Genomic DNA, 468175 nt, shown 5'->3' with positions numbered 1-468175 from the left:
TAGCAGGGCCATACAGACTGAGGCAAGGAAACCAAAGAGCTTCCTGCTATTGTAAACTTCACTGTGAGCTCCTAAAATATGTTAATCTGAATATGATCTGCTTCAGTATTTAGTCTTTTTTTTTAAAGATTTTATTTATTTACTTAATTAATTTGACAGAGTGAAAGAGAGCAAGCATAAGCAGGCAGAATGTCAGGCAGAGGGAGAGGGAGAAGCAGGCTCCCTGCTGGGTCGTGAGCCCTACATGGGGCTAGATCCCAGAACCCTGAGATCATGACCTGAGCCAAAGTCAGATACTTAACTGAGCCACCCAGGCACCCCCAGAATTCAGTCTTTAAAAACAAACAAACAAAAAATTCCTTAAGAGAGATCAGCATTAACATAACAAATTAAAGAGAGAAGTCTTGGAAATGATAAACAAACAAACCCAGACTCTTAACTATAGAGAATTAACTGGTGATTACCAGAGGGAAGGTATGTGGTGGGATGGATGAACTAGGTGAAGGAGATTAAGAGTACACTTAACTTGATGAGCACTGAGTAATGGATAGAATTACTGAATCCCTGTATTAAACACTTGAAACTAATAACATTGTACATTAATTATATTGGAATTAAAATTTAAAAGTACACAAAGTACACATGCCAAAAGTCTTGGGGAGAAATGAATTATACCTATGAATCTTAAAATCCATAGTGTGGGAGAGAACCTGCCTGCCTATTTCCTCTCCAAATTTGAGAAAATAACAGTAATATTTGGGCTTTAATGAGTTTTGACCTCCATCATTCAGGGAGAATTGGTAGAGGGCTGAGTTCAGGTCCAAGTTCAAGCTGGTAATGGTGTTCACAGAAGACCCAGGGATCCAGAGAGTTCTGGTATAATATACATGAGGAAAGCCAAAGTTGCCTCCTTTTACTAAAGATTTATCTAAGATCTGATTCATCTATCTTTAAATATATGCCCCCACCTCATTCTACAATGTGAAGTTCCTGTGCTTTTTCTGTTTCAAGCTATCGTTAACCAAGAATACAGTCTTCCTTGTCTGTGACTTGGACTGCTCTGGGGGAAGCATCACTCCCACTGAGGTAGACGCAGGAATGCGAGCCTTCTGCAAATGCAGACAGATTCACCTTCAGTGACTTAGCTCTGTCTTTCTTATAGGGAGAGCCAAACTCAGCAGCTCCAGCTCCCACAGGGTGCTGTCATTTGCATTTACCCTTCTGTGGCTCATTTTGCCAACCCCAAGACTGGTTAGTAAGAGACCAGCCAGAGACCTAAGAGATCACTCCCCAATTTGCAAGCAAGTGAGAAGAGCCAGAGTAAGACCCAGAGAAAAGCCATGAGCAGATGATTTAGAACTTTCCTTTGGATTTGGAGACAAAGATCTTTTTCCTTCCATCTTAAGAATTTTTCCTTGAGTTAACCTCTTCTTATATTGGGGTAGTAAGATCGAGAGGGCTTCAGTTAGCATCTCAATCTATATGGAAGAAGACAAGTAATTTAACCTGCTTTTATGTAAGCTTTGCCCAGAGGCCCAAAAAGAGTGCAAATATTTTCTATAGAAAGTGGCCCACTTCTCTAGCACCAAGGTTTTGGGACCAAGATCATCACTAGATAGGAAATTCACCAAGTCACATATGGAGAAATTATTATTTCTACCAGATCTCCCCAGGAACATCCTGTTTTTGACCAGGACCTTTGACCTCAAGGACAGACTCTGTTTTTACTCTTATGAGAGGGAAATTGATGACAGTTTTCTCACAGAGGAACAAAATATTAAATATAAACTGTTGATCTTTATTCAGTTTATAATGAATATTAATGGTAGAAATACTCTGTCCAAGTTAAATTCAAATCCGTTAAAACCACACATCATTAAAAATTGGTGGAAGAATGAAATTTTGACAAAGTTTAAATCGAAATTTTTGACGAAGAAATTTGAATTTTATAGGTATAGTAGCCACAAGAGAACTTAGTCGCAGAAGATACATTGGTAAAATTTGAAATGAACCAAAAATTGACTAAGTCTCCATTATAAAACATATAGAAGAAACTGGATCCCAATGAAAATAATTACAACAAAATGGAAATATATTGCAGAGGAAATTGATCAAAAATTAAATTGGCTTAATGGAGTTGCTGAATGGAGTTTCTTGACGAAATGTCATCAATATTAGCCCAGCTAAAATATGTGATCAAAAACATTGAGTGAAACAGCCACAGTAGTTCAAAATGTCTTTCTTGTGCCCACGCGTAGGCAGTTGAAGTGAAGTTGTCCAGATGGCCATTAGCAGCATGAATCAGAAGAGAAGTCTTGACTGCTGGTAGAGAGAAGTCATCAGTGAGCCCTGGACAAAATGAGATCAGAGAAAGAGAATGTAGACCTAAGAAGAGCACTTACAAAATCTTTAGGGAATGACAACATTTAAAGTATAGGTAGGAGGTAAAAAGCCATGGAGGAAACTGAACCACAAAGATAGACAGAAAAACAGAAGTGTGATACCAAAGCTAAGAGAGGAAAATTTTCCAAGAATGAGCAGTGGTCAGTAGTTTCTTTTTCTTTTATTTTTAAAGATTTTATTTATTTATTTGACAGAGAGAGACACAGCAGGAGAGGGAACACAAGCAGGGGGACCAGGAGAGGGAGAAGCAGGCTTCCCGCTGAGCAGGGAGCCTGATGCGGGGCTCGATCCCAGGACCCTGAGATCATGACCTGAGCTGCACGCAGACGCTTCACCACTGAGCCACCCAGGCACCTCTGGTCAATAGTTTTAAATGCCAAAGGGAAATCAAAAGAGAGAAAAACATTATTTGGATTTGTCAGTTGGAGGCCATTGGTGACCTCAGCAAGAGAAATTTCTGTAAAGTCGTGGGGCAGACTGCAGTGATTTGAGGAATGAGTGGGGTGTAAAGAAGGCAGGCTATATTTTGAAGAACAAGGTGGTCCAATTTATACAAGGACCTTAAATAATCCACAACTTAAGGGCATACCACAGATGCATGTTCCTTCCCAGAACACCAGGAAGGCCCCCTGTTTTTTTTTTCCCCCACACTATGTTGGTTTTCTTAAAAGAGTTATCTTTCTTAATCTAACAGCCTTTTCCATACCTTATTACATGAAACTTGCATTCCAATGTTATTGTTTTGAATGTGTTGTTTTCCTCCAGTTCTCATACTAGTAACATCATTGAACAAATGTTTAGATGACATTTGTAGGCTAGGAAAAGAGAATTACATTATTCTATCAGTGAATTCAAAACAAAACAAAAAACCAGTAGTCACTGTGATGGGCTGAGTAGTGCCTCTGACATTATCCATGATAAAATGCCCAGAACCTGTGAAGGACACCTTATCTAGCAAAAGGGATTTAGCACGTGTGATAAAATTAAGGATCTTGAAATGGGAAGACTATTCAGGATTTTCCAGGTGGGCCCAACATTATCACAGCTTCCTGTTGGAGAGATGCAGGAGGAGTCAGAGAAGGCAGCAATGTGGTGACAGACACAAAGGCTAGAGTGTCACTTTGAAGATGGAGGAAACCAAAGAATACAGGGAGCCACTAGAAGGTGAAAAAGACAAGGAAACAGATTCCCCCCTCAGAGCCTCTAGAAGGAACGCGTCCTGCTGACAACCTAACTTTAGTCCAGTAAAAATGAACTCCAGACTTCCTGCACCTGTACCAGACTATATCAGACCTCCCGACCGTAAGAGTAAGTTTGCTGTGTTAAGCCACCATGTTTGTGAGAATTCGTCATAGCAGCAACAGGAAACCAGTCACGAAAGTCACTCTCCAAATTTCTGACACAAGTTAACAACAGTGGTGTTCTTACTGACAAAGGGGAATGGGTGCCTTGTGTGGAGGAGTGGAGGTGAAGAAGATGGGTTCCAACTGCTGAGGCTTATGTCTCTTGTCTGTCACTTCTACCTGTGTCAACTTGAATAAATCACTGAACTTCTGCATCTGTTTCTTCACCTGTAAAACAGGGAGGACAGCAAATGCCCACATCGTAGACTGTCAGGAGTTGGACTTGGGAGAGCTGCCCACTTTGGGTGCTCCATCAGTGTCGGCGATGTCTGTTTGGCCCACTCTTGTGGTGATGGCCCAGTTTCCTCAGACTGCCAGCTCTGAAGTTGTGCTGTACCTGGCCATTTTTCATATTTGCATGTATTTCATATTTTGTGCAAGAGTTGACACTTTATTAATCTCTTGTGTTACATTTTCAAATTCATATAAAACGTGACCATGCCAGGAGCTTAAATGGAAATGAAAAGAGAACTAGGGAGCTTGCTAGTGGGAGACATGGATGGGGAAGGATGAATGAGGTAGCACTTGAATACGGTCCTACCTTGGCAGCTAAGGAGAAACAACCTGTAGAGAGGGAGTAGATGAAGTTGAAAGAATAAGAAAGAGAGAGAGAAGTAAATGGATAACAAGCACGCCCAGCACCCAGATCTTGGTTTCTGAATGAAAGGAACCGAGGCTCCATGGAGAAAGGGCTGAGGGCAGGAAATACACAAAGTGAACTAGGGGTATCTTGTACGGCTAGAAAGCAAAGAAGTGCTAAACAACAACAACAAAAATACAAAAGCAACTACCACAAGGACACAGGCACCAGCCTGAAAGAACTGCCAGCAGTCAAAGCTGGAACAATGGGATCAACAAAATAAATAACATAATACTAGATTATTACAAAATATAAAGTAAATATCCACCACCCATACGGATATAAGTGATTGAAAAAATAAACAGGGAAGACAAGACCTATCTCTCACATAGAAGAATTTCAACTAATTGATGTAGACCCTTATGCCTCCAAAGTAGAGCTTCATTCCACATACTTCGAATGTTGGCTGTGCTTCCGAAAAATAGTGTCTGGAGTGGGAAGATGGATAGAGTAACTTTACGGTGGAAAAACCTAACAACCACCACGTCAGTCAGATGGTCAAGTTAACATCAACAGTAATGGGTCGATAATGTGTACCCTTAATACGATGTGATGAGAAGGGTACTTCACCTCTGTGGTCTTCCTCTCCAAAACCCATTAATCCCAGACTAACCAAGAAAATAACATCATACAAATCCCAATTGAGGGACAGTCTACAAAATACTGGACTAGCACTCTTCAACACTGTCAAAGTCATCAAAAACAAGGAAAGTCTGAGAAACTGGTACAGGCCGGAAGATGCTAGGAGGTATGACAAATAAGTTTAATATATCCGGATAGGATCCTGGTGCAGAAAAGAGCATTAGAGGGTGTCTGGGTGGCTCAGTTGGTTAAGCCACTGCCTTGGGCTCAGGTCATGATCCCGGAGTCCTGGGACCGAGTCCCATATTGGGCTGACTTCCCCTGCTCTGCAGGGAGCCTGTTTCTCCCTCTCCTTACGCTTGCCACTCCCCCTGCTTGTGCTGTCCAAAAAAAAAAAAAAAAAAAAATCTAAAAAAAAAAAAAAGAAAAAGAGCATTAGAGAAAAAGTAGGGAAATCCAAATAAACTGTAGAGTTTGGTTGATGTTGGTTCCTTAGCTGTAGTAAATAGTAGTGCTGGTTCCTTAGTTTTGGCAAAGGTCTAATGGTGATGTAAGATGCCATCAGTAGCAGGGGACACTGGTTAAGGGATACATAGAAACAGCCTGCACTGTCTTTTCAACTTTTCTATAAACCCAATAGTACTTTAGGATAAAACGTTTACTTAAAAAATAGTAAGTTGGGCAAAGTCCCTAAGGAATTGGCAGGGGGAGTAAGGAGTGGGGTGGATCCTGAACACAGGTGAAGTTATTGGCTTTGAGTAAGGAAAATGCCTCTTCTCCTGTTATGGGAGAAAGGCAGTAAGATTAATGCAGTGTCAAGGAGGAAAAACTTTCCCTCTATCCTCTCCAGTGCTTTTCATGGGGGCTGGCAAATTAAACTGCCAAAAAGACAGATTAGCAAAAAAGATTTTTATTCACATACACAGGAATTCACAGAAAAACATGACTCAAGGAGGCAGAATTTGGGTTTATATAACAAGAGAAGGCGGTGGGGAGAAGGGCGCCCTAAGAAAACAAATGACTTTTAGGAAAAGATAAATGGCAATTTTGTGAAAATGTTTGTTTAGGTGATTGCTTATTCCTGAGCCAAACTCTCCTCTCCAGTGATAGGAGTCTATCTTTTGTGGTTGCTAAATTCCTGGAGATGGGACCGATTTATAACTAATGGATTCTTTGGGAAGCTCTGCTTTCAGGTAGATAAGGGCAGTTCAAAAAAAAAAGAAAAAGAAAACAAAGCGAAGCTCCTCAGCAATATGTGGTGGATGCCTTCAGCAGGAAGAGGTGAATGTGTGAGTCCAGGCAGGGTTCTGACCAGTTAGAAAGCCCACTGCTGCCCCTACCACCGTCAAGTCCTCTTTTTCTCTGCAAAGTAAAATCTACTACGAATGAAGATGCAAGGCGTTAAGTTTGGACTAGCCAATAAAGGGAATTGTTAAATATTTGCAACCAGTATTTTAAATAGACTGAGTTCAGTAAGATAGGTAAGAGTTCAGGAAAGGGCTTATATGTGATCCTTAATGAAATTCCTGCAGATCCCACGGCTTTCTAGTTCCTTTCCCAAGTACTCTCAAGTATTAAAAAAAATCTAACCAAGTTTTCACAGCTTCCACCTCACATCTGCCTCAGAGCTTCCCTCCTTTTCCTAGGCTGGGCTCCAGGACCAGCTTCCTTCTATACCTGCCTCGTGCAGTTTGGGGCAGGATAGGGGCATCGGGATCAGGGTGCATATAGCAGTCCTTTTCCTTGGCGGGGGTTCCCTGTGGAACCGGCCCCTCTCCCCTTCTGCAGCTGGTGGTATACCCCACTTGGCAAGCTAGAGCCCCTTGCCCTTCTGAGGACCCTGGTGAGCAGGAGCCCTCCAGCACAGTTCAGCCTGGCTCGCTTCTGCAGCATCTCCTTGTTGCATGGCAAAGTCTTGCATCCTTGTTGCTCCAAAGGCCATGAGTGCAAGCTGGTCCCCTATTCCTTCCCTCTCTGCTTTGCCATTGTGGGCTGCTTTGGTTAGCCTCTTATCTTTACACTTCACCCCCAAACTCCTGGGGATACTCCAAGGTCTCCCTTCCCATATTTTACCCCGGTACCTGGGGAGGCAGACCCAGAGTTCCTATAGCTGAGGAAGCGTGGACCCAGTGAATGCGACAGCACAATCCTCTTGTAGCAGGCACCCTGGGGCCTTCGCACAGGATTTTCAGTTGGCCCATCTTATATAGCCAGGAGGGGCTTAAGAGGTGGTCACCATTTTCCTGCATCTTTTAGGAAGCTTACAGGGTTGTCTTAAATCACTTTAAAGTGTTGGAGCCCTTATCACCCAATGTCTTTGACTTTGAAGTTTTATCCAAAACATGAAAACCACAGAAGTTGCAGACCATACGCTGTGACCCAGGACTCTGATGCGGTACAACCTCAGGGCTCATGATCCACACCACAGCCTGGGTTATGGCAGGGATTAGGGTCATGGGGAGCACAACCTGCGTGGACAGAGGCAATGTTCCTATGGCTCTGTATACACAACAACAAACCCAAATGAGCACAAATCTAAGGACTCTTTCCTAGCTTTGGAGGCCAAAGCAGACCTGTGCAGTAAGGAAGCCAAGGTTTTGGTGGTTATTGGCATAAGCCTTTGAGCATAAAATAGCAGAGGAGTTCCAAGGCTTCCAGGGTGATTTGGGGAAATAATAAAGTAGGACCGTTTGTTTTTATTTTTATAAGATTTATTTATTTACTTAAAAGAGCGAGTGAGAGAGGGAGCACAGCGGGGAGGGGCAGAGAGAAAAGGAGCCAGAGTTTTAAGCAGATTCCACATTCAGCAAGGAGCCCTACACCGGGCTTCATCTCATGATCCTGAGATCACGACCTGAGCCAAAACCAAAAGTTGGATGTCTAACCGACTGGGCCACCCAGGCACCCAGGGACTTTTGTGTTTAAAATGTTTATTCTAGGGGCACCTGGGTGGCTCAGTGGGCTAAGGCCTCTGCCTTCGGCTCAGGTCATGGTCCTGGGGTCGAGCCCCGCATTGGGCTCACTGCTCAGCAGGGAGCTTGCTTCCCTTCCATTCTCTCTGCCTACTTGTGATCTCTGTCAAATAAATAAATAAATAAATAAATAAATAAATAACTCTTTAAAAAAAACTGTTTATTCTAGAATTTTTAAGAGAAAGAACAGATTTTTTTTTCTCTTAAGCAACAAACCAGAGTGTGGAGAGAACTGTATGTAATTAGGTAACTAGAAGGCACGATCTCTATTGTCACCTGTTTAACATTTCTTGAGACTATAACCAATCTCTTGGGAAATACAGGGTCACAATACAATGTTTCTTTGTCCCCACCTTCTCTGTAGAGACTCCAGTGACTTCATCTCTTCCTAGCTATTCCTGGCATCACATGTGCTTGGAACAAGGTTCTGTTCCGCTATCATTCACATATTTATTTCAACTGCTCTGCCACTTGCTGCCAGATCAGCCTCAGAAGGCCAAGGCACCCATGGTGTCACATCCTCCCACTTCTCCTGTCCAGACAGCAACTGCTGCAGTTTGCTAATAAGGCAGCAGAACCCAGGGCTCACATAGTCTGGGATATTTTAACAAAACAGCCCTCTTATTTTGTGGGTCACCCTTCCTGAACCTCAAGCAGAATCTATGGGTATTGGGCCTAAAGACCGTCTGAGCATCAGGGCTCACTGATTTTTGAATCAAGTTCGTGAATACTGACTTTCCCCCCCCTAGAGAAATTCTTTCCCGGGACCAGTTCTCTCCTGACAGACTTTCCAGTACTTCAGGCGAACACTTCCCTGCTGGAACTGCCACACTGGCCCCGAGAAATGCTCAAACCAGTCTCAGGTCTAAGAACAGACTAGGCTGCTGACCTCAGGTGTTGCTGCTTGTGGCTATGTTAGGAATGGGTCTCCAAGTTTTACAGAAGACAAAAGCATCGTTACAGCTACCCATGTGAGAAGTTCAGGGCAAGACATTTGAAATGCATTTTTCTCTTATCCACTCAATCCTTTTTGATAGCTATAGTTATCTACATTTTATAGATGAGAAAACTTGGTGCTCATTCATGCAACAAGAATTTATTGAGTACCTACTGTGTGCTAGGCACGGTTCTAGGCATTCGAGCTACCTCAGATACCAATGGATGCCCCCTTGTGCCATATGCTTTCTAGAGGGGGTAAATGGCTATAAATTATTAGCATAACCATGAAATAAAATATGGTAGAAGGTGCCTGGTTCTATGGGACTTCAGAGAGGTCTCAATTCAGCAAGTGTATTTTGAGCCTCTTCTAAATGCCAGGCACTGGGAACGAAATCAAAAAGATAAATTTGCGTGCCTGTCTGCAGTTCACATGCAACGAGGCGCCTGAGTGAGCAGCAGAACCAGGAGTTGGAGCTAGTGGGCTGGTTCTGCATGGTGCTGCCAGCCACTGCTGGAACATCCCAACGTTTCTTTTTCTTTAAACACACAACACAAGACTTTCCTCTTCTGTGAAGCCTTCCTTGGGCTCTCCTCTTACCTCTAAGTCCTCATTCACTTCTTCCACCTGCAACCAGTGGGCCCTTGTGGAGCATGTTGTCCTCTGGGGTTTCCTGTGTTGATTTCCAATGTCTCTCCTTTAGGAGCTCCTTAAGACTACGAATTGTTTTGTTCATGTTTATATCCTCAAACCAGGGATTTTGATCATTCTTGAGTAATGGGAAACCTGGTTAACCTGTGGCATCAGCAAAACTTGTGGCTGATTTTTTTCTCATGCCCTAAGCAGTCTGGAAGAGGGTGGCTGCTGGTGGTTGTTGGCTCTTTGCCTTAGGGAAATCATAGTTGAAGCATGGCGGCCTTGACTCCAGCATTCCTGCCCTGACACAAGCAGGAAGAAGGACCCGCGCAGAGGGCAGGAACGCAAAACCTTCTCAGACAGTTCTGACCATCATTTGTCTTATTGGATGGAACTGTGCCACACGACAAGCTGTAGTTGCACGAGAGGCTAGTAGAATTCTTCTTCTTCTTCTTCTTAGACTGAACACACTGCCACCTAAGCAAGGTCAGTGTTGACTAGTAAAGAATGACAAAATGAACACTGGAAGGTAACCAGCATCGTCTGCCTCAATGCCTAAAACAAAGCGAGTGCCTGGCACCATGCTATCCAGAAAGCACTCAACAGTTATTGAAAGAAAACAAATGAACAAGGCAAAAAGAGACAAACAGAAAAACAGACTCCTGATTATAGAGAACAAAGTAGTGGTCCCCAGAGGGGAGGTAGATGAGGAGATGGATAAAACAGGTGAAGGGGATTAAGAGTACACTCATCTTCGGGAGGGCTGAGTAATGTGCAGAATTGCTGAATCCTGACATCGTACACCTGAAACCAATGTAACACTGTATGTTAATTACACATGAATGTTGAAAATTAATTAACTAATTTTAAAAGTTATCTTAAAATCATTTTTAAGTGATTTTTATTTTAATTCCAGTTAGTTAACATACAGTGTTGTATTAGTTTTGGGTGCACAATACAGTGATTCAACAATTCCATACCTCACCCAGGGCTCATCGTGACAAGTGGATTCCTGAATCCCCATCACCTATTTCACCTATCCCCCACCTACTCCCCTCTAGTAACCATCAGTTCTCTATAATTAAGCATCTACTTTCTGATTTCTCTTATTTTTGATCTGTGCTTGTTATGTTTCTTAAATTCCACACATGAGTGAAATCAGATTGTATTTGTCTTTCTCTAACTTATTTCACTAACCATTATACTCTCTAGCTCCATCTGTGTCTTGCAAAGGGAAAGATTTCATGCTTAAAAAATAGTTATTGAATAAATGGTAAATGAGTAAATAAATGATTTTTTGGTCCATGTCACATGGTCTGGTAATCTTCTTAGCCAAGAATTAAAACAGAGCCAACATCCTATTGAAATAGTACTGGGGAAAATATCAGTTGTCTATCAGTTATCATGGTGAATGAATGTGTGTGTGTGTGTGTCTGTATGTGTGTGTGTGTACAAGCATGGTGTAGAGACAGAGAGAAAAAGAGGAAGGAACAGGGCATAAATAAAGATCCAGATATCTCAAGTAGTAGTTTTACTCTTTCCTAAAAAAAGTCACCCTCCTTCTAGTATATTTGGGGAAAAAAGTGAAGGTTGTTTCACACGTTTTATGTGCCAATGGCCATAGTCCTCTCCATTAGATGCTACACCCTGCCTTGGCATAGCACCAGCCAAGGGGTGAGTGAGGCCAGGCCCTCTCCTTCTGCTGTCCACACGGTCATCACACAGAGTTCTGAACAAGTGTCCTGGATTTGACAGAAGGGTTGAGGTGACTACATTCACTCAACTACTTCTTGTTGAGAACCTACTATGTGCTAATTATTACAGTAGGTGCTGCTGGGGTACAAGAGTAAAGAGACAGACATACCCTTTGTAAGTCTTAGGATACAGCGGGGAAAGGGTCATTAGAAAAATTAACACCCAAATCTGTAATTTTAACTTGAGACAATGTAAAATGAAGGAAAAGGAGAGGGTATGTTGAGATAGAATAACGGAGACTATTTGGATGGGGATGAAAAGAGGTGTTAGAAAAGGCCCCCTAAGGTAGGATCTTTAAGGAGAATATCCCTACCTTATATTCAGACATGGGGGAATTAATAGGAGCAATTCAAGGAAAAATGAGGGGAAGAGGAAAAAAAAAGAGGCTGGCAGGGGGAGAAGGTATTCCCCATAAGGGGAGCAATTTATGCAAAGATCCTGAGATCAGAAATAATTTGGGATATATTATTCTCAAAAATAATTTGAGAAGTGTGATTTCAGGAATGAGAGTTGAAAAACTAAAGATTAGAAGAGTTAAGAGATTAAAACTCTGCGGCATCTGGGTGGCTCCATTGATTGAGCAACTGCCTTCCACTGGGGTCATGATCCTGTAGTCCCAGGGATCCAGGCCCACATCAGGCTCCATGCTCAGAGGGGAGTCTGCTTCTCCCTCTGACCCTCTCCCCTCGCAAATAAAGAAAATGTTAAAAAATAAACAAATAAAAGATTAAAATTCTTTTTATGCCATTTGGTTCTGTAGGGAAGAGCCTCCAGAATGTAAACTGTACTCCAGAGCCATGGCCTGCTCAGTGTCCAAGCCCACATTCTGCACAGGCCTGCAGCCCGCACCCAACCCCTTTAGACACTTCTCTGGGCCACAGAAACCACCAGGATTATATTGGGTGTGTCTTCAATCTGTCCAACAACAGGTGTGTTGTTTCTAGTCCAGAAACCAGTACTGTGCTTACCTTCTAGAGCAGTGGTTCTCACATTTTTCCTGCAGGTAGTATTAAAACGGATTATTAGGGTCTGTTCAGCCCCTCACACTGCTCGTGCTCAATCGCGCTCTCTCTGAAATAAATAAAATCTTAAAAACAAACAAAGGATGACTAGACCCCACCTTCAGAGACTGATTCAGTAAGTTTACGGCGGGGCCCGCTAATTTGCGTTTCCAATGTGTCCCCATCTGCTGCTGCCCCCCAGTCCGAACCGCTGTCCTAGAGAAAGAGGAATATTCAAGAAAAGTTCTGGAAGAATTGTTTGTACTTCGTTCTGGAAACTAGTCAAATACTTATGCTTAGACAGCAAAGGGCAGCACCGCAGGTAAGTTCTCCTTGGGGGTTGGTCCAAGAGGACAGGGTCTATAAGCACAGCCTAACAGAAGGGTAAGATCCACCTCAGCCCCACGGGAGAAGGGCAGGCATCTTGCTGGCTAAAGGAGAGCCAAGGAGATGCTCCAGGGAGTCTTTGGAAGCAGCCACTGAGCTGGACCTGGAGATCGAGCTAGGATGCTCCATGTGGCCCTGTGGCTGGTTTAGGGGTGGGGAACAGCATTCCACCTGCCGGCCTTCGTCCCTGTAAGCAAGCACCCATCAAGAAGGAAAAGAGATGCAACGCTCCGCGTGCGCGCCGAGTCCCGCGTGTCTTACCGAGGGCGCCTGCGCAAACGTCTCCGGGACTTCCCTCGCCCTGGTTCAGGCTTACTGCGCAGGTGGGCAAAGGTGCCCGGAGGCGGGCGCCTGCTCCTGCTGCTCCTCGTGAGCAGCGCCGCCAGCGGCCGGTAGGGTACACTCTCCGCGGAGCCCATCCACTTCCCGGTCGGCCTGCGCCTGCGCGGGGCTTCAGCCGCTCGGCGAAGCAGGAGCGCTCCCCCACGGCTGCGCACTCGGACAAAGATGGCAGCTGCGGCCCGGCTACGCTGCGGAGCGGCGGTTGCTGCTGCGGGGCTGCGTAGGCGGTAGGTGACGAGCTACGAGCTCCGCACCGGGGTACCGCTGGGCTTAGCAGAGCGGTCAGCCCCCTCACATGCCCCGTTGGGGCGGGGAGAAGTGCCCCTTACTGAGCCTTTGGGTTCGCCCCCGTCCCTGCCGTTGGGTGTTTCGCCCTGCGGAGGGCGGCTCTCCTTGAACCGGCTCGGCGCTCCGAGTTCGGGCGGGATCTGCAAGCGCCTCGTCGGAGGCTCTGAAACCCGGCTCGGGAGTCCCTAATGATGACTTAAATAGGTGCTGTACCTGGATTTTGCTTCTGGAACAAAAGGACAAAAGGGCCTAACAAGGTTTCACCTAGTGAATATTAAGGAGTTTCCCTGCAAATGATGCCCTTGAAATGTAAATGCATTAAGTTTGCTGGAAGATTTTTTTGTTAGTCACCTCCTGGCCCCCTCTGTTAGATTTGGATAGATGTCTTACTGGAATAATGCAACTCACCGTAACTATTTTGTCACTTTAAACCCATCTCTGTACCATATTCATCCATTCTGGTGCTTCTTCCTTAGGCTGAAGGGAAGAGAATACTGGTCTCCAGTGTATTTCCATATTCCAGTGTAGTCGAGATTTAGGCAGTGAGCTATAGATAAAAATGTTTTCCTCCTAAACCTTAAACTTCATTCAGTAATTAATTAGTGGGCACCTATCACATAATAATACTAGTAGCGAACATTTATGAACTCTTGCTCTAAGTGCTTGGCACTGTTTTAAGCACTTTACATGGATTATCTGGGTCCCTCTTTGGCCCAGTCTTAAAGGTAGCTGTGACTATTCATTGTAAAGTCGAGGAACTGAGGCCATCCTTCTGGCTGCTGAGGGTCACAGAAATGCAGATGCTCCTTTTCCTTGGGTTTTTGGAGATAAAAGTAATCAGAGAAAGTTTTTAAGTGATCATATGTATTTAAAATTCTTCAGTGACTTATGTGAAATGAAAATTGTAATGATAGCAATGTATTTTAAACTGGATTTGGGGGTGCTTGGGTGGCTCAGTTGGTTAAGCATCTGGCTCTTGATCTTTGCTCAGGTCTTGATCTCAGGGTCCTGACTTCCAAGCCCCACACTGAGCTTCATTCAGGTTGGGTGTGGAGACTACTTAAAAAAAAAAAAAAGAAAAAAAAGAACAACCTGGATTTTAAAGTAGTTTGCAAACTTTTCACTACTGATTTTTTTTCCTTTCCCTTTCCCCTTCTCCCTTCATTTTTAATTTGTCAAAGCCATGAAAAAATAGCCAATCAGTACTTCTCTATTACAGTGAAATAACCAAAGTTACAAACACTCTTAAGAGGTTTCCAGGCAAAAAGCATATATAGATTGTTGGCTTTTTTTTTTTTTTTTTTTTTTTTTTAGCAATTTGGAGGGGAATAATACACTTTCTGTTAGAATTTTGAAGTATTGAAATACCTTTGAAAACAGGAAGTATTGGGGTGCCTGGGTGGCTCAGTGGGTTAAGCCGCTGCCTTCGGCTCAGGTCAGGTCCTGGAATGGAGTCCCACATTGGGCTCCCTGTTTGGTGGAGAGCCTGCTTCTCCCTCTCTATCTGCCTACTTGTGCTCTCTCTCTCTCTCTGTCAAAAAATGTTTTTAAATAAAAAACCAAAACCAAAACAGGTAGTATTGGTTCTCTTTCCTGGGAAACGTCGTGGAGATAGAAAAGGGAGGGTGACTGCACAGTATTTGCTTTTGTTCCCTTTGAATTTTGAACTGTGTGACTCTATTGCCTAGTTTTTTTAAATTTACAAAGGAAAAAAAAAAAAACACGGTAGTTCTTTGCATCCTTCCTGCAAAGAACTAGCTAAGAGTCTGGGAATCCAGACTCTAAATCACAAGTGTAGTTGCATTTTTGTTTCTTAACGCTGGATATTGTACTATACTGTGTACACTTGGTTATCAAGGGTATAAATTTCCACTTGAGCCATTGTTTTTAAATTGTTTGCAGATATTGCTTGCCTAAGGAAGTGGAAATAATGTGGATAGAGAATGACATTAAGCTTTGTTGTTATATAAGTGAAGTAGAAATTGAGCTTAAAAGATTCTCTCTTGAAATGTCGTTTTTATTTGTTTTTAAATATAGATTCTGTCCTATGATGAATCCATACACCATTAAGAAACAGCTTCTGCATCAGTTTGTACATAAACCACTTTTCCCACTGCCTGCAACCTTATGTAACACAGGTAAAATTTTACCTTTTAGAACAAATTATGTTTCAGAAGCTAATGAAATTGTACTTATATACTATTTGATGGATCATAAAAGATAAGAATTTGTAAATTTTCCATTCAGGTGCCTAAAAATAACAGCACTTTTTTGTGTCATAACATAACATTTATTATAATTATTTTATACATATTTTGGCATTAGATTTCAAGAATCTGGAGCACAGGGGTACTTGAGTGGCTCAGTCATTTCAACATGTGACTCTTGGTTTCAGTTCAGGTTGTAATCTCCAGGGTCCTGGGATCAAACCCCACAAGCCCCACCCCACGTCATTGGGCACCTCACTCAGTGGGGAGTTTTTGAGATTCTGTCTCTCCCTCTGCTCCTCCCCAACTTGCACACACTCACTTGTGTGCTCTCTCTCTCTCAAATAATAGTCTAAAAAAAGAAAAGAATCCTGAGCATAGTGTCCAATAAGCCTATGAAATCTCAGTATCTTGAATAACATCTTCTGGAACATTGCTCAAGATTGATTTTGCAAATGAAAATATTATAAAAAGAAGTTACAAATGGGTTTGTTTTAAAAAAACACTATGTATTTTAAGCTGCTGCCCTCCTTGTTTTGTTAAGAATACACCTAAAAGGGGCACCTGGGTGGCTCAGTTGGGTAAGCATCTGCCTTCAACTTGGTTCATGATCCCACCGTCCTGGGGTCGGGCCCTGTTTTGGGCTCTCTGTTGAAGCAGGGAGTCTGTTTCTCCCTCTTCCTTTTCCTCTCTCTCTGTCCCTGCCTTCCCCTGCTCATGCTCGCTCTTTTTCTTTCTCTCTGGATTAAAAAAGAAAGCTCTGTAAAAAAAAAAAAAAAAGAAGAAGAAGAAGAAGAAGAAGAAGAAGAAAAAAGGTAATTGTTTAAGAAAAAAAAAAAAAAGGAAAAAAGAATACACCTAAAATCAGTAAATTTCTAGTTTTTGTCCGAGCCTTAGAAAATAGTACTTTCAATGTAGTTTGTCTTTTTGGAGGCCCAAATTAATTAGTTATGACTTTTGTTGACAATTTTGTTGATGTTACATGGTTTTATTTTCATTAATATTGGAAGTAGGTATGAAGATAGGATTTGGACATTATTAAAATATGACCAGTGTCATGTGATCAGGGAACCCTGGGAGTTGTCTTTGTGTGTCTGTGTGTAAATGTCTGCCTATATGTGCTTATGGAGCTGTAAGAGTTTGGGTTCAGCCCTTGGGCCCTCTCCCATTTCCATCAGCAGCTTAAACACTTTGTGGCCATATTCTGGCAGGTGGCTGACTCTGGCTAACTACATGAGTTGGATCAGGGTAAAGACCTTACCTCTCCTGTGTACCAGGGCAAAAAGAGAAAACCCTTGCCTGGCTCCTTGAATCACAGACTAAAAATTTAGGCATAAATATTGAGTTAGCAAGTTAAGCTACTTTAATTGGACTTTCACATTTTGTGAGATGGGATTATGAGGTCATCAGGTTTTTCAGTTTGGAAACCCACTGATCTTAGTCTTTGATATTGACTTTAAGTACCATTAATGTATATTTTGGGGGAAGCTTCTGCCTCTCTATTAACCTGTTACTTATTAGTACCAAGCATAATGGGAAAAATTATTTTAGATCATTCTATTTTGTTCTAGCCCTGCTGACACTTTGAGGGGCATCTTTCTGGAAGATGGACCTGGGAGTCATTTCTGAAATACCTAATTAAGCCCAGCTTAGACTGTAATTGAAATGATTTTGTTAATACCTAGTCAGATTACTATTTCGAAATAGCTTTGTTCATTGTCAAAAGAGAAAGTTTATGTCATGATGTCATATATTTTCTACTTCAGACAATATATATAGATTATGCTGTCAAATTTTTTTATAGTAGTTTAAAAAAAATTTTTTTAGTAATCTCTACACCCAGCATGGGGCTCCAACTCATAACCCTGGGATCAAAAGATGCATGATCTTCACACTGAGCCAGCCAGACACCCCACATTTATAGTTTTTACCTTCAAGTATTTCTGAAATCTTTTCTTTCTGCAGGTATAGTTTTACACAAATGGACTGAGTATAAAAATACCAGTTTTAATTCCTCAAATACTGTGGGAGAGCGCTTAATGTGTGTGGAGATTTTGATTACCAATAACTTATTAAGAAAGTCTTCAAGAAATGATTAGGTCCAAGGTTAAAAGAACCTTGTTGTCTTATATTTATAGAAACCGGTGGCAGGCTTTTCTTTAATGTTCCATCTGAAAACTTATTTCCAGGTAATACAGATTTTCAGATAAATTTATTCATCGGAGGTATAACTATCTCATTTTTTAAAAAATATTTTATTTGCTTGAGAGAGAGCACAGGCAGAGTGGGAGGGGCAGAGGGAGAGGGAGAAGCAGACTTGCCGCTGAGTGGAGAGCCTGAGGCAGGACTCCATCCGAAGACCCTGGGATCATGACCTGAGCCAAAGGCAGACGCTTAACTGACTGAGCCATCCAGGTGCCCTGCAGGTATAAATATTTTAAATCAAGTATTTGGATTTTGAGGTTATCTTTTAAAATTTTTGTCTTTTATAGGATTTGCCTGTTCACCAAGTCACCAATTGATAATATTTATAGGACAGTGACTTAAAATGTATGGGAGTTTAGTTTCAGTTTCTCCTTCACCAAGGAAATGACTCAACATCAGTTAGATGGCTGCTTGGCAAAGTGTAAAAACCGTTCCCAGCTGTGAAATTAGAATCTTTTATAATGGGTAAAAAGAATTCACTTCCGTACAAATCCTGTATTTTCCCAAGTTTAATCTCTTTCTAATTTAAAATAAAGCTGTTGCTTGTTGATATTGTACTATTTTTCCTCAGACATACAATATGAGGATTATCACAGGAGAGGAAGACTGATTTTATTTTATTTTTTAAAAGATTTTATTTATTTATTTGACACAGAAAGAGATCACAAGTAGGCAGAGAGGCAGGCGGTAGGGGGGTATGGGGGGAAGCAGGCTCCCTGCTGAGCAGAGAGCCTGATGTGGGGCTCGATCCCAGGACCCTGAGATCATGACCTGAGCCAAAGGCAGAGGCTTAACCCACTGAGCCACCCAGGTGCCCCAGGAAGACTGATTTTAAATGTATTTTCCTATCATCCTGGGCATTAATGAGTATGGAGTGGCAATATGTATGCATAGTGGTTAAGCAAGTCCATGTGGGGAATTGGCAGGGCTTTAATCCTGTCTTTACTACTGAGTGACTTTGAGCTTTAGTTTCCTCATTTGTAAAACAGGATAAAAACAGTGTTTCCCTGGGAGACTGTAAAGATTAAATAATGTAATTCACAGGGAGTACTAAGCATCATGCCCAACTGCTCAATAAATTAATCTATCTAGGTACACTGCTCTAAGATGAGAATTATTTTGTTTTGGTTAGAAAGTTTATTTTTGTAATAAACCATCAGGACCTGGTTAATAGTTTTAAGACTATTAAAATTCCACTACTATCTTTTGTCCTACGAACTATTTTCATAATAACAAGGTAGGAAATTAAGATTCTGTTCTTTATTCCTTTAATCAATCTGTTCTTGAACTATTCATGGCCTTGGAATAAACAAAGAAGAACCTGTAAAGATAATTTAAAAATATTCAAGAAAGTAAATAAATAAATAAATAAATATTCAAGAAAGTAATTCACATATGTTCCCACTTACATGATAATTTATAATATCACTAAGTCTATACCATTGGACAAGTTACTTAACTCTAAGCTTCATTTTCTTCCTTAGTGAAATAGGAGTAATGGGGTTTCTTCATGGGGTTGTTAAAGGCTTAAATATATTTAAAGCACTCAGCCCCCATCTCTGGCATATAGTAGTTATTCACACACTAAATATTAATATTATAAATTTATCTCTCTAGGGGCTCCTGCGTGGCTCAGTCATTAGGTGTCTGCCTTCAGCTCAGCTTGTGATCCTGAGGTCCTGGGATCGAGCCCTGCATCAGGCTCCCTGTTCTGTGGGAAGCCTGCTTTTCCCTTTCCCACTCCCTCTGCTTATGTTCCCTTCTTGCTGTGTTTCTCCCTCTGTCAAATAGATAAATAAAATCTTTAAAAAAAAAATAAATTTATCTATCTCTCTTTATTTTTATTTTTTTTTAAAGATTTTATTTATTTATTTGACAGAGAGAGATCACAAGTAGGCAGAGAGGCAGACAGAGAGAGAGAGGAGGAAGCAGGCTCCCTGCAGAGCAGAGAGCCTGATGCGGGACTCGATCCCAGGACCCCGAAATCATGACCTGAGCCGAAGGCAGCGGCTTAACCCACTGAGCCACCCAGGCACCCCTATCTATCTCTCTTTAAAAGAATGTAGCACTTTGGAAAGAAGAAAAAGTAACATTTTGCTCTTTTTGTTATCACAGTGATGATTTATGATCATGGCAGCCATTAGCACTAGGTCACCAATAAAGTACATTGAGGGCTCTTGAATGATGCCTTCCTGGTTAAAATAAGGCTATTGCTAGAGTCTGTTGAATAACAAAAATCATCAATATTAATAAAAAATTCAGTGCAGTTATTCTAAATATATCATTAAACTTCTTTGTTGTCTTTAAAAATTATTTCATTGGCTTGGGCAACAAGCCTTATTTTCTTTTTTCTTACATCTTTTGATTCTTTGAAAATGAGTACTTCATAGTTCATAAACTTAACCACTGTTTTTTTTTCTGGAATAACATGCTTTTTCTTTTTTCTCTTTTAGTGAGACACATGTTTATTCAAACACAAGATACTCCAAATCCCAACAGTTTAAAGTTTATCCCAGGAAAACCAGTTCTTGAGACAAGGACCATGGATTTTCCCACACCAGCTGCAGCATTTCGCTCCCCTCTGGCTAGGTATAATATTATTTCTCATTTGCTTTTACCAAGAAACATAAATAACTGACTTTGGGGGGAAGGCGGCTTCATTTAGTGATTGTATTTTTATGTGTACTGCATTGTTTTTAGTGTAGAGAATGCTTTATTTTCTTTTCGGGTAAGAGATAAGAGAAAAATAACAGTAAATATTAGGAAACCCTTCTGAAAAGTAATTGAAGATCTATAGCAGGACTAAATAAGAATTTATATTTTTACTTTAAAAAATTCATGAAAATAATATAAATTTCCATTGTAAATCTTTAAAACTCTTTATAAAAAAACAGTGACAACTTGTTCATTTTTTTCTTAAGGATAGCTGAATTTTTCTAGATGTTTCAAAATGGAGTAGTTTCTAAAATATTGTACTCAGAACCATAAATAATAGTAGCTATTAGATTTGGCATGATTTTTTAAAAACAAGTCAGAGACAGTTTTTAAATTTTGCTACAGACATGTTAGATGTATGTCAGATGATATAGGACAAACAACAAAAATACTGGAATGTGCTTCTTTTTAATGATGGCTAGAGAAATTATTTATATTAAGAAGTACTAAAATCAGTTTACATCAATTTAAGTGTTTGGTAACCTAAGCCTGAGACTGATTGCCAGAGGTATTTAGAGAGTAAAGCTTAGATAATTACTTCTATACGCACAGCTGTTTCATATTTCACACTTAGAAGAGCCAGAATTGCACTTCTATCAGGAATGTTTTTTCACTTTAAATTTTTTTTTAGTAGGCTCCATGTCCCAACATGGAGCCCAGTGTGGGGATTGAGCTCAGGACCCTGAGATTGAGACCTGAGCTGAGATCAAGAGTTGGCCACTTAACTGACCAAAGCACCCAGGTGCCCCTTTTTAAATTTCTCATTAATAAAAATGCACATTTCCTTTGGCCTACACATGCTACTTCTCACAATAATGCCTTAGAGCATTTGTTTTTCATACTTTTTTTTTATAGGCCACAGTAAGAAACCTTTTATATTACAACCTAGTACATATACACACATACGTACATAGATAGATACATGCACATGCATTCAATGGGACAGTTTTCACCCTGTGTAAAACATTCTTCTTTCCTTTCTAATTCTCTTTATTCTATTGTTTTATTATATCAGATGAAATCCAGATTAATACCTAATTGATTTTATAAGCTACTAGTGGAGTTGAAAAACCCTGCCTTAAAGAACATCCACATAGGGGCGCCTGGGTGGCTCAGTGGGTTAGGCCTCTCCCTTCAGCTCAGGTCATGATCTCAGGGTCCTGGGATTGAGCCCTGCATTGGGCTGTCTGCTCAGCAGGGAACCTGCTTGCCCCCCAACCTGCCTGCCTCTCTGCCTACTTGTGATCTATGTCAAATAAATAAATCTTTAAAAAAAAAAAAGAACATCCACATAACACATACAAGGTGATACAAGGATGTTCATTGCAGCGTTGTTGGTAGTTGTGACAAGTTGGAAACAACCTAAATAGGAAAAGTTCAATAAACTTTGTGCATAGTCTTAGATACTAAAAAAGGATGAGGAGAACCCTCATTTACTGTCAGAAGACACACTGTTGGGGTGCCTGGGTGGCTCTGTCGCTTAAGTGTCCGTCTCTTGATTTCAGCTCAGGTCATGATCTCAGTGTTGTGAGATTGAGCTCCGCATCAGCCTCTGCACTGGGCATGGAACCTGCTTAAGATTCTCTCTCCTTCTCCCTCTGTCCCTCTGCCCTGATCTCTCTCCCTTCTAAAAAAAAAAAATAATAATAATACAGTTAAGTGAAGAAAGCATTTTGTAGACCACTATGTACAATATGATTATTACCTATATAAAAACAAAAAACACAGTACAACAAAAATACACTAACATAAAAGTCTGGAAGAATGTACACCCAACTGATAACAGTGGATTTGGGGGAGGGGTGGTCAAGAGGCATTTTCACTTTATATGAATAGTTTGAAATGTTTACATTAAAAGTGAATTTATGTATTTTGTATTTAAAAGTATATAAAAATAAAAAAGACTCTTCAGTTACAGATGAGTTGGAGATTATTTCTGTCAGATGTTCAGTTGGCAAAAGCCCTTTTCAAATTAGTCTTTTGAAAGTAGCTCATTTCCTGGATTCACAGAATTTATTATCTTCCTTCAGGCAAAACTAATCTTGTTTTTGTTGTTTGAAAAGAGAATGTTTACTATAAGCTAGAATGCAAAGCTTCCTAAAAACAGAGACCCGTCTGTCTTGCCCATCTCTAGTGCTTAGTACGGTGTGGGATATTCAGTGAGTTTTCAAATATTTGTTGAATGAATGAGTAATTGAATGAATGAACAGTAGTTTATCTTCAGATGGGCATTTGACCTATTTCTTACTATCCTTCTGGACAAGACAGACGAGATTTAAGCAGAGTATAGGGCGCCTGCGTGGCTCAGTGGGTTAAGCCTCTGCCTTCGGCTCAGGTCATGATCTCAGGGTCCTGGGATCGAGTCCCACATTGGGCTCTCTGCTCAGCAGGGAGCCTCCTTCCTCCTCTCTCTGCCTGCCTCTCTGCCTACTTGGGATCTCAAATAAATAAATAAAATCTAAAATAAAAAATTTAAGCAGTGTAAATCTGTCTCTAGTGGCATATACAGAGGCTCTGTAGTATCTGTATTATCTCTCTAGTTGGCATGTTTATTCCATACTTTTCTTTACCTGGGACATTAATGATGATAAAATTATCAGTTTCCAGATGGAAAGAATTGCTTCTATGTTAGATGCAAAGCTCAGAGAAATGTTTAAAGGTTTCATTAGGCCGAAATGATAGATTAAAGCAGGTAAGGTAAAATCTAACAGGAACAAATATTAAGATTTATGACTTAAATGTTTAAAATGAATAGCTCAGTTGCGGGTTGGAAGAATCTGACTTCTTAGTTCACTATGTTGGATATGTTTGCTGTCAAACTTTAACAATCACAGTATCTAGCTTAAGAGAGGTAATAGTCTTTGTATTCTGAGTAAGTCAGACTATGTTTGGTATATGTGTTCACTGCTGAGTATTATATTTTATTTTGGATATTGTAGAAGTTGAAATTGTACTGAGGAAAGTAACCTAAGTGGCAAAGCATATATAATAATGTTTTAACTCCATTTAAGTGTTTTGTTTCTTTAAGCATAGAACCTATGAATTCTTGCCTAAAGCAGTCCCCATGACATGGCCCAAAGATCAGGTTGATTCATTCGCATGGTCCTTCCATGTGAAGAAAATAGATTTGCTAACAGTGCAGATACATAGAGCCAATCAAGGGACCTGCTTATAGGTCTGTGCTTGGGTTTATTGGATCATGTTATGTAACCAAGTATCTTGTAACTTCTTGTAAATTTAATATTGAATTAGAGGACCCAGATGACATCATTTCAGACAAAATTCTCAATAATTCAGATAGTAATTCCAGTAATACTCTTGGCAATGATAGACAAAGAAAAGGTAAACTAACCTTTTTTGGAATATGTAAACTTTTATTCCTAAAAAGGGTAAGGGAAAAAGGACATTGCTCTGGTATGTTACATACATCAGTGATTGGGAAAGGATGGTGCATTTCAAAATCCCTTACAGGGGCTTTTCAAATTATAATCCTCCCCTCTCCCCTTAGAGGATTTGAAAAACTAATTTTACTGAGGTATAATGTACATGAAATGAAATTCAGTTTTAAGTGTATAGTCCAGACTTTTGATAAATATATACAGTTGTGGGGCACCTGGGTGGCTCAGTTGGTTAAGCCTCTGCTTTGGCTCAGGTCATGATCTCAGGGTCCTAGGATCAAGCCCCACATGGGGCTTTCTGCTCAGCAGGGAATCTGCTTCCCCACCCTCCTCCCACCCCCCGCCTCTTGGCCTGCCTCTCTGCCTACTTGTGATCTCTGTCTGTCAAATAAATAAATAAAATCTTTAAAAGTGTGTGTGTATATATATATATATATATATACACACACACACACACACACAGTTGTGTAACCACCACTAAAATAAGAGTAGAGAACATTTTGATTACTGCAGAAATCCCTCATTTCTCTTTGCATTCAATCTTCTTCATTTCCATACCCTGGTAACTATTTTGTTTCATGGCAATGAATTCCAACTTTGTTGAGATATGACTGATGTAAAACATTATGTAAGCTTAAGGTATACCATGTGCTGATTTTATATACATATGCCTTGCAAAATGCTTAGCACAATAAAGTTAGTTGACACATCTATCACTCTGGTAACTATTGAGTTTTCTGCCACCACAGTTTATGGTTTTAGGGTTTTATATAATGCCACCATATAGTCTTTTGTGTTTGGCTTCTTTCATTTAGCATACTGCTTTTGAGAGTCCTTGGTTTTGCATGTATCGCTAGTTTATTCTTTTATTGCTGAGTAGTCCTGCATTATAAGGATACACACAGTCTGTTCAGTTATTCACTAGTTGATGGGCATTTCCAGATACTCTTTTTGGCTTTTGTAAATAAAGCTGCTATAAAGATTCATGGACACGTCTCTGTGGAGCATGTTTTCATTTCTCTTAGGGTAATACCTAAGAGTGTTTGCTAGATCGTAGGGTAAGAGGATGGAACAAGATTGGCCATGAGTTGATCATTGCTGGCCCTAAATTGTTGATGCTGGGGATGGGTATGTAAAACCTTTCTTACTTTTTTACTTTTCTGTCTCCCTTTGTATATGTTTAAACTTTTTTGTAATAAAGCGTTTTATTATCTCGTATTTCTTATTTATTCACAGGCAGTTATTTAGAATTGAAGGAGTAAAAAGTGTCTTTTTTGGACCAGATTTCATCACTGTCACAAAGGTAAACATAGGATTATATAAAATAATTGGTGAAATTCTTTCAGTTTTTTTCCAAGTCCAACATCTCTCTCCAGAATTTCTTTCTTGATATATTATATACATATTGTTATTAAAAATCTCTAGGTTTACTTCTCACATTTATCAATTAATTAAGTAGAATTTTCAAGTTGAAATTAACTACAATCCCAAATCCCTCATTTTTCAGAAGAGAAAAACATGAGCCTCAGAGGGTTAAGTGCAGGATTGTGTCCGTGATTATATATCTGCCCTGTAGTAGGGCCATGATTCAACCTGGGCAGACTAGAATTCAGGCTCCAAGTATTATTTTTAACTAATTCTTTTTTTTCTTTCATAATTGAAATGTTATTGGTGGTTTTGATATTTTTACTAGTACTTAACTTAAAATAATGGAGTAGGAGTACCTGGATGGCTCAGACTGTTAAGCAACTGCCTTCTGCTATGGTCGTGATTCCCCCATTCTAGGATCAAGCCCCGAGTTCGGTTTTCTGCTCAGCCTGGGAACCTGTTTCTTCTAATCCCTCTGCCTCTCTCCCCCGCAACCTCATTTGTGCTTGCTCTCTGTCAAATAAATAAATAAAATCTTAAAAAAAATTTTAAATGATGAAATAAAAAAAGAAGCAAACAAATAAACTGTATTTATATATTTGACCAGCAGAATGAATGTGTATCTCCTTTAAAGGGGCCTCTTTCATCATGGACCATCTGCTATAATACTTCAGAACTTCACAGATAAGAGCAGGGGACTGTGTCGTCCTGTAGCATTTGGTTAACCTCTAAATGTCAGAAAGTCAATCTGACTATGCTACCCATTTCAACAGCTGAGGTAGTAGTATCTGCTAGAAAAGGCGGTTTCATTTTCAAGTCTACTAGATGAATGAGAAACGAACTATTTAAATTTGAACTATGTATGCCTTTAGGTCTGTTAATTGATATGTATGCACCAAAGTTAATCACTTGTTCAATATTGTGTCAAAATCCAAAGTTTTCGGGCTCCTGGGTGGCTCAGTCGGGTAAGCAACTAAGCCTTCAGCTCGGGTCATGATCCCAAGGTCTTGGGATCTAGCCTGCATTGTGCTCTCTGCTCAGCAGGGATCCTGCTTTTTCTTCTCCTTCTGCCCTTCCTCCATCTTGTGCTCTCTTGCTGGCTCACTCTCTCTCAAATAAATAAAATCTTAAAAAAAAAAATCCAACGTTTTCATGTAACTCCTCTTAAGCAATTTGAAAGGATTACTCTTGAGTTCTTGATGCACTGATAGGACTCATAAAAGTGGACTGGGTTAATGACTTGTTACAAATAGTCCAGAATGCTCTTGTAGCTGTATGTGTGGAGGAGAATTAGAGTTTTCCTCTGTGGTGGCAATCCCAGTGGCCATAGTTGTTCTTGCAAATATCCTCTTTGTAAAAGGTTTTTCCCTGTTGTTTCAAGTGGTATTGGGTCTAAATTCTCACAAAGCCCATTTTTGCTCCTATCAGTTGAAATGGCTCTCCCTCTAGGAGCTCACCCTGTATCGTCTTTGTGGCACTTATCACTTAGTCACTTTTTTTTTTAGTTTATTTTTATTATGTGCCTTTCCTACATTGGAATGTAAACTCTGTAAAGCTAGAGATTGCCTGCCTTGTTAAGTTCACCTAGAACAATGCCTGGCACATGGTGTTCACTTAAAAAAATGTTTATGGAAGGGAACAATGACAAAGGACTTCATAGACTGAATTTTCAGGCTTTAAGGGGTTTCTACCAAAAGAATTGTGGTGAATAAATCCATGCTGACCGATCCCACATGTTTAGAGACATCTGACCTATCTTGGGTATTCTTCAGTTTGCTTTCTTTTATATTTTTTGAGGGTTAGGGGAGGACCACCTCTTATTTAACGTTTCCACGTGTCTGGTATGGCATTTACATAGCAGAAGTGCTTTATGTCTATTACCTAATTTAATTATTTAAACTAGGTATTCTTGTCTTCATTTTACAAATGGCAAATTATGTATTTATTTTAACAAGGGTTTTTTTTTTTTTTAGTTTTTTTAATATGCAGCCTGTGGCATTTAAAAAATTTTCTTTAGTTGAAAATGTGATTATATCTTACAGAGTTGGGTTTTTTTTTAATTTGATTTTGGTAAGTCATCTTTTATTTTATTTCTTGTTCATAATTTGATTACCGTTTTTGGAATTTCTCCAGCCCCACTATTTTTTCTTAAGTGAAATGACATAATTAATTAATAATAGTTTAAGGGCATATATTGAAATTTAATGGATGGAATAGTAGATTTGTTTTCTTTCACTTACTTTTCTTACAGACTATCTCATCTACCTGATATCTTTAGCTATTGCCTATTTCCTTTTCTGATTGCTGATTGATGATTCAGAGACTTTTTATCCATAATTTGTTATTTAAAATGAATAATTTATTTCTTTAGCAGAGTAAGGATGATTTCCTGTTCTTCTGTCCTTTGAAATAACTTTGATAATTCCAATTTTTTTAAAAGATTTTATTTATTGGGGCGCCTGGGTGGCTCAGTGGTTGGGCCGCTGCCTTCGGCTCGGGTCATGATCTCAGGGTCCTGGGATCGAGCCCCGCATCGGGCTCTCTGCTCGGCAGTGAGCCTGATTCCTCCTCTCTCTCTGCCTGCCTCTCTGCCTGCTTGTGATCTCTCTCTGTCAAATAAATAAATAAAATCTTAAAAAAAAAAAAGGATTTTATTTATTTATTTGACAGAGAGAGATCACAAGTAGAGAGGCAGGCAGAGAGAGAGAGAGGGAAGCAGGCTCCCTGCTGAGCAGAGAGCCCAATGCGGGACTCGATCCCAGGACCCTGAGAATCATGACCCGAGCCGAAGGCAGCGGCTTAACCCACTGAGCGACCCAGGTACCCTCCAATATTTTTTTTAAAGTACGTTCTACGCCTAGTGTGGGGCTTGAACTCATGACCCCAGGATCAAGAGTCACATGCTCTCCTGACTGAGCCAGCCAGGCACCCCTGTTATTTTTCTCTAAATGTCTAAATGAGTAAATGTATTTGAAGCTTATGTACTGCCTTTTTTTCTCATTCAGACTACTTCAGATTTTTTTTTTTTATTATTAGCAGTATTTCCCTACTCGGTAGAGTCCACTGTTTACTGAAGATCTGAAGTAGCCCTCTGATCCGCCTTCCAAATAAGTTATTAAAATGTTTCCCAGAACCAGTTCCCAGTCACTAAGGTAACTCATTAGTTTCGCCCTTGTATCCATAGCAGTGCCCATGTATCTTGTCTTCTGTATACCATGTCTAAATTAGCTTTTTTTTTTTCTTTAAGATTTTACTAATTAGAGGGTACGTGTGAGCAGAGAGAGACTCTCAGGCAGACTCCACTGTGGGCAAGGAGCCTGATGCAGGGCTTGATCCCAGAACCAGGAGATCATGACCTGAGCTGAAATCAAGAGTCAGACATTCAACCATCTGAGCCACCGAGAACCCCTAAATTGGTTCTTAATCCATGACAAAAATAGCCCCTTTTATGCTTGTAGATTCATTTTTATTTTTATTTATTAATTTTTTTTTAAGATTTTATTTATTTATTTGTGAGAGAGAGAGAGTGAGAGCGAGCACAGGCAGACAGAGTGGAAGGCAGAGTCAGAGGGAGAAGCAGGCTTCCTGCGGAGCAAGGAGCCCGATATGGGACTCGATCCCAGGATGCTGGGATCATGACCTGAGCCGAAGGCAGCTGCTTAACCAACTGAGCCACCCAGGCGTCCCTGTAGATAAATTTTTAATAGTATTTAAACATAGCCACTAGCTAACAGCCTCCTGAGAATCTAAATGGACTGACCAATCTAATAGTTTTTCCTCCTAAAGAGCTCTCCTTTATTTTTTTAAAAAGATTTTATTTATTTGACAGAAAGATAGCAAGAGAGGGAATACAAGCAGGGGGAGTGGGAGAGGGAGAAGCAGACTCCCCACTGAGCAGAGAGCCCGATGTAGGGCTTGATCCCAAGACCCTGGGATCATGACCTGAGCCGAAAGCAGAGGCTTTAACCCACTGAGCCACCCACGCGCCCCAAGAGCTCTCCTTTAGAAAACTAAAAGAAAACATGTTACCTTTCTCTTTATGGATGTTAGTACTATTTAGGTATTTAATCATTGTGTCTTTTTTTTTTTTTAAGATTTTATTTATTTATTTGACAGACAGATCATAAGTAGGCAAAGAGGCAGGCAGAGAGAGAGGAGGAAGCAGGCCCCCTGCTGAGCAGAGAGCCCGATGCAGGGCTTGATCCCAGGACCCTGAGATCATGACCTGAGCTGAAGGCAGAGGCCTTAACCCACTGAGCCACCCAGGTGCCCCTCATTGTGTCTTTTTTTTAATGGAATCAACTAGTTGGCCAGATATAGAGGTTACATAGTTAGGGATTCTTTCTGAAGGATACTGGGCTTGTTGGATGTCCATAAGTCTTCTAGCACAACACCATAGATAAAACATGTTACATGTTTTGGCTCTACAGTTGTGTCATTGGATTTCTTCAGTACTCTGAAGTAGTATATGTGAGTTGAATTTTTTGGTTGCTTGTGGGATATCCTGTATATTTGATCAAGCAACTCTATTCTACTTTATTTAAAAGAATAGGAAATCTCTTTATCATTCTCCTTAAACACAAAATTCATTCAGCATTTTAACTCTCTTCACCTCATGAAAAAGTATCTTTTAATCATTGTGATATCCCCTAAACAAAGCATGGTACATACAGCCCATTTAACGTAAGTGTGATGAATGAATGGATGAAGAATATTATAAGATTATATCTTCCAAAAGTCCTTATAAACAGATCTGTTAAGGACTGAATTGACAAGTCTTCTCCAAAAATGAGTGCTGTTGTTACACAGTATAGGATATATATAGGAAAAGATTCTTAAAAGAAATGAAGTATTGTTTTGTATTAGTCCTTGCTCTTGATTAGAAATGTAGGATTTTCCTTTAAATATTTACAGGAAAGTGAAGAGTTAGACTGGAATTTACTGAAACCAGATATTTATGCAACAATCATGGATTTCTTTGCTTCTGGCTTACCCTTAGTTACTGAGGAAACATCTTCAGGAGAAGCAGGTACTATGTTGGGTAATTAATATTTATTTTAAGTAAAAAAAATTTTTTTTCCACTTTCTTCACATTTGTTTTGATTTTGGAAGTCATGATAGTAGATTCTTATCATTGTACCATGTTTAGATCTGGAACCAATTCCAGAGGGAACAAAACTTCACATATATTAGTTTTATCCATCATTTTTTAAAACTTCTGCATAAATTGACTATATTATACAAAATTGAATTTTTCAATTATAAAAATTTTTAAACATATAGAAAATAATATGTATACCAATTTTCTCTCCTCTCAAATTTAACTGATGTTAATATTTCCCATAATTTCTTGGGACCCATTTTTAAATAAAACATTAAGGACACAGGGCAGCCCTGTTGAGACCCCTCAGTATCTTCACTTAAAAAACTTCTATTGCTTTACTCAAAAAAAAAAAAAAAAAAAGTCCACAACATTAAAGATAAAACCAAAACCTCACAGCCCCCATCCATTGCTTTCCCCTGTTCTATTTCCAGAGATGTATATAAACCTGGCTTGTTTTTAAACTTTTACTACATGTGTAAGTCTCTGTGGGGAATATATGGTATGAGTTTTTTCACTTTAATGTGCATTATATGCAACTTGCCTTTTTTCACTGAACATATTTTGAAATACAGCCATTTTGAAAAAAGTGTCATTCTAGTTTAAATGCTAGGTAGTATATTTTTTTAAAGATTTATTTATTTTAGAGAGAGAGCATGCACACTCGTGTAGGGGGAAGGGCATAGGGCAAAAATCTTTCAAGCAGATTCCATGCTGAGTGTGAAGCATGATGTGGGCTTGATCTCATGACCCATAATATCATGACCTGAGCTGAAACCAAGAGTCTGACTCTCAACTGACTGAGCCACCCAGGCACCCCAACATAAGAGAACCTTTGTTTTATTATATTTTATTTCTTTTATTAAAAAAGGCTCAAAGTTAATATAATTTGATATTGATAATTCTTACTTATATTGTTGCCAGAACTCTAGAGTGTGTATTATAGTATAATTTGAATTATCTGTATTTTTCATTTTCCTAAAGGTAAATTTCTCAAAAAAATTTTTAAACCCACAAAAAGGTATTGGTAAAGATCAGTATATAACCTTATAAAGTAAAAGAAAAGCAAAAATGACATAAAATGAAAAACATATTTTTGTTCAGATTTGTAGAATATTTTGGAAATTTCCATAAGGCTTATATCTATATTTAGTATGGATGTCATTTTGAAAACCTCTATATTAAAAAATTAAAAATATAATTTTAACTTATGAAGTAGGTGTACCTTTGTGTCTCAGACTTTCCCTCACAATCCAGGCAATCTTTTTTCTCTGCCACTTCTCAATCCTTGAGGATGATGAAAGTTTACAAACCAAAAAAATTCAAACCCTAGCATCATTAGTAGATCAAGTTATGTCAGTTATTCACCTTCATCACCAAGTGTTGAGTTGGCCAGTGCTCCTTAATTTTTCTTCAGAGAATCAAGGGCCACCTGGGTGGCACAGTTGGTTGAACGTCAGGCTCTTGGCTTTGGCTCAGGTCATGATCTCAGAATCATGGGATTGAGCCCCACACTGGGCTCCACAGTTAGTGGGGAGTCTGCTTGAGACTCTTTCCCTCTCTCTCTTCCCCTCCCTCCTGTATATGCATGTGTTTTCTCTTCCTCTCTCAAATCTTTTTTAAAAAGTTTTTCTTCAGAGAATCGAATGGTCTTTCCATCTCTCCAACTATCATTTCCATTTCCCTTTTATCACCATACCAAGTTAGATGTGTATGCTTTTATTATTTTTTTAATGAGACATTAAGTTAAAATCATCCTTTTTAATACTTTTATTTGCACGGATATAAACTTTCTATCATTGATAGATTTTATTTGCAATTGTTAATAGGATCTGAAGAAGATGATGAAGTTGTGGCAATGATTAAGGAATTGTTAGATACTAGAATACGGTATGTGCTCATCATTCTGCCTGAAATCAAATATGCTGCAGAGGCAATTTCCATTATAGAAATTTACTTTTAGCTGTCTGTGAGGGAAAAGAAAACAAAAGCCCTCTAATAAATAAGTAGAAGTAAATCTAAATTGTAATAGGTAACCATGGCAGTTGAATTTACATTTTGTATATGCACTCCAAAATTTTTAAGACAATCTGTCTAAACATAGTGAGGGAATTTATCTTTCACAGTCACAGTCTAGGTTTGATATTGTTATAGTACCAAATTTCTTAAAATGAAAAAATGATTTAAACAGTGTTTGGGTGGATTGTGAGAAGAGAAATACTTTCTTTCAGAGTATTGCCCATAAGGAAGAAATTTAAATGAGTGGAGAATTGCAGGCTTCCACTTTTGCTGTAGCAGACCTGGTGAGAACTTACAGAAATACAATAAAATACAATAAAAATTTTTTTTTTCATTTGAAAACGGTAGAGAGCTGCCGAAGCACACAAGAGCCTATGGAGAAGGGAAGTTAATGAAGGTTTCCCATGGGTCATTTTGCTGATTCTCAGTGTGAGGCGAGGGTATGAGAAGGTGGGCAAAGGGCAACTGTTTGTATCTACTAAATGTGAATATACGTATATTCTTGATCCAGCAATTTCGTGCTCAGGTGTATTCCCCGTGGCCCTGTATATGTATGCCAAAAGACATCTGGAAGAGTTCATAGCCGCACTGTTTGTAAAAACCAAAAACTGATTTTCACCCAAATATCTGTCCACAACAGCAGGGATAAATTCTGGCATTTTCACTTAATGAAACACTGTGTAATGATGTGGAAGAATTTCATTAAGAGCAAAATAAGGCAAATACAAAAGAGGAAATTCTATTTTTTTAAAATGGAATGCCCATTTATAAATTGTAAAGTTACAAAACAGACCTAATCAATAGTAATAGCAATTAGGAAATGGTTACCTTTGGTTGCCGGTAAGCACAAGGGGGACTTTGGGGGGTGCTAGCTTTGTGTCTTGGCCTGAGACAAATGTGTGTTCACTTTGTAAAAATTTGTATAATTGATCATACATGATTCATGTGTTTTTTTTATTAATGTTATATTTCAATGCAAAGTTGATCTGGCGAGAAAAAGCCAGCATGTATCATGTCAGTCAGCGTCTGTTCATTCAAAAGAAATGAGTGAGTATTATCTTAGGTAATTGTAATTATTAGAACATTTGAGATCTTAAATGCCTAAAAAGATTATTAATAAGCAGGATTAAAATATAATAAGTGGAGCAAATATTTGTATGAATGAATTTGCACATTTTATCTGAAACTGTTTGAAAAAGTTACAAATGAGACTAGCTACATTTCTCTTCCCTATTGTATAAGTAGCTCCAACTTTGTGAATTTTACCAATATAAAAATCTAAGCCCTGAGTTGTTTTAAGTTTTTTTGGTGGACGCTTCAGTTCTTTTACATACATCACAAATATTCTGTGACCACAGGCCAACTGTGCAGGAAGACGGAGGAGATGTGATCTATAAAGGCTTTGAAGATGGCATCGTACAGCTCAAACTCCAAGGTTCTTGTACCAGCTGCCCCAGTTCAATCATTACTCTTAAAAATGGAATTCAGAACATGCTGCAGTTTTATATTCCGGAAGTAGAGGGTGTAGAACAGGTATGCCAATATTATATAACAGTCGAGATTCAATATTAAACTAAATATTTGGGGGTTAAAAAGAAATTTATGACCTGACATATTCTTGAGGGGCTGGATCTCTGTGTTACAGTTGTTATTAGACTTGAAGACCCCTTATTTTAGAATTCACTTTAGTGTTATGAATACCTATCTATTTGCCAGGCCTTTTTACAAATATTGTTGCTTTAATCTTCTCACAACACAGTATTGAGTAAGTCATTCCCATTCTGTACGTAAGGAAATGGAGACTCAGAGGTCTTGCTGCTGCTCTGTTTATAGAAAAATTTTGAGAGACGTCTGGGTGGCTCAGTTGGTTGGACGACTGCCTTCGGCCTAGGTCATGATCCCGGAATCCCGGGATCGAGTCCCACATCAGGCTCCCAGCTCCATGGGGAGTCTGCTTCTCCCTCTGACCTTCTCCTCGCTCATGCTCTCTCTCACTGTCTCTCTCTCAAGTAAATAAATAAAAATCTTTAAAAAAAGAAAAATTTTGAAAAGGGGATTCAAAACATGGATGTTATAGCTGAGAGTTGGAAGTCCTCAGTGGAAGAACTCCATCATATTTATGCATCAGATTTATCCAGGCAAGAACCTCATCGAGAAATTATACTTTGTTGTACAGTAAGACAGAGGACTAAATGGAATTCTAGCCTGATAGGATTTTTTCTGCCCCAGAGCACCTCAGGAATAGCACAGAAACTTCTCAATAGTAATAGTGGCCATTATTGCCACGGTTCTCAGCCAAGAGGCTTGGCCTTATGGAAAGAAATTATCAAGGAGGAAAACAATGTATGGAAATTGGAAATTTGAAAAAACTCTTCAGGTCACTCTGCCTTTAAGGAGAGGGCATCTCCTCAGCTCCTTTGAGAACCATTCATCTCTGAGTAGTATGAAAATCCATCCTTTTGGTATAATACATGGCATCTGCTCTTTGAAGGCCATATTGGTCCTCTCCTTGGACTTGGGCTCTGCTTTTGTCCAAAGCCTCTTCCTGTGGGTCTGTTTCAGATTTATGTTTATGCATAAGTTCCTGGAGAGACTTGTCATCGTACCCAGGTCTTTATGTTCTTCTACAACACTTAGCCCTGTGTGTTGTACATGTTGTGTACATTCTTTGTATTAAATAAGTATTTGGAAGAAGGTTTCCAAATTTAGGAATGTGCTGCCTAAAATAGGAATTGATGGATGAAACTCTCTGGATTGTGTGTTGCTAAGATTAAGTATAATGTATCAATTCCTTAGAAGTTAATACCTATTTTTACTCAATTCAAGACAAAATATGAATTGTTTTTCCATGATAGTCTCAGATCAGAACCAAATTCTTCTAGATTTAAAGAAACAAACTTATTTTTGTTTCATTATTTTTTTCTATGCCTTATACACCTCTTTAAAGAATTGCATTACTTGACACTTTGGTGGATTGACAAAGGAACATATGTTTACTTATCCAGGGTGGGGTGATGAATTGGCAGTCAGGTTATAAACTTGAATTGGTGTTTAATTGTAGTAGGTGTGTTGAAAAAACATTCTTGAGTTTATATAACTCTTTTCCTCTCCAAAGGACAACTCTTTATTTCCTGAGTAATATATTAACTCATGAAAAGATACTAATCTTGGGACATCTGGGTGGTGAAGTTGGTTAAGTGTCCAACTCTTGGTTTTAGCTTAAGCCTTATATCAGAGTCTTGAGATCGAACCTAGCATGGGCTCCACTCTCAGCTGGGAGTCTGCTTGAGATTCTCTCCCTCTGCCCTCTCCCTACTCTCTCTTCCTCACCCCCCCAACACATGCTCTCTTTCTCAATAAATATTTTAAAAAGACCAGTGCTTAATTAATTTGCTAATATTAAATTTGCTTTTATATTGTTATGATACCAGTTTATGAGACAGACTTGTGCTTTGGGGGCTGTTGATAGACTTACTCTTATTGGACTGACACACATTATTATAGAGTGGAGTATTTCAGGTAAGCAAGTAATGGTATAATCAGGAAAATAGCAATTTCTAATCCTTTTCTTAATTCTTAAATTCTCTTTTTCTTTTCTTGGTTTTAGGTTATGGATGATGAATCAGATGAAAAAGAAGCTAACTCACCTTAAAATAATTAGCATTTTCTTTGGGCCCAGCAGTTGGACTTATTGATAATTATACGAAGCTTTTATTATTAATCTGCTAAGGAACTTGAGGATTAATAAAATGTGCCCTTTTTCCAGACTGATACATAAATATTGCATGTTTGCTTTACCTCATATGAGTTATTTATAACATCTTGAATCATCTTCTGTACATGTGGATTTTATCCAGGGATATTTTATCTTTTTTTTTTTTTTTTTTTTTTTTTTAAGATTTTTATTTATTTATTTGTCAGAGAGAGCGCGAGCGAGAGCGAGCACAGGCAGACAGTGGAAGGAAGAGTCAGAGGGAGAAGCAGGCTCCCTGCGGAGCAAGGAGCCCGATGTGGGACTCGATCCTAGGACGCTGGGATCATGACCTGAGCCGAAGGCAGCTGCTTAACCAACTGAGCCACCCAGGCGTCCCATATCCAGGGATATTTTAATGTTAGTTCTTTATTTCTTATGGTTCCTTTGCATAATGTATGAAGCAGTTCATTTTCCACCATCTAATTTATTTGCTTTTTTTTAAATACAGAAGTAAATAAGGAGAATACTTATAAAAATACTCTAAAATGGCTTAGCTTTTTGGGAAACATTTGAGACTCTTTACTGGATTTTTTATTTTATTTATTTTATTTTTTTTGAGAGAGATAGAGTGAGAGAGAGCATGAGAGGGGAGAAGGTCAGAGGGAGAAGCAGACTCCCTGCAGAGCTGGGAGCCTGATGTGGGACTCGATCCCAGGACTACAGGACCATGACTTGAGCCAAAGGCAGTGGCTTAACCAACTGAACCACCCAAGTACCCCCATCTTTACTGGATTTTTATCTTGTTTAAAAAAAAAAAAACTAAACAATTCTGGCTTAAAAATTGTATCTGCCTGGGGGTGCCTGAGTGGCTCAGTAGGTTAAGTCTCTGACTCTTGATTTCGACTCAAGTCATGGTCTCAAGTTGTGAGAATGAGCCCCACTTTGGTCTCTGCACTGGACCTAGAGCTTGCTTAAGATTTTCTCTTTCTCTCTCCTTCTGTCTCTTCTCTGCCCCCTTAAAAAAAAAAAAAAAACAGATCTGGCTTTAAAAAAAAAAAGTACTCATGATGCTGAAAACTAATAAAGAACCAAGTTCCAGAATGTAGGCAGAATTTCCATTGATAGAAGACACAGCAGGCTGAATTGAGGGAAGAGCTGCCTTAGCATACTCAGGCTTTATTTTATAAAGCAGAATCGCTGAAAAAATAAAAAAAAAAAAAGAAAAACTGCTTTGGTTCTTCTTCCACTGGATTCTCTTGACTCAGAGATTTATAATCCGTGCCATGCCAGAAATATGATCAGTTATTTTTCTGCCATAGAGGTACTGCTTTTTCAGATACCCAACATAGTAAATTGCCCTTCTCTCTCTTTCTATAATATTTCAGAAACAGTAGTTCACAGACAATATCAGGATAAGAAAGAGAGAAAGAGCAGTGGTATATTTTATTTCTGGAATTCTGGTTCCCAAAAGTATCCATACTAAGATAGAGATGGAGGGGCACCTGGGTAGCTCAGTGGGTTAAGCATCTGCCTTTGGCTCAGGTCATGATCTCAGGGTCCTGGGATCAAGTCCCACATTGGGGTCCCTGCTGAGCTCACAGTTTGCTTGTCCCTCTCCCTCTACCCCTCACCCCAATTTCTGTGCGCTCTCTGTCTCACTCTGCTCTTCCTTTCAAATAAATAAATAAATTAAAAAAAAAAAAAAAAAAAAAGGATGGAAACAGGAAGAACTCCATGATCTATGAATGCTGGAATTTAAAGTTTATATGTTTGTCCTTTGGTTCATAGACCTGACAGCGGGGTTGGCAGAATTCGTTCCCTAAGCTATTAGAGATTAATTCAGGTCAGACTCTGGGAATTGCTTTTGAGCCACCTGGGTGGCTCAGTGGGTTAAAGCCTCTGCTTTCAGCTCAGGTCATGGTCTTAGGGTCCTGGGATCGAGCCCCGCATTGGGCTCTCTGCTCAGCGGGGAGCCTGCTTCCCTTCCTCTCTCTCTGTCTGCCTCTCTTGTGGTCTCTGCCTCCTTGTGGTCTCTGTTAAATAAATAAATTAATTTTTAAAAAAGCTACAGGAAATTGAGAGTGTAGAGGAGATGCAGTTAATGACAAGCCTTCATGGATGGCCATGAAATAAGTTGCTGAAGTGGGGAGTGAATTAGATTATTGGAGGAGGGGAAATCATGGAACTGAGAGGCCAAGATATGAGCAAGATTTTCTGCAAAAGGGAGCAGCCCTAAGAAGCAGAGAGGAAAGGTGGGGAAGACCTTTCTAGGCATACAGAGCAGTGTAAACAGAATCTAGAAGCTATGTACGTGTATGTATGTGGGGACTGCAAGAAGCAAACTATGGCCCAAGTGTAAAGTAAAAGTCCTTACCTGGAAATGGGACAGAAGCAAAAAGTGAGCCGAACGGTGCTTACAGAAACAAGTGGCTGCCTACCCAGCATATATATATACCCCTGCTTCTTACTGAGAGAGGCCCTTTCAATTACCATTTGTTTTTGTTTTTGTTTTTTATGATTTTATTTATTTGAGAGAGAGAAAACACAAGCAGGGAGAGGAGCAGAGGGAGAGCGAGAAGCAGACTCCCTGCCAAGCAAGGAGCCTAAGGCAGGGCTTGATCCCAGAACCCCTGGGTTATGAACTGACCTGAAGACAGATGCTTAACTGACTGAGCCACCCTGGCAACCTGTTAATTATCATTTGTGATGTGACCAGGGAAGGTATGCTTCAGGGGATAAATTCTAACTAAAGTAAGCCAGTCATTTTAACTCCTTTTCTCTTTGCCAGTTAGTTTAGGTGGGGACATGTAACCCAGCTCTGGCCAACCAGCTGTAAGAGAGGCTCTACTGGAGTGTTTTAATTTAAAAGATTTTCTTCCCTGATTAAGAGAGAGAGTTAATCTATGTAAAGAAGGCTCTTTTCCCCTCAATTCCTTTCTTTCCTGTCAGGTATGCTGTAGAATGGAAACTTAATGTCTAAGGCTATGACAGTCAATTTAAAACCATGATGAAAAGCCAGTCCACTGAGAATGGCAAAGAGGAAGGAAACAAGGCCTGGATCCTTGAGGACATTATTGACTTTTGAGATAGTCTGGGAACCACCCGTTTTCAGAGTATCATGTGAGATAAGAGGTTTTTTTGTTACGAACATCTACTGTTGGCAGGTATTGTCACTTGAAGCTGATTGCTTTCTAATAGCCTTGGTAAGTCATGGAGGAGTTGGTACATTTATTTTACTGCTTTTTCTTATTTGTGGCCAACAGTGCGAAATACCAATCTTAAAATGAAAATAATATATTTTTAAATTAATTGAGCCATTTTTTCAATCAAAGATTAATTTAGAAGGTATGGTTAATCAGATAAGTGGTTTTACTTTTGAATTTTTAAATTATACTTAATTTCTCGTATATGTTTCACAAAAAGGGGAAGTAATCATTCATATTAGTTGTGTTTGGTGAAAACAAAAATTAGCCCCCCCAAATGTATAAAATCTTGCAAGTATTATGGAAAACACTTTGTAAACATGGGACATTTCAATAGGTATTTGAAACTGAGATTATTGACTAAGAGTCAGCCAAGCACTTGGAGGATTTTTTGCTAATGAGAATTAGGATGAAGCATTATCCAGAATGACAAGGAGCAAAATATTTAAAAATAGCAAACTTTCATTGGCATTCACTATGTGACAAACACTATTCTAAGCACCTTACATTTATGAAGTCATTTAATCCTGTGAGATCGGTAACTATTATTGTCCCCATGAGGCACAGGGAGAAGTACATTTTCCATTGCCATACAACTTCAGTGGAAAAGCCAGGAATATGAACCCTGGCATTCTGGCTGCAGACCTTATGCACATTGCTACAATACTACTATTTTGTCTTAAGGGGACTGGACCCACATACCACTGAGTATTTTTACCTGGTGGGGGAGAGCGCGTTCCTTGCTCTCAGAGGTGCTGCTTTCTAGTGGGCCAAAGTCTTTTCCATCTTTTATTTGCTCCTGACTCTACTGGGCCAAAGCAGTGGTATGTGCATGTGTGTCTCCCCTGCCCCCCAACCCTTTTGTCAGGAAGCTAGCTGCTCTTCAGTCCAGTTGGAATTTACATCCCTTTGGGAAAACCCAGCTTTATACTTCGATTTTCCCACAGCAGAGTTGCAATCTTGACAGAGTGCTTGTAGGCTATGCCTTTGTATCCCCTGAAAGAAACTAGGGAATAGTATTTTTTTTTTCCTGTTACCTTACATTTCCAGTGATCTTTCAGCTCTAGGCAGCTCTATGAATGGGCTGCTTCCATTCCAACTCTGATCACATCCTACAGAACAGAAATATTAGATAGGACCAGTTAATCTCATGGTTTCCTATTTGTGGACAATTTCTTGGCAGTAAGGTGAGTTTCCTTCTAGCAGAGCTAGAAAACTGCTCCAGGTTCTGCCTACTGGGAAAATTTGGATGCACCCCAGAGAGGAATATAGGGGAATATACTAATTCTAGTTGGAGTCTGCATCTTTGTTCCTAAGCATGAGGTTTCCTGGTGGGGCAGTCAAGGCTGTGTTCATCTGATGTAGTGGGCATCTTTTGTTTGTGTGTTACAGGTGTCCCTGCATTTTCATTAGCAACACCTTCCCCTTTCCTTTGAGGAAAAGGAGTCTACGTGGGGCTGGGGAAATGTTGGCTCTCTCGCTGACTCTGTGCCTCTGGTGACTCTGTGTGGTACTGGTGGAATTGTCTAATCACAGTGTCCTGCCTTCTGCAATAGGAGTGAGCGGGGCATAGGAATCTGCACTGGACACATCAGAATCCTTGCTTTGAATATGAAAAGTAAGAATGGGGGAATAAAAAATATATATATATATATTAAAAAAAAAAAAAAAAAAGAATGGGGGAATAGCCTCTCTCCCCTTGGACTGCAAACTATAAAGATATGATTCCAGAGTTGTTTGAGGGTCATTGACCTGTGCATAAGGTCAAGGAGAGAGAATCAAAGGGAGTTCTGACAACACTGTTTGTGTCCTGGATACAGGTGTGCCTGAAGCTATATCCCTGTCCTTTCCAATGACATTAGCCAATAAATCCCCTCTTTAGCTACTTTGAGTGAATTTCTATTCTTTGTCATTAAAAGCTCTATCCTTAAGAAATTTAAAACAAATTCATATATTCAGCATTGAAAAAATCAGTAGGATCAACATTAAGTAGATGTATTAGGGTTCTCCAGAGAAACAAAACAAATTGTATCTATCTACTTACCTCTCTACCTATTATTTTTACATTTATTTCAGGGAATTGGCTCATGTAATTATGGAGGCTGGGAAGTCCAAAGTCTTCAGGGTGGGCTATCAGACTGGACACAAGGGGAGAGCCAATGTTGTAGTTGAAGTCCAAAGACTGTCTGCTGCCTAATTCCTTCATGCTCCAGGGAGGTCAGTCTTTTGTTCTATTCAGGTCTTCAACTAATTGGGTGAGGCCCACCTACATTATAAAGAGCAATCCACTGATTTAAATATTAATCTCCTAGGAGTGCCTGGGTGGTTCAGTGGGTTAAGCCTCTGCCTTCAGCTCAGGTCATGGTCTCAGTGTCCTGGGATTGAGCCCCACAGTGGGCTCTCTGCTCAGCAGGGAGCCTGTTTCCCCCTTTCTCTACCTGTCTTTCTGCCTACTTGTGCTCTATCTCTCTCTCTCAAATAAATAAAATCTTTAAAAAAAATAAAGAAATATTAATGTCATCCAAAAGTAACTCCCATAAACATCCAGAACACTGTTTGACCAAATATCTGGGCACTGTGGCTCAGCCAAGTTGATATATAAAATTATGCATTATGGAGGGCAGAGTTTGCTTTCATCACCAACTTATTTCTGATTCCTTCTCCCATATCTTGGTCCCCTCTCTTTGGATTATCATACTCAATTTCACATGCCCTTAAGTTGTCCCTTTTTTGACCAGTGTCATCAACCAAGATGATCTGTCCAGACCTGGCTTCTTTTTGATTTCAGAAACAACTTCATCCACATCAAAACTTTCATTTCCTCAGTGACCTTTTCATACCCAATATCCAAATGAAAATTATATTAAATGTCACTGTAAAGTATTAATAGATGATAATGATTTACTGTAGACCTCCTGGGGGAAAGGGAGGTGCTCTGCTTTAAATACAGAAATACAGAGACAAGTTTAGGCAATGTGATAGGTAAGGAGTGGAGGTAATTTTGGACAAGGGAATTTTGTGGTCCCCTTACAAACCCATTTTGTGACTAGTTCTCTATAGTCATGTCCTAACTAACACCTGGTTACCTTTTTAATGCTTCCTTTCAAAAAGAGCATAGGCAAAGATGGAAAAGCATTATAGTCCATTCTTAGGGAACTAGTTCAGTATAGCTAGACCATAAGATGCTTGCTTGAGTAGAGTGGCAGAAAATGATGCTGATAAGACTGGCAGGAATGAAATCCTGAGTAACTATGTCTTTACAGAGGAGTCTGGACTTAATCCTGCAGGTGAAGGGTACCCACTGAATTGGAAGCAGGGAGAACAGAATCAGATTTGTGTTTTGGAGGGTCACTTTGGCGTTAAGGTCTATAGGATGAACTGGGATGGTGGTAGAACCAAAGGGGTTCAATGAAGGGGACTTTATGAGGCCCTGACTGGTGCCTTTTATTCTTGTGTTCATTTCTTCCATCTCATAAGCCTTGATAGCTCCATCTGTTTCTTCCTTTGATACTTAACCACAATCTTCTCTGTCCATTGGGGCACATTTCTCCACAAAACTCCCTAAAAATTGGAACATTTGTCTCCCTGCTTCCCATATTCTTGTTATGCCTTTCTTTTTTAATTGAAATATAATGGACATGTAACTATATTAGTTTCAGGTGTACAACAGGATGATTTGGTATATCTATATATTGTATAACAATCACCACAATAAGTCTTGTTTACACTCATCACCAAACATAGTCACAACTTTTTTTCTTTTGGTAAAAACTTTTTAAGATCTACTCTCTTAGCAACTTTCTAATATACAGTGCAGTATTATTAACTATTACCATCCTGTTCATTACATTCCCAGGACTTATAACTGAAAGTTTATATCTAGGCATTTTTTATTGTAATAATTTTATTGCTATTTACTATTGGAATTCAGGTAAGGGGTAACAAAAATCACAAACATGACGTTTAAAAAAATTTTTTTTTAAAGATTCTATCCATTTACTTGAGAAAGACAGAAAGTGTGCACAGTGCACACGCAAGTGGGGTGAGGGGCAGAGGGAGAGAATCTTTAAGCAGACTACCCAATAAGTGGGGAGTCCCATATGGGCCTTGATCTCATGACTTGTGAGCCAAACCAAGAATCTGCGGCTCAACCAACTGAGGCACCTAGGTGCCACCCCACTGCACCCTAATTTAAAAATCTTATAAAGCTATTTTAAGTATGGTTCTTCCTTTCTTTAGAAATGGTAGCTGGAAGCCCTAATGGCCAGCCTTCTGTGAATCAGGCTGTATAGCATGGAGGAGACTGAGAGCCATCAGGTTTAACAGGACAAATCTATGAACAGAGAAATGAACTTACATAAAGAGATGATGACTGACACCCTCCTTACCATCATTCTTTTTTTTTTTTTTTTGAAGTCCAGTTAGTTCAGAACTTTTGATGAGGAGAGAAAATCCTTTCCATTTCTTCAGATGTTTTAATTAGATCCAGATGTCCCCTTTCCTTCACAGATCATTTATTTTCTTTTCCAGCCCCTATTCCCAAAGGTCCAGCTAAGGCAAAGCTCTGTAGAGATGGGGGTCAGATAAACAGAGTTCTTTCATATTAGTGTCTTGACTGGAGCATAGTTATGAAGGGCTCTTTGTTCCATTGGGTTGGGAAAATATTGACTTTCAAAGTTTTTCACAACCTCCTCCTTGCCATACATCCTGCTGGGCAGAAGGCCATTGGGCTTCCAGTTGGCATATCTAAAAATATGAAGAACCCATGCACCAAGGAGTCAAAGTATGATTCCAGTGTTTGAACAACACATTTGTGCATTGCTAGCAAACCTGATGATGCCACAAAGAAAGTGCCAGCAGTGGTACCAACATTCTCATGCTCAAACTAAAATACCACTGAATCCCTTGCTTTTCTCTTCTCTTTGTTACCTTGACACCTTGGCAATATCACTGCGATCTTACTAAAAACTCTTAGATGTGGGTTCTGAGGCTAAGATGTACATCCACAGTCTTTTGCTTCTTCCATTAAGAAATGTGTTGTCTATTAACAAACAGCTATTTTTAAATGTTTAGCTGTGTTTTTAACTTTAGTTCTAGGGTCATTTAGGGGCTTAGGGGCCTGAAATATTAAAGGACTCTTAGGTGATAAACACTTTGATTAATTAAATGTAACATTTTTCCAGCCTCTCTTTGAAACAAGTAATTAAAAGCCATTTTTTCCCCTCTAAGAATATCTGAAAAGCCCTTCCTTCATTTATTTGATCATATAACCAGTCATAGGAAGTCAATTCCTATGACTTTTCACTCCTTCAGAATGGGTTTTTTCACTCCTTCAAAACCATTTTTTTAAAAGATTTTTTTTCTTTTTTTTTAAGTACTCTCTATCCCCAATGTGGGGCCCAAACCCATGACCTTGAGATCAAGAGTCGCATGCTTCGCTGAGCAAGCCTCAAAAACATTTCGATCTGTTATTTTGTGCTAGGGTTTTAGTAGGTGCTGGGAATACAAAGGCTTGATCTGGCCTCAAAGAAACAACCTCGGAGGGGGTGCCTGGATGGCTCAGTGGGTTAAAGCCTCGATCCCGGTATCCTGGGATCGAGCCCTGCATCAGGCTCTCTGCTCAGCAGGGAGCCTGCTTCCCCCCTCTCTCTCTGCCTGTGTCTCTGCCTACTTGTGATATCTCTGTCAAATGAATAAACGAAATCTTTAAAAAAAAAAAAGAAAGAAAGAAACAACCTCGGAGGGAAATACACACACACAAACACAATGTCAGAAGTATATTGATTTAAAGGGGGCAGTTCAAAGACTGAGAGGTTAATCCATGTCCTTAAGGCTGTCTGGGGAGAAAAATCGGTTTTCCTCAAGAGGTAGCATTTAAATAGAGATGGGGTGGGGATTCCAGAAAGAATCACTAATGTGTACAAAATATTTGAGAATGTTGGCGCAGTAGGGAAACTGTAGCTTTGGAGTGTCAAGGGCTGGAAGGTGGGGTAGGAAGAGAGCAATCGTGTGAGGTAAGACCAGATACCTAGGGTCAGAAGTCCATGCCATATTCTGTATGCCAATCAAGTTTTTATTTGATCCTAATCTGGAGCCATTAATAGTTATGATAACCATCTACATTTGACTAAAGATACCATTTAAATCTTCCTAGAGCAAATGCTTGGATAATAAATTCTCAGAAACATCATCTCTCTCTGATTAAGTCTCTCTTGGCAGGAGTGGTGCATTAATTTACAGAATTAATCGTCAGTGAGTCAAACGTAAGGCTGTCAAATCTGGGCAACTCCTAGTCTTCTCAGGTGGGCCATCAGAAGTCTGAGCCAGAAGTTTCATAAGACCAGTAGCACAGTGTTTGTATCGTCGAGCTTTACATCCTCCTCTCCCCACCCTCATCCCCTCTGCCAAAAACTGGGGGTTAGGAAGGCATAGGGTTGGGGTGGGGTGCGGAGGGCGTTTAGAGGCCAAGCATATTACACAGAGCTTAAGTCCGGATCTGAACTCCCTGTCACCAGAAAGACTGGATGAACCTGAATGGAGCTTTGCATCAAGAATTTGGTTAACTTTCCTCTCTACCTCATTCAATTTTCTTTGCAATTTTTCTTTAGTCTTATGTCCCTTTCCTTTTTTTTTTTTTTTTTTTTTTTTTAAAGATTTTATTTATTTATTTGACAGAGAGAAATCACAAGTAGTCGGAGAGGCAGGCAGAGGGAGAGAGACGGAAGCAGGCTCCCCGCTGAGCAGAGAGCCCGACGCGGGACTCGATCCCAGGACCCTGAGATCATGACCCGAGCCGAAGGCAGCGGCCTAACCCACTGAGCCACCCAGGCGCCCTCTTATGTCCCTTTCCATTCGGACTTGTTTATCCCCCCTTTTCAGGCCTCCCGCTTTCTTCCTCCTTTTTCCGCCGCTTCGTGGGGTGCCGGAGCCTGGGGCCTTGGGTTGCATTCGGTGCATGCTCCAATGCTATTTGCTTTGCTGACAAGTCCATCCTCCTCTTTCCTTAATGTTCCGTCTTTCCCTGCCAGCCACCGAGTTTCTTCCGCCCCCACGGCGTGGTTCCTCCAGCTGCTCGCCCGGGGGGCCGGGCGGCTCCAGGAACCCTAAGCGGATGCGGCCGCTGGCTGGTGCCACGTCTCCGCCGCCAGCAGGCCAGCGCCTGCGTGGGCTCGAGGGCGGGGCGGGGCGGCACGGTGAGGCGGGAGCTGCGCGTGAGCGGCGTGCACACGGCCCAATGGGATCCGCGGGAGGCGGCGGCGGCGGCGCGGTGCGCGCCGAGGGGCGGGTCCCGTCGGCAGTTGCTGGCGAGCCCGGGAGGCCGAGAAGGGTGTCGTTGCTTCGGCCGTCGCATCCGCGAGGGAGTCGGGTTGGCTTTCCCCGGGCCCCCAAGCTCGCCGATCGCCCCAGACGCTCGTGTGTGCGCTCCCGACCTCGCCAGCCGTTCGCTGCTCGGCCGCCGACCGTGCCTTCTGCATCATGTGCGGTAAGGGGGCTGCGGGCGGGGGGCGTGTTGCGGGGCGGTGCTGCGGTGCGGTGCGGGCGCCGCCGAGGCCGGAGGCTGGCGGGAGCCGGAGTGTGAGTGTGTGAAGTGCCGGTGCTGGGTGCGGAGGCCGGCCTCGGCGAGCGGGATGAGAGTGGTGGACCTAGGAGGGTACCTGGGAGGAGGGCGGGCTCTAGAGTGGATCTGGGGGGGCCATTAGGGGCGGTTTTGCGCTGAGGAGGGAACAGAAATGTAGCTATCTGTCTTGGAAAGGGAGAGAGGGCCGAGGGAACTGAGGTGTAGAGGGGCTTGCCTTCAAAAGAGTCCGTCAGGTGAGTGAGGCAACCTGTGGAACATCAGGTGAGATCACTCGAACTTATCTTCCTTTCTTCTAGGATTTACCTTTTCAAAAATATTTATTTTTAGTTGCTTTCTTTCGGGCAGGCCCAGTAGAAACGGAACTATGTATAGCTAGGGCTACGACAGTGGTATTCTACATGATCTTACTGAGTGCCGCCCCTTGTCTCAACAGAAACCATTGCTGATCAGTAACTTGGTGAATGGGCTCCGACCTAATCCTGTGGTGGGAGAGGCCCGAAAGTGACTGGAGCATGCGTTATCACGTGCCTGTGCACCCATTTAAAACACCTATGAACAGTGTTGGTCCACAGTTAATAAGCGTTTTACCAAGAGCAGTTAAAAAACATAGGTCCTTTTATTCCATGTTTTGGGACTTCGTAATTTTAATATTCCCTAAAACTGTTAGTAAAGGGGATTGTCAATTATATCTGAAATGATTGATAAGCTCTAAAATAGGCATTTGCTTGGCTATTGTCAGTAGAAAGAGTTATATACTTACCGCTTTTATTGAAATTTACAGCTAAACTTACACCTGGAAGAAGGAACGCTTTTTTAAGCAAAATAGGATTGTACTAGAGTTGAAGCTCTCTGGGAAACTATTCTTCATAGCCTTTTGCAAGAATATCCTGGCAGGAGGTGGCTTGTACTCATTGGTGTATATTTTTCCTGTACTTAATTTTATGGTAATTTCAGCTTCTGAAAATGAGGAGCAGGTTTAAATTTAGAGCAGATTAAAAAAAAAAAAAACAAAACCTCAAAACAGAAACATCTATAAATAGTTTCTGAAATTATTAGATTAGGACTGACTTTAGAATCAGTTATACTTTTGCTGTGCCTGGTTAGTAGAGTGGTTTTGAAAAACACATTATTTAGTTTGTAGCTGTGCAGTAGTGAATTTGCAAACTGATTAATCCCCAGGATTCTTCATTTGGTAATTAACTTTTCCTCAATGTAGAGGTGTGTGCCTAGTTAAGCATGTGGCTTCCTGGTTGCAGGTCATTTCTTCTTCTTTCTGGAAAAGAAAGTACCAGAAAAGAAAAAAAATCAGATTTGCTTTAGAAGGATTCAGATAAGGGTGAGGCTTTGGGGTGGAGACTAGATAAGTGGGAGTTTTCACACAGCCAACATCCCCATTCCATAGAGTTTTACTGCTGAGGAAACACACCGGTTATAAAGAACTAGTATTTGAAACATTTCCAAGGTCCTGCCTTTAACCCAGAACAGAGTTTTGCATGATTCCAGGAATAGAGTTCAGAATTTATTTCCTCTTTAATGTAGATTCTGAAACTTAACTGTTAGAAGGATAAGACTTTGTATTTATTTTCTTCCCATAGCTCAGTCATTGAAATAAAATTTGTAGGCAGAGGAAGTGAGGGGGAATGAGATTAGATAGGAAAATTTAGAAGTTTACAAACCTTCTTTTTCATTTTAATTCCAGTAGAGGTAACCTACAGTGTTAGTATTAGTTTCAGGTGTACAATATAGTGTTTCAGGGATTCTGTACCTCACCCAGTGCTCATCGTGGACAAGTGCCTTCCTTAATCTCCAACTCCTTTTTCACCCATCCCCAGATGCATAGAAGTTTACCTTCTGATTACCTGTGGCCTATTCCAAGTTCTTAAAAAAGGTTATTTTGTCTTAACACTGTACATTGTTGGAGCAGAAGAATGAAGGCAGAAAATTCTGTGATACGCTTTTTCCAATCAGATATACTAATAAAACTGTTTACCAGTTTATGCTGAGATGTTAATAGGGTTAATCGGGAGGGAAAGAAAAGGTTCTATGGTCAATAAATTTGGGAAGCAGTAGATTAAATAGTGTTGAACTGACTTTTTTTTTTTTTTTGACATGTTTCTTGGAACCGTTAGTGGGCTACTAAGTGTTGTGAATCTTCCAGAGAAGAATAATAGTGTGCCTGTTTTCCACATTTATTTTATCTTCCTCTTGGTTTTCTAGAATACACTTTGTCCTTTTTATTTGTATTACCTCTTGTTTTGGTGAGGGAATGGCAAGTCACTTAAGCTGCCCACAGCTTTTAACAGATTGTACTGTTTTTTGTTTTTTTGTTTTTTTAAATAAATGTAGGGTTATACCATTTCTCTTTTTTTCTTTTAATTTTTTTAAATTACTCAAAACTGCATTTATTTATTTATTAAACTGCATTTTAAAATTTAGCTTTGTGACTGCGTATTCCTTCAACACGTTCAAAACATTGTTCTCCTCCTCAGTAAGTACAGCATGCTTGATCCAGTCACTGACACAGCACACGTGGAATCACCGAGGTCTCTGCTGGGGTGGGGTTTTTTTGTTTGTTTGTTTGTTTGTTTTTTTGAAAGCCTCATAAGAACTGTTGGGTTCATAGCACAAATGCCTCGAAGTTGGCCTGGGCACATGCCACATGTGCATTTTGGTGCTTTTCCAACCTCCTTGGCATAAAGGTAAACAGTTCTATTACCAGGGACTTGGGGCAGACTAATTTTGTTAGAGGCTATATTATAGGACGGTCTTTGATGGTATGTTAAATGTGGGGCCATTCTGAATGCGACTACATTGTACTTGAAAGAGCGGGTGAAATGGAGTTTTTGTAAATGAGGCCATATCTAAAAGCAGTAAGGGAGCTTACAATTTAAGAGTATCCTGAAATGTATCCTTAAAAAGATTTTTGTAATAATACTGTCTAATAGCTTTGGGGGTAATTGAGGGGTTCTGAGACTGGCTGCAAGGATAAATCATAAAACCAAAACTATTAACACGTTCTTGGAAATCATACTGGATATAAAGTAGTTGTGAAAGAAAATAATGAATTGCTTAACAAATATTTCCTCAATTGTGTTCCCTGGAAAGGGAGAAGTTAATAGGTGCTGGTTATGAGCAATAGAAGGTGGGAAAGAGTTTTGTAACACAAATGTGGGAAATTCTGCTTTTGGAGATTCACAATTAGTGAGATTAAAGTTTCTAGAAAGTTCTACAAATAAACATGTTAACTTTAACCCAGTATTTCTTAAACCTTTAGTTATGGAACATTTCTTTCACCTTATCCCTGTTTAGCATCCTGCAAAATAGTGTTCTCTTTCTGTGGTTTAGGAAATTTTGACTGTATATTTCAGGTACATAGAAAGCATTAGAAGATATTTGAAGTGATGGGTTTATACTTGGTGCTTTGTCCTTCAGAGAGATGACTAAGATAAGAGAATTGCCTTCAAGGAGTTGCTGTCTGGTTGGAGGAAGCAGTGAATATATACAGGTGCAACACAAGAAATGCAACAAGTGTGTGTGTTTGCAGGCATTTCTTGTTCATTGTTCATTGCCATGTTATGGACTACAAGTGGACTGAATAGAAAATCAGAGACTAGTTATGGGAGGAATGTTCCAGGTAATGCGGCAGTACTTTTTAATTTTTTAACTAATTTAATTATTTTTTTTAAAGTAATCTCTACACCCAGTGTAGGACTCGAACTTAACCCCAAGATCAAGAGTCACATGCCCTATGGACTGAGCCAGCCAGGTGCCCCAGCAGCCGTACTCGTATCTTGAGGAATAGTGCCAGCTGGTAGAGAATTAGTGCACTGTGAGAAATATCATTGATGGCATTTACCCAGCAGTGAATGGAGTCATAAATAGGTTGAGAACTGTTGCCTTGGGGTTTGAAAAAAGAAGTAAGAATTCCAGGAAAAGGGGCCAAACAACAGTGATTAGAGGCAGAAGAGTTCCAAAGTAGTGTATTGATTTGGACAGAATCTGCAGAAATAGTAGGTCATTCATGTTTAATATTGAAGAAAGAAGTTTATTGTATTTGGCTGTAAAGAAATCATTAGAGAAGTTGCATATATGCAGGCAGAGGAACCCTAGTTTGTGTTGAGGAGAAAGGCTTGCATATCAGCAGAGGAGGGAGTATTGTGAAACTGAGGTCCCCTGATAGAATTGAAAAGTTGAGTTCTAGAGCTGTGGTTTTTGACCTGTAAGCTGTGCAGTTACTATGGGTGTTCACTGGTTGATTCATACTCTAAGCATTGTCTGTAAAGTTGTATAGAAGTTGTTCTAGATCATTGGATGATAAAAATTCAACCCACTATTTTGTACGATCCTCAAAATATTTTGAGGTAATAAAAGGTTCTGTATTTAGAAAGTTGAGGAATTGCTTATCAAGAGTTACAGGTAGGAAAGACTGGCTTCAGGAAATAGTGTGTGAAATATGTTTCTCTATTTTGAGCTCAGAGGGAAGGATAAGGCACCCTGGAGTGGGTTTTCCTATGCCTTGGACAGCTGTGATGTTCCAGCAGTGTTTGATGAGCTCTTTTTGGCCCTTGAAAATCTGGGGGAGAGGGTTGTGGATCTCTCACCAGGCTGTATCTGTATCCACAGCATGTTTCCAGGGTGAATGGCCTCTGGCTTACTGGAACAACATAGGAAGGGTTGGAGGGTATATACTGTTAAGATGAAGAGATGAAATTCTATATGAATTCTGTGAGAATCTACCAGAAACTGAGAAAGAAATTGGGAGGAGAGAAATGGAATAGTTTAGATTCTAGCTTTAGAATAATATGTGGGGAAGTTTGAAAGTTGGACAAGCAGTGAATTAACTGGACTGGCTAGCAGTTGGGAGGGCTCCTACAAAAGTGGGCCTGAAATGGATAGATGGACTTGAAGTGGGTGGACTCTGCTGTAGGCCTGCTCAGGAACCCAGGAGTAAGAGCACAGTGGACCCAGAGGGACTGGCTTGTCAGGATGCTGAAAATTGTGGTCTGATGAGATTGGTTAGATGGAGGAGGAAGAGATGGAATGTTTGAAGGCTGGTGAGCAGAAAGTGCATGCTTTTTCTCAGGAAAGATGATGCTATAGGTAGGCTGTGAGGGAGTGTATAATTAGAGATGTCAGGGTTTGAACAGTGCTTTGAGTTCCAGTGTGTTAAATGTACGAGAGAGGTGTTAAGGAGCTCCTTCCAGTGGCAATGTGTATTTACGACACTTGAACCGGCATTTTTGTAAATAGGGTAAAGATCTTAAATAATTAGAAAACACTAAGTGAAATTCCTCATTGTGTCACTCCAAATGTTATAGTATTTTCTTGGTGTTTTTAGGATTGTAGAAAACATAATCTTTTGTTTTTTTTGTTTTTTTTTAAAGATTTTATTTATTTATTTGACAGACAGAGATCACAAGTAGGCAGAGAGGCAGGCAGAGAGAGAGAGAGAGAGGGAGGCAGGCTTCCTGCGGAGCAGAGAGCCCGATGTGGGGCTCGATCCCAGGACCCTGAGATCATGACCCGAGCCGAAGGCAGCAGCCCAAACCACTGAGCCACCCAGGCGCCCCTGTAGAAAACATAATCTTGAATAATATTTTCTCTTTTAAAGGAATCTTTTGAGTAGAATGTGTCTCCATGATTATAATATTGAATGTGTTTTATGATAAGCATCAAGTTGATGTGTGTAAGTTTAGTTGCAGCATTGTTTGTGATTATGAAGAGTTAGAAAAACCTCAGCCAGGGTGGACATGATTAGGTAAAATAAATCTATTATGGAGTAGTATGCAGCCATTATATTGAATAGAGTCGACGTGTATGTACTGCCATAAAAAGATACTCAACAGGGGCGCCTGGGTGGCTCAGTGGGTTAAGCCTCTGCCTTCGGATGCCCCTAGACGGTTGTCACATTTATGTGTTAAAAAAAGTACCCCTTCTGGGCACCTGGGTGGCTCAGTGGGTTAAGCCCCTGCCTTCGGCTCAGGTCATGATCTCAGGGTCCTGGGATCAAGCCCCGCATCGGGCTCTCTGCTCAGCAGGGAGCCTGCTTCTCTCTCTCTCTCTCTCTCTCTCTCTCTCTCTGCCTGCCTCTCCATCTACTTGTGATTTCTCTCTGTCAAATAAATAAATAAAATCTTTTTTTTTTTTTTAAAGATTTTATTTATTTGTCAGAGACAGAGGGAGAGAGAGTGCGCGAGCACAGGCAGACAGAGAGGCAGGCAGAGGCAGAGGGAGAAGCAGGCTCCCTGCCGAGCAAGGAGCCCAATGTGGGACTCGATCCCAGGACCCTGGGATCATGACCCGAGCCGAAGGCAGGGGCTTAACCCACTGAGCCACCCAGGCGTCCCAAATAAATAAAATCTTAAAAAAAAAAAATAGTACCCCTTCTAAAACCATGTGAATGTAGCTTTATATATGTATAGTTAAAGGATAGTACATATACATAGGTTAAGTGCTAAAGGATTGGGATAGTTTGTCGGAATTACAGTGCATATCTCCCTTGTATGGAGGTATGAAAGGAGATTTTCACAATTTTTTTTAAAAGATTTTATTTTAGAGGCGCCTGGGTGGCTCAGTGGGTTAAAGCCTCTGCCTTCGGCTCAGGTCATGATCCCAGGGTCCTGGGATCGAGCCCCGCATCAGGCTCTCTGCTCAGCGGGGGGCCTGCTTCCTCCTCTTTCTCTCTCTCTGCCTGCCTCTCTGCCTACTTGTAATCTCTGTCTGTCAAATAAATAAATAAATAAATCTTTAAAAAAAAAAAAAAGATTTTATTTGACAGAGAGAGCACAAGCTGCGGGTGCAGTGGACAGAGGGAGAGGGAGAAGTGGGGAGCCTGAATGTGGGGCTCAATCCAGAACCCTGGGATCATGACCTGTGCTGAAGGCAGATGCCTAACTGACTGAGCCACCTAGGCTCCCCAGATTTTCACAGTTCATTCTGTAGCATTTGTGTAATTTGAATCTTTTAAAGGTGATAGTGAATGAAATATAACTTGCATTATAAAAAAAATTTTTAAATGAAAGTTAAGTGGGGCGCGCCTGGGTGGCTCAGTGGGTAGGCCGCTGCCTTCGGCTCAGGTCATGATCTCATAGTCCTGGGATCAAGTCCCGCATCGGGCTCTCTGCTCAGCGGAGAGCCTGCTTCCCTCTCTCTCTGCCTGCCTCTCCATCTACTTGTGATTTCTCTCTGTCAAATAAATAAATAAAAATCTTTAAAAAAAAAAAAAAAAAAAAAGAAAGTTAAGTGGGATTGCAAGATGGATTTTGATTCAGAAAGTATAAAATTTACAGAATGAATATGAACACTGATCACTGATAAATTACAATGTCTGAGGATTGAAAATATGGAAGTTGTCAAGGGGAAAAAATGTAAAATATTCTTTTTTTTTTTTTTTTTTGTGGGTGCAAGGCAAGATTTATTAAAAACGCTCTCCGGCGAAGTTTCAGGGCTCAGGAGAAGGGGAGCCAGGAAAGTTGCACCGGGAGGAGGTGGGCACCCTCGGGCGAGGTTCCGCCACTCTGGAAAGCAGAGTGGCGGAAGTCGCACCCAAAAATGTAAAATATTCTTATTTACAAGGACATAAATTCAACCACGCATAGGAACTTTAATAATTAGTCAGCTAAGCTGCATTCAGTTTTCATTTCAGGAAGGTTAATAGCCTTTCAACTAAGTGTGTCCTGACCCAGGTCATGTCTGAATGTTTGGTTAAGCAAGGTGCTTATCAGTGTGTTCACATCATTGAATTTAAGTTGCAGTTTTCCAAGAATGATGCCTGTAGGTGTGAAGATCTGCATCCTTGGAGGAGATGCTTTTCTCAAGAATATTCCATTAATAAGAAAACTTACACTCTGGAAGCACATGGTGATGTAGAGTGGAAGAGCTCCTGTGCTCCCTACAGCTGCTGTGTGTGGTATTGGAGCAATTACCCCAGAGGAAGGGAGAGTTGATTTTTAGGCTTTTAGTAGTTAACCTAAAGCAGAGCTGTTTCTGGGAAGTTTGAGAAGACAAGTAAAAGACGTAAAATGGGGCTCATTCTAGTGATTTCTACTCTACTAAGCACCATTTTGAGTTGTGAATGCCTCCCTTGTGAACATGCCCTGCATGCCTGAAGAGAAAAAAACAGGGTTTTTTTGTTTTGTTTTTCCTTCACCCAACTGTGTTACTTTGAATTTATATTATTTTATTTTATTTTATTTTTTTAAAGATTTATTTATTTATTTATTTGACAGAGAGAAAGAGAGAGAGAGAGAGATCACAAGCAGGCAGGGAGGCAGGCAGAGAGAGGAGGAAGCAGGCTTTCGGCAGAGCAGAGAGCCCGATGCGGGGCTTGATCCCAGGACGCTGGGATCACGACCTGAGCCGAAGGCAGAGGCTCTAACCCACCGAGCCACCCAGGTGCCCCAATTTTACTTTGATTTTAGAAGACTTCTCTACATAGGTTGTCCTTTTCTTCCTTTCAATCCCTGCGTGGTTATTTAGGGAGAAATGTTGCTCCAACTTCTTCCTCTGTTCCTCCTCCTCTTTGTTCCAGGAGTGAACCAAAAGATGACAGTGATGATTACAGATAATAGTCTTGCTTCCTCTCAAGGAAAAGGCAGGTTTTGATTTGGAACATGATATATGGTACTTTATTGAATCTAGATGCCACGGATTGGGAAATTCACCATTATTTTTTTTTTCTTTTTTTTTTTTTAAATATTTTATTTATTTATTTGAGAGAGAGACAGTGAGAGAGAGCATGAGTGAGGAGAAGGTCAGAGAGAGAAGCAGACTCCCCATGGAGCTGGGAGCCCGATGCGGGACTCGATCCCGGGAATCCAGGATCATGACCTGAGCCGAAGGCAGTCATCCAACCAACTGAGCCACCCAGGCGTCCCGAAATTCACCATTATTATATAGATCAAAAAGAAAGAGAATATGAATGTCTTAAAATCAGTGCTGAAAATATCTGAAAAAGTATTCTCAAGGTATTTTCAGAATATGATAGGCTAGATGATCTGATTGTCTTTACTAGTGACAATCTTATCATCACTAATAAGGAACCTATGAACAATATAAAATACATACATTGTGAATAATTCTTGCTTCCAAATTTTTTTTTTAAAGATTTTATTTATTTATTTAACAGAGAGAGATCACAAGTAGGCAGAGAGAGAGAGAAGGAAGCAGGCTCCCTGCTGAGCAGAGAGCCCAATGTGGGACTCGATCCCAGGACCCTGAGATCATGACCTGAGCCGAAGGCAGAGGCTTAACTCACTGAGCCACCCAGGCGCCCTTTGCTTCCAAATTTTAACGTAACTCAGTGAAGTCTTTAGATCTAACTTCCAGTCTACAGGAAATAAAAGGAATAGAGGAATTGGTTAGACTACACTGTGTGGAAACAGACACAGCCAGGAGGTGAGGCAGTCAACAAGAAAATTGGCCTTAGCTTGCCAGTAAGTCAGTGAGTTGGGGAAAACAGTGTCTTAGGAAAAACAGTAGGGGAGAGGCCATTCTGGATTCAAAGAGACTTTTGAGACATAACAATCAAATGTGAGGTAGGATCCTTTATTATATCCTAGAATGAACAAATTAGCTGTAAAAGACTTTTTATAATAGGGAAATTTTATTTATATTTTTAAAGATTTTATTATTTGAGAGAAAGAGTGAGTTCATATGAGCATGAGCAGGTGGGGTGGGGGAGAGAGGGAGGGAGAAGCAGGCCCCCAACCAAACAGGAAGCCTAATGTGGGGCTTGATTTCAGAGCCCCGGGATCATGACCTGAGCCAAAGGCAGATCTTAACTGACTGAACCATAGGGAGATATTAAATACGAACATCGTATCAGGTGGTGTTAGTATTATCTTCTTAGGTATGATAATAATGCAATTTTGCAGAAAAATGTCCTCAAATTTTATATATTACTTTGCTTTTATTCTTAGCAGAATACAGTTGATCCTTGGGGTCAACAACATGGGGTTTGGGGTGCCCACCCTCACCCCCTGCAGTGGAAAATCCGAGTATAACTTTTGACTCCCCCAAAATTTAACTACTCATAGCCATGTGTTAACTGGAAGGCTCAACCATAAAATAAACAAAGCTCACCGAAAATATTAATACATACATTATATACCGTATTCTTACAAAAGTTGAGAAAAGAAAATGTTATTAGGAAAATCATAAGGGAGAGAAAATACATTTATAGCACTGTACTGTATTTGTTGGAAAAATCCACGCATAAGTGGACCTGTGCAGTTCAAACCTGTGTTCAACAGTTGATTGCACTCTGAAAATGATAAGGCCCTTCACCAGGTTTCCAATTTTAATATGGTGGATACACCATACATAGAACAAAATCTTGTAAATGTTGTAACAAAGAAATGAGGCCCAGAAGAGAAGTGTAGTGTGTTTAGGTGTTTAAAAAATGTCAAATTCATCTGGAGTGATTCCAAAGCAATCAGAAGAATCTTCAGATACTATAGAACATCAAGCTGGTGAGGACCGTAGATGTCCTCAAATGTCAGGCAATATGTCCCTTGTGCTGTCACTTTCTACTTCCTTGTAATATGTGTTGCTGATCAATCACGGCTTTCCTTCCTGTTTAGGAAATGGGGCCACTGAATCATTTTTAACAATGTTTTCTACAGCCACTATCAGTTAATCCCTCGGTACGTACTGTGAAAACTATTTTACCACTTCTCAGTCAAACCCATTCATTTGCAGAGGGTTTGAGGCAAGGTGGTATGGTAGAAAGTTTTGAGGCCTACGTGAGTTAAAAAAGATTTGCAGGATTTCTTAGGTGAAAGAGTACTTTATGAGCTAACAAATGTTTAGTGTGAATTTTATTAGTTTCTCAAATAGTTACCACTTTAGAAGTTTGTTTGTAGGTGGGTATTAGTTTAGAAGATCTCTTTTGCCATGAAATGATACTCAGGATCTGAAGACCCACACACTAAGCCAGTATAAACCAGAGATTGGAGTTAGAAATGGTATCAAAGTTCAATGCTATTATTGAGTTCTGTTTATTAAAAGTTGTAAATTTAATATTGCATCACTCTGAATTTTCCTTTAAAAAATGTGTTGAGTCTATAATTTGTCTTAAGAACAGTTGGTTTTATATCAGCATTTAAACTGACAAAAATTGGTATTCATTATATTCTTTAATTCTCCATATGTATTACTTTTACCATCAGAATTACATTTCTTAAAAAAAGAGAGATGACTTAGTATTGAGTTTTCTGGTTTGTGCTGCATTGTTGGGATTTGGCAACTCTGAATTTCCTTGAGGGCCTCAGGTGGCCAACAGTTCCTAGCAGTGTAATGTGTTTTATTGTTTAATGACTTTCAAACGAGCTCAGTTGTATCCTCCTCTAGCGGGTTATTTAGCTGATGCTCATCACTGTGGTAGAGTGTAGACTAGTTGACAATCAGTGTTTCATTAGATCATTTATATTACAGTCTTATTTTGGGAGCAGATTCATCTTTTGTGAATTGTCTTTTAATGGTATAATAAAAATACTTATCTGGAACTGATAGTTTTCTTTATTCATTTAATCTTTATCAAATGCCAGTGACCCATGGTGGGGGAAACTGTAAAACCACATAGAAATTTCACTGAAGTCGGGTCATTAGTGCATTTTTCAGATACCTGATGAAGGAACAGCAGTGACATCAGGAACCGCAGCCCTCATGCAGGGTTGTGGTGCTGTGTGACATGCTTGCACAACACATGGTAACTTAAAAAATCTTTACTGATGTAAGGTTTTAAAAAATATATGAATGGGGCCACCTGGGTGGCTCGGTTGGCTACGCAACTGACCCTAGTGAGGCTCCACGCTTAGCGGGAAGTTGGCCTGAAGATTCTCTCTCCTGTTTCTCCCCTGACTCACTCACACTTGTTCTCTCTCAAATAAAATATTTAATAAATAAAAAAATAAGAATATGAATGAAATACAGGATTGTTGTAGTGTTCGATCTCATACTGCCTTTTTTGGGAAGGTTCAGACAGTTGTTTTCATTTTGTTTTGGACTGAAGTGTTTAAATGTGGATTTCTTTTTTTCTTTTTTTTATTTGAAGAGCATGATAGTTTATTTGAAAAAATTGCATCAGTCATGGTGATCTTACATAATTGGCTTTTTGTTGGATATTAACTTTATGGTATTTTTTTTTAAGTTTTTATTTATGAGAGGAAAAAAAGAGCGCGCATGTGCATGAGCAGGGGGAGAGGGAGAAGCAGACTCCTCACTGAGGAGGGAGCCCGACATGGGGCTTGATCCCAGAACCCTGGGATCATGACCTGAGCTGAAGCCAGGTACTTAACCTACTGAGCCACCCAAGGTCCCCATGCTGCCGTTTTTAAAATGTGGATTTCCTTTTCCTGTGTTCTGCCTGTTTGCTTTTCTGGTTCAGTTCACATTGTACTAGTCCTTTTATTCTAGTTTTGGTTTTCCAAATAAGTGCTTCTTTTTTATGAATATCATAATAGTTGTTTATCTTTTGGTAGAATCTGGTGAAGAACTGGTTCATTCAAGGAATGCCATTTTCCCTTAAGAGGATTATATAAATATTTTAGTCCATTTTTCCCTATTATTAAATTATTTAGGTTGTATTTTTCACATCATCAATATTTATTTATGTTTATTTATAAGAAAAATTATTCCATCTGCCTAGTTTTGTAGAGTCCATGTGTTTCTTAAAATACTCACTTCAGAAAATATTTTCCTTTAAACAGTGCTCAGGGCATAAGATATAAATCACAAATTTGTTGATTATTTAATTTTTTTAAATTAAATTTTACTTGACAAGGCGGTAGTGATGGAAGATAGGTGACTAGCTTTATAAGCTTCTTTGCAAAAGCTAAACATTTATTTTGACGTATTTGCTTCAATCTTTTATACGAAGGAGAAATACCCTATGTAAAATTTTCACCACCTTTAAATAATTTGAAGTGAGAATTCCTTTCTTTTTTAAAGGTCACTCTAGGAATGCCTGGGTGACTTAGTCGGTTAAGCGTCTGCCTTCGGCTCAGGTCATGATCCCAGGGTCCTGGGATCGAGCCCCAGAAGGGGCTCCCTGCTCAGTGGGGGGGTCTGCTTCTCCCTCTCCCTCTGCTCCTCTACTTGCTTGTGCTCATTCTCATTCTCTCTCAAATAAATAAGTAATATTAAAAAAATAAAGATGATTCTAGCTTCATATTTCTGCACATCTTAGACATAATTATACAAATGAGGATTTTGTCACAGTTATGTCAATTTTGCTTCATTAGTCATATTCTTTATTAAATATTTGTTCCTTTGCAGGTATATTTGCTTACTTAAACTACCATGTTCCTCGCACAAGACGAGAAATCTTGGAAACCTTGATCAAAGGCCTTCAGAGACTAGAGTACAGAGGATATGATTCTGCTGGTATTGCCTTTTAAAAAAATATTCTAGGTTTTGCATGATTCTCCAATCTAAATAGATGTTTTGTTTGTTTTAGTTGACTAGATTCTTTAGCATTATCTATTTGTTTCAACTAAAGTTAAAAAGAATTTTTGGTTTTTTATCATGTTTAAAGGGTTTATACATAGTATTGCCATAGTATTACCATTTATATTACTTCTTAAGGATGTCTGCCTTTGTTAAGAATGTTACTGTAAAAACATAAATCACTTGGGGCGTTTTCATGGTAGAACACAGTTCTTGAAGGTCTTGCTTTATAAATTATCTTTTTCTTTCCTGTGATTTCTTTTTCTCCAAGGAATCCCTGCTATTGGCATATACACTTAACCTGAGATTCTTCTATCTTAAATAAATGACAAAGCAGTTAAAAAATAACTTTTTATTTATTTATGTTCTATTCTGGCTGCTTTCCTTAACTGTGTCAGGGGTCCCCATGACCACCCTCAGTTCTGGTAACTCCTGAGGATGACTCAGCATATAGTTGAACTCGTAGCTATGATTTATTACAACAAAAGAATACAGAGCAAAATCAGCAAAGGGAAAAGGTGCATGGGGTGAAGTATGGAGAATAATGAGGCACAAGCTTCTGAGAGTTCTCTCCTAGTGGAGTCACACGGTATGTGCTTAATTCCCCAGCCAGTTATGGCAGTGTGTGGAATGTATGTCAGAGAAGCTCATTAGTCACTCAGTGCCCACGCTTTTTTTGGAGGCTGGTCACACAGACACCCTCTGCCTAACGTGTACCAAAATTCTAGAATCCCAGAACGGAAGCAGATGGTCAGCATAAGCCACATTGTTTGCACAGTTAGGTGCCATAAGCCATTCTTAATCAGTCAGGTAACCATCCTGAAATCCAAGTTTCCGGAGGCCAACCAGGGGCCAGCTTTGCAAGCAGACCTTTCTAAGGAAAGTGGTATCAGACTTGCTATGTTAAGTTTTTACTGTACTCTTGACATGGCCAAATGTAATGGGCATTTATTTTCCATGATTTCCCTTGGTTAATAGAAAGTGAGCTCTTCAGCTCCTTTGTCCTTAAAATTCTCTCCTTCCTTAGCTTCTCTGACATCACATACTCTCTAACATCCTGATTCTTTTTTGTCTGCTTTGAGGGTTCCTTTTCTTCCACTTTTTGCACAAATATTAATGTTTTTTCTAGATTGTTTCCTAGGCCCAGTGTTCTTACTCTGTATCTTCGTGGGTGAGCTCTGACTTCGTCAACCTCCTATATTGTTGATGACTTACAACCCACATGTATTTCCCAAGCCACAGACCTGTATTTCCAACTGCCCCACAGAAATCTCTTCCTGGAGAAACTATGATATTACAAACTTGGCATGTCCAATTTATGCATGTCTTTCTGTGTTCCTTTATTCAGCAATCATTCAACAAGTGTTTTGAGCCTAGGAGGAATCCTGGACTCAGGCTGCACATTCACATTGCACCCAGACAGTTCTACCCTCAGTATCACTGATCTCTGTCTTTGTAACCACCGTTTGGTTCACGGCCTCCCCATATTTGCTTTGCTATAGCTAGATCTTCTGACAGCTGGTTTCTGCTCTCTGTCCCCTTCAGTCTGTACTGTTTACAGAGAGAGTTTTCTCAACATTTTTGCCGTGTGATTTCTTGTTTTGAAACTACTTAGTGCTTTTCCAGTACCTTCAGGTAGCTTTTTCAAATTCTTTAGGAACGTAAGTAGAATTTTGAGAACTGTGTTTCCTGATGTTCCTTCCTTCTTCCCTTTCTGAGGTGTGTGCCAGCCTCCTGCATTTCTCCATTTTTGCTCCAATTGCCACTCAACCTGTAGTACTTGTTTTTTTGTTGTTGTTTTTTTTAACCTGTAGCACTTTTATTATAACCAAAACCCACACTGTATTCTAATTATTTTTTCCTTATCTTCTGAATAGACTTGGAAATTTGAGGGAAACAATTGAGTTATTTTCATTTTTGTTCCGAGTAGCTATCATGTTTCTTGACATATAATAAGGTGTCAGTAAATTTGAATTGATGAATGAATGAATGAATTAAATGAAAAAATAATTTCTAATTAAAAATTTGCCTCACAATGATAACCTAAGTAAATTTCTAAATCTTGCTTTTCTGCCTCTCGATGAATTAGGTGTGGGAGTTGATGGAGGCAATGACAAGGATTGGGAAGCCAATGCCTGCAAGATCCAGCTCATTAAGAAGAAAGGGAAAGTTAAGGCACTGGATGAAGAAGTTCACAGTAATGTACTTAGTTTGAGTTTTGTCCCCTCTCCCCTCCCTTGACTTCCTTCTTCCTTCCCTACCAAATTCCCTTTCTTTCCCTATTTTGGGGTCCATTTTAAGTATAGTGGTATTTAAAGTTGAGGGAAGGGAAGAAAAGTATACTTTTATTATTGTCTCTACCAGTGTACAATGTACCTTAACTTCAGAAATGACCAATTAACAAGGGAAGGAAATTAGGTACATTGTGTTCATAACAAGCTCAGTGTCCTAAAACGAAGTAACCGCGACTCCCAAGGAAGGACCTTTCACAGGACAAAAGGTATTTTTAGTGGTATCCTTATTCTAGTGTCTTCACTGGGTTGTCTTCACTCGGGAGTAAATGCCTCCTTTGAACATATAGTTAGTCTAGATGTTGCCTTTTAGTAGAACTGATGTAATCAGGTAAGTGTCATGTTTTTCCTTCAGGATTTTCTTCCCTGGCATAAAGTAGTTGTCTACATGCTTCAATAAAGAGGATATACTTCCTAGTATTTTGTTCATAACATTATGCTTATATATTTTAATTTGTCACAGGAAACTTAAAAACAAAAGACAAAAGCTTTGAAGTACATTGACTGAAAAAAACATTTAAAGAAAATGTGCCACAGGAGTGCCTGGATGGCTCAGTCAGTTAAGTGTCTGACTCTTGATTTCAGCTCAGGTTATGTGTGATTTTAGCGTCATGAGCTCAAGCCGTGCATCAGGCTCCATGCTGAATGTGGAGACTGCTTAACATTTCTTTCTCTCCCTCTGCCCCTAACCTGCTCTTTCTCTCTCTTTAAAAAAAAAAAAAAAAAATCCTCCAAAACTCAAGAAACAGGCTTTTTTAATATACCTGCTCAAATGGATGCCATTGAATTCATGGTAAAGGAGTGCAGGTAGAAGAGGAAAATGATGAACTTGGTCACTTTTTATTTATTTATTTTTTTTTTCCACATAAGCCAAACATTTAGCTTTGTAGTACTTGCTGAACATGCTAGATCAATACTTATTTGCATGTATTGTGGGCAAGATTAGCTTAGGGATGAGGCAGACACCCAAATAACTGTACTTCAAAAACTGTAGTATAAATACTTGCTCTACTGTGTATACTAAATACTATATACCAGGCTGATTATAGTAGGTTCCACAGGAGAGGAAAAAAAAAAACCCAAGTTGCTTAAGGATTCAGGGGAGAGCTAGTTCCAACTTGGAGTTGGGGTTGGAGAGACTTGGTATATGGAAGGAATGGCTGCTGTTTCCGTTTGGGCAGTGAAGGTGAGCAGGGAGGACCTTCTGAGTAGAATAGTGTGGGCAAAGATAATAGGGAAGTCAAATTTGATGGAATGGTGGGTAGTCCTTTTAGTCTGCATTATTGGTAGATGACTGCGGGAGGCTGGAAGGCAGACTGCAACCAGAATCACCATCTTTGCATATCAACATACTGAAACAGGCCGCCTCCTGAAGGAAAGTCAGGAAGGGAATGGAGAAATGGGAACTTGCAGATATTGCTGGTAAATTTGTGATAAATCACTTTGAAGAGGAAGCTGGCAATGCCTAAATGGGAGGTGCCTAAACCCTGTGACCAGCCGCTTCCCATCTTGGGCATCTACTTGAAGGAAACTATGGACAAGGAGACATGACAACAAGATTCATTGCAGCAAAATGTAGAAACAGCTTAAATGTCTACCAGTAAGAGAATGGGAGATTAAGAAAACAAAAGAATACTACCATTTGCGGACCCATGTTAGTGTATTAGATGTTTGAAGGCACAGGTGGGAAAACTCTCCATGAACTCGAAAATCCCCTGGGGAGGAATGGGATGAGGCCAGGGCGTAAAGAAGGCGTCGGCTGCATTTTTTACATTTTAGATCTGAAAATCTAAAGCACAGATGGTTAGATGTTTGTATTTGTGAACTCTGGGTGTGGGTATTTGTGTGTTTGTGATTACCCCTAGTAAGTTCCAGTGTTTGACCTGTTAAAGACAAAAGAGAAGGAAGTCATCTCAGAAAAGGTCATTAGATTGGTTATTGGTAACTTCTGACTTGGATAGTAATAGCTAACACTTATTGTTGCTTTCTGGGGCCTAGACACTCTATTAAGTAACTTACTAGTCCTCAATATAACCCATGAAGTACATAAAATTACCATCCTTATTTTACAGATGAGGGATTTGAAACACAGGAATAAGTACTGTCACGGGGTAGGTGCTGTGTCAGCAGTAAAGGCAGTGAGGTTTAGGGGCAGAGGAAGACTGCTATTTGTAACAAAAATGTAAGATTTTAAAAATATTTGGTGTCATAAGATTTAAAGCATAAATGGCTATACTTTAACATTTGTTATCTCTGGATATAGGTGTTTGAGTGTTTTATTATTGCCAACAAATTTAATATGGTTGAGCTATTTTTTCTTTAAAAAAAGGATGACATCTGAGAAAGTTAACACAGAAGACAAGAGCCATAGGGGTGCATGGTGGGGAGGACAGAAGATGCAAATAAGCAAATTACAGAGTGATCACCGCTCAGAAGGGTCAGGGCACAGGTAGGAAATTAGCCTTTATAGGAGTCACAGGTGAAGGAATAGCGAAGTACAGCAGTTACGAGGTGAAGGGAAAAAAGCTCAGTAAAGGGGATATTGAGGTACTGTCCAGGTAGGATTGGTGCTTAAGAAGAAGTGATGTCTTGAGTGTTAGGAGAATTAAGTGAGCTTTCGGCTTTGAATAAGGAACACACCTCTGTGTGGCAACAGTAAAACAAGTTTGGTGATTTCCGTGAGTTTGAAATGGACTCAGTTTACAGAATTTTCTAACTCTCTTCAGTGTTGCTTGGCAGTTTGTGGGTGGGGAGAAGAGAGAACTGAGGGTGGAAATATCTGAAGTTAAGGTTCAACAGAGGGCTTTAGAACAGGGGTAACAGTGAATAGGAGGTCAAGGATTGGGAGTCACGATTAACTTATAAACCATGAAATATTTGTTGTGAGAAATATGCTTATTGTCATAGCAGTAATTTTTTTCTTATTAGGCTTTAGATAATGCTCTTTTGGCAACCATGAAATAGGTATGATAATAAATGTAAATTTTTTTTTTTTAAAGATTTTATTTATTTATTTGACAGAGAGAGATGACAAGCAGGCAGAGAGGCAGGCAGAGAGAGAGGAGGAAGCAGGCTCCCTGCTGAGCAGAGAGCCCGATGCGGGGCTCGATCCCAGGACTCCGAGATCATGACCCGAGCTGAAGGTAGCGGCTTAACCCACTGAGCCACCCAGGTGCCCCAAATGTAAATTTTTTTTTAATATTTATTTGAGATCACAAGCAGGCAGAGAGAGATAGGAGGAAGCAGGCTCCCTGCTGAGCAGAGAGCCCAATGAGGCGCTTGATCCCAGGACCCTGAGATCATGACCTGAGCTGAAGGCAGAGGCGTAAACCACTGAGCCACCCAGGTGCCCCAATAACTGTAAATTTGAATTGGATTCAATCTGTAGACTCTTGTTACTCTCTTTAGTGTTGCTTGCCAGCATGGCCAGAGGGTGGGGGTGGAGAGGTGCCTTAATTATAATTAGCCTAACAGAGTAGTCAGATGTTTTCATTGCTTGCATTAGCATGTTAAGTAGTGGTAAACAATAATCCTTTCCTTTTCTGGAGGTTATTTATTTATTTTAGATTTTATTTATATGACAGACAGAGATGACAAGTAGGCAGAGAGGCAAGCAGAGAGAGAGGGGAGGAAGCAGGCTCCCCGCCAAGCAGAGAGCTGGATTCGGGGCTTGATCTCAGGACTCTGATATCATGACCTGAGCCAAAGGCAGAGGCTTAAACCATTGAGCCACCCAAGCGCTCCTGGAGGTTATTTATCAGGTCACCTTAATTATTCAGGACACAGGTAAGCCAGGAAAGAATACATTGATGATTTTATCTGTTGGTTGACTGAGCCATCCAACAAAAATTTGAATAACTGCCCTTTATAGCTTAGTGCTTGGGCTTTGCAGATAATAAGGCAAGCTGCTGCTTATGTAGAACTTAAATCCTGGTAGGAGCCAGATTGACACCTGTCATAAAGTTACAGTAGTACAGCTTAGTATATCATTGTGGTTTTAATCTCTGGCTCTGGAGTCAGCTGGACTTGGGGTCACAGCCTGTCTCTGCTTCCCATTAGTTATGACCTAAGGCAGGTTCTTTGGCCTCTGAGAGCCCCAGTTTCTTTATCAAATGGGAACAATAGTACCTAACAGAGCATTGTAAGGATTCAATAATGAAATGCATATTTCTTAAACACGTCTTTTATTTCAGCCGTTGTGCCAGGCACTGGTGACATAATAGAGAACAAGATAGGCAGACTCCCTGGTCTGATGGAGCTTGACTGTCTAGTGAGAGGGCCAGACAACAAATACTTAACATAAACTAGTGTGATTAGTGCTGTGAAGAGAAAGTATGGTAGAAGTGACATTTAAGCAGAGAACACATTATTGTTCGAAGGGGGAAATTCTAGGCACAGGGAACACCCAAGTGCAAAGACTCTTGGTGTTGGTGAGGTGGAGAGTGGCAGGAGAGGAGCTGGAGAAGTGACTGGGGATGAGGTCGTGTAGGATCTTCAAAAAGGTAGATTTTACTTCATGTGCCTTGTGAAACCCTTGGAAGATTTTGCATTAGGGAAGTCACAATGATTTAATGGGCTCATTTGGTTAGTGTGCAAAGACTAGATTGTTCAGAGGGAAGATTGGACATTGGGAGACCAGGATTCTGTTGAAGTAGTTAGGTTGATGGTTCCTTGGGTCATACTGAGATGGATAGGGCAATAAGAAGTCTTAAGTCCCTAGCATCAGGTAAAAATCTTAGTAAATGATGGCTATTGTTGTTTGTAAAAGGTGTGTTGAGGGCTTTGAGGGGTAATGGGAGAGGTGGGAGAATGAGAATGTAAAGGCAGCTGGGGCCAAATGGTGGAGGGCCGCGTACCCACAGAAAGATACTGGGGCTTTATCTTGTGAGAAAAAAGCTCTCTGGTTCTATGTGAGAATTTGAGGATCTTTTTATAAATCCCTGTGGCCAGGATTAAGATGATTCACAAGGGTAGCTAGGGATGCAGACCACTTTTTACGCAATGGGAATCTGTTCAAGGATTTTAAGGGTTTTTTCTTGATCATATTTGTGTGTTAGAATGATGTGTGATTAGCCAGTATAAAAACCACAAAGACCATGCTAAAATAAAATGCACGGACTTTCCTATTTGAGACTTCTGAGCAGTTTGCTTTTCTTAATTTAGGCCTGATTCTCATAGGCTTGGATATGTGGTTTCTTTGCCAAATGAATTTTATATTTAGTAAATCAGAAAGGGGGCATTACTAGTAAATACTAGAACTGCCTTTTTTATTTCCTTTGGAAAAAGCAAGAAGAGATAGCTTATAGGGAAAAGAAATCAGAATAGCTGCTTTTCAAAATAAAGGAATATCCGTCTATAACCCCATACTTTCATTTGTTCTACTGTTCTTTGATTTTAGAAGCTCTCCATAATTGCAGTTTATATTGTGAAATATGTTTACATTCACTGGGGACCAAAGAATTGCAGTCATAAGGTTGTATGGCATTGAGAATGTGAATTTATTTTTACATGTTTAGTTAAAGTGTTACTGGTGTTTTTTTCAAGGCACAGATTAAAATAGATTTTAAAAAAACCACATTTACTTTTTTGGTCCATAACTCTTCCGTTTGAACATTTTCAAGCCTTCAGAAAAGTGGAAAGAATAGTGTGTTAACCACCCATATACTTCATCTAGTTTTACCAGATGTTAGTACTTTGTCAAATTTGCTTTATCCCCCGGTTGCTGGGTTCATTTGCTCTAAATATTTGAGCTGCATTAAGTCCTGAATCTTTTTTTTTTTTTTTTTTAAGATTTTATTTATCTGTTATTTGAGAGAAAGAGAAAAAGAGATCAAGAGATGGGGGAGAGTCAGAGGGAGAAGCAGACTCTCTGCAGAGCAAGGAGCCCGATGTGGGACTTGATCCCAGAACTCCAGGATCATGACCTGAGCTGAAGGCAGTCCCTTGACCAACTGAGCCACCCAGGCATCCTGAATCTTTTAATTACTATTTCAAATATGGCTGATCTTTAGTTTCAATAATTATATATTCTGGGTGAACAGCACTGTATTAATATATATAATAATATTTATAGCTTCTAGCTCTACGGCATGATTTAATAATGGAATTTTTCATATTATGTTCTTCAGAACAACAGGATATGGATTTGGATATAGAATTTGATGTACACCTTGGAATAGCTCATACCCGTTGGGCAACACATGGAGAACCCAATCCTGTCAATAGCCATCCCCAGCGTTCTGATAAAAATAATGGTATGGACACATTCTACATGCTGTGGAATGATTGTAGAGGGGTCAATAATGGGAGAAGAATGAAGGCTTTTATGTTTTTGTTATTTTAATTTTTTAAAAATCTGGAATAAGACCTATTCACAAGTAGAGAATATGTAGAGCCGGATGTGTCTGTCGCCCAGCTTTAACATTATACACTATGTTATTTTTCACCATATCCCTCCACCCAGACGATTTTGGAAGCTCTCCATTTGTCTCCTTTTCCCTTGCAGATTATTGTGGTGTTTGTCTTGTAGACTTTCCTACAGTCTAGATCATGCTAATTGTATGCATCCCATGGTATCATGTACCGTGTTTCTCTGTCTCTTCTCTTTACTCTAATGGTATGGTATTGATTTATATCTGGAGGTACATGGTGTTTGGGCACTTTTCTTTTTGTATTATTAGTGGCCATAGATGATCATTGCCAATATTAATTTCTTTAGGGGTTTGTAAAATAGTGATAGTCAAATACTCTCATTGCTTTTTCATTTATCTCACATACATATCTAACTGCTTAGTTACCCAGACTTATAGATTATACATAGGAAAGTCAGGGTAAATGTTTGATTATTTTTTTTTAACTTTATTTACCATTTTCCAAAAATGAAGTGGTTCTAATGTTCTAAGATGAATGAATTTCTTTTATTATTGTAAACTCATGGATTTAAAATATTGCCTTTATATTCAGTTACTTAATCAAAAAAGATGAAAATTATCCTGCTGCATATGTATTTGATCTTGTAATACTTTTTTAATACCAATTTATCTGACATTTTAATATCTGGACCTCTCCTAAGTAAATTTCACTGTAAATCTGAATAAGTGGTTTTTCTTATTCTCTAACTTCAGTTCTTAAACTCATTTAATGTAAGTCAGGTAATTGTTTTAGTTCGAAAGTCTTTCACTTTAAACTTAGGAAATTTTTATGCATAAAAATGAATGAACAAAGAAGTGAGAGTAATAATTATGTAATTCAGCCTTCTTGTTTGCAAATGAAGACACAAGCCCAGGAAATTTGGCCCTTTCATATGGTGACATTAGCTTAGTAGTTTAGCCATAAATGAAGTTGATGTCTCTAAACCCCAACTTATTATATTTCCCCTCTAATATCCATGTCCCCAGCACTGTGTGCTTCCACTAAACTACATAAATGATGCTGCTGATCTACCCAAAGGTAATCTGATAATGAAAAATAGAAGATATTTGATTACACTTGGAATTATAGCATGTGACAAATTTTTTTGACTTGAGAAAAATCTGACAATACTGGCTATTTATAATGTTTACAAGACCTGTAATTTTTTGTCATCAATAATTTTTATCTCCTTTAGAATTTATTGTTATTCACAATGGAATTATCACCAACTACAAAGACTTGAAGAAGTTTTTGGTAAGTAAAGTAATCTCAAAAGACACCAGGCTTTGAGAAATTTCTAATGAAAGTAGCAAGGTGGTTTGTCGAAATGCACAACACCATCTAGGTATGATCAAATAATTCCTGAGATGGTTACAAGGGTATGTGGTTTACTGGACCCTTCTTTGTTCACAGTGAGATATTTTTGTTTCTTATGTGAGTAGGAAATAATTATTGGGTTTTATTATAAGTGACCCTTCAAAGCTCAGATAAAATTGGAATTTTTGGTGGGGGGACATCTTTTGCATTGTGAGAGACCTTGTTTATCATTTGTAAAAGATTCTGGGATATATAAGAAGAATTAGGACAGATTAAATGAAGTTTCTCTGCCCTAAATAGCCATGTACTATATAGTAATAGTCATGGGGATGACCCTCATGAGTTCCTCTTGGGGCTGTCCAATTGAAATTTCGGCCATGCTGGAAGCCTGTATCTTTGTGGTCCAACACCCGCATGTGGTCATTGAGCTGCTAGGACTGAGGAACTAAACTTGAAATTCTATTTCATTTTAACTGGTTTAAGTTTATTTTTGTTTTAATTAAAGTTTTTAAAGATCTTATTTTTATTTTTAAAGATTTTATTTTTAAGTCATCTCTACAGCCATTGTGGGGCTCAAACTTACAACCCTTAGAGCAAGAGTCATGTGCTCTACTAACTGAGCCAGTCATGTGCCCCCTAATCAGTTTAAATTTAAAGAGCCACATATATGGGGTGCCTGGGTGGCTCAGTGGGTTAAAGCCTCTGCCTTTGGCTCAGGTCCTGATCCCAGGGTCCTGATCCCAGGGTCCTGGGATCGAGCCCTGCATCGGGCTCTCTGCTCAGCAGTGAGCCTGCTTCCTCCTCTCTCTCCGCCTGCCTCTCTGCCTACTTGTGATCTGTCTGTCAAATAAATAAATATTAAAAAAAAAAAATCGTACATTTATTTATTTATTATTAAAAAAATTTTTTTTTTTAAGATTTTATTTATTTATTTGTCAGAGAGAGAGAGTGAGCACAGGCAGACAGAGTGGCAGACAGAGGCAGAGGGAGAAGCAGGCTCCCTGCTGAGCAAGGAGCCCGATGTGGGACTCAATCCCAGGATGCTGGGTTCGTGATCTGAGCTGAAGGCAGCCACCCAACCAACTGAGCCACCCAGGTGTCCCAAGTACATTGTACATTTAAAAAAAGCCACATATATGGGGTACCTGGGTGGCTCAGTCCATTAAGTGTCTGCTTTCCTCTCAGGTCATGATCCTGCGGTCCTGGGATTGAGCCCCACATTGGACTGCATGCTCAACGGGGAATCTGCTTCTCTTTACTCCCTGACCCCTCCCCACTCATGTTTTCTGTCTCTCTCTCTCAAATAAATAAATAAAATCTTAAAAAATTTTTAAAAAATAGCCACATACAGCTAATGACTGTTGTGATGGATAGTGTAATTTCATTATCCATGAAAGAATCATTATGTTCATTATGGAATTACTGTTTTGTGACTATTGCATATTACTTTAATTATTTAAAGTGGTTTTTTTTTTTTTTTTAAGATTTATTTATTTATTTGACAGACAGAGATCACAAGTAGGCAGAGAGGCAGACAGAGAGAGAGGAGGAAGCAGGCTCCCTGCTGAGCAGAGAGCCCGATGTGGGGCTCGATTCCAGGACCCTGGGATCATGACCTGAGCCGAAAGCAAAGGCTTTAACCCACTGAGCCACCCAGGCGCCCCTATTTAAAGTGTTCTTAATTTATATGTGGCATATATCTAGATTTATATAATTGTAAGTGTATATTCAAAATTATACAAAATACCTCACCATTTTGGGTTCACTGTGGTTAGATGGTGAGTTTAATTTTGAACAATGGGTAATGGGGTATGTATGGTGTTGAAAAAATACTAGAATTTGATTAGTGAAATTTTTGAGAAAAAAATTATATAGAAAGAATTATATAGATTACATAGAAAAATCATATAGAAAAGATATCATGACTATTTCCTTAAATGTGTTCATTTTTTTTTTTTCCATTTCTTATTTTAGGAAAGCAAAGGCTATGACTTTGAATCGGAAACAGACACAGAGACAATTGCCAAGCTTGTTAAGTACATGTATGACAATCGGGAAAGTCAAGACATCAGTTTTACTACCTTGGTGGAGAGAGTTATCCAACAATTGGTATTAAACCACTCTTTTAAAGATAATTATTGCCAGTGTTAATCATAACAAACTCTTAAGATAAGCAGAAACTATGTTAATTTCTTAAGTATTTTTGGCTTTTATTTCCTATATATATATATTAATACTCAGCTTAAATAATTTTGAAAGACTCTTTGACCACGTTTCTTCCCACACACTTAAAATTCTTCTTCTTTCACTGTAGTTCAGTGTCATGGGAATTAAAAATAATCCCAAATCTAAGAGTTTGTCCTATGTGTGTGCACACACACAAGCGCATACGTACCACCCAAACCTGTATACAATAGACACAGTCAGGGGTTCATTTACTTTCTTGCTTCCTACTCACTCAAGTATTCTTTTCAGTCAGTAACTTAGCACAAGGGTAGCTTCAGTAAAATGCACACTCTTTATTCTGGGATAATGTCTGCATGTCTCTGAGCCAGTATAGTCAACTTATTTTTCCTTATGGTACTTTGCCTTGGCCTCGTAACACTATAATTTTCCTGCCCCAGAAAACAAGGGCATTCTTTCTGATCCCATCCCAGTCGTCCTGGTTAAAGATTAAAGACACAGAAGATCCACAACAAGTCCAGATGTGTTGGGATTTCTGCCCCCATCCCCATTCATTACTCTAGTGTTCCCATTTAAAAGCCCTCTACTTCTTTCTAAAGGTCTAACCCTCACTTCCTCCCTCTACCCAAATCTCATGATGCCTGAAGCAAATGGAGGAATCAGGAAGATGGAGTAGAGGCCTATTCCTTCCCTTTACTCAAGGCAGAGTACTGTGCCTTTCTAGCCTTTTCTTGTTTCTATGCATTATATAACCCAGTTTGCATTCTAGGATGATCCTTTACCTTTCCTGCCTCCTGTTCCTCTTTTATTCACTCTTGATTTCCTTGCCCGGTCCCTGAGGAGGTTGGGTAGGGCTTGTTAATAATTGTGGTTGTGTATATTTTTATCTCCAGTATCAAGGTCAACAGGCATGGAAGTTAGCAGTGGTGTAAAATCACTGGACTGGAGTAGGGGTTTTGGATATTGGGCTTGTAGTCTTTTCTAATCCTCTGTTCCCTGCATTCTAATGCCTAGTATGGGATAGGATGTATCTATTTAGAAATATGTACAAAAGTGCTTTAAAATAGTCTTTTGTGGAGCTATTATCTATTGAGTCGATTTTAAGAGGGGCTTGGTGAAAAAGTGTATCTTGATACACCAAAGTTAAGGAATAAGTGTCTACCTAAATTTTACACTTGTTTATAACCTACTGCAAAAGGGCAGCATGTAAACAAAAAATTTCTGTGCTGAAGCCAATATGTTTTAGGAATTTCACATTTGAGAATTGATTATAATAAATATTGCTAATGCATTTTTCCCCCTCTTATAGGAAGGTGCTTTCGCACTGGTATTTAAAAGTGTTCATTTTCCTGGCCAAGCAGTTGGCACAAGGTACATACAAATTTAATAATGACTAATTACATGTATTTTGAAACATCTGAATTACAAGTGTGTTTTCTGTGCTTGATGATTACCCTTCACTGTAAGGACTTGCCCTATCTCAGAGACTCCATATGAATACGTTTTCATATGTCCTTTCTTATCTGTTTTTTTACCACTCTTCCATTTAACAGAATCCCTTAATAAAGCAAATATATTTTTGCATTTATGAACTGGCCTTTTGTCTGTAGTGGGATACTACGGTTACTTTGTGAATTTGGATATTGAGTATTCCTTAGTTTTAGGCCCCAAGCATTAGCTTTCTCCGTGTTTTTTGGAAGTATATATTCTGAGTGGATTCCGAGATAATAGTACCATCTCTACTTTTGTGACGATATGTAGGCCTGATCATGACATCCTTTTTAGACCAGTGGGAAACCCTAATATTTGGCAAGAAAGAGCTATTTTTAATAGGAAGGCAAGGTGACTAAGGAGAAAATGCTTAAACATTCATGTGTCAGAATTCCATGTATAATTGAAAGAAAGTTTCCATTTGACATTTTAAAAAGGAGAAAGACTTTTCTGTAATGGTCCAGAGAGTAAATATTTTAGCCTTTCTGGGCCATAAGGCCTCTGTAGCACCAAGGTTTGCTGCTGTAGTGGGAAAGCAGCTGTAGAAAATAGGGAAAAGAAAGAGCATGGCTGGATTCCAGTAAAACTCTTGTGTAACAAAAATAGACAGACCTGGCCTCAGGAGCATAGACTGCTCACCCTGTTACTATTTTATAAAAATTCTGTGTCTGTTACTGTTTTGTTATACCTAAAGCCAAGTTTAAAGGGGAAAAGTTAAATGTTATTTGATTAGTATTGGCTCATGAAAATTTGTATCTGTGCAATATTTATGAAAATGATGTAATTCTGCCTAATTTTGCACTAACAGACGAGGTAGCCCTCTTTTGATTGGTGTACGAAGTGAACATAAGCTCTCAACTGATCACATTCCAATACTCTACAGAACAGGTAAAAACTCTTGCTATGTCTTGCCAAGAGGAATAAATTTGAGTGCAGTAGATAAAAAGAATTGTGTTCATTAAATTGAAATAAATATCTCTTTGGTCAGATCCACACATATGTGTATATAGTTCTGTCTAGACGTGAAAAGGATTTGTTGTTGTGATTTCTCTGACGAGGAGAATTTTTTTCTGTTGTATATCCTTAGCTAGGACTCAGATTGGATCAAAATTCACACGGTGGGGATCACAGGGAGAAAGAGGTGGGAAATGCACTCTGCATGGATGGGGAGGAATCTTATCCTCTTTTGTTCATTCTTTACTAATTCTTTGTTCTTGGAGTGAATGAATGTGCTGGGCCTCTAAAAATGTGCTTTTTTATGGGGAAACATATTTTGACATTTTTCTAATTTGCAGAGTATATTTTGTCTGTCTGCTTTTGGCATTTAGAAAACTGCTTTTAATAATTTGTTTCTTTAGGGCGCCTGGGTGGCTCAGTGGGTTAAGCCGCTGCCTTCGGCTCAGGTCATGATCTCAGGGTCCTGGGATCGAGTCCCGCATCGGGCTCTCTGCTCAGCAGGGAGCCTGCTTCCTTCTCTCTCTCTCTCTCTCTCTGCCTACTTGTGATCTCTGTCTGTCAAATAAATAAATAAAATCTTTAAAAAAAAAAAAATAATTTGTTTCTTTGAAATTTAGATTTTAAGTTGTAAAGTTTTTTTAAAAAATTAAAATCATGTAAGATACAGTAATATAAGTAATATATTTAGATTGGGAAAGAGCATTGTATGCTAGGCTATTGTAGATTGAATTCAGTGGTAGTTATTTAATTTATTCTAACTTTTTGCTAAGTTATGTTTAAATGATCTTTATTTTATGCATGACATTTTACTTTTAGATTCACATTCACATCTTGATTGCCTTGTTTGAAATTGGAGTCTTTTTGTTTGTTTGAAGTTTATTTTTCTTTATAGGACTTTCAGCCATACAAATTCTGGATCATTTTATTGATATAATTAGACAGAAAACAAATGACATGCTCTTTTTATTTACTTATTATTAAAAGCTTTCCAAGTAAAAGATAGGGAGTGGTAAATTCAGAAAATTGGAACCCATATTATTAATGTATAAGTCTTGGTTTCTTGAAAAAAAATTAGCAAAGGACTCTGAACCTTTCATGTTTAGATAGTGGCTGCTTTAGCTCTTTTATCTAAAGTAGAAAGTTAGTTCCTTATGTAGCCTTCAGTCATGAAATGTTAGGATTTCTTCTTACTTCCTCTCTGGCCCTCTCTTTTCAGAAGAAAAACTGGTATAATCAGTGAGAGTAGAGAATTTTGGATCCAGGGTTCCAGATTTCTGTTAATAATCCAGCTCTTTTTATACCTTACTTTTATGTTACCTTATACATTTTCTTGGGCTGCTCGTATAAAAAAAGAATGGAAAAACATTGGCTAAGGTCTTAAGAAGTTAGAAGAAAAACTTAATATGAGGCATCTCTTTAAGATCATGAATTACATTTTAGTAACCTTTATTTCTGAAGCTCCTTGTAGGTAGATGATGTGTGGCTCAGCAAAGTTGAGTTTTTTATTTTTTTATTTTTTTAAAGATTTTATTTATTTATTTGACAGAGATCACAAGTAGGCAGAGAGGCAGGCAGAGAGAGAGAGGAGGAAGCAGGCTCCCCACTGAGCAGAGAGCCTCATGTGGGGCTCTATCCCAGGACCCTGAGATCATGACCTGCGCTGAAGGCAGAGGCTTTAACCCACTGAGCCATCCAGGTGCCCTGCAAAGTTGAGTTTAAAAAGTTTAGCCTCTTATTAAAGAGGCTGAATAAAGGGGGCTTTTAGATTTTTGCTATATTCTCCAGGTGTAACTACTGACAAAATAAGAGGGGATGGTAATGATTGTATTCTACTCAAATCAGATAAGAAAATCTATGTACGGCAAAACATTTTGTAGATTGCACGAGTCGTGTAGACATCAGGTGGTAATAATGTTCTTTTCATTTAAATAGGCAATGATATTAAATCCTTATAGATTTTATAATAAAATATACCTTGTTACTTGAAGAATAAATATCTGGAGAAGGAAGATAGTGAAACTTGACAACCAGTAGGGCATCGAATCACCTAAAGCTAGTTGTATTTATTTTGAAAATATTGGTCCTAGGTTATCCTTCTTTACATTTTTCAATTCACTTTTTTTTAACATCAGGAAAGTTCGCTGTTTTGATGTGCAGTTTCATGAGTTTTGTAAAGTGCAAATAGTTGTTCACCAGCCCAGTCAAAGTGCAGAACGATTCCATGCCCATGAAAGTTCCTTCCAGCTGGAGAGTTGTAGCCAGCCCTTGTTCCCTTGTCCCATACTCAGGCCTTGGCAAACACCAATCTGTTTTCTCTTCCTGTAGTGTAATTTCTCCTAGTATGTCATCTTATATGTATTTTTAAAACTGTGATACCTTTTTTGCTTTTAAATTTGGATGGAAAGATCTAAAGAGCTGTCTGGTTTTCATGTCTAAAACACATCATACTGGTACGATTGTGGAGAACTTTGGATGTATATTTCTAAGAATACTTACAAGCAAGTCTTTATAGACATGCATTAGAGGATAGATACAATATGAATTTTTGCAAGTATATTTATTGTGTCCTCTGGCTATTGTGTCCATAGTCACAAGGTCTGTAAATGTCCTGATCTCAGAAAAAGGTGCTTTTTTTGGTCTCTGTGTTATATATTCTTCAAGTAATGGGTTCCTCCCCCTCATATTTGGCTAATTTGTCAAACTTCACTTTGCTTTCCACCTTTGACTTTTGTTGTGAGTGAGCCAAAAGGAAAAAAATTCTTCATTCATGACTTGACGAATTAAGTAGAGATGTCAGAATTCTAAAGTTCTAGGATTAAAAGGATATTATTGCAGAAGGACCGTATTTTATCCTAACTTAAATGTAAGAAAACCCAATTTTAAGAAAGAAGAGGTTCTAGGTTTATGGTATTTCCAATCTTTAGCAGTAGGGACCACATATAGTGTATGATAGAGAGTTCTAAGTATCTTTGTTCTGTTTTGAAATAAGAGTCAGTATAAACTACAACTTGACTTGTTGTGCTGACTTACTGGTAAAATCTAGAGAAGTTTTGTTATAATAAAAATTAATATGCCATCAGTCTTTTATTCATTGCACAATTTTGATTTTTTAATGTAATTTCTGTAACTTTAGTTACATAAACTTATATGTATTCTATCAAGTTTTGTGCAAAGTTAAAATTAGTTGATACATACTGTTGATTAAAAAAAGTTAGTGATATTTGTGAATTATTTGCCTATTACCTGGAAGAGAAATATTCCGTTTTAAAAATGTGTAATGTAGCACTCTCATCCGCCACGCTGTCTTTGATAGTTGCTGTTTCACTCTACACCTGTGTCTGTTGTTCTTGTTGGCTTATTGCATGGAAATAAGGTGATCTACCTAGCATCTCAGAGTTGCTGAAATTATTTTGTGTTGCTATGGTTTTTTGTTGATTTTATAGAAAGCTATGTCTGTTTATGCACTGGCCATGGTTTCCTATATGATTGCTAATTTGTGTTAACTCTGTGCTCTAGGGAAGGACAAAAAGGGAAGCTGCAATCTCTCTCGTGTGGACAGCACAACTTGCCTTTTCCCTGTGGAAGAAAAAGCAGTGGAATATTACTTTGCTTCTGATGCGAGGTGAGCTTCCTTCGTTGGTTCAGAGAACTTCAGTAAAACTTCTCATGTTACTGAAACCAAAAGTCATTTTATGCATATCTAGTCATCCTGTGTGGGAGAATTTTGTTAATTAGAGAAAAATGTAGGTGTCCTTTTAAACGGAGATGGGGTTCTAAGAATATTTTTCCTCTCAATTCAAAGCACGTAGGTCAGTTTACCAAGAAAAGAGAACAGTCCTTGAGACTCGTTTCTGCATATTTACTCTGAGCTCTTTTATTATTTTTCCTCTTTTTTCTGGAGACTTACCCAGGTTTTATAGGGAGGATAGATTTTAGACTGGAGAACAGAATGGCTTAGTGTCCCAGCAATTACAGTATGCTTGCTAAACCATTATAGTTTTAGTCCAATAAGGACACTTGCCTTTTTTAATTCGGAAGTAGTTTGCCACATAATCACTTTTATAAAAGAAATAGTACTAGACTAAGACATTTAGAGTGAGAAGTACTGTGGGATGGTGAGATGCATTTAGAAGTGGAATATCAACAGTGGGGAGGATCAAATGGATCGCTCAGGTTGCCAGCAAGCACTTGAGTCATTCGTTGTGCTTGAAAGTAAGGGGGTCTGAAGATGAGAAAGAGTCGTAGTTTAAGACTGCTGGGATTGCATCATCTCAGTGGGTAAATTAGTTTTGACTGTTTCCTAACCTTTGCCGGAGTATACTCAGTGCTAGGATGCATCATTGTCATTAAGTAGGTTTGTTACAGAATTGACAGTTATGGCTTTAATAAACTGGAAATTGCAGAAGCTTATCATCCTTTTGTCATTGACTGATAGGTTCATATTGAACACTCTGAGCAAATCCATGTCCTAGGCTTAGGAGACAGTTGTGAGTAAAAATAAAAATACACTTGTCTGAGGAGTGCCTGACTGGCTCAGTCAGTGGAGCCTGTGACTCTTGATCTCAGGGTTGTGAGTTTGAATGTGAGCTTGGGGTTGTGAGTTCGAGTCCCACGTTGGGGGTGGAGATTACTCCAAAAAAATTTTTTTTAGGGGCGCTTGGGTGGCTCAGTGGGTTAAGCCGCTGCCTTCGGCTCAGGTCATGATCTCAGGGTCCTGGGATCGAGTCCCGCATCGGGCTCTCTGCTCAGCAGGGAGCCTGCTTCCCTCTCTCTCTCTCTCTCTGCCTGCCTCTCCGTCTACTTGTGATCTCTCTCTGTCAAATAAATAAATAAAATCTTTAAAAAAAAATTTTTTTTTAAAGAAAAAGTTATCTGTGTGTGTGTGTGTGTGTGTGTGTGTGTGTGTGTATGTATCAACTTATCCTTGAGGAGCTTTTCCTTAATGGAGAAGACAAATTTTAATCAATCCTACAAGTATAGAATTCCAGCTCTGACAAAAATGCCTGTAACAGGGTGACTCACTCTCCTGTGGGTGAATTTCTTTAAGGGAGTGACACTTGAGAGATAAGGAGATGCTGGGAGTTAGTTAGGTGAAGAGGTAGAGGAAAGAACATTTCATTTACTGCAGATTGATCAGTCTGTAAGAGCGTGGGATGGGTATGAGTATGGCTGGAATAGAGGAAGTGGGAGATGAGGCTAGAGCAGGAGGTAGGGTCATGGTAAGGTGTTTTTGTTGTTTTCTGAAAAGCCAAAGGAAAGCCATCAAGTGGTTTGTTGGGTGAGAGAGAAATCTTGGTTTGAGTTACCTTTTGATACTCATTTTGGCAGAGATGGAGAATGGATGGAGGGAGGGAAGGAATGTGGTTGGATAAGTTAGCAGGCTGCTGCCATAGTTCATCCAAGATCTGATGGTAGCTTGAACTGGCTTGTGGTGGTGGACATAGAGAGAGGCTTTGAAAAATATTTAGGAGTACAGAATGGAAGGATTTGGAGATAGAATGAGAAGGAAATAGCCATGCTTTCTGATTTGATCAAATCTAATTTGGTTTAGCGTGTTGCACAGAGGTCCTTTCGTTCATTGTCCCTAGTAGGGGACACTGCCCTGTAGGGAATGGCTTGGGTAACCAGAAAGTTATCAAAGATACTGCACAATGATAAGTTTATATTTTTTATTTTATATATTTTTAAAAGATTTATTTATTTGAGAAAGAGAGATAGGAGGGACAGAGAGGGAGGGGAAGAGAGAATTTCAAGCAGACTCCTCACTGAGCATGGAGCCTAACATGGGGCTTGATCCATGACCCTGAGATCATGACCTGAGCTAAAATCAAGAGTCAGATGCTCAACTGACTGAGCCACCTAGGTGCCCCAAGTTTGTATTTAAACTTGGTTTGTGTGTTCTAATGGTAGTTTTATTTGTAGTAATCATCCTTGATTATTCATTGTAATATCTCCTTGAACATTTTTATAGTGCTGTAATAGAACATACCAATCGTGTCATCTTCCTTGAAGACGATGATGTTGCGGCGGTGGTAGATGGCCGTCTTTCTATCCATCGAATTAAACGGACTGCAGGAGATCATCCTGGACGAGCTGTGCAGACCCTCCAGATGGAACTGCAACAGATCATGAAGGGTGAAAGTTTTTGTCATGTTGTAGCTTGGTGTTCTTAATGGAAAGGACACATTCTGCTTCCTGTGGTTGTGTAGGAATCTGATGATAGTGCTGACTGAAATCTTCCAGACAATTAGTGAGGGGATAATCCCAGGAAAGGGGATGATTCTTTGGAAAAATTACCTGCTGCTCTTAAAGTAGTTATTCTTCAAACTAATTCATGGTTTGTTGTTTCTTACATTAAAAAAGAGGCTGATTGTCTAAATAGTTCTTGATATTTTTAAGATACTTTTGTTCTGTTCTTTATTCCTCTCCCGAGAGGATATATATGTATAGAATATATAAATAAATGTGGATAGTAGACCTTACCTCATTAAGATTGTTTTGAGGATGAAGAGAGCTAATTTATGTAGAGCCTTCAGAACAGTACCTGACACACTTAGGCCTACTATAATGTTTGCTCCTGTGAACTGTTAAGATGATTTTTCTTAAAAATGACTTTTCTTTTCCTTTCTCATGGGGTCACGGTGGGCTAAAAGCTAACATTTATTCCTAACTGCTACATGTTAGGTCTCCTCTACACTAACGCACAATAGTGCTGTGAAATAGTTGCTGTTCTTATTTTATGAATGAGGGAATTTCCCCAGAGCCATTTAGGTGTTCAAGGATAGAACCATCATTTGAAACAAATCTGACTCTAAAACTTAAGTCTGTCCCCCTCCTCTGTTTTGTTCTATCTGCGTGTTTTAGGTGTGAAGTTAATAAAGTGAGTTTTCCTCCTTAACGTATTTTTCTTCACACAGGGCAAAATGTCCTATGTGAATATTGTACTCTACTGCCTTCCTGAGATTATGTTACAAAAGGTAGACTTCAGTTGGTACAAATTTTTTAATGATACAATTTGTTACTTTAGGCAACTTCAGTTCATTCATGCAGAAAGAAATTTTTGAGCAGCCTGAGTCCGTTGTGAACACGATGCGAGGAAGAGTCAACTTTGATGACTATACTGGTAATGAACTACAGATGATTATTTTGGAGCCTCCTGTGGGGGTTGGCACTGGCAGGGCCTGAAAACTCCTTGTCCTTTATAGCCTGACAGAAAGCTGTGGCTGCCGGCCATCAACAGCGCCCAGTTGTCTGTCACCACCCCCCCCCCCCCGCCCCATATGAGAATCCAGTGACGTGAGGTGCGCCTAGAATTGTCAAGATGCCAGAGGCATAGAGCAGGAGGTAGATCAGTGGTTACCAGGGACAGGGAGAGTGTTTCAGTTTGAGAAGATGAGAAAGTTCTGGGGATGGATGATAGCAATGGTTGCCCAACAGTGTGAACGGGCTTAATGCCGTGGAGCTGTACTGTACACTTAACGATGGTTAATGTTAAATTGATGTACATCTATTTTACTGCAATAAGAAAGGGGAGGTAATAACTAATGGTTGTCAGAGGTCGAGGGGATAGGGATAAAGAGTGACGCTAATGACTGTGGGATTTGGGACCGGTGATGAAAGGTTCCAAAATCAGGTGGTGCTGATGGTTGTACAGCTCTCAATATACCAAAAACCACTGACTGTGGACTTTAAAAGGTTGAATTTATGGTACGTGACGTATCTTAATAAGGTAGTTGTAAAAAATGTAAAAACTGGCTAGAAAGTCACATTTGAAAATTGTCAGTATTAGCATGATTTTCCTGGAGTGGGGCAGGGATGTCCTCCAGTGTACCATTAAAAACATTTAACCTCTTTTCACTTCAGAAAACCTTTTGGGGCACTTGCTGTGTAGCAGGGACTCTTCTGGGCACTGTAAATTCCAAGAGGAGTGAGACCTGGTCTCTCTATTGGGAAGCTTGCATGTATCTGCTCAGCCTGGATTTTCTCTCTCAGTTTCTAAGTGAGTGAAGGTGTGAACTTCCAGGTGTTTGCTTAATCCCTTCTGGGATAACATATACCTTCCTGCCTACCTAGGATGAGCTGAGAGGGCAGCCCTGGTTGTCTTTCTGGAAGTTCTGCCTGGACCCTGTGTCACAGAAACTTGGGCACCTGCAGAGATGAGTTTGAGATTGATGTTCTGGGGTCCTAAGTTGTCTCTAACCTCTTTATTGCAAACTTCCATTTTGGGAACATGGCTCATTCATCGGGACTAGTTTAATAAATAGTGTAGCAAACAAACTTTGGGCTAAACTTCTCAGCATTAATTCATTTTTGACAAATAATTATTAGGGTGTAAAACTCTCATCCTGAATCTGTGTGTCATATATGCAGTGTTAAGTGTCTTCTTCCTTATGCCAGCCATGCCCTGGTAATGATTTCCAGAGATGTCCAGAGAATGATTTCTCTGAGTAAATGCTGTCTCTGTGTCTTTTTCTTTTTTGAGCAGCATCACACTTTCTCAACAGGAGAGATCTGTTGAAGCTGAATTATAAATAGAACATCTTGTGTTCAGAACGTCATGTTGAACATAGCAGGGACTATAGGGAAGTTATTTCTGATATGGCCTTTTTGAGGTTCTTATAAATCTAGAAGGGGGCAAATATATAAGTACTTAAAGGTAAAATTAGATAAATGACACTAGAGACATAGTTTAGTGTTGAGATGTTTAAAGTTCACTGTTGAACTTGGAGTAGACAATAAATCTGTCTGTGGGCAGGGGCTTTGGGGCCAGGGAAGGCTTCACAAAGCAGGCAGACATGAGTTTCAAGGATTTGGAAGATGACACAGGAGCACTGCAGTTGGAGAAAAGAGTGTTAGCTAAGGGGGGAGATAGTGGAAGACCATGGGCAAGCTATTGGTGTGGTCCAGTTTGCCACATCTACTACCTGAAGAGAAGTAAGGAGCAGTACGTCTGGGAAAGAAGATGGGAGGAGCTGCCAAAGGGGTTCTTGAATGCTCTACTGTCAGGGGAGGGTGTGGGGGGACCTCCTTGTGTAGAAAGTACAGAACTGTTAGGAGGCTTAGGAGCCAAGGCGATCTGAACTTCACTGGAGTGAACTGGGTGCTAGTCTGAGCAGTGTGCCCTGGAGGGCTGAGAGGCTGAGGTGCAGTTGCCACTTAGGATGTTGTCCTGTCTAGGCTAAGGCGATGGGGAAGGGAAGGAGAGAAGTAGGAGCTGCGTTTGCGGGTGTGGGGAGAGGGGCTTGTTGAAGGGGGTTGAGCTGGAAAAACTGGGAGAGTAGCAGTAAAGACCACCTATGGTAGTCTTGGAAGAAAAATCAGGAAAAAGATTTATTTCACAAGGGAAGACAGAGAAACTTTCAGAAGTTCATGATTTTAAAAAGGACTTTTATCAATGTTATCTTCCTCATAAAAGTTCTTTTTTTTTTTTTTTAAGATTTTATTTATTTGACAGAGAGTGAGCACAAGTAGGCAGAGGGAGAGAGAGGGAGAAGCAGGCTCCCCACTGAGCAGGGAGCCTGATGTGAGGCTCGATCCCAGGACCCTGGGATCATGACTTGAGCCGAAGGCAGAGGCTTTAACCCACTGAGCCACCCAGGCGCCCCTTTAATTTAGTTTTCAAAACCGTATATAATTCTTTAAAATGGTAATGTTTCCCGTATTGGCAGTGGACACTCACGAAAAGTGATTACCTATTTCCTGTGGTCCTTTCCTCAATAATTATATTCACAAACTTTTATTTCAGTGAATTTGGGCGGTTTGAAAGATCACATTAAGGAGATCCAGAGGTGTCGGCGTTTGATTCTTATTGCCTGTGGGACGAGTTACCATGCTGGTGTAGCAGTAAGTGTCTTCTTGAGATTTTAACTGTTTGAGGTTGGATATCAGAGTGTGTCTATGACACACCATGTAAAAATTATGCTTTGTTAAAACACGATGTTACCTTTTTATGTTGTTAAGACAAAAATCAGGAAGGTGGGGGACAGAAATGTTAATAGTAGCTGCTTGGCTTATTTATCAGTGGGAAATTTGCTTTAGAAAGACTCTTAGATATATAGGTGGCCCACCTGCGGTGTCTTCATGGAAGGCAAAGAGTGGGAAGATTTTTCTGTAGGAGCAGTCCTTAGGTTTTGCTTCTCATTATTTTCTTGGCTCAGACAGATGGCTCGTAGCATGTGTGAACCTCAACAGGATTTTACTTGGTAGGCGCATTTCTGCAGACGAAGGAAGTCTGCTTCTTGTCAGACTTCGTTCTTTATTTTTTAGGAAGCTAAATTAAAACAAATTTTAGTTAAATTTCTTCTAGTTTTATTGAGAAATCATCGACATACATCATTGTATAAGTTTAAGACCTATGGCATGATGATTCAAGTTAGATATATTGTGAAATCGTGGCCACAGTAGGTTCGGTTAACATCGATCTTCTCATAGAGGTACAATAAAAACAAAAGAATAAAGGAAAGAAATTTTCCTGTGTGATGAGAATTCTTAAGATTTACTGTCTTAACACCTTTCCTGTATATCCTACTGCAGTGTTCGCTGTAGTCATCATGTCATACATTATATCCCTAGTGCTTGTTTATCTTGTAACTGGAAGTTTGTACCTTTACTACCTTCCTCCAGTCCCCTCTCCCCCACCCCTACCTCTGGTAAACAAAGTCTAATCCCTTTTTCTATGAGTTTGTTTTGTATTATTTTTTAGATTCCACATATAAGTGAATCATACAGTATTTGTTTTTGTCTGTGATACTTATTTCACTTAGTATAATGCCCTCAAGATTCATCCGTGTTGTCACAGATGGTGGGATTTTCTCATTTTTCATGGCTGAATAATATTATTCTCTGTGTGTGTGTGTGTGTTTGTGTGTTTGTGTGTGTTTGTGTGTATATGTGTGTGTGTGTGTATGTGTGTGTGTGTATGCACCATGACTTTATCCATTCAGCAATTGATGGACACGTAGGTTGTTTCTGTGTCTTGGCTTTTGTGAATAATGTTGCTGTGGACCTGAGGATGCAGATATCTTTTCAAGTTAGTGTTCTCTTTAGCTTTGAATATATTCCCAGAAAGGAATTGCCAGATCATATGGTAGTTCTATTTTTAATTTTTTGAGGATCTACCGTCATATTTTTGATGACGGCTGCACCAGTTTACATTCCCACCAACAGTACACAAGGGTTCCCTTTTCTCCACATTTACACCAGCATTTGTTTTCTCTTGTCTTTTGGATAATGGTTGTGCTAACAGACATAAGGAGATACCGCATCGTGGTTTTAATTTGCCTTTCCCTAATGACTAGTAATGTTGAGCATTTTTTCATGTACCTGTTGGCCATTTGTGAATTTTCTTTGTTTCTTTCTTTCTTTTTTGAAGATTTTTATGTATTTAACACAGAGATCACCAGTAGGCAGAGAGGCAGGCAGAGAGAGAAGAGGGAGCAGTCTCCCTGCTGAGCAGAGAGCCTGATATGGGACTCGATTCCAGGACCCTGAGACCGTGACCTGAGCCGAAGGCAGAGGCTTACCCTCTGAGCCACCCAGGCACCCTTGTATATTTTCTTTGGGGAAATGTATATGCAGGTCATTTGCCCCCCCCCCTTTTTTTTTAAGATTTTATTTATTTATTTGACAGAAGGAGATCACAAGTAGGCAGAGAGGCAGGCAGGGAGAGAGAGAGGAGGAAGCAGGCTTCCTGCTAAGCAGAGTGCCCGATGCGGGGCTCGAACCCAGGACCCTGGGGTCATGACCTGAGCCAAAAGCAAAGGCTTTAATCCACTGAGCCACCCAGGTGCCCCCATTTGCTCATTTTTAAGTTGGGTTGTTTTCTTTTTTTCACTTGAGTTCTCTATATGTTTCGGATATTAGTCCTTTACTAGATACTTGGTTTGCAAATATTTTTTTCCTGTTCTGTAGTGTGACTTTTCACTTTGTTGATAGTTTTCTTTGTGATTTGATGTAATCCCACTTTTTAATTTTTTATTTCGTTGCTTGAACTTTAGGTGTCATAGCCACGAAATCATCACCAAGACCCATGTCAAGAAACTTTGTTCCTGTGTTTTTTTCTAGGAAGTCCTTGGTTCCAGGCCTTTCATTTAAGTGTTTAATCTATTTCAAATTAATTTTTGGGAAGATGAAATTCTGTATCAAAGATATGTGTTGGTTGTCAGTGCCAAAGCATAGGAGTGTAATAGTCTTAGTCCAATAAATGAGATCCAGATGTAGTTTTCTTATAACTTCACCATTTATAATGCTGTTGGTGTCAACTTCTGTAAGTACAGAAGACCCTTACACATTCAGTTTCTACTTTGAGAGTTTATGACATACTGATTTGGGGGCAAAAATATCTATGATCTGTACCTGTGGGAGCCAGTCATATAAGTAGTGATGGAAATGGGGTAGTTGTCCAGCCCTTGCATCTCAGTCCTCTCAGTTCACTCCTCAGGTCACCTGGTCTAAAAAGGAAAGTCTAGAAGTCAGTATTGAAGGGAAGTATTGAAGGGAAGAGTTCTAGAAAGTGGTTGTTTCAAACGTGGGGGGAAAAGAGAATGACTTGAAGACATGAGTGTGAATGAGAGGATTGGCCAGTTCCCTGGTGGCTTTAGATCTGTTGTTACTGAGAGACCCCTCTATTCAGAAATAAAAAATTTGATTAAATGTTTCATCTAATGCTAAACCTGAATTTTAGGGCAGAAAATATATGCTATATTAGAATTCTCTAATTAGGAAATTTGAGAAAATGTTAAGGTTTGTTTTGTTTTGTGTTTCGGTAGATGCTGAGACTACTTTGGTTAACAAACGTGAGAAGGCCCTTTGGAGTTTATCATACAAAATCATGTTGTTAATTCTATCTAGTTTTTGTTTTTTTTTTTGGTTTTTTTTGGTGGAGCCCAAAGTGAATGACACATATGCATAAATGCTTTTTTAGTGTATAATATATATCCTGAACAATAACAATCAACTGAACTCATTCTAACTAAGTTCGCTTTTCAAAGTGTTACTTGTCTCTGGGTTCTTACAGTGACATAGAATAGAATTTATGACAGTGTATTAATCTCTTCCAGTGTAAATATGTCATGCTGTGTATTTATAAAGAGTTACTTCCACTGAAAGAAAAAGACATTTATTAGCACAGATAAACCTTGAGATTACTTACGCAAGGTATGTTTTAAAATATCTGTTAAGTTGCTAGATTTGTATCTTTCTCTTTTTATTTTGAAGAATATAATTCCAGTGGAACATTTATATCATAAATGAGGCAGTAAAGTTTGATTTTTGTTTGTCTGAGGGAAAATGTCCAGCATTTTAGGGTCAGTAACATAAAATTAATAAGTAAAATATAGCACTTGAAAAGATTTGTTAAAAAATAAGATTTTATCTTTGAAGACTTTCTGTAAGTGGTGTTATAATATTGTTCCAAAGTGCCAAACCAGAGTTACAGAATAAAACCATTTAGTTCACTTTTGTGGATGGAAAAGTTAAAGGGATATGAAGTAAGGAAACCTATTACAGTTCTTCACTCCTGTGAAGGAGGAATGCAGTGATGGGGCAAGAGGGTGGGGCCCCTTTGCCTAGAGTAGCAGGTGGTCTCCACAAGTAAATGTGTGCACCTACCTGTAGGGCCTCAAATTTTTGCTTCCTCAAGGTTTACATTTTTCTATTGTCTTGGAAGTTTTCCGATGTTTAGAGTAAAAGGAATTGGATTAGAATGGAAATAAGTAAAAAAAATGCTAAGATGCTGTTGGCTTAGCATCTACTTCCCTCTCCATACTACAGATTTTGGAAATTGTGAGCTTGAGCTTTCTTAAACAGGAGTTCTAAAATGTATTGACTTTTCTTTGGGGAACGTTACAACTTTATGAATACATGGTATTTTTGAAGTGCTTAATTTTTCACAAGGGGTTTATGTGTCTTTGGTTCTCTCTGAAATCTCTCAGTGACTTGGTGTTATATGAATTGCCATTTCAAGATTAGGAATTGGGAAGTTAGAGATAAAAGACAAGCTAACTCAACAGTGCTTTTTCTACTTCTCAAAACATTGTATTTGTGTGGGTGTATTTGCTTTTACGAATACATGCATTGATAACTAAAGAATCTTGTACTAGGATGTTAACAGCACTTGTATCCTGGCTGGGGGGATTTTGATTATTTTTTATGCTTTAATGAGTATTGTTTGTATTTTTTAATAATGCATGTCTATCATTTTTATAGTCAAAAAAGTGAAAAGTGTACATTAACTCCAAGGAAGTTCAGTGAGAAAGAGTATTTGAAGTAGGGTTAGACAACCGAATCGTCTTTTCTCTGCAGACACGTCAAGTTCTTGAAGAGCTGACTGAGTTGCCTGTCATGGTGGAACTTGCCAGTGATTTCCTGGATAGAAACACTCCAGTTTTTCGAGATGATGTTTGCTTTTTCATTAGTCAGTCAGGTATGCTAATTTTAAAGACTTGAAGGAAAGGAAAGTCATTCACTCTAATAATTATAGCATATCTTGGCAAAAGCTGATATTAAAAGATAAACAGGTATTGCAGATGACCTGACAAATATAGATATATATTAATATTATGTAATTCTCTATGAGTTAGTAAAATTAACACATTTTACACTCAAGGAGCTGAATTTTCAAAGATCAGAAAAGGCGATCATAATAAGTAGGAACTTACTATTTAAAGTTTTACAAATCTATTGTTTTAATTAATTATTTATTTATTTAAAGATTTTATTTACTTTTATTTATTTGACAGAGAGACACAGTGAGAAAGAGAATATAAGTAGGGGAAGTGGGAGAGGGAGAAGCTGGCTTCCCACCAAGCAGGGAGCCTGATGTGGGGCTTGATCCCAGGACCCTGGGATCATGACCTGAGCTGAAGGCAGATGCTTAATGACTGAGCCACCCAGGCACCCCACAAATTCATTATTTTAAAGTGCATGTTATATATATATATATATATATATATATATATTTTTTTTTTTTTTTAAAGATTGTTGTAGAGAGTGAGTATGTTTGCAAGCTGGGGTGGGGGTGGGGTGGGATGGAGTGGGGAGAGAGAATCTCAGGCAGACTCCCTGCTGAGCATGGAGTAGAGCCTGATGTGGGGCTCGATCTCAGGACTGTGAGATCATAACCTGAGCTGAAATCAAGAGTCAGACGCTCGACTGATGGAGCCACCCAGGCACCCCTGGTGCATGTTTTAAAAAATTTTACTTAAATGATACTGTTGAAAGTGTAGTCGTTTTTTTGTTTTTTCATCTAAGAAACAGTGTCTGCTGACTGCTCTGGTGTTACTTTTGTCTTCCTTCTTACATAGGTGAGACAGCAGACACCCTCATGGGTCTTCGGTATTGTAAGGAGAGAGGAGCTTTAACTGTGGGGATCACGAACACCGTGGGCAGTTCCATATCAAGGGAGACAGACTGTGGCGTTCACATTAATGCTGGGCCCGAGATTGGTGTGGCCAGTACGAAGGTAAGTTCTTGACTTAGTTCTCTTAATTTTGTCATCATAGTGGGGGTGGAACACACTAATCCATACCTTATAGTTCTTTTGTTAGCACTTACAGAGCTCATATAGTTTACTAATCATAAGAGTCCATAATAGATAAAATACTCCCAAGGCTAAAAGGGACAAGCGTATTTAAGTTCCATGCCGGCTGTTTCCATTCATCGCTTATGTTCCTCCTGTCAGTGCAGCAGGGTACATGGTAAGTCTGATGTCCTCTTCTTTTAGTAAGTGTAGTAGGGAATTAGAAAAATAACAGATTAGGAGCATGCAGCTTAATTCTAATAATTTTTGACAATTTACATATTCATAGCTTCTAATAAATAGCCAAAATACACATATTACCTGTGGAAGTTTGTAAGGAGGTATACACTTTTTGATACAAAATTTGCCAGTTTGGGGGTGTCTGGGTGGCTCAGTGGGTTGAGCCTCTGCCTTCAGCTCAGGTCATGATCTCACAGTCCTGGGATCGAGCCTTGCATAGGCTCTCTGCTCAGCAGGCACCCTGCTTCCCCCTCCTCTGTGCCTGCCTCTCTGCCCACTTGTGATCACTGTCAAATAAATAAATAAAATCTTTTAAAAATTTTAACAATTTAAAACAATTAAAATGAGTATTATATGACAATATCTGTTTCTATTTGGATACTATATCTGTGGAGACTTAGGACTTAAAACACCTTTTTTTTTTTAAGGCCTATTGAGACTACTTTGCTCTTTGAAATTGGAATATACATAAATTTAGTATCAGTAATAAAAATAGGAATCTTAAAATACAAAAGATGTTCTCTCTCCACAATTGTATTACTCTTTATGATTTCAACATTTCTGTTTTTCTGCTTAAGCATAATATTTCCTACTGATTGTCTAATAAGATGCTTAGGTATTGGTGGATTTGATTCTAATTAAGGGAGTGTGGAAGATGATGTTAACACGTACAGAACCACATTTGAATTTTTTCCTCTTAAAGAACCTCAGATTTTTTTTTTTTTTTCTGGAAAATTTGTGATTCTTCTGTAAAAACCCTGAGTGAGGTATTTTGTTTCATGGTTACTTTGATGTTGCTAACACTATAATTTACAGAAAGCTGAAACCTGAATTTTCTCCATGTGGTAATTAAAACATGTAAGATGTTTGTGCTTGGGTTTCCATTCTGTGCCTGAATAAATATCCAGCTGCCCTCAGGAGCAGCTTATGGATTTTTGGAACAGTATCCATACAGACAGCTTTGATCAGGGATTGGAATTCCAAAGCTCCTTTATTCACAACACATGGTGAAACAAGGGCTTCACCGTGGTATATGTGAGATCTGGGGTCATAGCACTGAATGGGTGCTCTTGACTTAACTTTTCAAAAAAAATCTTTCTTGAACGGTGAACTGCCTGGGGAAGTTCAGTTTTTTAAATTTCTAATTCTCTTGTTCACAAAAACTTCAATTTTTTCAACATTTTATTTTTAATATTTGACTTATTAGAGAGAGCACAAGTGGGGGTGGAGGGGCAGAGGGAGAGGGAGAAGCAGGCTCCCCACAGAGTAGGGAGTGTGAATGAGGGCTTGATCCCAGGACCCTGAGCCGAAGGCAGACACTTAACCAACTGAACCACCCAGCTGCCCTTTCTTAACATTTTATTATCATCGTTTTCAAACACACAGTGAAGTTAAAGGAATTTTATATTAACACCCATATGCCCATCACTTAGATTCTATCATTAACATTTGTTTCAGCTCTATTGAGGTATACGTTTCACCACCATAACATTCACCAATTTTTGGTATATAGTTTTAGTAAATTTGGCTGTGTAACTGTCATCACAGTCCTGTTTTAGAAGACGAATTCACTTAAAAAATGTTCCTTTGTGCTCTTTTACAATCAGCCCCCCGCCCCTGCCTCTCAGCCTCAGCCTGAGGCAGCTACAGTTGCTTTCTCTTGCTGTACTATGTCATCTTCCAGAAATTTCTTATAAATGGGATTGTATAATACATGTCTTTTGTGTCTGGCTCCTTCTCTTTAACAACATAGTGAAAAAGGGTTTCACCGTTGATGTTTTTGAGACTTTTTTATGGTGTTATTTCTAGCAGTAGTTCTCTTTTTTGCAGGTCTTTTTTTTTTTTTTTTTAATCTTTTTATTTTGAAGTATCTTTAGGGTTTATAGGAAGTTGTAAAGATAGTAGAGAAGTCCATGTACTTCTCACTCAGTTTCCCCCAATGGTTATACCTTGTATCAGAAAAAAAGCGTCTTTTCATAGTATATATTTTAATTAACGTCTTTAAAAAAATGGTTTCCTTAAAAATTTTAGTAAGTATGATAGTCTTTAATCTTTCTTGGACTTTAAAGTAATTTTGTTTTCTTCAATGCCTTAGACATTCCGGACTTAGAGTTACAAAAGTTTTGCAGTGTTTAGTCGTAGAGCATTTCTGAATGGTAAATAGAAGTTTTTATGTTAGGAGGTGATCAAAGAAGTTCATCATTGGTCCTCATCCCTGGCCCTGTGATGGACCTAGCCCAAGAATTCTATAATCTTGATTATAAATCTCCAACTTTGCCTGAAAAACTGTCAGGGTTAAAGAGAGAGAGATTACAGAGTTTCTCATAATATCAGACTGTAGACAGTTTGATATTTCTGTAGGAATTGATGGGCGTAAATGTGCAGATTTAACAGTTTTTTATGTTAGTGCAGGTGTTTAAAATTTAACCACAGTACTGACTTGTTGATTTTTAAAAATAAACTGATACAGCTTTTGGCCAAATATAAAGCAAAACCAAGTTTAAAAGTTCAGAGTCAACTTTTTCCTGGTAAATTCTTTCAAACCTCAGTAAATTCTAAATGTGAGGTGTAACTTACTTTTATCATAAGTGGTTTTCTGGTATCTGTTGGTGAAATGAAAAACATGAAATTGGAAATTAAGCTTTAATGGGAATGCAATGGAAAAATGTGTGCGTTAAAGCTATTCTGTTCAATATTTATACCTAAGAACCAGGGTCGAGATGTCTTAAGTTTTAGTCATGGGCTGGAGGAACTGGAACTCATCTGATTGGTTTGAGCTGGAAACAGTTTAGGTATGCCAGGGGTCCCAGACGGTGGGTTTCTCCCCCATCCTGATCATATGTTTTGTGATTAATTAGTTAATTGAAAAGTAAGCGTTAGTAGGAAAAGGTAGACCAGAAAGGCCTGGAATTAAGAATACAGATGTGCCCATTAGCTTGAAGGCAAGGGACTGCAAATCCATGCCAGTGCTGTGGTGAGCCTGCTGGTGGACCCCATCGTAGCACAGGGACAGGTGGCTGTGGAGGAATGTATGAGCAGCTGGCCGCTGGGAGGCTCAGCAAGAAGTAGGGAGTCTCATTTAACTATTGGGAAGTTTCATTTAACTGTCAGGAGCTTTAGCAGATTGTGATTTTATTATACAGAAGGCTCATTATCCACATTATGACAAGAAGATAGTCATTGATGAAGTGATCCCTTATCCTGAGAAGAGTCGTAGAAATTCAGCCTATAATCTACAAGAAAACTCCGAATAAATTTCTTAATGTTAAAATTATACATAATACTCTAGCTGGCTATACCACAACAGTCCTAGTAATTTAAGAATAAAAATATAAATAAGAAACTCAAATGCCTAAAACATAAAATTGTTTCTTTAAATGACCAATGAATTAAAAAGATACCAGAACTACTATTAAAAAGTCTTAGTACAACAAAGATAAACTCAAAATGGATAAAAGACCTCAACGTGAGACAGGAATCCATCAGAATCCTAGAGGAGAACATAGGCAATAATCTCTTCGATATCAGTCACAGCAACTTCTTTCAAGATATGTCTCCAAAGGCAAAGGAAACAAAAGTGAAAATAAACTTTTGGGACTTCATAAAAATCGAAAGCTTCTGCACATCAAAGGAAACAGTCAAAAAAACAAAGAGGCAACCCACGGAATGAGAGAAGATATTTGCAAATGATAGTACAGACAAAAGGTTGATATCCAGGATCTATAATGAACTCCTCAAACTCAACACACACGAAACAGGCAAACATATCAAAAAATGGGCAGAAGATATGAACAGACACTTCTCCAATGAAGACATACATATGGCTATCAGACACATGAAAAAATGTTCATCATCACTAGCCCTCAGGGAGATTCAAATTAAAACCACATTGAGATATCACCTTACACCAGTTAGAATGGCCAAAATTAACAAAACAGGAAACAACATATGTTGGAGGGGATGTGGAGAAAGGGGAACCCTCTTCCACTGTTGGTGGGAATGCAAGTTGGTGCAGTCTCTTTGGAGAACAGTGTGGAGATTCCTCAAGAAATTAAAAAATAGAACTTCCCTATGACCCTACAATTGCACTCCTGGGTATTTACCCCAAAGATAACATGTTGTGAAAAGAAGGGCCATCTGTACCCCAGTGTTTATAGCAGCAATGGCCACGGTCGCCAAACTATGGAAAGAACCAAGATGCCCTTCAACGGACGAATGGATAAGGAAGATGTGGTCCATATACACTGTGGAGTATTATGCCTCCATCAGAAAGGATGAATACCCAACTTTTGTAGCAACATGGATGGGACTGGAAGAGATTATGCTGAGTGAAATAAGTCAAGCAGAGAGAGTCAACTATCATATGGTTTCACTTATTTGTGGAGCATAACAAATATCATGGAGGACATAGGGAGTTGGAGAGGAGAAGGGAGTCGGGGTAAATTGGAAAGGGAGGTGAATCATGAGAGACTATGGACTCTGAAAAACAACTGAGGAGTTTGAAGTGGCGGGGGGGTGGGAGGTTGGGGTACCAGCTGGTGGGTATTATGGAAGGCACAGATTGCATGGAGCACTGGGTGTGGTGAAAAAATAATGAATACTGTTTTTCTGAAAATAAATAAATTAATTTAATTAAAAAAAAAGTCTTAGTACAGAGGTGCCTTGGTGGCTCTGTCAGTTAAACACTGACTCTTTTTTTTTTTTTTTTTTAGATTTTATTTATTTATTTCACAGAGAGAGACACAGTGAGAGAGGGAATATAAGCAGGGGGAGTGGGAGAGGGAGCGCAACGTGGGGCTCGATCCCAGGACCCTGGGATCATGACCTGAGCACAAGGCAGATGCTTAACGACTAGGCCACCCAGACTCCCCTAAACATCTGACTCTTGATCTCAGCTCAGGTCATGATCTCAGGGTCCTGAAATGGAGCCCCTCTTTGGGCTCCACTTAGCAGGAAGTCTGCTTGAGATTTTCTCCTCTCTCTCTGCCGCTACCCTCCTCGTGCTCTTTCTCACACACAAATAAATAAATCTTAAAAAAGGGGGGGTGCGGTGCACTTGGGTGGCTGCAGAGACCAGAGACTGCAGGAAATGTCACAAGCCAGTAGACAAAGTGTGGGTGAAATGGAAGAAAATTTGTCTATTTATAAGAGTAGAAACACAAGTTAACACTTTGCACTAAAATCAATTTCAGATGGACGAAGAGTCAAAAAGGGGCAATGAAGACAATAGAATGAAGAAAATTTAATCATACTTAACTGATGTTAGGATGGAAGGACTAGGCTTAAAAGTACGACTCAAAATTAAAAAAATAAAACTTGCTAAGTTAATAAAGACCATTATAAAAGGGTTAATCCAAACTGGGAAAAAGTATTTGAAACATAACAGTGAAGACATTCTTAGCACCAACAAAAAATAAACAAAAGCCCCCAAAACTCCCAGGTCCAGAAATAAGTAAAGAACATATAGTTAATTCTTAAAAGAGAAAACATCATTGGCTAATGAACATGAAAACCGTCTTTTCAGATTTAAGATATGTATGATAAAGTGGTAGCGAGAGACCATTGTCTAACAACCAAATGGTAAAAGCTTATTAAAAAGATAATTTTAAGTATTGCAGAAATTGTGGCAGAACACTCATCTCACAGTCTCATACAGCTAATTGGAATGAAAATAGTCTTGGTCGTTGACTGCATATTTTAAAACATTCACATTTCTCTAGCCTAGGAAAATAGATGTCTCTTAGTTTAAGCTTTCATCAGTAAAAGTTTGTTTTGAGCCTGCGTGTTAGGCATTACACTGAATGTTTTTTTTTTTTTTTTTAAAGATTTTATTTGTTGATTTGACAGAGATCACAAGCAGACAGAGAGGGAGGCAGAGAGAGAGAGAGGGAAGCAGGCTCCCTGCTGAGCAGAGAGCCGGATGCGGGACTCGATCCCAGGACCCTGAGATCATGACCCGAGTCGAAGGCAGCGGCTTAACCCACTGAGCCACCCAGGTGCCCTACACTGAATGTTTTATATTGGTCTCATTTAATTCTCATGAGAATCTTGTTAGTGTACCTGTAACAGATGGGCCATCTGACACCTAAAGAGAGGAAAAACCGTTCTGGTTTAGTAAGCAAGAAAGAAGGCATTCTTCCTTGGGAAAGTGCTTGTGATTAAATTAAGAATATGGCAAGTTATAAGAGTATATCTACCAATTAATTTTCTTAACCATTTAAAGAAAGAAGGGCAGTAAAGATTAGTAGGCAGTATTCACAAATGTTATTAATATCATGTTATTAAAATGTAATTTTACATTTAAGAATGATGATTAGGGGCACCTGGGTGGCTTAGGTCATGATCCTCAGGGTTCTGGGTTCGAACCCTGCATCGGGCTCCCTACTCGGTGGGACGCCTGCTTCTCCCTCTCCCACTCCCCTTGTTTGTCTTCTCTCTGGCTGTTTGTCTCTGTCAAATAAATAAATAAAATATTTTAAAAAATGATTTTTCTGGGGCACCTGGGTGGTTCGGTGGGTTAAAGCCTCTGCCTTTGGCTCCTGTCATGGCCCCAGGGTCCTGGGATCCAGCCCTGCATCAGGCTCTCTGCTCAGTGGGGAGCCTGCCTCCCCCACCCCCACCTGCCTCTCTGCCTACTTGTGATTTTTGTTTGTCAAATAAATAAATAAAATCTTTAAAAAAATGGTTTTTCTTTTTTCTACCCACTTTTCTACAATTGAGCTTAAAAAATTTTTTTTTAAGTCAAACTGGAGAAGAAAAGGTGGGAGTGAAGAATAAGCAATGGGCAAAGGTGAAAATAAAAATCAAAGAACAATTAAAAAAAAACCAAAACCAGTGCAAGTTACCTCAGGGAAAGTCCTTCAGGCCTTTGCTTTTGACTTATATAAGAAGAGCCTAATCTGGTTATGCACGTGCAGATTTATATTCTGCTCACCTTACTTTGCATGTTTCTGTTCCTTTCTGAGGGTATTAGGGATTTGGTAAGCATCTGGTGTGTTATAAGGAACTTTTGTTTTGTATTTGGAAATAAAGGTTAAGTCATTGTTCAAGTTCAAAAAAGGCTAGTGATAGATTTCCTAAGTACTGATTCAGTTTGCTGTTAACGCTGTTTTGTTTTTTGTTAAATATTTTATTTATTTATTTGAGAGAGAGTGAGAGGGGAGAGGGTCAGATGGAGAAGTAGACTTTCTGCTGAGCTGGGAGCCTGATTCTGGACTCACTTCTGGGACTCCAGGATGATGACCTGAGCCCAAGGCAGTCACTTAACCAAGTGAGCCATCCAGGCTCCCTAACAGTGTTATTTTGTTTGTTTGTTTTCTTTTTTTTTTTTAATAGACAATACATATTTATAAAGCCAATGGGAGGGAATTGTTTATTTTAATCTTTTTTTAAATTAAAAAATCCAACTTCTTAAAATGCAGCTGCAACTAATTCTGCTTTTCTATGGTGTTTCAGGCTTACACCAGCCAATTTGTATCCCTTGTCATGTTTGCCCTCATGATGTGCGATGACAGGATCTCCATGCAAGAGAGACGCAAAGAGATCATGCTTGGACTGAAGCGATTGCCTGGTATGAAGATCTCACAGTGGATGTTTGTTATCTGTGGGAGTGGCTAATGGGTGAAGCCTTTTCTCGTCCTTTAAGCTGTCTGTGGCTTGTAGCTATTTAGTCAAAAAGATCCTTCTTCTTTGGCACCTGTGTTTTTAAAAATCTTTCATTGACTAGAAACACTGGTCTTTGGGGTGTCTGGGTGGCTTAGTGGGTTAGAGCCTCTGCCTTCGGCTCATGTCGTCATCTCAGGGTCCTGGGATCGAGCCTTGCATGGAGCTTTCTGCTGAGTAGGGAGCCTACTTCCCACCACCCCTCTCTCTGCCTGCCTGTCTGCCTATCTGTGATCTCTGTCAAATAAATAAAAAGAAAAAAATCTTAAAAAAAAAAAAAAGAAAAAGAAACACTGGTTTTTTGTTGATTGCTTCCAATATATTATTGTTATTATATCGTTCAATTTATTACCCTTTTTTCATAGACTTTGTTAATATTACTTCTTAACAGATTTGATTAAGGAGGTACTGAGCATGGATGATGAAATTCAGAAACTGGCAACAGAACTTTATCACCAGAAGTCAGTCTTGATAATGGGACGTGGCTATCATTATGCTACTTGTCTTGAAGGGGCACTGGTAAGTCTTCTCACTTAACAGTTGTGGTCTGAGGACTTATGGACCTGGCATACAGTCATATATACTTTTAGGTCAAATGAAATAAATAGGACTTTTGAAAATGTCTCTTACCAGTGTTTATGCACTTGGATTTGTTATCTTGAGAAAGGGTAACATAATACTTAATTCAAAAGTGAATATTGGGGCGCCTGGGTGGCTCAGTGGGCTAAGCCTCTGCCTTTGGTTCAGGTCATGGTCTCAGAGTCGTGGGATTGAGCCCCATATCTGACTCTCTGCTTAGTGGGGAGCCTGCTTCCCCCTCTCTCTCTGCCTGCCTCCCTGTCTACTTGTGATCTCTCTCTCTCTCTCTGTCAAATAAATAAAATCTTAAGAAAAAAAAAAAAGACTTAAAAAAAAGTGAATATCAAGAAAAATACATTTTACCACCTTGATTTGGATTTAGCAAGTTAGTTAACTACTTGGATTAATTTGTTGCCTACATGTGAGTAAATAGGAGATTAAATTCTCTAGGTGTGAGATTTCATGGAAGTAAACATGAGGCAAGTAAAAACAGTTACAGAGTAATAGGAATATATTCATGATCATCTGAAATCCTCAAGTGTTTGTGGGTTTAGAACTTCTAGTTACTTACTTAATAAATAAACAAACTTCCAGTTACTTGATAGTTTAGAAATAATGATCTATTCACCTATATTTACAGGTCAGTGGCCCTTTTATATTTTTGACTAAATAGTGACTTCAGACAGCAGATGTTTTATGTAATATTTGCATAAGAATGGGTTTTTGAAAAACAGACTGTAGACTAATCTAGTTCTTTCCTGTTAGAAAATCAAAGAAATCACTTACATGCACTCTGAAGGCATCCTTGCTGGTGAATTGAAACATGGCCCTCTGGCATTGGTGGACAAGTTGATGCCGGTTATCATGATCATCATGAGAGACCACACTTATGCCAAGTGTCAGAACGCTCTTCAGCAGGTGGTTGCCAGGCAGGTAAGTTAGGGGCTCCTGGGAGGGCACCAGGATTGTCTAAGAGTTGGGTTGCTAAAGCTTATTTGAATTTTATGACTTTAAAGTGATAAACCAGTGTCCAGTAGGAGGCTTACAGAACATGTGGAGGTTTACATGTGAAGAAACTGAGATAGTCAAGAGTTTTGACAGCATCCAGCTCCTGTTCTCATAATAAGCAGAACCAAGACCAAAACTGAGGTCCTAGTCTCTCAGTGTCTGCTTCTCCCTTTCAAGTTAATATTCTTGAAAGTATATTTCAGGAGAAACTGGGTTGTATGTTACTATTACAGGTGTTGTGTTTAACTGAGTTTCCTTCAGCTCACTCGGCTTTTATATAAAGTCCCAAAGATATTGCTGGCTGTTAACTGAGCTCGGTATTTCTCAGTTTTGTGAGTTTGAATAAATTACCGAATCCCACAGTTTCCGTTTCATTGGCTGCAAGTCAGATCAATCTGAGTTACCACGTAGTATTGTGAGTCAGTGAGGCCACGTGCATGTGGGCAGTGCAAAATCTGCACGTTCTTGTGCAACAGCTCTGCCTTTGCTTACCAGTGATTTTGTGTGTGTGTGTGTGTGTGGCTTTTTCTTTGCCAGGGACGCCCAGTGGTGATTTGTGATAAAGAAGATACCGAGACCATTAAGAACACAAACAGAACAATCAAGGTGCCCCACTCAGTGGACTGCTTGCAGGGCATCCTCAGTGTGATCCCCTTGCAGCTGCTGGCTTTCCACCTTGCTGTGCTGAGAGGCTATGACGTGAGTGACGGGTCCAGGGGAACTCTTGAGCTCGCTTTCTACCTGGTTCATTCATTCATTCATAGTTCATTCATTCATTCATAGTTTTCCTTCTAAATTTTTAGCTACAGCTTTGGAGAAATCCCTCAGGTATTTATTCGTGACCTGTCACGAATGGCCCAATTCGGAGATTACATCATGACCCTTTTTTTACCCATAGAACCTGAAGGAACCTTGGAGCCTACCTCTGTGATTGGAGATTACCTCCTTGAGGAATCCCTAGGTGTCCTCTGTTTTCTTCGGGGTGGCTGGCAGTTCTTTGGGATGCCCCCACACATTGCAGGGTTTAGTATCCCTAGTTCCCCGGGCATGACAGCCCAACATCCTGCTCTCATACACAACTCCTCTCAATCACTACTGACTGGCATTTCTAGTAAGAAAGGATTTAACAGGGAGAATTAGGCTTAGGTTTACATAGCCATTAGGAGACCTAGGGAAAGGCAGGGGAGGGAGGCCACTGTGCCATCCGCCAGGGTAGGAATTGCAAGGAACCACTACTGTCGGGGGGTTCTGGGCTGCTGTAGCACCAGAGTGGGCCACTGCCAGAAAGATGCGTGGAAGCTGCCAGCAAATCCCACATTAGCTGCCAGAGGCCCATTACTCTCCGAGTGGGCTGCGCCTTTTGCAGAGGACCACAGAGCGCTTTTTCTGCTGAGTCGGCTCCTTCAGGATGTTTTTTCCTCATTCCAGGATTTTTAAGATGCATTATTTGCCTTTTTTTCTTTTTTTTTTTTACTTTGTTTTCTAATTTTTTTATTGTCTGTAATTAAGATGGTTGAGGAACATGTTGTTTTCTGATTCTATATGCAAAAGTAATTTGCTTAGAGTTGCTGTTTCTCCCTCCCTACCACCACCCCCTCGCCCAATTTGTACAGTCTTTCACATATTGTTTCTTTGCAGGTTGATTTCCCCCGGAATCTTGCCAAATCTGTAACTGTAGAATAAGGAGCATCTGCAACTCTGGGCGGTTGAGCAACACAAGACACCTTTTGTATTTAACACCTTGATTTAAAATACCACCCTCTGAAGCCTTTTTTAGTAAATCCTTATTTATATATTGGTTATAATTATTCCACTCAATTTGTGATTTTTGTGAAATTACCTCATATTTTTCCAGTAATTTGTGGGGGAGTTTAAATAATGGAATTTATATTGGAATTGTTATCACAAAGAGATTCAGCTCTCATTTTCTTCCAAGGATGCCGGGTGTTGAATTTCTGGGCCCTGCACTTCAATCTGGGAAGATTGTGTGTTTTTAGAATAATTGGCCTTTGTTTTACTGTGCTTCTCTTCATTCAGCCCAAAGAAAGTATAGTACATTTAATTGGAATATCTAAAGACAGAGGCAATGTATGCAAATGCTTAGACATTTGATTAAGGTTTTGTTAAGTTTACGAATCAAGAGAAGATGCTGTGATTTGTTTTGAAATTTGTGTTTTGTTTTTAAATCACACTTGTAGAACTTAAAAACCGAAAGCTTTTCTTAGTAAGTTGGGTTAACCTGAGTGTCTCTGACCCATTGCTTATTATGTGGAGGTCTAGTTAGAGTTAAGGTAGGAAGCTAGAGTATAGTAGTACATTGGTTTTCTCCACTCTTAACAGCAAGTATTTGCACAATTTTATAGCAGAAACTTTAATTTTGAGCTGCTTAGGACAATTGACAACATGATTTTCTGTGTGAAGTTGGGGGACCTCCAGGTGGGGCGTCCTGTTCTAGTTTTCCATCTTCTAAAACTGGTTTTATTTCCTTGTATCTGTAGTTTTTTGTTCCTTGTGTTTTTGTTTTTGTTTTTTTAATGACTTGTTCTTGGAAATCACCACACAAAGTTGCTGTCATGTGTCTGAGATTAAATCGGTACTGATATATGCAGAGTTCTGTAATTTTTGTTCTGAGGAAAAATTGCTTGCAGTGAATTTTAACTTTTTACGCCTTGTTACATAACTCATACCAGCCTGCCAGTTGGAAGTTCTTTGTAGTTTGGAAGATTTGCAAGTCTTTTGACTAATCATTTGATTGTAAATGTATGTGCTGAGCTAGATTTAGAGAAAGCTGTATGTTTTACACTGATGCTAGTGAAGGATTGCATCAAATATAGTATTATTTCCTAGGTATACTTCTCTACTGTCTGTGTTCCACCCCTGAAATCTATTTAGGAATGAAGAAGATACAAATGAATAGAGTGGTATCAAGGTGCCTTCAGCTGGTTTATGTCAGAAACAGAATTTAACAATTTAGATTAAAATAGAGTAGAATATTAGTTTGACACCCAACGTGTTGTGAGTAATCATTTCTTTACGGGGCTTTTTGGCCAAATCTTGGGGGTTATAGAGCAGTGTGTTTGTGTTTTGGTGAAGTCCTTCTCTTTTTAAAGTTTTTGCTTTAAAATTGTGAAGGTAAGATATTTAGCATAGTTATTTAAGTAAATTCAGGCTTTTTCTTTTTTCTGTGTTTGAATTTCTTGGTGAGGTTAAGATTTTCTAATAGCTATTGCTGCAAGGGGAGCACAGAATTCTGCTTGTGTATTAGGGTTAGAAAAATACTTAACATATTTTGAGGTACTTTGGAAGGACTGTCCTAGATGGAGACTAGAAACCTGGTTGTTTTTAAAAATAAAATAAGGGGGCGCCTGGGTGGCTCAGTGGGTTAAAGCCTCTGCCTTCGGCTCAGGTCATGATCCCAGTTCCTGGGATCGAGCCCCACATCGGGCTCTTTGCTCAGCAGTGAGCCTGCTTCCTCCCCTCTCTCTCTGCCTGCCTCTCTGCCTACTTGTAATCTCTGTCTGTCAAATAAAATAAATAAAATCTTTAAAAAAATAAAAAAAATAAAAAAAAAATAAAAATAAAATAAGGTTACTATTTACATCATATGTATGTTTTCAGTATAGCTATATTTATCTATTTTAATTATTTCTGAGATGATTTTGTTTAGGCCTGCTAGTTTTAGTATTTGTATAGTGTCATTTCTTATGTTAAATTAGCATTTTATGTCTGATTTGTGTGGATTTGTAACATTTCTTAATGGTCTGAAGTTTAAGTCGGCATTCTAAGTGAAAAAAATGTGAAATCAATCATTGGTTTTCAATTTCTATTTTTCTCTTCTTCTGTGTCTGTCTGTCTCTCTCTTTCTCTCTCTCTCTCTCTCTCTCACACACACACACACACACACACACACACACACACTTCAAGCTAGGATAAGTTCTGAACTGGATATCAAAAGCTGATATTAAAGAAAAAAGAAGTGATATTTTCCAAATAAACATGGTTTCTCTTTTTTGTCCCTTCTTGCTTCTTACTTTATTTCATGTAGTGATTTTTAAATGCTTTTATGTATTAATTACAAACACAAAAAAGAATACTCTAATGAGGCAAATCACTAATAAGTATGCATGCCTAGTTAGAACCAATGTAATATTAATAGGTAAGAGAATCTGGTTTTTCAAGAAAGGTATTCTACAAAAGGAGTCCTTATATAAAAAGTTCTATCTTGTAGTACATTTAGGGTTTAAATTCATTCACATGTAACTTAAGAGTTCCTTACCTCAACCCTGAGCCCTTTTTAGGCTGGGATCATGGGTAGTGTCTCACACATGGCTCAGCAAATGATGGTTCCTTTGCAGTCAGTTGGCTTTTCTGTCTTTTTAAAATTCCCTGTGCCATAGGAATGAGTGGGAAGAGGAAATAATGCTCGCTGTTTTTAGTGTGCTCTAATTGTGTCAGCCTCCTACTAAGGGCAAGTCACTGTGCCAGGACCTAGAAAGGACCTCATGTTAAAAGCAGAGTCTGCTTGTTCCCAGGCAGACTTATCACTGGTGAAGACCAAGATCATTGCGAGCACAAGGTGAAGGGAGTGGAAAAGTGGAGGTGAGCTGGGTTGTTAAATAATGGTCCAAGCTTAGGGAAGTATAATGTTCAAAAGAGGGAAGGTGCATTTTGTAGAGTGCGCTGTTGCCGCAGGCTGCGTGGACCACCACATGTCTGTGGTGCGCCAGGGAGCGGCAAAGGCGAAATGCACAAGGGAGAAAGTAGCAAGCATCAGTACTACTCCAGGGGGCGGACTCAGGGCTGCCTGCAGGTGGGGCTGAGGGTTAAGAGAGCTAACACAGATTTTCTCTCTTAGTTTTGTGGCAAGTTGTTTCTAAGATGATGACATCTTAGCCTTCTGACTACAGATCTTTTGGCCTAAGCTAATCATGAGGACAGGAGGAAAAGGAGCCTCCTTCTCCCCACTCCCCATCTTTATTTCTTGGTAATGCTTATTTGGCACTTATTTATATTGTCTTCAAAGAAGGAAGACCAGCTGAAATGTTTGCTTTAACAAATATATTTTAAGAAGTCCTTTGGAGTCAGTGTTTTATCTGCCTAAAAACTTAGGATATACTATAGCAATAAAAGGGAAAGACTAATGTTAACAGTAGTATGTGACAACTTAAGTGATTTTTCTAAAAAGCACAATGTTATTGAAAAGTGTTTGTGGAAAAAGAAATCATAGCTCACACGGAATTTGCAAAGGCCAAAGAAATGGAAGCGAATGGTAAAGGAAGGTATTTTAGCCTTATGTCCACGTAGTCATTGGGTTTTATCTACCAGACTACCAGGTAGAGTGTCGTCTTCATGAAAACATACTTCAGATCGCTTTCTGTGTTCTTCATATTAGAATCTCAAGTTTAGAAAATTAACACATCAGTTTTTTTCTCACAATATTTAAGGATTATTAAGATAACAGTATTTCCGTAGCTTGATGAGTTTAACCATATCTTCAGATCTGTGACATGACAACTGATAGGACTGATAACATTTGCTTTGAACCAATAATTTCCAGGGTTAAAAGAAAATCATAGTTGACTAGCAAGATTGTAAAGTTAGGCTGTATTAACCTGTAAGTCTGTAATAGCTTGGTATCACTGTTAAGGAATCTACCGTAAATAACAGCTAATGAGAAAGTTTTAGGAAATTCTTGAACTACCTTTCTTACGGTACTCAGAATGAATACAGAAATGATCCTGTTAGCGTTTTATTTTATTTTTATTTTTTTATTTTTTTTTAAAAGATTTTATTTATTTATTTGACAGAGAGAAATCACAAGTAGATGGAGAGGCAGGCAGAGAGAGAGAGAGAGGGAAGCAGGCTCCCTGCTGAGCAGAGAGCCCGATGCGGGACTCGATCCCAAGACCCTTAGATCATGACCTGAGCCGAAGGCTTAACCCACTGAGCCACCCAGGCGCCCCACCTGTTAGCGTTTTAAATGTTCTTTGGTTGACTTTTGGTTTGTTTTTTTGGTGTCTTTATCTCCTCTTTCTCTCTCTTTCTTCTTTCTTTTTTGCTTAAATAAAACTTTTGGTATTTGTTTAAATTATACTGATTGTGAACAGGAGGTTTTAGAATATTTGCTTTGTTTCAGTTTTCTGTTCTATAAGATAAATGTGTAGTTTACCGAGCCATTGGATCATTTCTTCCTCATGTCTTGGAAGTCCAATAACTCTAACCTTGAACTGTGAATAAATTACCAAAACTTACTGAGAATTGCATTTTGAAGCAATTTGCCAATATTTGAAGTATATACATGTTTGTAGATGTGTTAAAGATTGTATTGCACTAAGAATGTAGTCAGTGTTAGTTGTTAGTAAACTTTTCTGATGTTAGAAGTTACTTCATTACTATTGCTTTTTAAAAGAAGAGATGATTGGATAAATATAATCAGGAGTTTCATGTCTCCACTCCAACTTGCCAGTTGTTTTTTGAAAGAATCATTAGACTAAAACAAAGGATCTACTTTTTGTGATGTCATATACCTTAACAAGTCTTTTAAAAATTTTTGTGAGAATGTGTTGTTTCTAGCGAATTTCTAGTGTATACAGTGATCAGCAACTTTGCATAAGTAAATTGATAGTTGCAAAAGAAGGATAGTTGCAAAAGATGGGTGAGTAACAAGACAGCATGTATGCTAAAGTTTCTGTAGTATCTGGCAATCTGTTAATTATAGAACAAAGATTCCTTTTACAGGATCCTTTTATAAACAGCAAGCGAAAATCTCTATCCCGAGTGCTTACAGCACTTGCTGTGTTCTGCAGGAGACAGAGTTATGAGCCAGGGTAGTTTGAATGAATAGCTGTGCTGTTTTGCCTTCCCGGAGACTGAGGCCAGTTCCTCATCTCTGTCTCTGTGTTGCAGCAAAGCCTGGGGCTGCACACAGCGTGGGTCATTTTTTCCATGGGTCACATTTTGGCATAAAATCCAGCTTTACTTTTATTAAGCAGTTATCTTTAAATTCTCCTCAGTTGGCTGGAAGTATTTACTGAGTACTTACTAAAGGCCAAGAAATAATTTCCCTAAATTAGAGGCCTGTTTTTCATTGGAGTGGCATTTAAGAAAAAAATTGTTTTAACTTTTTTGGATGAGGAGAAGAAGTGAGAGTTAAGTTTCTCTCATTAATCTGAAGGTACATAGGTGTCCTGCATTTTACAAAATGATATAAGAAAAATGATGTTGGAACTTTATTAGTTTAAACATCCTGGAGCTATAAACTAATCTTGTCATTATATACAGACAGGTTGCCAGGTTACAGGTCATTTAACCAGCGGATCCCTTCCCCAGAAGTATGTGTATAATAAGATAAATTTATTATTCTCTTTTTTTGGTTAGCATGTGTACAAGAGATTATTTGCAAGATTGAAAGACCACATTTTTGAACTTCATACTAACATGATTTATTGCCTCAAATTCCAAGGTTCACTTGTGTGTTTTCTCATGTATTTCTCCTAATGCTGTCATGTAGCCATATTTTCCTTTTCATATTTCAAGAGATTTTTGAAAATGAAGTATGAATGTACAGTTGAAAATATGGAATAAAAAATGGAGCTTGTAAACAATTAGAAAAATGCTTTTTTGGATAGAGTTACAGTTCTTTCCTTCCACTCACTTATGAGTCTACCTCTGTTTGTGTAAGATTAAAAAGATTGTTTATACCTTATTAGGATGAAAGCTCTTGGCATGTTTTTCATATGCTTTATTTTCTGCAGTATACTGAGTGATGTAGAAGCATCCAACAATTTAAAAACCAGAGCCTAATGTGTATTGTGGAACTCATAGCTCTTGTATACCCTGGGGGAGTTCATTTTTGCCTCTATCACTCAGCTTTATGTGTTCCAAAATGGAGGTAAATATGGTGAGGTCTTAGAATTGCTAGAATAGTCATGGAGAATTCTAGATTCATTATACCTAAAGGGCAAATGACCCTGTGGTTCTTAGCTAATGCTTTTTTTTTTTTTTTTTTTTAGATTTTATTTATTTGACAGAGAGATCACAAGTAGGCAGAGAGGCAGGCTGGCAGTGAGAGAGGGGAAAGCAGGCTCCCCACTGAGCAGAGAGCCTGATGCGGGGCTTGATCCCAGGACCTTGAGATCATGACCTGAGCCACCCAGGCACCCCAGCTAATACATTCTTAATTTGTGAGACTCAGAGGTGGCTGTCCATTAATTTTAGGTTGTCCTACAACATCCCGGCTGTGAAGCTCCCCGCGTACCAGGGCCACTGCAGTTTGTTCCTACCAACAGCCCCTTTCAGGTGACACTCCTGTCCGCATGTTGTCCTCACTGATGCCAGTGTGGCGTCCTCCAGACATGGATGTTCTGTGGCAAGTTCAATGTGAGATGGACTCATTAGAAAGCCTGGTCTTCAAACAGTGCCTCTAATGGGTTGGATCGTACCTGAGAGAGTGAAGGCTGGTAGTTCTCAGGCAAGGGAAATAGTAAATACAAGTTTCTGGTAGACGTGAATGCAGATAGCCAGTAGAGTTGTTTTGAAATATTAAATATATTTGCTTTGACTTTTATCTCTTGCTTTCCTAATTTTGTATTTATCCTTTGAATAAAATGTAAACCGAATATTGAATTACTTTTACTGCTGCTGTGTAGAAACCTAAGAACTGTGGGAAATCCTTATAAGATTTTTATCTCGTTTTTGTTATTAACTTGGACCTATGTGTAGTTACTAAAGTTCAAAGTATTTCTTTGTTTGAAAGAAACGAATTAACTTTAAAACTTCCTAATCTGGGCGCCTGGGTGGCTCAGTGGGTTAAGTGGATCATGCCTCCGGCTCAGGTCATGATCTCAGGGTCCTGGGATTGAGCCCCCCCATTGGGCTCTCTGCTCAGTGGGGAGCCTGCTTCCCCCTCTCTCTCTCTGCTTGTCTCTCCACCTACTTGTGTGTGATCTCTCTTTCTGCCAAATAAATAAATAAAAGCTTAAAAAAAAAACCAAACAACTTCCTAATATGTAGGGGTTTTGTGTTTTTTGTTGTGTTTATTTTTGTTTTTTGACATTTGAAGTGAAATGGCCTCTGAAAGCAGAATTGACATTACTGACACAACGTTAATAACTTCAGTTCTTTGAGTTATTTTCTCAGCAGAGACATATTTGTGTAAATTTGTTCGTGAATGCCTGGTTTCAGGAGTGTAGGAGCTCCCCAGAACAGACAAAAGCCAGCTGACTTGTAGACACTTTGTTCTCCTCAACTTGGCCTTCCTGACGGGTGACATTCTTACGTTAATGGTCCTCAGTTCCTTTGGGTTCAATATACTGAAACTAAGGAAGGGCAGCTCTGAGAGTGTTGACATCCTATCAGAAGATAATGCTGATTTTTTAGGTTATTTTTTATTTTATTTTTAAAGATTTTATTTTTAAGTAATCTCTACACCCCAGATGGAGCTTGAACTCATGACCCTGAGATCAGGAGTTGCATGCTCCACCAACTGAGCCAGCCAGGTGCCCCTAAAGTTATTTTTAAAATTCAATAATTTATTTTTTAAATACTGTCATGGCTTGGCTTATGCCCAACTAGGATGCCTCAAAACTTGGATCATTATTTAAATGGACAATCCTTTGCAAAATGTAACAGTTCTTGTTTTTCCCTTCTTACTTTGTACTGCCCAGTATCCTGGCTACTCTGGGTCCGTAGATATGAGAAGGACATGTGGACTAATGGGTTCTGCTTTAATGATACACATATTTCTCATTGCCTAAACAGTGCCTTTGCCAGGGGAGTTCCTTAATAAAATGCTTGCTGACCTTAAGTTACACTCTAAATAGCATTTTTATTTCTAATTTTTTCTTTCAGTGCCTTTACTTGCTGAGCTAGAGTTTGATCAAGAAATCATAAATCACTACCAGCTGGCATTTCTAGTAAGAAAGGATTTAACATGGGGGAACTGGGCTTACACAGCCATTAGAAGGCCTGGGGACAGGGAGGGAGGGAGGGCCATGTGCCAGAGCAGGAATTGCAAGGAGCCACTACTATCAGGGGTCTGGGTTGCTGTAGCACCGGGTGGGCCACTGCCAGAAGATGTGTGGAAGCTGCTGGCAAATCCCACATTAGCTGCCTGAGGCCCATTAACCTGTTTGCAGTTTACCACTGGTGAATACTTATTTCTACTTCTCTTCTCCAAATTCTGTACAAGTGCCTCTCACTGGTGAAATCTAATTGGATCTCTGTGGCTAAGTATCCAGCGGAAGGGAGATATTGTACAGTGCAGCTCACCCTTTGGATTACCCAGCATCTCTACTCACCCTTGTCTCCGTATTTAAATTTCCAAAGAAGAGCAAGAAGAATACCATGGTTCTCTTTGGCATGCTGCAACTATCCCTCTTGGAATAAAGAAACACTGTCTTCCCAAGAAAAGATACATTTCACAAGTTTCCCCCCAAAAAAGTAATGTTCGCTTTTCTCCCTTAGTCATAGGCTCTCTTCATATAAAACTCATAAAGTCTGGGGCGCCTGGGTGGCTGTCGTTAAGCGTCTGCCTTCGGCTCAGGTCATGATCCCAGGGTCCTGGAATCCAGCCCACCATTGGGCTCCCTGCTCAGTGGGGAGTCTGCTTCTCCCTCTGCCCCTCCTCCCTGCTCATGCTCTCTGTCACAAATAAAATCTTTTATTTTTGAAAGTTCATTTAGTCTTAAGTAGAATAATTGGAAGGGGGGAGAGGACAAAGTTGATTATATAAATGAATATATATCAAGAAAAGATAACATACTAAGCCCTCATTTAGTACTAGTCAAGAGTACATAGTTTATATAAATCTCTACAAGTACACACAATTATATACATTTTCTCTTCCATTACCCATTTCGTGTTCCCTTTGCCCTCAGCAAGCACCCAGGTTGTGGTGACTCTTGGCCAGAACTTTTTGCTTCTCTCTCAGCTCGGTTGGGACCCTCCCTCTCCTCTCCATTCTTGTACCTAAATTGGGGACCCATATATGTAGAAAGGTGGCCGTAGGAATTTCTGTCAATACTGTAGACAAGGTAGCAAAAGAAAATTTCCGAGATAGAAAAGTTAATGCTGGATAGAAAAGACAAAAGAAAAGGGGAAAAAAATTCTCCAAAGCAAAAAGTAAGCGAGCATTACTTGGAGAAATACTGAAGCTGAGGGCAGCCCTTGAGGGGGCATCTGTTGGTCTCCTGGAGGCTAGAGCTTTTCAATGCTAATGGGCTGCACTTGGGGGCAGGAGACAAAGCCACAGTCTGAAGTAGGGGCTGGGGGGACGGGGACATTCTTGGCCAAAGAGTAACCCAGGAAGTATGTCAGAGAGGGTAATAACGAGGGAAAAGGCGGGCCTCAGCCTCCGTTGTGGTGGATGGGGAATGAGTCTCCCACGGGAATTCCTTACCACAGCTAGACCCCAGGCAGGGTTTGTGCCAGATGTTGGCCCTACTATTTGTCCTAAAAAACCTCAGAGAGGTTATTCACAATGACCCTGAGTTGACAGAGCCCTCAGGCACCTGGCAGAACCAAACCTGAATGTTTTGGAGCAACGAACTTTCGAACTTTCTCGGTATAAGCCTCAAAGCCTCGCCCTCATTATGTCAAGAAATAAACTCAAAATGCAAAGGCACAAACATCTATCCTCAGTGAGAGGGAAAAAAAATGGCAAATGACAGAATCTTGTTCATAAACACTATTGTCTTTATTTTTTTTTTTTAAAGATTTTATTTATTTATTTGACAGAAATCACAAGTAGATGGAGAGGCAGGCAGATAGAGAGAGAGGGAAGCAGATTCCCTGCTGAGCAGAGAGCCCGACGCGGGACTCGATCCCAGGATCCCGAGATCATGACCTGAGCGGAAGGCAGCGGCTTAACCCACTGAGCCACCCAGGCGCCCCAGACTATTGTCTTTAATTAATTAATTGAATTAACTTTAATTAACTTTCTTTATGTCTCAGTGGGAGAGAGATTTGAGGCAGAAGAAGCCATTCGGCATTTTGACCACAGAGGCAGATGTGGGAATGGTACAGCCACCAGAAGCTGAAGAGATAAGAAATGTATTTTTCCCTTAAGTCTCCAAGGGGAGTGTGTTCCTACCAACACCTTGATTTCAACTCTGTGATACCAATTTTGGTCATCTGGCCTCCAGAACTGAGAGAGAATAAATCTCTGCTGTTTTAAATCACCATATTCTTGGTAAATGATTACAGCAGCTACAAGGAAATGGATTCAGAGAACTTGCACATCTTTTGTTGTATTTATCCCTAGGTACTTGATAACTTTTGTTCTTACTATTTTTTTTTAATTACAATATTTTTTTTAAATAAAAAAAATTACATTTTCTAGCTTTTTTTTTTTTTTGATGGTATAGAAAATACAATGAAATTCTGTATGTAGAATTTGGTTTGCTGTAACTTTGCTAAATTCACTTATTTCTAGTGGATATTTTCTATATGCAATATTATGTTACCTGTGAATAACTGGGTTTGTTTCTTCCCTACTGATCCTTACACATTAAAAAATTTTTTGCCTTTCTCTGCTGCCCAGGACATCCAGTATAATTTGAATAGAAATGGTAATGGGAACTTCCTTGTTTGTCCTTCTAATGCCAAAGGAAAAATTTCAACATTTTACCATCAGGTATTAGATTTGCTGTAGATTTTTGTAGACACCCTTTATCAGGTTAAGGAAGTTTTTTTTTTGTTGTTTGTTTTGTTTTGTTTTTCCTATTCTTAGTTTACTAAGAGTTTGTTTGTCTTTAGTTGCTATATGGCTGCTTGGGTTTTATCAAAAGCTTCTACTGACATCACATTATTTTCCTCCTTTAATCTGTTAATGAAAAGGGTTATGTTGCCTTCCTAGAAGAAATTCAGTCTAGCATTTTTAGGCTTTAAATTGCTCCCCAAATTGCTTTATGTTGTGATGTGTCATATTTGGGTTACTCAAGTGCAAGATACATTCTAATTTCCATTATGAGTTCTTTGACTCAGAGGTTACTTAGATGTGTTTCTTAATTTTCAAACATACCATTCTAGTTACCATGTTGTTACTGGTATCTAATGTGGTCAGAGAACATGCTCTGAATTACTTTAATCTCTTGAGTACTTTCTTTTAGTCTGGTATATGGTCAGTTTTTTCCAGGTGTTCTGTGTGTGCTTGAATTTAGCTATGGCTGGAATGGTCTTTGAATAGGCCCATTAGGGTCGTTTGTCGGTTGTGTTGGTCAGATCTTCTCTACCCTGGTTGATGGTTTGGTTTTGGTGGTGTACTCAGTTCCTGAGATGGGCGTGTTAACATCTACGTTGGTGGAAGTCTCTCACCTCTTCTCATGCAGCCGCTTTATAGATTTCTTCTTGCATACTTGCTTTACGTATTCCGATGTTATAATGAGATGAATGCACATTGAAAGCTGTTGATGAATTGAAAATGTTTCTTATGAAAGAACCCTCTTTATTCTTTAGTTATAAACTTTTGCTTTAAAATTCAGCTTGTTGGGTCGCCCGGGTGGCTCTGTTGGTTGAGTGACCGACTCTTGGTTTCAGCTGAGGTGGTGATCTCAGGGTCATGAAATGGAGCCCCGCCCGCATCAGGCTCTGCACGTCTCAGGGAGTCTGCTTGGGGACTCTCTCTTCCTCTCCCTCTCCCTTTGCTCCTTTCCTCCCCTCTGCTCTCTCTCTAAAATAAATAAATAAATCTTTTAAAAAATGAAATAAAGTCCAGCTTGTCACCTAGTAATTTAGTCACACCAACTTTCTTCTGGTTAATATTTGCATGATACATATTTTTCATCTTTTGATTTTCAACCTTTATGTAACCTTATGTTTTAGATTTAAACTTTTATGAACAGCATATTATTGGAGTTTTAAAAATCCACTTTGAAATGTTTGTCTTTTCAATAGTGCATTTAGTTAATTTACATTTAGAAACATACCACTCAGGTGCCCCAGCTGTTTTTCTCTTTATATTTATGGGCCAACCCACTTAAGTCTACTGTTTGGACCGTGGTATGGGAAGGAGCACAGTGTGCCCTGCAGATAGGACTCTGAGTGAAATAAGAAGAGGAAAAGTATCTTGCCTACTGTGGTATTATGGTTTATAACACGACACATATATTTGATTGTTCTTCCAGTTTCTGGCATAGAGCTCCTAAAATTCTTGGAATTTCCTAAGTGATAAGTGTCCTAAAAGTGTCGTTTCTTATGTTCTTGAGGTAACTTTTGGAAAGCCCCCTGGTCACCTAAGGATAGGTAGGGGCTGGTTGCCAGGGGAAACGACCATGTGCTTAGACGGTTGGAACTTTCAGTTCCATGCCTTGATTTCTGGGAGGGGAGAGGGGCTGCAGGCTGAGCCAGTCACAGTGACTAATGAATTATCCGTGCCTTTGTGATGAAGCCTCCATAAAAACACAAAAGGATGGGGCTCGGAGACCATCCGGGTTGGCACACGCAGGGAGGTGCTGGGAGGGTGGCGTGCCTGGAGAGGGCAGGGAAGCTGCGGGTCCCTTCCTACATACTTGCCCCGTGGACAGATCGCTTTAGCTGCCTGTTGATTCATATCCTTTAATATCATTTGTCATAAACTGGCTCTCTAGTGAGTACATGGGTTTCCTGGATTCTTTGAGCTGGTCCAGCAAATTAATTCAACCCACGGAGGAGGTTGCAGGAACCTCCGATTCCAGTCGGTCAGAAGTGCAGGTGACAGCCTGGGCTTGCAGCTGTTACGTGAAGTGGGGTCAGTCTTGTGGGACTGAGCGTCTTTCCATGTGGAATCTGATGCTGTCTCTGGGTAGACAGCACTGGAAATGAGTTAAGTGCAGTGCACTTGGGTGGCTCAGTTGGTTGAGGGTCTGCCTTTGGCTCAGGTCATGATCCTGGAGTCCTGGGATGGAGCCCTTGTTAGGCTTCTTGCTCAGCAGGAGAGTCTGCTTCTCCCTCTGACCCTCCCCTATCTCATGCTCTCTCTCTGTCTCTCAAATTAATAAGTAAAATCTTTTTTTTTTAATGAGTTAATTGTTTGGTGGTGTGGGGAATGCCCCCATCCTTCCAAACACATTGGAATTGGTATCAAATCATTAATGTAGTTCAAGTATTTAGTACACTTTGAAGAAAGCAATGATGCAAAAGGCCGGATTTATGTAGAAAGTTATTCAGCTTCTCTTCCTGCTCCTCAGTTGGTGCTAGAACTAAGCAGAGGCATCATTTTCTTGGTGTGATGCCTGGATTGAAACACACCAGGGGAGGCCAATTTTGCTATTCTCTAAAAGTCATTTTTGGCTCCCACCTACCCTGGGTTGAGTTGGAAATGTGTAAATTGAAGCCCAAGTTGAGAATGAACTGGAGCCTTGAAGCTCTTAAACACTTATTACTTGAGAGAATGTGTATGAAAGGACTTTTAATCCTGTAATATGTGTAACACATGTAATATATGTAGCATATGGAAGGTAGAACTGACCAGAAATGTGAATGGGAAGTAGGAAGAAAGCACTGCATATTCTATATTAAGAACTTTAAAAAGTAAGTAAAAACTGTAACAAGCCAAGTTAAAAATAAGAAAGAAACCCAAAATTTGACCAACTTTAGTTATAACTTTAACTCGATTTATTGCAAAATCACTGTATCTCTGCAGGTCTGGTTTCCCTGGTATCTCGAGGAGAACATTTTGGGTCAAAGCCACATTTGATGCTCAGCCATGAGTCTCACGCTTAAAAGTTAATAAAGTTCTTGATTCCAGTTAATTTTATTTCTTTCTCTTAATGCGCCTGTCCTTTTGGAAATTGGAATGTAGAATGCAATGTGGCAAATGTTAAGTAGTGGGAAAAACTGTTGGAAAATGATCTGATGTCAATTTACTTCTCTTGTTGGAACAGAGCAATCCTTTCCCCAGTGCTTGAGCCTGGATCCTCTGGCCGCAGACAAGAGGGTGGCTGTCGCTGCTGCATTCACTAATGCTCGGTCTTGGATGGATGAGGGATCCCCACTTGGGTATAAGGGGGTCAGACTTGTTTGGACTTGCCTGAAGTAGTGGGTGAACTTGAACCTGAACTTGGGTGAGGGCCTGTATAGTCTCCTGTGGATTAGACAGGATGACTTGGAGCTTAGCTGCTGGAGAAGAGCCAGGGGCCCCCACCCGGACCAGCCCTTGGATAAGAGCTTGGGTTCTTTGGGATAGCAGCAGCATCTTCTGCTAAAAGGTCAATGAGACCATGGGTATGTAGTCTGGTTTGGGGCGCATTCAATGAGCCGAACACAAGGGAAAAATAAGGGCTTCTCCAGAGCTTCACCGCACACCACCAAATGGCCTGGCTGCTGGGCAGGGTGTAGAGGTGACAAGGGGCACTGTGTCTCGCGGTGGGTCTGTTCAATGCACACAACACCCCTTACTCAGCAACACTTCTGCAGAGGCCAGAGTCCCCCCGGAGCAGGTGGGCGACAAACCCAGGGCCAGTGTGGGTTCCTGCTGGCCATATGTTGAGGTTCTTTCATTGGCCTGGCAGGCCTGTGGGGCCCAAGGAAACTTGGGTTGCATAAAAAAGGAAAAGAATACTGTAGTTGGCAAACAAAATGTGTCTTTGTGTGTGAGACTGTGTGTGTGAGAAATGAGCTTTCGTTTAGAAGCTTTGGCAGTGGCTTCGACTGGTTCCCCAGCACTTTCAAAATGATATTTTCTGAGCCTGGAAACCAAGCAGGCAGATCATGGAATTTTGGCTGGGGATGTTTTTTAAAAAATGTAGGCTAACAGGGAGAAAGGAGGCGGGAATTTGGCCGGGAGGCCTCTCTGGGCTGCAGAGCAAGCCGAGCCGGGTTACCATGGTGGTGCTTCCACTGTTTATATAAACAAAGGTTTTTCCTGACAAACATACTTCATATTTAATAATCCTCAACCCACAGGGGCCTCTGCTCTGTGTGTGTAACTAGTTCATGCCATTTGGACTGGGGATTTCATTATTGTGTGTGGGTTTTTTCTGAGGCCCCCAATACACTTCAAAATTAAGTGTTAAGTACTGAGATTTGAAGTCCAAGGGTGAGATGGGTTTAGTGATTGGAAGAGACAGTGACCTGCCATATGAAAGGTTAAAACAGACCTTCCGTGATCTGAAGTCTATTGGACCAGCCTCCATGGAGCATTCAGAACAGACCTGTACTCCCACCATCTAGTTTCTTCATCTCTCTTAAGAGCACCGGTGCCCCTGCCCAGTCAGTCACATGTCACCTTGCCATTGCCTGAGATGTTGCCCTCTTGTTAGCACTTATCCAATCATTTTGAAGTCTTTTTATTTATTTATTAAATAGATTTTATTTATATTTTATTTATTTATTTGACAGAGATCACAAGTAGGCAGAGAAGCAGGCATAGAGAGAGGAAGGGAAGCAGGCTCCCTGCTGAGCAGAGATCCCAATGCAGGTCTCGATCCTAGGACCCTGGGATCATGACCTGAGCTGAAGGCAGAGGCTTTAAACCACTGAGCCACTGAGGCGCCCCTTATTTTGAAGTCTTAACAAGCTCTTGTAAGAGGACTCATTTGGTTATACATGAAGAAAAGTCCTACTCTCTTGCCCTGAAGCACAAAAGCAGATTTATTGGATCATGTCACTGGAAAGGCAGGGTGGATCTGGTGGGCCTCAGGAACTGCAGGATCCAGCTTACACAACCATTCCTCCAGAGGGTCCCAGATTCTGGCACATCAGACCCTTGTTTGCCCCTCACAGTCTCCAGGAAGACTCCGTCCTTCTAGAGCTTAAGGTATGAGATAAGGAACTTTAAGCGTGCTTTCAGGCATCCTTTTTCCAGGAACATGGAGTGATCAGGAATCTCTGCAAGCTTGAGTAACACTGCATTTTTCTCCCTCCTGGATATCTGGACCTCTCTAGACCTATTCAGATGCTCAGCAGCCTGTGGGGGTCTCTTCAGCTGTTGCCTCATCACTGCCTTTCAAGCTCTCCAAAACCTGCATGGAGCTCCGAGGATCCACGTCCAACCACGTGCCCCAGATTTCTCGATGGATGTCCCTTCCCACATTTCCCTAATGAGCAAACTGGCTCTATTCCAAGCGTGCCAGAGTGCATGATGCATGTCTGCATGGCACCAGGATTCCAGTGATCTGGATGAACCCCGACTATGTCTCCTGGGTATCCACAGGGGCAGTCAATCTGGGGTCTATCCATTAGCTTTATTTCTTCAACTTCAGAGTCCCTTAGTGTCCTCCACCACTCTGAATGACACAGGCATTTCTGCAAGTTCTCAGGAGTTTTGCTCATGTTTTGGGGGAACAAATCCATTCATGTCTTCTGCCAGGTCTGGGCTGGATGTCTGCCATGCCTGTTGTGCCCCCTCCTCGGGGCCAACATGCCTGGTCTCCCCAAAGTTCCAGACCCTTGATGTACTAGGGCTCAGTACCTGGAGTGGGTGAGACTGAACACTATGATTTCCACTTTCTTCTCCACGTACCCCCATTCCCCTCTCTCCATGTGATCACCAACGGTCCTGCTAGTCCAGGCTTCTCCACTCTCTCCTTGCCATACTAACAGGTGACCTGCCAGGCACCAAGAGACCTCCAGAATCAGAGTCATTCTCTGCTTTTCCCCTTTATAACCAATTAACACTTTGTCAAAAATAGTATCCGAGAGTACTGTTGATTTAAAGTGTTAAAAGAAAGGCACCTTGCCAATATAGCAAGGATTTTAGTGTTGATATTCTAATCTGGGAACCATGGGGTGGAGGGGGTGGTGTAATAATACTGAGGGGCTGTTTGCTTGAGAGCCCAAGGAAAAGTTACTTAGGGCGAGAGGGAAAAAGGGCAGTTTTGAGCTGAGGGGGTACAGAGCAGCAGAGCTTTATCCATCTTAGAGGGCAGAACTGAGTATTGGGAAGAGAGGGAATGCAAGCTCAGAGAAAGGGTCGCCTTATGTCACAGAATGGCCCAGACTCCCTTGGATTTGTTGAACTAACTAGTTGGTTGGAATTTGTCCGGGTCCACAGTATCCACAATTCTGCAGAAGGAGTTGAACCAGAAGAGTGCTACTTTGTGCTGTTATTGTGACCCTCTCGTACCACCCCCCCCCCACCCCCCAAACGGGGCTTGCGGGGAGGCACAGGCTTTCTCTGGACAGGACCTAACGAAGCTCCCTGGGGCGAAAACCGAGTGTGCCCAGGACGAAGACGGTTGCCGTGACGGCCAACGGCCACCAGGGGGCAGTGCCTCCCTGGCCTAGCTCAGTCAGAGCGGGCATCGCCCCGCCGCAGTCGGGAGGAAAGAGACAAATGCGGCCAGCAGGCAAGGCCCTTTCTCCCCTTTTCTGTCCTTTCTCTCCCTGCGGGGCGCAGCACGTCGGCCGTACCGGGGCGCGGGGCGTCCGGAACCCGGGCTGGAGTGGAACCGCAGGGCCGCCCGGGGGAGCCATGCGCGCTGCGGCCCCGGGCGCCCTCGGAGCCCCAGTCCCTGCTCACTGCGCGCACCCACCGCGCCCTCCCCTCCGCTCCTCCCGGAAAACGTGGGAGCAGCCGCCGGGCGTCAGGCACTTCTCAGGCCCCGCGGGCGCCGGCCAGCTGAGCTTGGGGTTTAGGAGAGGAGGGGCGGAGGTCACCCCGCGGCTCCTCCACGTGGCCGCCGCCGCCGCTGTCGCCACCTGTGCCCGGAGCCACAGACGCACCCGGCTGAGCGGAAGGTGCTGAGGCGGCCCAGGCCTGCCTCCGGGAGGGCGGCTGACGGGGCCTCCAGTCCGGCCACATCCTTTTGTCTCCCGCACCCCCGGGTGTGGCCGGGACTACCCGCGATGTGGCCGAGCCGCAGGGGCGCACAGTGACCACAAGGGGGCGTACGGAGACGTCAAAGGGTCGACGGTCGCAGGGACCCGCACTTCTCCGCGGGCCCCATTCGCGGCAGGGACAGGGCAAGCTCGGGGTTGCTTTGAACCAGCTCCCTACCCACTCCTAGCTCAGAAACTCCCCCAGAGTGCTCCGAACACAGACATAATCCGCCTGCAGGAGGCGGTCAACCTGCGTCAGGGTCAGGGCAGGCGTGAAGGAGCTGGTGTGTGCAGGGCGCTGGCCCCTAGGTTGCAAGCTGTGTTTCCGTCTGTCCTTTAGATTTCTGTGGTTTCTTTCCGCCTCCTTGACTGCATCTCGGAAAAGGCTGTTGCCTGGGTGAGCGGGGCCTGGAGTCCTGGCTTCCTGGGGAGAGAGGAGCATCTGAGAGAGAAGTGGGCTCGGGCTGGTGGGTGACCACTCAGTTGCGTGTGTTAAGTTAGGCGCTGGATTTACACGCAAAACGCCCTCCTACAGGGCTGCAAAGCCCCATGCCCTCTCCCATCCCTACTTGTTGCTGGCTAAATCCCATCTCGTGCCCACCTTTATTAAATCTTTAGGAAGCTGGTTTTGAGAAACTTCGGGAAGCTGCCACAAGGACCTCCCCCCAGCCAGAAGGCTGCGCTTTTGCCATTTGGTCGTGAATTGCAGTTTTCTGGGGCTTTCTAGTTCAGGTGTTGAAAGCAAGAAAGTAAAATCTAACTGTAAATATCTTTCTCCTTAAAATTGTTCTTTCATGCCTGTTTCTCCTTGGCTGCTGCCCCATTTGGCACAAGGAGCACAGTCAGCCAGGCTGGGCTGATTTTTCAGCCCACAGCCCAGTGGGGACGAGAAAAGAATGTTGGTGTCCCCAAGGCAAGCGCACCTTCTGTCTCAGGGTCCCGGGCCATGGTGTGACCAGAGCACTGTTGTCTTATTGACTGAGAACAGGAGGCAACACTGAAAAAGAACAAAGGCCTTTATTTGGGGTCTCAGGATTGCAGTTCCCGGGAGCACAGATTCTGGGATAACCACAGTCTCATGTGAGGAAAGCAGGGATTTTTTTTTTTTTTTTTTTTTTTTTATGAGAAAGGAGAACGGGGTAATTGCATGATTTAGATAAAGAAGAGAAACAAAAAAACTCCTTTTAATTCGGTGCCGACCAGTTGAGCCGCTTCTGATGGTGATCGTATTGATTATTTTATTGGTGCTATCAAATGAAACTATGCCTGGTATGTATTAATTAATTTTACTGTCCTCATATGATTGAAATGCCAGTTGCTCTGTTGAAATTTTATGAGCAACTGCTTGTAAAACTCTTGCCACTTCTGGCCCAGTTCAAGACTTCATTAGTTGGAGAAGAAAACGGAGCTTCAAAATGTGAATCTTCTATGCCCAGAAGCCTTCTCTGGCTGTGTAGCTCAAACGAGGGTCGAAGGGCTTCTGCCCTGATTTGGAAGTTGGATCTGCTTATTCAAATGCTTGCTTCTGGCTCCGTGAGCAATGCCCTGGGGGGAGGGAACGGCAGATGTGGAGCCTCTGAGGTGGCCAGCTCGTGGGGCCATCTTCATGGTGGGCTTGGAGGAGCTGGCTTGGTGGAGGTCTGGGGGAGAGTCGATCTGATCTGGGAGAAACTGGGCTAGATGGAGCAGGCAGGGAGTGCCCACCGCCCCCTCCCGTTGGTGTAAATGGTCCAACCATGCCTTGGCCTTGACCCCCAAAATGCCTGATGGGCTTGCCATTGTTTGACCCATATTGTGTGACCTGAAGCAGTTTCCTACAAGAGTCAAACCATGTTTCAGTCAACTTTACAGCCCACTGCCCACGAGGGCCCTGGCCTCCACCGCCACAGAGAGCCTCAACTCTCCCAGGCCTCACTGAGCATGCTGTCATAGAAGAGCCATCTCAGTGGTCCTGGCTCGGCCTCCACATCACCCCAGTACAAGGCTGCCCCGGCCCGGAAAACTGGACACTGTTCTCTTTCCCGCTATCCCCACAGAGGGGTGGCGAAGCTTTTCTCTTCATGCCCCGCAATTCAGCTGAGTTCAGGCTGATATTTTGAAGAGGGCTGTCCTGGAGGCCTGGACCAGTGGACGGCCATGAGATGCAGAATGTCCCGTGTTTCCCTCCACCAGATGTGGGGGCTCTCTAGGGCCACTGGCCTGTCTTCAGGAGCGCGGGCCTCCCTGCAGCGGCGTAGTGGCCATCCTCTTTCCTCCCAAGCCTGGGCCCTGTCAGTCCTCACTGCACCCAGGCTTTCAAGCAGGAGTTGGAGTGGGGACTTGAATTCACCTCTGGGACAGAACTTACTTTGTCCCCAGGCCCTGAGCGAAGAGGAAGTGCCTTCCCGCTGCAGCTTGGGTTTCAGATCCTCTCATTTCCTGTTCAAGGATCTACCTTTCCCAGGACCTCTGACAGAGAGGCTGCTCATCTCCTTCGGGAAAGGGACGGCAGCCCCACCGGCTCGGGCGGCCTTATAGGGTGGGCCTCGCAGGGCAGCAGCGTGCCAGCAGCCACAGGGCCTGTCTCCAGGTGTGGAGAACGTCACGAATGCCGCTCTCAGCATCCCGGGAAACTCCCATTTGTCCAGAACATCCACATTCATGTTCCTGGTGGCTGCCCACTTCCCCTCGGGATCACGGATGGGCCTTGGCTGCACACAGGTGGTTTTCTCAGAAAAAGGCAGATCTGCCTCAGGGGTGGATTTCAGTATGGACTGCTGCTTTTCTGGAGCCCAACGCCTCCAGGTTCAGGTCCCTGCTGGAGCACCACGTGGAGTTCTGCACTCCTGTCTCTCCCCCTTGTTCCCACACCAGGTATTTTTAAAACCCTCCATTCCCTTCAGCCTCCTCTGATACCACTTGGCCTCTGTTCTTGGCAGCTGCCCCAATTTCAGGAGAAAATAGAACCAGTAATCCATCCCCTTCAGCTTCCAACAACATAACTACACTACATAACAACACCTTAACTACAAGTGACCTCACAGGTAGGCACAGCTCCGGGCCTCTCTCACCTTTCTCCTGTCACACTGGAGGAGGCTTGGCGTCTACCGAACCTGGCTCTGCTATGTTCAGACCGAAGGCTGTGGGAGGTAGCTTTTAAAAAGTCTCTGGTTCTGTCTTGTCCTCTCTTGCTCCTTCACTTACTTGCTCTCCTAGAAGCAGGCTGCCGTCGTGTGAGAGGCTCACAAAGCAAGGAAGAGACTCATAAAGCAAGGAACAGATTTCCTCAGTCCAAAAGCCTGAGAGGAACTGAGTCCTGCCAGCAACCTTGGGAGTCAGCCTGGAAGCAAACCTCCCTCACTCAAGCCTTCGGATGAGACTGCAGTCCCAGCACATACTTGAATTGAGAGCCTCTGAGCCAGAGGACCCAGGGAAGACCATCCAGATTCCCAGCTTATAAGAACTATGAAATAATAAGTGTTTGTAACCCTAACCTGCTTAATTTTTGAGTAATTTCTTAGATAGCTATAGATAACTAATACAGGGGCTCTCAGGCTTACCCATTTTTTTTTAGCCCTGAAAATTTTGAAGAAAATTCCAGGATCCACATAAGGTTGCCTCCTTTTTATTTTCCAAAGTATATCTTGAAAAAAAAACCAAAACAACAACCAATTTTTACTTTCCTTAACATTTTTTCATTGTCATGATTTTTTAAAATCACAGTTTGCTTACAATACAATTTATCCATTTAAAATTTGAGGAATTTTGATCACTCTAAATAATTGTATACTAACTTCCACCATCAGGATATGGAAGGGCTTCCTCATCCTAGAAAGTTTTCTTGTGCTGCTTTACAGTCAGTCCCCTCCTCTCAATCTCGGCCTCACTCAACCTTTGATGTGCTTTAGAGGAAGTACATTTGAATATGAAAAACATTAGGAAGCATGCCATCTCAAAATAAAAGGCAATATTTAAACTGAATACATTTAAGTTAGTCAACTGAACTTTAATCCAATCATACATGGCCTCATTTACTCCCAGACTGATGGCTTTTCTGCAGGCTGTTCTGCCATCTGTGTTAGGAAGCTAGGCTGCTCTCACAGAGTTCCTGATGCAGTGGCTTAACTACGACAGAAGGGTTTTTACTCTCTCACATTGTGTTGCAGAGGTAGGTGGGCAAGTTAGGATAGGTGGTGGCTCCATTCTGCAAGGTCAAGTTCACCCAGAAACCCAGGCCAAGGGGCCGATTCTGCCAACTCCTGTGTGTGATGTCCTTCTTGGGTCCAAAGTAACTGCTGCAATGACCCAGCAAATAGGAAGGGAGAGAATGTGCAGAAGAGGTGTCTTTAAGGAAATAACCCTGAAATGTCACTTGTAAGTTTGGCTGATACAGCATTGGCTCAAATAAATCAGATGATGAGACCTAGCTGTATGGGAGGCTAGGAAATACGACCATTCTGGGAAACCAGTGCCTAGTTGAAAGCTGGGGGACTCTGTTACTAACCCAAAAAAGGAGATAGTGAATCTTTCCTCTAAACTACCTCTGTCTGTCTTCTGGTTCCAGCCATCAGCATTTCAGGTGTTTCTTACCTTTAAAAAATACCTTCTTGGACTCCTCACACTCAATCCCTTTCCTCTTAGTCAGTCCCTGACCCTGCATGCCTCTGAGCCCCGGGTCTCATTTCTGTTGAATTCATGCTTCCTGGTGCTTCCCTTGCTGGACATTTCTTCAGCTTCTAACTTACTGATGTTCTTTCTTTCCTTCACTCATTTGCTATCGTAACTTCATGTTTATTTGTTTTTTAATTTTATTTTTATTATTTTAGAGTGTTAATTCTAGGACAGTTAACACACAGTGTTATAGTAGTTTCATGTGCACAATGCAGTGATTCAACCCCTCTATACATGACTCGATGCTCATCACAGTAAATGTGCTCCTAATTCCCACCCCCTATTTCTCACATCCCCTCTGGTAACCATCAGTTTGTTCTCTAGATTTAAGAGACTGTTTCTTAGTTTGTCTCTTTATTTTCCCCTTGTTTCTTAAGTCCCACATTTGAGTGAAACATACAGTATTTGTCTTTTTCTGACTGGCTTATTTCACTTAGCATTATACTCTCTAGATCCATCCATGTTGTAAATGGCAAGATTTCATTCATTTTTTTATGGCTGAATAATAGTACATTGTGTGTATATATACAAATATATGTATACACACAAATACACACACACACACATGACATCTTCTTTATCTGTTCATCTATCATGAACACTTGGGCTGCTTCCAAAGTTGGCTACTGTAGAAAATGCTGCAGTAAACATAGGGGTACATACATTGTTTCAAATTAGTGTTTTCATATTCTTTAGGTAAATGCCCAGTAGTGTGATTACTGGATCATATGGTAATTGTATTTTTAATTTTTTGAGGAACCTCTATACTGCTTTTCATCATGGCTTCACCAGTTTGCATTCCTACCAATACTGTATAAGGGTTCCTTTTTCTCCACAACCTTGTCAACACTTACTGTTTCCTGTTTTTTTTTTTTTTTTTAATTTTAGCCATTTTGACAGGTTTGAGGTGATATCCCATTGTGTATGTGCTTTTTAAAAAGATTTATTTGCCAGAGAGAGGAGTGAGCACACGTGTGTGCTTGAGCAGGTGGAGGGGCAGAGGGAGAGGGAGAGGGAGAGAAAGAATTTCAAGCAGACCCCCTGCTAACCCAGAGCCCAACATAGGCCTCATTCTCACAACACCGGGATCATGATCTGAGCTGAAATCAAGAGTTGGGCACTGAGTCAACTGAGCCACCCAGGGCACCTTGTGTGTGTGTTTAAGAGTTTATTTTATTTTTAAAGATTTTATTTATTTATTTGATACAGAGAGAGAGAGAGAGAGAGAGCGCAAGCGCGCACAAGCAGGGATAGCAGCAGGGAGAGGGAGAGGAAGAAGCAGGCTCCCCGCTGAGCAGAGAGCAGGACATGGTGCTCAATCCCAGGACCCTGGGATCATGACCTGAACCCAAGGCAGATGCTTAACTGATTGAGCCACCCATGTTCCTCAAATTTTTAATTTTTTAAAAAAGATTTTATTTATTTGACAGACAGATCACAAGTAGGCAGAGAGGCAGGCAGAGAGAGGAGGGGAACCAGGCTTCCTCCTGAGCAGAGAGCCCGATGCGGGGCTCGATCCCAGGACCCTGGGATCATGACCTGAGCCGAATGCAGAGGCTTTAACCCACTGAGCCACCCAGGTGCCCCTCAGATTTTATTTTTAAATAAACTCTGCACTCAGCATGGGGGTCGAACTTACAACCCTGCCATCAAGAATTGCATGCTCTATTGACTGATCCAGCCAGATGCCCCTCATTGTGGTTTTGATTTGCATTTCCCTAATGAGTGATGTTGAGCATCTTTTCATATGTCTGTTGGCCCTCTATAGGTCTTTGGAAAAATGTCTATTCATGTCTTCTGCCCATTTTTAATTGAATTATGTGTGTTTTTTCTTGGTGTTGAGTTGTATAAATTTTTTATATATTTTGGATATTAACCCCTTATCAGATATGTCATTTTCAAATATCTTCTCCCACTCAGTGGTTGTCTTTTAGTTTTGTTGATTGTTTCCTTTGCTGTACAGAAGCTTTTTATTCTGATGTGACCCCCATAGTTTATTTTTGCTTTTGTTTCCCTTGCCTCAGGAGACATATCTAGAAAAATGTTGCTACAGCTGATTTCAGAGAAATGACTCCCTGTGCTCTCTTCTAGGATGTTCATGGTTTCAGGTCTCATATTTAATTCCTCAATCCATTTTGAATTTATTTTGTGTATGATGCAAGAAAGTGGTCTACAGCTTTTGCATGTAGCTGTCCAGTTTTCCTGACATCATTTGTTGAAGAGATTTCTTCCCATTGCATATTCTTGTCTCCTTTGTCAAAGACTAATGGACCATATAGTTGTGGGTTTATTTCCTCATAACCTCATATTTAAAACATTTATAATCACTCCTCATTAGTCTCTAGAGGGGGGACTAAGGCCTTAGGGACTCCTAAGCAGAGGGTGACTCCTCTGCTGCCTTCTGTAATCTCCCAGCAATCCCCAGGGCATGTCTCTCTTGTCTTCTTTCCTCTGTACACTCGCATGAGTGGATCCACTCCCAGGTTACGTCAGTTAAGATTGAGGTTGACTACATGTCATAGAAACCCAACAAATGGTGGCTAATAGAAGCAGGGGCTTATCTTTCTCAGAGAATAGGGGGTGTGTGTGTGTGGGGGGGGGGCAGGCCATCAGTCCAGGGCTGACTTTTACATGCCTGCTTTGTTAGCTTCATGCATAACTCTTTTCTCTTTGGGGCAATAGGGCTGCCACATCTTCAGGCATCACATCTGCATTCCAGGTCTGAGAAAGAAGATGGGAAAGTGGCAAAAGGAAGATGCTGACTGAATGTGTTACATTTAATCAAAGTTGTCTTTTTCCTAATTCCCCCCAGAACTCCTGTTTCAGAACCAGGTCCACAGCCTCTTCTAGCTACAAGAGTGTCATGGGGAGTGAGTAGTCTACCTGGGCATAATGTAGACCTGAGAAAAAACCAAACCTGGCAGTATTAATAAGAAAGCGAAGTAAGAGATGAGTACTGGATGGGAAAGTCACAGTGGGTACCAATGATGATGTTAGCACCTATCTGCTGACAATTCAGAAATTCCTATTTTTTCTTTTTTGAAAAGATTTAATTAATTAATTAATTAATTAATTAGAGAGAGTGAGAAAGCACAGAGGGAGAGTGTGAGAGAGAAGCAGGCTCCACGCTGAGCAGGAGCCCAATGTAGGGCTCAATCCCAGGATCCTGAGATCACGACCTGAGCCAAAGGCAGAGGCTTGAGAGACTGAGCTCCTGAGGTGCTCCCAGAAATTCGTATTTTCTATACAAATGGCTAGCAAGCACATGAAACAATTCTAAACATCACTCTTCATCAGGGAAATGAAAATCTAAACCATGCAGAGATACAACTTCACACTCATTAGGATGGTTACAAGGATAACAACAGACACAGGTGTTGGTAAGTATGTGGAGAAGCTGGAATCCTTGTTCCTTGCTGATGGGAAGGCAATGGTGCAGCTGTTCTGGAAAGTAGTACGGCGGTTCTTTAAAAAGTTAAGGAACGGGGCGCCTGGGTGGCTCAGCAGGTTAAAGCCTCTGCCTTCAGCTCAGGTCATGATCCCAGGGTCCTGGGATCGAGCCCTGCATCGGGCTCTCTGCTCGGCAGAGAGCCTGCTTCGTCCTCTCTCTCTGCCTGCCTCTCTGCCTACTTGTGATCTCTCTCCCCTCAAATAAATAAAATCTTTAAAAAAAAAAGTTAAGGAAATGATTACCATATGATTCAGCTACTACTTGTCTAGGTATACACGCAAAGGAATTGAAAACAGGGACTCAAATAGATATTTGTACAACTATATTTATCATGGCATCATTCACAGTTGCCAAAAAGTGGAAGCAATCCAGATGTCCATTGACAGATGCATGGATATTGAAAATGTTGTATACAGTTGACCCTTGAACAACATGAGTTTGAACATAGTGGGTCCGCTTATATGCAGTCTTAAAAATAAATATGGAACAGTACTGTAAATATAGTTTCTCCTAATTTTCTTAATTTTTTTCCTGTAGCTTACTTTATTGTAAGAATACAGTATATAGTACATCTATAACGTATATGTTAATTGATTGTTCATGTTATCAGTAAACTTTCCAGCCACCAGCAGACTATTCATTGTTAAGTTCTTGGGGAATAAAAGTTATGTGCAGATTTAAAAAATTAAAAAAAAAATTTTTTTTTAATTGGCTCCACACCTAGATGGAGCCCAACACAGGGCTTGAACTCACCATGCTGAGATCAAGACCTGAGCTGAGACCAAGAGTCAGATGCTTAACTGACTGAGCCACCCAGATGCCCCTAAATGTGGATTTTTTTTTGCTGTGCTGAGGGTCGACACCCTAAGCCCCAGTGTGTTCAAGGGTCAACAGTATATGTACAATAGAATAGTAATAAATCCTGAAAAGGAATGAAGTTTTCATCATCATCATGCTACAACAGGCATGACCTTTGAAGACATTATGGTAAGTGAAAGAAAGACACAAAAGGACAAATGTCCTATGAGTCCACTTATATGAGGATCCTAACATACAGACACATGGGAGAATAGGGCTGGGCAGGTACTAAGGTGGTGACGAAGGACTGGGAGATGGAGGGGTGGGAAGTTGTCACTTAGTGGATACAGAGTTCGGTTTTACAAGGTGAAAAGAGTTCTGCTGATGGATGATGGTGATGTTTGCACAACAGTGTGAATGTGCTTACTGCTACTGAATTATCCTCTTAAAAATGGTTACAATGGTAAATTTTGTGTTATGTATATATTACCACAGTGAACAAGTCTTTATCTCCAGTATTGAAGTCCCATAATTTCAAGCACCATTTATTCATTCAGGTGCTCTAAGTTTTAGCCCTCTGAGAACACACTCCGAAGCTTAGTCATTGGCCTGCAAAGCTTTCATGCCAGGACCAAAGGGACTGGAGCTCCGAACTCTCCACCATGAGGGGATGGGAGAGTCTGGACAGGCTCCAGCCTCTGCCTCAGGCCCATGGGACCAGTCTCCTCCATGGGCCTTGGTTCCTTCAGGCCAAACAAACACAACACACAAGCACGCAAGTGTTTCCCTCCACCAAATACGCACACAAACAAGCAAACTAACAATTGTTTCCTGTTTTCTTTCTGGTGGGTTCTTCTTTGGAGTCCTACCAAAAGACACCAGTCTTTTCCCAAGCTGATCTTCAGAGAAGACCATCCTGTCCATGTTGCCAGATTTGGGCCAAGCAGCTGGGCTCTCCTTTGGCACGCAGCACTCCTTTTCTCTAGAATGCTGCCTGTCATAGAATGTCAGAGAGGGGAAAGCCTTGTCAGTCCTCCCTGAATTCTGGCACACCCCTTCCTCAGGACCAGGGGCTTACCTGGGCTGTGATGGGTCAGCCAGTGTCTGCCTGGTCTGCTCTCATGCCCACACCTGTTGTGAGATGTGTTGAATATACCCGAGCCTGAGTCTGCAGGTCCCTACTCTTTGCAAACAGGTGGCCCACTGCCTCCTGTGAGAAGGAGGGTTTTCTTCAAAGGGACTTTCAGTGTCTGCCTACATAGGAAAGAGTTGGCATAATGTGAAGCTTCCTGTGTCCCCCATCCCACTTCCACACACAAAAATTAATTCTCAAATTGAACCATCTGAAAACGGTGTACTAAATTTAATGGGAGACATGCTAGTTCACAGTGGGTTGGGGGGAAAAGATTTAACTTCGGGGAACATTTCTGGTTGTATCAGGTGTGGGCATTGACTCAGGCATGTACACGATTTCATTAGTAGCCACCGAAGGCCACATCAGAGAGCGGTTTTGTTATCTGTTGCAGTGTAACAAATGACCCCAAACTTTAGTGGCTCAAAATAATAATATTTATCATTTCACATTTTTTGTGGTTCAAGAATGGCTTGACTGGGTCCTCAGGCTCAGGACCAAGCTTCAATCAAGGTCCCACCAAGGCTGGCAGCATCTCTAGATTCAGTTGGGCAGGGTCCTCTTCCAAGTGCACTCAGTGGTGGTTGGTAGGATTCCGCTCAGTGATGGAGGTTGGCCAGAGGCCACCACCAGTTTATTGCCATGTGGGTCTCTCTGTGGGGGCAGCTCATAGTGTGGCAGCTGGCTTCACCAGAGCAAGCAATCTAGAGGAGCCAGAGAAAGTGTGAGCAAAACAAAATACCATCATATAATCTCAGAAGTGACATTGCATCACTCTCAACTATTTTCTCCTAATTAGGAGTATGAAACCAGGGGACGCCTGGGTGGCTTAGTCAGGTAAGGTCATGATCCCAGGATCTTAGGATCAAGTCCCACATTTGGCTCCTTGCTCAGCAGGGAGCCTCCTACTCCCTCTGCCTGCTGGTCCCTGCCTGTGCTCTATCTCTCTGACAAATAAATAAACAAAATCTTAAAAAAAAAAAAAAAAAAGTATGAAACCAGGTCTAGCCCACATTTGAGAGGAGGGTCTACACCAGAGCACCAATTCCAGGAGGAGAAGGTCTTTGGGAGCCATTTTAGAAGCTGCCCACCTGAGTTCTCTTCTAGCCCAGGATGTTTCATTTCGCAGGGAATTCTGATGGCTCAGTGAAACCAATGAAAGATTAGATGGATAAATAAATCTTTGAGCAGCTCTCCCCTGTTCTCTGCAGTCTCTCCCACTATCTGTTTTTAAGCACAGATAGCAAAGTTGCAGAGAGACTGGAAAGACAAAGTTTCCTCCTTGGACTTTTAAGAAGGGCTTGTTCTCAAGCTGACTTTCCTCTCCTTGTCCGACTAGCTCCCAGTGGTTTGGCTTCGCTCTGTGGTTTGTTCGCATGGCTGGGCAGGAAGATGGCTTAACCAGCCCAGGCTCCCAGGCAACATGGAGCCTTGGCAGGGTTGATTTCAAAGTGAATCATCAGTCAAAATAAGCCATCCCCAACGTAATGAGCAGAAACCCATGTCTTTGCTACAGAGGCACCATGAGAGATCATATTCTGTGCCTTTGCATGAGCTGTTCCCCTTCTGAAATGCGCCCCCCCCCCCACCGACCTTGCCCATCCATCCTTCCATGTGCCTCTTCACGAACCATCCCCACGATTTCTGTCCACACAGCTCCTTCTATTTCTTCTCTGAAGTTGCAGAGCAGCTCATGCCTGTGCCACCCAGTTTAGCTCCTACTTACATCCTGCCTCCTGAGGTTCTTTATCTTCCGCGTGTGGGCCCTCCTGCCCTGCCTCCAAAGAGAGGCCAACTTCTCCAGGGCAAGAACCGCTGTGTGATTCCTTCAGACCCGCACTGGTACCCAACCCAGGGCAGAGCTCACTGATGTCTGAGGGCAGAGGCCCAGTCAGATTTCGCATGCGGAACCTCCCCAAGCTCCTCGCGCTGTACCTGTCCACAGCCGCTTCCCCTGAACTGGCGGAAGTTGCACGCGGCCGCGCCATCTGCAAAGATGGCGTCTGTTCCGGAGGAGGGTGAAGGGCTGTGGCTTCTCCCTCAGGTGATGGTGCTGTGGACAGGGCTCGTTTCCATTCACACCTCATTCTGCTCCTTTCAGTGTCCTGGTCCACAGGGTCCCTGTGACACCCTCCCTCACGGGCATCTCGGTAAGGCCTGCTGTCCTGGGAGGCCCGGGGTGCCCTTAGACACATCTTAGATGGTGGAAGAAAAGAGACCAGTGAAGCCTGACTGTGGTTAGAATATTAGGAGAATAACCAGGTTGAGAGACAGAAGCCAAGGGAGGAGGGTTGGGAGAAGAAGGGAGTTCTTTGGTCCCCTTCAGACCCTCCATGTCCACTCTCTCTTGGTGCCCTGAGCCCTGGGATGAGTGCGCAGCAGGGGGCTGTGAGGAGGGCAGGCAGGCTGTTGGAGGGAAGGAGGAGAGCTAGAGAGTGTGTTTGCCAGGCTCTCACCCTCCCTCAAGGCCTCTGTTCCTGCAGGGCGGCCCTCTCACACACAACTGCTTGCTCTGGTAGCTCTTCTCTGTTACTGGCCCCGGTGTTCTGCGCCATTCCCTCTGACTAAAGGGACTCCTGAAAGAGGAGTGGGCTGGTTTGAGAAACGCCGCCAAGCTCGTGTGCTGTCCAAATCCTGTTGGGACCACCACCAGTATGGAGGGCACGGTCTGTGGTGCCAGAGGTTGCTGGAGGAAGCCTGGCACCAGGACATGGCATTTTGCAATTGAGAGCTCTCCTTTTCTCCAGAGCCATCTCCCAAATACGATGGGCATAGTGAGTTGAGAGTTGAACGAGACTTGGGGAAGTATAGACTACTCCTTCAGGAGGTTCTGCTATGAAGAGACTGAGGGAAGCCAGGCAGTCACCGGGAATCCTGGAGTTGAGGAAGGGGAATGCAGGGCTGGAGGCGCTGGAGTCCACCTACATGCAGACGGGAAGGTGCTGTCGGAGAGGGAGAGATGGAAGGTGGATGATGGGTGGAGTAGTCCCTGGGATCCGAGGCCTCAGGATCAATACATGATGTGGAAGAGTCAGCTTTGTAAAGGAGGAGGCTGTTTCCTCAGATGAGGAGGAAAGCATGGGTGGGTGATGAAATGGGGGAGTTTGTGGAGGGCCAGGGGAATCGGCACCCCCCCTCAGTTGCTTTGAATTTATACTGACAGAGGAGGCAGATCTCCACTTGAAAGTAAAGGGGGGAGGGTTGAGGAGGAAAGTTAGTAAAAAGCTGTTGTCAGGAGGGACACCAGAAACCTCAGGAGAAAAAAGAAAGGAGACATAGCAGCCAGGGGACCTTTTCTGTGTTCTGTGGTTCCTGGTCTCTTGCCCATGCCCTCCCTTCTGACAGGGCTTCCGCCACAGCAGCCAACAGTGAATGCACTGTACTTGTGAGGGCTCTTGCCTCTGTGGGGCAATTATTTGTCTTTTAGAATTTCTCCTTCCTCCCTGCTCAGTTCCAACATGATAGCTGCGTGCTGGGCGAAGCACATGAGTCCTTCTCAGTTTGTTTTGCTGGCTCTGGCTGACCTTAGGATTCATTCAGTCTCCTCCTCTTAGATCTATGGGCGTCTTTCTACATCTGTCTGCAATCCACTCAGCTCACCAGGGCACAGCTCTGGCCTGGTCTGGAATTCCAGATGCAGGGCCTACCTCCCTCTTAACCTTCTGGGCCTCTCTTTTGAAAGGGAGAGTCTGATTGGCTCTGCCTACCCAGTGGGTTAGTTTCTCCTGGGCAAGGTCTTTACTCACGGTTCAGTCAGCTCTGGCCCACCTGTGGGGTCAAGTGTTACAAACATGGGCCCACAGATGTACCCTGCAGCAGAAATTGTGGCTGGTGTATGAGCAAGTTTATTTAAGAACCTCTTAATGAGATTAACACCCTCAAAAGATTTAGCGTATTAGGCTTTGGATTGATGTGAATGTAATTGTTTCAGGAAAATTCCTTTGGTTATTTCTCTGGGATGCTGAAATCTCCCTAAGGGATAGCAAGGAAGTAGCTAATGGCTCCCCAAAGATTCTGCACCAGGAGGTGGAACTCCTTAAGAGAAAATAAATGAGTTTTCTCATCATTCATTTTCTTTATGACTCTAGCAGACAGATCTTACTGGTGGGGACATGTATTGAGTGGAGGAAGTAGTAGAAATTAAACCTGTGAGTGTTCACTACTAATGCCTAGCCAGAGCTGCAATTCCCATAGGCAGAGAAAGCTCAAGATTACAGGCCTGCCTGGGCCTCAGAGCTCAGAGAAGAGGCTCCAGTCTACTCTTTTTGGCATAGTAGTGAGGTTTGGAAAGAGTCTGGGATTTGGAGTTCGAAGGTCCTCACACTACACCATAATTTCAGGTGAATTTTTATCTCACTGAGATGATAGCTTCCAAGAGACAGCATCTCTGGTTGGTTAATACATTGGGTTAAATTCCCACTAAGATGTGGATTGATAGATTACTCAAACTTGCCCTTGGAGCCAGTTCTGACTCTAAGGACAGTATTGAGCTTTGCAGTCAAATGCTCTACCACTGAGCTATGCACCCCAGTATTGAGCTTTGAAGAACATGAGTGAAAGAAATACCATGAGAGGAAGATGTCAGTGAGTCTACAGGCCAGGAGTTCTATGAAGGAGATTTCTACACATTTAGTCTCGGGCTGATTATTCTCAAGCCTGGGTGCATAGGTGTGGAGCCCACTGGGCTTTAAACATTCATGTCCATGTAGCAGAAAGCCATCACTGGGAATGTTGGTAAGGGGTTTGTCTCTGTAATGGACTTCAAAACCTGGGGTCTGTTTTTTTTGACCTTCTTTCCTGAGATACTTGCTGACTTTCCTCTTGACTTTCCACAGTAGCCCGGTGTGAAAGAGACCTTTTGGAACACTATCAGAGTACTTTGCTATGACCCTTTAGTTTGCTTACCCATGAAGGTATGTGTTCCCTCCACAAAGAGCCAAGGTCCCTGGTTTATTGCTATTTTTCTTTAAAAAATAAAAACAAAAACTTGAGGAGCCTCCTTCCCAAAGCAATAACAATAATAACAACAACAAGAACAAAGAGACCTATCAGGTTTATTTCTTAAGACAACAGTCCTTCGGCAAGTCTCACGTGCCACGTGCGTGCATTTCTTTTGTAAAAGATTCCTGACTTAATGTCTCCCCAAGGACTTTGCAAGAGTGATCTCACCCTCTGAAATTGGCAGAGAAGAAGCATTCCGATTTCGCTCCAGTAGAAGAACAGAAAGGTGGTTGTTAAGCAGAAATTGTCCAGTCAGTAATTAGACAAGCCCAGCCTCTTCTTTCAAAAAGATTCTGGCCAAATTCTGGAGGTACTCTTTGCAGGTAGGATCTGCCCTAGATCGCACATCTGCTTCTGGTCTCTATAAGAGGTTTTAAGGCTTGGTTGGTTTCTGGGCCTCTGTGAAGGAAAACAGGACCCAGGAGGAGTGGGCTAATGTGGAATTCTTCCTACTACATAGAAATAGGGGGGTAAAACAAAAACCAAATTAGTTCAGTTGCTGGAAATGAAGAGGGAATGGAAAAACAGAGCCGGAAGTGGTGAGTGGCGCGGCGGAGAGCCAGTGGTGTGGGCGTGTCTGTCTCTGCTCTTATTAGGTTGGGGTAGGGCCCATGCAGAGATGAGAGTTAAGGCCTTGGGCCAGTGCCATTTGGAGGCCTGAACAAGAAAGCAAAAAAGGTGGGGCAACTGTAGGGCTGAACTCTCCATGAGAGGAGGACTAGGAAAAAAATGTAGCCACTGAATCAGAAAGATGTCAGGAAAGTTTGCCTCTGTCTGGGTTCTGAGTGGAAAAAAAATAAAAGCCTTTGAGAAAAAATGAGATCCCAACGTTATGCTTTTGAGAAATTCTAGAGACAGAATGTATCCTGCCTATGAGCTGTGGACATCCTAAATTAAGAAATGCATATAAAAAATAGTTCTGGTTATGTTACTGCAGAAGCAGTTGGAAAATTACTGTGGTCATAGGAGAGCTTGATTTAGCTCAGCTGAAGATGAGCTTTCAGTAAAAAAATTATAAAACAGTTGTTAGAAGATCCACTATAAACAAGAACTATAAACAAGATCCACTATAAACAAGAACTTGCAGACAGAACAAGCAGAAGGATCAGCAGTTCCAAACTTGAGATCACAGAAATCCAATCTGAAAGAGACCATTGATACAGGGATGTTTAAGCAGTTAAAGAGACAAAAGGGAAATATAGAAGCCACAATGAAAGAATAATACTACTGAGAAGGAATTGGAGTAATGTTGATAATAAAACATGTTTGAGTTCATGTTCAGATTTCAGAATAAGTAGACTGGGGAACCTGGATGGCTCAATCAGTTAAATGTGTGCCTTCAGCTCTGATCATGATTTTGGAGGCTTGGGAGCCGACCCCCATGTTGAGCCCTGTGTTGGGCTCTGTGGCTCAGTGAGGAGTCTGCTTGTCCCTCTTCCTCTCCCTCTGCTCCCCCTGCCCCTGGTCATCCTTGCTCTCTCTCCCTCTCAAAAAAAAAAAAAAAAAAAGGTTTAAACTGGGGAAAAATTGGTTGCCACCACTCAACCAATAAAATAATAAGAACCCAACAACATCCTCTGAAACTCCACCCCACCCCCAACCAAAAAACAAAACCGAAAAGTCATAAAAAAAAGTCCAAAAGCCAGAACTTGGAAAGAGAAAATGGGAGGCGTACATCTTGTCCTGGCATATTTCAACCCACTGAAGCTTAGCATGGTTTATGTACTCTTGTAAAATATGCTAGCTAGCATTAGAATTATCCTGAGGATAGGAATGTAGACACTGAGCTTGGTTGCCTAGGACACCAAAGTAATCTTTCTGTTATAAAGACATGATACTGGAAAGAACTGGAAATGCTGGGCCAGCATGCAGGGTTCCGGGAAGCAGCCCCATAAGAGCATGCAGTAGGAGAGAGTGAATGGAGAATCTGAGTGAAGTCATGAGATTGGAAAAAAGTTATTTATTTATTTTTATTTATTTATTTTAGTGTGTTGTTTTTTTTTAAAAAAATATACAGTTGTTCGATTCACGCATACATGGTAGAGAACTTGGTATTGGACATGTCTGGTGAATCAGTGTTAGCTTTGCCTCCTCTTTCCTGCTCAGGTTCCACAGTAGTATTGCTAGAGACAGTAGAATCTACTCCCTTGTTAGTAACCTGAGCTTGGTTGGGATTATTTTGGTTGTAGAAAAAAGCCAAAAGTGGGGGAGGGGGAAAAATCCAAACCTGTTATTATTTGAGATGATTTGATGGCAGACATGGGAGATCCATGAGAATCCATAGGCAAAATATTAGAAATAATGAGAATTAAAAAGGGTCACTGGGAACAAGATTTATATACAAAATCATCAGTAAAAAAACTTAGAAAATTTAATTAAAAATACTATTTATAATAACAGCAGCAACAACAAAAAACTGTGAACCCTTAGAAATAACTATAATAAGAGAGTACAAAACTATTATGGAAAAATCAAAACAATTTCTTAAAAGATAAAATAAGACCAAAGTAATTGGAGACAAAATACTATATTCATGGATAGAAAGACTTGGTAGCATAAAATATGTCAGTTTTTTGGTCTAAATTAAATTAAAGTTAATTCAATTTCAATGAAAATTCCTAAGAGAGTTTTTCATGGAACTTGACAAAATGGATCTAAAAATTCAAACAAAAGAGGGAAGTCCAAAAATTCCCCAAAAAATCTTAAATCATGATGATAATAAGAAGTTTGCCCTAGCAAATTAAAAAAGAATTTGTACAAAGCTATATAGTAATTTAAAAATGTGATACTGGCATAAGGATAGAAGAAATCTACCAATGAAACAGAAGAGAGTGTAGAAACAGACTCATGTATATTAGGAATTTGGCCTATATCTGATAGCATTATGAAGCAGCAGTGAAAGAATGGACGATTTAATAAATTGGATTTGGACAGTAAACCATGTCAGGCTCTCTGCCCAGCAGGGATCCTGCTTCCTCTTCTCTCTCTGCCTGCCTCTCTGCCTACTTGTGATCTCTGTCAAATAAATAAATAAAATCTTTAAAAAAAATTGATAAATTTGATTGTATGAAAATGAGAGAAATTCACAACAAATATAGCTAATAAAGAATGCACAGAAGATACAAAAAGTCTTGAAAATAAATAATGAGGATATAGGCAATAAAACAGGAAATTTATAGGGCGCCTGGGTGGCTCAGTGGGTTAAGCCGCTGCCTTCGGCTCAGGTCATGATCTCAGGGTCCTGGGATCGAGTCCCGCATCGGGCTCTCTGCTCCGCAGGGAGCCTGCTTCCTCCTCTCTCTCTGCCTGCCTCTCTGCCTACTTGTGATCTCTCTCTGTCAAATAAATAAATAAAATCTTTAAAAAAAAAAACAAACAGGAAATTTATAGAAAGGAAAATTGAGTGGATGATGATGACATGAAAGGAATCTAACTTTGTTAGTAATCAGGTGAATGCAAAATTAAATAATTTCACATCATCAGATTGATAAAATGCAAAGTCTGGTAGTAGTAGGTGGTGGCTAAAATGTGGAGAAATAGAAGCTGTTTAAGAGTGCGGATGGCAATTTAAATTCATACACCAATTTCTAGGAAAATGTTACAGTATCTATTGTAGTTAAAGAGATACAAGCCTTTGACTTAAGCAATTTCACCTCTACTCATGTATTCTAGAGAAACTTTGGTGTTTATATGTAAGGAAGTTCACTGCAGGCCACTTTGGAATAGTGGAAATGGAGAATCAGTCTAATCATCCCTAAGTAAAATAAGGTTTTGAAGGCTGCCTGGATGGCTTTGTTTTTAGAGCATGTGACTTTTGCTCTTGGGGTTATGAGTTCAAACCCCACATTGGGCATAGAGTTTACTTAGGTAAAAAAGAATGAACCGGATCTCCTATGTCAAAATAGTTCTAACTCAAAAAAAAAAAAAAAAAAAAGTGAAAAAATAAGCTCTAAGATGATATCACAATGACATCTTAATTATTTTTTCCAATTGTTGGTTATGACCCATCCATAAGTTGTGAAATCCATTTAGGTCACTGTCACAATTACAAAATAAAATTAGAATAGGAAGAAAATATCAGAATGTGCTAGAAGTAGTTGAGTAGGAAGTATTTCCATGACAGTGTTGTTTCAGATTCTGTAACACATGTTCACATACAGGTATGTATGGATACATATACACATGTGTACATGTGCATGTGTATCAAAATGCAAAACACATTTCTTATATTGAGTATGTTAGGAAAGTCCAAAAGCCACTGTTTTATATACATTAAAAATGCAAAACAGTACTATATGTTTACAGATTTCATATATGTGTGGTGGTGATTAATACTAGTGAGGATAGTGGTTATCACTGGAATGGGCAGGAAGAGGAAGACATGGGGTCTGGGTGTGAAGATTTTGCTCCATCTACATTGATGCAAGTTTCATTCACATTGTTGCAAATGGCAAGATTTCCTTCTTACTCTTTTGAATAATATTCCATATATATATGTAAAAAAAGATTTTACTTATTTGAGAGAAAGAGTGAGAGATCATGAGCAGGAGGGAGGCCTAGAGGGAGAAGCAGCCTCCCCGCTAGGAAGAGAGCCCCACATGAGGCTCAGTCCCAGGGCCCAGGAATCATGAACTGAGGTGAAGGCAGACACTAAACCAACTGAGCCACCCAGGTGCCTCATAAAATATATTTTTATATATTGGTGGATGACTTTCACTTCTTGTTCGTGCCTAATTTCTCTGGCTAGGACTTCCAGGGCTATATTGAATATGAGTGGTGTGAGTGGACACCTTGACTTTCTCCTGAACTTAGAGAAAAAACTTTCAGCCTCTCACTGTTGAGGGTGATATAGGCAGTGGGTTTGTCGTTTACGACCTTTATTATGTTGAGATAGTTTTCTTCTGTAGCCAGTTTATTGAGTTTTTATCATGAAAGAAATATATATATGCCACATCTTTTTTATTTTTAAAGATTTTATTTATTTATTTGACAGACAGAGATCACAAGTAGGCAGAAAGGCAGGCAGAGAGAGAGAGGAGGAAGCAGGCTCCCCACGGAGCAGAGAGCCCAATGTGGGGCCCGATCCCAGGACCCTGGGATCATGACCTGAGCCGGAGGCAGAGGCTTTAACCCACTGAGCCACCCAGGCGCCCCAATGCCACATCTTTTTATCCATTTGTTTGTAGATGGTCCCTTAGGTTGTTTCCATATTTTGGCTATTGTGACTAATGCTGCAATAAACAAGGAGTGGTGGTATTTCTTTGAAAGTCTGATTTCATTTCCTTTAGATATATACCCAGAGTAGGAATGTAGGATCATGTGGTAGTCCTATCTTTAATTTTTTGAGAAACCTCCATATTGTTTTCCATTGTAGCTGTATTGATTTATATTTCCACTAACAGTGCACAAAGTTCCCTTTACTCCACATCCTTGGCAACATGTGTTGCTTCTTATCTTTTTGATAATAGCTCTTATAACAGATGATACCTCATTGTGGTTTTGATTTGCATTCCCCTGATGATGAGCATCAGGGGATGATTGAGCATCTTTTCATGTACACCATGGTCGTTTGTATGTGTTCTTTGAAAAGACTGTCTATTCAGTTCCTTTGTTTATTTTTGAATTGGATTTTAGTTTGCTGTAAGTTGTATGAGTTCCGTATATGTTTTGGATTTTGGATATTAACTCCTTATCTGATATATAATTTGCAATTTGCGATATATTTTTCTTCCATTCTGTATGTAGCTTTTTCATTTTGTTGATTGCTTCTTTTGCTGTGCAGATGTGTTTTGGTTTGATGTAGTTCCGCTTGTTTATTTTTGCTTTTGTTGTTTGTACTTTTGATGTCAGAGCCAAAAAATTGTTGCTAAGACCAATGTGAAGGAGCTTTTCCCTATGTTTTCTTCTAGGTGTTTTATGGTTTCGGGTATTATGTTTAAGTTTTTAGTCCATTTTGAATTAATTTTTGTGAGTGGTAAAAGGTAAGGGTCCAATCTCATTTTTCTGCATGTGATTATTCAGTTTTCCAGCACCATTTATTGAAGAGACTGTTCTTTCCCCATTGAGTGTTCTTGGCTCCCTTGTCAAATATAAGCTGATTGTGTATGGTAGGGTTTATTTCTAAGGTTGCAATTCTGTTCCATTGGTCTGAGAGTCTATTTTTAGGCCAGAATCATACTGTTTTGATTCCTATAGCTTTGTAATATAGTTTTGAAATCCGACACTGGTATGTTTCCATCCTTATTATTTCCCGAGGTCACCTTTGCTATTCAGGGTCTTCGTGGTTTCATATGAATTTTAGGATTATTTTTTCTCTTTCTGTGAAAAACATTTTGGAATTTTGACAAGGATTGCATTGAAGCTATAGATGACTTTGGATAGTGTAGACATTTTAGCAGTATTAATTCTTATGATCCATGTATTTAGAATATCTTTTCTTTTTAAAAGTTTTCTCCTTTAAAAAAAAAAAAAGATTTTACTTATTTGAGAGAAAGAGTGAGAGATCATGAGCAGGAGGGAGGCATAAAGGGAGAAGCAGCCTCCCCGCTAGGAAGAGAGCCCCACATGAGGCTCAGTCCCAGGACCCTGGAATCATGAACTGAGGTGAAGGCAGACACTAAACCAACTGAACCACCCAGGTGCCTCATAAAATATATTTTTATGTATTGGTGGATGACTTTCACTTCTTGTTTGTGCCTAATTTCACTGGCTAGGACTTCCAGGGCTATGTTGAATATGAGTGGGGTGAGTGGGCACCTTGTCTTTCTCCTGAACTTAGAGAAAAAACTTTCAGCCTCTCACTGTTGAGGGTGATATAGGCAGTGGGTTTGTCGTTTACGACCTTTATTATGTTGAGATAGTTTTCTTCTGTAGCCAGTTTATTGAGTTTTTATCATGAAAGAAATATATATATGCCACATCTTTTTTATTTTTAAAGATTTTATTTATTTATTTGACAGACAGAGATCACAAGTAGGCAGAAAGGCAGGCAGAGAGAGAGAGGAGGAAGCAGGCTCCCCACGGAGCAGAGAGCCCAATGTGGGGCCCGATCCCAGGACCCTGGGATCATGACCTGAGCCGGAGGCAGAGGCTTTAACCCACTGAGCCACCCAGGCGCCCCAATGCCACATCTTTTTATCCATTTGTTTGTAGATGGTCCCTTAGGTTGTTTCCATATTTTGGCTATTGTGACTAATGCTGCAATAAACAAGGAGTGGTGGTATTTCTTTGAAAGTCTGATTTCATTTCCTTTAGATATATACCCAGAGTAGGAATGTAGGATCATGTGGTAGTCCTATCTTTAATTTTTTGAGAAACCTCCATATTGTTTTCCATTGTAGCTGTATTGATTTATATTTCCACTAACAGTGCACAAAGTTCCCTTTACTCCACATCCTTGGCAACATGTGTTGCTTCTTATCTTTTTGATAATAGCTCTTATAACAGATGATACCTCATTGTGGTTTTGATTTGCATTCCCCTGATGATGAGCATCAGGGGATGATTGAGCATCTTTTCATGTACACCATGGTCGTTTGTATGTGTTCTTTGAAAAGACTGTCTATTCAGTTCCTTTGTTTATTTTTGAATTGGATTTTAGTTTGCTGTAAGTTGTATGAGTTCCGTATATGTTTTGGATTTTGGATATTAACTCCTTATCTGATATATAATTTGCAATTTGCGATATATTTTTCTTCCATTCTGTATGTAGCTTTTTCATTTTGTTGATTGCTTCTTTTGCTGTGCAGATGTGTTTTGGTTTGATGTAGTTCCGCTTGTTTATTTTTGCTTTTGTTGTTTGTACTTTTGATGTCAGAGCCAAAAAATTGTTGCTAAGACCAATGTGAAGGAGCTTTTCCCTATGTTTTCTTCTAGGTGTTTTATGGTTTCGGGTATTATGTTTAAGTTTTTAGTCCATTTTGAATTAATTTTTGTGAGTGGTAAAAGGTAAGGGTCCAATCTCATTTTTCTGCATGTGATTATTCAGTTTTCCAGCACCATTTATTGAAGAGACTGTTCTTTCCCCATTGAGTGTTCTTGGCTCCCTTGTCAAATATAAGCTGATTGTGTATGGTAGGGTTTATTTCTAAGGTTGCAATTCTGTTCCATTGGTCTGAGAGTCTATTTTTAGGCCAGAATCATACTGTTTTGATTCCTATAGCTTTGTAATATAGTTTTGAAATCCGACACTGGTATGTTTCCATCCTTATTATTTCCCGAGGTCACCTTTGCTATTCAGGGTCTTCGTGGTTTCATATGAATTTTAGGATTATTTTTTCTCTTTCTGTGAAAAACATTTTGGAATTTTGACAAGGATTGCATTGAAGCTATAGATGACTTTGGATAGTGTAGACATTTTAGCAGTATTAATTCTTATGATCCATGTATTTAGAATATCTTTTCTTTTTAAAAGTTTTCTCCTTTAAAAAAAAAAAAAGATTTTACTTATTTGAGAGAAAGAGTGAGAGATCATGAGCAGGAGGGAGGCATAAAGGGAGAAGCAGCCTCCCCGCTAGGAAGAGAGCCCCACATGAGGCTCAGTCCCAGGACCCTGGAATCATGAACTGAGGTGAAGGCAGACACTAAACCAACTGAACCACCCAGGTGCCTCATAAAATATATTTTTATGTATTGGTGGATGACTTTCACTTCTTGTTTGTGCCTAATTTCACTGGCTAGGACTTCCAGGGCTATGTTGAATATGAGTGGGGTGAGTGGGCACCTTGTCTTTCTCCTGAACTTAGAGAAAAAACTTTCAGTTTCTCACTGTTGAGGGTGATATAGGCAGTGGGTTTGTCGTTTATGACCTTTATTATGTTGAGATAGTTTTCTTCTGTAGACAGTTTATTGAGAGTTTTTATCATGAAAGTATGTTATATTTTGGCAAATGCTTTTTCTGCATTGAGATGATTATATGCTTTTTATCCTTCATTCTTTTAATATGATGTATCCCATTAATTGACTTGTGTATGCTGAACCATCCTTGCATCCCAGGGCTACATCCCAGTTCTTCATGTTGTTGAATCCTTTAGTTGCATATTGGATTGCATGTAAATGTTCTTATTTTCAAGAGCCAAATTTAACATAAAATGGCTGTCAGTAATTGAACTGAAATCAATTAAAGCAAAAATTACTTAAAAATTATTGCATCATTTTATTTTTATTTTCCCTGTCGCATGTTTATTGCATTGTATCACTTATGCTCCATTTTCCTTGCTGTTTGTTCCATTGAGTATTGCCCGAAGTTGGTACTCACATCTCCTTAGCAAGTCTGCCCTCCTAGTAAGATCTCCTACTGACTGTTTTTCTTTTTTCCCCAGTAAAAACTTACCTGCTCTATGTTCGAATCTTATAACAGGAATGTCACCCAGCTGTCCTTGTTAAAAAAAAAAAAGTCAGTGAGATAAACTTTTCTGGGGCTCATATGCTATAGCCCTACTGGGTTCCCAAAGGCTGCACCAACTGATAGTCTGGGAACAGGGGCAGTGGGGCTTGTGTTTAGGGACAAGTTAGGGGTGGTCGTGACTGGGCAGGCTTGGTCAGGGTTTGGAGACTATGAGCAGTTTACCACTTCCAGCTTCAAACCTAAGTCAAATTCCTCATCCTTTCTGGGGTGGTTAGTCCTCTCTCTCCAAGGTCATCACTCGAGAGATTCGCTCCTTCAGTCCTATTTGGAAAGCTCTCCCTTTACACAGCAACATTTTGGGGTCCAGGAAGAGAGATCTTGCTGTAAATCCAGATGCCATCAGGCCCTGAGGCGTTATAACTCTGTTTTTCTTTTTTTCCAGTGCGGTTCGTTGTGTAGCTAATTCTCATTGGTTATGCTGAGGTGAGGATTCTTTGGGATTTTGGAAGAAAATATCCTCACATTTTCCATTCCTTTCTTCCCAGAGACAGTTTGCTGGCAGAGTAATGGCCACCTCTCTCGGCAGCCAGATGAGAAACAGAGCTTAAGGCAGAGGCGAGAACAATGCCTATGTGGCCAGCACCATTCCTTGGTCTTTTTTTTTTTTTTTTTTTTTTTTTTTTTAAGTCTAGGAAAATGCAAAACTTAAAAAGGACCTAATCTCTGCCCTTTGGGAAGAGAAGACTGTGGCTGACATGTCAGATGCCACGTTCGTCTTTCCTCCTGGGACATGGATGCTTGCTATCTACACCACAAGTCCTGGCCTGGGTGTCTGATGGGGGAGGCGGCACATTCGAGTGCTCTGAGGCGCAGCGCCCTGCCTCCTCCTCGCCAAAGACAGACTCACCTAGGCCCTGGCCCCAGGGATCTCTGAGAAGTGCCCCTATTGTGGTGACAGCCCCATCTTCCAGTCTGCGGCCACCCAGCACACAGATGTTAGGCCCCTAGCCATGGTCGCCAAATCACTCCTTGGTGCTGCTTCCCGCTGAAGTCAACTCTGATGCCAGAGGGACAGTCCTCCCCTCACAGGGCTTCTGAAGGCCATTAACCCATGCTGCCTCACACGGGATCTCTCACTTTCCATTGTGCTTAAGGAATTGCTCTAAGTTTTGAAGAAAACAATAAAGATGGTATGTGTACACTATTACAATAAAAAAGCATACAATGTTCCAGAAAACCAACAATGAAAACCTCCTGTCTCTCAGGCCACCCACCCTAAGCCCTGCTTCCCAGAGGTAACCACTCATAATTGTGGCTTTGTTTTTTTTTTTTTTAATGTAGTTTTTATATTATTTTATTTTATCATGGTTTAACGAGTGAACTAGTCCTACAAGGCTTGTTATTAAAACAGCAGTACAATTTTCTTTTTGAGATGATGAAAATGATCTAAAATTAGAATGTGGTGATGGTTGCACAACTCTGTAAATACCCTGAAACCCATTGAATTGTGTGCTTTCAGTGGAAGAACTTTACGGCATGTTAATCATATCTCAATAAAGCTGGTAAGAAGGACAATAAATACTTCCAACAAAAGCAGTCTCCTGACCGCCCGTGCCCCCCAGCTTTCCCCACTTCACAGAGGCAACCGCTTTCAATTAGTGTGATCTTTTCCTCCACATTTCTAAACGAATTTGCTTGTGATGCTATTTCTCGATTGTTCGGTTTTAGTCATTTACTATTGACTTCATGTTAAAAAAAAAATATGAGGTTTTAACCTTCTTTCATATACCTACCCTGGCCCCCCGCTATATCAAATGCACACTTCCCATCCCCCATCTTTCTAGTGCAGTGTTTTTAATATTTTGGTTAGCTCAGTGTTCTGTGTTCACATTAGTATGAGAACAAACACTCCGTTGGCAGCTGCTCAGTTGTGTGACATAGAGGAAGACTTTCCAGGGTTTCACTGATTCTTAGTTTGTCAGCCTCCTATTTTCCCCCCTCCCTCACTCTTGCTTCCAGTTCCTGGTATTACAGATTTCCAGATCTTTTGCGGTATCCATAGTGTAAATTGTTGTGGGACTCTCTCTATGTTGTGGTTTTAGAATACAGTTATTATTAATTTTTTTTTTTGAGAGGATCTGTAGGTCATTTATCATGCATCCATCTGCTGTCCAATTTCTGAAATTTTGTTGTGGTTTTCTCATCACCCATTCCCTTGTATTAAAATCAAATTTATTGAGATACAATTAATATTCCATACAACTCCTCCATTTAAAGTGTACGGTTCAATAGGTTTAGTATATTCGCAGAGTTGTGCATCCATCATTTCAATTTATTTTACACTTCAATTAATTTTTCTTTGTGTGTTTATGCCTTAAAACTCTTCTTTCTTTCTTTCTTTCTTTTTTTTTTTTTTTTTTTTACTGTATCTGTAGTGGCATTTCAGGAGCTAGTAAAGGCTAACACATGTATTCAATGTGTCATATTTCATCAGAGCTTCTACTTAATATCTACTTACCACTTGATTTATTAAACTTAGACATTATTTAATGGCAATAATAGATGAAGGTTGAAGTCGTGATATAGTACTACTTTTAGTTCCTTCATTAACTATCCTTATAATTTTAAAGACTTTGGTCACCTTTTTATTTCTTGTTCTATCAACTAGACAGCATCTCTTCTCTCTCTCTTTTTAAAATTTATTTATTTATTGAAATAGAGATAGAGAGAAAGAGAGCATGTGACTGGGGGGAGGGGCAGAAGGAGAAGGAGAGAGAGAATCTTAAGCAGACTCCCCACTGAGCACAGAGCCTGAGAAGGGGCTTGATCTCTAGACCCTGAGATCATGATCTCAGTCTAAAGTAAGAGACAGACACTCAATTGACTGAGCCACCCAGGCACCCACTGACTTCTCTTCTTTTTCATATACATCTCTCTTTCACTTATATCTCCTTCACCTAAATCTCTTGTCATCCGTAATTTTCCCTCTGCATTTTTAAAGCTAATACAGTCATAACTATAGTCAGTATTAATTTTTTATGCTTTGCCTATATATTGATCCAAAAATAAAATCCATAATAAAAATTGTTTATATTATAAATATGTACATACTTTCATTGCATTTGCACCTAGAGCTTTTTTTTTTTTTGCTCAGTTTTAATTTTTTCCTGGAATTTTCAACTGACTTTCTTTTCTTGCATTGTCTTCCCGAGTTAAAAGCTTCAGTTCTTCTAATTAACCAAGAATGGTATCATATCTAGAATCCACCTTTCTCCTTGATTTTCATTCTCTGAGGGGCCACTCCTCTCTTGTTCCAATCTAGACTGATTCCTTTCTCACTGTGCTGAATAATTTTTATCCTGGATCCTTAACCATCCTGGTTGACTCTCATTTCCAGGATCATGTGGATCTTCTCTTGTTTTACTTTCTTTTTTCTTTCTTTCTTCTTCTTCTTCCTTTTTTTTTTTTTTTTTCCTGGAGCACATCCTCAAGTATATTAATAAAAAGGTGGTGGGGCGCCTGGGTGGCTCAGTGGGTTAAGCCTCTGCCTTCCCCTCAGGTCATGATCTCAGGGTCCTAGGATCTAGCTCCACATTGGTCTCTCTGCTCAGCAGGGAACCTGCTTCCTCCTTTCTCTCTGCCTACTTGTGATTTCTCTCTGTGTGTTTCAAATAAATAAAAATCTAAAAAAAAAAATAGGTGGTAAAGTTTTCTTTCCCTGAAGGTCTCAAAATATCTTAATTTTATAATTCAGTGATAGTTTGGCAGGGTATATAATTCTATGTTGAAATTAAATTCTTCTCAGAAATCTGAAGGCTTTGTTTCAGTGTTTTCTAGAATCCCATATCTCTGATGTACTTTCTGAAACCAATCTGGTTCCTGTCCCACTGTAGACAATTTTATTTTTCCTTTCTGGAGCTCTTAGCATTATTATTTTTTTACTTGGGGGTTTTGAAATTTCATAACATGTATCTTTGTCTCTTTTCCTCTCTTTCCTTTTTTGAAGTGCATTTAGTTGACCCTTTAATCTAAAGATTCTTCAATTCTGGGATATTGGGGTACCCTTGAACTCTGGGAGACTGGAGTACTATTTTAAAAATAATTCTTCAGCCAAGCTTGATTGGCTCGGTTGATTAGGCAGCTGCCTTTGGCTCAGGTTTTGATCTCAAGGTCCTGAGATTGAGCCCTGTATTAGGCTTCTTGCTCAGTAGGAAGTCTTCTTCTCCCTCTGCCTCTCTCTCTTGCTCATGCTCTCTCTCTCTCTCTCAAATAAATAAAAATTTTTAAAAATTTTTAAAAATAATTCTTCATCTGGAATATTAGGGTACTATTTTAAAAATAATTCCACCCCTTCTCTGTTTTCTATACTCTCCCTTTTTCACCCTGGGACTTCTATAGGTCAGATGGATTGATTCTCTATGTCTTTTGTCTTTTTTTCTTTTATTTAACATTTTCCTTTACTTTTATTCTCTTTGCTAGGAAATCTTCTTAACTTCATTTTTCAATCATTCTAATAATTTTAAAATTTCTTCTTCCCTTTATACAGGGTATCTTTTTATCTTATGTGATGCTGTCACAAATCTCCCTGAGGATCCTAATCAGAGATCTTTTTGTCTCTGAATTACCCATTTCTTAATGTTTATATTGGCCTTTCTCTTTCACAGTGTAGGTAGATTTCTCTCTCTCTCTCTCTCTTTTAAAGATTTTATTTATTTACTCATGAGAGACAGTGAGAGAGAGAGGGAGGCAGAGGCAGAGGGAGAAGAAGGTTCCCCATGAGCAGGGAGTCCAATGCGGGACTTGATTTCAGGACCCTGAGATCATGACCTGAGCTGAAGACAGACGCTTAATGGACTGAGCCACCCAGGCACCCTGGTAGGCTTCTCTTAAAAGTCTAGTGAGGCTTTAGTTATATTCAAGGGTGAGGCAATAGAAGAAGTCTACATGTGGGGGGGGGGAGCTTTTCAACTGGCAGGCTTTACTTTAAGGAAGGACAATGGGCAGGAAGTTGGATCTTACCAAGGAGACGCCAAATGCCCTACTGTGGCCACTCTTGTTTTCCGCAGTTTGTCTACTCTTAAGAGGGAAAACCCCTCTGTTTTGTTTGTCTGGAGTAGAGAGAGGGTGATTAGAGAATAGGAGTAGAGAGAGGGTGATTAGAGAATACCGTTCTGCTAGGAGTTCTGTACAAGGTAGAGAACCACTCTTCTGTATACAGACTTTCTATTAATCTCCTTGTTTTCAAACCTTCATCTTACTCCCATTCTCTAACACCCGGCATTTCTGGGTCAGGAGCCTCTCTGGGAATATTCAGGGTAAGGGTCTCCCTCTTCAGCTGTGGCCCCTCCATGAGTCCTGTAGGCTGTAGCATCCTTCTTCCTGTTTCATGCCTCACCAGCTCATTATGTATTATTTTCTGTCTTTCAGAAATAATACATTTTGAGTTTATCTTTGTGTACGGTGTAAGAGAATGGTCGAGTTTCATTCTTCTACTTATAGCTGTCCAGTTTTCCCAGCACCATTTATTGAAGAGACTGTATATTTTTCCACTGTATATTTTTTCCTGTTTTGTCAAAGATTAATTGACCATAGAGTTGAGGGTCCATATCTGGGCTCTGTACTCTGTTCCACTGGTCTATGTGTCTGTTTTTATGCCAGTACCATGCTGTCTTGGTGATCACAGCTTTGTAATAAAGCTTGAAATCAGGTAACGTGATGGCCCCAGCTTTATTTTTGTTTTTCAACATTTCCTTAGCGATTTGGGGTCTCTTCTGATTCCATACAAATTTTTGGATTATTTGCTCCAGCTCTTTGAAGAATACTGGTGGAATTTTGATCGGAATGGCATTAAAAGTATATATTGCTCTAGGCAGTATAGACATTTTAACAATGTTTATTCTTCCGATCCAAGAGCATGGAATGGTCTTCCATCTTTTTGTGTCTTCTTCAATTTCTTTCATGAGTGTTCTGTAGTTCCTCAAGTACAGATCCTTTACATCTTTTGTTAGGTTTATTCCCAGGTATCTTATGGTTCTTGGTGCTATAGTAAATGGAATCGATTCTCTAATTTCCCTTTCTGTATTTTCATTGTTAGTGTATAAGAAAGCCACTGATTTGTGCACATTGACTTTGTATCCTGCCACATTGCTGAATTGCTGTATGAGTTCTAGTAGTTTGCGGGTGTAGTCTTTTGGGTTTTCCATATAAAGAATCATGTCATCTGCGAAGAGAGAGAGTTTGACTTCTTCATTGCCAATTTGGATACCTTTTATTTCTCTTTGTTGTCTGATTGCTGTTGCTAGGACTTCTAATACTACATGTGTTGGAGAGGATGTGGAGAAAGGGGAACCCTCTTACATTTCTTGGTGGGAATGCAAGTTGGTGCAGCCTCTTTGGAGAACAGTGTGGAGATTCCTCAAGAAATTAAAAATAGAACTTCCCTGTGACCCTGCAATTGCACTACTGGGTATTTACCCCAAAGATACAGATGTCGTGAAAAGAAGAGCCATCTGTACCCCAATGTTTATAGCAGCAATGGCCACGGTTGCCAAACTATGGAAAGAACCAAGATGCCTTTCAAAGGACGAATGGATAAGGAAGATGTGGTCCATATACACTATGGAGTATTATGCCTCTATCAGAAAGGATGAATACCCAACTTTTATAGCAACATGGATGGGACTCAAAGAGATTATGCTGAGTGAAATAAGTCAAGCAGAGAGAGTCAATTATCATATGGTTTCACTTATTTGTGGAGCATAACAAATATCATGGAGGACAAGGGGTGTTGGAGAGGAGAAGGGAGTTGGGGTAAATTGGAGGGGGAGGTGAATCATGAGAGACTATGGACTCTGAAAAACAATCTGAGGGGTTTGAAGTGGCGGGGGGGTGGGAGGTTGGGGTACCAGGTGGTGGGTATTATAGAGGGCACGGATTGCATGGAGCACTGGGTGTGGTGAAAAAATAATGAATACTGTTTTTCTGAAAATAAATAAATTAATTTATAAAAAAATTTAAAAAAATAAATAAAAAATAAAAAATCCTGGAACACTGAAAAAAAAAAAAAAGAAATAATACATTGTCCAATGGTGTGACATGATCAGTGTTGTGTTTTAGAGGCATAACTCTGGAGCCCCTGCTTGGAAGACCAAAGTCAGGGAACCTGAGACTGAGAGCAAAGTAGAGGATGGTTGCACTATGTATCAGGGAATGGATGATGGCCCCTGAAGTTAGAAGGGAAATGGGACTACAATGGAAGAGGTTATTATTTATTCCAGGGGCAAAAATCAACAGGACTTGGTCACTAACTAGATGTGGCAGCAAGGAGAAGGTAGGGTGGCTGAGCCACTGGTGTTCAAGATAAGCATGCTTTGGAGGTGGGAGAGAAAGAGGTTGTACCCTGGAGGCGACTGTACAATATCCAGGTAGTCATGTCCCAGGAGTGGTTGAAAGGATGGATCTGGAATGCTGGGGAGACATCTGTGTTGGCGGTACAGAGTGAGGAGTCATTAATTCTTAAGGAAAATTGAAATCATGGAATGGATATGAAGAAAATATGTGGTATGAAGAAAGCCAAGGTCAGAGTCTGGGGAAGCATCATAATTTGTGAGGACTGTGCCTAAAAAGTTGGTGGATGACATCCTTGAGAAGTGGTGAAGGAGTGTGAGGTAGAGGGAAAAGTGAGGAAGATTCCAGTACTACCTCTGGGCAGCTTTGGTGTATGGGGCCGGGGCTGTGAGGGAGGTGGCCTCAGGGAAGAGCCGGGTCTCCAAAGGGCAGGGGGAGGAGGCCAGTGGTGAAGCAGAACTCAAGAGAGATTTTCCCAGAAATGAGGACTCCAGGGGGAACAGAAGAAAGGGAGGATAACATTTAGAAGTGATGGGGTGGAAAGAGGCCACTTGACTGAGAGTTCAGTGACCGAGGGCACCACAGCGTGGGGCAGGGGTGGGGTAAGGGAGGGTTGGGAACCATTCCAAATTGGCCTCTGTTCTCTGAGCTATTTCCAGCCTCTAGTCTTCTCAGGTGGCTGCCTGTTGCTGCCTTTATAGAGCTGCAGCGCGGAACCGGAGTCCCTAAAGTGCTGATGTGTAGAACCACTCTGTACATCTACATCTACATAGTTGGCTTCCCCATGACTCCAGGACAGATGTAGAAACTGTAAGTGTGGCCAGCCAAAGTAAGCAGAGAGCCTTACAAATCTAAATCTTCTTTCTGTTTTAACTGGAACATCAGGACCCAGCTTCACTCCTTCAGTCTGTTCCAGTCCAAAGGAAAATGGGCCATCTCTCGCCTCACATTTTTGAGCAGAGCGTGACAACTGCATGCCACATGCCTGATTGGCTAGGCTGGACCACCACACGTCCCAGTGCCTGGTCACTCCCAAGGAGGCCTCCTTCCAGACTCCATGCAGGTGTCTTGATTGGTTTGAGGGTCTTTTGAACTTCTCACAACAGCCCATCTAGTAGATATTATATTGGTTTTGTTTGCAACTAGAAAAAAAGGAAAATTAGGATCCCATAAATACTAAGTGGGAGAAGTAGAATTTATCTTATTAAACTTTTATTATGAAATATTTCAGACAAATAGGAACATTCCAAGCATACCATAAGATAGTTCTATAAGACTTTAACCTTAAGCCATCTCAGCATCAGATTTTTTTTTTTAAAGATTTTATTTATTTGACAGATAGAGATCACAAGTAGGCAGAGGCAGGGAGAGAGAGAGAGAGAGGAGGAAGCAGGCTCCCCGCCGAGCAGAGAGCCTAACGTGGGGCTTGATCCCAGGACCCCGGGATCATGACCTGAGCTGAAGGCAGAGGCTCTAACCCACTGAGCCACCCGGGCACCTTCGGCATCAGATTTTTATTTTTATTTTTTATTTTATCTTTTTAAAAGATTTTATTTATTTACTTAACAGAGAGAGAGAGAGAGAGAGAGAGAGATCACAAGTAGGCGGAAAGAGAGAGGGGGAAGCAGGCTCCCTGCTGAGCAGCAAGCCCAAGGTGGGGCTCGATCCCAGGACCCTGAGATCATGACCTGAGCTGAAGGCAGAGGCTTAACCCACTGAACCACCCAGGCACCCCAGTGGCATCAGATTTTTAAAAGAAAATATGAACAAATCCAGTTGAAGCTCTCTGTGTCTCCCTTGCTGATGTTTTTTCTTCTCCTCTCTTTAGAGATAACTACTATTTGAAGTTAGTGTTTATTATTACCTTGTAAATATTTATATTTTTATTATATATACTATATTAAAATAATCCATGGTATTACAAGTGTTTCAAGAATGGTATCAAAGTTTTTTTTTTTTTTTTTTTCTTTCTGGATTCTACTGGAGTGCTTTTAATATAACCATTGGAGATTATAAGTGGTTAATTTCAGCTTTCATTGAGCAATCAGCTATTGTCAGATATGACATGAAGGGAGCATAGGCTCTGAAAGTTCAGTGTTTCACAATTCCCTTCCAGCCCTGTTAAGTCAGAGTTCTAACTCCTTACCTCCCTAATTTTGATGTTTAAGTCAATTTCCTAGTTCCTTAGATAATATTACAGGCTTTATTATTGGTAGCTTTTCTTGCTCAACTATTTCTTGCCAAACCATTCAGTGTAATGAATAAAACATGAACAACATTTTCCACAGTGCAGAGGTGGGTGTGGAAGGTGGGGGGAAATGTGGATCAACTCAGAAGTCAGAGGACATATGAGTATCAGAATCATCTCAACAGTGTTTGCAATAGTCTCAAGGCTCTTTTTTTAAATTTAATTTTTAAATGAAAAAAAATTTTTTATTTAAGTAATCTTTACACCCAGCTTGGGGCTTGAACTCACAACCCTGAGATCAAGAGTCGCATGCTCTTCTGCCTGAGCCAGCCTGGTGCTCCTCAGGGTTCTTTATACTCCTATTTCTTCTTGATGAGTTTCTTCCATCTGGCAGAAAGAACTCTTCTAATATTGAATCCTCCAGGAAGTGGAATGTTTGAGTTTTATTGAAGGTTTTTTCTCATGTTTTGTCTGATATTTTCCATGAATCAAAGAAAATGAAATTAAAAAATCACAGCCATCTTCATCAGTGATGAGCTCTTCAGCTTCTAGAACAGTGATGTACAGTGTTTTCTGTAGAATTCCAGAATATCCAGAATTTTCTGCAGTGTTGGAAATGTTCTGTATCTATGTTGCCCAGTACAGTAGTTAGCAGTCAGTAGTCACATGTAGCCATTGAGCACTTGATAAGTAGCTAGTGTGATGAAGAACTGAATTTTAAATTTTCTTTCATTTTTAAAAATAATTTTTTTCTCTCTGTCACTTCACAAAAATAATTTAAATTAGAATAGCCCCATGGGTCTAATGATTACTGTACTAGACAGTAAAGTTCTAGAGGGTTTAGACCAATATGTGTTGGGAGAGTTTCAACCAGTCTTAATAAATCAAATGAGTTCACATTATATTGCAATTGATTTATTTGCTCTTTCGTTTCTGAAATCTGAAGTTAATACAAGACATTGCATAGTTTGGAAACTATTGCACAGACTGTTGTTTCTTCAAGCACTTCTGTTAATCTGTCGTTCGTAGTCAGCATATCTTTGTGATTTTGTTGCTGTTCATACGCACCAGGTATCGGTGGCACATCTGCCTGCAGCCCTCACTGGCCCTTGCCTCTTAGCTCATTCAGCCCACGTCATTCTCCAGCGTCACTGAGGCTGACTCGGTTCTTAGTTTCCCTCCATTCTGGCATAGCCTGACTCTGGGAGATGGGCAAGACTGGAGACCAGGACTGGGCCTACTTCCAGTCTTGGTTTTGGACCCTGTACAATCAGCTTTCATTTCTTTAACTTTTATTTTGAAATAATTTTAGATTTACAGAAATGTTCCAAATAGCACAATGGTGCAAAGAATCCTGGAGTGTGTTGGTTACCCAGATTCCCATGCGTTCATGTGGTTAATACTTTACCAATTTTGTTGTATTCTCTCCTCCCCTTCTATATGCCTGTATCTATGTCTATATCTGTATCTGTATTTATATCTATTATCTTTCTCTCTGTACATCTACATGTCTGTATAGATGTGTATATCTATCTTTTTTTTTTTTTTTAAGATTTTACTTATTTATTTGAGAGAGAGAGCAGAGTGAGAGAGAGAGAGAGAGAGCACAAGTGGGGGCTGCGGAAGGGGCAGAGGGGGAGGGAGAAGCTGACTCCCTGGCAATCAGGGAGCCTGACTCAGGGCTCCATCCCAGGACTTTGGGATCATGACCGGAGCCAAAGGCAGATGCTCAACTGACTGCTACCCAGGTGCCCCAGGAAGATTTTTTTTTTTTTAAATCTACATCCAATGTGAGGCTCAAACTCACAACTCTGAGGTCAAGAGTCACTTACTCTACCAGCTGAGCCAGCCAGGCCCACCTAGGGAAGATTTTTAAGTTACTCAATCAATCTATCTATCATCTTTAATTTATTTTTATTGTACATCTATGTTCCAGTGTTATCTTGCACTTGTACTTTTTTGGTGTACCAATCCTGGAATTAGTCATTTTTTCAAGGACCAGCCTTCATTTTGATGATCACATGTTTGTTGAGTGAACAGGAGACAAAAGCCAACATAAGAAGCTGGGAACCTAAAAGGCAACTTACAGTGTGAATGAACTAGAAAATACTCTGACTTACAGTTAGTAATAGCAAGGAAGACCTTGCTTTTCCCTGTTGGGTTAAGGGAGAAAATTTTTTCTTGAAAATTCTTAACCACAGGCTGGCACTAACTCAAGTTTGTAACCCAAATTTACACTACCTGCATGATTCTAAATACCTTTAGGTTAGCATTTATTTTAAAACAGTTCTGGATTGGCAATGATTCCAGATTTTTAGAAGAAGCAAACATAAATTTTCTTTGGAGAAATGCAATCACAACACAAACCTCAGAGTTTTCCATGAATAAAGTTCTGAGGAATGTGGGCTCAGAGTCAAAGTCAAAAAGCATTTAAGGAGACAAGGCACTATATGCAAAAGTCAGCAGGAACAACAAACCACAGAATCAGGCCAGCAAAGCTTTTAGATATGGGAATTATTGGATACAAAATAAAAATTAAGCATGTTTAATATATTTAAAGAAAGTAAAGTGATTCAAAATTTAAGGTACAGTGCCTATGAAAGATAAACAAGCATATTTGAAAGCCAACCAAAAATAACTTCTAATAAAAAACAAACATAAAAACTGAAATTAAAAAGAAACCTCAACTGATGATTTAAATATATTAAACATGCTTGATTTATATTTATGGAAAACATAGAGCCACCTCACCGATTCCTTTCTGCGAGCCATTCAAATCAGTCAGAATGTGAACATCTGTGTCTTTCAGTAGGTGAATGGATGAACATCCAGACAATGGAGTATTACTCAGCAAGAAAAAGATGAGCTATCAAACAATGAAAAGACTTGGAAGAAACTTAAATGTGTATTGCAAAGTGAAAGAAGCCAATCTAAAAAGTCTACACACTACCTGATTCCAGCTCTAAGGTATTCTGGAAAAGCAAGACTATGGAGACCATAAAAATATCAGAGGTTTCTGGGGGTCCAAGAGGAGAGAGGAGGTGGGCGGAAGAGGTGAAGCACAAGGGATTTTTTAGGGTCTCAGAACTATTGTGCATGATACTGGATGAGATGGAGTGCATACATGTGCATTTGCAACCCAAAGAGCGGCCTCTGATGTAAACTATAGACTTTAGTGTCAGTTATAACAAATGTACCATACTAAAGCACGATGTTCATAATCGGGAGAACTGTGTACGGAGAAGAGGGGATGTAGGGGAATTCTCCATGTTATCTGTGAGTTTTCCTGTAAACCTAAAACTATTCTTAAAAAATAAAATCTATTCATTTCCAAAAAAAAAAAAAAAGAAAAAAAGGGAGAAAAGGAACATTACTAGTAGTTCAGACTGAAGCAAGCCGAGGTGAGGAGATCTTCTTACCCTGGACGGAACAAAGCCCTTTCAGGCAGTTGTGAAATCTCAGAACATATATCTACAAATAAACAGCTGCTTCAGTGACTGATACATTAATGGGGATCACAACAGCTTGACTGCTGATTCTGGATTCTTGCTGTTTCCTCAATGAGCCACGACAAAACTGTCGAGTCTCACTCTATGCATTTGTAGAAGGGCAGGGAGTCTCGTCCTGAGACAGGACATTTGATAAACAAACGAGGCAAATTGGAGCTGATCCTTCTGGTGACTGCCAGTGCTGGCGCCTTTTTTTCCTTCTGGCACCTGCCCGAAGTTCCTGGCATCTACTCTTATTTTTCCTCCCAGGCCAACTGCAAAAAAGGGACTTGACCTCAGCTGACATAGAATGTGGAAGAATGTGTATGCATTGAAAAGCAATCCAGGGAGCTGACGAAGTTAATGAATTTTTATAGGAATTCATTCAATACCACCCAGTGAGAGACCATGCTTTGCATATTTGCTCAAAGGCAATGGGGAAATGAGGACTTGCTTATTACCTCTGGTTCTTGAAACAAAACATTGTCTCAGATACAGCTTCCATTTCTATTGTTGATTTGCTTAAACATTGGATGTGTGGAGATTCTTCACTGACGTGTTTGTCCATTTAACTAGCATTGGTTAACTACCGTATGACAGACACCAAATGTATAGAATGGACTAGAGAGGCTACACCAATTTATGTTTGCTGTAGTGCCCGAGTGTGGGGGTGAGAGATCCCTTTTTCTTTTTTCTCCTTACTCTCGCCTTGGCAACTCCTGCCCTTCCATTTTTCTCTACCCTTTTCTTGCTTTTTCCTGGGAGTTGAGACCTATCTGATTGGTAAGATTTATTAGAACCTTCCATTCACAGACAGTGCTACTAAGGGACACAGTCATTATTAATTTGAAGTACTTTTCTTGTGTTCTCTTTTCTTGAATCCATCTGAAATCTGTTTTTCTTTGCAGCAGAGATAGGAATTTCACCTTATTTCCCCCCAACTAGATAGCCCCTTATTAAAGAATTAGTCCTTGGATATTCCACTGTTACCATTAACTAAACTTCCATATATCATAAAATTGTTCTGTTGTATTACCATATACTGGCTATGTTGTCCATTTTCTTTTCTAATTAAAACTTAGAATCTGCATTTGAAATTATTTAAAAATCTTTCTAGATTTTTTTAATTGGTCCTCATTTGAATTTGTAGATTATTTGTGAGAGAACCAACATTTCTTCAGTATTAAGTTTTCCCATTAGGGAATGTAGTACCAATCTCCCTCTAATGAGGATAGTTCATAAAATTTTATAGTTGTCTTCCTATAGGTTTTGTACATTTTGGGGGGTAAGTCTAATTCTTCTTAATGTACATATACAATTTATATATAAAATATAAGTAATATGATTGCATATAATTTAGAAATATTTTCAAAATATAAACGTGTAATTTATATTTTTTCTATTATGAATGGGTAGTTTTCAACTTGCCCATGGTTATTGATGGTGCTGATGGTGTACCTGGCCAGGTCACTGGCCTCTTACTAGTTGTAAAAGTTTTAAGATGATTCTCATGGAATTTTTAGGTAGGCAATGATACTGTCTGAAAACAATGACAATTTTTTTTTCTTCCTGATATTTACAGTTGCTTTGTAATTTTGTGTTATTGCACTGGCTAGAACCAAAGGTGAACAAGAATGGTGATGGCTAGAATCCTTTCTTTTTTATTTTAAAGAGAATACTTCTAGTGTTACAGGGTCTCTTAGTTCTTATCCCAGATGCACCAAAGAATTGGAGATCTGAGACCAGAATAGGTGGAGAGAGTTTATTGAGTAGATAAGTAAAGTATACTTTCAAGAGTAGAAGCAGGCTACTGAGGGGGAGAAGAAGGAGCATTGGGAAGCTCCTCCTTTTAAGCTTGCTTTGTGTACATGTAAATTTAGCCTTGATTGATATTTTTGATTGACAACTGGTGGTTATATAACATTTTGGTTTCTACGCTGTGCCTCCCCATGATGCATTCTGTTATAATTGTATTTATTTATGTGTTGTATACTTACGAGTGTTGAATAAGCTTTTGTTTGTGACCTTAAAAGTAAGGACTAGAGTGCAAGTTGCGCCTTTTGTAGGCATGTTCACAAGGACATCTCCTTATGGCTTTTGAGCCAGCTCTATATATTTCGACATTAAGTATAACGTCTTTGTGGGGTTTTGGTGGATACCTTTTATCAGGTATCCACCAAAGAAGAAAGCTTTTTTTTTTCCCCCTATTCCTAACTTGCTAAGAAAAGTAAAAGCATTTATTTTTTTATTTTTTTAAAAAAGATTTTATTTATTTATTTGACAGAGAGAGAGAGATCACAAGCAGGCAGAGAGGCAGGCAGAGAGAGAGGGGGAAGCAGGCTCCCTGCTGAGCAGAGAGCCCGATGCGGTGCTCCATCCCAGGACCCTGGGATCACGACCTGAGCCGAAGCCGGAGGCTTTAACACACTGAGCCACCCAGGCACCAATAATTATCTTTATTTTTTAAAACAAATATTGAAAAGGCTATAAAAACATTGAGCTAAGCATTAAAATCAAACAGTCTGAGCAGGTAACAGATGGAGTGGGCAGGGCCCGCTCAGAGTGTGCATTTGCTTCGGTACCTTTGGTGAGGCCCACAAGGAGTGGGCTAGAATCAAATCCTCCTGGACCTCTGCAGGTCTTATTCCTCATAGCAGTGATTACATCACTGGAAGAGATACAAATGTAAACGAGTGTGAAAGTCTTTCGAGCAAAAGCAGGGCAATCAAACATGTGTTACCCAGACACTGACGATGTGGATGTGTCTGTGTGAGCACCGAGAGGCGATCACTACACCCAGGTCTGCACAGAGAGATAAGAAGGCAGTCAGCTGAGGCATCAGAAAGGAATATTTGTAGCAAAAACTTAAATGCTTGTTTGAAGCAGGAAAGAAAATTAATCTTCCTAAAGAGACGATTTGAGCCCACCTCTCACCTTCCCTTCTCCTGTTGTCTTCGTTTCTACTCTTCGGATCCTGACTTTTGAATCCCTGGGCCACATGGGCAGAGACAGAGGCTGCTTCCTGTGGAATCCACCCCAGCTAGGGAGAAACCTGTTACTGCAATTTCAGATGCACGTCAGAGCTTTTGCATCCCCTTATCTACAAACCACTTTTGGCATTCTTGTGGAATATTTATCTGTTTCTACAAGAGCTTGGTTGGAAATGCATATTGTCATTAATTTCAAGTAGGTTTCACAGAATCTATAGGTGTCCAGTAAATACTTTTCAAACGTAAAACTAAGCAAAAAGACAGGCGCTCTGTCTCCTACAGAGTTGGGGTGCGGCTCACAGGGAAGGGAAAGTTAAAGTGCTCGTATTTAAAAAAATGTGAAGAGAGATGGCTGTACGTTTTCAGTGGTTCTTGGGGATGCATTTTTGAAAGGGGTTGTGATGGGTGGCTGAGTCTTGCCTTAAGACTTCCCTTTCAGGGGCGCCTGGGTGGCTCAGTGGGTTAAGCCGCTGCCTTCGGCTCAGGTCATGATCCCAGGGTCCTGGGATCGAGCCCCACATCGGGCTCTCTGCTCCTCGGGGAGTCTGCTTCTTCCTCTCTCCCTCTGCCTGCTTCTCTGCCTACTTGTGATCTCTGTCTCTCAAATAAAAATAAAATAAAATAAAAAAAAAAAAAGACTTCCCTTTCAGAAGAAAATGAATGTTTTCTGGACTCTTAGCACTCATACCCAACATTTCTTTACTTTAAAAATGTTTGCTAGCATGCAAACCACTTCACTACACAAAGGAAAATGTCTTTTATGAGTTATATTTATTTTAATGTTTATAAGCAACTAGTAACTAAAATGCCCATTAAGGTACTGAACGTGCACAATTAGTTGAACATCTTTTAAAATTTATGATCTATTTTAAGGAGAGTGCATGCGTGCACATGCCTGTGCGTTGGAGAGGGGTAGAGGGAGTCTGAAAGGGAGAGAGAATCCAGCAAACTCCCCGCTGAAGGGGAGCCTAAAGGGGTGGGTGTGGGGAGCTTGATCCCAGCCTGAGCTCATGACCTGAGTGGAAACCAAGAGTCAGATGCTTTACTGACTGAGCCCCCCAGGAGCCCCTAATTGAACATCTTTTAACAGAATTTTGTTTTGAGCTCTTAAGTGACTTAGGCAGAATTTTGTTAGCTGTTGGTGTTGCCTTTTAAGTACATTGTGAAATGATATTTAAAAGTAAATAAAGGAGATGCTGCACAGTTTCGAACTACAGAAATTAAAATGTCCCGCTTTCAGTGAAGAAGGAAGAATTTATATAATTGACCATTTGGATGTTGAATAAAAAGGACAGGCAGTTACACCTAGTGGAATTATAAGGCTTCTGATTTGTTTAGATATAAATTTTATGAGGACATGGTGGTTAAAGCCAACATAGTATAGTTGTAATCAGAGTACACCCACCTGTTTTGCATATAGCCATGCTTGGTTATTCTAAGCACTTGTTTGCAATGTGTTTAGAAGGCCAAAGTGTTATATTGGTGGTTCTACACTTAAGTGAGACTCCAGAGAAACATATTTATCTGAGGGCATAAAATTTGGATTAATGATGAAAAACTATAGATCTCCTGCTTAAGTTCACAGTCAGCACCTGATCAGTGACCTTATTTCTGTCTGTAATGGTCCCTTTCTTTGTTCAACTTAATGCATTGGAGCCTTAGGGTAGTTGAAGAGATTTCATGAGAAAGTTGGTTGGTAATATGAGCAATATGTAGGATTTAAAAATTCTTCATAAGATAGAGCAAATATTTTTTCCATTTCTAGTACTTGCCTTATTTTATTTGTTACCCTTAAATTAAATACAGCTGAAGTTAATTTTGGTGCAAGGAGTAAGGTAGGGCTCCAAGTTTTCTTTTTCCTTTCAAATTGCTAGCCAGTTATCTCAAAACCATTTAATGATTAAAGATATAATTTAAAAATGTGCCTGTGCCCAAAAAGCTATTAAAAAGTAAAACGATTGGAATTTTGGAAAAAGTGTGGCATGATTTTCTGTTTGCAGTTGGTTTTATTCCAATTAAGATGCATTCAAGGCTTAATGAAGTTTTGTTCTTAAGATTAAAGAACAAACTCAGGAACTAGAAAGATGCTCAGCTACCTACAAAAAATTTAAATGGAGGAGCTGCGTTGAAACTGCAAAGAAGAATTAAATGATTTGTATCAGAATTGCAGATATAATGAAAATATTTTGAGGTATATACAGAAGGAAGGGTATTTACTGCCTGGCTTCTTTCTTTTTATGGTTTTTTTTTTTTTTTAAGATTTTATTTATTTACTTGACAGAAATCACAAGCAGGCGGAGAGGCAGGCAGAGAGAGAGAGAGAGAGGGAAGCAGGCTCCCTGCTGAGCAGAGAGCCCGATGCGGGGCTCGATCCCAGAACTCTGGGATCATGACCTGAGCCGAAGGCAGAGGCTTTAACCCGCTGAGCCACCCAGGCGCCCCATCTTTTTATAGTTTTATTTACTTATTTTTAAAACTTAAATTCAATTAATCACCATATAATGTATTATTGGCTTCAGGGGTACAGGTCTGTGATTCATCAGTCTTATATAATACCCAGTGCTCATTACAGCATAAAAACTCAGTGGTTGCCTGGTGTCTTGAGCAGCTGCAAACCGCTGGAGTCCTTGCTATGTGAGTCAAATCAGTCACAGCCACAGATCTTGTGAAGGCAGCCAGATACAATCCTAACTGAACCTGTAGTTTTTTTTCTGGCTGCTTCTTTGTCTCCACTTTTTACTTTATATTTTCATTTAGCTTGGTTTACTTTTTAAATTTTAAAACAGTTACTAGAAATAGAGAGTATTTTGAATGTTGGACAGCTGAAGGAAAAAAATGGCAATAATGGAGACAGTAAAGAACTTAAATAATGATTTGAGAAATACAATTTAATTTGCATAACAACAGTCATTTTATTATCATCGAAATGTTAAGCCCTTGAACAATCTACATTTTATTTTCATAACAAAGAGACGAATAGCCAGTAAAAGAGATGATTTTAGGAATTTATTATTATTTTTTTTAAAAAAAAGCAACTTCCAGAGTTTGTCATTGTGCAGGGTTAGCCCAGTCTCCTATAGCAGGGTACAGTGATAACTGATTTTTTATAACAATGACTCACTCGAGATCCATAACTGTCTTCTGAATTATCATGGAAAGAAGAAAGAACTAGTAGAAGAGTTTAATGTTAAGTGTATTTAAAAAAATCATATTCTAATTCTTTTAAGTTGGTTATCCAAGTACAATAATATAATAGAGCTCAGATAACTAGAAAAGGTAATTGACTAGAATACCCCATTCCCATCTGGTGTGCATTAACAGGCTTTTCACTGCATATATCTTTATATAGTTCTCAAGCTAATTCAACCCATTTTACACAGCATTAATTGTTTTTATTGAGTTGGCATTGGGCTGAAACTTACTATCTCACGATTATTATTATTTTTTCTAGTTCTTTGGTGGATTTTTCTCATATGACAGTGTTTGGACTCTAGTGTTTATGAGACATCAGAATCATCTTGGCCCCTTTTAGTGCTATTTACAATGAGGTGACCCGTGGCCAGATATCCAAGTCTATTCATTAATTTGCCCACCTGCTCTGTTCTTGACCTTGGTCAGAGAGAGAACTTCTACAGTCTCACTGGAGTATGTGCAGAGCTCCAGGCCAGAAACTGTAAGCTGTTCTTCAATGAGGAGGACCATGGAACTCAACGTTCTTATTAATGCTGTGCAAACAGGGGTCTCGTCATTTTGGTAACTATTTGTACATTTAGAAAAGCAATACAGTCATGGGAAAACCAACAAGCACAGCTTGGTAGAATAACCTGCCATGAAATATCATTGGCTTTATAATAATTTACTACAACCGTCCTTTTTATTCACACTGGATAGGAAATGCTTCCATCTAACACATGGAATACGAATATATACAACAAAAAATTGGTTTTTATTTAAAAAAAACTTCACAAGGACAATAACATGGGGGTTGAAAATATAATTTTGTGCAGTTTCCTGATGACAATCATATGTCTGCTGCCTTTTACAGGGAATGATACAAGTACTGATAGATTTATAAGTCAGTTAAAGAATTTTGTCTTTAACAAAAATGTACGAGCCTATATTGCCTTATTCGTATAGTCTAGAAGTTTCACCTTCTCAAATGTAAATTCTGAATGACTAGGGATGACATGATGAGTCCATTTTAAGGACAAACCCTGCTAATCCTCTTGGAGATCAGCACATCTTTGCAGTTCCCTATTCATCCGAAAGTTCACCAAGACGTTGTGGAAACTGCACAGGGCTTCTCATTAATGTGCCGCTGAGATCTTGAATGGTGCCCGCCATCTTGTACAATGTCTGTATCTTGGCTTGAACTTTCTTATGGCCGCAGTGAGTCAGGCGGCAGTGGTGTGGGGTGGACTGTTCTGTACTGCCAGCAGTCAAAACAGTTGCCATGGGCTCAACGTCTCTATGCTGTGAGCCTGGGGAGCCCATTCTCCTACTGAATGGTTTGCCGGAGACCAGCAATGTCACTGTAGGCGACTGAGACATTGCGGCCCCTGGTTCATGAGGGACTATACTAAAGAAGCTTCGTGTTGTAAGAATAGACAATACAGGCCAGGATGAGCGGGTGGCAAAGGGAGGTTGCTTTTCTAAGGCCTGGAAACCATCTCTGACTTTAGCTCTATGAGAAGGTGGGGCATTTGGAAGTGGCAGGCTGGGAGAAAGGCTGGGTCTGAGGTACACTTAGAGATGTGTCAGTTTGGCATTGGTGCTGTGGATTTAGTGCATGTGGTCCCCCACAAGGGCACTGCCGAGATCTGTGTTCCCCTGACTGTACCTTTGATGCCCAAGGATTCCCCATTCCTCCGAGCAATTCCCGTTTGTTTCTGCTTTCTAAAGTGGGGATGGAAAATAGGGCTCATCTCTCTCTCAAATTCTGACTGGATTAATGGTGGCTCCTTGAACTTGTGGTGTGAGGACTGTGAAGAAATTGTTGGGCTTCATGGATAGTGCTATGATTGATGAACAATGGCTGCCATGGCTATAAGAATTGGTGTTGATGGAATGCATGCCAGGTCCTTATATCTCTGTTCTAAGTAAGGTGTTAAGAATCAGGCTGGCTTGATAGGTTCTTGAAGGATATTTGGAGACCATAACCCAAAGCACCAAGTTTATATTTATTTTATATTCTGCTTTGTTCCAGAAAAGATTTAAGACTTTGAGCAGTTTGGGAGAGGAATTTTAAGACCTGCAGAAAGCTGGAGGGGGAGATAATTTTGATTGGGGATACCGGAGGCCCTCTGTTTTCACCCTGGATGATGAAGCCCAATGTTTAGAAAGCGATTATAGGGCTTACTGATGGCAACAGATTCAGAAAGACTTGGAGGAATGGGTTGGATCCCAGGCCTGGTGGGAATTTCAGGCAGAACATCTAGTATATTCCTCCTGGGTTGACAGCTTATATTTATGAGTATGTTGAAAAGCCAAGGAGAAATATATTTGCATCTACACATACATGGCTTTTTTTGTGTGGTTAATTAAAGAACCTGGAGATGGTTTCCATATTATGTTATGACCATTGTCTCTCAACTCTACCTACAAATCTCTGGTATACAACTTTACCAAGAAAGAAAGAAAGAGAAAGAAAGAAATAAAGAAACCAACCACAGAGATTGTATGGTAGGTGCTAGTGATGCCATTTTGGGAAGATCAACGCACATTTGTCTCTGAAAAATGGGATTAGTCACTTTTTCATATCTTACGTGATTTAAACCGAAGCCTAATCTTGATTTTTAACATGAATCATTAACAGGTTGCTCTTCAACAATGCCATTGTCTGTTGATTAGTGGACCATATCGGGCCAAAGCCAGCCACCGCTAGCTGCTCGTGGCCTGTGGGTTTTAGAAACTGTCTGATGCTCTCATCAGTACTCTCCAGTCAATGCACACACCTGATTTCACTTACACAGCAACGTGGCAACATAACTTTTTCCATCTGTAAACACCTGCTCTCTTTCTCGCTTGGAAACTGGGAGAATTGGAAAGGAAAATAAGGCATATGTTTTTACTCCTTCGCAAATCCCAGGCAAACATGCTTTTGGATACCTGTCTGATGTTGAGTTTCTTGCCACAATGGGGACCCCAAGCTTTTCCTAAAGTTGTAGGCAGAGTGTTTTCACCTTCTTGAGTGAAGATTCCTTGGTTCCTAGACCAAGGGTCCAGGGTCAAGTGATGGAGGTGGAGGAGGGAAGGCAGCATTTAGAAACCCAGCAGTGTTACTTCTTATCCATCCGACTGTGTTTCACCCTCAGAGAAATGATTTTCTTATTGGTCTCCATGAGACCAATCCCATTTAAGAGCATCTCAGCAGTTTCACTGTCTCTGGAACCTTCTAGAGATGATGGCTGGCTGGTTATAATTGTGACTGTAGGTGCCTCATCATTTGTTTTCAGGCATTTCAAAATTTCTGTTTCTTCTGCTGATCACAATTGTCGATGCATTGGCATTACCTACCAATTTTTAAGGTGTGTGAAGGTCAGTGGGCTTTATCACCACTCATTTCCAAAGCAGAAGCCTCCCCTAACTGGAAAGACTTATTCTAACACCACAGAGGAGCCTCCTCCCCAAAGTTTCTAAGAGCCCAGAGCGTGAACTTTGGGTTCTAGACAGAAGGTCTAGGGGGAGGTCGGGAGGGGGGTGGCGCCCTGTTGGGAGGTGGAGCCTGAGGAGGAGGGGGAAGGGTGGAAGGTGGGGATGGAATTGGAGGGGTGGGAGCACTGGGGGGTGGGGGAGGGCAATGGGGAGCAGGGGGTGGGGGAGTATAAATGGGGGCGGGAGGCGGTGAGGTGGTGTGGTAGGCGTTGTTGAGAGGGTACTTGGTGGGCTGATTGTTCTTGACTCTGGTGAAGTTGATACAGCGCCCCTGGAAGAGAATCAGAGAGAGGGACATGTGAGCTGTTATTTGCTGTTTACATCAGGGCAGAAGGGAGGCCAGGTGAGCAGCTTGAAAGAAACATGTAGAAAGCAGACACAATGTTTATGACAGTACTCTCCTGACATATGGTAGAACTTAACAAATAAATTCCCCATTTCTTTTTTTTCTGGGCTTACTGGGTTGTAAAATTATTTGTTATAATTCATTTTCCCTGAGGGTCTCTCTCAAAGGGGAGGAAGAAGAGGGAACGGACCTTAACTGGACACGCGGGGTCAAGCTGTTTACAGAGGTCATCGGATTTCATCTCAACAGCCTTGCCAGCCAGGAACTGTTATCAAATATTCTAGTTCATAGGTGGGGAAACTGAGGCTTAGAAACGGTAAATGCCTTTCCCAAGGCCACATAACCAGGGAGAGGTGGCGGTTGGTGATTGAATCCCAAAGAGGCTCCAGAACCTCTCTTTTTGCTGCCACATTCTCATTCTCATGTCTTCTAAGGAGGCAGGGGACTCCACATTTTTTAAACAAAGGGAACTTGTTTCAACTGCTTTTGGTGATACTCCTAAAGGCAGTAGCAGGCAGACACCATGAGTTTTTCCTGTACTGTAATTCGAGCTCAGTCCATCTGTGATCTGTGCTGCATGAAGGTGGCAAACCAGGGTGACTCTAAGAGGTGCTCATGCATTTGCCTCTCCCCATCAACTTCTGCCCCCTTTGGCCATTGGCGCTGAGGGGTGACTTAAGGAGGCAGCTCCCCTTCCTGCTGTGGACAAGATACCAGTCGATACAGCTTCCCCCTCCATGTCCCTGCCATCCCCAAAGCTCTGTCATAAACGATTTCTCCTGCTCTTGATCTGGTTGGGGCAGTCCCGCTTCTTCCAGATGCTGCCGCATCTGTTCAGGCATGCTTAGGTTCTTAAGAGTTAGAGCCTGGGGATATTTCATTGTAAAGCAGACATCTGCCCTGAATTCTGCTTCCCTAGCCTTCCCCTGCTACCCTCCTTCCTGGGGACCTCACTGGACAATGCAGAGCAAATACCTAGAGGCCCTACAGCAGCCTCTAGAAAGTCCGGAACCTGCAGCCAGCCCAAGTAGCCCTCTCTCCTTTGTGGTGTTACCTCTCAGCTCTCCAAAGTCAGTCCTGCGTGCCCTGCCATCTTCCTCCCCCCAACAGATGACATTCTCCTTCCTGTGCCTGTGCTCCGTTCACTTTTGGCATCAGAATCTCCTGCTTTGCCTGGGCAGGATGTGGACCCATCCTAGTGGGGTCCTAGCCTTCCTCCAAATGTCCTGGGCCTGCAGGACATCTTGTTGTCCCTTCTACTGTGTGTCCTGGATGTCTGCAGAATCCCTCCCCACCAAGGAGGTGGGGTGGGGGCACGTGACTTCCGGGCTGTCCTCCCCCTTACTCTCTCTCCTGCTCATCCTAACCCAATACGACGCTATACTGGGGCTGGAGCTGGTGGGTGGGTTTTTCCCAGCTTCACCCTCCAGGATGGGTGCCCAGCACGGGGCATCTGCCCTGGATGGGCTATGTCTAGAGAGGCTGGACTTTCCCTTTACAGGCCTTTGGAGGAAGGGGTCGAGGGGGAATGAAGAGGGCGAGTTTGTGGAATTTAAGGCACAATCACCTATAGGAGATACAAGTGCATGACCTGAGACGTGGCTCGGGCCGAGAGTCATAGCAGGGGCACGATGCATTGTGGGAGACAATGGAGGCTGAGCCAACCTGGCCTCACATGCACCCACCCAACTCATCCGCATCCTAAGTCAGTCCCTTCCTTCCCCCTACTCCTCCCACCCCCCAATCTTTCCCTGATGACTTCAGCCTTCATGTAGCCTTTTCTTCCCTCCTTGGATTCTCTAGTTACAGTCTATGTCACACACAGAAGCCTGCAAACTATAATCTCTAGTTGTTTGATTGGTGAATGCCTTGCCTCCTTGATCAGATGAGAAACTTCTGGAAGGCAGCAGCCTTGTTTTGCACTCTGCTGCTCCACCACTGGCTTAGGAATTACAATGCCATATTTAGATGCCAGCACCCCATTCCCGAGTTTGCATTTCATGAGGTTAGAACAAAGCCTAACCTTGTTAAATTCTGATTGGGGGCTAGCTAACTGCAGAAATAAGTCCCCATCTCCTCATGGCATTGCCCAGAATTCCCAGGTCAGTCAGTGTGAAGCTCTTACAGGTTAGGTTGACTTTGTAACCCAGTGCTATAAGTTCCCAGTTGTCCAAGAAGCCCTCCTTTTTTTTTTTTTTTTTTTTTTTTTAAAGATTCGATTTATTTATTTGAGAGAGAGGGAACGAGAGAGAGAAGGAGCAGGGGCAGGGGGAGGGATGAGGGAGAAGGAAGGCTCCTCTCTGAGTAGGGTGCCCAATATGGGGCTTGATGCCAGGACCCCGGGATCATGATCATGACTTGAACCGAAGGCAGACACTTAATGACTGAGCCACCCAGGCACCCCCTAAGCAATCCTCTTACAGCTATTAAAAAAAGAGAGACAACAGGCCTAAAATGGAGTCACCTATGCTAATCCCCATGTCAGCAAATCAAGATTCAATACCTAACTTAATTGCAGTTTCAAACATTCCCAGAAGTGTAATCTTAAACCTGTCAATCTGGAATTTCCTGGTCAGCATTAGTGAGGTAATCTGCCTGAAAGGTCCCTTCTGTCCCTCAAAGAAAGATGAGGTAACCCACTCTTTCCTGTCCCTGCCCCCTTCTGCCTATAAAAGTCTCCATTTTGTACAGCTCCTTGGAGCTCCTTTCTATTTGCTAGCTGGGATATAGCCTGATTCATGAATTGTTGAGTAAAGCCAATAAGATCTTTAAATTTTATTCAGTTGAATTTTGTTTTTTAGCACGGCTTTATAAATCTAAGCCTTGGGAATAGTTTATTTATAATTCTGGATAAAGCTCTTTCCTTCAAGAATGTTAAAGTCCTAATGATTACCATCTGTGATAAATTCCTGTAATGGACGACTCAGAGTTGGGATTTACTGTACTACATATTCTGCCCTTTGTTCCTAGACAGGCCAAGTCAGATAAAGAGGCTCAAAAGATTCATTTCCTCTGAAGATGAAGGAGAATTCTGATCCTGAAGATGGAGTTGCTGGTGCCTGGGGTCAAGTCCCCATATGGCTTCAGATTTCCCTGAGGGCTGGCCATCCCACAGCTCCCTCCCTGGGGTGGGGTGGGGGGGGCTGCAGTAGAGAGAGGAGGGATGCTAATTCAGAGGACTGTTTACTGTTTCACACACTGTAATGCTAATATTTTTATCAGAGGCTATTTTGTCCAGAGACAAAATCAGGAGCTCCCCGCCTTCTTCTACCAGTACATGGGTTCATAACCCAGATTAGGATCCCCATATGTCTTCAAGAAAGTGTGAAAGGATTCTACAGAATAAAAGATGGTTCATTAGGTACCCCAGCCCATTAGAGCTGAGCACAGCAGCCCAGAGCTCTTAGTAAGCAGGCAAGACTGGGTGGGGGCCAGCTTACTGTCTCCTCCATGCCCCCACTGCGTGACATGGGGTGGGGATAATAATGTCGCCTGCCACTTAGAGTCATTACGAGGATTAACTTAATCAATGTTGATGAAGGCCTTGGAACAGTGCCTACCACATGGAGTTTGTAACTGAAATGGAGTCTAGATGGAGAAACAGATGCTCAGACACAATAATGACCTTGTCTAGGGTAGGAAGGCCAGTTGGAGGTAGGATCAGGTTTTCTGACTCCTAGTTTAGTGCCTTCTAAGTGAGTGGCAGCCTAGAGCCTCCACAGTGCGCACCTGGCTTCCATAACAAAACTGGTGTAGGAGGGGGGAATGTAGCCCTGAACATGGGACCAGAGCCGTCCCCAGAGTCCATTGTCTTATGCCCTCTCTCTACCTTCCCATGGCACGAAACTCCTGTAACTGATTCTTATAGGACCTCCCACCATGCTTTGCACACACAGTTGACTGATGATGCATCTACACATATTTATCGTCCTGAAGAAAGGTACAAACTTGGCATAAACAAATCCCTGGGGTCAGTTACAGTAAGATGCAATTAGGACTTCGGGGAGGGGTGTGGCTACAAATTAAGTTCTTAAAACCTGGAACTGGAGGAGCCAACACAAACACTGTAACACTTAGACCATATAATTGGCCTAAAGATCAGTTTACAGGACATCATTTTTTGCTTGTGAGAGGATAATAGAAAGGCCAGATGTTCTCAGTGTCATATATGCCAGCAAATCTGCACCAGTGTTTGCTTAAAAGGTTGCTAGGACGACTGGAGCTCTCAGTTCATACCCTGGTCTTTGTAACCCAGTTAAATTCTTTGCAGGATTGTTTTTGGGAGGCTTGATTTGGATCCAATGTTCGGCTTTGACCTCAGTTTACCTCGGCTTGCTCATTTACAAAGTACGAGTGCCAATTATTTTCACACATTAGCAACAAAATACTCTGGTTAAATTCTAAGAAGAAAATGCAGTAATATCTCTTGCTAAGTGGTGTCTTAGCAGGATGTTAGGTGGCTTTTCTCCTAGGCTAGAAAGCACCATTTTGATTTGACTGAATCTTATGGTGTTGAGAGGATTATTAGGAATGTCGAGGCGCAACATTTTTACTCATTATTTTCACTGTACAGAAAAGAGACTGAGGGCATGGGCTTATTTAAATACGGCGCCCAAGATGATAGAGTGGTAAATGGTAGAAGTGGAATTAAAACCAGCTCTACTTGCCTTAGGCACTTATCCTTTTTTCCTCGGTTATCCTGAATATAGACTAAAAATGTAAATATTTTCCCGACTCACTTGTAGATGGTATCATACAGTTTAGCTCTTGGCCACAATCCATCAGCTCTTGATGTAGCTGTCAAGAGATCTTTCCAGAACACAAGTATGGTCAATTCAAAATCCTTCAAAATCCTTCAGTGGCTCCCTGTTATCTTTAGAATAAAATCTAAATACCTCTGATGGCATATGCAGCTCTTTGTGATTTGGTCCTTGCTTACATATTTAAATTAATTTTTTATTTTTTTATTGCAGATGTCCAACTTGGCCCACCTGAAGCCCTGTGCAAAAATTTGTTCAATGAAAGAAGATAACGTGCCATCTGGTATTCTTCTCTGTCGACATTGTTGCCCAACTGGTGGGTGAGTATCTCTGAGGTGGCCTCTGGGTCTTCTCCTCTGGAGATATTTATAAATTTATTAAATATTTATTAAATATTTATTATTTATTTATTTATTAAATTTAAGTTGGTGCTCAACAAGTACTGTTTATATCCCCAACGGTTTCTGAGGTGGAGCAAGCCTTCTTAGCTCAGATTCTTCCCTGCAAGTTTAGGTTCTCAAAGGATCAAAGGCCCATGAGCTTGCAGTTATGAATTTAGGTCTCCTCAGTCACGCCCTCATGGTCTCATTGGGCTGTCTTCTAGGCTCTTGGGGAAGAGGTGCCACGAATGCTATGATTCCCTTTGATTTCCACACTAGAAATTTTGACATGTTACCTCTAAGAATACTTTTTTGGGGTTACTTTTGATTGATTTGTCTGATGAAACCATTTTTCAACGAAACTCTTTATCTTAGTTGGAGGTGACACATTCTGAACAATCATGGTGTAGTCATGAAAGATCAAAGATCTCGTTGACTGGGTTCTGCCTTCTTCCTAGCTTTGAACCATAGACACTGATGGTCCACGGGGGAGAGAGACAGGAAACTGGTGGTGTGGGGCTGTCTTCTGCTCTGTGGGTCAGGGCTGGGAGGCAGAGTTCTACCACCAGTTCTACAACTCACACACTCATTATAAAACCTTGAGTAAGTCCCTTTCTCTCTATGGGCCTAAGTGTCTTCATATATAAAATAAAGTTCTTGCACTAGCTTGACAATATCCATGGGGCCTTTCAGCTCTGATATTTTATAGGTCCATCAAAATTTGAGTTGCTTTTGAGACTTTTTGCTCAGATACTGTAATCTGAATTCTCTGGGGACAGCCAGTTTGCAAGTCTTTTTATATTGATGAATTTGGCTAACTTTTCGTATTGCATAGTTTTGGGTTCATCATTAGATTTATAAAATATTAATAAGTTGAAAATTCAAAACTGTACTCTCCATCTTCTGCTCTTTGATTACTGTGGTAAGAACTCAAGCTTGCCTCTGAGTCCTGTATTTGGGTCTGTGGCATGACAGGGGAGATGTGAGAAGAGCTGTGGGCTGATTGTGTGCAAAAGACTTGCCAGTGGTGAGCTCATGTGTGCTGAGTGTTATAAAACATCTGTTTGGGTATCAGGCACGCTCATTGGAGAGGGAGCTGGCCTTTGGAGATGGTTAAAAATATGCTATGGCTCCCAGAGATTAAACCAAATAGTTTCCTATGAACAGAGGTCACTTAAGGAAATTGGATTTCACAGGAAGAAGACTAAAATAATCAGATGGAAAAAGTGTAACATGTATGCCAAGTTTCTTCTGACAAATACCTTTTCTCTTTAGCTCGGTTCTTCTATTGATTGTCTTGTTTGGAGGTATTTTTCAAGTTACAAATGGATAGGGTTTTCAAGGTTTGTTTCAAGTCAGTTGTTTAGAATTAGCATAGTTTCTCACTTAAGTCACTCTTGTATATGGCGGTTGGTTCTTAGGCTAGACCACAAAACTCACTGGGGTATTGAAGGCAATTGACGTAATCCTGCTGAAGTTGGTGCTCTAGTGATAAATGAGACACATGAGTAATGAATGGATGGAGGGCTGGATTAGGTGGCTTAATAGTGCCTCCTATTCCATGTATGTTTCTCTCCACTCATTATGTGTACATTCGTTCTTTTGACAAATGGTTTTTGAATGCCAGCTATATTCTGGACACCTTATAAGGTGCTGAATTCAGCGAGGAGCAGCCAAAAACAGCCCCTGCTCTCTTGAAAAATAGGAGAGACAGAGGAGGAGAGATATCAGTCAGGAGGAGGAGAGAGATATCAGTCAATTAATCCCATAAACGTCCCATAACAACTATATTTGTGTTCCATGACCCTGGCCTTGACCATAGTTGATTAGACCACAGGTGAGCACCTAACCTGAGCTAGGCCACTCAGATCCTGTCTTCTCTGTATTTGGAATTACAACTAAGTTACTAACTGAGGCAGTCAGAAACAGAGTTCTGATTCTATCTCTAAAAGATCTTTCATATCCATTCACTCCTCCTTACCCTCCCTGTCACTCAGCCTTCTATAACTTGGGCCAGTAAGTAAACTGGCTTTCCTGTTTTCAGCCTTTCTCTTTTCTAGTTATGTTTTGGTTCCCAGGTGAAATTTATACACATACACACATAAATGAAAATCTGTACATACATACATATATACGTGGATGTTTACACACATATATAAGAGGTATATATGCATATATTTGTAAAATTTTATATACACATAGACACACATTCAAAGTTGACTTACTGCTTAAACTCTTCAATGTCTTCCCACCTTCCGTAGGAAAATACCCAAGTGCCTCAGCATGCACAAGCACCTACTCTGCCATCCCATTTCCTTCTCTTTCTTTGAACCCTACACCTCAGCTTTGGACCATTTCTGAAAGGAAACCCCAGTACTCTGGCTCTTTGTTTGACAGCATTCATTCATAGGCCCACTTCCATGACAGGGACAAAATGGCATAGAGATACCTGTCCTGCTTCTTTCCCCTTCCCCAGAGCTGGAGCTGAGGGTAACAGGGAGGGTGTGCTGTGAATGGTGGTGGTAGGGTCCTTCTTGACTGCCTTCCCTCCACCTCAAACTCGCCCTTCCCATAAATCTCACACAGCAGCCTGCCTTTTATGTGCTGTTCGCGTGAAAGGATCCAAGGTCAACACTTTTAGTTTTTTGATTCATTTTGCTGACACACGTGCTGGCACGCTTTCCATAATAACTTCTTTGGAGGCCAAAACTGAGGGTAAGATGAAAGCAGAAAGGAAACATTTGGTAATAAAAGGAAACTAGGAAAATGAAGGGGCAGAAATAAAAATGGGACAGGTGCAGGCATAGGACTTCTGAAGGATTACTACTGAGCTATGAGTTATTTAAGAATAAAATTCAGGGCGCCTGGGTGGCTCTGTTGGTTAAGCATCTGCCTTTGGCTCAGGTCATGATCCTGGGGTCCTGGGATTGAGCCCCCTGTGTTGGGCTCCCTCTCCAGCAGGAGTCTGCTTTTCTCTCTCCTTCTAACCCTCCCCCCTGCTTAGGCTCTCTCTCTTTCTCAATTAATAAATAAAAAAATCTTTTTAAAAAATTAAAATTCCCTTTTTTTCATCTGATTACAAAGTTCTACATTTTCTTTGTGGAAAATTTGGAAAATGTACAAAAGAACGAAAAAGAAGAGAAGAAGAGAAGGATTTTAAGTTCTAACCCTTAGAGCATTACCATGCTGTGCTTATTCTTTCAGACCACACACACACACACACACACACACACACACACACACAGTCGTGCATGAGTTTATAAAAATGGGAATCGTTCTGTACAAAAGTTTTTAAATGATATGCTGTGACCATTTCTTCCCTGCCAATTTTGGTATGATTTGCAATGATTGCATAATTGTCTATCACATGGAAGCATCAAATGCAGTTATTAAATTCTTTATTGGGCATTAAGAGTCCTTCTAACTTCTGATTTTCCCTAACACATCTTCAATAAACTTCTGGGAAGTTCTAGAATCAGTGGTTAATCTTTGACTTGGGATTTCTGTATCCAACATCCTATGTGAGATTGGCCACCTTTCTTTTGTTGTGTGTTATTTTTGTCTTCAAGATTATGTTAACTTTACGAAAGAAATGGGGAAGATTTTCATTTCTTAATATATTCTATATTTTTGAAATAGCATAGGAGTTATTTGTTCATCGAGAGCATGAGAAAATTATCTCTAAATCTTTCCAGAGATGCTATTTTTCTAGAATGCAGTTCTTGGATGACCTTAAAAGTTTTTGCCACAGGTATTGACCTATTCAGGTTTTGTACTGTTTGTGAGTTCATTTCCATAATTTATCCTTTCTTAGAAAATCATTCATTTTATCAAGTTTTTTTTGTTTTTTTTTTTAAAGATTTTACTTATTTATTTGACAGACAGCAAAGAGGCAGGCTGAGAGAGAGAGGAAGAAGCAGGCTCCCTGCCGAGCAAAGAGCCCGATGCGGGGCTCGATCCCAGGATTCCGGGACCATGACCTGAGATGAAGGCAGAGGCTTTAACCCACTGAGCCACCCAGGCGCTCCCATTTTATCAAGATTTTTTAAGCATTTGTGTAGGTTTGTGCTTGGCATAAAGGAAATTCTCACATTTAATTCTATTTGTGGTGATATCTCTTTTGTAATCATTAACATTATACATATTTGCACATTTTGACTTTTTTGACTTTCAAAGATTTGCCAATGATATTAACATTTCTCAAAAATCTTGAGACTTATTTCTCATTTCTACTGATTTTGCTTTATTTTCATTAATTTGTTCTTATATTCATAGATTCCTTGTTTCTGCTTTCTGTAGATTTGTTTCATATTCTTTTCTAAGTTTTAACTGAATACTCATTTATTTTTATTTTTCTTGTTTAATAATAAAAACATTTAAGGCTATGAGTTTTCCAAACCTCTAAGTTTTTACTATGGTGTTCTAATTGTCATTATTTTCTAAAATCCCATATTGTAGTTTTGATTTCCTATTAGACGCAACTGTAATTTATGAGTGCTTTAAAAAATGTTTAATCTCTTATTAATTTCCAGCTTTTTTCTTTCTTTTTCTTTCTTTTTTTTTTTTTTTTGTGGCCTATACAAATACTTTCTCTCTTTTTTCAGGTTTTCTTTCTTGCCTAAGTTATAGTTAATTTTTACAAGTTTTTTTTTTTTTTTTAAAGATTTTATTTATTTATTTGACAGAGAGAGATCACAAGTAAGCAGAGAGGCAGGCAGAGAGAGAGAGGAAGGGAAGCAGGCTCCCTGCTGAGCAGAGAGCCTGATTCAGGACTCGATCCCAGGATTCCGGGACCATGACCTGAGCTGAAGGCAGCGGCTTAACCCCCTGAGCCACCCAGGCGCCCAATTTTTACAAGTTTTAAAAGTAATGTGAATTCTCAATTTGATGGCTGCACTGTTAGATAAATATTCACTAGTCATTTTTTATTAGAGTAAAGCCTCTATATTGCTTGTTTGTTTAATCTGCTTGCTCTGCTAAAGTCTAAGGGTGCTGTGGGTTTATTAAGTATCCCCCCTTGATATTTTAAACAATTATATTCGCTCAAATTTTATTTTGCTGCTTAGTCATTGGGCCAGTCAAGAACAGTAGGGAGTGGGTCTCCCTCAGAGTAGTCAAGGTAGAGAGAATTTCTTTTGTTCTTTTTTTTTTTAAATGTTTTATTTATTTATTTGACAGAAAGAGAGAGATCTCACAATTAGGCAGAGAGGCAGGTGAGGGTGGGGAAGCAGCCTCCCTGCAGAGCAGAGAGCCCAATGCGGGCCTCAATCCCAGAACCCTGAGATCATGACCTGAGCCAAAGGAGGAGGCTTAACCCACTGAGCTGCCCAAATTTCTTTTGTTCTAAAAACAACTCCCTCTCCTAGTTTGGTGGTAGCTTGTCTGGAAAGACGTCTGGTATTAATTCCATCTCTCCTGTGTGCAGAGGCCACACCCCCATGGGGAGGAGGAATCTATTTCTCCACCCCTCCATGCTGGGTTGGCTTGTTAACAGTTTGGAATAATGGAATCTGATGAAAGTGATGTTGTACTAGCTTTGAGCCAGACATTAAGACACCTGTAACTCTGCTTCCTGGTTTTGAGGCCCTGAGCCTCCATGTAAGAAGTCCAGGCTACTCCATGGTCCTCTGCCCTACTCTCCTCTATGCTATGTGGAGGATGGTGGAGGACAGACAAGTGAGGGAAGCAACCTTCTTGAATGCCTAACCCAGTCGACCTCCTTTTGACTCCAGCCCTAGCCACTCTCTGATGGCAACTTCATCAGAGATGCCAAGTGAGAATTATACAGCTGATTCTGGTCAACCCACAGAACTGTAAGAGAAATCAGCAAACTGTTGTTCAAAGCCACTGTATTTTGGAGTGGTTTTTTATGGAGCAATACTGAAATGAGCAGCAACTCATCTCTTTGTCTGGGCAGGTCATTCCTGGTTTGTAGAGCTGAAAATGGTGGTTGTTGTAGGTTTCCTCTGTTTTTTGGATTCTTAACTTGGCACTCTTCCCAAAGCTGTCTGGTAAAGATTCAGATCTGTGCTCTACTTATTGCCGGCTTGGCTAGAATTTCACATCACTAGAGACCAAGGGCCTCCTGGAGAAAAATGAGATCCCTAGATGAGACAAAGATATGACCCCAAAGGCAACCATCACACATTTCCCTTTCTGTTTCTTGGTATCATCCTGCACTACTAATTATGAAATGTAGGCTATTGTGATGATGAGCAAAGGCCAAACTGGGAGAGGACTGAGAAACACACTTGCAAGCCTCCTTGTGTGAGTTGGGCCCGAGACACCCTCTCACCTCTGCCCAGGCTGCCAGTGGGTAGCTCCCAGCTACAAAGTCTGCCCTGATTCTGCAGTCAAGTTTAACATATGTGCTCAAATTGCCGTTCTGACAAGGCAGTCTTTTTAAAGTTTGACAAACCAGTGCAGGCAACAAAGAAATCTACACGGTGCCATAATGAATTGTTTTACCAATGAAACTTTACATTCTGATGCTTAAATACCCTCTTTCAAGTCTCACCATTATATAGAAAACCATGGCATGGTTGTCTGCCTCTGTCTAGTTCTGAGAAATTAAAAAAAAAATACAAAATAGAAATCGAGAAAGGAGATCCAGGAAGAGAGCGATCAGGTGGCCACAGTGCTGTTAGTGGGGACTGGCTCTAAAAATTCAGGCTGAATTTCGAGATAGCAAGGTGAAGACATAAGCGGAAATACCACAGAAAGTATACCTTAGAGGTGGAATTAGTTGAAAGTGTTTGTTGGCTCAAGAGGAAGTAGGTCTGAGAAGTCTGACCCAGGGTAGCATACTCTAATGTTTCTTAATTTTGCTTTTAAGGAAAACCAGCCACGGGTGTTGACCACCCCCTCTTCCTTGAGGGCATCAAGTTCACTGTATGCACCAGGGGTCCTGCTAAGCTGTGTGGTTTTAGAGTCTGGTTTTACTCGACATTTTGAATGAGTCTCAGAAATAATGGTGCTTTAATCTACATTTTTTAAGATTTAAGAAAAAAAACTGTGGCCGGGTCCTGCTGAGTGAGTGGAAGTCTGACCCAGGATGAACTATTTTCTTCTGAAGCTTCTCTCTCGGTTAACAATCTTGAGAACATTTTCACAGCCCTGTCCATGTCCTCAGTTAAATGGTTCTCACTACTTAGAAAGGTCATTAATATAATCATTATTTTATTGATGTTGAGGTATTTGCCTTAAAAAAGTGGTGCCAGAAGATAAGCTGACAGTGATGGCTTGGCCTGCAGCATTATTTAGCTTGGCTGTCAAAATGTGAAATCATGAAATTACTTATTCCTCTGTTGTATAGCTCTAGCCTCATCCTGCTCTGTTTATGGAAGCTCATGCATGAAGGTTTGCCTTCTTCTTTGGTACAGTGTGAGGAATCCCACATTTAGAATGAGTTCTTTTCCTCTGCCTGGTAGCAGCCAAAGTGCTCTCCCCAGACTGGGAATATTGATTTCACAAGAGAACAATACTTTTATGATGACAACATTGTGTTGGCAGGTGGCATCCTAAATGTGTATGTGTTCCCTAGGTTCTCAGGGTACCATCTTCCTACCCATGACCCTGTCCGAAAGGCTCAGCTCCCTATCTGTGGGACCCGTGCTTGTGACGAAGCGAAAAGTTTCATGCTGATCACCTCTGCTTTTCACTGAGTGCGTCCACTGTGCCAGGCTGCGTACTAGTTCTTTTATAGACATCGTCTCATTTTGCACTCTTCATAACATGAGTGGTTAGTATTAGTGCCCTGATTCAAAAATGGAGAAACAGGCTTGGAACAGAAAGGAATTTGCCCAGAGTCTTTCTGCCAGCAAATGACGGAATAGAGATTTGAATCCAGGTCTGTTTGACTCTCAACTCTCCCTCCCTCCCTTCCTTCCACCCGTCTGTCTGTCCTTCCTTCCTTCCTTCTTCTTTCTTAAGATTATTTTTGTTTGTTTATTTATTTATTTGAGAGGGAGAGAGAGAGAGAGAGTGTGAGAGAGAATGAGGGGGGTGGGGAGGAACAGAGGGAGAGGGAGAATCCCCGCTGAGCAGGGAGCCCGACTTGGGGTTTGATCCTAGGATACTGGGGTCATGACCGGAGCCGAAGGCAGACCCTTAACATCCAGTGTTCCTCTCAACTCTTTCTTTTGAACGACATGTGCTTTTAGACTGGGCTGAAGCTAGGGCAAATGGTTCAAGAGGTAGAGCTCCTTCGTAGAGTTGGCCACCAGGAATATTGTACATTTGAGGATTGGCTTTGGGCCCCAGTACATCCGTGCTGCCACCATTCTTTTCTAGCTTTCCATGTCTCTACTTGTGCCTTCCATGGAATGTCAGTGCCCTTCAGCTGTTCTTGCTGGAGACGGGTACCATCTCCCTGGTCTTCCTTCCAGTCAAAACTTGCTTGTCCTGTGTGCCTCCCCTTTCAGTCCTTCTTGGTGCTTTCTATGTGACCTATCTCTAATCTGATCTGTGTGCTGGGTCCACTATGAAGGCTTATTCCTGAACACTTACTTTTTTCCATGGACACACATGTAAACTATAACAGAGGTGGCTAATTATATTCCATATCCATGTTCACATTCTTCTTCCAGAAGGAGAACTGCTGAATTTCACTGCGCATGGGAACATCTCGCATTCACTACATTTCCCAGCATCCCTTGCATAAATCAGTTCAAGAGGTGGTGAATGCTGCTGAAAGACCTGACCCACTGTGGTGCGTGAATTTGCAGATGGGGGTGGCCTCCTTTGCATTGAGGTGTGGCAATGTAACCTATATTCCGACCGGTTGGATGTGAGCGGAGGTGATGCTTACAAATTCTAGGCTGTGCCTTAAGAGGAAGGGGCATACCCTCACCTTTTCCTTTTTTGGATTCTGCAGATGAGAGTCACATGTAGGGATGAAGAAACATGAGAGGAAGCCTAGGTGCCTGAGCGCATGAAGCCACCATCCTGACCCTGGACAGCTTCTCCCCAGAGGGGCGGAAAAGGGTTCTATCCTGTTTAAACCTATATTATTTTGAGACTTTTCTAGATCAGCTGAACCTCTAACCTAAATTATATTACTCCTAAATGGAACCTCCTGAAAACAATGTGTAATTCTGAAGGAGTTGCCCCAGTACTGATCATCTGGGGTGCTGTTCTGTGATCATCTGGGAGCAGGCTAGGCTTTGGCGTGCTTCTTAAATTTTGACCAGGTAGTTGGGTACCTGCTCCAAATTGACATAGGCTGATCTCTGCCCAGCTGGCTCCGAGGAGCCCTCTCAATTTTCCTGGACTCATGTGTTCTTCAGGTAGGGGCTGGTATGTTCCTGCCAGAGAGCCTCTCAAATTGAAACCAAAGGAAGACAGTAGTCAAAACCTTAAAATATCATGGCTGATGTTTGCGATCAGCCAGACACAGAAATGGAAAATTTATAGCATTGAAAAATCTGGGTTTCATTTAGGGGTAAAGCATTAATTTTAAGTTATCCAACCTCAAAATTGGTTTCAGGCCTCCACTGGGACCCAATATTCTTCCTAATTACGAGACCATGTAGAGTTGGATCTGAAATGAGACCAGGACGCAGTATCAAAATGCCTCCTTTCCATTTTGGAAACACCTCACGAATTCAGGCTGCACTAAAGAAATATTTGCGATAATTCTCCCCAGGCTGGGCTGAGCCTGTGTTCTGTAGGGTCTAAAAGAAGTGGTTTGTTAGACTGATATTTAGTGAGAGTGTAGGAGGGATCTTAAAGGAATGAAGAAGCGGACCCTGCTTCCCAGGAACATGGGGCAACTTTTGACAAATGGCTGTGTTAAGCCCTGGGAATGTTATGATCCTATTTGTATCCCATGAACAAGCTTAAAAGCCTATTGAATGGGCACAGGGTGCTCATTGTTATAACTTTGACGGCCATGACTTATCCAAGCCTTATCTGTGTTATTATGAAACCTCACCACAACCTTGGAAGGTGGGTATTACTATCCCCATTTCATAGACAAAGAAATGGCGGCTCTTGAAGGGTAAACCCAGGGCCATACAAATAGTGAATGGAGGAGACAGGATTCAATCTGGATTGGTCTGACTCTGAGCCTTGCATGCTTTCCCCTCAACGCTGCTGCCTCTGCACTGTGTCCCTTGGTATTTCCCCAGCCTCTAGCTTACCGATTGTGTGTGTGTGTGTGTGTGTGTGTGTGTGTGTGTGTGTGTGTGTATACATGGAAGGGTGTCTCCTAGCTGGGTCACTGGCCTGCTCACAGCAATCAGCTCTGAAGTGAATTCAGGCGGAGAACCCAAATAAACCCTGTACATCCAGACAGTCCAGAGGAAAGAAAGGTGACCTCATGCTGAGTAAATCCCATCTTTGTTCTGTCTCCAAAGACCCTGCAGTGTGTGTGTGTGGGGTGCTAGTGGTTTGGCCTTACTCCTCCTTCTGCTGCCATGCTTACCACCTCCTTCTCGTTCACTGAGGAAGAGGATTCTTGAGGCTGAGAGATGTGGCTGGGTCTGAGGCAGAGGAATGCACTGGTGAGGCAGTATGGAGAGACACCACAGTTCTTCATGGCTTATCTGCTTTTTTGGGAGCTTCAGCCATTAAGTGATAAAATAAGGAGTCAGCACAAAGCCCAACAGCAATTGCAATATTCTTTGTCTTCTTTTTGGTCATCGTGTTTTCTACCTGGACCTTCCATGTTTTCCAGCCTTCTTTCTTTGAAAGCTGGGACTCTGTCATGTTATTTGATCTGAAAGAAGCTTCTGGAATAGCATCAGACACTTGTTAGGTGTTTGATAAATAAGCTGTCTGATGGGGTTACAGACCACATTGCAAATCTGGAGAGGGAGCTGAGGCCTGCATTGTTAGTTTCTCTCAACTCGTGATTCTTTCTCAGCTCATCTATCTCCCCCAGCCTCTCCCTTTTGCTTTCCCCTTCTATGACTCGGATAGCCCTGGGAGTGTGCTGAAGAGAACTCCAAAACCTGTCTGCCTTGAGACATCCTCTTTCTACCCTCCACCCCAGCATGTCCAACCTACCACTGGGTCTGCCTTTCTCAACATTAGGTGTTCTCTGTGGACATCTCACGAGATCCCTCTTGAAATGCCAATATGTTACCTGGGAGGGATATACCTTCAATGCTGGAATGTAGTGCAATGATTTGTCCTTTTGAGGCCATGGAAAGGGTACTCAGGATCATTAAATCTGGGGGTGGTATAGAAGGGACACAGTGGATGGGAATGGTGGGAGGCAAAGGATGAACATGTGCAGCAGAGAACTTAAAGAGAAGATTAGCCCAGAAGCTCATCCACCTCATCTGGGAAAATCACAGACAGAGGAGGAAGGTGGCACCAAAAAGCTGTCCATGCTTCTTTTGGACATAGAGCTTACCTTTCCAATTTTGTTCAAAGACCCAAGAGAGACTGGTCTAATCTCCAACGAGAGTTCTGTTCATGTGTCAGTCACACGGTATAATGTGGACAAGTCACAAAGTTGTTAACATTTTAGGAAGACTTTCACAAAGGGGATTAGGGTTGAACTCCTTTGTCCCTTGTGTCATTTTTCGGAGGAAAATGCCACTTTCAAAGTTATCAGAGCTCCATGTGTTGGGAAGGAAGAGCAGGATCTGAACTAAGAGGTGCATGCTTCTGACAATTGCTGTGGAGGACTGTGCCAAGACATCTGACGTTCCTGACGTTCTCGTGAGGACAGTACATAAACTAATGGTGGCGCCTTGTAGGCACTTTCTAGAAGCGTGGAATGCAAGTCCATTTTCTGAAACTTTGAAGCAGGGCATTTACTGGCCTACATAGGCACCTTTTCACTCTTTATCCTCTTTCTTACCATCCAGGTGATTTCAGGGTCATTCCCTCCTCCCTTCCAGTCAGCTGTTGTGCTGACTGATTCATTAGAGTCGACTACTAAATAGGCTCCCAGTGAAAAAGACAGTTTTCTTGGGTTGTTTGTTCATTACTAGAGTTCATTGCTACTGTTACAGAGAATGACTATAATTTTGTAATGGGGACAGATGGGGACAATGATGGTTCTGTCACTCTGGAATTAACATCTGGGAAAACATCACTGTCTGCTCAAGACCATGGAGAGAATACTGAACACTAGCTTTTCAAGCGCTCAATATTTTTCAGTTTTAAGGGTTCAGATCTTGGGCCAGAATGCCAGAAAACATGACCTCATCATACTCTGTCACTGGGTAAAGAGAAAAAATTATGAACTAAATGAAGATTGAATTTCAGACCAAATCTCTGAGTCCAAAAACCTTGGGGGGCCACTAGACAAACAGAGTGACAAGAAGACTGGAGGGTGAATTTTAATGACGGTGACCTTGCAAATGAGTGTCCCTTAAGACCCGGGCCATGGAAGCAATGGTGATGCTGAGTGCTAGGGGTACTGGAAGTAGAGGTGACCACAGTAGAGAACCATGGTGTCCTGGTGTGACCAACCGCTCACACCTCCTCACTCTGATGTAATCAACTGGAACATTTTTCTACCCACTGGGGAGTCTAGCTCAGACCTCAAAGATCCAGCTCTACAATCATTTGAAGCTCAGATCTGCTTCTTTCTCTTTTCTTAAGTTATCACTTTACTCACTAAATAAAAGCAATTAGGGGCACTAAAATTTTTATGGAAAAAAAGACAAAAGAAAACCCCAGGCTCACTATTCTAATGTGATGACTACTAATATTTGGGGGCTATATGTTTATTTATTTGTTTCCACATTTCACTGTTTCCACATTTCAGTAAGTCCCCTAATTTTGCGTGATGCAACAAGAAACCAAGATGATCTTCATCTTCTTCCTCCTCTCTTTCTTCCCCTTCTTCTTCCTGTCCTTCTTCCCCTTCATCCTTCTCTTCTTCTTCCTCCTTTCCTCCTCCTCCTTCTCCCCCTCCTCGTCTTCTTCTCCTTCTTCTCTTCCTTCTTCCTCTTCTTCTTTTAGATGGGAAACTGAGTCCAGGCAAAATTTAATTGACTCACTGACAGACTCTCCTGGATGAGCTGTCCTGGAATTAGAACTGAGACCTCACTGAATGGGTTTTACTTTATTTTCAAGTCCCCTTTTTACTCTCACTCACATTCAAAGTTGAATTATGATGTAGGAACAAGCTGGGGCTTGATTTGGAGAATTTAAAAGAAATAATCTTTCATTCGGGTACACGGGCTAAAAAGACCCCTGGACTCTGATATCTGCACATGTGAAATTTTACTGTATTTTATGTACATGATTATACGGATACTTTTGGAAAAGTACCTTAAGTACATCTCAATGGGAAGTGACTATTATGGGAAGAGCGTCCACTGGTTTGGGGTCTTCTATAATTGGGGAGTCTCTTTATAGCTCTTAGTCAACAAATAGCTGTTACAAACATGTAGTGTCATTTAAGAGCTCCCCACTGTTCTTTCCCTGGTGGTTTCACTTCCCAGTGTATAAATGAATAGATACTGTTTAAGTCTTTTCTGTGGCATTCCATCCATCTTCTTTATTCCTTGAATGAATTTTTATTTAATAGATCTTCATTTTGTTATAACAGTTCATTTAAGCTGTATTCCCAGGACATACTAAGTAAAATCACTTGTAGTATTTGAAGTAATGATGATCTCTTTAAGAGTCTCCAACAAATTTGGTATAGGGGAGAGGAATCATTAGAGTGTAAGGACCTCCAAGGGTCCAGGGCTCCATCTTTCAGTTTTATGGTTAGCCAGGATCAGCCCCCTGCAGTCTCTGCTCAGCGAGAAGACAACAGACCCTGTCTTTACCATCCACCAGAGGGGAGTCAACTGCTTGAAACATAAATTCATTCTAAGCAGTACATTCAACGGAAGCTGAAGCATGTTGAAAGTTGTTTTAAAGAAGCAAAGAACAAGATACACAGACTTGCTTTAAGAGCAATTATTATAATTTGTAAATATGATATAATTCAAGGAGGACTCTTCTGTTGTATATACAACAGAATTACAACAGTAATTACAACAGTAATTTTCCTAGCATCTCAGACCTAAAGATTTCAGACCCACTGACTTGTTGCTCCTTCATCACGGGGGAAAACTCCCCTTCCGTTGTCTGTTTACCTACATGGAGGCATTACTCATCATTCCAGGCACCAGTGGTAAGACTTGGTAGATGAAGAAACCCAGTTTCGGGGAACCATACTACAATAGCAACGTTTAATTTTGCCTCATAAATTCAAAGTCCTGCGCGGCCTTGTCTAAGGATACTTCAGGAGCCCTTCCTGAGGAGGAGGGAGCAGGAGTCATCATGCTCTCACATGGATGGAAAACCTGAGCCACGACAAGGAGGGTTAGGGCACAGGTCCAAGGTTTCTTTGCAGCCATGAGACTGTCTTGGCTCTCTTCATGGACATTTCTGTTAAATAGCTTTGCCTTTTCGATAGATGGGACCATCAACAAGATAAATGTTAACCAAAACAGACTTCGGGTTAGTTGGCCTCCCATTTCTTTAAATCATGGCTCTAATGCTAAAAATTGATTAAGATGCACCATGTAGAGTTTGGGACAGTTTCTCTCCAATTTCCTCACAGAGTACTACATCAGATTTCAGTAGCTAAAAGCCTGTTCAAAAAATACACAGAAAAGATAGCTTTTGGACCAGCTTCTGTTGGGGGAAGTGGCTGTGGCTAAGTTCAGCTCCTGCCTCAGATGGACAACAGGGTCCACGAGCACTTTCCACCACAGGTACTAACAACTCCTGGCGGCAAGGGGAGCCTGATGCTTGGGAGAATGGAGTCAGGGTGCTGAAGAGAACTGGAGAAGTTGGAACCAGAGGTCAAATTAAACAAGACTACTTCTTACTTAGGGCTAAAAGCCAGATCTACCACTTAAGTAAAGCAAATTGATACTGTGAGGAGGGACTCCCAGGCCTTCACTTTCAGAGGGTGAAGAAGATCTAGGGGTTTTGGACTGTATGGTCAACCTGAGGCTGCTGTCGGACTGCCCAAGAAAATCAGATAGATTCTCAGACCACAGTGGGAGTCCAGCACCCCTCCCTCAGGTGACCAACCTGTTTTATTTTGCTCTGTGGTGATGAGATCGCACCTGCTGGGAAACTGGGGGCCCCATCTGTCAAGAAGGCAAGTTGGACAAACTGAGAAGATTCCCAAGAGAGCTTCTTGATCATAAGCATCACCTGGGCTCCTTGTTAGAAAACACAGATGCCAAAACCTGACCCTGGACCTACTGAGTTAGAATTACCAAGGGAATCTTCATCTCGGTGTACTCTAAAAGTAGTCAGAAAGTCCTGTGATATGTGAAGATGATGGATTTGTTAAGTATATGCACAGAGCCTGGCTCATGGTAAAGGATCCAGTTATTAGCAATATAAAAAATGGTGAATGAATAAAAGAACAAGATTGACTTTGCCAGGTAGTTAAGGGAGACTGATATCCTAATTTTCCTCAGTGTTGTGTGGCTTGTGGTGCATGGGCGTGGGGTGTATGTATGTGAGTGTGTGTGTGTGTGTGTGTGTGTGTGTGTTTTCTCCTGCTCGTGGACACTGGGATGTTAACTAGGCTCCAGAACTTCAATCAAAGAGATTAGTCTTTCTCCTTTTGGAGAATTTCTAGTAGGTAGTTTGAGGAGATACATGCAGAGAAGTTTTCTGATCACAGCAGAGGCCTACAGCCCATTTTGCTTACACAAGCTCTGACTGTACTTCAAATCACAGTGGGATTATGGGAACACTGATAAAGAATCTGGGGACTTCTCAGTAAAATGCAGGCTCTGGGAAAAGTAGCCCATCCCTGGTGGATGAGGAAGTTGTGGTCGTGGGCCTTCCTGGTTTAATTCTTTTAAGCATTAATTAAGTCCATGAAATGAAAACATAAACTTTGTACATTACAGCCATTAGCAGAACTAAAAATGGGTTTCCTGATGTCAAAATAGGGCAGCTGTTAAGGCTCCTGGCTTGTTTTAATTGGACCTGGGCCTTTTATACCAAGCTCCCTAGCCTTGGGAACCATTTATGTCCCTTCTACCCCAATATCCCCCTCCCCAGTTAGGGGGTGAGTCTGGGTGGGCCTGAGGCAATTTTTTTTTTTTTTTTGTTAGCCCTTCATTCCTGCTGTAAGCCTGTAAGCCAGGCTGGGCTTTCCTGTTGGTGCTGGGTTCCTGGCCATCGTAGTTTCGCTCCTGTTGTGATTTCTGACTCCTGCTCAAAGTTGGTCACAGTCAAGGCCGGAAGGACCACCCCTCCTAATAGAGCTCCAGGCTCCCTTCCCAGCAGCTGCTGCTCCTAACCTATCCAGGCCACTTTCATGCCATCCCATGAGGAGGGCTGCTTCTCTTGGGCTTTCAAAGCAGTTTGAATCCATGACTACGACACATTGAATTGATTATTTTTTAGACTGGCACACACAATGAAATCTCCCTTATTGACTTATCCTTAGTATGGAAAATATAAATGGATACCCAACCCTCTTTTCTTTTTTCAGAACTGAAAATAAAACTTGAAAATTCTCAGCTGTCATCTATTACTATTGCCTTTAGTTCAAGTACTTTCAAGATAATGAGCTTTAGAAATTAACCCAGAAGGTCTCAAATCCACTGCAGCTGAGTCCTGACAACTTAATTGCAATCAACAAAGGCATGGAGGGGCGCCTGGGTGGCTCAGTGGGTTAAGCCTCTGCCTTTGGCTCAGGTCATGATTTCAGTGTCCTGGGATCAAGCCCCACATCGGGCTCTCTGCTTGGTGGGGAGCCTGCTTCCTCCTCTCTCTCTGCCTGCCTCTCTGCCTACTTGTGATCTCTGTCTGTCAAATAAATAAATAAAATCTTAAAAACAAACAAACAAACAAAACAAAGGCATGGAGTGATTCTTCTGCAAGTTTCCCAGGAGGGCTTGGAGCATGGACCCATAAGAACTTTTCTCTTTTGGACTGACATTTTTCTGAGGGGCCTACTGCCCTGTTCCTCGGTGTCTCCTTTAGAGTGCTCAAAGACACTCAATCCCTTGTACTGAATTCTCCAGGGGTTTTGGAGCCGCCTGAAGAACTTGTCCCTGAGATAATCTGTGTGCTCTTCTGAGAAGCAGTTCCAGGAACCAGCACGGGGCCAGTCTTCTAGGACTTCTGTCTGACCCAAACAGCAAATTCACAACCACATGACTGAAGGGCAACAGACATTTTCATCATTTGTTCTCATATAGGTTCTTCCTGTATGCTTCCTAGTGCCTAGAAAAATGAACGCATTGTAGAAATACGCCCCTATGAATATACCCATCCCACACAGGCCCTCCTTCTGGGCCTGATCCTTGCCTGGTTTCCATTCCTGACCTGCGATAAGGTCATTTTCTTCTGGCAACAATAAGGATATGGGCCAGCTATTGTGCTAAGCACTTCACGTAGGATACTGCCTTTAACCCTCCCACCTTCTCGTGAGCTCATATTGCGGGTTCGGAGAGGGTAGGTAGCCAAAAACCGCACTGTACTCAGTAGAGCTGGATTTCAGAGCTAGCGTGCTTCATTGCGAAGCCTGTTCTTAGGCTCTCAGCTGAGCGATCCTAAGGCTTGAATTGGTGTGACCGATATAGAAACAATGATATTACCTTGAACTCTCCACACATTGTAGTCTTACTTCATGAAGAAGGACAAGGGAGCCATTTCTATGACCTGGCCATTGGCCAGCGGCAGGGATGGGAAGCCCTGAGGCCCTGAGCACTTTTGGTGGGAACTGCTGACTGGTGAGAGGGACGTCAGGCCTTGGCAGGAAGCTAGAACAGATTATTAAACAGATGGCTTATAAGTTCCAAAGACAGGAAATGGTGGTCATCCCTGTGAGCAAAGGTTTGCAGAGAGCGAATCATGCCAAACCTCATTTTTTTTGCAAGTCCTACTCGATTCATGGTCGGGGGCTGACAGATGGAGTTTCTCTGCATTTCAGCAAATCATTTCACACAATGCCTCACAGCACATTTAGAGAAAAGATGGACAGATGTGGGTTGGCTGTTTAGTTGCCATTTAGATGGTTCAGAAAAGGTCGAACAAACAGCAACCAGAGTGTTGATTAGTGTAGCAGTGACAACGGTCATTTGTTCTGAGGGCCAAACACAGGGTTAAGGATATAGCAAGTACTTAGTAAATATGTTTGGTTGTATTAAACTCCTGGGGAGGTCTTTAGTGGCCCCATGAAAGGGCTCTTTCTTTGGTTTAGCAAACATTTACAGAGTAGATGAGGAGTTTGGGAAGTGGAGGGAGCAAGAGGTCTGATTCTTGAAAAAGGGAAGCAGAAGTTGGGTCTAGTACTGTCCTTTTGTTTTGGTCTCTGGAACCCAGCCTTGCCGACATGGTAGTGATCCGAGGCAAATACAGGTCTCTCACCATGTTAGGACACAATGTGTTTCCTGAGCACTGAGGAATTCTGAGGTGGAGAAAACGGCGGGAAAACTGCGTGTGAGTGTTTGATTTCCTGTCCACTGCCCATCTAGAACCAGATCGTCTCCCTTACCTGTTTTTCATATCTGGGCTTCTGGTAAGATTTTATTTAAAGATGGACTTCTCTTTTTGGCTAAAGAAATGGCTGAAAACTGCAGACTCTGATGCTAAGATTCTTGTTAGCTTTAAAAATTAAGTGGTTCTTAAAAACAATACCATCAGAGGGAGTGTTAAAGGCAGTCTCCAAAAAACCATGGGCTGAATTTCCCATTTGCCTTTCCTCTCCTGGTCTTCAGTCTGCTTGGCAAATCTCTACAAGTGTCCCCGCCTCGAGGCCAGCATCTCCTCTCTGGGGTGCTCCCTCCTAATACCTTCTCAGATCCCCAACAACTAGGTTCCTGGAAGTTCCTTGTAGCAAACTGCCTTCCTAAGTGTAAATGACTGATGGCTTCTGTTTTGCACGTTATTAAAGAAGACTCAGGTGGCAGACAGGATCTCTAACTGATAGAGTTTGAGGCCATGTGACCATGTGAAGAATTTGAAGAAAGGAGGAAGAGATGCTTTGGGCCAGTGGAGCCTGCATGAATCTTGTTTGGAGAAATACAGTCAGTCTTTCATCAGGGTTGTTTGTTCATCCAAGACTTTTTTTTTTTTTTAAAAGATTTTATTTATTTATTTGACAGAAATCACAAGTAGGCAGAGAGGCAGGCAGAGAGAGAGAGAGGAGGAAGCAGGCTCCCTGCTGAGCAGAGAGCCCGATGCAGGATTCGATCCCAGGACCCCGAGACCTGAGCCGAAGGCAGAGGCTTAGCCCACTTAGCCATCCAGGCACCCTCCAAGACTTTTTTTTTTTTTTTTTTTTAAAGATTTTACATATTTATTTGACACAGAGAGAGAGATCACAAGTAGGCAGAGGCAGGCAGAGAGAGAGGGAAGCAGGTTCCCTGCTGAGCAGAGATCCCGATGCAAGGCTCGATCCCAGGACCCTGAGATCATGGCCCGAGCCTAAGGCAGACGCTTAACCACTGAGCCATCCAGGCGCCGCTCCAAGACTATTTTTTAAATCATCTGCTACTGTTGGCTGGTGCTCTACCAGACACTGGGGACAAATATTGAATAAAAATAATTGCAGTCCCTATGCACATAAAACTTAATAGTCTGGGGGTAGGTGGCCAACATTACTTAAAAGTTAATTTATTAATTCCACAATTATTCATTAAGTGCCTATTATACAGCAGCGAATCAGCCAGATGAAGTTCATGTCCCTGTGGGGTTTATATTTAAACGAGTACATAATTAAAATCTGACATAAGTCTCCAATGAATGTTAAAATGGAAGTTTTGACTAGGTTCCAAGGTGCAAGCGATTCTAATGAGGTAGCTGATCACCCAAAGTGGATTTCCAAGGCAACATCTGTAAACTGGCCCCATGATGCTTGCACCCCTCAGCCAGAGGAAAGATATTAAAAAGGACCAGGATGGGGAGGATTGGTAGGGATATTTCTTGGAGAGAGCTGCTGCTGTGCTGTGAGTCCCCAGCAGCCCTCCCGCTAGGTAGAGCGGCATGGGTGGTGAGCAGGTGTCCATGGCTTTCCCCTCAAGCCTCGTGAGGTGAATGAGGTAGAATGCAGAGCTCTCACGTCTGAGAAAGCTGGGGCAGCCTGTGACAAAGGGCAGAGACTGCTGCGGTAGCGTTGGCCTGGCCACATGTGGCGTGTGTGTCTCTCGTGGAGCTGCGGTGGCCACGTGGAAGCAGGCCCACCTCCTGTACAAGGCCATCGAGTGGGATAGAGGGACTTCAGCTGCAAGAGAATGGAGGCGACTGCCAGATGCAGAGGTTGGGCAAACACTGGGGATGAAGAGACGTCTGCCCATGTCAAGGAAATTGCAGGAGAGAGGATCCAGAAGGAAGCTCCGAAGAACATCCCATGGGAGAAACACATCAGCATTAAAACGGTGCTGGGCCCAGAGAAGGCAAAGGCAGCTTAATGGTCCCAGTCCAAGGAGGAACTAGTTTTCCCTTATCTCTGCTCACCTATCCCTGCCTAGGAGATGTGAGAATGTGGCCGACAAGCTGGGGTGGAGCCTGGGAGGAGAAGAGCAAAGTGGAGAACCACAGAGATACCCACAGCCCTCCTCTTCATGGGGAGTCCGGACCAGCTGGGGGAGGACGGAAGATTGAATGCTAGGTCAGGTTTGAGGGCTTGATTAATCTCAGATTGGACTTTCCAACTACTGAATTTAGAGTGTGTTTTTGATTGTCGACCCAGCAGAAACCTAAGAGTAGGCTGAACAGTTATGGCACCTGCCCAGTTTGTGTCGGATGGCTGGGGAAAAATCTCTCCATGAGCAGTGTTCAAGGGGTGGAGGGAAACACAAAGCAAAGTCTTATTTTGATCATGTTACAAATCTTATTGTTCTACATACCAGGGTAGCAGGGCTCAGAAGGAGAGAATCCCAGTTATGTGCTGCTGGGAACAAGGAATTAATCTAATCCACAGGGCAGGGATGGTTTGCTTTCCCTGCACCTGGGCACTCCAGCATCCTTTTTCCTTCTTCCTTCTCACAGCCCAGAAATGCTCCCTGGGACATGGCTCTTACACTCAGTTCCTCCCACACACTCAACTGTCTTTCTCCTCCATGACCGCCTATGAATTAGTGTGTGGAGACCGCTCTCGCTATAGCCTCAGGGCTGCCCCCCTTGAGCCCCGCCTGATTGTGGGTCCTCTGGGGGCCAGCGGACGGACCAGAAGAGCTGGCCTGACCACTCTCCCACGCCCCATGCTGGCCCACTGGGCTTGGGGTTCAGTGCCCCCACCCACGTCCCATGGCTGCTGGCACCTGGGCCACGGTCATCTGCTCACAACTTGTAAAAGTCAGAGGAAATGTTGACTGGAACCCAGGCCTCTTGGCATTCAGGCTCTTTCCACAAACCACAATTTGGGAGACTGATTTAGGTGTTGCCTTGACACTCTGAAATGGAATTTATGCAGAAGCATAAAAGAAATATATCTGGGCATTTAACAGAGTGTTGGAGACAAGGTCTGACAACCCTGCCAAGCTATGCTTCCATAGGATGAGCTTTTCCAGGGCGGACCTCTGGCAAGGCCACTGGCCTTTGCAGAAGGTAACAGAGTCAATGGAAACAGATGACTTACCAAGAACGGGCTTCTTTGGAAGATGTCCATTTAACCTTATTTACAACATATGCCATGCTGTTTGGCATTTTCTACATATACAGGGGTAAAGAAGAGAATGTCTGGTTTAGGAAAGCAGGTTTGTTACATGGGTGGCCATTTCTGTGTGCGTTAGAAGCCTGAAGCAGACATGGGAATATTTCTTATGTCTCAATCTCAGGCAGGTGGCCATTTGGCCAAGAGAGAGATCACACCCTCTTTAGCCATGGGAAGCAGAGCTTAAAATGGTCTGGGTAATGAGTGTGCTGGGCTGCAAATTCAGTGGTTAATGCCCAGTTCAAGCTGCTCTGCGGGTTTTAGGCTCTCTTGTGTAAAAGGAAGGCACCAGCTTTAGTAGAAGCAATAGTTTCAGGATTATATAATTTTCCTTTGAAGGTTATTTGGTTGAATATTTAGTATTATGTACTGTATACTGTACGATGTTCTTTATAGAAACAACAAAGAAAGGGATCCATACATTGTTTTCTTAATTGTGCAATTATATGCATAATAATAATAATTATTATTCTAGAACACAGTTTGGTTAAGAGACCACTGTGGATGCCGCGGCACCTCTGGTTCGCGCTGATGACCTACGAGTGGGCCCTGGCCTTCAGCAAAGTGGACCAGGGGCTGGATCCGCTCCCCTGGGTCATAGAAGGAGAACTTTATGGATCTTCTTTTCCCTGAAGTAGTCCCTCCGCCCTGCACTCACTGGAAGTGCGATGTCTAAGATCCTATGGAATTCTTTCTCTTTGTCACCTCTGTGCTCTTCTCTCCTCTTCCTCGCCCTCCTTCTTCCCGGCCTCCTCCTCCCCGAGTTCTTTCCTTATGCCTCTCCTCTTCCTCTCTAGCTCCTTCCCGCTGTTCCTCTTCTTTAATATCTAGCATGTGCAAGGTTCTAGAGATAGAAAGGGATAGACACCAGTTATGAAATGCTGGATGAGTAGGGCCTGAAGCAATGTGATGATGGCTCACAGGAAGGAGGCAGCACCAAGTCCTGGAGCGAACCAGCAGGCTGGGTCTGACCGACTGGAGGGTGATGGACGAGATGCTGATTAACCCCGGATTTCCCAGAGTGCCTTCTATAGGACACTCGTCCCAAACGCTGTGCTCTAAAAACAGGTCAGTTAACTAAATAGAATTTAAATAAAAAATTTAAAAAACCAGATCAGGCATTCATAAACTCATAATAATAACTAACACTGGTTTATTATAACATCTTTGAAGTCCTACAGAGGGAAAAAAAAAAAAAACCCCAGCTTAACATTTTCCAAATTTATTTGTTCCCATGAGGAGTTGTGGAATAAGCATTCAGCCAAAACACACCTTGTGTGGGCAGGCAGTGGGAGCCAGTGAAGGTTTCAGAGGGAGTGGAGTTCATTGTGGTGAAGGAATTAAAAACTCCCCTCTCATCTGAGAGGTGGCTGTGGAATATCTGCAGATGTGCCAAACACCTGCTACGGAGGTCGAGTCCCCTCTGTTTTCCTGGGAAGAGACTGGCTATGTTGGTAGGTAAAGAAGGGCGAGTTTTCATTCCTCACCACTGAGAGCATTTATTGCCCTTGGGGATTAATGAAAGCTCAGTGCACATGCCAAGAAAAGGTTTTCACTGGCCAGAGGAATTACATATACACATATGCACACACATGTAAACTTTTGCTAATGGACTGCTCTTTTGGATCTCATATCCTCCCTGCTTTTCCTTGTTTAGCCAAAGCCTGAGCATCCTTTAAGGAAAAGCTGAAGTGCTACCTCTTCTCTGCAGTCTTTTCCGACCAACCCTGGCCTCCAGCTTGCCCCCTCCACCAGCAATCTCGCTCTTTCCCGTCTTACTATCAGCAGCAGACAAATAATCACTTTAGGACACACGACCTGGTTCTTAAATACAATTTCCTTTCTCCCCTCCCCGTTGTCCCCTACTCAGGAATGCCTGCCCTGTGCTGTGCCCCAGGGTGCCTGGTACCTTTGCTGGTGACCGGCATACAGGACATTACTTTCTTCTGCTCTTCAGCCTCCCAATGATAGCAGGCCAAGTGAGTGTGCAAGTGACTCATTCCCCTGCTAGCTTCAAAATGAATCACTGAAGTGAATCTGGAATATAGCGGGGCCTCATTATTCATTATGGATGTGTTTCTAAAAGTCAACAAGGGCAATTATGAGGCTAAGCGCCAGGCAGGACAATGAATTAGCACACAAAACAATGGGATGATAAACTATGGCCTTCTGCTGGAATTTTGTTGTGTTTTCAGGAATGATCAAGAGGTCACCACTGGGGACGCCTGGGTAGCACAGCTGGTTAAGCAGCTGCCTTCGGCTCAGGTCATGATCCCAGCATCCTGGGATCGAGTCCCACATCAGGCTCCTTGCTCAGCAGGGAGCCTGCTTTTCCCTCTGCCTCTGCCTGCCATTCTGTCTGCCTGTGCTTGCTCTCTCTCCCTCTCTCTCTCTGGTAAATAAATAAAATCTTTAAAAAAAAAAAAAAAAAAAGAGGTCACCACTGGCTGAACAGGGATTAGATTTCCCAGAGCACAGCTGTTAGAAAGAGAATTGCAGGAGGTTGGGGCGGGGTGGGGTAGAGGGGTGCTGCATGGACAACGGGGTCAAAAGAAAGATTAGGCAGCCATCGACCAGTTTTATAGGCCACCAGGGCTTAGAATGACAAATAAGCACATGTTGAAAGAATAAATGCTAGTTTTCTCATTTATCACTTGTAGAGGCTAAGTTCTCGAGACTTCTGTAAAGACAAGTTCCTCATCTATAAAATGGGAACGACAGCACCTATATTGAAGGGTCATCAGAAAGAAAGCATTAAAAGTAATTGCAAATTATACAGCTCTTGGCAAGTACTTAGTGATCATTATTGCTCAAGTCAAGTTGGCTCCATTCTGGTAAGATGGGGATACTATTTGCTTTCTAGGAATTTTTCAAAGTTAGAGAAGATAATCCCAGAAAGGTACACATATTTAGACTTTTAAATGCTGTAAGCCCTTTCTCCCCTGGGATGATAGTGGAGGAAAAAAGCAATAGAGAGACCCCCATAAATGTTTCCTTCATTCTTCTTTTTTTGCAAACTCTTGTGTCAGATGCTGACTTTTAATAGGTCTCAGTGCGGGAGCTGCTCTGTTACGTACCAAAAACCCCAACCCAGAAGCAGGTCGTCTACGAATGGTTTAGCACAATGCTGACTCCTGGCTAAGCACACAACGTTTGGGACAGGGATTGGCCCAGAAAGCCAAAGTCACAGCTCACCCGGTAGAAAACCAGGAAGGGCAGGCAGATACCCATAATTTCTGAAATTCACTGTGTCCACAAAATACAAATGGCTGGAGGCCTCAGGGCCTGTAGGGAGTCATGTCATCCCCTTCCTCACAGCTGTGTTCCAGGCCAGTCCTCTAGACTAGAGAGGTCCAGTAGAAACAGGACACAAACTACATGAGTAGTTTTTTGTTCTCTGGTAGCCATGTGTGTGAAAGGTGAAAAGAAACAGGAGAAGTGCATCTTAATAATACAGCTTATTTAATTCAATATGTCTAGAAGGTTATCATTTCAACACATAATCAATATAAAAATGACTGAAAAGGTATTTTGTATTCTTTTTTTCATACTACATCTTTGAAAATCCAGAATTTATTTTGCACTTACTACATTTCATTTCATTTCTGACCAGACACATTTCGAGGGCTTAATAGCCACATGTGACTAGGGGCTGCCTTACTGGACAGTACAGCTCTAGACTACATTTGAGGGGTTTATGACCTAAAAACATTTTTTGTTACTTCTGGGGGTGAAACGCAGGGGTCACAAATAATTTTAAAAATGGGACTCCAGGGGCGCCTGGGTGGCTCAGTGGGTTAAGCCGCTGCCTTCGGCTCAGGTCATGATCTCGGGGTCCTGGGATCGAGTCCCGCATCGGGCTCTCTGCTCGGCAAGGAGTCTGCTTCCTCCTCTCTCTCTCTCTGCCTGCCTCTCTGCCTACTTGTGATCTCTGTCTGTCAAATAAACAAATAAAATCTTTAAAAAAAAAAATGGGACTCCATTTGTCATTCCACCCAGTTGCTTAATGTTCTGCACATGGACGGAGGTCCTGGTCTACTCTTCCATGACCATGAAGAGCCTAAAGGAAAATTCTTTAGTTTAAATTTCTGTCATGGAGAGACTTTCTATCTTCTGATCTCCATGGACTTTTAAAGGCATGTAAAGCCACATTTAAAAATGCATCTATCATCTCTGCATTTATCTATCTTCTGGAAGTGACAGTTGGGAAGATTACTCATTTAAAATCAATTATGTTTCTCTCCTCTAACCCTGGTGTTTCTGGGGGAGATTTATGAGAAGCTGTGTTTCTTCAGGGAGGGACAGTTTGTTCCATGGTTTACAAAGGTAGAGAATTTCAATGATCAAATCGTTGCCATTAAAAACAAAAGAAGTCATCTTGGAGATGGATTAGGACTAAACATGTACTCAAAAGAATGGGCTGGAGAGAGAAAGGAAATTATTAAAGAATAAAGTTCTCCTTAGAGAACAATAATCTATTATATAGTCTTGGACTGTTGGACATGGGTTGGGTGAATTTTATAAGGGATAGGCATCAAAACCTGGCCATTGATGATCCTCCGAGTGGAAGAATATTCCTTCCAGCATTAGAGTCTACAGGTAGCTGAGAGGACAGCTGTGCTGCTGGATGAGACGGGAATTTTCTCGTGGGCAGGTTAAACCTTTCGGAAGCCTCTATCCATGTTACTTGTGAGTGGCCTGGTGTGGACTGCAGACTCATGGGTTGCTGGCTTGATGCTAATTACCTCTAAGGTCCAATTTTGCAAAGAGATGAGGTTTTGATCCATGAGCAAACATATCTGCAACATTAGGCCCCCCACAGAGGATGGGTGTAGGACAACCTACTGTCGCTGATGAGGCACAATGGTCTCCCACATGGTCTACAGGGAGCTCTCATGGAATTATTCCTCATTTAGAGGGATGCTTACTGTTTACAGGCATGGAAGTTGACCTCAGTTCTGCAGATGCCCTGGCTCTCTTTGGAGAACCATACAACACCCCTAGGTCTACAGACATGGTGGGGTTATTGAGGCAATGGCTTCAGAGACTCTGGTAGCTTGCTCCTACCACCAAAGGACAAGGCACTCAGTCTCCTTTCTCTCTCTCTATCTCCATGTCTAAGGAACTTCACCTTTCTTAATCAGAACTACTTTCCTCGCTAGAAAGAGAAAGACGGAGTACTCTGTCTTGTGCAACAACAGGGATGATACCATGGTAGAATTTCCAGTGGGTTCAGTTTTATTAGTTGTACCACTAGAGGTGAATGGATGTCTGTTATGATGTCCAATTTTCCAGACGCGTGACATTTAGGAATTACCATTACATATCACCTTCAGTGAGCAGTAGTGAATATGGAAAAGCTTACTGAAGATTCACTCCCATTTAGAGTTTGTGTTCAAGTCAGAGGCCTTGAAAATTTGGTATGCCTGTGACCATGGCCAAAGCCTGGGCATCAGCCTCTGAAGCCACACTCTTCAATGGGGCAACCCAATCCAGATGTTGGGAGGAAGCTCAAGAAGGGAGAGAGATGCCGAATGCTAGAGGAGTAAGCATCCCTGGAGCCAGCTTGGCTAGCATTGTGGATTCTGAACACGACTTTGGTCTCCATGGTATTAGCCAAAAAGAAAAAATGGGAAAACGTGGAGACGTTAAGCAAATATCGTAAGAAATGAATTTGTAGAGTGAGACTAGTAAAGTCAGAGAGTTGTTTTTCCCCTGAAAGGTATTAATAAATGGCAGTGACAAAAAGTATGAATGTGGTTATAATGAAATTCTAATGTTTTGATAACCTGTATTAAGCCTCATTTTATCAGAAGATGCTTCTAGAAGACAGTATGAACTCTCTCTCCTCAATAAAAGGCAGAGGGTTTATTGAGACATCTTTGCCCACTAGGAAAATGCAAATGCTGGTGCCTACACAGGGAACATCATAGACGTTTACAAACAACTGTGACCACCTGGGGGTTGCAGAGAGTGACAATTCCTGGGACAAGAAGGCAAATTGAGCCACATCCTCAAGGCTATGAGAGAAAATGAAAAAAAAAAAAAAAAAAAAAAAAAGAGCTGTGATCTTTTTCCTAAAATCACAGCTTATTCAGGACGAAAAGTCAGTATTGACTTTAAGCTCAAAAGGTGCTGAACTTCCTGGCAGTAGCTGTGAGCACAGCAGAAGGAGGGGGCCAGACAATGAGCTGGGACTTGGGGAGCCTCTTGGAGAAAGTGGGGCTGCAGCCGAGTGCTGAGCACACAAAAGATGGGAGCAGACAGAAGGGTGGAAAAACCAGAGCCAGGGTGGGGGTGGGGGGTGTGAGACTGCTTTCTCCTTCCTCTCTCCAAGGTCAGCCTGAACCTCCTCTTTCTCTTCCTAACCTACCTGGGGCTTCACTTCTGCTGTTCCTCCCAACTAGAAGGGCTCATCCCTTCCTTCACAGGGAGAGCTCAGTCAAATGGTCTCTGCTTTTGTAGGTCTTCCCTGAGCCTCTAGCCTGGGTTATAGCTCCTTGCTCTATGCTCCCACAGAATCCCACACAGCCCCTTCCACACCACATATCACATCGAGTACGACTCAGGGCTTTCCTGACCACTCCAGTGTGCACTGCACAAGGGCAGGGACCCTGCCTCATTCATGCTAAATCCCTGCCACCCAGCTTGGTGCCGGCTATCGAGAAGGAGCTCAAGACGGGATAGGGGAATGAGCGGGCACGCTCTGTCCTATACATGATGTTGGGGGCTAACGGGAGGCAGGGAGAGGTAGAATCAGGAAGGGCAAAGAGCATGAAGTACTTTGGGAGCACAGCGCAATGTGGGGGAGAGGGGCCAGTGTGGGAGGACATTACTGGTTATGTCACCTTGGGCAGGATATAAATGGAAAGGTGTTGGGAGGTAGGAGAGGTAGGAGGACAAAAAGGGAGGTGGCTGGGTGACAGGAACTTGCTCTGCTTTGTGAAAATGGGTCTTGTTCCACCTTCTCTTCGAGAGATCAAGCCCATTCACCTGTCCTTTGTTCCCAGCCCGGGCAAGGACAAAAAGGCCAGGCAGCGGAGGGCAGGTGGGGTCTCATCTTGCCATTTCCACTAATTCCCTTTGTGACCCTAAAGAGAGCAAGAACCTTATTATCCAAGCCTCATCTTCCCAAGATGCAAAAAGGGAGAGAAAGTAAGGTGGTGCTAGGGAGGGAATAAGAAAATGTATTTGGGAGTGCTGGATATCCTTCCTACAGGAGGCTGGCTCCTGTCCACATTGCGAATTCTGGAAGGCTATCTCCTAGGTCAGCTTTTGCCATCTATGATTCAACCCACCCTTCTGGCCAGAAGAGAACTCCCCACCAGCTGGGTTTAGGAGGATTCTCAACTTAGTCTATCTCAGAGTCTCAGACTGTCCCTTGAGGTGATCTTTCCCAGTATCCCCAGCTGGAGGGACAGGCTGGTGGCAGCCAAGTGACTAGACCTAAATGTCGTGTTTGAACAAAGTAGAGAAATTCCTAAAATGTTACATGCTTGGGTGCAGTTCTGACTCTAGAACCAACCCTTTCCTCGCTTGATCCTGATTCTGTTTGGAAGGAAAAAATGAGGTCAGGGAATTTGAACAGAGGTGTCTTTATGAGCCAGCCGTGTCTTGTTCAGCCTCTAGTATTTATTTCTCTGTTTGTTCTTTGCAACTCAACACCAGGACTTGACCTTCTGTTGCTGCAGCTGTTTGGGAGATGAGGCAATTCAAACGTGAAAGTCCTAAGAGAAGCTGTAAAATGATGCTGCTGCTGATGACGGTGATGACGATGGGTGTGAGTGTGTACATGTGGGGGGACTGGAAGAGAGAGGCAGAGGGGGTTGAGGGAGGGGGAGAGCCTTGAACCGCATCAGCTACCTGCACCTCCGTTTATTTAGAGAGACCTCCCTACTGTGGGGAAGGAAGTTGGTACAAAAAAGCAAAAAAAAACTCAGGATGGTATATGTTGCAGCATCAACTTTGGGTTTGACTTCTCTCTGAAAACAGTCAACTTTGCAGGTTTTGGGTACAGTTTGGTTTTCGCTGGGGACATTGGGTGTCTTGAACTTTTTCTTTTTTTAAATTCAGGAAAGTCAGCCAAGAATTCTAAGTACTCATATCCCTCTCCAATGAGACAGTGAAGGAAAGATTTCCAAGGGTGAGAACTGAATAAATACTACTGAGAATTCAAATATCCAAGGAAGGGATTCTGCCAAAATAAATCACACCCTCTAGGAACATTTCCTATAATTTGCTTTTCTTTTCTTTTTATTAAATGTTCCTCTCTTACAAAAGGCTAAAAAGGTCAGAAGTCAGTGGCCAGCAAGTTGGACTTTCTCTCCAGATTTGCTGGGCCTTTCCAGGTTGGTGTTCGACACCAACAGAAATTTTGAAGATCCTCAATGTAAAAAGCCAATATAAAATCACAGTTTATTGGGCAAGAAAAAATTGACCTTCATAAAAAGACTTCAATTTGTAGATTACTTGGTTCTCGTAAGTCAATGCTAATTTAAACATAAGAGACTAATTTGGAGAAGTTTTTATTCTTGCTGAGATGTAACTAACTTCTCTGAAATCGACTGCAAGTTTCTGGGGAAAGGAAGGGAAGAAAATGAATTTCCATCTATTTGAATTATTTATATTTGTCATTTTATGGAATCCTGACAACACCTTAAGAAGTAGGGATTATTAGATCACTTTTGTGCACAAGGAAAGTGAAGCTCGGTGAGGCTGAGAAACTTAGCTGAGGCCACAAGTAGCACTGGGGTCTAACTTGGGCCTTCCGATGCCAAAACGATTGATCTTTTTCTCCACACAATGCTGCTGCCAGTTTCAGAAAGAGCCATCTCTGTCTTTTCCTTCCCCGTGTCACCATTTAAATTCAAACCGCCCCATCCATGCACGTGTCAGTGCAACAGCCTTTTAACTAGTTCCTAACACGTTAGATCCGTAGTTCCTGAGCCTCGGTTGAACAACTGCCAATCTGGTTGCTCTCTAAGGCAAGACATCTGTGGCCTAATTATACATATACATTAAAAACGCTATTAATATCTGGTCAAACTTGTATTAGATAAAATTTCTTAAAATACAATATGCTTTGGCACTGTAACATTTATTACAGGTGAAGATTAGCTTGCATTGGTTATAGAATTAGGTGCAAACATCAATGTGGTAAAATGTCATCCAGGTGCACCTTACAGCCTTTGCAAGGGACCGTGTGCTCCCTTCTCTCTAGCCTGGGATGTGTTCTCACTGTTGTTGGCCACAGGCACTGAGAGGACTGCATCGTGGCTCTGGGACACCTGCTACCTCAGGTACCCCCTTCCACACCCTGTCTGCTTGACTAAGTCCCAACTTGCCTTTACCGCGCAGGGTAAGTCCTGTCCCTGGGGAGGCCTCCTGTCCCCTCAGACTACCAGTAGTGGCCCTTTCTCTGCTGCTCTCAGTTCCTTGCTCTCTTTGTCCAGAAAGTGACCTTGACGGCCATCTGTTCTGTCTTCTGAACTGTCCATGTCACGACCATGTCTCATGCTTGTCTGCCTTTTCACAGAGCCCTTCATGGCATCCTAGCAGCCGTTTGCTGACAGTGGTCATGCCTAATGAACGAGGTAGACATTTCCAGCTCTTGGGTTTGCTCTGGTCATTTTGTTTTTGACAATCAGTGTTGTCAGAAGAGTTTACTAGAGACACAATAAAACAACTTCAGAGGAAAACTGAAGTTAGGAGTTTCAATTTTTAATTTTTTTTAAAAAGATTATTTATTTATTTATTTGACAGAGAGAAATTACAAGTACACTGAGAGGCAGGCAGAGAGAGAGAGAAGGAAGCAGGCTCCCTGCTGAGCAGAGAGCCCGATGCGGGACTCGATCCCAGGACCCTGAGATCATGACCCGAGCCGAAGGCAGCGGCTTAACCCACTGAGCCACCCAGGCACCCCAAGTTAGGAGTTTCAAATGCAAAAGGTTTCTCTGTGAAAGGGAAATGACTGGTAAGAACTGCGGGATCTTGGCGCCTGGCTGGCCAGTCAGTGGAGTGTGCAACTGGTTGATCTTGGGATTATGAGTTCGAGCCCCAGGTTGGGTGTAAAAAGAACAGCAGAATCTAGGTGAACTTCTCATAGAAGGTCAACCAATCTTTTTATTCTGGATGCCCACATTGTCCATTTTCCCCAGGTTGTTTGGGTGTGTGTTAGAAATCAGACATGTGGTACTTAAGTCAGTTGGATCTGTTGTTTCACCAATGAGCAGTTCAAGTGGGAATGTTTATTTCAGTTAAAGCAGACATACATCTGCTTTAAGTGGCCCATATGCAGGAAGGAATGTCTTACCAGCACACATAAAACAGTGATTTTTAATTATCCTAATTGCTTAGGAACCCAAGTGATTTAAAAAGTTGTTACCCTCTTATGATTATAGGGTTAAAGAATTCAATACTAAATCATATACAGTATGATCACAACTTAATAAAGAAAAGATATGGGGCTCCCGGGTGGCTCAGTTGTTAAGCGTCTGCCTTTTGCTCAGGTCATGATCCCAGGGTCCTGGGATCAAGCCCTGCACTGGGCTCCCTGCTTGGCGGGAAGCCTGCTTCTCTCTTTCCCACTCCCCCAGCTTGTGTTCCCTTTCTTTGTGTGTTTCTTTCTGTCAAATAAATAAATAAAATCTTTAAAAAGGTAAGAAAAGATAAGGGCAAAAACTCTATTAACTAAACAAACACATTTTTGGTGAGCGTAAGAAATGGTAAAAAGAATGCCATAGGGGATGATCACAGTGGGAGAATCCACTGGACTGAGCAGTATTTTCCAAAGAGTAGCTACAAGCAGTGCTTGGGAGGAAACTAATTGCCTTCCTGTCTTCAAATGCTGGGGGCCACTGCGAGTCCACATGATTTCAATTCCAGTGCTCCTGCAGCTACGGTCGGACCTCCCTTCCCATTTTCCACGAAGTTTCCCTTCTGGCTCCATCATTCCTCTGAACCTAGGTCACCAAGGTCACCATAACCTTTTTAGTGCTAATCTAATTAAAGGACTGGTGGCGCTTTGCATCTGAATTTTGTATCGCTTGACCCTGTTGACTCCATGCTCCTCAGTGATGTATCTTCCTCTCTCAGTTTCCACGACCTCAGGCTCTCCAGCCCAGCCTGGGGTCCTTGCTCAAGCTTCCTTCTCTCTAGGATCTCCTCCCTTCTCAAGTCTCCTTCTGCCCTCAGCTTAAATGTCACTCTTAGAAGCTGGTTTTTACTCTGGTCTGGTGACATGCCCTTTCTGGGTGTATCCCTCCTGCCTCCTGTGCTCCGCTCCCTCACACAGCCTTTCACGCAGGCGATGTTTGGAGACTTGACTGTGTGTCCCTGCTCTTTCAGGGCGAGAACGCTGCTTGTTAGTCAGTGAACAGCCAGCACAAAGCCCGTGCTCATCTCACAGAAGATGCTCAACAAATATCTGCTGAGCGTGTCAAGGACTTGAGGATCCCCAGGATCCAGCAGTCCTGGATTCAAGCCCCCGCTCTGCCCCTTACTGTTAGGAGTTAGCTGGACACTTGGGTAGTCGGGGCCCGGGTCCCCAACAAGAAAACAGGGAGCTGGGATGTGAAGGCGAAACCGCACCAGCATCCTGTTTCACAGCTCAAACGAGACCTCAACAGCTTCCTGTCTGGCAGCCTCTGCAGAAGTAACTTTTGCAAGACATCCTGAGACAAGACAATTAACCATAAAACATCGGTCACTGTCACAGGTCGAGGCAGTTCATCCCTACGTGTCAGCTCCAAAAGACCATCAACATGAGAACAAGAACCCAATAGGTAGACAGGTGCACGATCAAAGCCCTAATTGGCACACGGTAGCAGCCAATCCACAGGGGACCCCCACTCATCTTGCTCAAGCTAGTTCTGTAAAAGAGCTTATAAAAACCCCTAGATCTGAATGCCCAAATGGCAACCCTCTCAGGTCCCCTCCCTCTCTGGGAGCTTTGTCCTGTCGCTCGATACACCTTGCCTTTCTGCCCACCACTCTTGGTCTGGTCCACCTCTTCATTCTTTGAAGTGGCATGACCAAGAATCGCAGGCACTAAGGGACTAAATCTTGTAACCTTACCAGCAGTGTGCCCTTGGCAAGGTTAATACCCTACCCTAAGCTTCAGTCGCTGCTCTGTGAATAGAGATCATTGTCATTCTCCAAATGACTGTGAATGGGTTTGTGCTTCCAGAACCACCTGCGGTTAATACACTACCTGACCCTCCCTTCTCCTCCAAGTCCTACACTCAATTCCAGGAAGCCAAAATTCAGGCCTGTTCTAATCGATATCCCTAGTGCCCAGCACCGTGGTGGGTTCTTAGTGGAAGCTTAATAGATTTTTGATCAAGAAATGCTTGAGGGAAGGCAGCCAAGTTAAAGACAGAAGAAGAAAGAGGTAATACAGGGAATGTGGAGAGCAGGGAAAAGGGAGGGGAACAGCACAGACACAGTCTCTGAGTTGCTCAGGTGGCTCATCTGCTTTCGAAGGACTGGGCTGAGCGCACACTCTGCCCTCTGAGATAACCTGCCTCGGCTCACTCTGGCCTCGGTGCCAGTAGGGAGGCTTGGTGCCCATGTGACCGGCCTCACTCCCTTATTGGAAACAGCTGCACAGACAGCAGCCAGGGGCTGGAGCTCCAGGAGAGGATTTCACAACCTCTGGGGCCGAGCTTCAGATAAGTTTCAAACATTGTTTATGTACATTTACGTGTGTGTTTCCCGGGGTCTCGGATCTCTTCAGATGGCAAGGACGCCCAGCCTGGCTAGATAGGCTCAGAGCGTGCCTGAGTTTTTTGTTTTTGCTGATAGTAATGGAATGTACCGGTCTCCCGCCGTCAGATTTGGGAGAGACAGAAGAGATGAAAACAAAAAAGACAGCCAGTTCTAGTGGATCCCTCCCAGAGCACATGAAGGGGGATGGCCCAAATGGAGGGAAAAACAACAGGGGAGGGGTTAGACTGGTCAATATATCCGTTGAATTCCATCCAGATAAAAACAGAGTTACAGTTCCTCTTTTCCATCCTTTCCCCCTAAGCAGTAACAATAAGATAGGGGCCCAAGCTGATGTTAATCTTTCTGGTAAGAAAGGGCTTGGTGAAAGCCCATGAAAACAATCATCATCCATCCCCCTTATGCCTGTGAGACATAGGCACAGGGCTCGGAAGGAGTGTGGAGAGTTGCCTTCAAATTGATGGAGAAGGAAAGGGAAGACGCTGTCTTGGATGAAAAATAGGGAATTGGACTAGATCACTGATTTTTAACCCTGGTTGCCATTAGAACACCTGGGGGAGCTACTAAAAACCTAGTGTCCAGACATCATCCCAGATCAATGAAATAAAACCTTTGGGGTGGAATCCCGGGGTCAGTGTTTTTTTTTTTTTTTTTTTTTTAAAGATTTATTTATTTATTTTACAGAGATAGAGTGAGTGCAGGCGGAGAGGGACAGAGGGAGAGAGTGAATGAGAATCTTCAGCAAACTCCCCGCTGAGCACAGAGCCTGATGCGGGACTCAATCCCACCACCCTGAAATCAAGTCCTGAGCCAAAACCAGGAGTTGGATGCTCAATCGAATGAGTCATCTAGTCCCCTGCCAATCCCCACACAGCATGTCAGTGTTTTAAAGCTCCCCAGGTGATCACAATGTGCAACCAGGTTGAAAATCACTGGATTCCGTGAAACCTGATCTCTGAAATTCCCTTATATCCTTGCATTTGAAATTAGGGTGTTCTTTCTAAGTCAAGTTATTTTTGGTGGGTTTTTCCTGGTCTTTGCAAGTCTGAAGTCTCAGAATGTCACACTGAGATATGTGTTTTAGAAAAAGCATAGAACAGTTACATATCGGAGGCAGGGGGATGGTTCCAGCAAAGGGTATCGTGTGCTTATTGAACTCTACATTTTTGGAGAAGATGTGTTGCTGATTTGCTACTTAAGTGGTTTCTTCTGGCACCTTCTCTTGTGTATTGGCTCAAGGCTTTCCTGGTTGGGTACCAAGGAGCAATAGGACTGTGAGCCCACCCCAGGAAGAAAAAGGAAGCAGGGGGGCGGGGGAAGGAGGAGGTGGGTGGCAGGGAAGACAGACTGGAAGCTCATGTCTCCTGCTGTGGTCCCATTCATGTTTTCCCTGACCTGGGGCTTGGACGGCTCTGAGGCGGTGGGCGCCAGTCCCAGGGAAGGGTGTGGCTCTGGTCTCCAGCCTCCGTAGCCCTCAGCTCTGTGGTGGAGGCTGGAGTCTCCCTGGGCAGGCAGCCTCGAAGGCTCTGTTGGTGGGCCCCTGTCTGCCTCTGCAGGGCTGGGGTGGGTTAACTGTGGGGAGGATGGGACAGACAGGAACAGAGAAGGGAGAACTGCCAGGTTTCTGTGAGGTCAACATGTGTTTGAAACGATTCAGAATGCAACGGAGAATGTAATTAGGTGATTTTTGTTTTTGTTTTTTGTTTTAAAGGAAAAATTCAGAACCTGTGACTCTTGTTCACGAGCACATGTCTGGATGTAGTCATTTCGAGTTTATGGAAAATGTGGTCAGGCCCATAAATCAGGGCTGAGGAATTCTTACAGAGTCATCACCGTGTAAGTGATGCGGATCTGTCGTGAGTCTCCTGAAGTTATGCAAAACAAAAAAGAATAAGCATGTAGACAAAACTAGAACATCATCCTCTCTCCCTTGGGATTCTTTCCTGAGTTGCCACAAGGCAGCTTTGGTCCTTTCCTACCTATTCTGTGACCTTCCTTGAGTAACTCCATGCATATGTCAAGATGTCTGGGGCCTTGTCATGATTACAAGGACACAGTTCTCAGCTTCTGTTTCTCCCATGTGTCTTAAAATTTTATCAGGATTTCTATCAAGAAAGCCCATTTAAAAGTAGGTGGGACAATAATCCATTTGGGACAGTGCTGAGAATATGGTCAATTGTATCTTAATTCTTAGACCTTCTGTACTTCAAATCTATTACTTTGTGTGATCAGAGAATGAAAACTCAAGGCAATATTGTGTTTCTTAAAAGTGTAGAGCACATCTTCAAATGTTAAGACAAACTTTCATTCAAAATTCTCAAATAGGAGATTCAGTCTAGGTGTGATTCATTAGAGGATATCCTATTGTTGTTGGACTTAACCCTTTGGCCTTTTCATGCCAAACACTGTTGGTTCTTATATCTTATCCATGACACCATCCCCTACGACTTCTCAGGTTGATTCAGCTTATGAATATGTTTCTGCCAAACCGGTCAGTGGGGGATGGAATGTTAACAAATCTTAGCGAAGAGGTTTTTCGGGTGTTCTGAAGAGATGGGCTTGTATACTTGACCAGCATATTCTGTCACAAAAAACAGTACCGCTGAACCTGAGATTAGGTATCTAATTGGTTTCTTTCTTCATCTGTTAGATGAGGGTCATGCATGCTGAAAAAACTTCTTAATTTCCCACACAAACCAGATGTATAAGGCCAAACACCACCCCAAGTTTACCAAGTTTACAGCCTAGGCTCATTTCTGTTAACTGTAGACTTTTTACTTTAAATTTTGCTATCTCAGTGTGTCCTTATGGCCTTTCACAGACAAACTACGAATTCCACATGACAGAAGAGCCACATCAGGTCTGCCTTTATATGACCTGGTTTCTTGCACATCATACTTGCTTGCTGTCCCTGCCACAACCTGTAGGCAGGAAGGGCAAACTGCACAAGCCTTGAAACTTTAGACCAAATCTTTCAGCCATAAGCCACCCACTGTCACCAGGTGCATAGGAAGAGGGGAGGGGCCTGGCTGGTAGGCTGTGCTCTTTGGTTTTATGAGTTGGCCCATGTTGAAGAGTGAGCAGGGTAAACAAGTGGGTATGCCTGATAGACATCAGTTGCAATATGCTTTGAGTTTATGCATCAGCCCTTCACAGATGGTAAAAAAGGACGAAATAAATAATGACAGTTCTATTTGCCATTGCTTGAGTGATGCCATTGCTTGGTGAACTGTGTGTTCACCACTGGACCAACTTCTTTACAAACATTACCTTCTCCAACCAACCGATGTATCATCTACTTTATAAAGCTGAAGTTCAGAGAGTTTAAGTAACTTGCCTGGAGTTCTCCTGCCTAAAGGAAATTCTTTATCTGATTTGAAAGGGGTTCCAAGTCAGACACCTTTATTTTGCTTTTGGGTTAATGTGTCTGACTCCCAGAGAAGTGGATGGAAGATGTAGTTTGCTGAGAGTTGAGGGAGAACTTGGTCCCAAGCTTTGTTTTATAAAGTTTAGGGAAGAGAGACGAGCTCTTACAAGAAGACAGAGCAACAATGTGATTTCGGCAGAACTGGAGCTGTTTCTAGCATTTTCGTTATGTGAACACAAGTTACTCAGCTTCTCTTGTCCTTCATTTTCTCATTGACAGAATGAAGGTGGGCCAAATGGTTCCTAAGGGTCTCTGCTGGCTCCTCCCTTTCTGCCTCCCCTTAGTTGGAGACTCTCCATGCTTGGGCCTGACCATTTGGGGCAAATCCTCACCAGGGCAGAAGGCCCTTCTGAGATCTTGGACTAGTTGGGCACAATACCTGATGGAAGTTTGTGAGAGTTTTCTGTGGCCATCTTGTGGCTCATCCCATCTTGTGGCTCTGGCGTCTTGCTAGTCACCATAAGCCACTGCTCTGGGGAACAGCAGGCCTCTATCCTGGCACAGCCTAGGCAAGAGCCAGCCTTGCTTCTTTCACTCATTGTACATATGAATTAAGAAGCTCAAGTCCTAGGAAGTTTAACTTGACTTATTTCTGTCAAAATCCTTTCCAGAAAAAACAACACTCAAGGTCTTATAGAAACCAGAATTTTTAAAATTAGTATCTGTTTTCTCACAACATAAAATAATAGCTGCATATATCTGGAGTTATTCTAGTTCAATGAAGTCAGAGGGAGAGAGAAAAACAATGTGTGTGTGTGACACCATGAATGAATCCTACCGTGTCTCCCGGCTGTGGACGCATCACAGACACACGATCATATCCTTTCCTTAGTAGGACCCACAAAGCATCCAGTTTTCCCTGCAAAAGGCAAAAACAAAAACAAATGTACCCAGGTTACAAATGAAACCAGAGCAGTGGCCAGCACAGACATGTAGAACTTTCCATGCTTCTTCAGTCATGTGAACAATATACCACTGGCAATGTGGTTGTAAAGGCTAAGTGACTCTCCAGGCCCTAAGTTCAGGAGCCTGCAGGAATGTAGGGGGAGAAGAGACCCATAACAGAAGGCTCTGTGCTCATGAGGGTACACCTGAGACTAGGGGACAACCTCAGATTTGCAAACACAGAGTTCATTCAGGCTCTCAGCTTTTGCTTTTACCACATTTCCAGCCATATCCTCACACCATGGATCTATCCTTCCAACTTCCGCTGAAGTTTTTTCTTCCCACTTAATGCCCAGAGTTCACGAATGAAGCAATGATAACAAATTCAGGAAAACTACTTAAAGGAAATGTCAATGGAGCAAGACCAATGAAAGGGCCCTGGGATGCTGATCCCTGGCTGTCCCCTAGGCTCACTCAGCACTTGCTCACTAGGACTTGCTCAGGTATACCAGGCTCGAGGGACAGATGATCAAACATCCCAGATCACAACCCCTTTAGACTTGTAGGTAGTGGGTTGAATCTGGGAAGAGTGGGTCTGTGAGTGCTGAAGTTTTCAGTGTGTGATAAAGGGAGTCTACTCCCTCTGGCCATTCTTGTTCCCCAACCATGTTGAAGGAGGCCGATTTCCCCTGCTGCAAATACTAAAAGGAGACAATGACATTTATTTAGCTTTTCTCTATTAACCTTTAATATATTATCTTCCAAGGCAGAAAGGACTTTGAAAATATGATTAAGTTAAGGATCTCGGCAGGGTGGAGGGGGTTATCCTGGACTATGCAGGTGGACCCAATGTAACCATGTGGATAGAACCTTAATAGAGCAGGAGGGTCGGGGTCTGAGAAGTTGTACCAACAGATGGAGAATCAGAGCGATACCTCTGAGGAAGATTCAACTCATGGTTGCTTTGGAGAGGAAAGTGGGCCAGAAAACAATGAATGTGGGCAGTCTCTAGACTCTAGAAAGGCAGGGAGATGGATTCTCTCCTAGAGCCTCCAGAAGAGATGTAGCCCTGGCCTTGCCTTGATTTTAACCTAGTGAGACATATTTTGGGGTTCTGTCCTTAAGAACTATGGAATGATAGGTTTGGTTTAAGTCACTAAGTTAGTGGTACCTTATTACAGCAGCAACAAACTGATGTAGCCCTTTTTAATCCCTGACATAGTCTATGTTTATTTGCCTATTGTCTGTCTCTGCCAACCAGAATGTCAACTCCAGGAGAGCAGAGGTGTCAGCTGGGTTTGTAAATTGCTGTCTGTCCAGTCCTAGGAGAGCATCGGGCGCTCAGTAGATATTAGTTGGATGAATGACTGAATTCAGTGCTTCTAATTGCTGGGCTAGGTGCTATCACAAGGGTCTTCTGGCAAAGTCCAAAAGGATTAGGGAGAGGAAACACAAGGTCAGACTAACAACTAATTTGCCTAGGCACACAGCTTGTAAATTGGAGAGATGCGACTGGACCCCGCAGCTGTGTAATTCTAAAGTTCACATACTTTCTATCATACAACTGTAGATTCTTTCCTGCGCACATCTTTCTGGCTGGAGTACTTGAACTTAGATCCTTTAGAATAGGGTTTCTAACTCCTTGGTTGCAACTCTTCAAGCCCTCATGAAACAATGTTGTGTATTAGGACCAAAATGTTTAAGAAGTAAAACAGAAGCGGAAGGGAAATACTTGAGCCATTTGCCCATGGCGAAGATAACTATCATTTTGTGACAAATTCGTATCAGTTAAATCTGTCTGGGCATGTATATGGTTGGTGTTTGTGTGCCCACACAATGCACACACAGGTACATACTGGGCTGAACTGTGCTTCCTGCTGGGGTCTCAGCGAGCCATGTGTGAAGGCCATTAGCTGAAGGGGCCTCTACAGGATGATGCGGAAAGGCTGGGAAATCCAGAGCCCTTCAAGTTGCTTGACACAAAGCTTTTGAGGCAGAAGCACCAATTTTAAGAATATCATCCTGAAGACTTCATGCTCTGGCCTTGTTTTCTGGTGGGTTATATTCAAATACAAAAAAGTCTGCTCTTGAATCTCTATCAACTCTTGCTCAAGTTCTTGTGGGTTAAACCTTGTCTTGCTAAGTGTCATGTTTCTCATCTCTTTTGGTGAAGTATTTACAAAAGCCTCTAAAAATATTTTAAAAACTGGATGGGACTGCTGCTGTGTTCAGCCTGGTTTTTTGCATTAAACTATTTCAATCACCAGTTAAATGTTTTCCTTTAAGATTCCTTGGGATAAGCATTTATATTTCAGGATAAAACCAGGTGGGTTTCCTGGACGGATGCCTCTTTTCTTTCGCTATGTCTCTATTCTTCGCACATACTGGGACTCCCAGTATTCGTCCTTGCAAATGAGCCCACCCACAGCGTTCTGTGTGCTAATTACTCAACTGCTTTGCACCCGAGGAGCAATGAGACTGGGCTGGAAGATTGTCTGCAGAAATTAAAGCTAAAGCTACACGCAGAGCAAAAGAAGTAGAGCCCCCTCTAGATGCGTCATACCACGAGAATCGGCAGGAAGTCAGGTTTTCTGGTGGCAGCGGGTCGTAGTTTGATACTTAAGCACAGAGGGACAATTCAGACAACCTGAGTTTGTATTCTGGGTCTGCCCCTCCCGGGTCTGCAGCCTCAGGCAAGCTGGTTCAGCTCCTTAAGCCTCACCTTTCTCATCTTTAAAATGGACCACAATGTAACACCTACCCTATAGACTTGTTATAAAGGCCTACAATTAGATATTGGACTTAGATACTCATCTCATAGAAAGTATTCATTAAATGTTATCTGTGATCATGGGAAAGTTGTTAAAATGATCATCTGGGAGGCTCTGCAGAAAGCAGAAAAAAATACAATACAGTGTAAGAATCCGATAATGTGAACTTTACCAGTCTTCCATTCTGTGCCTCCAACCTCTTCCTCCCTTTGCTCGGGCCACACTTCTCATTGCCCTCCAGCCTGCTATGGTCTGGCCTCTCTGGCAGTGTTTGGTAGCCATAACACTCCACCAAAGCTGCACCTGCTCAGGCCACCCATGGATCCCAAGTGCCAAATGCCTTGGCCATGGCTGGGCCTCATTTTACTCAATTCTGAGATCTGATGCACCGGGCCTCTCCCTTCTGCACACTTTCCCTTGGCCTCAGTGCCTCCAGCCTCTGCTTGCTCCTTCCTACTTCTTGGTTAAGGTCTTTTCAGCCTCTACCTGATGCTCCCCTCAGCTCTCCTCCAGCCTCTCCCTCAGGCTGAGTGCTCCCCTTGGGGGGCACTCACCAAGTCTCTGGGGTCAGCTTCCATCTGTCTGCTCATGGCTCACAAATTCTACCTTTAGCTTAGTCCTCCCTTGAATTCTGGATCCAATTACCTACCAAATCTTAGTTGTAATGCAGATGTAGCACGGGGATCAGAGACTGAACCATCCCTTTCCCCAACCCGCTCTCCCCCTTTTGCATACCCTGCTTGGTTCCTGGCACCTTCGACATCTCCCCGGGCAAGCTGGACACTGGAGAATCATTGTCACGTCCTCTCCCTTGGCCAATTCTTCCTACTCAACTTCATGTCTTACGGACATTCCTTCCTTATGTCACAGCTCTCCTGTCACTGCTTTCTGTCCACCCTGTCCTATTGTCTCCATGGCTGCTGCCTTGGCCCAGGTTTCAGCACCTGTCACTCATCCTGTGAACAGTTTCCCGATTGGTCTTTTACCTCCAGGCTCCCAGCCCTCTCTTCTGTAAGATTAATAACAGATTTCATTGCTCTCTCGAATGGATGCTTTGCCGTTAATAAAATAAGCCAAGAAACATCAGTATGAATTTAGGTATGTTATCTAACCTCTCTGTGCCTTGGTCCCCCCCCCCCCCATAAATGGGAACAGTAGGAATTCCTACTTCTGAGGGTTGATGTGAGAAATCAAGGAGCGAGTACATGGAAAGCCTTCGGAATTGGACCTGACTTACAGTATGTGTCTCACCCTGGGAGGGCTTTATTCGGGTGAGCTGCTGTCCTTTGGCTCTTCTGGCCAAGGTGAGACTAGTTAGTTAGTCCTAGTCGTACTCTCTGGGTTCTGAGTTCTAGCGGTCCCGCAGATGAGCCTGAAGTCCCATCTCTGGGGCATAGGAAACAATCTGGGTAACTGATATTTCCAACACCTCATTCTGCTCCCACGGTAGGTAGTTTTCTTTGCAAGAGCTGGAGTAAGTTTTAGAGTAAGTGCGAGAAGAGGATAAAAAATTACTCTCTGAGGTCAAGGAGAAGTCTGTAACAAAGGCTGTTGGAACCTTAATTTTTCTGAACATGGGCAGAAGCCTATCATTTCAAAACAGGAGTTAATGAGGTTATTAATAATAGCCCTTTGGGATGTGAAAAGCCTTGGGAGATTTATCCAACCAGTCACTGGGCTTTACCCAAAGTCTAGGGAGGAAGAGGCCTTTGAGTTGATTCTACTGTTTATCTCGGATTTGAGTGTCCATCCTACACAGGCCTGTCCATAAGACACATTTCAAGACACTGGTCCTGCCCCAGGAGAAACACCCAACGGCTGCTGGGAAGCTGAGACAGAGATTTCCCCATTACCCTCAGGCCCCCCTGTTGAAATATATGAGCTGACATTTAAATTTAACTTTCTCTCATAGGAAGTTGGCATATTTTGACTACAAAATGAGAAATTTACCGAGTCCAGGCTCCCAAACTATACCTCAGGCTCAGACAACCTTTGAATTCACAAGGCAGGCAAATGGGAGCTCTATGTCAACTCTAGATTTTGTTTCTTCCCAAACAATAAGGCAGGGCTGGGAATGTTTATGCGGCCATCATTCAAAGTGTCCTGGTGCCTGAGGTTTGTGGCTGAGTTTCTTTTTCTCTCCTTTTTAAAGTTTTGGCCAGGCAACAGCTGTGTCTTCTCTTCTGGTTTGTCTGCCTGCGCTGCTGGGAAGTTAGTCAGACGTTGAGAATTTTGAGGGTAGCTCAACGATAGGGCTGTTATAGACTAACAGTAGGATTTTTACACCTTAAAATATATGGTAAATACTGTGACCCATGCTTCTCTTTAGATGAAATAAATGAATGGATAATGTTGGAAACACAGCCTCTCACGTGCACACACACACACACACACACACACATACCACATGTACACTCACACACAGTCACACACAGGATACTTTTTGCTTTGCTCTTTTTGAGATTTGGTCATTGTTTAAAAAAAGCTTGCAGCTATTATAAAAAGTAGCCAGAGAGGGACAGAAAAAGTCAGTTCAACATCAGCGGCCTGACAACACTTCGGGCTTTGGTGGGTCTCTCTGACATGCAGCTCCATCCAGCACAGTTTCATGGCTCAATGCTGCTTGATTCCAGGGTCAAGGTGCTTTAGGCCAGGGGTGAAGGCTGGCCTGACAGAAAATGAACAGAACAGAAGACCACCCCCTACCCCCCGCCAGCCTCTGTGAGTATTACGGGCTAACTCTGCCCCTTCACCATCTGGCTCTCTCACAAAGAACAGCCAGCCGGTCTGCCTGGCCGTGCAGGGTCTGGCTTTTGTCCTTCGGCTGTCATTTCTGTCATTTCTAGTCATATAGAGGAGCTACTGGAAAGGGAGAAAATGGTTTCTCTAAAGGCTCCAAGCCTTCCAGCAAACCTGAAAAAAGTGCTGGTTTTAATCTGTCTGGAGGCCATCTATCTGGGTATTACTTAACTTGTCTGAAATGGTCAGTCCCAATTTAATGAGAAGCATGGGGTGCTGTCAATCCGGGGGAGGGGGGTGAAAACCGAGCAAAGGCAAATTAAGGCCAAATATCGGAAAATTTCCTGGTCATGAGCCTGGAATGAGGAAAGGGTGAAGTGTGGCTGCTGTGGTCAGTGCCCTAAATGAGACTGGGGAATGGTGGAGAGAAGCCCATTGTGGACTTCTTCTTGTGATGAGTCCCCACTCCGTTCCCTTAGCACAGGCACTCATCTGCTTCTCAGCTCCTCATACCTGTTCCACAAAATGCATGATAAAAATGAGTCAAATACCATACATTAAAAGATGTATACGATTCTGACTACTTCCATTGGGGGATTTTCATAAGAGTCTTCCCAGTGGCTCTTAAAAGTTTTGCATTAGGTGGGAGTATTGTCCCTATTGTAGTGGGGGCAGAGAGCTGACTGGTCATTCTCCATGAGCTGCCTGCTGCCACCCACTCTCTGCCTTTCTCTGCCTTCCTAGCTTTAAGCCCTAGAAGACTGATCTCTGCAGATAATACCATCTGGTTTCCCTTTGGTTTGGCCAGTAGGTGGTACCAGAGGAGAAGAGGGCAAGATGAGGGAGAGGTCGGGGCATTCGTTCCTTCTGTTTCCTCTCTGACCCCCTGCCTTCTTCAGTGACTACATTCTTATAGGATAGAGATCTGCAAGCATTTTCTGCAAAGGGCCAAAGAGTAAATGTTTTAGGCTTTGTAGCTCAAGAGACAAACTCTGGGATATTATATAGGAACTTCCATAACCATTTAAAAATAAGGATAACCACTCTTAGTTTGTGGGCCATCTATAAACAGGTGGTAGGGAAGATTTGGTGGTAGGAATCAGATTGCTGATTCCCTCTCTCCGGCCACAGCTCCCAATGGGTATCCTCTTCTCCTTGCCACTGGTGCCCACGACACCATCTCCCCTCCTTGTCCTTTAGGCCCGGGGTGCAGCTCCCACTGTTGCTGGTCCCTGTGTGCCTGACCATCGCCGTGAGTGACCTCAACCCTGCCCTCACCAAAAGTTCAACCCTCTCGAGGGTGCTTCTGTTTCCCACCAAGAAGATAAATCCAGTGAGAGGGCTCAGGAAGGGGAAGCGGAGTTTATGGAACTACATGGGCTAATGTTTTTCCCAAGGCCCAGTGAGGTCCACAGGCGCTGCAGCTAAGGTGGGGCTCATCACGGAGCATGAAACTTGTTCAGCAGCATGAACGTGGAAGTCATGGTGACAAGTCTGCTTGGAGACTTCTGGAGAGATGGACAATTTCACTTTTGAAATCCTTTCTGGGCTTCTATTCTGAAACCTCCTTGTTTCTAGCTTTCCCTCCACCAGCCGGCCCATAAACACATAAGATGACCTTTTTTTCCTCTCCTCTCCTCTCCTCAAAGAGATGGTGAAGAAAATGTCACCTTCTTTGTGTTGATGGTGCCAAAGTGATCTGTGAGCATCCTGGGAGGTAGCTAAACCAGTAGCATACTCCGGGGGTGGTTTCCTAGTTAATTCTAGATGTCAGCTCTTTAACAAGAGATGCTGGAGGCCCTCTGGTGGGCCAGGTACCATATTATCACCCACTAAAGATGAGGGAACCATAGCTGCTGTCTCCAGGAAGGTCTGGTCTGCTATGGAGAAGGCTCCAGCATGAGCCGGGCTATTGCAGAGAGTGAGCCGAGCAGGCATTGGCTGGAGCCGCCCCACCAGGAGGAGGCAGTCACCGTTCCCAAGGCCTGGGCCTGTCCACCAGCATCCCAGGTCTCTTCCATTTGGTTCTTTGGGGTTTCCTCAACACTCACACTCTCAGCCACTTCACACGACTACAGCAGTTGTGTCTGTGGTGAAAAGGAGCCACGAACTCTAACGTGGGCCTGCTCGCTGAGACTTTCGGCAAATCGCTGAGGTGTGGTCATGGTCTCTTGGCCAAGTGCCAAGGTTCCAGCCCTCAGGGAGACAGCACCCCTTGGAAGCCTGGCTGGAACTGTCGGTTCCAGACAATTTCTTAACCGGGCTTGTTCAATCCCAGCTTGCTACCCCCACCGCCAAAAGTCGCTGATTTAGTAGATGTGGGTTGGACCCGAGAATGTGCATTTCCAGTAAGTTCCTGCTGCTGCTGGTCCAGGGACCACACTGTGAGAACGAGCAGTTGAACACAGTGACCAATGAGGAGGCCCAAGAGCAGGGACTGTGGAGGGAAGAGTAATTGAGGCAACAGAGGGGTGTGCCTTAGGGAGTCTGGATGCTAAAAAGGGGGCACAGGCTGGGGGGAAAGGAGTTTCACTGAATGAGAAAAAGTGAGCGAGGGGTGACGGCCTGTGTGTCTTTGAAAGTCGCTAAGACTTTAAGATACTCAGTCTTCAGGCCTGGGAATCTGTATTTTTAAAACGCTCAGGGTAACTCTGATACTCACCCAGGTTTGAGAACCTCTGTCTGCTTAATATCTGGCATTACCCAGCACAAATACTCGCTGAATTCATACTAATTCCAAGTGGGTGTTGGGCATGTTTTTAGCTTTCTAAATCTAGTCATTCTCTATCCCTATTTATTTCATAAAACTCCGTCCTAAACCACCAGTTAGCAGAGGAGTAACAAGCTCTCCAGAAAAACTGGATTCTTCAAACAGAATTAATGTTCTTTCTAAATCCAAGATTACAGAAATGAAAACCTGGCTATGACCAAGTATGTTGTGTTAGTCACAAGGTACGGATTCCTAAAAACGACATAATAGAAAATTCCCTTTCTTGTTCATCTCAGAGACTCTGCTTGGCTCCTTCCTGTCTGCGCACGCATGCACGCCATTGCATGTCCTGCATGAGAAAATAATTAGAAGCAAACAGCTGTTGGGCAAGCAAGCTGCGTTTAGCCCACATCTTTCCAGAGTTCAAGCCATTGCCCTGAGGGGGCAGGGCAGGGGGTGGGGGTGGGGAGGGACTTATCTTAAAAAAGAATCTCCCTGCTTTAAACACAGCAATCCAAAATGAAAATACAGTGCTGTTAGCATGTAGCTGGCTTGGCTGAGAAGAGACGATTACCAATGACATTTCACTCCCTTGTTTAAAATGGTTATTTCTTTTGGTTTTGTAGGATAAGGGGTGCTCTAAGATTAGCAAATAATTTAGTGAATGATGAAGATTATTTTCGCTCTCACTGGAAGAGGGGTAAGGCCGTGTGGGTGTGTGTGATGCGAGCTGGCTCTCACACGGGGTCTTTCTTTCACTTGTAGCCTTGGACTTGGTCCAGTTTCTGTTTGCCCTACAGAAATAGAGGAAGAACAAGAGGAAGAGAAGAGAAGCCTTCAGGAAGCATTAGCTACCTTCTAGGGCTTATACTTCCTAAGAGGCCAAAGAGGTTTACTTTCTGGAGCTGTGCAGGGGAAGAGAGAGAGAGTGGGGAAAAAAAGGGGTTTTGTTCACAGCCAGGAAGAGTACTCGCTCTAGCTCCATGGCCAACACCTGAAAGGCTGCCAGGAGGCTTGGATAAAGGGGAATGGGTTTGTGTTATGGCAAGAGGACGAGAGAGAAGGCATCAAGGGGAATGCAGCCATTTTTGTTAGTGGAACTGCCTACGCATGAAGTCATGAGCTAGTAGAGAAATTTGTAGTCACCTTCTGGGGTTACGTCCCTAGTCCCTTGACTCCTAGTCCACTTGCGTTCCACTAGAGTGCCATGGTGATTTTAAAAAGCCTAGTCTCAACTTTGATACTGTCGAAATAGAACAAGTAAGTACCTGTACTTTTAAGTCCATGATTTTAGAACTGTGTTCCCTTGTGATACTCTGGAATTTGGTTGGCTATTTTATCATGTCAAGACTCTGATTCTGCCTATGCAAGTGTCTTAGGAGTGATGATGATTTCTGAGTAAAGAGAGACACACCTTGATCGGGGAGTACCACTTCCGAGGGGAAGAGGGCCGCCGCATGTTGTTGTTGAGATTTCGAGGCTCAGGGAATTCATATTCCTGCTCTGGCATCTTGACTCTGGCATTCTTTGCCTTTTCCAACTTAGCACCTTCTTCTGTGGAACCTTTTTCTCCCCAACGAACCTAAGATAAATAACATATAATAAAATAAAATGACAAAATGAATTATAATGTCCCTGGAGAACAGGCGTCGCACATACACAGGTGACATGCAGGGTGAGTGCGGCCCACTTCCCCCTCCAGGGAAAAGGAGGGTATGGAAAAAGGAGAAGAGGAAGGGTTGAAGGGGCAGAGAGAGCAAGCTGGGCAGATGGATCTTTAGGGAAGGAACTATCCATGCTGTGGGGACAGCATGTGCAAAGACCCCGCAGACCCAGGCAAGAACTTTGGATTTTATTCCAATGAGAGAGAAAACCACTGAGGGGTTTGAGCAGATGAGTGAAAACTACTCTGACTCAATGGTGGGCAAGACACAGGGTTGCGCCGTTAAAGGGGGGATACCTGCCATCTCTCCATCTGATGCTCTATGTAATCCACATCCCCATCTGACCTCAAGTATGAGTTGTCACCAGTTTCCTCTGGTGGCTGACTGGCACACAGATGTGAGTATGGGAAACTCTGTTCTTACCTCCATCCTTTTAATGCCTCCAACGCCTCGCCCGCCATAGTAAGAGGCATCTACCGTAGGCCACTTTTTCTTGGGCAGACCGTCATCATCTTCTTCCTGCAGAAAGATTGTCATACATGAAGAAAGCAAAGCACAAGTGTTCTTTGTACATGTCCACTTTGGCAAAGTGGTTGGGAGGTAACTGCCTGGGTTAAACCCCAGAGTTCCTGGGGCCTTCCTTGGAGCAAGCCACTTTACTTCCTTAACTGTAAAGTTGGGGTAAAAGCAGAATGGCCTGGTTAGGTGCTGGCACAATCCTGGGACTTGTTCCCTTGTGCACCTCTACCCCTTCACGGGGTATTTCATCTAATTCCCTCTACATGTTGATGACTTGTGTGTTTATATCTTCATCCCCGACTCCTCTGAACCCAAATGTTGACTTGACACTGACGTTTCCTCTCAGGGGATAATAACCATCTCAAGAACACCACATCAAAGAGGAGCCTCCCCACATCCGTACTTTAAACTGCTCCTGCTCTAGTCTCTTCCACTGCCTGGAGCCTCTCTTGAATCCTCTCTTTCCCCCACTGTCCTTCCCTGAACTCATCTCAGTTTGCCCGCAACTTCTGTTGAGCTTACTTCTAAAAGATCCCAAATCTGTGATTTCTCCACCTTCACCTCCCTCCCACCCCACTGGTCCCAATTCCCCTACACTTTCTCCATCTAGGTTGCCTAACTAACATCCCTGCCGCACTCGTCGCCTACAGTCCATTCTGCACAGACCAACAGAGAAGAATCCCAACCCCGGCTCTGCCCTGCAAGCTGCGGCTTTAGCTCATCTCTCCAGCCTTCTTCCTTACCATGCTGCCTCCCTGCACTCCAGCCTGCTTGCCCTCTTTCTGTCCTTCAAAGACTGAGCACATTCCTGTCTTGAGGCCTGTGCACTAGCTGTCCCCTTCCTTGCCCAGGAATGCTCCCCCACTGCTCTTCTCATGGTTGGCTCCTTCCTATCACTCCTGGAGAGGTCTTCCCTGGACATCCCTCTAAACTAGGCCCAGTCTCTTCATCCCATCAATCTGTTTCATTTTCCATAATGGGTCCCAACATGGCTTGACATTTATTTATGGTTGGTCTCTCCAGGCTGGAATGTAAGGGTTCCATGGAAGCTTCTGTTTATTGGTTACATTTACCATGCTTTTTGAATGGCACCTAGCATGTGGGAGGTGCCTAAGAATTATCTGTCGAATTTATAGACAAATGAGATGAAATGATTCAAATAAAACAGTTAACCCAGTGCCTGTAACTTAGCTCAGTGATCAGAAGTTTGCGCTTATTATATATTTTTTTAAGATGAAGGGAAAAACAAGAGGAACTTATAATATTATGGATGGAGAAGGGAAGGATAATTAGCAAAACTGCTCCTTATCTTGGCCCCATAATTATTCCTGTTGAGGAGAGAAAAATATCACCATCTACAGCCATGGCTACGTTACAGGATGGTCGTGTGATTTCCCTCCTGAATGAAGAAAGGAGGCTGAAGAAGGAGTCTCTGCAAAGCAGGAGAATAAACCAAAGAGGCTGAAATTGTTCAGAAGAAGCCTGCTTCCCCCATCCTGTGTTGGTGGTACCGGAGAATCAAGGACTTAGAGTGGAGTCCTAGGTGGAAAGGGTCATCCCATGCAGGAGGCAAGGAACCGAGCAATGACAAGTCATCAGCAGGACAGAGATCCAGAGATAATAACAAAACAAAGCAATAACATACGAATGCATTAAGACTCTCTGGGTGACTTGCTTTGCTTGGGATGGGTAGACTTCTTTTTAAAAAAAATTTTAAAATTTTATAGATCGTAAAGGACATGATCACAGCAGACCAGGGGGATCCGCAACATATTGGCAGCTGATACTTGGGTTGGTCCCTCTGTCTTTTTTTTTTTTTTTTTTTAAATTTTTTTTTAAGATTTTATTTATTTATTTGACAGAGAGAAATCACAAGTAGACGGAGAGGCAGGCAGAGAGAGAGGAAGGGAAGCAGGCTCCCTGCTGAGCAGAGAGCCTGATGCGGGACTCGATCCCAGGACCCTGAGATCATGACCTGAGCCGAAGGCAGCAGCTTAACCCACTGAGCCACCCAGGCGCCCCCCCTCTGTCTTTTTAAAACAGATCTGTCCTCCTTCACTGTGGGGCCATGAGCCCTGAACGCCGAGTGGATTCTGTTACCCTTGGATTCTAGGTCTTGAACAGAGCCCTGGTGCCCAGGAGTGGTCAATAAGCAGGTACTGCGTTCATGATAACCACAGCTGAATGTATGAAGCCCTTGCCACGTATCTGCCAGTCAGTCTTCCAAGTGCTTTACATGCATCCACCTTTTAATCTCACAGCAGGCAGCATGGTTCGTTTTACAGAGAAGGAATAGAGCGATTCAGTGACTTGGGTCACCCTGCTCATGGGGGCAGAGCTGCCTTCGAGCCCAGGAAACCTCACTCTCATTTCTTTCTCAGTGTTGGCAACATTCTGGGTTTTGTCCTTTGAATTTTGCTTTTCCAGTCATTTGATGGTATCAAATAAATGCTACTTTTCTACTCCCCCCTCCCCTCCTTGACCCTGCTCATTTGGAGGCTTTATGACTGTAAGATAGGATAAAATAATAAAGTCAAAGAGCCCCAAATATCAGCTCACAGTGAGAATTTCAGAAGGCATAGGATGTCAAAGCAAAAACCTTAGATATCTTACAGTTAAACTATCCCTGGAGGTGGGTGTTTGTGTGTCATATATGAAATGTCGCTTCACGGATGGTCTTGCGCAGTTTCTCAAAGGAGAGAAATGAAGTTACGTCACTCAGAACTGAATATGACAGCACCAAGACATAAGAAACTCCAAGACTAAAGCCGATTTATTCAATAGGGAACTGAAATGGTCTTAGGGGTCTCCTAATTTTTTTTAAAAGAACTGGAGTTCAAACACTAGAGATCATTTACTGGAGCCTATTCATTGCACAGTCAGATCCAGGGAAATGAAGGGATCAGTGGAGCTGATGCTCTGGTCCTGTTCCCTGATGTCTTGTCCTGGGAGTTTCCCCCTACATGCCCCCGGAGCTGCCCTTCCTCATGTCGTTGGTCCCGCCTTGGACCTGCTACAGCTCTGGGCTCTACTCTGCTGCGCATGCGCGGTAGGGGCTAGCCTTCCCACAACAGGAAATGCCTGGACTTCAATCTGCTCCGCCAAGCCCGCCGTGTAATCCCCTGACCCGAGCTTGCCTGCCAAACTCAAACAAGAGCAAAGACAACACAAAGGCCCAGGGTTCGACGGACAGGAGAGTCAGAATTTCCCTGCAGTTACCATGGCTTTGTTTACACATTCTAGAGACGGGAGGGTTTTGCAATCTTCAGAAGAGAAGGGACTCTTTGATGTGTCTTTTCATTTGGCCCGAAACTGATGGAGTAAAATCACAGTCCCCAGCAATGCCACCAAGAACATAGGCAGCACTTGAAGCGAATCTCTAGATCGAATTAAGTAGAAAGTCTCTCTTGGGGAGCCCCCATCACACTGCCCTTCAAGGACGTGGGGGGTGGGGACGTTGAGGAAGAACTCGCTGGACACAGATCCTCTGCGATTATTAAAGGACAGACTGGAGAAGCCACATTGCTTTGCATGAGCAAAGTAATGGGATGGGGGGCTTGTGGGCAGTCAGCAGAGGATGGTGGCTGTGAGAGTGGAGAAATGAGCAGACTGCCTGGGCCCCCCTGAGAAGAGGGCCTCAGGCACCTCCCAGGAGCAGGAATGACAAGGATGGTGGCCTGTGCTGGAACTCACCCCTGTCCTTTGAAACCTTTTCAAGTCCCTATGCAGATGCCTTAGGTTTGGGTGGGGGGAGGTGGGGTCGTGGAGCGTAGGAATCAGGTTTGCAAGATGGTGCTTGGCAGATGAAGAAGATGAGATACGCTGGAGCAAGAAGGAGGCGTCAGTGGTGTCTGGAGAAACCACAGAGATTAGGGAGGGATGCTGGTTTCCCACCAGGGGAAGTTATGTTTAAATCTTAAAGGATGTGGTGGCCCCAGACATCTAGTTGGCTGATGCGTGGGTAAAATGAGTGGCAGCACGTTACTCAGATGGCAGACATCCCTTCTGAGGCTCAGGTCCTCAGGCAGCCTTGCTCCAGGGAGAGAGAGCTCCAGAACCCTGAGCCTGAAACACATAAGCTCAGTTTGCCCATAACTGGGTTAGTCCCATGCCGCCCTCAGACACTGAATTTCTTCATTTTCTAATCATGCCAGACTTCTGGACAACTCCACGCTTCAACATTCTTGGCTCCGTGTGTTCAGAGCATCCTTCTTCTACTGCTTCTACACCTCTTTTAGAATATGGCTGGAATATGGGCTATTCTGTGAAGAACTCCCTGATCCCCCACAGAATTCAAGGCTTTATCCTGGGCCAGATTAGGCTGCTCGTCCCCAAGTCACTGTGCTGCAGGCAACACCTGCAACTATCTATGCAAACGGGAACGTACCTGAAGCAGAATAGAGCCCAAGGAAACAGTTCCATGTGACAGTTCATTGAACTTGTCCTTCATTTACTCACTCCAGCAACTGGAGCTGAGCTCCCACAGCTTGCCAGCACAGTGTTATATTTTGAGAAAAATAAAGAGCGTGAAAAGAGTAAATCTGCTACCAAGATCATCTACATTTATAGAAGAGTATGTTTTGTGAGGGTGACGACATGAGTAAAGGACCAAGGCCACTGAAACTCCCAGGCACATGAGGCTCTGGAGGGCAGAACCCAGAGCAGAACTGGCTGGCCTGTCTCATCTGAGGTCTTTGAGGATAAGCCAGAGAGGTCACTCTCAAGGTCAGCCTTGGAGATGAATTCCTAGGAGTGAACTGGCAAGTCAGAAAAATCCAACAACACTTCTCTTTGTAAATACCAAAAATCCCAGCTGACCAAAGATTTCCCCATTCTGAGTTGCATTTCACATGTCAGGAGCCCATATCATATCTGTTTACATGCAAATACAATGATTAAGGACAGCACCATGATTGTCCTGTATTCTTCAATAAAGAATAGTGTATTTCCTTTTTTAGTATCATTGTTCCTTCTTTAAACGGTTGAAATAGAGAATACTGAATTCTGGGCCTGTTCTAATACTAATGCTTGAGGCGTGTGAGTGTGTGTGTGTGTGTGTGTGTGTGTGTGTGTGACAGTGTGTTTGAAATGTCCACTGAAAAGAAGATGCCTGGCGGTTGTTTGGCTCTTTACCTTTCCAGAGTAGGGGGCAACTCTGACTTTCTTTAGAGACATAGCTGGTCTGGTCCTAGACAACTTGTCTGGTCCTAGACAAGTTATATGATTTTCCCATAACTCGGTTTTCCCATTTAAAAAAAGTTCTTGCCACAGAGAAATTGTTAGGATGAATGAGCATGATAATGAACCTGGAAATAAGTTCATTACTCAAAGCCAGGTGCTTATTGTTAATTGTATGCCCACCCATGTCAGTGTCTTTAGCATACAGCTCTCTTCCTCCCAAAAAAACACAGTCATAAAATCCATGGCAGGTGACTTAGAGAACTAAACCATCAGATGAAGTACATTACTGGATTCCCCCTTAAACTGCCATTCATTTGGAGAAGCTAGAGGCTTTGTGAGGAACCCTCACTCTGCTGCCAATTAGAAAAGACTCTCAACCCAGAAAATACCCCTCTTCGTTGTTGAAATTGAGCTTTCTTGCTTTTACCGAGGTCTCAAGAAAAGTAATTTTTCTTTGTCTTCTCTTTATACAGAAGGATCACTGTTGGTTGCTGGAATCTCAAAAAGTCATGCTTTTTTATATTATGTATTTCAATATTCCTTATTAAAAAGGGACCACTGAGAGCTCACTATAAAGTTGTGTTCATTCTAAGTTTAGCTATTTACACAGTAGATATGTCTCCCTTAGGATATGATGCTTATAGAACTGACGAAAGTTTGGATAATTAATGTTGAACTTGTTCACATATATGGCAGAGTGTTTGACTTTATAGAGCCATTAATTGAGTGTTAGACAATGTGTTAAGTTCTTTGGGGATAAGTCCAAGATTCGTGTGATATAGGTCCTGACCTTCAAGTAGCTAATGATCTGATGCTAACACTGATGCAAAAGAAAAGGTCAGTAAAATAACCCTGTAATGTGGAGAAGGGAGAAATGAAAAATTAGTCCTGATGGGAGGGATTCCAGTGTGTTTTGTGGAGATAGTAGCATGTGAGCTGTGGGACTGGTGGGATTTGAATGCAAGAAACTGGAGTGGAGAAGGTTCTAGAAGTCTAGATTCAGACTGTGATTTTCAGGGCACTTTGTAAGACCCTTTGTAGGGCTAAATTACATTATCTGTTCCTGTGGGATTTCTTTATTTTTTTCTCTGCTGAAACATTAGGAAGGAGATTCGGGCTGCTTAACTCATGAGGCCAGGGAATTATGAAGACCAACATACATGCTGAGTGAGCAGCGCAGCCTGTAGCCTGCCCCAGCCAGCCTGGAAACTCCTTCAGGTCCAACACAGACCCCTAGATCTCAAGGATCCCAAGGTTGTCCTCTTTCAGAAATCCAGTCGGCCTTCTTCAGTTGGAAGTATGACTTCTCTGGAAATAGTGCATGAAACTAGGTGGTGGTGGGTAAATTACTCCCCATAGTCTGGTACCTAAGTCCCCTGTTGTATTTTGACCACAGTGGCTGCCAGGTCACCTTCCAAAGGCAAATGCAGAGTCAGCACCAGAAGAAAGGGCAACAGTTCCTCTAACTGAACAAAATGAAGGGAGGGAACATTCTTCACCCCAGGGCAAACAGAGCAACTTCTTCAAGCGAAAGATTCTTGCCCTATTTTCCTTTGGGAGTATGAGACAGCTGCACACAAGGGAAACCCAGCCAAACTGGAGCCCGTGGAACTCGCCACGGTGCTTTCTCTTGAAGGATTAAGAAAAGGCTTTTGTGGATGTAAAGAGGGTTTTTTTCCTTCCTCCTTTTTGCAAAGCAATGTAATTTCCTCCCTTGATTTCTGGGCAGAAAGTCTGCATTCCAACAATATGTGCTTTAATTGATTACAGCTATTAAATCCCTTGGCTTATGAGCATATGGTTCAGGGTATAATAGACCCATGGAATGTTAAATTCAATCATTCTTCTCTCCATGTGCAGGAAACTTGACAAAGGCATTGGGAAGAGGAAGGGTGAGGGGATTGTGCCCAGTTTGGACACAATAGACTTAAGGGGTTGAGGGCAATGAACTTGAATCCTCACCCCTATAACTTTTGACTCCACTAAATTTTCAGACCTGTAGCTGGCTTCTAAATTGGTGAGTGATGCATCCAAGGAGGCCTGTTGCTTTGGGCATGATCAGAGGATGAGAAAAGCTCCTGGCTGGATGCCCCTGCCCAGGGATGCTCCTTCTCACGGCTAGCCTTTAATGCCTCCACCAGATTTTACCCCAGGCCATGCTTGCACCAGAACGGCCTAGTGACCAATTTATGGAGGAATCGAAGATGTTTTCTATTCCTTTAAATGATGAGGATTTGAGAGCAAGGTCAGGATATTAGCATATCCGTTCCCAACCCTCACATATTTGTATCACTGCCTGGCAAATCTTTAGGTGACATTATTTTCAATGAAAGCAAAATGAAATACTTAAGCGTCAGGCTGTTCCTAGAATCACTAACTATTGGGAGAATGTAACAAATTTGCCCTGATCTACATACAGGAAGCATATCTCTCTGCAGGGAAGAGAGAAACCCACAGGGTCCGTGTCAGAGGAGAAAATTGTATGGATAAAAGTATCTATGTTTGCATTTCAGATTTTATCTTTGCAGGGAGAAAACCCTCCCAAACCATTCTGTCTGTGCGGGCCAGTTCCGTTAAGTTCCTGTTTGTCCTCGATTTGCAAAGGATCCAAGACTTCCTCCCCACTCCCTGGGCCTGATTTAGCTCTACTTTGCAGGGGTCTGAGTCCCGGGCCAGCCCAGCCAGCTCTCTGTCCCACCTTACCACCCTCTCCATCCGGTTGCTCCCTGCTCTGGTCACTTACCTCACTCTCTTCCGCAGGGGGTGGAGGGACCTCCTTGATAATCTGAAAAGGATAAAAAAGAAAAAGAAAAAGTCAGTGGAACGCTCTGGCTACCTGCTTTACAAGAGGCCTGTTCTCCAGAAGGGCCTTGGTAGTATGGCAATAATTACCACCGTGATGGGCCAATGTAAGAAAGGCTGGGTCAATGCCATGATTTTGACCCAGAGATTAGGGCCTCGACTGAAGAGGTACAAAGATTTACATTACAATATTCTAAGATTTTATTCTGCAACATCCCTCTCATCAGGGCTGCAGAAGAGAGGTGTGTGGACACTCTGGGTAGGGAAAGCAATCCGGAACCCCTTCTAGCCAATGAGAGGATAACTGACCCATGGAGGAGGACAGTTGAGGGACAGTGAGCAGTTCCTCCTCCTGCTTGTCTCCAGCTTGCACGCCTCATGTGTAAAAGGAATGCCCTTGCAGTTAATGAGATTTAGAGTCTTTTATAAAGCATTGTGGCCATTACCCACTGTGACTGACCCCACCATGTCCCTTGGAGGCTCCCTCCTCTCACCCCAGGCTTATTAGAATTTTGGGTCCCCTACATTCAGTCTTTTCCTTAGAGAATTCTGCTTATACAAAAGTCATTTTATATATATCTCTTGATGTCCTGGGCTGGCCTGGGCCACTTTGAGCTTGGGAGCTCAGATCCTGCCCACAGGACCAACAAATGCTTACTCTTCCAGTTGGGGTGCTCACCTGGCTGCTGACCTGGGGGCCTATTAGGCATCAAGGTCTTCTTCATCTCTCCCTCTTGAGCACATGTCTCCTTTGATTGGATGACTTGGGGGCCTCCTCGGGGTTCTGACCCCACTGCTGTCACCCACACTACCATTATCTGTAAGATCATCTCTCTGTGTTGAGACATGCTACCGACTTGAGGTTGTATTAACACCGGCCAGGGAACAGAAACTCTAGCCAGCTAAAAGGATGTATTCAATTAATTAAGAGGCAGAGGTTAAGGCCTCTGGGGCTTTCAAGATGTCATTTCATCTGCCCCCACTTCCTGGCCACTGTGGGAAGCCTGCTGAAGGTCTTTGGAAAGCATAAAGCCATGACTTTGCTCACCCACTCAACACTGGCTCTGAATTCCTTAAGGAAATCTCTGGGGAAGGCCACTGCTGTCCAATGCTGACTTCCCATCATGCCAGAGGTGGGGATGATTTTAAAACAGGAAATGGCCAGAAACTGGAGGGAGAGGTCAGGAGTTGGGGACAGCAATCTGGTAGGCAGCTTTTCTCTTAAGGCAGGGTTGGGAGGGAAGTGAGGGAGAGCAGGATATCGAGGAAACAGACAGATGTTGGCAGAGGTGCTAAGGGCAGTGTGCACGGCAAAGATGCTGGATATACAGAGGTTCCATGCAAAACAACTGGGCTCTTGTCTTCGCAGTGTTGCTAGCTTCCTCCCTCACTGCATAGAAGCATAGCATCATTGTCCAATGGGAATCCCAGGCCAGCCTTTTTCTTATTGTGGAGATCTGACAAATTCTTGAACCTCCCTGGGCTCCACTGTTCTAATCAGTTAAATGGGAGTCACATAACCTTGTAGAGTCGTGATGAGCAATAGTGTTTGTAGAACATCTGGTATAAAGTGGTGTTCAATAAATGGTGCATGCTATTATTATTTATCTTTATTTTTTTAAAAAGATTTTATTTATTTATTTGATAGAGAGAGATAGATCACAAGTAGGCAGAGCAGCAGGCAGAGAGAGAGAGCAGGAAGCAGGCTCCCTGCTGAGCAGAGTGCCCAATGCGGGGCTGGATCCCAGGACCCTGAGATTATGATCTGAGCCAAAGGCAGAGGCTTAACGCACTGAGCCACCCAGGCTCCCCTATTATTTTTATTATTATTATTTTTATTATTCTCCTTTGCTTTTCTTTGTTTTCTCCTTTCTCTGCCTCTTTATTACCCCTTTAACGAAGGTTTCACTTAACCCCTTGCATATACTGATCTACTAATGATGATGTGTGGTGGTTTCCATAAAATGAGTAAGGCAGAGGGCTGGTGCTCGGACAGTGGGCAGGGGCTTGACAGTGCCCAGGGACGTCAGGGTGGTCAACAGCAGGGTGTCTCACTACATATGTGTGGGGCACATGACATGAGCCAGGAAGTGCAGCACCAAGTGGCCTACCACTCAGACCAGCCCAATGGTGGCTGCCATTCAGGGTCACTTCCTGAGTATTTACTGAATTCTACATCCAGCAATATCCCAAGGGGGACCCACAAGACAATGTCAAAATACACAGAGTATCAAGTATTCATCGAAGGTGGACTAATTTGTAAGCCAGGTTTCATGCTGACACACTGTAAATGGGCACCTGAACTTCTGGAAGAATGCCACCATGCTCAGGTAAATAGGAGGCACCTCTAGTCTGGTCTTCCTGGATGGGTGCCTAGCGGTACTGAGCAGGAATGACGAGGAAGTCTTCCTTTTGCTTCAAGCTCCGCCACCACCAGGGCTCCCCTGGGACAGCAGGAGCGTGTTTCAAAGAATGATCCAGACAGGCGACACTGAAGTCATTACATGATTATTCCAAGTCATGAAGCTAGACAGGCTGTCTGTGAGTGAGCCAAATGCCTGTGCCAAGACCAGCACACGGGTCACCCAAAGGAATGCTCTGAGCTCAGGGACACGTGATCCTCAACCCTCAGAGGGCCAAAGCCCAAGCCTAGGAGAACAGTTGGGCAACACACCGCATCACTCTCTAGCCTGTGGTACCACTGCAGCCTGGCAGCACAGAGGGGCGCTGGACCCACAGGATAAAATGCCAACTGTCCCACCTCCACAAGGCCTGTGTGATGTGCCCCACCTTCCCACCTCACCCTTCTTCACTCTTCCCAACACTTTGCCTACTTCAGCCTCTTGGTCACCTTCTTGCTCCTTCCATGCACCCTGCTGCTTCTCACTTGTAGCCTAAATGCTTTCTACTTCGCCCCACTTTGTCCCTGTGCCTGCACATAACCAGGTTAACACAGACTCATCAACTCAGATAGATCACCAGTAAATATACCTGCCCTCGAAATCGCCCCGACCTCACAGACAGGCAAGCTCCCCTTTATGGGATCTCACAGGACCCAGTGTCTTTTGTAGCACTTTTAATTATAATTAACAGATGAATGCAATAGTTCTTTGCTTCCAACTAGTGTGACTAGAAAGCGTTTATTTCTAACTAGAATGTAAGCTTGAATCAGCGCTAAGCACTGCCAAGCACAGGTTTGACTTGACCCACTTTCCTTCTTAGAAGGTTCTGGGAGATTCCTCTTGGTTGTGAGTGGGCTTGTCAGATCTTTCCCCATTACGAGGGACAAAGAGAGGATGGTAAGGTTGAGGAGCTCCTTAATAGGATGTTTCAAAGGAGCATGCTCAATAAACATATTTATAGGGTAACATAAAGGCACTGAATGGCAGTACTGGGGACAAATCTGGGGGCATTTTTCATAATCCTCCAGAGGCCAGCACCACTTATCTACTTAGCATCTTTAGCTTGGATATTATCAATGGGCAGAAGGTGACCATTTGCTTCCTTGGAAGATCTGCCCTAGAGATCCTTCTGCATTGTTGTTTGGACTGGTGGGGTATAGGGGATAAGAAAAATGAAACAGGATGTGCACTTCTCCTGAGCAGGGAACCTGATGCGGGGCTTGATCCCAGGACCCTGGGATCATGACCTGAGCTGAAAGCAGATGCCTAACCAACTGAGCCACCCAGATGCTCCTAGAATGTAGACTTTTGAATTTTATTCATGTTTCTTTCTTATCTGATAATTCCTTGAAGCTGTCACTGCTGTGAATTGGGAGCAATGCCCCCTCTCCCATCTTATCAGTTTTAACCATGTTTGTTTAGATAAACATGAAATAGGGCCAGACTTGACAAAGACTGTTGTGTGGATAAAGGAAAGAAAAGATCAAAAGATCAGGTAGAATCTTAATAAACTGAAGTCTTACTGGCAACCTTACATAGAGTCAAAACAAATTACACCCCCCTCCCTTTTTGTGTGTGTGTACACCCCTTGGTATGGCTATTAGAAATTGTAAGGATGGGGGACGCCTGGGTGGCTCAGTTGGTTAAGCAGCTGCCTTCGGCTCAGGTCATGATCCCAGCGTCCTGGGATCGAGTCCCACATCAGGCTCCCTGCTTCTCCCTCTGCCTCTGCCTACCATTCTGTCTGCCTGTGCTTGCTCTCTTCCCCCCTCTCTCTCTGATAAATAAATAAAATCTTAAAAAAAAAAAAAAGAAATTGTAAGGATGAAGATGTGGAGACAGTGCTGGTGTGGCATGATCACGGTAGGAAGATCAAATACACCCAGGTCCTCTTTGATACCTGGGAACTTCACTCTGGCTTTATGAGTCAGGTTCACCTGTTTAGGTCTCTGTAATGCTCTCTCTTTTTAAAATTTATTTTTATTTATTTATTTTTTAATTTTTAATTTTTTATAAACATATATTTTTATCCCCAGGGGTACAGGTCTGTGAATCACCAGGTTTACACACTTCACAGCACTCACCATAGCACATACCCTCCCCAATGTCCATAACCCCATCCCCCTTCTCCTAACCCCCCTCCCCCCAGCAACCCTCAGTTTGTTTTGTGAGATTAAGAGTCACTTATGGTTTGTCTCCCTCCCGATCCCATCTTGTTTCATTGATTCTTCTTCTACCCACTTAAGCCCCCATGTTGCATCACCACTTCCTCATATCAGGGAGATCATATGATAGTTGTATCTGTAATGCTTTCTTTAAGAACTGATTTTATAGAATGTTGAGGTGAAATAAAGTACCTGCTGACTTTATTTTGCTTGTGGTTTTTTTTTTCCTCTAGAAGTATTCAAGTTTTGCTCCTAATTTGTATGTTTTGTTCTTTGCCACCGTTTGCCCTTGCTAACTTCACTGCTACTATTTTGTGTAGTGGAATGCAGCAGGCGATCTACCCAGTTTTTAACACAGGGATCTCTTCCTTTTCCCAGGTGATAGCCACACTGACTCACTAGGTGTTCCATTTATTTATTTTTTGTTTTTATTTTTAATTTTTTTAAAAGATTTTATTTATTTATTTGAAAGACAGAGAATGAGAGAGAGAGAGCATGAGAAGGGGGGAGGGTCAGAGGGAGAAGCAGACTCCCTGCCAAGCACGGAGCCCGAGGCGGTACTCAATCCCAGGACTCTAGGATCATGACCTGAGCCGAAGGCAGTTGCTTAACCAACTGAGCCACCTAGGCGCCCGTTTATTTTTTATTTTTTAAAGATTTTATTTATTTATTTGAGAAGAGAGAGAGAGAGAGAAAGCACGAGCAAGGAGGAGGGGCCGAGGGAGTGGGAGAAGCAGACTCCCAGATGAGCATGTAGCCAGATGGACATGGGGCTTGATCCCAGGACCCTGAGATCATGACCTGAGCCAAAGGCAGATGCCTCCCGGGCTGAGCCACCCAGGGACCCCCTACTTTTTATTTTTAAAGACTTTATTTATTTGAGAGAGAGAGAGTGAGAGAGAGCACAAGCACAGGGGAGTGGCAGAGGGAGAGAGAAAACAGACTCCCCGCCGAGCAGGGATCCTGATGCAGGACACGATTCCATAACCCCGGATCATGACCACAGCTGAAGGCAGACAATTAACCGACGAAGCTGCACAGGCACCTCTAGGTGTCCTGTTTCAAGCTGTGAGGCAGATCAACATGGTGTGAGGAGCAGGAGGAGGCCAGGCCTGGCTATTCCCACCTGGTCGCCTGCTGTGTCCCCACCACCACCACATCACATTTCTCCGCCTTCTCTTTCCTGTGTCTGCTCCCTGTGACAGCAGCTGGCTATAGGCTAAGCTGTCGACACTCATTTTAGACAGATGCTCATCTGAGGGCATGAGAAGTAGGACAAAACAGAGGACTCTTTGGGTTCTCTGTCTCCATAAATCGTATTTAGGGACTCAGGATCCTTTTTGCATGAGCTGGGTGAGAATCACCTCCTGCAACTCCTCCACGCTGAGAGCATGGTTCTCTTGTTGCAGAGGAGAAGCTTCCTTGATTTTGAACCCATTGTGTTGTGCAGGCAAAGTTCAAGAGGACTGCTTAAAAATACTAGTCTGTTAAAAAATTCAGCACAGGTCCTCTAATTTGAATGAGATCAGTTTTATTTTATTTTATTTTTTTAAAGATTTTATTTATTTATTTGACAGACAGAGATCACAAGTAGGCAGAGAGGCAGGCAGAGAGGAGGAAGCAGGCTCCCCACAGAGCAGAGAGCCTGATGCGGGGCTCAATCCCAGGACCCTGAGATCATGACCTGAGCCGAAGGCAGCGGCTTAACCCACTGAGTCACCCAGGCGCCCCGAATGAGATCAGTTTTAAACTTCATGGAGTATCAGAGTGACCTGGAGGGCTTCTTAAAACACAGATTTCAGGACTACACTTGGCAGTCCCTCATTAGTAAGTTTGGGGCTGGGAGGTGCCTTTGGATTTTTTTTTTTTTTCTCTTAAAGATTTTATTTGAGAGAGAGAGAGAGAGAGAGTGCACAGCAGGGGGAGAGGCAGGCAGAGGGAGAGGGAGAAGCAGGTTCCCTGATAAGCAGGGAGCCAATGCGGGGCTCAATCCCAGGACCCTGGGATCATGACCTGAGCTGAAGGCAGATGCTTCACGACTGAGCCACCCAGGTGCCCCAGAATCTTTGCATTTCTAGTGAATTCTCAAATGTTGCTTCTGCTCCTGGTCCATGGACCACACTTTGAGAATTATGGGTTGGCTTATTTCTCACAATGCTATCTTCAACTAGATATGCAGGGGGCCATGTTGTTGCTTTAGGTCAGACATCCTGTTTTGAGCTGCTTATGGCTGATTAGAAACACCGGCTTTGAAAATGTCTCCATCTAAACATTGTGGTGTCCCCTGCTTTATTGTCAGGAACTATGGGATCTCCATAGAGCCTACATTGGCCTGTTGGGGAAGACAAGGAGTTGTTTCTGGAGAAGACTCTCAGCTCTGCTCGCAGGCACTCCCTGGCTTTCTCCAGTGAGCATTTGTGCTCATCTGTGTGCAGAGCTAGCCATGCCTGATCTCTTGGACCCAGTCTGAAGCAGTCCCAGCCACATAGTTCCCTGGGAGCTAGGGGCACAGATCGTAGCTTTCACGGTCTACACCATCAGCAGTTAATGCACTGAACGGTGTTTGCATCTTTCTCAGCCCCTAGAAGACATGGGCATCCTTGGCCAGCTTTTGTCTTGACAAGTAGCCCAGGGCTTGTTACTCAGTCACTATTTCTGGGAAGAATGGGCATGCATTCCTATGGAGGAAAATGTAAAGGAAGCTTTCCTCATTATTCTAAACTTCCTTGCCTCTCCTGTAAGCACTCTGGTGATACAAGACTCCAGACTGCTCTCCTTTCTCTCAATTGTCCATATAGGTGCTCCTTTAGTAGTTAACACGCCAAGAGTGCCAACTGCTGAGAGTCGGTTGTGACACTTAGATGCATTATGAGGTTCTCATTAGGGTCATAGGTTGGATTTATATTATTTACAGTACTTTGTTGGACACATCTATACTCCATTCTATCCCCTAAACCCAGCTTCCACATAAATTCACTTGAGTGTAGTTCAAGAATCCACTTTCTAAGCACTATGTCCCAAACTAATTTTCTGATAAAGCTTCCCAAAAATTTGAAAGTGACACACACAGTCCCTTTTGTTACACTACAGGTATGCAATATGTGAATTTGTTCATATGTGGTAGGTAAAATGGGCACAAAATCAGTAAACCATGAGATCATGTTACCTCAAAATTTGATTGTTCATGAGGTAAAGGAGAAGGTAATATATATATATAATATATATATATATTAATTTTTTTGTGTGGTAAAAAAAATCACACAATATACCATTAAACTTTTTAAAGTGTGAGGGGATTATATTTGGTGCCACTGAGTAGCATCAGGTGAAGGTAAGGATGCTGCCCAGCCGCCATCAGTGATCTGAGAGGAAAAAAAACCCCACACACCATATCCAGTTTCTCACTTCTGTTCACCCTCATTCGATGTCTGTGTGTCTCGTGCTCCTGAGCCTCTGTGCTTTTCCTCATGAAAGCATTTACTACAGCATCTTTCACACAAATGTGTGTCTCCTGGTCACAAGAGTCCAGACACCGAGTGAAGGAGGAGAGGTTTACAACGTGGACGAGAAGCTTGTGAGGAGATGAGAGAAGATGAGGCATCAGACCAATGGAAGTAAAGAGGCCCACACTGAGCTTCATCAGAGGCCACATGGAAGAAGAACCGAAAGAAAGGAGAATGGAACTGAATGGGAGCCATCATTGGCTTTGAAGAGGATTAGAGGCATGTGCCACAGACTGAGGGAGAGGCTCTAATGTCACAAGCAGCTGAGTAGCACTTTTATGGCATTCAGTCTTAGAGCCACACAAACAGTCTTTTTTGTTATGAACAGAAGGACCTGGCAAAACAACAGAAGCTGGATTCCTATTTTAAGCTGGTGCAGAAGGAATAACAAGACAATGAGTCATAGCCATCCACCTCTGGTATCGTGACACTTTGTCCTAAGAATGTCCTTCCTTCCATCCTGTCTCCGTCACTCCAAGCCACAGTGCTACATCACACTCACAGGCACCAGGAAGCTTCATGGGTCTGTTTTTACAAATCCAGGCAAAGTGGTATATTTACTATAGCATAATTTAAATTAGGCACTTACGATGCTTAAAATAGGAGTTTTTGAGTTTATTATTAATTTTTTTAAAGTGGATTGTTTTACTAGACTGCACAGTTTTGAATACTGTGCTCTGAACTCATGTTCCCCGTTAGTCCTGTTATTTTTGTGGAGCCAAAATTCGATAATGCAGTGGTATTTTTAGGAAAACATGTTTTAGGAGAAATGATAGTATTTGGAGAACTTTCTTTTCTTTTTTTTTATTTTGGAGAACTTTCAGTGTACCTGCTACTTAACAACCATTGCTAACTGTGGAGAGAATGCAGGAACTCCTGACTGGACCTGACTTCCTTATCTAATTCTGATCTCCATGCTTCCCATATGTACTAGAAAACCTCAAAGAATCTGAGTAATAACATTCCTTTGGTTTTTGGTAATTTTGGATTGTGAGCTCATGGGTACTTTGCATTTACCTGAAGGAATCCTGTGAGGACTGGGTTGAGGGCTCCACCTGCCAGAGAAGATCTGAGTTTCCTTCTGCAGATTCCTAAGTACTTCCAAACTGACCACTTTCCTTAGTGTGCGATTTACAGAACCACAAGTAAGATACATGATAATTCTAACACTTAGAGGTTATAGTTTTGAATTCTTAGGGACACTCCTCCCCCCAAACCCAAGGCCCATCCTTTTACACAAGTTCCCAGCTTTAAGCAGAAGACTCCATTCCAACTCCTATATAGGGGCTATATAAGGCTTTTTTATTTTTTTATTTTATTTTTTTTTTTAGATTTAATTTATTTGTCAGAGAGAAAGAGAGACAGAGAGAGAGCGAGAGCGAGCGTACAAGCAGGGAAGCGGCAGGCAGAGGGAGAAACAGGCTCCAAGAAGCGCGATGCAGGACTTAATCCCAGACTTTGGGATCATGACCTGAGCTGAAGGCAGATGCTTAACCAACTGAGCCACCCAGTGTCCCTATATAAGGCTATTAAAACAAATGTCTAGGTTATTGGGATCAGAAAATCTCTCGCCCCTCAGACTGCCACTGATTTAGGGTCAGCCAACCATCTGATTTCCAGATCCTTCTTTATTTTGGCCCTGAAAATGTTCTCTAGTTTCTTAATGAGCCTGGATATGTATTTTAAACAACTTTTATTAGATTTTTTTCTATAAGTTTTTTCTTCTCCCTTTGTTTTGCTATGTGGTCCTCACTGTATCACCACCAAGAGCAATTTCTTTTTCACAAATGATTGCTCCTTGCATGCTCAGAGGGGCTGGCTCAAATAAATATTGTATTTAGATGGCTAAAGTTTTGGGGGGCCTTAGATTTAAAACACTGCTTATCCTGAGACTTCTGGGTTGGTCTCTTAGCACTAACCCTTCCACTGCCTCCTGGCCTCATAGGTTCTGTGCAAGGAGAAGCCATCAGAACAGAGCTGTGTAGAGAAGAAATGCCAGTCGAGCTCTGAAAGCTATCTCACAAGGGCTTTAATATCTCAGATAGAAGGGGACACTTGCTCTCATGCTTTAAATTCTAGGCTAACTTTATCATAACTGTTTTTCTCATTAAAATTTAAAAAACCAAGGGAAACCGGGCGACTTGATGTGGAAGACATCCAGGAAGTATGAAATGTTGGCTAATGGCCGATAAGTGTATCTTTCTACTCCTCGAACAACATAGATGTCACGGAAACCTCACAGCTGATTGGAGTGGGTCAGTGCTGGCCAAGTACTGCCTGGATCGTCATTGGACACTGTAGTTTAGCAAAGGCTCTGGTGCCAAGGGGGTTGATCTAGAATGCAGTACAAGAAATTTTCATAGAAATGAGGTTAACTTTTTTCTTTTTCGCATTTGGGACTCAAATTTCAAATGTTTTTGGCCCTCCTAGTTCATCTCTCTTAAGATTCATGTCTCTAATTTGCCTTCAGGCAAACGCCCCAGTAACTAAAATGAGAGTAGTGAGGGACAAGCATTTTCACATTAGTTGATCAGGCCTACGTGGCTGATGACCACGTAAGCCTACGTGGCTTACATGGTAACTTAAAAGAATAGCTGTGCATATTCTCCAGGAGCTGTTATGTCACTGTCACTGCAAAACACTGTTAAGTGAAACAATGAAAAGAAATCCATGAATTCAGACCCCCTCAGGCTTGGGGGAGGAGTGTCTGGTCTGCCTAGATTATGGGGAAGATGATTCCAGCCATAGGTAGTGCCTGTGGGATCTGAGCAGGGCACACAAGGAACAAGGAAGGCTTGACGATGTTCACAGCATGTCACGCTAGTTGGCTTTGATACAGCCTCTCAGCGGGCCAGGAAAGAGGCCACACCTCAGAGCTCAGGAATCTGCTCTTCCCACTGCTTGACTATGTTTTCCGAACAGTATTTAGTAGAAGACTCTTGTTTTCTCCAGGTGTCAGTAAATTAATAGGTATTCGGGGGCACCTGGGTGGCTCAGTTGGTTAAGCAACTGCCTTCAGCTCAGGTCATGATCCCAGAATCCAGGGATCGAGTCTCACATGAGACGCCCAGCTCCGCGGGGAGTCTGCTTCTCCCTCTGACCTTCTCCCCTCTCATGCTCTCTCTCAAATAAATAAATCTTAAAAAAAGTAATAGGTATTTGGAAGGGGGATGGGGATTGGCTATGGAAAATTTCCAGGGTCAAAATAAGTTTGGACATGCATAACACAATTATCTTATTAAATACTCTGAGAAGTTCTACAGTGAAGACAGTTATGAAATTTAATTTAGTGGTGTCTTTTAAACTTATTGTCTAAATACCCTGTTCTGAAGTATACCTACTTACATCTTGTAGGTACTACCGTTCTGTGGACATAGTTTGGAAATGCTGTACCCTGAGTACCTACATCATATAATCCTCAGGTTGTTTCGATGTGTAAACAGGTCTGAGAAACAGGGGCCAGGGAATCCCAAAAGGGAGGAGTAGATTCACTTACAGGAGATAAGAATAAAAAGAAGCAATTTTAGAGACACTATGGTTCCAATGTTTAAATTTGACAAGTGAGGAAATACAGGTGAAGGGATTTGCCGGATCCTGTAAGTGAAGAGGAAGCTACCTATTGGAACCCGGTTGTCTTTAACGACAGCGCGCCTCTCCTCATTTCACCCAGCAGGCACGGGGATGCCGGTCTCTGGGTTTTAAGGCAAGTGGCAAGGCCAGCCTGGCAGGGATGAGGGAAGCCATGAAGTGAGGTAGAGATGAGAACAGACTGAGTGTGTGGGGTGTGTGGTGCAGAGCTCCAGAGGGGAGGGCAGGCCGTGGCAGAGCTCTGTATGCCTGTCAGAAACAATCTCGTAAGCTGCAGAGTGAGGAGTGTCCAGATGGGGATGGGTGGAGGCGAGAAAGGGATCCAGAAAGCATGAGGAGTCCAGGCCCTGGATGCATGGCTAAGGAACAGCTTGCCCCAGTCAGGTTTCTATATAACAATCAGTAAATCCCTTTGCTGTGTTAAGCTTGGCTGTCTGGCCCCACGAATTAAATAGTGTGCTTCAAGGTGTGGAAAGCATGGTTTGAAGACTTTATTTTTATTTCAGGAAGGCATATCAAGTTCTTGATTGATTTTTGTCCCTTACTGTTTGTCATTGGAGATGTCAAAGGGACTTAATTTGTGGAACTGTTCTTGAAATTCAATAAAGTGAATTAAACAAGATCTTTTTATACACCATTTTAAAAATTGTTCATAAGAGCCTACAGAGGCATTAAAAACAAAAGAGGGCAGAATTTTGCTTATGTAGGAAGAAACTCTGGATTCCCGCACACTATCCTCTCCCTACAAACAGAATAAAAGTATTTGCCTCTATTTGAACAGAAATCTAATGATTTGATCACACCTAAATAGCATGGCTTAATTGGATTTCAGAAGAACTGTAACTTTATAGCAGATCTCTTCTGTTTTCTTTCTAATAGTGATAAAGAACACATAACCTAAAACTTCTCATCTTAACCATTTTTAAGTGTATAGTTCAGTAGTGTCAAGTTCATGTTGCCATGCAACCAAGTTCCAGAATTTTTTCATCTGGCAAAATATGACAAGATCTTTTTACTTGGAGTTCTTGTTACACCACTAACCTCCCCCAAACACGGGCACATTTCTATGATTTTATTTAAGAAGTGGATATAAATGTGTTCTGTTATACAATTTGATACATAGACAACATTACATGTATTATCCATGTAATTTATGAAATGCAGGACTGCCTGCATTTTCTGGAATAGTTTAGTGCTCTCTATCACTGATTCATTGTTGCCTTTTCTCTCTCCACATTCAAGCCATTCAAAACATTTACTCTTCTAATATATTTCACCTTTTTTTTTCATGATCCTCTTCTTATTTTCATTTCCTAATCTTCTTTTTTGAGTTCAGTTGAGAGATTTCAATAATATTGGACCAAACTTAAGAGTAGATGGAACGGCCAGTGCATGGCTTACGGGGTATTGTGATGCCCCGTGTGGGACTGAGACAGGGCTATCTTTCTTCCTGGTAAGATACTGACCCTTGATTTCCCTTTTCAAAAATGCAAATAAGTCTGGCATGCATAGGCCGGTGCCTGGCTCTCCCTCAGTGTGGGTATTTTTGTGCCAGTGAATACATGTAGGAATCTTAGAAACCAAAATTTTACCCAGTGATCCCGAGAGCCAGGCTGGGGAACACTAAAAGGTTTTGATCCAGGATCTGGCCAATGACTTCTCTCTCTCTCTGTATCAGTCATGACTGATAGATTCTACTCTGCAGTGCGGGCAGTAAGTTACCCCAGGTTCCATCTAGCTGAAAGTTAAGAGCCCAGATGGGAGTGGGGTAGGAAAGGCAAAATGCAACGAGGAGCACTGGTCACTTTTCACATGTCTTCTTCCAGACAGGGCCAGCAGGAAGAAAGGATGCTGAGGCAGAGGGCAGGCCCGATAGTAACTATTACGTCTGGTGTGGTCATGCTGGTTATTATGTTTTAAAATGCTTTTTATGATTAGCAAATAGCAACTTGGCCTTCTACCCCAGGATTTTGTGGACTTCCCCCCCCCCCCCCCAACCCCTGCCTCATAGCCAGCCACTAAAGGGTTAATATTTGGCTCAGTTGGGGCGCCTTATTAGGTTGTTAAATATTTTGCACATCACTCCTGGAGAAAACTTTGCAGCAAAGACAAGCCTCTTGTACTCTACTTTTCCTGAGACCCTGCTGCTCCCTGGCTGTTTCCCATCATCACGATGTAGCTTTAGTACCAGGTCATGGGGCATCTCCTACACTTGCGGCAGGGCAGGGGGAATAACAGAAGAAGGTTTCAGGACCATCATTCCTGAGGATGTCCTCTGCCAGTCCCAGAAGCTTGGGTAGGGGTGCGGTCCCTCAAGGGAGAGAAATGTCCTGCATCCTTGGAACCAGGATCCTGGGGCAGGGGGCGGGGAGGTGATGTTTGCCGTCCTTCCTGTGTACTCCCTTTAGAAAACACATGACTTTGTCCTGTCTCCTCAGACATCATCACTCTTCAAGAAAGCCAGTGGTCAACAAGTAGTTTTTGGGGGCGTACCAAGCATCAGAGCTCTGGCCAGCTTTCAGAAATGGGGATGAGGGCAGTTTTTATAGACATCATAAACAGGAAAATTAATCTCCAAGATCTTCCCTTGTAAAGAAATCCTTTGGGACTTACAAAATCAGATCACATTAACACATTTTGGCCACCTTCCAAAACAACATGGACTTAAGCAGATAAATTCATTGAAAAATATTTTGAATGTTGCAAAACAATCTGGCCTTAGGTGACACTGCTTCCAGTAATGAAAGACATTAATTCGGAGACATTTCCCTGGAAATTAAAATCTCAATGAAATATCACCTCACACCAGTTAGAAGGGTTGGCTATCATCAAAAGACAAAAGATAACAAACACTGGTGAGGATGTGGAGAAAAGGGAACCCTTCTGCTCTGCTGGTGGGAATGTAAATTGGAGCACGGAGGTTCCGTGAAAAATTAAAAATAGAACTACCATATGATCCAGCAGTCCCACTTCTGGGTAGATATCCAAAGGAAATAAAATCATGATACTGAAGAAGCCTCTGCCCCTGCATGTTCATTGCAAAATTGCTTACAATAACTAAGACATGGAAACAACCCAAGTGTCCATCAACAGATGAATGGATAAAGAAACTGTAGTACCCATATACAATGGAATATTATTCAGCCATAAAAAGAAGGTGCTCCTGCCATTTGCAACAACCTGGACACATCCTAAGGCATTATGCTAAGCAAATTAAGTCAAATGAAGAAAGACAAGTACTGTGTGATGTCACTTACATATGAAATCTAAAACCCAAAAACTAACAAACAAAAAAACCGGGGCACCTGGGTGGCTCAGTTGTTTAAGCCTCTGCCTTTGGCTCAGGTCATGATCCCATGGTCCTGGGATCTAGGCCTGCATTGGGCTCCCTGCTCAGTGGGAAGCCTGCTTCTCCCTCTCCCACTCCCCTTGCTTGTGTTCCCTCTCTCTGTCAAATAAATAAATAAAATCTTAAGGGAAAAACCCAACTCCTAGAAACAGATCATATTTGTGGTTGCCAGAGGTGGGACTGGAAGTGTGGGAGGAGGGGGAATTGGGGGAAGGGAGATGTTACTAGACAGGAGGGTGACCATTATTAAGAATACTGTATGGTATATTTGATAGTTGCTAAGAACTGCTAAGAGAGTAAATCTTAAAAGTTCTCATCACAAGGAAAAACATTTTTAACTCTGAGATGCTGGATGTTAATCAAACTTATTATGTAAACATTTTGATATCTATTATGTATCTATTGATACATGTGTCAGATCATTATGTTGTATACCTTAAACTTAGACAATGTTGTATGTCAATCATATCTCAATAAAACTAGAAAGAAGAGACATTTCCCACCAATACAAATGGAATACAGGATGGAAATACAGGATTACTTCCCTATTATAGTAAATGTTCTTTAATATTGCTAACACTGCATAGCATTTCCTGGGTGCAGAATACTGCTCTAAGCAGTATATCCATGAACTCTTTCAAGCTTCACCATCTATTCATGAGGTCAGTGCTCTTATGCTTCTCATTATACAACTGAGGAAACTGACGTGCAGAGAGGTTAGGTAACTTGCCCAAGATCACACAGCTAGTACGTGATGGAGCACTGCTAGCTGTACTATCATTCTTAGCTGTCCTTACCGAGGATTAGGTGTTTTTGAGAATGAAGGGGACTGGGGTGACTCCTGCTACAATAGGAACCCTGTTGTTCACAGCCAGCCAGTGGCCACCATTACCACCACCCCTGGCCACCCCTTTCTTTAAGAGCTGGCTGCAAAGGTTTGTTGGTCCCCTCCCACCGCCCCCTCCCCCCCCCCCCCCCCCCGCTCAGAATTTCAGACTTGAAAATGTGCTTGTTTCTGAATCACCATGGAAAACACCTTGGCTGACTCATGTTCTTTTTTAACCCTCAAAATAAAATGGTTGTGCAGCCTTAAGTACTGAAAACACTATTTAACTTTTGGGGCTGCTATCGGAAGAATGCATGTGGAGTCTGGGTGAATCGGTCCGGTCTGGCTTGCACTAGCTGACCCGAGGCTTGTGCCTGTCCTGGGTACACCCCCCCCCCCCCCCCCGGCACATGTTCTAATCCACCGCAGATTGTCCCTTCCCGTCAACACCCAGAGCCTCTGCTGGTGTAAGAGCCTCTTTTCTTTCCAGAAGTCCCTGCCACAGGGATCCACATCCTGGTCAAGCTTCTCATCTCCTTCCTTTACCATCTCTTCAGAATATCATTGGAAGCCCTCTCCCCAACTTTTCTTGACCAGTGCTCTAGGAGCTTCTGGCCCTCACTGAGCTCAGTTGCACATGAGTTCCCTTGCACTGTGGACTCCATGCTCAGAGAGAAAATGAATACAAGTTCTTGCCTGGAGAGGCTCACTGTCTCCCCCGTGGGACCCTGCATGGAAGAACTAAGATACAGGGAATGGAAGATGCTGGGCAGCAGAACAGGGGTCACTTCAAACTCACTGTGGCTTTACCGCCCATGCTCTGATTTGCAGACAGGCAGGGTGTGGGCTGGAAGTAGGCACATGAAAGTGATTTTTTTTCCCCCAGTTGGATAGGACTTTGTTTGGACTTTTCCTAGCCTAGCGGCCAGGGAATGCAAATTGACAAAGAGGCACATTTCATCTGGGTACAGCAAGTGCCTGAAGCTCCCTGGGGAGACATTGGCCAGAGCCATGTGGTGGCTCCTGATGGTGATGATCAGGAGGAGACAGATTTTTATTGATCTTGTAACTGAAGTTACAAGTGCTGGGCACACGGTAGAGGTGTCCTATAAATGTTAGCTAAAATTAATGAAATAAAGGCGGGTGCTACTCATGCTTGTTAAAAATAGGCCACAGGCACACTCTCCGTTGGGCAGACCAGCTGCTGAGGCCAGCATGGCCTTCCTCGAAAGAGTTCAGTTGTGCAAGTCAACACACGTGTATGTGTGTGCATGCATGTGTGTGATACATGTCAAAAACACTCATCACTTACAGTATTCTGTGGGCCCCTCCAAGCATGGGAAGATGAGCAGCCTCCTCGGCTCCCCGACCTAAAGGCTAAATCTCACTCCCTAATCCATACTGATTCCTAATGACTTGTGATTCCACTGAGCAACTCTGTATAAATAATGTAAAATTTTCCTTAATCTTTAAAGGTTTTTTTTTTTTTGGACAATCTCTTCTCCTCACCATCCCATTAACCTCCCGTCACCTTCTGAGGGAGGCCTGAGGTGAGGAGAATGAGCTTGGGGCACTCACCACGGTGCAACAGAGAGGCCAGAACCACCAGAGGAGAGCCAGGGCCAGGAGCAGGAACAGGATCAGCAGGGCGATGGCCAGGATGGAGCCGTCCGACTGTGGGACCAAGAAAGAAGACGGTCAGCGGTGGGGCAGGCCACGCGTGTGACCAGTGACAACCGGAGCCTCCCCCTCCTCTCCTCCCCACCACCAATATGACGATTTGAGGCCCAGAGAAGAGCACGGTTTGCCAAACATGTGGCTGACACTGCCAGCGTTCTGGGCAACGCTGCCCGTGCAGCCAATGCTGGCGAGATGTGATGTGCCTTTTCAGAAGGCTCCGCTCTTCTCGTGGGACAACGTGCTGAGGGCCCAACCCTGCAAGAGCCAGACTGGGCGCTTGCTCAGGCAACTGGACGCTGAGGGGGCCTGTGATGGCTCCACAGCTCCTTGCCTCCGGCATCATCACCCTCTGCCTGGTGACATCCTCCGACTCCCTGACCCTGCTATTCCTGCCACCCCCGGGCTGTGCTCACGACCCTTGTGCTCCGGGTTGGGTTCAGCCTGCTCCCATGGACTCGTTCAGGGATAGGCCCTGACCCATTCATGAGGTAGAGTCAAGAGCCTGCTGACAGGTGAGATACAGAGCTCATGGATTCCAGGAAGGGAGAGGGGAGCAGCTGATACAGAACCTGGGAGAAAAGGGGAGCGGTGGCTGAGTCGACACTGCCCTCAGATCAAGTGGCTGTCACATTGGGGCCAGGAGGTGAGGCAGGCGCCCCACACAGATTTTGCCCATTTGGAAAGTGCCGAGACCGGTCCTGAGCATGGTCATGGGCCGCTGTGGCCTGTGACGGAGGTTAACTTTTAGCAAACAGAGACCCCGCTCCCAGTCGGTGATGTCGGGCTGTGGGCTCTGGGAAGCAGATTTAAGTCTCCACCTGCCCTTGCTGCCAGCTGCTGGGAGTGGAAATGGGTACAACTCTTGGGGGGTGGGGCGGCACCAGGCTGAGGAGCAAATTGTCATAGGTACTAATTGTCATGTTACTCTTTCTCAGCAAAGCTGGAAATTCCACTTTTAGCCCCCGAAAATTACCAGGTATGTTTGCAACTAAACGTTTTCAATCAAGGAATGGCTAATAATGCATTATAGAACTACGGTGCCATTGGTTACTGTGTAGATGTTGTTTTCAAATAATCTTTTTTAACTTATTTTTTTAAATTGTGTTATGTTAGTCACCATACAACACGTCATTAGTTTTTGATATAGTGTTCAGTGATTCATTGTTTATGTATAACACCTGGTGTCCCATGAAATTCGTGCCCTCCTAATATTTTTTTTAAAGATTTTATTTATTTATTTATAAAAGATTTTATTTATTTATTGACAGAGATCACAAGTAGGCAGAGAGGCAGGCAGAGAGGAGGAAGCAGGCTCCCTGCTGAGCAGAGAGCCCTATGCGGGGCTCGATCCCAGGACCCTGGGACCACAACCTGAGCCGAAGACAGAGGCTTTAACCCACTGAGCCACCCAGGCGCCCCAAAGTTTTTATTAGCTTATTTGACAGAGAGAACACAAGTAGGCAGAGCGGCAGGCAGAGGGAGAGGACGAAGCAGGCTCTCTGCTGAGCAGAGATCTCAGTGAGGGGCTCGATCCCAGCACGCTGGGATCATGACCTGAGCTGAGGGCGGAAGCTCAACCAACTGAGCTACACAGGCACCCCTCAAATAATATTTAAATTACATTCCCGATATAATGAGTGGATTTAATAAACGTTGGGAGTGAGAGAGAAAGACTGAGGGATATTTACTAAAATACTAACAGTGGTTTGTCAGGTAGTGGGTTTACGGTAATTTTCTTTACAAAAAATCTGTAACAAGAAGATAAATTACTAAAGTTGTTCTTTAAAAAATCTGTCCTTGGGGCTCCCCACTTTGATGTCCCAAGTTTGCCTGACCCAGAGGTTCTTACAGTGCCAGTGGACCTGTGGGGTACACAGAGGGGTTCAAGAGCGTGGAAACGTGTGACCCTCTCCAAAGTACACCATGATAAGCATGAACTGTGTCTTCAGGGGAGACTGCTGAGCACATGATCAGATTCTCAGAGCTGCCCTCACCCCCCAACCCATCCTGAGGAGCATCGAGGTTGGGAGGCCATTGGGGGAAGTATAGCCAGTTAATGGCAGCACTGGGACTTGACTCACTCCCACTCTAAGGGCTCAGCCGGGGCTCCTGGAAGCTGTTTAAAGGTAGCTCTTACTCCCTGGAATGTCTTTGACCAAAAAGCCAGGGAACTAATCATCCTGGTCCAACCCAGCCAAGGCTTGGGGAAGCCAGAGTGCCCCTGAGGGAGGCGCAGCCTCACGAACGCAGGTGCAGGGCCGGGCTGTGGGTGGGGACGGAGCACAGACTCTGAAGGAGGGACACAGCCGTGCCAGAGACGACCCACAACACTGATGTGTGAACTTCGGTGGAGAGGGATGCTCTCGGCAAGGACACAAAGAAGTCATGAGTGTTTCCCAAACTTACTGTTAGTCAGGGATAACTGTTAACCCCTCAGTCTCTGCATTCCCCAGCCAAAAATGGAGACACTCGACCTCGGCTGCTCCCCTGCACTGACAAAGGTGCTACAAACGACACCTAAGGTACAGGCAGACACGGGGCCGGGAACAGCACAAAAGCCATCATGTCAAACCCTGCACTGTACCTCACCCTCCCTCCACGTCCTCACCACAGCAAACACGGTGGGCGTTGCAGACCATAAATCTGCTTGCACTTAGAATAATAAATAGTTTTGGTTACTGAGAGGCTCATAAAACAGCAGTCTTTTAGTATTGAGTTATAATTTAGTGAAGCCTACAGACTACATTTATTCCCATTATGCTCAATCTCCCGGCTCCTGATTTTGTTTTTCACTTCAGATGGAGGAACTGAAGCAGAAAGGCACAGCTATTGTGGGAGAAGTCTTGACTTCCTTCTGGAAGGAGAAGGTTTTCTGTGAAGTAGGGAGGGAGAGGGACCTGGCCTGCAAGGGGAGAGAGGAGGCTTCTGCCCCAGGGAAGATTTCCTGGGTTGAGACACACCTCTGTTTGGCCTTCTTCCAGCCAGGCTGGGTCTGCCCCTTACAAGCCACAGCTTTCCTGGGCTGATGGGGGTAGAGATTGGGGGAAGAGGGGGACAGCCACGGGGCTCAGGAAGAGGTAAGGTGCCATGAGGCGAGTGGGAACACACAGGGCCATGAACTCCTGGCGGGATTTTGTCCTGCTCTGGAAGACGACAGCCTGGCATGTGGCTCCCAACGCATTGCCTGCTTTTCAAGCACTTCCCCCAATCATTACATATAAACCCAGTGCAAATGAGTCACCATCAAACACAGGGCAGGAATTTTGGATAAACGTAGACCTGAAGCCAATGTTTTCCTGGGAGAGAACATGTACATGCAAGCCCAGAGGGTCCTTCACATATTCATTATCAAACGTTTATGGACCAGCTATTCTGTGCCCATTGAGTAGAGAGATGCAGGTTCAATTAGACAGAACCAAGGTGCTCACGGCCTGCTGAGGAAAGCCATATCAACAATGAACCACGTGCGGAGGCTGTGTGTTAGTCAACAGCTGTTTACTTAGCCCCTTTCATGCGTCAGGTAGTGAATGATATAGTCAGTCTCTACACTTAAAGAATTTACATTCTGGTGGAATAGAGATGATGATGACGATGATGATGATAATTGTTATTAGTATAGCTAACAGCTCATATATATTAAATAAACACTATGTGCCAAGGACTGTTCTTGCTATGTACTGACAGGCTTTCATAGAATTTTCATTAACAAACAGATGAATTTAATATTATTTCTCTCATCTTATAGATACAAATCCTGAGGCAAGGACCAGTGAAGAAGCTTGCCCAAGGTTACAGGAAAAAACCAGAATTTAACCTGGGCTGTTCGGTATCTCACTCGCAGGTTTAACCCGCAGCTGTTGTTCTCAGCAAGTGAGCCTGGGAGGTAGCACTCCAGAGAGGAGGTGGTGCTGGAGTTCTGGGCCTGCAGGGTGAGGAGAGGTTGGCCTTCCTGCTTAGCAGGGCGTGGGATGGGAGAGAAAGTGGTGGGGATCTCAGCGTCAGAGGCCATGCAAGCCCAGCGGAGGAGCACGGCTTCTCTTTGAAACAACAAGGACCCTGGGGCACTGTTCTCAGATTTGTTTCTTAGGAAGCAGATGCTATAGACATTCTAGAGTATGGACTCCAGGAGGGGAAGGTGGGGGCGGGGGGAGGTCAAAGGCCCAGGTGGAGGGCTGTAGCAAAGCTGTCTCATTCTTCCAGGGTGACGATTTAGAGGGTCACCCTTCCGAAACTTTTGTATTTTCATAGATGTGTTCAGCACTAACATACCCAACAATTGTTGACCTTACTGTGTGCTATCTACATTCCTAGCGCTATGCAAAGTGCTGTATATACATTATCTCATTTAATTAAATGAGCCTTGCTGCAGCAGTCTTCTAGGAATCATTCTTCCCGTTTTTCAGGGAAGGAAAACAGAAACTCAGCGATGGTATGTAACTTACGCAAGACCTTTCACATAACACTTATATACATATTTAGAGGCCTACAATTTTAATGTTGCAAAACTGAAATTGAGACTTCATAGTCTGATTTTAGAATCTCACTCTTCTCCCACTCAACTGTCACAATATAATGTCAGATTGATAAAAATTCACTTAAGAGGGGTGCCTGGGTGGCACAGCTCAGGTCATGATCTCAGGGTCCTGCGATCAAGCCCCAGGTCGGGCTCCAGACTCAGTGCGGAGTCTGCTTGAGAATCTTTCTCTCTCTCTCTCTGCCCCTCTTGCTCATCCTGTCTCTCTCTAAAATAAATAAATAAAATCTTAAAAAAAAATTCACTTAAGAACTACCCACACTTTAAAGGCTAAGCTTTAAGCAGCTGTGTGAGAAGAAGGAGAGATGGAGTCATATTTGGAATGGCTGCCTCTGCTCCAATGGGAGCTTCCCTTATGTGGCCCAGTGTGGGTCAAGGTGCTACACGGGTGAAACTGTGTTTCAGAGTGAAGTCAGAAGGAGATGAGAAAAAACAGCAGAGTCCATCTTCCCCTTGTTGTCGTGGCTTGGAGTTTCAATCAATAACCTTGCAAAGTGGGATTGACAACTCATGCAAGGATGGCCCCACGTAACCTGTTGAAAATGTCTCAGTATGTAGTTTACAAATACATACATATCTGCACTGTTTAGTAAATGGTATTTGCTTTCATTCATGAAATTAGTCACTAATTCTAAACCAGTTCTTTTGCATCTTTACCAAGTTCCCAAATGAAAAACCCTGTTGGGTGCTATTGGCTGGGAAGCATATGGAATGTTCTAGAGCCCACACTGTGTGACCTAGTGCCCAACAACCTGGCTCCTTTCTTTTGTTCTGGTACTCTGGTACCAACTGCCTTGACTCCTTGGGCTCTGGCTACCAACTTGCCCTCCTGGGTCCCAGCTCACTGTCTGTTGGCCTCTTCCCCAAAGCTTATTGCGGGAAAATTCCAGAAGGGTCACAGGCTGACTGTTGTCCTCAGCCTGACTTAGGACGGGTGTGTGGGCTCAGTCTCTGCTGTCTCTCTTCACCAGGGCAAAGGGTGGCCAGGACTGAAGAGACCCCCAGGCCTACCTGCTCACACCACAGGGCTGAGTGGGGCCATTTAAGTGAGTTGGTATAGAATTGTGCCAGAGCAGGCTCTGTCGTGGATGGCTAGGGGATGAGAGTGGGCAAGGTGGCTTCTGAGAGCTCATAATTCCAGCAGGTACCAGCCTCCAGGCTGATGCAGATGAATCCTCCAAGCTCTCTGCGAGTCCTCAGTGGGGAAGGGAAGCCTGAGGTGGGGAACCTGATTTTATGAGCCAAAGTGAGAGCAGAAGCTGACTTGCTTAGCAGACCTTCAGACTGCATGTAATTTTCCAGAAACCTCCCAAAGATTTCAGAGGGGAAAAAAGCAGTAGATAAATAGCCAGAAACTGATTCCTACCATGGTTATTTTTCGGACAGTCTAAATATCAATGCGAGTTCAGTTCTCATTTTATTTAAAATGTGAAAAGAAAGTTTAAAAAAATCAACATGGCCCTTTAATTAGAAAAATATTTGGCAGGAGGTGGGGGACTGGACTCTGGGACGTGGGACTGGAGCTGCAAGACAGGTGGGAAGATGAGTAGAATGAGGTGGGGGTCTCTTCCATTTGCAGGGTGGGGGTGTGGAGGGGTGGTAATCATCTGTTTCCTTCAGTGAGTAGTTTCATGCTCAGGCCTGCTCCCTCCCTCTGGTCAGGTTTTGGTTTTTAGTGACCATCCCAGAAGGCCGCCTCCTAGCTTTCTTTAATTCCTTCTGTTCCCAGCTCACCGAAGGAGGGCCTCTCTTTCAAGACAAGGAGGCATGTTTTCAAGGGCACAGGCTTGGAAACTTGACGAATGAAAGCATCTCTTACTTGGTAGGTTGGAGGTAATTTTGGAATTCTGACGCAGGACATGAGGAGGAGGGATCTTGTAGGGGGCCCATTTGTACTGTGATGAAAGAGAGAGAGGCAGCCTTGGGGACAGTAGAGCCGCCAGCACTGCTCCTCCTTTCTGTTTTGTTTTGGGGGTTGTCATGGTAAAGAGAGGAGGATTACACTGAAAGGAATCAGTGGGAGATTGGGGGAAGCTCAGCTTAAATAAACTGTGCTATCCCGCATTTTGCTGTTGGGTTTGGACTAGGATTCTGCCCCATGCCCCGAATGGCTCATTATGTAGCCAGTAAAGTGTCTTGGTTAAGAAGGGAGCATTCTTCCCTACTCCCGTGTGTCCTTCCATGTTGAGGGTATCCTGTGTGTCCAGACCTTCTCTTCCCCTTTGTTCATTCAACGTAGAAGGCCAGAGTGAACCAAGCATGATGCGATCCGTTCTCCCTGTCCCTCCTAGAGCACACTGCTCCCAAGGAACATCCCACAGGGAGCCTGGCTCCCACTGAACTTATAAGTAAGCCATCCCAGACAGGGCCTTCTCTCCTCTTCTGCCATACGAAGCTGGTGTTGTCAGGACGCCTATGCCTATACAATTTGGGGAAGCCCCCTTCAGAGAAAGAACATAAAAATACAAATGCAAAATCATGAGGGCCCCTCCCAGGGCCTTAGGAGGGCTAGGAGGGACCCATTCAAGTAAGCAACCTTGGAACTCAAATCTTGGCTGCCCGGGAGCTCTGTAGCTGGCTCTAAGTCTTCCCCGGACGGGCGCCGTGCCCACAACAATAGATAAACCTATTTAATTCTGGACTTCAGTTTCCAGCCCATTTGCTGCCACACTCAGCCAGTCTCTAGCCTACAATAATAGAGGCAGTAGTGAGGTTCACATATCATTTTGGGGGCATCTCGTTTCTGTGAGACTTATAAAGAAAGCATCCTATGCTTTATGCCTCTACCAGAATGGCCCCTCCAACATCTCCTCTTTCCACATCACCCAGGAGGGGCCGTGGCAATGATGACAATGGGGTCTGACAACAGCACAAGGTGTTATTATTAACCAAGGGGTTCTGAGAGCCCACGCTGACGGGGTGGGTGCGTTTGCTGTCGCTCTATGATCTTCAACAGGTTTTGTAGGTCCGGAGTTTTAACACTGAATTACTGAAGATACCAGATCCTTTCACATGGTTAGACGAGGCTAGCTTTTCCACATTTAACGTGAAAGAATGAATTAGCAGGTTTTTTAGCCAGACTCTGCTAAAAATATGGCAAAAAACAAAAAACACACAAAAAAACAAAAATAAAAAAACAAGCAAGCTGGCGATCTGTTCAAGCTTCTTCAAAGCTGGTGAAGAGGTTTCCCCGGATTCAGTTGGTGACTGATGAGGCCACGGGGCATGCCAGGATGTGGCAAGGTGGGTTTGCTATGGTGTGAGGCTGCCTGGTGCCCCCTCTGCACCTCCCCCCTCCCCCCTGACCCTTGGCCCTCCCTCTCTGCTACTGAGTGCAGTTGTGTTTGAAGCCCTCGAGCGAAAGTGACCCTTTTTCCAGGGGCAGCTCTGGTCTATGACCTTGTGCTCTCATGGCAGCCAGCTGGTTCTAAGTCCCAAGGAAGTCATGTTGGGGAGAGGGAAATGTGCAGAGATCAAGAGACTTGTCTTCTTCGGAGAGACCCACTGGAGGCAAGGAGGGGCCCTGTACCCTGTGTCGTGGCCCCCTCAGCTCTAGGCTGTGTTCCTCCCTCCCAGGGCACAGGTTGCCACTTGGGAGGCGTCACATTCCAGGACTCTGAAGTGGAATTCAGAATGATGCTCAGCAGCTGAGCTGAGCTCTGTTTCCTGCCCAGACAAAACTGGCGGGGCACGGGCAGGTTTTCTTTTGTAAGAAGAGATTTTAGTCATTTTATTGCTGCTGAGACGTTCTGGATGAGCAAGCCCCAGAGACCAAAATTCTCTCTCTCTCTCTTCCTCATCGCTTATATATTCTGACTATTATTTCTGGAAGCAACTTCAGCAATTATCTAACTTCTCCACCCAACCCGCCCTTAATTTTATTGGAATTCTAGTCTGCCTGCTTCAGTGACGAGTACTGGACTCTCCCGAGCCTCTTTCCTCCTCTCTGATGACCCCTTATCCACCTTCCTCCTGGGCTGGTCCCTGTCCTTTAAATATCTGTATGGACCTAATATGGCTATTTTTTGTTTGTTTGTTTTTGAAAAGGTGTATAGTTTTTTTATTTTTCTTGAAGCATGTCTGCTTTTTAAATTCACTTCAAAATTATGGTAAAAATACATAAATAAAAGGTGCCATTTGAACCATTTTTCAGGGTGTACAATTCGGTATACCTACAATGTCGTGCAACCCGTGGATGAACTCTTGGTGTCTTTGTGCCACTCTCCATGGGCTGTATCATTTCCTTTCAGAGTTTAAACTCTCAACTCCATACTGATGGCTGCCGTCTTTATCTCTAGCCTAGATCTTTCCTTTAGGGTCCTTCAGGTCCTTGCAGTCAGGGTCATTCAACTGTCGGGAGCTTCCTACTGATGCCTCTGAGTCAACAGTTCAAACTGAGCTTATTATTCTCCCCTTCAAGTCTGTTCAATCTCCTCTCTTCATTCAGTCGCACTATATACCAACCTAACCTCTTCTCGGATCTGTCCTTGTCTCTTCCTCCACACCGCGGATTAGGGCTAGAACCTTATTATTTCTTTCCTGGACAGTGGCAGCTCTCTCTTCACTGGTTTCTCCACCACTAACTTGCCACCCCAAATTCCATCCTCTACAGCAGCACAGAGTCATCCATCTAAAATGTTGTTCTGATAGTGCTAACAGCTCATCACTGCCTGCCTGATTTTGTAACATTTGAAAATTTGATGAAAGTGACATACCCCTTTGCTCAGAAAAGTACACAAGTACAAGTTTCCTTTTACACTCCAGCTCACAAATTTTGATGACAATTTCAGGGCATCCATCGAAGCCCCCAGAATCCATGATGCGTCCTTGGCTCAAGGCCCTTCACAGCGACACCTCTCTTATTTCTCCAACCTCCTCTCCTCTCCACCTCCCTCCTTACACTTTGTGCTCACCTCACATAGTGTTCTCTTGTGTTCTTCTCCCTGAAACACCCTTTCATCCTTTCATTGCTTGGGTAGCTGTTTCTCATCTTTCAAGTCTTAGCTCAGGCAACAGCTGATTGATTCCTACGTTGCCTACTAACTGGACATCTACTATGTGCTAGGGCCTCTATAAGCACTGGCAGAAAAGATGGATCACAAGCCTTGTAGTTGAGTGGGGAACACAGACAAGAAAACACTATCAATGAACTCTGAGTTTGTGCTCTCATTTTATATGTCTACCTTGGCATTTACTGTATATTATAGAAATGATGTCATTACATGATTTGTCTCTCTCACTGAACTGTAAGCCCCTAGGGGACACAAGTCTGACTTTACCCATCTTTGTAACATGGAGATATAGTACAGTGTTTCAAACATAAAAAGACTTGTCACTCAAGTATGTATTAGGTGGAGATAAATCAGTATTGAGCCCGCTAATCCTTCCACAGCTAGCAGGTGGCACTGGAGTTAATGTCACCCTAGGCTGTTTACCTCTTCCTCCAAGGCCCCATCGCTGCAAACAGCTCACTAACCTCACTGCAAAAAGCGTGGACTTTAAAATCAGGGAAAGATATTTAAATCCTAATTCTTCCACTTATTAACATGTAGACTTTAAAATATTAATATGTAGACTTTAGATAAGTTGTTCAAATTCTCTTAAACTTCCTTTTCTGTACATATATGAAGTTGAGATGACTCCTACTTCCCAGGATTGATTTGATCCTTAATGAGATGAGAAATGTAAAGATCCTGGTGTACGGCCATCCTTCAGTAGATGTGATTTCCCTTTCTGTCCCCTCTTACTTCTGTCATGTTCCTGTTGATGTGCCTGGGCTTGGTCTAGGCGAGTAAATTTGATTCCTGTAAACAGTCTCCTGCTAACTGTGGCTGGAGCTACAGGGTGCGTGGGTGGTCCTAGGGTACGTATTTGGGAGAACCACATGCCCTCAGATGTCCATACCAGTGTCAAGGAAAGGGAAACCCATGTGGGTTTTCCAATGGCAAATTCAATCGCCCTCATCAAAGGTGAGCAAATATTAATGTTGGTAAAACACAATCAAACATTATGATTCATTTCTGCTGCCTGAGAGGTAATCTGGACTAGAAATGGCAATAACATTGATAGACACAGAAGACACTGGATTCCTCAACCCCCAAAGTAGGCAGTATAGAAAAAATATTAGGTGAGAATTACCTAAGCCCTAGTGGAACTCTGCTTAGAAAGTATGGCTATAAAGTAATGAGGTTTGAGGTCCTGTAGTGAGCATGGCAAAACCCCCCACATCCAAGTGAATCTCATCCCCTCCAAACTTAGTGGCTTTGGATGCTGGAGACTCTCATACAGCCATTGCTCAAAGCAATCCTGAAACACCTCCCTTAGAACTGTTTTTGAAACCGATTTATAGGCCACAAAAAGAAAACCTTCCACCTTCTTAGTCACACTTTGCTTTTCACCAAGGAGGTTCCCAGCTTGATTAACTACCATTCACCAGACCTGGTTCCTACAACTTTTAGGGGTTGTTTTCATACCAAAGGCTGATGTTTCCCTATTCCCCTGCTGAGGATATTCAAATACCATGACTTGGAAGTGATGGTAATTTCAGAGCTGGAGTGCAGAGGATAGCTGGCACCGTGACAGTGTTGTTGGAGAAAGTACATGACTTTCCAAGGTAAATATTTTGAAGGACTAGCAATCATTTGGATGTGCGAATTCTAGTTTGCTATAAATCTTATGACTTTGGGCCTTATGTAAATAAAACCAGAAGGACTTAGAGAAGCCATCATTGGAACGTGACTGAGGGGAGACTGATACTATACTCCTTTAAACTCAAGCTCTGAGGTCCTTTGTCACGGAAGGACACTCCATATCAAGGTTTTCTAGCATCATCTTGGTCTTCTTGTCACCCTGAGGCAGTAGAGATACTTCATCTCACTCACAATGGTAAGGGTGATAATACGTAAATCTTGGATTCATTCAGCACTTTCCTTTCTCTCCATAAAATGCATAGAGCTTGTTAATCAAAACCAGTTTTTAGAGAATAATTCAGAAAAGATGCAGCTCATTAGTACACAAAATGTCTTAGTTCCTGTGAGTGGGCTGTTGAAATAGGATTAGAAAGTTCCTTAGTAATGTTTAAATATGATGACACTGGAAGAGAAAGGCTAATTTCTTGTTTTCATTTTTTGTTTCATTGCAGGGACTGGTCTCCTTGCCTTTAATGTAGCTTTTTATTTAAGGCATGTGCTTAATTGGTATTCTTGGTCATCCCTCCCATATTAGTCAGCATCATTATTACCTATTAGCAGTAACTAATATACTAATAGCTGTTGCCTTAGATTATGAACTTGGAAAGGTAGAAGAAGCCAGGCCTATGATTTGGCCTCACAGACATAGATGCTTACCAGTGGTGACCCTGATGACTGATTCCTCAAAACTGTGTCTCTACACTGAATTACAGAGTATCTGGAAACCAACTTATCATTTTCTGTTGAGTTTCCAACACGGTGAGCAGCAGGAGACAAAGATCAGCACAGTCAGTCTCCACTCCTGGGAGACGTCATCACTGCACAATTAAAGTCAGGACTGATTCACAGGGTTCGCTGAAGGAGCAGCACAGGGTATGTGGAGTTAAACTTGAACTGACGTTACAAACCACAGTGCTTGAGCTCAGAGCAGAGAGAGTTCAGGAGGCTTGCCAAGGTCAGTGAGGCATCCTGGGGCAGGTCCAGGCAGCACTTGGCAGGCCTTGAAGCCACAGTGAAATGTGGGTAGGTGGAGAAAAGGAGAGGGCATTCCAGAAGGAAAGTAAACTGTGATCAAAGGCACAGAAGTAGGGATGGACATTACTTTATTTACAATGAGGAGGTATGGAATGCAAATTTTTAATCATCATCAAACATTTTTATCTATTAAGAATCAATGCATTCACAAATTTTAAGTCTAGCAGATAAAGGTCAACCGAGTTGCTAGATTGAATTCTATCAGCAGCATTATTTGCTAGAAATTCATTTAGGTTGAGTTTGTACCTTTATACAGATTCTCAAAACCCTGAACTTTTGGATACCTTTTCCAATTCCATGCATTTGGGCAATGAAGGTAAAATAAATTGCCTTAGCTGTACCTTTCATATTTCTTGGCTTGTAAATGAACCAGTTCTCCTGACACTGGGTTGTGTGTAAAAGAAGCCCAGGAATAGTTTAGTTGTTGCTAATTCAAATGCTTCTGAATTTTTTTTTTTTTTTTTTTAAAGAAACAAAACATTAAGCCCACTGCTTTGGGCATGGACCAACCTAACATCTGTTCTAGCAACCATGGTAATGGCAAAGGAATGCTAGTTATATATTGCTTGTGGCGCCGATAGACTCTTGTTTTAGGGAGATATAAATTAAATCACTGACCTCTGAATTTCCTAATGAAGCTGGTTGCTTTGCAAAAGCAAAGGTGTTTATATACTCTTGGGGAACTCTCACTCTGTAGGAAGCAGAAGGAAGAGCTTGCTGGCTTTTGGGGAGTGCAAACAATATGAATCATGTCAATCCCAAACAATGTCCTGATCAGAAGCTGTCCTGGGGCAGCTTGTGATTTGGTGTGATGTGACCATAAATTGCCACCCAGGACAATATGGCCTGGGTTTGGCTGCTGTCTCCTCCAGTTCTATGATAGTCTAGTCCATGGATTTTGCCAAGTTTGGACCATGTAAGGAGTTGGCAATTATTTCAGTGTTGGCAGAAAGGAGACCTTTGGAGGCTCTCTCTTCTTTTTGGCCCTATTTCCCAAACTGTTAATCAAGCCTTCCCTTTGTGCCTCCTTCTCTACTTCTGCTCTCCTTCTCCCCTTCTTCCTCCTCCTCCTTCTTCTCCTCCTCCACCCCCCACCCTTTCCCCCTCTCCCTCTCCACTCATACATACTTTTTGGACCCTCTTTAAAATATGCACTTCTTCCTAAAATTGTGCCTCTCACAGCTAGGCTCACTAATCCAGAATGCTCAACCCAAAAGGCTCAAACATTCAGAGTAGCTCCAACAACCCAGGAGTAGGCATGAATGGACATACCGGTCATTCACTAAAGGTTGTGTGCTTAGGATATACACTGTCTCTCAAGTTCTTGTTCAGAGATCAGGAATTCTTCTTTTATATACAAATTATAAAAGCTTGGTTGTCTGATATTAAGATATCTGATATCTTAAACTGTCAAATTAGAAAGGGGGCATCTAGAACAGGAGACACACATATACTAAGAAGTGAGAGGTCAGAAAACACAGAATGATAAACTTCAAAAACCATGGTGCTTGGAAGGGCCAACAGCCTCAAAAATCGAGGGTTTCATAGTGATGTGGCTCATTAGGCCATGGCTCATGATTTTAGCACATGATAAGATGGTGGAGACTAAGGTGTAAACATTATACTGTATTTTGCAACATTCATTTTTGCACAAAGGCTTCCGTAGGAAGAAAGACCAAAGAAATAGGTGAGGGATAAGCTCAATCAATATGTGTTTTTGTGGTTCTCTTGATTAATGATCTCCCTCTAGCAGAGCCCCAGCCTGTGACAGTAATGAGTGTGGCCTGTCCCCCATCCAGTGATAACACGGTTCTTCAGACATATGTCTATTTTTCATCTTCCCTGCCCCCCAACTAATAATTTTCTTTGTTACTTCTCTATTTGTCTTGTTTTCTATTTTGTTCTTACTTTCCTACTTTTGGACTTCTCTTTTTTCAGTAGGGTTTACTCTGTTCTCTAATGTTTTGAGTTCAATGCTTGGCTAATTAGCTTACAACTTCCTTCTTTTCTAATACAAACATTCAAGGCTACAGATTTCCCTCTAAGAACCACTTTAGCTGCATTCACAAGTTTTGGTATGTGACATCTTCATAATTGACTAATTTTAAGTATTTCCTAATTTTCATTATGACTTTGCTTTGACTTAGAAAAGGTTTAGATGTCTGTTTGATTTTCCAAAAATGTGAGATTTCCCCAGCTTTGATAAGCCCTGCAATAGCACCAATGGCTATACCATGAAGTTGGCCATAATGTAGTTGTCGATCAGCTCCTGCCTTCTCTTATTCCCCCTACTCGCCAAAGAAGAGAGGCTAGACTTCTCTTTTTCCAAAGTGGAATGGGGTGGATGGTGGAAAGGAGGAGACTGATCAGTTTTGTTCAGGATATGTTTCTTTCATTTTTGGCACAGTACATTCAGATGGGAAATATTTCACTGAATTTAAGATGCATTCTTATAGATAACTGGTTATTTGATGAGCCATTAGGGAAAATGTGGCCAATTAAATGATGATATATTATTGATTACCTGAAAAATACTAATTTCAGAGATGTTAAGGTGTGCAAAAAGTATGTCTTAGAATTTATAAAATAATGGTATTTTTTAATTAATCTTATAATTTTGTAACCCTTATTTAATGCAACCAAAAAAATTTGGACCCTTCTTAGAATATTTTGCTGTAATCTCATTGTGTACCTACTAGATGCTTAATTGTATTATTCAAGTCATTTATATTTTATTAATTTTCCTTGGGCTGCTTAATCTATTAATTACTGAAAGAACTGTATTTAAATCTCTTGTGGTGGTGGATCTATCAATTTCTCTTTGTAATTCTGTCAATATTTGTTTCATATATGCTGAGGATATGTCATTAAGTTCAGATTAGAATTATACCCTTCAAGTTAAGTGTTACTTTTAACATTATGTAATGGTCCTTTTTATACCAGTAACTTTGTTTGTTTTATCTAATATTAATATAGCTATATTAGTTTTCTGTTGGTATTTTCCTGATATAACTTTTCTCATACTTATATTTTATTGAATGTATTTTTTATTATAAACAGCATACAGTGTGATATTTTTTAAACACAATTTGTCTGTGTTTTTTAACTGCTGAGTTTGGTCCTTTATATTTATCTTGGTTATGGATTATTTGGATTTAGCTTTTATTTCTAAAAATAAATATTGCCATCTTATATGTGTTTATCACAGAGTTTCTTGAGAGCCTAGATTCAGAAATTTTTTTTTCTTATTTATTCTCAAAACAAAGAAATTTCAAACTTAGGGCAAACATTCTTTAGAATACTTTGAGATAAAAATATTGAAAGTCAATTGCTCAAACAGCCAAGAAAAACAAATCAGCCCGACTCCTCCAAAACACATTTGAAAAGATATTTTTATGCATACAAGAGTTATCAAAATAGAGATGTTGGCAAACTATTTTTATTTCAGTTCACAAACAACATTTGATATCTGAATTCTGCATTTTGATATTCCTGTGGTCTTTTGCCCTTTCTAATGACAGTATGAGAAACCAGAGGTCATCTTGTTAAAATAATAATAGTAAAAAAATACTAGATATTGTGAAAAAGACCTTGAATTATTTATGGCTTTCCTGAGACTAACTAATAAAGAGATGAGAATGACTTATGACTAGTATATCAATTGTTTGTAAATCAGAAGACGTGTTTTGAAGTTATTAAAACAAGTTGTTCTCAGAAGGAGCTCAAAAGGAATACGCTTTGGTTTGAAATATAATCTCTTTTGTATTGGTTGGATGTTGGCCAGTTTGAATTGCACTAAGACAATATACCTCCAGTGTCCCAACAAAAGGATCTCATATTTATTTGCAGAATATAAGAGCCAAACTCAGTTGTTTTACCGTATAGGACTCCTAACATTTACCTTATTCCTCTACCAGCTTACTTTTAGTTTTAGAATTATAGACTCTCAGTGCTGGAAGGGGTCTGAAAGCTAAGTCCAACAGAGGCTGTCTGAGGCACGAATGGCATTTACATAATTCTGCCAACTTGTCAAGTTGCCTGTGCTTGAATACAACCCTAGGAGGGAGTTCACCGCCCTCTTAAGCAGCCAATTATGTCGACCTTTTTAAAAATTGAGCCCCAAACAGATTAGCAGCCTATTCTACTCCTTGCATCTATACAATAAAAGCAGACATTCCTGTCTCAGGACAGTCCTGCAAATATTAAAAACAGCCATCAAGTCCTCCTTTGTCTCAGGCCAAGAGTCCCAATTCCATAGAAGATTCTATGTAGCCGACCATATTTGGCAATACTTTTCACACATTCAGTTTCTCTGGGCTCTCTCTTGAAGCGTCCTGGTATTTCATACAATACTCAAATGAGATTTTACTTCCACCAAGCTCAGAGGTTCCGTCTCTTCTTTAGTCACAGATGCAATACTTCTCTTAATTCAGAAGCCAGAGCCTCTTTGGAAACCCCATCACCGTGCTGATTCTCAAAGAGCTTATGGCATTAGGGTGAGGAAAACTAACTCTGGATGCCTGCTGTGTAGCGGGCTGGTTATCTAAGGACCAGAATTTCAGCCTCCACATTGATCTGATCCCAGAGTCCATGTTTATTCCCACTTTTCTTCTCCAACTAATCTTTCCCCTGTGTTTTGTTAAGCCACATCATTCAAAGGACATATTACCTATAATTACAGCAATAATAAAGTAAAGGCCATTCTTTTTCAGGGCTGAGCATGAAATGCTGATGAGTCACTTGTAAGCTCTGGGGCTGTGGGTTGGCCATTTAGGGGACAAAGTTCCCTTCAGATAGTGTAAAAGTAAACTGGAGCCTATTTCCTTTCCAGATGAACAAATTTATTAATCAATGGCACCCAAACTAATGTTTTTTTATTAATATACTTGGAACATACAAATGATGGACTGATCTTTCTAAAATAATGCTTTGCACTTTTTTGGAATGACTTCCAATGGTCCAAACTCCACCATCTGTCTGTCATTCAAACCCTCTTCAAGGTCAGTCTACTATTTCCTCTCCAATCCACTCTCCTCTTACTCTTCCAGCCTATATGAACACACAGTAGCTAAATGAACAAGGAGAAGGTGGGTGTGGGAGTGAACTGGACCGGAAGTGGAATAATGTTAGGATGAAGGAAGCTAGAGGGTAAAGTCAGAGTGTGGGCACTGGTCCTGCCCTCCTCACCTGGGTGTTTGGAAAAGGACTTGTCTTCTCCAGGCGCCATTTCTTAGAATTGAGAAACAGTTCGGGGAGGGTCTTGTTGGGAAAAGGGCACTCACGGGATAGGCGTTTGGGGCTGAGTAAAGCACGAGCTGCCTACTTGTTCTCCCTGAATTTCTGGGATGATTTGTCCACAGCTCTCTCTTGCAGGGGGGTGGGCAACAGTTTTTTGAGTAACTGGGACATAATCCCCTTAGGTCCAGTAAGTAGACACTCCTCAAAATGTGTAGTGCTTGTGTCAAGTGACTTATCCGAAGGCCTGTGAGGAGGTTTGTGAGTTTTTGGAACAGATGGAGGAATTTCTGGGCACCTGATATTTGCCTTTTGTACCCCACAGTGTAAAATATATACCCCTTGGATTATATATTATGTCTTGGTACCAATGTTGTGGATTCTGAAGGGCATGGAGGTTTTTGTTTGAGTCCTTAACATTTTGCCTATAGTACTATTCTAATACACTTTGATCCTGATCTTTGGCCCCATTTTCCACCAACAGCCTCCTTCCTACACATCTTTCCTACCCAAGAGATGCACATGCTTACAGCTATTGGTATGAAGTACCTATCCCAAAGATAGCTACCTACTGTGATTTATGGACTGTTTTGCTGACCTTGGAAAAGAAATAGAAGAAAAAAGTCTTCTCTGATTTCTACTTTTTTCTGAAGAGCATGCAGTAATATTTTATTATGTTGGAAGGCCAGATTGCCACTCAGCACAGGCTGCTGGACTCATTCCCTACCAGGCTGGTGAAATTCAAGCAATTTTGGCAAGGGCAGCCATGCCAACTGTCTGTTTACCTAGATAGCCCTATGACTACAAAACCAGGCTGGATTTGCATCTTCCTAATTATTTCAAAGAAATTAGTAACAGAATTGAACCGATTTACAAAGTGAATCCGGGAAGGTGCTGAGGACAGCTCTGAAGGCGGTTCTCAGAGGTGGTCCTTACCCCCTCTGTAGCCTCTCCTGGGTTAAGTCACTGCAGCCTCCATCTGTGAGGCCCAGCACACCCTCTTTAGAGCCAGCCCTGACCAGACTGGGTGAGCTGCCACGGCACAAGTTTCTGGTATTTCAGTGTGAGCTCAGGCCATGCCAATGCTCCCCAAGTCATGACTTCCTTGCAGTTCCTTAGATTCTCTTTTTCCCCTCTGAAGATAAAAGGTGTTTATTTCTCGAATGAGGAAAGGTTGGATGTTAACATGAAAACTGCATCGTGTATGATGTTTATATTAAATATTAAAGAAACTCCACACTGAGGCAGATAAGGCCTTGCTACTGGTCTCAGTTGTTTTGTCCTGCTCTCCTAATACCCCATCCCAACCCATCACAGCCCCTGTGGCCCAAAACATGCCTTTAACCGGGCTATGTTAACTCAGCAAATGCCAGTCTTTCTTCCTAACCGAGTTCACGTATCATCTCTCTTGTTCTTCGTTTCCCCAGACACTCTACTTCATGCTCTCACATGGCATTGGTCAATTCTTAGTTGAAGAACTTATCACATTAGATTGCAATACCTTCCAAACTTGTCCGTTCCCCATGTCTTACATCTTTGTGTCCTTTGGGCTTAACAGATTTAGTTAGCTAGATTCTCTGTCAGTTGCTGTGGTTCTGTTTCACTCCCAGCCTTGTGCTGTAGACCCTCATGGACTGGCTGGCAGCCTGCCCTGAATCTCGATCCAGTTCAATGGGCTCTTTCTAGATGCAGGTCTGCACCCCTGGCAAGAGTCTGCTCCTAGGGGAGCTGGTGCTGTTCTATGGCGGTCTTTGACTATTGCCCTGTCTGGGATCACTGGTTGTAGTTTCTTGGCTAACAGAATTGTTCCTCTTAAATCATGCCCAAGCTCTCCATACTCCTTGGATGTGTACATTGGGTTGCTGCCCATCTTCTTTGGAGGACTATCTTCCAACCAGCTCAGTGGCCCCTGTTCTAATCCTCCTGTATTTTGGCTCCCTTTCTCTCCTACCAGCAGGTGCCATCATGATCTCAGTATGACCCAGTTGAGTTCATTCATTCATTCTTTCATTCATTTATTTAGTTACCAACTATCTGCTGAGTACTACGTGCAGGCATTGTGCCAGGTGCTGGGTTGCCACGGTGAATAAGACACAATCTTTGTTCTTTCCTCAAGGAGCACATGTGCTACACTGTGCATGGGAGGCAATTTTTCTTTCCAGTATCTGTATTGTTGTTTTTTACTCCAAGTCTCCAGTTGTGTCTGACTTATAACCTATCTCTACATGGTAGCTGGAGGCCCTCTCTTTTGTGAGACATTGGGAGCCATAAAGTGTTAAAAACAATATTGATGCTCACTGGGCCCTCTCTTACTGAAACAAGGACTAACAAGTCTGTGGCTCACCAATCGCTCACCGGGCCTTACTGTGAGAGGTGGAAGCAAAGGGAATACTTGGAACATGGAAAAGGAGAGAAAGTTTAATAGTCTTTGCCTGGCAACACAAAAGGGAGAAGATCCCTAGACTGGTCATGTTGGGCTAAAATTATTTTCGGCAAATTCCTATTTTTATACCAGAAGATACTGTCCAAAAGAAGAAACATAAAAGAGAGGATCTGATTTTAAAATCTTGGGGTTCCTAAATGAGTAAGATTGGGAATGAATCAAGAGGATAAGAATTTGTTTTTTATTATGTTATATGTTAGTCCTCATATGTAATAAATCGTTTTTCTTGAATAGATTCTAATGCTTTTTTTAAACTTTGGAGGACATTTTGTGCCAGGTAAGTATAATGGTAAGAGTCCTGTGTGTTTATGATTTACCTGGCAAGCTTATTAGAATGCAGACTCCCTCCAAGAAATCCTAATTCTTCAGAGTTTCTTAAACTGGTATGACAGACATCTTGGACTAGATAATTCTTTGTCATGGGTGGTGGCTCTTCTGCACATTGTTGGTGTCTTTCTCTCTCTCTTTCAAACAAATATCAGCAGAAAAATATCACTAGTTTCAGAAAAGAACAGTCTGAATTCACAAAAATCTGAAGGATGAAATGGTTAAAAAAATCTTTGGGAAATAAGTGAACACCACATTCATCCCCAGAACATCAGGTTCAATCCCTGTGTTCCTGAAGCATGGCAAGTTGTGGCCACCTCAGGGGTCACTGGAAGATCCAGTCTGTTGTGAGCTGCCCTCCTGAAGTTGCATTTCTTTTCTGCATGAAACGTTACCTCTTCTGATCTCCAGACATGCTTGGCATGATAGAACATTTTCAATAATAGGAATGTTTATGTGGTAATAATGCATAACCTTTACTGGTTTTAATTCATTCTTGGGAATAGTCTAAGTATTCCTCTTACATTCCTGTTTACTTGATTCATTTACTGAGAAATTCTTTTTTTTCAAAAATAGTGAAGAAACTGCAGCTTAATCTTATTTGACTTTCTACCAGATCCAGTTTAGAACCTTATGTCAAACTTTAGGTCTCTTACCTTTCTTTCAAAGATGGTGATTCTCTAATACACTAGAGATCAGTGTTAATCAAATGTTCATCATAGTTAATAGGGAAGGGAATTAGCTGGGCCTCATCGTTACATTCAGGGTGAAGGGTAATAACTACTGTCCTGGGAGAGTAGTTGCCATCTGAGAAATGGCCCCAAATTAAGAAGGCTTCAGAAACAAACAAAATGAGAGGAAAAGAGTAAAAAAGTTATGGTTCCTGGGAGGGGGCATGAACTAACTGTGCTCACAGGCATATCTAGTTCTTCCTCAGGTTGGTTTTTCATTAGTGGACAGCCTCTTCCCGCCTCTTCCCCTGAAATTATTTTCTCTCAAATCACTACTTGGGATGTCTCCTCCAGGAAGCCCTCGTGTCTCTCTCTTCCTGAATTCACTCTTTTCCTACTCTGAAATCCTAGATCATTTACACCTGGTTCCCACCATCTTGCTCTTTACTTACATAGTCCTTTATATGTGTGTTGAGCTCCTTTCTCTAAGTGTATTTTAAGCTCCTTAAGGGTAACAACTTTGTAAAATGTAAATGGAACAGTGATGACCCAGTAGGACTTCAAGAAATACTTGTGAGGGATTCTCTGATTTTTATACACTTTGGCTGGAAAGTTAGAAAATTTGAAGGCATTTATGTAAAAGAAGACCGTCTTTCTTGAAAAATTCTTTAAGGTGCTGACATCTGCTTGCTTTGCAAGACAAAAGGCAAACTTCTTTTAAGTATTTCCCCTAAAGCAACACCATGGTCCTGATTTTCTCCCCTATGGCTAGAGGCTGGGGAAGAAAAGGAAGGCCATTTGAGACTCTAGAGATGGGACATATTCACATATGCTGTGAAAGAGGACTTTGGATGTTTGACCATTTTCTAGAGTCCTGGAGTCCTGGAGCTTCACAAAGTTTACCATTTGTATAGGAATCTTTTAGCTCTTGGATGGAAAAAACTCTTTCCTGTAAAACTTCATGGAATTTCTGCTCCTGGCAAAGAATAGCAGTTATTCATTGTGGATCTTGAAAACTATGACATGGTTGTCCAAATGGGCACCAAATAAAGCAAGGAAAGAAAAGTCTCAACTACATATTTTAAAATTATTTTTGGTTCCAGGTGATGGGCGGGGCAGGCTGTGACTGGCATCGCCAAGACTAACCCTTTACTCAGACCCAAGGGATCACTTCTGATCTAAAAACCTTGTCCTTCAAACCAGCTGCCGAAGAAACAAAGGCAAGTCCAAGGCCTTACTTCATATTCTGGATGGCCACACATTCCACCTGCGTCTCTATTTTGTCCAGTGTTGACTTTAGTCTTTTGAATTTGAGCTTCTATGAAGGGTCCTGCTGGGTATTGGCATTTTATGATTGACTGTAGACCCATTTTTTCTCTAGATGATTTTGACCATCTCGTCTACCTTCTTTCAATCACATGTGCTTGGCTGAGCGACAGACATGGACCCCTAGGGATCCATCTTATCTCAAGAGACTCCTTTTACTATAACAGGCCTCTGAAGTGGGAACCAACTCTCTGGAAAGAATTTCCAATCAGTTTAATACTTTTGACTAAGCTTCTACTATCCTAGCATCTAACATCTATTAAGCAGTACTCCCTACCAGGCCTTCTACCAAGCAATTGCCATCTATCTATCATTCCAGTTAAGATTCACAATGCAGCAAAGAGAGGTAAAGTATTATTATTCTAATTTTACAGATTAGGAAATAGATGCACAAAGGGGTTAAACACGCTCAAGGCCACACATCTAGCTGACCACAAAACTGACCTCCTCCATCGCGAACCTGCTCCTTCAGTCTTCCTTCTGTCCACTGAGGGCAATTCCATTCTTTCAGGTACTTAGGCTGAAGAATGTGGGACCATGCTGGCCATCTCTCCTCTCAAGCCCTACATCCAATGCTTTGAGAAATCCATCGGCTTTGCCTTCATGGTATATCCAACTCTGACTGCTTCTCTCATCACCATTGCTCTCTGCTGAGTCAAACCATCATCATCTTTTGCCTGAAATATTGCCATACCTTCCTAACCAGTCATGGTCCTTCCATCCCTGCCTTCCCACGGGCTGTTCCCGCAGCCAGAGAGATCTTTCAAATCTAAGTCAGCTCGTGTTGCTCCTCTGGGCAAAAGCCAAAGTTCTCACAAGACCCTCCACTCTCCATCCCCATGACCTCACCGTGTCCTGCTCGCCTCCCTGGCTCTCTTCCAGCGACAGGCCACCAGCCTTCCTGCTCTTCCTGGAACACACTGTATGTCTCTGGTTTTGAGGTCTAAACCCTGGGGCCCTCTGGTTGGTATGGTCTTCTTCCACTAGCCTTACAGTCAACTTCAAGTCTCTACTTAAGTGCTACCTTCTCAACGTATCTTTGTTTATAATACACTCACTCGAGTAGTACCAAGTCATCTTACTCGGCTCTATTTTTTCTGTAGCATATATTACCTTTTGACATATAGTGTAATTCATTTGTTATGTTTCTTGTTTCTTTCTTCCTTTTTTTTTTTTTTTTTAAGATTTTGTTTATTTATTTGCCAGAGACAGAGGGAGAGAGAGCGAGCGATCACAGGCAGACAAAGAGGCAGGCAGAGGCAGAGGGAGAAGCAGGCTCCCTGCCGAGCAAGGAACCCGATGTGGAACTCGATCCCAGGACCCTGGGATCATGACCTGAGCCGAAGGCAGCTGCTTAACCAACTGAGCCACCCAGGCATCCCTGTTTCTTGTTTCTTTTCTGCTTTCTCTCCCTCTGCCCCTCCCCTCTAGATAGAGAGCTTTGTCTGTAGTGTCCTATGATGTATCCCGGAGACCTAGGATAGTGCCTGGCACATTATACGTGATCAATGGATATTTGCTGAACAAATGAATGAATGGTCCTGGATCTCAAATCTTAGGGTATTCATAATTTTGTTAGAGACATACAGCATTCTCAAGTGAAAAGGGCAATAATGCAGAAGATGTAATGGGGTGGTGTTTATCAAGGGTCAAGTGAACAGAAAACTTAGTGACGAGTTCTCGCATAAGGGAGATAGAAGACATGAACGGAGGCGGGAGTGAGTTGGAAAGATAGAGGGGACTGTGCGCTGAGCTCTTTTCCTTCTGCAGTACAATAGTAAGGATACCCTTTCTTCTTGGCTTTCAGGCCCAGGACTTAAGCCACAATCCTAGTCCTGTAGCTGCCATACCACAAGTTTGGTCCTGAGACGTTTCCCTTCCTCCTCTTCATGCCCTTGTGGCCTCAAGGGCATGGCTGTTTCTCTGTGGTACAGTCATACCTAATGAGAAATACAGGCCCGTACTGCTGGATCACTCAAAAGCAGGGAGGAATCTGGAATGGACTTGTTAGGTTTGGGGTATTTTAATCATTTCCTGCAGGTTGGCAAGTTCCAGAAGGGTCAATTTCTAAAGGAATCAGGCGGGATACATTTAAAGAAATTTCACTGTTTCTCCAAAAGGTTTTCTTAATTTGGTCTCTAGATTTGATGTTCCACTGAGGGGCGCCTGAGACATGGACCTTTCTCAGTGGTGACACTTCTCTGCGGCAACCCTACTTTCTTACTTTGGTCAAGTAAAACTTTTCCGTTGTCTATACTCATTGCACTGGCTCACCCTGCTTTCAGGAAAACTGGTTCGCTCCAACCACAGGATGGAAATGTGTGTATGTGTGGTGGGAGGGATGGGGGAGGGTGGGGAGCGGAAGGTGAGGGTGGGTGCAGGGGCACAAGTTGAGAGCGAAAATTGTCCACCATGAGGCGGGACTTCCTGCTCATTTATGATATGACTCATTTTGATTTTGTCTGACTTCAGTGCATGCCTGCTATCGCTTACCCCCCAGGACAATGTTAGGGAGACAAGCCCCCATTACACAGGGGCTCCCATGACATGTCCTCCAAAGCCCAGGAAGGACGTGACCATAGTATCCACCTAAGTTGGCCATTAGGCCAAACACATTAGCCTTTAGAATGATCCAATGGAAAAAAATGCATTTGGTTAGAATACCTGACTATTCAGACAAAGGTTAATTCGGAACTGCTCGTGTTTGAGGCTGAGGTCTGCAGAGCCCTGGCAGGCCTCTGATGGGCTGAGATCTGAGATCCTGCCAGCAGGAGGGAGCATGTACACTGGCAGAAGGCCTGCCACCCAGAGCCACACCTGACACCCTCCCTAGGAGGCACCGGAGCCCCCAAAGCTTGGGCCCACTCCCGGCTTCGCTTCCCTTCATCTGGCACGAGGCCTGGGCATCATCACTTTTTTAAAAAGTTGTGCAGGTGGCTTTATGCATAACCAGAAATAAAAACCACCTGGGTCCATTAAGGACCCAGAGAAGGGATGTCTGAGGGCGGGTAGAATACAGTCCCCACTCTTGCCTCACAATCCTTATGGCATAGCACCCCCCCCCCCTGCTTCACCAAGTTTCCTTTTTCTCCTGGATTATTTCCACAATCGTATAAACAAGCTGCAATTTCTGCCGTTCTAAATGAGACTCTCCTTATGTTGCATATCGTCCTTTAGTTACTGCCCTATTGCCCAGCTTCCCTTTAGGGAAAATCCTGAAGATATGTGTTCTGCGTGTGCCATCCGATTTCTTTCTGCACATTTCCTCCTAGACCCAGTGTGTCTGGATAGCCCCCCTCACCGCTGCGCAGACCCAGGCCCTGTCTTACCATCTGGACACGCCAGGGCCTTCAGGTCTCACCCTCCCTTGGTCACAGAAGTGGACCAGTTGGAGAAACCCAACACAGGCCTTCCCAATACCCTCCAGGGGTCTGGCATGCTCCCCGATCCAGCCTGCAGCTGGCCCTGCGGGGCTGGGATCAAAGCTTAGTGAACAGAATGCAGAACTGGAAACTTCCAGGGAAATGAGAATGACAATAGAGCCTTCAGGAAAGCGAAGGCGATGACTTACACAGCGTGTGGTGGTGATGATGACAGAGCTGGAGATGAAAGAGAGGCCATCGTTCATGCTGACCTGAAGCGCGGCTTTCCTGCAATGACAAGGGAGCCAGAGACGCTCAGCGTGGTGTGTGAGGAGCAAGGAACTGCGAGACCTAGGTCCCCTGCAGGCTCTGCACCTAACCACCCTGGGGACTGTGGTCTCCTCCCCTGGGGGCCTGGGCGGTCTCTTTTGTAACATGTGGAGGATGGCCTCCAGGGCCCATCCGCATGCTCTAGCATTCTAGAGAGATGTCAGGATACCCTCGATGGTGTATCCGGGTGTTGAGTTCAGCCCTTCTTACATGGCAGCGAATTGCATTGAATGGGTAAAGCCTGTGACCATTTCATTTACCAGACACACTGTCCTCAGAAAAAGTGTTCCCAAAACATGGCTTGAGTCTGTGGGCATAAACCCTTCGAGCTATAAACTCAATGTTCCGCTCATGGAGGTACAGCAGTGCATGAATGGCCTTCCGCCCTCCTTCCATCTCTGTGACACTCACTGAAACCTGAACCTCTGTTTTGCTTATCGTTGGCAGTATGGACACAGGGTTCGTTTGTGGAATCAGTGGACTTGAAGGCCAGGGTCGGCAACCAGACTTGGAGGCTTCATAATTAGAACAAATGATTGAAAGCAGAAGTTAGATGAGCATGTTTAGTACTTTTTCCTCAAAGCTGTCATTCTTTCTTCAGCGAATTTGTGTTCCTCTCACAGACACCCAACAGAAACCCAATGCCCTTCAGGGGCACAGAGGAAGGAGCACGGAGTTTGGCCTCAGAAGGTCTGAATCTGGGGTCCTGAACTAGCTCTGGACCCACTTGACCCCTCTGAGCTTCCTTTCCATGTTTCCTTATCTCTAAGGAGGGATAATCATGCAGGAGGGCAATTATGATGCCAGGGTGAGATAACGTGTGTGAGAGGGCTTTGGGAAGCGTGAGCTCTGGAAATGTAGCTGTGATTCAGCGAGACATACCCTTGTTGGAAACTAGACCCTTCTGCTACTGCAGTGTGATCTTGGGTAAACTACTTAAATTCGCTCAACCATAGATTCCACATCGTAAAACTGGGATGACGTAGGCATCTGGTTCTTTGGGAGCTTGGGAGGATAAAGTGTGGTACCCTTTGTAAGACATCTGTCCTGGTGCCTTGCTCAGCGGAAACACCGTCATCGTTACCTGGAGAGGTCTAGACAAGGCTGCATGACAACAACGAAGAAAGACTCTTTCTTCACCCTTTGTCCCCTCTACCTCCTCTCTCTTCCCTGGCAGTGAGGTTCAGTGGCTGGTGGAAACTTACATGCCAACTTCTTTTAAGATAGGTGCTGGACACAGCAAGTAAGTGTCTTCCACAGTGAAGGGCTTCTCATCTGTAAAAAGGAAGTCACTGGATTAAGAAGGGTGAAGCAACTTTCGAATTTCATGTTCAGTCACTCCTACAGGCCATCCATCGAATCCTGGGAGACATGAGAAAAGCAGTAATTCTGAAATAGACACTGGTCTTGAGCCATAAAATCCACTCGAGAGAATGAACTTTAAGGTTCTTCTGCTAGATTACTGGTCCTTAACCCCATACATCCAACTGAGTCAATCAGTGAACAAATAGAGACTGAGCTCTTATCACTGACCAGGCGTAACTACGGGGAAACCAGAAGATGACACACTGGTCCTCAGGGAGCTTCGGGTCTGAGTCTAGTTTGAGAAAGAAGCCACATTCGTGGAGAAAGATTGTTGATGCAGCATTACTTATAATAGCTAAGACAGGAGTGAGCAACCAAAGTGTCCATCCGTGGATGGGCACATAAAGAAAATGTGGCAAATGTATATGTGTGTGCGTGTGTGTGCGTGTGTGTGTACACGCACAAAACATAGATTATGCAGTCGTAGGTGAAGTAAGTCTGGCCATTTGTGACAACATGGATGGAGCTGGAGGACACTACACTAACTGAAGTAAGTTAGAGAAAGATAAATATTGTATGATCTCACTTATATGTGGACTCTAAAAAAGAAAAAAGAAATGAACTCATAGATACAGAGAACAGATTTGTGATTGCCAGGGGTGGGGGGTTGGGCAAAATGGGTGAAGATGGTCAAAAGGTACAAACTTCTAGTTACCAAATAAGACATGAGGATATCATGTACAGCATGGCAACTATAGTTGATAATACCATTTTGCATATTTGGAAGTTGTTAAGAGAGTAAATTTTAGAAGTTCTCATCCCAAGAAAAGATTTTGTAATTCTGTATGGTGATGGACGTTAACTAGATTTATTGTGGTGATCATTTTGCCTTCTATATGAATATTGAATCACTAGGTTGTATGTCTGAAACTAATATAATGCTTTTTGTCAATTGTATCTCAATTTTTTAAAGAAGAAAAAGCTTGCTGACACATACAAGAAGTAGCTAGGCCAAAATATTATTTGGCTTCAGAAGACAGAGAGCTCCCTTCAGGCGGGTGGTGTGGTAAGTTGACAGGGAACACAAAACTTGAGATGTGCTTTGGCGGAGAGATAGGAAGACACATTCTGGTGGGAGGAATTGCATAAGCAAAGGCAGAGCAAACAGAAGATATATTGTAGAGTAGGAGGTAAGTAGGATTTGAAAAGATCAGTATAGGAAGAAGTTTGGTCTAAATTCTTTGCATGAGAACTTAGGAAATGGGACATAGGTGAATGAAAAGAACTTTGGTGGTTTCAGGGGGAAAAAACTTGAAGGGATGATTATGGGAGTTTCAGCAGCTGTAACTGTGGAAGATGGATGAGAATGGGGGGACTCTGGAGGTGGGAAGTTCTGGCTCTTACTCTCTGGGTGACTGGGGAAAGCTGAGAAAGTTTTCATCTCAAGGTTCTTAAAAACTTCATTGTGTCCAAGGTTCTGAGAAGTTACTAACTATAGTCAGTATACAGTATTCATGCCTTCACAGTACAACATTTAAGGGTGTGTGGTCTGTGCAAAACATTGCAGTAGGACCTGCCGGTGATAGGAAGCTGAATAATGAGCCCCTTTCACCAAGCTGTGACTACAAACACTTGCCCTAGAAGACAGAAAGGAATATGTGTATAATTGAAGGATGGTACTGTGCTGTGCACATTTGTTACGAAACCAATGTCTCTTAATGACATTGGACTGTGGCTGACACTACACACTTGCCTGAGGATGGATTAGGAAGTCTGATGCCCTCTGTGGCTGGACTGTAGGAGCAGAGCCACCTGGGATGGGGGTTAGAGGACATGTCTGAGCTAAGCATGGCGTCTCCATGGAAGGAGATGATGGATGGCAGAGACTCTGATGTGTGGGGAGGTCTTTGAGGGGTGAAAAGTTAGGGAGGTTATTCCAAGTCATTCATTCATTCAACAAATATTTATTAAAGGCCTTCTATGAGCTAGAGAGACAGGCTGTGAGAACAGAAACATGGTCTCTGATTTCATGGATTTTATAGGAGCTGCAGGGGAGACATTGTTAAGCACTCTCATTTTTATTAAAAAATCTATTCTTTTGAATGTCCTCCATGTGTCCAGCATGGTGCTAGGCTTTCCAATGAACAAAAGAGATGAAACCACCTCACTCAAGCAGCTGACATGCTGGAGATGATGCATGTTGCTATTTAACTATAATTGTGGTGAGCACAAAGAAAGAAAGGGAAGGAAGGTCAGGAACTGCTTCCTAGAGGAAAGGCCATATAAGCTGAGACCTGTGGTCAGGCAAAGAGGACATGAAGTGGGACAAGCGGCCCTGCAAAGATCCTGGGGCAGGAAGGAGCCCAGAGCTTTTTGGGAGCTAAAGGAAGCCCACGAGGCTGGTGAATTTGAGTGAGACAGGGGCTCAAGATGAGGCTAGAAAAGGCAGCAGGACCCAGAAGACCGAGGCCTTGTAGGCCATGGTGGGGCTTTGGGGATTTTTCCTAAAAACAATAAGAAGTATTGGAGGTCCCTCCTCATATATAGAATTCACATTCGCCGATCATGGACCATTGCTGGAATGGTGGAGGTGTGTTGAATGAGACTAGGAAGCTTATGATGACACTGGCGGATCACCCAATGCTCAAGCTGAGCATTTTTATTTTCAAGGTAGTTCCCAGCCTATGCTGATGATCATGCCGGCAAGACTCAACCCAGGGCATGCTGTGGGTCGGCACTCTCTGTGCGATTGGCATAAACCACATCATTGTATTTAACCTGCTAGCGATGCTACTGGGGAAGGATATTACTCCCTTCATTTTAAAAGTGGAGAAGAGACTAGAGAGGTGAAGAAACTTGCCCAATGTTACACAGGAGAGCTTGGATCCACTCCCAGCCCGTCTGGCTGCCCCCTCTTGCTAAGAGTCATGCTTTCCTTCCTTCTATAACAACCCTGTGACTTGAGGCAAGGCAAGGGCATTGGGCTCATTTTCCAGAAGCAAAATGGAGGCCCAGGGAGGCAACAATGACCCACAGTTGCACAGCAAATGAGAGGCAAAGCCAGGACCAGCACTGAATTCTCCACTATTCCTCCCTTGCCAAGAGCCTCTCCATTCCAGGAAAGGCTTGTGTTAGAGAATAAACTGAACTCAGGATAAACATGGCTGACTAGAAACTGTATGTATTTTTCTCTTGCCCATGGCTCATCCTGCTGTACATGTGCTAGCAATACCTGGGAGTGCAGATGCCTGCCCAAGAAGTCAGCCCACAGAGCCACGGGGCAGCCACAGAGGAACCACAGGAGGCCTTGTGACTCTTGGCTGCATTCTGTGGGAAGTGCTGGTCAGCTTGAAGGGGACATCCCAGTCAGAGACAGTGCCCTGCAGCTACGTGAGGGAGATTCCGGGGCCCGGCCTGCTCACGTGGCTGTTAGTGCCCACGCACCCTCTAGGTTCTTCTCCGCAAAGCTCCTCCCCAGCCCTCTGTCCCAACTGGAAAGGAGCGAGAGGACAAGATTGGCCTAGGTCACTTAGACATTTCTCTTTTCCTTCCCTTCATTTTCCTTTCCTGCCTGAGAGACCAAATATTTCTGGAGCAAAGCAGAGGAAAACCTCACTGGGAGGACTGAGGACACATCGCGGAGGCTATCACACAGGCCCAACACCGCCTTCCATCAGTTTATCAGCCTCTGGTGCTATGGGCCTGCTCTGGGGAGCTGGCATTTTCTGTTCTGAGAGGGACTGTTTGGTTTGGAGCCTGTTTTCACTTTACCACAAAAATGAGTGACTTTTTTTCTCTCTCTCTAAACAAAGGAGGGCCATTTGGTTTCCATAACTCACATCATCTGACTCCTTCCTGGAACGTCCTCTTGGGAAGTGGGGCACAAAGCTTTCCCCCTCAGCTGAGCCACGCTTGGCTCAGGGGCCATGCCAACCTTGCTGCCACCTCTGCCAAGGCCAGTGGTGTTGGGATGTTTGTGGGACCATAATCTACTCCGAGGATGACAGAGTCCCAGTCCCTCTGTCCACTGGGCAGTCATTGCTTGTTAGCACTCAGTGGGCAGGGCGGGTGGAGACCAGGAGCTAGGAGACTTGGCTCTTTGGCAAAGGGGGAGAAGATGAGGGAGGGGCAAGGGTTTGAAACCAGAAGTTAAGGGAATTTTTAGATGATCTGTAGATATAAATTTCCTTGCCTTTTGCCAAAGATATTTCAGAATTTGGTGCATACACTCGACATAGGTTAATCTAAAACATGTGTCTACAAGAATCTGATAATTGAACAGAAGCTTGATTTAAACCAGGATTTGGAGATCAGTGAGTGGCACTACACCAAACTGTCAAACACCCTAGGCTTGAGAACAGGGCACCCCTGAGGGTATGCACACAGGGCACAGGGTGGGGCCAAGTACCCACACATCCATCTTATTCTCACATATGTCTGTATCCTCATACGATACCGACATATGTATCCACATATATGTCTGAATCTATACGTTCATACTGATTTTGTCTGACACTATACACTCATGGTCTTGTTGGACATTACTATTACTTATCATTTACAATTTGGGAAACTGTGGCTCAGAGAGGTTTGTTGATTGAATTAGTGTTGCACCACTCGTACATGTCAGAGCTGAACTTCAAACCCAGGTTTTGTTGCAATGATTTGCCCAAGGTCAAGCTTGCTTTTTTTTTTTTTTTTTTAAATTTTAAAACAGATGTACTTTAAACTATTAAATGAAATTAAACTAGCTGGCCATTTCACCTTGTCATAATCTCACAGCTGATTTTGTGATACAGCCCGACCTATCCCAGGAGCTGAGTCTTTCTTTTTGTGACCTGGCCACTTTGGAGGCAAATGGTTAAGATGTTCCATGGGCAGGGCTGGAGGACACTGTCTCCTATGGGAAGGAAACAGGATTGAAAAGCCCCGTGGTCAGGTTCAGCCACCTTAAGAGAGACAGCCATCTACTGTCATGAACCCACATTCCAGAACCATACACTCAAATATGTACATTCCCAGGTTTTGACCTTGGATCAGTATAATTCTTTTCAGATTATTGAAGAAATTCCCAGAGTTCCTCCCTGCAGTTGGTGACTATCTAATGGAGTTGGGATAAAACCAGGATTAAAATTCATTAGCTAATTCAAACACCAATCACAGTGAATCCTTTTATAGGCTGATTAAATAATTCAAATATTTTTCAAGCCTTGGCAGTCTTTTCTTGATGTAAATATTTATCTCTGGTCAAAAGGACAAGTGAACCCTTTAGTCTTATCTGGCGGAGCTTGTTGAAACCCTCCAAAAGCTGATGTAAGCTCCACAGCGGAGTTTACATTCCTACTGTTACAAAATAGTGAAGGTTAGGGACCAAATGAGCTCACCCTGCTCTTTCGCCCATTCTCCTCTGGGTCTAGGGAGCATTTTCAGGGAATCCCTGAGCCAAGGATAACTGTTCAGCACCAAATTATCAGCTGGTTTGGGAATGTGTCTGAACGAAGGGAGGACAGGCTGTTTCTATCTTCTCGCTGACTTCAAGAGTAACCAGCTTTTTGAAAGAATGAGGCTTTTAAAATGCTGTGCAAAAACCTGAAATAAAATGATATTCAGCGCGACTCCAAGTTCGTGAAATTCCAAGCATCTGGGTTGAGCTCTCTGGAGCCCCAGCCAGAAAGGAGGTAGATGATTCCCCTCCTGGGGCTCCTGCAATGATAATTCACAAACACAGAGATCTTACTGCAAAGCTAAATGGAGCCCATTGCTTAGAGTGGAAGGAAATTAATATTTCTTGGGCATGGACTATGTGTTAGGCCCTGGGCGGGGAGGTTTTCGTAAATGGGTGAGATAACAAGTCTATGGATTTTCTTGATAGAAGACATTAAACTCTACATTAGGGAACAAAGCAGAGAATTTGAAAGTGGAGAGAATGGCTTCTACTTGGAAAGGCTGAACAGTGGCTCTGAGGTCAGAGCAATGAGAAACAAGAGTCAGAATGGGAAGCGATGGTGTGTGCAGGTGGTGGAGGGGCAGTTGGGAATACTCCTCAGAACACAGCACATCTGCTGTAATGTCCTCTTGTCCCCAGCTGAAGCCAGAGTGGGGTGCCTTTAATAATCACAGAGCCAAGCTGGCCACCATCCTTCTTCTTAGGCATGACCTGCATCTACCCACCACTTCCCTGGCCTGGAATTATTGCAAGGTTTCCTTGGAAGCCCTCACTGGCTAGTTAACTATGAGATCAGGCAATGGACTTGGCCAACAGGTCCCATGTAAGTTCCCTGGGTCTCTACATAACTATTTTACCAGTCCCTGTAGGTTACAGGTATCCAGGATATGTCTTTTGGTTTGCCTTCCTGCCTCTGAGGGTAGGTTGGACCAGGATGGAGAAACAGGGAGCTCATTATGAGCCTGGGCTCAAGTTCCATCACAGCTGTGTCACCCACTGGCTACGTAACCCTACCTGCAACCGAGAGATCTCGCCTATCAGATGCGATTCATACTCATTTCATAAGCTGATGTCATTTTTAATGAGATTATAGCATTAAATGCTCAGCATTTAATAAGCACTTGACATGTCAGCTGTTATTCCTAAAGTGGGGTACTGCTAGGTTCATTGGCTTTGAGGCACCTGAAAAACACAAAATGTGAACACATATGCAAACTGAGTCTGTCTAGCAACTTATCTACCAGGTTGTATCAGGGCTAGATGGTATAGGAGTGACAAAAAGAAAGTTCTCTACCCAAATAGGATCTGTGTACACGTATATAGTGCCGTGGTTCTCTGATGGGGTGATTTTGTCCCTGAGGGGACAACTGGCAATGTCTGAGACAGTTCTGGCTATCATACCAGGAGAGAAGTAGTACTGGTGTTTAGTGAGTAGAGATCAGAGATGGGACTACACATCCTACATGGCACAGGGCATCCTTCTCCCCCTCAAAAGGAATTATGTGGGCCTGAACGTCGATAGTATCAAGGTGGAAAATCCCGGTATAATGAATATCACACTTTATAAATATATATTTTGCCCATCGTAGAGGGTCCTTTCAATCTTACTGGGTGGTCTATGGCCCCTAGGTATTGATAGAATGTTCAGAAAAGTCCAGAGTTGTTATAACTCAATGGGTAGAGGAGGGAGGAACAGCTTGAGGTTCATTGCAAGACACCTGGTTGGAGTAAGGAAGAGTGCCTCCAGCGGGGTTTTAAGGGTCCAGATGTTCCTGGTGGTAGGAGGCTTAGCACCTGAACCACTCTGTTTGGTAGAGCTTTATAGCTAAACGAGGCTTAGAGTGGGAAGAAGTGGCACTTATATTGCTGCCAAGGTTCTGAGCTGATGGGGACGGGAAGGCTGTAGAGTCAGAAGACCTCACCTATAAATAGGAATAGACGACTCAGGAGTCAAGTGCAGTCTTAGAATAAAATGAAGTGCACTATCCCAGTCATCATGTACACAAGGATTGAGATTCCATCAGGGCCCCAGGAGAAGAAGTTAAAAAAAAGAGACCACAAGTTCATTCCCAGAGAAGTATAGGGATGCTATCCAGCGGACTTGCTTATCTCTAGATTGTCTTTTTTGGGCATATATGTTTCCCAGTCCCACATATGGTGTGACCTTTGTGGTTCCAGGCTCACTGGCTTCTGGAACTGGTCCTCAGCACAATTAGTTTGATTTCTCAGGATGTAAGTGATTTTCTGCTCCTATTTTCTGTTATTTTTATTAATTATAAAGGTAATACGTGTTTAGCAATATAAGACTCAGAAAAGTGAGTGTGAGAAACAAGTAAGAAGTCTGAAATAGAGAAGTACATAAGAAAGAGATGAAAATCCTTGGTAATCCTAACTTTCAGTGATAAACACTGTTACTGCTCTAGGGTACACTATTTCAGGATTTTTTTCTATGCATATTATTTTTTACATAATTGGAATCATACTACACATAACATCATGGTATTTGGCATTCATCTTTATCTGAAGGTAACAGGGATGGTGTATGTATTGCAAGAAAACTAAATGAAGGTAATGGGGCCCAAGACTCTTGCAAAGTATTTTCTCCTCTCAACAGATCTCCAACAAAAACAATTCTTGACTGGTTGACATTTATAAAACTTACAAATTATCTTCTAAGCAAAGCATCATCCTTTAAAAACTGAGGTCAGAGTAAGTGGTACACTCAAGACAGCTGTAATCTACTAAGAATAAATATATTTTTTAAAGCTTTGCTTTTACTTGGTTGAAGACAATTGCAGATTCATGCACAAGCTATGTGTCTCCTGACACACAAACTCTTGCAGCTGTGCACAATTAGTTTTGGGAGGGTTTTACCTTTGGAATTGGGATGGAAGGGCAAGCCTCCCGAAATGGCTAGAGCCTTCCACACAATCAGGGTGATCGATACTGACTGCTTTTAAAAGAACACAGACCTATATAGAGACTCAGTGAAGAGGTGGGAAGGAGACCCCAGGCACACACTTGAATAACAGTGGATGCCAAGGAACTGCTACAGTATGCACACTGGGGGCCAGAGCTGAATTGCATGGAGAAAGGATCCACAGATAACATTCTTTTTTTTCCTTTCCCTCAGCAGCATCCAACTTTTTCTCTGAATGGGTGTTGAGCAAATATTTAAAGAATGCCAGTTTAAGGGGTGGGGTGGCATAGATTGTTAGCCTGCCTGGGGTTCTCCTAAGTCTGGTCCAGCTCTGACTTTTTTTTTTTGGACCCCTTCTCTTCCACCATCCTATTGAAATGACAAAGGAGCAGCATTAAGTGAGGACAAGCAGGGCTTATGGAAGTCCAGGCATTGGGTGCAGAAGTAGAGGGGTCCAATTGTCCCCATCAGGATAGGCAGGACTGGGGCAATGACAGTCTCAGTAAGTTCACAAGCAAGGCTTTCTTCCAGCCATGCCTCAAAGGAGCACAGTGAGTGCTAAGTTCATGTGTCGCTTAGAATTTTTATTTGGGAGGCAACTGCATGCATGGTAGAGTAGGGACAAGGTCAAGGGTGAGTCCATCAGGCACGGCCCTAGCTAACTTTGGGCTGTGTCAATTCACACCCTCAAGAAGGTCTTTTGTCTTAGAATGAAAATCCTTACCACCTGGTTACCCTGGGATGGCAACCCCTCCTTTATTTCTATCCCATCCCTCACGACTGGGGCTTTTGTCTGACCAAGCAACACTCCAGTAAATTTCCACTTACGATATTTTTGTCTGGGCCTTAATGGTGGGAACACACACTCACACAGTCTTGGCAGGAGCCACTTCAGAAATGACTGGCAAAATCGGAGCTTTTTCTGAAAGCAGGGGCAAAGGGGAGACACTGCCAGATAACACGAAACTCCTGAAGTTCAAGGGAAAGGGGCCAGTCAGGGAAGAGGTGCTTTACCTGTGAACATACAGTCAACTGCTTACATTGACACACTAGAGCCTGGGCTCCTCCTTCTCCGGTCCAGGGCTTTCTGAATTTGGGAGGGCTTTTTTTCTTGAACTTGAGTTCAAGTCCTGACTCCCTATTCATATGCTCTGTGACCTTGGGCAAGTAGCCAAATCTCTCTGAGCTGAGGTTTCCTGCCTACAAAATGAAGGGGAGTCATGGGAATCAGCACCTCTCAGTGAGGTATATATCAGGGTTAGGTGGACATTTGGGATCAGGGGACCCAAGGATCCGTGGGGATCTTTGTTTTGGAAGTAGTCAAAAGCCTCTGGATCACCCAAGGTCCAAATTGCTTCTACCTCTGGCCATCTAGGTGATCTTGGGGCACTTCTGAGTTTTAGTTTCCTACTTAGCAAAAAAGGGATACAAATAACTTGTCCCTCACGCGGGTACTGTGAGGCTAGAATGAGATAGAATGGGGAGGGCCCAGGGTTAGGTGCTCAGCAATCAGTAGCTGCTATTACTTAAATGAATCTTTCTGGAGACTGATGTGCAGCCTGACTAGGCACCTTGAGAAGAGATGCTCCTTTCTGTCCCTGATTCTGAGTTGCCCAAAGCGACCGTCCACTATCATTTTATGACATCAGCACCTCCCCGGCATGCATCCAAATTGCTCTAAGTACCTTTGACCAGAAGATGCACTACTCTTTACCAGGGAGAAAGGAAGCAGTAGGCTTTTGTTTGGGAAGTTTGCCTTTGTTCTTCTGCCTTCCCTCCCATCCCCCATCATAGGTACATTCCGATGATCTCCTTAGGGTGCCTGCAGCAACCCCAGGGCCCATGTGTCTTCTAAAAATGAAGTATAGTTTCTGGATAATTGGACAGATTTTTAAAAACAAACACATTGGGACTTCTACATTCGAGTGAGTGTTATCTCTGGTCCCCTTGGGAAGCTGAGCCCCTCTTTGGAACTCTTAGAACTGCCTTCATGACTAATGTTCAATTTGAAAGAGTATCTTCAAAGGGGGCAAAGTTTTGTCCTTTGAGAGTGAACAAAAAGTAAACCAGAGCCATGCCTAGTGAATAAGACTGGAGACCGAGCTGGGAAATAACACTTTTTATCAAAAAGTAAGTGTGCCTATTAAGCCAGAAAAGGGATTTCTCACAGGGCCTATACGCTGAATTTTAGTGAGTTTTAAAAATCAGTTTCTTTGTTTATAGTCCTACCTCTTACCTTGCCACGCAGCCCCAGGATGGCCTAGCATGTTTTTCATTATTGCATTGATAAAAAGCCCATTTTTAATTTACTGCTCATTAGGATGGATCATTTCTCAGCTCATACCCTAGTGTTTCCTTTTCAGCATTCTAATCTCTCTGCAAACGGATTTCCAATTGAAAGTGGATCTTTTCTTGGCACAATATGTTGAATACTGGAGTAGGAAAAAGTGCGGCCAGAATAAATAAAGTTTGTGTCAAGATTTCCAAGATATCTTCTTGGCCAGGAGTGAGTTCAGCATGGTGATTGGAGAACTAACCAAATGCTAAACTGAAGATGTGTGCTAGGTGTAAATAATTAACAAGGATTTTAAAATTAAATTTTAAGCAACTGTAGCTGTTGGTTTTTTTTTTTTTCTTGTCACATAAGAGACATGATTGTAGAAAACTTAGAAGAAAAAATTTGCATGTAGTAAAAATTAATAGTGGTCTTATTCAGAGGTAACTACTATTATTTGCGTGTCCTTGGTTATAATAAACATTTTCCATATGTTTGCTGACCACTACTGTAATTGTAAATTTCCTTTTCATAGCTTTCATCCATTGATGTGCTCCTTTTTTTTTTCTTAACTGATTTTAAGAGCAGTCTGTATATTAGGGTTATTGATTCTTTGTTATATATCTTTCAAATAATTTTGCTAGTTTTCTGTTCCCTTTAGATTTTTGAGGGGGAGATAAGAGAAAAATTAAAAATATGCACCCAAACTATTCCAAACTATTAAATTTTCTCTTTATTCTTTCTCCCTCCAGTGATATGCATATAAAGCCCCCCAACTAGAAAATTATGTAAATGTTTATTTTTGTTTCCTTCTAGAACTTTTATAGTTTCATGTTCACATTTAAATTTTTCATCTGGAATTTGTTTCGATGTAAGTTATGAGATAGAAATCTCACTGAATTATTTTCCAAGTGGTTAGCCAGTTGTCCCCACACCATTTTGGGGGAGTAATCCATTCTTTTCCTGCTGATTTGAAAGGTTGCTTTATTTTACATTAAATTCACATCAGTGTTGGGCTCTGATTATGGACTTTGTTTTTCCTGTTCCAATGCTCAGTTTGCCTTTTGTGGTACCAGTTACACATCGTTTCAAAGACCAATTACCACAGCTCTTTTATACATCTTAAAAATCAGGCAGGGCAAGTTTCCACATTTTTCTTGGCCATTCTTGAATGTTTATTCTTCCATATAAAGTTTAGAATTATTTTGTTAACTTAAAAAGTTCCATTGAAATTGTTATTGGGATTGTTTTAAAAGTAAATATTAGTTTGAAGACAACTAATGTCTTTACAATATTCACTTGCTGCTCTACTTAACAATAGTGAGAGTCATAATTATTCATTAACCCCAGCAGCCAACAATGATTGACTGCTGTGTGCCAGGTCCTGTTGAAAGCCCCACTCCCCACATCTAAGCCTCATCGCAGTTCATGAGAGAGGAGCTGTTATCACTATCCTCAATTTACAGAGAGAGAAACTGAGGCATGGAAATGTTAAATAACTTGCCGTGGTTACTTAGGCTTAGGCCAGGATTCTTTTCCTGGGTGGTTTGGTTCCATTGATTGGGTATGGAGCTATACTGCTTCTCCATTTATTTATATGTTCATATTCCTCACCAAGTTTTGTGGCTTTCTTCCTACATATCTTCACAAGTTTGGTTATATTAATTCTTATCGGTTTGGTTTTTTTTAAAGATTTTATTTATTTATTTGACAGATAGAGATCCAAAGTAGGCAGACAGGCAGGCAGGGAGAGAGGAGGAAGCAGGCTCCCTGCTGAGCAGAGATCCCGATGCGGGGTTCGATCCCAGAACCCTGAAATCATGACCTGAGCTTCAGGCAGAGGCTTAACCCCCTGAGCCACCCAGGTGCCCCTCCTACCAGGTTTTTTATGTCATTACTCTATGTCTCCTGGGATCCATTCTAATTGATCTTTACTGAACTCCGACAAAGATACTGATTTTTATAAGGGAGTTATTTATTTCAAAATTATCCAGTTTAATAACCTTCTTATAAGTCCAATAGTTTATTGATTCTCTTTGGTTTTCCAGAAGGATATAACCATCATTTTATTTTATTTATTTATTTATTTAAAAGATTTTATTTATTTGACAGAGAGAGAAATCACAAAGAGGCAGAGAGGAAGACAGAGAGAGAGAGGGGAAGCAGGCTCACCGCTGAGCAGAGAGCCTGATGTGGGGCTCGATGCCAGGACTCTGGAATCATGACCTGAGCTGAAGGCAGAGGCTTTAACTCACTGAGCCACCCAGGCATCCATAACCATAATTTTAAACTAATGATGTTTGACCCCCTTTCTTGTACTTAGATCTCTCATTAGTTTTCTTGTGTTAATGTGGTATCTATGGCATTGCCCAGTATAGTAGTCACAGTGGCTATTGACATTTAAGTTTAAATTTCATTTACATTAAATGAAATAAAAAATTCAGTTCCTCAATTGCACTAGCCACATCAAGTCCCCGGTAATCACTTGTGGCTTGCAGCTATCATTTAAGAACATTTCCATCATCACAGAAAGTTCTACTGGATGGCTGCTAGAACTTTCAGATCAATATTAAATAATAATGGTGAAACAGGCTGATTTTTCTTGTCTTTATTTTCCAGATCATGCATGTCATCTTCCCCTTTGTCTAATCACACTGCTAAATCTATCTATTAAATTGCAATTCAGTGAATAAACTTTTTCAACTCTAAAATTTACACTAGATTCTTCTGTAAATCTGCTTTTGTTAAATGGTCTTCCCCTTGGTCTCATTGATCTTTCTACACACTTTATATATGTTTATTTACATGATATTTCAAATTGTTCTCCAGTCCCTTTTTCTTGCTCGTTCTGTTTCTTTCATCCGTCTTCATATGGTTGGGCATTTGGTGTTGTGAGCCCTTCTTCATAGGAGGTTGTTGGCTGCAGGAGTGTTGTATGTTGGGTTAGATGGGCATTGCCACTGCCAGGGCCAAGGGATCAATGGTCATGGACACATTTTGGGGTTTGGTTCCTGATTTGGTGCTTCTGTATCATGTGGGTGGTAGAACATCTTATCTTTACTTCCCTGCTTCTTTGAGCCACTTAGCAGCTTTCAAATCTAGTTAATGTGTGGTATAGCCCATCGGAGCTGAATTTATGCAGGCAGCTCTGCTCTTGCCTGCTGCCTTGCACAAGCTGATGTCCTGTGTCTGCATCAGTGTTGGGATCTCGGCCAGCAGACTCCCAGGACTAGAGCCTCCACAGCTTTGCTTCCTGCTTAGATTTTGCATTCCCTTTTTTGTTTCTATACCTGAGGGTTTCCTTCTTTTGAGCAGGGTCACACAATATAATTTTTAAAAAGATGTTATGTATGTATGTTTATAGAGTGGGAATGGGACAGGGGCAGAGGGAGAGTGAGGGAGAGGATCTCAAGCCGATTCTGTGCTGAGCATGGAGCCTGATGTGGGGGTTGATCCCATGACCCCCAAATCATGACCTGAGCCGAAATCAAGAGTTAGACGCTCAACTGACTGAGCCACTCAGGCACTCCTGCAACTTTTAAAATCATATTTTGACCAGAATTTCTGGATCTATTATATTGAATTCAGGTCCAGAAATTGTTTTAGATTTCTAAGTGGTTGATTCATTGATTTTATTTTATTTTATTAATTAATTTTTAAAAGATTTTATTTATTTATTTGACAGCGAAAGAGACCACAAGTAGGCAGAGAGGCAGGCAGAGAGAGAGAAGAAGAAGCAGGCTCCCCACCGAGCAGAGAGCCCGATGCGGGGCTTGATCCCAGGACCCTGGGATCATGACCTGAGCTGAAGGCAGAGGCTTTAACCCACTGAGCCACCCAGGTGCCACAATTGATTTTATTTTTAAGTAAAGGCAAGGAACGTGGGAGAGAAGTAGGTATCAACTTATGCTTTTTATTTTCTGGGTTATGTTTATCATCAAAGAATATATTTAAATAATTTCTAAATTTTGGCATTAATAAGTTGACATTTTGTTTGTGCCTTAAGACAATAAATGTTTAGGGCTGTTCACAGCCATTTAAAAACATATCTATATATCTGCTCTATAAATCTTTAATTTTTTATTATTCATTCGAAGACTTAGAAGGTCATATTAGCATGTTCCACTATAAATCTAATTTTTCAGTTTGTTCTTTTATGTGTAGCTTTGGGTTTACAGAATCTGCTGTTGTATTATTTGTCAAAGACTCTGGGGCCTGCAACACGTTTGCACGGACTGGAGCCACAACAGTCCTAGCTTCATTACTGGGCCATTGATTGATCTTTTTCTGATCGATAATGGCATTATATTCTCTTCCTGTTATAAAATCTAATGCAGCATTTAGGAAAAAAGTCTATAAAGAGGAAATACATGCCGTCAAAACCGTCAAAATGAAAATAGATAATATCTTAAAACTTGGGATCTAGAGAGAGGAAAGGAGAATGGGAAAAGTCCAGGAATCTAAATTTATTTTATTTCACAGAGGTGACTCCATAGAGACTGTTACCTCCATAAGGCTGAGAGAAAAATGTAGATTTGACTATGTTGTATCCTAAAATGTATTCACCTCTTCTGTTCTCATAGTTTCGTGTTCATACCACTTACTGAATGGAAATGAGCGGGTGAATTAATAAACGAAGGGCAAGGTGTTTTTTTTTTTTCTTCCAATTGCAGTATTTACCCCTTAGCGTACTTTTAATAACCGTATATTTGAGTATAGGAGAGCTTGCTGAAGGAGGTCATAAGGCTGATGACTGCCCTCCTCGGCTCCAAACTGTCAGCACGGGGTGGGGGGGGGAGCACAATTAGACTGTGGCTTCAGCTAGATCCCTACCCCTAACGCCTTTATTTGTTTTTGAATATTAATGAGGTGGAGAGCCTGTGCTGGTTTTTGCACATGTTAGGAAAGTACATGTTAGGAAAGGAAGAGAAGAGGGAGAAAGAGGATGAGCTGGGTTTCCCAAGAAAGAAAATTTCGTAGAGAAGCTGGAGAAGAGGCCTGCAGAATGTCCCTCTACCAACCCAGAGTACATCCACGGTTCATGTTATGCTAACAGAGCACCTCTGTGTAACCTTCCAGGCAATGGCCACGCTGCATCCTGTTTCTGTTCATCTTTAGAGGGGGCTTGGATCTGGAGGCTTGCTTGTCTGGGAAGCCTACATTGGAAGACTTGACATCTTTGAGGTTAACCCTCGGGACTTTATGACCTGAGATTTGGGCTGAGAAGAGAGGGCAGGTGTACTTGAGCAACATTACAACTGAAAAGGGAGAGAAAGGAAGAACTAGGTAGAGGGCACAAGTCCAGCCTTCACACTATGACTAGCCAGAGATTTTTCAAAATGATTTCGAATCGCATGCACTTTTTGGATATGTGAGAGCATCTCCAAGTATCAAGAAAGTGGACTGAATGTTTCAGATGTTTGGAATTATTCCAAGGCCAGGAAGTCCAGATGTTTGTAAGGAAGCCAGTGCCTACTCTGTTTAAATATTCAAGGGGGTTTTCAGAGGTTAAGAGGGAAAAAAAAGGCATGCTCCTCAATTCTTCCTTTTTAAAAGCAAGCCAGCACCTATGCCATAAGGCTATAAGGAGACCGACCCTAAAGTCACTGCTGAGTCAATAAACGAGCATCTCCCTGTGCTCCATGATCCTCCTGCCTCCCACGGCTACTGTGGCACAAAGATGTGAAACATTTGGAAGCACACAGCATTACACAAAATGTAGAGTATTCTTACCATTTGTCACTGTAGATAGTGAATCAATAATTATGGCTGTGATGGAGGCCAGATGTGAATAATAACCAGGGCTCCTGGCCATCTGTCCCCCCCATAACTAGACTTCCCCTCCTCCTCTGGACAGCCGCACGAATCCCACATGTCTTTAAAATAAGAACTCGCCTGCTACAAATGTCTTGTAAGAGTGCCAGTGTTATGATAATTCATTTTTCACATGAGACACACATCATTTTCCTTCCATATTCCTGATTTCATGTCAGGTATTCACCATGATGAGAGTTTCTTGGCTCTTCCAGGCAAGAATCATCCAGATTGGAAAAACTTCCAGGATCTACACATCCAAACCTAACAGTTTGGCTTTGGGTTTATTCAGAATTAATAAATTTAGACCATCTATTTTTCACTCTCTGACAGTACCTAGTCCTTTGTTAAGGGACATCCTCCTTCCCAAGCTCTAAGCACCTAGCACTGCCACCAGAGAGAGAGAGCGACTTAGCGCCGAGGCTGGCAGTCTGAGAATCAGGTGCCCTTCTGCCTTTCCCAATGGAAACAAGGGCAGATTCAGGGCCAGCTAGGGCCCTACAGGAGACCCTTCCATCAGGGAAGGCCCATCTCTGTGTGGTCCCTTGTGGGGGACTGGGCAGATGGAGCTGGGGCTCCTGTCCCCGAAGCGGGCTGAGGAGACCCACAAGTCTGTAAGAACTTACTGAGTGTCACTGAGTCGTTGATCTTGAAGCTGCAGAGGACCCTGTCCACGTTTCGGGCATGTCGGAAGCCGTTTCCTCTTACAACGACTTGAAATGATTCTGAAAGGAAAAAGGACAAGTCATGTTATCAGACTGCAGTCCGTCATCCTTACATTTTCCATCTGCCCAGATGTAGGGCAATTGTAAACTGTTTTACCAAGCTTCAGATATTCGGACACTGGTTCCCATTGGAACCCCAAACCATGTGGGTGCCTTTTGCCACTTACCACCTCCTTCTCACTAGGTGTCCATGAGGAAGGCGTACGACGTCTTACTTTGAATTCCTACCTTCTTGCCTTTGCTCTTGCTGTTCCTCCTACCTGGAATGCCCTGCTTCCCCCTTCTCTGTGCATTCAAATCTCACCCAACTCTCCAAGTCCTGGCAGTATTAAAAGCTGTGATACCTACAGTCAGGAGGCCATGGCAGAGGGGCTCTCCACCTCTCCTCCAATCAACTCAGCATCTCTTGGGTCTGGAGTCCCCTGAAAGAATTTCTTTGGAGCCTGAGGTGCTTATTTATTTATTTATTTATTTAAATCACGGCCTTATGACAACCCAGTCTGTCTCGAATGGTGTGGGAAGGAATTATGTGCTGTCTGGTGGTGGTGTCTTTTCTTCCACCACTAGAAAAATGTTCGATTAGGTCAGGAATGATCTGATACTGCTTCTGGCCCTCCTGTCTCTGCTGGACATACAGCATAGGAGCTAGGATTATGTGGGAATGGTTGTACTTAGCAACAAGTCAAAGTCTTGCTTATCCAGTGGCCACTGTCCTGCATTATATACTTGAACTGACAATGGCCCCTCAATGTAGCACTGGCTTCTCTCTAAACAGAAGAGAGAATGTAACTTGCAGGTCTCTGGCCCTGCAGGTTAATTTCACATTGGCACAATGCAAGTTGAACTCTTATCAGTTGAGAAAATCCTTATGGAGTAAAAATAATGATCCTTCACAATAGTCTTACAAAAAGGAGAAAACCCAGCTAAGTTATTAGCTAAATGTTTAGAAATACTTGCTGAAGTTTGATAGTAACTAATAGTCCATGCTCTATTTTCTTCTTTTTTTTTTTCAGTCCTTTTTTTTTTTTTTTTTTTTTTTTGTACTATGTTATGTTAGTCACCATGTCATTCTTCTGTGTATAAAAATTGGGGTTTTGGATTATGCTGCGTGGTATCTAAAAAAGAAATGGACTAAAAATCGGAGGAAAAGGCAGTATTTGTGAAAGTGGATCCTGAACTGTAAATCGCTATTCAAATGGACACCTTCGTTGGAGGAAGAATGGATTAAGAGAACTAGCATATGGGACTCTTCCAAAGTTTAATGTCACCTTCATTCCCAGGAAACTAATTTAGAGATCATGTATGCCAAGATAAAAATGCCGGATGCTAATTGCTCCCTCATCATGTGCCAAGCCCCGTGCTAAGCCTAGTATATGTCCAAGGTCATTTCAGCCTCACCACAGCCCAGGGAGGTACGAATGAGAAAACTGATCCGAGTGGTGTTTGGTAATTTGTCCCAGATCTCATGGCTAGTAGCTGTCAGAGGAGAGCTGGAATCCAGGTGTCTTGGCATCAAATGCCATGCCCTGGGGACGCGGCCATTATGCTGAAATGAATCCTCATTGTCTTGCGACATGTGACCAATTTAGAGATTGATGTGATTTTTTAAAAGGTTTATTTTATTTCAGTTTCAGGCAAGTTTGCAGAAAAGTGGGGCTGGCCTGGATGGGGAAAAAAGAAAGTGAAACCCAAGCAAGAGAACCCAGAGGCACCGTCTGTGCCACGAAGAATACTAGAACAGAATGCTTTTTGAAGTATGAAGGACCTTAACAATCAGGAAATTGAGATTTGACATTTTAAATGACTGGCCCAAGGTTATGTAATTTGTAAGCAGCAAGGGGGGGGGGGATGTTATCTGAGTGTTCCCTGCCTTAGTTGTGTACTGTAGTAGTTCAGGTCATGAGCAAATGGTTTTTCAGGATCCCAAGTCCTCTGAATATTAAGGATTAACATATGCATGTAATAGATGTTTCTGCACGATCGCCAAGTTTAGATGGATGGTCTTAATAATTTTCCTTAGAAGCCTGCCAGGCATGTAGCTGATGCCAGTTGCTCCAACACACATTCTGTGTCAAGCATTGTGGAAGAATCTTAGTATATCTTATTTACTCCTTTAAGCCAATGGGAAGCCTATGGAAAGCTATTTCTGTTTTTTATTTTGAATGTCAGCCATCCAGCAATCTGCCGTGGGACACTTTCTGCTGATGCTACATGTTTTCGATCTCACTGCTGTGCTCCTTCTCTTGTTTCCTCAAACATTAGCGCAAGGAGACAAGACTCTGGAAATGCAGGCCCCGTGCCAAGCTCTCTTCTCTAACACCATGTTCTAGCATTACGAGTTCAGCTGCTGAGTCCTCTGTTAAAAAAAAAAAAAAAAAAATTGCTGCCCACATGTCTGCTGGGCCTGACCTCAGGGTGTTTAGAAAGAAAGACAGCCGGAATCCCTGACGTGGCGATGTGGTGTCAAGGGAACCATTTAACCCCCTCGGCCAGGGGAGAACATGGCGGCCACGATGCTGGGCGCTCGGGGAAGCACACCGGAGCCAGGGCGTGCTGCCTCCGCTGCTGGGGACGGTTTCTGTGCTCCTGCGCACATTGGGTTTCCAGAAGAGCCCCAAGGCCTGACCCTGCAGCCCAGCCCGACCGGAATGTCAGCTCTTCACACATACAAGTTATGTAACCAAACTGTCTCATGACTCCGCCAGCCAGTGAGAACCAGGACACGGGATTCCAGTTCATGTACTCGGAAAGCCCTGAGCCCGCCTCTCACGGTCTGTACGGCTCCGGGTCTTCAGGCAATTTGCCTGTTGGGTGACGGCTCCTACAAGCAGTGCTGAGGGACTGGAGGGTGTCAGGGAGGAATTTCTACTTGAAAATGATCTTCGATCCCATGTTTAAAGATAGATATTCTTTGAGGTACATTTTTATTATGATTCTTTTGTCATTTTTAAAAAAGATTTTATTTATTTATTTGACAGAGACCACAAGTAGGCAGAGAGGCAGGCAGAGAGAGAGGAGGAAGCAGGCTCCCTGCTGAGCAGAGAGCCCGATGCGGGGCTTGATCCCAGGACCCTGAGATCATGACCTGAGCTGAAGGCAGAGGCTTTAACCCACTGAGCCACCCAGGTGCACCTCTTTTGTCATTTTATTCTCAATTATAATTTAAACTTCCTGATGGTAGAGACCATCATTTCTGTCTCTTTAAAATTTGGGCTGTGCCTAACCGAAGGCTGAGTCAGCCTCAGTACTGGCTGAATACATGAGTGACATATCTTGGTATAGAAAGGGAGTAAAGAAGGAGAAGGCGGTCATTCATTCGTGTACAGTCAGGTCTAGTCCTGCTTATTTTCTGAGGCTTCATAAAGTCAATGAATGGAAAGATGCTCGACACCATTAGTCGTTAGGGAAACGTAGATCAAAACCACAAGGAGCTATCACTTCATACTCTCTTGAATGGCTATAATAACCTAGAGGGACAAAAACAAGTGTTGGTGAATAAATCAGACCCCTGATAGCTTGCTGTTGGGAATGCAAAATGGTGCAGATCCTTGTTCAAATGGTTTGGCAGTTCCTTAAGAAAGTAAACATAGTTACCTTATGACCTGAAAGTTTCACTCTTACGTACATATGCAAGAGAATTGAACATGTATGTCTGCGCAAAAACTTGTACTTGTATATGCTCATGATAGCATTATTCATAATAGCAAAAAAACAGAAGCGATCCAAATGTCCATCAACTGATGAAGATGGTATTCAACCAATGGAATATTATTCACCCACGAAAGGAAGCAAGTTCTAATACATGCTATGACATGGAGGAAGCTTGAAAACATTATGCCAAATGAGAGAAGCCAGACACAAAAGGCCACATAATGCACGATTCCATTCCATTTCATTACCATATGAAAAGTTTAGCAAATCCATAGAGAAAGAAAATCAACTGGCAGATGCCAGGGCTGGAGGGAGGGGGAAATGGGGAGTGACTGCTTAATGGGTATAAGGTTTCTTTTTGGGGTGATGAAAATATTCTGGAATTAGATAGTGGTTGTGGTTGTACAACTTTGTGTATATAATAAAAACCATTGAATTGCACTTTTTGAAAGGGAGAATTTTATGGTATGTGAGTTATAGCTCAATTAGAAAAAGAAAAAATAGAGTCTCTGAATAGTTGGATAAACTTACTCTATTCTCTTCCTTCCTTTTTTTTCTTTTCTTTTTCTCCCCCCCCCCTTTTTTTTTTTTTAATGTGGAAAACGTAGTTTTAAGATGACCTCAGTAAAGATCACCTTTTCTCCACTGTATCTGTAAATGAGACATCTGTACGACTTCCATTTACTCTGGTCCTCTAAGACTTTTGTGCAAAATTATTGCTACTATTGTTTTACCTTGCCAGTTCAAATTTGCTTTCCTATTAGATGCTTAATGTGACAGGAAACATAAATATAATAGAGACTGATGTGTGTTAAGTGCTTTCTGATACTTAAATTATTCTAGAACTTTTTAATTTTACAGCTATTTAATTATAACAGCATATTATAAAAGGAAGTATGAGTGCCACAGAATAACTTGCGTGTAAAGTATATAATTTGACAAGTTTTGACATATGTGTGCAATCACAGGACAATACCACCATCAAGATAGTGAACACATCCATCACCCTCAAAAGTTTCCAAGGGCCCCTTAGTAATCTCTCACTCCTGCTCCTCCCCAGGACCAAGCAATCACTGATCCCATGAAACCACTCATCTGCTCTCTGTTGCTCTAAGATAAGTTTGCATGACCTAGAATTTCATGTAAATGGCATCATACAGTAAGTAAATTTTTTGTCTGGCTTCTCTTACCCAGCATAATTATTTTAAAAACTCACCTATAATTACTGAAATTTATACATAGTCTATTCCTTGTTATTGCTGAGTATCATTCTTTGCACGGGTAAACCACAATGTTTTCATCCATCATCACCTGTTGATGAACATTTGAATTATTCACAGTTTTTGGCTATTAAGAATGAAGCAGGTATAAACATCTGTGTGCCGGTCTCTGTCTGGACATGGACTTCCTTTTCTCTTGGATAAACACCTGGCAGTAGGATGGTCAGGTCAGACCATAGATAGGTGTAAGTTTCATTTTTAAAGAAACTGTCAGGACTATTTTCCGAAGTGATGGTGTCATTTTACATTTCTACGACCAGTGTCTGGGAGTCCCTCCTCCAAACAGAAGCATCTTTAAATGCAAAGGAAGGGCCAAGCAGAGAATGAAAAAGGCCATTTTACACTCGATTTTAGCCAAAAGGTGGAGCAGTGATGAAACAAGCCATTCTAAAGAGGTGCCTAAGGGCTAGGCCTGAGCTCTTTGAAAAACAATGAAATGTGAAAGAAATGAAACCACTGTTTGATGTTGCCTAAAACTGTCTGCTTTAAGCATCTAAGGCCAAATGGTAAACAGGAGGCCTAAAACCGCCTTCTTTTGTGCAAACCCGCCCAGTTTTACTACCAGCAGTGGGAAACAACACAGTAGGAATGGTACGATTGCTTCTGAAAGGACAATGTGAGGAGCTAAATATAAACTCCTTCCGTGTCTGGAGTGCAACAACTTCATGTGTAGAGCAGTTGGCAGGTTGCACACTTGATTCCAATTAGTTCCTTCCTGGAGAACTTGCTTACTACATAGAACACTGAGTGATTCAAGTTTCAGGCCAACAGAGTGGGACCGGAGGGAAATTATACTTCGGCAGAGGGCACATTTTCTGGAAAGGAACTAAACAAGGCAAGGCCAATCTAACAAGGGGGTAAATCCCCTAATTAGAGAGGCTAATCAGCAAAAATATTTGATTAAGAACTTTTTAATAAAGAGGCAGAATTATTTAAAAGCAGGTAATGGCAAAGGGGCTCTAAAGACTCCCCACAGCAGGTGACTTCTTATGTGTTTTAAAACAGGAATTGTATATACATTAAATACAGACGCAAGCACCATGCAAAACAGTAACCATATGCTTGGCCTGGGTATTGAGGTGATAGGGAATGGTGGGGAGTATGGTGAACTCTAAAGAGTCCATGCTTCTTTTAAAAAGGGAAGTTATTCAGTCTCAGTAATCATCACCTTGCAATAAATGCAGGCCTAGTGTTGCTAGATTTGATTTTTAAAAGCAAGGTGGAAATCTGAATTTTTAAGTAAAATCAGATTTTCAAATGCTAGCAATATATATATATATATATATTTTTTTAATGTAGTGTGGATCAAAAAGAACCTGTGTACAGACCAGAGAAGGCTTGTAGGCTGTCCATTTATAACCTCTGGCAGTGGAGGAGTTCTGGGAAGTCTCCAAATAGTTAAACTCATGACATTGAATGAAATTCTTCTTGATTAGAAGAGATTAGACACTCTCCTTACTCCCTTTCCCCATTAAGACTTCCAGTTAAAATGCAAAATAGCTCCAGGTGTACTGGATTCTTTGCCATTAAAAAAAAAAATCGTCCATTAATGCTTCAGCTGGAATTGAATTAAGACTTTGGAAACTCAAAGTCATAAAGAACATCCAAAGGGGGACTGCATAGGGTTACAGAGGGCCACTGCTCACATAATTCTAAGGGTGGAGAGTTCAGACCATCCACTCCGCTGCTGGAAAGTTTTAGTTGTAAATGTTCCATGTGTTAAGCCAAAATTTGCCTCCTTGCTTTCCTCCCCAGCTTCTCCATGGTGGTCTCCTGAAGCTACACATAATAAGCATAATAATTCCTTTCCACACGGGAATTCTGTAGTATATCTGAAGATGCTCTTGGAAGCGTCTCCGTTCTGTGTGTAAATCTCCGTGGTTACTTCAGTCCTTCCTCATTCCACCAGTGTCTCATCACCACTCCTGCGGCTCTTGGAGCAGATCTCTGCTACAGTGCCTCACGTGTGGTTTGTGCCTTATCTGAACACGTGACCGTCTTCCAGAATAGATCGCGAGGGTCATGGGTGGTTGGGAGCAAGCTTTCTGCATTTGTGTACCCACATCTTTTCATATTGCGTGGTACCTCGTAGACAGTAAGCATTGAGGGAAAGAACGAAGGAAGGAGGCTAGGAAGAAAAGAAAAAAGGAAGGAAAGAAAAAGCAAGCAAGGAAAAGAAAGAGGAAAGTAGAAAGGAAGGGAGGGAGGGAGGTAAAAAAGGAAAGAAAGAAAGTAAGTGAATGAATTTTTAGCATTGTTTCCAGAGCCATCATCTCTTCTATGGGCTTGACTTTGTCAGTGCCATTTTTAAAATGTGGGACTTGGAACCATGGTCCGAACATGGAATAATAAGACATGAAATTAGCTCTCTTAACCTGGACACTGGATGGCTATTGATGCACCCTAAGATTACATCAACTTTTTTTTTCCCCTCAGAGGTATTCCTGTTGGCTCTCAGGATAGCTCTCTTTCTCCCTTTTGTTTTCTTTTTCCCTGAAAGAACGGCTACTAAGTCGGGTCTCCCTAAACTGGCATTTCAACCCAAGTTCCACACTTGGTATTGGTCCCATTAAATTTCACCCTGTTATTTGCAGGCTGACCTGTGAAGATATGTGTTGGATCTCAGTTTTGTTGTCTCCCCAGTGCATTATCTCGCTGCCTCTCTCAGAGCTAGATTTGCTGTCACAACTACGGCTGTTGCTGTGTTGTCGGTGACAGCCAACTGAGGTCATTGTCTTGGGGGAATGCAATTGTCAGCATCGAGTGTCCAGAGCAGGACAGGCCTGGGAGGAGCTCCGTAGCATGGCCTCCGCTGGGGGCCCAGGAAGGAGTACAATTCACAGAGACAGGTGGGGGCTGAGAAGAAAGATTTCTAATGGAAGTGAATTTCACCTTTTCAATAGATTTTTCTAGGGCTCTGTCCCACCATGATACCTTAGAAATGCGGACACTGTTGTTTCCTGTTTCTTTTTGCCTCCAACACATACTGAATTAATCATTTTGCAGGTACTCTAGAATTTTTCAGTGTTCTCCCTGGTTTTGTTTCAGTAAAGAAACACATGGGCATGCTTTTCTTATCTGGGTATGTTATCAACATGAGGATTCTCACATTGACCTTCAATCCTCATTACAAGGATGTTGATGATAATAATGTCCCCTCGTTCTGTACAGCAGGTGTCTTTTCAAAGCTCTCTCATGTAAATCCCCGGGGCTTTGCAGTAGCCAAATGAAAATCACCAAGTGAGTGTCCTCAGGTCTACCTGACAGGTGTTCACTGCCATGGACAATGCACTCCAGTGCCTCAGGAAAGCCACTTACTCCAGAGAATAATCAGTAACAGACCTTCGGGGGAACCCATGGTAGAACTTCTGGTGTCATGGTATCTTTTGGAAGTTTCCTTTTCCCTTTGTAAAGTTATTCTCTAAATATTGTGTTTTAATCCTTAGAATTCTCACTCAAGAGAGCTGGAAGCTTGCCTTTTCCAAAAGCTAGAGCTAGCTTCCATTACTGTGTCTTGTATTAATTTTTTCTTCATAAAACATAAAGGAAATAGAATCAGATAGTTTACTCTGATACAGGAAATTATTGCTGGCCTATAACATATACAGTATTGCAGATAAGCCAAAGATTGAAAAAATACAAAAGAAAGCTTCCTCGGATTGGATTGACCAGAGATTTGTCTATTTTATTGGTTTTACCGAAGAAATAGCTCTTGCAATGATTTATCAGTTTAATTGCTTTCATCTGTTTAAATTTATTAATGCATTTTAATCTATTTTCTTACTTTACAAATATTTTACTTACTTCCTAATTACTTATTTTTCTTTTCCATTTTGTAAGAAACATTAAAATCGACAAATTTGCTCCTGTGGACCCTTTGCTATGTTCATCAAGTTTATCTATGTGGTGCTTTTATTATCTCACATCTCAGTGGTATAAAAAGGAGATGTTGGTTTTTACTACTCATTGACTCAAGAATTATTTTGGAAGCTATTTTTCTGTTGTCCAGCTGGTGGAGGTTCTGTTTTTATTTTGGCCTTGTTCTATCTTTGGCCATCAGTTCCTGATTTTACTTTAGACAGTTCAAAGGTGTGATATTAATTTCTTATGGTTAAGTGAAAGAGGTTAATCTGGGTCAAATAGGCAAAATCAGTGCATTATTTGCTGAGGAAATAAAGATTCGAGACATTCAGCCAATGTTCATTGTCTGATGGACCATCTATTAAGTGCCAGATACTCTGTTAGGCAGATAAGATTGTCTGCAAGAGGGGAACTGATATGTTATGAATTAACAGGAATTGTATTAATTGTCTTTAGACTTTCTGATTCACTATGAAGTTACAACACATCCAGTTTGCACATTGCTAAACCACAAGTCTGGGTTTTCTTCAAGGATGGGGTAATTGCATAATTAAGGAACTTCCCTATTTTCTAATTATTTTAAAATGAAGGACCCAAATAAATCGGGGAGGTGGATTTACCTGGAGCTAATGAACCCTAATTGAGGCTCCTCACTGCACAGACCCCTGATAAGGTCCTAGTATTGGGTATATGCGGTCACATGCTTTTGTCAAATTTGAGAAGGTAAAATTTTTCACTTCTTTTTCTTAACAGGTTCTCCTGGATCAGCTCCACTTCTTTTCAGAGCAGGATATTGGCAGTGATGTGTGGGAATCTAGTATTTCTGCAGTACTCTCGCAATTGGTTCCCATGAAAGAAGAGGATTTGGACAAGCTTTTTCAAACAACTGATACACTGCTTCTTTTTTTTTTTTTTTTTTTTTTTTGCCTGAGCAGAAAATTTATTTGGCCATTTCTACTCTTCTTTCCACCCTCCTCCTTCTTCTGCCCTGTCTCCCCTCCTCCCCACCACTTAAATAAATGTGATTTGAACTCAAAATACCATCATTTCTAGGAGATTATTTAGTATTTAATTTACCTCCTGCACATATGGTGGATGGTTCAGCTGCTAAAATTTCGATGCAGGACTTCTTCAAAATCTAGAAAGAGAGGAAATCAAAGAGTCAAAGCACAGCTTACTTTATTAGAAGCAGGGTTTTGCTTTGAGTTACCAAGACAGGAAGGTTCAAGGATCTTATGCTGTGGTGGGTGGATGGGTGGTAACATCTTTACTAATATTAGTAACATCAAACATTTAATGAGCCAACATTGTGCTACATGCCTCTGGGTGTCCCCATTAGAATTATTCATTCATTTGTTCTTTCAGCAGATACTTATTGAGTCTATGATATATTAGTCTTGGTTAGGGAGACATTTAACATCTGGTTAGGGAAATGGGAGTTACACTTGAAAATATAAATAATGATGGTTTGTCACTGTGGTAGTTGCCAGGGTGAAGGGGTAGATAGTAAATCTGCAGAGTTCACGGGGAAAATCATGGAGGCTGTTAAACTGGGACAGGCTTCATGAAAGCTGTGGGTGCTGAGGGTAGGACTCTGTCAAGTGGAGAGGAGTGAGTTAGGAGAAGGTTGGGATCCAGGCAAGGAATCGCACAAGCAAAGGCGAGAAGGTAGAAATACATAAACCTCTTTACCTGGAACACAAGGAACTTGAAAAGTAGAAATGAGAGTGATGATAGGTAAAGCTGAAGAGGTAGGATGGAAAATCGTTTCCAGATTACTCCGAGTTCCCCTTTTTATTAGAAAAGTCATGGAAAGATGTTTCAGGAGAGGATGTTGACCTGTTGTGCCTCACTCTTTGGACCCCGATAGTCTTATTTAAATGGAAATGGACTCTTTCTTCCAGAAGAGACTTGTAGGGTTGAGAAGAGAGTGTCAGGGAACCAATCCCATGACCGCACAGGGAATTAATCAAGGCTGCTTTGGGCCAAGCAGGATATCTGCCTGGTAGGATGTAAGCTTATCTCCACCATTTATGAATCCTGTGTCTTGCTGAATATTGATTCTCAAATTTCATCCAAGCATTTTAAACAAGTATAGGACACTGAGTTAATTTACCAAGCAAACGAAATCTCTTTATTTGGGCCTTAATTTGGAAATTGAGATGGTTCAGAGGGCTTTGAAAGAAATCATTTCTCTATTTATGAAAGGGGCATTTGTTGAAGGAATTAATAGTGAAATGATAACATTGAAAGTCTAGAAAAGAAAGCAAGCATCTTAGCATTGAGAAACACCCATTGATTTGCACTGATGTATTTATATATGCTTCTTTGTCCCATCTCAAGTGATACAGACAACACGAGATACAATCAAATGAAAGATACAATAAATTATAAAAGGAGAGGACATGGGTTAAAATAAGGAAAAATAAGGGGAAGACGAAGTAAGGAATGAGAATAGCGTAGAAAAAATATACTGGAAAGAGCTTATTTCCTTGCTAGGAGTGGCTCATGGATTTACTTCTAAACTTTCTAGTAGCAGATGAGAAGGTCAGGCAATATTTATGAGAATCTCAATTGGTGAAATAAAAACAAATCAGTTTCTCAGAAGAGATAATATTTACCCATTCCAGAGAGAAATCTGGGCGTCCTCATAGAGAAGCATTGTGAAAGGAAATGGAGAACATGCTTTAGAAAATATCTGATATACAGATGACAACACACTAAAATGCAGTCACTGAAACAGGCTCTCACAAACACATGTTTTGGGTAAATCTACAGACGCGAAACTCATAAGAAGCACTATTTCTTTTTTTGACAATTCTAAAGTTCAGGTTTCCAGCTAACTTTTCCTGACATCGCTTCCCATTCTTTGTACAATCTGAAGGCATCTTTGTACTTTGATTCCTCTATTTGTTTTTGGCTTTTACATGATTCCACAGTAGGGAGCAATTTGTTCCTATTTGTCAGTGCTTGCTTTATTTCTTTGGACTCTGGTTTACCATGCCACAACGCCAAACCTCAAACACTGGTATAGTCTCAGATCCTCGCTGGTGCGGGAGCCCTTTTCGACAGCAGGCACACACGCACCGAGCTCCCCAAGTCCATGCCCATCTTGGGTAGAGTGCGTGGTCCTCACACACCTGGCCCTAGGGAGCTGGTATCATCCCTGAGCTCCCGAGTTCCCTTCACTGTCATTCTGACTTGGGATCAGGGACTCCAAGGATCTATGCGGGACATCCATGTTTCCCTCCCTGCTGCTTCTCCACCTTCCACATTCCAATGGTTTATCCAGCTCTTTAGGTCTCTCATGTAGGTAACAATGTCCTAGGATAAGGGCTTGCCCTTATCATCTCCCACATGCCAGAATCCTGGTGTGCAGGGACTCATCTCCCACATGACGACTGTCCTACTTGAACTGCGAGGACTGTCCACGCCCTCTCCCGACCATGTCTGCTGCCCGAAGAGCCACCTCAGCCAGTGGCTGCCTTGACTGAGGGAGGTACCGCCCTTCCGCATGTCCTTAGGCACAGATCTCCAAACAGGACACATTGGGAGAAACAGAATTAACCCATATGGAAAAACTTAGTAAACAGTGGCATTAGAACAACACAAAGCTTTTTTTTTTTTTTTTTTTTTAATGTTTTAAATAAAATTCCTCAGGCATTTGGCATCTCTTAATAAATCATTTTATCATCCATAACTAAAGATTTCAAAATAATCCCAGAATTAAAATTGAGCTATTGGATCTCTCTTGTCCCCGTTCCCAAACTCCATCAAAACACGTAAATGAAGTTTTCGCCCATGTAAGTTCCTGACTTGTAACCAACAATTTTGAACCCACTTTTAATACTTAACCAGGGATTTGGTAAAGGAAACACCCGTGAATCTCGGGCCACAAAGACACACCAGCAGGTTTTGTCATAATAAACACACGCTGTATTATTCTCTTGGAGCGTCTGCAATTAGTTGATAAATCTAAGGAGTGTATGAAGGGCCAAAAAATGTCAGCCAAGTGCTGTGATTCAATCCAGTAAAAACACAGCTTTCCCAATCTTAACTTAAAACATCTGGAAGGGACGCGTTGCAGCCAGTAAAGCAAAATTTATCAGTGAGGGGGATGGGCAGGATCTGTCTGGGACTGCGTCTTCTATTTGAAATGTCTGGCTTTAAAAGGTAGGAAGTCATGATGGCAGAAGGTGGATCTGGGGGTTCCCTCGCTCCCTTGCAGCCAAGACTATAATCAGTGTGTCTGAGCCGCAGCAGACAACAGGTCGGCTTCGGTGTCTGAAGACTGGATGGGGGTTGGGGGCGAGGGAGGAGAGGGTCTGTCCCCAACCTGAGCAGGGGTAACCGTGGAAGAGGTGCAGGTACAGCATGGGGAAATTGCTTGAGGGAGCGGAACAGACTCACACAGGGCCAGGGTGATGGCAGAGGTGAGAGACGTTGGCTTCTGATGGAGACTGGGCGAAGACCACCACATGCCTCGAGTATAATCCAATGTGAGGAGGGGCTCTTGGCCCTGGTTCTGTACTTACTGACCTATGGTCCTTGACATATCTTTTAACTTTCCTGAATCCTAATTTTGGGGAGCAGTTTAATATACAGAATATAGCCTGGCATCTGGAATCAAATTGCTTGGGTCAACGCTCATGAACGGTGTGACCTTGGACAAGTTCAAACAACCTCTCGGAGTCTCTGTTTCCTCATTTATAAAAGTTGGATAAGAACAGTACCTACTGTAGAAGGTTGTTGACTTGGGAAGATTAAATGAGTTAATACTGGCAGAGACTGCAGCACAGTGCCCAGAACCTGGTAAGTTCTCAACTAATGTAACCATTATTCTTAAGAACTTGGGCTCAGGAAACAAGACAATATACATTTGGGCTCTGAATAGATTTATGTTCAAATCTAAGCCCTACCACTTCCTGGCCATGTGGACTTGGACAAGTATTCAAGCTCAGTTTCCTCTTCTGTAAAAGGGGTATAAGAAATACACTGACCTCACAGGGCTGTATGATGGTAAAATGAATGATCGATAATAAATGCAGAGACATTTAGCTTGTAAATCCATTTGGACTTAGGTGGTCAAATTCACATAGGACTGGAGAGTCGGGAAGGGAGTGACATCAAGGAAAACTGGCAGGGTTTTTGTCTCATAGACAGAACTACACAGATGTGATCAGTCAGTAGACAGTCATTTAACAACCCTTGGGCCACCAACCAACAAGTGCCCTTCATGAAAACAAGGCACCAAGAAATGTGCTCAGAACATTCTTAGCAGTAAAGCACTGAGGAGAATGCCTTGACATATATTCGGTTCCAGACAATGGTAGTGGATACTATGACTTGTGATAATACTGTTACAGCTATTTCTCTTGGCCAGAGAAAGTAGCTCATATATATTTCTATCCCATCACCCACCACTGGTTCTTGCTTAATTATATCTGCTGAAAAAAAAAACCAAAACCCAGAGGGAGGTTGATAATATTTTTCTGTCATCTTTTGGACAGATTTCAAAAAGAAGATAAATGGCAAAGCACATCTGAAATCCACGAAGAACTGTATCAATGCGATGTGTTGCTACTGGTATGGTTACGTTTGCTCATCTCATTAGATCATTGGGGGAGTAAGAGGAGAAGCAGATGTAAAAAAATCTTTGCCAAGTAATAAAAACCATTCAATAAATTTAAAGTGAAATTGATTATGGACCAGCCCAGGTTGCACATAAGAGTTTATTTTTTTGGATTCTGAAACTCTAGCATCCTTTTGCATAAAGTTCACAGTTTCTGCCAAGATTTCTCAAGAATCCTTAAATAATTGTACATACTCATAGAGAGTTATCAAGAACCTCTCCCTTACCATACACATCCCTGATTTTTTTCCCCTCTAATTGCTCTGCCTCCTTCCCCAATAAACAATTGGTTTTTATTTACTTGGCCATTTCCTGTTAAAAGATTTTTTTGTGTCTGTAAATAAAGACGAGTCTCTTTTATCCATTAATAGTATAGGGACCTTTTGCTTCCACTCATCTTTTGGAAAGTCTTTCAGAGCATGTTTCTTGGTGTTTTCATTGTTGTGAAGGGCACATTCTGGTTTTAAGATTTTTGGAGCTAGAAGTATGCTGGCCAAAAGTCAGTTAACTACCTCTTGCCTGGTTATGTTCTTTAAGACAAAAACTTGGCAGCCGTCCTTAATCTCACTGTCACCCTTCAAATCGAATATAGATTTTGCTGACTCATCTATGGCCTGGTGATTTTACCAATGAACTATTTCTTCATTCCTCTAGTGCCATCTTTCAGAGGACTTATCATGGTTGATAATTACACTTTTTTGTTATTGTTTGGTCATTATCTATCTTCATCCTTAGACTATGAAGTCTAGAGGCAAGGAATGAATTTGTTTTACCCAACACTACATATCCACAGTGCCTAACCTGGCACATAGTAGGCATTAAATCAATATTTATTGGATAAATAAACAAGTAATGAATGTTTTCTGCATGGCTTCATACACTGGCATTGCAGTGTATTAGGTTATGGCCTTCCTTTTCCTCTATACTACAATCTTAGGGTCTTTTGAATAACAAGGCCATATTCTGCATCTTGTAACACCCTTCTACACCCTCCTCTTCTTATTAAACATCACCGTCTTTGGGGGACTGCTTTCCCAGATGGCCTGTTTCAACACCTTTATTTTATTTTATTTTTTAACAGCTTACCTTTTTAAACAACAATGCTGTAGGTGTAGCATGTCCCTGTGTCTAAGTTCTGGACTGGCCTGCTTTGTAAAAGGCCTTGACCCCTTTACTTGGGAAGATGGAGAGATCTGGGCTTGGGGGATGGGACTCAGGCTCCCACAGAAGGCCACATACACTACTACAGCTGATAGAATGCACATTGGATAAGCCTGGGGATCACTGCTTTTATAAAATGCTTGCTAGCTTGGGACATACGACTATGTCATCCATGCCTTCAGGAGTGGTGATGTTGTCTCCAAGAATTTTGACTTTATTTGATTGCTAACAAAGTGTTTATTTGTATTTATTTATTTTAATTTATTTTTATTTTTATTTTATTTTATTATTATTTTTAAGAGCGTGAGATTGCAAGTGGCAGGGAGAGGGGTAAAGGGAGAGGATTAGAGAGAATTCCAAGCAGGCTCCACACCCAACATGGAGCCTGACCCGGGGCTTGATCTCTTGATCCTGAGATCATGATCTGAGCCAAAACCAAGAGTCGGCTGCCTAACCAACAGAGCCACCCAGACACCCCAGGTTTCTAACAAAGTATTTTTTTTTTTAAAAAGAGAGTCACCTTTCCTAACTAAATTCCATTCCACACTTTAAACCAATAGGCACAGCTATTGTTAACTATGGATATTATCCTAGATCCATGTCAGTTCCACTGAATCTGAATTTAAAATAAAAACCTACTATTATACTGTCATCTGTCCAGCATTCATGTATTTTTTTTTTTTAAGATTTTATTTATTTATCAGAGAGAGAGAGGGAGAGTGAGCGAGCACAGGCAGACAGAGAGGCAGGCAGAGGCAGAGGGAGAAGCAGGCTCCCTGCTGAGCAAAGAGCCCGATGTGGGACTTGATCCCAGGGCGCTGGGATCATGACCCGAGCCGAAGGCAGCTGCTTAACCCACTGAGCCACCCAGGCGTCCCATCATGTATGATTTTATGTATAATCATATATTATACCAAACGGATACTCTAAGATGCAAGAAACCGTTTAAGAGGTTTACTGAATTTCGGACAATAGAGTTTATCTCCCCAAATATGCAAATGTTTCTTTCTTTCTTTCTTTTTAGGTCGACCTCTTTTTTTTTTTTTTTTTTAAATGCAAATGTTTCTGTCTGGGGCGTGGATGGGGGAGGTGAGCCAGCTCACTTAAATAAACACAACTCTTCCCTCAGTCTGGTTCTCGCTCACTGAGTCTCCTGTGAAGGAGCGTAGGACAAACAAGGTCCTGAAACTGAGGAAATTCATTTTTTTTCCACTAAACCACTTTCCTCTCCTGTTTTCAGAAGGAAAGCTCAGATGGCCGTGAACTCCAAAACGTGGTTTATTTAGTAAGACGAGCATGTCGACCTCCAGATATTGGCGGAGTCAGCCGCCCTCCTTGAGAGCTGAACCCTGCAGCATTTCACTGGATTTAGTTCCAAATTCTGTTGTCGCTTTTCCAGTGGGTCTTAGGTAGGAGGAGGAGCCGAAGGAAGGAGTGGGGGTGACCTGCGGAGTAACCGCTTATGCCCCTTGGCGACCTTGGTCGCCTCGTGAAGCTATGGGGATTTTTATCACATCTGGACTCTTCAATAAGCCAAACAAAAATAATAGCTTAGTTGAAATGGCCCGAATGTCTGCAAAGTCGGAAGCTAATTAATAATCGCAGAGGCCAATGTTTTTTAAAAAGAGTTTCTAGCTCACTACAGAAATTACAGTTGATTCTATTTATATGTTGTAAGCAGCCTTGCTAAAGTGAATGGAGCCCCGAATGCCATCGTCTATAGATACAATCTTGGAAGAGAAGGTGGGGGAAGGACCGAGGGGATTCGACCAGAAACAGAGCCCAGAGCGCTGCCCACTTGTCATGTGGGTCACGAATGCTACGCAGGTCTCTGGGCGGCTTCGTCATGAGTGAGTGTGCAAAGCATAGCATGGGACACCACGAAGAACATAACACATGTGGCCGTCTCTCTGACGGCGCTGTTGAGCATCTGACCAGGAGGAACGGCAGAGAGGGTGGAAAAGACTCACGTGCCAAGCAAATGATGCCAACAGTTAGTGCCACTGGGGTTCAGGGCAGGGAGAGTTGGAGGTGGTGGGGAGAAGACCAGGGCAGACTCCAAGGAAAAGAGAGGACTCAGCAGGGGCTGGAGGTCCAGAGAGGCTTTGAGACAGGATTCCGATGGGCCAAGAAAGAGAAGTGGGTTTCTTCCAATTACAAACCAGCCTGACTGACGAGGAGAGCTGCTGCTGTTGAGTTGGGCCTCCTGCTCTGCTGGCTCTGGAAAGAGGGTTAGTTCAGTAAAGTCAGGGATTCCCGGACTGTGTGAACACGATGTGGCTTTTGATTGGAGGGTAGCCCTTCGCAGTTCCTGGAGGGGTCTTGGAAGAGTAGGTGGAAGGGGAGGCCTGGAAGATGGGCTTTGCCTTTTGTCACAGCTTTTTTAGGACCTGGGCCACACGGGGGGGTACAGGTCTTCCAGTTCCCATGAGGGAAAAGGAGCAATCAGCACAGAATTGGTTTTTCATAAAGAAAGCAATTTTATACACACCATGGAATGGATTTATCCTTCAGTTTCGCTGATCTTACAGCTTCCTCGATAACGAGGATGTTCATGCCCAAACTCATGAGAAATCCTTGCAAATATAGTGGTGTGCTTGATACTTGTTTATTGTTGATCAAACACACGGAATGCTGCTTTACCCTTGCTTAATAGGAAGCCCAATGCAGGCTGAACTATTTATTCCAGGGAATTACTCCTAGAGGGATGTGCATTGGTGCCAGCCACGGGCTCTCCTTCTCGGAGACCGTGTGCCTGCCTCCAGGTACCGCCCTCCACTGCACACAAAGTGGGGACCGCTGCGGGGAGGAGTTGGTTTCATGGTAACCAGGCCAAGTGTTGGGATTCAAAGTTGAAGACCGACGTCCGTGGTATCTGAATCCAGCCCTCATGCAGGTTCCCGTTTCACTGGCTGCAGCACTTTTGCAAAGGCAAACAAAGACCCAGGAGACTTGGGGGACCTTTGCTTCATATTTTTGCTTGAGGGCTGGCGCTACCCTTACCAGCTGTGGTCAGTGGAAATTCCCCGAAGAAGCCACAAGAAGGGAAGGCGAAGGGATAGTTTCTTCCTTTACAGTTTTACTGGCTTTAAGGGCTACAATCTTTCAACCACCCAAAGTCTGTCTTATAATTTCTCAACAGTATTCTGCAAAAGCAAGTAGAAATTCTGTCCTCAGAGGCAGAGTCCTTGAGCATGTGTGGAAGGAAAAGATGTTCTTTTCAGTCTGTGTGAGGCTGCCAGCTTCTCCTGGTGAGGGAACTTCATCTCCCGAACGGAAATCAGTATTTTCAGACCTGCTCCCCACCTAGTAGTAACAGGTAAAGAGCTCCTCCGCCTACCCACTGGGCACCCAGAGGGCAGACCACATGGGCTTTGGCTTTACCCCTGCTGTACCTACGTGATCAGCATCGAGCCACTTCACACTTTTGGTTCTAGGGTCTCCATCTCTGAAATGGAGCTGCTTCCTGGCCTCCCCACATCACTGAGTAGAGCACCATGGTCATTCCCATTGTGGGCATTAGCGACCCAGTGGAGTCTATTCCAAACCGCCGCTCCCTGCCATGTGGCCTTGGATAAGCTAATAGATCTCTGTCCTTAGGGTACCTATTTCTGTAGAAGGGATGACAATATCCACACTAAAGAGCGGTCGTGAGACGTTAATGAGACACCTACATAGAATGAGCCGCACAGTGCCCAGAACCTCAGGACTCAGGATATGGTAGCTTTTATTATTTTTACCTTCCTATGGAAATAGAGGTAGGAGAAAGCACAGGCCCAGGGTCACCCCTTATAGTCGTGTGCTCTCAGGAAGTTTCCATGAGGCTTAGTTTCTTCATCAGTAAAATAGGAATACTTTCTTCATTTTCTTCACAGGGTTGTTATGATGCTAAAATGGGATTATATTCATTGGGAGCAAAGAACAACATTTGGTCCCAAATACAGCTGTGATCTACAGTGGTTGAGTTCTTTCTTTCTTTCTTTTTGAGATTCTATTTATTTATTTATTGAGAGAGAGCAAGTGGGTGGGAGTTGGCAGGGTGGGGGGCGCAGAGGGAGATAGAGAATCTCAAGCAGAGTCTGCCCTGAGCGCAGAGCCCGATGCCCGGCTTGATCTCATGACCCTGAGATCAGGGCCTGAGCCAAAATCAAGAGTCAGGCACTTCACCGACTAAGCCACGCAGGTGTCCCACACAGGTGTTGATTTCTTTCTGCCTTTTCCCTATGTCCTGCTGCTGAGACCGAAATGGGAAACAATGAGAACACCATGAGAAATAATGCATTATACAAATGCAACATGTAAGTACTTCTCCCTTAGACTACGGAGGGCTGGGGAACAGTGTGAAAAGACCAAAACACAGGAACCAGTTTGTGGAAGCAGAGACTTCTGGGATTTGCTGAATCCAGGCCCTGGACAACCAGCCGAGATTTTCCATTTCCTCAGACATTCTCGGCCAAGTACTGTGGAAAGAGCAGGAACTCAGGAACCAAGTCTCAGTTCAAATTCCCCACTTGACCATTATGAGTAGGAAGATTAGGGCAGTCTCTCTGAGGGGCCTGCACCCCAGCTTCCTCACCTGGAACACTGGGATAAGACCTTCTGGAGACCGTGGTTGTGGCAGAGCCTAGCAGAAATGCTGGTAGATGGAAGATGGTCCACAAGTCAATGTGATTTTTCTTCTTTGGGCCAACATGATTATTGATACTGACGGTTTATGGATTCGTTATCTGGAGAAGAAACAGATCAAGTGCACAATTCTCCATTCCCTGAGAGCCTGAATTTCAAGCGTCCTTGTTCTAAGGCCAGACTTTGTATCTGGCTACAGGTTCCCACCATTCTTCGAGTAAAAGAGCCTTCCAGGCCAAGCCTTTGCTTGCCTCCTGATGTCATCTTCTGCCATTCCGCACTTTGGTGGCACTCTTCCTTCATTCTGCTATGCTCCGTCACAGGGCTGCTCACTGCCAAGAATGTTCTGTCCATGCTCTTCCAGTGGATGGCCTGATTTCCTTCTTCAGGTCATGTCTGCAAAGGGGCCTGAGCTCTGTGTCAATCTCTTTACTCTTAATCTTGGTAGTTGGTTGCCACTTTTGTACCATTTATCACAGTTTTATTTATTTATTTATTTACTCATTTTTATGTGTCCGTCCCACGAGACTATAACCTCCACCAGGCCAGGGTCTCCATCGCTTTACTTGTAGCTGAATGGCAAGGTTTGTATGTAAGGTTTCCAGTGAGCACTGGATAAAAGAGCAAATGTTCGCCCCCGCATCTTGATTTGGATTTAAACATAAGGTCACAATGAAAACCTTGACGAACCATCTGAGCTTGTTGAGAGCTGCTCTGTACTCCTATTTGGGATAATTAAGCCCAGTCCTGTTTTATTATGAGAAAATCACCAGCCACAAAACAACATCCGTGGGAACAAGCTGGAAAAGATGCTTCAGATGGCGGGCGAAAAAAACAAGAGCTTTCTTTTCAGGATCCAGAGGAGAAAGGAACCTACTTCTTAAAAATAGCCAACTTTAGGTCATAATTATTTCTGTCTGACTTGAGAAAGATGAACCCTGCTGTGCTTGTCCCTGCTTCTCTGTCCAAGCAAATGAATTCAACTGCCATAAACATGGGTTTCAAATGCTGGAAGGATGGCAACCACAAGCATAACTCTCAGATAAAAGCTCGTAAGACTGTTATCATTCAACTCAAGTTTGGAGATGGGACTCTCAAATTATTATTTTTTTCCCCAGTTTTTGGGAGACCATTTTGCTGAAATTCCTTAGACATCTTTGGAGTTAGTTCCACTTGCGGGTGGGAAGAGCTTTCTAACCATCTTGCGGGGGCTCACGTCGAGCTTGGGTGAGTTGCTAGGATAGAAATATTTAAGGACAACACCGGTTTCTGCAGATAAAATGATTCTGATTATGTGCATAGGAACTGCCTCTTGGATGATGTGGGCACCTGGCTCCTAAGGATCTTGGAACAGGTAAGAGTCATCCCTGTTCAGAATCTGCCATCGGAAGGCAAGACTGTGCACTCGTGCAGCAGTAGGCTCCTGCCTCTAGACCCCCACCATTTTTCTTCCTATGTACATGGACACCACCATCTGATTCTCTCCTTAAATATCACTTGTTAGATGTTCCAAATGTTTCAGTGATTACTAAACCCACGAAGTTGGAATCAAAACCCCTTCAAGGCCCTTATCAGTCTGGTTGTAAACAAATGTCTAGGCTTGTTTCTTATCACTCTTGAGCTTTCACCAAACTCTCCCCCCAGACAGACAGGCATTATTGCTGTTGTCCTCAGAGTCTGCTTTTCCCTGTTCCAGCTTTTGGGCTGGGGTCATGTCATCTCTTCCCTGATGCTACCCATCACTCCTCCCAGGTCTTTCATGGATTTCATGTCCCACTCTCTCATGAAGGCTCTTGCCCACAGAAATCTACCTCTGAGCTTCATGATCAGTCCTGAATCATGTTTTGCACCATTTGGGTATTGCTTTCTATGTTCCCTGCAGTTCTTGTTGCTTACGTTGTCAACTATGCCACACCAATCCCAGGAGTTATTTGGAACAAAGGTCCCTCACCTGGGGATCTAATATTGGGACTGATAATTCTCTCTCAATAATTTCCACTCTCTGGTGAAAGCAGTTTGAGTTGGTTTCTGTTCCTCGTAAATAAACACCTTTTGAGTCTGGACATATTTAAGGTAGGAGTTCCTAACCTGAGGTGAGATTATTTTTCACAACTCTAAAACTTAAGGTCACATATATCATATTCTGAAAGTGCGCCTGGGGCATTAAAAAACAAAACAAAACAAAACCAAAAACACAACAGATTTAAAAGACAGATTCCTGGGCACCATCTCATACTGTCTGTAATAGAATCGCTGGGGATAAGGCCTGGGAACTGGTATTTTAAGCAAGGTTCCCAGGTGATTTTTAAGTATATTCAAGAAAATCTAGAGGATTGGGGGAAACTGATGCTAATGTCCATTATATGATGGGAAAGGAAAGCGCAAGAGGAGGTAATTCCTATGTCTTGAGTACCTATTACATACCTGGAAAAAAATTCAGTAATTTCACCAGTGTTATCTCCTGTAATCCTCAAACAGGCTGGTAATATAAATCTTACTATCAATTCCTTCTTACAGATAAGGAAACAAGTGAGATAACTCATCCAAGGATCTATATATGGTAAGTCATCGGGCCAGCATTTAAATTCTGGGATGACCAGCCCCAAAGTTCTTCTCACCCTGCAGCAGAGCTTAGAGGGAGTGAGAGGGGGCATGAAAGTACAGCCACACTGGAGGTTTCAAACCTGGGTAAGACTGGGAGAGCTGGGCAGATCCTAGGTCTGGCTGGAAACCCCTGGATTAGGACCCCTCTGAGCTCTGACCTCGCATCCTAGACCCTGAGTCAGGGCCCTGGTGAGCTTCTAATGGAGAAACTGTTGACCATCTGTCTAATCACAAAATCTAAATGTAGAGGAGACAGTGCTTCTGGATTTCATCACCGGTGTAGCACACATACTGGCCTTCTGGCTGGGGCTTTAAAGACCAACACCAAAAAAAAAATAAAATAAAATAAAGACCAGCGTCATTCAATATGCTGGCTGGACCAAGGGTCTGGCCTACGTATGGAGGTGGAGAAGAGAGGCTGATCCTGTTCACTTACAGGAAAGGGGGGGGACTAAAAAAACCATTTGTGTGTGAGGGATTGTTTCATCCAACCCAGGCTGGGTGGAAAGAAGAAATGGCTGACCGCAAACCCTGAAAAACAGTGACTATTTGGGGACTATAGGTCTAAAGTTGTGGTTCCAGGAAAGTTCCCTGGGAAGGTCTTAAAAATTCTGCTCCAGATGACCTCAGTAGGCAGCCTCGGTAAAGAACCACTGGTCAAAAGCACCTCTGATGGTCAAGAGATAAAGTTAGAGCCTGCCAGTGTTTGAGAAGGAAGCTTGCATTCAGTCATGGTTGGAAAAGCTGAGGTCAGGTACACACCATCCGCCGGTGTTGCCAGTATGAGAGCTGGAACCATCTGGATTTTGGCTTGCTGCCACAGCTAGGTCCCTTCCATTTTAAATTTACCTTGTGGGGCAAAACTGGCCCAGGAGAGCAAAGAAAGAAACATGCGTGGAAGGCAAGGAGGGAAAAGTAGGACATGACAGATAACAAAGAGAGACAAAGGAATGCTGTCGCAAGCAGAGAACACCAGCCTCAGAGGGAGGGGACTAGAGAGTTTTTAGTGGATTGGTGGGGGGCAGAGAGTCCCCAGTGTCCAGTTTTAGAGGAAGTGCTCTACTCACTGAGTGGATGATGCCTTGCAGAGCCTGAAAACCGTCATTCACAGGAAACACGTGGTCCTTGCTGTCCGCGATCCGGGCCAACTGAGAACACAGCAAACACACAAACACACATGGAGATGGGTCAGGCTTGGCTGCAGAGAATGGAGGAGTCCAGGGGACTCCATGGACCTTTAGAGCACAGAGGAACCAGAGGGCTTGGGCTTCACTGAAAAGCCCTCAGTAATAATGAGCTTACCAGCGACCTCTCTGGAGCAGGCCTAGAGGGTGGGTCCAGCTTTTACATTTGTTTTAATACTTTTCTCCTTGGAGCAGAGGTAAGGTTGCTCTGCGAGATGAACATTCGGCCTGGGTTGATGTATTTATGGATTTGGGGGCAGGCCATTGGCTCATTTTTCTCCCATTCAAATTTCTGTTGGCAACTGTATTTGAATCGAACAGACTCAAGTTTCCTTTCAGAGTCATTTTAAAAATAAATATAAGTTTTGGTACTGGGCGAGGCCAATGAATGGAGCCCCTTAACTTTCGCCCAAATTGCTCCCTGAGGAGAGCAATTAGTTTTGCTCTCTTGCTTTATGAAGGAGAGGACAGGAGAAAGAAGAGTCTGACCTGTGGACTTTTCTGGCCCGAATCCATAGTTCTGGGACTGTCACAGTCATGGTCAGTGCCACGACCTACCCTGCTTGCAAAAGTAACACATAACCAATGGGAAGTTTCAGAACACCCAGGAGGGTTATAAAGAGAAAAAGTTACTCATCTATCTGTCTGTCTGTCTATCTATCTATCTATCTATCTGTCATCTATCCATCCATCACCCAGCTGCCATTTTTCTCTTATTAATCTGATATACTACGTAGTCTTTCATACTTTCCCTATTCAAATACACACATTTATTTGAAAAGTGGACTCAGACTATTGCCACATTTTTGTAACTCAATTTTATTCACCTAATAAGGTATCATAAGCATTGTCCCATGTCATTAAAACAAAAAGAAATGATGACCTACATTGAGGAACATTTATATAGGTTGTTAGAAAATTTCACAATTTGCATATCTATACTTATACGTACTTTTTGCCCACTTGCCAAGTATGCTCGACCCTTGAACAACCCTACATCCACCTACATGTGGATTTTTTTCAATAAATACAGTAAAATACTGTAAATGTATTTTCTCTTCCTTATGGTTTTCTTAGTAACATTTTCTTTTGTCTGGATTAGTTTGTTATAAGAATACAGTATAGAAGGCATATAACATACAAAATACATGTTAATCAACTGTTTATGTTATTTCCAGTCAACAGTAGGCTGTTAGTAGTTCAGTTTTTTGGGAGTGAAAAGCTGACAATGGGTTTTTGACTGTGTAGGAGGGCTAATATTCCTATCCCTGGCACCAAGGGCCAACTATATTTATTTTTTGTATTGAAAATGCACTGAGGGGCACCTGGGTGGCTCAGTGGGTTAAGCCTCTGCCTTCGGCTCAGGTCATGATCCCAGGGTCCTGGGATCAAGCCCCACATCGGGCTCTCTGCGCTGCAGGGAGCCTGCTTCCTCCTCTCTCTCTGCCTGCCTCTCTGCCTACTTGTGATCTCTGTCAGATAAATAAAGAAAAAATCCTTTAAAAAAAAAAAAAGAAAATGCACTGAATTTCTAATAGGAGAAGAGGGATATTTGAGATTGAAGCAAAACTAGATTCATTAAATTAAGAAGAAAACAACCAACAAGTTTCTTAATTTTATTCAGATCTCTTTTGATGCCTTGGCAATTTAAACATCTACCAAGAAAGTTAACCAAGGAAGATACTGCCTGGATAGTCTGCATTCCGCACCCCCAAGTGCATGGGCTTGGCTTCTTGTCCCTTACCCGACTAATAATTCTTGCTTGCTTAACATTTATGGAAAAATAACCTAGTTAAGGGATGTTTGTGCTGCTGCACCGAATACATGTGTTCTCTCCCATTCACAAGCTCCCAAACCCGAGGAAATCCATACCTGTGTTTCATTGAAATCCTTCACACCGACACAGTAAACAATGGCACCAAGGTCTCGAGATCTGTTAGCCTGGGTCAATGGAGAACAGCCGTTAGACAGAGAAGTGGCAAATATACTCCTTTTGGAGGAACCAGACTAACTTCCACAATCGGGTATTTACTGAGCACCTACTATGCACCACGTACCACAATGGAGAGGGCAATCCCTGTTCCCGAGGAGCTCACCCTCCAGTAAACAGTACCTTCTACTGTGATGCATGAGGGACATGAGGGGAGTGAGTAGCCTAACAGGATGGGTTGAGAAAGAGTGTTAGAAGTAGAGTCTTGAAAGATGAGGGGAGGAAAAGGGAACAGCAGGCTAGGCTAACTCTATTAAATAATCTTGGTGGTGGTGCTCCTGGGTGGCTCAGCCCGGTTCAGCACCTAGCTCTTGATTTCGGCTCAGGTCATGATCTCAGGGTGCAAATATCAAGCCCTGCATTGGGCTCCATGATCAGCGCAGAGTCTGCTCAGGATGCTTTCCCCTCCCTCTCTCTCCCCAGCTCATCTCCTGCTTGCTCTCTCTCTAAAATAAAAATAAATAAAATCTCAAAAATATATTCTGGGGAAATGATTATTCCATTCCTCTGAAGAATTTATTTTTTTAAAGATTTTATTTATTTATTTATTTGACAGACAGAGATCACAAGTAGGCAGAGAGGCAGGAAGAGAGAGAGAGAGGAGGAAGCAGGCTCTCCGCTGAGCAGAGAGCCTGATGTGGGGCTCGATCCCAGGATCCTAGGATCATGACCTGAGCTGAAGGCAGAGGCTTTAACCCACTGAGCCACCCAGGCACCCCAATTCCTCTGAAGAATTTTTATTGGCATACTTTTCTTTCTTTGTAATAGCAGCATGGTATAATAGAAAGGATGTGGCCTTTGGAACTCAATATACCTAGGTTTGGCTTTGCTTTGTAAAGTGTTTGGGAATCCAATGAGATAACATACTCAGAGCTCCTCATACAAGGCCTGGAACAACATGATGCTTATAAATGTCAGCACCCTTTGTGAATAAGGTCTTTTTCATTCCCATAGAGTATACCTGTTTAATGGTCTGAGAATTACAGTCTATATTTGAGTAAGTGAACCCATGACCATCTCTACAATTAAGTATCGAGAGGGCAACATAATGAATAATACCCATGTTTTGGCTTGATCTTAATATTTGATTTATTAAAGGCTCTGATGTCTTATTTCCAGGTTCTTCTGTGCTTCAGAATAGAAAATAAAAGTTGGAAATCATTGGAATATACAGTAGGTGCTTAATAAATAATTGATAGTAGACACATAGTAGGTGCTCAGTGTATGCATATTGTTCTGAATTGTGTTCCTCCTCCACCCCTGGCTTTAGTATTCAAATCCATGTGTGACTGAAACATTCTTGAAACACTGAATTTTAGAAGAAACAGAAACATATATCTTTTTTCCTTTCATTTAAAAAATATCCCTTGCTGCTTTAAGAATAAAACAAAATTTTGACACAGTCTATCTCTAGCCTTATCTGTAATAACTTAACTGAATCTTTCCCTCTATTTGGGCTTTATATAGGATAAAAATGGAAAGATTAATTTCTTTATGTATCTTGAGCTTTATCTTTCTTTTTCAGAAAGCCTCCTTCTCTTGGCCCTGGCACTCCAAATATTTTTCCAAGTTTGTACATGCCATACCTAAAATTCTTTTCTACTAACCCATATTTTAAGCCTCTGACATCCATCATTTATTTCACATTCAATTATTTCCTTATTAGGGTTTTTATTTTATTTGACTGTTGTTTAGGACCTAAAATAAGCCATTCTGTGTTCCCACTGTATTGTTAGTTTCAACTTTAGAATATGAGAATATATTATTTTCCAAATGCTCAGGCAGGGTCTGTCACATTTACTTGTGTGTTTCTGTTGCAAATGGTGTTTTGTACTAATTACGGGTAGGGGAGAAGTAGTGTGTTTATCTACATCATTTCCTCATGCCCTTTGCCAGCAGAGTTTTCAAAAAGCATCACTACATCCTCACATGGTAAGCACCATGAGGCAGTAGACGTATCTTCTCCACTTGTTTCCCTAGTATTAGGCAAAGTGTCCAGCATGTGCGGAGCTCTCAGTTACCACCGAATGAATGAATGAATGAATGAATGCAAGGGACCTGGATTTAAATCAAATAATAGTCAAGAGCTTGAGATAAGGGTTGTGCTCTTATTAACTCCTCCCCCAGAGGCCAGAATCTCCTTCCTCATTGTCTATCTTTTTCCTTATTGTGTTTCTCTCTAACTTGGCTCGAAGGAGCCTTTGTCACTTTGTCAGTAATGGTGAACTGGTTTTTTGGGCCAGTTATACATGTGGCTCAAATCTCAGACTAGAAAAGAAAGGGTTTCCTAAATATAAACATTAATTCTCAATTCCTGAATAAACTTCTTTTTCTGAAACTCTTTATACAAACTGGAAGCTTCATTTAGAGAGAATTCTGTCACTTGCTCTAAGGAGGACTTTTTGAGAACATAAAAGAAAAGGAAGGAGAAATACAGTAGGAGTGATTACACTTTACTTTGCTACCAATTAATATTCAACTTTGATTCTCAGAGTGCGAATCTCAATGATTAATATGTTCTGACAAGACTGGCTCTTGCATATTTCAAGTAACTCTTTCCCCTCCTGTTTTTAGCAGAAACGGAGGAAAAACGGCATCAACATTTTTGTTTAAACATGATATACAGTATTTCAAAACTGCTAGGTAAATCAAGTCACGGTGAGCGACTTTTAACCCTTAAAACACAGAGTAACAGGCAAATATTTTGAAAGGGGAAAAACATCGACCATGTGTAAGATATGAGAGTTCACTTAAAAAAATTATTATTATTTTTTACATATGAGATACTATTTTACACAGAGGTTTTACGAAGAACACCTATCATGTTGCCTGAAAGAGTGCAGCCCATTTCAGGAGGAAGGAGCCCTATTACCATGTCTGTGTTAGACACAGGCCAGGCCATCGCTTACCTCCCTCTCTGAATAGAAAAAGAGATCTTCATGGAGTTCCCCATCGGTCAAAGCAATGATGACGCTGGCCGTCCTGTATCCTGCTCAACACAACACAGACCCACTCAATCCATCTTGCCGCACTCAGGGAAACCCCCTCTCAGTCCTGGGGGTTGATGTCTCCTAAGCTCAACCACCCGAGGTCAATATTATGAGAACCAACAAATTTTTGTTTGGGACTAGAAGCACCTCCAGCACAAAGAAGAAGGCATCTGTGGGGACAGACTCTAGAGGGGAGTAGGATTTGTCTGTGAGTTTCTCAGTCTTCTCTCAAAAAAAGGACCAAGGCTGCTGCAATGGCCACTGGACTGATAGCCGGGAGTAGCTCCAGTGAATCAAACTTCTAGGATTTTCTATTAACAGTCCGTGGGACTGAGTTGAAGGCCTGGGGGGAAACTCTACCACATGCATTGTTCGGGAGTCCTTCCCACAGGCCACAGCTGACCATACCCATCACCCCTTGAAGAACTGGACAAGGAGAAACGGTCATCATGATATTAGACCAGCTGGAAAAGTCCACTAGAATTCTTCAGTGATTTTTAGACTTGTCGTAACATGGCTGATGGTTGGGTTATATGAATGAGTCTTAGTGTCAATATTGGATCTGTTCTGTTTATCACAGTTGAGAGGGAAATAGGAAGCAGACACTTCTACAGGCCTGAGAGAAAAATCCCCACTGTAATACTGAATCTCTTTCAAAAGATTTGCCTCAGATAAAGAAAGGCGATCCATGAAAGACACTGTAGTAATAGTAATAACAGCTAAAATTAAAATAAAAATTATATTTTCTATACATTAAGTATATTGTGTGTATTCTTTTTTTCATTTAAATCAAGCCAACTTTAAACCACACTGGTATCTTAATCTTAATAATTGTATCCAATTACAGAAAGGAAGAGGACTGGAGCTTGAAGAAGGACAAAAAAAATTAAATTTGACAAGAATATCCAAGACTATTAACCTACCCAAGTACTTATTAATTTAATGAATTCAAAATGCAAAGCTGTTCACGGACATTACAGACTGTGGCCCATAACAGGCTCCTCATTATTTCTATGTAATCCTTTCTGGGCATCAACAGGACAGTAGAATTTGGCCAGGTGCGTGTTGTCTTGCTATCCATTTCTTCCCTGTGATGAGGTGTGGAGGATTATGGGCAACGTCGCATTTATCTTTTGTCATGTGAAATCACTGAGGCACTTTTTTAGGAGCCAACACAGAAAAAAAAAAAAGTTTGATAATTCGTATTATGGTCTTACCTTGACTGTTTTCATAATAAATCTGCTCGCTGGCCTGAAAAACACAAGGAAGCGACATCAGACCTAGAGCCACCGTGTGCTGCTCCAAATACCATAGGGGGCTGTGGGCTCTGGGGCTGCCTACGAAGGCCGGCTCAGACTTGAGTCTTTACGTAAGCCACCTATGCTTTGCTCAGGTATCAATGCATGGCCTTCATCTAAAGTTACCTTGACATTTACCTAACGTACTTGTGAACATGGATCCTTGCTTTACTTCTCACAGACTGGGGTCTGTTTTCCTTATCACTGAAGTCACTGACGTTCCGTCTCGACACTCACGCACCCTGTAGAAAAGTTTACCTTGGAAAGGCTGGGGGTGGGGGCTTGCGTGAGTCACGATTCAGGAGCGTCAGCCAAGCATTAGCTAAAAAGCTCTTTATCGGCATCAGGGAAGGAGCGAGGAGATTCTTTCTCTGGGATAGAGTTATCAGTGCCCAAGCTTGTGGGAAAATTGTTTTCACTTTTTTGCTTTCGGGGGTTGTTCAGTTCCATGTGTCTTATCTCATCGGCCATCCTTAAGTTGATGTTTCCCTATCACACTTTGGGGTTGAAAACAATTTTAAAATTACCCTTTCAAATCCTTCATGCATGTAAGTGTCTCCTCCTGGCAGGACCTTCTGGAGTTCTTCTAGGCCCTGACGGATCTGCTCTCTGAAATCCAAAGACACGGTGTTAGTCCTATTAGAGCATTTCACACGTTGCTGTGGAGAGACGTATACATTAAACTTTTTTTGTGTGTGTGGATCCTGCCATAGTCCCCCCACGGTCCCCCAAAAGCCTATTAGAGGGAAAGTCTTTATAGTACATTATCCGTTCAGGGTCAGTCATAGGGGAGGATGAATGAAATCTCAGGTGAAGGGACCCTTTTGCAGGAATATCCACCACTCACAAGAGCTTCCCACCCCTCAACAAGACAAAGTTTTCATTCTACATTGGAAATGAGTCCTAAAAGGCTACCGCTCCAGAGGGGAAGACATGACAACTCAGGCAACTTTATATCAAGACGCAAACAGCTCACGTGAGCCAGAAAGAGAAGAGCACCAAGAGCCCGAGGCCACGCAGGGACTGAAGGTGGGAAGGGCAGGAGTTGGGAGCAAACTGCGCCACCCACAAGGATGGGTCGAAGGAAACCCTGTAGTCAGCTTTGAAAATAAAAGCTCAGGCAATCAACGCTTTCCAGGACAACCGGGAGTGTTTCCTATGGGCTGGTGTCCATGTTTTCTCACTCTGGTTGCTCAAAGTGGTAGGGGAGGGGCAGGAAGAGGAAGTGGGTTATGGGACCGGGAAAGGGTCCAACTGCTGATGGGAAATGTGGATGGTCTGGGGACCTAAAACAACCTTTGGAGGACATTTTCTCTGGGATGTAAGATGCCCACATCCATATTTTGTCTTTTAAGTAGCACCATACCATGCCCAAAGGGCAAAAAAAAAAAAAGAGCTATTTTCTAAAGAAACATTAACTGTATTCAAAATCTGTAAGCCTATGAAAGGGTGTGTCATTACCTTTCTCTCACTAGGGTCTCTTTAGTGACAGAGGTGGAGATGCACTATTTAAATTAGGAAGGGAAGCTTTTTTTGAGTAAGGAAAGGACGTCCCATTTAGTGAGCTTCCACTATGTACAAGGCCCTGCTCAAGGATTTCTGATTTTTATTCCAAGTAACTGCTCAAGGTGAGCTTTATTGCTCTCATGCCTCAAGTGAGAAAATGTGGTTCAAAGGCGTTACGTAGGAGAGCAGAGACTTGAAATCAAATCGGTCTGACTAAAAAGTGCCTCTCTACCCTGCCCAGGATTCTCCTTACATAGATCAGTGCTGGAGAAGTGGGAGGTTTCAGTAACACTTGCTTAATGAGGAATGACGGTAATAATTTCTAACAGTCAGAGTATTCACTATGTACCAAGCCCTGTTAGAAATACACCACTGATAATTAAGTCACTTATATCTTATGAAAGGTCTTTGAGGTAGATATACAGTTAGGTCCATTTCCCAGATAAGGAAACTGAGTCACAGGGTGGTTAAGGAACTTGCCCAATGTCTCTCAACTTACTAAGTGGCAGAGGGTGAATTGAACCCCAGAGGCCCTGTTCTCCATCACTATGATGAACTGTTTCTCTTTGAACGAATGAAGAAAATTAATTACTGTCTTATCCTGGCAATTACTTGGGGAGGAAACCTAGTGCAAAATTAACTTTCTGCTAAAACTGATACGATGTCGTGGCCATGGGTGAGGCTGGATTGCCAAGTTGTTGTAAGTTTTTTTTTTTTTTTTTAATTTTTGAAAGATGTTATTTATTTATTTGACAGAGAGAGACACAGTGAGAGAGGGAACACAAGTAGGGGGAGTGGGAGCGGGAGAAATAGGCTTCCCACTGAGCAGGGAGCCCGATATGGAGCTTGATCCCAGGATCCTGGGAACATGACCTGAGCCAAAGGCAGACACTTAATGACTGAGCCACCCAAGTGCCTTATAAGTTATTATTTTTTTTAAGATTTTATTTATTTATTTGACAGAGCGAGAAATCAGAAGTAGGCAGAGCAGCAAGCAGGGAAAGGGGGGAAGCAGGCTCCCTGCTGAGGAGAGAGCCCGATGCGGGGCTCCATCCCAGGACCCTGAGATCACGACCCGAGCTGAAGGCAGAGGTTTAAACCACTGAGCCACCCAGGTGCCCCTACAAGTTTTTTTTTTTAAAGACAAACAGAACGGGTTTGCCGAGTCTTTCCCTGGCCTGGGCTGCTGATGCTTCTCTCGTGGAATATTTAAGACCAAGTAACTCAGACTTTGGGAAACGTTCTATGGTCTGCTTTTGTATTGGTGCCCACATATCAGACCGTGTGCCCAGCTGCCCAAGCCAGAAACAGGAATCCTTCTTGGCTCCTCCACTTTCACTCTCCTCTCCCCTCCTGCTCCCCCTACCTAATCTGTCATCGAGTCTATCAGTTCTTCTCTAGACATCCGTGAAACTGACTACTTCTCTCTCTTCTGCCAATGCCACGGTCTGAGCCATCATTGTCTCCTGCTTAGACCACTAAGACAGTCACTCCTATCTTAAGACTGTCCTCTTTCCCTTCTTCCATTCATTCTCCACATGGCCGTTACAATGTTCTTAAAATACAGGATAAAACATGCCACTCACACCGCTGCTCCAAACCCTTCAATAGCAGTTAATTACACTTGGTGTAAATCTGAAACCCTTGCCAAGCCTTCCAGTGCCTACACGGTATGGTTCCTCTGCCTACCTGTCCAGCCTCATCTGTACCACTCTGCCCCCACTCTCCTCGCTTGAGCCCCCCTGGTCTTCCCAAGCAACTTTGTCCAAGAGGCCCCTCACACCTGCAATCATTGTTGTCTGTGGACTGGGGAAACCATCACCCAGCTCCTCACTGGGCTAATTCTTACCCAGCTTTCAGTCCCAACCTTAAACGTCAATTGCTCAAAGTAGCCTTACTTGACTTCCCCTCTTGAGACTAACTCCCTCAATTAGACTTTCTCATGGCACCCAAGAACTCTGAACTCATAACATTTGATTATGTAATGATTTGCTTAGCTACCCCCCTCACGAGTTTGAGACTCTAAACTCCATGAGGGCTGGGCCTTGTCTGTTTCTGTCCCCACTATATCCTCTGTCCCTACTATAGTGCATGGGACAGAAAAAAACATTCAATGACTATTTACTGAAGAACTTAATCATCCTAGGGAGAAGTCAGTCTTGGGGGCAGGGATGAGCTTTACTTGGCCATGTGGAGGGAGGCCAGGCAGAAGCTGACTTGATAACTGATCCTAGATCTGTCCCCATGTGGTGGTTAGAAGCCATTCTCTGTATTGTACCTCTTTCTATTACCCTGGCTATTTCAATAAATCCTAACAAAAGGCATAGTTTAATTTTAACTCTGTCATTTGGTGATAAGAAACGGTATATATCTGTGCATTGGAAGGAGGGATAAAGATGGAAGCCATGTTCCTCACCACTGCCACCACTGGGAAGGGAGAAGGTGGCATTATTAGTCCTCTGCCAGAGGGCAGCGTTGCCCTGCCGGTCAGCAGTTTCAAGAGGGTAAGGACAGTGACAAGGTGGCAAAAAGGTGACGCTGGGATATGGGACTGAGGTTGGGAAAGGAACATGGGGGTTTGTTCCTGAGTACACAGAGGTGCCATATGGAACACTTCAGAATAGCTGGGGGGCACTGAACAGATGGGGACTAACTTCTGACAATTAGGTGAGAAGTGATTGGACATTACAAGTAAAGGTGAAAAAGAAAAGCAAATGCGGCGTTATCTTTGCAAACTTTGGGACACTTGGGCAACACTAAAATTGGAATCTTGTGTTAAGACTGAAGCTTTTGCGGCGTTATCTTTGCAAACTTTGGGACACTTGGGCAACACTAAAATTGGAATCTTGTGTTAAGACTGAAGCTTAAAAAAAGAGGGTTAAAAAAGGCATGTTGGGGGTGTGGAAAAGGTTCCTTGGCTTCACTGTATTTTTTCTCTGCCAAGTAAAGTCTGGGAACTAGGGTGTTTTTGCTAAGCCTATTTCCTTTTCTTTATAAGTATTTTCTTGGGCTTTCTATTTTTTTGGTACCAGAACAAGCAAAGGCTATTTTGGAAAATGTCTTTCTCCCTGATACTTTGTCTGGCAAGATAAGAACTCACCAGTCCCAAGCAGTGATCACGACCTCCCCACATACCACCCTTCTTGGTGGAAAGATCAAATGACTTCTGGCCCCACCTCCCAACTCCCTGCTCCTTCTTTAAGTACCCACAGCATCTAAGCCAATAGAACAGATGGTTTCATGGGAATGGTGGGTCTCTTTTAATTCTGGGACAATAGAACTATTAATACGGGCCTCCCCCCCCAATGCTCTTTTAGGAATGGAAGAAAACTGGGAGAAAGATCTTTTAAAGGGGTTGATAAGGACCTCTCCGAGGACTTGGTTATTACCAAATGAAATGTTATCTTCCTGGGAAATGAGAGAGGCAGGGAATCCTACGGAGTGGCTCCTATTAAGGAGTCTCCTGTTTTCCTTGGTGGTTTCACATGTCTGCCAGTGTTCCTACATAGAAGTAAAGGGTCTCCAGGTCACATGTCCTGTGTTTCTTGTACAATCCCTGCAAGACTTAACGATGGACACAGAGTAAGATAATTTGCTGTTGAATAAATGATCACAGCATGGATGCATGCGTGCATCCATCCATTCATTTCTGCAATGATTTAATGAGCGTGCACCATGCCCCCAGCCCTGCACTGGTTTGTAGGGTGGGTGGGGGGGGGAGAATTAGTCACAATGTCTGCTGGACTTTCTGTGGCCCTGGGAATTTCCCCATACTTCATGAAGATTACTTTCTGGGATTCTGGTTGTGATGTGACATTTTGATAGTATTTGCTCATGGAAACATTAAAAGATGGACACACATAAGCATGTCAAGAAGCACTTCATTCAATAGGCTTTTTCTCCTAAGCACCCTCGTGATGTTTCCACTGCAAAATCCTCCTTGGGGTTATGCAGTGTCTACCACATTTTCAGTCTATAAAACAATCTCCACCACCAGCCCAGAACATCAACATCAGCTGTACATTGTTGACTTCATGTTGCTTAGTAAAAGTCCACAATTCTGTTGACTTGGACTTTTCTCAAATGTCCAGCAGTTGTTGGCTTTAGAGTCTCAACTTATATTGTAAACACACATCACATCTTACTACCGCTAATGCTGCATTTACAACATTTCCAGATGGCCTTACAGCTCCAGATGCTGGCTACCAAAAACATGGAGTGAAAAGAACAAAAGATCATAGACTAATTAAAGACCTTTTGTGGTTACTTTTGGAGTCTTGATGTTTCACAGCCAATTCTAATCATTTGTTGATAATGTATATAAATCATAGCCTCTCTGGGACTTTTACTTAAGGATAGGCCAACATGATTAACGATATTGAGATGCAAGCTGAACCAAAGATCCTTTTTTATATATAAATTTTTTTAGTGAGCTATAATTCATATATGGTAATATGTACAGATATTTATTCATTTCTTATGTATTGCTGAATTTCTTTCCAGATGTTGTTTATAATATTTCTTCATTATCTTTTAACATCTGTAGAATCTGTAGTAGCATCCTCTCTCTTCCAGTTGCTCTATGGATTATAGAATTCATCTTTAACACAGGCTTCTGTTAATACTGTGCCACTTCTCATATAATGAAAGAATGCTTTAATAGTCTGCTTCCATATATCCCCTCATCCTTTATGCTATTGTCAGATATTCTTTTATATATGTAACAAACTCCAAAATGCAGTTATTATATGTCTTAAGCAATCATCTTTTTGCAAAATTAAAAAAAAATTATCATTTCTGTTATTCCTCCTTTTTTTTTTTAAGATCTGGTTTACATCTGGTTATCATTTTTCTTTAGCCTGAAGAATTCCTTTAGCAGTTGTTTATTTATTTATTTATTTTGTATTGTAGGTTTGCAGGGGATGACTTCCTCAATCTCCCCCCCACCCCCACCAAAATGTCTTAATTTTTGCCTGCAATTTTAAGGGTATTTTCACTGGATATAGAATTCTAAGTTGTCTTTATTTCCTTACATCTTATAAAGAAATCACTCTGTTGTCTTCTGGGTTGCATGTCTTTTTATTCTGATGAAAAGTAAGTGATTTCTATTGTCGTTTCTCTGTTTGTAATATGGCTTTTCCCTTCTCCCTATGTTTTAAGGAGAATTGAATTGAATTTCTGGTTTTCAGAAATTCAACTACTTTGCACTTAGATGATGTTTTTCTTTGTATTCCTCCTGTTTGGAGTTCTTTGAGGGTTTTGGATCTGTCTGCAGAATGCCATGTTCAGTATTCCAATTATACATATACTAGACCATTTGCTATTATCCCACAAATCATAAGGGCTGATTTTGTTCCCTCCTCTGCCCCCTGGTCACTTTTCTGTCTCTGTCAGTTTGGACAATTTCTATTAACTTGTTTTTAAGTTCATCAATCCCTTTTCTATAGATACTGTATTTCAGTTCCATAGTTTTCACTTGGTTCTTTAGAGTTGTCTTTGTTGTTGTTCTTTCTGATATCCTATGTCTCCAATGTACTACCTTTTCCTATAAATTCTTTAACATATTTATAATTGTTGCTTTAAATCCCTGTCTGGTAATTCCAACCATCAAATGATGTGTGATTTGCTTCCATTACTGTGTTTTTTTCTTGATTATGGGTCACATTTTCCTGCTTTTTTCCCAAGCCTCATTTTCTTTTCATTTGTGTTTCAGACATTTCAGACATTGTTTAAAAAAAAAAAAAAGGCAGCGGAAACTTGGGTACAATGTTGACTTATTTTGTTCATAAGCCTTTTATCTTTGGGAGCTGAGAGTGGGGTGGGGGCTGCTTACTTAGATTCCTCCTTGAGTTAGGTTGAGTTTGGGCTGGGTTACAGCTTTAATTAGACTCTGTTCCCTGTAATTAGCCTAATTCTCAGACTTCTGCCCTGCCCTGCCTTTGTGATCTTTTCGGTCTTTGAGTTGGGAGGGAAGTGGGAGCAGCTTCAGTCATTTTTGCTTGCCTTTGGATTCAACCCTGGTAGAACTCCAGAATCCAAGCCCCACAGTGATCCATATACAGGATTATGCAATTTTTCTTCACTTTTCAGCAACTGTTTCACTGATACTTTCCTGGGAAAAATGCAGAGGTGCAGGTGACGGGGAGAGTTGTCAGAAGACATTTCTTTTTCATGTAGGGCTCCTTCCAATAATCCATCCCTCTGGCACACTATTTACTGAGGTTCAGCTGACTTTTCCTAATCCCTGAATTGTCTCTCTCCAGGGTTACCCTACTTTTGCCCATACCTGGACCATATCCACCACCAAGTGTGGAAGTTTCTATAGACCTCTGCTCAGCTATAAAGGGCTTATTTCTCTCTAATTCAGTTTGCCAGTTCTTCCTGTGTGTCTGTTAACTCCATAGAAACATATGGATTTTATTTTGTTGGGACTTTTCTGCTTGACCATAGAAATGGAGGTTTTTCACATTCCTCTACATCCTAACCAGAAGCAGGATTACTATAAAACCTTTTTCTAAATATTTGTGACTACACATTTGTTTCAAGTCAGGAAGAAAAATACGAGAGGCTGAATACCAGCATATAATCTCTCATCTTAAAAAAACAAATCCTCTGTGACCCCACATCTCCTTCTAGTTATTCACCAATTTGTTTACATTTCTCTTCACAACACGACTTCTTGAAACAGTACTTGTATCCCGCTTCCCTGTCTTTCCATGAAGACTTTCTTCAAATGTAGAGTGATCTTTGGTTGTTCATAGTGAATGAGTGAGACAGAAAGACTTGTTTCAAGTTGTGCATGCATGGTGGGGCATGCCAACTGGTGGATGACCAGCTTTTGTCAACAGGCTTGTTTGTTGGGAACCGTTGAATATCAGTGTATGGACATTTCCGCCCTCGCCCACCCCGAAGTATTTATTTCACACAGAAAACAAATTTTCAAACTCTTTCCTTAAGTGTTAGTGTGGAATTGACAAGGAGGAAGGCTGGAAGCAGCCACATTTTTGATGCAGTTATCTCCATAATCTCCCACGCCTGGTGTGTGTGACTCTGAAACCATCTTCGTACTTCTCTGGTGGAACTGGAGGAGTAATTTTCAGATGTGGTGGGAGGCAGGTGGTTCTAAGGTCGAACAGTTCCTCAAATAAAGTCTTTTTAAAAGTTCAATTTAATATTTTGGTTTTATTTAAATTCAAGTTAGTTAACATATAGTGTATTATTAATTTCGGGGTAGAATTTAGTGATTCATCAGCTATATATAACACCCAGTGCTTGTTACAGAAAGTGTCCTTCTTAATGCCCATCACCAATTACCCCATCCTCAGATAAACTTAACGATATTCTAGTTTTCCCCATTTAGCCCTTCCTTGTCTTCTGCAGTATCTGGCAGTGCTAGGTTTTGATCTTTCCAGGGTTTTGCTAGGCTACAGGCTTGTTTCCTCTCAGCATCTCCTTCTACAGGATTATATTTTACTTCTCTCCACACTGCTTACATCATTTGCCACTCTTCTCTCCTCTTTCCATCCTCACTCATATAGTGTTCTTATGGCTTAAATATTTCTTAGTTTCCTCAAAGATAGGCTTTGTGGTTTTGTTTCACATTCTCCTGGTTTGGGGGTACTTTTATGTGAAAGAAAGGGTAAAAAAATATCTTTACCTCTCATTTTAATATTGGAAGTCTTCACCTTCTAACCCATTCTGCTCTGACCTTTGTCTCCACGTCTCTGCTCCCCAACCATCTCCACATTGCCAACCCAATAGTCACCTCTCTGGCTTCATCTTACTCAAAACACTTAGCCTCATCCTCAAGTTAAAATGCTTTCTTTTCTTGATTTCCATTATGACATGCACTCTCCATCTCCCTCATTTGTCCTTTCTCATATTTCAGTGTGGCCTTTTCCTTCTCTTCTAGAAGTCTAAAGATTGGAGTGCCCTAGAATTCCCTCAGACCTCTCCCCCCACCCATTCCCATATTCTCAACACCCACACTGTTTTATAAGTCATTCTTCCCATGACATTTGATGCTAATGAAGGCAGAATGGCCTTCAGAAGAAGATGACTTGGATTAAATCTTAATTCTGCCACTTCCTAGGGATGCCAACTTTAGATTTCTCAAGTATAAACTGATAAGAACAGATACTACACTTGATCTTAGCCAAAAGGCCGAGAAGCGATTGGATTTCTCAAGTATAAAAATGAAGGTGTGCAACTAGAAGATCTACCAGCTCCCTTCCAGCTCAGAATGAGATATCTCACTTTATGGAGGGAGCTGAAACAGATCCTGGGCATCTGCTGGGAACTGGAAAGGTCACAACTGGTAGACAGGCGCAGTCCACAACGTGGCACAGGTCTAGTGCAGACCAGTCAGTGAAGTTCACTAAGAGGAGCCCATCAGGGAATTTCCAAGGGTTGAAGCCTAAGCTGGCATACAGGATAGGAGTGATGGTTGAATCACAGGGCAACGTGATGAATTTGTCCAAACAAGCTGCTCTTTACACAACTCTGTTTTGGTTGGTTACTCACTCATGCAGTGGTTTTCACCAGGCAGTTTCCTATGGTACCACTTTGTTTTTGAAACAAATCTCTGTAAGACTTTCCCATCACTAACCCTTTTCCCCGGCTGAGCCATACTCTGCAGAAGATGGGAGTGGTGGAAAATGGGTTCTGTATTCGGGGTTTCCCAAATACATTGCTTTCCCCTACGAGAACCTTCCGTTCCGTGCTCCTCTTAGTTCAATTAGTCTTTCTGGGTACTTGTAGTATCTAAAATAGTCAGGCTGGTGGACTTGAGCCCAGTTCCGCTGAACACAATGGATGTTTGTAGGGGCATAGGATAGAATGGTGCTCTGCCAAGTCCTGTGCAACAGAGACTGTGGAGCCCAGAATCACCTTCTTGGATGGGAGCCAAAAGCGGACAGCCCTAGGGGAGATGATAAGCAAGCATCTTCTTTTTGGTCAGACCACATTTCTTTAGTATAAGCTGGTGAAAAGTACAGTTTTCTTCAAAGATAAGACTTTCCTCTCACACTTTGATGCAATATTGGGCTGGTGATGGGAGAGTATACTATATATGTTCACACCAGATTATCCAACCCGCAAGTCATAGGTAGGCACAATCTATTTGAAAAAATGAGTCGAAGGATCATAGAAGGTGTTGCGAGTCAACGAGAACTCTTATAAAGCACTGAAAGCAATGAAAATTGCTTATAAAGCAATGAAAATTGGCACAGCCCCTTTGGAGAACAAGGAAATCATGTCTCTTGAAGTTATACATTCACACACCATAAGACCTAGCAATTAGATCCCTAGTTGTGTACCAGAAATTCTTGCTTTTGACCATCCCCCTTGCCGGGAGATGGGAATGTTGATTGCAACTTTGTTTATAACAGCAAAAAGTTAAAAAACAACTAACTGTCTGTGAATAAGACAACAGATAAGTACATGAGGGTACGTTATTACAATATAATATGATGCAATGGAAAAGTATGAACCAAATACAGCTCTATGTATCTTTATAGAGAAAGTCTCAAAACCATGATGTTAAGTGTAAAAAGCATGTTCAAGAAAAATACACACAATATGACCATTTATTATAAAGCATAATCTGAAAAAATATAATAAATTGCTCTCAGGTATACAAAAATATCCAGTATCTGTTAAGAGGGAAACTCCTAAATTCAGGATGGTGATTATCTCTGGTGACGAAAAGGAAAGGGGGTGTGTACACGGAGGTGTCAATCCCTGTAACATTTTGTAACTGTAACAAGCTCGGTGGTGGATAATGAGGCCATTATCGTTTTGGGAGGGTATACTTTTGTTCCATTTGAAATACTTAATAATTTAAAAAAATGGTGGGGGGTGCATAGCAATAGGCTGAACCTACAGTTCACGAGGAGACCATCAGAACTGCTCAAGGGCAGCACTAAGTCTTGGACTTGACCCTAGAGGCCAAAGGGCAGTGATGGCACAGGCAGGCAGCATTGTAGAGATGCCTATGTTGACCAGTTGCGTTTTGTTATTGCAGGGCCACCCGAAACCAGATGGGTTTGGTCTTTTCTGCTTCAGGTCTGAACACCCCACCATTCTTTGGTTGCACTGACCACTTCTGTATTTGTCTTGCTGGCCTCGTCCCGACTAGAGTGCTTCTGCCTGCTGCTCTGTCAGTTTTTATTCTTTGTATATGCTTGCCACATGTGCGATAGAGGCGAGGAAGGGAAATAGCATTTCCGGAGGATCGGTGTTGCGCCAGCACCTCTGCTGGGCACTTCCCTTACATTAATTTACAACAGGCTCTGAGCAACACCATACAGTGGGTGTCATTCTTTCCACTGCACATTTGAGAAAACAGATTCAGTGGAGTCCAGTAACAGACTGGAACCCAAAGTGACCCTGGTACAAAGTCTGTATCATCTCTACTACATCTGTGGTGTCCAGACTTGGTATAGGGCAATGTATTGTACACAGTGGCAGACCACACACACACATTTACATATATGTTATTTTTTTCAGAGCATATGTTGTACTCTATAATCTGAGGAAGAACTCAACAGGATTTTTATCTGAAATCAAACATGGTTATGTTATTAGATAGGACACGAATGCACATGCATTTTTAAGATGAAAGAATGTTGAAGAAATTTCTTGCTTTTGATGGTCAAGTCAAGCTACACCCAAGGATCCCAGGAGTATCCTTTTACTTCTTCTCCTAATGGGGTATCCCCAGAGGAAGAGTGTGAGAAGTACGCATTACTCTCACAAATCAGTCTGTTCCCAGAGGGGCAGAATTGCTTCAAGGTGGGTTCTTTTTACTGTCACTGAGACTCAGGATGAGGACCCCTTTGACAAACTTCCTCTGGAGACATTGCCTGTGTGCATCTGTCTGAAGAAGTCTCACTAGAACTGTTACCAGAGGGAAAAATAACCTTTCTCTGGCCTCATGCCAAAGCAGTATTTCCTACCTATATCCCCTCTATATAGGGATAGACCAGCCAAATGTTAAAACTTTGGAGAAGGCTGTGAGCCGTGGAGGACTGAAGACTCTCTGAATTGCTGAATTACTGCATGCCTGGCATTATTAATCTCTCCAACAGTTCTATGAGGTAGGGACTATCATTCTATTCATTTTATAGATGAAAAGACAGGCATATAGAGGTAAGAAACATTCCCATGGATGCAGACCCCTGGATCTTCTCTCGGTCCATAAGACAAGAGAATAAATACGCATGCTTCCCACTGTTTCTCTTAATTTTGCCATCGAATCTTTTGTACCTAAATAAAGAGTACCTAAAAATGGAACAAATCCAGGTTCTTTCAAGCACCAAGTATCTGAAGACTCGTTTTCTCTCTTGTTATTTTTAAATTTAGACAAGGTTTTTAGAACTATGTCTCTTGGTAATGACAGCCTGTAATCATTCTGCTCCAGGAATCAAGCGATGTGTTCAGAATATGTCATTTTCCCCCTGTGACACTAATGGCAAAACCACACTCTCAACCCAACCAAAGGATGACTCAGAGGGATGGAGAAGTGTGGTCTCTCGGTTTCCACTCAGCAGTCTGAGCCAAGCGTTCTTCATTTTCACTCCAACTCCTTAAGCAATAGGCAAGATACTTCACCTCTTAACCCCATCTGTGAAATGTTCTTTACCTCTTTGTGAAGCTGAAGTTCTAAAATGTCCTGAAGAGAAGTGTTTTCTGGAAGAAATCTAAGGGTTTAGGGTGGTGAATTGTGGATGCTAGGATTTAACTAATAACTGTACATGATTGTAGAATTGTAGGAAACCCTAGAGGATAATGATTAAAGTGTGGACACCGGGGCCATCATGCCTGGGTTCAAAACCAAAATTGCTACACTTTTACAGTAGAGTGGCCTTGTGCCTTCTTTGACTCAGTATCCCCATCTATATAATACATGTAATAAATGATTCTCATAACACTCTTACAAGGTAGGTATTATTAATTTTCAATTATAGTTGAGAAAAGCCTTCTAGGTTATTGGTACATTATAATCCATTAATAAAAGATTGTATATAGACACAAAAGTATGTGTACTTATGCATTTACACATATACACAGGGATTGCTTCCATTTTAGTATTCCCCAGATAAGAAACAAAAGATAGCAGCATGTATATCTTTGCAGTAAATAGGGTAGAGTATGGAATGTAGTAGAAAAAAAAAATCACTAGATTCAAAATTTTTAATTTTGCGAGTTAAAAAAAATCCTACACCACTGACAACTTGTATGAGCTTGGAGAAATAATTCAATTTCTCTGAGAAGAATTTTCCTTAGTAGTCAAATGAGGCCAGGGAGAGAGCTGGATAAGACACAATTTTTTGACTCACGGTTGTTCTGTCATGCTTTGTTTTTTAATCTTGCAAGGTTTAGAAGGAAGGCAAGACTTCCAGGTGAAAACAGGGGTCTGGGTCCACATATTTTAACTTTCCCTTTTTTTCCTCCATCATGCTAGAGAAAAAGCTCAACTACTATAATAGGGGGAAATGTTTTCCCTGCTGGAAAATAGGTCAACCCTACCCATGCCAGATACTTGGGATAATTCCTATAAGAAGTGTAGCAGCTGAGAGCAGGCTGAGGGATGACCGAGCAGCCTGTAATTCCAGGACATGAGGAGAAAAGTCTGGGGTTGTTGCTGTTCATTTCTCAACACAGCAATCCAGCCCCTACACCTGACTATCTTCGCTTGGCTTCAGCTTCCTCCATCCCTTGGACAAATTACCAGGTCTCCACCCTTTCCAAGCAAAAATTATACATCTAAATTTTCCCACGGTCTTTAGCCTGGGATCTTCACATTTTCCATAAAGATTTTTCGTGATCCCTGACAGAACTCTCCCCAGATCCCAGGACTGAGAAACTTAGTTGTTCCTTTTTTGAGTTATTCTGTTAAGGAAAATCTCAGAAGTTGGGAAGAAGAGGACCAATTTGAGGAATCTGAGAAAATTTCCCCTTTGAAGCCAACTCTTATTAAAAAATGGGGAGCACATAAAGCAATTGCAATTCATATTCATGATGAAGATACTCCATCTCTGACACAATAGCAGGGTACCACACACATACACAAAAGGAAAAAATTCAGGATTAGAAAAATATTCATAGGGTTGAAAGTTATTTTCTGTCAGTTAAAAAATGCAGTGACCCAGAAAACAATAAATGAAAGATGAAAGAAATTTAAGAAGGCATACATAAATGAAAAGACAGTCTGTGTTCAGGGATCAGAAGACTTAAAATTGTTAAGATGACAATACCAACCAAAGTGATCTACAGATTCCATGCAATCCCTATCAAAGTCCCAATGGCCTTTCCCCCCACCCCCAGAAATAGAAAAACTTATCTTAACATTTATATGGAATCTCAGGGGGTTCCTAATATTCAAAACACATTCAAAAAAGGACTAAAGTTGGAAGATGCACATTTCCTGGCTTCAAAACTTATTACAAAGCTACACTAATCAAAACAGAGTGGTACTAGGATAAGGATAAAGGTGTAGATGACCCAGAAAGAAAACTTTGCATATGTAGTCAAGAATTTTCAAGAAGGGTGCTAACCATTTAAGGGGGATAAGACAATCTTTTCAACAGATGGGCTGGAAAAACTGGATATCCATTTGCAATAGAATGAAGGTGGACCTTAAAACCTTATAGAAAAATTAACTCCACGTGGATCAAGGACCTAAATGGAAGAGCTGAAACTAGAAAACTCTAAGAAAAATCATAGAGGAAAAGCTTCATGATGTTGGATTTGGCCATGATTTCTTGGGAGATGACACCAAAAGCATGGGCAACAAATAACAAAATAGATAAATTGGATCATCAAAATTAAAACTTCAATCAAAGGGCACTATTAACAGAAGGAAAAAGTAACCCACAGAATGGGAGAAAATATTTGCAAATCATATAGCTAATATGGGATTACTTCCAAGGATATATAAAGAACTCTTAGAAATTAACAACTACAATTAAAAAAAAACTAATTTAAAAATGGGCAAAGGACTCGAATAGGTATTTCTCCAAAAAAGATACACAAATATGCCAATGAGCACATGAAAAGATGCTCAATATCACTAACCATTAGGGAATTACAAATCAAAACCACAATGAGATACCATTTCACAACGATTAGAATGACTGTTATTTAAAAAAAAAAAAAAAAAAAAAAAAAAAACCACAAAACCCCCCAGAAAATAGCAAGTGTCAGCAAGGATGTGGAGAAATTGGAATCCTTGTACATCACTGGCAGCAATGTAAAATGGTGCCGCTACTGTGGAAAACAGTATGGCATTTCCCCCAAAACTTAAACATAGAATTACCATATTATCGAGTAATTCCACTTCTAGGTATGAGCCCCAAAGAACTGAAAGCTGAGACTTCAACAGACATTTACATGCCAGTGTCCGTAGTAGCATTATTCACAACAGCCAAAAGATGGAAATAACCAAAAAGTCCATTGACAGATGAATGGATAAACAAATTGTGGTATATACATACAAGGGAATATTATTCTGCCTTAAGAAGGAATGAAATTCTGACATATGCTATATCACAGATGGACCTTGAAAACATGTAAAGTAAAATAAGCCAGATACAAAAGAACAAATATTATAAAATTCCACTTACATGAGGTACCTAGAAAAAACAAATCCATAAAGACCAAAAGTAGAATAGAGGTTACCAGGGGCTGGGAACAGTTTCAGTTTGGGAGATGAGGAATTTCTGGAAATTGCTAGTAGTGGGATTATTGCACAATGTGAAGTCACTGAATAGTATGCTTAAAAATGTTTAAAATGCTAAGTTTAATGGTATGTATATTTTATCACAGTAAAAAATTTCAATAGAAGCTGCAACTTTTAAGTTGAATACAAACAAAGTAATTAAAATTTGGTGAATTATAGGACAAGAGTGAAACATTCTCTAGGAACTCAAAGAAAAATGATAAAGATGAAAATAAGAATAAGGACTTATAATATAAAAAAGAGTTTGGAATAGATTTAAGAATCAAATGGACAGAAGAAAAGTAATAATAAAAGAAATTCTAGAAAAACACTTCTTAGACTGAAGATATTTGTTATGAGATGGAAAGGCTCAAATCACATACAAAGTATTACACAAAATCAATGAAGGAATCCACACCTAGATATATTCTCTTGACTTAATTTTTTAACCCCAAGGATAAGGAATTTTTTTTTTTTTTTTGCAAGTATCCAGAAGGAGAAAAAGAGGATACTCACAAAGGAGAAATGTACTAACTTGGCATTTTTCTGTATGCAATAGAGAGTAGAATATACACAAGGTAGCACTGTGTCATTTTCCAGTAAATTTAGGGGAAAAGGTAGTCAGGGTATAAGAATTTTGTATTCAATTAAAATATTTACCTGGAGGTGAATAATAACAATTCTCAAATTTAAGTTCAGCCTTACAAATTTTAATATTCACATACTTTTCAGGAAAATTTTACCTGAAAAAAGACTCAGCCAACTAAGGAATTAAAAAATTAATAAAATAAAAATTTCAAGTACTGGAAAAGAAATATATATGTGTATGTGTGTGTATTTATGAGACATAATGCAAATAATTCTTTAAAAATTCAGCAAGGAGAATAAATGATATTACTTAATTCTTGCCATTATAAAGACAAGCAAAATTCATTGGGAACTGAATGATTACAAATGGAGTTATTCTTTTTCAAATTATACTTTTCAAATCACTGGTGAAAAATTAAAATATCAAAGAAGGTAAAAGACAAATGGGTGGACACAGAGCAGTAAATTATTTTTAGAAATTTAAGTTCATAATATTTTTTAGACAAAGAACATAAAAGTATAAAAGGTAACAGAAAGGTTATTTTATGTTAATTAGAAATATAGTCCATAGGGGCGCCTGGGTGGCTCAGTAGGTTAAGCCTCTGCCTTCAGCCCAGGTCATGGTCCCAGGGTCCTGGGATCGAGCCCCGCATTGGGCTCTCTGCTCAGCAGGGAGCCTGCTTCCCCCTCTCTCTGCCTGCTTCTCTGCCTACTTGTGATCTCTGTTTGTCAGATAAATAAATAAAATCTTTTTTTTTTTTTTTTTTTTTTTTTAGATTTTTTATTTATTTATTTGACAGAGAGAAATCACAAGTAGGCAGAGAGGCAGGCAGAGAGAGAGAGAGGAGGAAGCAGGCTCCCTGCTGAGCAGAGAGCCTGATGCGGGACTCGATCCCAGGATCCTGAGATCATGACCTGAGCCGAAGGCAGCAGCTTAACCACTGAGCCACCCAGGCACCCTAAATAAATAAAATCTTAAAAAAAAAAAAAGAAATATAGTCTTTTGAGAAATATAGTCTTTTGAGAAAAAGAAATAGTCTTTTGAGAAATATAGTCTTTATAATTTATGCCATATAGTTTAGTTCACATGGATTTTCATTATACCATAATGAATTTATACCATTATACCATAATGAAAATCCATGTGAACTAAACTATATGGCATAAATTATAAAGCAGTGTGTTGGAGATTCTCAAAAACCAGTTATGGTAGAGAGTTTAGAAAATACCTCACTGTCTTCACAGATCAAGTAAACAAAAATTTTGATAAATTTAATATAAATTTATAATATAATATAAATATTTGATAAATTTAATCAATATATTTCTTTGTTTTAAATTTACTTGACAGACAGAGATCACAAGCAGGCAGAGAGGCAGGCAGAGAGAGAAGAGGGGAACCGGCTCTCTGCTAAGCAGAGATTTGGGGCTCGATCCCAAAACCCTGGGATCATGATCTGACCCAAAAGCAGAGGCTTTAACCCACTGAGCCACCCAGGAGCCCCCAATATATTTCTTATATAAAATGTTATACTCATTAAAGTATACATATTGTCTAACACCCATGGATGATAAATAAAATTTAATTACATGGTAGTCCACCAACAAAAATTAATAAATTTTAAGGTTTTTGGAGAGAAATCAAGGGACAGAGCAGGAATGGAGGCAGAGGGGCAGAAAGAGAGGGAGAAGTAGACTCCCTGCTGAGCAGGGAGCCTGATGTGGGGCTCCATCCCAGGACCCTGGGATCATGACCTGAGCAGAAGGCAGATGCTTAACTGACTGAGCCACTCAGGTGTCTCCCAAATTGATAAATTTTAAAGAAGTAGAAATTATATAAACCAATAATTTAGAAAATACACAGGAAAAAACTTCATTCACGATGAAAGGAAAACTTAAAAATGCCCAGGAAAAAATTAATACGCACTGTATGAGACTGGTTTGAAGAAAACAACAAAACCTTATGTCTCTTACAACCTTAAGAGATGTAAGTGAAGGGATATACCCTCAGATAAGAAAATACATACAATAAAACTATAATGCCATTTTGCTAATGTGATTCTGCACTTTCTATACATTTTTGTGAAAAATCGTAAGAATATTGTGGTACATTAAATAAATGATTTAAAATGAGTATGGTAGGAAAAAAAAAAAAAGGAACCTACAAAAGACCAGGGTGATTTTCACTCAAGATCAGAAGTGAAGAAGGTCTGGACTTCCAGATGTTAAAACCAATAGAAAGTGTGGCCCTAGCTAGGGACAGACAGAAATGCAATGTATCAAAATAGAAAACACAGCAATAGATCCAAGTCTATGAAAGAGTCTAATTTTCAAATTGGTAGTAAATGAATATTCAGCAAATGATGGAAAAACTGGCTAAGGACTTGGAAGAAAAGGATGGATGTTGGCTTTATACCTTACATCAGACTAATTTCTAGAAGTAACAATCTACATGTAAAAAAAAAAAAAAGTATAAATATATTGTAAATAAAGGTAGTCATAAAAGGATAAGAGCAGTCCAATCATAATAATGAATACTGACGCTGAATTTCTGAATAAAATTCAGAAAAGAGTTCAACTCTATATTAAAATAATAATATATAACAAACAAGTATAACCAGAAATGCAAGAATGACCCAATATTAAAAACTTCTTAATGCATTTCACTGTGTTAGTAGGTCAATATCATCTAGATGCCAAAAATGCATTTGGTTACATTGAATATCTATTCCTGATTTCTTTTAGAGGAAGAGTTGGACATCCTTGAGATGATCTCATTTCTAAATGATGAAACAAAAAAAAAAAAAAAAAAAAAAATAAATGATGAAACATCTGAAATATTTAAAGTAAGATCGGGAAAAAGACTATCCAGGGAGTACTCAGGGGATCATATGCAGTAGTTAACACTAACATAATGTATCCTGATAGTACTTAAATTAACATTAGATTCTTTACTATACTCATGAAGAAACCTGAAAAATGTTATTATAATTTGTTGACTGTTTTGTAAACCAATGAAGCTAAGATATCTTGGAAGAGAAACATGATATAATGCAAAACACATGAATTGGACCTAACCCAGAAACAAGAGTTAGGATACTAATTCTCCCGTTTTTGTTACTTGACCATTCCAAGTTCTCTGAACTCAGATTTTCAGTATCCCTTATCTATAAAATGGAAGTAATAGCAGGCAAGATGGAGTAAACTTGCTACTGGCTATCTCTCCTGGTGATTATTAGAGAAACTCTAGACAAAATAAAAAAAAAAAACAACACATAAGGACTCTGAAAAGTAAATAAAGCAGATGAGCTGGGCAGGGTAGTTAAAACCTGAGAAGTAACACAGACAAGCATGGATTCCACACATCCCACCTCTTTTCTTTCAGGGCTTTAACCTAAGGGCGAGACTCAGTCACATGGTAGTGGCCTGGGAGCTCCCCATATCTCAGGCCCCTGGGAAAGGGAGCCCTTGGGGTTCAAAGACTGTGGAGAGAACCCTCACTTTCATTTCTCTTTGATTACTCCTGCCTTTGCCCCATGGGTGACCTCAGTAGCCAAACTCCCAAGAGAAACACCATTTTTCTTGCTAGTGGACTTGTAAAGGGTGGCCTCAGTGGGAAACATAGTGTGTAGGGAATCCTGCAGGAGAGAGGACTGGAGAAGGGGGTTCCAGTAATTCTGTGAAGCTGTGTAAGTCCTGGTCTCATCTCCAAGCTACATATGTATAGGACAGACTCAAAGCAGCTTAGCAAACCCTTTGAAAACTGAACTGAAATAAAAACCACCACCCATGGAAGAGATAGAACTTGTGGTCTAAACCCAGTTCAAGCAGAGAAGAAAGATTAATAATATTCTACAGAGGATTTGGAGATGACTCAAATGTATGAACAACCTACTATTAAAAATTTCTAGGATATATTTTAAAATTACTCGACATACAAACACCTAGAAATGTAACCAAGAAGGTAATTAAGATGCCAATCCTGAGCTTATGGAATTGTTAGGCAAAGAATGTAAAGCATATCAATATGCTTTATGTATTTATTTTGTAGTATTTTTATAATACATTTCTACTAGTATTAGCTATTATATTTTAGATCCTCTACTATAATTATATTATATTATATATAGTTAATCCATATTATATTATATATAGTTAATCCATTTCTTTCATATGTAATCCCATTATATATTTAATTATATTACATAAAATACATTTAATTATATGTTATCAAATACTATATATTTACATGTATTTAAATCTTTATATATTTATCTTATAACTATGCTCCATGAGATAAAGGCAAATAGATAAATGGAAATAAATAAATCCTTGAAATAAAGGGAAAGATAGAGGACCTCAGGAGGGGAACAAGAAATTTAAAAAGAACAAAATGGATATTTTAGGACTGTAAATCAAAGTACCGTCAATAAAAAATTCAATGGATGAGCTCAATGGCAGGATGGGGATGGCAGAAGCAGGAGGCAGTGAACATGAAGATAGATCAATAGAAATCATCTCATTTGAGAAACAGAAAGAGGAAAGATTGGAAAAGAATTGTGCCTCAGGCACATGCAGAATCGTACCAAAAGGTCTAAATCTGTGTCATTAGGATCCCAGAAAGAGACGAGAAAATGACTAGTACAGAAAAAATAGTTTAGGAATATGGCTGCAAATTCTTCAAATTTGGTGAAAGACAAATTTGTAGATTCAAGAAGCTCAACAAAGCCAAACAGGATAAACCCCAATAAAACTATGCTTAGATGGATCCTAGCCAACCTCCTGAGAGCTAAAGATAAAGAAAAAAATCTTGAAAGCAGTTAGTGAAAAATGGCATATTCTATATAAAACAATGCGACCCCGTTGGAAATTGAAGTTATAATGGTTATATGGGGATATGTGAGAAACGATAGGTAAGGTGCTTAGCAGATAAAACACAAATGGTAGGTATTATTACTCTGGTTGTAATTCCTTTACTACAGCGCAACATACTCAATTTATTTTCTGTTCTATTTTTTCAAGCTTCCCGTGGTTTTCTTTGTGTGGATTTGAAACCAAGGATTGGAGGCAAATATTCCTTTGATGGTATTCCTTTTGGTTTACCCACAATCTTTTGCTCTTGTTGAAACGAGAGCATCTTGTGAATTCACGTCCTGTTTTTCAACATGTTTTTTAAACTTATGTGGTGCCCTCACTAACTACATCTGTGCAATAATGTATCTTTTACTCTTTTACAGGGGAATTGTTAAGTCCAATTGAGATATAGGGAAAAACATAAAAATTCCTGTGACCAACTGAAACACTGGAAGTCACATTTTTCAGAGAAAGTAACATCTTGGAAGTTCTGAAAGCCTTATTCTTCTATCCAATCTAATGAGCAAGTATTTCAAAGAGGGAAGCCTCGTCCACATTTCTCCCTTGCCTAGTAAGGTTGGGGATGTGTCAGTAAACCATGCACGCTTTGCCAGCTGACCCAGAGGTTAGGCCAAGCCGTCCCCACGTGAAACCCACTCAAGCTTTAAGCAAGGCATTTTTGGCTATTTGATGCATAGTTAGCCCTTAAATATCCAATGCAGCTTCCAGCAAAGTGGAGATTCCAGCCTCTGTCTCCTTGGTCCAAGAAACTAAGAGCAGTGAAGTTAAGGCATACAACAGTAGATTCAAAGTCAGATTCAGATGACTGACTTGAACTAGCATAACCGAAATGAGTCTGAGAAGCCTAGGCATTTTTAACAGTGTTTATAAATTTGTGACCCCTCTGTCCTCCTTACTTCCTAGAGGCTGTGAGCCGCAGCACACAAAATATCCACAAGGGATGGAGATCTAGGTCTCCCGGCCAAACTCGAGCATGCAGCGAGTGGAGCCAGCAAGCAGCTGCACCGGGCAGCCTCGGTTGTAGAAGTATGTGAAGAACAGGGGAGAGGGTTTTCTCGGAACAAAAGGCATTCCTGGATAATAGATGTCATCATGTAAAGCCAGAGAAAGGAGTCTTCCATACAGCCCTAAGCCAGAGATACTTTGTCAGAGCTTCTTAAAATCCTTGGCCAATATTGAAGGAAAGTCTCACAACTTTCCCAGGCTTAGGGTTGTCTGTGTAACAGAAGCCAGCAAGGTACAGTGGAAAAATGTGAAGCCTGCGTCTCGTGTAGGTTCTGCTTGGTATCTTTAGGAGCATGATATGGCCTCAGTTTCTCCTTCTGTTAATAGGAAATGAGAAACCCCTGTTTCTAGGATGTGGTTTCTGTATCGCAAATGGCATGCATGAATAAAAGATATCGCTAAAGGAGAAACAGGACTTGGAAACTTCTATATGGTACAGAGTATTCTTTTTTGTTACTCATGGGAAACAAAGACATGGAGAAGAATCGGGATCAGCTCAGATTTGTTGGGTTGGTGCAAAATCCCGAAAACCTTACTCCATCTTGTTAGTCCTCTTCTGCTCTCAGAAGAGGAATGTTCTAGAATCAAGTCTCCCTGTACTTGTCCCTCCTCCTTTCCTCCCTCCCTCCTTTTCCATAGGTAAGTCTACCAACAGTCCCACATGTGTCCCCTCCCCCGTGGTGATCCTCTCATGTCACCACAGCACTTTGTAAAAAGTGGACAAATTGTCCTTAACTCAGGAAAAATGTTACCTCCACTTCTAATACACCATCCTAACTATGAACAAATGGCATATTTCTATTTTTGCTAGCTTTCATGGGTAAGTGGTAAAATCCAAAATAATATTTTTGTTAAGCTAGGTCTAAGTAATCCTTTTATGTCAACAACACTTTTCCACACCTGATTCAAATTTCCTTTTATTCTGTGGCACCATACAACCTGTTTCTATTCCTGCCTTAGTAATTCTATATGATAATATTTCAACTTCTTTCTTTTCTCACACTATGCTTATTATATCTCTGAAACCTTAATCCACAGAATAAATCTAATTTAAATAAAAGGAAATAGAATCCCCCAAGAATTTGGTTTGCTCCCATTTTGCTCCAAGTTAGCAGACCAAGTTGCCAATTGAATATAAGTTTTACTTTAATGTGAGTTAGTCTTTTATAGAATTTCACCAACATCAGGGAATTCCATTAGTCAATCACAGAGTAAACTAGCAGATGGGTCAACATGCAAAGTTCAAGGCTTAAGTGAAAAGAGAGAACTATAAGATTAAAATGACTGACAGGGCAGGCACTGGGGCACAAATATGTGAACTACTCAAGAAAAGGTGGGCTTTTTAATGACAGGGAAGGTGAGTGTCCTTACCTGTCTTCTGTTAGCTTCATTAGGGTCGTACCTCGAGTAGAGAAGACAATAAAGGACATTCTGAGCTGTGGGCTGGAAAGGAAAAGAAATTCCATTAAAGCAAATAGAAAGACTGTGGAACGCCATCTCCTTCCGGTCACCCTCCCTGTTCTTCCTTTTGTATCATGGCTACCAGAGCCGAGGCCCTTCAAGCCAAAGAGGGCCTCCGCAGCTCATGTTGCCTGTCTGTAGCCAGCAGCAGACTTAGAGCTGTGGGCCAAAAGGAAGACTTGGGTTGTCATCCTGGAGGCTGCCTCTGATTTGACCCCGCTGCTTGGTGAGGGCGTGTTATGAGTACAAAAGCTAAAATTCATCCCTGCCCTGTGCTCTATCTGAAAAGGTGTGTCCCGGAAGAGGATGGGTCTGCGTGGTGTTTATAGAAGGGGGACTCCAATAGATAAAATTCGATAGCGTCCCCACGGCAGCCGGGTGGACCCTCTAGCACGGAGAGTGGCTGAGCTTGCTTTAGCTGGATGCCATCTGCCATTAAGATCCTACTATGAACTCCCTTTGCTCAGAAGGAAGGGTCACCATAACTTTTAATTTCACTTTTAGCTTCCCAAGGAGGTTATCCTATAAGGACAGAATGTGCTGATGGGCTACAAGAATGTATACTCTGCTTGGTAGTTACACTTCTCAATATTCGTGAACACAGCTGCATGGTTTGTAGATGGTGGTATCCATGAAAAATCCATACTCTGGGAGACAGAACTACTCTCAGCTGAGGACCAAACATGTTCTCTGTCTTAAAGATGGACCGGCAGATGTAATAAAAGCAAAAGAAAAAATTTAAAAAAAAAAAAAGAAGAGAAAAGATGGACTCTCAGGGTGTGGTGGATACACCAGTAGACTGTTGTCCTTTTGGGGCTCTCTTTGGGTGACCATCTGCTTCCTCTGTCTCAGCATAAACCTGTTCCTTCACAATGCAGTACTCTCCCCTCCCTGATCTGGCCCCCATATCTTAAAATTTCTCTTCCTCCAATGTTTCTTAACCACCTCTTTTCCACTTCTTAGCTTAGGACCTTGTCTTCCACTATCTGACCAGTGCAGTTGTTTCCTAGCTGGTGACCTTGTTGGGCATCATCCTCTGTTCCAGTTCATTCTTCACACTGCTTCCAGAACTATTTTTCTAAAATATAAATTAGACTTGTCACCCATCTGCTATAAAAATCTCCAGTGGTTCCTGCTGCCTCCAGGATGAAGTCTACATTCATTACCATATGTCTGACGCATCTTTGGAAATGCTTACCGTGGTGTTTAACACTTGGTAGGAGCCCAAGCAGTACATGGCAAATTGAACGTTGGTATCTTGAAACAGACCTGGGCTCTCTATCCATGACACCATTCTGTCTGTTACCACCTCACTGCTGCTAATCAGCAAAACACCCTGTCCTAAGTGATAATAATGACCATCAAAATTATAATAATAATATAATAATGGTCAGCCTTATCAAGTGCTTACTATGTGCCAGGCACTATTGTAAGTGATTTGCATGTATTTTCTCATTAAACCTGTAACAACTTTATGAGATCGGTACTATTATTATTCCTACTCCCACGAAAGGAAATGAGACCCTGAAGGATAAAGTAATTTCCCCAAGGTCACAAACTTGGAGAGTAGTAGATCTGGGGGCTTAAAACCAAGCTTCTGGTTCTGGAATTTGGGCTCTTAAGCACCATATATTATCCTGCTTCTTTTGCATAGAGTTCAGCTCTGGAAAAAATGAATTCAAAATGTGGGAAATGTTGGGTTCCAAGAAGCAATTGGCATATTTTGTATATGAGTCTTGGCAAAAGACCTAATTTGGGAGTTTCAAACATACCAATGTGAGTGGGGTTGTTCCAAGACAGAGTCAGCAGTGAGAAGGGAAGTAAGCCACAGCTAGAACCAACACCAACATTTAAAGACCCAACTCTGGTCAGTGGGATGAAAGGAGAAACCAGAAACCAGTGAAGAAGAGAATTTCAAGGAAAGAAAACTCTCAATCAAGTGAAGTTTCTATATCCAGCAGAATAAGCACTGCCAGACATTCATTGTCTTTGTCCTCATGGGGCATCACTTAGGGACTTTGGGGAGAGCCAGCAGGTGGGGGGTGGGATGGAAGCCAGATGGTAGTGGGTCAAGGAAGGAATGATAAAAGTGCAGATATGGAGACTCTGAGTCTTTAAAGACATTGGAGTGAGAGACCAGTAAGAGAAACATATCTATAGTATCTATAGAGGGACATAATCAGGAGATTCATTATTTTCTGTTTTGGGGTTTTTTTTTTTTTTTTTTTTTCAGATACAGGGCAGGAGAGATTTGTTTATGTCCATTGATGTGGAAAATGGAACCAGGGAAAAGGTGGAGAAAGATACAAGAGGGAAACAAAGACCTGGAGGAGATTAGAGACAATGGCATAAAATGGACTAAAATGGAGGGGTCACCTTCAAAGGGGGATATTTGAGTCTCAGAGACAATGGGAAGAACAAGTATCTTTTAATAGGGCTAGAACTTGAGGCATCACTTTTCTGCTATTCCCAAGGTTCCTGGTGAAATGGGAGGTGAAGTGCTTTGCTGAAAGTGGTGGGTGAGAGGTGTTGGGGTTCTGAGGGAAGTCATGAACAGTCAGCGTCATTATTAGGAAAATGGGAGGGGGTCAGAATAAAGATTAATAAAATAACTTAAAATTTCCAGGATCTCACTTAAATTGGAAATGGTAGTATTTGTACTGGCATCAGCCACTGTTATTAAAGAAATACCCACCCTGCACTATCAGCTGCCAAGACTATTTGACTATTTATTAAAATGAATAAATAAAAATCATTCATTCCTTTTCAAAATCTGTCCATTTATTAAAAACTATTGAGTGAGCATGCACTGTGTCAGGTGTTACTGCAGGTACTTGGGCTGTAGCTGTCAAAATACAATTTGCATGACCATGATGTCTTGGTGACACACTTTGAGGGTGTCCATAGCTAAAAAGGGCCATGGGAGACAACCAGAGGAAAGTGTCTTGTGGTCTGCATTAAGCCATGTCAACTTCTCTAGTCCTCAGTTTCCTTGTCAAAATAAAAGGATTGGGTTAAGTGCCCCCAACCCCTACTTCTCAGTGTCTTCACTACTCGGATAGTGAGGCATTGGAATTGCTGAGCGAACAGGGAAAGAGAAGTGCTGAGTGGCCACCCTAAGCCAGGTGCTGGGCTAGTTGGTTTGCACATGTTTTGTCTTCTAATTTTCACATGCAAACCAGGGTTCAACCAAGGTAAGTCAATTGCTATGGTTGCGCATTGAAGCTTGGATTCAAATCCACATCTGCCTAACTTCAAAGCCTTTTCCAGTAGAGTCCTCAGAGAGAACAGAAGACCAGAAAAGCAAATAGAGACACAGCAGATACTGTCAAGTGTCTAGAGGCAGATTTGTTTTATAGCACTCCAAAGGATAAAATGGATATAACGGATGTGAGTATAGGGAAGGACATATTGGCTCAATGACAAAGAGACTTTTCTGAAAACTGGAACTGTCCAGCTATTGGACTGGTTGCCTCCAAAGACAGCAGTTTCTCACCAGAGCTATTTAAGTTGAGGGTAGCGAATACCTCTTAGAATAGCTTGGGCAGTTGTTGCTTTTAATTCTAAGCTTCTACTTTTCTCTCAAATATTTTGCTTTTAATACCCCCCCCACCATGTATTTGCTTCTTACCTCCCCTTTCCCCTTTCTCCTGTCAGCATCTGCTTTTCTCATTCATCTGGGTTTAAATGCTTCCTGCTTGCAGCCTCCAATTTTTGGCATTATAGACAGGACACCTTCTAACCCTTTCCCTCCAGTCAGGCAAGCAGGAAAGAGAGCAGTAACTGAATTTGGAGGGAATGCATTTGTCTTTACCTTAGTCTCAGGGAACAACTTATCTTCTGAGATAAAGAATGTTATTCAAAGAAGTTTTTCGTTACTCATATGGGCTGGCAGACTCTACAGGACAGGAGTGGCCTTAGAATTTGCAATGATCAGAAAAATTTTACCAAAGACCTTGACAACTGGCTTCAAGCACATTCGTGAAAGCTATCACAGTTGTGTCATCCCTTAGAAGCTGTACTCAGGGAGGATGAAATGACTTTCTTTCCTTTATTAGTGGGTGTCTATACCTACTGGAAGTAGGACCTCCAAGGCTCTGCACATTTATAGTGATGATGTTCAAAACTTTATTGTCCTCCCTTGGAAAGTGGTGTAAAGAATGCTCAGAGAATTCTATCTGATAAGTCACCTAGCTCGGCTGATCAACATGGTGGTTTGCTCAGGACTGAGGAGAGCTCTCAGAATGTGAGATTTTTCAGTGCTGTAGCCAGGAATTTTCTGGGCAGATTGGGATGAATTGGTTACCTTATACCCTATGCTGTTTATATCTGAGTCCAACTAAAATAAGCCAACTGGCTCAGACTTGTCCACTGTGAAAGAAATGTTAATGATCCTTCTAGAAGAATATGTAATCCAATAAGAGAGACAGAGGTAAAATTTTGGTCTTATAACCAAATAAGGGTCCTCCTGAAAACACAGAACCAAAAGTTATTCCAACATGTAGCAAAGAGGAAAACAAAGTAAGGTCTCTGGTCCAAGATCTGAGAGTCTACCTTTGTCAAAAAGCATGCCCAAAGTAGCTAGAAATTAGTAGAATAGCAAACATAGGCTAGTTTTACTCACAGCAGTGCACTATACATTCTTTCTCACCTGATGAATTTATGAGCCAACTGTTCCACAAAGTAATAGATTTCATTCCAGTGGTGCAGCACACTTCCTGATCTAGGAAAACAAAAGTAAATGTTACTTAATCAGGTATTCACTTTTCTTTACCTTGCCTCATTTCTCTTCATGTTCTATTATTTCACATTCAACCTACCCATTAACTGGGCTCATTATCAGAAACTTCTGTAACTTTGGAAATTATTTGAAAAAGTGTTCAGACTAATTTTTGTTAAAGAACTTCCCTTCACTCCACCTTCTACTCCTTCCACCCCTATTCCACACACTAATGCATGTGTGCGTGCGCACACACACACACGCGCGCATGTGCACACACACACACACATATCCCTGGACCCAGATTCACAGGTCAGTTTCAAATCTTTAAAAAAAACACTATGCTTGTGCTATTTAAATTATTCACTGATTGAGGAAGGAAAAACGATTCTAATTTATTTAAATGAAATTAGTGTAAACTAGGTGCTTGAGCACACAAAGATCAACAAATCCCCCTCCTCAAAAAGAGTAAAACTTCATACATAAATATAGATGCAAAATGAGTCCACTAAATAAAATAGCAAAATAAATCCAGCAGGAATCTAAAAGAATAATAATTAATTAATAGGTGGAGTTCATTTCAGGAATGTATTGTAATAGTTCACCATTTAAGAAAATCGAATGTAGCTAGTCTTACTAATAAATGAAAAAAGAAAAACTGTATGATTATATTAAAAAGGAATCTTCTGGGGCACCTGGGTGGCTCAGTGGGTTAAGCCGCTGCCTTCGGCTCAGGTCATGATCTCAGGGTCCTGGGATCGAGTCCCGCATCGGGCTCTCTGCTCAGCAAGGAGCCTGCTTCCTTCTCTCTCTCTCTGCCTGCCTCTCAGTGTACTTGTAATTTCTCTCTGTCAAATAAATAAATAAAATCTTAAAAAAAAATAAAAATAAAAAAAAATAAAAAAAAAAAATAAAAAGGAATCTTCTCCCTAAAAAAGAGGGAAACTTTGTCTAGGACATATGGAATTACAGAATTTTAGATTTGGAAGGGGGTTTCCTTATTTCCCCAAATTGACTTCCATTTTACTGATACCATTTCCTACTGTTTCAGTTCAGCTTCTAAATATTTCTGATAGTGCTTCTACTCAAGCTGTTGCAGTGACTTCATGGTAGGTTTTTCTATTCTAACCCATTTTTCTGTGTAGCTGTGATGCCTCTTTCCTTTTTACTTTGAGGGTCTGTGTCAGGTGAACTCTGCATTTCTGCCTGTCATTCTAATTGTTGTTGAGGTTAGAAGTTTGCTCCTTCTACTCTGACATTTTATACAGTTTCCACTGGTATCAGTTATTTTTATTTTTTATGCACTCATTTACCTTAATTTTAACTTCTAAGGAGTTGTTTGTTGCTTTTTTTCTGTTTCAGATTGTTTATAGATATTTAAGATGAATCTGTGCAATAGATTTTGTGCCTTCTTTTCCATGTACAATATCCCAAGAATTCTCATTCTGATTAAGTGTATTTCATCTCTATAAGGAGAATTCATTCCTCTCTGCCCCACACCCAGAAATGAGATCTGCCTGACCTGAACAAAAGTGACACAGTAAGTTACAATCATACAGTGAAAACTCTGTATCATAAGGCTATCTCACTTTCCCCAACTTAATCTATAACTTCAACTCTAGGAAAAAAATCTGAAAGAATGTTTTGTAAAACTCAAAAGCTGACTTTAAAAATGAAATGAAGATTAAAGGTCTCAAAGTAATCAAGGCAATCATGAAAAAGAATAACAAAGCTGGAAAACTTGCCTTATCAGATATAATGACTCCATATGCATGATACATAATAAAAATGAGGTAGAATAGAGAACCCAAACCTCAATCTAGATAGGGTCTTGCTAGTCAATGAAAAAAGTGATTCAAACTGAGGAGACAGAACTAACTCTTTAATAAATGATGCTCTGACAATAGATTTCTAGTTGGAAAAAGCCAATTAGATCACTAACTCATACCAAATGTAAACTAGATGTCTTAAAACCTAATGCGAAAGACAAAACTTTGAATCTGTTGGGCAAATTATAGGAGACGTTTATGTCCTCAGGTTAGTGAAGGGTTTTTTTTAGCTGGGTACAGAAAGTAGGAGTTGTTTTTTATGAAAAGGATAATTTTGACTGCCTGAAGCATCTACAATTCTGAATGACAAAAAGATGCCATGAACAGGTTCAAAGACAAGAAAGAGTGAATGAAGATGTCTGCAACAAATAAAAAAGGCAAAAAATTTGTGTCCAGGATATGTAAATAATTGGTACAAGTAAATATTAAAAAGGCAAACAATAGAAAAATAGACCAAGGATCAGAACAGGTAATCCCCTTAAGGACAGTAAATCAGCATTTGAAAAACACTGAACTATTCTAGTAAATGCAGAAATACATATTTAAATGATTGGAGAAGAACAAGCAATTTCCTGTGGCAGCAGCATATAGCTCTGCAGAGTAGGGGGTGAGGAAAGTAGGGGGTGAGGAGACTGGGTAGATAGGGAAAGGAATCCAGGGGTTCAGGTAAGGAGGGGGACAGAGACCCCCTCCTCTTAAAAAATAAACCTTTTCCAATAGAACTTTTCCATTGGCCTCAGCCTTTATACATATTCCAGCCACTTGGGATACTCTGTGTCTACACTGGCAAACTCCTACTCATTCTTCAAGACTCAATGTAGTTCTCTGCATTGACCAACATAGATGGGGCTCATTGTCCCTGTCCCACACTCTCAGGGCACTGTGTACATCTCTCAGTCATTATCCTCAGATGCTGGGTGGCAATCACCTCTTCTTCATGTTCCCCCCACGAGGGATTTAAGAATATTTGCCTCTCCAGCACCAACCAGTTTGTTCAATGGAGGAAAGAAGACATGGAAAGAAGCCTCTATTGCTCAAGGAAGCCTCTTGATCTTTTGCCAGCTGGACACCAGCTCTTCCGCCCTCGTTTGGATAAACATTCTGGGTTTGGTACTCAGACAGCTCCAGCCAATTCCTATGACCCTACATGAACCTGAGGAGCCTTTCCAGATGGGTCAATGACTCTGCAGCCCAGCTCCTTGGTAAATGGGACTACCAAATCATCAACAATAAAACCTAATGGCAGCTGGGAGTGTCCCAAGAGCTCACCAGAACTGAATATTACTAGTCCTGGGCTTTTAACCTTTGGAAATCCTCTTTCTTTAGAATCCCAGCCATCCTTCTGGACAGGATCCAGTTGTATACTTCAAATTCCAAAGACTAGTCCTGCCTGTTTTCCTCCAGCCATGGGGTAGATGGTCTGGCCCTAGGGACTCTGGTGCAGGTCCAATGCTATGTAAGTGCCTCAGAAAAGGCACCACATGATTGATGAGCTGTAGTCCAATCTAGAATTCTGCAACTCCTATCTGCTGGAATCAGGAGCTTTCCTTGAGTGCTGGTCATCTGCTCCCTCTTCTGAAATTCAATGTTGTGTTTTGGTCCACATGACCATGTGTCTCTTAGCCATTTGTATGTTTTCTTTGAGGAAGTGTCTGTTCATGTCTTCTGCCCACTTTTTGATGTGATTATCTGTTTTGTGTGTGTTGAGTTTGAGGAGTTCTTTGTAGATCTCGGATATCAGCCCTTTGTCTGTAGTGTCATTTGCGAATACTTTCTCCTATTCTGTGGGTTGCCTCGTTGTTTTGTTGACTGTTTCCTTTGCTGTGCAGAAGCTTTTGATCTTGATGAAGTCCTGAAAGTTCATTTTTGCTCTTGTTTCCTTTGCCTTTGGAGACATATCTTGAAAGAAGTTGCTGTTCCAATGCCGAAGAGGTTATTGACTATGTTCTCCTCTAGGATTTTGATAGATTTCTGCTTCACGTTGAGGTCTTTTATCCATTTCGAGTTTATCTTTGTGTATGGTGTAAGAGAATGGTTGAGTTATATTCTTCTACACATAGCTGTGACTAGCACAAGTACTATTTGAGGGGTAATGTGAGATGCTTAATGATTGGAGAGGCATCCCCACATCTCCTTCATCCCAAGTTTGATTTTCTCATTAGTAGAGAAGTCCTGCAGTGTGGGAATTGTCCTGGGAGGGGAGGAGGCAAAGTGTGGTAAAATAGAGACTTGAACCAGAATTGAGGAACTATTCTTGGCTATCTGCCTAAGGAGCAGAGGTCTGGTATAAATCCTCGGGTTACCATTTCTTTGTTCTCAAGGATTGGCCTTACCGAACAGCCACAAATCAATTTGCATTCCTTACTTAAACAGGGTGATTCAATAATAATTCCCACTATCACACTGTCACAAAACACTTCATTTTCACTATTTTTCTATGTGACTGGCATGTAAAATGTACACAATTTGGTGAAATTCATGTGATTTGTTGATGCTAGGTACAGAGAAAGATCCAAGAAATACCCTCAGGTGTTAAGAAAAGTCTGCATCTATCTGGAAACCTTCTTGTTGATGGGCAAGCACTGTATTTTTTCAAGAAGAAAATAAAGCAATAACCCTAAGACAAAACTGGAGGTAAGGAGGTAAGGAGATATTGACAGTCTTGCTTCTCCTATTCTAACTTGGCTAATAATTGCCCTGAGACTGTTGAGGTCTGTGGTTTCATATTTATACATGATCATTCTTTACACAATTATGTGAGCCTTGACCAAAACATACCCTTTTTGGGACACACTTGAGAAGCACATAGTCTTTTCCCTTAAGCATTGAGGGTAAATATAACCCTCTAAGATTCTGGAAACCAAACTGGTTTTGTCTTCTCTGGATTACCATGGGATCCCAAGGGGCCTAACTTACCAAAAGAGCAGAGGAAAATAGGAATCCTTCTAGTCCTTATTGTTGAGTCTCCTTAACCCACAAACACACACTCTGTCCCATCCCAAGATCAAACTATGCCCTAGGAAAGGAAAGAGCCCCATGTCAGTTGCTTATGGTTTTAACATGGAAGTTCATTAACCCAAATCTGCAGGAGCAAAAGGCTTACTTGCCTGGTGCCACAGTCCTGCTCCTCTGCCTTATTACCGCCCACTGGCCACAGCGAGACTTCAGAACCCTTAACTCTAAATATGTCAACCAGGAGGCCTCAGAAACTATCTACTGTGACCTCACTCAAACATCTGTCCTTCTCCCACAGGGATAGATATGTTGGGTCTCTGGCTCAATTTGGACTTTCTATTAAGACATGCATGTCTTGCCTGCACTTTGCATCAAAAACCGATTTTCTGGCTTGGAATCTGCCCTTGTAGTTGCTCCTAGAATAATCAACCCAAGGTGGTATGTCCATGTTTGGACCAGTGTCTTCTTTTCAACCCTGAAAACCTAAGAGGATTCTCTATCACAACCAGGAGAAGTAGGGTATTGGATGGGTAAGTGGCAGAAAGTGGATTCAATTCTAGTTCTTACCACCCTACAATACATAAAACATCTCATTTCTCATGCCAACCTGTTTAAGAGTTAACGATCTTTTTTTTTTTTTAAAAAAAGAATTGATTTATTTATTTGACAGAGATCACAAGTAGGCAGAGAGAGAGAGGAGGAAGTGATGCGGGGCTTGATCCCAGGACCCCAGGATGATGACCTGAGCCAAAGGCAGAGGCTCAACCCACTGAGCCACCCAGGTGCCCCAAGAGTTAATGATCTTAAAATCCTAATAATGGAGTCCTGATGTTGTCTTCAGACAGTAATGGCTCACTCAGCCATTGTTACCAAAGCTCTAAGGCAGACACAAAAACTTCTTAGTCCAGATATATGTAGCACTTGGAATAGTTCTATTGAACTCTGTTTTTTTGCTTGCTTGTTTGTTTGTTTTGTTTTGTTTTGTTTTTGTTTTTTAACTTCTTTTAAGACATAGTTGCTAGGCAAACTATAGTTGGAGAGCTGAAATGCCCATGTTCTAGAAAATCAGCAGATATCTGAAAGGTCTCTGATACTGGACTCAATTAAATCTTAACTCAAATGCAATTCTAACCCCTGAAGATCTCCATGATCTAGGTGGTATCAGTCCAGTGTGGAGGATTCATGTTCCTTCCTGGGATTTTGAGCCTTGGTTCCAGAGGTATAAGTCTCAGCAAAAAGTGGCCTCCAGGAATCTGCTTGAACACAGTCCTATGGAGTTCTGTGCTTGAAGGTCTATTCAGTATACCTCGTCTACTCAAAATCAGAGTCAATGCCACCTCACACAACCTTCCGACTTGGCTTTGAGAAGGGTTGCCCAGATCATGGGATGGCAAAGCCACCAGTTCTCACTACTATCTCCACAAGAAGGGAACTGGTGGGGACAGCTCCAAAGTTTCTTACTTATTTTTGTTTTTCTATGACCTCTCCAGTGTTTGAAACACAGTCAGAAGTCAATAAATTTTTGTGGCATTGCATTCACTGTGAGTTCCCAGCGAGGGATTTTGCACAGAACCTAGCAGTGCCCTCAGATTACTGCTTAATTACTTCCAAAGGTCCAATATGCAAAGAGTAGGAGCAAAATAAAAACTCTGACTCTCATTCTGATTTGTTTTCTGAAATACATTCTTTTGTGCTTATGTGAGTTTCCAAACTCCCTGTGGTTAAGCTCCTTAGAAAACACAGGCTCTTTCCATTAGCCACACACACAACCAGAGTCAGAAAGAATCGAGTGAGCCAAATTGAGTTTAAATTGTCCCCCCTTCTTTTGCACATGGGTTAGAACAAGACGAGAGGGAAAACAGAGCTTGTGTTTGGAACCATCACCCACGAGTCTTTTAATCCTGGAAGAGAGAGTTGCTTTAACGATGGAAATTATAAAACTGTCAGTCCCACTTTTCCTTAGCCCCACCCAGCTGAAGTCACTGATGTCCTAAGTGACCCACCCAGGTCCCTAGCTAATCCTGGAAGGGTGCGCAGCCTCAGGCGCCACGAAGTGGGACAAGCAATTAGCTTGTCCGTCAAAGGCCCAGCATTCATTTGCCTCCTCCCTCTGCTCCCTAGCTTCTTTCTTGGCCTTCCTCTCATTCTTCCTAACCTCACATTGCACTTGAATTGGCAGGAGCCCTAAATCCAGCCCTGGCCTTAGCCCTTATCCACCTATTACCGGTCAGGGTCATGGCCAAGACTCCGTCAAGCATAAAAAACTTGACCTAGACTCTTGTTTCTCTTCCAGCTTAAGACACCAGTTGAGACCCAAACCAAGCCATTGAGCACTGCACTTTGAGAGTGGGAACTCCTGTCTGTGTTGTGAGACCCCAGCCCAGGATTCCCAGTCCCACCCTACTGACTTGTGAGGAATTTTCCATTTAGTCGACCTGACTAATGGCTATAAAAACAATGACTTTCAAGCTGTAGGATGCAATCTATTAGTGATTTGGGAAATCATTTTGGTTGGATGTTGCCAACATTAAAAACCAAATGAATTAGAAGGGAACAGAAATATTAGGATCTGTTACGTGCTGTAACAAAGTAATACTACGTGAAACACTAGGTCAATTATATGCAAATAATATACAAGGATATAAACTGTATTTTTTCTTTTGGAGCAGATCAAAAGGATATTATAGCAAACTATGTATTCCACTCCTTTAACCTCTACTAATTTTCCTTTTTCCAGCACACGCACACCAGGTAAAATCTAAAATATGATCTGATATCAACTATTGGCATGTCTGGTGCAGATTCAACACAAAGCTGTAGTTGTTAAGAGAACAGAAATTGGTTAGTCCAAGAGGTATTTCCCATCACTATGTGGGATGTGATACGTGAGATCCCCAGGTTACCAGCCAAAGCCACCAATGTGATCTGTGGGTGACCTCTAGATGACCATGACCAGACAAGGGTCTGGTCAATACTGTGACTGCCCAGAAAGTCAGCGGCCCCCTCATGTGTATTGTGTGTATGGGCACAATAAGCCATGTGAGTGGGAGAAGTAGGGGGTGGGGAGGGACAAAATCTCAAACTTAAATTTACCTAATATTTAAATTTTTGCACTGGGTTAAGATTTGCAGTTTGGATAAAAGTTTCCTCTCCTCACTATACCTGCATCCAGCAAGAAGGTCTTTCTTGGATAAGCAAAGCAGCTTTAAATTATTTTCTATATATCCAAGGAGAGTGAAAATGGGGGTTTTTCTACCCTGAGACACATATATTTGTAATTACTGTTATCTTTATGCAGAAATATGGAAAAATTTCCTCTTCGGGGTTCAGATCAGCAGTTATGAGCACCGACTTGTTGAGTTCAAACTCCTGTTCTTCCAGTTATGAGTGTGACATTTGAATAAGACATTTTGTTTTCTTACACATCAGTTTCCTCCTTTATACAATGAGGATAATAGTATCTATCTCCTAAGGATTGTTTCAAGGATTCAAACTAATGTTCCTCAGGTGTCAAGCATCCCAGTTGGAACACAGTGAGCCCTCAGGACACAGTGGCCACGGCAACCCCTTTCCCACCTTAATTATTCAATCCCAGCCCTAAGATCTGAAGTGCTCCTTTTCTTACCTTCACTGACACTTGGGATTATCTCTTTCTGAAATATCTGTAAGCTTTATAAATGAAAATGGATCCCCATTATAATTTTCATGTGGCTGTATTTAATTATAAGCCACAGATTTTTTTTTCATATTTATTGTCCATTTTTGTTTTTTTAAAACACTTAGTATCCATTAGGACCAACCACATCATTTGCAGAACCTAGTGCAAAATGAAAAGGAGAGCCTCTTCTTCAAAAATTATTAAGACTTTCAAGATGGCGACAGCAGCGCTTTAAACCTTTGTTAAGTGTGGGCTCCTGGGTGACCGCACAGGTCCCATGTCCCTGCAGCTGACCCTGCGCTATCAATACCCTGTCTGTTTTCTATTGGGGTGCAAATGTTTTCTTAATGCAGGGGTGCGCAAACTCTCTTTAGAGGGCCAGACAGTAAATATTTTATGCTCTGGGGGCTAGATGGGCCCCATGGCAACTGTTCAACTCTGCCCTGGTGACACAAAAGGGTCCGTTGATAGGACATAAATAATGTTAAGTGTGGTGATGCGACAGTACAATTTTATTTACAGAAACAGTCTGCAGGCCACAGTTTGCCAATCTCTGTCCTAGACAGCGACTTTCTTTCAGTTTTCCTCATTACAAGACAATAAAAATCTACATATTTTTTCCTGGTAGCTGAAGTTTTAGGGTGCTTTCGCTATTCATTTCTTGTTATTTATGGCTCATGTGGAGTGGAAAAAATGTGCCTTGGGATATATATATGGAGGCATTTTTTGTGACTTGATAAATATTTCATGGGTCTTTGGAAGGAAAGTTTATTCTCTGTGGGGTATGGAATTCAAAATATATTAGAACAACCTCATTAATTATTTTAGTATTTTATTTTTTATTTAAATTCAATTAACCAACATATAGTACCTCATTAGTTTCAGATGTTGGGTTCAATAATTTATCAGTTGCATCTAACACGCAGTGCTCATCACATCATGTGCCTTCCTTAAACCTCATTAATTATTATTCATACGCTCTCTGTCCTTTGAATGCTTAAGTGTTCACAGAGATGTCTTTTCAGATTCTGCTAAGAAAATAATTTGGTTTTCAACTTTGGTGGTCAAGAATAGATGAGGGTTATCTTAATACATTTCCTAAATATTGACGCACTCTTGCATTTCCAAGATAAATTTTACTTGGTCTTGGTATATTATGATTTTACACTGTGAAATTTATTTTAAGGATATTTGATTTGGGATTTAAAGTTTTTATTCAATCTGGTCAGAATTTTTGCATGTGAACATGTCCTCTTCAGTAGGTATTGGTATCAGACATATGCTAGCTTCCTAAAATAAACTGGAAGACTCTTTTCTTCTTGTTCTGTTTTCTGGAAGAGTATAAGACTGAAATTTTCTGTTCTGTGATAGAACTTGCCACAAAACCAACTGGTCCAAAACCAAAGGACCTAACCACAAAAGGAAATTAGCCCCTCTTAAATATCCAGATTCCGCTGGGGAAGGGCAAAATTGGAAAGATCCAGCATTTCACTTAAAGGAATTTTTTTTTAAACATCACCATTATTAGACTCTTATTATCACTATGGTTGAAATTTTAGAGATTTCCATGCTTTCTATTACCCACTAGGTAGACTTGGAAGGAAGAAGAAGAGTTTGGGAGCAAAAAGCAGACCACTTTTTTTTTTTTTTTTGACCACCAGAGATCACAAGTAGACAGAGAGGCAGGCAGAGAGAGAGAGAGAGAGAGAGAGGAAGAGAAGCAGGCTTCCTGCTGAGCAGAAAGCCAGATGCGGGGCTCAATCCCAGGACCCTGGGATCATGACCTGAGGCGAATGCAGAGGCTTTAACCCACTGAGCCACCCAGGGACCCTTTTAAAAAAAAATATGAATGTAGTATGAGCAAATTTTTTTAATCCTGTTTAAGAAATTAACAGTTTTCACTTTCTCTTCAATATTTTGAAGTGATTTTCTTCAGTAAGGGCATGTGGACGGCATATATTTTGAATTTTTTGTATGTCTGAGAAAGCCTAGTTATGGAATTTAAATATCACATTTCACTCAGGACTCTATAATTATTGAGGTTTTTTTGAGCATTTAATATTGTAGACTAAAAAGAAAATAAGTCTGTCAATCTGAGTCTTGTTTTTCTTTTTTTGCAGGGGGAAAGGAAACTTACTATTTTTTTTTCTTTTTTTGGAAGAATGTAGACATTCTATTTAGTCTTTTATTTTAAGAATTTATCTAAGGTCGTGTATTTGGTGAATGCTTCAAAAAAATCATCTAGGTTGAGTATTTGGTAGGTCCTCCAAATGTTCTCTTCTTTTCCTAGAATTTTTCTTGTAAATATATTGTATATTGTTTTTGTATAGTACATATATTTTTTATTGTGCATATGTATGTGTATGTGTATACCTTGTTCCTGGACTTTGTATAACATATCTCTTATCTCAGCACTTTCATCTCTGTATTCTTTCTGCTTGGGTTCTGGGAAAAGTTTCTTTCTTATTCTTTTTTTTTTTTTTTAAAGACTTTATTTATTTATTTGACAGAGATCACAAGTAGGCAGAGAGGCAGGCAGAGAGAAGGGGGAGGCAGGCTCCCCGCTGAGCAGAGAGCCCGATGCGGGGCTCGATCCCAGGACCCTGAGATCATGACCTGAGCCGAAGGCAGAGGCTTAACCCACTGAGCCACCCCAGGGGAAAAGTTTCTTAAAGTGTCTTTTGATGAATTGAATTTACTTTCTGAAATATTCAGTATGGTGGACATTGTTTCCAGTGGATTTGAAAAGTCAGAAATAGAATATTTTCTCTGCAAAAACGTCTTATTTTCAGCTTGTTCCTTTCTCACAATAGGATGCTCTGGTTTCTTGAAGCATTATGATCTGAAAGTTTACTGATAATACTTATTAGACATACATTTGCTTAAGTGGCTTCAATGGTCATCGCTCCTTCCCTTCATTGATAACTACTACATCTAATGATTTTTTTGTAAAGAATCTTGATTCACTTTTTTGGCAATTTCTTGAAAATTATTCCTACTCTCTTTTTTAGGAGAATCCATATCTATTTGAAAATTTTTTTTTCTATTTTTTTTTCACATGTAAGTGACATATTTGCTAAATATAACATTTTAGGTGATAAACTTATCCATCAAAATTCTCCACCATTTAATGTTGCAAAGTCTTGGTAGGTCACCTGTGTCTTTTCCATTCATAAAATTCTTCTTTTGTCTTTGAGATTAAAAATGATCACAGGAATGCCTAAGATTTCATCTCTTCTACTTAACTAATTTTGATTCGTACTTGATAAGCCTATTCAGTCTTCATTTTCAGGTTTTTCTTAAATCAGGAAAGTTCTATTCACTCTTTGAATGTTTCTTCTAGACTATTCTTTAGCAAATGAAATTATCTGGTGTATTGGATAGCTATTTTTGTCATTCACTATCATCTTCTCTCTCATCACTTTACCCAAGTCATTTCCCTATTCAAATTTGAAGAATTTCTCAAATAAGCCTTCATCATTTATTTCATTTTCTGCATTGTCAGTTCCGCTCTTTACTGCTTCTAATGTGACTTCAGGTCTTTCCTTATTATTTCATACTTTGTTAACTATTCTGGGTTCCTTGTCTTCTCATCCATATTTTATCTATTTTGCAAACTTCTTATTTTATTTAATGTCACGGAAATTATAAAACATATGATGTTAAAACTGACCTCCTCTGCTTAGAAAATTCTTTCATATATATGTTTCTCTTCCACCTTGGGAATGTTGTTTAATCCCTTCTTTAAGTTGCTGAAATGTTATAAGCCCTGTTGTCATCCTTGAATGTGGGAAGGTGTAACTGGGTCTGGTATTTGCTTCCCAAATAGTTTTTTTGGTGGGTTTTTTTGTTTGTTTGTTTTCTCATCTCATAAACTTCTCTAAGAACTCAATCAGGGAGAAAAGAGTTGGTTTTAATGGCTAAAGTAAGCTTATGTTATTGTTCCATCACTTAGAGGAGAGAAGGGAATGAAATAGACCCTCATCATCTCCCATGGATGAATATCATCCTTGCTAGGTGTGTGTGTGTGTATGTGTGTGTGTGTGTTTTGGACATGGCTGGATCCATTCCATCTTGCCATTTGTAGGGGTTTTTGGCCTGGTCTCTACTTCAGGTTCCTATTTTGTTGTACCTGACATCTTTTCTGATCCCTACCACATCCACAGAATCAAAGACAGAATCTGCCTTTTCCCTGGAGGCCCAGCATCTATGGGGAGGACTCAGCAAAGCTGGACAGAACTATTGTCATGAAGATGCCCAGTGTTCATGAGCTCTCTTTTGGGGTTTCTTGCCCCCTGATTATCCAGTACAGCTGCTTCTGCACAATGCAGAAGGGCTCCAAGGAGATGGTTCTCATCCCTCGTATGTCCCACTCTTCACTCCAAACTTACTTCCAGATTTGGGACTGTTCTTGGGGCTCCTTCCAAATCTTCTTCTACATACTTTCTACAACTTGGCAACAGTGTTGAAAGTAGATCCTGGCTGACCTCCTTCAAATTCAGTCCATCTGTTTTGTTTCTAGTGGAATTTCTTACAAGTGTGCTACATGTCAATGTCAATGGCCTTTTATTTGGACCTGATGCAGGTTTCCCCCAGATGCCTCCTTAAGATTTTCTCTTTTGGGGGAGGGTGGAGCAGTTGTAGATGATAGTGGGGATAGTGGGTGAAGGAGAAGCTGTGTATGTTCAGTTTCCTTTTCAGAAGTCATAAACAGGGCATTTGGGTGGCTCAGTGGCTTAAGCCTCTGCCTTTGGCTCAGGCCATGATTTCAGGGTGCTGGGATCGAGTCCCACATTGGGCTCTCTGCTCAGCGGGGAGCCTGCTTCCTCCTCTCTCTCTGTCTGCCTCTCTGCCTACTTGTGATCTCTCTCTGTGTCAAATAAATAAATAAATAAAATCTTTAAAAAATCATGAACAAACTTTTTTTCTTAGATCCCACTAAGATCCTCAGTTCATTAAATTTTAGTTTCATCATTTATGAGGCCCTGACAGTGCACTTCCAAAAGTCACCAATGCGTTTATTTCTGCTGAAGCATATGGCCCTTCTCAGTTCTCTTCTTGCTGGATGTATTTATAATATGCATATATATGACACATAATAATTATTGTTTCCACAAACTGATTTTTGAATGCCTAGTGGGTCCTTTTGCTTCTACAAGACTAATAATTCCAACACTTGGTATTTCTTAAGTAGTTACTAAGCAGCGGGAATTGTGCTGAGCACTGTACATGCCTCTCCGTTTAGTGATAGTAGCTAGCCCTTCATGAGCTCTTTCTACGGGCTCATAGGTTTCTGTTCTGGGCACAACCACCCATGTGGTAATACTGATCTCCTTTTTTTTACAAATGAGAAAACTGAGTTCACAAAGAGGTGAAGTAACTTGCTCAAGGGCACACAGCTAGTTAAGTGATAGAATTGGAATTTGAACACAGGCGTTCTGGCCCTAGAGTCCACACTTTTAGTCTTACACTCTGTTCCCATGAGGAAACCTGTGCTCTTAACACCTATGCAACACTGCCTCCCCATGGAGGGGTCAGGAAATGCACAATTACAACTTAGTGTTAGGTGCTGAGTGAGAAGTATTAGAAAATTTCCACAAATTGTTATAGGAATTTGGGAGTGGGTATACCAGGAAAAGCTTAAAATTGGGGCACTTGAAGGAAATCAGGAGTGCTGATAGGTTGACCATTTTAATGGAGTAAAGTGTACAAGGGGTTTCAATGGTTTGGCCTTCAATGGTCTCCCTTTTGGTTTCTTTGATATTGTCTTTTTTTTTTTTTTTTGTTAAGATTTTATTTATTTATTTGACAGAGAGAGATCACAAGTAGGCAGAGAGGCAGGCAGAGAGAGAGGGGTAAGCAGGCTCCTTGAGGAGCAGAGAGCCCGATGCGGGGCTCGATCCCAGGACCTTGGGAATCATGACCTGAGCCGAAGTTAGAGGCTTTAACCCACTGAGCCACCCAGGCACCCCTTGGTATTATACAGTCAGTAATCAAGACGGCCATATAATTTAAAATCCAAATAGACATTTTCAAGAGTAAAATAAGAAGCCATTAATAACTGTGCTGGGACAAGAAGCATAAACAGGTAATGTCCCAGGCCATGCATTTATTGATTAGTGGTCAGATTACAGCTGTCCAATGGCATTTGAATTTCCTTTTTTTATTTTGACTGGCATGTGGTTACACTTACAGGATACCTCACTTTTCTTTTATTTGCTATGTGATTTCCATAAACTTAGTATTTGCATTATCTTGTATGTGAGAAGTGTTGGCAGGATGACTATGATTCTGATCATAATCCTTTGGCACCAAGATCTTGGGAAAGCTCTGTTCCAGGTGGCTCCTACATGTATTTACTCACTGGAGCTATATAGGGTTGAGCATCAGGGTTTGAGGAAAATAAGATAAGGCCACTGAATGAGACCCCAGAGGACAAACACTAGGGGTTATTATTCTCCATCTCTTGATAATTGACTGCTATGCTGCTTATCATGCAATACGAGTTGTTACAAGGTTGATCGGAAAAAGAAAGGGATTTTGAATGAAGATGTAATGTAGAGAGGTGATTGTTCTTGATTGTCTTTGCACCACAGGGAGCCTACAACTAGACACAGGAGGGGCCAAGTAGCAATGGTCATCTCAAAGGATAAGAGGCTATCATCTATGGAGAGATGGAAATGGTGATGAAGAGCATTAGCTATAGAGAAGAAAGTGCATGGGTTAATTCAGGGAACTACATAATACCGTTTTGTTGGAAGTTACAAGGGTGTGGGGTGTGGGAGTGTGGTAAGAGACGAAACTAGGGGAGTACACAGTGGCCTGAGCAATAAGGCTCTTGAGTACCTTGCTAAGGAGTTCACATTTTATCCTAAAAGAGTTTTGGGGGAGTTGTCAAGATTAGATTTGTGGTCTAAAAAGATCAATTTGGTGCCACTGTCAAGAAGACAAGGTGTGGGGAAGGGTAAAGGAAGTAGGTAAGGAGACCAACTTAGGGACTGTTTCAGTGAACTGGTTGAGAAATGGGAAGGGCCTGACAAGGCACTGACAAGGCCGAGAATGGGGTCATGTGGGAAGATCACCGTTGAGACATCGGGACAAGTGTTGCCTAGCCTTGCAGTATGAGAAAGAGGATGACTCCCAGGTCTTTGGTCTAAGTGGCTGGGTTTATGGTGATGTCAGTCACTAAGACTAGAAATAGAAAGGAAGAAGATATTAGGGGAGAAACAACGGATCATCCTTCCACTGAAATTCTCTCTCCTCGCCTCAATGGTACAATGCTTTGCTGGTTCTCTGCTGGCTTTTCTGGCAATTTCTCAGCACTATTTAGTGGAGTTTCTTTGGCAAAGACATTCCTGTTAGTAATTCCTCTAAGCCTGGACCCTGGCCATCTTTGTTATTAAACTCCACTTCTTCTTGACATTTAAAAAAAATCCTGATATTATCATGATATTATCTCAATATTATTTATTATTCATATCCACATTTTTGACTACTACCCTTGGGCTAACACCACTCAAGTCTTTATTCTCGGTCCCAGTGTATAAATCCAGCTGCCTACTCAGCATCTCCACCCAAATGTCCTACGTGTTCAGACTTAACACGTCCACACCAAGCCCTCTTTCCTTCTGAAATCTATTCCTTACCTCTCAACGCTTTCTCTCCCACATCCCATGCAAATCAGGTCCTAAGCTCCTCACTACAAAAGAGCTCTCAATTCCATTAATTCTTTTCCTCATTTCTACTACAAGAAAAAGTGAGATATAGATAAAACACACATATAAGTTTGCTATTTTTTTCTGCAGAAAACTTTAATCTTATAACCTATTGCTAATATGAAAAAAATCCACCCTTGCCAGATTCTTTCCCTGTCACTTTCCCTGCCATGCTTATATCACAGGGAATGTGGGTCACTTTGCATTTCTGTACATCACCCCTTTGCTAGAAATGTCTTTTTTTTTTTTTTTCACTTGGTCACTTCACAAAATCCTGCTCTATGTTCAAGTTCCAGATCCAAAGCTACTTCCTATATGAAGCCTCCTCAGGTTCTCTCATCTCAACCAAAATTAATTATTTCACAAACTCTGTTTCCCCAGCTTTTTGTCTCTTCTACTAAACTGTGAAATCTTTGAAATCCAGGGACTCCTTGGGCATTTTGTAATTCCAGAAATTCAGCATAGTTTGAAAATTCTCCATTGAATTTTTGTTTTCCTGCCCTTAACCAGGCAGTTCTGCTTGGAATCTACAGAGGTGTCTTTTTTTAGATGACCACACCCCCTTTCTCCAGGGGTAATTACCACCACCACCAGGACTACCACCAGCATCATCACCATAACCATCTCTCATCTGGGTACTCACATACCAAATACTTCATGAAAGGTTTTAATCTAATATTTTTACAACACTTCTGTGAGGCAAAAATGTTAATACCTATCTTACTGATAAGAAGACTGAGGTTCAGATGGGCTAAGTAATTTTCACCAAGGTCACAAAGCTTGGTGAAAAGGCTCAGCTGGTGTTTAAAGCCAGAGATGACTGATTCCCAAGTTGGTTCTCTTAACCCTTGTGCTTGAACCTTGGTTTGTTCCCATTAGGCGCCGGGGCCACATTTCATGTGGCCTTGACAGACCTTCATGAGGTCTTGACAGAAAGGGAACAAAGGACTGTCCTAGCAGGTACCAGGGTTTTGATATATATGCACATATGTTAGAGCCCCCTAATGCTAGAGGGCAGTGCATGGCCCCGCTGCCCTCTGCTCTGTCTTCTCCATGTCAGGTTGGGCTTTCCTACCACTGCCTTAAAATAAGGACTCTGGTTGGTACCCAGTTCTGAGGTGCCTGCTGCCTCAGCTACATCCTCACCGTAAGAGGGAAAGGCCATCATTATGGGGCAGCTTTCCTTGTCTTCCTGTTCAATCTTACCACTTATTGTGAGAGGGGAAGACCCACATCAGAATCACCTAGGAAGCTTTTCCAAAATAGACGTGCTTGTCCTGACCTCCTCAGATTCTGATCTGGCCCTTGGTTGAGAACTAATGGTTGAACCCATTCATTCCTAAGGTTTACAATTTCCACTGGTCCTTATCACTGAAACCTTCTCATTTCTTCCAGACAAAATGCTCAGATACAGTCAATCAACATCATCGCCATGCCTCACTCCTCCCTGTCATCTTTCAATCAGGGGTTCCTAACCTGGGTGGCACTATCTCATAGAAGGCATTCAGAAGTAAATGTGGAGGCATTTACTCATTGGTTATCACAATGACTAGGGAGACTAATGGCATTTCCAAAGCAAGGATCAAAAATGCTAAGCAACCTACTGCGTCCCACAATGAGAAAACTTCACGCCAACAATGCCAAGAGCACCCTCACTGAGAAACACATTTGGTGTTTGATTCGAGCTACGAATCAGCCCCCTCAATACTCAGGCATCCTCCTGGCTCAGCTCCTGCAGTGCTCTGGGGGCTGATCTCCCTCGCCGGCCTCTTATATTCCCTCATATTCCATAAATCATGGAAAAAGAGATTCTTAGTTTTCAGATATTCACATAACACAAAGGTGGCAGGATAGCTTGTCTAACCTCCATTTCTGCTTTCTATTTAATCTCAATTTAGTTCCCTGCCCACAAAGATATGGGAGGAATGAGGAGGGAGGAAAAGAGCAGGAGCCAGTCACTGCCTCATGGAAGGACTTGAACTACCATGTCTGACATCTGACAGTAAGCCCAGGTGGATGAATAAATACAAGATCTAGCTCAAAACCAACCCTTTCCCATCAGTCTCAAGTATCTTTGCTCTTTCCCAATGACTATTCCTTTCTCACTTACTCAGGCCAAAGCAGTGTATAATTTTAGTAGAGTTTTTTTTAATGCCCACCTATATCTGGCTTTCCTCTCCTTTTAGGTCTCTGGGAAGATGAAAATTTTCACCCTCTTTCTATATGCTAAGGCTAAGTGACTAGTTCTGACCAAGGGATTGTCAGTGGAAGGACGCGTATCAATTCCTACTGGAACATTTCATCGCCAGTGAGAGGCCCTCTGGCATTTTCTTCCCTTGAAGCTGTGATGGTGGAAGCTGGTGTTAAGAAGGCATCTCCACCAGCTTGGCTTCCAAAACAACTACCATGAGCAGAACCCCTGCTGACACCCATCAGACATGCGGTGTAGGCAGAGATTATAAACCAAGGTTTAGACCTTTGGTGCTTTTAGTCACTGAGATTGGGGGGATTGTTAGTTACCAAAGCATAACTTAACCTATCCTGATTGATTCAATGTTTTTTTGCATGTTTAGATATTTTTCATCTTTGTGCGTAGATCGTGAGTCAGAGTGGCTTGGGTTTGAGGCTGAGTTTCACCACTTAGAGTGACCTTGGCTGATCTTTCTAAACCTCAGTTTCCTCATGTGTCCAATGGTGATCATGACTGTACTAACCTTCTGTGGTTGTAAAGACTAAATGGGGTAATACAGGCAAAGCATTTAACCACAGTGCCTAGCAGGTGACAAGAGATCAGTAAATATTACTTATTATTCTTCCTTATTGTTGATCTAAAATTGACTTTACTTGTCCCCTACCCCAAATCCTCCAGGACCCCGTAGCTTTGGCTGCCTCGAGTCCTTCTAAATGTCTTTCTACCTAAAAAGCAAATAGTCTGGGACTGCTTCTTGCTTCTTTCATATTCTTTGCAGCTCCCAGAACACAACATTGCTTGCAATCAACACTGTGTTATCCATATCTTTAACTGAGTACACACTTGTGATTGGAATTGAGAAAGTATTTATGCCAAATAAATGAAAGAATCAGCCAAACTAAAGAAACCTAATGGCTTTTTTTCAGTATGAAACTGGCATGTCTGGGAAACATGTCAAGACATAGCCAAATATCCACTGTGTCTTTTGTTGCTGAGTGATCTCTGGGAAAGGCAAAATCCAGTCTCTTGGCCACACATCAAAAATAGACACACATTCTAAATTAGCAGAAAGAAAATCCCATTTGCATTTATGTGACAGCCAAGTCTTGCTAAAGGGTGCCAGAGTTTGTTTCTGGACCTCTGGGAGCCCTTTAGCACTTGAAGATAATTACAGGTTATCTTAGGACAGGAGCCTTCCTCCAGCACTCCTGGATTCTATTCTCAGCTTTACACTGAGTTTTACCAGGTCTCCATAGCTAGGGAAACGAGAGCTAATTACTTGGCTGACCCAGAGAGAAGTACAAAACAAAACACGTATGCCTTATTTATTTTTATTTTTGACCCACATGCCAAACCTTCCAATTTGTAGGCAGTTCCACCAACTATTACCTAGTCTAGTAAGTCCTCTCCAAACCTGGAACCTATCTGGAGAAACATTTAAAACCAACCATAAAATCCACTTCAATACAGAGAAAGAAAGGAAGGAGGAAAGAAAAGGAAAGGGAAGGGAAGAAAAGAAAGAAAAAAGAAAGGAAGGAAGGAAAGAAGGAAGAAGGAAGGAAAGAGAAAGAGAGATTCCTGGCCCCTGACATTTTTTTTTTTAATGATGCCTTTTAGAATTATCATAGTAGCATTTTCAAGATCTCTTGTAATGGACCCCTTGTTTCCTTATTCAGAGCTAATTTTGCAATTTCATTTCTTGAAGCCTCTTCCTAAGTATTCCTGAAAACAAGCTACCTCTCTTTCAACCCATCTGCCCATCGAATTTCCTTTTTCCATCGGATTCAATCTGAACAAATTAACAATTTATTGGACCTTGAAGCGCATCTCCTCAGATGTCCTGAATGCACCTTAGAGTTGTAGCCATCAGTTAACCCCCCAGATGGCTGAAGCATCTCTGTGGGCTGCAGGGGGTTGGAGTCCCTGAAACTTTCAATCAACCAAAGCTGACCTGACAGCAGAGCAGTAGCTCCTCAATTAAGTACTGTTGACTGCCTTATGTACCATGTATCATTTACTGAAACCCTGATGCAGGGATTTTTAATTCCTGGAATCCACCCAGTTCCTCCAGTTGGACTGCCATATGCTTCTCATTATAACCCAGCTACACAGAGCAGTAATGAGTGGGAAGGGCAGGGCTGGGAGTCAGGAGCAGACATCGTCCTTGGGCAGGTCACTTAATCCATGGGGCTGAACAGAGGGTTAAGGGTAAACTCATCTGTAAACTAGGGACAGCAGTCCTTGCCTTAGCTACCAAGCAAGCGTGTCTTCGGGGCACTTGTGAGAATGCGTAAATGTGGGGAGACTTTGGTTCTGTTCTAAAGGTTTCTTTTTCTAAGTCAGTAGTTGGGAACCCAGAGGTATTTTCTCAGGAAAACGATACCATACCCGGTGGTGAAGTTCGCAGGCCAATGCTACAAACATCTGTCTAATGACCATAGCCCTGGAGAGGTCCACAGAGCAGTGGTCCTACAGATCATCCCCACTCGGGGATCATCTGGTTGTGGTGCTGAGGGTGGAATTCTGGGTAAGTGCCAAGATGGGGTCCTCTTGTGTGGGGAGGAGAGAAAGAACACGGGCTGGACAGCAAGGAGGTAGCAAAGAGAGGAGTTCGGCGGCTCTAATGGGAAAGGGACCAACGCTGGGCCTTATATTTACAAATATAAGTATATATTGGGTGGCAGGCTGTGGCTTTGGAAAGTCCTGTCAAAAAAGCTATTCAGTGCTTACTGTCTCTTCCAGCCCACCATCTCCTCAACTCCTTCTGCTATTGACACCATCTGTTTTTGAAGTCTTTAGGGCACACATGAACACAGCCAGCCCTTCCCCAAGACTCAGGATGGAGAAACCACTTTTTCCAGTGATGTAACTAATCGTTCCCTATAAAATCGATCAATACATTATACATAAATGTATAATGTCATGACAGAGGAGCCCTGGGAGAAAGGAAAGGTACCTTTACCTCCGTGGGTCAGTCAACAGGGCCCATTAATCTTAGAGGACCCGTGGAAGACTTCAAGGAGCCTAGCTGGTCTTTGCCTGTTTTTTCTCTGCATAGGGCCTTCCAAATCTGACTTTTCAAATCCCTGATTGAATTCCCAGCAATCTACTTTTCCTGACTGTAACCAGAAAAGCATGTTTAAATGAACACGGAATTCCATCAGTATAAAGCCTTGTGAAGCCCCGTCCACCAGCCCTGTCGCCAAAGCCGCTAATAATGCCCTATTGTGTTACTGCGGTAGCCTAGGTTATCATTATGAAGTCTTGCTCCTGGTTGAGAAAACACGACGTTCCATTAAATGTATAATCTGGGTTCTCTCCAGGCCAGAGATACATCTTGCTAAAACCTGAAATGAGCTGAGTTTTAGTGTCATGGAAAAGAAGAGAACCATTCACCAAGAAAAAGGGAGTTGAGGCTGGGGAAAAGAAAGGTGCCTTGGGATCCCTTAGGTTCAGCCTGTAGACAGTGTCTAGCCAGCCAAAGTATCTTAGATGCCCAAGGAAAGAGTGAGTCAGCATTCTTTTCCCTTCCACTCTGCTGTGGTTGGGTGCTGGACAGCACGGTCTGAGAAGGTTCTTTCTAGGATAGAAGACCATATCTTGAGGGACCACCAGAGGCCTCCTTGCAATCACTACATTCTGGCCCATCTCCCGGCTCCGACAATACCATACATTAGCCTGGATTGAGATTGCAAGCTGAAAGTGTGTGCACATCAAATACTAGCAATTTTTTCATTCAGCACGAAAATACCTCTCTCTTCAAGCCCTAGGACAACTAAAAGAAGTCAGAGGAGTCCACCTAAATATAAAGGTAGGTGGCTGCAAAGGGGCCCCGTCATTTCTTTCCAGGAGCACGGTTGGGTCCCCAGTGCACTGCAGGGTATCCTATGATGCATTTAGAAATGGACTCCAGGATCAGATATAAAAGAAGCAGCAGCCTCTGTAATACGATGCTTGGAGCTCAGCACGCTGCTTAGAGACCCTCCACACACTTGAAACAATTCTTCAAAAACTCAAAGTAACTTATTTTTGTTGAATATAAATGTAACATATGCTCATTATAGAGAACTTGGAAAGTTCAGAAAAACACACACACAAAAATTTAAATATCTTCTAGACAGAAATACAATCACAGATTAGGTAAATCAAGAAACACACTTGTGTATTTAGCTTTTTTACAAAGATAGCACCACAATGTAAACAATATCGGTGCTTGTAGTTTTCACCTAAGGGTACATTCTGAGCACATCCAATAGGCATATTCAGAAATTGGCTATACCATGCCTCACTTAATTCACTATGGTTATACATCTAGGTCATTTTCAGCTTTATTATTACAAACAGCATTGCAAGGAAGATACATGGAGTCACTTGTTTGAGATCATCTTGGATTTTTCCTTTAGGACATAGAATTGCTAGACGGAAAAGTAGAACCCCATTTTTTAAAAAAAAGCATTTGACACATATTGCCAAATTACCTTCTTAACTGCACTACCCAGTACAGTAGCCAAATGGGGCTGTTTCAATTAAAATTAATTGAAAATAAACAAAATAAGAAGTTCACTTCCTTATTCACACTAGTCACATTTCAAGGCTCCATAGCTACTTACGGCTAGTAGATACCAGTTGGCCAAAGCAGGTACAGAACACTTCCATCATCACAGAAAATTCCACTGAACATCACCAGTTTAGAAAGACTATACAAATTCCTATTTTCCTTAGTAAGATATGAAAGTGCTAACCTCCCACAAGTTGGCCAATATTGGATATTATAATAAAAAAAAAAAAACCTTTGCCAACTTAATAAAAACTACATCTTGTTTGATTTTTTTTTCATTTTTTTTGATTACTAGTGAAGTTGAAATTTTTTGTTTGTTACTGTTTTCTACTGGACTCATCTTTTTAAAACTTTTTCTTTTTTATACATTCAGGTCAATCTTTGAGGGGTAATGGATGTTATGAAAGTTCTTGTAACTTTTAATAATCTTTTATCTCTGACATTTTTTCACTTACGGAAATGGAAAACTTGAATGTATGTAAATATTTTCATAGTTTTCTTTATTGCTTCTGTCCTATTTTAAAAGCTCTAAACCTAAGATTATAGTAATAGTCGTTTAAAATTTTCTTCTTGTTGTTTTATCCTTTCATTGTAAACATTTAAATTTTTTTCTTTTCCTATGTTACCAACCATTTGTTTAAGAATTTTTTTTTTTTTCCCCAAGTACCCAGCATGGAGACCCTGAGAGGAAGACCTGGGCTAAGATCCAGAGTTGGACAATTAACTGACTGAGCCACTCAGGCACCCGAAGAATCATATTTTAAAATAACAAGTTAATTCCCCACCAACTTGAACTCCCACTAAATGCTCTCATGACCCTGGATTTCTTTCTAGATTTTCTACCCTGTCTACCTGTTCTTTGGATTTCACCATCCTATGTGTCATAATTTGCCTTATGACACATTTTAATATTTATAGGTATGTCTTCATTATCTTTCTCTAAAAATGTTTTACCTCTTTTTACCAGGTTTCTGTTCTCTAGGATAAACTTAGAATCATTTTGTTAAATTCCTCTTACCACCAAAATAAATGCTTTCAGAACTTTGATTTAAAAGTTCAATTCAATTCAAATTAATCTGGGGAGAATCTGATTATCTCTACAGTATAGAGTCACTCCATTCAGGGACTTGGTGGTTCTGCCCATTTTTTTTTTTTTTTAAGTTTTCCTGTATGTCCTGCCCAACTGGCTTTTGGGGGGGGGGGGGTAGTAGGTGATGGGCACCTCTAACTGTTCTCAGACACAGTCTCTGAATCTGTGAGCTGCTGCTCCCAACCACTAGAAGTAACAAAAGAAATTCCATTTCTTAGTATTGGAGTATATTTTCAGTATCCACCTTCTCATAAAAATCTCTAAGAAAGAGATCTCACTTTTCATCCAAAGAATCTGGAGTTCAAAACAGCCCTTATGGAAAAATCAAACTCCAGGGGCAACTGCAAAGCACATTTGGTGTCTCACTGGCCAGCTTATTTTGCAGACCTTTTTCCAACTCCCAAATACTTTCCAGTCTGTGAAATTCATCTCCCCACCACTGTTACAGCAAGCGCCTCTCCTGGCACCAGAGAGCTCACATAGTTTTCCTGAGCGTGGATCTTCTCTGGGGGGCTTTTTACTGTTGAAGCTGGGTTTTAGTAGATAGCATAATGCTTCCTTGAATGACTGTGGCTTGGCAAATCTAAGGGGATTTGGGAAGTGTTTAACTGGTCAGAGTGCAGCTCTCCCTTGAGCACAGACCTGAAGCCTAAGAGCTATCCCTTTTGGTAAGGAAACCAGGGCTCCTGCACCTCCCTGGTAGCCCACCAGTGGAATTGCCAAGAACTTGAATCCCTCTCAATCAGAAGTCCCAAGGCTAGGAGGGGCCGGCAGGAATTTATCCACAGGGAGCTTTTGGCAACCTCTGGCAACAATTTCGGTTGTCGCCAATGCAGGACTGGGGCTGGGGGGTGGGGGGGTGGGGTGTCTGCGGGGTGGAGGGGGAGGGAGCATGGAGCGGGCTTACTTGGGGAGAGTCCAGAGACATTGCTGAACACCCTGCAGTGCACATGATGGTTCCACAACAAAGAATTCCTCAGCCTAAAACCCAGTAGTGTCCAGGGTTGAGAAATCCGCCTTCTTTTCCCCCTAATTGCAGTGTATTATCAGGAACAAAGGCAATGCCTTAGGCACGGCAGCATGTGTTTTTTGTTGTTGTTGATTTTGTTTAAAGACACCACGAACTTTTCAAAGCCCACTCCCGCGCAGCCTGGAAGTTCTACCTCTCCAAAGCACGCCCTTCTCACCAGGTTTCTAAAGCAATGGGAAGGATTCGCAGAAACCTGTTTGGTCAGTAGCATCCTCACACTCCCTTACATGCTCCTCGGGCACAGAAAGCCAGGCGGAAAGTAGTTTTTTTCCACCCCTCAACCAGCAGCGACGCCCCTGTGGGCTCGGGCAGCAAAGGATGGGGAGGCGCGCTCCGCGACCCAGGCGCGGTGCGGGGCTGCTTCGGCTCCTCCGAAGCGTCCCAAAGCGATGCTGCCAACAAGCCCAGCCCGGCAAAGAGCATCACCCCCGGAGCCCAGGATGCAACAACTCGAGACACTTACTTGTCCAAAATGAAGTACAGGTCAAATCCCCCGTAGCAGGCTGGACCCCCTTCCTCCCTGCGTCCCCCTTGCCCGGCGCAGATGAGCACAAAAGTGGCCAAGGAGAGACACTTGAAGCCAATGCCGAGGGCTTTCTGCTCCACGGTGGCCATGACCTGCAGCCCAGGGAGAGGATAGGGTCCTCTGCTTCCCGCGCGCCTCGAACTCGCCACGACCCTCAGGGACGCGCCATCCGAGGGGCCCTGCTCGCGGGCCCTTTATTCCCCCTCGCGCTCCTGGAACTCCCCGGAAGCAATTGTCTGGAGGAGTTCAAGGTTTTCCTTCTGGTTTCCGCTTCGATTCTGTTTCTAGGTTTCAGGTTTCAAGAATCCCAATACTGTACTCCGCTTTTTTAAAGGGGCTGCTCCTGGTTCGGGCGGCGGACCCCTCCGGAGGCGCCGCCGACGTCTCGCAGCTGAAGCAGCTCCGTCCTGACGCTTCTTTGTCCCAGCTTTTAAATAGTGTGGGGTGGGTTTTCAAATTGTTCTCGGTTGGGAGAGTGCTTTGCCTTTTCTCCTTCCTCTCGCCCCCCTCCCCCGGCTCAGTTTTTGGGCTGGGGGGGGAAGAAAGTTCAAAGGGTGCCACCTTGTGGCCGACGATGGCCAAAGCGCCCTTGGGCGTTTGCGCGAGTGCGGCTGTGCGTGCTTTCTTCGTCTTTTTTTCTCACGCGCCTTCCTTTTCTTTCTCTATTATTTCTTCCCCAAATTCCTACTTCTCGCTCATTCTCTAACCTTTTAATCCCTGCCTCTCCTTTCCTATCCTGCATCTGCTGATAAGGTCGCTATAAACATTGACGAAAAATTACTTCCTCCAAGCACCTTGGCTCCAGCCCTGGGGCTGGGACCTTCCCAAAACTGCCTTTGTGCAAGTGAAGTAGAGAAGAACAGAGACTTTGGGATCTGACTCATCCCAGTGACCTTACTGTACTATTAGTACAGATCACAAAAGATTCTCTTGGGGTCCAGTCCTGTGGCTTGGCATAAACAGTCCCAAAGAAAAGGTTGCTCCCGGCATGGAACCGAGGGGCGTTCTAGATGGACTCCATCTCCAAATTCTAGAGATTCTGTGAGTTCTTCTTTCCAGCCTGTGAGCTTTGACTTTTTTCAACCCTATCTTTGATTTTGGACTGAGGGAGTAAACAGCTTACTAGAGTATGGACCTTCCAAATCATTTGGGACCAGGAGGGGAGTCCTGTCTGTGCTAGCTTCTCTGATGTGAGGGGTCCTCTTAAGAGTGGATCCCCGTAGGACTCGGTTTTAGCTTCATAGATCTTCCACCTGGGGAGTCTTCAGCCCTTCAGCCTTATTCTTCCAGACATACATCTTCCCCTCATTTGTAATCCTTTAAGACTCTTAGTCTACAGTGTGACTACCCATAGTTGTGTTCCCCCACCAGCTGTACTGAGGAACGCTAATGTCTTGGAATGCCTCATTAAACAATCATTTTGTTGTCAAATAAGTTTGGGGGACTCCTAAGGCACTACAGCAGCCTGCCTCCAAAAGGCTCCTCAATGTTCCTTCTCTCCTGGTGTTGACAACCCCCCCCCCCCCCCACACACACACTGAATAAGACTGATTTGTGAACAGTGGATGAAGTGTGGCAGAAATGATGTGTGACTTCTGAGGCAAGGTCATGCCCTGTCAAAAGGTCACTTAAGGAGCTGTATGGAGACATCCATGTGGCAAGAAACTGAGATGCCCTGCTGATAGTCAGCCATGGGGGTGACTCACTAACCTTGAAAGTGGACCCTCAACCCCAGCCAAGCTGGCAGATGACTGCAGCCGCCGTCAACATCTTGATACAGTCCTGTGAGAGACCCCAAGCCAGGAACACTCAGCTAAGCCAATCCCAGATTCCTGACCCACAGAAATTTACGAGATAATTATTGTTCATTAGTGTTTTAAGTCTCTGATATGGGAGGTAACTTGTAACACAATAATAGATAACCAGAAAATGTCTATTATCACATTAAAGCTTTGAGAATTCCTTTTAAAAATGTTTAACTGTATTTTCCAGACTTACTTGACCCTGAAACTGTTCCTTTCAGACAACAACTATTGACACCAAAACTTTGGGAATTACTGTTCTCAGGAAAAATAATTGGGAGGAGGCTAAAATCCCCCATAGCAGGCTGGACCCCCTTCCTCCCTGTGTTCCCCTTGCCTGGCACAGATGAGCACGAAAGTGGCCAAGGAGAAACTAACTTGAAAATCAATTTAATCCAGTACCTCCCTTGAAATCCTGTTAACAGCCACCCAAATGCATAAACTGAACTTGTCAAACACAGCTACAACCCAACTCTGATCAATTCAGAGCCCTGAAAAGAAATGAGCTAATTTCATATATTAGTTACTGTCAGCCCAGGGACAGATCCCCTTTAATCTGGTTCAGCATGCAATTCAGCTAAACCTGCAAACCATCATAATCTTTCCCAAATTACACCCAAGCCCAGCATGAAGTTTAAACACCAGTCCACTTTTAGCCCAATCCAGCTAGAGTCTAGCCAAAACTCAAAGCCTAATACAGCAAGCACGGCAAGGAAAACACATTCCTACAAGGTCTCAACCAAGAAAATAATCCAGAATTCACACCAGCATATCCTGAAAAGAATCTGTCCCAGAACCTCGTAAGGGCTCAAAACCTTGCTGAACAAAACCTTCATTTCATCTATATCAGAGACCAGGCCAGTCCAACCCAGAATCCAGAAGAGGGATAAAATGGACCAGTATAATATAGTCCAGGGTCCTGACAAGACCAGAGCTTGCAAACACCCAAAGGAAGACTACATTAGACAACTTAGGGCCAGCAAAAAAACTAAACAAGACCAATTAAAGCAAGCCCTTTTCTGCCCACTTCTGTGCAACCTTGGCATATTTTAGCATATTCAAGACCAGGGTCTTATTCAGAGACCCAGACCAATATATAACTGAGAATATCAGACAAAATCTACCTAAGCTTGTCAAGCTCATAACTCCTTTGACAGTTTTACTACATGTCCAAGTCCCAAACCAGAGAACCTGTAGTTCTCAAAGTATGTGAACATGTATATGGGTAAGAATATCTGGAAGGGGTACCATGAAGATGAGGGCAAAGAGTCTTACTCACCCTATAATAGTCAATGGAGCTTTTTCATATATATCTGTAGAATATCAGAAATAGATGCGGGTGCTTCAAGGACACATAGAGTTTCACAGACACACACAGTCTTATGGTGACCAATTTCTTCTCCCTCTTTCCTCACACACTCATCCCTAATTAGATTTATTGTAGAATTAATGGTAATTCCCCTAAACTGTTTTGAGCATTAGGATAGGACACTAATAAATAGTGTAATGGCACACCAGGCTATTTGGGGCAAAGCAAGCTCTGCCATTCTAACTGGGTTACATGACTAGTCCATAACACAGCTTCCCATCTGCAAAACGGGGTTACAAAGATTACCTACTTCATTAAACTGCTTGGTTTCAGTGAGATAATGTATGTCATGGGTAGCCCTCAGGAGACACACAATAAATGTTGGCTTTTATTGTTATTGTGGGATTCTGGAGAATTGCATGTGAATTTCTTGCAGAGATAAGAATAAATTTCGAAGAACCACTTTCAGGGTGTTTGATTTTTCTACCACCAGTGAAACAAAGCTGATTCTGTGCCACAGGCATTCCTACTATGAACTCTAAGAAATGCAAAGGTGAAGATTCTAACTTATCCAGGAGCTACTGGGATTTGAAGATTTCCTAGGATACAAGTAGAAAACAAACAGAAAACATACTTTGGAACTATCAAAAATCTATTGGCAGCAATACTGTTTCTGCTAGCCAAGAATGCTAGATAGCTAAACCCTACAGAAATGTCTGAGAAAATGGTTATAATCAGTGGTGCTTTTTTTCTGAGCTTGGTTTTTAGATCTAATGTTATAATAATTGAAGGTTCTTTCTGATACTGTTTTTTTTTTCTTTTTAAGATCTAACAATCCCTAGGAAAGAACCTTCATTTTTTTCTCCTTATTAACTCATTCATTCATTCAAAAATAGTTTTTGGACATCTACTATAAGGCAGTCCCTATGCCTACACTGAAGATTCAAAGATGAATAAAACATGGATTTTGCATAATTTACTTGGGAGACACAAATATATAGGTAGGTATTGATACAGTAGTTTGGTTAACCTAACTTTTAGAGGAAACTCAACATGTCCTTCTACTTCACCATACCAATTCTAAGGAGAACTAGGTAATAATGGAATCTTTGGAGATGTACTTTCAAACTACAACTTTTTGAGTTGTCCCAGGATGTGAAAGAGTTAAGACATGACAAATATTTCTTCCTACTGGTAATGAGATACTCCTTCCTTAAGTAGATCCAAAAGTGATCAGGAAGGATCCCAGGGCAAAGAGACCAATGTCTTGAGCTACTTAAGGAATACCCAGGATCCTTGTCCCTATTCTTGATGCATCACAGATCACCAGAAGGGCTTGCAGGCAGAGCTATAACTAGTAACTATGTATGTAATCATGAGTTTGCCTCTGAGCATTGATGCCTTAAGGAATAAGGAGTTACCTGGGTTAGCTCTCTGGCTGGGTTAGCTTTCTGGCATAGGTTTTCAGGCCCAGTTGGATGTGTGTCCAAGATAGATGTTTAAGAAGCAGGCTCATCCTAGAACCTCTAACATAAAGACATAAAGACCCTTACTGTGACCAAAGTAACAGTGGAGAAGTCCTATGTCATTAGTTGTGAGAGGACCTCTTTGGCCCCTGGGATCAGGACTGATTTCCTGAATCTAGAGAAGACTCCTTTCAAAATAGGTTGAGCTCAAGACATGGATGCTACCCAGGTTTGTTTTCTTTTCAATCATGTTTGTCGTCAAAGATTGAGGACTGACCTGCTCTGAAATCTTAATCATGGTCATAAATTTAGGCACTTAAAATGTGAGTTTAAGCCAAAAAGGATAGTGAAGTCAATCAATAGGCACATAAAATGACTAAGATCCTCTACAGCATAGATAGAATTATCATCTTCTTTTGAAATGGAGGAAAAATCCAATATAATTCTTATAAATCTAAGAGCTAACAAGGAAGAAATAAAACTCATTCCCAGAATGTTGTCCTCTAGAAATCAGAATTGCTCAGAGGCAGAGGGAAATAAGGTGGCAGATAAGAGAACTTTAAAAATTTGGTGTCTCAAAAACAGAAACCGCAAAGTTGAAGCATGGAGGGAGTTCATCACAAACCTAGTAAGTAATGAGCTCAGTTTAAAATGCTGTTCTTAATCATGTGGCTAATCCGGGGACTGTGGGAAAAGAGGGAAAAAAGGAAAGGAAAACATCCAAATCTGGCAAACTCTATGCATATATAGTAGTAGCATTTTTGGAATAGCTTTTCCACATTTTGGTAGTTTCCCATAAATATGGTTCTTTGAGCATAAAAATTAAAACAGCAGTAACCATATGTTTTAGTCTTCACCACTGCTATAGTTCAGATACATACTGATGGTCCTACTACGTATCTTTAGTTGGGTTACTTCCACTCTGAGAAAGTTTTCTCAGACTCTCCAAGTTTTTAATATTCCCTCCTTCACTCTTAATTGATGCTTCTGCTTCATATTTAATTGGATAAGTAAAATCTAAAAGACACTAATATATATGTAATTCTCACATGTGGGAGTGATGCCCTTGCTGAAGAGCCTTTGGAGCCAGGAGTGTGTAAGTGGAAGTTAAGAGTGTGCTTACACACCACCCCGGATTAGTGAATAGAATGATAAGTAATGAGGGTCAACAGCAATTGCACTACTAGACATTTATCTAATGGATACAAATATAGTGATTCGAAGGGGCACATGCTCCCCAATGTTTATAGCAGTGATGTCCACAATAGCCACTCTATGGAAGGAGCTGAGCTGTCCATTGACAGATGAATGGATAAAGAAGACATGGTGTATATTTACAGTGGCATATTATGCAGCCATCAAAAAGTGAAGTCTTGCCATTTGCAACCATGTAAATGGAGCTAGAGGGTATTATGCTAAGTGAAATAAGTCAGTCAGAAAAAGGCAAATATCAGATAATTTCACTCATATGTGGAATTTAAGGGGAAAAAAACCAGATGAAAACAGGGGGAGGGAGGGAAAAATAAAACCAGATGAAATCAGAGAGGGAGACAAACCGTAAGAGACTCTTAACTATAGGAAACAAACTAAGGGTCGCTGGAGGGGGAGGTGGTTGGGAGGATAGGGTCTGGGTGATGGGCATTAAGGAGGGCACATTATGTAATGAGCACTCGGTATTACATAGGACTGAAGAATCTCCCTCTATATATCCTATTGGTTCTGTTTTTCTGGAGAACACTGACTAATGCACCAATTCCAGATAAAGACAAATAGAATTCTTAAGATTACAGCAAAGGGACATCCCAGGATGATGGTGGTGCAGATAATTTAGTGTATAGACAATCCAGATAGGAGGAGAACAAAGATCTCCTGAGAGCATACCGCCAAAGGAGAAGAAAGAAATCAATAGCTACCTTGTTGTGATTGACACAGGAGAGTTAAAATCTCACCTCTGAAATAGAAAGTCAGTGGAGAATGTTTGAGACTGATGAATCAAAATAGATTCAGTGTGTGCATATCATTTGGAAACACAGCAACGTAAAATGGTGGAATTAGCTAAATTATTGAAAAGGGATGGGAACTGGGAATCATGGAGTTTGGTGGGGCAAAAAATGGGGACATTGCTATGAAACTTTTAGACAATTTGACTTTTAAATGATGTGTTTTTATTATTTTGAGTAAAAACTAAGAATATTTTTTAAATGAGATGCTTCAGATTTTGCTAAAGTTTCTGCTAAGTCTGTTTCATTCTATTGAACTATTGGCATGATGTAATGTCATGTTTTCTTTAAAAGTAACAATCACATGGACTAGCTATCTATACACAGAGCTATTTATAAAATAAAGTTGAAAAAATTGAAAAAGCTGAAAAATAGAGCACAGAGCAATTTATAAACATAAAAACAACAAAAAACCATGTATGCACATATATCTCATGGGTATATATTAGAAGCAACATAAAATATTAAAAAACAACATGAAAACCATATATATATGTACATATGTACATATGATAGGTATCCATAGTATATATGACTATGTATATGATTTTTCGTGTCGCCTTCAATATTTATAAATTATTGTTTATTTTATATATGTAAAAAAGTAAGTACACACACAGAAACACACACCCAGTTGTAATTAAAATGGGAAATAAGAGGCAGGAGCAAGATGGCAGAGGAGTAGGAGACCTAATAATCACTGGGTCCTAGGAACTCAGCTAGATAGTTATGAAACCATTCTCAACACCTACAACTTCACAGAAGATCAAAGAGAAGAAGAGTAGCAATTCCATGAACAGAAAAGCAACCACTTTTTGAAGGTAGGAAGTGCGGCGAAGTGAATCTGAGGAAATATATGGGAAGATAGACTATGGGGGGAGTGGCCGGGTCCCAGCAGGTGGTGGAGCAGCAGAGCACAAATCGGAGCTTTTAGAAATTGCTCCACTGAGGGTCATCGCTCCAGAGGCTAAGCAAGGGGGTGGAGCCCTTGCGGGGGACAGTATGATCTTGGGATTCTTAGGGTCGCAGAAGGACTGGGAAGTGTCTGAGTGGGGACTCAGGCATCAGAGCAGGGAAACTAGGTGCAGAGACGGAGCCAAGGTGTGTGACCTCAGTTCGGGGTTAAACTGTTATCCAAGGCACAGTTCGGCCACTGAGCCTCCAGCAGTGACTCTATAAGTGGCAGAATCAGGGAGACTCACCTTCCGCCTCTGGGAGGAGTAGCACGGGAACTTGCTGCAGGAATCTGCTGGGTTTGGAGACTCCAAACAGGGCCGTGCACCAGAGATAGAAATGCTCAGTCACAGGCTGGGAGAGCACAGATTGCAGCCGGAGACCAGGGAGGTGGAAGGGATTGCAAGCTTTTTTCTGAGGGCGCACTGAGGAGTGGGGCCTGATCTCTTGGCTCCTAGAGACCCTATATTGGGAGGCCGCCATTTTCATTCCCGTCCTTCAAAGTTGTATGGAAAGTGTTCAGGGACCAAAAACTCCGAGAACAAACCCGAGCAGATTACTTAGCCCAGCCCCTGGCAAGGGTGGTGCAATTCCACCTTGGGCAAAGACACTTGAGATCACTAGAACAGGCCCCTCCCCACAGAAGATCAGCAAGAACATCCCACCAAGACCAAGTTCACCCATCAAGGACAACTGTAAAACTTCAGAACTACAGGAATACAGCACCTGGAATTCATGGCTTTTCCCCCATGATTTTTTAGTCTTTCAAATTAAATTTTTTTAATTTCATTTTTTTCTTATTCTATTTTTTAATTTTTTCCTTTTTCCTATTTTAATGTTTTTAACTATTTTATCTTATCAATACCTTTTAAAAAATCTTTTAAAATTTTCATTGTTAGAGTCATATTCTACCCTTCATTGGATTTAGCCTCATTTTTTTATATACATATAGGTTTTTATTTCTTTAAAATTTTGGAATACAGTTTCTTCTCACAGATCAAAATATACCCTAAATCTATCACATGACTTTGTTCTAGTCTCCAACCTGATCACATTCTTTCCTTTTTTTTCTTTTTCCAACCAACATCTTATCAACTCCCTTTTTAGAATAATTTTAAATTTTCATCTTTAAAATCATATTCCATCGTATTTACCTTTTTTTGTGTGTGTATGTATATATATATTTCTTTCTTTCTTTAAAATTTTGGGAGACATTTTCTTGTAACAGCCAAAATACACCCAAAATCAAGTGTGTGGCTCTGTTCTATTCACCAATATAATATGTATATATATATATATATTTTTTCTTTTCTTTTCTTCTTCCTTCTCCCCCCTCCCCAACTGCCCCTCTCTCCCTCTTACCCCTGTTTCAGGTCTCTTCTGATTTGGTTAGTGTGTCTTTTTCTGGGGTTGTTGCTACACTTTTAGTATTTTGTTCTCTCATTCATCTATTCTGATCTGGATAAAATGACAAGGTGGAAAAACTCACCTAAAAAAAAAAAGAACAAGAGACAGTACTGACGACTAGGGACCTAATCAATACGGACTTTAGTAAGATGTTAGATCTAGCATTCAGAATGACGATTACCAAGGTGCTAGCTGAACTCAAAAAAGGCATGGAAGATACTGAAGATACAAAAGAACCCCTTTCTGGAGAAATAAAATCCCTTTCTGGAGAAATAAAAAGTATCAATGCGATACAACACATTAATAAAAGAAAGAAAAAGAACCACTTGATACTCTCAATAGAGACTGAAGAAACAGTTGACAAAGTACAGCATCCTTTCGTGATCAAAACTCTTCAAAGTGTAGGGATAGAGGGTACATACCTCATTATCATAAAAGCCATCTATGAAAACCCTACAGCAAATATCATTCTCAATGGAGAAAAACTGAGAGCTTTTCCACTAAGGTCAGGAACACAGCAAGGCTATCCATTATCACCACTGCTATTCAAAATAATACTAGAAGTCCTAGCCTCAGCAATCAGACAACAAAAAGAAATAAAAGGCATCTGAATTAGCAAAGAAGAAGTCAAACTCTCACTCTTTACAGATGATTTTATATTCTATGTGGAAAACCCCAAAGACTCCACTCCAAAATTACTAGAACTCATACAGGAATTCAGTAAAGTGTCAGGATATAAAACCAATGCACAGAAATCAGTTTTATTTCTATACACCAACAGCAAGACAGAAAAAAGAGAAGTTAAGGAGTTGATACATTTGCAATTGCATCCAAAACCATAAGATACCTAAGGGGCAAAGAATCTGTACTCAGAAAACTATAAAGTACTAATGAAAAAAATTGAAGAAGACACAAAGAAATGGAAAAACATTCCATGATCATGGATAGGAAGAACAAATATTGTGAAAATGCTACTTAAAGCAATCTACATATTTAATGCAATCCCTATCAAAATGCCATCAATATTTTTCAAAGAAATGGAACCAATAATCCTAAAATTTATGGAACCAGAACCAGAAAATTTATGGAACCAGAAAAGACCCCAAATAGCCAGAGGTGAAAAAGAAAACCAAAGTTGGTGGCATCACAATTCCAGACTTCAAGCTCTCTTACAAAGCTGTAATCATCAAGACAATATGGTACTAGCACAAAAACAGACCCATAAGTCAATGGAACAGAATAGAGTTCCCAGAAATGGACCCTCAGCTTTATGGTCCACTAATCTTTGACAAAGAAGGAAAGAATGTCCAATGGAAAAAAGGCAGTCTCTTCTGCCACATGCAGAAGAATGAAACTGGACAATTTCCTTACACCAAACCCAAAAATAGACTCAAAATGGATGAAATACCTCAATGTGAGACAGCAATTCATCAGAATCCTTGAGGAGAACACAGGCAGCAACCTCTTCGACCCCAGCTGCAGTGATTTCTTCCTAGACACATCACCAAAGGCAAGGGAAGCAAGGGCAAAAATGAACTATTGGGACTTCATCAAGATCAAAAGCTTTTGCACAGAAAAGGAAACAGTCAACAAAACCAAAAGACAACCAACAGAATGGGAGAAGATATTTGCAAATGACATATCAGATAAAGGGCTAGTATCCAAAACCTATAAAGAACTTCTCCAACACAACACCCAAAGAACAATAATCCAATCAAGAAATGAGCAGAGGACATGAACAAACATTTCTGCAAAGAAGATATCCAAATCGGCAACAGACACATGAAAAAGTGCTCAACATCACCTGTCATCAGGGAAATACAAATAAAAACCACAATGAGATACCACCTCACAACCATCAGAATGGCTAAAATGAACAAGTCAGGAAATGACAGATGTTTGTGAGGATGTGGAGAAAGGGGAACCCTCCTACACTGTTGGTGGGAATGCAAGCTGGTGCAGCCACTCTGGAAAACAGTCTGGAGATTCCTCAAAAAGTTGAAAATAGAGCTACCCGAAGAACGAACAATCGCACTACTGGGTATTTACACTAAAGATACAAATGTAGTGATCCGAAGGGGAATGTACACCTGAATGTTTATAGCAGCAATGTCCACAATAGCCAAACTATGGAAAGAACCTAGATGTCCATCAACAGATGAATGGATAAAGAAGATGTGAGATATATGTGTGTGTGTATATATATATATATTTTGCAGTCATCAAAATAACACCAAAATCTTGTCATTTGCAACGTGGATGGAACTAGAGGTATTATGCTAAACAAAATAAGTCAATCAGAGAAAGACAATTATCATATGATCTCTCTGATATGAGGAATTTGAGTGGCAGGGCGGGGAGTTGTGGGGGGCACAGAGGGAAAAGAAACAAGATGGGACCCAGAGGGAGACAAACCATAAGAGACTCTTAATCTCAGGAAACAGACTGAGGGTTGCTGTAGGGGAGGAGGAAAGGAGGGATAGGGTTGCTCGGTTATGGACATTGGGGAGAGTATGTGCTATGGTAAGTGCTGTCAGTTGTGTAAGACTGATGATTCACAGACCTGTAACCCTGAAGCAAATAATATATTTTATGTTAATATGAACAAATAAATTAATTTAAAAAATGGGAAATGATGCCTCACATTAGAGTGATTTCAAAAGCTAAAGAATTTTGGATCATTATCAAAATGATTTAGTACATGGCCATCAAAAATAAAACACCCAAAGACAGCAAGACATGAAAAAGTGTTCCCGGCGTATTATTACATGAAACATTGAGAATATACGTAGGTTAGGATGGCAAGTAGGAAAGATACTCATGTGGAGAAGAGTGCAAAAGTGAGTTTTACAAATCAAATAGCTTGGGGAACAAAAAGAGTCCATTGAAGGAGAGATGGGGGACGTAGTTGGTCCCAGGTTCTCTGTGAAGCTGTATAAGGACAGTAGCTGGGATCAGGGAGGTGGAGGTAGGAAAGAAACGTGCCCACCCAAAAGGCTGAAGGAGGTTTTGTGTTTACTCATTTGTGAGTTTTTTTTTTTTTTTAATTTTAAGTTAGGGGATGGCGTTCATTGGTATTCAGGACTGGGGAAGGAACAAGGGAATTTAGAAGTTGATAGTCTGGGAGGGAGATGGAGAGAGAGGGAGTGAAAGGGGGTGGGAGAGGGAGCGAGGGAGGAGCACAGAAGGAGAGGTTAGCACGCACCAAGGAAATGAATAGGCATATGGCAAGAATTCTACTGGGGGGTCGCTGATGCTGTATATCGTGTTATAGTCACAACAATTGTGATTTCAACATTATGATCCTCATTTCATTAGTGAAAACCTGAGGCTCAGAAAGGTCAAATAACTTTCTTTAAAAATCAGTGCGCTTGGGGCGCCTGGGTGGCTCCATGGGTTAAAGCCTCTGCCTTCGGCTCAGGTCATGATCCCAGGGTCCTGGGATTGAGCCCCGCATCGGGCTCTCTGCTCAGGGGGGAGACTGCTTCCTCCTCTCTCTCTCTGCCTATCTCTCTGCCGGCTTGTGATCTTTCTCTCTGTGAAATAAATAAAATATTAAAAAAAAAAAATCAGTGCGCCCTATAGGCAAGAGAGCTAGGATGGTTTTTCGCCTTTGCTCTTTCCACCTTGTGACCCTTCGAGACGGCGGAAAGAATGCTAAGAAGGAAGTCTGTAAGAGGGTCAGAAAGTCCATAAGAGGGAAGAGGAGGAACTGAAGAAGTTTTTGAAAGGTTCAGTTTAAACAGGATAATGCTTGTTGTGTGATTTTTCGGCCAATACTTGAGTTCCTGGGAACTAGCTTCCTGGATTCCATTCATAGCACAGCACTTGGCTTAACAAACTGCTGGACTTCAACATTTCTTTATTCTACTGCCAAGACGTGGGTTTTTGTATTGTCATTTTACAGTCTACCTAAATGTTTGCAATCATTTAAATGACAGTATCGTGTTTAGGTAAGTGGGTGATGCAGCTTCTTTTTCGAGTTACGTAAGTGGAAGATTCTAGAATGCAAACCCAGGGTTGCTGCTTTCTTTAAAATCACTCCTGCAGAGCAGATACACAACAAGCAGAGAAGGGAAGCATCCCTTGAAAATAAGTGTTCTAATTGCATTGGGTTTCCAAGAATGTCCGTGGGTTCCTGGGAACAACCCCCAGACTCTCTGAATGGTGAGGCCTGATGGGTCTGAGAAGCTGCCAGACCCACAGGGGCCTTGTTAGTGAGGTCCCAACAGGCCTGCCCATCAGCCTGTGTCTCTCAGAGCTTGTATAAAACAAGAGAGGTGAGTGCAGAGTTCTGAAGAATCAGATGTTCAGAGTGCCTCATGAATATAGCAGTATGTTTGGGGTCAAAGACTGTCTACTTGTTGAAAGCCTTAAGGGTCAGTTTAGGCCATCTGAGGCCAGGTCCTCCTGTAGGAGCAGCACGGAAATGTACATGCTTACAGAACTTGGAATAGCTGTCCCTTTCAGCCCCTGGAAGGACCGCACCTGTGAGTGTCCCCTTCTCCCTGAGTTGCTGCCAAACGGGTCCTTGTCACACTGTGGCCACCATCCCCGTTCTTGAAGTAAAACGGCAGGAGAGGGAGCTGAGCTAGAGCGAAAGCCTCTGTCAGAGGGCTTGGATAGTGCTGGAAAGAAGAGGCAGGACCAGAACCAGGGGTGAACTGTGGTGGGTTGGGGATGAAAGGGAAAATTGACAAGTGGCAGGTTCTCTGTCCACCAGGGTCCCACATGACTTCAGTGGCCAGTAGAGATAACAGCATTGGCCAGTGTTCCAAGAAACCAGGCGCGAATGTAATGACTTTAACAGAAGTTGGTTATCATTGCTCACAGTTCTGTGGGTTGACGAGGGCTCAGCCAGAATACCTCCAATCTGGGGTCTCCCATGTCGTCACAGCAAGACATCCACCGGGCTGCAACCAGGGAAAGGGCCAACTGTGCTAGACGATCAAGACGGTCCATTCCCATGACCGCAGTTGATGCTGGTTGTTGGCTGGGAGCTTAGGTGTTCACGTGCCCTCCCCAGGTGGCGTGGGCTTCTGGATGACTGGGCTTCTGAGAGAGTGGTTCGAGAGTGGGCATCCCAAGGGACTCCGATAGAGGCGGCAAGTCTTCTTATAGCTGACCCTTATATTCTCAGAACGTTTCTCCTTCCCTTCCCTTTCCCCTTTCCCCTTCTTCTCCTCCTCCTCTTCCATTTCCTTCTCCTCCTCTTTCTCCTTCCTCTTCCTCTTCCTCTTCCCTGCTTTATTAATACAACAGCAAGGGAAAGGTTTCCCAAATTCTTAGAAGAAAAATAACATGAGCAGTTACCACGCGCCAGGTGTTACAAGATTAAATGCCCACATGTATTATTCTGAGAGCCCCCAGGATGCTGCAGATGTCGCATCGTGGCCATCTGCCGCCAGAGCTTCTGCTAAGAATAGTGTCTCACTGCGGTAGCTTCAGAGTCAGTTCCTCAATTTCTCAAACAGAAGAAATGATTTGTCAGTCCTGTTTCAGAGGCTTTTGGTGTAGGCAGCACATATCCGTTTGGAAAACAGATTGTTTCTTGAATTCAAGCAGAATCGTGAATCAAGCGAATCGCCTACCAGTTTTTCTCTGCGGCCGTCTCCCAGAGTGCTCTGTGAATGAAGATTCCTCTTCCATCCCCGCCACGTGTTTGGGTCAGAGGAGAAGAAAGGTGGAGTGGGGCCAGTGCACTAACGGGCTCTCAGATGGGGCTCTGTGCTCCCTTCCCTCTGTGCTGGCGATCCTAAGAGTCTTTTCTGGCAGCTGCGGTAGCTTGGTTGGCGGAAGAGGCTACCCACCAGACACGTGTTCTTGAGGCCACCTTTTTTTTTGCACTGACAGAAGAGATCTGTCTCAGAGCTCCCCAAGCTGACCATCTGTGGGCAGCTATCTCTGTCTTCCTCCTGGTGGGAGCACTCCTTACAGTCATAGGCATCAGATCCTCCACGGAATCCACAGATCAGACAGGCCCCCGGCGAGGGCCATAATTACACTCATTACATGTGCACACCAGAGTGCGGGGTCGCCCATAGGGGTCACAGATCACACACTTGGTGGCTGCCTTTCTCACACAATCTTTGGATGGCAACAGTGGCCTGCGTGTGACAAGGGATTCAATCGAGAGGACCTTTAGTCCTGACATAAACCGGCTGCAGACTTGGGACACTTCTTCTGGTCAGTCTCTGTTGGTCAAGGGAAGTCCTTAAGGCCAGCTTCGATCTGCAAGGAGAGAATTAGGCTCTAGTTTTTGAAGCACAGAGAAGCGTGCCTATATAGGTAAGTCAGGAATCGAGGGAAGCCACACTTCCGTCACCTGCTGCAGCCTGGATAAACCTCAGTCAGAGCGTGACAGTGGTGGCCCCAAGATGTGTTTGACAAGACGAAGCAAAGGGTCATCGCATGCTGACTTTGCAGCAACACTTTTGCATGCGTTATCACATTTAATATTTTCAACAACCCTAAGGAGTAGTGTGGTCATCGACTTTTCAGCTCCTGTTCTTCCCTGCTCCCTGCATCCGTGCTCTTTGCAATGTAACTTTCCAGTGCCTCTCACGTAAGAAATGCACAAGGGGATTATCTCCCTGTACTTTTGGGTGGTACTTCCCTGTACTTCTTGACTTATGGCTTGGCCCTATGTCTGACTTTGGCCCATGGAAAGATAGTAGATGTCATGCAAACAAGGGTTTGAAATGTGCTCGCATTTGTTTCAGAGAAGGGGGGTTGGCTATGCTTCCTGGCACTTTTGTCCTCACATGGAGAAGAATTTCTCCCAGGGGGCTAGGTGGGGGGTGCTGTCTCTTCCACCTGGAGCTCAGAATGAGACACGTGGAAGAGACTGTAGAGCCAGCTGGATTCAGAACTCGACACAGAGCTGTTCAGCCAACCCTAGCCAGGGTCAGCCAATTCCCCGCTAGCTGACCATAGATGAGTGAAAGCAAATGGCTATTATTGTATGCCACTGAGATTCTGTGGTTGTTTGTCATTGCTGAGTAACACAGTAGGCATTATTAGCTTCATTTCTCCCCCCGAGGCCCTGAGGAGTTTTTAAATCTAGCTAGACTTACTTCATCCCCCACGCTGTAGGCTACATGGGTATGACAGGAGATGGGCTAAGGTGGTGTGACCAAGCTCCTACCCTGCCCTGGTGGGCAAGGGGTGGGCAGCTGGAGGAGAGTCGTTTCTAGGGATCTAAGTGGGAAGACTCGTGTCTGTATTGCTTTCCTAGGAAGTTCTCAGAGACTGCCGAGCATTTTTATCTTGGGATGTGTGTGGTTTGGTGGCTGCTGTACTGAGTCTCATTGTTTCCTGAGGAATTTCCACTGGAGAGATGAACAGCTGAGGAGAGAGGGCCCGTCTACAGAGCTCAGGCATGAAAGACAGCATTGTTGATCTGACTGCCTTGTGTGGTTAGCTACGAGACTCAGAAGACCCCGGGAGGGCGTTGGTCTCCTAAAGAATAACTCTGTGTGTGTGATTGCGACTTTATACCCTATAGAGCTCTAACATTTGGTACTCTACACAAAGAGAATAAACGGAGGAGTTGGCATTCATCTGAGACTTGGCTTTTGATATTTGTACAGATTAAAGCTCCCTTTTCCACATCCCATGCTTGCCTTCTCAATGAATGATGTTATGTATCTAAATGTGTGAGAGAAATCCCCTTACCTGGCTCTGAATGGGTCCCTTTACCTCAGGAAGGCTCAGGTCCCACCTGGACATCAGGAAGCCTGCCCTAACACCTGAAGGGCAAATGAGAGCCCAGATGAAGAAACACAACCTTCGACAAGTTGCTGGTAGATGAGCAGATCATATATTTCTGGGTGAAATATTATTAATGGATATCAAGAACCCAGAAGGATAAAATTTTAATTATCTTATTTTTACATTAAAAATAATTTTAAAACATGCATGGGGGGCTTTCCTCTGTTGTTATCTGGCTCCAATCTGTTCAGGTGAATGCTAATATGGTCACTGTCCACGGAAGCCAGGAAAGACCTGTCAAGAGACGTCAGCAACTCCAGTGATCGTCCCTCCCATCTCTTAGCTATAGAGTCACCATAGCCTTGTCATAGGTGCTGGTCCCATCGGCCATATCCTCAAAGCCCCTTGACAAGGCCTTGGTGGGATCTGACACTGGCTCAGCTTCCTCTTCAGCTCTGGTCCTAGGGGGCATTTAAAACCTATATATTTGTTTCTCTCTCTTTCATTTTCAATTTGAACTGGACAAATAATCCAAAAAATAGAGGCCGAAGAGTTGTTTCCAAACCTCATTTATTTATCTCTATTGATGGGAAAACCATTCAGTCTCCTCCAGAATACTGGGGTCTTGGAAGGGATTAGGAACCCAGGCACCCTCTTCAACAACAGCACTGAACATCCCCTCAAGCAAATGATAACATTTGCATTAGGGGATTTGATACTTGGTTGTGTCTTAGCTGTGACATTAATCTGGGAAACGCTGGTAGGAACTCAATGAGGACTCCCCTTCTAAGGCCTCCTCTAACCTCAAGTATTTGTTTTAGCAGTAGGGAAGATGGAAGAATGCTCTTACTTATACTGTGATAAATGATCAGAGTGGGATAAGTACCACCCAGTTCATGATTCAAGCAAAGAAAGGAAAACATTGCCTGAACAGTACATTTATGGGACCTGGAGCACTATCCGGATCCAGGAGGCTGGAAGTGAAAACGGGATGAGGAGCATTTAGATCTAGTCAAATCTCTAATGTACAAATGACTCAGGAACGGGTCCATGCCAGCCCGAGAGCAGCTGACTGCAGCCACAAACCCAGCTTCCATTTCCCTCAGAGGGCTTGCAAGACATTTCAACGGCAGAGTTGTCATGAGAACTTCCTTTGAGGCAGGGAAGGGACCCGTGCTCAAGCGAACTTCAGCAGCACCACCAAAGCCTGTAAAGAAAACATCTGACAAAGCGTGGACATTCCCAGAACTGAGGCTGCCTCTGGCCAGATCTCTAGCCTAATGCAAAAACTGCCACATTCTGGGGTGCCTGGGTGGCTCAGTCAGTTAAGCGTCAGACTCTTGATTTTGGCTCAGGTCATGATCTCAAGCTCGTGAGGCAAGTCCCATGTCGGGCTCCACGCTGGACATGGATCCTGCTTAAGATTCTCTCTCCCCTCACCCTTGGCCCTCTGCCCCTCCCCCAACCCACCTTCACTAAACAAACAAACAGACAAACAAACTTCCGCATTCAAAAAGGTGGAGAATGGAGTGGTGAGCCGTTGCTCTGGGGCAAAGCCTGGTTCTGCCAGCTATTTCAGGGTTTTCAAGAGTAAAGGGCATGCAGAATGTAACGGGCTTTCACGTTCATGCCCGCCAAGTGAAGCATGGTAAGAAGGCAGGTATGTCAATTGCATCAGTGATCCCCTAACTAGAGAATTCCATTAACTAGAAGACCCAGGTAACTTCAGGCAGTAAAACATAAAAAGAAAATCTTGTGCCCACTTGAGGCATCCCAACCATGTTAAGGGGATTCCTCTTTCCTCATCATAGGTAACACATCAAAAAGTAAAATAAAAAAAATGTAGGGGAATTTTGTCAAAATTAATTCGTGGGGGCTCCTACTGAAGTCATGTGGAGGGACGTTGCGCTATCTCTGTTCAGTTGAACTTACAGCACACGCCATGACACCATGACTGGTCTTCAGGGATTGTTTCTGGTTTCCTGAGTCTGATACTTCTTTTAAACACAAAAATATTTACTTTGTAACTAGTTGGCACCACAATTCTTCAGGAATGCATGTCGATTGAAGGGAGACAGTACTCTCTTAGTTTAGAACTCTGTCAGGAATCATCTGTCACTTGAGAGCAATCATGTCTCCAGTGCTCACGTTATTCACGTTATTTGTTACAATTACTCACGTGAGTCTGCGTTTTATGCTGATTCCATGTCTAGGAACAAACGCCTAAATATTAAAGATTTTCATAATTCTCTTTTTGTATATTCGATCTGCCAAAAATTGGGGAGTGTGATAAGGTCTCCCCTCTTATAGTTTTGTTAGCTTTGTTTAGCATTGCCAACAGGTTTGTTTTGTTTTTGTTTTTGCTTATTTGTCTGAATTACGTAATTTGATCTATAACAAATGTTATGATTGTTAGGTCTTCAATAGGAATTGCATATTTTTTAAAGAGTTTATTTATTTATTTGACACAGAGAGAAAGATAGAGAGCACAAGCAGGGGGAGAGGCAGGCAGGCAGGCAGAGGCGGAGGGAGAAGCAGTCTCCCCGCCCAGCAGGGAGACCAATGTGGGACTCGATCCTGGGACTCTGGGATCATGACCCAAGCCAAAGGCAGACACTTAACCGAATAAGCTATACAGGTGCCCGGGAATTGCATATTTTATCATCCTAAATGACTTCCTGTTACTTTATTTACTGATTTTGCCCTAAATTATTCTCTTTTGACATTAATGTTAAGGCCCCTAATTTTATTATTTACTTAAAATGTACTTTTATATCATTGCCATTTTTTTTCATGTATTAGTATCTCTTTTAGTTTTATCTTGTCTAATACCTGGATTTTTGAACAAAATCTGAGTCTTTTAATAAAATAGTCTAATCGGGTTACTTAAAAAATGTTTCCTTCTGAATAATTTTAGAGTTATAGAGAAGTGTGAAGATAGTACAGAGTTCCTGTATACCCTTCCCCTAGCTTCTTCTGCTATGCATGAACATGGTACAATGATCAAAACTGAAATTAATGTCTGGACAATTTTTTAAAAAATTTATTTGACAGAGAGAGAGAGAGAGCACAGCAGGGGGAGCATCAGGCAGAGGAAGAGGGAGAAAAAGGCTCCCCGCTGAACAGGGAGCCAGATGTGGGGCACGATCCCAGGACTTTGGGATCATGACCTGAGCTGAAGGCAGACACTTAACCGACTGAGCCACCCAGGTGCCCCATGTCTGGACAATGTTAAGAAGATGATGTTAAACAATTTAAGAGACCAACATTGCTACAATATTATTAATTAACCCACAGAATTTATTTGGATTTTACCAGTTTTTCCATTAGTGTCTCCTTTCTGTCCCAGGATTCAATGCAGGACCCCACATTGCACTGAGCCACCGTATCTCCTTAGTCTCCTGTGATCTGTGACAGTTTCTTGGTCTCCTTAGAGTAGAGAGAATTGAGTCTTCCAGAAAGAAGTGTCTAAGCCCTAAGCCCTGGTGCCTGTGAATGTGATCTTTATTTGGAAATAGAGTCTTTATAAATGTAATTAAGTTAGGGATCTCAGGATAAAGTCATTTGGAATTGAGGTTGGGCCCTCAATCCATGACGGCCATCCTAATAAGAGAAAGGAGAGGAAGACTTGACACAGAGAAATATAGAAAGCCACGTGAAGACAGAGGCTGGGATTAGAGAGAAGCTGTTCCAAGCCAAGCGAAACCAGGGGCCACCGGATGCCAGAAAAACTGAGGAAGGATTCTTCCTACAGCCTTTGGAAGGAGGAGACCCTGTTGACACTTGAATTTCAGACTTCCAGCCTCCCAGATTATGTAAGAATGCCTATGTGCTATTTTAAGCCAACAAGATTGTGGTAATTTGTAGTGGCAGCACAGAAAAATGAATACAAAGACCTTGACAACTTTGAAGAGTGCTACTGGGTATTTTGTAAAATGTCCACTAGTTTGGGTTTGTCTCATGATTATACTGCATTACGGATTTTGGGGAAGAATACCAGACTGGTGAAGAACACATCATATCAGAAGGTTTTTCTTTTTCTTTCTCTTTCTCTCTCTTTCTTTCTTTCTTTCTTTTATTTTTTTTTTCTGTACTTATTAGAAGCAGGTCACCGGGTCCACCTTCTGTAACTTTGCATTCTCCTTTGAATCCTGGACCCAACACACATTCTTTTTAAATATTCCTGGAATGTTTTTGAAAATTGTTCATAGCCTAGGCTTTAAAAAAAAACACAACTGTATTAATTCGGATTAGTAGACATTTAACAGGCTATATTCACTTACCACAATGAAATAAAACTATAAATCAATAATAAAGAACAGGGGACCTGGGTGGCCCTGTTGGTTAAACGGCTGCCTTCAGCTCAGATCATGATCCTGGAGTCCTGGGATCGAGTCCCACACTGGGCTCCTAGCTCCTCTGGGAGTCTGCTTCTCCCTCTGACCTTTCCCTCTCATGCTCTTGCTCTCTTACTCTCTCTCTCTCAAATAAATACATTTTGATCTGAAAAAAATAATAAAATAACATACAAAAAAACTGAGCATTCAAGATACTGTCCTACAACCCTTTTTGTCAATGAGGAAATGAAAAGCGTCATTATTGGCTGTTTAAACAAATAACTATAATGCCAAAGAGTATACGTCCAAAATTAAGGAAGGAAGTCAAGTTACACGCAGGAAGAAATGAATGATGGGAACTGTTTGTATTATTAAACAAAGAAAAGAACGGCAAAAATAAATTCACTGTCCAACTCCGTAATGAGGAAAAGAATACCAAAATAAGCTGAAGGTGAATAAGAACTCACAAATAATATTTTAAAAAGCACAATTTGATAAATTGTAAAACAGACAAGAAGGAAAACTAATAAGGAAACCCTCAAGCTAATTCTCTGGTTTGGAGTGGAGCCCCATGTTTAGACGACACATACTTGGTTGTGAAAGTCATCTGGATGAACTGTAATGAAGCTTCAGCAAGACTGCACCAGGAGCCAGGCCTTGGCAAAGCTGGAGGTTCAGCATAGTCTCATGTCCGACAATTACAAGTTTCAGAAGGATCAGCTTTGAGCACCGACTCCATTGTGGGTGGCGGATGAGAACAAATAAAGACACCTCTTTAACCTACGCAGCTTTTAACTTCAGAACAAGACCTCCTGTTTGGGCACAATGACAGCTGTAAGTCAGCAAGTTCTAGCGGCCATTGAGGAGTGTTCTAGGCTCAGTGAGATATGTCTGGGCTCTGGTTTCCATGCAGAAGTAAGGGTAAGCAGGAAGCATTTTTGAGAAATAATGAGAAGTACCATGAGAAGTAAAAGTAAAGGTGAGTATATGCCCAGGACAGTTGAGACACGGGAGGGCAAAAAGCCTTTGGAGGTAAAAAGATCGGAATTTTGTTAATCTTGGAAAATGAGTTTGAGTATGGTACTTGGAAATATGACCAGGGTGCCATTCTTTGCACCTTAACTATAAAGTAGGACAATCTAGTTATGTAAGAAAATTCATTTGAAGCTGCAACCCATTGCTGATTAAGTTAAATGCTTTATCTTGTATTGTGAAACAGATCTTTTAACGATGCTGAAATCATAGAAACATTTTATTTGACCGAGGTTTTATTCTCCTACATCACTTAAGAGAGTTCATTCCACATACAAACTTTTTGCTTTTAGGGCTTATCTAATGAACTTCTTTCTTTTTCTAGGTTAAGGCAATCTAACAAATGGGATAAAATAAATCTTCCAGAGGATCTTTGACAAACTGATTGCTAGCATGCTGTTTAATGGTGAAAAAAAAAATGGAGCTGTAAGTTGAGTGTATCTGCTATTACTGTTCTAGCCAATAAAATGGGGCGGGGGAGGATAAAATGTAGATAATTTAATAAAGAAAGAAACTGAACCGAATCTGTACATATTATCATTTCCACAAGCCTGGCTTCACTTCAGATATGAGCTGAGTTCCAGAGTCTCCAGGTCATTCTCACTTCTGACCAGCTGGCTACAAATCCAGCAGTTCTCCCTACAGATTCAGTAATTCACTAGCACAACTCAGAACTCAGCAAAGCACTGTTACTATTACAGTCCTATAATAGTAATGGGATACAAATCAGAACCAGCCCAAAGGAGATGCCTAGGGCAAGGTCTGGGAGGGTTCCAAACATGAAGCTTTTTGTGTCCTTTTTGTCACCCCCCTGACCCTACTGTGGGGTAATGCCATCCAGAGGAGCTTACCTGAGCCTTGGGGTCTGTGGTTTTTATTGGAAATTCATTAAATCATTGGTCATGTGACTCAGTCTCCAGCATCCTCCTCTCCTCTGAGGTCAGGCTGTTATCCTGAGACTCACAGGCCCAACCCTCAAATCACACAGATGGTCTTTCTGGCCTAACCGCCTCCTATCCTGAGACATCTCATTAACCTAAATTATCAGATGTGGTCCGAGAGGACCACTGTAAACAACAAAGATGCTCCAATCACGTAGAAACCACCTTCCAGGGACCTGGGACAGAGACCAGCCAAATTCTATAAAATAGTAACCCCTCCCCCATTTTAAATTTCTGTTGATGGTTCTTCCTCCATGTTATTCTCTTCCCTCCTTAACAGTTTTTCATCTTTACTCATATTGGATATTTATTTATATACTGTTTTTCTCCACCACTGGAATGTAAGACAGGCACTTTCTTTGCTTTTTCCCTAGGGCCTACTTTAGTGGCTAGAAAAGTCCATCATAGAGGAGGTGCTCAATAAGTTAAAGACAGACAGACAGACAGACAGACAGATAAATGGCATAGAGTTGAACTGGGATGTCCCGTGGACAATGCTCTTAGTTAAGGGAACCAAGCTGTGATTTTTGTCTGATTTGAATCTTGTGGATGAAAGCCATGCCAGGAAAGAGGATGGTTAAAGCCTAATTTGAACATCTGAGGAGGAGTGATTTAAATGGAAGGTTTGGCGTACTTTCGCTTCGATTTTGTTGTACTTCCTGGTATTGCTGATTGGCGATTTTGGATATCTGGGAATTGCAAAAATCAGCTAATAGATATATGTATCTGTTGAGATGAAAGTTCCTTGGAAAACTTGACTTTAGGTGAAAATTTATTAGTTAATGTTTTGGAAGGATCCACTGCTGGAGGTTTGGTTTAAACTATACAGTTTTGTCAGAGGTGCGACTGGGAGGGGCACCAGAAAGATATTCAAATAATAGGCAAGGGTATTTAAAAATATATATTTTATTTATTTATTTGGCAGACAGAGATCACAAGTAGGCAGAGAGGCAGGCAGAGAGAGAGGAAAGGAAGCAGGCTCCCCGCTGAGCAGAGAGCCCGATGCAGGACCCAGGACACTGAGATCCTGACCTGAGCCCACGGCAGAGGCTTTAACCCACTGAGCCACCCAGGTGCCCCAATAGCCAAGGATATTATCTGCTCTTCTGTGGTGCCTCTCGGGGTTATGAAGTCACCAAAACTTCCGATGCCCTGCAGGCCAGCTCTGTATGCTCCCTGCATATCTTCTGACTCCTGTGATGCGAAGCACACAGGGCAAGGCTCGGTTTGGTGTGACTTCCTCAGGCATCATTGAGGCCAAACAAAGTGCACATGGGAAAGCGCACGGCAGGCTTCCATGCTCTGATTTAGAGCCTGGCAGGGAACAGGCTTGGCTGCAGCGCACCTCAGGAACAGCAGCTTCGCTCTGCAGACCTCTCGGCATCCTGGTGCTGAATGAGCTCATTTTCACTTACTCTTCTGGGGACACGGGTCAAAGGCTGCGTGTTTGGAACCACAAGGCTCAGAGCTGAGCAAGAGATGAGAGGCCTCTGCTTTATGTCGGAACGAAAGGGCAGTGTCTTTCCATCCACACTGGTCTGTCCTCTTATGGTCTTCCAAAATTATCTTACTTTTTGTGATTTTAACTTTTAAAAATTGTCATTAAGTCTTGAGTTAGTGCATGAGACTACTTAAAAATGTAGGCTGAGTATAAAGAATAATGACCTCGCCCATAGCCATGAACACTCCTCCCCTCAGTCTAGTTTGAGGCAGAGGGACGACCTTGCCACAACCTTGGAAGCCTTCCATCTGCCCTCCATGAACCCTTCTTTCCCTCTCGGGGGTGCACAATTACACCGAACTCTGTGTTATCGTTCCCTCGCTTTTAGTCATAGTTTACCACATTTGAAGGTGTTTCCAGAATAAAATACATGCATTGTTTAGATTTGTGTATTTTTCAACTTTATATAAATACAATATGTTGTCTTCTGCGATTCCCTTTGTGGGCTGAACATTGTTTTCCCTGGAGTCATTCATGTTGTTGTGTTTGGCTCTGATTAATTTCGTTTTCTCATTGTGATGTTTAGTATTCTACCAAGTAAACGGATCACAATTTATTTATCTGCTCTTCTGCTGCCAAACATTCGGATGGGTTTCTAGTTTTTTGCTGTTCCAAGCTCTGCTGCTTTGAACACTCTTGTGACATGTTTCTGGATGTCCATATGCAAGAATTTCTCTAGGATATATATCCAGCGGTAGTGTTGCACCATAGGAAGTTCACATCTGCAGGTTATTAGACAATGCCCAGTTGTTTTCCAAGACAGTCTTACCAATTCATGTTACTAATTCATGGCTGCGTGCTGTTACTCTGCATCCTCTCCAGCCCCCAATATTAGATTTTTTCAGTTGCCAGTAGGTTGGGTATAAAATGATCTGTCACTATGGTTTTAATATGCATTTTCCTTATTAGAATGAAGGTAATATCCCTTCATATCTAGGTTCACCATTCGGGGTTCCTCTTCTTCAAGAAACATATTTGTGTCCATTTTTCTATTACATATTTGTGTCCATTTTTCTATTATTTATTCATTTTTTTCTTGTTCATATGTAGGAGCTCTTTATGTAATTTCTGTATTACTTTTTTATCCAGTTTTTGTGTTGCAAATATGTCTTCTAGTTTGTGGCTTGCCTTTTGGCTCTATTTTTGGTGACTGGATAAAAAGACATTCTTCTTTTTTTTTTTTTTACACTGAAATATGCCAAATTTTATTTTATTTTTTTAAAATTAACATATGATGTATTATTTGTTTCAGGGGTACAGGTCTGTGATTCATCAGTCTTACATATTTCACAGGGCTCACCATTAGCACATACCCTCCCCAATATCCATCACCCTGCAACTGATCCCTCTCACTCCCCTCCCCATCCAACAACCCTCAGTTTGTTTCCCGAGATTAAGAGTCTCTTATGGTTTGTCTCCCTCTCTGGTTTCATCTCATTTCATTTTTCCCTCCCTTCCCCTACAGTCCTGTCTTGTTTCTCAAATTCCTCATATCAGGGAGATCATGTGATAATTGTCTTTCTCTGATTGACTTATTTTGCTTAACATAATACCTTCTAGTTCCATCCATGTTGTTAAAAATGGCAAGCGTTCTGCTTTTTGATGGCTGCATAATATTCCATTATATGTATATACCACATCTTCTTGATCCATTCATTTGTTGATGGACGTCTAGGCTCTTTCTGTAGTTTGGCTATCATGGACATTGCTGCTATAAACACTGGAGTGTGCATGCCCCTTTGGATCACTACATTTGTATCTTTGGGGTAAATACCCAGTAGTGTAATTCTTATTTTAATGCAGAGAAATTTATCACTATTTTTGCTTTCTGGCTAGAGCTTTTTCTGCAAAGTTTAGGAAATCCTTCCCTCTATCTGTAGTCCTGAAGTTACTGTTCTTTTTTCTTTTTTTTTTTCCACTATAACTTTTGATGTAGTTTATTATGGAGCAATAAATAATTCAAGGAGATCGAGAGATCAGATGCTTCTTTCTATACTCACAAAAGATGAAGGCACAAAGTAACAGTTGTTATAAAAGACTTCTTTTCTTTTTTTTTTCTTGAAAGAGTGTCTTATTTATTTAAAAAAAATTTTTTTTGGATTTTCTTTTATTTACTGTGTTCAGTTACCCACTGTATAGTACATAATTAGTCCTTGATGCAGTGTGCAACGATTCATTGGTTAAGTATAACACCCTGTGCTCATCACAGCAGGGGCTCTCCTTAATACCCATCACCCTGTTACCATGCTCCCCACACCCAATTCCCTCTGAAACCCCCAGATTGTTCCTTGGGGCCCATAGTCTCTCGTGTTTCATCTCCCTCTCTGATTTCTCCCCCTTTGGATTTCCCTCCCTTTCCTTATGGTCCTCTGTGCCATCCACCTCCCCTCTAAGGCTGTTTGTTATACAAACATCCCTATAAAGATAACTGAGAGCAAACAGCAGTCCGTGTCTCTACTCATAATATGTATAGAAACATCAGGGACCCCGATCTTGCATGCATATTCTAAATTTAGCCCATCATGTACCACACACACTCTTGGCTACTGAGAATTTGTTTTGAATCACATTGAATCTATAGATTGAGGGAGAGCTGACCTCCTTATAATAACAAGTCCTCTGATTCATGGCTGTGGTCTCTTGGCACTTAAGTCTACCTTAATGTCTCTCAAGAACGTTTCCAGAGAAGTCTAGCATATCTTTTGTTTAACATATTGCTTAGTAAGGGTGTATCCCGTCTTGCCTCAAATTCCTGCTGCGTCTCCCTATTTCACCCAGGATAATACCCGAATTTCACACAATGGCCAAAAGGCTGCTCATGATCTGTCCCTCTCTTAACTCATCGCCCTCATCTCCTTTGCTCTCTGTTTTGTTCATTCTCCTTTAGCCACACTGACTTCCATGCTGTGCTTTTAATGGGCTAGGCACACTTCTGGCTTAGGTTGTACACTCTTTCCTTTGCCTGTAATGCTTTTCACCCAGAAATATTAGCATGGCTAACTACTTAATCTCCTTTTGTCTTTCAATATCACCTTTCTTTTCTTTTCTTTTCTTTTTTAAAAATATTTTATTTATTTATTTGACAGAGATCACAAGTAGGCAGAGAGGCAGGCAGAAAGAGGAGGAAGCGGGCTCCTTGTGGAGCAGAGAGCCCGATGTGGGGCTCCATCCCAGGACCCAGAGATCATGACCTGAGCTGAAGACAGAGGCTTTAACCCACTGAGCCACCCAGGCACCCCTCAATATCACCTTTCACTGATGCCTAGCCTACATACCTATTCAAAATTGCAAACTGTTTATTTCCTCTCGGCACTCTTGATTCCCTTGCTCTGCATTTTCCCCTTGGTATTTATGATTTTTCCATCCAACTGTATAATACTACATAATACTGTTCTACCAAATGTCCTACTCTTTCTTTACCTATTTGTTCTTTTGTGGGTTAATTGTATTTATCCTTGATACCTGTGTCCTCTAACTAAAATATTAGCTACCTGAGGCAAGGATCTTTGCATTTGTATTGGATTTCAAGTGTGTGCAATAGTGCTCTGCCTGTAGAAGTTATTTAAGAAATATGTTAAATAAATTGATTTTTCCAAGTAATGTTGTATATTTTGCTGCTGTTACAAATGCTATTTCAAAATCAAATTTCTATATGTTTGCTGCTGATATATAGAAAGGCAGCTTATACTTGAAAGCCATTTTTTTAAAAGCAGGAATTTCTTTCTTTCTTTCGAGAGCAAGCAGGGAGAGAGAGAATCTTAAGGTGGGCTTGGAGACGGATGTGGGGCTCCATCCCATGACCCTGAGATCATGACCTGAGCTGAAATCAAGAGTTGGACACTTAACTGACTGGTTTAAAGTTCCTATGGGGAATCTTTCTAAATGCTTTGACTCCTATAAATTATCTGCAGCTATTTTGTATTTTTACACAGAAAGCTATGTCATGTGGGCATAATGGTAGCTTTTTCTTCCTTCCTCCCTTTCAAATCTTCATATTAAAAAATTTTTTTTTTACTTTACTATCTTTCAGTTCAGTGTTTATAGGAGTTTTGATGACAGGCATTTGTCTTATTTTTGTCTTAAGAGGCATGTTTCCGTTGTTTTTCATGATACTTACAGTAGTTCTTTTTAGATAATCTTAGATTATCATTGGATTCCAAATCTTTGGAATCAAAGATTCCAAATCTTCTGAGAACTACTTATTTATTATGAATGAATATTTAAGTTTACTATGGAATTTTTCTACTATTGAGATACATCATAAGACTATTGTCTTTTAATCTTTCAATCTGCTACAGTACATGATTAAATTCCTAATATCAAACCAATTTGCATTACTAGGAAAATCCAACATGGTCATGGTACAGTCAATCTTTTCTACACTTTGCTCAATGGATTTGCTAAAATTTTGTTAAGACATTTTTACATCGATAGTCATAACAGAGATTGCCCTGTACTTTTCTCATATGATCCCCGTAGAGTTTTGGAATCAAGTTAATAGTATTCTCATAAAATGAGTTGGAGAGGACTCCCCACCGCCACTGCCCATGCCAACATCCACCCATATATTTGAATAGTTTTATAACATTAGAATCTGTATTTTCTAGTTTTGTTTAATCTCAGTATAAAAACCACCTTGGCCTGGAATTTTCTTGTGTAAAGTTTTTAAACTTCTGAACTATCTCCATTACTGGTTATAGAATGATTCGGTCTCTGTATTTCTTATTGAGTGAACTTTGGTAGGTTCTTTCTTTAGAAATTCAATTCACTTACACTTTCAAACTTATTGGTAAAGAGTTGTTCACAACATCATTTTATTAACATCTCAGTATCTGTGGCTTCCATGGCTTAGTATCTTCTTGTTTGTTTGCTTCTAGCATTGCTTGTGTTTTAGCTTAAAAAAATAATTAAAAATTTGTAGTGGATGCATGATGTTACATTAGGTGCCTCACATAGTGATTTGACAAGTTTGTACATTACTCTTTGTTATTAAGCTTTGTTCACAGGTGCAGCTACTTAATCTATCCTGTTATAGTGTTATCACAATATCACTGACTGTCATCCTTACACTGTGCCTTTTATTCCTGTGACTTCTTCATTCCACAGCCGGAAGCAGTACCTCCCATTCCCCTGCTCCCATGTTGCCCAATCCCCAGCCTCCTCCCCTCTGGCATCCATCAGTTTGTTCTCATAGTTATAGATCTAATCCTGCTTGTTTGTTTATTCATTTGCTTTTTTGTTTTATTTTGTAGATTCATTCTACTTGTTTCTTTTAGGATTTCTGGTTATTTCTACTTAAAGTTTGTCAATTTTATGCCTTCCCAAAGAACTACGTTTTGACTTGTTAAGTCTTACTCAATAAATATTTATTTTTTAAAGAGTTTATTTATTTATTTGACAGTGAGAGAGAGATCACAAATAGACAGAGAGGCAGGCAGAGAGACAGGGGGAAGCAAGCTCCCTGCTGAGCAGAGAGCTCAATGTGGGGCTTGATCCCAGGACCCTGAGATCATGACCTGAGTGAGCCAAAGGCAGAGGCTTAACCCACTGAGCCACCCACATGCCGCAACAAATATTTTTTTGTATATTGTTTTCCCTATTTTATTAACTTCTGATATTGTCAATATTATTTCTCCCCCCATTTATTTTTGATATTTTATGCTTCTCCCTCATTTTTAAAGTTGAATTTTTGACTCAATTTTCAACCTTCTTTTATGAAATGAACATTCAGACTATAAATCTTCCTCTATCCATTGCTATAGCTGCCACTCATGATGTTTTGAAATGTAGTGCTTTAATTATTGCCCAGTTTTAAAGGCATCCCTCTTTCATCATGAATTCATCTTTGACTCATGTGTTACTTAGAAATATACTGCCTAATTTCAAAACAAATGTAGCTACGTTGTTTTATTTAGAAGGGAGTATTTGTTCTCTTACTTAATTTGAAGGCAGAAAAATGTGTTCTTTATGATGCCAATCATTTGAAATTTTTTGAGACCTGATTTGTGCATTAACATGTGATCAATATTAGTAAATATCCCATACATTCTTAAGACTAATATGCATTCTGTTTTTTTTTAATTTTTTATTTTTTATAAACATATAATATATTTTTATCCCCAGGGATACAGGTCTGTGAATCGCCAGGTTTATACACTTCACAGCACTTACCATAGCACATACCCTCCCCAATGTCCATAAGCCCGCCCCCCTTCTCCCAACCCCCCTCTCCCCAGCAACCCTCAGTTTGTTTTGTGAGACTAAGAGTCACTTATGACATGAACAGACATTTCTGCAAAGAAGACATCCAGATGGCCAACAGACACATGAAAAAGTGCTCCATATCAGTCGGCATCAGGGAAATACAAATCAAAACCACAATGAGATACCACCTCACACCAGTCAGAATTCTGAAATGTTCTACACATGTTCATTAAAATAAGTTAGTTAGTTGTATTAAATGTTTTTATATTCTTAGCTGCTTCATCTATAAGTTATTGAAAGATGTGTCAAAATCTTTAACTAGGACAATGAGATTGTTAAATTCTGCTATAATATTTACAATTTTTCCTTTATATATATAAAGGAAAATGTCCTAGTGTATACAAAAGGAAATTTCCATGAAGAGTTTATTTATTTATGAGATGGAGGGAGAGAGAGAGAGAGAGAGAATGAGTCTGGGGGAGGGACAGAGGAAGGGAGAGAAGCAGACTCCCTACTGAGCAGGGAGCTCAATACGGTCCTCGATCCCAGGGGCCAGGGATCATGACCTGAGCTGAAGGTAGATGTTTAACTGACTGCACAATATATAACCTAGAATTTTTATATCTTCCTAGTGAGTTTAATTTCTTATCCTGAAACAGTGACTAGACAATTCTTCTAAGAAACATGGAATTCATCAGTTTCCAAAAGTCAGTTATATGACATTATATCCAGCTTGTGAATCACAGGTTTCTTTCTTTCACACTGCCAGTGACAGGGCAGTATGTAAGGCCTTGATGTTTGATGGGTTTCCACATTTCATGGCTTCAGGGGATTTTGGAAATTCTACTGCTCTGGTAGTACCTGTCATGTGAATAGCAAATAAATTGCATCAGCATAAAGAAAATTATTATAATTGCTTCCCAAGAAGGCCTGGGAAATATTGCATTTTTCCGAATGATGGAATTAATGTCTTTTGTTCTTATGGTTCTTTAGGGGTATCCTAACTGAAGACATTAGCAAGGATTAGATATCCTCTTATGGCATCAGGACTTAAAAAAATATGTATGGGGAGCATTAACAAAAATGAACTGAGTTTCATATTGTCACACACAACATTTGGGGTCTCTATTTTTTCTGAGCTCTTTCTTCTTCAATGAAGACCCCATTGCTGCACCTACAGCAGGTGACTCCACTCCCCTGGTCAACTGTGAGTCTTTGAACCAAACAGGGTCAGGGAAAATTGGAATTGGGCCATTACCTCTTGAGGGGGAAAGGCATATAAACATGGGAGTTGAGGCTAAGATATTGGTTCAACCCTCTTCTGCCATGAGTATAGACAGAGCCATCTGCAAGATGGAAAGAAGAGAGAAGCAGAATTTAAAGAGGAACAGAGAAGAACTAAGAAGTGGCTTCCGGGAGAGAGAAGGGAGACGTGGGTCTTGATCTCAATATACTTCTTGGTTCCAGTCTCTTTGATTTTCTTGCCCTAAGATTATTTTAGACACTCCAATAGCCTTGCAGTAACCCCCCACCCCTCCTGGTGAAAGGTGGTTTGAGTGGATTTCTGCCCTTGCTGATCTGAAAGATTACTGTGCACATCAGCTGTGGATCCGTCTTTGGAACAGTGGGATTGTCTTGGAGCCATGCCCAGAACTGTGGTTAGTAGTATCCAAAGCATCTGAAAGGCTTCTTTATAAGGGACAGGCCCTGAATATAAGCTAGCCATCGGGTCCCATGCACCTCAACAGCTTCCCACCATCATGTTGCACTTTTGAGCCTGTGCGTTCCAAACAGGAATCATAAGGAATTTAGTGCTAAGTAGGTTTATTGAAACTTGAAGAGGCCAAACATAATCAGCAGAAAACATTTCAGAATGACATGATAAAAATCATCAGAACCCACATTTTTTGCATCGACTCTTCTGATGACTAAACTCCAAGTGACTCTTTTTTTCTTTAACCATCAATTACTTGTCCACAGTAGGAAAAGTTGAGAAGCAACAATACATTAATATCGTAACAACGACTTCTGTAAAAGAACAGGCTGGGCCCTATTAAAAAGAAAAGAAGAGACCGTTATCAGTATCTTTTCAAGGACTCTTGTGTGTGTGTGTGTGTGTGTGTGTGTGTGACAGTTTCCAAGCTAGCTATGCACTAATTTCAAGATCAACCTACCTCTATCACCTGTCTAGCTATTTATCTAGATTTAATCAATCAATTCAGAGATTTGGAAAGTTGCTGTTATATTAGGTAGGTGGATACTTTGTTTATCTGCAAGTCATTCTTTGAAGGTGCAGAAATTAAGTGATTGAGCTGTAAAGAGTCAGTACATTCTATTGGCATTTTCTTTTTCCTTAGCAGTTCAGGCCTTCCTTTAAATATATCTTGCAGTAACTCCAGATCCACTCTTGAAAGGCAGTATTTACTTCCCAGTCGCGAAGAGCACAGAATCTAAAGCCAGAATGCTTGGGACTGACCCAGATAATAGACCTGTGACCTCTCCCTGTGCCTCAGTTTCCTCATCCAGAAAGTGAGAATAATAATAACTTATCGGGTAAGACTGCTGGCAGGAGCTCCTAATTTAACACACGGAAAGCACGAAGCAAGTGCTGAGTGGTCCGGTGTCTTCTATGGATATGCCCAAGAGTAGTCTGACAATTCCAGCAGCAATACCTTGGCATGTACTCCTGAAAGGCTGCTCACCTTTGATCTCCTCAGCCATGTATGTTGGAATCCCCCTGCACATGCTAGCAATGGGTTTTCCTAACTTGCTCAGGTCACTGACTTCTTCAGGGTTGATGGAGTACCTCAGGCCCTTGGGAGGTGGTCCTCCTGGTCCTTCACCCTGAAGCTGAGTGTGGAAAGGAAGAGAGAGAATGAGCTCCCAGCCCAGCGGTTTCTTGAATGAGGGTTGGGTACCAGGCCTGCAGGCAGTATTGCGGGCTACAGTTTTTTTCATAATCAGCATCCACCCTGTATATCTCAGAATTTCTATGTTCCAGAAGATTAAGCTGATGTGAGACCTCAGCTTCTCATAAAAGCAGAAGTCTGGGGTTAAATTTATTCTGAAGCTTGGACCTCATTGGATCACTTTATATTTTTTGAATGGAGCTGTATGATAATCAGTTTCTGAGAATGCTGTTTATTTTCTCTACCTGGTCAATGAAAGGTGACTGTTTTTCAGTTATAGAAACATGAACTCAGGCAAACATTTTAAAGAGCAATGGGTCTACTCTCCCTACTTCACTAAGGTTGGCAGATAAAATATAGGGCACTCACTTATGTTTGAATTTTAGATAAATCATATTGTCCTAAATATTGCATAGGACATACTTAAGTTAAAAAACTATCCATTGTTTATCTGAAACGCCAACATAACTGGGTATCCACTATTTTCATTTCTAAATATAATAATCTCAACCCAACTCTTGTGGAAAAAATGTACTTGGGGAAGTGTAGACCGCTGCCATTGGCTTGAGCAGAACTTTGCTCCTCTAACAGAAAAGGCAGGTGTGAGCCACAGCACTGAGGGCTGGCTGCTCCTTCTCCTTAGGCCATTACCAGTTCCTCTTCCCTTTTTGTGCTGCACATGACAATGTACTGTGGTCAAGAGGAAATGACTGTGACCTCGTTATTTACTGACCTCCTTTGAGCCAAATTAAAAAGTCTTTTATTTATACCTTCTTTTCCTTCACCAATTTATCAAGAGTTTGAAGAGAGGGCATGGCGTCCTTGTTCATTCTATGCACAATGCATTTCTTCTTGCCAAAGAGTCTGACTGCAGCAAAGTTCTAGTAAAGAAGACAGTAGATAGTAAGAAGTAGGTTCCCCAAGGAGCTTTTCTTACCAAAAATCAGTTTGACCAGCAGAGGGAAATGGAACTCCAAGATTATGATGAACTCAGATCAGAGCACCGGATCTGGCCCAGTTTTGCAATCGTTTTTGTTGTTAACATTTGTAAGCCTGGAATACAAACTTCTTGAGGGCAGAGACCCAGAGTCTAACTCGTTGCTTTATCTTCAGGTTCTAGCATGGAGTCCCCCTGCACATGTCTGCTTTGCTGAAATAAACTTGAAATTGCTATCACATTTTATTCTCACATGATCTTCATACCATTTCAAGGAGACAGGTCAGACTGGGATTGGTTTTCTAGTTGATCACACGATAAAACTAAGATGATGAAGAGTTGCCTTTTTTCAAAGTACAAAGCTTGTTAAATAAAAAGCTAGTAATTGCAGAATTGGGTCTTCTAACCAGAGTCAAGTGATATTTTGGTTTGGTTTTGGTTTTTTGCTTCTCTTACCAATTAATATTGTCCTTTACATTTCCTTTTTTTTTTTGAATTACAGGTGAAATGTCCATTTCTGTCTTTTTAGAAGCAAATTGAATATGGACTGAGATAGGCAGCAGTGATATTGTGCAGGTCTCTCCTCATTACAGAGGGTATCTTCAGGGAAGGCAGAAGGATGTTCATATTTGTCTAACAGCCCCGCAATCCTTGGACATAGTAGATCCTAATTACTTTTCCTTGGTCTGAATTTTGACTGTTTGTGGGAAACATTAATAGGGTTTACATCTAGGGAGTGAAGCTGGGTGACCAAAATAAGCACTTTGACCTACAACTCTATGCTTATGTGCAGACAAATGTTACTTATGATTTAAGTATCATAAGTAACAATGTTACTTATGATAAAGAAATTACTTTGCGTAGGGGTGCCTGGGTGGCTCAGTCAGTTAGGTCTCTGCCTTCTGCTCAGGTCATGATCCCAGAGCTCTGGGTTCTAGCCCTGCATCGGGCTCCCCGCTCTGCAGGGGAGCCTCTCCTTCTCCCATTCCCTCTGCTTGTGTTCCCTCTCTTGTTATCTCTCTGTCAAATAAATAAAATCTTTAAAAAAATAGAAATCATTTTTAATCCTTTTATGGTTAGCAGACATTTGTTGTTGTTAAAAAAGAAACATATTTGTAAAGAATGTAAATTGTATGTTGGCTACCTACAGTATTATAGTCCCAGAGGGTATTCCAGGAGTCCCATCCATTGTTATTGTCCACATTGGCCACATTATGCTCATTGTTGACGCTCACTGACTGCTGCCCACTTATACCACTGTTGCTGTCACCGCCAATGTTGATCTCCTGAAATTTATAATGAATTGACAGTAATTTAATACCATGTTTCTTGGCAAATGCACTTTAGTAAGGCACTTCAAAAAGTTTAATACTGGAGCACTTGGGTGGCTTAGTTGGTTAACTCTCTGCCTTCCGTTCAGGTCATGGTCTTGGGGTCCTGGGTTTGAACCCCAAGTGTTCCCTGCTCAGTGGGGGGTTTGCTTCTTCCCCTCCTTCTGCCCCTCCCCACTCTGCTAATGCTGACTCTCTCATGGTCTCTCTGTCTCTTGCGTTGCGCACCCTCTCACATAAGGAAATAAAATCTTTTAAAAAATTTATAAAAAAAAAAGTTTAATACTTACATAGGAAGCAAGGGCTGGGGTCAGAAAGACTCCAAGAAGTCCAGCGAAGACAATCTAAAAATCATAAGTAACATTGGTCTACTATCACATGGCAAAAAAAATGCCCTCTTTTTATCTTTACCCAAGCTTACAAAAAATACTAATTTTACCACACTGTTGAGTGGTCCGTCTTTTCTTCTTTGACCTTTGTATTCTTTTCAGCCATAGAAAGTTTTAAAGAATGTAAGATTGTAGGAATCATGTTATTGTGGTGTATAGTTTTAGAAGTATTAATGTAGCTCTTATGAAAATATATGTAATAATAATATTATAATAATATATAATATATAGTATATTATTATAAATTATATGTACATTATATATAAATTTAAAGTATATATAATATATAATTTGTATATTCATTTATTTATATATTTATAATATATAAATATTTCTGTATATTATATATAATTTATATATTATATATTTATATATTATAATTATATACAATACATATGTATGTTATATATAATATATTTATATAATTATATATTATAGTATATGGTAATTATATAATATAACATAATAATATATATTATATAATTGTATATTATAATAAATATATAATAAAATAATAATTTTAAAAGAAGATTAAATTAAGAATTTAAGATTTAAAATTAAATTTAATTTTAATAAAATTTAAAATTAAATTTAATTAAGAAATTAAAATTTCTTATAAAAGTTTTTCTTATGAAAAAACTATGCATTTTGAAATATTTCATATTTTATGAAAAAACAGCATATTGAAAAACACATTTGACAATGAATAACATACAGGATATGAAAATGGATATAGGTTCTGAGAACTATGTCAGTAAATGATTTACTTTTCTTATTTGATCTGGAATACTTTCTTTCCTTCACAGACCTCCTAGAAAAAAAAGTACTCTTCTTATATTAAAAAAATTTTTTTTAAGCAACGGGTCAGTAAGCAGCCTGGCTGCTACTGAGGGACTGAGGGTGGAAAGTTTTGGCTGTCGAGTGTGGTTGGCAGAAAGGAAGTCAGGCACTGTCGTAGGGCACATGGATTAGTCATTTGTCACTGGGTACATGACATTAGTTATCAGAACACAGAGATTTTATAAGGTGCCTGATTCCGAGTACCTATTAGCATTTTCTTGGCCTGGGACAAACTGGTCTGAGATCTGTCCTAGTGATTCAAGCTAATTGTTTTATTTGCTTAATTTTTCTCCTGATAGCTTAAGAAGAGGTAAAAATGAGTCTCCTAAACAGTGAGAGATGGGGAAAATTTAAGAGATCTACTAGTACAACACAGTCCTTTCACATATGAGGAAGTAAGCTTCAGTTGTTAAGTAACATGGTCAACACTTGTCTTGGCTTGTCACAGCAGAACAAGGAGAGAAACCACATTTGACCTGGGCTCAGAGCGCCTTTTTTTTAAACTGTGCTGTTATTAGAGCTTACTTATAGATAATCATTTTACCTTTGCAACTTCACTCTGAAGCAGCAATAATATAATGTTTAGTATGTTAAAGCAAGAAGACATCCATCGGATTTCTAGCCTCCCTGTGTCTTGCTATAAGTGACACATAGTGCCACCAGTTACTTTGGTAGAATTCTGTGGTCTACCTGCCACGCTCTCAGCCTTTGATCTGGAGCCACAGGGGAAATGCTGCACTAGCTTCATGCTTCAGATGTTTTCATGGATAAATGACTATGGTCAGGATCCAGGCAAGCCGTTCTTACTTGGAGATCCATTTCACAGCAGAGAATGTGACAGTAAGTCTCTCACCCATCTCATTCAAGAAACTGCTTGTCGTTTTTCCTGAACATGCTCGGGAGTTTTGGTCAGAAGAGGAATTCACTGGGGCGCTTGGGTGGCTCTGTGGGCTAAGCCTCTGCCTTCAGCTCAGGTCATGATCTCAGGGTCCTAGGATCGAGCCCCACATCAGGCTCTCTGCTCAGTGGGGAGCCTGCTTCCCCACTCCACCCCCCTGTCTGCTGCTCTGCCTACTTGCTATCTCTCTCTCTGTCAAATAAATAAATAAAATCTTTAAAAAAAAAAGTGTGGGGGGGTGGATTCAAGAATGTAGAGAAAGATCAGGCATTTTCTAGGGCTTAGGGACTGCCTGCTTTGGGACCAGCCCTGAATCAGGAGGACTGGAAGGTAATTTCATTAAGATAGCATGAAATACAACATTCAGACAACTGTCTACTCCCAGTACAACTATCATTCTCCACAGAGATGCTTATAATTGCCATGATTCAATGACAAGAAAGGAGATTTTCTTAAAACAATGGTGAATTGTCCTAAGAAGCAGACCCCTCTTAGCTGAGAATGTTAACAATCCTTAATCATAAGATAATACATTCAAAAGGAAAAATCTACTCACTGTGAGCTTCATCTTGGCTTCACCAAAACAACGGAGTAGAGAAGAAGGCAGGCATGAACTCAGACAAGAACACTTCTCATATTTGTACTTACCTAGATTTACTCAAACTAGGTGTGACTAGGTTGGGCCAAAGATTTATCTTTCTTCATTTTCCATATCTGTGCCATGGTTCGGCACACCAGGAAGCCTTTGGGAATATCAACCTGCTTGCCAAGGCACTTTGACATGGAGCCCAGCTGACTCATCACTGTTGAACTTGAAGATATCCCAACAAACTCAATATGACTTATGATAACTTCTAGTCCAATGGCAGCTGTGGGCGTGGGTATTTTACGTATTTGGTGTCACTCGGAGTCAGAAGAAGAATATCCCTAAAATCAAACAAGAACAGAGATGAGAAACTGTGGACACATTTGGCCTTGCAGATAGCAGGCCTTGCAAATAGCAGGATGTGGGAATAGTTTCCTCCTCGTACTGTTCTTTGAACCCACCTTGATGGTTTAGCGTAGGCAAGATGGGTCTATTAGTGACTCCCAGAACACCTGCTTCCTTTTCTGCACTCCTGAGTTCTCTCACTGACACCACATACCACACACAGTACACAGAGAGTGCCATGCTTGCCACCAGAAAACCTGGGGGCTGTCTTCAGCAATGTCTTCTCACCACCACGTCTAGGCATTTACTTAATCTTGTCATTTTGTCTCAGAAGGGCCCCAGGACTCTGGTCTTGTCCACAGCTTCTTTCAACAGAACTTTTATAATAGTAGTGTGATGGATCACTCCGGTCACTGGTCTTTCATATTCCATCACGTTTTTCCCAAAGTGATCTTTCTAAAGTACATCTGTAAATAAACACAACTCTTCTATGCAAAGAAATGTTCACTGACAGCCTACAGGACGAACTTTAAACTCATTGGAATGGTACAGAAGGTCATTTAAAATTAGGTTTCCAAAACCTCCCCTGCTGCGTCTCTCCTATAATCCCACTACACCAGATTTCCCGCAATTGCTGGAATATTCGGGGTGTTTCACGCCTCTACCCCTTTGTGCATGCTGTTGTCCCACCTTGGAGGGGTACCCTCTTGATTTTCTTTAATTTGTAAGCTGCTATTCATTTGTCAAGGCCCCGCTTAAATACCACTCCTTCCAACATACCTTCCCTAACTCTCAGGGGAGACGCCCCCCCGCCCCCCCGCCCGAGCTATAAAAGCAACCTCTCCTTTCATTCGCTTCTAGATAACTTAATTTTCAGAAATTATGTCAAAATAATTTAAAAAAATGTTTTCAGCAGAAGCACAGGGTAGAAACTGTCTCTTGGCCTGACAAGTGAATGCTTAAAACAGTCCTGGAGATGAATTAAAGTTTTAATTTTTTTTCTACCTTCTCCTCCACACTGAACCTACTAAAGCAAATTGCTGAAGAGGAAAACTGTATTTCATTTATCACTGATTTATAAACACCCTCTTTAGAAGCCTTTCTGAGACTGTGATTGTCCTTATACATGTGGACTGGAACCTAGGAGGGGGCTACACAGTTATAAAGCTTGATTCACTAGCAATGTCTCTTTGAAAATGTAAGTGGGTTAGTGTAGCTGTGATAAGATTTTGTTCATGTTTTTAATGTGTCCACTAATTTCTTGCAAACCTATTTTTAAGCTGCAAAAGATCAATAAACCTGGGGTGGGAGGGAAGACATAGGTGAAGAGGCCTTCATCTGCTTTAGGAACTGTCACATCCCTGCAAAGTCAAAGAGGGAACAGCATGGTGCCTTTAGGTCCAGTCTTGGGTAGTCACTTTGGTATATGAGTACAGTCTAACACACTTTTTGAAAGTAATACCTTACCTTTGGTAAGGTATTACCAAAGATTCAAGGTTGACATTTTTTCCAGTGGGCCTGTGAAATGCTGGTGTGGAGGATCCTCCAGGAAATGGATGCATTGTGAGACGGATAGATAGCCGATAGCCGAAAGATAGATAGATAGATAGGGTTCAGACTCTAATAATGCCCTTCTTAGAGATTGACAATTTACACTCACATATCAAGTGTGCTAAGACATCTGTAGGGGAGAAATCAATGTCGTGTTGTTTCATGCAGATTCCCCTAAATTTAATTGACCATACAACCTGGTTGTTTTCCTTTTCTACTGATTTATTTTTCCTAACACTCCTTAACGTCCCTGAGTGGTACCCTCCTTAGGGAAACAACAATTGTGCTACTTCTGAGGATACATCCTGGATGTGAAGAGCCACTTGGAGAGCTACTGGTTGGAACGAGGGGCCAAGAGACCTAGATTCTGTTCTGCTACCTTCTTTCTATGAGTCTCATACCCTCTAGGCTTTAGATTTCTTGTGGGAAAAATAGAAGAAATTCCTCCTTTATATGACATTATTTCATTAGTTCCAAAAATCAGAAGAACTTCTTCCTCCGTACTCTGTGAGGTAGTTACGGAAGTGCCAGAGGTGGTGGGGGGCCAGGGAATCACAATTCTTGTCTCATCTAAGGCCAAAAGTCCTAAGGAAGTGTGAGTGTCTCTTGTTCTCTCCCATCAATATTTTATGTGTTTCTTTTCCTTCCATAGGAGAAAGGAGAACATGTCAACCTTCTTGCCACTTCCACAGAACTAGAATATACTAGCATACACCTGATGCCCAATACGCCCATTTTAAAAATAAGCATTCTGGGGCACCTGAGTGGCTCAGTGGGTTGAGCATCTGACTTTTCGTTTTGGGTTGGGTCATGATCTCAGGGTCCTGAGACTGAGCCCCAGGTCGGTCTCCATGCTCAGTGGGGAGTCTGCTGAGATTCTCTCTCTCTCCCTCCCCCTCTGCCCCTCCCCATGCTCCCACAAGCACTGTCTCTCTCTCTCTCTCTCAAAATAAATAAATAAATCCTGAAAAAAAATTGGAATTACATAAAGGAGATGCTCAAGCTAGAATAAAAAAACGCACTATGTTTACTCATTCCGATTTTTGGAGCCAGCCGGAGAGATGCAGCTTTGCCTTGGTCATGGTTACATAGCAAGGGAGTCCCAGGAGATGGTGTGGCCCAGTGCCCTGGGATTAGTGTGGGGCAAACCAGCCCATGAGTAAATAGGGCCTGCCCTGATCGCCGAGCTGGAAGCCAAGCCACGCCAAGAGGCAAGCCTTTATCGTTTTTTTATCTTGTGGTTCACACGCCCAAAGCCTCACTTTACCCCACACCCTGTCGTGTCAAGCTGGGTGGGGGCTCCCTTGTGTGGAACCAACAGGGAATGCGATTCTGCCTGTGATAGCTTCCTCCCATAAGTCTGGGGGGCTTTTCGGAGCTTCACCACAGACAAACCTTTATTTTCCTTCTTTTTCTCTGAGTAGAGGAGAATGTTTACTTACTGGGCCTTTCTCATCATTAAATATCCTCCTTCAAGATTCCCTCTCCTGTGTGGATGACGGGTGGACCTCGACGTCATTAACATCCAGGAAGCCTTTGGTAATCTTTTTTTTCCCTTCAACCCTTCCCCCGTTTCCCCCAATATTTAGGGTTCAGCTGGCCTTCAGCCTGTTGGACATCCACCATGATCTAGTGGCTTGAGTGTGGAAGCTCCTTCATGCAGAGATTCCTTCCCAGTTTCTTTGCCTCTGCTGTTGTTTTCTGAGCATCCTTCACACCCATTGGACATTACTTGTGACACAGCCCCAAGGCAGACGGTGGGTTGTTTGTGATGTCTGAATACATTGGGTCACCCCAGGGGTGGGGGAGGCAGGTTGGAAAACTCCTGCCTGCTCCTGTGGTCTCGGGGTACCAGGCTGCAGCTTGGACCCTAGTTTCTGTCCTGTGACCCCAGCGGTGGGGGCTGCGGCCACACCGTCAAATCTTCCACATGCACTTGTGGCCAGGAACACCACGTCCAAAAAAAAAAAAAAAAAAAAAACCAGCACAAGGGCCATGTAAAATAACACATGCACGATCATTGCTAGAAAGCTTCCAATTCCAGAAAAGCCATGCTTATTACATACTTGTTTTTGCATAGGAAAGAAATTCTTTTCAAATTACAGCAAAGCAGGGGAAGCTCTTCCCTGGGACATCATCAAGCCCTTCCTTTTTGCTGTTTCCCAGAGGCCCTTGCTTTCCAAAGTCTATATAACTCTGCCTTTCTGTTGCTGCTTGCATGTCTGTCCAGTTGCATCTGCCAAACATTCTGGGTCCCCTTAGAGGCCACCAGTGATACTTTTTATCTCCAATCTGTCATTAACCTTGAGCATGAGAGAGTTGTGGATAGGGTTTGGAAAAATCTTGCTCAAAGAAGGTCTCCTGAGCGATGACATCATTTGCATAAAATATAAGAAAATAGAGATAAAGGGAATTTTGGTAAACAACTTCATTTTTTGTCATCATGAAGGACAATCAGACCTGGTTAAGTACTTCCATCCTAAAAAGGAGCTGGAGAAAATATGACCATATGAGGAATGGAAATCGCCACGTGAAGGAATATGTCGCTTTCCTAATTGTCTTGTAGATGACTTGGAAATAAGAACAATTATTCTGTGTTCCGCATTCGCACTGAAGCACTTCAGAGAAAGTAGTGTAAAAACACTCCCACAGAAGGTGTGTTCCTTCCCCTGCAGCCCTGAGGCTTGGGGGAGGGCCAGACTCAATGGGGGAAGCTGCCTATCCCATCCAATCCCACCCCATCCTGGGAGGACCAGCAAGCGGCAGCTGCGGGGGTGCACCTGGGGCCCAGGTCTTGGGAGGACCCAGTGCACCCCCTCAGGGAATTGCCTCCTCTGGGGGCTTTGCTGGCAGGAGCTGAAGGCCAACGTCAAGGACCGGCCCCAAGGTGGCTGAACCATGATGTGGGATTCTGCTAATCCTTCAGTTTTCTGCAGGGTGACTTATCGGAACTGGTTTCCTTTCTACATCTCAGGTAGAAAATATACACACATGCATCATCTTTCCACTCCTGGAGGAACGCACCTTCAGATGAAGACACTGGGTATTCAGAGGTGCCTTGGGGAATTCCGAACTTTCATGTTTATTCAATTAAACTACTCCTTCCCTACCCATACCCCAGCCTCCAATTCCTGGAAACGCTTAATAAAACGTATCCAGTGGGGCTGATTCTGGAGTGGCCGTTTTCTTCTGAGGTTCCACTGGGTTTAAATAAAAAACCAACTCCCCACATCCAAGCCAGGAAAGTTTTTTCATTTGCTGCTCAGCAGGTCACCAGGCCTGCAATCCTTTCTTCGTTTCCTCACTGAAAAATAATCAACAACCACCAGTGCGCCATGCTTCAGCTAACACAAGGCCCCAGTTCAGCACAAATGCCACAGGAGAGTCAAGGTTGCCAAGCAACCAGTGCTCCTACCCCAAGATGCTATAAAGTATAGGAGAGACAGCGCTGGCTTCGTGGACACGGGACCAGGGTAGTTACATGGGGCTCACACTAAGAGTCCCACACTTGAGTTTATAATACTTTGCAGTTGCCATCCTAAAATTTTTAATTATTTTATTTTGGGGCTTCTGTTCTGTAAGTAAATCCGGTGGGACCATGGAGGATGCCCTGGGGGCCTGGAGCCTTGGTCCATGGGTGGTCCTACTTCCTGCCTCTCCCACCTCCAATTCCTGCCTTCTGCCATTAGGTAGATGTCTTTTTTCTCAAATTTCAACATCTGCCTGTTGGTTTGCTATTTCTTTTTGGTTCATATGGGAAAATCCCCCCCAATACTAAAAAAATGAGTCAAAACCAAACATAAAAACTTTCTCTCAGCTCTATCTTCTGCATACAAAAGCTTATTATCTCTCTTCCCTTTTCAACTCTTAAAAGAATCATGTAGATTTTCTGATTCCATTTCCTCACCTCCCAGTGATAGCTGGATCCCCTGGGATCTGGCCTCCAGTCTGATGGGTAACAGGTCATGCTGGGACTCAGAGAGAGCAGGGCAAGTCTTGGATGTTGGATGTGCTGGTATCTTTTCAGTACTCATGTACGGAACAGGTGATTTGACCTCTTTGTACTTTTTGACCCTGAGAATCTCTTCTTTTTTGAACTTCTCTTCTCCCTTAACACCTACAACACCTCTTTCTCCCATTTGCCCTTCAAGGGCTCCTTCCACCACCCAAACGATGGCTTGCCTCTCTTCTTCCATCTGTCCCGTTAATGTTGGTGTTGGATTCTACCTTGACCTTCCTCTTCTATCATCCCTCTTATTTTCCCTGGAAGCTCCTCCATTCTGAACACACGAGCCATCTCTTCATGATGGAAGAACAGATCAAACCCCACCAAGCTTTAGATGTTAGTTTACAAATGTGGGTATTAGATTACCTCAAACCAAAATATTTTCATTAGTCCCCCAACACGCTGTTTCTATAACTTATATGTAGTCTTATGGCATGTTTAACTACCAGGCAATCAAGACAGGCCCCCCAGCTGCCCTCAACTCTGCTTTCTCACCCCCGTGTCCCCGCCTCCCATAATCAGTCACCATGACCTGTAAATACTACCTTTTCAGTGTTTCTTTTTAAAAATAACTTAAACCACTCCCCCATCATAAAAGTAACTCATAGGAAATTGTAGAGAATATGGACAATTTTCAAAGAAAATAATTGACATATCAATTTACTATGCAGAAATAATCACTGATAACCTCTTACCATATTTCCTTTTCACTTCTTTTGAGACTCTTTTGATCTGTGTGTTACCTGGAAGTGTATCATTTTGTCTTCAAATATTTGGGGACTTTCTAGTTACCTTTCTGTGTTGATTTCTACTTTAATTCCCTTGGGTAGACTACTACTACTTTGTATGATTCTATTCTTTTATGTTGTTAAGGTGTGTTTTATGGCCCAGAACCTGGTCTTTCTCAGTGAATGTTTCCTTTGAGCTTAAGAAGAAGCTGTATACGGATATTGCAGAATGAATATTCTATGTGTCAGTTAGATCCAATTGATTGATGATGCTGTTCAGTTCATCTGCATTCTTATTAATTTTATGCTTGTTTGATCTCTCAGTACTGAAGAAGGAGTAGTCAAGTCTAGAATAGTGGGTTTCTTTATTTCTCATTGCGTTTCTCTTGGGTTTTTGCCTCATGTATTTTGATACCCTATCGTTAGGTGCATGCATATCAAAGACCATTATGTCTTCCTGAGGAATCGACCCCTTTATCATGGTGTGATGCCCCTCTGTATCCCTGATAATGTTTTATTGTTCTGAAGTCTGCTTTGTCTAAAATTAATATAGGTACTCCAGTTTTTTTTTTTTAAATTAGTGTTAAATGCTATATTTTTTCACCCCTTTATTTTTAACCTGTCTGTGTCTTTATATTAAAATGTCATTTTTTGGAGGGAGAGAGAGAGAGAGAGAGAGAGAGAGCATGCACAAGCAAAGGGGAGGGGCAGAAGAAGGAGACTCCCAGCTGAATAGGGGGCCCAATGCAGGGCTTAATCCCAGGACCCTGGAATTATGACCTGAGCCGAAGACAGATACTTAACCAACTAAGTCACCCAGGTGCCCCCAAAATGACATTTTTGTATAGAATATATGATTTGTTTTTATTTTAAATTTCAGTGTAGTTAACATACAGCGTTACATTGGTTCCAGGTGTACAATACAGTGATTCAACAATTCCGTACATCACCCAGGGCTCATCTTGACACGTGCACTCCTCATCATTTTTTCACTCATCCCCCCACCTCCCATCTGTTTGTTCTTTATAGTTAAAAGTATGCTTCTTGGTTTGTCTCTCCCTCTCTCTTTTTTATTTTTTCCTTTGCTCGTTTGTTTTGTTTCTCAAGTTCCCTGTGTGAGTGAAATCATATGGTATTTATCTTTCTCTGACTGCCTTATTTTGCTTAGCATGATGCTCTCTAGGTCCATCCATCCAAATCCATCCTTGCAGATGGCAAGATTTCATTCCTTTTTAGAGCTGAATTATAGATATATATGCATGCCACTTGTTCTTTATCCATTCATCAGTCAACGGACACTTAGGGTGCTTCCATGTCTTTGCTATGGTGAATAATGCTGCTATAAATATAGGCGGGAATTATACCTTTGTCTTAGTGTTTTTATATTTTGCGGGGGGTGGGGTTTAAACACCCAGCAGTGTGATATCTGGATCATAGGGCAATTCAATCTTTTTAAAATTTTTTCAATTTATTTATTTTCAGAAAAAAAGTATTCATTATTTTTTCACCACACCCAGTGCTCCATGCAATCCGTGCCCTCTATAATACCCACCACCTGGTACCCCAACCTCCCACACCCCCACCACTTCAAACCCCTCAGATTGTTTTTCAGAGTCCATAGTTTCTCATGATTCACCTTCCCTTCCAATTTACCCCGACTCCCTTCTCTTCTCTAACACCCCTTGTCCTCCATGATATTTGTTATGCTCCACAAATAAGTGAAACCATATGATAATTGACTCTCTTTGCTTGACTTATTTCACTCAGCATAATCTCTTCCAGTCCCGTCCATGTTGCTACAAAAGTTGGGTATTCATCCTTTCTTATGGAGGCATAATACTCCATAGTGTATATGGACCACATCTTCCTTATCCATTCGTCCGTTGAAGGGCATCTTAGTTCTTTCCATAGTTTGGCGACTGTGACCATTGCTGCTATAAACATTGGGGTACAGATGGCCCTTCTTTTCACGACATCTGTATCTTTGGGGTACAGAGTGCAGTTGCAGGGTCATAGGGAAGTTCTATAAAGACCTCAGTGTGAGACAGGAATCCATCAGAATCCCAGAGGAGAACATAGGCAGTAATCTCTTCGATATTAGCCACAGCAACTTCTTTCAAGATATGTCTCCAAAGGCAAAGGAAGCAAAAGCGAAAATAAACTTTTGGGACTTCATCAAAATCAAAAGCTTCTGCACAGCAAAGGAAACAGTCAACCAAACAAAGAGGCAACCCACGGAATGGGAGAAGATATTTGCAAATGACAGTACAGACAAAAGGTTGATATCCAGGATCTATAATGAACTCCTCAAACTCAACACACATGAAACAGGCAAACATATCAAAAAATGGGAAGAAGATATGAACAGACACTTCTCCAATCAAGACATACAAATGGCTATCAGACACATGAAAAAATGTTCATCATCATTAGCCCTCAGGGAGATTCAAATTAAAACCACATTGAGATATCACCTTACACCAGTTAGAATGGCCAAAATTAACAAAACAGGAAACAACATGTATTGGAGAGGATGTGGAGAAAGGGGAACCCTCTTACACTGTTGGTGGGAATGCAAGTTGGTGCAGCCTCTTTGGAGAACAGTGTGGGCATTTCAATCTTTAACTTTTTAAGGAAACTACATATTTTTTCCACAGTGGCTGCCCAAGTTCGTATTCAGTTGGATCTTACTTTTTGATCCACTCAAATAGTTTTCGTTTTCTACTTGGTTTATTTAGGTCTTTCACATTTAAGGGATCATTGATACAGTTGAACTACTATGTACCATTCTTTACTACTAGTCAATTAAGATAGGCAGGTTTGTAACTATTTTGTATTTGTTGTGCTTGGGTTTTGTTTCTTCTTTTTCTTTCATAGACCTTTTGAAGAGAAGTTTTGGTTTCACAGAGAAATTGAGCAGAAGGTATAGAGATATGCTATATTTCTCTTGCTCCCACACAAGCACACACTCTCCCCTAATCAGAATCAACACCAGAGGGGTGCATGTGTTACAACTGAAGAAGCTACATGGACACCTCACTATCACCCAAAGTCCAAGTTTACTTGGTGTTGTAACTTCAGTGAGGTTTGATCTATGGTGCCAGTCATTAATTTCGTGAGGTTCTTGACCATTATTACATTGAATATTTCTTCTGCTCCTTTCTTTCTTTCTTCTCCTGCTATCCCTACTATGCCTATTGAAAATGTCCCATAGTTCTTGGATATTTTCCCCCACTTTTTCTTTTCATTCTTTTTTCTCTTCTTGTTTCAGTTTGGAAAGTTCTCACCAATATATCTTCAAGTTCACTGATTTTTTCCTCTACTGTGTTCAGTACATTGACTGGATACATCGAGGGTATTCTTCATTTCTGTTACAGTGTTTTTGATTTCTAACATTTCTTTCCGATTCTTTCTTAGAGGTTGTGCCTCACTGCTTGCATTTTCCATCATGTTGTCTACGTTTTTCATGAGATCCCTTAGCATAGTAATCATACATCTTGTGAATTCCCTGTTGGATAATTGCAAAATCTGTGTTATAGCTGAGTCTCGTTCTGAGGCTTGCTTTGTCTCTTTGGACTGTGTTTTTAAATTTTTGTTTTGTTTGGTTTTCTGTTGTTTTGTGCTTGCCCTTTAGCATGACTTGTAATTGTTCAAAGTGTTCAAAGGATTTGAGGCAAATAAGCCTTCTGCATGATGTTTTGGGATCTGTTTACTCTTGGGATCTGTTACTGTGTGAAGTTTTCTTCTTGTCAGGGCTTCAAGTTTTTTAGTTCCATAGTTTTTGTCCCCCTGTTGCCTTTGCATTTCCTTAAAATCTCCTTCCTAAATAGTCTGTGCCTTGTAGTTATTTTTAGCTATAACTCACTGTAATTAAACACAAACACTATTAATGATGTAATAATAAGTTGTGAAGGAGAAGCATTCTATAATTAAATCTCAGTCTTTTAGTGAGCCTGAGTCTTTGGGCGGTGACCTTCACACGTGACCTTATTCTATTTAGATGAGATGAGACAGGAAAGTGAAAGCGGGGTGTTGGGTATCAGCCCTTTTCCATCTAGGTGAGATAAGGCTTTGGAAAACTCTTTTTTTACTGGAGATCAAGCCTTTGTTATAGGGAATGCTCTTGGCATATTTCAAAATGGTTACTTGTCCTCTCTCCCTGACAGAGACCTGAGGTGATTTTCTTGTCTTTTCACCATGAGAACCTGGTATGGTTCCTGGATCCAAAATTTGCCAGTGGCCTTCAGGAATTTCTCACTTTCTCTCACTCTGGTCCACACTCAGAGACTCCAAAAGCTTGTCAAAATTAGCACTTAGATGTTCCTACCAGTTTGACTCTGGTGGCTTCTGCTTCAGGCAAACTTATTTCAGCTGTGCTTCTTTGTGTTTACCTTTTTCAGATTCGGACATGGCAGTTTGCCCTGTGACTTCAGTTCTCTAATGGTCCAAGTAGTTAGTTGATTTCTGGTCTGTTCAGCTTATTTCTTGCAAGGATAGGAGTAAGCACTTCTTATGTTGGAACTAAAATCAGAAGTAGCATATTTTTAAAAAATCTGTTTTTTGAGTATATGTATACCTATGTTGAGTATGAGGTATTTTTTATAGAATTAAAACCATACCTTACACACAATCTTATAATTTTTCATTTAGCATTGTATAATGGACACTTTAATATCCTTAAATGCTCTTCACAAACAGAAGTTCTAACAGCTGTGGTGTTATTGTTAAACATATATGATACTCGTAATTCTCTACATAAATAATACTGCACTGAACATCTTAGTATATGAAATATGGTGCATATATCTGTTTATGCATTTTGATATATTTATAAAAGTAAAATTACTTGGTCAAAAGAATAAGCATTGTTATGGTTCTTTATATACAAATAAATTATTCTCCTGGAAGTGTTTTTAAAAACTCAGTTTGTACTTCCACCAAAAGAACAAGAAAAATTTTTCAACTTAGGTTCATTAAGAGAAATAGATGGTATCTTAATAAATTATTGACTTTCAATTTCTTAAGAATTAATGGATTCAATGTGTTTTATTTATAATAAATGGTGGCTATAGTTTTAGATAACATTTATTGTGAACCTACTATGTCAGCTACTATTTTGAATCTTTATATGTATGACCTCATTTCATCTGCCCAGCAATCTTGTGAGGAGTCCTTATATTGCTTTTTATTTATGAATGAGGATATTGAGGCACATAGAGGTCAATAACTTGCAAAAGCTCATACCATGAGTAACTGTTTGAAAAAATTAAATTCAAGTGGGATGTATCAGAAGTCTCAACTCTCAACCAACTCCTGTTATTTTATTTCTTCAAAGCAGGTCATTGCCTGTTAAAATAAATTACATGTGTTCATTTTTCCCACTGCGGATTTATAAAACATTTTATGAATTGAGGATATTACCATCTGTTTCTTATATATGTTGAATATTTCACTCAGTTTTCAATCGGTTTTTAAATTTTGCTTATATTTTTATACTTACTGAATATTACTTTCTTAATGAGATTGAAATAGAATTTATAAACAGTAAAGCTTATCCTTATGACTCTATAGTCCTGAATTCTAACAGATGCATGCAGTCATAAATCAATACAGAACGTTATCAATATGACTTCACTCATATGTGGAATTTAAGAAACAAATAGCAAAATCAATACAGAACATTATCACCACCTCCCCAAAACTTCCTTGTTCCCCATTATATGTGATCTTACCCTTCATCCTCAGACACTACCAATCATTCACCTGTTTCTTGTTCTTTTAGTTTTATATTTCTAAAATGTCATATGGAGTGCCTGGGTGGCTCAGTAGGTTAAGTCTCTGCCTTCAGCTCAGATCATGATCCCTGGGTCCTGGGATGGAGCCTTGCGTTGGGAATCTCTGTTGAGCAGGGAGTCTGCTTCTCTCTTTAGTTCTGTGCTTTCTCTCTCTCTCTCTCTCTCTCTCTCTCAAGTAAATAAAATCTTTTTACAAAATAGCCAAGCTTTTCTGAAGAGATTGTGGCTTTATCTTAGATTTAATATACATTTATTTATCTACTAATAATTCAGGGGCTGGAAGAAGTCATATCATACACACACACTTAAGCACCAAATTTCTCATAAATATCTTTGACTTGGCTTATAACCCCAGGAGTTTAGAGGCACGCAGGAATGTCTTATCTCATCTGGTCTTAAGAAGTAGCAATGCTCATTGCCTGCATGAACCCTACCCAAGCACTTCACACAGAAGATGGTCATTCATATAAATGGAATTATACAGTAGGTAGTTTTTGGTTCTTGCTATTTTCACTTAGTATAATGTATTTGAGATTCATCTGTGTTGTTTATCAGTGAGTTGGTCCTTTCTTATTGCTAGGCAATATTTCATTAGATGAACATACCACAATTTATCTACCCAATCACCCACTGAAAGAATTTGGGCTATTTCCTAAATTGGGTGATTACAAAAAAAGCTATTACAAATATTCACCTACAGGTTCTAATGTGCACATATAGTTTCACTTCCCTTGGGTAAACACCCAGAAGTGGGATTTCTGGGTCTTGTGATAATTTCACTAACTTGATGAGAAATTACCAAATGGTTTTCCAAAGTGGTTGTAGTATCTTGCATTCCTAGTTGCTCTAAATTCTTGACAACACTTGGATTGTTCACTTTTGTTTGCTGGTTTATTTTTAGCCATTCTAATAGGTACATTATGGTTTTAATTTGCATTTCCCTGATTACCATTAGGGCTAAGCATCTTTTTATGTACCTATTTGCTATCTGTGCATCTTCTTGGGTAAACCATCTTTTAAATCTTTTGCCTATTTTATAAATTGGAATATATGTTATATAATTATTAAATTTTTAAGTTCTTTATATATTCTAGATATAGATTCTTTGTAAAATTTGTTTGTTTGTTTGCAAATATTTTCTCTATATCTGTGGTTTTTATTTTCAGGTTTTTAACAGTATCTTTGGGACAGCAGAAGTTAATAGCTTTCCTGAAGTCCATAGCAATTTTTCTTTTATGACTCTTTAAGCATGATGTTAGCAGCAGGTTTTTATAGATGAACTTTATCAAAATGAAAAAACTCCTTTTTTCCCTTAGTTTTTTAATAGCAGTCATCTTTGATGTACATTGAATTTTGCCAAATGCCTTTCTATCAAGATGGTCATATGGGTTTTTATTTATTTATTTTTAAATTCTTTAAAATTTGCATTCAATTTTAATTGTCATATAGCGTATTATTAGAGGTAGAATTCAGTGATTCATCTGTTGCGTTCAACTCCCAGTGCTCACTACAGCAAAGGTCCTCCCCAGTGCCCATCATCCAGTTACCCATCCCACTGCTCATCTCTCCTCCAGCAACCCTCAGTTTGTTTCCTATAATAAAAAGTCTCTTATGGTTTGTCTCCCTCTCTGTTTTCATCTTATTTTATTTTCCCTTACTTCCCATATGTTCATTTGTTTTGTTTCTTAAATTCCACATATGAGTGAAGTCATATGATATTTGTCTTTCTCTGACCGACTTCTTTCACTTAGCATAATACCTTCTAATTCCATTCGCTTCTTGCAAATGGCAAGATTTCTTTCTTTTTGAAGGCTGAGTAATATTCCTCTGTGTGTGTATGTGTGTACCAACAACATCTTCTTTATCCATTTATCTATCAGTGGACATCTGGGGTCTTTCAATATGGCTTTTTATTTTTATATTCAACATATTGAATGACATTGACTGATTTGCAAATGTTAAATGAACCTTGAATTCACAGGGAAAATTTCTTTCAATTATGATGTATTATTATTTTTATACATTGCTATATTCATTGTGTTAATATTTTTGGAGATTTTTTTCATCTTTGTTTATAAGGGATTTTGGTCTATAGCTTCTTTTCTCATAATATCTTTGTCTATTTTTGGTATTAGGATAATATTGGCCTCATAGGGTGAGTTTGGAGGTGTTTTCTCCTCTCCTGTTTTCTGGTAGAATTTGTGTAGAATTGATACTATTTCTTCCTGAAATGGTAGAATTTGCCTGTGATGCTCTGAGGTCCTGGAATTTTCTTTGTGAAAAGCTTATAACTACAAATTCAATTTCCTTGATTGATACAGGCCCACTCCAGATAGTTATTTCTTCTTGAGTAAATTTTGGTAGTTTATCTATCAAGAATTCTGTCTATTTGATTTAGAATGTTGAATTTTTGGACATAAAGTTGTTTGAAATATTTCCTTATTATTCTGTTAATGGTGTAAAATCAACAGCAATGTGTTGATGTTCCCTTTTTATCAGTAGTATTAACAATTCATGCCTTTTTTTTCTTGAACATTCTGTTTACAAATTTATTGATGGATTGGTCTTTTAAATAAACCATTGGCATTTTTCATTGAAATTTTTTCAATGAGATTCAAACCTCTGCTCTTATCTTTTTTATTTCCTGTTTTGCTTGCTCTGGATTTAGTTTGATATTTGTTTTCAGGCTTCTTAAGGTGAATACTTCAATCATTTATTTGAGGCTCTTTTCTTTTTCTTTCTCTTTTTCTCCCTTTGTTTCTTTCTTTCTCCCTTTGTTTCTTCCTTTCTGGCCCTTCTTTTTTCTAGTATGAGTATTCAGTACTATAATTTTCTCTTTAAGCTACATCCCACAAATTCTGATATGTTGCATTTTCACTTCCTTAAGTTCAAAATATTTTCTAAATTCCTTGTGACTGACTACCTCTTTAACCCATGATTTATTTAGAAGTGGTTTTTGAAAATGTTCAGATACGTAGGGATTTTCCGGCTATCTTTGTTCCATTTATATTTAATTCAATAAAGCTGCTTGAATTTGCAATTCTTTAATAACTTACAAGTTTAAGCATGTTTTGCTTATAATAAATAGTGTAATAATATTAGGTAAATCTTATTGCAAGCTTACTCTGAGCCAGTGACTATTGGAAGTATGTTTTGTATGTGAGCTTGTCCATGTGCGCACGGATGCTCTAAGGAGGCAGGCACTTTGCTCTCCTTTCCTCAAGAGGATTTTGAGGCACATGGTGAGAAATTAGAGAATTCAGAATTCAAATCCAGGCAGGATGTTTTTGGAGCTTCAACTCCACACCTGGTAGGGCCCCTTCTTCCCTTAATCAGGTTCTTTGCCCATTAAAAAGCACTGTGGTTGGATATGCAACTTTTGTATCAACATGGACGAAACTGGAGGAGATTATGCTGATTGAAATAAGTCAAGCAGAGGAAGTCAATGATATGGTTTCACTTACATGTGGAACATAAGGAATAACATGGAGGACATTAGGAGAAGGAAAGGAAAAGTGAATTGGGGGAAATTGGAGAAGGGAGATGAACCATGAGAGACTGTGGACCCTGAGAAACAAACTGAGGATTTTGAAGGGGAGGGAGGTGGGGGACTGGTGAGCCTGGTGGTAGGTATTATGGAGGACACATATTGCATGGAGCACTGGGTGTGGTGCATAAACAATGAATCTTGGAACACTGAAAAAATAAAATTAAATTAAAAAATAAAGAATAAGGTTTTATTTTTTAAAAATGGATGGTATGCACCCACTATTGTCTTGTGAATTTGTAAAACCTTTTTGTCAGTTTAAAATATTACTTTTTGGAGATTTTAACTATATATTTGTTTGTTTATTGGTAATAAAAATAAGAAAGTTTATTCACTCCCTCCAAAACAAAGAAAATATTCCTCTTTGTCTCTCCTATGTGTTAAAAATACTTTTCCTGAGTTTTAAATGTGCTTTTACTCTTTCTTAACAACTTATTTACTCTTTCTTAACAACTTATTTACTCTCTCTTAATGATCCCTTATATCTTATTCAGTGAGGTTTGTACATCTTTTTTCTTGTGATTTATTCCAATACTTTTAGCCTTAGAAAATATTTTGCATTGCAAAAATTGGATCAAAGTTTACATGTATTTTCTTGCAGTTTTTTCCATTTTTTCTTCTTTTACATGATATACGATGTTTATATGTATTTAAAAATTAATTTAGAATTAATTTTTCTTACGGTAAGATCTATGGTAGCCTGCCCAAATAACTAGAGCCTTCTCCCAGGACCTTTTTTTTTTTTTTTTTAAGATTTTATTTATTTATTTGTAAGAGAGAGAGAGAGAGTGAGAGCAAGCACAGGCAGACAGAGTGGAAGGCAGAGTCAGAGGGAGAAGCAGGCTCCCTGCGGAGCAAGGAGCCCGATGCGGGACTCGATCCCAGGACGCTGGGATCATGACCTGAGCCGAAGGCAGCTGCTTAACCAACTGAGCCACCCAGGCGTCCCTCCCAGGACCTTTTAGAATGGAATCTTTCTCCCCCCACGAACAGGAGTTTTAGAGCTCGTGCTTGGGTATGGCAATAAATAACATGGTAATGAATTCATTGAGTGCACCGTAATTAAAAATGGCAAGAGTCATAACAAAAAAGATAAGATCATAGTAAAGAAGGTATGAATTAGGGGTGCCTGGGTGGCTCAGTGGGTTAAGCCTCTGCCTTCGGCTCAGGTCATGATCTCAGGGTCCTGGGATGGAGCCCCGCATTGGGCTCTCTGCTCATCAGGGAGCCTGCTTTCCCCCCGACCCACCCGTCTGCCTCTTTGCCTACTTTTGATCTCTGTCAAATAAATAAATAAATAAAATCTTAAAAAATAAAAGAAAGTATGAGTTAAAATGCGTTTCAACTTATGTGACTAACTTAACAAACAGTTGGGAATGGATTTGCTATTTGGTTTGAACAAGATAACAGCAAGAAAAGGACAATAACTGAGGATGTGCTTTTTTAAAAAAAATTACATTCAATTAATTAACAATTATTCAACTAATTACAGCACATTATAAGTTTCAGAGGTAGACTAAGGATGTGGTTAAGATATAAATGAAGGTATTACACTTGTAAAAAAAAAAAAAGAACAAGAGATTATGAGACAAAATAGCAGAAGCACAACAGCATGTAACTAGAAAAGAACAAATCAGGAACATTGTAACTGTGTTGCTAGCAGGTTTCACCTCAGCGTCAGTGGAGGCGGGAAGACAATGGAATAGCATCTTTATGTTTTTAAGAGATTTTATTTATTTATTTGACACAGAGAGCGATCACAAGTAGGCAGAGAGGCAGTCAGAGGGAGAGGGAGAAGCAGCCTCCCGGCCGAGCAGAGAGCCTGATGTGGGGCTTGATCCCAGGATCCCGAGATAATGACCTGAGCCAAAGGCAGAGGCTTAACCCACTGAGCCAGCCAGTTGCCCAGGAATAGCATCTTTAAAGTGATAGAAGGAAAATATCTGTCGATCTATAACTCCTATTCTAAAGTAAGGAGAAAATAAAAACATTTTCAGACATAATAAGAAATTAAAACCCAGTGGTTCCCAATAAAAGAACTACAAAAGATATACTTAAACCAAAAGAAAATAAAGTTTTTGGGATATAAAAAATAAGAATTAGCCCCCAAATTGATAAAATATTTGAACAAATTTAATGATCTATTGATGGGAGACTTGAGTATTTTTGTGCTATTTTAAAGTCGAAAGTAAAACACTGTTCAAAGACAACAATAGGGGGCTGGAAAAGATGCTCAGTAATGACTCCAAGATAACTGAGTTCTTTGTTTCTGTTGAGTTCAAAATACAGGACTCCTTTTGGGTTTGTAGATGATGGGAATAACTAAAGATGCAAGCTAAAACCTCAAAGTTAGAACTAAATGATAAAAAAGTCAAAATGTTCCAGAAATAGAAGGGAAAGAAAGAGAATGCAGAGTTTTTATCAATACAAAGAAGACAGACAGCAAGAGGAAGAAATGCAAAGGGTGTAGTACTTCTGTCTGCCCTCATGTCTGCAGGTGTGGGAGCTGGCTTGCTTTTTGGGGTCTTGGGAGCCAGATATGGGAGAGCATTTGCAGATGTGCTATAAAACTGGAGTTCTTCTTGCTGCCAGTATCTCAAAACAGCTTAATAAAGCAGCACATTTTTCATCCACCCAACTGACCAGCCAGGGGAGGGGAATTCCAGGAAACTAGGTAACCCCCAAACTGCCCAATATCTGCTTTTTAAAAGTCCCATTTTTTAAGCTGCTAGTCAGGAAGCCATTCGGTTGTAGAACAAGGACATCACTTGTGTTCCTTCTGTGCTTACCATAGCGATTCTCAATGGTTAACAAATTTGCCATTGACAGGTAATGTTTATTTTTATATTTCCCTGCCTTCTGAATTAATGATCCCACTGTAACCCTAGCCAAACATTTTTGAGTGTGGTATTATAAAAATTACACAAATTCAACTGTATCTCATTTTTTTTTAATCTGAGAAATTTTCAGTCCCCTTCAGGAGAAGTAGAGATGTATAACTCATAGTTTTTATGGAGTTATGGGCAATGCTTAATGTAAACCTGTGGTTAACTCTGGTAATTGGGCAGAGTGCTCTCTAGATCTTGTTCCTCATGAGTCTGTGGAAATTGGAAGTGACTTTAACAGGGAGAAGAAATTAAGTCATAGGCGTCCCCCAGCCACTGTGTTTCCTCTAGTCCTACGTCCATCCTTCAGTCAGAAGAATTCAAAATACAGGGCACACATGAAAAGACACTGAAAACCCAGTTCAAGTCTGAAGGGAGGACTTGACCATCAGGGGCAGATAGTAGGACTTGTTTGTCTATAAGATGCTGGTGTAGAACAAGCATCTTATAATATTTTTAAAGGGTGGAAATTGAAATCTTGACTGCAATGTTACACAGATAAGCAAGGAATATTTACTGAGTGACCAAGTGGCAGATTTTTATTACTGACTAATGAAGTTTATTGATATCAGGTTATGTGGCTGTGTCTCAATCCTGATAAAGGAGTTTGCTGGTGTTTGTCAGAGATATGGACATAGCCTTTTCCAACGTAATTGTTCTGGAAAGAGATTTCCACACCTTAAAGCTAATATAAAGGGTTGGAGTTGCACTGGCAGCCTCGTCTGGCACCTTCTTCCCATCAGGCAAAATGAAAGTCCTTGTGAGTATTTTTTTATGCTTCTTTATATTCTTGTGGTGGCTCTGAGAGAAAATGTTCAAATCCAATATGCCTTGGATTTCAGAAGTCTTAGATGAACACTATGCAAGCTTTTAAGCTTCTGTCGTTGAATTAAATAATGTCTTTGGCAACGATAGTGTTAAATATGAGGTCAGATATTTATCAGTCCATTGTCTATTTTCTAAGACATTTACTTAAAAAAAACATCTTGGAAATACCTAGAGAATTTTAATTTGGAGAATTCTTAATAACAGTTCCTTACTATCATGAGCTTGAGAAGGAATGTAGGCATTTTGGGACAACTGCATTTACTATTTAAAAGAGAAGGGACAATTTTTTTTTAAAAAAGATAATAGCAGCTATCATTTTCTGAGTGCATATGAGATCCTATGCTGAACATACTTTGATTTATTCACCTCAAGAATTCTGTGAGCTGAGCAGTATTACCCCCATCCTATGGATGAGGTGACTGAGGCCAGAGGAATGTGATTTTCCCTTTCCAGTAAACATGAGGTTTAGACTTGAAATGTACCCATCTCCGGCCCCCCTGGCAGGAGCAATTACGGTACAACGTTCCTGCTGTGCAATCTCTCCTCCTGCGGATCCCAATCCTGACCCCAGTCTCCCATGGCTCCACTCTGCACTGCTCCATGAGCAGAGGTCTATGTTTTGACCTAGAATGGAACTCCTTCCCCAGTGATCTATCCTTTGTCCTCATTTAGCTGGTGATGGAGAAAGCAAAATGGTAAGTTTCTTCCCATCAGGTGTTCAAGATTGTTGGCTTAGAGAGTTCCATCTCCAAGGGTCTCTTGATTTTCCAAGAGGAGATCTGTTGCTGAAACCTAATCCTGTAACCTCGGTGTATTAAACATGGTGTTGGGCAGGTGGTTATTTGGGGGGGCGGGGGCACTTCCTGAGCTCTCTCTAATTGTATTACTATGGTGGTCAGTCCTCCACCCATCTGTTCAAACCTCTGTATTAGACCCATTTAAATAGAATAGAGAAGAGTGTCAGAGGTTATAGAGCTGGCCTGGAGTCAGAGAAGGCATGTGGCTGGGCGAGTAGGCAGGTTGGAGATCTGCATGCTGGCCTTTGTCAGACACTCCTCCCCAGTCATCAGAAGAGAAATGTTACTGGTGAATGTTAAGAAAGTAAATAAATCCTCTTGACAGGTCTTAAAAATACTTGCCTTCCTGCAGACCTCCTTCATGAGTGGCTTGCAATGGCAGTGGCGTACATGGTAGCGTTCAGAAAAGAAGGCAAAACTGGGTCTTTTACCCATTGGATAAGACTCTTCACACAACTGCAGCAAAATGTCATCACTGCGTCAGTGTCAGTCTCATGGTCCATCAGCCTAACATTTGTCTGAGGGCATCACTAAGGAGAATATAGAGGCTTTCCTTGATGTCAGCCTTGAAAGTTTGCCATGCCTCCAAGTATCCTATTTTCATCGTTTCCCTTAGGAATCCATTGTATCTCATCACCATGAATCGCACTGTAATTTACCCTCTTGGTTTCAAGGGAATTTGATACATTTTTTTTTTTTAACCATAAGATACAACTTCACTCTGTCATCCAAATCCACTGTGAGTCACACCAGGGTGTTCTCGTAGTAAAAGGAGTCCTTCCTCACTGTTCACCTACTCCAGGTTGTATCTGGCATAAGAACTCTTGTTGCCTACAAGCTTATGATGTTGGGAAGGGTCAGGGATGGGGCATAAAGGTAGAACCTGGTGTCTGACAAATAGCATGAAGTCAGCAAACACCTGTCTAATGAGGGAATGTGTGTTTCGCATCTGGGAGATGGACTGTTGATTGCCCATGATCACCCACCTGTGTCTCTAAATGTATATTTTCCAAGATACTTGTGCTTATCCTGTCCAGTGTCTCTGTAAGTCCCCATCCTTAATGACTGCCCTATAGAGAATAGATGCAACTGGTCTGTTTTTTAGGTGGTGTTTCTGGTGTTGGCCATCTTTGGGACACAATCTCATGGATATGAGGTAAGTTGGTTTTCTTTGGACTTTATACCCTACAGTTACTGGCAAAGGAAAAGGAAGATACAAGATCATCTATGTGGAGCACGGTAGAGAGCCCATATGCCCTATTTGGGATGGCATCCCAGAAATAACCAATAAAGGAAATGATAAGTTTGGTTATTTCTTTCCAAACTGCAGTCCTTAAAAAAAATGCAACCCATTGCTTTACAATGTGGTCACTTTCATTTCTTCTGTGATGTTTTTGCTTCTCTTGTGTATAATATAGTAAACCATGAAGAAGAGCTTCACATTCTTACTTTAGCATGGTTTTCGGTCTGGGATGCCAGGGAGGAGGTTTCAGACTTCAGTCTCTTGCTCACAAGTGGAGGGCTTCATTTGGTTGGAAGGGTTGTCTTTCCAGTGCATAGGACTTATGGAAAAACCATTATGTCTTTGTTGTTAATCTAGGTTTATAACATCATCAGCCCAAGCAAAAATGGTGGCAATCTTCAGGAGACAGTGACAATCGACAATCAAAAAAATATTGCCATCATTAACATCCATTCAGGTTCATGCTCCTCTACCACGATTTTTGACTATAAACATGTAAGCTGCAAAGGAATTTTTATATTCTTCAAGACTCACTGGGTTTCTAAAGGGTGAAGGGGCAGCCATTTACTATGCATTTGAATTCCAAGAACTATCCTTGCAATTCTTCCAGAATTCCCTTACTTTTGCTTTTCTCTTTTTAATTTTTTAAAAGATTTAAAAATTTTATTTGTTTGACAGAAAAAAAGAGATCACAAGTAGGCAGAGAGGCAGGGAGAGACAGAGAGGAGGAAGCAGACTCCCTGCTCAGCAGAGAGCCCGATTCGTGGCTTGATCCCAGGACCCTGGGATCATGACCTGAGCTGAAGATAAAGGCTTTAACCCACTGAGCCACCCAGGCACCCCACTTTTCCCTTTTTTTAAAAAAGGGAGATTTTATTTATTTATTTTAGAGAGAAAGAGAGAGAGGGTATGTGTGCATTTGAGGAGAGGGAGGGGCAGAGGGCAAGGGAGAGAGAATCTCAAGCAGACTCTGAGCTGGGCTCAGATTCAGGCTGGGGGCTTGATCTCATAACCATGAGATCATGACCTGAGCTGAAAGCAGGAGTAGGACACTTAACTGACTGAGCCACCTAGGTTTCCCAAACAAAACCACTTCTAAGAAAAATGTGTAACAGGTAACATACACACCTGTTTGATCTTTTGAGGTGGTAATTGGACCATCATGATAATTGCCTCACTACAGGCTCAGACAGTGTCTAGAAGAGGGGACTAAAACCCAGAGCATAGCCTGGCACACAGGCTTTCAAAAATATTGGCTGAATGAATAAATGAGTGCATTAGGGCTTCTAATAGAAAAACTCATGCAGAAAAAGAGCGATTATGGAATAAACAATCATAGAATAGCAGAAATCCCGAACAACTATACCTCTTCAACTATGTCAGTAGGATATGCAATAAATCATACTTCTTCTGGAAGAAGGAAAGTGTGTTAATCCAAAATCTTTACAAGTTTCAGTTACTGCTATTAACAATAAATCTCAGAAACCTGCTTAGAAGAGGTATTGGGTCCTTTATCCATTTATTTGTTTGTTTTCTATTCGTTCCATCTGATCAGGAGGCTGCTTTTACCATGGGACAGAGCTACGTACTGTGAATATAAGTAGGTCACAGTCCATCTCACTGGGCATTTGAACGTACTTTTTGTCTCTTTTTCTTGTAGGAACCTCCTCACATGTCTCCTCCCCATTGGCATTGGCAGTTCTAGGACATATCTGAAAACACAAAATTTTTGAAAGATACAGTTTTAAAGGAAGTTGTACTGCAATTGTCTTTTAAAGCAGATTTCAGGGAAATCCCCCAAGTGTCTTAAAACAAAAAACAAACAACAACAACAACAACAAAAAAAACCAGAGCTGTGAGGACTCGGTTTAAGCCTCTTGCACAGACATCAGGCTTCACCTCGGGCTCTTTTTGAATTTTAGGAACTGGCAATTTGTAAGAATTGAAAAATGGGAACTAGAAGAAGTGGTTTTGTTTGGGAAACCTAGGTGGCTCAGTCAGTTAAGTGTCCCACTCCTGCTTTCAGCTCAGGTCATGATCTCATGGTTATGAGATCAAGCCCCCAGCCGGAATCTGAGCCCAGCTCAGAGTCTGCTTGAGGTTCTCTCTCTCCCTGTATGACATACAGCCTCACGGACTGTATAATTATTTGGGACTCTGTAGAGAAAATTCCATTCGGGGTGAAGGTGAGGTGGCCTCCGGTTTGGTCTGGCTCCTGGACCTCGCCTACCATTGCTATTTCTATACCCCCTGCCTCCAACCCAGCCCCCTCCAGCCTGCTTGGGTTTGAGATGGAGAAAGCAGGGAGAGAAGATGGTAAAGGAGAGAAGAGTGGATGAAACGTGTGCATGTTGGCAGGGAGGGGGAGCATGCCACTCGAAGGAGAGTTTCTCAAGCAGCACTGTCCAGCAGAAATTTCTACAAGGCTGGAAATGCTCTATATCTGTATTTTCCAACAGACAAGCTACTGGCTGCTTGTGGCTGCTTGTGTCACACTTCCTCGTGTGACAGAGGAAGTGCATTTTAAATTTTACTTAATTTGAATTTAAATTTAAATAACCCATGTGGCTGGGAGTGAACATATTGGAAAGCACAGTTCTAAAGAATACTGTATTTACCCCAAATTAAGGAAAAGGCAGAACGAAATCAATAGAGAGACAGAGGCACCTGGGTGGCTCAGGTGTTAAGCATCTGCCTTTAGCTCAGGTCATAGTCCCAGGGTCCTGGGATCGAGTCCCATATCAGGCTCCTTGCTTGGCAGGAAGCCTGCTTCTCCCTCTCCCACTCCTCCTGCTTGTGTTCCTTCTCTCGCTGTGTCAAGTAAATAAATAAAATCTTAAAAAAAGAAAGAAGGAAACAGACAGCTGCTGCTTCTTAATTGTTCAAACCTGACACTACAGGCCCTAGTTGCAAAACATGAGAAGTGGGGCACAGATTGTGGGTTTGTACAACCTCAGAGATAGAAACAACAAGCCAAAAAGTAAACCTATGATGTAAAATAAGGCGAATGGGTAGAATGGACGGCTCGCGACAAATGGTCACGTGCACTCACTGCACATGTTCAAGGCTTTCCTCAGTGAGGCTCAAATGTCCTCCCCACCAGTTCGGAACCGGGGAGCCAGGCAGGCCAATAACTGTGTTCTTCCTGCCCCAGGGCTACATCGCATCCCGGCTGCTCTCCCGAAGAGCTTGCTACATCCTGAAGATGGACCACAAGGCGATCCCTGCTCTGGACAAACTAGAACGATACATCTACGAGAAACAGGTGATTCTGCAGTACTCTTCCCCATTCCCCATTCCTTTGCCCGGGAAAATGGGTGCCTACAGAGGAAAGAAGAGAGTAAGGGGAAAGATCATAATATTACATCTTACCATGATTATGCACTCGCCATCCCTTAAAGTGTTTTCTCCTTTATTGATTTTGCTTAGCTTGATTTCTACCATCCAGCCCCCAATTTGAGAACTTATCATAAATTCCAGTGTTTTTCTGTAAAGGACTGAACAGCAAGGCTCTTAGAAATAGTGACTGGCAGAAAAACGAGTGAAGTCATATTAGTCCACAACACAAAGGTGCAAAGAAACAACACGGGACAGTGAGAATAAACAAATACAGCCCAAGACTTGGAATGTGGTGTTGCATTCCCCCCTGTAACTTCCCATCTGTGCCCCCTGTGCCATGGGAGTCACCCTCCCTGGGTTTCACTGCCACCAAGAAGAATATAACATTGGTAATATCGAGGCTTCCCTGCAGACCAAGTGCTCAGAAGGAGATGGCATCCTGAGCATTGCTGATGGGCTTCTGCTTCATAGTATGAAAAAGAAAAAGCTTAGAATAAGGGACATCAGGTTAAGTCAACCTGCTTTATCCTATCCCCCTCTCCTCTGCTGTTCTAGGCTATGAAGAACATGTACTCTGACAAATACTTCTGGGTCAAATACAGCCCTCTGCAGTCCTTGATCATGGACATAGACTGGTTCCTGGTTGGTTCCCCGATCAGGCATCTCTGCAGTCACATCCCCCTGTACAAGGGGGAAGTGGTTGAGAAGATAGGTGAGTACTGAATTATTCCTTTCCCAGACATTTCCTGGAAGCTTCCCCGTGTGGGCCATTCCACCTGGGGTTGTGTGAAGTACAGGTAGACGTGAAACATGGCTCATTTCGGTTGAGTTCAGGAACAAAACACCTACGGTGTGTGGCAATCCTGCTAAACAGGAGGGAGAGCGAGCAATGAATGAAACTCATTCCTGAGGGCATTAGGGTGCCCTAAGGAAAACGCCCTCTGGTGGAGAAGTTGATGGGTTAACACAGAGGATGAAATTTTCAGATGTCCTGGGTGCCAGGAGAAAACTGTTGGATTTCTTCCTGTGCTTCGTGCTCATGGGCGTTAATGATACAGGATTGTATACTTGAAAGTTGCTGAGAGGAGATCCTAAGCATTCTTACCACGCAGCACACACAGGAAAGAATTACCTACGTTAACTGTGTGAAGTGACGGATGTGTTCTCTCGGTCTTGGTAATCATTCTACAACGCGTGTGGATATCAAATCAGCACGGTGTACACTTGAAAAGCATACAAATCCACTTGTCAATTATTCTTCAAAAAAGTTTCAAAAACTATTTTCAGAATCTCAGATAGAATGAGTCTAAGGAAGAGCAAGCAAAGTGCACTGATTGACAAGGAAAAAAAGCCCTGAGTGGTCCAGCTAGCATATATCATTGCAGTCATCACTGGTATTTTTATACAAAGTTTCCAATATGGGAAAGTAGCCAGAGGGAAAGAGGGGCCAGGCTGCAGATGGTGAATGCAGCAAGATAAATTACCCAGAGTAGTGGAAGAAGGTAAGAGGAAAGAAAATAATGAGCATTTATCACATTTTTACTGTCTAGAAAAGTTTTTGAAGATACTTTTCTTTTAGCAGGGTCATTAGTACTTAGGACTAAAAGCACACAGATAGGGCACCCATGCAGAATGTCAAAGCATTAATCAAATAGAGCCATACAGCACTTCTAGAAGTTGTCAGTCTCTCTCTCTCTCTCTCTCTCTCTCTTTTAAACATTTTATTTAATTACTTGAGAGAGAGCACACAAGAGTGTTCGGGAAGGGCCAGATGGAGAGGGAGAAGCAGAACCCTCCACTGAGCAGGGAGCCCAAGATGGGGGGAGGGCTCCATCCCAGGAACCCGGGATCACCACCAGAGCCCAAGGCAGCCGCTTAACCAACTTGAGTCACCCAGGAGCTCCCAGGACTTGTCAGTCTTATTTAAGCTAACACATCATTACCCTTTGCAATACAAGGGTAGCTAAAACCTTGGGTAACAGAGAATTACATGTACAATCCCTCGTCAAGACATTAACGAGAAGGCATGGGTCTGCTGCATTCTAATAACGTATTTCTCAATGCTCCTTCTTCACAAATTTGTCCCTTTTTCAGAAAACGTCAGTATTCGCTTCTGCTCAAAGACTGGACTCCTGGGCGTCTTAGGATTCTCCATCTGCGCAAGCGAGGGCGTTTAAGGCCCCCCCAACCCCCTGCCCCACCACCCCGTGTCGTCTTTTCTAAGACACGCTCCCTTGTTTTCCACTCAGCAGCCAAATTAAGTTCTTTCCCAATGCCCCAACCAATGTTGAGACTCAGTGGTAAAACATAAATCCTATTATCTACAGATCTCTGGGTGTTGCCTTTTTTTTTTTTTTAATTTGTAAACAAAAAAGGGAAGCCAAACCATGCTGACGTCACCGTGTAGAAGGCAAGAGTTTGCCAGGATTTCAAGTGAAGCACATAAGGTGTGAAACTTCCCAGATGATAAAGCTGAGTCAGTACAGGGTGGCCAGCGGGGTGCAAGTGTCCCTCTTGCCTCCATCAGACCAGCTGCCCATCTGCCCGCCAAAAGGAAGGGGATTCAGAGCACACTTGTCTTGAGGAGTACTGAGAAATGTATAGAATTGTTGAATCATGACCACTGTACCACTGAAGCTATTATAACACTGTGCTTTAATTATACTCGACTAAGAAAATAATAAAATAAAACTCCGATTTAAAATAAAACAAAACCAACTCCTTGCGCACTCTGGGCAAAGCAGGTGGTGGCCTCCCCTGCTGAAGGGGGTGGAGTTTGGTGTTCTCTCAGCCCATGATGGGAACTATCCCCTCTGACAAGGCACCCGGTCTGGAAGGCCAGTCACGTGCCTTTTAGAGAATGCCTTTTAGTTCATCGAGGCACTAGTCTCAACTTAATAAGTACTATTATAATATATTTTGTCTTGGACTGAGGGGAGAGCTCTGTGAGAGTGTCTCTCTGTGAGAGACTGTGGGGGAGCACCCATCCCCCAGAGAAAGATGAACCTTCCTGAAAATCTTGACAGGAGTGAGAAACTAACTGGGAACGCCAAGTCAATATAAAAAAGGAAAGCCATTTCCAATATTCCAAATAAATTGTGTAATGCAGGCACAGTCCCAGATTACACAGCTGGCTCTCTTGTGGACTGGTCAGCTAGGTGCAAAGTCAGAACACAGAGGAATGCCTTTAACAAGAATTTCTGCTATCAGAAATTCTCTCCTCTTCCTAACACTGTACATCTCCTTCATAATAACCATTAATAAATATATTTAAAACACTTAACCATGTGCTCAGTACTGGGACTGGTATGCTGGCAAAACAACCATTGTCAAGGAAATGATTTTCTTGTTGGGGAAGTGAGACATTTACGTGAAAACATTTGCTTGCGACAGTAAAGAGTGTCTAAGAACATGCCAAATGAATAGTAGAGTGTACGAACTGGGACCTTGGTATTTGCAAGTGATAAAACCCCAAATCAAGTTAACTGAGGCAAGAAGGGTGAATTTATTGTCTCCTCTTGCTGTAGAAAGATAGGGATATTCTGGTCTCGGGTGGCTAGACCTAGGTGCCTGAAGGTGGCCAGACTCTTCTCCCACTCCAGACTCTCCTTCTTTCTGTGTGCCAGCTTTAGAACCTTATGTCAGCTTTCTCTGAGAGGATAGAAACACCACCACCTTGTGCCCCAAGGTCCCCATTTTCCCAGCATCCTCATCAGAGAGGAAGGGATTCCTCTTCATTCTGATCTCCATTAGTTTTAATTTACAAATCTTGGGAAAGGTGCCAGATTGAATCACCTGGGGCACATTCTTACTCCCTGTGGCCAAGACTGGTCAGGGGTGAGGGAGTGCTAGGACTGGCGACCTCCTTTGGAATTTACTGCTTAGAGCTGTGTTATCCTTATTAATTTTTACAATGTTAGTCCCTTTTTTTTAAAAGCAGAATTTAGAATTCTGCTTTTTCCTGACTCTGCTTTCATTAAGCCGGTTAACCCTGCTCAGTATCATACTGAAGACCTATTAGACGCACCAGGTGGAGTAGGCCAGCCCATGCCTAGAAGGAATGTGTCCACATGGAAGTTATGGGGGAACTGGGGCAAAGAAAGTTTAATAAACTTTCTTCAGAAGGAGCTCCTTCTGGGAGATTCGAGGTGCTTGGAAGGGGAAGGGTAGGGAAAGGAAGATTCAAACTGCTTCCATTTTTTTGTAGGCCTTGACATATTTTCTAATTTTCCCTTTGACTTCTCTTTGACCCAATTGTTAGTCAAAAGTGTGTTGTTTCATTTCCATCTACTTGTGAGTTTTTCTGTCTTCCTTCTGTTAGTGATTTCTAGTTTCACTCCACTGGGTTGGAAAAGGTACTTGGAATCATTCTTAAATGTGTTAAGACTTGCTGTGTAGCCTAATGTTTGATCCCTCCTCGAGAATGTTCCACGTGAGCTTGAGAAGAATCTGCATTCTGTTGTTGTTGGATGGAGTGTTCTGTATAGGTCTGAAAGATCCGTTTGGTCTATAGCATAATTCAAGCCTGCTGTCATCTTATTGATTTTCTGTCTGGATGATCTAGCCATTATTGAAAGTGGAGTATCAAAGTTTCCTGTTATCTTTGAACTGCTACCCATTTGTCTTCAGATCTCCCCAGGTTTATATTTTGTAATTAGGTTCTCTGGTGTTGAGTGCACATATATTTATAATTGTTATATTCTCCTGGTAAACTGACCCTTTTATCATTATGTAATGACCTTCTTTTCTCTTGTGACAGTTTTTGACTCAAAGTCTACTTTGTCTGATACAAGTACAGCCACCTTTACTCTATTTTAGGTGCAATTTGCATGGAATATCTTTGTCCATCCCTTCGTCTCTAACTTATGTGTGCCCTTAAATCTAAAGTGAGACTTATAGACTGTATATGATTGGATTTTTTTTTTTGGACCCACTTATCTACCTGTATTTTTTTATTGGGATATCAGCTCTGTTAAGTCCCTGTACACCCAAGCATATACCTTCTCTCGGCCATCACAAAGGAAGGGCGAGTCTAGACCCAACACAACAAAGCATCAAGGATGTTAGCAGAGCTGATCTTGCTAGTAGAGATGGTCTGAGGGGGAGGCGTGGTCCAGGACATGAATGTCCCAAAGAGGGTTCTGTAGGAGTCATGGTAAGTCTTGTAGTGGGGGGTTCTTACTTCCTGTGACGTTTTGTTCTTCCAGGTAAGTGAAATGTCCTATAGACTCATTTGGTCATCTTGAGGTAGAACCAAATGCAATTTGTCTATTCAGAACTCCCCAGGATTCGAGTATGTGAGCCCAAACAAATACTTTATTTTGCAAATTCTTTGCTTAGACAATAGTTTGAATGAGTCTAAGCATCAGTTAACCCAAACGTAATAAATATAAATTGGTGAACTGACAAAAATATGGAGACTTCTAGCTTCTGATAATCATGAATTAGCCTGTATCAGACATAACAAGACAAACCTGGGCAAAACAGTGATGAAATAAGTGTTTGAAGGCACTGGAGAGTGATCCAAAGCTAAAGAGGTTAAGACCTTTGAAAGAAATGTTCATCGTCTATAGTTGATCAGAGTTTTCCAATATTACGTGAGAAAAAAAATCCACGGAGAACTCATTCCCCGCTTTGTCCCTATTCCCCAGCCCCGCTTTCCTGCTGACACAACCTCTTTGTTCAAGTGGCAGCTAAAGGGCAGCCAAGAGGACCGAGGCTGGAAGGCCAAGGCTACATCCACCTTGTTTCCCTTAAGAAGATAAGGTAGGGTCGGCTTCCTCAGTCTGTGACTGGTCTTTGGGTAGCCAAACAACCTCAGCTCTGGTCAAGGAGATCTAAGTGGGAGTTTGCTAAATGAGACTTCCAAGAAGGGTCTTTCCTTCCCTACAGAAGGACAGACTCAGCAGGCACGCAAGCCTGCCCTTTGCTCCCTCCTAGTGTTCTTCCTTCGGTGCAGACATGACGCTGATGCCGGAAGGCTCATCTGCTGTTTGGGGACCACCAGGCAACAGTCCTGGAGAGGAATGGTTCAGGAAAGAGAGAGCGAGAGCGCCTGATTGCATCACTCTAGAGCGGCTCCAGCTGGGACCATCTTTCCCCGGATTCATCAGATACAGAGCAATGACTGTCTGTTTGAATGCCTGTGACTGTGTTCTCCTTATTTGCAGGTCAAAGCGTTCCTTACACATACACATGAAAGGGGGGGGGGGTAATTTGCTCGGCACACATATCCCCCATGTATCCCCGGATCTGGACCCATCCCAGCACCAGTGACCGCCCTCTGCTCCCCACATGACTCCTTTGGATATTCCAGGTTCACCACATCCCTGCACTCACAACACACGCACCCGATGCCATGCACTTCTCGTAGAATGACTGAGAGAACAGTTACTGGGAGCCCACTGTCTAGCTCTGCCTACCCACTCTTCCTTCTGTTAGTCCAGACCCCGTTTCCAGGGGCTCCCTCAGCTCCAAGGCCAATGTGTGAGGCTGTAGCAACTGTTTTTGCAAAGGACTCAGGACACACACAGGAACCCAATCAAGTGCTTCTCGGGGTGCTGGGATATGGGTCTATGCCACATAAGGAGGTAAGCCCATTTCCTCAGTGTGCTTCTGACTGCAAGGGAGAACTTTCTGGCTAGAGCAGGGATCTGCCCTGCTCGTGCTCTAGAGTGTGAGCTAGTGAAGCTCTCCCGTGGGAATTCACCCCCATGCTTTTAATGACGCAGCTCCCCTCAAACTTTCTCTGCTGCGTCCATAAGGACGTGGTCTTAGGCATGTAGTACAATGGCCAACTGTCCTGTTCTCTCCTTAATGATCTCTGGCACCCTCACTTTCCTCCTGTTTGACCCTATTCAGTTGTCATGTCCCCCAAGGAGAATCCTGGGGGTAGTAGCCAGCCTGTGACAGGCTGACGTCAGCCTCCATTCCAAGGGTCCTGACCAAGCTATGTTTGATTTTTGCCAAGAGATCCTCAGAAAATTCTGCTACTGGCCTTCTCCACTCCCCTGGGACCAGGGTGTGGGTGGGCATTGCCAGGGAGTAGCTTGAAGGTACTTTCTAGGGGTGTTGGGAACATTCTACATCTTCATCCAGGTCACAGCTACAAGGGTCTCTTCGTGTAAGCATTCATGGAGCCATGGGTTGAAAATCCCGCACCCTACTATATGTTGCATCCCACTGAAAATGTCTATAGATTTTGCTAAAATTTGTAATGCAGTTGAATACAGAGAAGGCCCACCCTGTGTGTGACTGTCTTAGGAGACACCACAAGTTGGTCACTGCTTTGGGTGGCCCCCGGCAGCACTGGAAGGTTCCTGCTCATGCCTGGGCCAGGCAGGAGGGCTGAGTGCAGTGGGGGGAGGGTTGTGGGCCCATGGACAAAAACAACTGTGCTCAAGAGACCCCCCCCCCCCCCAGGGGACAGGCTCAGGGGGACAGCCTGGGGGAAAAGCATGACCAAAAGTGACGCAGGCCCATGGAGAGGCTCCACAGGAAATGTTGCCCAGAGATCTGGGTGAAGAGGTCTCTTCACTCCAGGTTGAAGTGAAGCCGAGCATCCTGAGATGGATAAAGGTTCCCCATCCTGATCCCTTGGGAAATTGAGTCATGGAGCAGGCAGGGAATGAGAGAATAAACAAAGAGCAGCTACTGCCCTTGGCTGGAGAGCTGGCCCCCAGACCCTCAGACCTGAGGCTCAGGCACAGCTGGTTCTTCCCTAGGCTGCAGAGAAGAAGGTTAATGGAAAGAGTTAGGAGCACCGCTGGCCAGGATGGAAGGGCAGCAAAGGGACAAGACTTGTTCCCCTAAAGGAAATTCTGCAAGACGAGTGTCACTCCAACCCAGGAGGCCAGGCACTTGACCTCTCTGTCTTGGACCTCTTCTCTCTGAGAAGTACCTCGTGGGCAAGCATGGAAATTTTGCAAGACCCTCAGTGATTTTTGGGAGGGAGCATTTTGTGTGGTCCCAGCTGGGATTTAGTCATGACAGAGGACTTCTGGTGATCCTTCCCAGTGACTGTTTGCAGGAGGCTGAGGACAAAACCCAGGGAGAGCTCAAGGTCAGGGAAGCAGGAGCTGGGCAGTGGTCCAAACCAACCACAAATCTCGGGTTGGGGGAAGCAATGGCGAGCACGTTGTGAGGTCTCACATTCAGTTCCCGGTTGTCCTTAGGGGGCTCATACTGGGGACCTCAGGGTGGTGAGTGGGGACTGGGAGTAGAAACCAAAGATGTGATGGAAGGGAAAGCCTTTTCTCAGGACAGTGTCTCTAAGAAACCAGGGCAGATACTACAGCAATGTGAACAGTGGACCACAAAGCATATAGGAGGTGATGTGCTCTCCTGATCTCTGCGTGAAGCCTCGAGGGCCCATGCTCCTCTCACCCTCAAAGGCTCCCCACTGGCATGTCTTCCCGGGACAGCACACAGCAGGTGGTGGGGATGGCTCAGCTGAGGACAGTGGGGGATGTGGGTTCCCAGACCCCTTCTCCTGGTTCTCAGAGGTCAATGGCAGTGGGCACCCCAAGAGAGGGAAAACGAAAAGGAAAGAAAGGAAATAGATTTCCCTGTGTGGAAAATGAATGGGCCAATTCTTAGCCACTTCTTAGATGCTTCCAGAGAGGCTCAGAAACCAGTACAATGGACTTAGCAAGAAGGTTGAGTTCTTTGAGCACAAGTGGAATGAAGTAACAGACGGATGTTGGTTTGATCATATTTAAAACAGAAGGCTGGTGGCCTTGAGAAACCTGTAATATGCTTGGGTCTGGGGTGTTGGGTGGAATTCAGATATGGTGAACTTCATGGGCTGCTGGATTGGGTGACCTCAAAGAACAAACACTGACAGGGGTCACCGGCATGGTGGGGCTGGAGATGGAATGTTAATCTGTAGAAGGACAGCTCTCACCCCACACCCAGTCTGTGGGCACCTTGATCTTGGATGTCCCAGTCATCAGAACTGTGGGAAATAAATGTTTGATGTCTGTAAGCCCCTGAGCCCATGGAATTTTTGGAATTTTGCCCCCCCTGTCCCCAGAGCCAAATCCTAAAGGCCAAAATCCTGGTACACGCATGGAAGATTCTTAGTAAGATGAAGTTGAGATTGTAGGCTGAAGGACCAAAGTCTACCTTGACAAGCCTTGTCGGGGCTAGCGGACTGTGCCTGCTGGGTCCCAGGACAGAGCTGTGAGAGCCTGGGCCCTGCTTGGAGATCCACTCAGAGCTCTGGTTGACCAAGTCCTGGCCTGATACATGGGATGGTGCCCGCCCTGTGTTTATGCACATAGCCCTGCCTTTCTGACCCTTGACAAGCCACAGGGGACCAAATCTGCAGGTTCAGAGCCTCTGGCCTGCTCCTCCAGACCCTATGTTAGTCCAGTTGGAGGTTTTTCCTGGGCCTTCCCCACTCATGACTGCGGGTGGCCACACCAGCTCATGCCTCTGCCGGGCTGACACTCAGCAATGTGGCCTGCAGATTGAGGCTGAGACCCCTCAGAGTCTTCTCACTCCACGCACACAGACCCCCATCCCCCCTCCAGTCCCACCCTCTTCAAGTGCTCCAAATGGGGCACCTGGGTGGCTCGGTCGGTTAAGTGTCAGACCCTTGATTTCAGCTCAGGTCGTGATCTCAGGGCAGTGAAATCAAGCGCCTCATCGGGCATGGAGCCTGCTTGAGAGCCTCTCTCTCTCCCTCTCCTTCTGCCCCTCCCCCCCTTAAAAAAAAAAGTGCTCCAAACTCCTACACGATCGTCTATGGACATCTCTCTGTACCCCCCAATAGGCCTTGCTCATTAATTCTTGTTTCTGAGGTGAAGGGAGCCAGGGATGTCCTGTATGTGTGTGGGGCTGGCTCCGTTCCTCCCAGCTGTGGGAACAGACAGTTAAAGCACCAGGAAGCGATCAGCTCCCTTATTCACCTGTAACAGAGAGAAATGCCTGTGGGTTACCACTAAGGGTAGGTAGACCAGTTCCAAAGAGAGCTCTGGGAGGCCTCACTTCACCTGAATTCTGACCCCCAACCCCAGGGGTGGCTCCTGGTGGAGGCTGGGCCCCCAAAGTGAATAGGTTTCCACAGAACTTCAGCCCCAGAGATAGAGATGTGGTCCCAGACCTAATGGCTTGAGCCTGTGGTGGGCTACTGTCTTCCTGAATTCTCCAGAAAGAGCAGCGCAGGTGGTCAGGGTGGTGGGGTAGGGGGGGAACTGGACCTGCTGGGACCGGTGCAGGTTGGGGGTGGCTGGCTGTAGCCTCTCTGGAAGCACCTAAGTGAGGCAAAAAATGGTGAGGCAAGACCAGTGAGGCAAGAAAAGATACTATTTCATCCTGGAGGGAGAAAGCTTACCCAATTTACCCGATGACGCGGCTGGATCTGGGGTTGATAGGAAGAAGGTGGAGGACAAAAGGAGCAGCTTCCCCTTAGCAGAGTTGGGGCCCCTGAGGGCTGGTGTCAGGCCAGCGGCCCCCACTGAGGGGGCCACCCTGGAGGTTCAGAGCCCAGAGATCTCACCACAGACCGAGAGTCCCATAAAGGCAGAAGTGGCACCACGGAAAAGGAAGCAGGGTCAACTGCCAAAGTGGTTAACTTTTTTTAAAAATAAAGATTTTAGGGGCACCTGGGTGGCTCAGTGGGTTAAGCCTCTGCCTTCAGCTCAGATCATGATCTCAGGGTCCTGGGATTGAGCCCCACATTGGGCTCTCTGCTCAGTGGGGAGCCTGCTTCTCCCTCTCTCTCTGCCTGCCTCTCTCTCTCTCTCTGTCAAGTAAATAAATAAAATCTTTAAAAATATAAAATAAAATAAAGATTTTATTTATTTATTTGAGAAAGAGAGAGAGAGAGACAGACAGCATGGATGGGGAGGAGAGGCAGAGGGAGAAGCAGACTCCCCACTGAGCAGGGAGACCTATGCAGGGCTGGGTCCCGGGACCCTGGGATCATGACCTCAGCCAAAGGCAGAGTTTAACCAACCGAAAAAGAAGCATTTTACTAAAAAAGATTATCTAATCACTTTAAGACCCCAAAGCAGCATGGATATATTTTGAGTTGTTCCTAAATCAGATGAGGTGATTAGAGCAGCTCCACTATCAAGAGACTGTAGGACTGAAATGGAGGAAGTCCCCCATGGTGCCATAAATGGCCTCACATCCCCTCTTTCTATTTCTTTCATTGACCTTTAATCACTCTCTTTGACTGCTTTCCCCACAACCCCTCAAGTTCTCCCTGTTCTCCTGCTGGATCCTCCTGTATGAAGAAGACTGGTTCATGGGGCTAAAGCATACTTAGATGTAAGGGATGGGCAGTGGCCTAATGGGAAGAGGTTACTGACTATCTCTAGAAGAGCAGGTGGCTGTTGAAGTCTTATCTGGTAGCTTCCCAAGTTAGTCACCCCTGATCTCCCACCAGTGTCCCGGCAGGAATGGCAGCCATTGAGATGTTCCTTCCCCTGTGTGATCTACTATTAGGGTCCTGGAGAGCATAGAAAGAAGAGGACCAAAAACCCCAAAACAATGTGCCTTTAATGGTGGGATGCTGATGAAGCTTTGGGTCAGGCGAGGGTACTCACCAGTGGTCAGTCCCACTGACAGTCAAGGGCTGTCCTTGACCTTCCGGAAAGCTAAGTTAATTCTGCCTCTTGTTCTCAATGAGCCCTAGTGTCAGACAGGGATCTTTGCCACCAGAGAGAAATTACATCCTGGGCTACATTATTTTTATACCCAGTAGTGAAGAAGTAGAACAGATTAGAAAATGCTCATTAGAATTTGCCAATGACCTGAAGATCATACTGCATTTTTTGTCTCACCCATGGACTAGGCTTTCTGGTCAACTTATTAACACACTCTCTTTCTGCTGCTGGGGGAAGTAGGTGAGAATCTCTCGGCACGTGTTCTTGATGGGTATTCCACCTTGGGCTAAGTTCTTGACCTGGCTGAACAGTAATTATAGTGTAGGTCGGGCCACAAGTGGATGGATAATGATTTTTAAAGTCTGGAAGAAGTAGCATTCCAAAATGGCAAGGCAGTATATAGAAGCGGTACAGCAAGGAGGAAGAGAGAGAAACTCCAGAGCACCCAGAGGATGCAGTTTATAAAAACAGCTGTGAACTCAAACTTGGCCCGTGTTTCCTCTCTAGAGGCAATATCTAATCTGGCCACAAGGTGGCGACCTTACCCTAGGGGAAAAAGATCTGTGCGTGAACCTGTGTGTCCTTGTGACTCAGGCTATGCTCCTTTTACCTTTAATTTCTCAACTTTTCTAGCCTCGAAAGCTTTTCTCATATCTAACAATAACATAAAATTGGTTTGAATTGTTTCAGCATTTATATTACGTTTTTGCTTGGTATAAATCAGATGAGTGGAATAGTTTCTCTCTTTTTAAAAAAATTGTCAATTTTTTTTCTTTTAGGTAAACTTAAACACTTCGCTCCAAAACCACCATTTTAGGAACGACAAAACAATTCTACAAAAGATTTCTTTTCCATTTAATTTTATTTTTTCAGTGTTCCAGAATTCATTGTTTATGCACCACACCCAGTGCTCCAAGTAGTCCGTGCCCTCCTTAATACCCACCACTAGGCTCACCTGTCCCCCACCCTCTCCCCTCCAAAACCCTCAGTTTGTTTCTCAGAGTCCACAGTCTCATGCTTGTCTCCTCCTCCAATTTCCCCTAACTCTCTTCTCCTCTCCGTCTCCCCAGGTCCTCCATGTTATTCCTTATGCTCCACAAGTAAGCGAAACTATATGATAATTGACTCCAGAAGATTCTTTTAAAATGTGACCTGAAGTGCACTTTTTTTCTCCTCAAGAATCAGGGACCCTCCTGCTATGCTGCCCAAATGTGTCAGTCGGTTTACTTAAGCAAATGACCGCAGATTTCGAAGACTTGCCAAGGACTTCCTCTTGATGTTTAATTCATTTGACGACCTTGTCATTTAAGAGACTGAGAGGGAGAGAGCTTCAGCACTCATGGGCTTATTGTCAACCAAGGATAATATGTGTGTATATATTTGGAGAGTGTGCAGGGGAGGAGAGATGGCAGTCCAGCTCAGGTGTCAACAAACAGTAGGAATCAGTGTTATCAGTATCTACCATCTTTTCATCAACCAACTGATGGCGGAGGAGCCCTTTTGGAAATATATCTATTTTCTCTTGGGGTTGAACAGGTAAGAGGAGTTAATTTGCTGACAGTCTGTGCGAGGGCATGTCCTTATATACGTCACGCTTGCTTTTTACCTATGGCAAGCAGTAGCTTGAACAAGAGACTAGCAGAGGCCAAAAGGCTGTAAAGACTGAATTAGCTGACTGCTCTTGTTACCAAATTCTTTATTCAAGTAAAAACCTCCAAAAGACTGACCATTTTTTTTCTTTCCAAATGACAAATGACCAGCATTTGGATCACTTGCCTTCACGAATATGTCCCCCAAAATATTACACCTAAGTCAAGATTGTGGTACCATTGTATTGATCTGGCTAACTTTCAGGAATGTACCAATCAGCAGTCTGATTGATGCAGAATCTTGGAAGATCTGACTTATGAGACAACACAACCAAACCTGTTGACCTGTTGAAGTGTCTTTTGGGCTCTAAGAGTGGTAACTTTGGCAAAGTTGCCATTTTTGAGGAAAGAGGGAAGCAGCCTTGGTCTTGGGCAGTGGCGCAGGCCTAGGAAGGACTGGGGAGTCTGTGTGCTCACGTGTAATGAGAGGAAAGTGGGAGACAAGGGGACAAGAGGAGGGGGCAAGACACTCAGCCTTGGTTCCTTTACAACATCATTACTATGCTATAATAAGTCAGTGTCTCTATTAGTTGAGATCAATAGTACAATTACTTAGGAAAGACTTCCTTCCAAAATTTTTGGTTTCCCAGAAAAACGTTGCAAGGTGTACATCATGTAATGTGTGTCCATATTCAGGCATGTTCTCTACAGTTTGTCACATACATGATATTCACATGCAGCGTTTCCCATGTTTTCCTGAAGCTGCCTTCTGCTGTCCACTTTTGGCAGTCAGGTTCAGGCTGAGTGAGTGACGCATTAATTCATTACCACCCTTTATGTATGAGGAAAGGGGTGTGGTAACCAGCCTTCCAGATGGCCCCCAATAATCTCTACTTCTTGGTAGTCATGCCTTTGTGTAGGTCCCTCCCACACCAAATAAGACTCACCTTGCTTGACCAACTCCATGTTGTGGAAATAATGGTGTGGGAATTTGTAGGCTAGTTCATAAAAAACATTGTAACTTCTGCCTTATGCTCTCATGGATAACTGACTCTGGGGGCAGCCAGCTGCTATGTTGTGAGGACATTCAAGCAGTGTTATGCGGAGGTCCATGTGGTAAGAAACTGAGGCTTCCTGTCAACAGCCATCTTACGAGGGCACCATCTTGGAAGCGGACCTATTAGCCCCAGTCAAGCCCTCAGAGGACTGCGGCCCCTACCAACATCTTGACTGAAACCTGATAAGAGAGCCTGAGCCAGAATTACAGAGTTAAGCCCTCCTAGATTCCTGACCCTCCTGACCCTCCAAAACTGTGTAATGTAATGATTGTTTATTGTGTTTACATTTGGGATGATCTATTATGCAGTTAGTGAGAGCTAATATTTTCTTATTGAGGTGAAAGTGATATGACATAGAATTATCCAATTTGAAGTGAAGAATTCACTGGCGCTTAGTACATTACAGAGTTGCACAACTCCCTCTGCTATCTAGTTCCAAAACATTTTCATCACTCCGAAGGGAAACCCACACCCATGAAGCAGTTACTCCCCTCCTGCCCTCCCCTCAGCCCCTGGCAATTACCAATCTACTTTCTATCTCTACAGATTTACTTACTCTGCTTATTTCAAATGGTTGAAATCATACAATATTACCCTTCTGTGTCTGGATTCTTCCACAAAGCATAATGTTTTCAGGGTTCATCCGTTTTGTATTATCTACCAGTATCTCGTTCCTTTCATGAAGGGATAATCCTCCATCGTATGGATATAGCACATTTTATTTACCTACTCGTTTACTGGTATTCATTTTGGCTGCTTCCACCTTCTGGCTACTGTGAATATGGCTGCTGTAAATCTGTGTGTCCATGACCTTGTTTGAGATCTTGTTTTCAGTTCTTTTGGGTGTACACCTGGAAATGGAATTGCAGGGTCATATGGTCATTTTCTGTCTAACTTTTTGAGGAGCCCTCAGACTGTTTTCCACAGCAGTTGAACAATTTTTTGTTCCCAAAAACAATGCCTGAGGGTTCCACTTTTTCCTTATCCTTGCAAACACTTATTTTAAAATTTTATCCTTATGAGAGCCATCCTGGAGGCTATGAGGAGCGATCTCCTCATGGGTTTTATTTGCATTTCCCTAAGAAAATAATATTGTTCAGAGTGTCAGCTATGAAAATGTGAATTTGGGCCTTAGGAGGAATGCTGCATTGAGGTGGCCCAGTCATGAACTCATTAATTCACTTGCTCCTTGAAAAAACACTCCCTGTGCATCTTCTATAGAAGGTGCTGCAGAAATCTCAGAGGTCAACAAGATAAGGTCTTCACCCCCGGAAAGCTTGCAGGGAACTGGGAAAATGGGATGTTCAACTTCTCTTGAATTTCGAATCTCTTCTGACTGTAAGCAGTTTTGAAGGGGATGTGAGGAAGTGTTGGCAGACTTCACCTCACATTAAGGAGAACAGATACAGGACTCTGGGGGGATCCAGGAGCCAAGATTCTAAAAGTTCATGAGACAACATCGCCAAATTCATAATTTTGTCCAGGGCCAGAAATTTCCAGGCCGAATGAACAAGCATGTGCTTGTGGCAGCCCACCTCAGATCTCCCCCACCACTTGGCTTGGGCAGGCTCACCAGGGCTGGTCTTGGCTTTCCCTGTGCTGGAAGACAGCTCAGTTGACAATACTCCTGCTTGGCCTTGGAGTTGGTTTAGAGTTGAGATCATCAGTGGAAGAGAGAGTTGGCTTTTTCGCTCATCGGCTCCCAGTTCCTTTGGATCAGGCTTCACTCATCTCACCCCCGCCATCAACAAAGTCTTGCACAAAGAATGGCCCCCGTCTGTTCTGATGCCCCCATATTGCTGTTCGTTCCTTTAGCTTAGACCGATTGGGAATTGTAAGGTGTGCTTCCACTGAATTTGAACTTGGCATTTGACTGGCTTATATTAATCACTACCAGGACTCCATTTGCCCCTCTACTCCACTGGCTGGAGTCTATAAATCCTGTACAGCTTGCCTATGTATCTTATGACACAATCTGCTTCTGCTTGCTGGGTTTCCTTTTCTTCCCTTTCAAAATGATTCATTTCATCTTAACAAATACATCTGAATGCCTCCAGTGCACGAGGCACTCTGATCGTACTGAGGAGACAGAAATGGATGACGTCAGACATGGTCTCTGGAAGGGGCTAAAGCATTGAGCACACTCATCCATTCTTTCCTTTGGTTACTTATCCAGCAGATATTTATTCTTGCTGGCTGGTAGGCAGCATTCTAGGTGTTAGGAACACAGTGGTGAGCAAAGAGAATGGTCTTTGATGACAGGAAACTCAGTTACAGAGGAGATATGAATTTAGTACATAAACTTGTCCACTGTCTGCCTCTCCCCGTGTCTTCACTTCCTCCCTTACTCAGCCAAAATTCTGCTGCCAGGTATTATAATCACTACTTTAAATACACCCTCAAATTCCTTGCCCTACTCTTGTTTCAATGAACCTCCTGGTTAACCACATCTTCCCTACTCCATTGAGTAGGACAAAGCTGGAGAAGAGCACATAGCCACGCTGAGTGTTCTAACTTTGAAAGCTTGTCCACCGACATATAGTCTGCCCTTTAAACTGTGTTTCTTAAGTCCAGTCATACCCTCTCTTTGCTAGACCACTACTGCATGTCTCTCTCCCTAAATGTCCAATGTCTCTTCTCCATCCTCACTCTCAGAGGTTGGTCTTGTGTGGTTTGTGGTACTTAGCTCCATTTGTGGTCTTCCAAGATCTGTCCTGGACGGCAGGGGGTAGGACATTTCATAACTACATTTCCCAGACCCTCTTGCTAGCTGCTTTATCGTGAGGTCCTGCCAAGAGGAGGCTTTGTCCCTAGATTAGAGGGCAGGGGTTGGGGAGAGGTCAATCTGGTTTTGGTTCCTGCAAAGCTGTGGCTTCCAGGTGCAGGCTCCTGACAATCAGTGTTTCTGCCGCTGATGGAGAGGGTGGGCCCTGCTCGGCCTCAACAGTGGCTTTAGTAGCAAATCAACAGCCCCCTTGCAGGTACCACTCTTCCCAGTGACATCTTCAGCTGTTGCAATTCTTCGCATTACATTTCTCTCTGCTTGAGAATGTTTCCTCTTTTCCAGATGGGACGCTGACTAATAAACCTTGCTCCTTATTTGTTAAGAACCTGGGAGCGATCTGGAAGGGACTTTCCAATGTTCCCACCACCATGTATGTGTGTGTGTGTGGGGGGGGGGGGACTTTGACTTCTCTCCTGTTTCTAAGGACTGACTCTGCATGGTCCCACCTAATACCCTTCCCTGCTTCTGATCTAGGTCCCCTTTCTTCCCTCTCATCAATGTCTCTTCCGTGTGTCACCCATTTCTGCTTTTCTTCTGTATTATTCCCGTAGGCAGAAATCCATGCTTGCCGTGTCTCCCACATTCAGAGGAAATAAAACAATGGCAGAAATAAAACAAAAAATAAATTCCTCTCCTGGGCGCCTGGGTGGCTCAGTGGGTTAAGCCGCTGCCTTCGGCTCAGGTCATGATCTCAGGGTCCTGGGATCGAGTCCTGCATCTCTCTGCTCGGCAGGGAGCCTGCTTCCTCCTCTCTCTCTCTCTCTGCCTGCCTCTCTGCCTACTTATGATCTCTCTCTGTCAAATAAATAAATAAAATCTTTAAAAAAATAAAATAAAATAAAATAAATTTCTCTCCTGATAGCACGTCGCCCTCTCGATACCACTCTTTTTCTCTCCTTCCATTTAGAGCAAAATTTCTTGAACCAGAGGAAAACACTGTCTCTTCCCTACTTCCCTCGAGCCCTCTTCCATCAGGCTTAACCCCAAACACTCCCTTGAAAATGCCTTTAACAAATCTAATGACTTCCTCAACCACTAAATGCAAGAGTTAATTCTTAGCTCTTCTCTTCTTTGACAAAGCGGCAGCATTGGACACCGGGCGCCCCCCACCTTCCCTCAGTGGCCCTCAGAACACTGCTGTTCCCGTCACCCCTTCTCCCCCTGACTTCCCCAGCCTCAAAAGGTGGACGTGTCCTGGACCTTAGTCTTTAGACTTTTCCTTTTTTTTCCTGTCTACATTTAACTCATTCAGTGATTTCATTCACTGTGTTATGGCTTTAAATACAGTCTATATGCTGACATCTCCCAAGTGTCTATATCCAGCCTGTCTTTCCTTTGACCTGCAGCTTCGTTTGTCTCATTCTCTCCCTGATCTCTAGTCAATTAAAGCTCAGCACACTCCAGGTGTTCCATCCCCGACCAGCCCATAGCCCAACCACCTTTCCTGTCCATCTCAGTAAATAAAAGCAGCCTCTACCCACTAAAGTCGATGCCATTGGAGTCTTCTGGACTCTTCTTTCTTTACCACCCATATCCAATCTATCAGGAAATCTTTTCACCTCTGCCTTACAAATATACACAGGGTTACATAAACTCAACTCTGTTTCTACCGCTCTTGTTTAATCCACCCCCATCTGTCACCAGAATATTTTGAAAACCTCCTAACATGTATCTACCAGAGTTCCCCCCTGTTAAATCCTAAGGTAGAAATCCTAAGGTAGATATTCTGCTGATCAAAACTCAGCTACAGCTTCCTGTCTCACTCAGTGTCAAAGTCACATGAGTCATGGGGATCTCCCAGGTTCTATAGGGTCAAACCTCTCTGACCTCTCTGCCTTCACCTCCTGCTGCTCCCCTCACCCCTCTGCTCTAGCCACTCTGGCTTCTTAGTTTTTCTTTGCTCAGGGCCTTTGCATGTTCTGTTCCATCTGTCCGGAACATTTCCCCCAGGGATTCTTGTTTTGATCCCTTATCTTTTAAGATCAAGGTGTAACCTCAGTTAGGTCTCCCCAGGCACCCTATTTAAAACTGCAAATTCTACCCCCGGCCCCCTCCATCCCCTTCTCTGCTTGATTTTCCTCTATTAATCACACTGATTACCCTAACATGTGATGTGGTCTCTCTATGTAATCAGACCCGATTCTTCTACCAGGATGTAAGGGCCGTGAAGTTAGGGACTTTTCCGTATTGTTCACTGCTTTATTCCCAGTTCATAACACAGTGCATGGCACCTAGGAGGTCCTTCATAAAGGACTGTGAATCATTTCAGTGCCCTCAAGCCAAAGAAAAGAGTATCAAGAGAGAGAGAATCACAATGAAGACCTAAATGTAGATGCAGGGGGAATGGTAAGGAGGAGTCTGGCCTCTCTGAGAAGTGGCTTTTGGGCTAAGACCTTCCAAAAGCATGAGCATGGAGTGTGGGTTAGTTGGGGGTGGGGAGTGGGGGGTTGGAAGTAGCCTGATCAACTATTTTGGTTTGCCAGGGACTAAGAGGTTCCTCAGTGGTAAGAGGGAAGTACCAGGGCCCAGGCTGAGTGGGCATGATAGGCTGGGTCAGGGTGTGGTTTCCAGGGTCTATGCAATGGGAAGCCACCAGAGGGTCTTTTAAAGATCCTTTTTAGCTCTCCTGGGAGAATGACCTGGAAGGCAAGTAAAAGTGCAGTGTGGAGGCTTGTTATGTCCTGGTAATAAGGGCTATGAAAAGGGGTCCGGGTTTTATGCACTTCAAGTCAGAGTCAGTCCAGGCCCTGACCTGGTCAGTGGCAGGGATAAGGGGGGCAGGGAGGGGGTGGGGTTGGGGAGGTGGCAGGCTTAGGTTATTGCTACCTTGTCTCTTGGGGTCGGACAGAGTGGGCAGATTGGGACCTACCTAATTTCAGTTAATATAGCCACTTACTATGAATTGTTAAGTGGGTGAGATCGGAGTGGTTTCTCGATAAAGAGAGAGCCTGTCAAGGGGGATTTCTGAGCCATTTTCTACATCAAATCCATAGAGGTGCTAATCCTCAATCTAGATAACAGAATAATTCAATTGCAGGCATTGGCTTTAAACCCCACTGCAGATTAAATGACTGTCAAGGACCTCAGCCGCCAACGGACAGGCCTGGATGATGAAGAATGCCAGACTCTCAGGGCGAGATCGTGGATGTTCCAGACCTGACTCGCTGCCGTGGGCACAGGGGCGGTGCCTTGATCTCCTGGCTGGTCCTGGGGACCTCGGGGGCAGGAAGAAACACACTCTGTGCCCGACCGTAGGACAAGATCTCCCAATCTGGACACTTTCAGACATAAGCTGTGACTGAGGAAGAGAGACTGGCAGACAGAAAAACATCCTCGACATCGTACTGTCCTTTTAAAAACAAACTTTTAAACATGACGAGAACATTAATAAGCTTCTTGAAGATAAAGTTGACCCTAACACTCTCATAAAGTTTGATTATTCTTGTGTAATCCCTCCTGGCATTTTTCTATGGGGAATTTATCTATTAGCATAATTTCTATATGTGTGTCCTGAATGTTCATAATTATCTATTTTAATTAATCACTCAAAGAGGTTAACAAAGAAAGGGGGGAGTATACAAACCCAGGACAAAGAGGGCTTCCCCCGCCAATTATATGTATCATACTGCAATGAACGTCTTTGTACAAAAACATTTTGATTCTTTTATTGCCTCCATGAGGTAAACTCCCAGAAATAGATCAAATTCGAAATATTTGAATGCACTGTGATTCTTCATACACAGCACCAAATTATTTCCCAAAGTATTATGATAATTTTCCTTTCCACCTGTAATGTTTCTGTATCTAAATCTCATAGCAATAAAAGTAATCCTTTTTTTTTTCTAGTTTTATGGGCTAGTAAGTATGACAATATATCTTTGTTCTGCTTTTATTTCCTTGATTATTGATGAGATGATTGAGTATTTTTCCATATGATTTTTTTCCTGTTTCTTTTTCTATTAATTGCTTGCTCTCTGTGGTTCCTGAATGAGCTTTAGCTTCCTTTTCTAGAAAATGGGGACACCAGCAGTGTCACCTTATAGGATCTTCGTGAAGGCTAATTGATCAAGCAGAACTTGAAAATTGTTGCAAGCTGGGCTTGGATGTCATCAGCCTGGCGTGGGATGCTGGCTCTGACATTTGGAAGCTCACTGGGGGTGGCAGAGCGAGGGAACTTGGAGTTACGGTTGTCACCATCTTTGGAAAATACCATCTGTCACGTCACCCTTTTCATCTTCAACTAAGTCTCTACTTACACAACCCATGCAGCCTATTAGAACATGGAAGTTGAAACTAAAGTTCCTTGTGACCAGCACCTCCATCCCAATCTCCTTTCCAAAGGTGACCATCATCATTTTTTGGGCAGATGTCGTCTGTGGATGCATACATACTCTCTCTCTCTCTCTCTCACACACACACACACACACACACACACACACACACCTGCATCCAGGGAAAATCTGTAGTGTGTTTCTATGTTTTGCATAAATAGTATCATCATGTATGTATTTCATTTCAACATGTTTTTCACTCAGTATGTCTAGAGACTGTATTATGTCATACACTGAGATCTGTTCTACCCTTTTGCATCAGTGGATAATATGGATAGAGCACAATTTATTGAATAATTCCTTTAGTCGCCAGCAGAGAATGAGAACGTCCTTTTTCAGGTTCTCTCTGATGGTTACAAACAATGGTTTTAAATTTTGGTGGTTAGATTGGTAAAAAGGACATGATGATTGTTTTACTTCGCATTTCTCTGATGATCAGTGAATCCTTTTTTCATAAGTTTATGGACCATTTGCTTTTCTTCTATAAACTTCTTACACTGTTTAAAAAATATATACTTTTCTCTCTTCATTTGGGTAATTTAAAACATTAATTTACAGAAGCTTCTTGACATACTACTATTCTTTGGTTGCAAAATTCTTCTTTCAGATTTCACTTATCTTTTTACCATTGTCTACGGCCTTTTTTTGCATTGAATTTTATTTCGATATAATCAGTTTAATCAATTGTTTAACTTAAGGCTTAGGTTTGTGTGTTTTCAAGATTTTTGTTTAAAAACCTTTTTTACCTCTAAAATATTTCCCTTTGATATTAATACTTTTACAATTTTTGAACTATACTTCACTTAGGATTTAGTTTTATGAATGTGTGACTTAGGTTTCAACGGACGTCAGTTGTTCCAATTCCATTTATTGAATTCTTTCCCCACTGATTTGAAACAGTATCCCGACCGCATGCTGAATTATGCAGATATATGCAGATATGCTTCCAGACTTTTCCTTGTGTTACGTTGATCGATTTGCTTGCTCTTGTGATGATACCAGTTTTTAGAACTATAGCTTTCTAATTTATTTTCCTCCTTCTCCTTGTTACTGTTCTTCACATCCATCTTGGCTCTTCTTTGCTGTTCAGTCTGCCCTATGAATTTGGAATCAACTTCTCAAGAGCTTTGGATTAGCAATGCATTGAATTTATCACCTAACTTGGCGAGAACGAACAAGTAATGCTCTCTATACAAATTTGGTCATTTTCTTCTTTCCCCGGCTTCCCAACCCTTCCCGGGAGCATGCCATTTACAAAGCAGCCACAAGGTGGTTGTAGGGACGAAGAAGGTGGAGCTCAGTGCGATCTTGAGATGCTTGGTAAGAGACACAGAGGGGAATGAGTGTGCTGGACAGAAGGAAGTTGGAATGATCTGTAGGGAATACCTTACTCTTATACTTACTCTGTTTAACTTACAAAAACTTCACTTCTATGATTTCCCTCGGAACAACGATATTTCCCCCGTTTTACAGATGAAAAATGAAGCCTGGAGAAGTGACATGTCTTCTCGAGGCTCTGCGGCCAGGATGCTGGCATGCGGAGCCCATACCCTCCCACAGCAAGCCAATGGTTCTTTCTACCACATCCCACTGCCAATTTCTGGTTTCCTGGAATTTTGTCTGAAAAGAATACAAATGAATGGAAACTAAAATCCAAAGCAACAGCACGAGAATGTGTTCAGGGCCATGAGCCCTAGGTTCACACTCTTGGTGTCACTTGGCAAGTACCATAGGCAAGTGGAATGGAACAAAGAGATAGGAAACACCTTTTCTCCCTCTCTTCTGGGCTCAAATTTACCCTGTGGCCTGGAAGCAGTAGGTTTGGGGGTAGATGCTGGATCATCTATTGAGTCAATCAGGGATTGGTCTGGCCCCCAGAGAGGGAAAGGGAGGTTTGGAACTAATAGTGCAGAAGACCTAAACCCAAGTATTTCTCCTGGGTCAAGTCACCTCCCTACTTGGCCACTGCTGTCCATTCAAACCCCTGTATGTGGTCTATGGACATTTTTGGTGGCTGTGGCCTGTGCCCCTCCCCTGTGTCCCTACTCAAGGGTCAAGGAGGCCCCAGACAACAGCTAGTATGCCTTGTCCATCTCCAAGGTCCTGAGATACCTCTACTTCTACATAGATCCAACGTAGCCACTCAATATTCAATGTTCTCCCATAACTGTCCTTATAAAGAAGGCCCATCTTATCTCCTTGTCCAAATCCCCCAGTGCAACTCCTTCTTTTTAGTGTGATATTCCTCCACCTCTTTCTTCTATCCTTGGAATTCCCATGTTGATATCCATCCTTTGTCCCTGGTTTATGTCCTGTTGTTGGCAAGTGCTGTTTGAGGCCCTTCACAATTACCAATCCGTTGCCCATGACCTACAGACTAACTGTTCATAGAGTAGCAGACAGTTCCAGGGTAGGTCACCAGCTTTTTGCCTGTACCGTAGAGCTGTTCTACTTTCCTTATCACAGCAGAATTTACTGATGCCATCTTGTTCTTGCCCAGCCAGATCTCCCCGTATCTCAGTGTAAGGAAAGATAGGAGATCATATTATTGTTCTAGATATAGCTGCCCTTTCCTGGGGTGGAAGGAAGCATTTTCTCTCCTTGGCCCTTTGATGTCAGACTTGCCCCGTGACTTGTTTTGGCCACTGCCTGTGGATGGAAAGAGGACCTGTCTCCTTTGGGCAGCAGTTGGAGGAGATAGTATTTGTTCCGGCACATTCCCTTTCCCTCTGCCACGAGACGTAGTGACATTCCAAACAGAGGCTACTCTGTTCCTTTGAGCCCCAGAGTGAAGATGACAGGCAGATATGCAGGTGACATATAAAGGACATGTCATGAGCAAGAAATACACTTTTGTTGTAAGCTTTTGGGGTGGTTTGTTCCTGCAGCGTGGTGGTAGGCAGAAAGACTAACTCCACTCCTCACATTCGCAGAGCAGGGAGGCCCTTTCTTCCATTTTGTGGGAATGAATCAATATAGTATAGTAGAGACCCTCCAGCCTCCTTTTTGGAGGAGGAGATATGCTTTATCCGCTGGGCTACGAGGGAGGGGCCTGGCATAGGTAGCTCGCTCTTTCCAGGCTCCTGTCAGGATCTGTCTACAGGGAATTGACACCTGCACACAGCTGTGTGGTAACTCCAGGGACAGGCCCTATGGAGTTGGCCTGTGGTGTCCCGGGGTGCCAGCGAGTTGGCAGGCAAAATATTAAAAAGTCTTGCAGGAAAACAGCCAAACTAACCCAGCTTTTATTAATGAAAAGATGATATTTTAACCTCTATTGCTAGTGCTGTGTCTAATGCTCATATCTGAACTAGGAAATAGTGGTGTTGTATATTTGCCTCCTAAGACTCCAAGATACAGTATTTATGTGTTCCCACTCTATTCCCCCATCTTATCAGGCATTTTCAGTGATGTTCCCAGAGCTGTTCCTGGGGGATCTGTGGGCCATCCAGAAACACTAGAGGGCACAGCCTGGCAAGCCAAAGATGATGTGAGGAAGCTGTTAGTACCTTGACTGCAGGAGGGAAGGACTGCCCAGGCAGGGGCTCATAGGGCTGCTGCTTGTGATGTGTAAACACTCAGAAGTCATTGATTATCTGACTTTCCATGACATCCCTCAGCAAACTGCCTCAATGACTCAAAACAGGGACTCAATCTATGGCTGAAGATATACTGGTATGCACCTCCTGTCTACACGTCTTGGCCCAGGTCCTTTCAATAGAAAATCATTCACGTCATCTATCTCACTCAGCAATAACCCTTCCCTCCCTCCGAGGAACTAAGATTGAGGGGTGGTGGAAATAGACCGCTCCATGATACCCTCCACCCCAAGCTAGAACCTACTGGTGTAGGCTGCTCCACTTGGGAGAGGACAATAGCTTTCACTCACATTAAATATATGTTTCATGTCCAAAATAAGAGCTAGAGAGGTCACGTGACTAGTTCAAAGCCATATGTCTCTTGTTTCTGTGTTTCCTTTCAAACTAAATAACAGTAACTGTGACCATTCATTGTGTGATTCCTACAAGTCCAACCCCATGCTGACCTCTTGCCATATATGAGCTCATTTAATTCTCATGCCAGCCATGTGTTATTATTATTAACTTCAGGATGAGGAAACCAAGACTCAGAGAATTTTTAGAGCTTACTTGAAATCCGATTCCATAATTGATCCTATGACCCATTCTATACAGTTGTATTATAAAATTCAGCATCATAAAATTACAATACTCTGTTATGAAACTCAGAATTTGAGTCTGGGAGCTGCTCTGTACATTGCACGTGGGAATTCAGATCCTACACAACCAAAAAGAGGCTTGAGAACGTCCAAACATGAGAGCTAGAAGGTGTGGTCAAATGCAGACCATTGCAGAGTTTCCCCCTTCCCCACTACCACAAACCCAAGCATTCATGGACGCATGCGCACAAAGGACACAGGTTTTCACTGCCACGGCCATAGAAAAAAAGATTCTCAGGGAGCCAACAGACCCCCACCCTGTTCCCATGCTGGTCATTACCTCCCGAATGAGAGGTCTACTCAGGATTATTCTCAGACAAAGCCTGAGAACCAGAGCTGGTTCGCTTCGGTTGAGATGTCTAATTTTAAAAACGTAAATAGTGGCTGGCCAGCTGCGATGTTCCTCCCTCTCACATCTTTGTTAAAGAGGTAAATGCTCTAATGTTCACCACTTAGGGGCTTTTATTGTTCGACATAATACCACAAGATTGAGCACAAAAATTAACATCCCATTTTGATGGTCTCGTTCGGTGGGAATAGTGGGGTTCACAAGACAAGGTAAATAAGAAAAAATAGGCAGGAGCACAATGCTTCCTTCATGTTCACAGAGGAGTACCAGTTCCACATTATTGCTTTATTTTTATCTGACATAAAAAGTTATACAAGAGCTGAAAGCAGAGAAAAATGAACTTTATTTTCCTGGTTGATTTGAGTGTAAATTGCCACTCTGATGCCCATTACCAGTGAAACCTTATCTGTATCTCCTACAAACCAGGGTATTTTTTTTTTTTTTTAACATAAACACAATGCAACCATCAGAATCAGGAAGTGAACACTTGTACACTGCTACCATCAAACCCCCAGCCCTCAATCCCCTTTTGCCAACTGTCTCATTTAGGTTCTTTATAGAAAAAGGACCCCATTCAGAATCACAAATTACATGTAGTTGTCATATGCCTTTATGTTTTTTTGTCGTTTGAAACAATTCCTCAGTCTTTTCTTCACTTTAATGACTTTTTTTGAAGGTCATAGATCAGTTATTTCGTAGAGCATGCCTTAATTTACATTTATTTGATGTTTCCTTATGGTTGGATCCAGGGTACACTCCCTGGTTGGAGCATTGCCAAAGTGAGGTTGTCTTCTCCTCATTGCTTCCCATCAGGTGGCGCTTGAATTCTGTGCTCACCAGGCTCACCGGGATCTTGTAGAAGAGCTTCTACAAAGCTCTTCCCCTGAGAGAGAATTCTTTTCCCCTTTATACTTAATGAGGATCTGGTTGAGAGATACTTGGGAACTATGTAAATATCCCACTTTTCATTGAATAGCCTATTCATTCATTCATTCATTCACTCATTCATTCATTCGTTTGTTTCTATGGTATGGACTCTCGGTTTCCTATTTTATTCAATGGGTTGTAACGGGTCACCATCATGAGTTACTGGATGCTCAAATTCTCACCAGTTTGCCCAGAGGGAGTGCTGCACACTGGTTTCCATTTCCTTGAGCACTTATTTACTGTCTTTTGAGCAAGCTCATTCTTGTAATTTTCCTGTTCCTGCTCTGGGAGCAGTTCTTCAGGGAACACTGGGTCCTTTTGTTGGAGGATGGTGTTCCGGAGGTCAGCTCTGAGCTCTAGCCATGCTCATTGCTATTTCAGTGTCTCTGCTCTTGGGCCTTTTCAGTGGTCAGAGTAGGGAGTATATGTATGTCTATACCTAGTTAGAAATATTCATGCATTTGTAGAAATAGATGGAGACACAGATGTAAATATGTCACATTTTTGTTCTGCAGATAATGATAATTTATTAATCATCCGTATCAATCCTATGTCATTTATATCTGTATCTATATCTATTAAAAAACATAGTTCATAATAATACCTTCATTTAAAATTTAATACCACAGAGTTCATTTTAATAGCGTTTTACCTTCCGTGTTTGTAACTCCTTTCTCTGACAGTGAGGGACCTGGCTCCTGTTATCCTTAATATATTTCCTTATTTGCTCAGTCATCCTTCAGTAACCAGTTTCCCCATAGTCATCCCTGGTGGGATGGCCCCCTCGCCCCACTCAGACCCAGACTCCCCACTCTAGGCTACCACGCTTCCCTTCTCTCTCCATCCTTCCCGGATTGCATGCCTGCTTTGCCGGACCTCACCTAATGGGTTTAGGAAGAAACTGTTCAGGAAGGCAAGGAAAGACACTAGAAATAGCACCCTTGCTTATTTCTTTGCAAGATAAAGGAGAGGAGAGCTCCTTCCACCTTAACCCTGTACTAGCTGAATATTTGTAACGGTGAGTACTCGAACCGGCTTGAAGTTGAAGGGAATACATCTAGGAATGACACCCTGATACGTTTACACCAAAAACGTATTCCCGAGGAGATCATCTTTGTTCAAAGACAGTCTCAACAAGCTGTGATGACCTAAACCAGAAATGATAAAAACCATTTGTGAATAAAGACCCTATGAGATTCTCTCTCTGATTTGTCCTTTGGGCTTGGTGGGGAGGGGTGTCTGTGGGGAAGGTGGGAAGTGTGCTTAGCGGGATTGGGTTCTGGGTTCTAATCTTAATTGCACAGCCCATTCAGGGAGGCAGGGAGACAGGTCGTGAACTGCTGAGGGTCAGTCTTGCGGGGAAAAACCTAATCATCCCTAGATGCCCTTACAGTGAGACAGCTCAGGATTCCTGCACACGGTGTTTTTAATCACACTGTCCACTCACCCTACTCAGGGGCAAGGACCAGACCTCACTGTCCCTCTCCATTGTGTCCAGCTGGGTCTGGCCAATGCAGGCATTCGGTTGGCCTTTGTGGATGAGTGTGTGCATGGCCGAAGGGCCGCAGGCTGGCCAGGTCTCTCTCTCTCTGGAAGCATCCACCGTTAGCACCACTGAGGGCTCCCTCCCAGCTCACACTGCCGAGAAGTCATGCTTCTTAGGACTGCTGGTGCACAGCAAGGGCGTCCGTCCAGCCCATGCCTCAAGCCCAGCCCTGATTCCCCAATAAGGAGAGGAAGTGACTGCAGCAGGAATTTGATCTGTGAT

General features: G+C 42.0%; 5 protein-coding genes, 5 long non-coding RNA genes, 1 other non-coding gene and 1 pseudogene across 18 annotated transcripts; 7 read left to right on the top strand and 5 right to left on the bottom strand.

The window, feature by feature from the left end:
- Positions 1 to 1777: 1777 nt before the first annotated feature.
- Positions 1778 to 3214, bottom strand: LOC131840251 (uncharacterized). Its single transcript, XR_009357295.1, has 2 exons — positions 3110 to 3214; positions 1778 to 2349 (listed from the first exon to the last, which is right to left on the bottom strand). It is a non-coding gene; the product is annotated as an uncharacterized LOC131840251 (long non-coding RNA).
- Positions 3215 to 8142: 4928 nt separating this feature from the next.
- LOC131840250 (uncharacterized) lies at positions 8143 to 13080 on the bottom strand. The gene is made up of 2 exons (XR_009357294.1): positions 12978 to 13080; positions 8143 to 12399 (listed from the first exon to the last, which is right to left on the bottom strand). It is a non-coding gene; the product is annotated as an uncharacterized LOC131840250 (long non-coding RNA).
- Positions 13081 to 13119: 39 nt separating this feature from the next.
- NFU1 (NFU1 iron-sulfur cluster scaffold) lies at positions 13120 to 36156 on the top strand. 4 transcript variants are annotated; one of them, XM_059187874.1, is made up of 8 exons: positions 13120 to 13285; positions 15384 to 15484; positions 20212 to 20347; positions 25108 to 25174; positions 30154 to 30268; positions 32170 to 32230; positions 33718 to 33892; positions 35967 to 36156. In XM_059187874.1, the coding sequence occupies exons 1-8, from the start codon at positions 13224 to 13226 to the stop codon at positions 36009 to 36011; spliced, it is 762 nt and encodes a 253-aa protein (XP_059043857.1). In that variant the 5' UTR covers positions 13120 to 13223; the 3' UTR covers positions 36012 to 36156. The 4 variants fall into 4 exon arrangements, with proteins under 4 accessions (XP_059043857.1, XP_059043856.1, XP_059043858.1 ...); XM_059187873.1 differs by having other exon boundaries at positions 30154 to 30280; XM_059187875.1 differs by having other exon boundaries at positions 13197 to 13550; positions 30154 to 30280.
- LOC131808725 (U7 small nuclear RNA) lies at positions 21074 to 21133 on the top strand. Its single transcript, XR_009344926.1, has one exon. It is a non-coding gene; the product is annotated as a U7 small nuclear RNA (small nuclear RNA).
- Positions 36157 to 40695: 4539 nt separating the features above from the next.
- GFPT1 (glutamine--fructose-6-phosphate transaminase 1) lies at positions 40696 to 102543 on the top strand. 4 transcript variants are annotated; one of them, XM_059187870.1, is made up of 20 exons: positions 40696 to 40874; positions 41333 to 41473; positions 60114 to 60221; positions 62374 to 62481; positions 68704 to 68829; positions 70182 to 70240; positions 72278 to 72412; positions 73797 to 73858; positions 74787 to 74866; positions 78452 to 78557; positions 80907 to 81070; positions 81963 to 82058; positions 84681 to 84778; positions 89237 to 89357; positions 90238 to 90395; positions 98148 to 98262; positions 98746 to 98873; positions 99699 to 99866; positions 100479 to 100640; positions 101580 to 102543. In XM_059187870.1, exons 2-20 carry the CDS (start codon positions 41461 to 41463, stop codon positions 101622 to 101624), a joined length of 2052 nt encoding a protein of 683 aa, XP_059043853.1. In that variant the 5' UTR covers positions 40696 to 40874; positions 41333 to 41460; the 3' UTR covers positions 101625 to 102543. The 4 variants fall into 4 exon arrangements, with proteins under 4 accessions (XP_059043853.1, XP_059043854.1, XP_059043852.1 ...); XM_059187871.1 differs by lacking the exons at positions 40696 to 40874; positions 41333 to 41473 and adding an exon at positions 46538 to 46739; XM_059187869.1 differs by lacking the exons at positions 40696 to 40874; positions 41333 to 41473 and adding an exon at positions 50257 to 50365.
- Positions 102544 to 105911: 3368 nt separating this feature from the next.
- Positions 105912 to 115664, top strand: LOC131840246 (uncharacterized). Its single transcript, XR_009357292.1, has 2 exons — positions 105912 to 110381; positions 111894 to 115664. It is a non-coding gene; the product is annotated as an uncharacterized LOC131840246 (long non-coding RNA).
- A 19271-nt stretch (positions 115665 to 134935) lies between these two features.
- LOC131840245 (uncharacterized) lies at positions 134936 to 176180 on the top strand. The gene is made up of 3 exons (XR_009357291.1): positions 134936 to 135033; positions 172043 to 172149; positions 176091 to 176180. It is a non-coding gene; the product is annotated as an uncharacterized LOC131840245 (long non-coding RNA).
- Positions 162937 to 383935, bottom strand: ANTXR1 (ANTXR cell adhesion molecule 1). 2 transcript variants are annotated; one of them, XM_059187868.1, is made up of 18 exons: positions 383673 to 383935; positions 350273 to 350344; positions 345532 to 345603; positions 321992 to 322073; positions 321384 to 321417; positions 320086 to 320165; positions 317059 to 317127; positions 315070 to 315150; positions 301057 to 301117; positions 291089 to 291187; positions 273908 to 273977; positions 272582 to 272660; positions 246649 to 246744; positions 229179 to 229220; positions 221159 to 221254; positions 220486 to 220653; positions 210745 to 210825; positions 162937 to 166994 (listed from the first exon to the last, which is right to left on the bottom strand). In XM_059187868.1, the coding sequence occupies exons 3-18, from the start codon at positions 345588 to 345590 to the stop codon at positions 166734 to 166736; spliced, it is 1458 nt and encodes a 485-aa protein (XP_059043851.1). In that variant the 5' UTR covers positions 345591 to 345603; positions 350273 to 350344; positions 383673 to 383935; the 3' UTR covers positions 162937 to 166733. The 2 variants fall into 2 exon arrangements, with proteins under 2 accessions (XP_059043851.1, XP_059043850.1); XM_059187867.1 differs by lacking the exon at positions 383673 to 383935 and adding an exon at positions 375831 to 376411.
- LOC131840244 (uncharacterized) lies at positions 293948 to 301019 on the top strand. Its single transcript, XR_009357290.1, has 3 exons — positions 293948 to 294103; positions 295899 to 295997; positions 300733 to 301019. It is a non-coding gene; the product is annotated as an uncharacterized LOC131840244 (long non-coding RNA).
- Positions 330965 to 331145, bottom strand: LOC131808761 (U2 spliceosomal RNA; annotated as a pseudogene).
- A 24431-nt stretch (positions 383936 to 408366) lies between the features above and the next one.
- GKN1 (gastrokine 1) lies at positions 408367 to 414523 on the bottom strand. Its single transcript, XM_059187866.1, has 6 exons — positions 414420 to 414523; positions 412027 to 412080; positions 411554 to 411691; positions 410239 to 410349; positions 409262 to 409409; positions 408367 to 408609 (listed from the first exon to the last, which is right to left on the bottom strand). The coding sequence occupies exons 1-6, from the start codon at positions 414429 to 414431 to the stop codon at positions 408515 to 408517; spliced, it is 558 nt and encodes a 185-aa protein (XP_059043849.1). The 5' UTR covers positions 414432 to 414523; the 3' UTR covers positions 408367 to 408514.
- Positions 414524 to 433960: 19437 nt separating this feature from the next.
- GKN2 (gastrokine 2) lies at positions 433961 to 441839 on the top strand. The gene is made up of 6 exons (XM_059187865.1): positions 433961 to 434066; positions 436037 to 436087; positions 436532 to 436669; positions 439329 to 439439; positions 440069 to 440225; positions 441608 to 441839. The coding sequence occupies exons 1-6, from the start codon at positions 434055 to 434057 to the stop codon at positions 441688 to 441690; spliced, it is 552 nt and encodes a 183-aa protein (XP_059043848.1). The 5' UTR covers positions 433961 to 434054; the 3' UTR covers positions 441691 to 441839.
- Positions 441840 to 468175: the final 26336 nt, after the last annotated feature.

Source organism: Mustela lutreola, chromosome 9 (genome assembly GCF_030435805.1).
Source record: "Mustela lutreola isolate mMusLut2 chromosome 9, mMusLut2.pri, whole genome shotgun sequence".
NCBI lineage: Eukaryota > Metazoa > Chordata > Mammalia > Carnivora > Mustelidae > Mustela > Mustela lutreola.
The sequence above is the reverse complement of the archived record's forward strand: the minus strand, read 5'-3'. Positions and strand labels throughout refer to the sequence as shown.

Bases quoted from the DNA above. Each gene is read 5' to 3' on its own strand.
- NFU1 (XM_059187873.1), top strand. From the start codon at position 13,224: ATGGCAGCTGCGGCCCGGCTACGCTGCGGAGCGGCGGTTGCTGCTGCG. The intron at 13,286-15,383 runs GTAGGTGACGAG...TTTTAAATATAG, and splicing joins GCTGCGGGGCTGCGTAGGCG to ATTCTGTCCTATGATGAATC. The intron at 20,348-25,107 runs GTATAATATTAT...ATTTATTCACAG, and splicing joins TTTCGCTCCCCTCTGGCTAG to GCAGTTATTTAGAATTGAAG.
- GFPT1 (XM_059187869.1), top strand. From the start codon at position 50,272: ATGACTAAGATAAGAGAATTGCCTTCAAGGAGTTGCTGTCTGGTTGGA. The intron at 74,867-78,451 runs GTAAAAACTCTT...TCTGTGCTCTAG, and splicing joins TCCAATACTCTACAGAACAG to GGAAGGACAAAAAGGGAAGC. The intron at 78,558-80,906 runs GTGAGCTTCCTT...ACATTTTTATAG, and splicing joins TACTTTGCTTCTGATGCGAG to TGCTGTAATAGAACATACCA.
- ANTXR1 (XM_059187867.1), bottom strand. From the start codon at position 375,982: ATGGCCACCGTGGAGCAGAAAGCCCTCGGCATTGGCTTCAAGTGTCTC. The intron at 315,151-317,058 runs GTATGGATTTCC...CTGTGTTCTCAG, and splicing joins AGGATTTCAATGAAACACAG to TTGGCCCGGATCGCGGACAG. The intron at 221,255-229,178 runs GTAAGTGACCAG...ATCTTTCTGCAG, and splicing joins CCCCTGCGGAAGAGAGTGAG to GAAGAAGATGATGACGGTCT.
- GKN1 (XM_059187866.1), bottom strand. The intron at 411,692-412,026 runs GTAAGTATTAAA...TATAAATTTCAG, and splicing joins CCCCAGCCCTTGCTTCCTAT to GAGATCAACATTGGCGGTGA. The intron at 410,350-411,553 runs GTAGGTAGCCAA...CTTCTTTACTAG, and splicing joins CCCTCTGGGACTATAATACT to AACTTTGCTGCAGTCAGACT.
- GKN2 (XM_059187865.1), top strand. The intron at 436,088-436,531 runs GTAAGTTGGTTT...TTGTTAATCTAG, and splicing joins CACAATCTCATGGATATGAG to GTTTATAACATCATCAGCCC. The intron at 439,440-440,068 runs GTGATTCTGCAG...CTGCTGTTCTAG, and splicing joins GATACATCTACGAGAAACAG to GCTATGAAGAACATGTACTC.